General features: G+C 37.6%; 14 protein-coding genes, 1 long non-coding RNA gene and 3 other non-coding genes across 26 annotated transcripts; 12 read left to right on the plus strand and 6 right to left on the minus strand.

Moving 5' to 3' along the window:
- Nucleotides 1-5,350: 5,350 nt before the first annotated feature.
- Nucleotides 5,351-129,565, plus strand: LOC118279723 (uro-adherence factor A). The gene is given in 56 exon segments (XM_050702429.1): nt 5,351-5,597; nt 40,321-40,462; nt 59,717-59,802; nt 67,043-67,207; nt 68,017-68,197; nt 73,583-73,674; nt 74,348-74,497; nt 76,065-76,201; nt 77,071-77,171; nt 77,850-77,867; nt 78,740-78,824; nt 79,421-79,537; nt 80,085-80,202; nt 81,575-81,661; nt 82,311-82,427; nt 82,851-82,934; nt 83,525-83,626; nt 84,946-85,103; nt 85,717-85,855; nt 86,696-86,820; nt 87,740-87,879; nt 88,356-88,494; nt 89,203-89,277; nt 91,936-92,634; nt 93,691-93,756; nt 95,778-95,822; nt 96,442-96,459; nt 97,855-98,024; nt 98,732-98,880; nt 99,479-99,595; nt 100,195-100,341; nt 101,154-101,294; nt 102,234-102,411; nt 103,352-103,482; nt 104,090-104,400; nt 104,792-104,925; nt 105,932-106,086; nt 106,406-106,600; nt 107,249-107,988; nt 108,686-108,930; nt 110,071-110,200; nt 110,783-110,929; nt 111,982-112,166; nt 115,097-115,194; nt 116,644-116,780; nt 117,947-118,068; nt 118,714-118,858; nt 120,776-120,783; nt 120,943-120,984; nt 120,986-121,066; nt 121,705-121,838; nt 122,645-122,749; nt 123,501-123,597; nt 124,230-124,373; nt 125,270-125,598; nt 125,745-129,565. Coding segments are annotated over 53 exon segments (7,767 nt in total). The 5' UTR covers nt 5,351-5,597; nt 40,321-40,462; nt 59,717-59,723; the 3' UTR covers nt 125,412-125,598; nt 125,745-129,565.
- LOC126912071 (uncharacterized) lies at nt 68,721-70,536 on the minus strand. Its single transcript, XM_050702386.1, has one exon. The coding sequence runs from the start codon at nt 70,118-70,120 to the stop codon at nt 68,915-68,917; it is 1,206 nt and encodes a 401-aa protein (XP_050558343.1). The 5' UTR covers nt 70,121-70,536; the 3' UTR covers nt 68,721-68,914.
- A 5,320-nt stretch (nt 129,566-134,885) lies between the features above and the next one.
- Nucleotides 134,886-134,992, plus strand: LOC118280138 (U6 spliceosomal RNA). The gene has a single exon (XR_004784084.1). It is a non-coding gene; the product is annotated as a U6 spliceosomal RNA (small nuclear RNA).
- Nucleotides 134,993-138,868: 3,876 nt separating this feature from the next.
- LOC118280137 (U6 spliceosomal RNA) lies at nt 138,869-138,975 on the minus strand. Its single transcript, XR_004784083.1, has one exon. It is a non-coding gene; the product is annotated as a U6 spliceosomal RNA (small nuclear RNA).
- Nucleotides 138,976-140,233: 1,258 nt separating this feature from the next.
- On the minus strand, nt 140,234-200,224 carry LOC118279751 (serine proteinase stubble). 2 transcript variants are annotated; one of them, XM_050702311.1, is made up of 10 exons: nt 199,898-200,224; nt 184,096-184,382; nt 169,791-171,143; nt 159,368-159,814; nt 158,663-158,734; nt 151,611-151,794; nt 147,698-147,850; nt 145,004-145,119; nt 143,589-143,744; nt 140,234-142,488 (listed from the first exon to the last, which is right to left on the minus strand). In XM_050702311.1, the coding sequence occupies exons 2-10, from the start codon at nt 184,313-184,315 to the stop codon at nt 142,325-142,327; spliced, it is 2,865 nt and encodes a 954-aa protein (XP_050558268.1). In that variant the 5' UTR covers nt 184,316-184,382; nt 199,898-200,224; the 3' UTR covers nt 140,234-142,324. The 2 variants fall into 2 exon arrangements, with proteins under 2 accessions (XP_050558268.1, XP_035455388.2); XM_035599495.2 differs by having other exon boundaries at nt 158,663-158,737.
- LOC118279753 (3-oxoacyl-[acyl-carrier-protein] reductase FabG-like) lies at nt 162,752-163,666 on the plus strand. Its single transcript, XM_035599498.2, has one exon. The coding sequence runs from the start codon at nt 162,816-162,818 to the stop codon at nt 163,596-163,598; it is 783 nt and encodes a 260-aa protein (XP_035455391.2). The 5' UTR covers nt 162,752-162,815; the 3' UTR covers nt 163,599-163,666.
- A 4,614-nt stretch (nt 200,225-204,838) lies between the features above and the next one.
- Nucleotides 204,839-209,513, plus strand: LOC118280020 (uncharacterized). Its single transcript, XM_035599892.2, has 6 exons — nt 204,839-205,004; nt 205,727-206,019; nt 206,337-206,719; nt 207,304-207,423; nt 208,000-208,098; nt 208,676-209,513. Exons 2-6 carry the CDS (start codon nt 205,728-205,730, stop codon nt 208,808-208,810), a joined length of 1,029 nt encoding a protein of 342 aa, XP_035455785.2. The 5' UTR covers nt 204,839-205,004; nt 205,727; the 3' UTR covers nt 208,811-209,513.
- Nucleotides 209,514-209,935: 422 nt separating this feature from the next.
- Nucleotides 209,936-210,042, plus strand: LOC118280136 (U6 spliceosomal RNA). The gene has a single exon (XR_004784082.1). It is a non-coding gene; the product is annotated as a U6 spliceosomal RNA (small nuclear RNA).
- A 2,640-nt stretch (nt 210,043-212,682) lies between these two features.
- Nucleotides 212,683-215,394, minus strand: LOC118279949 (60S ribosomal protein L23). The gene is made up of 4 exons (XM_035599813.2): nt 215,252-215,394; nt 214,978-215,061; nt 214,259-214,386; nt 212,683-212,903 (listed from the first exon to the last, which is right to left on the minus strand). The coding sequence occupies exons 1-4, from the start codon at nt 215,262-215,264 to the stop codon at nt 212,706-212,708; spliced, it is 423 nt and encodes a 140-aa protein (XP_035455706.1). The 5' UTR covers nt 215,265-215,394; the 3' UTR covers nt 212,683-212,705.
- A 710-nt stretch (nt 215,395-216,104) lies between these two features.
- On the plus strand, nt 216,105-219,594 carry LOC118279861 (proteasome subunit beta type-4). Its single transcript, XM_035599694.2, has 5 exons — nt 216,105-216,350; nt 216,983-217,195; nt 217,672-217,807; nt 218,731-218,876; nt 219,395-219,594. The coding sequence occupies exons 1-5, from the start codon at nt 216,214-216,216 to the stop codon at nt 219,552-219,554; spliced, it is 792 nt and encodes a 263-aa protein (XP_035455587.1). The 5' UTR covers nt 216,105-216,213; the 3' UTR covers nt 219,555-219,594.
- A 1,442-nt stretch (nt 219,595-221,036) lies between these two features.
- On the minus strand, nt 221,037-223,206 carry LOC118279860 (RNA-binding protein 8A). Its single transcript, XM_035599693.2, has 5 exons — nt 222,998-223,206; nt 222,608-222,710; nt 222,104-222,221; nt 221,656-221,769; nt 221,037-221,173 (listed from the first exon to the last, which is right to left on the minus strand). The coding sequence occupies exons 1-5, from the start codon at nt 223,056-223,058 to the stop codon at nt 221,069-221,071; spliced, it is 501 nt and encodes a 166-aa protein (XP_035455586.1). The 5' UTR covers nt 223,059-223,206; the 3' UTR covers nt 221,037-221,068.
- Nucleotides 223,207-223,447: 241 nt separating this feature from the next.
- Nucleotides 223,448-239,597, plus strand: LOC118279859 (uncharacterized). Of its 2 annotated transcripts, XM_050702370.1 has the most exons (10): nt 223,448-223,852; nt 231,398-231,504; nt 232,177-232,407; nt 232,945-233,121; nt 233,783-233,847; nt 235,526-235,676; nt 236,587-236,755; nt 237,464-237,929; nt 238,356-238,465; nt 239,058-239,597. In XM_050702370.1, the coding sequence occupies exons 1-10, from the start codon at nt 223,555-223,557 to the stop codon at nt 239,174-239,176; spliced, it is 1,893 nt and encodes a 630-aa protein (XP_050558327.1). In that variant the 5' UTR covers nt 223,448-223,554; the 3' UTR covers nt 239,177-239,597. The 2 variants fall into 2 exon arrangements, with proteins under 2 accessions (XP_050558327.1, XP_050558326.1); XM_050702369.1 differs by lacking the exon at nt 238,356-238,465 and having other exon boundaries at nt 223,449-223,852; nt 239,058-239,474.
- Nucleotides 239,598-296,397: 56,800 nt separating this feature from the next.
- Nucleotides 296,398-320,733, plus strand: LOC118279928 (uncharacterized). 2 transcript variants are annotated; one of them, XM_050702383.1, is made up of 9 exons: nt 296,398-296,598; nt 313,578-313,707; nt 314,517-314,627; nt 315,389-315,524; nt 316,167-316,252; nt 316,831-317,049; nt 317,757-317,961; nt 319,188-319,279; nt 319,686-320,733. In XM_050702383.1, the coding sequence occupies exons 2-9, from the start codon at nt 313,695-313,697 to the stop codon at nt 319,883-319,885; spliced, it is 1,062 nt and encodes a 353-aa protein (XP_050558340.1). In that variant the 5' UTR covers nt 296,398-296,598; nt 313,578-313,694; the 3' UTR covers nt 319,886-320,733. The 2 variants fall into 2 exon arrangements, with proteins under 2 accessions (XP_050558340.1, XP_035455677.2); XM_035599784.2 differs by lacking the exon at nt 296,398-296,598 and adding an exon at nt 312,173-312,340.
- LOC126912096 (uncharacterized) lies at nt 309,139-309,690 on the plus strand. Its single transcript, XM_050702464.1, has one exon. It carries the CDS (start codon nt 309,139-309,141, stop codon nt 309,688-309,690), a length of 552 nt encoding a protein of 183 aa, XP_050558421.1.
- Nucleotides 320,734-321,504: 771 nt separating the features above from the next.
- Nucleotides 321,505-352,939, plus strand: LOC118279929 (endoplasmic reticulum junction formation protein lunapark-B). 4 transcript variants are annotated; one of them, XM_050702395.1, is made up of 9 exons: nt 321,505-321,891; nt 337,264-337,499; nt 338,014-338,146; nt 338,674-338,788; nt 340,006-340,130; nt 341,166-341,295; nt 342,219-342,362; nt 342,971-343,051; nt 344,762-352,939. In XM_050702395.1, exons 1-9 carry the CDS (start codon nt 321,865-321,867, stop codon nt 344,836-344,838), a joined length of 1,068 nt encoding a protein of 355 aa, XP_050558352.1. In that variant the 5' UTR covers nt 321,505-321,864; the 3' UTR covers nt 344,839-352,939. The 4 variants fall into 4 exon arrangements, with proteins under 4 accessions (XP_050558352.1, XP_050558354.1, XP_035455678.1 ...); XM_050702397.1 differs by lacking the exon at nt 341,166-341,295 and adding an exon at nt 341,428-341,557; XM_035599785.2 differs by lacking the exon at nt 341,166-341,295 and adding an exon at nt 340,819-340,948 and having other exon boundaries at nt 321,507-321,891.
- A 538-nt stretch (nt 352,940-353,477) lies between these two features.
- Nucleotides 353,478-384,566, plus strand: LOC118280033 (NAD kinase 2, mitochondrial). Of its 2 annotated transcripts, none has more exons than XM_050702378.1 (11): nt 353,478-353,906; nt 367,326-367,467; nt 372,852-373,016; nt 373,794-373,895; nt 374,760-374,868; nt 376,038-376,147; nt 378,230-378,482; nt 379,378-379,511; nt 381,642-381,781; nt 383,358-383,483; nt 384,103-384,566. In XM_050702378.1, exons 1-11 carry the CDS (start codon nt 353,858-353,860, stop codon nt 384,216-384,218), a joined length of 1,446 nt encoding a protein of 481 aa, XP_050558335.1. In that variant the 5' UTR covers nt 353,478-353,857; the 3' UTR covers nt 384,219-384,566. The 2 variants fall into 2 exon arrangements, with proteins under 2 accessions (XP_050558335.1, XP_035455796.2); XM_035599903.2 differs by having other exon boundaries at nt 353,480-353,906; nt 378,230-378,368; nt 384,103-384,564.
- Nucleotides 384,567-387,417: 2,851 nt separating this feature from the next.
- LOC126912086 (uncharacterized) lies at nt 387,418-452,390 on the plus strand. The gene is made up of 2 exons (XR_007706725.1): nt 387,418-387,486; nt 452,167-452,390. It is a non-coding gene; the product is annotated as an uncharacterized LOC126912086 (long non-coding RNA).
- Nucleotides 452,391-459,883: 7,493 nt separating this feature from the next.
- LOC118279893 (uncharacterized) lies at nt 459,884-535,339 on the minus strand. 2 transcript variants are annotated; one of them, XR_007706707.1, is made up of 11 exons: nt 534,988-535,339; nt 498,220-498,297; nt 492,638-492,785; nt 491,918-492,059; nt 469,180-469,370; nt 468,608-468,686; nt 468,069-468,211; nt 467,174-467,330; nt 465,696-465,824; nt 463,619-465,279; nt 459,884-460,640 (listed from the first exon to the last, which is right to left on the minus strand). XR_007706707.1 is itself a non-coding variant. In XM_035599732.2 (10 exons), the coding sequence occupies exons 2-10, from the start codon at nt 498,287-498,289 to the stop codon at nt 465,082-465,084; spliced, it is 1,257 nt and encodes a 418-aa protein (XP_035455625.2). In that variant the 5' UTR covers nt 498,290-498,297; nt 534,988-535,339; the 3' UTR covers nt 462,861-465,081. The 2 variants fall into 2 exon arrangements, 1 of the variants encoding a protein (XP_035455625.2); XM_035599732.2 differs by lacking the exon at nt 459,884-460,640 and having other exon boundaries at nt 462,861-465,279.
- Between the last annotated feature and the right edge of the window lie 12,139 nt (nt 535,340-547,478).

Raw genomic sequence — 547,478 nt, forward strand, 5'->3', positions numbered from 1 at the left:
GTAGGCTGGCCGTTTTCTTTTGTAATAAATGTATGGAGTTTGTTAGCCGGGATGTTATAATGCAAGTGTGATGAGCAAAAGGACTCAGGTTTGATGTTGGGGTTGGGCAAAGTATTATTGAGGTTTTTTTATGAGATAAGTCATGGCAAAAAGTCATAGTGGCCCTGAGGTTTAAGGCGCTGCTCATACATGACTACCTATATTCCAGACTATAATCTACCCCTGTTCCAAATTTCATCTCGATCTCTTCAGCTATTTTGACGTGAAGGAGTAACATACAATAAACATAATTATAAACTTTCGTATTTATGATATTAGCGGGATATTCTCTCCTTACCAAGCTAAAAAATCACAGCTTAGGTACTCACATACATTAATGAGAGTCCCTCTGTGACTCGAAACTAGTAGAGCTTTTCTCCATAAATGTACGTGAGTAAACCGTGATTTTTAGTTAGTTTAGTATGTCTCACGATAGTTATTACAAAAATATCATTAAGCATCTAATAGTTCTCACGACAGGTTTGAATAAATAGGATCGGCTCAAATAAGTCGAAGGATGAGTCAACGCCCAACGGCTGTTTCCATTAACATTCATTCATGTTACTCACCAGCGCTATTAAGCACTAGGTCACGTTTTTAAAACCTAAGTCTAGTACTTTCAAGTGTGGGAGAGCCATGCTTCAGCACGAATGGGTCGGCTCGACCGGAGTGATACCACGGCCTCACAGAAAACCGACGTGAAACAACGCTTACATTGTGAGTGAGGCCCAATTACCCCCTTCCCATTCTTCCCAATCCCCGATTCCCCAATCAATCCTTAAATTCATATCACCCAAAAAGCCGGCATCACACTTGTATTGTAACGCCTCTGGTGTTTCGGGTGTCCATGGGCGGCGGCGATTGCTTACCATGAGGTGATCCGTCAGCTTGTTTACCGGCTTATAGCATTAAAAAGGATGAGGCGAGAGGGGATGTTAGACTCTTACTGACTAAATACCTGCTCTACCTCGCCTGCCTCGGCAACCCGCTAGATAGTCCACAGCTCCAAGTAGGACTAACGCCCGAATACTCAAACGCTACTCAATCGTGCTATCTCTGTTATTTTATAAAGAATTGATAGTGACAGAACTACATTTGAGAGCGTCTTAAAATTGTATAAGTATACTTCAAAATTTACTTACCGAACATAGACCTGCCCCATTGACTTCCACAGCGGCCGTTTGGATTTGGAAGCGACCTGACCAAAACCCTCATCCAATAATAAGTATAGCAACATAGACTGACTCCCCTTCATAAATAAAGTTAACTAAGACAAACATCAAGCCAGCTCCCTAGCAGGGTAAACAGACAAGCCCGTATGTCAATAGAGGCTCTTAGTTTGTATCGTTTTGTCTATGGATTGTGCTATTCTATTTTTTATGGAATGTACCCTTAGTATGAGTTGGCTTTACGTTTAAGGCAATCAAAACGAGAGCGCGATCGGTGCTCTGATTGGTCGGCTCAAATAAACTAACCAATCAGTACCTTAGTAGTATGAGTTTGCTTTACGTCAAACGATAATTAATTTCCAACCCGCCTGCGAAGCGTGATCGCAAACCATGTAAAGGGCTGTTTTGAGGTGCAGTACTAGTTTTAGAGGGTTGTTTTGAAATGCTATTACCTACTTGGTCTAGATACGAAATTTGAGTAAAATTTGGATCGAAAAAGTTCGTAAATAATAGAATACAGTAGAACTGCCAATTATCCGAATTAATGGGGACCGGGACCCATTCGGATAATCAAATATTCGGATAATCGGATTTTTATAAAAATTTTGCCATTGAAGAGAATAAAAGCTACGTTTAGATAATGCAATATTTTTTTATTGAATTAAATTGCGGGGGAAGTCAGTGTAGGCACAGCGGCAAGTTAAGACAAGTCAAGTCAAGACTTGACGCGCAAACACTGGCTTCGCGGGGGGAGAATAATAGCGCACTTAGACTTATTGACAATTTTTGTGATTCGGATAATCGGCGATTCGGATAGTCGGAGTTCGGATAATTGGAGTTCTACTGTAGTATATTATATGCAATGTTAAAGTGTAGTCTCTATACATAAAAACCGGCCAAGTGCGAGTCGGACTCGCTCATGAAGGGTTCCGTAACAGCATAAGTAGATGACATAATATAAAAATTGTAAAATAACTTGGTTTTGCATAGTGTTTGTATGAACGACAAAGTTATATTTGCGGTTTTTGAAAATGTTTTATTTCTTAAAAACTAATAATGATATCTCGTTCAAACCAATTTTCGTTGTTAGTTTCCATTGAAATCTACAGCATATATTTTTTTCAGTTTTCTCACTCTCTTACTTTAAAAGTTAGAGGGGGGGGGACACACATTTTTCCACTTTGGAAGCGTCTAACTTTCAAACGATTGATTTTGACGAAAAGTGGTTTTAGGAACCTTAATGTCTTTTTTAAAGACCTATATAGACACCCATCACGGATATGTAAGCTGAAAATTTTTTTTTGAATCAGATTATGGTATGGAGTGCCTGAACGCGCTCCTTTAATTTTTAAATTTATGAATTTTTATTCAAAATTCTAATAGCGGTTACCGAAATACACCATCTTACAAAGTTTCAACTATGTAGGCCCAACAGTTTCGGAAATAAATGGCTGTGACATACGGACGGACGGACGGACGGACGGACGGACGGACAGACAGACAGACAGACATGACGAATCTATAAGGGTTCCGTTTTTTGCCATTTGGCTACGGAACCCTAAAAATGAATTGCTGTTTGTTGATCTCGCTAAAACTCGAGAACGGCTGGCAGGTTTTTGCAAATTTTGGCCTTTAATTATTTGTGGAAATCCAGGGTTGGTTTAAAATGAAGGAGGTTTAATCAATATCATGATTAGGTATGTATTTATAGTATTTTATGTTACAGTAAGTATAGTATTATTGTATTAATATGGGCCTTCGTTGCCCAAGATGTAAATGAATAAATAAAATAAAAATCTGTTTGAAGCGGTACAAAGTTTGTTGGGTTAGTACATCAATATTTTTCAGTCAAAATTGTTATCAATCATGAATTCGTGTATTACATAGCACATGTATGTTTTTGACTGTAGTTCATACTATTTGATTTGGTAGATAAGCGGTGTCTTATTATTTATCAGTTTAGTGTTACTTAGATATGTTTTGTAACTTAAAAGTCAGGTGGAGTTATTTTTTTTTTCTTCGTTCCTAATTCTGCTCTTCGAGTCGGAGCATCGGTAACACGATAGAGTCCACAGCTTTTATTTGTGGATGGAATATCATCCAATGACTTCTCTCGCTTTGAGCGAGGCGAGAGGGAGTGTCAGACTCTTACTGACTAATAACCACCCCGTTCCTACTCCTGCTTTTCGAGCCGGAACCCCGGTAACCCGCTAGGCAGTCCGCAGCTCCGGGTCGGCATCAGCCCTACTGGGCTCCATCTGTGGTGGTCTGAAGACATAAGCTAGACTGAAGACAAAGTATACTTAAAGTTATCTTGCTGATAATGTCCGCAGCTCCGGGTCCGCATCAGCCCTTCTGGGCTCTATCTGTGGAATTATTGTACTTACAATTACGATTAACAAAACGCCAAAAATGGTGATCGATAGTACAGTTTAAGTTTGATATTTAATAAATAATAATCAGTGGGTAATTACGTGTGTTACCTACTAAAATTATGTAGAGTACACAAAATTAATTAAAAATAAACCTTATTACAACATGGTAAGACAGAAAATCGATAGAAAACCGCAACCGATCCCAACATACCACGAACAATAGTTTAGCAAACATGCTTTCATTAAAGTGCCTATACCGGGAATTGAACCCAGAACTTCCGTGTTACTATCAAGTGTAATAATGGCCAATATCTTCAACTTGTATTAAACTTATTAACTAAGGCCCAAATGGTACATATCCTGATTAAGTTAACTTTAAGTAACTTAAGCACAGAATAAAAAGATAACTTAAGTGACACATAATTTACTTAAAATACAATAAATCATCCATCAGTTAAGTTAAAATAAACTTAATCTAACAGTGAAACATTCCTTTAATCTTTTTAAACCACGATATTAAAGTTAAACCCCACGATTATAAGGAGTTTTCAATAAAGAGTCCACATTACGTATAGGCTGTATGCATTGTGTATCATCGCTTCGGCAGAACGCGAAAGGACTGGCCCATACGCCATTCTGTACTAACAGCGATAGATTGTACCGTGTACCGGTGAAAAGAGACAAAACCATACCTAGTGCCCACCGCTACATTTTAACGCAAACGTTTAGATAGACACCAGACGGACTTTCTTTCACAACGCCCAATCAATACATAAACAATCAAACAACTACAAGCTAATATACATACAAACGACTCTATACGACATCACCGTCGCATTAGACGCGAAAAAATAGCCTAAAAACATGTGCGATAAGTGTATAAAGCGTAGTTTAAGTACAGGACGCTACAGCGGTTAGGCTTTGAGTGCACGGGGACGCGACGCGTTGTAATCTGCGATCAAAATGGAAGCCGTGTCGGCCATCTTAGGTCTGCCGCGAGCGAGAGAGCGGTCCGCTTCGGGAATTTGGGAAATTGGTGTTTTTTTCTGTTGTAAAGAGAGCAGTATATAAGAGGTCGGTAGGCAGAGGACAGGGCGGGCGAGCGGGGGGAGTCTCGGCACGGGCAAAGCGGTGTGAAGGGAAAGAACTGCGGTCGGCCCGCGCGATGCTAAACGTCCTGCGATAAGTCGCGAGATATTTCGCTCGTAAATCAATGTCGTTGTTGTTCTGCTGGGAATTGAGAGGTCTGGCTAGGTTATTATGTAAAATAGTATCTTTTGAGGTCATTTTTGTATTGTTTAATGCGTACGTTATAATATTTTCTATTATTCAATGATTATTGTATCTATCAGTAACAGCTGTTTTATATCATGGGTAGTTTTTTAAATTACAAACATTTTTGGCTGTATAATTTCTTTGTACTTAATCTTATTACAACAATGGTTTAAAATGGAATTTTGATTACTTCAGTTAATTAATAGTTATAAAATATCAAAATGGATACATTTTCAAATCCCAATTAATTCTTACTTAATTATTGATTATTCATGTCAGCAATTGATATTAAAAATCACAGTGTAAGTCCCAGTAAATAAAATGATCGCGAGATAGAAATATGTTCGGATAGAGCGTGCGAAACGGTGCGTGTTGTTATCGCAATACCGTTGTGCAGGTAGACAGAGGCTTAGCTCGCGACATATCTCGGGACGGGCGTCCGTTCTGGTCGCGCCTCGTGTACCGGCCACCTATCTTTCATTGCACGTACGCGCGACGCGCGGGGGGTGGGCGCCGCGCGGCATACGCGGGGCCATCTTGCTAGCGATCGTCGAATTGCTCGCGTCTCCGACACACAAATCGGTTTTAATTCGCACTAATTAACAGTTAAACATAATAAAAACAATATAAATAAGTGTCGTAACACGTCTAATTAGTGTATTGAACGTTGTGATCCGAAACATTGTTGACATAAATTGTGTGTTGTTGTTTTATGTGTGTGTGCATTCCAACTGTCTAGGTGAGTAGTCAGTAGTCTTTGTGCGCGACAATTATCATTCTGATCGATTCGGCCAGCGCGGGGGTGTGCACTCGGCCCGTTTTATATCTTTTGTTGTTTTGTAAATCAATAATTTTAGTGGCGGCTAGCTGTGTCCCTTGCGTTCTTAACACAGTATTCGTGTGCCGACGAGGTGTTGCCGCGAGTTTTGCAACAGTTATTTATTAATACGTGATTATTTATCGTGCATCGATTGGACTGGCCGTGCGAAAGTTTGTTCAATATTTCTGCTAATTTAACCGTAGTCGAGTGTTGTGATCGCCGCACCAGGTATACTATGCTTTCGATAACGCTTACATTATTTTTTATTTATGTTTTTGTTCGTTGTTTCCTTGTTCCCGTGTTTTATGTTGGTGTTGTTGCCAGGTGTGCAAGTTATAGTAATGTAATCGTTTCTAAATTACCAGTAACGGTTGCAACATCTAATATTAGACTAGTTTTTGTTTGAGTTTGTGTATAACTAGGTCCATAAGCACTTAATCGTTTAATAAAAACGGTTCGACTTGACAACGCTTCGATACTAACAAGTAGGTACACTTTAGATTAGATTCAGCTCGTGTTAGGTCATCATACAGCACTTATTGCTTGTTATTTCATGTTTCGATACACCACTAAGTCATGCAAAAGTGAAATTGTTGAATAAAATCAAAGAATTTTATGAATTCTTCGAACATTGTCTTGCTTTGTGCTAAACAAATGATTTGCGGTAAAAACAACGCAAGTTAAATGTTGCTTAACATATCTGAATGTCTTGTATTATTTATCAACGTGAATAGGTTGGTACGTAAACGTAACCACGACTTATGTATTACTCTTGTTTTTATAAATTGTTGCTTCATTCTTTATCCTTGCCTTTATTCTTTTACTTGCACTTAATTGTTTTAAAACACAATGAAAAATTATTGATACATACTATTTTTTACGTCAAAATAATAACACCACAAACATATTTAACGTATAAACGATTTCATCAATCAACATTTCTACTCTATGGTATCAACCCGCCTACCTTGGGTGACACGAAAAAGTATTTTTAATGACTGATAATAACGAAACAAGGTCAATAACATCATTCATTCATTCATAATAGCGTAGTTTTACGAAAGATTAAATTTATAAATAAATATTCCTATCTCTACAATAACGTAATAATATAACATAGATAAACGGGTTGAATCACTCAGATAACAAAGTAAATGTAAATTAAAACAAAAACAAGCCGGCTTGGATGAGCGCAATGCACGGCTGAATAGGATAAAAAAAGTTAGAGCATATTCAAAATTCGAACGCGTCCACCGTAATGGCGGATACAAGCACATCGAGCATGAAATAATTGCATTCGTTCACGACCGCGCCTTGTGAACGGCCTCTCCGGCATATTAGCTAGACATACCCATGTACTTTAGAGTTACTGCCTATCGTTATTACCCGAATACGTGAAATTGTGTGAACGCGATCTCCGAGTGAGCGGTGTGCTGCGCTCATCTCGACTTTGTCGCGTTGCATTCCTCAGTCAGACAAGACGGGTCATCGTTGTGTTTTTTTTTTCGAACATTGGCTCGAGGTGCTCTCAGCCGCTTATTATACGGCCAACGGAAAACGTCAGTTTCCAAGTTGAGTAAATGTAATTACTAATGGCGTCCATAAATTGTGAGGGTTACACTTTAAATGCTGATTCATCAGTCGTTATGGTTCGCGAGATTTTTATCGTTTCGTGCCTGCTAACGTTTTTCGACAATGGATCGTAGTTTGTTTATTGTACGCGTTGGAATACTGGTCTAGTGCATTTTAAATGAAATTGGCGATACGACAGGTGTTTTCAATTATAATTATTCATTGCCGATCCTATTAATGGGGATACCTGTCTATAAATATGTTTAAACATGGCTCAGAAAGAAAATAATGGCATTAATGACAGGTATTAATAGCATTGCTTCACCAAATTATCTACATTTCACTTTTAGAAGTGAAAATTAAGTAAGCCGATTAACCAACGTGATTTTATACCCAAAAATGGCCATTGTAAAGATCACTAAGTCTCGAAAAGCCTTATGGAGGAGCTAAACTTAAATAAGGCGATGAAATCTAACACGAAAATCATCATCATCATCATATCGGCCACAAGTCATCCACTGCTGACCATAGGCCTCCCCAAATAACTTCCAGATCTAGTTGAGAGCGCCCTGCGTACAGCAGGTCCCTACGACCTTTACTAGGTCATCTGTTCACCTTGAGGGTGATAGAAATATAAATTAATAGCAGTGGTGTATTATTAATGCCAAGATATTAATCGAATTCAATTCTTTAATCTGTCAATAGACAGAAAAAATATGTTTATTTTACGGCAAACGAGTAGAGGAATCACTTGATAGACACCCGAAAGACCAGAGGCGTTACAAGTGCGTTGCCGGCCTTTAGGGGTTAGAAATTAAAGGGTTGTTGGGGAATCGAGGATTGGGAAGGGGGTAATTGGGCCGCAGGTATCCTCACTTACACAACGCAAGCGTGGTTTCACGTCGGTTTTCTGCTCGGCCGTGGTATCACTCTAGTCAAGCCGGCCCATTCGTGCCGAAGCATGGCTCTCCCACACTTTAAACGTATAGAATTTCGAGCTGAAACACAATAAATATAAACGCAAAACCTAGCTGGAAAACGTTAAGGCCTTGTCCCAGATAACTAAACTCTCAGTACTATAAAAGACATGTAAAGATCAATGCAATATATGATTAACTCTCATAGGCAAGCGTTTATTATTGTGCTATTGAACACAGTAATCCGTGGATCGTAAAATCTATGCTTAGATTGCCTATGTGGCAATCTTTCTACCATCATCTTTAACAGCTTGACACAGTCATCTGCTAGATTATATGCATACAGCGTGTAACAAAATACCCATATACATCAAGAAGCACTGAAGAATACAAGTTGAATAGAATCTCTACATAAAGTATAGCTTAAAAAAAATGGTACCAAATACTTGGTGTCGCATGGTTCTTGATTTAAATCATACAAACGTGTCACAACACTACAGGGTCACTCGCTAATTACGAAACATTTCTTCTGTAAATCTGATCGCCTAGTACCTAGCTATCTGTTTAATAAAGGGTTTTGGTACACTCCTTTTCTACACTCCTGCAAAGCGTTTAAACAAACACTTCTGTGTTTACTGATGGGTATAACCTTAGTGTCTTCAAGACCCGAGTGAATAGGTTGCTCATGGCAGACGTGCTACATCGTAGGCCGCATCATCACTTACCATCAGGTGAGATAGCGGCCAAACGTCGGCCCATAAAATATAAAAAAAGCGTAGAAATTATGGCGAACTTTCTGATCTATTGGAGGCTCAAAATCTAGGAGTAGACTGTCAGATGATGAGCCTTGTTCCCTGACTTACAAGACTATACATCTGCTTGATACCTCAAGACAAATATAAGCGTGAAGCTATTAACTAAGTAACATACAACTTAAATCAACATAAAAGCTAAGACTATAAACTTTGAGAATATACATTAACCTTGTTTTAATATAACGTTGAAGCAATAAGTGTTTGTGAAGAAATACTGGTTAAATTACCTGTATTTAGATGAGATGCTGTTTCCGTTATTTTGAAATCATATGGGAAACCCTCTTATGACTTAATTTAAACCACATATTTGTTATCATCTTGGCTGACAATATACGAATGACAATAGGCCCAGTAGTTAAGCCAAAAAGTGCATTCTCTTTGAGCTAATTTGAACACTCTTTACAAATACGGCATTATAACAGCAGTTTTATATACTAATTATAAAATAATGACTTGATTCATCTGTCCTACGCCAGCCTTCTAAAGTGGTTGTTTATCGTATTAACAAAAGTAGAACTAATGTTAAAAATCGAAATCAATCCGGAGACTTTAAATTCAAATCAGTGATTGATTCCTTCCCAGATCACAGCAAAAATAATGACTCCTAAACAGCTTAACTCCACTGTAATAATTTATTTTATGTTTTACTCATACACATGAACAGTCAGACAAAACGTTTACCCAACAATATTTGTTCAGATGAATACTGTTTACACAAAAACTTCAAAGAGATTTTAATTCTTGAGTCATTTTGATAAAATGATATGTAATAGGTTAAGGGCTCACGATACTGATCCGCTTGTCTGTACTCTGACAATCAGCTTTAAAATAACGTCAATACTATCAGTATGATTAGTATCCTACATAGTTCGCAATAAGAGTGGTTTTCGCATATCACACACAATACGTGATTGACATTATAAATTGTTTATTGTCTTAGCTACACACTTGTGCCAATACCAGTTGAGTTACTGTTGAATTTTATGTGTTGTGATCTATATTGGTAGAATTTATTGATCCTATTTGAAAGAAATATAAGTTTGAGAATGGTTTTCTTTATACAAAAGCTGAAGATGAGACTGAACGAGCTCTTAAGGACATCTCCGAGCGGGGTCTCTAAAATCAATAATGAATTATTTCCGACCAATTTGGGAACCTAGAAGACCTAATGCCCTGCAACTGCGGACTGCCTAGCGGGTTACTGGGGCTCCGGCTAGAAAAGTTTGAGTAGGAACGGGGTGGTTTTTAGTCAGTAAGAGTCTGATACTCCCTCTCGCCTCGTTCAAGGCGAGAAAAGTAATTGGATGATTTCCCCTCCTCAAAAAAGGAAAACTAATGCTTCATCAATACTAAGCCCTATTTTTAACCGACTTCAAAAAAAGGAGGAGGTTCTCAATTCGACCGTATTTTTTTTTTTTTTTTATGTATGTTAATCGATAACTCCGTCAGTTATAGACCGATTTGAGAAATTCTTTTTGTGTCTAATAGAGTAAAGTCTCGTTGGTCCAATTCATAGAAAAGTCAAATTTCAAGGAATTGACCATAAATTGGAAGATATCCAGGGAACTCCTCAAAAATGAACAGAATAAGCTCTGCGTTTGAGTTTAATGTGATGTATATTAGCTTATCTAATCCTTAATTTCTAAACAACAGATAGTCTATATCTGGTTCAAAACGTGGGAAAATGAGTACTTGAAGTGCTGGCTGAGAAGCCATCAAAGAGATGCCTCTGTTTGTGTTTGAAAAATATTTCTCAGTTTTAACCATTTCACGAAATTCTTTATTATTTGAAAAGTCATCCATTGCTTCAGTAGTATGAAAGAGGTCATTCATAGAACTTCTCAAATCATCAATGAACGTAAAAGCGTGTCTAAACGAACTACAGTGCAGCCGTTAAAAGGTAATTTGAATCATTCTATTCATAAAATACAAGGTTCATTGTACCTATGGTGTTGCTTTTTTATTAATTCTTTCTTATCAATGGTGTTACAAATTGGTACTGCTTTTTTTGGTCATTTCTTTACTTAAGCTTGCTAACTACGTGTTATTGGGTTTTTTAATTCAAAACTGTCTCAGTATCAGCGCGTTTAATTGAGTTCTTTATTTTCGTAACATTATTGCAAAAAGTATCTCTTAATTAAGTGGACATGGCAAAACAAATTGGTTGCAGTAAAAGTAACAGAATTATTCGTATTTTTCAAATCTAATTCAATTATTTTGGTAACTCATCAACAATTATAATGTAAGTAGGTACAATTATTGTTATTTTTGGAGAAGTTTCTCTATATCTGCATAGCACGGCACTATTTGAATAAAACAACTGGTGTAAAACATTGTTTTGTTGGGATAACAGGTAAATAACAAACCTTTTAGTTGGCTGACACCGACTCCAGCATAATCTTGTACCCTTCATTATAATGTGTGTGCGATTATTCTCACAACCAATGAAAAATACGCAGATTGCTTTTTAGTGCATACCTCTTATTTATTCATTGAAGTCGGTTTTTTTGTTAAAATTGAAGTCTTATTTAAAGCCTCGTGGTCCAATTCATAGAACACAGAGAATTTCAAGGAATCCTTAGTACAAAAATATAACTGCTTTTTAATGGTAAAAAGTAGGTCTAAATCAAAGAACATTTAAAATGTTATAATTATTACAATCTAATCCTTAATTTCTAAACAACAAAGTCTATATCGTGTTCAAAACGTGGGAAAATGAGACTGAAGAAAAGGCTAGAAACCATCAAGAGAAGCCTCATTGATGAAGAATTTTCTCACTAACCATTTCACGCACGTATTATTTAATCATCCATTGCTTCAGTAGTATGAAAGAGGTCATTCATAGTCGCCAATGAATTTCACTGGCAGCCGTTAAAAGGAATTGAATCATTCTTCATAAATACCAGGTTCATTGTACCTATGGTGTTGCTTTTTTATTAATTCTTTCTTATCAATGGTGTTACAAATTGGTACTACTTTTTTGGTCATTTCTTTACCTAAGCTTGCTAACTACGTGTTATTGGGTTTTTTGAAATGAAATCCTCAGTATCAGCGTTGAGTTCTTTATTTTGCGTAACAATATCAGCAAAAAGTATCTCTTAATTAAGTGGACATGGCTAGTGGTGGAGTAAAAAACAGAATTATCGGTCAATCGTTCAATTATTTTGGTGAGTTAACAACTCATTTTAAAGGAGAAATTTCTCTATATCTAATAGAACTATTTCAAAGAATAACTACAGTGACATAAACTTTTTATTCCTTTTTAAAAGGCCGGAAAATGCACCTATGACTCCTCTAGTATTGCGGTTGTCCATGGGAGGCGCTGATCAGGTGACTTGTCTGCTCGTTTGCCACCTACTAAAAAAGTGTCATTTTTCTACAGAAACCTGTTAGGCTATTCTGTAATTGTCAATTCAAAACATGTTGAAGTCAGTTCGATCGCATTCTCGAGCTCTGGTAAACCCGCTAGGTAGTCCGTATTTTATACATGACATAGATTTAGCTTTTATTTGTCACGTATATCTTTATCTATACTCTGAACTATACCTATGCAAAATTTCAGGAAGATTATTTAAATAGAGTAAGGAATGTCGCCATTTCACTGGACGAAGAATGTTCTGCAAAAACCCATCAGCCTGTTAGCCGATGACCATTTGTGGCTGTATCTGCTTTGTTGAGAGTTTTATTGTTACTATTGTAAGTTTTTAGTGGTTTGGGGTTTCCAAAAAATGTTGTATCTTGTAGACAATAGTCGTGGTTGCCCGGAGATTTAAGACGCCCGCTTCCTAAACGTGGTGGCAAGCCAAGACTCGAGTGGCGGAAGAAAAATGCAAGTCGACAGTTTAATCGGTAGAATATAGGACAATGTAAAGCCGCTTCTATTATGTTTTTGTCTTGCAATTACCTATTTATTAAGTGACATCATTTGAACAGGAATAATAACTGACTCGTCGATCTGCGACTCCTCTGGTGTTGCGGGTGTCCATGGGCGGCGCTGATCGCTTACCATCAGATGACAAGTCTGTGCATTCGCCCCGTATTTCATAAAAAAAATCTTGTAGCTACAAGCACGACATTTTTGATCTCGCTCCCACAAGTCCAGTAAAGTATTATTAGGTTTTTAAATCGACCTGTCTTTTAGATAGATACTTTTACTCAATGTACATAACAACGGTACTTAGGCTTATCTTTTACAGATCAAACAAAAGTGATTAATACCACACATAATGGCGTGTACGCATGATTTATGCCTCCATTTGTAAAATTGGCTGAAAAACAGCTGTAACTAGAACAACTAAATCGAAATGCGACATTAAGCCTAGTCGCTATAAATTATAAATTAAATTGAAACCAAAAGAAACTTCTTTCACACGCGAAAAGTACATTTAAATACGTGCGATTTCCTTCTAATAAGCACACGATATTGCAACTGAACAAAAACGTAGTACAGCCAAAGGAGAAAACTGCAAATATAACCCCTATCCCTGACACAAAAAGGTTGCATCTACAATGTGCTAACAAAGGGACTTAATGCCTTTTTCTACAATAAAACTGATTCTGGGAAGTTGGTCTGACTTGATTTGCTCACTCAAGTTAGGTATGAGGTAGATGACTCATTTATCGTGTCTGCAGAACAGGTACCATTGGACCCGAAGATGGTTTTATAGGAACACATTCTTTATAGATCTTGTTACTCGCTAGTCGCTAGCCTTCGCTTGGTACCTGGATGTGAGGGCTCTTGAAATGTTCTTGATTTGTTTGCGGTTAAACGCTGATGAGTTGTGTTAAGATTTTTTTAAGGGTGTATAAAATATACTGGTCAAAAGTATCTGTCAAAGTATTTTATTCTTTTAGGTAACTATAAAGAGTAAAGGGAATGATGGTATGATGTTATTGGATACCAATAATACTGAGTTCTTTTTCGAAATTCTGTGTAATGTGCAGTTATTTTAATTATGTTAGTTTCATAGAAGTCCGTGACTAGGAGTCAGATGTTTTCATGGTTGTAACTTCTGTAGATGCTGGCTTACAAGAGTTGCAGCGGTATGGAAGGATGTGGCGGGCTAGTCCCAATAAAAAAAGTTTCATAGAGGTAGTAGAGCAACTTAACTAGTTTCTGCTTAATTTTGATACTACGTTAAAAAAAATAAAGACATTCTTAACCTCTAATTGTTCGAAAAATCTATCAATTTTATCTTAGTTGTTTATAAAAAAAGGGCCATACAGTTAGTAGTCACTGCAGTATTAAACGAAACAGCAGTTAGCATGGTTAATATAGTGCAACACAATGCAACAAGACGCAATGCTAACCAAGCCTCACTGCGACCTAGATTTGCATGTCCGTACATTACGTTTCACTTTTTAGAAATCCCATTTTAATATCAAAGATATAGTGCTTTGTTCGACTTCTTTTTGTTGTACAAAGTTCTGGACAAATGGGATTGGTAAAGTGAATTTTTCGGTCTTCTGGAATATGGAAGTTATTGTTGGGGGATTTCTTCCTTTCTGCCTTTATCTGTGGTTTATTCTACCTTTCTCGGTATGGAAGACAGCCTATGTCCTTTTCGACCGACTATAAGTAAGATTTGAAGACGATCGGTTGAGTAAATATAGCGTAATAATTTAATAAACCAAAAAATATTACTTATGAATTTCACCATTATTTGTTGTGATTTCGTAGCCATTTTATCAATTACTAGCTAATACCGCGCGGTTTCACACACTCTGTTCTGTCTCCTATTGGTCATAGCGTGATGTTTTATACTCTTTAATCTTCTTCAATAAATGCACTATTCAACGCAAAAAGTATTATTCAAATCGGACCAGTAGTTCCTGAGATTAGCGCGTTCAAACAAACAAACTCTTCAGCTTTATACAATGTGATAGGCGTGGGACTTCTAACCCGTTAAGGCTGAGTACTACATCTAATTTTATCGACAAAAAAGTAATATGGGGGTTGAACCCCTAATTGAAAATATTGCAAAATAGTGATTTTTTCGGTAAAAATAATTCACAAATGTTTTTTTCTCACTAAAACATTATCAAACATATGAAAAAAGTAATGAATTAGTTAGCCAAGGTTATTAGCTACCGTTTGTCGTTTTTTTTTTGTATCTACCACGCATACCTACACCTTTAATATCTTAAAAAAGTAAAAAAAATATTAAAATAGCCATAACTTTTAGGGGAGGGGATTCGACCACTTCGACCCCCGACTTTTGTCGATAAAATTAGGTGTAGAACTCAGCCTTAACGGGTTAGAAGTCTCGCCCCTATCACATTGTATATTAGTACATAGAAGTATACCTAGATGTTAGTCAAAACCTATTATGCTCTATTTTGGACACTAACCAAGAATACTAAATCGAAAATCAAAGGCCTTTCTAAAAGTGGTCAGAGGTCGCTGCTTGCGACCTTTAGATCTAACGAATGATCTCTACATTCAAATCTTGTATCTGTGTTGAATTATAAAGCATTAGAGCACATTAATGGGTTAATTGCAAGCTAAGATGAATTAGCGATGATGCAGTCTTGCTAAAAATAAATAAGATTGAAAGAATGTGTGTTACAAATGGTGAAAAGTGGGTGTTACAGTGTATTTGTGAAGTGCACCTCTGCAAACACCTTCGGAGATTAAAAGCTGTGAATCAATTACTACATTTCACAACAACTGAGTGGAAAAATTACCAGAATTAACCGAAATCAACACCAGAATTTTATGCGTAGAAATGACGTATTTGCTTCCACTCCTAAACTTTGATTCGTTTTATCTAAGTATTGTTATCTTACATGACAAAATGAATTACGTGTCTAATATTTTTTCATTACCTAACTGACGGACAAAATAGATTTTTAATTTTCATACCCTGTCATCATCCCTATTATACAAAAAATGCTTTGAAAATAATCAAACTACAAAAATATGTAGCACACTTCTGATAGAACAAAGAACAACGTTCAATTGAGACTTAGAGGGACCACCTGAACGAATTGACGGCTCGCTAGTCTTAAAATAAAACAACCATTTGGTTGTAATAAAGTCAAAGATGACACATTAATTCATCACATGTATTTTTGGAGGCAAAGGAAACAGATGGAATCGTGTGATCAACTACTTATAAGATGAAGGAAATTGCTTCAAAGCTCAACACATCCCGGATCTCGTGTTAATATTGCAAATAAAAAATCTTTCTTGATGTATGTTTGCAATTTGGGTTCTCTTGATTTGATTTTGGTAAGCAAAATATGGTGTGGTTAAAATTAAATGAAGGATATTCGAAGAGAAAGATTAAATTTTTTGCTTATTCCTCGCCCATTGTTTGATAGCTGCCTTTGTAGTACGATGAGCGAACGAATTGACTGCCTCGTTGGTCGAGTGGTCGCAAGCACGACTGCCTGACATAAGGTCTCGGGTTCTGTTCCCGGGTCGGGCGAAGTATTACTGGCTCTTTTTCGGTTTTTCGAAAATTTCGCAGAGGTAGCACGAAGTATGAAATTGTGTCCAGTATATGGCAATAGGCTCACCCTCTAGGGACACATTACGTAGGACTTATGACACAAATGTTGAAAAGTGGGTGTACATTGTATAGCGGCCGTGCCGTAATGTGCACCTCTGCCTACCTCTTCGGGGATAAAAGGTGTAACGTTGAGCGAACGAATTCCCATACACATACTAACACTTATTGTAGCAAATAACGAATTAGAATTAAGTTCCCTATTGTCTATTAATGACATTTCCTTAAACTAAGTAAATAAAAACGTTCTACAGAAGCCATAGGAACCACAGCTGCGGCAGTGAGCTCAATGGAGCGACGCCAGAACAGATTACTCACTTATTGCACTGCGGGTATAAACTTAACAGTACTGTCATGGCGTGTTTGGATAATGTAGGACTAATTTATGTGTAAAATTGCACTAACTAAAATTGTTAAATAATATTTGTGACCTGAGAAGACAAAGGATTTTTATCTAGTTACCATCAATTCCAGATAAAGGGTTAAAAGAGAATTAGTTTTATTTTCTGCCTTAAATGATGAATACGATAGAGAAGACACATAGTAGTGCCTTAGGGTTCCTGCCTAACCATTTCCTAACTTTTTTTTCATCCAAATCATCCAACTTCTCTCACAAGGCATGGCGAGAGACAGTGTCAAACTCCTACTGACTAACTTGTTAAGAATGGATCACCATTCTTAGCTTTGTAGTAAATTCAAGATTATATCGATCATACATACAACAACAGCCTATAAGTGGCCACTACTGACCAAATGCCTCTTCTCACATGGAGAAGGTTTGAGCATAAATCACCACGCTTTCTCAATGCGGGTTGGCGATTTGAAACTTATAATCAGAAATTATAAGCCCCACGAACTTTTCCTTCACCGTTTGTAAGTGGTGTCTAAATAATATTAGAAAGTATCTACACATTACAGGAAAAATGTGACAATGACACTAGCCCTTAAGGTTTTGAACCGGCACCCTCATTCATAAGAAACGGGAGTTTTAAACCACCACACCATTAAATCGATCAACAATATATAAACCACGTAATTCTCATAAGACCTACATAATTAGCATACCTATTGCAATTTAAACTGCATACCTCAATATGAACGCGGAAACATAACAATAATTTGCTTATTTGAGTTTAAAGCGGCCATGACACTAAGATACGCGGGTGAACGAATGACTCATCCGTTTCAAAAGACCTTTTTGTTTGTATGCAAAAATTCGTATACTCGTATATGCCCGATTAAACAGAAAGGGCAATTGTGTGTATTATCTATAGAATTTGTGAAAGAAAATAACATCATCATTGAAGTTTTTTTAATTAGGTCATTGTATATGCTACTAGCTTTATTGAATCACCAGTCGTTTACTCAAGTAACTATATAACCTCACGCCTGTCTCCAGTGAGGGTCGGTAGAGACAATGGAATCCCAATTGCTACGAATCTTATATACCTCCTTGGCTTCATCAACAGTCATCACTGTTTTTGGATTTTTCAAAGCAATATTCTCAAAAGAGTGAGCAAAATTGCAGATGGTAGACTTTACATAGAATAGGAACATTTGTTACCGCTTCTCTTCCCGCGGGTTTTTAACCGATGAAACTAGCTTGCCCGCCCGCGTTCTAGTGGGATAAAATGTAGCCTATTCCTACGAGTATTCCTACACACATCACACATCAACAGCCTATAAATGGCCACTGCTGACCGAAGGCCTCTTCTCGCACTATAATCTACACCAGTACCAAATTTCATCCCGATCCTTTCAGCCGTTTTGAAGAGATTGAGTAACAAACATACACGACTTAATTATAACCATAAGCTTCACGCTAAAATAACTTTATTAATCATATCAATATAGACCGCTCGGTATATTTTTATCGAAGCAGGTAGAATAACCTTGAAACCTCCTTGCTCTAACTTTGTGTCCTAACAAAGTATTATATTACTGCCAGTACATATTTGACGTGGTTTATTATAAACCCGTCTTAATTGATATACCTATTTAACCTGTCAGTATTCTTTAAAAAAAAACAGAAATGAGTCACGATATAGTTTGTCAGCGCGTAACTACTAAACGACTGCACCGAATTAGATATTTTGTATCGTGTTCATTGATGTGAGTACAAGGCATCCTAAGTATATCTAAAAGAAGATAATTATGGCATACATATGAAGTTGTTTAAAATATTTCAATAGGGTCTTTTTAGTATTAATAGTTTGTGGTGACAGATGACAAAAGTCACACAGAGGATAGACAATCAAATCAACAGAAGACGTCATAAATCCTACATCACACACGTATGAAGTTTACATGCGAATAAACATGGATAGAAAATCCCAAAGAACAACAGTTGGGCAGAAAGCCCGCCAGGCACGATCACCTCGCCTGGTCGGAGGATCCTCCTTTTCTTAGAGAACTTTACTCTCTGTTCCCTAAAAGTTAACATATGAAAAAGCCCACTAAAAGCCAGACTTAAGAATCAAACACCAAAAAATTACTAGTCAGTAGACATAGTGACTCAATCAATGAATATTCAGCTCATATTTTGTATACAAAACGAAATAATAATATACCAAATTCAATTGTTTAAATTTTAATATCAATATCCTGTTTTTTTAAACTTAACTCTGATGGATAAACCTAGCGAATAAGTTGGTCATGAGCAATATTTCCTTGTATGTCTCGATATGACAAAAGGTCACTATACGAGTAATAAATAGCACCATAAATATAGCATAGCATTCACTATGATATGTTTAACTAAGTATAGGTATAATATTATATCCATTTGTTTGGATTGACAGAAAAATTGCAGAAGTATCATTACGAAATTGGCACAAAATAGCATTATCATTATCACTACATAGTATAAAACAAAGTCGCTTTCTCTGTCCCTATGTCCCTTTGTATGCTTAAATCTATAAAACTACGCAACGGATTTTGATACGGTTTTTTAATAGATAAACTAATGGAGATTGTCTCAATATATTTACGTGAGTTAAACCGTTATTTTTAGTTAATAAAAGATGTTAAGTGATGTCATGTTTTCAATCAATATTGAGCTTAATTCAAAGGCTTTTCATAAACCAAAATGAGTAAACCTTCGTTGAATTTTTATTTCATGTGGTGACCGCAGACAAATAAATTAAGTTGGACATTTTAATTGTTTTTGCAGGTAACTATTACAGGTGATTCTTGCTTTCACCTATTTGTCCTTACATCCCCTTGGGGGTAAGCAGAGTTCCACTTTAATTGTTTTTTTTTTAACTTTTATGGACACGATATAAATTCTACTTATTTTTAAAGTGTCCATTCTTCATAGGTATCTACATTTTGAAATGATAGTAGCTTCACTAAAGGACCGACAGACGTTTATTTTTATGGTATGACTTTATAGACTCGTTTGTCAAATGGTCGTAACTGCAACTGTTGAGCTAGAAGTCTTCGTACCGATTTTTTTTTTTTATTGGGCAAAACATGACTTTCTCTTGACTCCCTCTTGCCCCACTCAAAGCGAGAGGGAGTAGTGTGACTCTTATTGACTAAAAACCACTTCGTTCCTAATCCTGTTTTTCGAGTCGGGACCCCGGTAATAGCGATACTTGCGACCACTCGACCAACGAGGTAGTTATACATAGTATTAAACCCAAAGCGACTCTATATTTTCTCATAATAACTATCGTGAGACATACTAACTAGTCGCTTTCCTCCATTAATAAAACGTGAGTAAACCGTGATTTTTAATAACCAAAGGGTTTCAATACCAGCCTATACATAGTTCAATAAATAAATCAACCGGGTTCGTATTTGAACCTACGACCTTTCGCAGAAGTCTGGGGTCCGATCTAAATATATACAACTTATGATCGCCCACGTTCGATGCTTGTGCAAGGTATTTCAGTGTTTTGTTGTAGAAAATGAAATGAGATAAAAAAGGTACTTTAAGTAATTACTTAAAGTACCTTTTTTCGAGGAAAATCATCTAATGGTGACTCCAATACTCCCGCTTTGGGCGAGGCGAGAGGGAGTGTTAGACTCTTACCGACTAAAAACCACCCCGTTCCTACTCCTGCTTTTCGAGCCGGAGCCCCGGTAATCCACTAAGAACTTAAAGTTAACAAAGCAATGGTATTACAACTTTCGTGAGACATACATACTAAATTAATTATGACGTTTCTCAGCTCACGAATATGAGCCCGTATAATGGCTTGAAACTAGTCGAGTTTCTTCAAATAGTTACGTGAGTAAGCCCAAAAAACACAATAAATAATAATTTATAAAAATAATACTTTTTAAGATACACATCGGTTTTTGAATTTTTTTCTTAAAACACAACATCACGACTATAATACTATCATCTAAAGGAGTAAGCAGATACACGACTAATTTAAATAACTATCTCACTTCCCTTAGCAAATGAAAAAAATACAATGTAGTGACGTGTAATAGTGTGTCTCACATTTCAGGAATGAATATTGCAGTGACCTGAATCTAGCTTCTGCAGTAGTGTCGCATCGAGACATTGAAACACTATGTACGTACAATTTACCTACGTGTGTACGCTGGCTTAGGTATATTGAAGTTGTAATCAATAGGGGTTAACTATTTTACGTCTATGAAGGTGATTGAGTACTAGTCTAGGGAGTGCGTGAAGAATTTATCTGTTTAAGACCTTTTATGTTCTTATGTCTAGTATTAAATTTTTCGTAAGTTTTATGAACTCTATATGCCCGATGTAGGTATGATAACATGATAACTTTAATTTAAAAAATTCTTAAATTCTGCTATGTAGTCATCATCAGTCAAAACTCAAAATAGTAGTGTACGTTCATCAGTCATTTAATACTCGTTACAGCTTTTTATTTGAGGGGTGAAATCATCCAATGTCTTCTCCCGCCTTGGGCGAGACTAGAGGGAGTGTCAGACTCTTACTGACTAAAAACCACCCCGTTCCTACTCCTGCTTTTCAAGCCGGAGCCCTGGTAACCTGCCAGGCAGTCCACAGCTCCAACTCGTTACAGCTTAACCTACAGCCCCCATAACTATAACCTATAGCTCTACAGCTCAAGCTACAGTTACCTATAGCTCGTGCCGTAGCTCAAGCTACAGCTTTAATATGTAAAATGTATGTGTCTGCCCCCATTGTATGTCTGTGTGCATGTCATAAAGGATTTACATACATACATCGAGCAGCAATGGTTCCGGTGATATATATCGAAACTGTATCGACAAGCTGTCAATGCACGAATGCGTTATTCCGATGCAGTAGTGTTCCGATTACATGTATTTTTTTTTCTTCTACCATTTGCATAATGATTACTGTTGTATTGAGGTATTATGCCTTTGTTGTGTTGACTTGGTTATGAAGATGTTTTATGGGTGGTTTTCCACCAGAGGTGTGCTATGTAGATGTGCTACGAAGATGTGAAACTATGTGACCGTTTCCACTAGTAGGTACTAAGCTATGTAGTAGCGAGTAAGATGTGCTATAAAGATGCGTTGCCGCAAAGTAGCCGTGGAAGGAAGTTGCGCAGCTCGAGTATGCGATGTATAAGTAGGGAGGTCATTCATAGCACGCATCTTTCCATATAAAAAATATAGCTGAGTCCGTTTTCACCAGTGCTAAGCTATGTTTACCAATGAATATGATTGATGAAAGCCAAACGCATCCACAGCAACGTAGCATAGCACATCTCTGGTGAACCTGAACCTATAACATGGTGAATCTTTAGGTTTATCAGAAAACGCTCCTGCTCGATCTCTCACAAGTGGAGTCTCCCAAAACCAACAAGTCTTACCAAAACCCACAGGAAGAGGAGTGGTGACAAAAGCACACTACTTAGCCAAAAGTATATATACACAGTTTGCATAAAATTGCATAGATTAACGTTTTAAGATATCCTCAATAAATCCAACCTGAATAGGCTTATAAAACAAAATGCGTCTTTGTTCCTTTCTTTCATTCCGAGAACACGTTGACGTGTGAATGATTCAAATTCGTCATAATCTATTCTCGTATCAAACGTATTTGTGAACGATTGAAGAATTCGTATGCGTTTTTGTTTAGATTACCTACCATACTACATATGTACATGTGTGCAATGTAAATTATCTTACGCATACTCGATTTAATATCGGAATTGGCTTTTGAAGTTTAATAGTTCTATAGTGTTTAAGTGTGCGGTAATCCCTACAATTCACAAGAGCCGTAGTAAGGTAAAGTTAAAGTCAAAATTATTTATTTCAAATAGACCGGTAAGGCACTTTTGAGCGTCTGAGCAAATATTACAATATAGCGAAAACAAAATGTCTGTCTGTCGGTCAGTCCTCTAGTGAAGCTAGTTGCTTGTTCCAAAGTGTAGATTACTATGGAGAAGAATGAGCAAGAAATTCCATAGGTAAGATCCAACTATCTACTACGGACGGACTACACATTGACAGAGACCAGGCAGCAGCGCTCTCTGATAAATCAGTACCTTTTTAAACTACGATTTCCAACATGCTTGTCAAGTATGGAAATTCTGACTAACCTCTCCTCTCCCATTGCCATCTATAGGAGGCTGTCAATGGACTGTTGGATCACGAGCTGTTGATAACGATGATTTAACGTTAGTACTCGAAAGACGCTGCGGACTGCTTACCTCGTTGCGGACAGCCTAGCGGATTACCAGGGCTTCGGCTCGAAAAACAGATGTAGGAACGGGATGTTTTTTAGTCAGTAAGAGTCTGACACTCGCCTAGCCCAAGGCGAGAGACGTCATTTAGATGATAACCCCTCAAAAAAAAAGACCTCGAAATACATAATTAAACTTTCAAAAATGATCCCATTTTCAACCCACAAAACAAAAAGACAAGTAACAAACAGTGTAAACAGGAATTGTCGCAGTGAAATGAAATATTATTGAATCAATTCCGTTGGGGGATTGGCAGGGATCCAGCTCTGTCGACGTAAACCTTGCCAGAACTGAAGTGTTACTGTATTGTCGCATATGATGACTATGTCATAACTGGGCTCTTGTCTGCTACGATTGAAGTATGTTTTTGAATTTATTACGTAATCAGACGATAGCATAGAGCGTATAGACAGGCTAGACGGTAGACATGTTGAGAATTAAATAAACGGTGTTTTCAATTCCCGATTTGCTTAAAAGTAAGCATGCTGTATCGTTGGCTGTAACATCGCTTATCCTTAAAGAGATAGTTGCCAAATAATGGTTTATGAACAATAAAAAAATGTCATAACTAGTATGGTTGGATACTTCAAATCTGCCATTGAGTCTAACTAAGAATTTGGTCAAAGTCAAAGTTAAATCATTTATTCCAATTAAACCATAAATAGGTACTTTTGTAATGTCAACAAATAAAGAAATAAGTCTGTCAGTCTAACCGTCAGTAAAGCTAGGTGCTCGTTCCAAAGTGTAGCTTCGAATGAAGGAGAAAGAACGATAAACTCCATTCGCATCACCTTTATTAATAACAGAGGGCAGAAACATGTTCCATGTTTAATAATAATACTGACATTTATTCAGTCAAATCCATCACAATCAAATCATAATGTTAATCATTTTAATTCCACGATAGACAATCCTCATGAACTCACTTTGCCTGACGAATAACCTGACTTGGAAGAAAAAGACAAAGAGAAATAAAGCCTACAATCGAAACACTTATTAAAGTATATTTCTACACTTATACTAGCAAATACAGTTACAAAAACAAAACAACTAGCCAAGCAGATAGTATCAGTCTTATTAGCTCTTAAATTAACCCATTACTACGATAAAAATACACAAAGGGCAGACGACCTGCAGTTTTTAACACTTGAAGGCCTAAAATGACCTATAAAAGGTGAAGAAAAAATTGTTGAAAGGTCAAATGCGTGGGCTATTCGACCGGTTGTTTTAATGGCTTGAAAGCAGAGCATAGGGTGTGAACGTTATATGAATGATATTTATGTAGGGTACTATCTACTTTCTATAATTGTCATGCTGGTAAAATGGACAGGGGTAGGAATATCATATCTAGATAGTGGTTCCGACCAACGGCTTTGTTTAACTATGTTGTACTCGTTTATGTTCAATTTTTTTAACTGTTATATTTAGGTTCACCTGTTTGTTTGTTTGAATCAAATTTAACAATTTTTAAACTATTTTGTTTAGCTTGTCGACAAGCCAAACTTAGTTAGACTGTACGGTTGGTGCGGTGGCTGGGCAACTGGCTGCCGCGCAACGTGTAGCGGGCTCGATTCCCGCACGAAGCAACTCTTTGTGTGATCCACAAATTGTTGTTTCGGGTCTGGGTGTCATGTGTATGTGAACTTGTATGTTTGTAAACGCACCCACGACACAGGAGAAAATCCTAGTGTGGGGCAACGTTTAATAAAAAAAAGTTAACTTAACTAGTTATTACGTCGCGCAGCTTACTGTACGCAGGCCGCGCGACGTCGCCGCATCTACGTACACTGCTCATGATTAAGAGTCCCTCTGTGACTCGAAACTAGTAGAGCTTTTCTCCATTAATGTACGTAAGGGGGACTTTTATTTAATGTAGTATCTCACGATAGTTATAAAAACTTAGTTATAATTTGGAGAATTGGGAAGCCTTAACCTGACACAAAGTTTGTAGGTATTTTATCACTTAAATAAGATATTTAGTGTCTTATTAAATGACACACAACATACAGTGGATACTGATTTCTCATCATCGGTCAGTTTCTGAGTAAGCATGTCATCGGAAATACCAAACAATACTTGTTTGAGAAGATTGCGTGGAATATCTCCATTATAACCTGTTGTCGCATCTTCAGACAATGTGTATATTGTATTATTACGATCTTCACCGACATCATTATTTAGATTTGGATTAGAAGTGCTGAGATTTATCACATAAAATCTAATTAGTTCTGGTTGTCACCCTGGTCGTGCCTTCAAAGCGTATGTCAAATCTATCGCCAGTGGCGTCTGTCGATCATGAGAGTAAAGGAACAAAGGTACTTTAATGCAAGTAGCATAGTAGTAGGGCAGATGCCTGATCGGCATAAGATCGGCTAAGTAGGAACGGGTTGGTTTTTAGTCAGTAAGAGTCTGACACTCCCTCTCGCCTCGCGCACTCCCTCTCGCCTCGGGAGAAATCATTGGATGAAGTGCACTGTAAAATCTTATGTATTTAGCTATTATGGTTGAATTGATCAGTAAACACATTTTTACATCTTTGACATGATCTTAGGCTAGTTTCCGTCCTCTGGAATTTTGTAACTTATGGAGTTTCTTACTAATTTTTCTCCATAGGAATCTACACTTTGGAACGAGCAAATAGCTGCACTAGAGGACTGTCTGTAGACATTTATTTTATGTTATAATATTTGCTTTAACGTTCAAAAGTGCCTTCCCGCTCTACTTAAAGTAAATCAGTTTGATTTTGACTTTGACTTCTGTCGGACATAAAATGTCTTCAATTCTCGGAACTCAATCTTTAGCTGATTAATTCTTACTTAACCTGTCATCATCACAACTTTCCCTAAAAAAGCGAAATTCTAAATAGCTAATGAACTAGGTACTTCATCTATCAAAAACTTTTTCGGTTCCTTTGTTGCCTATTAATTTTGATTATGACTGACATCTTGAGGTCCTAGTCTTGAATATGCACGGAATTTGCTCAGATTAAGACTGGCAAATTGCTTGTAGACTTGTTGTAACTGTCATTTTTCAATTTATGGTTGTTCTCGTTGTTCATCGGTGTCCTAGTAACTGATCTTTGAATGATAGATGGTACTGGTGTTTTTTAAAACAGGTACTTGATGAGTAATAAAGGTTTAAACAATCTTAGTCATGATAGTGTCACCTATATATAATTTATTATAACTACGATAAATATTTCCTACCCATAATTTATTTAATGATATACCGAGGAAGATCTGAGGCTTAGTATGAGTTTGTTTGACGTTTAACAAGATCGAATCGAAACCGCGTTCGGCTCTGCTGATTGGTTAGTTCATTCGTGCCGACCAATCAGAGCTGCTAACGCGCTCTCATTTCATTTTTGTTCAACGTAAAGCAAACTCGTACTAAGTAAGATTACTGTAAGCCCGGTACATAGCAATTTGTTACAATTATCTTCTATTGAAGTTACAATAATAAAATAATTATCTATGTGAATCGTTTTGTTCATTGTCATTTTATATTATAAGAATTACATGTTTACTTAGTGCATCTAGTAGTTGCAAACGTGAATGCCAACTTATAGGTATTTCTCTGAATTATGGTATTTAAAAAATCCTAGGATTCATACTAGGGTTGCCCACGACTTCGTACGCGAATTCCTGTTCTTTATCGTTCCCGTCAGATTTTCAGGCAATCCTTGGATAAAAAGTATCCTATGTCCGTCTCCTGGTACTATAGCTTATAGCATACATACATCAATCACTTCACGCCTATCTCCCATTTGGGTAGGCAGAGACAATGGTCCGAAAATTTCTATAAATCTTACATACCTCTTTCACTTCATCAACAGTCATCAGTATTTTGTTTCATGCTCGTCGGTTAAGGGCACTTTTAATTTGGCCCTTCTTTAGTATATCGCCAATTTGTTCTCCATAAATTTGTTCCTATCCAAAAATTAACTGGAAAGTGCTAACTTACCTTCAAATACGTTTTCTTTAGTTTTTCTTACAGAAACGTGTGTGATATAAAACAAGTTATACAATATACAGCCTAGCTCAGTTATAAGTGTTATTGTTCGTGATTTTATACAAATTATGCATAAAGAGCGGGTAGGAAACAGTAATTATGTAGGTACGTTCTTACGAGGCAAGGTCGGATCAATCTTTGTAAAGAATAATGTAATGTATGATCTATCTACTTGTAATAATAAAGCGAAAGATGTTTTGCTTATTTAAAAATGGTTATTTTTAAGGGTAGTTGGGGAAATCGGGGATCGGATATATACGGAAGGGCGTAAATGGGCCTTCGATAACCTCACTCACACAACGCAAAAGCTATTTCAATAATAATAATAAGTCCTTTATCTGACTAACTACATATTTCTAATGCTTACAACAATCACACTAATAAATGTGAAAGTTTGTTTGTTTGGATGTTTGGTTGTTTTTCCGTGAATCACGCTGAAACTACTGAACGGATTTTGATGAAATTTGGCATACAGACAGGGTATGAGTTGACTTGGGTGATAGGATACTCTTTATCCCACGGCAACGTTGTCAGAAACTAGTAATTCGATAAAATATATCCAAGTTGTATGTTATGTATGCTTCACTATAATCTATTTTTAACCTTAATGGTTTTAATTCTTCATACATTGTCTTGTTTTCAATAAATGCTAAGTCATTGTGGTAATAAGATCGCTCATCGCAGACAGGCGATGCTATGTCTAACTGAGGTAAAAAATGCCTTTGTTGGATCTAATTGTGGAGTTATTTATGAAGCAGTAACAATAATTTGATAGTCAGGGTCTAATGAACTGTTCATACTGATGCTTTCGGTTTGATTTACAGTCTGGTAAACTTTTTATGAGATTTCGTTTAAGTAAGTCTAACTGCCACACTCAGAGTCATTTAATAGTTACTTAAACCATTCCTTAGAAACGATTTTGTATCGAAAACAATTGCTAAGGACTGGGTTAAGTAACCATTAAATGACTCTGAGTGTGGCAGTAAGAGATTAGAGATCTTTTTGGCGCTATACCCAATATCAGTAATGTCATATTCAAGTTTCAAAGTCAAAGTTAAAGCATTTATTTCAATTGATCCTTAATTAGGCACTATTGAAACGTAAAATTTAATTGTCCGTCAGTCTGTCAGTCAGTAAAGCTAGGTGCTTTACAAGATATTTTTTTCAAAAATCGAAATCAAGATCAATATGGCAGTTGAAACGAATATTTAGCAGATGATCGTCACCAAACAAGCTGAAGTTCACGTCAACCATCAAAAAAATGCAAATACTATACCGTCTCCCTATAATGCGCAAGCGATCATTTTTTGTCACAAATCCCTGTTGCCATCCCTCTCTAACTTCATATACAAGAAAGAGATAGCGCACGAATGCAACTAAGGACATTGACTGGGTGCGGTTTTTTTTGGAGACTGTTTGAAAGTGATTTGGACTTTATTACGGTGGTGTAAGGTTGGTAATGGGTAGTGGGGGAGTCGGATATGCAGATGAGGTTTTTTTCTTCGAAGGGTCTGTTCTTTCGTTACACCTGGGCAATGCGTGCCATTGTTATTTTAAGCGACTGTCGCTGGGACCACAGTAAACAGATTGATTGTGCCCGTATGGGATTTTAGTTGCGAATTGCCGGGTTTTGTATTTTTGGAGAAATTTCTGGAATGTTTCTCTGTGCATGGAACAGGAACTTTTGTCTCTCTCATTGTAGTTGAGCTGTATCTAACCACAAGCATAGTAAGGACTATGCTTGTTCCAAGGTCAAATAAGAGCTTTATTGAGTTTTTTTTTTAATATTATTTATTGTTGTCCAGAAAAAAACTCGTAAAAGCGGTGTCCAAAGACGCGAGTAAGACACACTATGTACAATCGACTAAGTTAGCGGTCAACCATCAGAAGGCGATATTAGGATCCGATCGGCGCAAGCGACCACAGGGCAAACGCTCGGATGGCTGCTATTTTATTTAAAAAGTGTACTAACCTTCGCCGATAGTAAGGTGTATAGGCAATATAACCCATAGCATAGCGTTGAGTTAAAAAAATATCTGTTAAATAACATAGAAAACTTGTGTAAACACGCACACTAACAACACAGACATGCGCAGGAACACGTGCTTTAATATAAAAAAAGATCAATATGATCAGGCGCACGAAAGTCATCCAATGACAAAACACATTATGTTTCCACTGACACTGAGCAATGACATAATGATTCCGTTATTGGTCATTATTGGAGGACATTACTCGTATAGCAAACATAAACCCACGATTTTGTATTAGAAGTATAGTTTGAAATACACAGAAGGAGACAAGACTGAAATTCTTAGTAATAACAGAGTCTAGAAATGTATGACAATTAGCTTGTCCATTCCCTAAAACATGCTTATTTTGGTGCTTTTAGTCGGTGCTTTTACAGTTTTTTAAGGGGGAAAGAATCATCCAATGACTTCGTCCACCTTGGGCGAGGTGAGAGGAATCTCGGACTCTTACTGACTAAAAACCACGGGCCGTGAGTTGCCGAACCGAGGGTGGACCGTGTGTTGTAAGAATTCCATGGAATTAGGGATCCTATTGCCAGCGACCACTAAAAAGCCACAAAACAAGATAATGTAACAATAATGGAGATAAAACACAGTTTGAACATGTTAACCAACCGAACTTTCGGTGCTAAGAAGTGTTAAGAAATAGGGTGGAAGTTTGTGAGCAAACTACGCTTTTTATACAGCTCTGAATACTTTGAAATAGTTAATTCTCCAAGTATTTTTATCAACATGAAATCATTAATTTTGTACCACATAACTTATAATATTTTTTGCGTGAAATTCATGAAATGTCTTCTCCTTCTTTGGGTGAGGCGAAAGGTAGTGTCAGTCAGTGTCTCTTACTGACTAAAAACCACCCCGTTCCTACTCCTGCTTTTCGAGCTGGAGCTCCGGTAACCCGCTAGGTAGTCCGCAGCTCCGGACTTTGAGACCTTAGGCGACTTTCTATTAGTTACATCACCCATGGCACTTTTCTTATATGGTAAAGTGGCCAAAGTTGACGCTGACCTATTGTGTAAGAACTTATGTATTGTTGTTGGTGCAGTGGCTGGTAATTAGACTATAATAGTTTAACACATTAACCGCCACATCGGTCACTGGTGACCGACGCTTAGCGGAGGATTTGCCTTCAACAGTTTTCTTTCGGCAGTTAATGCTTTAAGTAACATTCAATGTTTCTGACTGTGATTGTTAGGACATTATTGCTTTATGTTTTAATTAATTTATGTATGTAAAGCTAGTTTTGATCTTCCAGAGCTGTTTGCAACAAAAATATTGCTAGAGTACATGTTTGTGCGTAGCATGCTTTATGCTTCATTACTGCTTCCGGCTTAGTTCATCGGATAGGTCGATCAATTCAGACCAGCTAGGCTGTTCAGTAACTGTCTATTGGAACTTTCGAAGTGAGGAGGATCGCATTCTCGCCCATCTTTGGTTGAGATTATTCTTACAACCAATGACATGGCGGACCGTGATAAAGTTTCGGTCTTTCAAATTTAAAGTTACCGAATAGCCGTTTTTTTTTTACTTCTACCGCCTTGGGTGAGGCGGAAGGGAGTGTCAGACTCTTACTGACTAAAAACCACCCCGTTCCTTGGGTAGGTGAGGATGCCGTGACACCTTTCTAGCCACTCTTCAAAGAGGGGACTTACCGCTGCCATACAGCGAGCCCAGCGAGCAGAGAATGCTCTCCAAAAAATAAAATTTTTTTCTCATTTTATTTTATAACATTTATGAAGCGAGATGTCATTGTCAAACAGAATTGACCACCATAAGATTATGTCAACTTTGGCACCGTCCCACTTAACCATATTAGTCAGTAAGGCACCATGGCCCATGGCTTGGGTGTGGCAACCAATAGAAAGTGACCTACACGGCTACACACAGTTCACTGATTCGATACTGTTTCCCATACTTGTAGGTCTAACCGTTTTGACGCGCTTGCGCATAGGGCTGACTCTATGTAAGCTAGATGTTAAATTGATGACTATATTGTCACTTCTAATTTTGGTGTGGTCGTGTGAGAATATTGACGGTTTTTTTTTCAGCCCTGAGTAACATATTTGGAGATTTTCTGAATTTTTTAATCATCATCATACATCATAAGCCTATAAGAGACCAATGCTGCTCAAAGGCCTCTTCTCACGTGAAGAAGGATTGAGCATTATTCGCCACACTTGCTCAATGCAGGTTGGCAATTTCAAACTTATAATTAGAAATTATAAGCTCAGGTTTCGTCACAATGTTTTCCTTCACCATTTATCAGTAGTGTTAGACACTATAATCTTAGGAAGTACAAAAAAGTGACGTTAGCTTATTTTCAACCCACAAATTCTCATACATGAGAAGCAGGCGTCTTAAACCTCCGGGCCACTACCAAGATTACTCGTACAACAAAAATCCCAATAACAAACCTTTATCAGAGAATCAAACAGTGATAGAGTTTAGAAGAGCATTTACAAATGTGGATCTAAAAGCAAAGCTCTAGTGCCAAGTACTGCAAACCCTAGCATGGTCGTTGAACTATTATTTGCTGTGGGAACATGCAGATACGGTGTGAATTGATGGGCAATATCATTCAACGCTGCTTTCTGCAATATCACTACTTTTGCACATGATTTTATGGCAAAAGAAGACTTGGCATATAAATTCAAAGATTGTTGTAGGAAAACTTGGAGAGTTAAAGAGATGTAGGAATTTGTGTGAGCCATTAATTAACTGGTGAAAAATATATGTATTACAGAGACATTTAATGATTACTTAAACTATTCCTCAGTAACGATTTTGTTCCGAAAACAATTGCTAAGGACTGGGTTAAGTAACTGTTAAATTACTCTTAAGTCTCCTACATCTTTGAGGATTACTACTAATATTTGGCTGAACTTGATTTAGATCCCAAGCCTATTTGGAAGAAACAACATACAGAGAAATAATAATTGCAATTTTTGCAAATTTTTACTTATTGTTGTCTGTAAAAGTAGAGCTACGAAAAACAAACAGACAGTCCCCTCCTATACTACGCAATTGTTTTGTCTAAAAAAATGTTTAAATTATTATGACCTATACATAAGTAACCTATTTCAATCAAAATCCGACATCACTTTCAATGAATTTTACCAAAAACCAAATCAATTCAGACATTTTGGTTCAAGATCTGCTATTCATTTTCGGCCATACATTGTTCACACAGGGAATCAAACTACCAACAGCAACTGTGGAATAAAACAGCAGAATATCATTAAAAACAATGGAACCGCCCAAAACCAGTTTCCCAAGCCACCCTTATATTAGGGGGTCTACAACAATAATGACATAATGCAACGTCAATCAATCTGCGCGCACGCCTAAAGTGACGTAAGACACAAATGTGTTGATTGCATATTCAACTCAATTATAGAACGGTTACGGATTATTTTTGATTGATTGGTTATTGTATTTAAGGTTTAGATTGCTTTTTGTGTTTCTGTTACTTTAAGTGATAAAATATACAGATGTCGGTGAGCTTAGAATATTGTGTTTCGAATTTTGGTGGTTACGGCTCGAATCGTTTGGCAGCTGTTTTATTTTTTTACTAGCTACTTCCGCGCGGTTTCACCCGCTATGCTTGGCTCCTATTGGTCATAGTTTTATTAGCCTTCCTCGATAAATGCACTACCCAACACAAAAAGAATTATTCAAATCGGACCAGTAGTTCCGGAGATTAGCGCGTTCAAACAAACTCTTCAGCTTTATAATATTAGTATAGATTTCTTTGGTCAAGAATTCCGAAAATAAATATCTATATTCTCACATTTGTGTAACATAGTTTAGCGATACTGCTAAGTGACTCCATCGAGCCCACTATGACTGTCATTGGTTGTGAGAATAATCTCGACCAATGACGGACGAGAATGCGATCGAGCTCTCTTCAAATGTTTCCAATTGACAATTACGGAATAGCCTAACAGATATTTTCAACCAATACCTCTAGTGCCAATTCCTCGCCAAACAGTTACGTGAGTAAGCCGATAACATAATAGTTAATACCTCCAATGCCTTGTCACCGCACAGTTTAGCCACCCAAATCCATTTTCCATGGTCAGAGTAAAACAAAGTATACTCTATATCACTCTCCAGCTCCCTAACTATCCCGAGACACAAAACTAAACCATAAAGACGCTCCATAAAGATACACTTTGCATTACCAACTTTCGGATAACTTTAATTCAATTAACCAAAAACACTACAATCCCATATATAAACGCTTCAAAAAATCAGAGGCCTTTTGGTGGTTAGGAATTTAAGGGTTATCGGGGAATCGGGGATTGGGAAGATTAGGAAGAAGGGTAATTGGGCCTCCGGTAACCTCACTCACACAACGCAAGCGTTATTTCACGTCGGTTTTCTGTGAGACCGTGGTATCACTCCGTCGAGCCGGCCCATTCGTGCCGAAGCATGGCTCTCCCACACTTAAATTTTGCATGTCCAATAGGTATACAATTTCTACATCTGTCATCCGCGCCCTAAAACAACCGGGGATTAATTCTACCCTTTATTGCACCCCAAAACACCCTCTATACTTAAATTAGGGGCGAAGTTGTCACCCCTGGTATAACAGTCTATCCATCAAAATAATGTATCATATCATCAAGTTATACTGGTCATTTAAACAATACTGTGGTTGAACCAGCGTAGTTAGACCCTTCGGTCTTCGATCGCGAATGTTCAAATGCTGGAGAGCTATAAATACAATTGTGTGTACTTAGCTATAGATAGATACATAGAAGGTGATCTCGTCCATACCTATTGTTAGGTGCCATTCGCGGAAAATGCAATCCTATCCCTGTTTATAGAGAGTTCAAATTTCGTTGTTGCGTGATCGGCTGTGTTCGGACTTGTCGATACAATTAACAATCGATTGGAGATTGTTTTAATTGCAATTGTGAGTATATTTATAGGTCTTGTAAATTGATGGGTTATTAATTCATCTTTATCATTTATTTGCTTAGGATAAGAAAGACTTGCAAAAAACTGTATGACACCCAATCCATTATAATTGGGTAGTATTCTCGGTCAAAAATAAATTATTACAACTTTTCAATACAATAAATTAATAATATTCAAAAATAATCGCACTCTCATTCATAAATATGATGAACTACTTAAGTTTTCTAGTTTTAAAGCTACATTTCTATAAATAAGTGTGCTATTTGACGTAAAAATCTGATGACGTCATAATAGAGTATTTCATACAAAGTTGATAGAAAATATCATGTTTGACGTTTCGGAAAAAAGTATTGAATTTGATTAGTAGGAAACTGGCCTATTCTAATCATACTCAATATCGCTTTACTTGATCAAATAATTGATCTGAAAATCTCCAAAAACATTAAACCAAAGAATATCAACTAAATAAATATCAAGCCTCCTTTGTCCAATATCGTAAAGCCGTAACTCGTAGACAAAGCAATTCCTTTTTACACAGATGCAAATAAGAGTATAGACCACTTAAGTCATACTAAAGGATAATGGCGTCCTTTTTACAATGGCTAGTCTCAATAACCTATAGATTTGGATACTAGAGATAGAATTTTGATTGGCTATTGGCCGTAATTAAAATAATATACATACATAACTACACGCCTGTCTCCCATGGGGTTAGGTAAAGACAAAATAAAAACATGACAAATTAGACGTTGTCTAATTTTTTTGGATCGATGTCTATTTTTAACCGAATTTCCTTACACAGAATGGTCAAACATTGATTTTAATCCATAGATTTTGGATTGAGATCGGTTATCAAGACAAAATCGGTCGTTATGCTCCATACAAATTTTGTCATATTCAACATTATTTTAAGATACGCTCTAAAGATTTGCTACAATTTTTAAATAGAAACTGACCGTATGCGAAAGACAGTCCATTAAAGCTATTTGCAATAGAAACTGGTCCTAAGTCCTACCGTCCATAAAACTAATGTAAAATAAGTGCCATCATAAAGGAGTATTTAAACAAAACACCGCTTTACTTGAAACCGATCAAAACGCAGACTGAAGCTAGCTATACAATCACCCACAGGGCGTTACCCGGGAATTAATCTGCACACAAGTAAACATTACATCTCGAGTCACCAAGAAGAAAGTATCTACACCTGTCCTCTTCCCACTTTCGTTACTGACCGGTGTGCGAAAGGGACGGCAATCGAAGGGTCGGAATCAATACTATATGACAGGGCCGATGTTTTATTTTGTTGGAGACATCTTTGCGTGTGTGTTGTTAGTTTTTGTGTATGTGTGCGTGGCTGGACCGCTGTAGCTAAGTCCTTTCCTTTTACATGTTAATTCTTAGTTTTTTGGCTATTTTCGAGGCTGGATAACGATTTTAATGGTATACTATTGAGTTAGGTAGAAGAAAGAGTTGCTTTGAGAAACATCTTGTGGTAATGGTCAGGTTTTATACTTTTTTGGGTGTGTTTTAAGTACATTTGTGCTTTTATTAAGTCGTTTTGTTGGTTGGTCTTTATTGTGGTTATTCAGATGAGGTTAATAGCTTTTGTTGTTTAAAACAATCCATATTTAGGGAGTTTTTGTGGACATGATTTGAAATTGCATGTCAGTTATTAAATTGATTAGATAAAATGAGTTTTCAATGATTTAATCATCACTTGACAACAATACAACATACATTAGACTTGAAACAATGTAAAGAATACAAGTAACGCCTCAAACTACCCAAAAGTCTTAATCTACAAAAAAAAAAATCAAAGTCCCCACTCAAAACACAAATAAAATACTAGAAAAAATCCGTCGAAACACGCAAATTATAAAACTGAGTTCCCTAATAAAACGTTGTATTATTAGGAATCAGAACATTTGGTATAATTTGGCACCACTGGCCACGGTGATGGGGGAGACTCCCCTTCGCTGCCGACTCATTTTATGGTTACATTTATGTACACAATATCATTGTCCGGTAACCATCTGAATGGCGTTAAGAAAATTATTGTGAAATATTGTTTTTATTTCTATATAATTTATGAATTATGATTGAAAATGTTAAATGACAAAGATTTTGTTTAGCTGATAGGGTCTGACTAATTTTCAATTGTAATGTCCGTCTTGTAGATTCATTTTAAAATAATATATTAGATACGTTTTTTTTATTTTCTTACGTAAACTAATACTTTCGAAGATGATTATATTAATTTGAAACATCGCGTAACGAAGTACGTTTTATACGTAGAATTAACGTATTTGCTCCCAATCCTAAACTTTGATTTGTTTTTATCTAAGTATTGTCATCTTATATGACAAAATAAAAAAATCGTGTCTTCATTATCTAACTGACGGACTTCAGCAATTTTAGAATAAAACATTTAATAAGGCCATTCATTGGTCCATTAATAAACCAAATTCAATTAAACAATCATACTAATATAGACCTTATAACAATGATAGCTCTTGTTAAAACAGTTTGTTCTACAGCATCAAATAGTTACTGAGAGAATAGGGATGACAATAATAAATCAATACTTCGGCTAGAACTGTCGAAATATTTTAGTGATGTAAACAACTTACATAATGCAGACAACATAAACTATTGACTGGTTCTACAGATATTTATTGCTATTGTAAATCTCGTCAATGAAGCGGTACATACATACAAACATGACTGTTGTGTAAGATATTGGAAAATAACCCATAGCATTATTTTAGACATTGGAGAATTTTGGGGATTACAAAATATTTTCCATAACAGCACAAAGTTTCGAATTGTGTCTGGTATATATGGCAACATTATATGTACAATTATTGATTGAAACGTATCAGAGAAATTGTAAACATGTATTTTTTAAAAGAGTAATGAATGGACTTTTCTCTCGTTCTTCTCAGTTGAAGCTACACTTTGGAACGAGCACCTAACTCCACTGATGGACGAAGTGACAGACTATTATTTCTTTATTTATTGACATATCAAAAGTAACCTATTTATGGTTTATTTGGAATAAATTACCTGACTTTCAAAATGTACATTCCCTATTACACGAAACTTGTAAGTACCATGATTGTTCAAAATTAATTTTACCTTATGTGCATCTTTCCTTACTCCTTTGCGGCCTAAAAGGCGTGATAGCCATTATGCAATGTAACAACACAATGTAACTCTGAACCATCTAAGATTGTATGTGACATCTCAAGTCATCATCACTTAATCAACCAATCAAATTAACCAACCTTACTCAAATATTAATTGATCTATTACCAAATGCCTATCTACCTAGGCCAGACAATCTGCTACAGTAATTATAGTAGACATACCTACTTAGTACCTACACAGTTGTTTGTAGGTGTCTTCTGTCACCCGGATATTTCCCTAAGGGGGAAATATTCTCGGAAGCGAGTGCATGTAAATACAATGTTTGTAGAAATAAGATAGCATATCTCGGGGCTGTATAGTTTTTGTGTAACAAATTGTAGTGTTGAACATGTATTTTGGAGTTGTATTTTCACTTGTTTTGAGTAAAAGATTGAATACTTTTAGGAAATACCCACGAAAAATAGATATAAGACTTAACGAAAGCCTTTAAATTACAAAATGTTATAAATCCATAAGAAAAACACCTCAAAAACAAATTAACTACAAACAAACTAATCTAAAGAAATCATTTTTAATGTTCTCAAACAAACCTTAACCCTAAGTTAAAGTAAAAAGCACAACACTAAGTAGAAAACACGAGTGTGCCACAGGGACCTATCCTGGGTCCAATATTTCTATTAGAAAATATTTACGAAAGCTCTTAAAGGAAACGTTTTACCTTGATCGCTAAGGAGATAACTATAAACCTGAACAGCCATACGGGTAATAAAACTCAGGTAAACGAAGGCTTACTTTGTACTGAAGCCACTAGACGTAAACTGACAGTGCACAGTAAGGTTTAACGACGTTGCAATACTAAAGACAAAGATTTCACGACACACTTTTTATTTGCGTTCGAGTTTGATCTGTGAACTTTTGTGCTGTTACCTGGGATTTGTGCGCGGTATTTTGAGACTATTCGCATTGAGTATGGGTTTTTTTTATTGTTAGTATAATTTGTTATATTTGTCATATTCAGTACCCTCAGTACAGTTACTTTAGTAGGTTACTTCAGTATTGGTCGACACGAATAAACCATCCAGTCAAAGCGCTGAATGCGCTATCGTTTCGATTATTTTAAGCGTATAGTAAACTCATACTAAGGGTAGAGGAGAAGTTTTGAAAATTCGTCGGAAAATAACGCCCAATCCTTGTACGGCTGAGCAGCTAGTATACATTACAAGAAATAAAAACAAATAAATCGTTAAGGATGTAAGTCAAATATTATTGGTTATGTACGAAATTAACCGACGTAAAACAACGCTTGCGTTCTATGTCGTTGTGTGAGTGAGACCCAATTACCCACCTTCCCAATCCCCGTTTCCCCAACAACCCTTAAATTCATAACCACCAAAAGGCATCGCATTTGTAACGCCTCTGGTGATTCGGGTGTCCATGGGCGGCGGAGATTGCGTACCATCCGTCTGCTCAGTTACCAGCTTAAAAAAACACCCGCGTGAAGCAAGGGCAGGGCACCAGTACTTTATAATAAACAAATTACGTAATTTATACTTTTTGACATTATCAGTGGGGTACTTATTATACCGAAATTTGTTGAAACTTCATAAGATTGCTCAGATTTCAGCTTTCTTACGTAAACTTCTGACCGTGGACCCCTAATTACTCTCAGTTGATGGGAGTTTTAGGATCGATACGTAAACCTCGGATACAGTCGGTACTGGTTGGGTATTCAAAAATAGGTCTGGATTTCATTTAATTCAGTCTTTTTGTATTTGAAAGGATAATAAGGACTTTGGTTGCGTGACTGCTAAACTTAACGTTTCGGGAGATAAAACTGTATCTCCTAAACTGGGATCTTCAGCTTGCCTGCTAATAGCGGAAATCGAGACTTCTACCATGAGTTTGAAGCAATAGTATTTGTCGATAGTCGCTACCGACGACGTAATTTTTATATATGGCAAATTTTACTTCCACAGGTAGAGGCTCTACCTCTTATTCTATGGCGTTATAAAATTTGACATACAAAAAATGTATGTACTATTGCTTCAAATTCATTGACATGGCACAGTCTACGAAAGCTAAAGTTTATTTTTAATTTCGATAAAACTAGAAATATTGTGTTTCGGTTTTTTTCTCTATCAACTCACGATCGACTGTTGTCGGTGACATAACCTAAGTACAAGTACAACACCAACGGCATTAATAATTAAGACATAGTTGTATAACTAGTAGTTGTATAATTTTCATTCCCTATCATTATACATACTTACCAATTCCTCTAAAAGTTCTACGTTCATATCGTCACACCGCCAAAGGAAACGATTCTGACACGTTTTTTGTTACAAAAGCTCTATTGCATATAGTAAAAGATTTAAAACAAATCTGCTTCAGTAAAGTAAAATGTACTAACTCCTAAAAGCTAAGGCAACAGTTTTAAAACCTTCGCAGTACCCACTCATCCCAACATTTAAACATAAAATTGACGTGTTATACTTCCAACGAAATCCTAGAGTCAGCTGGAAAGAGATAGATGTAGTATTTAGTAAAGGAGTGAGCGAGACGGTGAATAAAGGGGAGGAAAGCCCCAATAGGGTGGTTGGCATTGTGAACAATAATTTCGCTGAATAGTAGCGAAGGTAATTTTATTAGGGTGATTCTGTGTGCGTTTAATTTTTGTATTATGTCCACTGGACCCGTGTTTTAGGCCGTGAGTTATTGTGCCCGGTTGTTGTATTCATTTTAATACTTTTTTTTAAAATGGAATATTTAAATTTTTGGCGTCCATATTTTTTTTGTTAGTATTTATTATCTGTGCGATTGATTTTGCGCAACTGTCATTAATGTCATCTGTCAAATAATGTAATGTGAAATGGCGGGTATTTTAATTTCCATTTGTTTGAAATTCGAACATTTATTATACATGGTGTTAATCAATATGTTTTTAAAAAATTAGAACCTGCTTTATTGCTTTTTTTATTTAGTAATGGTTTTCTCTTTTCACCAATACTAATTTATGTTTTTCTATTGTTTCAGAATCAAAAATTGGATGAGCATTATGTGCTAGTGTGTGAGTGAGTGTAGTGTAGTGTAGTGCTATGTGTTAGTGTACAAAACATGAGTTGTGGAGTGCGAACACAGGCGGGGCCCTGGATCTGAATGATAACTGCCGCTAAAGGTGAGAACCACAATTATTTAATACCTTTTTTTTACGACAAAACAGTCATTTTAATAGGTATTTATTTATTGGTTACCGGCTGAAGAGTAGCTCTTCATTTCCTGAAGAAGTGAAGTGAATCATGATGTTTTTTTTTTTTGAGCTAATTTGAACACTTTTTACAAATATTCTTAGATAACCTACAACATTATACCTCTTCTGTGGTCATGGAATACGGAGCTGATCACACAGAATTTAATAATTGATTAATTTCATTATTTATTTTGTTTGAAATTATTATTTTTTAGTTTTCGGTTTTCATTCTTAGATTTAGTTGTATTATGCTTCTATGGACGAGTACTACTCGTAGTTTCATTTAAATCATATGAGTGATCTCCATACTGTATGTGTTATTTTTTGATCCCGTCTATTTTCAATTTGTTACCTTTTTTAACTTATTTGGCTATGAGCCCCATATTAACGAGGGTGATCCTTTAGCTAAACAATTTCAGTCTCCACGGTGGCGTGGACACGGCGCGTATTGTCCGGTAATTCCACTCTCTTGAGCCCTGACCGGTAGCTTGGATTTCTCTTGATACTGGTTACTACTTTTTAATGGTGAGGAGTATCTCTTCATTTCCTGAAGAAGTAAAGTCAAGCATGATGGTACTAACTACCGTTTTTGTATGTTATTTTTTGATCCCGTCTATTTACAATTCCTTACCTTTTTTAACCTATTTGGCTATGAGCCCCATATTAACTAGGATGATCCTTTAGCTAAACAATTTCAGTCTCCACGGCGGCGTGGAGACGGCGCGTATTGTCCGGAAATTCCTTTCTCTTGAGCCCTGACCGGTAGCTTGGATTTCTCTTGATACTGGTTACTACTTTTTAATGGTGAGGAGGTCTCTCCTTCTCAGGTTTGACCTGGTGAAAATGAGCATCGTGTCCCGCGACCCGCAGGAAAAATGGTGCTCATTGCCCCCTACTAATTATTAATTTATAGCTCTCCTCCGTCCTCTTCTACTGACTTCTTGAGTATTGATACTGTTTGTGTGTTGTTCTGATTTTTGTGTGGATGTCTATTTTTATACTCTTAATTGTTTTATTTTTATAATTAAATATTTAAACATTTGTGGTAAATAAATAAATAGAAATATGTAATGATAATATCTACCTAATAAGTAGCTCACAAAAAGTTACTTGTAATCTATTTTGGGTACTAAAAATGACTCATATCCTCCATTTTGAGTTCCACTTCAAGTGTGGACGTGGTTTATAGGTTTTTTTTTAATTCCTAGTATGAAGAGGATATGACTTCATAATTTAAATGCCTAAGGCTTTTTGTTTTACGAGTATGACGTTAAAAGGTTAGAATAATAAATCAAAGAATGTCTATATTAAAACTATAGAAGATGTTGTTTGTTATGTCATAACTGCTAAATTGATGGACTGATAGTGATGAAATTTCATTTAATTATATCATTAGTCGCCTTTTTCTTCTCAAGTTTGACGTAGAGCAAGGAATTACTGTTATTATAAATCTAAAGCTTTTTTAACTGCGACTTTCAACCCACTGACCAAGGAAGAAGAGGGAAGATTATGACAAACCTTTTGTATTGTGAACCTGTTGGAATAAGAGTAACCTATGAAGTTTCTTGCTCATTCTTCTCCATGAGAATCTACACTTTGGAACGAGCAAATAGAGCAACTAGAGAACTGATCGATTTTTTTTTTAAATATTATAATATTTGCTTTGATGTTCGCCTTCCCGGTCTATTTGAAATAAATAACGATGACTTTGACTTTGACCTCTTAAATAGAGGAGGCTCATAGTCCAGCAGTGGACTATCACAAATTGACGTTAAAGCTGATCTATCCAAACATTAGAAACAAGACGTTGAACATTAATGTCTCATGTCGCCAAATTATAGTTTACCGCAAATATAGCTGTAGTTACTATGTATTTACCTAATTAGACGGATGTGACAGTTCCTTGCCCATTCTGCGTATAAATTGAACGTGATAAATTGCGTTAAGTTGAGAAGGAAACCGCCATAATTAATACTGGTTTTGATCTTTGAATAGTCTAGAAGTAACCAGTTGATTGTTGTTGAACGGCCTCACAGACAACCGACGTGAAAAAATGCTTACGTTGTGTTTCATTATCTGAGTGAGCGCCAATTACCCCCCTTCCCAATCCCCGATTTTCCAACAACCCTTAAATTCCTAACCACCAAAAGGCCGGCAACGCACAAGTACCTAACGCCCCTGGTGTTTCGGGTGTCCTTGGGCGGTGCAATTGCTTACCTGCAGGTGATCTGTCTCGAGCTAGTTGGCTCATTTGTGCCGAAGCATGGCTCTCCCACACTTAATTATTATAAGTATATCAACTGTCAATAGTTAGTTGACACAGTCATTTGTCCTAACCCGGCCTGTATTCCATACATAACATATTCATGTGTGACAGTTCAACACAGGTCATCCAAATATAACATTTTAGAATAAATCAAACATCCTTGATGTTTTTAGGGTTCCGTACATAAAGATTGCTATACTGAGACTACGAAGTTCCAAATCGTGATAAACAGTTGACAAATACAGACAATCATATCAGTAGTTAATATAATCATAAAATACATTTGCCTCGTTTTAAGGGGGAAATCATCCAATGCCTACTCCTTGGGTGAGACAAGAGGGGGTGTCAGATTCTTACTGATTAAATACCACCACGTTCCTACTCCTGCTTTTTGAGCGGGATAAAATACATCAATGGACTTTTTTTCTAGATTTTTTTACGAAAATGGTACAGAACTCTTATTATGCTACTCAGACTCGTACTTAACCGACTTTTTTACACGTAGGTATATTTAAGAGGCCATCTAAGGTTCTATATAGATATACATACCTATTTATTTTATAGTTATGTTTATTAGTAAGTATATAATAGTAACGCCCACGATCTCCAGTTTTGGTCAAAAGCGAATGACATCTATGGGCTTATAATTGGAATTAACTACGCTGTTGAATGTGGGTAGGTAGATCGTGTTTTGTTTTTGGGAGTCTGTCTGATTTTGTTTTACGTTTTATTATTTCAAGTGTGGGAGAGCCATGCTTCGGCACGTATGGGCCGGCTCGACCGGAGTGATACCACGGCCTCACAGAAAACCGACGTGAAACAACGCTCGCGTTGTGTTTTGTTGTGTGAGTGAGGTTACCGGAAGCCCAATTTCCCCTTCCCAATCCCCGATTCCCTAATAAAACCTTAAATTCCTAACCCTCTTGTAACGCCTCTGCTGTTTCGGGGGTCCATGGGCTGCGGCGATTGCTTACCATCATCCATCCAGTGATCCATCTGCACGTTCACCAGCTTATACCACAAAAAAAAACATTTCGTTTTAGTTACAATTGTCTATTAATATGGGTCATTTACCGCCGTCTTCAGAGTCATTTAATGGTTACTTAACCCAATCCTTAGCAATTGTTTTGGATACAAAATCGTTACTAACTAAGGATCTGTTTAAATAATCATGTAATGTCTCTAACGCCCGAATACTGAAATGCTACTCAATTTTAAGTTGTACTTAAATATCGTGCTATCTCTGTCTTTTTATAAAGAATTGATAGGGACAGAACTAGTTTTGAGAGCGTCTTAAAATTGAGTAGCGTTTGAGTATTCGGACATAAGTACGGTAGCTAGAGACAGATCTGTCTACATCAAAATCACAAAAACGTTTTCACTGTCTCACTGTCTAAACCAACATGCATGACTACTACGTACATACATACAAACATACAGACAGACATAACGGCATAAAATCAATAGTCTGCATTGAATATTACATGGGTAATAACGTGGCAACAACCTAGCGTTTACCTAGAAATAGAAGGAAATCATTCTTTCACATGAAATCCGACTTTAATTCTCGTTTTGTAGGGTTTAAAATAGGTTGTTGGATAGCTTATTTGCTGGCAATTACTTTGGTATTATGAAATCGTATGTCTTTTTATAGATTGTCTGTGTTTTATTATACTTAGAAAAGAAATTGTGTTGCTCTTAATTATTTATAAATAGGTTTGTTACGTAATTGTCTCTTTAACAGCCAAAATTTGGGTCCTTTTCCACTAGAGATGTGCTTTATAGCTATGCTACGAAGATGTATTAGCTAAGCTGTGAAACTATGTGAACGTTTCCACTGATAATGTAGCTGTGCGAGAAAGATGCGCAGCTCGAGTATGCGATATATCGATAGTAGGGAAGCCATCCATAGCACACATCTTTCAATATAAAAAAAAACATAGCTTAGTTGAGTCCGTTTCCACCAGGCATAAGCTATGTGTACCAATGAATATGATTGGCGGAAGCCAAACGCATCCGCAGAAATGTAGCATAGCACATCTCTGGTGGAGAAGCACCAGAGATCGTAATACCTATGGTGTTGCAGTTATACATATTAATCAGGTAGGTTAACTACAAAATTTGTTGCTACCAATATCCATAGTAAATTTTTCTTCTCCTCTAATAACATCTTCTGATTTGTTTCGTTGCGGGATCCAAGACAGTCATTCATTTCCCTGGGACGCGCCGGACTTCAGTGTTCCGGTGTTTTCATGTTTGTATCTACTGTAGATCCTGGCTTACAGGAGTTGCAGCGGTATGGGAGGTTGTGGCGGGCTTGTCCCATTAAAAAAAATCCATAGTACATACTTAGGTAGTTAGTATAGCGAGGAAGCAAATCCGCGGTCCAAAAGCTTGTGCTACAATCAGAACAATACAGAGCACTAAGTGGAAACGATTGTGTAATTTAAGTTAATGCAAGTTGACCGCAAGTTATAACTGCTTACTAAGTTACTACTTAAAGCACTTAAGTTAAAGTTACCGTACTTACCGTTGTTTCAACAAATTCTATGATTACGGTGACTCATTTGGATGTAATAAGTTTTGTTTCAAAACTGCGCCTCTAGAGTCCATATTAGGAGATCCGGAGCTGCGGACTAGCTAGTGGGTTTACCGGGGCTCCGGCTCGAAGAGCAGAAGTAGGAACGGGGTGGTGTTTAGTCAGTAAGAGTCTGGCACTCCCTCTCGCCTCGCCCAAGGCGGGAGAAGTCAATGGATGATTTTCCCACCATAAAAAAAGGTTTATATTAGGAACTTTATTTGCCATGGGCATTCCCTCCAAGGACAGTCAAGTTAACTGCAGGGTTGAAGCAGTGGTCGGGAGACCGGCTGCTGTGCAACTTGTCGCGGATTTCGATATCCGCGTCGGCCAAAAACTGATAATGGCATTTTCTGAGTAAGGATTTAGAGAGTGATGGAACAAAGAGTGCACCTGTGTTTGTGCACACACTTGTGCACTATGTCACCAAAAACTTCGCAGATTGCATACTAAAATTCTATTAATTGCGAACTTTCGTGAACAAAAATAAAGGAATGTAATGAAGATACATAAATAGTTTTTGATATGAAATTAAAAATAAAACGTTATTTCAAGTAATTCTATTAGTAGTAAATCAATAAAACCTACGGCCGAAGATTAAACGAAACTTCGCATTCGAGAACCGGACTACGCACTACTCTGTAGTGGGCTAGTCTAGTTATACACACTGGCAGCGATTGCTTACCATCAGCCTTAGTCTGCTATTACAATTGTGTCAGAATGGTCGATCATTGGACAGTGCAATCTATAGCTCCTTCCCCAATGTATAGCTCTTGCACTGCTCAATGATGACCATTCTGACACAATTGTAATAGCAGACTAAGGCCCCAGCTGATCCGTCTGCTCGTTTACCGACCTGTAAAAAATTAAAGTAGGTAATTCAGTATATTTTACTATGAAACACATTAACCTGGAAATTTTAGATCGTTTGTCGTCGACTGACGCTGGCCGCCATATCTAATCGGTTTCTTATACTTGTTACACTTGTAAGTGTATCCATTACACACGATAAACATTAATATCACATTACAATACGGTTCTCATTCCTCGATGGGGTAGACAGAGACCCTAGCTAGATAGGTATGACACCCAAAGTCAACAAAAATATTTCGAACCAACTAGCTTTTTTTTGAGGAGGGAAAATCATCAAATGACTTCTCCCGCCTTGGGCGAGGCGAGAGGGAATGTCAGACTCTTACTGACTAAAATCCACCCCGTTCCTACTCCTGCTTTTCTAGCCGGAGCCTTGGTAAACCCACTAGGTAGTCTGCAGCTCCGTAAACATTCATATAACAATACAATACGGTTCTTATTCCTCGATGTGGCAGGCAGAAATCCTAGCTAGATAATTATGACACCCATACTTTTAGTTGTTTTTGTTATAAGCCGGTAAACGCTTATTCGGAAGACCATAAAACAAGTAGGTAATTAAGAACCTAACTATTTAAAAAGTCAATAAAAATATTTCAAATTAAATCTCAAACACGAAGATTTGGTTCACGTGTTAAACTATGCATAACTTTAAATGCTACAACAGTTGCCTGGAAATCACCAAGACTAGTAACAAGACAACCATTTTGTCCTTTCCGCATTTCTTTCTCGCTCCCACGGCGCGACGTATTAAATCGTTTTCTAATTCTTGCCAGTTGTTTAACACGAGTGATCCAAGCCGGGTAAAAGTTGAGACAATGAGAGGTCAACGAACCGCCGACCGGCGTGACCAGCGGTAACCATGATGTAAGGACAGATGGGCATGTAGGCAGATTAGTGGTTGCCTCTGTGAGGACGGATTTTTGAGTTTTACTTAATACTGGATTTTTTTGTCGTATGGTTGCTAATGTTGACTGCACGGCTGTAAGACTATGTCGAGTATTCAATTCTTGGACGAAACAACTGTGTGGTCTACAAATTGTTGATCAGGGTCTTTTTTTGTTTTTGAGGGGGAAAATCATCCAATGATTTCTCCCGCCTTGGGCGAGGTGAGAGGGAGTGTCAGACTCTTACTGACTAAAAAACACCTCGTTCCTTCTCCTACTTTTCGAGCCGGAGGTCTGGTAAACCCGCTATGTATTCCGCAGCTCCGGGTCTGAGCGTGTAAAACTGTATGTAATAAACACACTCGTAAAATCTTAATTTTAAATCAGACACATAAGTAGGAGGTGTCTTGTTTCAAAGTCAGGTCAAAGAAAGTATTAAGGAGTTTAGTAGATTCTAAATTGTAAGTAGACACTCTGGAAGTATGGAGTTTAGAATCATGTCCATGTGACTAATCATGGGACACGACTTCAGTGTTCTGGTGTTTTCATGGTTGTATCTACTGTAGATCCTGGCTTACAGCGGCAAGGGAGGATGTGGCGGGCTTGTCCCAAAAAAATCATGTCATGACATAATTGCGATGGTGACTATTCTTTTACGGATTTACTAGTTAGTTTATTCGTGACAAAACTAAAAATTATATGGCTTTATGATTTGTTTGCATTGATTAGACGCGTTTAAAGATAACGTAACACCGTCGGTAAATATGTTATTAATGGTCAAATACTCAAACGTCACTCAAGTTTAAGACGCTCTCAAGAATAGTTCTGTCACCATATATTCTATGTAAATGACAGAGATAGCATGATAATTAAGGACAACTTTTCTGGAGCAGCATTTCAGTATACCCGCGTAAGTGTTCCTAAGATCAATCTAATCTGTGTTTTTAGACTTGTCCCACGTGTATTCAATTCCTAGACATCATCCTACTTCACTTGCACGCCACATGTGTAACGTATTTCCCAAATACATCATTGTCAGCTGGAAGATGTAGTACTGTAAGCTTATATTAAACAAATACTTTAAGATGGGGTTTTCCATAATCGTCACGCAATCTATAAGAAGTTTGGTCATAATTATAGGATAACTATTGCTGTCTATTGGGGCCAGTAAAATACCAGCGTAAGGCCCTGTCTTGCACATGCTGAACTGGTCCCATTTCACTGCAGACTTGGACATACGTATAAAATCCATACAAAACATAATTATTATTATCAAATCTTTGCATAAATTGTACCTACTTGTCACTTGTTTTTTCTTACTTTCTTTCTCAATCTTTCTCAGCTTTGCTATTCATAGTTTTAACTAATTTTAAGGTGTACCTTGATACCCAAAATGGCAGGAATTTGCACAACTTTTTTTTTCTCTTCCTGCTTTGTGGCAATCTGCTGTGAACAACAATAAGCCACTACTTTGTCTGATATAGTCAATATCTGCTTATGGTTTATATCTAGAAGGGACACTTCTCAGTTCCATGTCTCATTTCATCCTGGTGAATCTATTTACACAACTGCCCAAAACTTGCACACAATATATTTAGACTCCATTGTTAAAAATATTGCTTCGAGTAGGTAGTTATAAAGATCGTTCTATCAATGTATCGACGAGGCGTAACATGATTTTTTCATTTCATATTTATTTTTTTATTTCACACGAACGTGTGTAAGTGTTAAATGGTTGTCAAGTAATCATGATTTAGCGAATATATTCATGGTAGTTATACGGATGTAACTAGTTATATGTAAGTAAACGGATCTTTCACCCATTATAATTATTGTGAAATGTCATAGTGGCTCGGAGGTTTAAGACGTCTGTGGCTGTGTTGTTGGCCGAGTGGTCGTAAGTGTGACTACCGGGCAAGAGGTCTCGGGTTCGATTCCCGGATCGGGTAAAGTATTGCTACGTTTTTTTCGAAGATTTCTCGGTAGTAGCACGTAGTCTAGAAATAGTTGTGCCCGGTATTTGTAAATAGGTTTATTCTTATTACACGGGGCTTATATCATTAATTATGAAAAGTGGGTGTACAATTGTACATTGTACAGTGGCATTTAGTACCATAATGTGGACCTCTGCCTACTCCTTCAGGGATAAAAGCCGTGACGATAATATTATTATTAATCAAAATGCACGTATGACACCAAAATTGAAAAATAACAGAAAATATCCTCATATTACAACCGTGTAGGCACAATAAGAAACCAAGTCTTGCAAGTCCTATCTGCAATATAGGGTAAACTACCCAATTATCAGCACTTTAAGAGTTAGTCCTAATTTAAGTCAATTTATTATTGTGAAAAAAAGGCTTTCACCCGTTAAGGTAAATTTTATGGTTATAATATTTAATAAGGAAGACAATAATAAAAGAAAAACACGATTGACCTCTATCCAAGATTATTTAGACAAGTAAGAATAAAAAATGGGTCTGTCACCATTTACTGGCACCATCTCCACCAATTACTAGCATAGAGCAACCCAATTATCAGCACCTCACTATCACTGTTAGGAATTGCATTAAAAAAATTAGTTACATTATTAAAACCTGTTTTAATTTATTTTTTACATAGTTAGTAGTAGGTAACAAAATAATTACTTATAATCTAATAATACTTTTATCTGTATAAGTCAAGCAAAAAAAAGCGTCTCGGCCGTACCATCCTTTTCTCGAAGCCATTCAGGCCAATTTCGACCGCCTATAACTTCATTGTGGATTAAACAAGAAGCCTGAATTTTCAAATACTAAGCAGGCATTATACAAACATGGTTTTTTTTAAATTTTAACCATTACTTTAAGAATTATAACATGTTAAAGTTTCGAAATTTTGTCACTGACTGACAGATCATCAAAAGTATAAAGCACTTTTAACAGACATAGAAGCTTAAAATTTTTGAATAAAATTAGTATTTAGTACCTATATCAGGGGAAAAATCAAATATTTTGTAAATTCAGTCCAGTTTTTTAGATACATCAACTGCATCAATAACTTTGTAATCCTATAAAAATGTATGGGGTTACAAAGTTATTGATACAGTTACAATTTCATCACACCAATAACTTTGTAAACCCATATAAATGTATGAGATAAAGTTATTGATGCAGTTACATTTTATTGTTTAATGAAATAATTGAATCTACAAAAAGAAGTGAGATACCATCAAAAACATTCTGTAAAAAAATCCAAGTCGCGCACCTCATCAGTTTATTATGTACCTACCGTAAAAAAATGTGAGATCCATGTAAGTAATACCAAGTCGGTTATTTTATTTAGTTCCTACTTAAGAGACCTTCTGTCTTAAGTTATAATGTAAATTGTTATCATATCAATATTACATTAATTTTACGTTTTAAATAAAATAGATTGACTTGGCCATCGCATGAAAACATAAGTATACCTACTTTTGCTGACATTTCTCGTATTAAATTGTTTAGTCTATTTCATGGCAACGAATTACGATGGTCTATTGCACGATGGCCAAGTAAATCTCTTTTTTTAACACCTTTCCGTTCAGATGGTTTATCAGTAATCAAAATGTCCTGTAATCTGACTGGTGTTAGTAAATATTGTTGATTATCAAGACATAGTAATTACGCACTACTAAAATAATCTCTAAAGTTGTCGCAGCTTGCATACCATCTACAAAATCTCTGCTAATAATACTGGTAATAAAACAAAAAATAAGAAGAGAAAAAATAAATAGAAAGAAATAAGAAGAGATGATGATATTCTAGGGAAACCAATTTATCAGCATGCTTCTGATCCAATTATCAGCACCATGCTAACATTTGGATTTTGATGGTATAAACTAGTTTTACAAAGCAAAATCAATTCTTTGCATAAAATAAACATAATTTACATTAAAAAATATGAAATTAGTATTTATGTACTTTTTTCCATTTATCATCACCAGTGCTGATAATTTAGAATTTACAAAATATTCGATCCATTTATCAGCACTACCTATTTTACAAATTAATCACCAAAACCTCAAATTCTACTCTTCAGATTATCATCAAAAATTATCTCAAATATCAGAGAAATCAGTAGTTTCAATATTAAATTTGTAAAAGATACGATATATCATAAAATGTAAACACGTGACCTTAACGGCGATCACAAGAAATAGGCAAAAACAGAAGAAACTGCAAGACACAAATGTTTGTTTACATAATTTCCATCAATTTGAGGTCTCAAAGTATGATTTTCCCAATAGCAGGATTCCAAAAACATACATTTATTTATTTATAAGTGTGGAAACCCAAATTAGTAAGTGAAAACCTTAGAATTGGTCGATTTATTCAGAGTGCTGATAATTTGGTGCAGTGCTAGCAATTGGGTAGTTGCCCCTACATAATCTTTGCCGTGACAAGACTGACGATTCCTATACAGTACTAATGGTAACCAAATTCGGTTAGCTAAAGGTACACAGAGAAATTGAAACGTGTGGGCGACATTAACTTGAATGGCTTTTAAAAACAGTTTTACGAGTAGTTTGATGAACAACGGTGTTTTTTTTAAATGACCGACTTAAAACTTATTGTAGTTCCTCGTTTAGATAACATAACTGCTAATGCTGATACATTGCTGTGCTGATAAAAGAGAACAAAACAGTTTTTCACCCCATTTAGGGGGGGGATTATCAAATGATTTCTCCCGCCTTGGGTGAGGTGAGAGGGAGTGTCAGACTCTTACTGAATAAATCTACCCCGTTCCTACTTCTCGTTTTGGAGCCGGAGCCCCGGTAACCCGCAGTTGGACAACAGCTCTAGATTCCAAAAAATTTATTTCCCTTTAAAAAGTAAAAAAAACAATTTTAACAAAAAAAAAACCGACTTCAAAAAATAAATATTCCAAAACAAATTAATATGCACTAAAAAGTAAAAGAAATAATTGCGTATTTTTCAACAACTTAATAGATCAACTAACTTTACTAACTCATCACACACATTATAATGTAAGTAGGTACAATTATTGTTATTTCTGGAGTCGGTGTCAGCCAACTAAGATAGGTTTGTTATTTACCTATTACAAAACTAATTGTTATTTACAAAACATTACAGTTTTACACCAGTTTTAAGTAGGTACATAACCGCCACTCCGCCCGTGCCGTGCTAGTTGTTGGCATTTCCTAGGCTGACACCGACTCCAAAAATAACAATAATTGTACCTACTTACATTATAATGTGTGTGATGAGTTAGTAAAGTTAGTTGATCTATTAAGTTGTTGAAAAATACGCAATTATTTCTTTTACTTTTTAGTGCATATTAATTTGTTTTGGAATATTTATTTTTTGAAGTCGGTTTTTTTTTTGTTAAAATTGTTTTTTATTTCTTGATTTTTAGTGAATAACTTATTTGAGTATGGGTCGACCTATTAAACGCGCTGCTCATATGAGACAGCGCCGTTTAAATGAATAATATTAATATCTATCCATATTGACGCATAAAATACATTATTTTCAAATGTAGGTATATTAACCTGATACCCTTACTTATAATCTGCTGAGCCGACAGCTGACAGTAACCTGTTCATATACTACATACATAGTCAGTTGTCAAACACACAAACAGATTAGATACCCACATAGGTATACAGTCATGTAACTCAGACAGCACATCAAGCTACCTATCATTCTATACCAAATATGCTACTATCTGTCCTGAATTTTGTGGCTACTGAGAAAGATAAGCTAGTATGCATCACTTCAACGTAAACGCAGTGCTCATTCTGCTCATTTTTAAGGAGTTCCCTGGATTACCTTCTACATTTATGGTCAGACTTTAAAAACAATTATATGGAACCACACTACCATCGTACTCTTTCAAACACAAAAAGAATTTCTCTAATCGGACTATAACTGCCAGAGATATGCATTTGTCAAACACAAACAGATTAGGTACCTACATACACATGTAAATCAGACAGCACATCAAGCTACCCATCATTCTATACCAGATATGCTACTATCTGTCCTGAATTTTATGGTTACTCAGAAAGATAAGCTAATATACATCACTTAAACTCAAACGCAGAGCACATTCTGTTAATTTTTGAGGAGTTCCCTGGATTATCTTCCACATTTATGGTCAGACTTTAAAAAAAATTACATGGGACCACACTGACATCGTACTCTTTCAAACACAAAAAGAATTTCTCAAATCGGTCTATAACTGCCGGAGATATCGATTAACATACATAAAAAAAAAAAAATACGGTCGAATTGAGAACCTCCTCCTTTTTTTGAAGTCGGTTAAAAATAATAAAAGAAACTTAATCTTAAAGTACCTAACAATGTACTAATAATTCTAAAAAAAAATACGTCTCGTTGGGGGACCGCTCCTAATTATTTCTTACTTATCTACGATTTGTTCATAAGTATCACATGCTTGGTGTTAACATTAAAGTAAATTGATGTTTAAGTACTTAACTATAACGCAGAAAATAGAAATATAGCGGCGCGGGCCGCGGTGTTCAGTCCGTATGAATGCGGTCCCCCAACGCAACGTATTTTTTTTTTAGAATTATTAGTACATTCTTAGGTACTTTAAGATTAAGTTTCTTTTATTCTTTTTACTTTTTAAAGGGAAATAAATTTTTATGTCGGGGGTTTTTTAAATTTTTAATTTAATTTTTTAATTTATACTTTTTATAGGTAGCTTAGGTTAATTTAGGCTTAGTACGAGTATATTACATATACTTATGTACTATAATTTCGATTCTTGTTAAGGTAAAGATTACATCTAAGCAGGTCAAGCTCGTTCGCTTTTATTTTTTTTTGACTTATTAATTTTATTACTAGTCATTGTTTCTATAAGTAGGCTAAAGATTACATTGGTGCAAGATTTTTTGTTTATAATAAAACGTTAAATTAAAAATTTTATATTTTTTTATTAAATTTTTAATTTATTTAATTTTTATTTTATTTTTTATTTTTGTTAATACGAAAAAATAATATCTTTCAATATCTTCTTTCAGTGCGGTTTAATTTGAGACCCTATCCCAGTATATTTGCAGACCTTCGGCTAATCTCCCCACTTTCAGAGGCCATAACTTTAAAACGGCTCAACCGATTTTCATCAAACATGTTTAAAAACACTCGCACATAAGTCCCCTTTTATACGAAAAAAACTAAATTGAAATCACTGCATCCGTTCGGGAGTTATGATGCCACAGACAGACAGACAGACAGACAGACAGACAGACAGACAGACAGACAGACAGACAGACAGACAGACAGACAGACAGACAGACAGACAGACAGACAGACCGACAGACAGACAGACAGACACGTCAAACTTATAACACCCCTCTTTTTGCGTCGGGGGTTAAAAAAAATGGAGTAGGATGTATGTTTGTGCGCGAATATCTCGCATTTAGCTGTACGGATTTTGGTGCGGTTTTCAGCATAGTATTTTTCTGATTAAGAAGAAAGTTTTAGGTATTGGAGATTGGCACTTTAAACACATGTTTTAATTTATGGTTTTTTAAGTCTTTTACACAGTTTTATATTGACATGTTAGTTAATATTTTTTCTAAGTCTCTTCTGCAAACATATTTATTCTTTGTCCCTATAAGACGGGCTACTGGCAACCAAATTCGGTTAGCTTAAGGTACACAGAGAAATTCGAGTGTGTGGGCGTTTTACTGTGTGAAGTCAAGGCACATGTATTATATTGTGTCGCTAGAAAACAGATGTGTTGTAGTAACTATTGGTTGACTTTGTAAGGTATCGAATTGAACTAGATGTACCATATAAGGTGTTAGCTATTTGTGTGTTGGTTAAATTGGTTAAAGTCGTTGTTGGAAATTAGACTAGTTATTAGAAGACTTTTGGACTTCGTAACGACAAAATATATCCAAGATTGACTAACTGTGTTACGAAATATGTCATCACTTAAACACATACATCTCGTTTCACATACATCGATATATTTCACATATATCATAATACATCGAGATGTATGTATTTAAGTGTGGGAGAGCCATGTTTCGGCAAGAATGGGCCAGCTCGATTGGAGTGATACCACGGCCTCACAGAAAACAGACGTGAAACAACACCCAGGTTAGCCCCAGGTTTCGGGTGTCCATGGGCGACGGCGATTGCTTACCATCAGCATAATTATAACATACAAAAATGTGGAAAATGAATATCAGAATTACTATCAAAATACGACTACAACAATAGGAACACTACGAACGAACTAGATTCGAAACCTGACACAATAAATGTTCATATAATAAAAATCTAAGTAATCTCTAAACAATACAAAAGTGTAACGTTTATAAACACAGCAAGAATGCGCTATCTCTTTCCATCACTATGACGAAAGATGCGAGCGAGATGTTACGTCAGTCACTGACTAACCACTCAGCTGCTGTCACAGTCATAATTATTTATGTCAATGAGGTAGTTTGTCGAGAGACGCGACTATGAATAGGACACTTAAGATAGTTTTTTTTCATCAATCATCCATTATTTTTTTTATGACTGGGAATACCTTCTAAATTCGTCTAGGATTTTGGGAAGGAAGACTAGAGAGTGTGGGATTTTTACTACTACAACGCATACGCCTTTAATCTCCGAAGAGGTAGGCAGAGGTGCATCTGCACATTACGGCACGATTTGCCACATCTAGTTATGTCTCTGTACAATTTACACCCACTTTTCACCATTTGTGTTATAATATACCGGGAACATTTCCAGACTTCGTGCTACTGCTGAGAAATATTAAAAAATCCGAAAAGCCCAGTAATACTTTTGCACGACCCGGGAATCGAAACCGAGACCCATTGCCCTCTGACGTTATTCTGACATGTAACTATAGCTGTTAGTTTTCCATTAACACTTTAAACGCCACGGGGGTCACCGGTGACCGACGTTAGCGGAGGATTTGCCTTCAACAGTCTTCTATTGGCAGTCAAAGACTTAAACAAATAAATAAATAATAAAGACCACACAAGTAAAACAAACTCATCCTCATTCCCATTCAATACAAATATGTATTAAATTCCTCGCAAAAATCTCTGAACGAAACCGAAAATAATTAATAAACGAATAAATTTTCTTATTTACCTTGAATGGTGACGTCAGATTCGTGACCTAGGTCAACCGACATACATAGCTACTTATATATTAATGCTATACTGAGCTACCCCCCACGTGGGGTGCCCCCCTATCAGCTGAGCATGGGGGTGGCGGGGGTGGGGTGGGCTGTTTCCTTATTGCATTATCCTTGTATGTAACCTTGGGGGTGCAGTGAATGAACATTTTTCGGTTACGAAAAAAAAACTTGACAATTTTTTTTTTATTTCGTAGTTGTTCTATGAAACTTTTTTTAGAGGTTAAGGTTATATTTTTTTTAAGTTTTGTGACAATATTAGTGAATTTACTGGTGTGTGTGTAAGGTCGGGTGTATGAATGTGATGGAAGCTAAAGAAGTTTACTTACGTCTAGTCCTAAGCCTACCAAATCAGGAGGAGCGAGACAACCCCAACACAAGTGTTATTAACCACTTACTGGGGCTGTTTTGATCACTGGTATTATGGAAATGTAATGTTTTTTTTTATAAAAACCTGGTTACTTTTTCTTTTTTTTTTTTGATGGTGGAAATTCATCCAATGACTTCTCCCGCCTTGGACGAGGCGAGAGGGAGTGTCATACTCTTACTGACTAAAACCACCCCGTTCCTACTCCTGCTTTTCGAGCTGGAGCCCCGGTAACTCGATAGGTAGTCCGCCGCTCCGGATAAACCTGGTTACTTAAGGTGGGTAGTAGGAGATGCTTTGTAGCTAATTGTCTAGAGATCTATAGATATATATTATGTATATTATAATGTCAAACATGAGTTGATTATATCAACAATATGTACATAATTATATATTCTGTTTACTGACCTTTCTCAACAAGGTTGTTATTAGCACAGATATTTGAATAGATTTGATTGTTAACGCGATTTATTTTTAAATGAATCTCAAATTTCGTAAAGAAATTTGTTATGCATTTGGAAACATTAATATCTACATTTTTTATGTTATAAAGCCGGTAACCGTGTAGGTGGATCACCTGATGGTACCTAAGTAATCGCCGCCGCATATGGACACCCGAAACACCAGAGGCGTTACAAGTGCGTTGCCGGCCTTTTGGGTATTAGGAATTTATAGTTTTCGAGATCGGTCGGTTGGAAGCAACCTACTAGAAGGAGTACTTACTAAATGTAAACTTCTATTTAACTGTTTAACCCGTTGTATGTAGATCTACGTGAGACACAATGTGTTTTCTATTGTTGTCTTATATAGGGCATACGAGGGGTTAAACCATACAAGTCTGCCTAGCGGGTTACCGGGGCTCCGGCTCGAAAAGCAGCAGTAGGAACGGGGTGGTTTTTAGTCAGTAAGAGTCTGACACTCCCTCTCGCCTCGCCCAATGTGGGAGAAGTCATTGGATGATTTTCTCCCCTAAAAAAAACATCATAGAAGTGCATAATGTTATACAAGGTGTAAAAACAAATCATAATATTCAACCATATTCTGCAACTAGCCATCAAATGTAAATTCATACAAATAGAAATGAGAACTTCCTATGCTATTGTTGTATGATATTTCACGCTCGATAAATTGTGTGATAACATCTTCATACATACATACATACACGCATATACGCTCACTTGTATATGGACATAAATAAACTTAAATTAAATGTTGAGTGTGATATGGAGTTTGGGAATAATACCTGTTCTACCCTGGATTTCTTCTGGGTTCTGTACCCTTATTACGAGTTACGAGCTAATTAATTCACGTGTGAACAGCAGCTCATCATGTAGTGTAGAGATTGTCCAGTCAACTGATGGTAGCGAGGATACTCATCCTCGCTACCATCACCCGGACACTCGCCCAGGTACAGTTCAATGACCCGGAGCTGCGAACTACCTTGCGGTTTACAGAGGCTCCTTTTCGAAGCAGAAGTAAGAACGGGGTGGTTTTTAGTGAGGAAGACTCCGACACTCTCTCACGTCTCAAGACGGGAGTAATTTGATGATTTTCCTCCCTAAAAAGAATAGTAAAATATATTTATAAATAACTGTCAGATCCCCAACACCAAGTATAAATAGCAATTTATATTAAAATAAAGTTAATTAGACAAACAAGGTAAATAAAAACACTAAAATATGCCAAAAATATTTGACCAGACAGCCATACTACGGGTTTTCATTAAAAAATAAACTCCATTCACTGTTTAGGGGGTGGTTCTACCACCCATTGTACCCCCATTGATGGTTCACCCCCCTCTTCGTGAGGAGGGAGGTACCGTGTTATCTATGAATGTACTCCTCATTATTAGCTGAGTATGATAATTTTAGTTTAACATAATATTATTATTATTTAAGAATTTATAGTACCTAGTTGATTTTATATGAAATTGTAGTGTGAGATGAAAGATTTAGGCTTCAGGGTTATCGAGGCTCCGGCTTGAAAAGTAGGAGTAAGAACGGGGTGGTTTTTAGTCAGTAAGAGTCTGACAATCACTCTTGCCTCGCCCAAGACGGGAGAAGTCATTGGATGATTTTTTCCCCCCTTAAAAAGGCTTCATTTAACCAGTTATTAGGATTAATTATTAGGAGGCCTTTGCCATGCAGTGAGACGGTCATGGCTAAAATCTAAATCTAATCTAATCTGGGATTAATTAGAATACTAGATAATAGTAATGTCTACTAAGACATGCCTCGCTGTCGAAAAGGGTAAATGAATAATTTCTATTTTAAGGTCCGTCTGGTAGGATCATTATTGTAAAATGTTAGACACGTACTTTTTATTTTGTCACGGAAACAAATACTTTCGACGATAGTGTCAAAGTGTTATTTTATTTTCTTGGGTTTTTATAAATATTCTCAGTTATAATAGCACGCGGAGTCTGGAATAATCTCCGATTTCCGAAAAAAATTGTGAAATAGAAAGTGTGAAGTTACATAATAAAATATACAACTAAATATAAACAAAATAACCTTGACCCACTTTTTATATATCCAAATAAAACCATTTAAAAACGAATCTATATCTATTTGTCAAAATAACTGGTTTCTGTTTGAGTGTGTCATAGAAAAAACATATTTTTGTTTATTTTGAAATATTATTAGTAAAGTTACGTTGAAGTTGAGATTTATTATGTTTTGATCGAAATATATTTATCTTATACTCTTATTTAAGTGCGGAATAGCCATGCTTCGGCACGAATGATACCACGGCCTCACAGAAAACCGATGTGAAACAATGCTTGCGTTGTGTTAGTGAGGTTACCGGAAGCCCTGTTACCCTCCCCAGTCTTCCCATTCTTTGATTCCCCAACAACCCTTAAATTCTTATCCCCCAAAAAACCGGCAACGCACTTGTAACGCATCTGTTGTTTCGGGGTCTATTATGGCCGACGGTTGCCTACGATTAGGTGATACGTCTGCTCATTTACTGGCTTATACCATAAAAAATACTTACTATGTATTGATTATTTATTAAATATAGTTTTTATTGTTTCCAGGCGTGTTATGGATAAGGAAGGGCCGGAGGGCGAGGCGGGGAAGGCACCCTCCGATGGACTGCTCGACGCCGCTAATTTGTTCGGTGGTAAGTTATTCACATATCTTGATTATCAGACTAGAATATAAAAAGTATACATATATGTCGCAGAAGGATTGTAAATCTTCCGTTTTACATAACGGCTAGCCGTTTAGAAAACCAAAGGCGTTCTTAACACATTGAACGCTGTAGTAGTCACCGGTGACCGACGTCAGCGGAGGTTTTGCCTTCAACAGTTTTCTATTGGCAGCCAAAGTACGAGTACACTACCGACAAAAAGTTTGGAAGCACTTCTTTAATGTTAATTATTTTAGAAATAACATGAGTTACAGTATTATTTCATTAAAATGTGTTAGGTATTTAATTCAGACAACAAATAAACTATAAAATAGAAACATTTTTTTATGTATTAGGAACAAAATTAATTTATAATTGATTTTCATCTATATGCCTTTATAACAGCTTGGCAGATTCTAGGCATTCTCTCCAGTCATTTATTCTAGTAATCAGCGCTAATTTCTTTCCAAGCTTGCTGTAGATATTGTCAGAGTTCCCTAGTGCTCTATGGTAAACGTTCTTTGGCTTTTCGATCTAATTCATCCCATAATTTTTCAATAGGCGATAAGTCTAGTGATTGTGGGGGCCATACCATCAATTCAAGGACACAGCTCGATTCCTGTTCTTCTAAAAAGGTTTTGCATATTCTTGCTGAGTGTTTAGGATCATTATTTTGTTGAAACACAAATGATTCACCAACAATACGTAATCATGAAGGCAAAGCATGATTCTTTAATATTTACAAATATTACTCCATCCTCATGATTCCATCTATTTTAACAAGATCTCCGAAAGCAGTTCCAGCAAAACAACCCCAGACTAAAACATTACTACCGCCGTGATTTACCGATGATACTAAACAGTCTTCAGATACTCTTTCATGGGATCTGCGGCGGACAAAGACTCTTCTATTAGACCCAAAAATTGATATTTGGATTCATCTGTCCATAGTACAGTTTTCCATTGTTCCATTGTCCAATTTTCGTGTTATTTTGGCCATTGCAGACGTTCCTTATTATGTATTGGTGTTTTCACTGGCACACAACCATGCAGACCAGCAGATGCAAGGTGATTCTTCACTGTAGAAATTGACACTTTTTTGTTTCGCGTTTTATTCAACTCCCGAGTAATATCCGGGGCTGTAGGTCGACGATTACGGTTTGAAGTTGTTACTATAAACCTGTCTTCGGCTGCAGAAGTAACTTTTGGTCTTCCACTCCGTTTTCTATCCAACAAACTGCCGGTTTCCCGAAGTCAGACAAGTGTATAATGAACACCCTTAGGCGATATATCGAGGTTTTTCGCAATATCTCTTTCAGAATACCCTTTATTATTTAGAACAATAATAGCCGATCGTGTTTCAACTGTTAACTGATTTCCTTTTCCCATCTTAGACTCAAAATATTAAAATTATTAGTATTTTTTAAAATACGAAGTCAAAGAAGCAAAACTCTTATTTAATTGCACAAAATTTAATTAATCTGTATTCTTAACACAGTTCTCAATACATACTGTCGAACATTATAAACTGTAACATTAAAAAGTTGGTTTGAGGGTACTCTGCAAATTGAACAAAGTAACAGTAAAAATTGCGTTTTTGTGATTTTTACGTAAATGTTTCAGGTTTGGACACCATGATTATTTATATTACAGTAAAATGATTTAAAATTATATTTTATTGTATTACGACATCAATAAATATAGATTTTATCAATTTGCAATACTTTAGATCGAAAATTACTGCTGCTTCCAAACTTTTTGCCGGTAGTGTATGTCATGTCCCTAAGTCTTGGCTTGCAATTTGATAGTTTCTCGTGCAACTAACTCCAAACTCTCAAATTCGTCTCCACCACATTTTTCCACCAGTGCTTTAGTCGACGACACCTGGTAGGAAACACACAGACATTATTTTATGGTGTAGGCCGGTAAACGATCAGGCGGATAATCTGATGAAGCAGCGGACTACCTGGCGGGTTTACCGGGGCTCCGGCTCGAAAAGCAGGAGTAGGAACGGGGTGGTTTTTAGTCAGTAAGAATCTGACACTCCCTCTCGTTTCGCCCAAGGCGGAAAAAGTCATTGGATGATTTTCACCACTTAAAAAAAAAGCTTCGTAGCCGCCCATGGACACCCGAAACTTCAGAGGTAATACAAGTGCGTTGCCGGCCATTTTGGGGTTAGGAATATAAGAATTGTTGGGGAATCAGGGATTGGGAAGGGGTAATATGTCTCCGGTAACCTCAATCTCACAACGCAAGCGTGGTTTCACGTCAGTTTTCTACTCGGCCGTGGTATCACTCCGGTCGAGCCGGCCCATTCATGCCTCGCTAGCTCTCCCACATTCACTACAAACTGTTGAATTTATTATCACTCTGGGTTTTACCAGGTTATTAACATATCGACCTGGGAAACCAAGGAAAGGTATTGATCCGTCTCCAATACAGTTGCGGGAACACTTTAGTTATTTATGCTAACTGCTATTTCTACGGGTAACTGGAAGTAAATGTCTGTAGTTATCATACAAGGGGTGGGAAAGTGGACTGTGTAATTATGGTAATTGGGTGTGTTTTTGTGTGTTGTAGTTGTTGGGTTATGGTTATGTTAGAAAAGCGAGTGTGTGATACGTTTGATAGGGGATATTGGGAAAGGACGTATTGTGCTGACTATAATTTATCTAATTTGGATAAAATCAAGAAGTATGGTTGGGTGTAATGGTCCATACCAATACCTTTTATTTTTGGAAGGCAATTGATCGAATGTCTCCTCTCCCCGTCGCAGTCGAAGTAACATGAGTGTACTCTTAACTGACTAAAAACCACCTCGACCTTTTCTTTTTCTGATTCTAAGCTATGTAGCTGTGCGAGTAAGATGTGCTATGTGCTATGTAGATGCTCCGCCGCAGTGTAGCTGTGCGACGAAGATACGCAGCTCGAGTATGCGATGTATCGATAGTAGGGAAGCCACACATCCAGCCACCTATAGCACGTATTCGAACCCGTTTCCACTAGTGCTAAGCTATGTGTACCAATGAATATCATTGGTGGAAACATCTATGGTGGAAAAGCACCATGAAGCTCTTAATCAAACACCCATTACTAGTACACCTATAATTATATTTCCTTTACCGTTGATGACAGATGGCACGTAACAATGATATTTAGTCCATTGCTACATAAAATAATCACCTAAATAACTGTGTTCTATACTAATTAACTGTCTATCAAAAGGTTATCTGATATGTAGTTCTGTTGGTAATTGGACCACCTTTACCCTTCTATAGGCTCTGGCCACATTATTATATCTATGGCTGCTGGTAGATTTAATGTACCCAGAGTCACCAATCACTTTGGTGACAGGACACTAAACAAGAGAATACCTGCCCTATTGAACAATCTGCCGGCAAACATAAGGAGTGAAACAAAAACAAATAGAGTTAAACGCAAATTAAAATTATATTACTAACATAGAGATTCAGCGACCCCACAGTCAAACCATTACAACGCTTTTGTGGGGCTCAGTATATAAAAATGTAACCTGTGTGGAAATGGAATAAATAAATAATAAATAACACCTACAATTTTTAGTAGGTAATTATTAAGATGTCCACATCAAATCAACAGACTATTTGTAGCCACTGCTAACCAAAGCCTCTTCTCGCATTGAGAAGGTTTTGAGCATTCATCATCAATTCCTAATAAGTGCCATGTGTTACAATTGCATCTTTAGTAAGCAAATCTACAGATAGATAGGTTAGAAGTTTGGCCGTTGGTAAATAATTAACATGAATGTAATGAGTAGTACATAATGTTTCTCTATGTACAAAATGCATGGTCGCAGGTACAGACAAAGTTACTACGACTATTAGCACGGGAAGCGGCCGGCAATCATCGGATGCCGCTCATTGACAACTCTACCAATAAAAGTTTAACTAGTGTTGTTTCTACGCTTTGTTTAATAGGGGCTGCTGTATTTTTCTCAAAAGATGGCGTTATTGTAAACCTGTTATATTTCGTCCAATAGGAAATTAGCTAGTGTCACACCTTTGAATGTTCAATATTTGCACGGCAAACATAAAAAAGGGGATTCAATCTTATTAAACATTTTGTAGTAGTAGTTGTAGTATCTGTTCTATGGATCTCTTACTTGCCTGTCCAAATTAGATAAAATTGCAAATAATCTTACGTAGAGGAGAGTCACAGTCTATCAGTTAAGTGAAAAAACTTAGAGGCGCCTGTGATTTGCTTGCTTAGTGTACTCTCTTAGTTCAATCCATCCACACACATCAACAGCCTATAAGTGGCCACTGCTGACCAAAGCCTCTTCTCGCACGGAGAAGGTTTGAGCATTAATCACCACGCTGTCACGGGCTGCATCCTCGTCGGTTCGATACTATAAATTCTGTACCATTCTTAATGTCACTAGACAAAGTGCACAAAGCTACTAGGAACTTTATATTCATTTGTTTTTATTTAGCTGTAGGTAGAGTTGTCAATGAGCGGCATCCGATGATTGCTCGCCGCTTCCCGTGCTAATGGTAACTTTGTCTGTACCTTCGACCATGCATTGTCGGTACTCGGTACAAAGTGAAACAATTTGTAGGGCTGTGCCGTACTCATTTTATTACTCGCAAGCAAAGTTTGGTTCACGATTTTATAGCTAATTTTCTCTCTACAGTTTCCGATCACCTTGTCGAGTAGGGAATATATAGGTTCGATTCCCGTGGCAAGCAAAGTCTATATTTGAACAGTTTCGATTGTTAGAACGTCTTTTAAAAGTTGGAAATAGTCACATAAGCAATAAATAGTCTTGAAAGCAGATTTACGCAAGTAATATATGTATAGGGCGGATATGAATGAGGCTGTCGGTAGAGGGCGCCCTAGACGGACATATAGCGACCAGATTAGCGATATATTAAAGAAGGGCCAAATTAAAAGTACCCTTAACCGACGAGCATGCATTTTTCATGATTGACTGATGACTGTTGATGAAGCGAAAGAGGTGTGTAGGAATCGTAGTAGTTGGCGTCTTTGCCTACCCCCATAGGAGACAGGCGTGAGGTTATGTATATAATGTAGTGATATAGGTACTTGCTATTGGTAGGTTTCGAATTCGCACTCTCATGTAGGTACTTTTTTTTTTTTTTTTAATATGTTTATTTACTTTTGTTCTCCACGGACTCTTGGTCCGTGCCCTTGTCATACAATTTGTTTTTCTTTTTACAATAAATCTTATCAATATGGTATCTACCTTACACACTACAATTAACCACAACTATTAAATTTTAACTACATGTAGGTACTTACATACGTAAATAAAGTCTTTGACTGCCAATAGAAAACTGTTCAAGACTAATCCTCCGCTAACGTCGGTCACCGGTGACCACCACGGCGTTCAATGTGTGAATTAAGAATATTTCTATTTTCGTACAACTGCCAACCCTAGCTGTCTTCTAGATATTACACCTTTAAGGTAACTCGTCGAGTTCATTGACCCTGTACTCAGCGCGTCTAAACGGCAAACATAACAATTACAAATTGCGTAATTGTTATTGTATGTCAAGGGACATAAAGTCGAAAATCGCGTGTGTTGATTGATTTTGGTATGTATGTGTGAGTGTCAGGTTTTCGCAAGGAATATTGGTAATTGTATCGTTATGTTAAAGGACGTAAAGTCGAAAATCGCGTGTGTTGATTGATTTTGTATGTGTGTGAGGTTTTCGCAAGGAATATTGGTAATTGTATCGTTATGTTAAAGGACGTAAAGTCGAAAATCGCGTGTGTTGATTGATTTTGTATGTGTGTGAGGTTTTCGCAAGGAATATTGGAGATTTGCCGTCTTCATAATTAATTTGTTTCAATGGTCTTACAATGCTTTTCCACCAGAGATGTGCTATGCTACGTTGCTGTGGATGCGTTTGGCTTCCACCAATCATATTTATTGGTATACATAGCTTAGTACTGGTAGAAACGGACTCAGCTATGTTTTTTTTTATATGGAGAGATGCGTGCTATGAATACGTGCTATGGATGTGTGCTATGGATGGCTTCCCTACTATCGATATATCGCATACTCGAGCTGCGCATCTTCCTCGCACAGCTACATAGCTTAGTATCAGTGGAAACGGTCACATAGTTTCACAGCTTAGCTGTCACATCTTCGTAGCATAGCTACATAGCACTTCTCTGGTGGAAAGCAGCCTTACGTAAGATTGAAAATCCTATGTGTTGATTGGTTTACAAAGGTTTCTTGGCAAGCCGTTAATTTTTTAATATATGTTATTATAACTCATAAAAACTTAAATTAAAACTAAAACGTAACATCTTGGCAATAAAGCTCATACTTAATCGAAAATGTCATGGACTTGAGATTCTGAACTTTGTGTTAAAGGAAATAAGGTCTATAGATAAAAGAAATAGAGTCTATTTTCCTTTATCACGGTTAATATGTTTAAACCGTTAACATATGCCTTGTTAACTGTCACATTGCATGCACTATTGCGATCTAAAACACTATAAGAAAACTACAACCTGTATTTACAGTTCACGCAAACGAATTTCAACCTTATTTCTATAAGGATAAGATTGATTAAAACTGCTTTAAGAAATTGGTAATGCAAATATTTATTTTGATTTTGTAAATAAAGCTTTATGCTAATGAGATAGGGTTTAAAGTTGAATGAATGGGTTTATTGTGATTTGTATTTGTTTTTTATTGTCAAATGTTTTTTCACGCTTGTCTGTTATTGAGGGGATAGGCAGAGGTGTAAGTAGGTTCTTACATCAACATTTTAGTTTCGTTTCGTTTATTATTTCAGACTTAATGCTAGTACTGAATATATAAAATATGTATATTCGATGACCAACCCCAGAATCGAACCGAGAACCTCATAGATACTCAACACTACACACAAGAGACATTCTTCTCTCTGACTGACTGCCTCTTGGTCAAGTGACCACAATTACGACTACCGAACAAGTTGTTGTGGGTTGAATTCCATTTCATAACATACTAGCTACTTCCGCGCGGTTTCACCCGCTCTGCTCGACTCCTATTGATCATAGCGTGATGTTTTATAGCCTATAGCCTTCCTCGATAAATACACTATTCAACACAAAAATAATTATTCAAATCGGACCAGTAGTTCCGGAGATTAGCGCGTTCAAACAAACAAACAAACTCTTCAGCTTTATAATATTAAGTATAGATTATACTAATTGTGCAATCTCCTTCCAGCATACTGGGGTCGCGATGGCGCTAGCGGCGGTGGCGCGGCGGCTGCGCAGGCGCAGGCACAAGCCCAGGCGGCTCTCTTCGGGTTCGGTTCCAGATACCCGCCCCCCACCACGCTGGGGGTCGCGGCCAACCAAGCTGCCTCCCTCGGCCTCCACCCTGCTGCCAGTAAGTACAATGGTATGATGTTTTTCTGGTTTTCTATTTTAGTATTTAGTGGTTTATTTATTAAGGTTGAATTTTGCTTGTTGGATTCTGGTGATTGGTCTGAAAAATTCGTTTGGTTTTGGAGCATGTATCTGCTATCATTAAATTCAAAATGTCTAAGTAAAATCATTTAAGCCAATTAAACCAATATAAAGCAGTTTTGATATGTCGATCAGTCCTCTAGTGAAGCTATTTGCTCGTTCCAATCCCAAAGTGTAGATTCTTATGGAGAAGAACGAACAAGAAACTCCATAGGTTACTCTTTTTCAATCAATTCCATGATCCAATTCTTGTATATTTTATTATGTAAACAAAAAAGACTGTAGTTTTTTTATGGTTTAAGTCAGTAAACGATCAGACGGATAACCTGAAGGTATAGCTGTATAGCTTATTAGCTTGTATCACACCATTGGACGTTAAATATTTACAAGCTGCAGTGATTACATTAACGCCATTTGATGACCAATTGCATGCATGTATGCATGACTAACCGCCCCCATTGCATGGCATGTCATCATTACATTAATATTAAAATGATTATAATAAGCATTATAAAAATACGTCGGGTTTTCCATCCTGACGCTATAACTCCAGAACACACGAACCGATTTCCACGGTTTTGCATTCGGCTCCGTGAGGTTTATAGCAAAAAAAATCAGGAAAAATTCAAGAGAAAAGCTGGAAAACAGCGAAAATCATTCGTGGCGAAACGGACGGTTTGATAGTAAGCAATAAAAAACAAATTTCCTAATAAAACTTTCCACTTCTAGGTGCAGCATGGTGGTCGATGGCGTCCCACCTGGCTGCGCAGGACTACCTGGCGAGGTTACAGGCCTCAGGCCTGAACTTCCCTCCTCTCGCAGACCCGTACGCTGCCCTCTCAGCCCTCTCAGGCAGTGGAGGGTTGAAACAGCCGCAAAAACCTGGGAAATTGTCTAGTCGGAATGAGAGGTGAGATTTTTATTTTATTTTAAATCGCCGCCGCCCATGGATATTTAATACACCAGAGGCGTTGCAAGTGCGTTGCCTTTAGGGTGATTCAAAATTTCAAAGACGAAGATTTTATTAAATATTACTTTAGTAAGTTATAAATAACTTTCGTGAGACATACTAAATTAATTATTATGTTATCGGCTTACTCACGTAAATGTTTGACGAGGAACTCGACTAGTTTCGAGCCATGCTAGAGGCTCATATTCATAAGCATTACGCGATACAATGCAATTTTAAGTTGCACTTAAATATCGTGCTAACTCGGTCTTTTTACAAAGAATTGATAGCGACAGAACTAGTCTTGAGATCGACTTAAAATTGATTAGCGTTTGAGTATTTGAACATAAGCTGATAACATAATAATTAATTTCTTATAAAATGTCACTACCAAAAATGTCTAACTACCAACTATTTTACATCAAAATCGTCTACGAGTATTGTAGAGGAATATGAGGTCTTGCAGGAATAAAAGAACTGTACAAATACTCAAACAACGGAGAGATATAATTTTGGTGTTAACAGAGCAAATGATGATAGGCAAGTGACGACATAACGTGCATTAATATGCTTCCTTAAAATTACGAGCCTAAATAGGCCGTTGGAAAGGTTGCTATGAAGCAACGGCTAGGCGCTTCAACATGCCCCCGGGCGTTGAAAGCAACGGTTTCAACCAAATTAATCCGAAGACACCGGCAGCGGGCAGATCCTGTTAAATGCGCGTCGAACAACTCCGGTGGAGGTCTTTATGTCAGCTACTCGAGCGATGCCATCCTTCCCTGGGTAGACAGCCACAATCCGTCCCAAGCTCCACTTCAAAGGAGGAAGGTTATCTTCCTTTATCACGACCAATGTGTTCACCCGTAATGCATCCTTCGAGGAACGCCACTTGGCCCGCAGCTGTAATTCTGCAATGTACTCTTTGCTCCATCTATGCCAGAAATGCTGACGCAGCTGCTCAATGCGTTGAAAGCGAGATAGGCGGTTGGCAGAGTAATCGCTGAAGTCAGGTTGCTTTAAGGAAGTGAGAGGTCGCCCAACAAGAAAATGTCCTGGCGTGAGCGGACTGTAATCGGCAGGATCGGAAGATAGCGGCGTCAGTGGACGAGAATTCAGGACGGCTTCAATTTTAGTTAATGCGGTGTAAAGCTCTTCAAATGTCAAATTACAATTTCCCAACACTCGATTAAGGTGGTACTTTGTTGACTTTACACCTGCCTCCCAGAGTCCTCCGAAATGTGGGGTATACGCGGGTATAAAATGGAATCTGATTCCATCTTTCGCTGCATCCTCACTCAATGACGAACTATTCGATTTTAAAAACTTAGATAGTTCGTTGTATGCACCGACAAATGAGGTACCGTTGTCGGAAAAGATATCAACGGGTTTTCCTCTACGAGCAATAAATCGATGCAAAGCCAGTAAGTAACTTTTACTAGTTAAGTCGCCAACAAGTTCCAAATGAATGGCTTTAGTAGTGAAACATATAAAAATGGCAATGTACACCTTTACCAGCCTGCATCCACGGCCTTGACGACTGGCACACAAGATAGGGCCGGCATAATCAACGCCCGTACTCTCGAAGGGATAACCTGGACGAAGCCGTTCTTGCGGTAAGTTACCCATAATAGGTGCGACCACCTTACCCTTCATGCGCCGACACAGAACGCACTTATGATAACAAGCCTTCGCCAAGTTGCGGCCCCCTATCGGCCAATAAGATTCCCTAATCGATGCTAATAATAATTGTGGGCCAGCGTGCATAAGCCTTTTATGCTCAAAATAAAATAATAATTTAGTAAATTGATGAGTGGACTGTAATAAACAAGGATGTTTTTTATTATATAAAAAATCTGAATTATCGAGACGTCCTCCTACTCGCATTATATTTTTGTCATCTAAATAAACATTAAATTTTAAAAGGACGCTCTTCTGAGGTAAGCTCTTTTTATTTAAAAGTAGTTCATACTCGGGAAATGATTCGTACTGACACCTACGAATGACAACAGTGAGTGCATCTTCCAACTCATCCTGTGTCAAATAATTAGTTTTAGGATACTGCTTCTGACATGACTTAATAAATCTCAACACATAAGCTACAGAGCGTATAAGCCGTGAATAATTGGAAAACCGGTTAAATTCAATTAATGCCTCACCTTTAGATTCTAATATTACAGCATTTAACGATAGATTAGGTCGAGTCTCCGGTAACGTCTCTGAACATTTGATTTGAGTTGGCCACTCAAACCGATCCAGTCGTAAAATCTGGTCTAATGTTTTCCAAGTCAGTATTATTGTCAGAAACAGTTTTAGAAAAAATGCATTTTAAATCACTACATAACAATGAAATAGAATTCTGACTAATTGGACCGGAAACTATCCACCCTAAACTAGTTTCATACAAAACTGGTTTTCCGTTACCTAACTTTATTCTGTGTGATCCTAACAAATCCCAAAAGAGATCAGCACCGATGAGAATATCTACCTCAGCAGGCTTGCAAAATGTAGGATCTGCTAAAGTTATATTTAGCGGAATATTTAATGTCGAGTAATTAACTTCGCGGCACGGAACATTACTTGTAATGTATGGCAAAACAAAACAATTAAGGTCGAAAGTAATACTATCGTCCATCGGTGTTATCCTTACACGACACAATTTACCTGCGTGCGACGTAACATTATTTATACCAAGTATACGTTTGTTTACTTGCGTTGTTACTAACTTCAATTGTCTGCATAACCGGTCTGTGATGAATGACGATGTGCTGCCGCTATCGAGAACCGCGCGAGCGACGTGCACTACGCCATTGTTGTCCCGCAGTTTGACCTGTGCGGTGGACAACAACACATCACGCTGCTTATGATCACGGGATGATGCAATGTTTGCTGACAATGCTACGTTACTCGTGTCCGTGGAAGCAGACGGTACAGACGAAGATGGTGACGAGTTATTTGAATTACCGTTAATTGTATTCACCTCAGTGCATTTACTATCGGTGTGAACTAGTGTATTATGCCTGCGCTTGCATAGTTTACAACCTGGTTTTTTACATTTATTGGCATAATGACCGGACCGAAAGCAGTTAAAACAAATCTTAAAGGTGGGCAGTAGTTTGAATCGAGCGTCATTGCTGAGTGCGAGAAACTGTGGACAATTATTTAGCGAATGATCTCTGTTACAATTAGGACACACTTTGCGAGACATTTCGTTGTTATTTATACTGTGATTAAGAGAATGTGTAGCTACCATAGATTTTATCTTAGGACATGATTTATTAGATGTTTGGGAACAATTATTGCGTGATAATTCTAAGGTCTCAATAAGGTCAGCTCGACTACGCAGGAATTTTATGAAATCTTCAAACGTTATAGGGCTGTCCTTATCTATCCTACCTTTGCACTCTTCCCACTCGCGATAGGTCTTTTGATCAAGCTTGCGAGTCATAATATAAATCAACAACGTGTCCCACTGCTTAACAGGCTCACCTAACGACTCTAATGCTCGTAAGTCTTTATTTATTAAATCAATTAGAGATTTTAATGCAACAGAAGACTCCTTTATGATGCTTTCGATATTAAATAACGCAGACACATGATTTTGTATGAGTAATCTTTTGTTATCAAACCGATCACATAACAACTGCCATGCCACAGAATAATTACTCGAAGAAAACTCAATAGAATTGATAACTACCGCAGCTGACCCTTCAAGAGATGCTCTCAAGTAGTGAAATTTATTAATTTCGTCAATGCTATCATTGCAATGAACGAGACTACTAAAGGTGTCACGGAATTCTAGCCAATTCGTATATAAACCGCTGAACTTAGGTAACTGGATTGTTGGCAACTTAACTGGCTTATGCACATTAGTGTGACTACCCTTACAACTTTCCATCGACTCATTATCTTTATTATAGTCACTGATAATATTCTGTGCCCTGGACAAGGATTTATAATAAAGAGACTCAAAATCAGAACGTTCGGAAAATTGTAATTTAATGTCCTCGACAAGGCACTCCAGACGTAACTGTACCTCATCATACTGCTCATACAACGACTCCATCTTGCCTATGCGCAACTGCAGCTCAGCCATGTCACAATTGGTTAGGGTTCTGTCCTTGAGTGAATCCAGAAAGGCAACGAAAGCAGTCAATCGACCTTTAAAGCTTCCTCGCTTCTTAACTAATTCCCTTTCCTCGGACATACTGGGAGACAGGTGTATTCAACCTGGAATTGATACAGGAATACTATTTAAATATGAACAATATGTACCTAACACGCGTCTAAAGGCTTTATAATTTGTACAGTTAACAATACTAAGCCAACAACAAACACAATGTAACATCAATTTAACTAACTATGATTTAACGTTCGATAACTTTAAGTTATAGTTAATGATGCAATATGTTCAGTTACCTACAATGTTATGTTATAAACCTTTTCTACAAAACAATTAACGAAGCAAACAAATTATATTATTGAAAGTACTATTGAAAGTAACTCGATATAACATTAAGTTAATTGAACAAAATAATGACTTGCATTAATATTTAACACTCAAAAACAATGCGAACAATTATGTCTAGGTACCTGCTAACATTAAAAATAACTATGTGAATTAGTTACAGTTTGTATAAATAAAGTTTAAATGATGTAGCAAATAAGCTAACTATACTATAATAAATATAAATTTAAACTTTTACTGTTACATAAATACTAATCACAATATAACAAAGTACCAAATGATTTTCAATCTAACACAATGCACTAATGTAATATAATACTAATAAATACACTAACCTGTGATATTTCTTAACGATTTAGTTTTATTTATATTACCTGAGTGTTGGGTGATGATATTAATAGAATAAATGCAATACACCGCAATTAAATTGCTTGAGTTCAGTCCAACTGATTGTCCTGCCAAAACCTGCAAGTCACGCCGGCTAATTGACGATCCTTAATTATTCCTTTCTTCAATTTTAACCGCTGATCTTCATATATCCGGCTCGAAGGACCATGTAGAGGAATATGAGGTCTTGCAGGAATAAAAGAACTGTACAAATACTCAAACAACGGAGAGATATAATTTTGGTGTTAACAGAGCAAATGATGATAGGCAAGTGACGACATAACGTGCATTAATATGCTTCCTTAAAATTACGAGCCTAAATAGGCCGTTGGAAAGGTTGCTATGAAGCAACGGCTAGGCGCTTCAACAAGTATACATTAAAATATTATTCCTCCTTCATTATCAACCACCCTAAATTACAACCACATGCTAAAACCAACCTTATCACCAACACAATACAGTACCAAATCCCCTAACCACCCTTCTGATTTCAGGTCAGGCAGAAGCAGTACATCATCAGGCGCGTCCACGAAGGACAAGAGTCCATCGACGGGCAGCGCCAACTCACAGAGCATGAGTGAGTGGGGCACGTATCTATGTCCAATACAGGAGTACAGGGCATTTTACTGATTTAGACCTTATGACTGTAGTTTTAGAGTCTGTATCCCTTTAGCAGGGCATAAATTTGGTTTTTTGCAAGGGAATTTAGACTTTATAGCTATGGATGTAGAGTCTGTATCCCTTCTACGAAGGACAAGAGTCCATCGACGGGCAGCGCCAACTCACAGAGCATGAGTGAGTGGGGCACGTATCTATGTCCAATACAGGAATACAGGGCATTTTACTGATTTAGACCTTATGACTGTAGTTGTAGAGTCTGTATCCCTTTAGCAGAGTATGATTGTACATTTGAGGGTATTGTCGACATGTGTGCAAGGGAATTTAGACTTTATGGCTATAGTTGTAGAGTCTGTATCCCTTCAGCAGAGCATGATTGTACATTTGAGGGTATTTTCGATATGTGTGTAAGGGAATTTAGACTTTATAGCTATAGTTGTAGAGTCTGTATCCCTTCTATGGGCAACGCAGAGTATGACTGATACTGGTTGAAAGTGACACGTAAATCCGTGTGCAAGGGGAACTAGATCTTAAACCTGTTACAATAAGGTATACTCTTGCTAAATAAGTGTAAAATACTATACTAATACCAACCTGAAACTAGTGAATTATTATTTATAATAACCACTTCGTCATTCCAGGATCATCATACGGTCTTCCGAAAACATCATCACCATCAGCGATGCACCATTCCCAGTCACTGTCCAGCCTGGCCTCGCTGAACAGCCTCGTGGCTGCTCCTCATCAGAGCAAGCCCAGCAACAAGCCAGCCTCTACTCCCCAACCTTCCAGTAAGTATATACTATATAATGTAGCGATCACATCATCAGCCAATTAGTGGATACTGCTGACCAAAGCCTCTTCTCAAACGGAGAAGGTATAATAAAGCTATCACATCAACAGCCTATTAGTGGCCACTGCTGATCAAAGCCTCTTCTCGCACGGAGAAGATTTTGAGCATTAATCACCACGCTTGTTCAATGCGGGTTGGCGATGTCGATTTCCGGACGATGTTTTCCTTCACTGTTTGTCGGTGTTGTCTTAATAATCGTAGATAATTGTATTTAATGTTAGAAGTGTGACTTGTACAATACTTTGCTCGATCTGAAAATCGAACCCGAGATTTTATTTGACAGTTGTACTTGCTATTACTAGACGTACAAGACAATCTGATCATCACATCACACTATATCACAATATTATAAAATAGCTTCCGCCCGCGACTCTGTCCGCGCGGATGTCGGTCTTCGCGTGGAAGTATTGTTTTTCCATTTTGAATAACTCTGATAATAAATATCTATTGGACCCAAATACGGCGAGGCCCATAATAATTAAGGAGATCCCTCTTTTGAGCTACTGCTGTTGAGCTCGCGTTCTGTAGAATAAAACTGAAAAATAAATGCGTGATGCCTGAACATATAGACAGACAGACAAAAAAAAAATCACAAATTTGGGTTTGGTATCGATCCAGTAACACCCCCTACTATTTATTTTTTCTATATTTTCAATGTACAGAATTGACCCTTCTACAGATTTATTATAATATGAATGAATGAATTAATGAATGAATGAATGAGAGTGTTATAAACGTAAGAGTAGACAAATATAATCAGAAAGCTCCGAACTGCTAAGCTATCGGGAGTTATACGTGTTATTGTGAGTCAACCATAAGAGATAGACATTTGCTGTCGTGGAATATTTTTTAAACAATTTTAAGGAGAACATTTCCGTCATACATGATTTTTGTGTAGCTTTAACCATTAAGGCTGCACACGCGACGGAAGCTTAAAAAATGGAGAAAGTTCTCCTGTTTTCCCAACATTTCCCTTCACTGCTCTGCTCCTATTGATCGTAGCGTGATGAAAAGTATACTATAACCTGCCCAGGAGTATGAAGAACAATTGTACCAAGTTTCGTTGAAATCTGTCGAGTGGTTTTTGTTTCTATAAAGAACATACAGACAGACAGACAGACAGACAGACAGACAGACAGACAGACAAAAATTTTTCTGATTGCATTTTTGGCGTCAGTATCGATCACTAATCACCCGCTGATAGTTATTTTGGAAATACATATATTTCATGTACAGAATTGACCTCTCTACAGATTTATTATAAGTATAGATAGATGTGACAGTATGTTTGTTTAGAAGTTTGTCCATCACTCACGCTGGAACTACCGAACGGACTTTGATGAAATTTCATATACAAACAGGGTATGAACTGACTTAGATGATAGGATACTTCTTATCCCACGGGGACGCGGGCAAAGCCTCTAGTAGAACCTAGTATAGATCATTCACAAAAAAATACTATGATAACACTCTAGAAATCACTCCAAAACCTCTTCTCCTTCCAGAAAAGCCATCCTCCTCGTCGTCATCGTCGAAGGGCAAGGAGCGCGAGCTGGCCCTGCTGCGCGGCGACCTCATGCTGGCGCAGGCCGCGGCGCACGGAGCCTACCACGCCGCCGTCGCTGCCGCCGCCAAGGGGAAGGTAAATAGATACACTTATGTGGCGACACTCTGACAAGTGACAAGTGACAGATGACAGAAGTCACACATAGACTATCGACAAGCAAATCAACGGATGACGTCACAAATATCCTGCATCGCACATATGAAGTTTGCATGCGAATTAACACGGATAGAAAATCCCAACGAACAACAGTTGGGCAGAAAGCCCGCCAGGCATGATCACCTCGCCTGGTCGGAGGATCCTCCTTTTCTTAGGGAACTTTACTCGCTGTTCCCTAAACTTATTTATTTATCTACACTCTATTGCTTACACCTTACAAAAAATACAGGACAACGCTTGCGTTGTGTGAGTGAGGTTACCGGAGACCCAAACATATCTATAGCGGTTCTCCGACATCTTTAATAACAGGATAACACTTGCTTTGCGTTACGTTGTGTAAGCGAGATACATACTTACATACATAACCTCACGCCTGTCTCCCATGGGGGTAGGTAGACACAATGGAATGCACATTGCTACGATTCTTACACTCCTCCCGGCCTAATTATCCCCCCTCTTCCCAAACCCCGATTACTCAACAACCCTTAAATTCCTAACCCCCAAAAAGCCGGTTACGCACTTGTAACACCTCTGGTATTGCGGGTGTCTATGTCGCCGATTGCTTAACATCAGGTGATGCGTCTGCTCGTTTACGTGTTTAGCAATCGACGTGTTTCATGAAAAAAGTGACTTCAATAGAAATTTGATTATTGGGAAGACGAAGGAGTGTGGGATTTCCATCTCACTTACTTAAAACATCATTACGATCATCTGTTTAGCCTTCATTGTGATACTTCCTAAATGTTCCATACTTCCTAAATAGCTAAATAATATGATTTTACTTGCAGAACATGTCTCCCCTGTACCCGTTCGGCATGCCGGGCGCGGACAAAGATGGCCGCCACGCCGGCATCGACTCCCTCACCGGCCTACCACACACTATACTCAGGTGAGAACAATGCTTTACATATATATACTACGGGTACAGCAAGTATAACAGCTCACGCATAGGACCCATTTAGTATTTTAGTTTTAAGTAAAATTTCCGTGGTGCCTGGCGACTGAGCTTCTCCCAGTTGTGCAGTCTTTGTGCCTTATGGCACAGTCATTCTGTCTCCTGCATTAAATTCACTGAGGGAAGTGGAAACTATCGTTTTCTTTTACTTCTCCTCTAATAACATCTTCTGATTTGTTTCGTTGCGGGATCCAAGACAGTCATTCATGTCCCTGGGACGCGCCGGTCTTCAGTGTTCCGATGTTTTCATGGTTGTATCTACTGTAGATCCTGGCTTACAGGAGTTGCAGCGGTATGGGAGGCTGTGGCGGGCTTGTTAAATTAAAAACTCCGTAAACTATTCGAGAAAAGCTCGACTAGTTTCAAATAACAACGGGGACTTTGTTCATGAATAGGGCCGACAAGACAAGGTGACGTCTACACTAAAAAACATACATATATATGTGTGGTAGTGTAATAAACAAATCTATCTAGCAAACCCTGCAAAAATATATTTGTAAATTGTGATTTTCCTCCGAAAGCCTTGTTTTTTTTAAGCCCATTTAATAATGTCCTAATACAAATTATTCCTTTCTCAATAAAACTAATGTATATTTGTGTTTGTTCTCCCAGTGCTGCTTTAGAAGGAGGGTAAGATATCTCATTGCACTCTAAACTACAGTTCCTAAAACGTTAAAAAAATCTACAAATAGTTTTGTGACACAAATTAATTTAACTATGTTTTACGAGGTAACTCGATTAGTTTCAAGCCGCGACAGGGGCTCATTTTTACCCGACTGCGCCAGAAGGAGGGTTATGTTTTTTAATCATAAAGTCATGAGTAGCATTGCAAAGTAGTCAAGTACAGACATACTTAAATGATTTGTTGTCTTAGTACGAGGTAAAAACGAGACTGCGTTCGGCGCTCCTATTGGTTGGTTCATTAGAGCCGGCCAATCATAGCGTTAAACTTAAAACAAACACGTAAAGCCCTCTGATGGCAGTTGGTATAACTATTTTCTTTGACTTTCAACACTGCCATTTTGGTTTCAAATAAAATAAATAACAGTGCCTCATTAGTTTAAAAGTAATAAACTATTTTAGAACAAGACACTCCTAATTTTACGTCTTTTAGAGTGGTCTAATAGGGTAGATGACTAATTTTTAATTTAATGTCCGTCTTGTAGATTATTTTAAAATATTAGACACGTATTTTTTATTTTCTTACAGAAACAAATACTTTCAAAGATATATCAATTTGAAATATCGCGTGACGTCACTTTAGAGTACGTTTTATACTAAAAAGTGACGTAGTTAGCTCCCACTCCTAAACTTTGATTCGTTTTATCTAAGTATTGTAATGTTATATGACAAAATAAAAAAATACGTATCTAATATTTTTTCATTACCTAACTGACGGACTAATTAGATTTTTAATTTTCACACCCCGTCATCATCCCTATTACTTACTTAGTTAGTCGTTTTTGTACATTAATTAATTGATTGATGTTTCTCATTCGCAGTGATCCGTCTTCAGTGCTGGGTGGAGTCCGCCTGCCTCCCGACACGGAGATTATAAAGTACACCTCCTCCTTGGCTGGGCCTAAGGTTTGTTTACAATATTTTTTATATAAAATGAATGTATATTGACTAGCTAATCACACGCAGATCCATCTACTGTTCAGCTCATCGTAGTGTAATGTTGGATGACATAGAGCACCCAACACAAAAAATAAAATAAAACCAGGCCTGCGCAGTATTAGCAGACCAACGTCTCGCGGGTTCGATTCCTGCACGGAACAATAGCGATTATGACGGGGTATGAAAAATAAAAATCTAAGTCCGTCCGTAATAAAAAAAATATTAGACACGTATTTTTATTAAACGTATCAAAGTTTAGGAGTGGTATTGGTAGTGGTATTTAAAATTAATATATCTTCGAAAGTATTTGTTTCCGTAAGAAAATACACGTGTCTCGTGTTTTAAAATAGTCTACAAGAACGGATATAACAATTAGAATTAGTCATCTACTCTATTCTGTATAATCCACAAATTATTGTTCCAAGTCTGGGTGTAATGTGCACGTAAAATTATGTATTTATAAATGCACCCAAGACACTCCTTATGTCTAAAATACTACTATTATTTAATAGCTTTATCACTCATGTACCAATAACCAATGAACTTGTACCGTTACTCCTCAGGCGGGTGCCGGCACGACGACCCGAGGCCGCAAGAAGACGATCTCCCTGGACCCGCCGCACGTCAGTGTACACCCCGCCGATAGAAACGCACCGCTACCCAGCAAACGGCCTAAACTTGTAAGTTTATACATATATTAATGTAATTTTAATTGTTATTATTTCTTTAAACAAGAATGGTTGAATTTTGGTATGCAATAGAAGTTTTGCGGCATAAATGATAAATTATATTTATTTTTGCAAATAGGTTACAATGTAACTCTTTTACACGTCTCTTAAATAACTAGATGAGGCCGACATCTCCAATCGGACTACTCTGAGAAGAAATGCCGAAACAAACTCAACTCAATCAAATAAAGATGTGAGAAAACCGTGCATGATGACATATATCTTATAGGCCTCTTTTTAAGTAAATAAGTCATTATTTATTATTTAAAAGTATAACCCCAATTAGTGTCGTGGTGATCCGGTAGTTTAAGACGTTCGTTTCTCACAGGCTATAAGTGGCCACTGCTGAATAAAGGTCTCTTCTTGCACAGAGAAGGTTATAGCATTAATCAAACGTTTGGCGATTTCAAAATTATAATTAGAAATTATAAGTAATCCCAGGTTTCAATCTCATACTATTTTTAGCGCGCGGTAACTAACGTCTGTTATTTTTTCCTAGGATGAGTACGGTAACTCCCGCTCGTCAGTGGAAGTGATCCGGCTTCCGACCAAACCGGACCGAGCCGGACACAACTCGCTGTCCGGCACGCCACCGCCTAACCTATCCGATTATGCAGGTATGTATGTTATTTACTCATAATATTTTACTATAACATAAAGGACAGCAATAGGTATAATGACTGGGTCAAAAAAATAATGATTACAACTTTTCAATACAATAAAATATTAAAAAATAATCACACTCTCATTTATAAATTTGACTTAATTTTCGATTTTTTCTAGCAAAATTTCTAGAAATAAGTATGCTATTTGACGTAAAACTTATGACATCATAATAGAGTATATCATACAAAGTTCTAAGAAAATATCGAAAAAAGTATTGAATTTGACTAGTAGGAAACTAGCCTATTAATTTAAAGAAGCTGTTCTTTAGGTTAATTGATTTTTATTTGAACCATGGGCGGCAACGATTGCTTACCATTAATTGATCTATCTCTCCATTTGCCGTTATATCTCAAAACGTTTAGTACTCTGCTCAATGATGACTATCGGGAATAAAATATTCCCAGAGCTGCGGACTACCTAGCGGGTTTACCGGGGCTCCAGCTCGAATAGCTGGAGAAGGAACGGGATGGTTTTTAGTCAATAAGAGTCTGTCTCGCCTCACTCAAGCCTGGAGGGAAGAGATTTGCCCCCCTACCCAAGGATAAGATATATTAATATATCGACACCAGCAATTTATACTACGCTAACTCGAAATTTGGAAAAAACTTTTTTTATGCCAAGTTGCTTAAAATGTGTGTTTACACACGTCATAAAAAAATTGAGAAGAAATATGCAAAAATAAGAAAGTTACAAATCTTATAAAACGCTAAGTAAAGGTACTTTTTGAAATCACTCGATTTATATTACGCCAACTATTATTAGCGGAGTGTGCGCGGGGATCACTTTGGTCAAAATCCGTGCAACACTGCACTAACTCATAGTTAGCGTATTTTAGTGCGTTCGTGTGTATACTTGTTCGTTTGTAAAATGAACGACTTAGCGACTTTTACATAGTAAATACTTATGTGTTAACGTATTAATTAGTTTATTAATGGTACGTTGACTATTATTTTTGTGAATAAGTACATGTTCTTTATAAAATATTGAAATATGCATCAGATGATTGATCATGCGCTACGACGTCCCGTACTACACTACGCTAACATAAGTTAGACTTGTATAAGATGTAATTTTTTTTGATGAATTACGTTTATATACGGCTAACTTGCGCTAAATCAAAAAATAGAAATAATTAAGAAAATATAAATATGAGATATTACAAAGAATAAATTAAATATTAAGCATACCAAATTTCATAAAAGTATCTTAATTAATGTAAAAGTTATCACGTTTTTCCCTTTAAACGCCGCTACTGTAAAGTACGCTTTTTGAGTTAGCGCAGTATAAATTGCTGGTGTCGATATGTTTTTATTGTACTTGCAGGTATATCTCGTGAGCTCCTGCAAACCATAGCTAGTCAGAGTGGAGTGAGTCTGGCTGCGCTGGAGAGACAGCTGGCGGGCTCTGCAGGTAATTATCTATCCGTTCACTAGTATAGTGTTATATTCATCATCGTCATCTTCTTATCTGTATGTATCCTTAGTATGAGTAGATAGGCCCAGGTGGAAGAAAAGAGTGGACTGTATTTTCGACGGTTTAATAAGGTTTTAACAAAGGTAATGCGGTTTGCGATGCATGTGTGCATTGTAGGAAGGTGTTAACGTGTGCGTTAACATAGAGTTTGTTTTACGTTAAACGAGATCGAAACAAGAATGCGTTGGGCAGTCTGATTAGTTTGTTCATTAGCGCTAGCCAATTAGAGCGCTGGATTTCGTATAACGTATAGCAAACTCGTACTAACGGTATAGTTTAAGTTTACGCTCAGTGTAATACTATATTCTAATCATATATATGTACATAGCTTAGTATCAGTGGAAACGGTCACATAGTTTCACAGCTTAGCTATTACATCTTTGTAGAATAGTTACATAGCACATCTCTGGTGGAAAATCACCTAAAAGCTTCCCTTATATCAATCCATCTTTTAAAAAGAAATCTGCTTCCATATCCGTTACGTAGTATTAAAGATCTAAACATACAAGGGACAGATAGCGGTAAGCAAATTTGTTTCATACTACATATGTAGTGATTAACATCTATTCTTATTTTTTTCTTACAGAGGCTGGACTGAACTTAAGCACAAAGATGGGAGATGACTCTCCCCTGGACCTGGGCGTCAAGTCCTCTGTCGTGGATGAGGACGCTCCACTCAACCTCTCATTGAAACCTACTCCTGGTGAGTCATAATATAAACCGGTCAACAATCCAGACACAATGCTATAAAGAACTGGGATTTAACAATAGTTTTATACATTTTCCTTTTTATGGTATAAGCCGGTAAACGATCAGACGGATCACCTGATAGAAAGCAATCTCCGCTGCCCAATGAACTCCCGAAACCCCAGAGGCGTTGTAAATGTGTTCGGCCGGGGAAATGCCTAATACCAGGCATTTAAGAGTTGTTAAGGAATCAGGAATTAGGAAGATTGGAAAGGCGGATAATTGAGTCTCCGGTAACCTCCTCGCACAACGCCATCGTTGTTTCACGTCGGTTTTCTGTGAGGTCGAGCCGGCCCATTGGTGCCGAAGCATGGCTCTCCCAAACTTAATTTCACGTTTAATTATTTTTATTAATTACTCCTTAATTTTGTCTTTCCAGCGAGTTCCCAAGCATCGGACGCTCTCTCGCGACTGACGTCACTGAGCAGCTCTCTCAACGCGTCCTCCAGTCACGATAGGATATGTAAGTATCATAAATACAAAAAATATTATATAAATTACTAAATGACATATAATAGTCATCAACTCTTAGTACAATCGGGCAATATTCTCATGACTATCAGCCGTTTTCACCAATTAGAGTCTAATTGGTGAAAGGTCTAATTAGACCATCACTTAACTAAAAGTTACATAGCATGACGTAACACCTAAACTATCCCCTTGCTTTTAACGCTAAATATTACTTATAGGTGAAAATCTAAATGCTATTAAGTATCACCTGTCTTTTACCGGGGCTCGGACTCGGAAGCAGGAGTAGGAACGGGGTGGTGTTTAGTCAGTAAGAGTCTGACACTCCCTCTCGCCTCGCCCAAGGCGGGAGAAATAACTGGATGATTTTCTCCCCTTAAAAAAATTGTCTAGGAGGTCACAGGCACAGGATGTGGTTAATTCTCAAACCGTGCGAAAACGGGCTTTTGGTCAGCAGTAGTATGCGTGTCAAAGCTTGTAATAATATTAGCTGGCATTACCTATCTACGTTACTTAATATTTACTCATATAATATGTGTGTAAGCTTTCTATAAAACTAAATAAATTAACCCTGTATCAAAACAGCCCGACGCAAGCCGGGCGCTAAGCCTCGTCGCGTCGCCCCGGAATTGAACCCTGTACCCGACGCACCGCGGCCTAAATCCAGTGGAAGCGAGGACAGTGAATGTACGTTGTCATTTCAAAAGGATATTTATTTTTGGATTGGATTTTTGGAAATCTTTATCAACTTAATTGCCATTTGCCATTGGTTTATTCAAAAAATAATTAAAAATATTTTAAGAAAATAGTTAAGGCCAGGCGTAGTGTCTTGTACCTGTTTTACGAGGTAACTCGACTAGTTTCGACTTGCACCTGGGGCCCATTGCTATTCCGAAGAAGACGTTATTATTTTTTTCATAATAAAAACCTTATAAAAGATATGTGTATTATATAAGATCATTCATATGTTTGATATTCCATAAAATATATGTACCTTAAAACGATTTATTGCTAACGGCCAACAATTATTCGCCCTCGTTACGTTATAAAAAGTATCCTATCACCCAATTCAGCTCATACCCTATCTGTATACCAAACATCAAAATCCGTTCAGTAGTTTCACCGTGATTGACGGACAAACAAACTTTCACATTTACAATATTAAATGTGATTACGTAAAGATTTCCAAAATGAAAGTGTGATTTTTCTTTGAATTTGTGTTATTTTTAAGTTGCTTGCTACAGTTTTGTATCGATACAATGTCTTGCCAACGGTTCACTGTCCTCCCATCCAGGGCTTTTAACACTTTGAACGCCGTGGTGGTCACCGGTGACCGACGTTAGCGGAGGATTTGCCTTCAACAATTTTTTATTGGCAGTCAAAGACTTAAATAATTGTTTATTACATAATTAATAATACTAATTATTACTAAATTGTAACTAACATGTCCTTGTATCGATGCATAACGTTTTAATATCATGCCTTGTTCCCCAATGGTGTAAGCAGAGGTCTGTAGATTTATAGGGTGACTGGTAATTAGTGAACGATATTTAAACACGTGATTGTACTCATGATTACAAACGACTTTCTTAAAGAAACTTTTTTTGTATAATCATTAGTTTTATTTTTATCACAATAACAAAGTAAAGCAAGTAAAGTTCCAAGATACCTACCTACTTACTAGTCTTTCTATAACGCGGGCGATATTTTGTCGTTTTGTTATTGTGATAATAAAAAATCATGGGTATACAAAAAAAGTGTCCTTTGGAAAAGTTGTTTATAATCATAAGTACAATCACGTGTTTAAATATCGTTCACTAATTACCAGTCACCCTATATATTTACAATTCTGTTATGAAACTCACATAACGTCACATATGTGGATGCCTCGTTTGTCCAGTGGTTGTAAGTGGGACTGCTGGGCAAGAGGTCTCGCATTTGATTCCCCGGTCGGGCAACATATAAACTAAAATTAAACTTGCAAACTAAATACCATCATCCCACAGCAGTAGCGGGCTGGGCAGGGCGGGAGGGTCGGCCTCGGAACCTGGGCCGCGGCGTCAGCAAGCCCAAGAAGAACACGGTCGCCTCGCTATTGGCGCAGAGCAGGGCGCTCGGGCTGCGGCCTGCGCTCGCGCACCAGTTGCTGGCTGAGACTGATTTGGTAAGTTGTTTTGTACTATAGAATCGTAAACTATAAATGTACTGTAAACCAGCTAGTTGGACTTGACTTGGCTAGAAAAAATCAATGCCTCAGTCTTCTACAATCCCCAATCTCCAATCGCAAAAATGAAGCTACTTGTACCTCCTGCCATGTTAACGGTATCCATGTGTAGAAAGCTGATTGCTTACTATGTAAGCTACCAAAAAAAAACATAGACTTATTTGTGTATAACACTGAGCATAATACAGTGTGTAATCTTTTTTTTTTTTTTTTTTCGACTTAAAGAAAAGGAGTTCTGGTTTTCAATTTAACCTTTATATCAGTAAGTTTATGTGCGCAATTAACTCGCACTTGACCGAACCTATTTTATAACACTTTAAGCTTAAGAGAACGATTTAGATATGTTGGCTCAATCGAAAAATGGAAGCGGTTAAGTAGATTGAAGGCACTTCACAGTTTTATATTAAACAAACTCAGAAGAAGATTATCTTAACATTATTTCCATTTAGAAATAATATATTACACTTTTGTAGATGATTTTAACTTCATTTCCATTTACCAAATATATAAGACTTTTGTAGTTAAATAAAACTTAATATAATATGTTTTCCAGGAGAAACTAAAAGCCCTGCTGGGCGAGACGGCGAGCACGGACTCGGAGTGTCCGTCCGACAGTTGTCCGTCCGACTCGGACGCGTCCGACACCAGTCGGAGGCCCAACGACGCACAACTACGGCTGCCGCTGGCTTTGGGTGAGATTCTAGCTCATTCTCTTTAGCTTTCTGAAAAGAAAGCAAGAAAAACAGTTAATTTGCACCGATTACAAAAGTAATAAACATACATCTATACTATACTAATATTATAAACCTGAAGAGATTGTTTGTTTGAACGCGCTAATTTCCGGAGCTACTGGTTCGATTTGAATAGTTATTTTTGTGTTGGATAGTGCATTTATCGAGGAAGGCTATAGGGTATAAAACATTACGCTATGGTCAATAGGAGCCGAGCAGAGCGGGTGAAACCGCGCGGAAGTAGCTAGTAATTGATAAAATAAAAATAAATGTATTCACGGCGCAAAACTGACTATTTTGACAAACTATTTTCTGCCTCGTCGAGTGGTTGCAATTACGACTGCCGAGCAAGGGGTCTCAGCAAAGTACAGGGGGCAAAGTATTACTGAACTTTTTTCGGTTTATCGAAAATTTATTTAACAACGTTTGATATCCATAAATAGTCCTACACTTCTTTATTTCCTAACTTTCATTCCACCGACTAACTTATTAAAATCTGCACGGTTGGCGCAGTGGCTGGACAACCGGCTGCCACGTAACGTGTAGCGGACTCGATTCCCGCACGAAGCCATTCTTTGTGTGATCCACATATTGTTGTTACGGGTTTGGGTGTCATGTGTATGTGAACTTGTATTTTTGTAAACGCACACACGACCCAGGAGCATATATCCTAGTGTGATGCAATGTATATATTTAAAAAAAATAATACATAGAAGTAAATACCTTGATTTCCCAACGATATTTAATACAAAATCAACTCTATTACTACACAGTTAAGCTACAATATCCCTTCAATTCCAGGTTGGAAGCGTGTGACAGTGATAAAGGGTCTGTCGCGGAACTGCAGCATCAAGGGTGACGTCACGTACTCCCCGCCCGACCCCCACGCGGGGATCACCATGCGCTCGCTACATGATATACAGAATGTAAGTCTATTTTCTTACCACAGATGAGGCCCAGTAGGGCTAATGCCTGATCCGGAGCTGCGGACTACCTAGCGGGTTTACCGGGGCTCCGGCTCGAAAAGCAGGAGAAGGAACGGGGTGGTTTTTATTCAGTAAGAGTCTGACACTCCCTCTCGCCTCGCCCAAGGCGGGAGAAGTCATTGGATGATTTTCCCCCTCAAAAAAAAGTCTATTTTGTTATTATTCCAATCAATCTAGTATTTTATTGGATTTTCGTCTCTTAGTTTGATGATAATAAAGTTCAAAGTATGATAAAGAAAGGAGGATGTTGATCTGTACCCCTTAGTACGAGTTTTTTTACGTTGAACGAAAACGAAACGAGAGCGTGATCTGATTGGCCGGTGCAAATGAACCAACCAATCAGAGCGCCGAACGCGCTCTCGTTTCATTTTCTTTCAACCTACGCCGAACTTGTACTAAGGGTACTGCAGGGTACTATACAGTGTTTATATGTGTATTTTTTTTTAATGTGTAGGTGGAATTTATTCCAAGTATTACTGGGCTCGGGCTCGGGTATTACTGGCTCGCCCCAGCTTTTCACGTCTGCTATTTCGTCATATTAATTTTGTTCTACATGTTGAAGTTTTTTGCTCGTTCTTCTCCATTCTAAGCTACACTTTGGAACGAGCACCTATCTTCACTGACAGACAGACTGACAGACAATTCAATTTGACGTTTCAAAAGTGCCTAATTTAGGATTTGTTATAACTCGAAAGTTATTTATTTTCGAGACGTATACGTATCGTAAGCGTATTTTTAATCATTTCATTGAAAGCCTTTTGTGAACAAACATACAAAAATAATTTTATTACAATTCAAGTACACAAAAATGGACTTAAAAGTACTTATGACATATTTACTCAACAACCCATTATTACAGTTCCTGGAATCGAACCCGTGCCCGCCGCTGTCGACGGACAACTTCAGTTTCTCAGCGCGCACCGTACTGGGAGAGTATATCCAGCCCGCCAGCGAGGTCGGCGAGCCTCTCATATACAACGAGAATGAAATTAATAAGAGGTAAGCATTTTTTGGCGTATATTTTTCCTGAGAAATACAACCCGGGTCTTTTCAAGGTCAGAGTAAACAGGTACCCATGGACACTTGAGACACCAGAGGCTTGGCAAGTGCATTGCCTGCCTTTTGGGGTTAGGAATTTAAGGGTTGTTAGGGAACAATCCCCGATGATTGGGAAGATTGAGAAGAGGGGAATTGGGTCTTTGGTAAACTTACTAACACAACGAAACACAACGCAAACATTGTTTCACGTTAGTTTTCTGCAAGGCCGTAGTATCACTCCAGTCGAGCCGGCCCATTCGTGTTGAAGCATGGCTCTCCCAAACTATACTTTGGGGGATAGATCGGTAACTTTGTGTCTTCGCCAGATCGTGTCGGAGTCGATCCTTCAAAGAGATTCCCAGTATAGCCCTTTTAATGAGCGATCTTACATTAGTTCTGTGAGATGCACTATCTGATTGTACTACTATAATCCCCAGACTGGAAGAAGCCCGCCTGCTATCGGGCGCGGGCGGGCGGCCGACCCCGCCGCCTTTAGACCGACGCATGGAGCTCGCGCGTCTACAGCAGGCCGCCAGGGATGCGAGGAGGGATGCCTCCAACCGGTCGAGGGATCAGGTAACGTTATAACATGATTCATCTTCATCATATTAGCCCCAAAATGCTAATTGCTGAACTTAGACCTCCTCCCAATAAGAAGATTATAATAATAACTTTAGGGAACAGAGAGTAAAGTTCCCTAAGAAAAGCAGGATCTTCCGACCAGGCGAGGTGATCATGCCTGGCGGGCTTTCTGCCTAACTGTTGTTCGTTGGGATTTTCTATCCATGTTTATTCGCATGTAAACTTCATATGTGCGATGTAGGATTTATATGACATCATCCGTTGATTTGCTCGTCGATAGTCTATGTGCGACTTCTGTCATCTGTCACTTATCGCCACACTAGCTTCTCCCAGGGGCTGCACCCGCGTTCCCGTGAGATAAAGTATCCTATCACCCAAGTGCATTTAAATTAATTATTATGTAAGTGTTTAGATATAAGTCCTAATGTAATAACTACTGGTTGTCCTAATAAATAATAAATAAATAAATAAAGTCAGCCCGTCAGCTCATACCCTGTCTGTATCCCAAATTTCAATAAAATCCGTTCAGTAGTTTCAGCGTGATTAACGGACAAACATCCAAACAAACAAACTTTCACATTTATAATATGTAATCCAAAATTTAATTTTATAACAGCCCTTTCAAGTCACTCCTCTAAATCACCACATACATACCAAAATCACCCTTAAAAACACATTATTAATCACCATTATCCCCCACAGGCTCGCCTAGAGAGATCAGAGAAGGCAGAACTAGCGAAACGTGAGAAAGAAGCGAGGAGTCAACAGTTGCTCGAGGTAATATTCTCACAGTGACGTTACAATGGTGTCAAGGTAAGCGTCCACAGGCCCGCATCGTACGCATCGCACGCATCGGACGGATCGCATCAAACGGATAAATGTTTCATACTGCGTCCACTGTATCGGTGGCGTTCGGATCCGGAGCTGCGGACTACCTAACCGGTTTACCGGAGCTCCGGCTCAAAAAGAAGGAGCAGGAACGGGGTGATTTTTAGTCCGTAAGAGTCTAAGACTCCCTCTCGCCTCGCCTAAGGCGGGAGAAGTAATTGGATGATTATCCCCCTCAAAAAAAAAAAGCGTTCGGATCGCCGACGCGACTATCAGGAATCGGATTGCTGATACCACTTTCACTCGGACTTTTGACATCGTTATTCCGTATGACGTCATCGGTACGTATCGCATGTAGGCATTGCTGATGATGCGGTCCGTACGATGCGGATCAGTGGACGCTGTTGTATGAGTTTCTATACAAGACAAACTAAAATCCGTTGCGTGCGATGCGTACGATGCGGGCCTATGGACGCTTACTCTAAAGAGTTGAAAGTGACTGCTGATGACTTTCATGGCTCTTAGATTGACCATTGGAAGGTGGGACGGATGTGTGTCGAGATTGGTTAGATTTTGACGCTTTTTTACAACCTAATGTAGAAGAAAATATTTTGAAAATAAACTGCAATAACATAGGTATTATTGACAAACATTAATTATTTTATTATTTACTTTCACCTTAATTTTTTTTGTTGAAATAAGAACTACAGTAAGTAAAATTTAATAATATAATAGGATTTTTTAATCATTGATTTCATTTCAAAGCTTTGTTTCAATATTTTTGAGAGAAATGTACGATATTTCATGTAAGAAAAAAAATGATGTCATAATTTGCAATTTTAAACAAAATTCATTAAGCTATGGTTTTAGTTATAAACAATAATCATTACGAAATTATTTATATTCACAATAATTGTTTATTAGCGTTTGTTGGTTTGTTGACACACATCCGTCGCTAGGCAACGTGATAAACAAGGAATGTTGGGGTATACAGTAGTGTGTTTATTTATTTGTGTTTTTAGACCTAATTATATGTCTAGATGTACTAGAATATTTGTTAAAGTCTAGATGAATTAGTAATTGGATTTGTGCACTATAAAGTTTGGTATCGACTCAACTCAAGTTATGATGTTTTTGTTATGAGTTAAATCTCTTGGCCTTTTTTTTATTCAGATTGCATGATTTAGTGCAGTTACTGGGTATTGTGTTGCGGGTGCGATTTTCGTTAATTACAGTTGCTTTTGTGGTTTATACAAGGGTTTTTTATTATTTTATGTGCCTTACCCACCATGCGGTGGGAGTCTACAATTGTTTTTGATAAAATATATTTAAAAGAATGCGCGGTTGACTGCACGGTTGGTGCGTTGGCCGTGTAACATGTAGCGGGTTCGATTCCTGCACGGAGCAACTCTTTGTGTGATCTGCAAATTGTAGTTTCGGGTCTGGGTGTCATGCTCATGTAGAATTCTATGGTTGTACCCTCGACACGGGAGAAAATCCAAGAGCGCGGCAACGTTTTGTTTTTATTTTTAATAAGAAAGCAAACTTACTTATATTGAAAAATAAATAATAGTGATCAAGTTGAGTTGTTTCTGTTACCTATACATGTATATTCCAGTATATTTCATCTAGACATATAATTATTCTATGTTCTGTGGGTTGTTATTATTTTGTGTTCCTCTCTGTGTTCTAATAGTTCTCATATTATTATTTAATGTACTATTTTAATAATAAAAATTGACTAAACATTGAGATAAATTCATCATCTCTGTTTATCTCTTGGGGTGAAAGATCATGGTACTATGTCTTTTTAGATACAACTATGCTTGCTATTCACCCCCAAAGGAGTTTGGCTGTTTTTTTTTTATAGACACTATTATACAGGGTGATTCTAGATGTATTTTTGGATATATGGTAACTTACTCGTAAAATTGGATTATGCATATTATAATAATTTATATGTTTTTAGTAATGTATTGTATGTATATAATTATTATGTAGAAATGACTAATTAACAATATAAGTATTTGAAATAAAAATCTTTTCTTTTAATAATTTTCTGTCTTTCAAATTAAACCTTATGTTAACATGTAAATAAGAACCATTTTCTAATAATATGAGAACTATTCCTGTCTTTAGTTCGTTTTATATGTTTTAAAACCATGTGCTTGTGTTTGTTTTTATTTTTTTTTATTATCAATTTGATGCTTGGCAACATTGTGCTCACCAATCGTATCTGTAGATTTTGTTCTATATTCAAAAGCAAAAAGGGCCTTGTTGGGGTTGCCAGAGTAAAAAAATCGGTCACTTTTTGCTTTTCAAAGTAGAAAGCGTTGGAAATTCTTAGCTTTTAGTTGGTAGTTGAGCTGTGTGCCTAGATAATATGGTATATACATACTTATATACTTCTATCATATAATATTTATGTAAAATACTGTCTATATGGGTTATAGTAGCAAAAAGAATAACACAAAACCGTACTGCCAAAAAAAGGGGGAACTTGACAATGTTGTCATAATCCAAATTGATAATAAACATGAAAGAATTCGATAAAAAAAAAAATGCAAAAAAAATCTGAATCTAACGAAGCAAAATACTCTGAAACAGCATATCAACAAGAATCGAACGCAGTTGACGATCGAGCCCCTCCCTACGGTCACAAAAACCATGGACGAATGGAAAACCCCCGAAATAGTGATGGGACCAGCCACAAAGACCAGTAAAGAGCGAGTCATACCCCCAATAAGCCTTTCCCTAATCCCCGTCACAGGGCCAAAAGACCAAAACTCCCCAATAAAAACCTTAAAATTCGACCAATCTGGGTGGAAAGAGGAATATAACGCACTAGACAAAATGAAAGACTTCGCTGAAAAAGCGGCTTTTGATCTACCAAAGCGAAAAGACAAAAATTATGATTTCACCCTTGTAAAATCAGCTGAAAAGCGCTTGAAAGCGCCCGAGAAAACGAATAACCTAGAGAAACTAATTGAATCTTATTCTAGAATAACGGAATTCATAAACGGCTGTGATTGGTCACAAATACAAGGGGATAAAAAGACTGAAGACCCTAAGGCTATAGAACAGAAATATTTGAACGCGAAAAACGAATTTATGTCCCAAAATCTAATGTTGATGCCTAAAGAGAGTCCTAAATCAGTGCTGAAAGAGGTCATCGACCTGAGCGAGGACGATGATATACTAACAGATATAATGGCAAAAAAAATAAACAAAGGCACGTTTAGTGTGGGGAAAGACGGGGCTTTATCGATATCGGTACATCCCTTGAGCAAGGAAACGATGACATCGGTACGTGTATAAAAACTAAATGTACTAATCTTTCGATAATGACTAACACTGCACGATTAATCAAAGGGGGTCGGATGGCACTTGTACTTAAAGTACCGTCTAGTAAATGGTGAAGGAATTATGAAATTCTTTTTATTATAATCCTTCTTCTTTCATCGATATTTTTTGGGCAGATAGCTTCCCTACTCTATTTCAATTATTGCTATCACATTCTAATATTCGTGAGGAAAAGAGATGGCAATATTTCCAAGTGCTGTCGAAGATATTAAGAGCTTTTTTAGGCAGATAGCTTCCCTACTCTATAATCAAATTATCGCTGTCACATTCTAATATTCGTGAGGAAAAGAGATGGCAATATTTTCAAGTGCTGTCGACGTTATAAATGAGTTTTACATTATTTATTTTCACATTTATTGGCCGGCTTTATAACAATATAAAATTTATAGCGCAGTTGCGCTATTCCTTTTTTGTTCTTTTTTTAGCAAAAAGGAACATTAGTTTAGTTTAGGTTACCCCTTTAACCGCCCAGTTAAATATCAATTACCGTGCCCCTATAGCGCAGCTACAAAACAAAAATACTAAATAAGGAGGAGGACTTTACTAGTAAAATGATATCTACGGAAAAACTGTCAATAACTTTACATATTACTTTTCTGTTAACCCTATTATTAGTAATTGCACGCTATTCACTATCTCATAGTTTTATGCTTTAATAGGCTTTCTTTATTATTATTTTTGTTTATCTTTTTTTTAATTAGATTATTATTATTATGAAAGATTCAAACTCAAAGATGTGTTTTGATTTCACATTACAAAAAGTAAAAAAGAACTATTTATTTTTACAACGCAACCAATTTTTAACACAAAAAAAATTAAAAATGTCACCTTGACACATTCTAAATTTAAATCAACAAAAAAGTAAAAAAAAAGAAATCAAACACATCATCCAGCCAGCATCTTTCTTAAATTAGAACTTTTTTTATGTTTTGTTCCATGTAACGCTGTTATAATTATAATTTGCTGTACCGCTTTCGATGTTGTTCGCACTTATTGAAGGCTAAGAGAAGGAAACACGAGGAGATTGAGAAGCAGAAGATAGAAGAACAGGCTAAACGACAACAGGTTTGTTATACAGTATGGAGATCACTCATATGACTTAAATGAAACTACAAGTAGGGCTCGTCCACAGAAACATAATGCTACAAAATATTTCAGAGAAAGAAAACAGAATTTTCAATCAAAATAAATAATCAAATTAATCAAGTATCAAGTTACCATCAAGTATCAAGTTATTATCAAGTAACCAGCTCCATGTACCTTGACCACAGAAGAGCTGTAATGTTGTAGGTTGTCTAGAAATGTTACGGACATGTAGCGCGGCAGTTGCAATGCCGTATTTGTAAAGTGTTCAAATTAGCTCAAAGAGAAAAATTCACTATTTGACTTAACTACTGGGCCTATTTCGCTCATTTTTCGTATATTGTCAGCCAAGATGATAACAAATATGTGGTTTCAATTAAGTCATATAAGTTTTCACCATACGGTATTTATCTTTGCACATGTAAACAGCAGCTTATGTATTATGTACGGTACGATTTTAATATTCGATCTTAATTTAAAATTTGATTTTTTTTTAATACAGGGCTTACAACGATTTTGTTCTACGTTTAACGAGAGCGCGTTCAGCACTCTGATTAGTTGGTTCATTGAAGTCGGCCAATCAGAGCGCCGAACGCACTCTTGTTTCGATTTCATTCAACGTAAAGCAAAATCGTAATAAGGGTACTGATCTGAAGCTCAATACATTTAATGTTAAAGTTCAATTTTCGAATTAAGATCGGATATTGGAATCGGTATTTGGAATACACAGTTTTACCGGACGGTGAGACGGACAATTGCCATGCATCTTGCATAATAATATACCTGCAATGCTACTTTGAAACTAGTCAAGCTACAAGGAAAGTTTAATGACTACCTAATTAAAACTAAAGCTGTCTATGCTTGTATATGGAACTTATGTTAAAATTGTATTAGATATACAATTTTAGTATATATATTTTAGTATTTAGTAAGCAAATCTACAGATCTTTGAAATTGGCCGTAAGCTGTGTATTCTAATTAATTTAGTTTGTGCACAATTATACAAAAATAACAGCTCATGTAGTGCAGATATGAGACGCATGGGTTATGCGCAAATTATATTTTTTGCTAAATTACATTCAGACAAAATTCAACCTTGTTACTACAACATAAGGTTGTGTTTCGTTTGTTACCAAACGTGTACGTCTTATATTATTGTTGATATTTTATGTTCATTTTTTAGCACACCCTTTAGTGCAATTTTGTTCATAGTAAAAGCCTGCGTAGATTTCTATATAGTGATAAGCTTGGTATTACAGATTATTCTGTACCTGTCAAATCGGTTCGATTCCCGCTCGGAACAATTCTTCGTGTGATCCATAAATTGTTGTTCCGGGTCTGGTGGTCTTGTATGTTTGTAAACGCACACACGACACAGGAGAAAACAAAAGCGTGGGTCAACGTTTAAAAAAGTCACATACGAATATGTCAGTATCTAACAAGAGGCAGGGTGGATTAAAAAACTCTAGCTTAATAAATAAAATAATCAATTTTATACTAATAAAACTATGAAAGAAAAGGTATTACTAAGTCCTAAAATCGCATATTGATATGTCATTATCTAACAACAGGCAGAGTGGATTAAAAAACATTAGTAATTTACATAAACTGCCTCGTTGTCCAAATGGTCGCAAGTGCGACTGCCGGACAAGGGGTCTTGATTCCCGGGTCGGGCGAAGTATTACTGGGTTATTATTCGGTTTTTCTAAAATTTCTCAGTGGTAGTACGGAGTCTGGAATTGTGTCCAGTATATGGCAATAGGCTCACCCCCTATTACATGGGACTTATAACACAAATTGTGAAAAGTGGTTGTACATTCTATAGCGGCATTACGTGTCGTAATGAGCACCTCTGCCTACCCCTTCGGGGCTAAAAGACGTAACGTTGTTTTTAATTACATAAAATATCAATTTTATACTAAGTAAAAATTATGAAGCAAAAAGCAATATTCCCAAGAATACAGTCTTCGCAGGCTTTTACAAACTGGAATGAATTGTTTCAGGAGAGAGAAATAAAGCGGCAACAGGCCATACTGCTTAAAGAACAGGTTATTATTATTATTTTCTTATTTTTATTAATAATTCATTATTGTGTGTGATTAACATTATTATTTTTTCATTATGTTTGTGTGGATTTAAGAAAGATGGGTTTTTGTCTAAGTATGTATAACATTTTATTGTCAGTAAATTAAATAGTGAAAATATAGAAAGAGTAGTAAAAATATATAATTCAAAACTTAATTGAAATGTGTTCTTAAGGCTCCTCTATTTCCATTTTGGAAAAAGGAAAACAATCATTTGTTTCATTTCCAAAAGAGTTTTTTTTCTGAGCTGCGGACTACCTAGCGGGTTACCAGGGCTCCGGCTGAAAAAGCATTAGTGGGAACAATTTTTTAGTTAGTAAGAGTCTGATATTCCCTCTCACCCAAGGCGGGATGCCTTTGGATGATTATTCCCCTTCAAAAAAGGGTCCATTTCTCAACCTCACTTCATTAAAAAAGTCACATTTTTAACTTCTTTCCAACTATTTGTTAAATTAAAGTCTACCTCACCTCCATCTTACTTAAATCCAAACATACATACATAAAGTGTTTGTTCGCGTGTGTGTTTGTGTGTAACCTCGTTTTCTCTTTTATTACAACCCTCGCTGACTCGCCGGGTGCACAGCAAAAGTATATAACTGAGGTAATAATAAAAGTAGAATTTGTTACGCTTGACTAACTATCACATTTATAATCTGTAGTTCTAGTACGTTTTATTGGGAGTATTGACAGTTTTACACACTATTTTCTTTAGATACTTCTTAGAAGCAACATTTTATATCGTTCTATTATCATTTTAAACCCTTTCAGTTCAAAATAGGTTTGATTTTTGTTTAGTATCGGTTGATAGGAAATTCTATTAACTCGATTACCTATCTCATGCAAATGTACTGAGAAAAGCTAGCAAGTGTAGCAGCGTCTGCGCACGCTGGTCAAGATCAAGAGCTTTCCTCTGTATGTGTATTTATTTGAGTAAAGCGTTATTTTTAGTTAATTTAATGTAAAATAGGGATACAAGTCGAGTTCCTCGTCAAAACATTACGTGAGTAAGCCGATTACATAATAATTAAAAAGGGACTCCTTTACTAATTACTTGTGTGATGTTAGTTGTTAGCATAGAAAACAGTAGTATTAAAAGAAAAATTAAATATCTATGTAGAAACTTATATCGAGATGACTTTAAGATTAACGCAATTTAAAATTTCCAAAACATTGCTTCAATGTTGCAATTTCTAATATCATAATATGTAAAACTGTTAATATTCTTTTCTTAATTTCTTGCAATTTCTTTCTACATTATTACTAATGATTTGCTGTAGCTCGCTTACCTTTATAATGTATGTACTTATGCTGCTTATACCCCAACTTTAAGAAGCTCAATACATCTTTAAATTTATCTAAAAATCAAGGTTTTATTCACGTACATTAATGGAGAAAAGCTCTACTAGTTTCGAGTCACAGAGGGAATCTTCATTGAATAAAAATCTTTCTTCTTTCTTCAAACTAGTAGAGCTTTTCTCCATTAATGTACGTGAGTAAACCGTGATTTTTAGTTATAGTCTTACGATAGTTATTATAAAAATATTACTTAAATTGATCTAAAATGACCTCTAATATAATGCTGGCACAAAAATCTTAAGATGGAAAACAATAGTACTTATTTTTTTATTAAAATATTATATTAAATTTTGATTTACTATCTCGTTAATTGAGTGGTTATTATTTTGACTGGCAAATTTAGTCTCGGGTTCGACTTACAGATCGCACATTATGGTGCAACATTTTTCTTTAGTAGAGGCAATAATGTATTTGTGTCAGTATCGCACCTTATTACAATATGGGCAATGAAACATTTTAGGTATAATAGGAATAAGTTTATAAGCGTATACAAATCGAGAAACATAATTTGAAGTACTTCAACAATCTCTGAAACTAACTATAACAAACTTGAGAATAAAAAATAAATAAAAAAAACAACTAACACAACACAATCACTCAAACTCTCAATCTCTTACCGAAAATCTCTTTCTCCTCCTAGGAAAGAGAACGCAGACGTCAGCATACTTCCTTCATCCGTCAACTGGACTCCCGTAGGAGATGGGAGGAGAGGGAGAGGAGAAAGCACCAGAACCTGCTGGACAGGCTCCTGGTCAAGGAGAGGAAGCTGCAACAGAGGAGGAGGGAGATGGAACTGCTGTCTGAGTTGAGGTTGGTGATTTTATGTATTGTATACTTATTTCCTTGATGAAACCAGTGTTTTCTGACAAGATAATAGGTAAGCTGTGAAACTATGTGACCGTTTCCACTGATACTAAGCTATGTAGCTGTGCAAGTAAGATGTGCTATGAAGATACGCCGCCGCAAAGTAGCTGTGCGAGGAAGATGCGCAGCTTGAGTATGCGATGTATCGATAATAGGGAAGCCATCCATAGCACACATCTATTCATATAAAAAACATAGCTTAGCTGAGTCCGTTTCCACCAGTGCTCAGCTATGTGTACCAATTGGAGTCAAACGCATCGACGGCAAAAGAAGAAGTGAAAAAGCACCATTAGTCAAGACGGGTTACATTCAATGCCTATCCCTGCCTTTTATAGCTTAAACAAATATTTATAAAAGACTGCCTCGTTGGTCGAATGGTCGCAAGTGCGACTGCCGAACAAGGGGTCTTGGGTTCGATTCCCGGGTCGGGCAAAGTATTACTGGGTTTTTTTCGGTTTTTCGACAATTTCTCAGTAGTCTGGAATTGTGCCCGGTATATGGCAATAGGCTCACCCCCTATCACATGGGACTTATAACACAAATTGTGAAAAGTGGGCGTACATTGTATAGTGTGCGCCTCTGCCTACCCCTTTGGGGATAAAAGGCGTGACGTTGTATGTGTGTGTGTGTAAAAAATACTTTTCACCCCCCAGACGGCCACAAGAAGACTCCTCACTATCGGACCAGAAGCCGCTGCCGGCGCTACAACGCATCCCCGGCCTGAAGCTGCCCGCCCAGGCCATGGCGGACCTACTGCAGGCCTACGAGTTCCTCTACAACTTCGGAGAGGCACTTGGATTTGGTAAGTTTTTTTATGGAATAAGCTGGCTAATGAGCAAACGAATCACCTGATGGTAAGCAATCCCCGCCGTCCTTGGACACTTGAAACACCAGACTTTTGGGGGTTAGGAATTTAAGGGTTGTTGGGGAATCGATTGACAATGCAAGCGTTGTTTTACGTCTCTACTCGGCCGTGGTATCACTCCAGTCGAGCCGGCCCATTCGTGCCGAAGCATGACTTTCTCACACTTGGAAGTCTTAATATTTCGGTAATTAACTATGTATATTTTTTGTGTCACATACACACATGCCGACAATCAGAAAGCATATATTTTTAGGTAAAACTATAAAAAAACAAAACTACTTGAACCACTTATGTTCTGGTATAAAAGACACAATAGAAAATACATTACGTCTCGCGTAGATCAGCGTTCCGGTACACGATAGGTTCGAACAAATAGAGTTTAAAACATTGAACGCCGTAGTGGTCACCGGTGACCGACGTTAGTGGAGGATTTGCCTTCAACAGTTTTCTATTGGCAGTCAACGACTTAAGAAACCAGAATGATCAAATACTATTGGTATTTAAGAAAGAGATAACTATACCGTTTTTGTTGCAGACATGGACACCATGCCGACCCTGAACACCCTGCAGATGGGCATCCTGGGCGACTGCACCGAGGAGTGCGAGGAGGAGTTCATCCAAGTTGTGTCGCAACTACTCATCGTTGCCGTGGGTATGTAACACCATTGAATAAGGTGTAATAAGAAACATTCGAATTTAAACCTAATATCAACAGCGTGCGATGCGACCGATGCGGGCCTGTGGACGCTTACCAAGTAGAACAATTAAGAATAAAAAAATTATTGATTTTCCACCATATTAATACAGACATTGGTATTAAAACTAAGCTTATATAATAGTTATTAATATAATAAATTCTGTAGTACGTTACATGAACAGGTTTAAAACGATTGAAATGACAAGTGGTGGGATTCAGGAACCCAAACTAGGAAAACCGTGTACAGTTTCGCATTTTCAACCCTGAGGGTTGGGCTTTAGAGACTAAATTTAATTGCATTCATTACAAAAACCGTACTTAACAAACATGTGAATGTAAACCTACAAAAAACAGCGGTAACGTTCAAAATATTTGGCACGCCTCGGTCCCTAGACTGGTCGGTTAAACATATTCACAGCGTTCGTAACAAATCAAAATACACCTTAAGTCCACGCTATAAGACACGAATTTACATCAAAACAAAAAAGTTTAAATATAAAACGTTATCTATCTTCGTCTCCTACAAAACTTTAACCATTATATCCGTTCCACAGAGGACCCGGGTGTGCCACACCCAGGCAGACACACGACGCTACTGGGCCACGCCATCCGTATGAGCGAGGTCACCCATCAGAACTTCAGCGAGATCCTCAGGATATACCTGTATGCTAACGCTACCGGAGAAGTCAAGGCACTGACAGGTAAACTATTAAAAAAATCTCTTTCTGCCACACTCAGAGACATTGAATGATGACTTAAACTATTCCTTATATAGTAACGATTTTGTATCGATAAACAATTGCTAAGAACTGGGTTAAGTAACCATTAAATGACTCTGAGTGCGGCGGTTAGTCATAATTCTTCGTCTAAAATATTCGAAGATGCTCGATTAGTTTCGGGCCACACTGGAGCTCTTAAACTACGTATGCTTTTTTTATAGATTATCTGTTCAAATTGTTAACTTTATTGTGAAATCTAAAAGGAATACATTTGGGGATTGTTAAAAAACTCATTTAAATCAGAATGTTTAGTATAGAGATATAGTCTAAAATAACATATAAGCCACATTTTTATGCTGAATATATGAGTAAAACCACTGACAAAAGCTAGTTTTTTGTGAAATAATGGGGTAACCGAGCACATGATATATCTGATGGTAAGCGACACTGGACGATGTTCAACAGTGGCCGTCTCTCGACTGATGATGATTATAAAGCGACATTCACTAAGTCAGAAGAATAACAAGTGCGTTGCCGACTTATTCAGAACGAAGATGGTATTTTCTTAAAACATTTCTCTCACATTATCCTCTATTTCATTGTCTGGACTTTAAAAGAGACTATGACCTCTGAGTTTGTTTCGGCATTTCTTCTCAGAGTAGTCGGATAGGAAATGCCGGCCTCATCTAGCTATTTGAAATATTGACGCGAAAAAGTGTTATTTTATAACCTATTTACAGAAATAGATATCATTTATCATTTATTGAAGATACTTATATCTATCTATTCTATAGGTTTGACGGCAGAAAGAGAGAGAGAGCGTCGCGTAGCCGACCACCACCAGACTGAAGCTGAGATGCTGCATACTTGCGCCAACTCTAAGAACTCCGCCTATTATGAGCATCTACACAACAATCCTACTTATAAATTGTCCGGTAAGTTATATTTTACTATTATTTTATTTATGTCAAATAAATTCATTTTTTCAACCCTTTCCTAATAATGTTGAAGGAAAATCTTCCGGTCAATTTTTGCACCGATGGCGTTTAACGTGTTAAACGCACACTTAAATTGCTTTTCGATCAAGTGGTTACAAATGCGACTGTCGAACGTAGAGTTCAGTTTCCAGATCGAACAAAAACTATTTGGTATTTTTTCGATGACTTTCTCGTTCGTCGAAGTGGTGCGACTGCCGGACAAAAAGTTCCCTTATTTTTTTTTTTTTTTATTAATTATTGGTTCACGCTTGGCCACTATCTCACCTGATGGGAAGCGATTACCGAGGTTTTTGGGATTTTCGAAAATTTCTAAGTGCCCAGCATATGGCAAAAGGCTCACCCTCTACGTGGGACTAACACAAATAACAAATAGTGAAAAGTGGGTGTACATTGTATAGCGGCATTGCGTGCAGTAACGGGCATCACTGCTTAACCCTTAGGTTTCAAAAAGTGGTTATTTATATATTAATACGTGATGCAAAAACTTTATATCTATTAGTTTTTACGAAAATTGCGCGGACGTAGGAGCATAAAATTTGGTACACTTATAGTTTATGTGTAGGAGAAGTACGGAACGCTAATATTTTTCAATAATAATGCTTATAAAGTACATTAAATCAATAAATAAAACATTACACATACATGCATAGTATCTGATCGTATTTGACAAAACGTCAAAATTGACAGACATTGCGATGATATTCTCACGTCTTATATGAATAGAGTTTTATAAAAGAGTTTGTTTGAGTTTGAGTTCAATAAAAATTATCCTTGAACGTATGTTAAGTGGTATTGTAAATTAAATCGTATATGGTTGAATTTCGACCACTAGGCGACCACTAGTTTAAATAATTACTCAACTTTGTTTCCCAACAGAGGAACTACGCGACAAATCGTACGCGGCGCTGAGCGCGAGCACGAAGGCGCGCATATTCGCGTACATCTGCGACGAGCTGCTGCAGAACAAGAAGGTGCTGAGCAGGATCGACTCCTCGCTGGAGCACCTCACGCAGCTGCGCAAGGAACGGTACCTCATGGATATGAAGATACGGAAGTAAGTCGCGTGTTTTTGTATTAATCTCAGCAGGATCGACTCCTCGCTGGAGCACCTCACGCAGCTGCGCAAGGAACGGTACCTCATGGATATGAAGATACGGAAGTAAGTCGCGTGATTTTATGGTAGGCCGTAAGCAAGCAGTATGGCTGGTAAAGATGATACCCATTGGTGTCAACTCGACCCCCTTTTATTGATGACGGGGGAAACCTTCGAAAAGGCCTCAAGCTTATTGGAGATAGAAGACTAGGGGGTTTGGGATTTTTACCTCTCTAAAACCACCCCGGTGACCACCCTCAGCACCTGTAAGTCAACTCGACCCCTAAACACAGATTAAACTGGGCCCCCAGGGGATGATAGGGGATTTTCATACAACAGACAATCAAACCTCGTCCACTTTCGGCTTCTAGCTTGGGCTGAGAGAAAACGTAAAATTTCGCTGGTAATAAAAGTCCATTACTGTGAGGCCGTTGCATCACTCCGGTCAAGGCGGCACATTCATGCCGAAGCGTGACTCTTTAATCTATATTTTGATTACTTCTAAAAAAAATCTTAAGAAACTAGACTTTATTTCCGATGATTAGAGACTACTTTAGGGATAAAAACTTCCTATTGGATATTCCAGACCATAATCTAGCCCTGGTCTAAATTTCATTGCGATCCCTTCAGCTGTTTTGACGTGATTGAGTAACAAACATACACATAAACACACAAACTTTCGCATTTATAATATTAACTAGCAAACCCGGTTCCCTGTTTTCCTACTTTTTTCTTGAAATCTTCCTGAATTTTTTATTCTATAAACCTCACGGAGCCCAAGACCTTTACAACGAATCCAAAACCGTGGAATTCAATTCGTGCGTTCTGGAGTTATAGCGTGAGGAAGGAAAATCCGACTTATTTTTACATTATAGATAGTAAATTAACCTAATTCCCCCAGGGTCCGAGTCCTCCAAGCCCGCAAGGCGCGCGCGGAGCAGGCAGAGAGGTCGCAGGCACTCGCCCTGGAGCGCATGCAGAGGCTGGTCGATGACTCCACCAGGACCAACACTCCGCCGCTACATGATGACGGTAAGAGGACAATTATAAGTTTATTAACTAGTAAGGTACTGAAATAAAAAAAGAATAAGAATTTTATTCAACACACTGCACAAAGGTATAGGACATGTATTCTTTTATAAAAACTAACTTTATTGACAATCAACAACCTACAAATGGCCACTGCTGACCAATGAATTTAGAGATTGTTAAAAATTAGAAATTATAATCAAAACCTAGACGACTAGGTTCGAAACCTACCAACGATAAGTACCAATATAATTTTTTCCGAGTTACGTGTACTTACTAAAATTATTTAGACACCACTGACAAACGGTGAAGGAAAACACCTTGAGGAAACCTGGGCTTATAATTTCTAATTATAAGTTTAAAATCGTCAACCAGCATCGAGCAAGCGTGGTGATTAATGCTCAAACCTTCTTCATGCGAGAAGAGGCTTTTGGTTAGCAGTGGCCACTTATAGGCTGTTGATGATGATGATGAGGAATAGAAAACCTTCAACACTTAACCATACTCCAGAATGTCATAAATTATAAAATTACAGACAATAATTATATCAACGAATTCCACTTTTTTACCATATTAACCCAATTTTCTAACCTCCTCCCCCCTTTTCCAGAAAACCAACAAACTTCAGAAAAGGAAGAAACACCGAAAAAGGACAAGGAATCCTCTCCGCACCCCGAGAGCGAGACAGACAAACAATCTGAACCATCCCCTTACAAAGATCCACCCCCCACTGAGGAGAGCGACAAGGAATTATCGCCCTTAAAGGATCTCTCCAACAGTATGAAGAACAAAGAGATTATGAATAACAATAAGGACGAATGTTCCCCGGCAGATAACTCGAAGATGGACAAGGATAGCATGATTGGTGACTGTGATGCCAATTTGAGTGATTTGGAGAGTGAAGGGACGCAGCCTGAAGAGGTAAGTTGTACCTTATGTAAAAGTATTAAGGTTGAAAATTAATTAATTGGGAGAGCTTCATGTATTTTGTGTCTGAATTCTATTAGACTAAATTTTTGTTCGTTATGTTGTTTGTTCAATCTGCTCATATAACAGCACATACACATAACAGCATAGTTGGCACGATGGCTGAGTAAGCGGCTGCCTTCCAACGTGTCGCGGGTTCGATTCCCGCACGGAACAACTCTGTGTGACCTACAAATTGTCGTTTCGGGTTTGAATGTCATGTGTATGTGAACTTGTATGTTTGTAAACACACCCACGACACAGGAGAAAATCTTAAGCTGGGGCAATTGTTTTTCAATAAAACAAATCCTCATTAATGAAATATGTAACCTCTTCCCTCCTCTAGGACGAAGACAAGAACCTGTCCTCTGAGGAACTGGCTCGCAAGCTGGACAAGCTGCTGAAGCAGTCCGAGCAACAACAGCTGCAGCTCGCCGCCGCTTCACATGCACTGCGGGCTACTTGCTATGGACAGGACAGGTGAGGGAAAACTAGTCACTAGGAATATACTTTTAAAATAGAATCTTCATAGTCAAAACATAGTAAACTTGAAATATTTTTGCAATAACTATCATGAGACATACTAAAGTGACTAAAAATCTGTTTACTCACATACATTACTCTGTACATTATTCAAATCTGTACATTACTAGAGAAAAGTCATTAATGTTCGTGAGTAAACCGTGATTTTTAATTAATTTAAAGTATGTTAACACGTTGGTGGACAGTAACGGCCACAGGCGTCTAGATAGCCTAAAGCAGGGATGCACAGACTTATTAAGACTAGGGGCCACTCGGACAAATTATGAACGGATTGCGGGCCGCCAGAAGTATAGGTAATTAAAGACAATAAAGAATTGATAATAATGTATTAAAATTGAAAAAGAATTTATTAATTTGAAGCGTGGGTGGACAGTAACGAACACAGGCGTCTAGATAGCCTAAAGTGATACAACAGTTCGCCTGTCGACGTATCAGTTTTTAGTTCCATTAAATCAGTACGCCTCGCGACGACTGATTTTTCATACTTTTGTAAAGAACGGCATGTTGTACTGTCACCACAGGTGTAATTACGACTTTTGTACTGTCACTATATTTTTTTCATTATGTGACACTACGACTGTGGCAATGTACGAAAAAAAGTAGTGTCTCAGTAACTGCAACTTGTGAGATAGTACTAGGCTAGTTAGTTTCCTACTAGTCAAATTCAATACTTTTTTCGAAACGTCAAAAACGATATTTTCTATGAATTTTGTATGAAATAGTGCGTTATGACGTCATAAGTTTTTGACGTCAAATAGCAGACTTATTTCTAGAAATTTAGCTAGAAAAAATCGAAAATTAAGTAGTTCATCCAATTTATGAATGAGAGTGTGATTATTTTTCAGTATTTTATTGTATTGGAAAGTTGTAATAATTTATTTTTGACCTAGGATACTACCCAATTGTCCACGATTGTGTTAATTACCAATTTTTTCTCCTCTAGATACTGGCGCCGCTACTGGTCTCTGGGCCAGTGCGGCGGTATCTTCGTGGAGGGCATGGAGTCTGCGCAGCCGGAGATCATGGCCTACCACCAGCAGCTGGAGACCAACGCGCTCAGCGGGAACCCCACTGACGGGAACAAGAAGAAGAAGAAAGGTGAGTTAGGTGGAGATTGAGAGAGGAGTTGATAAGAGTTATTTTTGTATGGATTTTTTTTATGTAAGTTTTGGTCAAAGAACGTTATAGTAAAGTTTGAATATGTATTCTCTCTCACTCACCACCAGGCGGGATAGCGGCCCAACGTAGACCCATCGAATGTAACGAAAAACCCATTTAGAAAATAACTTAATTACTTTCCAACCATTTGGCTCTAAGATAGTCTGAAAATAGACTCAAAAAGCAATAGTTATGATATCACATTTTATGTATAACAAGCCATCCATTATAAAAACAAAAACTACATTTTTCTACACAGGTGCTCGAGAAAAGAAAGAATCACCATCTTCTGATTCAGAGAAGCGAGACCCAGAGACAGAAGCGCAGAAGAAAGAAGAAGCTCTCAAGAGTGAGATGGAGCTGAAGAGCATCAAATCGGAATTGAACCTGAGCGACCACACTCAGATTATTAAATACGAGCCCAATGTCAAACATGGCGCTTGTAAAGTTGAAGGTTGGTAGTCAATATTATTATTATTTTTTTTTTTTAAAGTTTGGGGGTGTTAAAATGCGGCTTTTTGGTGTAATAGTGTTGTGGCATTTTATGGCTCATTTTTAAAAGGAAATGATTGGGACATAGGGCTAAGTTATTTATTTTTATTTATCGAAATAGTCTTGTATTTTTAATGGAATAACTTAATAACTACAAGCGTTCATAGGCCACGGTAACTACTTACCATCAGGTGGCAGTGTGCCTTCTTGCCAACGTCGTGGTATAAAAAAACCTATTATGCTTATAACTTCTAAAAGAGTTATAAGTTAGTCAAAAGACAATGTTACCTCTATAAATCAATCTATGTATTAAATTCCTGCTTCTTTCCCTTTTTGCCTTAAGCCTTGGGAAATTGAGCCAAAAAAATAACACTTCTAAACAATTATATCATTTCTAAAACAGTACCCTTAGTATGAGTTTACTTTAGTTTGCGTTCGGTGCTCTAATTGGCCAGCTCGAATAAACCAACTAATCAGAGCGTCAAACGCGCTTTCGTTTCAATTACTTTCAACGTAAAGCAAACCCATACTAAGAATACAGGTACAGGTCATTAAAACCAAAAAAATCCACAATTCTTCTGGCCTAACCTTTTTTATCTTCTCCTACCAGGCTCATCAATAAAAATGGAAGAAAAATACATTCAACAAAAGAACAACGACGAACAAGACATGTTAGACATAGAGGACTCAATCCCAACCGCCTTCTTAGTACAGAAACCAACACACAAGCCCATGTTCGCAGCCCAAGCAGAACAGATGGACAAACCGCAGGAAATCGTCAAAGTAGAGAACGTAGTCAAAAATGAGAATGAGAGTGAGATCGCAGAAGAATCTAAAGACTCTCTAGTCAACAATCTAGAAGAATTGAGAAAAATGGCCGAAGCCGTATCCATACAATTAGACGCAGCCAAAAAAGAACAAGAAATAAAAGAAGAAAAGGAAAAAGTTAAGAAAGAGACACATGATCCTTCTACAGCTCATATACAGTTATACTCTAAAATGCTAGACGGAAAATGGTTCTCAATTCTGAGACATGAGAGTTCATTTTTGAACAACATCAATGATGAGAAGCAAGATTTGCCAGAATTCTGTGATAATGAGCATACATGTTCTGAGATTATTCTATGTCAGGGCCATAAATGGGATGTATCTAATAACTTGCATTTGTTGAACGATCCGAGTCTATTTACCTTAAACAGTATGGTGACTAGCGTCCAAGTTCCTTCGAATAATATTTATGCTGACTCCAGCCTGACAATGTCTGGGTTAGATCAGGATGTGATCGACAATAGTTTCAACAAGGATGGAAGCGTTCAAGAGGCGGAAACTGAAGAGGATAGTAAGGAACAGGTGAGTTTTTTATCGTATAAGCAGATGGATCACCTGATGGTAAGCAATCGCCGCTAATGGACACCCGAAACATTGGAGGCGTTACAAGTGCGTTGCCTGCCTTTTGGGGGTTAGGAATTTAAGGGTTGTTGGGGAATTGGGGATTTGGAAGATTGGAACACAACGCAAGCCTTGTTTCACGTCGGTTTTCTGTGAGGCCGTGAGACCATCATTCCATATAAAAAACATAGCTTAGCTAAGTCCGTTTCCGCCAACGCTAAGCTATGCGTACCAATGAATATGTCACATCTCTGGTGAAAAAGCACATATAATACTGATATCTAATGGCTTTTAAAATTAACTATTCTCTTTTTTGTAAACTGGCATAGTCACTAACACTATCATTAGAATCATAAGTTCATCCGTGATCATGGCGAAATATTAACTGCACATTTGGTGCGGTAGCTGGGCGACCGGCTGCCGCACAAAGTGTAGCGGGTTCGATTCCCGCACGGAGCAACTCTTTGTGTGATCCACAAATTGTTGTTTCTGGTCTAGGTGTCATGTGTATGTGAAATTGTATGTTTGAGAGATACAAGTTTGGGGCAACGCTTTTAAAAAAATATATATATATATCAGAAACTCATAGACTTAAGGGAACAAATATGGGTAAATATCCCGTGTCAAGTTCTAATGACAAACTTTTCTCCATTCCTAGGACAACGACTTAGAAAAAGAGCTACAGGCAGATGCTTTGAAGCAGGACTTGCTAACTCAGAAAGCTAAAGCCAACAGCCTGAACAGCCTCGGGCTGCTTAACTTCAACGCTCTATCCACGTACGTGACCTGTGACAGTCCACCGCCCATACAGATGTCTGCTGAAGAACTGGATCAGCTGGAATACTGCAAGGTCCACGGACTGCCCAAGAAGATCGAGGGGAATTATGTACCCAGGGATATGAGGTAAGTTGGTTACTTTAATCTATACAGCGTGTAACAAAATACCCATATACATCAAGAAGCACTGAAGAATACTGGTTGAATATAATCTATACACAAAGTTTTAGCTCAAAATACCTTTAAAAAAATTTACAAAAACACTACAGGGATCACTCGCTAATATTACGAAACTATTCTTCTGTCAATCTGATCGCCTAGTACTTATCTACCTAATTTTAATTCGCATGAAAAATAAAAAATAAAATATTGGAAAAATTCACAACTTCATTCAGATAGATATAATATAGCTGCTGGTAGATTCAATGTACCCAGAGTCACCAATTACTATGGTGACAGGACACTAAACAAGAGAATACCTTACCTATTAAACAATCTGCCAGCAGACATAAGGAGTGAAGCAAAATTAATTAGATTTAAACGTAAATTAAAATTATATTACTTAGACACTTTTAATTTTGTAAAAACATATATTATTAACATAGAGACTCAGCGACCCCACAGTCAAACTATTAAAACAGTTTTGTGGGGCTTAGTATATTGTAATGTAATTTATATGTAAATTGAATAAATAAATAAATAAATAAATAAATTCCATGAAAACATGAGTTCAAAAAAACCATTCCCGTATCGTTTGTTATGTTATCCATAAACTGTGCAATTGATATGTAATTATTTATATCCCTTTTGTTACACCGTGTATATACTATACTAATATAAAAGGTGTTCGAAAATGATCCGTCACGGCTTCAATGGGAGGTAGTGTTGTGTTTGAAGATTGTAATAGTGAAGAAATTTTGTACCTCGTACCAGTTATTCAATTAGAGAACATAAAGAAGTTAAATAAACATTGACTTTATTCTGTATAAAGTGGTTCAAAAATACGTACTATGAGAGAGAACTGAACACATACAGAGAAAGAGATAACAAACTCATGCGTAGATTATTTGTATGAAAAAAAAACTCATAATTAAATATTTAATTACTATTGTAATCTTCCTACCTCCCATTAAAGCCTTGGCAGATACTTTTGAAGCTCCTTATATAAAGCTGAAGAGTTTTTCGTTTGTTTGTTTGTATGAACGCGCTAATCTCCGGAACTACTGATCCGATTGGTCAACAATTCTAAACTACTCTACCTTCCAGACACGGCTGGTGGCGCATCACGGAGCCGGACCAGTTACGAGAGCTGATGGACGCTCTGCATCCTCGAGGAGTCAGGGAGCGCGAGCTACATGCGGCACTCTCGTCGCATCTACCCGTCGTTAATAATACGGTAATTATTGTAACTTGTAACACTATTTATTAAAATCCTAGTTTCTGCCCGCGGCTTTGTTCGCGCGCTAAAAAGTAGCCTATATGCTATTCCAGACCACACTCTATCCCTGTTCCGAATTTCATCCCGATCCTTTCAGTCGTTTTGACGTGATTGAGAATGGCAAACCCCTCTTTTGTAGAGGAGGTCTGTAGTCTCGTAGTGGCCAAAAAATATTTTGAATGCATGCTATTCACGTAGTTCCCTTACGGCAATACTCGACTAGTTTCGGTCTCAATCAGAGCTGGAGATTAAGAATAAAGAGCTTGGATGATAAAACATTGCAACTAGATGAATTATGCGCAAAGAAGTTACAAAGTAACACATTTACATGTTTTTTTTGACGGGGGATATCCAATGACTTATCCTGCCTTGGATGAGGCGAGAGGGAGTGTCAGACTGTTACCGACTAAAAACCACCCCGTTCCTACTCCTGCTTTGAGCCGGAGCCCCGGTAACCCGTTACGTTGTCCGCAGCTTCGAATAAGTGTACATTGAAATTACTAGATGAATTACTAAATATATTTATACTTTTGTCCACAGCCATACATAGACAAGGGAGACCTCACAGCTACAGAACTGACCCTGTCGCACCTAGACCGGGTGATTGCCCTCAACGGGGGCATCGCGACCGACACGGACTTCTCGCCCATTATACAAAGGAGGATAGACACGCAACTACTTAATATGGTGAGAGATCTTTTGAGTACCTATAGTACCGTAAAACGGGGTGAATAGAAACAAATCAAGGGTGAATAGGAACAACATTTTGTTGTGTTTTCACGTAATTTAGAACTGTTTACACCATTTATATATTTTTTTTTATTAATTCATTATTAAAACCAAAAATGCTCTATTAAAACCAAAAATATGAAAACAAACTAATAATCCTAATAAAAAATGTTTTTCTATTCACCCCCTGAGTTTCTATTCACCCCATTTTACTGTTACTAGCTGTTGCCCGCGACTTTGTTCGCGTAGAATAATGACTTCGATCAGAATTTGAGTGCTTGATTTTATTCTAATATGATGATATTTTTCTATAATAAAAGTAGCTTAAGTTACTCCTTAGTACAACAACTACATTTTTATAAAAGTGCCGTCATAATTTGTCCAGCCATTTCAGAGATTAGCTAGTACAAACAGACAAGAGAATAAAGAAGAAGAATTGTAGTTTCGTATGGATTTGATAACTTTTCCCAATAATAATAATCACAATATTATATTTTAACACATGTCATGCAAACTAGTGCTGAAAATCTGCGTCGTGGTATCAAACTTTTATTACAGGCTACAGCATTAAGCTAACCGCTTACCACTTAGTGCTGTGATGACAATTTTTCTTTTATTTTGTATTTTGCTGGTAACACAACGTAATAACAATGTAACCAAGAATTGTATTGTAAATCTGATTGAAAAAGAGTAACCTATGGAGTTTCTTGCTCGTTCTTCTCCATAGGAATCTACACTTTGGAACGAGCAAATAGACCAACTAGAGGACTGATCGACAGACAGAAATTTGCCTTCCCGGGCTATTTGAAATAAACCTTATTTTGACTTTGACTGTGACCTTATTTTGACTTTGACTGTGACCTTATTTTGACTTTGACTGTGACCTTATTTTGACTTTGACTGTGACCTTATTTTGACTTTTACTGTGACCTTATTTGATTTTAACTGCGACCTTAGAAAATAAGGTCTTCTTCTTAATAAATCTTTCTACAACCAACAAACTATTCTAGGTGGAAGAATTAGAGGAGCGAGTAGCAGCGGCATCAATGCAGGTAAAGGGTTGGAGACCAGGTCGCGCTGGGTCTGATGGGGCCCCGACAGAACCTGTTCCCCGTGCCAAGCACAAGTTGCAGGCGTTAGAAGCTCACATAGAGCGGAGGTACCTGAAGCCTCCGTTCGTCCAAAGGTACGCTAGGTAAAGTATACTCCTCACATACTCGTGTCTTAGATCGCTTTTTTGGTCTTACGGTGAGTTGTGGCGGTTTCTCGTGAGTGTAGGGGGCGCTTGTGGCGATAATGGTCTTGTTAGTGTAGTCGTATAGTTGTTTGTACTCTTTTTGTTAAAACTACTGAAGCAATTCATTAGAGTAGTTATCTACCATGAATAAAAAAAGAGTACTGTTGCTTTTATTCTTTTTTATTATATAAGCCGGTAAACGAGCTGATTGATCACTTGATGATAAGCAATCGCCGCCGCCCATGGACACTTGAAATACCAGAGGCGTTACAAGTGCGTTGCCAGTCTTTTGGGGGTTAGGAATATAAGGGTTGTTGGAGAAATAGGGGAATGGGAAAGCAATTTAGGCTTTATTAACGAACTTACTGACTATAAAACTAAATATTTTGACATTTTAAAATGCTTCGGTAAAAGGTTTATATGGCCTAACTATAACCAATAGCTTGACTAATAGTTACTCTGACCTAGTAGACCTAACGCGACACTAGCGCCCCCAACGCCACGAGAAAACCCTCACCGCTTTGTTTGTTTGCACGGGACGGTGACGGGTTTATAACAATAAACTGATAACTATCATAATTTAACTGTCTTATTATGACACACGCGGCTCCAGTGAATTTTCAACCTTAAGATAAAGAACACAGAAGATATATTCGTCTGTTCGTTATTTCCGATTAATCGATTGATTGTAACTATTAATCGATATGGGATGTAAAGTGGAAATCATACATTTGTCCCGTATCTACTCTTTACACGCGTGTCAGGCGTTTTACCCACCTACCAGGCTTGGAGACTATGGCAAACTCCTCTTACGTAGAGGGGGTTATAGTCCAGCGGTGGACTGTCAAATTTTACTTGTAAAAGTGGTTTAAAACATATTGATTATAATAGGGATGATGACGGGGTATGAAAATTAAAAATCTATTTGGTCCGTCAGTTAGGTAATGAAAAAATATTAGACACGTATTTTTTTACGTATAAGAAAACAATTCTTAGATAAAACGACTCAAAGTTTAGGTTTTAAAGGCTAATGCGTCATTTCTACGTATAAAAATTTACCTAGAAATCCTTCAAATCGATATATCTTCGAAAGTATTTGTTGCCGTAAGAAAATAAAAAATACGTGTCTAATGTTTTAAAATACTCTACAAGACGGACATTGCAATAAAAAATAGTCATCTACCCTATTTATAATCAATGATAATACAATTTCTTCGGTGGTGGACATTTGGTTTATAAATAAAATGCACGCATGAATTGGATGTTTTGGCTTTCAAAATTCTTTTTTTTTTTTATTTTTCTTTTTTTATATAATTGGCTGATTACTGTTCTATATGTTTTTCAAAATTGAATCCAAATTATTACGTGTCTCATATCGGAAAGTATCGTCTCATGAAATTGCAAAATTTACTCAAAATTTTCTCGTTTAAAGAGATTAAAATTGAAAAAGACACGAGATGTGTTGGAATTTCTATTAAAATGCCATCAACTTACCTATACAAGTATACATTACAATTGAAATAATTGTAATTTGAACCGTAAAGTATCACGCCGTTTAATTCCCAAGGAGGTGGATAGAGGTGCTTGTACTTAACATATAGGGTGACTGATAATTAGTGAACGATATTTAAACACGTGATTATACTCATGATTACAAACAACTTTCCTAAAGAAACTTTTTTTGTACACTCATTTGTTTTATTTTCATCTCAATTACAAAACAACTAAATTTCGCGCGTGCTTGCTTTCGCATCAGCTGTTAGCAGCGAGGCGTCTGCGTCCGCGTTATTGTAAGACTAGTAGGTATTTTGGAACGCGCGCATGGTAATTAAATTTTCATTAAACTCATAGTACTTTGCTCGAGTCGGGAATTGAACTTGAGAAGCATAGAATTAGTGCACAGTGCACTTCTATCTACTCCTTCAGCGATTAAAGAAAGTGAAGTCATTTACGTTTATAAAAAAACATAGATAAGTTGATGGCAACTTAATGAAATGTAATCGACAATGTCAAAAATCGACTTACCTCCGAAATTAATAGCCGATTATAATCCGAAATCTCTGGATCGATATTAAACTTAGGTTTTATCGACAGAAACTGCATACAAGTAATGTCAAAAATTTCAATAAAATACCTTAAAAAACCGACCTTCAGAGATGTGCTACAAAAAAGCTATGCTACGAAGATGTAATAGCTAAGTTGTGAAACTATGTGACCGTTTCCACCAGTGCGAAGCTATGTGTACCAATGAATATGATTGGTGGAAGCCAAACGCATCCACAGTAACGCACCCTAATTATTTTTGTTGTCTTTGAAGTCGATTAATATACAAAAACCTGAACGAAAGTGTAGCAAATACTTTTCTGAAGACCTTAACAAAATCGATTCAGCCAATCGCGAGATAGTCGCCGACATACATACCAATCAAACTAATGCCCGAATACTCAAACGCTACTCAATTTTAAGACGCTCTCAAATGTAGTTCTGTCACTATCAATTCTTTATAAAATGACAGAGATAGCACGATATTTAAGTGCAACTTAAAAATGAGTAGCATTTCAGTATTCGGGCGTTAGTTGTATATAGAACACTTAAGTCTTTGACTGCCAATAGAAAACTGTTGAAGGCAAATCCTCCGCTAACGGCGGTCACCGGTGACCACCACGGCGTTCAATGTGTTAATTGAAGTTATTCATAAGAAACAGACGTGTCCTCATTTAATTCCGAGGTGTAAGGCACACTACACGTCAAACTATCTTTTTTTTTAAGTCGGTTAAAAATCGATCTTAATTATTTCATAGTAATGAGATTTCGGATTGTCATTGGCTCTTAATTTCGGTCGTAAGGTTGTTTAGTAAATCTAAGGGAGGATTCTCTTCTTGCCTTAGCACAACGGAGGCGACAATAGGCGCAGTGTTGCAAGCGGAACATGGCAACACGTCGGCGCCGTCGCCGCAGAATACTGATGGAGCTAGCGAGGGGAAAGGTAAGCAGAATAATAAAATTTAAAAAACTAAAAAACCCGACTGCGTTTCTTTACAACATGAAAATGAAAAAACCCTAAAACAAGAATACAAGAAAAAATTAAGCAGTCGGGACCCATTCCAAATATTATGAAGACTTAGGACACATACGGCTGGCTTTCTAGAATGGGTCCCGACTGCTTAAATTTTTCTTGTATTCTTGTTTTAGGGCTTTTTTCATTTTCATGTTGTAAAGAAACGCAGTCGGGTTTTTTAGTTTTTTAAATTACCTTTTTTATTTTATTTTCTTTTAGTTTTATTATTTATTATATTTTGATATAACTCTCACAGTAAATACGAATCAAACGACCCCTATCAAGCTGAAATCCATCGAGTCGTTCAGGCTAGAGAGTGAGCAATATTCGAATTTGGCGCCAAAAATACGCCATTTTGTTTTTTTATTATTTTGATATATCTAGTGTCACTCTCACAGTAAATACGAATCAAACGACACCTCTCAAGCCAAAATCCATCGAGTCGTTCAGGCTAGAGAGTGAGCAATATTCAAATTTGGCGCCAAAAATCCGCCATTTTGTTTTATAAACGTTTTGATATGTCCAGTGTCACTCTCACAGTAAATACGAATCTAACGACACCTCTCAAGTCAAAATCCATCAAGCCGTTTAGGCTGCAGGGCGTGCCAAACAATTATACATACATACATACATACATACATACATACATACATACATACATACTCTCGAAAAACATAACCCTCCTTCTGGCGCAGTCGGGTAAATAGTGCTCAATTTGTTAATATTATTTGTAAAAGATTGCACTCGGTTTCAACTCCATACTACCACTGAAAATAAAATTAATACAAAAAGAAACTACCATGTAGCTCGATAGATGGTGTTCGGATCGAGTAATATCGCGATAGAGTTTATTTTCGTCAATTTTTTGTGTAATTTTCACAAGTATCTTCCCAACATTGATTAAAGGTTTTTAGTGGTTTTGCTAATACATATTTAATTTATTGATAATATTTTATGCATTATCGTTGTTGTTAAAATCGACGAGAGTCAGTCGAAAATGAATACCGGATAAAAGATCTTATGATTATTGTCCATAAAACTGTATAAACTGGTGAAAACTGAATAGCATATTGAAGAATAAAAAACATTAGGACAGTAGTGTATTTCTTTATTGTATGAATCCACAATATCTAATACACAAAAACCGAAATTTTATATCGGATAAAAGATCTTGGGATTATTTGTCCGTGAAACTGTATAACTGGTGAAAACTGAATAGCATATTGAAGAATAAAAAACATTAGGACTTTAGGACAGTAGTGTATTTTTTAATGTATGAATTCACAATATTTAATTCACAAAACACCTCTACATTTCAAATCCACAATATCTAACTTACAAAATACCTACATTTCATTGTAACAATTGAAATTTCAGTGGACAACAAAGGCATAGCCCGTGGCCTAGCGAACTGGCGCGAGGCTCTAAGCAGATGCACTACATCATCACAACTGGCCATGATGCTGCAGGCCCTGGAGGCAGCCATAGCCTGGGACAAGAGCATCATGAAGGCGGTACGTACCAGACATGTACGTTATTTAATGTTCCTATGTTTGTTTGTGTGTTTGTGTCGAGTAAAGTGTTATTGAGTGTTTTGGAAACAGAAGAAAATTGATTACAATCTATACTAATATTATAAAGCTGAAGAGTTTGTTTGTTTGTTTGTCTGTACGCGCTAATCTCCGGAACTACTGGTCCGATTTGAATAATTCTTTTTGTGTTGGATAGTACATTTATCGAGGAAGGCTATAGGCTATAAAACATTACGCTATGACTAATAGAAGCCGAGCAGAGCGGGTGAAACCGCGCGGAAGTAGCTAGTTTTATTATAACTTTCGTGAAACATACTAAATTAATTATATTATCATGCTCATGAATATGAGCCTCTAGCCTGGCTTGAAACTAGTCGAGTTCCTCGTCAAACAGTTACGTGAGTAAGCCCGATAACATGAAAATAGTTAAATTAAAAATACTAGGTTTCTCTCATAAAAATTACTATTGAGAAAAGCTCTACTAGTTTCAAGCCACAGAGGGACTCTTGATTAGCGCGACGTCGCCTCGTCCGCGCACGCTGCTCATGAGAAACAAAACATCGTGAGGAAACCTGGGCTTATTATTTCTATTTTTTTTTTAATTTATGGTAATAAGTCAGTAAACGAGCAGACGGATCACCTGATGGTAAGCAATCGTCGCCGCCCATGGACACCCAAAACCGGAGAGCGTTAGCACGTTGCCGGCCTTTTGTGGGTTAGGACTTTAAGAGTTGTTGGAGAATCGGGCATTGGGAAGAATGGGAAAGGGGGTAATTGGGTAATTATAAGTTTGATATCGCCAACCTGTATTGAGCAAGCATGGTGATTAATACACAAACCTTTTTCGTGCGACAAGAGGCATTTGCGCTTTGTTTTATATAACTGTAATGTCGTACTATTTTGATAATAATAATAAATAAATGTTCAAGACATTTATTTATTATACCATATTTTATTAGACATATATTTTTATATAAACCCCTAATTTTATTGTAAAACGTCCATTATAGAACCTGGCTTCACTGACAGACAGACTGACGGACAAAATTGACAAATTTGACGTTTCAAAAGTGCTTAGATTAGAATTAATTGAAATAAATGCCTTAACTTTGATTTTATAATAATACAATATTAAATTTCTCCTGTAGAACTGTCAGTTCTGCCAATCCGGTGACAATGAGGACCAACTACTGCTGTGCGATGGCTGCGACAAGGGATACCACACGTACTGCTTCAAACCAAGCATGGATGAAATACCTGATGGAGACTGGTAGGTTATATTCTTTTAGGGCGGCAAAAAGTAGACGGGTCACCTGATGGTAAGCAATCGGCATCTCCCATGGACACCTGTAGTAACTAAGGAGTTACAATAAGAGTGTTTTTGTGCCTTTTGGGGGTTAAGGATAGGACTGAAGTCATAGGAGATTAAGGGGGAAGGAATTAGGCCTTCAGTAACTTCATTCACACGGTTTTTATTGATTAACAATTGGAAGGTAGTTGATGGACTGCCTCGTCGGTCGAGTGGTCGCAAATGCGACTGCCAAACAAGGGGATTCGATTCCCAGGTTGGGCAAAGTATTACTGGGCTTTTTTTTAGATTTTCAAAAATTTCTCAGTAGTAGCACGGACGGAGTCTGGAAATGTGCTCGGTACATGGTTTCTATATTTTGTGTGTGTTAATGTATGTAATTGGTTTGGTAAACTGTGTTAACATAATAAATAAATAGATAAATGGCAATAGGCTCACCACACATGGAACTTATAAATAGTGAAAAGTGGGCGTATATTGTACAATGGCATTACGTGCCATAATGAGCACCTCTGCCTATCCCTTCGGGGATAAAAGGCGTGACGATAATAATAATATAATATAATATACAAAAGCATGCTTTATTTATTTAAACGTGCGGTGCAGGTACTGCTGGGAGTGCATCAACAAGGCGCGGGGGCAGCGCGTGTGCATCGTGTGCGGCGGGGCCATGTCCGCCGCGCGCACCATCCCGTGCGCGCTCTGTGCACGCGCCTACCACCAGGACTGCCACTACCCACCACTGCTCAAGGTAATATCCCCTCCGCCTTATGTTACCTCCATGTATCATAATTACTGGAGAGCTAAGGGACGAGTAATACCAACGCCAAGCCATGTTGTAACGTTTATATAAACCGTACATGTCACTTGATTTTTGCGTGTAAAATAAATGTTATTTCTTTCTTACGTTTCTCTCTCTGGGTCATCTCTACCTCTCTCTCCTCTCTCCGACCTCTCTCTCTCTCTAATTTGTCTCTTTCTCGAAAGTCTTGAAATACGCCTTATTCAATACATTAATTCATCATTCACCTTCAGTCAAAACTTGGGTTTGTGGGGTTAACGCACATTCCGACTGTCCTGCGAAATTTCTAAAAAGGTGCAGTTTGCGTAAAAAAAAAACATAAATCAGTGAAATAAAAGATCTCTGTATTTTGACGATGATTACTCTTGTAAACTACAGAATGTATTTACTTCTATGTGATTTATTAGTCATTAGTCCTTATAATTTCAATATGCATACCAGAAATTCCATTGTTTTTATAGATTTATCGATAAATTAATGTTGGACGGAATAAGGAGCCCTACAAAATGACGACGTACCTGAATACCGACCAAATTGGTCGGTAAACGGAATTTTAAGGTTTATGAATGACACTAATTTTCTGTAACGTGGGTTGTTTTAGGAGTGTTTTGTGATTAGTTTCTTATTCTTAAAGCTATCCTTAGATATTAGAGGTATCCGACCTATGCTAACTATAATGGATTCTTTGTAATTTACGTTTCAAATTGACATATTTCCGATATATTTACGATTCCTTCACAAAGACTTGCTAGAGTTAAACCTTTATATTTTATGTTTATTTCGAAGAATTTTAAAATACGATATTGTTACAACTTAATAAGTAATATAGAGTAGAAAGTAACTAAAAAAATGGTATAAATTTCAGTTAAGACGTTTTATCTACCAAATACAGGTTTGGTCGTAGTCTGAAAATAATTTGTTTCCCTGTCCCTTGTTAGCTAACTAAGGTTAATATAGGTTTTGGTGTTTTTGTTTTACATATAAGCACATCATCGGTTGTCATCAGAATGAACGACAAAAACGTTAGTAATAGCCATAACTTGTACGTAATACCTACGACCCATAATGTGTCCGAAAATAACTACGGAGGTTTAGTACCTACAACCTACACGTAGTAAAGAAGTACCTACCATATGTACGATACATAATGTAATGATAGGTACCGAAAAGTTTAGTCACGAATTATCGGAATTACGTATCTTAACAATAGGTATTACCTATAGAATTAAAGACCATTCGCGTTAATATGGATACGCCAATTTCTTTATTAGGGTTAATATTAAGATCGAACATGATTTATAAATCTTATGTGAAATTAGGAAGTTTGACTTAATTAAAAAATGGCGGTATTGAAAAGTAGACGTAATTGTATGTTCTCTGCTTGCATCTCCGAGTGTTAAAAAACGTAATGTTATGTGTAAATGCTAATCGGATCATCGTAATTTCAGTGTCGAATCCAAAAAGTCAATGCGTATATTTTAGAAAGATTGTTGTTTTCGAATTTCTACTCTATTGCTAAGATATAGAGTTATTTTACAATGTGCGTTTGGGTCGGACGGAATCAGGTGACTTCTAAGTCGACGTATCACGGAAATCTGTCGGCAGTCGGTCGGTTACGGGGACTTATAGTATTTTTCCAAGCGTAAGAGTTTAAATCGAAATATAGGTACAAAATAGTTAAAAGGGCAAAATAATGAACATATTTCTAATTCATAGTTGAAAACTTTTGAAAAAGCATTTTTTATTATACGATGTGAATTTTTTGTTTATGGAATTTTGTTAAATGCCGATCACCGGTCTTTTTCGGTACACCGGAATGTACATATTGACTTTGATTCTTATCAAAAAATTAATTCAATCAGTTAGTATCCAAGGTTGACTTTGCTCCCGCCCGTTGTAAAATACATGTCTTATGTTTTAAAATAATCTACAAGGCCTTTTAAAATAAAAATTAGTCATCTGATTAGCCAAATAACTTCTCGAAAGGTTTTATAAAAGTTTTAAAATCTTATACATGTGTGGTGTTTTTTCAGACCGCCGGCGTACTGTTCCCAGTGTATAAAAGCGCCGCCGAAGACCTGCCGCGCAACTCAAGAAACCTGCCAAGCATCGGGACCTGAACACTAGTCTAGACATAGACCAGAATATGGTGCCTAGGTATGTCAGATTATATATAAAGAACTTTATTTTGTAGCGTTTAGAGTTGAGTTTTGTTTGACGGGAATGTTCATGGTGATACTTAAATACAAAACAGTTTTTTTTCCATGGTTTGTAGTAATAACACGAAGTTTAGAATGGTATTAGGTATACGGCAATAGACTACATGGGCTACACAAATTTTTAACCATCATATCAGCCATAAGACGTTCACTGCTGAATATAGGCCTCTCCAATCCCCCAGATAGGCCGTTTGGAAGCGACCTACAACCTTAAGCAGGTGGTTGTTAACGTTGCCGGCTTTTTGGGAGTTATAATTTAAGGGTTGTTGTTTGGGAACTGGATTGGGAAGATTGGGAAGGGGGGAATTGGGCCTCCGGTCACTCACACAACGAAACACAACGCAAGAACTGTTTACGTCGGTTTTCTGTAAGGCCGTGGTATCACTCCGGCGAGCCAGCCCTCGTACCGGAGCATGGCTCTCCCACACTTGAAACCTTCTGGTTGGACGCGTACTTGCGTTGTGTAGTGTAGGACATCCTACGCTGTACCAGTACGCGGTCTCCACTCTGAGACTCTCTCTGGCTTTTGTATTTATATAACATTTTAAAAAAGAAATACTTTATTCTTCTCCCCAGTCCGGCCGCCTCCCATGCCTCAACATCTACGACAGCGGAGGAGTGCTCCGGCAGCGCTCTACACACGCCGGAGAAACATGACGACAAGCTGGACGATACCTTGCAGGACAACGAGAATGGAATCAACCACACCGGTCAGTTACCTTATATTACGTTACCTATTTTTTTACCTTTACCTTCAGCTTGCTTATGGGCAGACGTGCTCCACCGTAGGCCGCATCATCACTTACCATCAGGCGAGATAGCGGCCAAACGTCGAAACATTTAACATAAAAAAAAATTCACCAGCTAAAGCTTTAAGTTTTCAAGCCTTCAACAAAAGAGCATACTACTTTTTAAAAGACCGGCAACGCACCCGTGACTCCTTTGGTGTTGCGGGTGTCCATACGCGGCGTAAATCGCTTACCATCCGGTGATTCGTCTGCTCATTTGCCACCTATTCCATAAAAAAGTCAAATTTCTGTGGTGGTTGGCGACTTGGCTTCTCCCAGTTGTTAGTCATTCTGTTAACCTGCATTAAATTCGCCGAGGGAAGTGGAAACTTTTTTTTTTTTTTTTCGACTAAATAACATCTTCTGATTTATTTCGTTGCGCGGATCCAGTTGACAGTCATTCATGTTCCTGGGACGCGCCGGACTTCAGTGTTCCGGTGTTTTCATGGTTGTATCTACTGTAGATTCTGGCTTACAGGAGTTGCAGCGATTTGGGAGGTTGTGACGGGCTTGTCCCAAAAGCTTTAGACAGAAGTTTCGCCCGCGTTTCGGGATAAATAAATTCTTAGGTATACCTAAATGGTCGGACTGCATCGTTGGTCAAGATGTCGCAAGTGCGATTGCCAGCCAAGGGGTCTCGAGCTTATATTGGCTTTTCGAAAAGTTTTATTTAAAAATCAGAATAGTGCTACGTACATTTAGCAATATAAATTGTTTTGTTTGTCCAGGCGAGCTGAGCTCCGAGGAGGGTCCCCCAGAGAAGCGCCGCGCGGTGCACTATGTCGGCGGGAACGGGGCGCTGCAACACGATGACACTGACGGACATATTGACGGTATGTTGTCATTAATATCTCTATTTTATTTATTTATTTAATTCAAAAGTTACAACGGTAGACAACCAATTAAAGCAACTTACATACATAACTAAAACATAATGAAACAGGAATTAACAGCATTCATAAGTTCACCTCGCAGTACTTCAGGCATTCCGACAAAATCTCCTTCCATCCACCACCATACAGTATGGAGATCACTCATATGACTTAAAATACTTAAATGAAACCACAAGTATTACTAGTCCACAGAAGCTTAATACAAGTGAATATTTCAAAGAAAACAGAATTTTCAATCAAAATAAATAATTAAGTTAAATCAAGTATTAAATTCTGTGTGAACAGCTCCATGTTCCTTGACCACAGAAGAGCTGTAATGTTGTAGGTTGTCTAGGAATGTTACGGACATACAGCGCGGCTGTTATAATGCCGTGTTTTGTAAAGAGTGTTCAAATGCATTTACTAATTAATGATGTAACAAATAATATGAAGAAAGACCACCACAGAATCAACTTGCACGGTTCTCCGACATCTTTAATTGATTTTTTTGGACTTTAAAAGAGACAATGACCTCTGAGTTTGTTTCGGCATTTCTTCTCAGAGTAGTTCGATAGGAAATGCCGGCCTCATCTAGTTATTTAAGAGATTGACGTGTAAAAGAGTTACATTGTAACCTACTTGCAAAATAAATGTCATTTATAATTTACTCAAAATAGCACAATTATTACTTATACTGTATATTTGTTGCCAGGCGAAGACCGAGATACGGAGAATGTGCCATTAATGTCTCGCGCCAAGAAAGAGAAGAATTCTGCCAAAAAGCTGCTGAAAGATCTACAGTTCTGCAAGTAAGTCGAAACTCCATTTATTTCTTCTTTATTATGAATCCAAGATTTTATTTAGTTTACGATACTAATGGGCGAAGTGAGGTTTTGATTTAATTCATAATTTTGTTAACGTCGTTGATCAAATAGTAGCAAGTGCGATTACTAAGCAAGAGGTCTCGGATTCGGTTAGTGAGTGGGGCAAAGGATTATTGATTTTGTTTTCAGTTTAAATAAAATCTCAGTGATGTTACAGAATCTGTATTGTTGCTAAGTTTATGACAATCAAGTGGAACTCCTTGCCGGAGTCTGTGTTTCCTGATGGGTATAACCTGGGTGTCTTCACCCCGTCTTGGCCCGAGTGAATAGGTTGCTTACTGGGCAGACGTGCTCCACCGTAGGCCGCATCATCATTTACCATCAGGCGGGATAGCGGCCAAACGTCGTTCCATTCAATAGTAAAAATTAACAATCTCACCTCTTAATTGAAATTTGATGCCTTACATTGTAACGTTTTGCAATGTAAGGCGGGTTATATTTTATAATATAATAATTTCCCCCTTTACGACACTTAGGAGAAAATCAACAAAATGTGGGGCAATCCTTCTTTTTATAAACATCAACATACCAGTAACCTCCCCCTCTGCCTACCCCAGGAACCTCCTGTGCGAGATGGAGTGCCACGAGCACGCCTGGCCGTTCCTGCTGCCGGTGAACACGAAGCAGTTCCCGCAGTACAAGAAGGTCATCAAGTGCCCCATGGACCTCTCCACCATCAAGAAGAAACTGCAGGATAACACGTAAGTATTATTACTGTAACATACAGTACTCTCAACGGATCTTGGCAGGTCTGAACTACGTGCGGCTGAGCAATAAGTGTAAAGGGTCAATTGTATTTAGAAATGGTCAATCTCTAGCCTAGATCGCCGCCCCCCGCACCTCGCCTCATGCCACCATTTGGTTCTAAAAAAAGACTTATTGCGCAGCTTTCTGCACGTAGTTCAGACCTGCCAAGATCCGTTGAGAGTACTGTACTTTTATTTCATAAAATTCTTTTAAATTACAATAAAATCACTACTTAGTATAAAACAAAGTCACTATTTTTGTCTGTTTGTCTGTATGCTTAAATCTTTAAAATTACGCAACGGATTTTGATGCGGTTTTTTTTTAAATAGGTAGAGTGATTCAAGAGGAAGTTTTATATGTAAAATACAGACATAATATATCACCATTGCACCCATGCGAAACTGGAGCTGGTCGCTAGTTACTACTATAACATACTTTTATTTAATAAAACTTAAAATTACATTTTCAATACTACTTATATTTAAAGATATAAAAATAGGAGTTGGCCTGCGGGAATATCGTCCTAGCCGTGGTCCTAGCTACCGAAAACACCAGAAGCGTTACAAGTGCATTGCCGGCCTTTTGGGGGTTAGGAATTTAAGGGTTGTTGGGGAATCGGGGATTGGGAAGATTATACATATAGGCCTCCGGTAACTTTCACTCACACAACGAAACAACACAAGCGTCGGTTTTCTGTGAGGCCTTGGTATCACCCCGGTCGAGCCAATCCCATTCGGAATATTCGAAGCATGGCTCTCTCACACATGACTATAAATAGTTGAAAAATATCCTTTTAATCATAAAACTATAATAATATAATTATTAATTCCACCACTTTTCTCCCCAACAGCTACAAATGCAAAGAAGAGTTTGCTTCGGACGTGCGTCTCATGTTCAGCAATTGTGAGGTGTTTAACGAGGACGATAGCCCAGTGGGCAGGGCTGGCCACAACATGAGGCAGTTCTTCGACGACCGCTGGGCACAGATCTGATCCCAAACCCCCCAGTGGGAGGAAGACCCTACGTATCCCACCCACTAGGTAAACATACAAAGACTATTGAGAAATTGACAATTTGTCAACTCATTTGATTATGGTATTTTCTCTAATAACTGTATAGGGAAAATTGTGTATTATAAAGTCGGTAAATGACTACAAAACTACGTATTCAATCCACTAGGTAAACATACAAAGACTATTGAGTAATTGACAAAAATTGTTTTGTCAACTCATTTGATTATGGTATTTTCTCTAATAACTGTATAGGGAAAATTGTGTATTATAATGTCGGTATATCACTACAAAACGACGTATTCAACCCACTAGGTAAACATACAAAGACTATTGAGATATTGACGAAATAAATTGTTTTGTCAACTCATTTGATTATGGTATTTTCCCTAATATGTATGCAGGGAAAATTGTGTATTAAAATGTCGGTAAATTACTACAATACGATACGATTACTATATAGTATCAAATAAAGACAGGAGATGTGTTTTTTTGTCATCAATGTTGACTATTAAATCATTGTATGGTATTTTCTCTAAATATCTTATGGGAAAATTATTGGTAATGAATATAAATCGATATGATGACTATATTGTATCAAATGCCAAATGTTTTGTATTTATTTCTATGCGCAAAGTTAGCGCAAGTTTGCGCATTTCAATACTGAAACATGTTTTAGCGCAAAATAAACGAAACACTTTACTATATATACCCTTTTTGAATTACAATTCCTAATATAAAAGAGAACAAATGGATTTCTATTGAATTTGGACGTTATACCCATCAGAATAAAGTCCAATTTTGTAATAGCATAATATGAAAGTGATAATGATCAAAGGTTGTAATTAATGTTGATAAGGACATGAGGAAGCGAGATAGGAATACATTTGTCTCTTTCTTTTGTACTCATACCCCTGTTTGTGCTAAACCATGCGTGATTTTATGTTATATTGTAAAAGGCAGTCAGTGAGTGAAAGAGAAAGCATTATAATTGACTTAGTAAAGACAGAGATAGAAATATATGGCCTGTGTTAAATAGGTAATACTTTAGAATGAAAAATCGATTAATTTAACCCAGTGACGCTTAAACTCTTTGCTTTTAAAGTAAAATTGGATAACAATAGTTAAATTTTAACTATTTATTTTTTATTGTATTTGAACATCTAAACAAACTACTTAAATGAGAACAAAAATAAAAATATCGATAGTAATAAATAAATCTATCGATAAGTCGATAAAACTGAATACGACTCTACGTAACTTCCATTCCAGATAACGAAAGAATTCCAAAAAAAAAAAAATATTTGAAATTTAAATAAAGAACCGGATACGAATAAACATTCCAACATTATGACGACGACCGGACATGACGACAATCGCGAATCTCATATTTTGACGTATGAATAAAAAAAAAACAATGTGATTAAAAAAAAGAAATTTCTTTTTCGAATATTATAAAGAAAAAAAAATACTAGCAACTTGATGATGTTGTTCGATTGTACCTAGTAGCGTGTAAATAGTAGTCGGTAAACAATAATTTAATATTATTATATAATTAATTAAATAATTAATTAATTAAAAAAAGTATTAGAATGAGATATAGACGTAAGATTTAGTTTAGAAATTTTTCAAATATTATTTTTGTAATTTGAGCTTGCAACGAAGCAGTATTTGAAATATAAAAATCAGCATTTCTTTCTTAATAGGACAGCTGTGTAATTTACTTTTGATTTAATACATAATATAAAAATTACATCACATTTTTTTCCGATGGCAACCGAGTCTCCAATATTGTCGACTATACTGCCAAAAACATCACATTGACATATAATTAGACTTTGACATTGACAGTTAAAACTATTTGACACATGACAGTTGCTGTCAATGTCAAATGAAATTGTAAACATCTCACATATAATTTGTATATAATATTTTAATTTTAATAAGATATTTTACATTCTGTAAACACAATTTGAAAATTACTATACTATACAAAACAAAATACGTGTATAATTTTCACATAAGCGCGGCAAACGAAAACCAACTTTGTCTTATTTAATATATAGTTCAAATTAAATCAAAAGTAAATTACATGTAGCTCAAAAAATACTCTTTATTTACCCAATTCGTCGGCCAGTTTGTAGTCAAAATAAAATAAATTGTACAATTTTATCGGTTTTGTGTACATTACTGTGGACATTATCTGTCGAACTTTTTGCATTAGGCTGATGTAGGAATAACTAGCTTAGGAGCTATTTTAGTGGACATTTGTATGTATTTTCAACAAAAGTTCGCTAAATAACAGTGTTGTGTAATGAGGGGATCACACTTGACCACGTTTTTTTGGAAATATTTTCGAAAAATAGCCTGTTTTTCGAGTCACAGTCGCCGCGTCGTGTGTTAATTTAGTATGTCTCACGAAAGTTATAAGTATAATTTTGTTCGTTATTTTACCAAACACTTGATTACAAAAAGTGATTTCAGTTAAATATGACAATACTAACTGCCGTACTCAGAATTTTAATGATTGCTTAAACCATTCCTTAGTAACGATATTGTATTGAAAACTATTGCTAAGGACTGGGTTGAGTAACCATTAAATGACTCTGAGTACGGGTGTTATAGCTTTTTTTAAATTATATTGTACATTTAAATAATATAAATGTGTTTGGACAAGCCTAAACAATTTTGATATGTTTTTATAATTATATTTTTTGTCCAGTGTCATTTCAAAGGCTATATTTTATTGTTTTATTTTTCTAATTTATCTTCAAGTGTGATCCTCCCAAATTTTAATAGTAACGAAGTAACGATTGTAGAGATTTTGAAGCAGGGAGATTCTCTATGTGATTTATGATTTACTATGTATCTATGGGACATTTAAAAATACGTATTTTCAATCAGAAACTTTTTAAACCTGAATGACAATGATGTTTTTTTATATTAAATTAATGTTTTCAAGATATTTTGCAATTATTTTTTATAGTAAATTATGGTTAGACCATTTTATTTGTGTCTTAAGTTAAGTTATGGTCATAATGTATTCATTTCTTCTACAATATAACTATGTATTGCAAAATAATATTGTATTATTCCTTTAGGAAACATGGCAATTTTGTTTACAATTCTGGTTTAAAATACGTATTTTTAAATCCAATTTTTATCTCGAATCCAATGTCCAAAGCTTGATCACTGAAATGTTTCGCTCTAAACGAAATTAAACTATAATAAGTGTCAAATAAATTTCAAATTCTTGTAGTCAAAAATATATATTAATTAAGTATTAATTAATTAAAAAGCGATCCATTTCAGTGATACAAGTCTTACTTATTTTATTTTTTATCTGTGTATAATAATAAAAAAATCAATATGTCAGTCATTTGTAGTCTATTAGTCTCTTTTTTTTCTTTTATTTTTTTTTATTTATTGTCGCGTTATTTATTCCCAATTTGTGTTGAAATGACATTTTTAATGATGGTTTCAGACTAGTACTTACGTGATACGCATGCCTAGACCGATTTTATAATAATTTCGACATACTGTTGTCTTGCAGACTTAATTAATAACAATAGCAATAAAAAAAGACGTAATAATTAATAGAAATTCTGAGGGAAATAGAATAGAACATATTTTTATACACATGGACAATTCTCACAAGTTTTTTTTTTATAATAATAGTGCAGGTTTATTGATGATAATTTTATCGATATTTTTTCCCCTGAACACTACAACACTATGTCGAAAACGAATCTTTATTTTAAATAACTGAAGAGTATTTAGTGAAAGTATTAATTTTAGTATAATACTTAATTCAGCTTTTTATAATTAAATAATTTTTACTCGTGAACCATGCAAGCGTCACACTGGACTTTTTAAAACTAAATTATTGAGTATTTAGCGTATGAAACTATGTATACTGTACCTTTAGAGTAACACGTATTGTAATACCGACCTACTGCCATCGAGATAAAGTCGCTTTTGTCACAAAACGTGTTCCCCTAAAGATGATCTTTCGTCCGCGAGGCGTGAGTGAGAGGTTCGATATTCAGACGTTTATGTTGTGTGCATCGGTTGATTTTAATTATAAAATGGATATATAAATTATATATACGAATAAATAAATAATTTTTGAAGCACTCCCTTTATGTTTTATTTGTTAACACTCATTATAAGTATGATAACTTTCGAACTTCAAAAACCAAAACTAGAAAGTAGAAATAATGCAAGCTGCCATTCTTTTGGATTCTCTGATTGGCCAAAATGTTACTACTACTACACATAACATCAACAGCCTATAAGTGGCCACTGCTGACCAAAGGCTTCTTCTCACACGGAGAAGGTTTGAGCATTAATCACCACGCTTGCTCAATGCAGGTTGGCTATTTCAAACTTATAATTAGAAATTATAAGCCCAGGTTTCTTCACGATGTTTACCTTCACCGTTTGTCAGTGGTGTCTAAATAATTTTAGAAAGTACATATAACTTGGAAAAAGTCACATTCGTACTTGCCGTTGGTAGGTTTCGAACCCGCACTCTCATGCATGAGAAGCGGGCGTCTTAAAGCTCCGTGCCACCACGATATACTACCTACTATTACTACCACAGAATTCTACTGCTACTACCATACTGGAACGAATTAAAATACGAGACGTTATGCTATGTTACGTCTACTAGAATCTTAAAGAAAATAAACTAAAGGTTTGTTGCTACTAAGGAAAAATAATGTTCCGAATTTCCAACGCACATGTGAGTCGGAGGCACACAGTTAATATGAAACGCAAATACGCATAAGGGTCCGTTCACACAGACCGGCTCGGAGAGGAGAGCAAATTTTTATGACGTTGAAAACACAGTTTTAAGGTTTATTTTTTAATGTCCACTGTTTTTGTTATTAAAAATGCTTGACGGCGCTTGGTGTGAAATAATAAAAGGAGCTGATCGGCTCCGATCGCGTGCTCTTTCTCGCTCGTGCAGCCGATCGGCTCCGAGCGCATCCGCTTCCAGCCGGTGTATGTGAAATAGTTGGCGACTCCGCTGCGACCGACTCCAAGCGTATACGATCCGATTTGTGCGTTCGAGCAGCCGATCGGCTCCGATTGTGTGCTCTTTGTTGCTCGCGCATCCGATCGGCTCCGAGCGCATCCGCTTCCAGTCGGTTTATGTGACATAGTTGGCGACTCCAAGCGACCGACTGCAAGCATTTACAGCCAAAAAGTAACCTTTGAAGAGGTGGAACTGATGAAGAAGACCAGAAATGGCCAAAGCGTATACCATCCGGTCTGTGTGAAAAGAAAAATGCGGGCCGATGCTCTCCGAGCCGGTCTGTGTGAACGGACCCTTAAGAGAAGAATGTGAACAACACTGTGAGTTAGACTCTAGACAGACGGGCTGCATTTCAATTGCAATGCAACTGCAAATTGCAGTTCAAGGGTATTTTGAATACAGTTGACACGACTGCAATAGGACTGTAAGCCAACCGTGCAGTCCAATTGCAGTTGAATTGCAGTCGGTGTGCAGGGGCTTTAGTCTGCTATTACAATTGTGTCAGAATGGTCGATCACTGAGCAGTGCAAGAGGGACGGAGCTATGTAGGTTGTATAGCTCCATCCCTCTTGCACTGCTCAGTGATCGACCATTGTGACACAATTGTAATTAGCAGAATAAGGCCCCAGTTCACATAATGCTGGACTGTTGAATTGCAGTTGAAATGCAGTCCGTCTGTCTAGAGCCTTAAAGGCACACGGCGCGGAGTTTATTGCGCGTCCACGTCAAGCACGTTTGACAAAAAGTACTTTTTTTTGTTTTTTTTTTTTTTGATGAAAGTATTGAATTTGACTAGTAGGAGACATGCCTATTGCGCGAATATCGTGTCAAATTAGAATGAGGAATAGGAAGGCAGTTTGGATCGGAATAGGAATCGGGTATTGTACAGTATGGATGAATTGATGTCGCTAGTACATATCACATAAACAACTTGCGTTCCTTTATATTAAATGATTAATTAATTAAGCTAAAAAGTTTACTGAAATCTGTGAAAATTTTAATGAAATCTGTGTCAAACGCCTAAGTATAACTACCAGTGGCGTAGCGTAGTGGGGGCGGCAGGGGCGGCAAATTTTAAACAATAAATAATAAAAATATTTTGTAAATATTTCAACCATTTTATATTTTTTCGCAACTAGAGATCGGAGAAAGTAGTGATAGTGGGGATGGAACCTTTAACGAGTGGTCCTGCCCCGAGAGGGGCACCTGAGGCAAGAATCCGACGATTCGTCGGAACCAGTAATTGGTAGGGTAAAAAAGGTGAAGGCGAAATCAAGTTCTTGAGTCAAGACTTGATGAAGCTCAACGCCAACTGAGGGCGTCTCTGGCGCAAGCCAAGCGGGTGGAGGCGCAAAAGGACCTGGAGGAGAAGGTCGCCGCCAAGGAGCGCGCAACCGGTGCAGCAAGGTCCAGGGCCAGCTACAGGGCTTCCAACGTCCTCTACGCAGACCACTCAGTGACTGAGCTAGCGCAAATGGCGCTGGAGGACAAGGAGGAAATTTAGGAGCAGGAGAAGGAACGAGGTGCATTTTTAGTCAGTAAGAGTCTGACACTCCTTTGACTGCACGGTTAGTGCAGTGGCTGGGCAACAAGCTGCCACGCAACGTGTAGCGGGTTCGATTCCCACACGGAGCAACTCTTTGTGTGATCCACAAATTGTTGTTTCGGGTCTGGGTGTCATGTGCATGTGAACTTGTATGTTTGTAAACGCACCCACGACACAGGAGAAAATCCTAGTGTGGGGCAACGCAAAAAAAAAAAGAACTCCTCTCGCCTCGCCCAAGGCGAGAAAAGTCATTTGATGATTTTCCCCCATCAAAAAAAAAAATTGCTTTTTGTCAAACGTGCTTGACGTGGACGCGCAATAAACTCCGCGCCGTGTGCCTTTAAGGCTCTAGACAGACGGACTGCATTTCAACTGCAATTCAACAGTCCAGCATTATGTGAACTGGGGCCTTATTCTGCTATTACAATTGTGTCACAATGGTCGATCACTGAGCAGTGCAAGAGGGACGGAGCTATGTAGGTTGTATTACGCGTCCACGTCAAGCACGTTTGACAAAAAGTACTAGTTTTTTTTTTTTTTTGATGGGGGAAAATCATCAAATGACTTTTCTCGCCTTGGGCGAGGCGAGAGGGAGTTCTTTTTTTTTTTTTACGCGTTGCCCCACACTAGGATTTTCTCCTGTGTCGTGGGTGCGTTTACAAACATACAAGTTCACATGCACATGACACCCAGACCCGAAACAACAATTTGTGGATCACACAAAGAGTTGCTCCGTGTGGGAATCGAACCCGCTACACGTTGCGTGGCAGCTTGTTGCCCAGCCACTGCACTAACCTTGCAGTCAAAGGAGTGTCAGACTCTTACTGACTAAAAACCACCTCGTTCCTTCTCCTGCTCCTAAATTTCCTCCTTGTCCTCCAGCGCCATTTGCGCTAGCTCAGTCACTGAGTGGTCTGCGTAGAGGACGTTGGAAGCCCTGTAGCTTGGCCCTGGACCTTGCGGCACCGGTTGCGCGCTTTGGCGGCGACCTTCTCCTCCAGGTTCTTTGTGCCTCCACCCGCTTGGCTTGCGCCAGAGACGCCCTCAGTTGGCGTTGAGCTTCATCAAGTCTCACATCGTGGGAACTTGATTTCGCCTTCAGTTTTTTTTACCCTACCAATTACTGGTTCCGACGAATCGTCGGATTCTTGCCTCAGGTGCCCTCTCGGGGCAGGACCACTCGTTAAAGGTTCCATCCCCACTATCACTACTTTCTCCGATCTCTAGTTGCGAAAAAAATATAAAATGGTTGAAATATTTACAAAATATTTTTATTATTTATTGTTTTAAATTTGCCGCCCCTGCCGCCCCCACTACGCTACGCCACTGGTAGTTATACTTAGGCGTTTGACACAGATTTCATTAAAATTTTCACAGATTTCAGTAAACTTTTTTAGCTTAATTAATTAATCATTTAATATAAAGGAACGCAAGTTGTTTATGTGATATGTACTAGCGACATCAATTCATCCATACTGTACAATACCCGATTCCTATTCCGATCCAAACTGCCTTCCTATTCCTCATTCTAATTTGACACGATATTCGCGCAATAGGCATGTCTCCTACTAGTCAAATTCAATATTTTTTTCGAAACATCGAAAAATATTTTTTTTATGAACTTTGTATGAAATACTCTATTATGACGTCATCAGATTTTTACGTCAAATAGCAGACTTATTTCTAGAAATTTAGCTAGAAAAACTCGAAAATTACTTAAGTAGTTCATCAGATTTATGGATGAGAGTGTAATTATTTTTGAATATTCTAATTCTAATGTCTATTATTTATATTTAAAAGTTGTAATAATTTATTTTTGACCGAGGATACTACCCAATTCTCCGAGCGCGACCAATCGTCGACCAATCGTGCGAACGCGGCGCCAATATTCTGTGGCGCCAGTGTGAAAAAACGAACGTAGAATGGCCGCTTGAATTTCGGCGCGTGTGCGTAAAAAATAATGTTTCCATGAAATAAAACCTCGCTAGTTGCTCACTGACTGTTCTAGTCTTCGATCCATACCCTAGGGCAAACAATAGAAAGTGCAAATTGAGTGTTAGTCTCTAAAGACTAAGCCGAACGTACGAAGTTTCGCGGCGGATTTTACGTTTCAACGTACTCGGCTGATAAAACACACCATAAGCACAGAATAATAGCCGAACTTACGCGGCAGAAATTCAATTGCGCAATACAATTCTACAGAATACGTTGCCGCCGAATTGCCGCTGAACTTACGCCCGACTGAAGTTCGGCTGTACGCTAACGCAACGTAATTTCGGCATAATGTGTCGCCAGTAATTCAAATAGCATTGCAGGCGTAATCATGCCGAACTTCGGTCGCGTATCCTCGGCATAGTGTGTTTAGACACTTAGTTCGTGAAGACTGACCGGCAGACGTCCTCTCTGGAAGCGCGCGCCGTCGGTGGTGATTCCCATTACCTTTCCTACACATTTTCCAGGTTAGTTTGTGCATTTCTACCACCGATTGTCACGAGATTTCGTCAAGACTGATATAGGACAAATGCAGTAGCATCTCCGGTGATAGTGAGGATCACACACATAAGTACTATTTTAATTTATAACTACTGCCTTTTTTTGTACAACTATAGACCTAAAATAAATAAAAATAAAAAGCCTTTTATTTCTCGCACATTGAAAGTAAAATTACAAAAATACTTTCTATTAACTATATATTTGTATAACTATAATTATATTTAACTATATATTGTTTATTCTGTTGCAAACCGATAGATGGCGCTGTTCACCACCCCTCATACAAATCATGCAAAATGTATGGGATTCTACATCGCGCTATCGAAGTTTTCATTGTGTTTGTGAGGGGTACAATAATTTTGCCGTAGCAAGTGTACTTGCTTCGGCAGTACATATACTAAAATTGGAACGATACAGAGAAGATTAGCATGGCCCCTGCGCAAGGATGACACGCAAAATCGTGAAGCGTTCCACATTTTTTGAAGAAATTTGAAATAAATAAAATTGTTTTTATTACGTTTGATATTATTTTTTTTTTAAATGCGTATGTATATGTGTCTATAAAAGATAATGAGTAAAAATCTTTGCCTAGTATCTTTTGTGTTCATTCTTAATTACCTCTTTCCTCTTTCTGTAGGGTAGATGACAAATTTTTATTTAAAGGTCCATATTGTAGATTATTTTAAAACAATATACACGTATTTTTTATTGTCTTGCGGAAACAAATACGTAGAAATGACGAAATTGCCACTCCTAAACTTTGATTTGTTTTATCTAAGTATTTATCATATATGAAAAAAAAATACGTGTTAGACACATATATATTTTTTTAGTTATGTAAACTCAAAGTAGAGTAGTAAACTACTTAAAATATAAAATAAGTATTAAATAACTAACTTCACTATTTTGTGATCAAGACTAAATAAATAACTAACTTCTGCCTTGAACTTTAGATAGAATTCTCTTGTACCAATATCCAAGAAAAAATTGTAACAGTAAATCGTTTATCTTTTAAGAGGAAAAATTTATCCAAATATTATGTAATATGTTTAAAGCAAAAAAGAAACTTAACCCGCAAGATTGTATTTTATAGTATTCAAGTATTTATTGCATCCATAATGTACACAGGTGTTAAAAAATACAATATTAAGTCACAGTTATTATAATCTCGCGAGATCTCACTTGAGCCCCAATCTCATGAGATTTACATTCCCTTATTGTTATTCTTGTCACTACATCTGCTCTGTTTAATAGAAAGGGTCTCCATACACACTACTGAGCGCTACCCACACCTCTCCCTACATTATGCGACCCTGGTATTTTTGTCTAACATGTAAGGCCTTTTGTAATGTCGTGTGCCTCGGATTCAAATACGGTTCTACCTTCTAATATATTTTGCAGTTCTTCTGTTTTGTGTGACTCTGGTACTTTTTACATGTATTAATTTCTAAATATTCTTTCAATTTCTTTCTTTTCCGTTGAATGGATGTAAAGACTACGAAGTCCAACGTTAACCCTTTACCAAAAAGTACCAGGACTGCATGATATATGTAGTAAGAGGTGTAGCCGGTAATAGGCTAGTTTTTCACTAGTCAAATTCAATATTTTTTCCAAACGTCAAAAACGATATTTTCTATGAACTTTGTATGAAATACTCTATTATGACGTCATAAGTTTTTGACGTCAAATAGCAGACTTATTTCTAGAAATTTAGCTAGAAAATATCGAAAATTAAGTAGTTCATCAAATTTATGAATGAGAGTGTGATTTTTTTTTTTTGAATATTGTATTGTATTGAAAAGTTGTAATAATTTATTTTTGACCCAGTTATCATCCCTATTATCCAATAAATTGTCTTTCCTTGCCATTCTTTCTTATCTTGGCATTACAAAGTGCAGTACAGTGTACACCACTTTTGTCTGTCTATTGTTAACGTTAGTCACTACCTGTGCCAAAAGCAAAGGTTTGTGTACACCCTAATCGGCTAACAACACCTCTCCCTACATTATGCGACCCTGTTATTTTTGCCATATTCATGTGCCCTCAACGCGTTTTTGCGTTTTGTAAATATTGCATGGCTCTGACTCGTATGCGCCCCACATATTAAATTGTAGTCCCATTTTAAAATACACCTCTTACTGTGTTATGTGAGCCCTGGAACGTTTTGTTATTTCGAACATGAAGTTTCGATAGAACGTAACGTTTGCTTTTAAAACTCGTACTAAGAGAATACGAAAGTTTGACGAAAAATACCAGGGTTACATAAAACAAGAAGAATAATGTAAATCTTTATAAAACACTAGCGACCAGCCCCAGTTTCGCATGGGTGCAATAGTGATATAAATGTGTTACGCATGTATTATACATATAAACCTTCCTCTTGAATCACTCTACCTATTACAAAAAACCGCATCAAAATCCGTTGCGTAATTTTAAAGATTTAAGCATACAGACAAACAAACAAACAGACAAAAATAGTGACTTTGTTTTATACTATGTAGTGATAGTAACATTAACACGTCGTAGGTAACACGTCGAAGCCACATAACATTTGGCTAATACAACAGGGTCGTTGTTTGCACAGGTAGTGACTAACGTTAACAATTAATAGACTGACAGAGCGTCAATTGCCCTTTGTAATGGCAAGATAAGAAAGTATGGCAAGACTGGAATGTATATTGGGTTATGTCTTTTTTTTTTAGTGGAGAAAATCATCCAATGACTTCTCCCTTCATTCAGCGAGGCGAAAGGGAGTGTCAGACTCTTACTGACTAAAAACCACCCTACTCCTGCTTTTCGAGCCGGAGCCCCGGTGAACCAGCCCTACTGGGCCCCATCTGTGTGGGTTATGTCCTTACACCTCTTATTATGTCATGTGATCCTAGTAATTTTTAGGGGTTAATTACCGAGGCGATGACATAACATGCCACAATATTGCACTGAGTACTTGACAAAATTGTTGTGAATTGTGATACATTTGTATGAAAAAATTAAGAATCATGCGACACCAAGTATTTGGTACCAACGTATTTTTATAACGTATTTTGAGCTGAAACTTTGTGTAGAGATTCTATTCAACCCTTTAGTGCTTCTTGATGTATATGGGTATTTTGTTACACGCATTAAGCACCACAGTACAAACGCATTAACGCGTCGAAGGCACAACAAGTTTAGCAAAAATAACAGGGTCGCATAATGTAGGGAGAGGTGTGGGTAGCGCCCAGTAGTGTGTAAAAAAATATCTTTCTGTTTACACAGGTAGTGACTAACGTTAACAATAGACTGACAAAAGTGATAACTGCACTTTGTAATCTATACTAATATTATAAAGCTGAAGAGTTTGTTTGTTTGTTTGTTTGAACGCGCTAATCTCCGGAACTAGTGGTCCGAATTGAATAATTATTTTTGTGTTGGATAGTGCATTTATCGCTGTTACCAATAGGAGCCGAGCAGAGTGAGTGAAACCGCGCAGAAGTAGCTAGTGCCAAGATAAAAAAGAATGGGAAGAAAAGACAAGTATGTATTGGGTAAATGATCGGCGACACCTCTTACTATAGCATGCTCTCCTAGTACTTTTTCGTAGGGTTTGCTGTGGAGTTTTACGTCTATTCATCAAATGACAAGTGAATCATCGTTTATTTAGCGCAAAGTGAAAACGCACATACGCGTCGTTAGCACTGGCATTTACATAATGTAAGACACATAATGTAAGAAGAGGTTGTCAAGTAGTGTGAACAAAAATCTATAGCTATCATTGAACAAAACTCATTATTAATAAGATGATCGTCAATAGACTGACAGACACGTCTACTGTATTTTATAATATTAAAATTAAATAAAGATACATGTTTTACAATTAAAATAATTTAATAGGCACGCACAACCTACTATTGTTATTCACAAACGGTAAAGGAATAAACATTAGCTTATCATTGCCAAGTGTAAAGAAATTAACACAGAATAAAATGGTAAGTTGAATACTCACTGAGGTGTAAAGGTGCTCCCACAGCAGTTATATAACGTTATACAACATTGTGTAACATTTAGAAAAGCATGTAACATACTCTACAACCACTGTTATAATTTGTTTAAACACAAATGTTATTGTTACACATTGTTGTATAACGTTATATAACCGCTGTGTGGGAGCACCTTAACATGTGCGATACCAGCATAAAAATGTTCGTTTATTACGGCCTTTTAAACAGGTTAAATAATCGAATATATATAGAAACACGAAATACGGAATACTACAAAAAATTAATACCTACTAAAAGTACTAAACACAAACAAGATTAACAGAAATAAAGTGTGTTATAACATGTCGTTAAAATTCCTTTGTATTAAATTTCTTCAAAAAATGTGGAACGCTTCACGATTTTGCGTGTCATCCTTGCGCAGGGGCCATGCTAATCTTCTCTGTATCGTTCCAATTTTAGTATATGTACTGCCGAAGCAAGTACACTTGCTACGGCAAAATTATTGTACCGCTCACAAACACAATGAAAACTTTGATAGCGCGATGTAGAATCCCATACATTTGACGCTATTTGTATGTGGGTTGAGTACAACGCCATCTGTTGGTAAACTTTAAGAAATAAATTAATTTAATGGTTGTCAAACTGTATGGGAACTTTAAAACCATGATGGAAATTGGAAATTAATATAAATAATTTCTTTTTGTACATTTTTATGTTGAAATTATTTATTAAAAGCTACTAAATACCGAAAATAATGAATCACACATTTTTTGTTTTGAACGTAGAAATTTAACCTGACGAAAAAAAATCAGCTCGATGTACATAATTTTTTCTTGCAATATTTGTACTGTGTTCATATCACCTTGTATTGTGTTCTTTACTAGTAAATAATGACATTATATAATGAAATAACCACACGACCTCCAACTTTAATGATTGATGCGTTCATCAGTTAAATGCGTATCTAAGTATAGTTTGTAACTACACTTCCATGGTGTTCAAGGCTTTGTGCTTTTGTAGACTATATTATATTAAGTATACACATTACACACACACACAAACAACTTCACGCCTTTTATCCCCGAAGGGGTAGGCAGAAGTGCACATTACGGCACGTAATGCCGCTATACAATGTACACCATTTGTGTTAAAGTTCCATGTAATAGGGGGTGAGCCTATATTAAGTATTTTTATACATAAAAACGAATAATTTGTTTGTTTGTTTGTTATTCCTTCATGAAGGGATCATGTTGCAGGTTGGAAAAGGGGTAGATTACGGTCTGGAATTATACATAGAATACACTACTTTTTATCACATGGGAACGCAGGCGAAGCTGCTAGCAGAAACTAGTACTTATTAAGTATATTATACATATCGTCGGGGATAGTGCAAATCCGCGTAACTAGCATTGGATAATTCCGCGTATCTGACAAATGTAGCCAATTTTTAATTTCGCGTTCATTTCACGTAAGATCCCTATTGGCACCCTTCTCGTTGACGTGACTCTATGGTAAAAATACAAAGAAAACATATTTTTTTACTATCTATGTAAAAATGAGGCTATTTGCCCTTAAAATAACGATATTAAAGAGTTTTAACCTGCCCCTGTAAAATTAGATCAAATGCAGATACGCGGCCTTTACCTATGGTAGATTCGCGGTTTTGCACTATCCCCGACGATATTTCTGTTGCCTTAGGGTTATATATACGTATAAAAATGGTAAATAAAATACAAATAAAACGTTTTTAAAAATTATTTAATAAATTCATAAAATCAGCACTCGATATTAATTATTAATTTATGGCTAATTAAATAAAATTAATAAATGCATTTCATAATATAAAAATAATAATAATAATAGGTAAGTTATCGAAAAATATTTACAAATAATTCGCTAAAGAAAATAAATTAAATACTAAAACTAACAAAAAAAAAAATACAATTTACTTATTTTTTTTTCTAAAATACTTTATTTTTTTTCTAAAATTTTAGTTGAAAACAGGAATTGGAACTCAGTGTTTTTTTTTCTAAATATCTACTATACGAAATGCCGTTGGCAGTTACTTTTTTTAAACTTAAATAATTAAAAAGAAATTTTTACAAAATACTATTTTAACTAGATTTTAAATATAAATTCGTATATTTCCTTTTATCTAAGTTATACTGACATTAATATATATCAATATGGATGGTCCATTCACTGCCTATAATGCCCCATTAAGAAAAAAGAAAAATCTTAAAAAAATATGAAAAAAAGTTAAATATTGTGTAGAACTCTACGGTTTTACTGAATTTCTTAAGAACCAAATACTATTTATTTTTAATAAATACTATATTATTTCATATGCGGATCATATCAATCGGAACAATATTTTTTGGATTATACATAAAAAATTGTTCCGTGCGGGAATCGAACCCATTGACATTTTTCCCACTACGTCACGCCTTTTATCCCAGAAGGGGTAGGCTGAGGTGCACATTACGGCACGTAATGCCACTGTACAATGTACACTCACTTTTCACCATTTGTGTTATAAGCCCCATGTAATAGGGGTGAGCCTATTGCCATATACCGGGCACAATTCCAGACTTCGTGCTACTACTGAGATATTTTCAAAAAACCGAAAAAAGCCCAGTAATATTGTGCCCGACTCGGGAATCGAACCCGCAAACCCGAGACCCCACTTGCGACCACTCGACCAACGTGGCAGTCTCTTGTGGTCTCTTGATATGTCTCAATAAATCCGATTTCTCTTACGGGGTAGACAAACAGCCATCCTTATTAATATATCAATAGAATTATAATTACGTATGGACATAATTACTACGCAAAGTAATTATAATTAATTTGACAAACAATTATTGTCATTAATCGTTCCCGAAACGATGTTTTAACTCACAATAAATAAATTATTAACATTTAGGTAAATTTTTAGTTTTAATTTAACATTATTTCTGACTTTTTTATATAGGTTTCATCAAGAATTGTTTATCCAAAAATATGACAAGGACATTTTTCGAAAAAAATCCCAAAAAACAGTATTTTTTACTGTTTTATGAACCATGGATTCAATATTGTGTTTTTGCTCAACAGATGGCGTTAGTGTGAGCCTTTTATATTTCGTCCAATAGGGAATTAGTTAATGTCACACCATTGGACATTGAATATATGACAGCTGCAGTGATTGGACAAAAAACTTACGACATTTGTGCCATCTGGTGAACAAAAATACGGTTAGCTCCCATTATTTTCAAATCAATGTTACACAACTTTCTTAATCAACCATTATTTTTCAAAAAGGCCAATGTGTTAATACCAAATATGTAAATATATTGTGTAAGTTAGTAAGTGCCATAATAATAGGGTAAATAGAATTCGAGGGGTAAATAAATGTTGGGAAAATTGTCTTACACTTATTCCTCCCCCCATTTCCATATCTATTCACCCCTTTTTAATACCGTTACAATTTCATTCCCCCCATTATTTTTCATGGAATATGGGACAATTCGTCGCCCTCTCCGCTAACTGTCGTATCTCACTGACATTAAATAGATACCTTAGGGCTTTAGGGCGACTAAAAACTTAAAGACTAAGCCAAGACCTATATAAAAACTTTTTAATTCATTGATAAAGCCACAAATAATGCATCTACAGTAATTTAACTGTAACGCCCGACCGAAAAACGATTGCCCTGGAAAAACATCAATTGGTAGTTAGGACAGTTAGCCGGGAGGGTGACGAAATGACTATTCGCATTTCATCCTTCAATAGAGAAAAAGATTCAAAATCCTTGATTAAAACTTTCTACAGTTACCATGATCTAGAATGTCTAGAAGAGTAATATCTGGTTGATCCAATCTCTGAACTCTGAGATTCTGGTGTAGACTCCAGGCTGGTTGGGTTCCGCACACCCGATGCCCCAGGATATGATGCCGCCCAGGACGAAACGGTCGTCTCTCTCCCTTCGGACCACCATTGGACCTCCACTGTCACCTGGAAGGGATTAAATAAGATTTTTGTTAGTATTTCTGTTAAAGTAAATCTTTTCAAACACGACTCTTTAAATTGTTATCTGAACCTAAGGGCCTTTACACACCACGTTTTTTTAACGCGCGTTTGTTGCGATACAGACGCGACACGCACGCAAGTTAGTCGCAGCCTGTAGACCTTTGCACACCTGACGCGCGTGTGTAGCGAAACAGACACGATGAAAACGCGCGTGTTTATCGACACAAACGACAACAAAGTGCTCTGTAGGAGAAAAACGCGCCGGCGACGCGCGTTTCCAAAACATGGTGTGCATAGGCCCTAAACCTTTTTTTTGATGATGGAGGAAAACCTTCAAATATCGCCTAGCTTTTTGGGGAGAAAGCCTAGGGAGTGTGGGATTTTTACCTCTCTAAACCCACCCATTAGACTGCTTTGGAGCCTCTATCTACTAACCTAAACCTACTTGAGGAATTACACTGTCAATTATTAAAAATCGTACAAGAATCTGTCCAGTAGTTTTTGAGTTTATCACGTTCATGCAAAGAGACATACAGATGCGACAGCGGCTGTTTTAGCAATATTATTATTTAAGGACTTGCTCTATTAGTCAAAGAAGTAATCAGAAGTTTTGGCTTGACTACAATTTAGTTAAAACTAACTTTTAGCCTTTATTGAGGAGAGAAATTTATCAAATGACTTCTCCCAGCTCGAGTAAGACAGACAGTGTCAAATTCAAATGACTCCTCCCGCCTTGTGTGAAGCGTGAGGGAGTATTACTCTTACTTTTTTTTACATTTAATGGGTCGACGTTTGGCCGCTATCTCGCCTGATGGTAAGTGATGATGCGGCCTACGGTGGAGCACGTCTGTCCATAAGCAACCTATTCACTCGGGCTTTGAAGACACCCAGGTTATACTCATCAGGAAACACAGACTCCGGCAAGGAGTTCCACTCCCTAGCAGTTCGCACAAGGAAGCTTGAAGCTTACTGACTAAACACCACCCCGAACCTACTCCTGCTTCAAACTGGTACCCTGGTAACTTCTCAGCTTCACCTACAACCTAAACTACACCTTAATCCCCTAAAAATAGATCCCAACTTACCTTCACAAGAGTCAGCCCCGCCTTTGCTTCGACCAGCACATATGAATATGTTGGGTATATGTTCGTTGTACCCAGCCGCCTGATACATGGCCTCACAGGCTGTGTTGTTGATCACTGGCACTTGTACCTCTTGGAGTACACTGGGTAGGGGACCCTCTGTAACGAAAAAAATACATACATACATATCGTCACGCCTTTAATCCCCGAAGGGGTAGGCAGAGGTGCCCATTATGGCACGTAATGCCACTGTGTACACCCACTTTTCACAATTTATGTTGTAAGTCCCATGTAATAGGTGGTGAGCCTATTGCCATATACTGGGCACATTTCCAGACTCCGTGCTACCACTGAGAAATTTTCGAAAAACCGAAAAAAGCCCAGTAATACTTCGCCCGACCCGGGAATCGAACCCTTGCCCGACAGTCGCACTTGCAACCACTCGGCCAACGAGGCAGTCGGAAAAAATATTATTTATTATATTATCGGCTTACTCACGTAACTGTTTGACGAGGAACTCGACTAGTTTCAAGCCAGGATTTGAGCTTCTCCCGCCTTGGGAAAATCTCCAATGACTTCTCTCGCCGAGGCGGGAGGAAGTGTCAGACTCTTAGTGACTAAAAACCACCCCGTTCCTACTCCTGCTTTTCGAGCCGGAGCCCTAGTAAACCCGCTAGGTAGTCCGCAGCTTTCAAGCCATGCTAGAGGGTCATATTCAAGTGCAGCATTTCGCATTTACAGTACTACTATGGATTTTTATTGTCACATTCTCAAAACTGCTTTACCGATTTCAATGAAAGTGCTACTTAATAGTTAATGTAAGCTTTTTTTTGAGGAGGGGAAATCATCCAATGACTTCTCCCGTCCTGGGCGAGGAGCCGGAGCCCCGGTAACCTGCTAGGTAGTCCACAGCTTTCAAGCCATGCTAGAGGCCCATATTAATGGGCAGCATTCCGCGATAAACGACGCGGCGATTGTCGAGCTGCTACTCTCAGTATTATAATATAAGTCTCTGTTATAATAATGTTTACAAAAAAATTTTCCCATTTATAATATTAGTATGGATTTTTACTGTCACATTCTCAAAAACTGCTTTAACGATTTCAATGAAAGTAACGTTCTTACATACATACATATACATAACCTCACGCCTGTCTCCCACGGAGGTAGGCAGAGACAATGGAACGCCAATTGCCAACGTAATTAGTAACGTTCTTCTTAATAGTTAATGTAAGCTTTTTTTGTGGGGGGAAAATCATCCAATGACTTCTCCCACCTTGGGCGAGGCGAGAGGTAGTGTCAGACTCTTACTGACTAAAAACCACCCTGTTCCTTCTCCTGCTTTTCGAGCCGGAGCCCCGGTAAACCCGCTAGGTAGTCCGCAGCTCCGGAGTTAATGTAAGCTAGGACACACGTACCGTCAAACAGGCGTCCCCACCCTGTGACGTAGGCAGTCTTCCCAACGAAGTCCTCGTCATTGTCCGGCACGCACACCGGCAGGATATTCGGCTGGAAGGTCACTGGCTCGTAGAACCTGGAAGGTGAGGAGTTGGAGTCAGTCAGGGACATCAATATTATGATTTTAATTTACTTTTGCAAAAAAACATTAAACACTTTCGAAGATTCATGCTGCTGCAACGTCACGCCTTTTATCCTCGAAGGGGTAGGCAGAGTTGTGCTCATTACGACACGTAATGCCGCTATAAAATGTACACCTACTTTTCACCATTTGTGTTATAATTCCTATGCAATAGGAGGTGAGCCTATTGCCATATACTGGACCCAATTAGAAATTTTCGAAACTCCGAAAAAAGCCCAGCAGTACTTTGCCCGACCCGGGAATCGATCCCGTGACCCCTTGTTCGACAGTCGCACTTGCGACCACTCGACCAACGAGGCAGTCAAGTATGTTTGTAAACGCACCCACGATACAAAAGAAAATCCTATTGTGGGGGCAACGATTAAAAAACTACCTCGGTAAAAGTAATACGGATTATATTTATCTGCTACTGAATAAACCAGTTTCCTAACTAAACATATATAAGCTCCAATAAAGATTTGAACAGATTTGGTGTTAAAACACAATGGTAGTGAACCCTGTAAGGTCAAATGCATTGGTGAGTAACCAGCTATCGCACCACCAAGCAGTAATACTAAGTAGATTAGAATAACGCGGGTTCCGCATGATTTATCTGTTTTATTAACACATTCAGTGCCACCGAGAGTCCATGTAAATTTTATTCTAGTGCCGTAGACTCGCCCAGCGAGTTCAATGTTTTTGCTCTTTCTTTCCAAAATGCATGGTGTATTTTCTGCTTAAAATAATACAGAAAACTAAAGATACCCTAATCTAAAGAATTGCAAAAAGGGTGCGACTCTACGGTTCTGGAATTAAATTTACGTGGACTCTCTGTTGGTGGCACTGAATGTGTTAAGAGTATCAGTAAATAATACTAGGATTAAGGGCTTTGTAACTTTATTTTCTAAAATAAAAGTAGACTAAGTTACATACATAAACTCACGCCTGTCTCCCATGGGGGTAGGCAGAGATAATGGAACGCTAATTGCTACAATTCTTACACACTTCTTTCGCTTCATCAACAGTCATTAGTCTTTTCATACATGCTTTTCATGCAGCGTAAGTTACTCCTTAGTGCATCAGCTACCTGCCAATAAAAGACCCGTCAAAATCGGTCCATTCATTTCAGAGATTAGCCGAAACAAAACGGACAGACAGACAAAAAAAATAATTTTGGTATATGTATCGTACGTATATTCATATGCATTGGTGAATGGACCAACCAATCAGAGCGACAAAAACGCTCTCGTTTCGTTTTCTTTTAACGTAAAGCAAACTCGTACTAAGGGTACTGATTGGCCGCACTCCCTGACATACTTAATTTTTTTTTTATATAATCTCGAAGGAAACCGGTCTACATATTTTCAAAATTAGACAGCGACACTGTTCTTAACATCTATAATTTGAATGCTAATTATATTTAAAAATATTTCCAAATAACGCTTAATATGTTACTCAAGGATTAGACAAAATACCGAGAGGAACTCTAAAAATTCAACGCTCCATGCCTCCGTGCTAACTGTTTTTATAACGACGCCAATCTGTTGTGAGATCAGCAGACTAATATACATTAATAATTTTATATCCAATGCTAATTATGTCATTAGTATGTTATTTTATTAGCAAACTACGTTTGGAATGCGGGCGTTGATACGTCGCGAATAGAGAATGCATTTTTATTTTATGTTTTTGGTCGCTTGTTACTTCTTTTTTTCTCGTCATGGTAATTAATTATGTTGGAATCTATAGGCGTTTTTGTTTTTGATTAATACGCTAGTTTCCTACTAGTCAAATTCAATACTTCGAAACGGTAAAAAACTATATTTTCTATGAACTTTGTATGAAATACTCTATTATGACGTCATCAGATTTTTACGTCAAATTGCAGACTTGTTTCTAGAAATTATTAAAACGAAAATTAAGCAGTTCATCAAATTAATGAATGAGAGTGTGATTATTTTTGAATATTTTATTGTATTGAAAAGTTGAAATAATTAATTTTTGACCGAGGATACTACCCAATTCTGTTACTTTGTCCTTTTATTGTTTTCTGTTATTTTGATTAATATAAACTTGTGTTTTGTACTGTTTATTTGGAATGGATTAATAAAGAAACTATATTGTCGATTTCGAAAATATTTTCACGTAGCTGTTTCTATACTATTCTACTATTACTGTTTCTATTCAATTTCTTATTTATTCTTCTAGGTTTTCCTCATTTGTTTTGGTAATGGTGGCATTGAATTTTAATTAGATTCGGTTCAAAATTTGTGGTTTTTATGGAACTACTGTTCCATACATATTTAGTTAGTTGTTATCTGTAAATTTTGTCGTCTCCCAAAATAAAACACTTTTAATAAACTCATTAAAATTACGACTTACTAACGAAAACTTTTCGCGAAAATCTCTACTGGTTTCAAGTCACATCGGAACTCTTATTCATGACCAACTTACGTGACATCACCGCGTAAAGATTTTCTAGAATAGTTCCATAATTTTGCATGTTATTTACACAAAAACATTTTGAACTTACCGTAGCAAAGCCAGGTCGTACTCGAAGGTAGCTGGGTCGAAGTGTGGGTGGCTGGCCACGATCTGCACTCGTCTCTCCACGAAGCCGTAGGGCTCGTCGCTCTGGGCCAGGTCATGCTCTCCCAGCCTCACCAGGAGCTCTGATGGTGGAACACTGGAGACAGAAATTGGTAATGTTAGATTATGAGCAGAAAAAGGTAGAGTGGAGACCACTTTTATGTCGTTGACTAGCTACTTCCGCGCGGTTTCACCCGCTCTGCTTGGCTCCTATTGGTCATAGCGTGATCTTTTATAGCCTATAGCCTTCCTCGATAAATGCACTATTCAACACAAAAATAATTATTCAAATCGGACCAGTAGTTCTGGAGATTAGCGCGTTTAAACAAACAAACAAACTCTTCAGCTTTATAATATTAGTATAGTATAGAGTATAGATAAGAGCCGACTAAGGGAATACATATTTTCTGGAGCTGCAGACTACCTAGCGGGTTTATTGAGGATCCGGCTCGAACAGCAGGAGTAGGAATGGGGTGGTTTTTAGTCACTAAGAGTCTGATACTCCCTTTCGCCTCGCCCTCATTAGATGGATTTCCCCCCTAAAAACAAGGGACTACATATTTGACAGAGACCGGGCAGCAGTGCTCTGTGATAAAACTGAACCTTTTAAAATGCGATATGGAGACTCGGATGCGAAGCGTGAAGATTATGGTTGATAGTTTATGGTATTGAATATGATCATGCATTTCGGTTTTTATACCACTACGTTGGCAAGAAAGCACTGGTGGTGCTTGCAACACGTGGGGCATTTACTACCCCTTGCCGACCCTTAAGAGACCTATTTACTGCCTTCTTGAAGTACCCCATATTGTAGCCTACTGGGAAAACCCCAGCAGGGAGTTCATTCCACAATCGGAGGGTCCATGGGAGGAAATTCCTCTGAAACCGAATTGTATATGAACTGTAACCGAAATGGTATTTTTTTTTAAAGAGGGGAAAATCACCCAATGACTTCTCCCGCCTTGGGCGAGGCGGGAGGGAGTGTCAGACTCTTAGTGACTAAAAACCACCCCGTTCCTACTTCTGCTTTCGAACCGGAGCCCCGGTAAACCCGCTAGGTAGTCCGCAGCTCCGAATGGTCCTGCCATTTCGGTTACTTGGTTGATGAGTAATTATTCCCCGAATTTTCAAGGTGAATTTGTCTACATTTTTTGCCAAGATACTATTCTTATATTGACTATAAAGGATGGGATAAAAAAGGTTATCAGTTCGGTGCAATCGTTTTGAAGTTATGCTCATGAAAATATTTTAGATCCAATAGTTTTTGTTAATAGTTAGTTGATTGATATTATAAAACAATAATGCAATATTAAGTACTCTAGTTAAGGCTGCATTTACACCAGAGATGTGCTATGTAGCTATGCTGTAATAAAGCTAGCTCTATTATTAGAACTTAAAACGGGATGTTTACCATTTTTATTTATTTCTATGAATTTCTGAGATAAATATCCCGTCTTAAGTAACTAACTTAAGACGGGATATTTACCATGTAGTGACCATGTCAGTTTAAAAACTTATAAAGCTAGCTGCTAAGCTGTGAAACTATGTGACCATTTCCACTGATACTAAGTTATGTAGCTGTCCAGCTCGTTTACAAACATACAAGTTCACATACACATGACACCCAGACCCGAAACAACAATTTGCGGATCACACAAAGATTTGCACCGTGTGGGAATCGGACTCGCTACACCTTATGCAGCAGCCGTTTGTCCAGCTACAGCGCCAACCGTACAGTAATTTAAAAACGTATCTACACTACGTAAACCTCCCACAGATGGGGCCCAGTAGTGCTGATGCCTCATCCGGAGCGGCGGACTACCTAGCGGGTTTACCGGGGCTCCGGCTCGAAGAGCAAGAGTAGGAACGGGGTGGTTTTTAGTCAATACATAAGAGTGACACTCTCTCTAGTCTCACCCAAGGCGGGAGAATCGATTTTTATTTTCCACCCTCAAAAAAAAACCCTTAAGAGTATTTTAAATTTTAAACAGGAGAAAGAACGGGTTGGTTTTTAGTCAGTAAGAGTCTGGCACTTCCTCTCGCCTCGCTCAATGCGGGACAAGTAACTTGATGATTATACCACCTTAAAAAAAGACTACGTGAACCTTAAACTCATGTGATTATATCTCCTTACAGTATTCAGCCGTCAAGGAAACATAGCTTTGGATGTTTGCTTGTTCTAATCCAGGTAGGTCATCTTAAGGAAAACGTTAATATATCTATATACAACTTAAACATGTGTAGGTTGCTGTAAGCACTAAGTGGATACTTAATTTTATTTACTTTTAATGTGATCATGGATGTGAATGACAAGCTCTTAATTATGTTTAGGTACTTACTTAAGAGCTTAAGACCTAAATGTGACATTACATGATGTATTTACATGAAGCTAATACAAAGAGATTTCATAACTGGATTTCCCTTTAACATAATCCGTGATACTTTATGGGAAGTCCGAGATGTTAAATACCACGCCCCTCTCTATTTCCCATCAAGCGGTCCCTTCGCCCCTCTATTTCACCTACATCATGCGGTCCATACTACAAAAACGATTACAATTGTCCATACTTTAAAGTGCCAGTCACATTATGGCATCTCCTCTTTATATTTTCTTCATAAGTTAAGTTTAACTGCTAAGGAAAGGGTCGGGTCCGATGTACGGGCCGAGAAAAGAGTCATTGGAATAAGGGATTTATTTTTGCGAAACATAAATTACACAACGTCAAAGCTTTTAATCACGGAATAGGATTTTTCCAAAAAGTCAAAAGATCGAAAATGGCTAAGATTTATTTGAAATTATTGTTACACAAAAATGTGCACGTAATTGGCTATTATATTTAGAACATACAAGACATAAAAGAAATGTCGAGATGTTATGTCAAAATCACAAACAACATAAGAAAATATCCCAACAAATCTAAACCGATGGTTACCATACGATAACAAATAAGATTGACTAGGAATCAAGGAAAACTGATGTTCCATCATTACTATGTTGCATAATCGTAATAATGCAAGAATGTAAAATTACTGACTAGTAATTAATGATTTTGACGTCATTGCAATTAATACTAAATCGGGCAAACTCGAGCAGATAAAAGTTTTTAAACTTTTATCACTAAAAATATCATTAGAACTTGCAACGGGTTATTTACCATGTTTATTCATGTCTATCTGCCACACTCAGAGTAATTTAATGGTTACTTAACCCAGTCCTTAGCAATTGTTTTCGATACAAATAACAATTACTAAGGAATTTAAGTAATAAAGTTTAAGTAATCATTAAATGTCTCTGAGTGCAGCAGTATGAGTTTCCGATATTTCGGCACTGTTGTAAGCGCCATGATCACGGATGAACTGGAGTATATGCAAGTAGTTGTTTAAAAGGGGACAAACAATGTGGAAAGTGCATAAACATAGTAAATTTCACGTTGCAAGTTCTAATGATCTAGCAGATAAAGCTTTAGACATGTTTTTAGCATATTTTGTCAACGTGGAAAAACTTAACAATGTCACACTTTTTTTACTGAAAATTAACCCTATTTTCGGTGTCCCATGGTCCCTTCTCACACGTGGGTACGAATTAACTAATGGATAATACGTCAAAAATCCTAACTTAGCCTTTTTTGAAAGGTGTAAATCGGTAAACGAGCAGACGGTTCACCTGATAGTAAGCGATCGCCGTTACCCATGGACACTTGAAACACCAGAAGCGTTAAGAGTGCGTTGCCTTTTGGGGGTTATGAATTTAAGGGTTGTTGAGGAATCGGGGTTTAGGATCAGATTTGGAAAGGGGGTAATTGAGCTTCAGGCCAAAGTTATTAAAATATAAGTAGAATATATACAAAAATACTCACTGTTCAACACAATGCGCGGCGGTGATGGCCCAGTTTTCATTCAGTAGCGCAGCTCCACATTTGTGAAGGTACGTGGAAGTCCTGTACTGCCTCAGGGAGATCTGCCACGGCCACTGCCCGAAGCCAGATTTTGTTCCACCGACGATTCGTCCTTGAGGAGCCTGCCAAAGTCTTCGCCCGCAAACTGCCAGCACCAATAATGTTGAATTTAGAATCATTTTTGTAATATTCGGTTGAATGTGAATGACAGTGAAATATTACGGCTTTTTTGCACTTTTGGGGTCCGGGTTTTTTATTTTTTTTAGAGGGTTTTTTTTAATTATTTGATTTTTGGGTTTCAATTACAGGGTTTTTAGGTATTTTTAAAGGATTATTTTATTGTAATTTTTCAGTGTCGTGTATTTTTTTATTATAATGTTAAAATATTTGTTTAATTTTTGTGTGTATTTATTTTAAAGCGATTAGCTGTTTAATTTTAATATTTGCTCGAGGTTTTTTTAAATAATTCTTATTACGAATAAGTGAAAGGTCAACGTTCTTTTCCCACAGATTATAATCTATTCAAACAAACACTAAACTGTTCACACATTTGTACATTTAATTTCGTCGAATAAAACCTTTTTTGACTTTGAAATTTGAATTTCAAATTCTATTCTAGAATACATTTAAACTTATATTTTTCTTTGCGCAATCTTTGGTTTGTAACAAAAAGATGTTCGATAAACAAAAACTCGATCTCGATTGGTTTTGTTCTATTTTTTGTCTAATGTCCTATGTACGTCCTAATTATAGGTTTTTGCTCAACAATTGTTATTTAAAACCACCTTTAACCTACGGCTATTTATTACTGAGAATCATAAATGCAGACACGATGATAATGGCTAGGATTTACACTATACTTCGTCTATTTTAAGACAGGAATGTAGAATTTTTATTTCTCTTATAATCTAACTTAGTTATTTTGCTCAGTCTGCTTGTAGGAACTTCAAAAAAATCACTTTTTCTTCACTATTTTTAAAAATTCATTCACGAATGTTCTTAACCACGTTTGAAAGTTAAATATTAATTCGTATCACGTTTGTTTATTCCAGTTCACGGTTGCACGGTCCATCGTGGACTTCCCATGACATTTTTGTGTTACATTATCCACCTTTTTAGAACACAACCTCTTTGGCGAACTGCCAAACACACTTTTTTTAAAATTCACAAACAATATCGTTTCTTTTTTCTCTATAGAACGAAATTTGAATTCAAATTCGAATTCGAGTCACTTTTGTTTTTTTTTTAATTCACTTTTTATTTAATCGCACTGGTACATGTGTTTATGCCAATAATGTCACTTTTTCAAAAGTTGTGAGTTGAAATTGTCGACATTTTTAAATAAAAATGTCGATGCAAAAGTTATTACGAATTAAGTACGTTTGTCCTTGCGAGCGCCTTGGCCGTGGCGTGCGGTCGCGTCGCGATCTCACTCCTCTTTGTTTGAACACCGAACAGTTTTTTTTTATTATTTTTTTATTGTTGTTTATACATGGGCTGTAGAACATTTCGTTGAGACTCCAGAGGTCTTTAACCTGACTGCAGCTATTTTTACATTGGATTCGTGAAATAAAAATAAAAGTAGGTTGGTTAATTAAACATTTTTACCTTTTTTTCCGTATTGTCACAAGTAAGTCGTGTTTTAAGTAGTTTAAATGATATTTAACAATATGATTGCCTGTAGTATTCGATTTGAGGTAAAAAAATAATGAAGTGAGAGATTCGGTCATAAGTTTGTACCTTTTTGTTTCACCATAATTATGTGGTTTTGCAGGTAAAATTTATATATTTTATTTGTTATGAAGTGTTAAGTTTTTGATTTTTACAGCATTATATTAGCTATTAAATTGCAAAATATTTTATTGGTATTGACAAAATTTTAAGATTAGTCTAAATATAATATTGTGTATGTGTTTATTTGCCTGTGTGTATAATATTTACTTAGTAAACGTCAATTATATGTAACTACGTAGCCAAACCTATTTAAATCCATCATTATTCCGTTTATTTTATTTTACTTTTAAATTATAGTAAGTTGTACATATTTATTTATTACTTATTTAAGTTTTTTATTACTTATTCATTTTTTATTTCATGTAGATTTATATAGTAATAATTCCATTAAAATTTACGCACTTATTTAACATAATATGCATCAAATAGCAGTCAGCAATACAAAGTTTCAACGAGATAAAACTAAGAGTTGTTTGTCCTCATACCTAATCTCTTAAACAAATATCTTGAAGAGAGGAATGTCCCCTATTTGCTTAATGCAAGGGTTATCGTTATATCGTTTGTCTAAAGCTACCATCAGATGCAGTGCATCGCAGCAAACGAGCATGTGATGTAGGTTTTATTTTTATTTAGTTTTTTCAAAAAACGTTGCCCCACATTAGGATTTTCTCCTGTGTCGTGGGTGCGTTTACAAACATACAAGTTCACATACACATGACACCCAGACCCGAAACAACATTTTGTGGATCACACAAAGAGTTGCTCCGTGCGGGAATCGAACCCGTTACCCGTTGCGCGGCAGCCAGTTGCCCATCCACCGCGCCAACCGTGCAGTCAATGTACAGAGGTAACTACATATTTGCCATGACAAGCGTTCCATCACGTGGGCTCCAGGGTTGGTCTACTAAGAGGACTCAGTGCCTCCTTTAGGTGAATATTTAGTGAGGTAAAAATCCCACACTCCCTAGTTTTTCCCCCAAAAAGCTAACCCCGTTTTGAAGTATTTCCCCGGTCAAAAGTGGCAAGTACCAATGTGACATTTTCCGAGTTATATGTACTTTCTAAGATTATTTAAACACCACTTACAAACGGTGAAGGAAAACCTCGTGAGGAAACCTGGGCTTATAATTTCTAATTATAAGTTTGAAATCGCCAACCCGCATTGAGCAAGCGTGAAGATTAATGCTCAAACCTTCTCCATGGGACAAGAGGGCTTTGGTCAGCAGTGGGTACTTATAGGCTGATGATGTGATGATGACGATGGCATTTTTGTATTATATTTTTAGCCTGATCGTCCCACTGCAGGACAAAGGTAAAAGCCACATACTAATTAGAAGAAAGAGAAGTATTGACAATATCCTTTTGGAAAAGCCTTACAAGAAGGCACAACTTTTACAAAGTTAGCATTTAAGTATTCTAATCTTCTAGCAACGAGTCTCAGTCAATCAACTGACTAGTTGACTGCAAACCAGTGACTGATCACTGATCAGTATGGACATGTATTAGAATTAATCTGTAATTAAGACTCCCATCCATTCGTCCGTGACTACACCGTGGGGACATATTAATTAATTAGGTACTACGCGTGTTAGGGCCGGTGTACACTCACGGGCTTGATTTTAAACGAGAAGATTTTTTCTTACTGATGGTAGGTAAATTATGTCTTTGAAATGATTAGTCGACTGCCTAGTTGGTCGAGTGGTCGCAAATACGACTAGGGGTCTCGGGTTCGATTCCCGCGTCGGATAAAGTATTACTGGACTGAAATTTTTCGGTATATGGCAATAGGCTTACCCCCTATTACATGGGACTTACAACACAAATGGTGAAAAGTGGGTGTACATTGTATAGCGTCATTACGTGTCGTAACGTGCACCTCTGCCTACCCCTTTGGGGATAAAATGGTGACATTGTGTTGAAATGATTAGTCAGATTTGATACTTAACCTTTTGAGTGAAGTTGTAGTCTACCTAATACCTAATCATAAGAATAAAACTTGTTGTTGGGTTTTTCCAATTTTTTATATGTTTTATGATTTCTCAGTAATGAGAACAGATTGTGTATTTTATTTGTGAACGAGCAGACGGGTGACCTGATGGTAAGCAATCGGCGCCGCCCATGGACACCCAAAAAACCAGACAAGTTACCCGCCTTTTGGGGGTCAGGGACTTGAGTGGTGGGAGGATTAGTAACACTTCGTCTGTCCCTTTGAATTTGACCCTCCTTTCCGGGCAGTCATTTTAAACCTACTTAACCTAAAAAACAGTAAAACTACCCATTAATTCATTAACAACAATCTATAAAAAATCCCAAACACACACCAGTAATAGGGATGATGACTGGGTCAAAAATAAATTATTACATCTTTACAATACAATAAAAATAAAATATTCGACGAAAATAATATAATTTTAGACGTTTTCTAGCTAAATTTCTACAAATAAGTCTGCTATTTGACGTAAAAATCTGATAACGTCATAATAGAGTATTTCATACAAAGTTCATAGAAAATATAGTTTTTGACGTTTCAAAAAAAGTATTGAATTTGACTAGTAGGAAACATGCCTATTGTAGACTACGCCTTACCACAAAACAATCAGTTGACCCAACAATAGCGGGGTATAATTAAGCCGTAGTTAATAATCTAACAATTAGCTAGCGTCATGCCATGTTATAATCTAACTATACTTCCTTATATTATGATTTTATTGTATATTATGTACATACATATGTATGTAATGTACATTGTTTGAAAATACACATACATAGTACATACAGTTTTGAATTAAAATTAAAATATTTCTGATCATCTTGTCAAATTCAAGTTCAAATTCAATTCAAGTGTGGGAGAGCCATGCTTCGGCACGAATGGGCCGGCTCGACCGGAGTGATACCACGGCCTCACAGAAAACCGACGTGAAACAACGCTTGCGTTGTGTTTCGTTGTGCGAGTGAGGTTACCGGAGGCCCAATTCCCCCTTCCCAATCTTCCCAATCCCCGATTCCCAAACAACAACCCTTAAATTCCTAACTCCCAAAAAGCCGGCAACGCACTGTAACGCCTCTGGTGTTTCAAGTGTCCATGGGCGGCGGCGATTGCTTACCATCAGGTAATACGTCTGCTCGATTACCGGTGTATTTCATAAAAAAAATAGTTCTCACATTATTTAACTCGACATTATTGTTATCATGTTACCTATATTTTGTCAGTCATTGTGTGTTTGTAGATTATTGAGATTTTATTGGATTGACATTGAGATTGGTTTCAAGAGTAAGCGCCCTTAACCTTTGAAACTTCCAACCTGCCAAGCGTGATGGAGGCAAAGTGGCCTCTCTTAGGGAGGCGTATAGGGAGGCGCAAAAGATAGCACAATTCCATCCTATCCAGGCAGAAACTCTTTCACATCACATATCACATCAACAACCTATAAGTGGCCACTGCTGATCAAAAGCACGCACGGAGAAGGTTTGAGCATTAATCACCACACTTGCAAACATATAAAAAACCCCAGGGGCCTACTCTAATTCAACGAAAAACGAAATTTCGTCCGAAACTTCGCAGATTGCATACTACAATTCTATTTATTGCGCACTTTCGTGAACAAAAATTAAGGAACAAAATGAAGATAAATAAATAGTTTTTGATATGAAATAAAAAATAAAAAGTTATTTCAAGTAATTCTATTAGTAAATCAATAAAACCTACGGCCGAAACTTCGCATTCGAGAACCGGAGTAGACCCCCAGGTTTCCTCACGATGTTTTCCTTCACCGTTTATCAGTGGTGTCTAAATAATCTTAGAAAGTACATATAACTCGGAAATGTCACATTGATACTTGCCGTTGGTAAGTTTTAAACACTTATGCATGAGAAGTGGGCGTCTTAAACCTCCGGGCCACCTCACATTAGACACTTACACTTTACCCGACGGGAATCAAACCCAGAAGTCGTGGTTTTCGCGGTGGCGCTCTGAGGTTTCTACCTACTTCCATACCTACATTCGTAGACAGAGAATCCTTGTCAGTCTACGCCTATCACTAACCTTTGTATGCTTAAATCTTTAAAACTTCCCAACGGATTTTGATGCTTTTTTTTTAATAGATAGAGTGATTAAAGAGGAAGATTTATATGTATAATACATGCATAATATATATCACCATTGCACCCATGCGAAACTGGGGCGGTTTCGCTAGTTGGTATAGGTATATATGTCATTTCCCCATGACAGGCAGCTATTTTGAAATAGTAGAAACTGTCATTCGTGTCATAATATTGTCAGTGGTACCTGTTTCCTATCATTGTTGGCCCCAATAAATCATGTTGAAGCAACGCTTAGTAATTAAACAATTAATCGAAATCATTATTAAATTAAATTGTCCTCGATATCTGATAATAATTGAGATTAGTGATTTCCGTATCGTTTCTGAGTAAAGGGTGTGTATCTTTGGTTCAGTGTTGTAGGTTTGATTATCCGAAGGCTTTTTTTATCGAGGATGAAAACCTTGATGGTAAGCGGTTAGTAAGTACCGACCAAACACACCCAAAACACCAGAGGAGCCACAAGTATATATGCCATTTCCCCATGACAGGCAGTTATTTTGAAATAGTAGAAACTGTCATTCGTGTCATAATATTGTCAGTGGTACCTGTTTCCTATCATTGTTGGCCCCAATAAATCATGTTGAAGCAACGCTTAGTAATTAAACAATTAATCGAAATCATTATTAAATTAAATTGTCCTCGATATCTATTAATAATTGATAATTGAGATTAGTGATTTCCGTATCGGTTCAGAGTAAAGGGTGTGTATCTTTGATTCAGTACTTTATAGTAATGTGTTGTGGGTTTAATTATCCGAAGATTTTTTTATGGAATATGATAACGAGCAGACGAATCACCTAATGGTAAGCGATCAGCGCCGCCCATGGACACCCACAACACCAGAGGAGTCACAGATTCGTTGCTGACCTTTTAAAAAGGAATAACTACGCTCTTGGCAAGATGGTTGAAGATGCCTTTTGGTATTTTTTTTATCTTATTTGACTTGAGTATATTATATCTTTGGTTGTTCATAGCTTTATATTTGCAGTTTGATTCTCCGGATCAGAAATTATTGATTGGTTTGATGTACATAATTGTGTAGAGTTATCTTTTAGTAAATATACTTTTTTTTATAGAATAGTGATGGATTTAAACGATCTTCATAAAATGGATCTATCAAAGATCTTAAAAGTTATTAAAAAAATATAATAATATGTTATATTATGCCAGTTACTCACCATTTTTGTAATCAGACATGTTGACACCTTCAGTTGTGGTTTCAGGAAGTAACGTAGTCGCTATGGTGGTTTCTTCTGAAAAAAAATTACAATAATATATTTCTGTTCAATGAAACATACAACATAACGCATTTCCATAACTGTAAAAAAATAATTCTAAAACTACGTTTAAAAAATACTGACTTCAAACGCGAATTTATCGCGGACAGTACGTAAAACACGTGTTAAAGTGTGAACCTCATTTTTTTTAAATCAGGTAATATACCTAAACACTCTTCTAAGTCTTAAAAATACTATGCTGAAAACCGTATCAAAATCGGTACAGCCAAACGCGAGATAATCGCGCACAAATATACATACATACAGATCAAACTGGGAACCTTTTTTAAGGCGGTTAATTAATATAACGGACTATTTTATTTCTTTACTTTTTTATTAAAAAAGTTGCCACACATGAGGATTTTCTCCTGTGTCGTGGGTGCATTTACAAACATACAAAATCACATGTACATGGGACCCGGACCCGAAACAACAATTTGTGGATCACACAAAAAGTTGCTCCAAGCGGGAATCGAATCCGCTACACGTTGCACGGCAGCCAGTTGCCCAGCCACCGCGCCAACTGTGCAGTCTGTATTCAGTATTTTATTGAATACTAATTCAAAAATTCTAGCATGGAAAAACGCTTTAAAAAATAAATCTCACCTGAAGGTTTCACAGCTTCAGTAGTACTGGAAGTGGTCTCATTCTTGCTTACACTTTCAGTTACATTATCAGACGAAACTGAAGTGAACGTGGTCAAACCAATGCTTGGAGTTGTTGTCGGTATGGTAGGAGATAGAGTGACGTTGACAGTGAACTCTAAAATGGGTTGTTGTGTTGTTACAGTTGATGAAGGCGCCTCAGTTGTAGTTGTAGTTGAAGGCGGTTGCACTGTTTGTTGCTCTGTTGACGGTGCAACTGTTGTTGTTGTTGTAGTGGTAGTTGTTGTTGTTGTAGGGGCAGCTGTTGTTGTAGTGGTTGTTGTTGTTGTTGGGACAGCTGTTGTTGTAGTGGTTGTTGTAGGAGCTGGTGTTGTAGTTGTTGTTGTTGATGTGGTGTCTTGTGGTGGGATTGACGATATTAGCACCCAACCTTCTGTTGGCCATTTTTCTGTAAAATTAAATAATAATTATTTATCTTGAAGATATGTAAGTAAAAAAAAGCATCTTGTTCTGATCAGTATCCTTAGTATGAGTTTGCTTTAAAATAATCGAAACGAGAACGAATAATCTAATTGGTTAGTTTATTCGAAACGACCAATCAGAGCGCCCAAGTTTAGAACTGTACCTAAACTTCTAAAATAGTATTATAAAACTCTAGTCAAAAACCAACATTGATCTAAATTTTAACGCTAAAAAACATCAATTTGTTTACCATATAAATAGATAAATATTTCGTTTGAAACTAAGAAATGAAATAATTATATAACACAGGAACGTTATGTAACTCGATGACGTCACAACGTTTAGAAATAATAAAATAAAAGATGTTCAGAACACAATTTGCGTTAAATCGAGTCATTATTTTTAATAAAGTTATCTGTAACAACTTGACTGACAGCGTTTCTCAAATATTCTTAAAGTCCGGATCGAATTGAGCTCATGGTTTATAACTGAAATAAATAACCTATCTGACCTGATCGATTTTTGACTATCTATCTATTTTTTGGTAAACCCTGAGGCTGTAGCCAAATGCCATTTAGCGCTTGTGTACAAATAGAATAGAAAAGTAAATTGATGTAAATTTTTGACAGTTGTCATTTGTCATCCCCAAACATTGGTTCCAATTGCTATGTGAACATGTATGACAGTCGTTACGAGTTAAAAACCAAGAATCATAAGAAGATAAAAGAGCCGTATTGGGTATTAAAGGTAGATGACAGTCGCTTCTAGCAGAGACTGATATACAGCCAAATCTACAGTCCTAATTTAGACCCAACCCTAATCTAATTTAATTAATACTAGGGGAAAGAAAAAAGTATCGTTTAACTATGGTCTGTGATTTTTATGGGACAAACCCACAACCCCTCAAAACAGGATCTATAGTAGATCCATGAAAACACCGGAACGTTAAAGTTCGACGCGTTCCAGTGACATGAAAGTCTTGGATCCTTGGAGGAGAAGATAATTGTTAGTCACAGAAAGTTTGAGAAACGCCGAACTAAAGTGAAGCAGACGTAATTGTTTAGACGCTTTTGACAAGACCATGCAGATAAAACAAAGTAAACTTCTACGCTTGATCGCTGTGTTGTGTTGACAAAAGAATAACATTATGAAGTTTTACGTTTTTAAAAGCAATTTTGTATATTGCACTGTAGGTACATATGTATAAGACCTGACTTCCTACATACTTATTTTTAGATGGAAAAATCACCCAATGACTTCTCCCGCCTTGGCTAAAGAGAGCGAGTGTCAGACTCTTACTGACTAAAAACCACCCCGTTCCTACTCCTGCTCTTCGAGCCAGAGCCTCGGTAATTCGTTAGGTAGTCCGCAATTTCATACTGAAGGCGGTTTTTCTTAATTAAAATGAAATTATCCGTCAATTTGGTAAAGCAAGTTAGAATCTCGGTTGCTATTCAACCAAGAAACAAAAATAAAGAATAACTAGAAGAAGTGAAACAGCGACAACATTATTAAGGTTGTTTTGTTACGATTCCTACTATAAACAATTTTATTACTGTCAGGAGCCTTTTCTTGTTTTCCTTCTTTTTTTAACGTTGCACCACACTAGGATTTTCTCCTGTGTCGTGAGTGCGTTTACAAACATACAAGTTCACATACACATGACATCTAGACCCGAAACAACAATTTGTGGATCACATAAAGAGTTGCTTCGTGCGGGAATCATACCCTACACGCCACAGCAGCCAGTTGCCCAGCCACCGCACCAACCAGCAACCGTGCAGCAGACTATTTTTGTTTCAATGAAACAATACCGAACATACATACATACATCGTCACGCCTTTAATCCCCGAAGGGGTAGGCAGAGGCGCACATTAAGGCATGTAATGCCACTGTACAATGTACACCCACTTTTCACAATTTATGTTGTAAGTCCTATGTAATAGGTGGTGAGCCTATTGCCATATACCGGGCACATTTCCAGACTCCGTGCTACTACTGAGGAATTTTTCGAAAATCCGAAAAAAGCCCAGCAATACTTTGCCCGACCCGGGAATCGAACCCGAGACCCCTTGTTCGGCAATCGCACTTGCGACCACTCGACCAACGAGGCAGTCGACACAATACCGAACTTGTCCTAAAATCGTTTGACTTTGACAGTTCTCATGAGAATGGTGTCGTTACATGGGTAAGTAGAACGCCGCGGTCACGGCGCCGAGTTCGTGATCAATCGTTATTCCAGTATCGTTCGTGATCACTGGAGTAATGCCATGAAACGATGGAAAACTAGTGATCTGTGGATCACTATCACTAACATAACTATCAGTAGGTTTGGGTTGTATGAAAGATACATTATATGGGGTAATTCCCTTGTTCGAAAAATCTGTTTTTTATATACTAAAGTGGTGAATTTTTTTTAAAAAGAATGCTGCCCCAGACTAGGATTTTCTCCTGTGTCGTGCGTGCGTTTACAAGCATACAAGTTCACATACACATGACACAAAACCCGAAATAACAATTCTTGGATCACACAAAGAGTTGCTCCATGCGGTATCAAAAGCTTTCTGTGAATTTTGAACAAGATCTAAACAACTAAATGTAGGGTGCGATGTATGTTACTGAGTTATTTCAGACCCTTAATTTGGATCGAAAACTACGCATTAATATTACAGAATGCAAGTCATTACGATATTTAACTACGTAGATACAAAATGTAGGAACTAACCACTTCACTTATTTCAGTACCTAGGCACATCTAGGCGCAGTAATAGATGAAGTGACTGTAATGACTGGCGACAAATTGCATAGAAACAATAAATAGCACTTGAGTTGAAGTACAAGGAATTGTTTGTCATACAATTAACTCGAAGAAGATAGACAAATAATAACTCAAGCAAACGATATATAAAGTCTTACAAATGAATTGCAATGTCATTTGCACACATCTAGAGGGCTTGTTTCATTCAATAAAGTAAAAAAATCCACAATGAGTTTCGCCGATAAAGTGGTGATCGTTACGGGAGCGAGTTCCGGCATCGGCGCTGCAGTTGCCATCAAATTCGCCGAAGAAGCTGCTAACGTTGTACTGGTAGCACGAAACCAGGCGAAACTAAAAGAAGTCCTCAAGAAATGTGAGGGACACCGTGGTAAAGCCATTACGGTGATCGCTGACGTCACCAAAAACGAAGACATTAAGAAAATCATCGCACAAACCATTAATCAATTTGGGAAAATTGATATTTTGGTCAATAATGCTGGAGTAGGTGGTCTAGCTGCGGTCTGGGATACAAAAGCAATGGAAGTGTTCGACAAAGTCATAGCTACAAATCTCCGTTCAGTAGTCTACCTGACGAACCTCGCTGCTCCATACCTGATCAAAACAAAAGGCAATGTGGTCAACATTTCTAGCATCGCAGCAGTAGATGTGATAACAACTGAACATTTTGCTTATTGCACTTCCAAAGCTGGTTTGGACCATTTCATGAGATCAGCAGCTCTTGACTTTGCTCCGAAAGGTGTAAGAATTAACTCTGTGAACCCAGGGCCTGTGAGGACAGACTTTGCTGAGAATCTTGGTGTGGGTAAGAGTGAGGCTGATAAATTTTGGGAGATGACGAGGGAGGCTACTGCTCTTGATAGAATATCGGAACCTGATGAGATTGCTGATTTGGTGTTGTTCTTAGCTAGTGACAAAGCGAGAGCTATCACTGGTTCATCCTACATTACTGACAATGGATGTTTGTTGAGGAGACCGTTTAAGGCTCTGTAAAATGTCGTTGATAAGTGCATTTCCACCAGCGATATGCTATGCTACGTTGCTGTGGATGCGTTTGGCTTCCACCAATCATATTCATTCATACCCATACATAACTAAGCACTGGTGGAAACGGTCTCAACTAAGCTATGTTTTTTATGTGAAAAAATGCGTGCTATGGATGACTTTCCTACTATCGATACATCGGACACTCGAGCTGCTGCATCTTCCTAGCATAGCTACATAGCTTAGTATCAATCGAAACGGTCACATAGTTTCTCAACTTAGCTATTACATCTTCGTGGCATAGCTACGTAGCACGTCTCTAATGGAAAATCACCCTTAGAACTTATATGCGTTGTTGCTTTCATCATTTAACTTCTCAGTGTGTAATATAATAATTATGTTTTCTATGTATTTATGTAAACGCATAAAGTTAATAAATTGTTGATTATATTTTTGTTTCAAAATACTTTGTTTTATTTCATTTTCGTAATACGTTTTTTTATGAGACAACCCCTCTACAACCTCCCACACAGCTGCAACTCCTGTAAGCCCGGATCTACAGTAGATTAACCATTAAAATACCAGTACACTGAACGAAAAAAATATTATTAGGGGAGAAGAAAAAGAAAACAATAGTTTCCATTTCCCTCAGTAAATTTAATACAGGAGACAGATTTGAGGGGGGAAAATCATCCAATGACTTCTTCCGCCTTGGGCGAGGCGGGAGGGAGTGTCAGACTCTTACTGACTAAAAAGCACCCCGTTCCTACTCCTGCTTTCGAACCGGAGCCCCGGTAAACCCGCTAGGTAGTCCGCAGCTCCGGATCAGGCATCAGTCCTACTGGGCTCCATCTGTGGATGACTTAAGCCTAAAGGCACAAAAGAGACTGCACATTTGGGAGAAGCCCAGTCACAAAGCACTACGGAAATTTGTCTTAAAACTAAGTGGGCCCTATGTGTACCCTATTTGGTCCATTCGCAATACGTATATTTATTTATTTAATTCAAAAGTTACACCGGTAGACAACCAACTAAAGCAACTTACATACATAACTAAAACATAATTAAACAGGAATTAACAGCATTCATAAGTTCGCCTCGCAGTACTTCAGGCATTTCGACAAAATCTCCTTCCATCCATCCACGAACAGATCATTTGTTGGATTTGCATCCAAGAGACCATTGAGCGCGGCCAGAGTGCGAGGAATCAGTGAGTTAGCTCGTGCGACGGTACGACATGAAGGCACGGCAAATAGTCGGTGTTTTTTCCTATTATCCGGGACGTATAAGCGTGATAATGCCTCTATAAGTAAGGTAAGGTATAAGTACCTTGATCTCTTAAAAGGTGCACCACATGTTTTGATGTTAATTACCAAGTACTATCGAACATCGAAATAAAACCTGGGGCTTTAGTCTGCTATTATAATTGTGTCAGAATGGTCGATCATTGAGCAGTGCAAGAGGGACGGAGCTACGTAGGTTGTATAGCTACATCCCTCTTGCACTGATCAATGATCGACCATTGAGAGACAATTGTAATTGCAGACTAAGGCCTCTGACCGAGAAATTGAAAACCCTTCTACTGACCACATCAAAGCTATAGGCCCAATAAAAATGTTCCCACAAAATCCACAAAACAATATGAATAAAAGAAAGTGACCTCTGTCGGTGACAGCACAATGATAGGACTGAAGTTCGCGCGTGTTCGACCTCGATACGTGCTTGCAATGAAAACTGGGTAGGCAGACGTCGTAGGTGAGGGGGCGGTGGTCTAGTGGGGGGGAAGTAAAGTGTAATTGATAGGCTTGTGATTCTATGGTAGAAGGTAATATGGTTTATAGTTTATATAGCCCTTTCACCTTTTTGGAAAAATTAAGCCGAAGATATACAATGTAACAAGTTTTCACTTTTTTTTAACATTAGGATTTTCTCCTGTGTCGTGAGTGCGTTTACAAACATATAAGTTCACATACACATGACATCCAGACCCGAAACAACAATTTGTGGATCACACAAAGAGTTGTTCCGTGCGGGAATCGAACCCGTGACACGTTGCCCAGCCACCGCATCAACCGTGCAGTCGACTATTTATACTATGAATCCCAACTTCCCAAGTAATTGGGGTCACATCAACAGCCTATAAGTGGCTACTGTCGAGCAAAAGCCTCTTCTCGCACGGCGAAGGCTTAAGCATTAATCACCACGCTTGCCCAATGTGGGTTCGCGGTTTCTGACTTTTTTAATTAGAATTATAAGCACAGGTTTCCTCAAGATGTTTTCCTTCACCGTTTGTCAGTGGTGTCAAAATAATCTTAGAAAGCACATATAATTCGGTAAAAGTCACATTGCGGGCGATCACCACGACCATATTATACCAGCCACAATTTTTCGCGAAAAAATTATAAACGAGCGTTCGGCGCTCTGTTTCGCCGGCTCGAATGAACTAACCAATCAGCACCGAACGCGTTCTTGTTTCTATTCTAATAAACATAAAACAAACTCGTACTAAAGCCTCAGAACATCTCAAGATGCTAAAGTGCGCTGAAGAGTACTTGTAACTGTTTGTACTCGTATATAAGTTGATATAACATAGTGTATGTACTATGTATTATAAAGTGCAAACATCATTGGCATACTTTACAAGTAGCTAGACATATTATCATGAACCGGTGATAATAACAAACTACTTGACAATGTAATGTTTGATAGAAGGCGTAAGGCAGAGGTGTACTATGGTGGTCACATGCGCTTGACCACCACTAAGTTAGTACTTGCTTGCCAGGTGCAAGTGCAAGAAATCCTCTTTCAAGCTTCTCGGGGCTAAACAACATCAGACGGACTATTTTATTTTTAATTTTTATTTTTTACTTTGCCCCACATTAGGATTTTCTCCTGTGTCGTGGGTGCGTTCACATACACATCACGCCCAGACCCGGAACAACAATCTGTGGATCACACAAAGAGTTGTGCCGTGCGGGAATCGAACCCGCGACACGTTGCACGGCAGCCAGTTGCCCAGCCACCGCGCCAACCGTGCAGTCAAAATTGACTAAGGAAATACATGTGTCACGTCACTAAGCTGCGCCGTTATCACTTTTTTATTTGATGAGACATTTATGGGGCGTGGCTTAATAATTTTGCTGGGTTCAAGCAATAACATTTCAATATAATCAGGCGGATCTGTCCTCCACTGTACATATTAGTTTGCACTGCATTACATTCACATTTGTACTGCGATTCCTATACAATAGGGGCGAGTCTATTGCCATACACTTTTTTGTTGTAATTTGTTTAGATACGTTGTCCAACACTAGAATTTTCTCCCGCATCGTGGGTGCGTATACAGACATACAAGTTCACATACACATGACACCCAGACCCAAAACAACAATTTGTAGATCACACAGAGTTGCTCCGTGCGGGAATCGAACCCGCTACACGTTGCGAGTCAGCTAGTGGCCCTGCCACCGTGCCAACAGTGCAGACAGACATACACTGGACATAACTCTAGACTTAGTAGTACTATTGAGAAATTTCCCACCCGCGAATGGAATTCGAGACCATTCTATGTATCTAGGTAGACTGGTTTCAAGTTATTTGTTATTAGGTATATAAAATAATAGACGATGACGCCACTGTTAAATTAATATTGCTCATATACCATTATTTTATTAGTCTTTGACCACCTAGTGGAACCAGTAATTATAGTGACAAAATACTAATAGATTTACTAAAAACTAAAAAATAAAAAGCTAAATTATGCAAATTAAATTATTATGCAAAGCAACGGTATTTAGTTTGCTTAGTACGGTATAAAGCGCATACATATGTGGTTACTGGCAGATTTATGGTTTTTGTGTCTGGGTATCTTTTAGTAGCCTATTTTTTTTGAGGAGGGGGGAATCATCGAATGACTCATCCCGCCCTGAATGGGACAAGACAAGAGTAAGTGTCAGACTCTTACTGACTAAAAACCACCCTGTTCCATCTGCTTCGAGCTGGAGCCCCGGTAACCCGTTAAGTCGTTAAGTCTTCCGCGGTTCCAGGAAGTAAAGAGAATTTTTTAAGGGCGGAAAATCATCCGATCACTTTTCCCGCTTTGGATGAGGCGAGAGTGAGTGTCAGACTCTTACTGACTAAAACCACCCCGTTCCTACTCCTGCTTCGAGCTGGAGCCCCGGTAACCCGTTAAGTCTTCCGCGGCTCCAGGAAGTTAAGAGAATTTTTTTAACGGCAGATGATCATCCAATGCCTTCTCCCGCCTTGGGTGAGGCGAGAGTGAGTGTCAGACTCTTACTGACTAAAAACCACCCCGTTCCTACTCCTGCTACTGCTTCAAGCTCGAGCCTCGGTAACCCGTAAAGTCTTTCAGCTTTCGGCTCCAAGAGCAGGAGTAGGAACGGGGTGGTTTTTAGTCAGTAAGAGTCTGACACTCCCTCCTACCTCCCCCAAAGCGAGAGAAGTAGAAGTCATTGGACGATTTTACTCCCTCAAAAAAATAAAACAAAATTTTTCAATTTGCCGTTCACAGTTTCAAACTCGACAGTAGTAGAAGTACTCTATTAAAATACCGTACGAAGATTGATTTGAAACGAATAAAAAATCCATCATATCATACATCAAATCGATCTCACTATCGAGAATGTCAACAAACATACCTACGTACATACACTAGCCATTAGTAAGTGTAGTGTCCTATGTCATTGAACTTCAACTTAACCTGCGTAGGTGACAAACGGACGAAAACAATATGGCGGACTATTTACGTGACGTCACTAATCATGGTCTTATGACCAATGAGTAATTGTGACTTTGAAATGTTTAGTAGCTGTAGTTGATCAAGTGGTTGCAAGAACGATTGTTGGACAAGCGGTTTCAGTTTCAATTCATAAGACAACTGAACTTCTTAATAATATCAAATCCGAAGTTTGCAACTGTATCCAATGTATATTTAGAAATATACATTGTGTGATCAATAAATTATTATTTCGGGTCTGGGTGATATGTGTATGTGAAATTGTATATTTGTAGATGCACCCACGACATAGGAAATAAAAGTATAGCTATTAGTATCGTATCGACACGCCTTTTTATCCCCGAAGGGGTAGGCAGAGCTATACATTACGGCACGTAATGCCACTATACAATGTACAACCACTTTTCATCATTTCAGAGTCCGTGCTACTACTGAGAAATTTACGAAAATCAAAAAAAGTACGTCGATTATACTTTTCTCGACCCGGGAATCGAACCCCACTCGATGAACGAGGCAATCATGGTAATTAGCTCACCACTTATTATTATATAGAACTCAAAAAGTTTACTAAGAGCAAATATATCAATTCATGGTAGCAAAAACGTGCACAAAAAGTAGACTTGCAAAGAAACGCTTGTCAAGAAACATGTTTATGATATTTAATTCAATGATTGGCTCTGGCACTATCTTTTTATCAATTGATTGGATATTTAGATTGTAACATACCATCAAGCCAGATAAGTAGAAAATACCTTTTTTACCGCCTTCTATTTTCTTTACCGCCTCTATTTTTTTTTTAAGTTAGGTCAATATACCTAAAACCTTCTTCAAAGTCTGAAAAATACTATAGTGAAAACCGCATCAAAATCGGTTAAACTAAACGCAAGATAATCGTGCACATACATACGTATAAGGGACTGAGAATCTCCTTTATGGAAGTATAGGCAATAGGCAGAGGCACATGTACTATAATATGTAGTTATAATGTTGGAGTAAGAGTGTCTACATGTATCACTTTTCCTCTTTGAACTACTGATAACGACAGTCATAGATCTTCCAATGCAAAATAATTCATTGTACAAGAAATAAACAATACGAAAATCAATTATTATGTTATTACTCACGTATTTGTTTGACGAGGAACTCGACTAGTTTCATGCTAGAGGCTCATATTCATGATTCCAGTAGCAGCGCGACAATCGCCGCGCCGTGTGTCGCGAAATGCTGCTCATGAATATGAGCCTCTAGCATGGCTTGAAACTAGTCGAGTTCCTCGTCAAACAGTTACGTGAGTAAGCCGATAACATAATAATTAATTTAGTATGTCTCACCAAAGTTACAATAAAATTATAGTTAACAGATACCAAATCTCGTACTCTCGTACAGCTTCTAAAAATCATCCCTATAAATCTTTTGATTAAAAAAAGTAATAAAAGGACACTTACCATCAGACTCAGTGACTTTCTCAGCCGCTTTAGTAGTCACTTCCAAAGTGGTCAAGGTTTCAACCTTAGCTGGTTCAGTCGAAGCAGGAGAAGCAGGTGGCGACGTGGTTAATACTTCAGTAACCACCCCTGCTTCTGTAACCTGCACCGCTTCGGTAGACGAAACCACCTCAGTTGCTTCGGAAGCTTGTACTGTCGTCTCCTTAACCGCTTCGGTAAGAGTAGTTTCAATGGTTGCTTCTGAAATGGTTGTTTTATCAACTGGTTTCTCTGTCTCAGTTGGAGCTGAAAGAGTTGTTTTCTCAACTTCAGCTGTTGGTTGAGTCGATTCTACCACTTTCTCTGTCACTAGAGTTGTTAGAACAGTTGTTGGTGGTGGTGCTGTGGTTGTTGTTGTTGTAGTGGTAGTTGTTGGTTCAGAAGTTGTTGATGATGAAACTGTGGTGTTGATGTAGGTGATTGATACTGATGATGGTCGAGTGAATATTGGTTTTGAGCTAGTTGACTGAGGTAGTATTGTTATGTTCAATCTCGGAGGGATTGGTAAAGGTTTCTTCGTAGATGGTCTCTTGCTTGGAGGCCTGTAAGGAGGTTTTCTAGTAGTATTGTATACTGGCTTCACAGGCCTTGGTTTGTACGTGGACAAGGTGTATTGAGGTCGTGTGTGGTTGTATGGCTTTTGCGATGAAGGCCTGAAAGTCGGCCTTGAAGGCTTCCGAGTAGGTTTCGGCTTTGCTGTTGTAACTTTAGTAACTTCTTCTTCATGTGGCTTCTCAGTTACAACGTTATTTTCGCTAGAAACCGTTTGGAACGTTGATAGCTTCATTGGTAGTTCAGTAACCGGTGCGTCTGTGATTTTATTCTCAGTTCTCACAGTAGTTTCTACAACAGCCGATGTAGTGAACTTGACATCGTCATTCGATATTTTGTTATCGATAGTCGATTGTTCATCCGATTTCGTTTCTAAATCAATCGCTTCTGTCCTATCGAGTACTTCAGATTTCTCAGTTACTGTATTATCGATTTTCTCTGTTGTAGTCGTTGTAGTTTTTTTAGAACCGAATATATCTGGGATCTTGCTGCTCGCTGTGTGGAGTTTGTCTTCTATTTGAGGGTGGACGAAGTTTGCACTGTCTATTGAATTGTCTTCAATGTTATTGCCTATGATCTGTGGTAGAATGGTTTTGTCAGGGATTTGGCAGCAGGATCCAAAGTAGAACCTGTCTATGCAGGTCCCTAGGTGAGACCCGTTGGCTTTGAGGCAATCTATGGCGAACATACAAAGACCCTCCTGCCCTGTTCTTCTTGATATACAGGGTAGATGTCTTATATTTCTAGCTAGTGGCACTGGACCTGGAAAGAGAGAAAGAAATATATTAATATTTTGACACAAATAATAATGTATGTCGGGATAGCATAAACCTTAGTGCTTTTTGGTTGCTATTAAATATGCTTAACCCTGTGTTTATTGAAAAAAAAAATGTATTGTAACTTTCGTGAGACATACTAAATTAATTATTATATGTGATTCCAGGCAGAGGGCGCGATGGACGCGAAACTCGAGTCGCCAGTAGCAGCGCGACAATCGCAGCGTCGTGTGTCGCGGAATGCTGCTCATGAATATGAGCCTCTAGCATGGCTTGAAACTAGTCGAGTTCCTCGAAAAAATTATAAATAAAAAATTGTGTTTGTGGCGACACATGACTAGTGACAGACGGCAGAAAACGCATATAGACGAGCGACGAACAAATCAACAGATGACGTCATAAATCCTACATCGCACATGCGAATAAACATGGATAGAAAATCCCAACGAACAATTATTGTTGGGCAGAAAGCCCGCCAGACACAATCACCTCGCCTGGTCGGAGGATCCTCCTTTTCTTAGAGAACTTTACTCCCTGTTCCCTAATTTTTTACAGTATAAATCGTCTTATTAAAATAGTAGGTAAGCCTGTATACAAATGTGCAAAGGAAACGGGTAAGCGGGTTCGAACCTGCACGGAGCAAATCTTTGTGTGATCCACAAATTGTTGTTTTGGGTCTGAGTGTATGTTTGTAAACGCACCCAGGACACAGGAAAAAATCTTAATGTGGGGCAACGTTTTAAAAAAAATCCATTAATGTGGAGCGTTAGAAAAACAAATGATTCATTGCTTGTTCGATTGTTTGTTTGAATGTCATATTATATGTATAGTGAGTATTATAGGTATTAGACCAAACATATAATTATGGCTTTAGTTAATATCCAAAATGTTTATGTTTTATGTTTGTAATGGTGTAGAAATCATCATCATCATCATCATCATCAGCCGAGAGACGTCCAATGGTGTAGAAATGGATGAATGAAAATACGTTTTAATATTAAACCCTACTTTTTTGTCAAGTGTCGTAAGAATCTCTTCTCCAACATCTCTAATTGATATTGTCTGGACTTTAAAAGAGACTATGACCTCTGAGTTTGTTTCGGCATTTCTTCTCAGAGTAGTCGGATAGGAAATGCCGGCCTCATCTAGCTATTTGAAATATTGACGTATAAAAGTGTTATTTTATAACCTATTTACAGAAATAAATATCATTTATCATTTAATCGAATAAAAAAAATCTTGTAAAGTCCAAAAGAAATAACTAATAGAATCATCGCAGTAGGTTCGAGAATCCTAAAAACTCAGGCCATCTAGCTTTAAACCAAATCGAGTTTAGTAGCGACATCTTTGTTCATACTACTGAAACATTAGTTCAACGTAGTACTGAAGATCATACAAACAATTACACGAGCGTCCGATAGATGGCATTGTAATCAAATTGATCCTGTGATTATGTGACAGTCCACCTCTGTCCGAATTGTCCTATGGTGCTATATAAGAGGTTTGGCATTATATCCATGCTTTTTTCCATGCATGTGGGGAAAATCATCCAATGACTTCTCCCGCTTTGGGCGAGGCGAGAAAAAGTATCAGACTCTTTCTGACTAAAAACCACCCCGTTCCTACTTCTGCTTATCGAGCTGGAGTCCACGGAACCCGCTAGTCAGTCAGGCAGTCCGTAGTTTCGGATCGGCATTAGCCCTATTGCGTCCCATATTAGATAAGAGATAGTTTAAAAAGTTTATCAAAAGGCTACTGCCCGGCCTCTGTCAAATGTGTAGTCCCTCAGACGTTATGAAACCCTCAGAAAAATTAATGATGCTCAATAAAAAAGTATTCAACTCAGCATGGCTAGACAAACACAGTCTACTTAAACAATTACAGTTAAAACTTCAAATACCTACACTTCCTAAAATCCAGTTTTCCTATTTAACTAACTAGTTAGAGCGTGGTTTACAAGTGTCGGCCAATTACCGGCAGCTGTCAGCACTGACCACTGAGCTTTATAACGGGCAACGGGTTAACCACCGACTTTGAGCCGCGGACGGGTTAATTCCAAAAACAAGTTTATTGATATTGTTACAATGCATGCTATGGACAGAAGTTCAAGTTTGTTTTGTCATTGAAATATGCTATATTTCATTTCGTTAAAATTTTATACTACTTAGCTACTGGCCACACGGGTTTATTCGCATGTTCAAAATAATAAAAAAATAAAGGCGAAATTTTGTTACCAATCTTAATCCAAAATCTTTTGATTGATTTACGTTTTTGACAGAAACTCCATACAACTAATGTCAAAAATCAATCTTAATTCACAGATTTTGGATTGAAGTCGTTTATATTATTAACTAGCTTCTGCCAGCGACTTCGCTTGAGTTCCCGTGGGATAAAAAGTATCCTATCACCGAAGTCAGGTCATACTCTGTCTGTATAGCAAATTTAATCAAAATCCGTTCAGTAGTTTCAGCGTGATTAACGTACAAACAACCATAAAAAAAAATCTACATTCCCCACAATTCTCAATCCTACATTACAAACTCTTTACTGTTACTAAAAATACACACAAACACAAGTATAAAGCCTCTCTGAGGTCCATTTACAACAAATACCTATTACCCTATAAAATGTGACTTGGTAATCTACGACAGAGCCCTCTATCTACAATTCTACAGAACAATTTAACACTGTAAACAAGTACGTGAGCGTTTTCTGTAATGGATATTTTAATTCGATTGAATTAAGTAGGTGGTACACAGGGTTACACATCAGGCTATGCATAACCATTATAATTTGACCGTCGAATGTGTGTGAAAGATTATATAAAAGGAGACCTTGATAAATTGGTTTTATATGTGTAACTTGATCTGCAACCGTGTACTAAGTATCTATCTAGCAGTTTGTTTGCAATGGTACCGAAGGAAAAGGCTTAAATAATTGAGTTTAGTGATAGATATTGTAGCTTTAAAAACTCCAAGTAGCCCAAAGGGCGGTAGAGAGGAATTCGTAGGTGTTACACTAAAGGTAAGCGTCCACAGGCCCGCATCTTACGCATCGCACGCAACGGATTTTAGTTTGTCTTGTATAGAAACTCAAACAACTGCGTCCACTGATCCGCATCGTATGGACGCAGTCAATCAGTTTGATGCAATCCGTCCGATGTGTGCGATGCGTACGATGCGGACCTGTGAACGCTTACCACAAGAAACCGTAAAAGCAACCAATGGCTAAGACAGCAGAGCAAAGTCAAAGCTCTCACACAGCATATTGTGAAATTTAACTGGGCGTGGGCTTGTCACGTTGCATGCAAACAGGGCTCGTGATGCAAAGCCGTGATAGAGTGGAGACCGTGGGGCGAAAGGCAAGGAAGACCCCAGATGCATCGGTATGATGATATCAAACGAACAGCTGGCACGAAATGGATAGCGATTGCTCAAGACTAAAAGAGATAGAAACTGAAGGAGGACCCCTTCTTTTTGTTTTTTGAGGGGGGAAATCATCCAATCGCTTCTCTGGCCTTGGGTCAAGCGAGAGGAAGTGTCAGACTCTTACTGACTAAAAACTATGCCGTTTCTTCTCCTTCCTGCTCTTCGAGCCGAAGCCCCGGTATCCGCTAGGCGGTCTGCAGCTCCGGGAGGCTTACACCCTAGCGGTGGAAGAAGACTAAAGCAGATTGTAGCTTTGTCATCATTATTATTAAACAGACCCAAACCATAATTATTCATTACTAGCGTCTATCCGCGGCTTTGCCCACGTGGGATAAAAAGTATGCTATCACCCAAGTTAGCTTATGCCTTGTCTGTATACCAAATTTCATTAATATCCATTTAGTAGTTTCAGCGTGATTAACGGACAAACATCCAAATAATACTTTCACATTTATGATATTAATGTAATTTTTATTATAACTCTCGTGAAACATAATAAATATCTTGAGAGATAGTGACACAACAGTCAAGCAATGCTGTTCATGAGCAGTAATATGAGCCCCCAGAATTGATTGAAACTAGTCGAGTTACCTCGCCATTTTTAATAAGACGTATAACATAATTAGTCGGTAACATTTTTTTAAAGATTCTTTTTTCATTTTTTCTATGGTACTTTTGTAATACACATCATTTTTAATGGGTTATTTTTTATTTTTTAAAAACGTTGCCCCACATTAGTTTTTTCTCCTCTGTCGTGGGTGCGTTTACAAACATACAATTTCACATACACATGACACCCAGACCCGAAACAACAATTTGTGGATCACACAAAGAGTTGCTCCGTGCGGGAATCGAACCCGCTACACGTTGCACGGCAGCCAGTTGCCCAGCCACCGCGCCAACCGTGCAGGCATAATTTTTCTGTGGTACTTTTGCAAATCACTTGTATTGTGGCAGTCATCTATATGAAATCACGTCACAAAAGTCCCGTTCCGAAACCAGTTGAGTTCGCACTGCTGACACAGTAATTATTGATAGGTTAATTATATTACAAGTTAATGTAGACGAAATACGACCTTAATCCTTTCATTTTAAAGTTTATTTAAGTTTAAAAACAGGCGTACTGTTTTGGTTTATGAAAGGTCAGAGATACATATACTTTTTTAGCTGCAATACCTACTATGTTATTAATAATATGTATATTATAAAGACCTATAGTTAGAAAGAACAATATGCAACGTGCAACGTCACGCCTTTTATCCCCGAAGGGGTACGCAGAGGTGCAAATTACGACACATACTAGCACTATACAGTGTACACCCACATTTCACCATTTGTGTTATAAGTCCCATGTAATAGGGGGTGACCCTATTGCCATATACTGGGCACAATTCCACCGTGCTACTACTGAGAAATTTTCGAAAAACTGAAAAAAAAACAGTATATAATACTTTGCTTGGCCCGAAAATCGAACCCGAGACCTCTTGTTGAGATAAGGCAGTCATAAAACAATATTAAAGCTTTTCTTTCCATTTTCCCTTATCAGAAAATATTGCATGGTCGTCCGCAGCTCCAAGTCCGTTGATATTAAAATAGGTAACTCAAGATACCAACACTAAACTTTTTTGTGGAAAATCATCCAATGCCTTTTCTCGCCAGGGCAAGGCGAGACCACCACAGATGGGGCCCAGTAGGGCTGATGCTTGATCCGGAGCTGCAGACTACCTAGCGGGTTTACCGGGGCTCCGGCTCGACAAGCAGGAGTAGGAACGGGGTGGTTTTTAGTCAGTAACTGACACTCCCTCTCGTCTCGCCCAAGGCGGGAGAAGTCATTGGATGACTTTATATGACAAAAAAAGGGCAAGGCGAGAGGGAGTGTCAGACTCTTACTGACTAAAAACCACCCCGTTCCTACTCCTGCTTGTCGAGCCGGAGCCCCGGTAAACCCGCTAGACCAACACTAAACTAACAGGGCAATCGATGCTTGCCTTGCCAACTTCAAGTTACATAGGAAGCCATTAATTCCACCAGGATGTTGTTACCGGTTATAAAACTAAATTATATTACCGCATTATAACTGATAATGCAGTAATTAATTATTTAAACACAATATTCAGGGGCAAATGCCTAAACAATAATGTTTGCGAAACGGATTCATTCGAACATTCTGCTATCTTTTTATTAATCTAGCATTCAGTGATATTATTGTAAAAAAAATACAGCCTGATTTTTTTATTACCAGCAATTTTTTTCTGCGAATTAGGTATCATTCAAACATTCCATTTTTAAATAAAAAAAAAAAAACTAAAAAATATAACCGACTTCACTGAAGAAAATCTGTTAAAAAGAACACTAAAATGGTTAAAATAACTTTGATTTCGGAGGTCGGTGTTAAATAAGAACCAAACAATGAGAAACACCGACTTGCGAAATCAAAGTTATTTTTGAATGATACCTAAATACCTAACTCTCAGAAAATATATGGCTGATGAAAAAAGAAATCATACTGTATATTATTGTTGTTTTTTAATGTTTCTTCCTGAATTCCTGATTACAGACAGTAGTTCTTCATTTCATGGTTTCATATGGCGCGGTGACTGGGCAACCGACTGCCATGCAACGTGTAGCGAGTTCGATTGCAGCACGGAACAACTCTTTGTATGATCCATAAATTGTTGTTTCGAGTCTGGGTGTCATGTGTTTGTGAACTTTTATGTTTGTAAACGCCTCCACGACACAGAAAGAAATCTTAAAGCGGGGCAAAGTTTTTTTTTTATATACATATATGAGTTCACTTAAGCTCCCTTAAAGTATATGGAGCTGGAAAAATACGGTACGTGTATCACCACTATTTGTACTCTTCACGCAGGTGTCATTTGACAGCGGCAGCAACAGCTAGGAGTGAGGCATATTTATCGTAACCGATAAAAGTAACAGATATCTACAAATAACTAACAACAACTGTTACTGCCAACATATTTTATCTGTTAATTTAATAACAGACCCTCAAATCCTGTTACCACGGCTATTACTATTATTCATTGTAACAGTCCTTACACAAACCGACTGTTAGTTGTTACCAATACCATAGGTTACTACGTACGGCTGTTACTTTGTTGTACATGCGTATTCAATCTCTCTCTTTTCCTCATTAATGAATGACCTTTGCGAAAAGAGACACACCTATTATTTATTTCGGAACATGTTTACTTCTCACTCTTACTAAAGCGATTAAACGACGCTAAAAAGAGAAGCACCTAGTATTTATTAGTCCTAAAATATAGTCGGTGGTCTTGCAAGAACAAATAGTAAGGAAAAGGTGACTTCTATATTCAGTTGCATTACCTGTCAAGTGTTATAAGGCCTGACCAGTGACCATTTTAAAAAATACGTATAATTTATTTTATTTTCTCTGCAATTTCAGTTAAAACTGAAATTGCCATAGAGAAAATTTTGTTGTTTCAAAATAATTACAATTTATATATTTTTTTTTTATTTGAAAATTTTGTTTTTTCAAAATAATTGCAATTTAATATAGAATTGATAACTTAAAAAAAGTTAAGTGCTTGATATTTGTAGTAGTAACTGGACGACATAAATAAAAATGCTCTTTTATATCTATTTTCTATACGATTTTCGGTTTTAAAGAGTACTAGATAAAGAAGACGTTTTATCGTCCGTACAATAATAACAGGCTGTTATTTAGTAACAGATATTTGGTTCTGTTATTTTTATGTAACAGTAACAGTTATAACAGATATAGTGTTTAACCTGTTACAACCCATCTCTAGCAACAGCATTCTCTAGACAGCCTGAACCTTATTTACATCGATCTCCAACCCGTCTGACAAACGTGGAGATTCTGGCAAACCCATTTATGTAAAAGAGATTCATCTAGTAATGGACTGACCAAGCAAACACCTGGGTTTTTCCTTACAGCATCAGTTCTGATAAAAAGAAAGTGGTGCCTGCATGAGTCATCTGTGACGACTGACGAGACATGTCCTTATTAGTGCTACACTTGAGCACATATATGTAAAGGTGCGTTTATATACAACGCATTATTTTTGCGCCCTTTTTTATGGAATAGGGGGCAAGCGAGCACTCGCGACACGCAACACCAGAGGAATCACAGGATTTTTTAACGGTAGTGCGACAATCACAAGACGTTGTATGATTGTTTAAACTCAGTAACAAGTATCATATCCAAATCTATTGAAATCATTAAAAACGTGAACTCTAGAACCTTGTAGTATCTGGCAATAATTTTTAACGTAAATGGTCAAAAGTGGATGTTATTGTAATTTTCATTGAACGTATGCACCTCTGCCTACCCATTTGAATGGAGTTAAAAGCTCTGACGACGATATAACATAATTTAAGTAGATACTATTTTGGGGAAGATATTTTAAACGCCAGGTATATACATGCATATCTTTCGTGGATTATAAATGTAAACAAACCCATAGCAAAAAGTAGTCTTAAAATAAAAATCCATCAATATGAACCGATCTTAACGCCCGAAAACGATGCCAACTGGAGAAATATAATAAATAAATATCTGAGTCACAAACGCACAGGTCGTCGACCTACTTTCAATATATAATTATATTGTCAACAAGCAAATACCTATAGCTAAACGTTTACTTTCATAAATTAATATTTTGTTATGAAATTTTAGACTATTTTTTGACAAAACCAGTTTAAGTTTGTTTGTATGTAACTGGATATTATAATACTAACAAAAGTCTTAGGGAGCCGCTAGATATAGCTCGCTGCCCGATCAGAACCGGACACGTTAAAGAGCTATCAGACCACCACAGGTTGGGCCTAGCAGGGCTGATGATCCGGAGCTATGGACTACCTAGCGGGTTATAGCTCCGGCTCGAAAAGCAGGAGTAGGAACGGGGTGGTTTTTAGTCAGTGAGAGTCTGACACTCCCTCTCGCATCGCCCAAGGTGGGAGAAGACATTGGATGATTTTCGGCCTCAAAAAGAAAAGGGAGCCGCTAGATGCTAGTCGCCTATCAGTCAATAGGGCAGAGTTCTGCAGTCGAAATCTTGGAGGCTCATACTTGAGGAAATAAATACTTCTTTTCTTTCTTAGTCCTTTTGGGGTAAGTAGAAACTATGGAATGCCACCTAGTACTGCAATTCTCAGATCAGTACATAAGTCTTGTACATGCAATAAGCAAACTGGCCACGAGTTAATATGATACATATGTACGTGTATTTATGGGTTATGTATGTACCTATAAACTCACTTAACGACAAAACTTAAATCAAACTTAATTACTCAAGCACCAAGTTTTAATCGATTCACGAATCGAGTCGGCATTCCTAATCGATTCGAATTCCGATTATTCGGAAAGCGAGGCTCGTGAGCGGTACTGCGACCTAGTTGGTCCTTGGCGATGGCCAGGAAGTGAAAGTGTGGCCGCGACCTAATGGAGATAGCCATCATTGTGACTAAGCCTTTAAAACGTAAACACATCAACGCATCATACTTAGTTCCTCGAAGATAGAAGTCATTATCAACGACTAATGGATTGGCAGTCCATTTTTATACCCCGACAGTGTTAAGAAAGCACACGGCCTACCTGATGATAAGTCGGAGCTGCGGACTACCTAGCGGGTTTACCGGGGCTCCGGCTCGAAAAGCAGGAGTAGGAACGGGGTGGTTTTTAGTCAGTAAGAGTTTGACACTTCCTCTCGCCTCGCCCAAGGCGGGAGAAGTCATGGGATGATTTTCCCCCTCAAAAAAAAACCTGATGATAAATGTTTACCGTGACCTATGAAAGCTTGCAACACTTGGGGCATGCGCTTTGCCGATCCTTAAGAAAACCTATTTACTGCCTTCTCTACCACATATTGTAGTGTACTGTGAAAACCTCGGCAGATTGGAAGTAGAAATCATTAAAAGACGTTACAGGTCCTCGCTGGAGTATGGACCTACCATTCATAAGATTCGAGATCACAGCTTAAAAGATTAATCAAAGACTCTTCACGCTTTTCCACTAGAGATGTGCTATGGTACGTTGCTGTGAATACGTTAGGCTTCCACCAATCTTAGCTTAACACTGGTGAAAACGGACTCTATAAACCATAGCTTATATGAGTTAAATAAAAAAATGCGTGCTATGGATGCGTCGTGCTATCGATACATCGCATACTTGAGCTGCGCATTTTCCTCGCACATCTTACTCGCACAACTTTGTATCAGTGGAAACAGTCACATATGTAGTTTCACAGCTTAGCTATTACTTAGTAGTATCTTATGATATTACACTTTAGGGAACAGAGAGTAAAGTCCCCTAAGAACGGATCCCCAGTCCTTAGCAATTGTTTTCGATACAAAATCGTTACTAAGGAATAGTTTAAGTAATCATTAAATGTCTCTGAATGCGGCAGTTGTAGAAAGAGTGGAAGTAGTCATAAATACATACAACTCCACCGCCATTCCGCGCCTTAGAATTAGTTCAGTAAAAGTTACAACTTTGAACCTTATTTGGTGTACACTTAATGACCAGATTGTCCTGGTTACAAATGATTTAATTAATATTCTGAAAGGCCAAGGACGAATTAATGAGGGTACCTGCCTTTTACACTCACGCTATGCATTGGGTATGAGCAGAATCGTTCGCAGTAACTATATTTTACTAGGCGCTTCACTACTCATGCCCTGTTGGCAGGGACTGCATATCGGTATAAAATATTTAAATAGTACTAGTAAAATTTCACTACTCTTATTTGTATACCGGCTTTTGAAGCATAATTTTGGTATCAGATATTTTTGATTAGAAATATATGAGTAACTACTCAAATGTAAATACTGAACTAATTTCTGTTAAGATGTTTTCAGTACAACAATTATTTTAACCGATATTTATTTCTGTACCGAAATACGAGGCGGCGCGCGACAGATGGACTGTAGTGCACGAAGGAATAAGGGCGGGGACGGGAGGACAGATGAGCTAAAGATTTGAGAATAACCGATAATTCATAAGAATATAATATAGATAAATAACCGCTACCCTAATCATCTGTTATATATGTACCAATATTATACGATACAAGAATAATTAAGATACACGAATCATTTCTGTTTGAATATCTGTACTGTTATTTTTGAATAACAGATTTTTTAAGGTATGACGTCATACAAAATTGTACAGAAATTTATACCGTTATGCAGTCCCTGCCTGTTGGTCGTAGCGTGATGTTAGATACCTTATAACCTTCTCTGATAAAGGCATACGGCCGTACTCAGCGTCATGTAATGGTTACTTATCCCAGTCCTTAGCAATGGTCATCGGAACAAAATCGTTACTAAGGAATAGTTTAAGTAATCATTACATGTCTCTGAGTGCAACAGTAAGACAAAAATAATGTTTTTTCATATGAACTAGTAGTTCTGAAGATAAGCGCGTCCAACCAAACAAACTGTACAAATGTATAGATTAAAGGAAACTTAAGATGTAAAATAATAATAAATTAAAACATCACGATTTTGACACAATTCCAAACAACGGAACCTCACTATCGGAATTTAAATATAAAATTTTATCCGAATCGCTACAGCCGTTTCCGAGATGCGTAAAAATAAATTGTTTAAAATATGTAAATTATGTAAAGATTTTGAATACGTATTAGTTTTATTTTTTCTTTTAAGTTATCAAAACAATACAATGCCGTATTATAATTTCACATCACATGCCATCATCAACCTATTAGCTCACTGCCGGGCAATGGCCTCTTCTCACACGGAGAAGGAATAAGCATTAATCGGGTATTAGTATTATTATTTATTTTAGACTGTGAGTTGCTCTTACGACGCCCGTAAGAAGAACAGGATTAATAACAATAATATCCATGCTTTGGTACGAATGGGCCGGCTTGACCGGAGTGATATCACGGCCTCACAGAAAACCGACGTGAAACAACGCTTGCGTTTGCGTTGTGTGAGTGAGGTTACCGGAGGCCCAATTCCCCCCTTCCCAATCTTCCCAATCGCCGATTCCCGAACAACAACCTTTAAATTCCTAACCCCCTAAAAAGCCGGCAACGCACTTGAGCTCTGGTGTTTCAAGTGTCCATGAACGGCGGCGATTGCTTACCATCAGGTGATACTCGATGACCAACGGGTTTCATAAAAAAAAAACATAGTTTTCACTTAGCACAACGAATGGTCGGTGCCACAACAAAAGCTAGGAAAGTAGATAAAAGTGTGAGTGTATATAATTGTATGCTGTATGTTCTTTAATGAGGTTCTCTGTTCGATTCGTTTTGGTAAAAGTGAAATATATATTTTTGTGTGAGGCGAGACGTGATCGCTTCAGGCTATAGTACTTGTTGAGAGGAACTTTTTGGAAAATAAATGTCTGTGCTAAGTTTCGTGATAAATTCGATGTTTCAACTAATTAACAAACGGTCTAGACAGATGACATGAACGAGATAGAAAAGTATGAGATTTTTTTAAATAAAAGAACACATTGCCCCACACTACGATTTCCTCCGGTGTCATGGGTGCGTTTATAAACACCCAGACCGAAAACAACAATTATATGGATCAAAAGACAAAAATAAATAGCTATTCCATGCGGGAATCGAACCCGCTACGCGTCAGCCACCGCATCAACCATGCAGTCAACTTAATAATGACATTCGATAATAAGTTATATTAAGTGCCATCAATCCCATCATATTTCCCTATAAGGAACATTGAGTTTGACTTTTCTTTACACTAGTTCATTCAATTAGCGTTTTAGTACCATTAGCCAAGGGGTACTAGATCAAATACTTTGACTGCACGGTTGGCGCGGTGGCTGGGCAACTGGCTGCCGTGCACCGGGTAACGGGTGCGATTCCCGCACGGAGCAACTCTTTGTGTGATCCACAAATTGTTGTTTCGGGTCTGGGTGTCATGTGCATGTGAACTTGTATATTTGTAAACGCACCCACGACACAGGAGAAAATCTTAATGCGGGGCAACGTTTTTTTAAAAAGAAAAGAAAAAAAACTGCACTAACGCCATCTAGCCAACGCAAAAACAGCGACCATCATTGAAAACACTCTACATATGAATAAAAACTATATCAATTAACTAAAAATCACGGTTTATTCACGTAAATTAATGGAGAAAAGCTCTACTATGTAGTTTTGAGTTTAGAGGGACTCTTTATCACGAGGCGACGTCGCGCAGCCTACTGTAGATTGTGTAATCCTTGATTTTTAATTAATTTATTGTCTCACTATAGTTATTATAATAAAAACTATGATTTTATTATAGCTTTCGTGAGATATACTAATTAATTATTACGTTATCGGCTTATTCACGTAACTGTTTGACGAGAAACCCGACTAGTTTTAAGCCATGCTAGAGGTTCATATTCATGAGCAGCATTCCGCGATACACGACGCCGCGCTGTTAGCTGCTGGCAGTAGCAGTTACAACAACGTGAGTAAGCCGATAACAGAATAATTAATAAAATCTATATGAAAAGTATCTCACCTTGTGAATAATCCATGTTGAGTATCACTGGGCCGGCCCTTACGGGGTTAAAACCGAAAAACACTTGAAATAATAACAATGCAAATGTGAAATTTATACATAACACTCGGAAAACGTTTAGGTATCGTAACAAACACTTTTGCGTTAACTCGTCACTCTCATTCGGTATATTTTGCACTCTCATGTCCCTCGACGGCCAAGCACTTATTGGAGGACCCATTTTGACTGTCTTTGTGTCTGTCGCTATGACTGTTGCATGTTTTGTGTCAAAAACGCGGGTGTGGGGCCTGGAACAAAGAGAAAATGTGGTTAATTTTTAATATCCGGAGCTGCGGACTACCTAGCGGGTTTACCGGGGCTCCGGCTCGAAAAGCAGGAGTAGGAACGGGGTGGCTTTTAGTAAGTAAGAGTCTGACACTCCCTCTCGCCTCGCACAAGGCGGGAGAAGTCATTGGATGATTTTCCCCCTAAAAAAAAAAAAAGGTAAAGTGACTCCATGGTTGGCGTGCTAGCGGGCTCGATTCCTGCAAGGGCCAACTCTTTGTGTGATCCACAAATTGTTGTTTCGGGTCTGGGTGTCATGTGCATGTGAACTTGTATGTTTGTAAACACACTCACGATACAGGAGAAAATACTAGTGTGGGGCAATATAAAATTGCTGACATTTTCCTCTTTACTTTTCAATAGTTATTTTATAACCATGAGGCTATTTTTGAGCTAGTTATTTAAAAGATTGAAGTGTAAGAATATTATCTTGTAAGCAATTTGCAAAAATACTTAAATATCATTTAAAATGCTACTTAAACTATCTACTAACTAACTTTCCCAATTCAAAATATGAAAACTATTATATTAAAACAATTTTACTACCGTATATAGAATAGAATCAGGTGTTACTTTGCGGAAATCCATGCTACACTAACAATACAATAGATTTTTAGTTTTCATTCCGCTTATACATGTATTTCTAGCACGCAGTGTCCTTGAAAATTGATATACAACCTTCAACAAACATCTAATAGAACCTTAATAACAGTTTATTCTAAACTAGCAACTTCCGCGCGGTATCACCCGCTCTGCTTGGCTCCTATCGGCCATAGCGTGATGTTTTATAGCCTATAGCCTTCCTCGATAAATGTACTACCCAACACAAAAAATATTATTCAAAATGGAACATTAGTTCCGGAGATTAGCGCGTTCAAACAAACAAACTCTTCAGCTTTATAATATTAGTATTAGTATAGTATAGTATTAGTATAGATACAAATCCTATTAGTGATGATAAAACCTGCCAACTAGTGGCTACCTTCACAAACACCCATATCACAAACCCGTAGGCCAGGAAACGGCTCGAGTACAGTTATCGACAAGACATCAACTCCTGCGCACCGAGCTGCGCTGGCGCCGGACGCGGCCAGTCGCGACTGGAAGCAAGTTCGATGCGCTAACGCATTTTGTTATACATGCAATGTTACTAGGAAGAGATAGGTCGTTTATTATAATCGAAGAGTTTTGAGAATGTTGTTTCTTAAAGAACCTGATGTTTTTAATGTTGCGGGTGTCCATTGATGGCGTCGATCGCTTACTATCAGGTGACAAGTCTTCTCGTTTGCCGCCTATTCCATAAAAAGGGCCTCCGGTAACCTCACTCACAGAACGCAAGCGTTGTTTCACGTCGGTTTTCTGTGAGGCCGTGGTATCACTCCGGTCGAGCCGGCCCATTCGGGGCGAAACACTATCATCAATATATGTACATATAATCTTCAATAAACAATAATCCCTGACATCTAGCCTCTTGACTTAAATTATATACCTTCTTCTGTAGAGCTTATACAACAAATCTATCCCTACTCTACTACCTATCCCATAGTAGGGGAGGATCAGGCATGAGTTTATATATGTTGTATTTGTATGTATTTTGTTGTATGCTGAGAATGAGAATTATTCACATATGGTGAAATAGAAACGAAACAAACTACCGCACTCAGAGACATTTATACTTAAACTATTCCTTAGTAACGATTTTGTATCGAAAACAATATTGCTAAGGAGTGGGTTAAGTAACCATTAAATGACTCTGAGTACGGCGATTAGTGCCAATAAATATTCCACCCAATTAACTTCTAATAACAACAAATATCAATAAACATAAACACGTATTCAATCTAAACACTGAACCTACGACCTCTCATCTAATATTCCTACTGACTACTAAACCCAACCCGCTTTATAAGACCTTAATAAAACCAGTTACGATTAACCCTAGATAAATTGCAGTATATCTAGGAAATAATCTAGTACTTAGACTAGACCTGGGCTAGGCTAGACCGCTAGGAAAATAGCCTACCGTTATAGCCACATTGCCATACCGCCGGTGTCAATTAGCCACATATTGTCGGCTACAGTCATAAAATTACTACATTTTTTGTTTGTGATAGTAATAGGGTAGGTGACTTTTATTTTAATGGCCGTCTTGTAGATTATTTTAGAATATTAGACACGTATTTTTTGAAATACATACTTTCGGCGATATATCGATTTGTAATATCACGCGACGTCACTTCTAGGTACGTTTTATACGTAGAAATAACGTATGTGCTCCCATTCCTAAACTTACCTGACGCGTTTTATCAAAGTATCTAAGTGACAAAATAAAAAAATACGTGTCTAATATGTTTTTATTACCTAACTGATGGACTAAATAGATTTTATTTTTTATACCTCACCATCCCTATTATTATAGTATGTAGAGTAGTTATTTAGCGTGAGGTCACGAGATATGATTTTTGTTGTTAAATGACATAGTTTTAGCATTTTAGGGTGCTTTTCAAGTACAGATGTGCTATGCTACGTTGCTGTGCATGCGTTTGGCTTCCACTAATCATATTCATTGGTACACATAGCTTGGCACTTGCAAAGCTATGTTGTAATATGGAAAGATGTGTGTTATAGATGGCTTCCCTACTATCGATACATCGCATACTCGAGCTAAGCAAAAGAGCAGATCAGTCAATACATGGTAAGCAGTCGAAATCACGCACCACTCATGGATACCCGCATCACCAGAGGAGTTACAAGTGGCGTGGGCGGCTTTTTGAAGAAGTACGCTAATACGAGTATCCCTCTATTTTGGAACTGTTGATCAGATAAACAGAGCTGCGGACTACCGTGAGTTTATCTGGGCTCCGGTTCAAAGAGCAAGAGTAGGAACGGAGTGGTTTTTAGTCAGTAAGAGTCTGACACTCCCTCTCACCTTGCCCAAATGCGGGAGAAATCAATGGATGTTTTCCCCCCTTGAAAAAAAATATATCCCACTATTTCACTGTAAAATTACATTATATTTTTACGAACCACTTCATACACTATTTTTCTAAAACACATATATATCTTTATCATATACATAGTAAATGAAAGAGACAGCGATACTAAACAGTAACTTGGAATAACTTAGAAGTATCCGTTTAATGTAAGTTAGGATTAATGGTGTATCGTTAAGCATTACATAAGCAAGGTCCAAGTTATTAAGTGATCTAAGCAATGTGATGGACTTTGATGTATTGTTGTTATTTAGTAATGGTTATGTCATTTTGTGAGTGACTCGTTGGTCGATTGATAGCTGGTGTAACACTAATTAAAGTCTTAGGTTCGATTATTTATAATTCAAAATATTTACACCAATGTCTGTAAAGGTTATTTCGATTTCATTGAAGTCTTGGGTTCGATTTATGAGTCAGGCAAAGTGTGGCGTTTCGATTTTGAAGTTACGTCGGTGTTTTGATTTAATGCGTGTTTGATGTTTCTGGAAAATATACATGACTGGTACAAAGTTCGCCCGATAATTGTCTACTACTTCTTATCCTTCTAAAAACATAAAAACATATTTTCGATAAGTTACGATATCGCCTCAAGACAAACTCATATTTCGTAGTCGGACTTGCCTCCTAGACCACCAACACAGTCAACAGTAAACATATTTATATAATTATAAAGCAATTTGTATATAATTGTAGCAATTACATTAGTTTCTTTGACTTGTAATAACGGTCGATTTGTTCGACAATTTGTTACGTACAAAAGACATCAACGCGCTGTCATTTTATTTAACTGGGATAAATCTATTAATTTTGTTGTTTCATTCTTATACATATACAGTTTTAATGAAATGTATTGCTGGATACATAGCTGATTAAATTGCACCCTGCACCCACAATTGATAGTAGGAAGCCATCCATAGCACACATCTACAGCACGCTTAATAACATATCTACACCTCTTTACTAATAATATCATTGGGCAGGGTAGATTTATTTTGCCACTGCATAATAAATTTCTCGGTAGTAGCACGGAGTCTGGAATTATGTCCAGGATATGGCAGTAGGTTCACCCCCTATTACATGGGACTTATAATAAAAATGATGAAAAGTGAGTGTACATTGTGTAGCGGTATTACGTGACGTAATGTGCACCTCTGCCTACCCCTTCGGGGATAAAAGGCGTGAAGTTGGGTGTTCTTTTCCAACCTAACATTGTGCGATGTAGCCTCTAAACATAGTGTAAATTAATTTACAGCCTCTAGAGAGTATCAATATAGAGTGGTTTTCAATGTCAAACTGTATTTTTATTTCTTCTTTATGGCAACCGAGTCTCCAATACAAAGTTGTCGACTATACTGCCAGTGTATGTAACTGTCAGACAATGGTGAAAGTAGTTCCGAGACGGCTCCATGTTCTGACATGTCTAACTGTCACTGTTATGTACTTTAATTACCTTTTAAAGTTAACATAACCTGACCTGTCTTTGAATGGATATTGGTGTTACATTGCTCTCACATAGTTGAACCAACGACACAATGTAACCTATGGAGTTTCTTGTTCGTTCTTCTTCATAGGAGTCTACACTTTGGAACGAGCAAATAGCTTCACTAGAGGACTGACCGATAGACAGATATTTTATTTTAATATTGTAATATTTGCTTTGACATTCAAAAGTGACTTTGTCATTTTTAACAGCCAGTCTCAAGTCAGTCCTTAGTATAAATTTGCTTTACGTTGAACGAAAACGAAATGAGTGAACGTTCGGCGCTCTGATTGGTTGGTTCATAAGCGCCGGCCAATCAGAGCGCCGAACGCGCTCTTCTACTCAAAGTAAAGCAAACTTGTACTAACGGTACTGCACATTTGCTTACTAGAAACTTTATTATAAGACTTCAAATTAGCTCCATATAACATGAGAATCAAATACTATACGAAACAATGTAATCAAAAATTGTATTGTGAACCAAAATTCTTGGAGATTCTTACTTGTTCTTCTCCATAGGAATCTAAACTTTGGAACGAGCAAATAGCTTCACTAGAGGACTGACCGACAGACAGACGTTATTAATATTATTATATATGCTTTGACGTTCAAAATAGAGAATGCAAATCCGCCGTGTTTTGAAAATCCGAATTGTATTAAGAACCTAATTGAAAAAGAGTAACCTATGGAGTTTCTTGCTAGTTCTTCTCCATAGGAATCTACACTTTGGAACGAGCAATTAGCTTCACTAGAGGACTGACCGACAGACAGACATTTTTTTTTAATATTGTAATATTTGCTTTGACGTTCAAAAGTACCTTCCTGGTCTATTTGAAATAAATAATTTTGACTTTGACTTTGTAATTTTTAACAGCCAATCTCAAGTCTATCAGTACCCTTAGTACAAGCTTGCTCACGTTGAAAGAAACCGAAACGACGGTTGGTTCATTCGCCGGCCAATCAGAGCGCCGGACGCGCATTTGTCAAGGAAGGCTATAAGCTATGTAACATCACGCTATGATCAATAGGAGCCGAGCAGAGCTGGTGATACCGCGCGGAAGTAGCTAGTGTTCGTATAAATTGTAGTGAAGGTTTAACCTTTCGTTTGCCGGTGTATAAGACAACAACACGCCTCACCTAAGGCGAGATTGACGCCATTGCGATAGATTTTCCCCCATCGAAGGGTTAAGGCACCAGATTCGATTCAAGTGTCAGTAGTTAAGCATAAAGTTCGCCTGATACAATCAATAGAACAACTAACATAATACATAAACCTTATTAGGTCTAGGTTCTACTACCAAATAACATTTGTCCACACTTTCAGGAAATAAATTGATGATTGTTATTAGCGCGGTGGTAGGGCAACCAACTGCTACGCAACGTGTAGCGGGTTCGATTCCCGCACGGAGCAACTGTTTGTGTGATCCACAAATTGTTGTTTCGGATCTGAGTGGCATGTGTATATAAACTTGCATGTTTGAAATCCTAGTGTGGGGATCGATTAAAAAAAAATCAACAAAAATTCCATAGCAAAATATTCGCACATAAAAGACCAGAGAGACATACCTACCAATGCTCTATAGTAGTCTATAGTCTATGGCAAACCAAAGACTAAAGACGTAAAGTCTCGACTCGGTAACTTTCACACGCATACTAAACCAACCAACGAACTAACGGTGCATTATACCACTGACATACATACCACACACACGCTAATATCACCCTTATGTCTTTACTAACAAGAGCTATAAAAACCGCATAATTAAATTTGTTAGGCAAACTTACTTTTGACGGTCGAACGTTGGCATTATCACCTTTATTGCTAAGTAAATAAGGGTGTTTAGGACTGTTTAGTTAAGTTGGTGGTGCACATGGCATAGTTTTAAGTTACGTTTTGGGTGATTAGGTTATATTAGACATTTATAGGATAAATTATGATTTATCTGGTTGTGTGTCTAATAAAATTAAAGTGACATACATATAGACACGTCTTTTTAAATTAAATAGTATTTATTATAACTGCATTGCACGGTTGACGCGGTGGCTGGGCAAACGGCTGCCATATAACGTGTAGCTGGTTCGATTCCCGCGGATGTAATCCACATAGGCGTAGCCAGGTTTTAGTATCGGGAGGGGTTCAAGAAAGTAAAACGAACAAAACTTCCTTCATGAGTTTCCTTCATTCATGAGAATATATGTTAATATAACCAGTTACTAGCTACTTAAATTTTATCTTAACTTTTCGGGGTGGGTTTAAAACCTCCAAACCCCCCCCCCCTGGCTACGCCTATTGTGATCCACAAATTGTTGTTTCGGGTCTGGGTGTTATATGTATGTGAATTTGTATGTTCAAAAACGTGGTGCAGCCTGGTGCTTATCAGACGTACTTATGATATAAAGAAACATCGCTTGCGTTGTGTGAGTGAGGTTACCGGAGGCCCAATTACACCTCTTCCAAATCCCCGATTCCCCAACAACCCTTAAAATCCTAACCCCCAAAAGGCCAGCAACGCTTGTAAGTTGTAACGCCTCTGGTGTTTCGGATGTCCATGGGCGACGACGATTGCTTATCATCAGGTGATCCGTCTCGTTTACCAGCTTATACCATAACATGACTCCTATAACTAAAGAACTTGAAAACTTTGATACCATTTTTTAATCTGAACTGAGAATCGAACTTTTATACTCGACAGATGTAGAAAGTGGTTACAATAGTAACATCATATTTGGTAACGCATAGCCTTTTGCAGTACCATGTCCCATCAGATCAAGTGCTCAAAAAGAGAAAGTTTGCAATAGCCTTTCACTCTTGGCTTTTCAAAAAAGGACATTTATTTGAAAACGACATTCCGATGCTTAACATGCCTTCACTCTCAGTGTCGACAACATCATCATGCAACGTCACGCCTTTTTATCCCCGAAGGGGTAGGCAGAGGTGCACATTACGGCACGTAATGCCGCTATACAATGTACACACACTTTTCACCATATGTGTTATAAGTCCCATGTAATAGGGGGTGAGCCTATTGACATAATACATTTAGCATAGTTCCATACTCCGTGCTACTACAGAAAAAATACGAAATCCGGAAAATGCCGAGTAATACTTTGCCCGACACGGGAATCGAACCCGAGACCCCTTGTCCGGCAGTCGCACTTGCGACCACTCGACCAACGAGGCAGTCGACAACATCGTTTGAATTATATTTACAGTATGGACCGCCTTTATGTAAGATTTCATCATCATCATCAACAGCCTATAAGTGGCCACTGCTGACTAAAGCCTCTTCTCACACGGAGAAGGTTTGAGCATTAATCACTACGGTTGCCCAATGCGGGTTCGCAATACGGACATTAAAATAATAATTAGATTTGTTTTTTAAGGGGAGAATATCATCCTATCACTTCTCCCGCCTTGGGCGAGGCGAGTGGGAGTATCAGACTCTTACTGACTAAAAACCACCCTGTTCCTACTCCTGCTTTTCGAGCCGGAGCCCCAGTAAACCCGTTAGGTAGTCCGCAGCTCCGGAAGTCATCTACCTTATTGTACTGCAAATCATTAATCACTTTGCAACAAATTATTTATTTACACACACACAACGTCACGCCTTTTATCCTCGAAGGTGTAGGCAGAGGTGCAAATCACGGCACCTTATGCCGCTATACACACACTTTTCACCATTTGTGGCATAAGTCCCATGTAATAGAGGTTGAGTCTATTGCCATATACGGGGACATTTCCAGGCTTCGTGCTACTACCAAGAATATTTTCGATAATCCGAAAAAAGCCCAGTAATACTTTGCCCGACCCGGGAATCGAACCCGAGACCCCTTGTTCGGCAGCACTTGCGACCACTTGACCAACGAGGCAGTCAAATTATTTATTTATCAAAATAATAAAACAAGTCCTAGTCTCATCTGAGTCCTAGATAGTTTCTGTCTGCTGTCTGTAACCGGTATTTAGTATTTATCTAGTACTAGTCTAACGAACTAGTCTAGACTAACAACGTCCGTTAGTACAATCATATTTATTAGGTAGCTCTATCGGGAAGTACGATGAGTGCAGGAGTTTTATAATATGTTATGGAGATAACTAATTTATATCTTACTAGTAATATAACCGAATTCTCTAGTTTTGCCCATTTTTTAATGGTAACAAGCAGACGAATCTCCTGATGGTGAGCAATCGCCGCCGCCCATGAACACCCGAAAAGCCAGAGGCGTTACAAGTGTGTTGCTGGCTTTTTTGGTTATAAATTTAAAGATTGTTGGGGAATCGGGGATTGGGAAAATTGGGAAGGGGGGTGATTGGGCCTCCGGTAAACGCATTCACACAACGCAACGAGGTGTCACAGGTGCGTTACCGGCCTTTTGAAAAGGAATACGCTCTCTTCTTAATGTTTGACGGTCGTATCAGTTCGGTAATACCGCGGATGAAAGCTTACTATATGTACAGTACTACCAACTCTATTAAACGAATTAATAGCGTGATTTTGCGGTACTTAAAACAATTTAACAACGATAATATTTACATATTAAATTCTTAATTCACATACATAAATAATCTTCCATTCAAGATTGAATCTTAAAACTAAAAACTCCGTAACGAGATGTTTAACTTAGGTCATTGACCGACTTATTGACATAGGATTAATGATCAAGATTTGGTTTCCCATTATAATGTAATGTCAATGTTTTCATTCATTATTTTGTACAAGTTCAGCACTTGACATCATTGTTGAGAGCTTGTGCAAATCCACTTCTGGGTTTTGGTCCGTCTCGACATAAAAAAGGTATGCTAAGGTTTCCATGCATGGTAATTTTGTTGTAAGTGTGAGAGAGCCATGCTTCGGCACGAATGGGCCGGCTCGACCGGAGTGATACCACGGCCACATAGAAAACCGACGTGAAACAACGCTTTCGTTGTGTTTGGTTGTGTAAGTGAGGTTACAAGAGGCCCAGTTACCCCCAATCTTCCCAATCTCCGATTCCCCAACAACCCTTAAATTCCTAACCAGATCTATAAGGCCGGCAACGCACTTGTAACATCTCTAGTGCTTTCGGGAGTCCATAGACGGTGGCAATTGCTTACAATCAGGTGATGCGTCACATGTATGCTCGTTTACCGGTTATCATAGTAAAAAGTCAGGTGGGAGATCAGTTTTAAGGGTTTGAGTTTGTCAGAGAGCGCCTGGTCTCTGTCAATTATTGTGTAGTCATTTACGATTGCAATTAAAAACTAATTCATCCAAAGTCTCTGGATCTACTACTCTATTTTTGACAACGTAGCAGCACATCTCTGGTGGAAAAGCACCCTTATTCGGATATTGGCCGTAAGTTGTCTTTGTGGCCCACAATATAATCACGAGACCACGTGTTCAACACTCGCTCTGAATTCCACTTAACCAACAACGTTCATTAAAAACTATGAGTAAGATGACTAACCGCGAAAAACTGTTACAAAACATTTTGAAAGCACAAAAAATACACCCACACATGTAATCTTAACTGTACCATGTCGATAACCGCAAATATAACAAAGTATACATTCACACGTTGGAGACTTAAATCATTACTGTTATGTTATTTAAAGCTTAGCGTCGCATCTTTAAATAAAGATGTCTTTTAAGACAATTGTTTAGAGGTAAGCTGATTAAACGCGTAGTGATGTAAGAGAAGAACATATTTGTCACTCTACTCTTCCTGCGGGAGTCTTATTAAAAACTACCGACCAAAATTAATAACCTACCTCCATCGAAATTCTGTGGATTTTTTTGAGGGGGAAAGTAACCCAACATCCAATGACTTCTCCAACTGAATGTGTAGGCAGGTGCACATTACGGCACGTAATGCCGCTATACAATGTACACCCACTTTTAACCGTTTGTATTATAAATCCCGTGTAATAATGGATGAGCCTATTGCCATATACTGGGCACAATTCCAGACTCCGTGCTACTACTGAGAAATTTTCGAAAAATCGAAAATTAACCCAGTAATACTTTACCCGACCCGGGAATCGAACCCAAGACCAGTCTCACTTACGACCACTCGACCAACGAGGCAGTCAGGCAGATTATTTTCTAACCCAAAAATCGAAACCAAGACCTCACCCAACCATTTCACTACGAAACAACTGTTACTTTAAACTGAAGATATCTACCTATCTACATATATAACTGCTAATATCACTATTGTATTCTAATGAATATGTTTATACTTTATATGCAAGAGATACACGGCAGTGTCCGGTTGTCCGTCCGTCCGAATATACGATCATATCTTTTTGATTGTAGTATAATTGTTTTATAATTCACACGTTAATTTTGTTAGGAGCTTAGCAGTAGCGAACTTTTGGCAATTATTTAAAAAAATATAAGTTAAATTATCTGCCTTTTTGGTCCAGTGGTTAGAGGCTGCTGGATAGAATTAATTAACGGCGTTCTTTCGGTTTGTAAAAAAATTGGGAGGGTAAGCAATCGCCGCTGCCCATGGACACTCGAAACATCAATGACGTTAAGATGAGACACAATGACGTTACAAGTGCGTTGCCTAATATTTGAGGTTAGGAATTTAAGGGTTGTTGGGGAAGATTCGGAATCTAGGGTAATAGAGCCTCCGGTAACCTCAACGCAAGCGTAGTTTCACGTCGGTTTTCTGTGAGGCCGTGGTATCACTCCGGTTGAGCCGGCCCATTCGTGCCGAAGCATAACTCTCCCACACTTAAACATTGTGTCTCATATACCGACAGACAAGAGATTAAAAGGCGATTAACGAAACAAATGTCCGAATACTCAAACGCTACTCAATTTTAAGACGCTCTCAAAACTAGTTCTGTCCCTATCAATAATCTTTATAAAATGACAGAGATAGCACGATATTTAAGTACAACTTAAAATTAAGTAGCATTTCAGTATTCGGGCAAAAGTCTTATAATTACTAATTAATGATGGTGTTCTAAAAACCTCTTAAAGTTCTCCATGGTTGGGGCTTCGATAGCGATCGGATACGGTACTGACACGGTCTGTATATTTTGTGGAAATAATTACAGGCGGAGAGAACCTAGCCGACTTGACACCGAAATACTGTTAGATTGGCTTAAAAGTAACTGATTCAGGATACCTAAGTAAGAGATTTGATGTATTCTAGACTACATTCATTTTTGCCAGATATTCTATTGCTTGATACCACACAGAAAACGACGTGAAACAACGCTTGCGTTGTGTGAGTAAGATTACCGGAGGCCCAATTACCCCTCTTCCCAATCTTTCCAATCCCCGATTCCCCAACAACCCTTAAATTCCTAACCCCCAAAAGGCAACGCACTTGTAACGCCTCTGGCGTTTCAAGTATCCATAGGTGGCGGCAATTGCTTACCAACAGGTGATCCGTCTGCTCGTTTACCGGCTTATAGCATACAAAAAATCAGTGCATTGTAATGTAAATAATTATTGTGAAAGAGAAAGGAGTCTGTGATAAGATAATGGCTGATAAGACAGAATGAAACAAATAGATCTTGAATAACTTGAGATAGAAAAGATTTCTTATTCAATTTTAACCACAATAGATATTGTTTATATGGCTAGGTTGAAAATCATCATAAAGTTCTAGGGAGAAGCTACAGAAACATTCTTTTTTTTTCAAGTTAGCAATAATTGGCAGTTCAGCTGTTCAAACAGTTCAGTGAACTGCGGATTGTCTAGCGGGTTTACCGGGGCTCCGGCTCGAAAAGCAGGAGTAGGAACGGGGTGGTTTTTAGTAAGAGTCTGACACTCCCTCTCACCTCGCACAAGACGGGAAAAGACAAAGGATGATTATAACCCCTCAAAAAAAAAATGATTCCAATTTCGGACGTCTATATACAGTATGTAATATGTATTGTATAAAGCTTAACTCTACAAGTAATAGGAACGCATTTTGGTATCTATCTATTACTCTAACCTAACATAAAACAAGCCAAGCAATTTCAGTTACAGTTATTACATAAAAACGGTTCGATTTCACTTGTAAAGTGCAAAATGTGCAATATGCGGGCGAATGCATAATACGAGTAACTGTGAAATCGATATAAAAAAAGGAAAAAGTTATGTTATTTTTAGTTGTTAGTGAGTACCACTTCCATTCGACCGATCTGGGGGCTTATTCTTGAATCCAATCGACATTGATATTGTGAGATTTCGTACTCTTGAGTTGCAACACTAGCGCCTATTGCATAGCCCCGGTAATCCGCTAGGCAGTCCGTAGCTCCGGCTCGAAAAGCAAGAGAAGGAACGGGGTGGTTTTTAGTCAGTAAGAGTCTGATACTCCCTCTCGCCTCACCCAACCTGGAGAAGGCATTGGATGAATTTCCCTCCTCAAAAAAGCGCCCATTTCATCCGTATTGTGTGGATATTGAATGAACTAAACGGTATTGAGTTTGGCTTTATGTTCTGTCTCTAAATGCTATTCTAACAGCTACGATTGATTGTTAGCAAAACTATAATATTGAATATGTAATTATTGGAATGAAATTGCATTAACACTGAGATTGGTTTCAAGAGTAAGTGCCCTGGAGTCATCGCGTAAGGCCGTATTCTGCAGTTTCTGTGTGATAGTATCTGTTTTGAGGTTCATAATATTATGATTATATAACTACTTTTCCTTAAAAAAAAATTAAACAATTCCCACGCTAGGATTTTCTCCTGAGTCATGGGTTGCGTTAACAAACATACATTTTTCACATACAACAATATGTAGATCACTCAAAGTGTTGCTCCGTGCAAACCGAACCCTCTACACATTGCACATCAGCCAGTTGCCCAGCCAAAATATTAATTTCCATAAATAAATAAATCACGTTGAAGATTCTCAACATAAAAATTCAATCATTCACTATCATATATATACTATATAAACTACTAGCTACTTCCGCGCGGTTTCACATGCTCTGCTAGTGATATATTATGTCTAGCGTGATGTTTTATAACCTTCCTCGATAAATCACTATCCTAACACAAAAACCGCATTTTTCAAAATCCGTTGCGTAGTTCTGGAGATTTAAGCATTCAAATAAACAAACAAAAACTAGCGACTTTGTAATATTATAGTATATGTATAGTATAGATAAAGAAATCCACAATATTCACAATAATTCCGTAAGTTATGTAGAAAATAAACCTTATATAGTTAATTTTAAAATCCTACATCCACCCAAGAGTTGCAGAGACCCCGACGTGGTGCTAACGACCTCAAAACCAGCCCATCTTCGCTTATCTCAAGAAAGTCACTTGACTTTCTTGCAAACGGAATAAAACCTTCATCGTTGTAATATTATAGCAGGCTGTATAATTAAACATCGTGTGCTCGATCTTTTTTTTTACACGAATTTAAGTTCGGAACGATTTGAATTTGAATTTTAAATAGTTATGTCGGTTTGGCGCGAATTTTGCGGAAGTTGTTCGGTGTATTTTTTTTCTTTGTTGTTTTTAAAGTGTTGCTTCTCGGTCTTTGCGTTTATGTTTTTATGTATTGTCTACTCATTATAATCATCATCTACATCTACAATGGTGTTAAAAAAATAAGGACATTGTAATGAACAAAAATTGAGTTTTAATTTTTTGCAGCAAACAACACGTCTCTTCTGTTTTATTAAATGTTCTATAAAAGTGACAAGTTATAAATACATACATCTATCACATATACACAGTATTTATTAATTTAGTGTAGTATTAATTTATTTATTCATAGTATTTACTAAAAAATTTTCTATACTTAATAAATTACATAAAATAAACCTATAACTCAAAAAAATCAAACAAACAAACCTAAACGCTTAGCCAACCAAAAAGAAAGTATCAAATATAATAAAGTTAGTAGCGACCAAGTAATAATACTAATAACAAAAAAAAAGAATGTCATAGTTTCTCGACGTGGACGAAATCGGTCAGCGCCGACGCGGGTCGGATTCCGTACGGGACCGAGTTTCGTTCATTCCACTGACCCACATAAACGACAACGGAACGCAAAGACGTCACCTCACCAAGATAACACATTTCAAATTCTTTGTCCTTGAAAACTTAGCCACGGAACGCAAAAAGTTCATTTACAAAAATGTTTGACAGATCAGGCTGAATGATGATGTGCTTTGTGTTTAAAAAATTAAAAAAAAAAGTTATTGTTAATAACAGATAAAAAATGTACCTAAGCTGAATGAAACATTGTCTTGTTATTGTTATCTAAAGGTTTTATCTACGGAAATGATTAATTTAAGTATTATGCAGCTTTGTGAATGCCATGTTGCCTTAAAAAAATACTATAAACATATTTTTATAACGAAAAACAGTCAAATAAAAGTAAAAAAAAATTCAAGTACTAAAAGCTCAGCTCGTTAAAATATTGAAGAGAATTTATGTCACCAAACAAGCAGCTATAAAATGAAGTATCCACTTAAACCGTTAACTTATTATACACGAAATAATATGCAATGTTTAAATTAAATATTCAAATTGAAAATTCCACAACAACTTAATTCTCATTCTCAAAGTAGGTGGAGTCAAAATATTCAATCAGGCTGCATGTAACCTCCTTCGCTATACAAGTGTTGAGATAAAAAGTGATTTATAGTTTTAAAACGCGTTTCCTAGCACAAGTAGTAGTTAGCTACGGTCAAGAAGCTTTCCTTCGATAAACGAGTTGATTTTATTTCTCAAGTACGGGCCGCAGTAATAGGAAGAGCAACAACCTATGATTGCAGGGCCGTTATGCCCGATCGTCTCGACTGAGCACTGATAAATATAAAAAACAGCAACTCCTCCAACCATAGAACCTCCTTAATGAGTTCATTCTTAAAAAGTAAAAACGTCATGCGCATTTCCAATTAACATTCAGCCTACGTATAAAAAAATCTAATTAATATTTATGTCGATCGTAGTCGGTGTAAAAGCGCCAAAATTATGGCCAATAACTACAAATTAGAGGGGTCATGAGACGCAACGGTGCATTGATATCATTTTTTTTTTATATTCACCTGTTTAACGGCCACCAAGACGAACTCTCACAATCACAGCGAACTCATTATCCACCGGCACTGAGGATTTAACAGTTATTCGTACTAAAACCGATGATTAACAACTCAAGACAAACGAATCAAGCTCAGTTTTAGTCTTTTAATATTATGTTTTACTCAAAAAATAAATAATAGAAATAACTTTAATTAAAAAAAATAACTTTGACAGTTTCGCGAGCGCGCGCTTTTTATTGTAACTTTTTTTTTTCGTTGAGTCGATGTAAGGCGCAGGCGTTCGCCGCGTCAGCCTTGACCGCTACGCGACTGCGGTCTCACTGAACGAACTGTCTTGGTGCACAGCGCTTGTCCTCTCGCCGGGCCATGTAAACAGCGTTGCCATAGAGACACTTACCCACTTACATTGGAGATTTCTAGTTCATACCAATTTACGAGAAAAAATGGCCTAAAACAAGTTCAGTATGCTTACACCTACCTATACATCGAGATTATCCACTTAGAACTATTTCATAAATAAAAAGAACCAACATTTCTTATTTATATTACGACTTCCTTAACAATAACCTTTGAAAAAAATAAAAATATAATCTTATACTTTTTGCAACTTTCGTGGTAGTTTTAGACGTTGCATCTGGCAACACAGAACGCACTTCCAACAGTTAGTTTTCGCTCGGTTGCACCGATTCCGGTCAGCTTTTGTATTTTTTCCGTGTTCAACTTATCGAACGACAAGAATGAAAGCTTATCGATGTTGAACATTTCACCAAATCGGTCAATCGTTTAGGGATCCTCTTTGACTCTTCCTTAAGAATGGACCATGAAGCTCAAGTCTGAAATAGAACCTACACATCTCATTGTTCGTTATTTATCAATCCTAGCTAATGTATTCCGGAGCTTCGGACTATCTAGACGGTTTACCAAGGCTCCGGATCCATAAGGAGTAGGAACGAGTAGAAACCTCTAACCTCGCTCAAGGCGGGAGTAGTCATTGCATGATTTTCCCCCTCAAAAAAGAAATGTACTGCTTGCTTCTATGGTGCACTCACGACTTCACGAGAGAGGCAGAAACTAAAGTTTGATTCCTAAATACTTATTTTTACATTACGGCACTCTGTCTTTTTCCAATTTTTGGTATCCAATGAGGTCAGCTATGATCTAGACCTAGCTTTTTTTAATAAGGGATAATCTTCCAATGACTTCTCCCGCCTTGGGCAAACAGAGGTAGATTATTATTTTTGTCTCACCGGAGCATGTGGATGCATTTAATGATGTTCCTCCTAAAAAACAAAAATAGTTGCAGTCAGCAGAAAATTTGCATATCCGTTTTCTAGTCAATAAGGTAATATGATGTCTTGGTGGAACGGAGGTTTAAGACGCCCGCTTCTCATGCATGAGGCTGTACTACTGATACAAAACCTGCTAGCAGCAAGTACCAATGTAACGTTTTTCGTAAAGTATTAAGATTATTTAGACACAACTGATAAACGGTGAAGGAAATATCGTGAGGAAACCTGTGCATACATTTTTAAATTGAAAGGGAAAACATCGTGACGAAACCTCAACTTCTAATTTTAAATCTGAAATTGGCAACCCGCATTGAGCAAGCGTGGTGATTAATGCTCAAACCTTCTCTGTGTGAGAAAAGGCCTTTGGTCAGCAGTGGCCACTTAAAGAATGTTGATGATGATCTAAGTTAATATACATATGTACATACATACATAACCTACCTCCGATAGGGGTAGGCATATACAATGCAACGCCAATTACTACGAATCTTACATATCTCTTTCTCTTCATCAACAGTCATCAGTCTTTTCATGCATGCTCGTCGGTTAAGGGTAATTTTAATTTGGCCGTAAGTAACTAAGTTAATATGTACACTTCAAACCATATTTATTTATGTTTGGGAGAGCGATGCTTCGGCACGAATCAGGGGTAGAATATAAAGCCATTTCTCTTGAACTTTTTCCGTCAGATGACGCAGCCGAGCGCTGGTACCGGCCATCAAGATAACGCCGCACGAGTCCTCTTTTTGTTACACTTACCTCATTAAAACATGTTGTAAGAACATTATTATTTACTTTACTAGCTTGCATGCCTGGCTCTCACTACTAGAAGACTACGGTGAAATAACCTGTGCCCAATTATTGTAATTCCCGAACAACTAACTCTAAAATATGCTAACCCTGAAAAAGCCGGCAACGCTTGTAATGCTAGTCTGGTGTTTCATGTGTCCATGGGCGATAATAATTAATTGCTTATCATCATAATCTATATCTTTGCCAAGTTTCATAGAGTAATTCAGTAATTTTGTTGGAATAGTTGCAAAATAAATAGTAATCAAGAAAGAAGCGTATTACTTTTTCCGTCAATGACTGCGTCGAGGCGATGGTACCGGCCATCGATAATCGCCGTTCGAGTCCTCCTTTGCCACCTACTCCATAAGAAAACACATACATTTTATGAATTTATAATATTAGTAGGACTTAGGTTTACATAAATGATCAAGCAATAGGTCTCAGGTTGCTGCCTGGGCTCTCAAACTATTAGGAAGACTACGGTGCAAGTAACTTGCTAGTTGATCCGGAGCTGCTAAACCTAGCGGGTAACCGGGGCTAGGGCTCGAAAAGCAGGAGTAGGAACGGAGTGGTTTTAGTCAGTAAGAGTCTTAAACCCCTCTCGCCTCGCCCAAGGCGGGAGAAGTCATTGGATAAGTTTCCTCCTTAAAAAAAGGTGGTTAAGTTAAAACTATGTATTAATCTCCAACTGCATCCATTATTCCTGTTTGGAGCACCTGAGTCACAAGCCATAAGGATATTACCTAACTAATTACCACAGAAACGAAACATAATCAATAGTTCTCGTTACAACGCTCAGTCATGAGTCATAGACTACTTTCATAGCATTTTGTCATCAGCCAACGACATAACATTCACTTTATCTCAAAAATTCGAAGCTGAATGACTCACGTGAATATTATTAATATTAATATATTCTTGGACATAAAACATAACAGTTTTTATTGGAAATATTATTAGAAATGTGTGTTAAGTAACTGGTTGAGACATAGTTTAATTTCTAGGTAGAGAATACAATCCCGGGATCCCGAATCTCGGTGATCCCGGGATCCCGGCCGTTTTCTTGTCCCGAAAATCCGGACTGCGTACTGCCTAGAGGGTAACCGGGATTTTTAGGATCGAAAAGCAGGAGTAGGAACAGCTGGTTTTTAGAGTAAGAGTATGAACTTCCTCTCCTAAAGTACAAATACAAAATGAAAGGCGGCAAGAAGTCATTGGATGAATTGAGCCTGTTCGAAAAAAACTCGTGGATATACTTAGAAATAGCAAATAAATATCTAATGTCTATTTCCAACCAGCGTAGAACCTGCGATCCGTTTTCAGCCTGCTTATATTGGCAATAAACTACGAAGCAGGCTTGGAAGTGAAACGTTGGATGCTTTGATATTACCTGCGATTGTATTTTCGAAATTCTAATTAGTTTTGTTGTGTTGTCTTTTAAATTTCTTGCAAAAGTATTTTGATTGTTTTGTCAATTTTCGTTTCGTACTGTATTGTGTTGTGATGTGATTTATATTGTGCAACGATATTAAAATCATTTTTTTTAAATAACTCAAGTTCTGTTTTCATTTGAGCCCAATTAGAAACCACAAAGTCTAATCCCGGGATAGCCCCGGGATCCCGGGATTACACATTTAAAATCCCGTAATCCCGGGATTGAAAAACATGCTCGGGATTGTATTCTCTATTTCTAGGTGATAACCATTCGGCATCCGGAGTTGCGGACTACCTAGTGGGTTACCGGGGCTCTGCCTCGAAAAGCAAGAGTAGGAATGGGGCGGTTTTTAGTCAGTAAGAGCCCTCCTCTCGCATCACCCAAGGCGGGAGAAGACATTGGATGATTTTCCTCCCTCAAAAAAATCCATACGGCATGAATAGAGTGGCTTGGCCAAAGTGATACCACGACTACACAGAAAACCGGCGCGCGGCGTGAAGCATTGCTTGCGCCGGATTGATATTACGACCTCACAGAAAACCATCGTGACAAGGTGAGTGATCCGCCTGCTCGTTAACACAATTCAAATCACTTTTAAGGTGCTTTTTACCAGACATGTGCTATGTAATTATGCTATGAAGATGTAATAGCTAAGCTGTGAAACTATGTGACCGTTTCCACTAATTCCACTTACTAGTGGTCGCCTAGTGGTTGAAATTCAACCATATACGAATTAATTTACAATAACACTTAACATACGTTCAAGGATAATTTTTATTTAATCAAACTCAAACAAACTCTTTTATAAAACTTATTCATATGAGACGTCAATATCATCGCAATGTCTATCGATTTTGACGTTTTGTCAAATACGATCAGATACTATGCATGTGTGTGTAATGTTTTATTTATTAATTTAATGTACTTTATAAGCATTATTTTTGAAAAATATTAGCGTCCTGCACTTCTCCTACACATAAACTATAAGTGTACCAAATTTTATGCTCCTACGTCCGCGCAATTATCGTAAAAAGCGGTCCAAAGTTTTTGCATCACGTATTAATATATAGATACTATAAAGATGCGCCGCCGCAAAGTAGTTGTGCGAGGAAGATACGCAGCTCGCTGCTTCAACTAGTTATTGACAGGTGGTCCACGGGTGGACGGCGTGTGGTCACATAATCAACGAGTCCACATAGCTTGATCTCTTTGCGAGTATAGTAATTTGTTTTTGGTTGTAACTTATTAGTTTAAGTAGTAGCACCAGGTTTGGAATTGTACAAGATAAATATCAATTACAATAATTTCATTCTCTACTTATCCCCTCAAAGTAAAAAAAGCGTGATATTACTGTAGAACTTCTGCACACAGTTTTAAAACGTTTCGAAACGAAAAAAAACTAGACAGATGACAGTGACTGACTGACATTCTGAAATTCTCAAACTGTCAAAAAACCATCCGGCAGAATTTGAACTGTCAAAACAAAACAAATTATTGTCAGTGTAAAATTCACAAGTTTTGCTCATAAACTACAATGGAATAATTGAAAAAATATTTACATTTAATCAGTAATAAAGTGTATCTAATAAATTACAAGGTCAGTGCGCTATTTTATTTTGAATTAATATCTTTTTCTCTAAAAGAAATAACGCACGTGTCGTTCAGACAGAAAAGCACGCTACATTTAAACTTTTTGCATCAAATATATTGTTTTGTCGTGTAGAAAGGGTGTCTATTATAATTTCCATGAATTTAGTTCTGATTTTAATTCAAAATCATGGTTAACGATATAAATATAACCTTAAATATATGTAAACAATAACATGTGAACTTGAGGAGGTTATAAAATTTCTAATTATTACACTAAGAACTAGAATTACAGTCTATTATTCTTGTTCTATATAACAATTATTATAGAAATCTAATTTTATCACTAGTATGATCTAAAAGGACATAAAATCATCCTAATATATCAACAGCCTATAAATAAGTGGCCACTGTTGTTCAAAGACCTCTTCTCACACGTAGAAGGTTTGAGCATTAATCACGCTTGCTCAATGCGAGTTCACGATTTTAAACTTATAATCAGAAATTAAAAGCCCAGGTTTCCTCACGATGTTTTCCTTCACCGGTTGTCTAAATAATCTTAGAAAGTACATATAACTTGGAAAAAGTCACATTAGTACTTGCCGTTGGTAGGTTTCGATCTTACATGACTGCATCCTCATGCTTGGGAAGCAGGCGTCTTAAAACTCCAGACCACTACAACTTTTAAAAGGACAAGCTAGCATTGAAATAAATTAAAATTTGAAATTACAGAATGGACGAAACAACGAAAACTTCGCCATCAATCACCCGGCAGAAACGTAAAAGGAAGTCTAAAACAAAATTCACAGCTTCGCAACAAAAGAATCCAAAACTAGACAATTCTACTGAATCACCCGTTAAGCCAGCAAAGATAGTTAAAATACAAACTGAAGCCGTTGTTATGAAGGCCAAGAAAGATGAGGAATTGCCAGAAATACTAGAAGCCAGTGAGAGATTCCCAATATTGAAGAATCAAGAGTTGATCAACAAGTTCCTCAAAGTACCAATGACTAATAATCAAAAAGGTATGCTATTATTTTACATCTTATCTATACTAATACTAGCTGATCCAGAAAACTTTGTACTGCCTCAATTTTTTCGCCTTTTAAACCGTGCACATCCACAAATATTTCAAGGCTAAAATTAGCAAAATTAGTCCAGCCATTCTCGAGTTTTAACAAGACCAACAAATAGCAATTGATTTTTATATAAAACTGAAGAGTTTGTTTCTTTGTTTGAACATGTTAATCTCCAGAACTACTAGTCTGAATTAAATAATTCTTTTTGTGTTCCGTAGTCCATTTATCTAAGAACTTATAAAGCTATTTCTCTCTATTTCCAGGCCGCATCCGCCAAGCAATCAGAGACTCGTTACAAGGCACATCAAACATCCTAGTACCCGAGATTATTCACAACAAAATACAATCAATAGTCAAAGGCAACTCCAATCTTACCGACTCAGAACTCCGCAGAGTCCGTATACTCTACAACCTCCTTAAGACATCTCTCAAAGAAAAAGAGAAAAACGTTGATGTTAAACAGAAATTAAAAAAAGAAAAAGTAGAGAAGGTTAAGAAAGAGACGGAGGATAGCCCTAAGGTGAAGGAGAAAGAGGGAAAGAAAGATAAGGAGGAGAAAAAAGAACAGCTTGAGAAAAAAGTTAAGGGTCCGAAGCGGTATGTCGTGTTCTTGGGGAACTTGCCACTGGACGTTGATAAGGACAAGGTGAGGGAAGGCTAAAAATATTTCTTTTGTTATTGACATAAAAATAAACGCATTGCTGTTGCGGGGTGGACTAATGGTAGAGGGCGTGTAGTAAGGTAGCTACTCGAAATCGCAACCTAATTCGATAAACAGTTTAAAAAATATTCTTAGTTTTTAATGAGTTACCCGATATCATAGTTACATATAGGTCGCCAATGATCACGTATAAACTGATTAATATCGGAAACTCAATAAAATTGAAAGACATGGCGAAATACTCGACTAAATTTAAGTTCCAATTCTAGTAGGCTAATTATTCATGTTAGGTGGCGGCTTACTCGGCGTAATGTCACGTTGCGACTAGCTTTAGTATATTTCACGAAAGTTGTAAATTTGAGAGCCCTTACTCATCAGTACCCTTTGCGTTCGGCGCTCTGATTGGCTGTCTTGATTCTCAAATAAACTAACCAATCAGAGCGCCACACGCTCCCGTTTCAAAAACTTTAAACGTAAAGCAAACTTATACTAAAGTTACGGTAGTGCTTGTGACCACTAACAACGAATTTAATTTTTTCGCTCTGAACAATTTGTTTCTTTTGTCACAGATTATAAACCACTTCTCGGAGATGAACGAGCATATAATAGACATCCGTATTCCTAAACCATTGCCGGGGAAGAAAAACGCTATCGCGTATTTGGAGCTCAGTAACGAACCGAGCTATGAGGTATGTATCAAAACTACATCACACCATCAGCCAATCTTCACCCTTCGTGTGTCGGAACGCGAGACACAATGTGTTTTCTATTAAAGGATAAATTATATTTATTTTTGGATTTACAATGTAACTCTTTTACACGTCAATATTTCAAATAGCTAGATGAAACCGGCATTTCCTATCGAACTACTCTGAGAAGAAATGCGGAAACAAACTCAGAGGTAGGAGAAGGGACTATCCTCCTCCTACCTCTCAGTCTTTTAAACTCCAGATAAAATCAATTAAAGATGTCAGAGAATTATTGTATATTATGTATAGGAGAGGATAAGCTAAGGCATAGTGCTGCGGACTACCTAGCGGCCTGTTCACCGCTAAAAACAGGAGTAGGAACCGGGTAGTTTTTAGTCAGTAGGAGGCTGACACTCCATCTCGCCTCGCCCAAGGTGGGAGAAGTCATTGGAGGATTTTCCTCTTCCAAAAAAAAACTAAGTCATAGTACGTAATTCGAAATGTTCTAGGAGTTCCACGAATTTAGAATTAAGGAGAGTCACACTGTAATGTTCATAAAATATTGTATTTTTTCAGTTTGCGCTGTCCAAGCACCACTCCATGCTGGGAAAGAAGAGAATCAACGTGCTATACACGGCGCCTAAAAACGCCAAGCAAACTAAATCTAGCTCTAAGGTAATTTATTACACACACACACGTCACGCGTTTTATCCCCGATAGGGTAGGCAGAGGTGCACATTACGGAGCGTAATGCCGCTATACAATGTACACTCACTATTCACCATTTGTGTTATAAGTCCCATATAATAGGGGGTGAGCCTATTGCCAATTGCCATATACTGGGCACAATTCCAAACTCCGTGCTACTACTGAGAAATTTTCGAAAATCCAAAAAATCCTAGCGCGACCCTGTGAATCGAACCCGACACCCTTTGTCCGGCAATCGCACTTGGGACTACTCGACTAACGATGCAGTGCTTTATTACTTTTTTTAAACATTGCCCCACACTAGGATTTTATCCTGTGTCCTGGGTGCGTTTACAAACATACAAGTTCACAAAGTTGCTCCATGCGGGAATCGAACCCGCAACACGTTGCGTGGCAGTCGGTCCCAGCCACGGCGCCAACCGTGCAGTCTAATTTAATAATACATTTACCTATTAAAATATGTAAATACTTTTCCACGTGATCAGGAGGCTTACTCTTGCAACGCAATAGCCATAAACTATTGTTTTTTTTTTCATGTTTTCAGGGTAAAACAGCGAAATTAATAGCACTACAGAAATCGGGGAAATTAGTAGGCAGTATCCCATTAGCAAAGAAAAGAAGTCAACGCCGACTGAAGCAGAAACAAGCGCAAGCTAAATTAGCCGCTGAATCCGCCTGAAATTTTATAATAAAATCACTCCATGGCATACAAAAATTATTTAAAACATATCACCATTAATATGGATTTAAAAACAGTTTTCGTTACTTGCCTTAGCACATCTGTGTTACAAAAAACGCGTTGTTTGTACATAATAGAAGATAAAAAAAAGAAATTACATAATTTGCTTTTGAAAAAGAATAAAGTTAAATGATTTTGAAATTCGCTAGAAAAGCTTCGCCATTTTCTAAGATTCCCGCCAATATTGAGTCTGTGACGAACCACAGACTCAATATTGGCGCTTTCATATGATTTTTTAATGAAAAAAATAATGCTTTTTGGTCGTTGGATCAAAATTATGCGAAATAAATATGTTGTTTAAAATAATGGGTATTTTTTCTAAATAAAAAAGTAGATAATTTTATTTAAAACGTTTTTGAATATGCTACAAGGTGACTCTTTGAAGATAAACTTTGTTTTTAAATCCATACGAATACTAAATTTTTTATTACGTATATGTACGTAAACTTTATTTACTTCTTTTATATTATGATATCAGAGAGAGATGGCAATATGATATTGGTACCTTTTTAAAGAGAAAAACTAATTAGATTTGGTTTTAAAATAGTTTCAGGGGAAAATATTTAGTTGATACAGTATTGGAACGCATACTAATTGTACTATAGTAAACACTTTAAATATACATACACAGTTTTATTGAAAATCACTTTGTTTTATTTGAATACTACTTAACTACTCAAAAAGTGAGGGCCAGCTCGACCGATGTAAAACAACCCTTGCGAGGTGCGAGGTTACCGGAGACCCAATCAAAGAGTATAAATAAGTATATGGAAAGGCCCAATCCCAATCCCCCCCCCCCCACTGTATGTAAAAATATAAGACCTTTTTCTCAACCTATAAACTTATGCAATAAAACGTCCTAAAGACTAATCTAGTGACTAGACTAGACCATTGTTAGTTAACAGTAGTTTGGCTAGATGGCGCTAAATTAGTTCTTTTAGTAAACGGTAGATGGCACTGTACTCAATCTCCATACAAATCATGCAAAATGTATGGGATTCTACATCGCGCTATCGAAGTTATCATTGTGTTTGTGAGGGGTACAATAATTTTGCCGTAGTAAGTGTACTTGCTTCGGCAGTACATATACTAAAATTGGAACGATACAGAGAAGATTAGCATGGCCCCTGCGCAAGGATGACACGCAAAATCGTGAAGCGTTCCACATTTTTTGAAGAGTTTCAGTTTGGTATGGTTTTTCTATTTTCAAATTGGTATTGTTAAACTTTAGCTTGAAGAAGTTAGTGAGTGAGATTTACCTTTTTTCGTCGCGTATTTGTCGGTCACGAAACGCCAGAACAGTTAAATGTACAGAAAGACAGTTGAGTGACTTGAGTGTGAACGGTCAACGTTAGTGCGACCGATACGCTCGACGTATTTTACGTCAGATATGAACCGACTCTTAGGGCCGCCATACACTTCTTAAAGCAGTCAGGAACGATTACTTCAAACTGCGACTGCACAGTGAACTATACCGAGTTAGCGAGACTTGTGAGCGAGTGCATAGTTCCGATATTTGTGTAGCTCAGCTATAAGCGAGTGTGCGAGTGAGGCGGGCGATTACTCGCACTAAGATACGCACTGTAGAGAAATGACCACTGGTTGCTCGCTCGGCGTGAGTTTTAATCGCTTGGCGAGTGTCGCCGAGCGAGTGTTATCTTTCATAGCTCTTGTCGATCAGCGACAAACTAGTGAAGCGAGCACTCGCCGGCAGTGTGAACAGTCAGCGATCAACTATTTGTATATGCATCTCTTTTGTTTACACGGAAAGTATATCTATTTTACGTTTCTTGAGCGAGAAAATTGGCCCTTGTTACCCTAGCGAGACCGATAGTTAGTCGTTCACTCGCCGTTGGTGGGACAACTGCCTTAGGGCCGCCATACACTTCTTAAAGCAGTCAGGAACGATTGCTTCAAGCTGCAACTGCACAGTGAACTATACCTATGTACTCACGAACCACCCAGGGCATTCTGGTTTTATGGTTACTTTGTTACCCTACCTAATATAATTTTGTAATATAATACCGGTTGTAAAAAAGATCTCGTGCAATTGCAAAAGGTACCTATGTAGCTCAGTAACTCCCCTGGATTCTGGTGGTCAGTGGCAGTGCCGGCGTAAGGGCCACTGACACCCCGGGCGAAAATATTGTGGCGCCCACTTGAGGGAAGCAATATCAAGTGTTAGTAGTAGTTTTTCATTTTATTGGCGCCCCCTAGACTTTGTCGCCCTGGGCCATCGGCCCATGTCGACCTTTTCCCCTAACGCCGGCAGTGGTCAGTGGTGATCAGTCTGCTCATTTGCCGACGAATTACATAACAAAGGGGCAAGAATAAGATTGCTAGGTACCTACTAGTTATGTTTAGGTACACGTGGTAGTGTTACTCTATAAATCAAGACATACCGCGCGGAACTAGTTGGCCGCGCGGGAAACTTCTAAGGGTCCTTTGTCTTTTGTTTCAATATTTGAACAATAATTATTATTCCCGATATCCCGAGATTGGTCATTCATCGTCATCTAATATGCGTATCATCATCAATACATGCGTTGCAACTTGCAAGCAGTAGGCAAATCTTCTCACCCCTGTTCGCCACTTAAGGAGCGGCCCTTTATACCTGTAATTCCGTGTTGAAATTAGTCACTGGGACACACTTCCATAAAAATACGAATATTTATCTATTTTAATGGACCATACTATCGAAGTATCGAGCTTTCATAAAACAAAGTGCTATTACATGACACTAGCTCTAAGAGGCTGATAAGGCACTATTATTTAGATGAATTATTAGTGCCTGAAGTGTAATTTCATGTAAATAAAGATAACTGGCAGTGACTGGTCGAATATCTATACGACGGATTCATATGGACACGTCACAACATAGAAACATATCGTCACGCCTTTTAATCCATTGGGATAGGTAGGGGTGCCGGGGTGCGCCTAACATAAATATTGTGATATTCTCATCTCTCATTATTCAATTCTCTAGATAAATAAATCTGATATAACAAGAGGTGCACTTATCTCAACAGGTGTAATTTATTATAGGGATCTCGTGGAATCAAGAACAAATTTCCTTACGTTTAGACGTTTTTGCCATACCTATTACTTGAAGCAAATATAACAATAACAAAATATATAGGACCCACTTAGTTATGAGTCTAAATTACTTTTAATTCAAATGTTTGTCGTGCTTGACGACTGGGCTTCTCCCAGTTTAGTGCCTGATGTGATGAATTATTTTGTTGCTGAATCCAAGACAGTCATTCACGATCCTTCCACGACTTCAGTGTTCCGATGTTTTCATGGTTGTATCTACTGTAGATCCTGGCTTACAGGAGTTGCATCGGTTCGAGAGATGGGAATCAGACAATGACTTCTCCCGCCTTAGGTCTGAGGAGGAGTCTGACACTCCGTCTCTCCTCGAGAGGGAGTGTCAGACTCTTACTGACTAAAAACCACCCCGTTTACTGTGGTGGGCTTGTCCCAATTAAAAAGGATAGTACACTTGTTGTCGTAGTGTGAGAACTTCCCCTATACTTATTTATACTCTTTGGGCAAGTTTAGGATTGCTCAGTTATGGTAACTGATAATGTTATACGGTAAAATGGGGTGAATATGGATAGAGAGGTGAATAGGTACAGGGAAATTCTTCATAGTATCTATTCATCCTTCTGTCCCTATTCACACTGTTTTACCATACTATACATTTTGGCGCTACGCAATACATCTTACATCAAACGAGAATCAACTGACTCCTATACTACCAGGTTGAAATTAAGGGGGAATATTGAGTACAAAATAAAACAGCAATAGATTATCTTAACCGTATATTAACTCAAGCTATAGAGCTGGCGTTGGAAGCGATACGGGGCCACAGATCCGCGCACTCTTTGGCCACAGGTCCTGTGATGGCGGACCCTTTCATCTCGCCTTTGTTGTTCACTATCACGCCCGCATTATCCTCGAAGTATATAAACACCCCGTCCCGCCTCCTGAACGGTTTCCGTTGTCTGATCACCACTGCCGGCATTACCTGGGAGAGAATTTAGAAATTAGTAAATGTATCTGAGACATTTATATCATAAAAACTATGAATAAGGAAGGGTAAAGTTGGTGTTTATTTCCAGATCTCTTTTCTAGGTCTATTATTAACATATGAACTAGGTCATTGATAACAGTAATTAAGATAAAGAGTTCTCTAGTATAATTCATAACCGACTTCATTTAACAATAATAAATTATAATTAGGATCAATACCACTGATTTCACACTCTGTTAGTCTGTTTAGCTTTAGTAGGCATGCTTTTAAATGGAATATAATACAGAATAGTATTGATTATTAACATATTAGTAAATAATTGCATTTTAAAATAACATCAAATCACAAACATAAGTACCTAATATAAGTCAGGAAACATATCACAGACAGTCATATTTTTTTATTAATTATTATGGACAATGGAGTCACTCAGTCAGCCAAGGTATATCCACAGACTGCATGCACAGTTCAGGCAATATTATTTAGCGAAACCCTATGGCGTCTCATCATGGTAGCTCCATTGCCACATAGTTACAAGGTTAATTTATTAAATTAAAATGGGATGCAAGAGGCCATGTAGTACAACAAGAGATGGGTTCTATCTTTCTTGGATCTATCTTTTAATCTTTTCCAGAATACTATTATGTCAATGTTTATTTAATGTGTAGTCAAACATGTCATTTGATGATATGCAAGTAAGAAAATAGATTTTTGGGCATAGTGCACATTGTTCAGATAGCCGATATGTACCAGATACATTTGAATATCAAACGTAAATTGAATGAACTATCTGTCATAGAAGTTTATCAAGTACTTTTATGTATATGGTTATTGAATTCAATCCAAAACCTGCAGATTAAGATTGATTTTTCACATTAAATATTTGTATAGTATCCGTCATAAGCCGATAGCAAACCAGACATTATGGATTAGGAAGAATAAAGGGTCAAAGTCAAAATGATTTACTTCAAATAGACCAAAGGCACTTTTGAATGTAACATATACAGTAAATAGCTAACATTATATTAAAAAATGTCTGTCTGTCTGTCCGTCAGTCAGTCAGTCCTTTAGTGAAGCTATTGGCTCATTCCACAGTTCCTACCATTGGGTCTATTTCCACCAGCACTAAGTATACTAATGAATAAGCTCGGTGGAAGCCAAACATATCCACAGCAATATAACATAGCCCCTCTCTGGTGGAAAACTACTCTTACAGAACTAGCCTATCTAATATTTTAATCAAGGAAAACTAAATAATATCTCATCTCTTGTAGTAACCCATTGCAAAATCAAACACACACACACACAAACTCAATCCTCAATTCTCAACAATAATAAATGAAACGCACCTTTTTCCTGAGTTCTGGTTTACCCTTCTTGACAGTGGCGACGATCATGTCTCCGGATCCGGCAGCAGGGAGCCTGTTCAGGCGACCCTTGATACCTTGCACGGCGATCACATAAAGGTTTTTGGCTCCTGTAAGTTCAAAAACCAATACATTAGTAAAACCTTCTATCAAAATTGTGGTAAATACTCTTTTGTGAGTTTACCATGTAAATTAACCTCATTTTAACATTGTTTTGTTTTTAATTTCTTGAAGTTTTTAGTATTCAAGTCTTGCTAATATTTGAATACAAGGCCATAGATAACTTAAGCAACATCTTAGTAGATGAGGAAGTAAGTTTATATGAATGAAATCAACTTGGTACTTCAATGTTTTTAACCGACTTTCCAAAAAGGGAGGTTATGTTTTGAATGTGTTTCTCATGTTTTAGAGAAGCACGTGAACTGTTGAGGTAGTTGTTAGAATGATAATCATATGTATCAAAGTTAGGTTTGAATTGGAGGCAAAATATTCTAGTCACAAGGTGATTGTTTGGCCAAGAGTGGACAAGTTAGGTTATTTACAAGGTTATGCTAATAGAATTGAACAACTTCAGACACAGCCAAGGAAGAAATCATCATGATTCAACACACATAGTGTGTCCATAGAACATCATCACTAGTTGTTCAGTCAAACGTGCCCATTTAGGTTATGTTAAGAATATAAAACAAACTCGTGTCTACCTGTGTTGTCTGCGCAGTTGATCACAGCTCCCACAGGGAGACCCAACGAGATGCGGAACTTCGCTCCCGCGGAACCACCACGTCCTTAAAACAGAAAAACCACACTTCATACATTTTTCATCACAACACTTCTACTCACGAAATACAAAGTGAACAACAAAAATATACGTGGCTCCCAAATGAATATAATACTAGTTTTGCTTTACACATTGTTTCTAAATGATTTTAACACAAAATAACATGATTATTATGGATATTTTATAATTTCACGAACCTCTTTTAGACATTTTGTTGTGTCAATTTTTGAGAGGAAATCGAAAGAACGCGAATTTAGCAACACATCCGAGGTAAAGATTCGTTTAGAAATCAAATACCGGTAAAGACGATTTTAAACCACATGAAGTTAGCTACAAGTCACGACAATATTTTTTTAATACAAAAGGATGTTTTATAAGATATGTAAAAACTATAAAATAACCAAACTAAAGAAAATAAATAACAAAATTCAGTCAAAATTCGTTAATTTTCCCTTTTTTTTATTATATGACAATGATCTTGGCTTAAAAATAACAATATTTCTAAACGAAAATTCACGTTTCGTTTGACGCTAAATATTGACTGGTGTAGCGCAGTGTACTTTGTGTAAATTTCTGTAAAAATAAAAAGTTAATTATATAAAGATAGAAATACATAATTGATAAAAATAAAAGACTAATCACGAGGTTGTCGGCATTTGAAATGTGGATTCGGCTATCATTTTGCCGATAGTCGCGTCGGCTAATGGGTTAATACCCAACAGCTTCGACAACTACCGTGGGAGACCGGCGTTGGGCGGATGGATCAAGGGCCTGATGCAGAAGGCAGTACTCTTCGAAACGGCACGTATTGTGAGGAGGTTTCTGTCTCTGAAGCCCTAACCACCGGTGCCTTGGACCATGCTCCCACTACTAGTGGGCTCATATTTTTATATTTTTAAATATTATTTTATTTATTTTGTATGGATAGTATTTAAAAATGTAAATGTAGAGAATTTGAAATAAATATAAAGAAAAAGACTAAAATAAAATATGTCTGTCATGATACAACCAGCAATTCATTTAAAGCATGTAACGGACTGTAATCAAAAACTGTTTGTCATTATCTGTCAAATTCGTTGCGGCTTGTCATTGTGTGAGTTTCACAAAATCTTTACAAAAAGTATTTTAACGTGTAAAATTTAGTTATTTTATAGTAAATATGGCATTTATGGGCGATATGATGAATCCTGCGCCCTTATGGCAGAACGGGCCAGCCCCAGGCGCCTTCTACAACTTCCCAGCAAATTCATCAGGTTTTGGACCAAGCACCCGTCCAGTCCAGGAATTTAAAGCCCAGTAAGTATAAATTATCGTTATTATTGACATTTCTCAATCCTAAAAATGTTATTTGTTCATATAAAACCAGCTTGTCAAATAAAAAAAAGTAAATTTATTGAAATGTACAAGTCATCTTTTGTATCCATGTAAACTTTGCCTTAATAAAGATATTGCAACATTGAAACGTTCTTATAAGACAATAAAAATGATATGTGAGCTTAAATAAGCCTTACTATAGAATAATATACAAACTAAAACAGACTTTAACTTTCAAAATCAATACCTTGATACTATTATACAAATTTCCATCTTCCTTTCCTAATTTTCTCCTTACTTGGTGTCGGTCCAATATGTCAGCTTCCGTTCTCCCCAAACACAATTCAAAATAGCACTCCACTAAGATTTGACTACAATTTATTTCTAATATATTTTAATAGCTACTCCTGTTCAGTTTCTCCCACTTTGCTCAACTCCTATTGATTGTAGTGCAATGGTTTATAGCCTTAACCATTCTCAATAAATGGACTATCCACCACAAAAATAATAAACCAGTAGTTTCTGAGATTAACACAATCAAATAAACAAACTCATCAGCTTCATAATAATAAGTATAAGGTGTGTTGTCTCTAAACTTATATTCTCTATTTCAGTTCTGCAACCCCGATCACAACCACCACAACAGTTATTGGAGTCAAGTTCGACAAGGGTTGTGTGATTGCCGCAGACACCCTCGGATCATACGGCACTCTCGCCAGGTTCCGTGACTGCCCCCGTATCATGAAAGTCAACGATCTGATCCTGCTGGGTAACGGTGGAGATTACGCCGACTACCAATACTTGAAGGATATTATTGAACAGAAAATGTAAGTGGTTTTTGTTTGTCCGTAAGAGTTTAGTGTATAAGTTTTAATCTAATTATTATTTGAATTATTGGGCACACACTACCCATTTCCAGATCATTAAAAAAATTCCATCCAAAGGTTGTCTGAAAGAAGTCGCTGTTTTTTTTTTTTGTTATGAACCACCGGTTATCGAGCGGACCTGATGGTAAGCAATCGCCGTCGCCCATGGACACTTGAAACACCAGAGGCGTTACAAGTGCGTTGCCGGCTTTTTGGGAGTTAGGAATTTAAGGGTTGTTGGGGAATCGGGGATGGAGAAGATTGGGAAGGGAGGAATTGGGCCTCCGGTAAGCTCACTCACACAACGCAAGCGTTGTTTCACGTCGGTTTTCTGTGAGGCCGTGGTATCACTCCGGTCGAGCTCGGCCCATAGTGATTGCTGAAGCATGGCTATCCCACACTTGAAGAAATTACCAAACCCTTTCCACCCTCCTCAGTATCGATGAGCAGTGCATCGGAGATGGTCTGCTGTTGAAGCCTCGCTCCCTGCACTGCTGGCTCACCAGGGTGCTGTACAACAAGCGCAGCAAGATGGACCCCTTGTGGAGCAACTACGTAGTTGCTGGTATCCAGGTACAAATTATGTTTTATTAAAAAACTTTGACCTACAGTCGGACTTTATCCTGTGACATAGATGTGTTTACTACTACAAAGATATTGTTTCACATTACACATTACACTCTGACATAAAACTAATTTATGGATTACACATAGAAATAGAACTATTAAAAGTACCCGGCGTGAGGTTATGTATGCATATACAAAGAATTATGCTGAACAATAATAGAACCAGCACCATATTGCACAGCAGCTCGTCGCACAGCCACTGCTCCTACTGTGCATTTTATTTCTCTCTACAACTCTTCATTAGGCTTTTAATAAGAGTAAGATAACAGTATGGCCCCAAAATAGAGATAACTAGCGGACCCGACAGACGTTGTCCTGTCTACACGTCTTTAATTTGAAATTTTAAACCTTTTTTTAATAAGCTAAAATATTCTGGACCTTTTTGATGAAAATTGTTATTCAAATGTTATGACAATATCTAACGTCATTCATATTTGACACTGCGATGGTAGCGCCGTCTGTCGGATTCAATGTAAAACATTCCAAAATCAACAACTACTGATAAATTAAAAAATAATCAAAAAATCATTGTCCAGCGGACAAAATTGTGAATCTAAACCATTCTCAGATCCTCTTGAACACACACAAAAAGTTTCATCAAAATCCGTCTAGTCGTTTAAGAGGAGTTCAGTGACATACACACGTACAGAAGAATTATATATATAAAGATAGACCAAAAATTACAATAACGTTTTATACATATTTTTCCATTCTATTTTTCTGGGTCTTTTCAAGGTCTCAGTGAATAGGTACTTTCTAAATCTGTTGTCCATCTTCGGCCACATTTTCGCTTCGCCGTCCTGGCAGTAAGCGGGTTGGTGGCCAAACGCAGACTTATCAACGTTAAAAAAATATTTATATTTCTCTAGGATGGTGAACCATTCCTGGGCGCAGTAGACAAGCTCGGCACAGCATACGAAGATGCAGCCATCGCCACCGGCCTCGGAGCGTACATGGCGACTCCACTCGTGCGCGAGGCAGTCGACAAGGGCAACCTCGATGAGGAGGGTGCTAAGTAAGTAACTTATTTGAATAAGAGAGTATAGGGGGCAAACGATCAGACCGGTCACCTGATGGTAAGCAATCAGCGCATAAACACCAGCAACGCCTGAAGAGTTACAGGTGCGTTGCTGGCGTTTTTAAAAAGGCTCTTTTCTTGAATTTTGTTCTTTAAGTGGTGCTGACTTGATTTTTGTTTGTTTCCTTTTAAATTTTTGTTAACCGTTAAATGTCGCTTGTATGTGGGTACATAGACAGAAGCAGTTAATTAATGTACAAAAAGAAATGACTTCAACGTCACGCTTTTTATTCCCAAAGAGGTAGGCAGAGCTCCATATTACGGCATGTAATGCCACTGTACAATGTACACCAACTTTTCATCAATTGTTTTATAAGTCCCATGTAATAGGGGGTGAGCTTATTACCATATATTGGGTACAATTTCAGACTTCGTGCTACTATTGAGAAATTTTCGTAAATCCGAAAATAATATACACGTAATATCAATATTAACATATTTGTTTTATCCCACAGAGCATTAGTCCGCAAATGTATGGAAGTTCTCTTCTACCGCGACGCGCGCGCATTCCAACGCTACCAGCTGGGCGTGGTCACCAGCGCAGGAGTGCGCATCGAGGATCTAGCGGAACTGAAACATGATTGGTCGCTCGCCCACATGATTCATATGAAGTAAATTACTCTCGGTTAATGTAATAAATGTCTTTTTATAATTATTTGGTGTTGTTATTTGAAATCAAAGTTATAATCCCGGTACTGCGGACTACCTAGCGGGTTTACCGGGGCTCCGGCTCAAAGCGCAGGAGTAAGAAGGGGGTGGCTTTTAGGCAGTAAAAAGTCAAGACACTTTCTCGCCTCGCCTTAGGCGAGAGAAAAATCAGTAGTGGAGCCGCCGAAACCCAAAATACGAGCTCTTCTGGTTGCGAATCAGTGTGCTATTGTAATTGCCCCACTGGACTATCATTTACTGTTGTACTCATTCTCATTTATGTGTTGTACTTAATTTGCTTATTGTACATTATTTTTTAATAAATCATTATTATTATAAAAAAATAAGTGGGAAATAAAAACGCCATTTAGAAAAGGAAACTTACATTATATTACTGACAAATATATCTAGAATCTAGAAATATTCTAGATCTAAGTATTTACAGTGTTGCGAAAAGCACGTTAGTACATTCAATATGATCCCATTTCAATGTAATAGTATCGCAAAAATGCTGATTTCTTACAATTTATTATCGTACATTTATAATACCACCACCAAATACAATACGATAATAAACAAAAATAATGAAATGAGAGAAAGTGCGATCCGTAACACCGTCAAAATCCTACTATAACACGACCAACTTAAATGTTCAGCTACAAGTGGCGCTAGTGTCGAAAATAGGAGTGTCATAGAACATTAGTTCAAACTGATTAGTTCGGCGTCTACAGGCCCGCATCGTACGCATCGCACGCAACAGATTTTAGTTTGTCTTGTATTAGAAACTCATACAACTGCATCCACTGATTCGCATCGTACGGACGCAGTCAATCCGTTTGATGCGATCCGTCCGATGCGTGCGGACCTGAACAAAAAAGTATTTTAGTTGCTTATAAACATTGTTTTCGTTTTAAAAATCGCTACACACCATGCAACACACGCTAATAACTCACACAAACAAACAGCCAAGTCGCATTTATTTTGAAGGGTAGTAGAAAATTGATCCTTACGCGACTGACTATAAGTTTCAGATTTATCAAATGCTATCGTTGAATTAAAATAACTGTAATTATAATTAAATTGATAGATCGTTCGTTATAACTTTTAATCGTCAATTTCTCATAATAAGTCGGAGACTAGAGGGCCTACTCCGGTTCTCGAATCCGAAGTTTCGTTTAATCTTCGGCCGTAGGTTTTATTGATTTACTTGAAATAACGTTTTATTTTTAATTTCATATCAAAACCTATTTATTTATCTTCATTTAATTCGTTCATTTTTGTTAACGAAAGTTCGCAATAAATAGAATTGTAGTATGCAATCTGCGAAGTTTTTCGTTCGTTCGTTGAATTAGAGTAGGCCCCGGTTTATTTTAGAACTTAACAAAGTTTTATGTACTTTTTCGTCACATTCCTAGAAATTCTTTCATTCGAATAAAATAAAAAACAATGTAGATAATTAGAGCTTATATTAATGTTTATATCTATCGCCTCTTCTTGTGTCCTTTAGTCGGTCCCTTGACGAAGCACCAGTCGACTGATATCGGCTGGCCCAGGATGTCTGCACCGTCCAGAGCTTCGCGTGCACTCTGTTACAAAAAATATTGTATTAGTAATCTTATTTTAAGTCGGGGGTCAAAAGTGTTGATTGATGGACTACACTATTTATAAGAGACTGGTCAACTGGGAAATTCGACACCTACTAATGGGATTGGGTTGAAATTTGGAACAGAGGTAAATTAAAGTCTGGAATAACACATAGACTACTTTTAATCTCACGGGAACGCGAGCGAAGCTAGTTAACCAGTTGTTAAGTTATACATATTTTTTTAGTTTTTTTATTCGGAAAAGACAAAAATCTTAAGCTATCAGTGCATTCTTTCTCCACTTTTGAGTGTCTGTTTGCCAGGTGGTTAAGGTCTCGTCCAATCGTCTCCATTCAGGTCTTTCTTGGTCACCCTACCCCAAGTTATTCCCGCAACTTGCCTGATATAATCGCAAAGATGTGCTGTCAATCGCTCCTAAGTTAAGTTGTACTACAATGGTGAAAAGAACATTTTGATCTACTCACCGCAGCCTGTTTGTAGGTCTCGTACTCCACAAGAGCGTAACCTTTGAGGAAACCAGTGCGTCTGTCCAGATTCAAGTGGATGTTCTTGATCTCTCCAAACTCTGAGAATTGATTCTGTAATGGGATGGAAACATGTTAAATTTAAATCAAAGTAATCACACTTTAGGTAACAGTGCGTACAGTTTCCAAGGAAAGGGAGAATCCGCAGACGCCGCCCGCGCAACACACGACCAAACTAGTAGTTAACTTACTTAGCCCATGTTTTATGCTGAGGTTTAGCATGAGTTTGTTTTTTAACGAGATTGAAATGTTTAGTAGCCCTCTGTCTTCTTGACATTCTTAAAGAGGCCTATCCAATAAATAAAATGAACAAGAAAAGTGAATTAGAGGTAGTGAAATAGGACCTAATGGCCTCAATATGCTCGAAAAGTGAATAAAACCTGTATACCTGTATATCCTCTTCCTGTGCTTCTTCATGGACATTGCTGACAAACAATATCCAGCCCTCCACTGACCGCTGCGGGCCCGGAGTGTTGCCGTCACCTTCAGGAGCCAAGCTGTCATATCTACAATAATAATTTGATACCATTAAATACGCATGTTTGTTATTATATAGGAGAAAGAAGTACAGACAGAGAGATAATACTACTGATTGGTTAATCAAGGATGGCAGGTAAGTGAGTATCAGATCTGATTCCCAGATCAGGAAAAATAATTCTTATAGGTAACAGTCTTACCTAGATGGAATTTTATACACAATTACAGGAACAACCATAGTTAAAAGCTTTTACATTAAAATAAATTAAAATAGGCATTTTTATTTGACTTATTTGATCTTCTAGCTTGGTGAAAATTCTGATTAATGGATTCATAACCAGAGAACAGTGGTTGTTGCATATATTTCTGCTTACTCCTTCGAAAATTAAACGGAGTATTCTTATGTTTTTATTACCTCCCCCTATTCCCTCTCTCTGAGGCGCCTCCGCTACCGGCTTCGCTACCAAAACCTCTTCCTTTGCGTTTTCGCGCCTTCTCCTTCAAACGAGCGATTCCCTCTGAAAAACACGATAATAGCAACTGAAATAAATCATAAACGTAACTGAAATATTTAGAGAGTAGATATATGTTACGTATAACGGAATTTCGTGCCTAAATGCGGTTCATTCAACTGTTTGTAGTAGAAAGTTAACCTAAAAATAATTGTATTTATTACTTAGTTTAGTCAGTAAATACAACATGCAAGCCAATAATTACGTCTAATATGGCCAAGAGAAAGTTACTAGATTGCTGGAAAGTCTAAATTACTCAAAATATTGACCAAAATAAACATGACATGACTTACGTTCACCATCCTCGTCAACTTCGAATTCTTCCGAATTTTCAATATCTAAAACATCTGCCATTGTTATTAGATTGTTTTGTTTCTATGTTACGGTTTAATACATGTATTTTTGTTCGATTTACACGTAAATAAACGCGAAACTTCAACAAATTCAACAAACAAAATGACTAGTTCAGTGTTGCTAGTAATAGGAGGACCTAGACATGTAAATAATGCGTCAATGATTTTTAAAACGTAATAGCTATTCTAATTTCTATTGATAACAAAAACAATGAAAGCGAATAATCTTCAAGGTCTCGTTTGAATACGAACGCAAAATGGAAAATATTATACGAAACGAAATTCACATATTTTATTTTTTTAATTCTAGCAGCATTTCTTACCAAGCGACAAGCAACCCGGGATTTTTAAAAATATAGGCAATGAATCCTCTTTTAGAACTCAACTTTTTTCGCAGACACAATAATGTCAAAAGTCGAGTGACAAACATAATTTCTCTCATCTTTTATTAATTTGGATAATTTTTTTAGACTAACTGAACGTTAATAAATTTCAAAATGAGTACTTGTAACGTAAGAGAACCACAACACACAGTTTCAGGAGACTGGACATCAAGATCAACAAAATCTTTAGCAACAACCCGGTCTTCATCACCCAGCAGAGGAGAAGCAATATTTCACAAGTATATGGAGCTTATACACTCCAAGTCTAATCTTTCTGTGGAAGCTAATAAAGCAGAGCCTAACGATCGTCCATTTGATTTTTTCGACGATGAGGAATTTGCTTTTGGAATCAATTTACTTAACAATAATGTTGCTTGTGTCGGTGACAACATTACTAAACTCATCCAAATGGGTAGGTAAACTTTATTTTTTATGTAGGTATAAATATTTAAAACTCTTTTTCATTGAATGAAGAATGCAAACAATCATAATCAGATCTGTGAGGCCAGACGGTAGCTCAGAATTCTTCCGTTGCTGGTTCGTTCTAAATGTTTTTATTTTGAGTACAACACAAGTATAAGGGTGAATCTAAAGTTACTGAATAGGTGACGTGTAGTGTGTAGATGTACTATATTTAGACCATAACAGTTATCATAACAGTTTTTAGTATTTGATGAATGCACTGAAATTCAAGACTCGTCGTCTTTTTTCTGCGTTATACGTAGCGTCACATAAAAAATCCTGTATTCTAATTTATTTAGTTTCTGGTGTTCTTACTTTTCTTTTATTCGCTTGAAAGGAAAAGCAATATTAAAATGAAAAAGCACTTTGACAACCATTGATTTTTAAGGTTGATAACACTGCATGCGAGTGTCACTACTGTCATTTAAATGTGATTCTGATTATCGATTTTGCGGATTTTGTGAGCATTTATTTTTATTTTCGGTACCATTGAGTTTGTTCTTCCTCTTGTTATTTTGTGTATTAGCTAAAATATAATGCCGGAATTCCATATAACGGACTCCATCATCACACAGCTCAACGGTGAGTTATTTGACGAAATATTTATCAATTTTTATTGTGAACAAGTTATATAATTTTGTTTGCAAAATGGTTATTGTTTTGTTTGACAGAAATATTTAATTTTAGCTTCGGGACGTTCTAAATAGTGTTATATTACTGGTGTTACATCATTTGGGACTTGGATACGGTTTAAAACTACATTTAACAATGAAATTCAAAATAGACGAACCTTTTGAATTTGGTAAAATATTCAGTGATTTGTGTGTGGTTTTACGATTTCCTTTCTGTTTATGTGTTTTGCGGTTTACAGTCCAGTGTTAACTTACTACAGGTTTTACTGTTTTTGTTTACAAATAACCTTTTCCTGTGTTTTAAGTCCGCTACCACTGTTATTTCAAACATGGTTTTAAAAAATTAACTATTACTAGTAACTAAATACTTAAAATGTTTGGTTTTACTACCCCTTACCCCTCCATTGTAATAGAAAATTTGATTAAATCCTGTGTCCTCATGTTTTTGGTTTATACTTTCATTAAAAAGAAGTAGACATTTAATTTGATTAGTTTGTTTCAAACTTAACATTAATTGGTATATGTACTTATATGACAAGAATTCAAGCCATAAATATAGAAATATATTATTAAAAAACAAATAATTTAAAGACTTTCCACAGGTCACATTTCTATGAGAAAAAAATCATACAAGAATATGTTATATCTCGACTTTGTTACATTGTTGTTGTCTACAATTAAATAAATCTATTTGGGTAGTTAATATTAGGTATATCTAATATTAATTCCGTAGTAGTTCCATATAGTGTTTACTATATGGAAATTTATACCTCTCTTGTTCACATAAAAAAAAATACCAGCTGGATTGAGAGCCTTCAAATCTGCCTTCAATAGAATTGAGAAAATTCTATTTTGGGAAGTGGGGTAATAACAATAAACAATCAGTAGCAGCGTGACAATCGCTGTCGAGTTCCTCGTCAAAACATTATGTGAGTAAGCCGATAACATAATAATTAATAAACAAACAGTCATATTATGTACACTATGCAATTTATTCTAGATTGTGTCCTAAGTGGCTGGTGTTGTAGTGTTGGGATCATTCTATATTTAGCAAACCCCTGATTGGTTCAGTGGTTACGAGCAATCACAGTTTCCGGTGTTTGAGAGTCAGGCAATAATGATTTGAGACTTCCAATCCGTTTCTAAATGGGTTTAGTAAGGCTAGAATGACTTTGGAATAGTATAGAATGAATGTCCTGCTGCCCTGTGTACACTACTGATGAATATAGGTCCTCTTGTGACTTGAAACTAGTAGAGCATTTCTCAAATACACTTGGGACCAAAGAGACAGAGCCTAGGAACCAGGGTATTTTTCATTTTGAAGAACCCTCTTTAACTTTAAGAAAAATATATACTTTTGCAACAAAATACTCTCATTTTAAAGGTAATTAAATTGCCTCTCATTCAACATTATGTTACCGATTAATAAAGTAATTGGAGCAGAAATTATTTATCAAGATATGAAAAAGAAAAAAATGCGAATGCCTCTGTTTCTTTGCTACCAAGTGTAGTTCATGCAATGCCACAAGTCTTGTGAGTCCACAAACTTGCCCTTGATTATACATCTACCTATCCCTACAGGTGTAAAGGTATGATGTCATCACACTGAGATGGCGTAATGATATCATTTCTATTTAGAATGTATTGTACAAGACTTCAAAGTAATTAATTTGGCAACAGTCTCTTGAAATGAGTAAGAGATAAAATTAAAACAATATCATGTTAACTAGTTGTCGTGGTGGCTCAGAGGTTTAAAACGCCCGCTTCTTATGCATGAGGGTGCAGGTTCGGAACCTACCAACGTCAAGTACCAATGTGACATTTTCCGAGTTATATACTTTCTATTATTATTTGGACACTGAAAATCAAACGATGAAGGGAAACATCGTGAGGAAACCTGGACTTATAATTTCTAATTATAAGTTTGAAATCGCCAATCCACATTAAGGAAGCGATCACGCTTGCTTTTTTTTTTATTGCCGGGGGAAAATCGTCCTATGACTTCTCCCGCCTTGGGCGAGGCGAGAGGGAGTGTCAGACTCTTACTGACTAAAAACCACCCCGTTCCTTCTCCTGCTTTTCGAGCCGGAGCCCCGGTAAACCCGCTAGGTAGTCCGCAGCTCCGGATCAGGCATCAGCCCTACTGGACCCCATCTGTGGTGGTCTGATGGCTCTTTGAGGCGCGCGCGGGACGCGACGCGCTGTACGCACGGGTCTGTTTCTGGTCGGGCGGTGAGTTACCCTTGCTCGCCGTCCGCAGGCCCGCACTTACGGTGGCCGGAGATCGTCTCGGGATCCCCGACGCCCGGAGTGTCTTTCGCGATGGCTGGGGCATAAGGAGGTTCGTTCTCTCACGCAACCCCGCCTCCTCCTTAGCTAGCATGACTGCTTCGCAGAAGGAGGAGACGGCATCCCAGTCCCTCTCGCTCCGCACCATGGCCTGAACCAGTGCCGGGCGCGAGAGGTCGCCGTCGCCGACCACATCCCTGAGGACTTGGCGGTGCTCAGCCCACGCAGGGCACACCGCCACCGTATGTTCTACCGTGTCCTCCGGGCGGTCCTCACAGTGATGACACCCGGGCGTTTCCTCCCGCCCAATAAGGAACAGGAACCTACCGAAACTGAAAACGCTTGCTTGGTTTACATTAATCTGATCGTTTGAGCATTAATCATCAGATTATTGCTCTGATCTGATGATGAATGCTCAAACCTTCTCCATGTGAGAAGAGGCCTTTGGTCAGCAGTGGTCACTGATAGGCTGTTGATGTGTGTGTTAGATGGCTCTAAAGAACAAAAACAATATTGCTGTACCCCTAGTACGAGTTGGCTTTACGTTTAACAAGTTTGAAACGAGACCAAGTTCGCGTTCGTTCGGCGCTCTTGATTTGCCGGCTCGAATAAACTAACCAATCGGCGCCGAACGCGCTCTCGTTTCAATCTCGTTAAACGTAATAGAGTTCTTTGGCGAGAGTCTCAGGTTCGATCCTTGAGTCAGGCAAAGAATTTTTGGGCTTTTGATTGTTTTTATTGCCAGTATTAGAGATTTTTAGAATCATCATAATTAACAGGTATGAATATCATTCCCCATTGCCCCCATCCGCAATCCCCAAAATAAATAGCAACACTGCGTGTGTCTGGACTTGCTGACCATCAGGTGAATCGCCATTTGCCGCCCAATTCAATTCTTTTTTGATTTGGTGCAAGTCAGCAAAGGAACTGATCGCCTGATGGTAAGCAATCGACATCGCCCCTAGACACCCGCAACCGCAACACCGGAGGAGTTACAAGTGCGTTGACGGCCTTCTAGGGATTGGGGATTAAGGTGATTTTCCACCAAAGATGTGCTATGCTACGGTGGTATGGCTGCGTTTGACGTCCACCACACACATATAGCTTAACACTGCTAGAAACGGTGTCAGCTAAGCTATGTTATTTATATAAGAAGATGCGTGCTACCAATGCGTGCTATAGATGCGTGCTATGAATGTGTGCAGTGGAAGTCTTCCCTACTACATCGCATATTCGAGCTGCGCAAATTCCTCGCACAGCTACATAACTTAGGTGAGCTGTATAGGACCCTGAAGGTTGGCGCATAGGGGGGGGATCGGGCTTCCCGTAGCCTCACTCACACGACTAAAACAACGCAAGCGTTGTTTCACGCCGTTTCTCTGTGTGGCTCCGGTCAATTCATGGTGTAGCATGATTTTTTTAATCAGATTTTCTTTTATTTAGGCTTTTTTTATCTTAGTTATGACCTCTCTTACATGTAAAATCATTAAAAGTCTCTGTATTATTTTCTGTATTGTAAACTGACACATGCGTGCTGCCATTTGAACAGGTCCGCTCAAACTGCTGTGGTTCTTTCCTCAAAAGACCACTACAGAATCAACTTGCACGGTTCTCCGACATCTTTAATTGATTTTGTCTGGACTTTAAAAGAGACTATGACCTCTGAGTTTGTTTCGGCATTACTTCTCAGAGTAGTCCGATAGGAAATGCCAGCCTCATCTAGTTATTTAAAAGATTGACGTGTAAAAGTGTTATTTTATAACCTACTAGCAAACCCGGCGAACTCCGTTTCGCCACCAATGTTAAAAATTTCCTGAATTTTGTTTGCTATAAACCTCACGGAGCCCGAGGCCTTTCCAACGAATGCAAAACGATGGAAATCGGTTCGTGCGTTCTGGAGTTATAGCGTCAGGAAGGAAAACCCGACTTATTTTTATATAATAGATTTGCTAAATAAATATCATTTATTGTATTATAGGCTACTCTGTACTGACGAGTACGTCAAGGACCCGCCGCGTGGGAGTGTTGGTAGCGCTAGCAACCCGCGTAGGTATACGCCCGCCGCGGCTCATGCGCAGTGCGACCCCACCTTTAATAATTGTACCTACTTAGGGTTGGCAACTTGTTTGTTAATTTATTTATAAGTTTATTTTTAAACCTATAAAAGGATGATGTAGGTATTTATATTGGAATAATGTTTTATGAGTCGTTAGGAAGCATGTCTTCTGTGGTCATATACCTATCTCTTACTCTTACATTCATCCGCCACATTACTGTCTTGACCCATATTCACAACAATTTATGGATCACAAGATTAGAACTGCGTGACACGTTGCGCAGAAGCATGCCGGCGGCCGTCCAACCCTTGCTGACTTTTACATCTAATATTATTCAAATTACAGAGAAAAAAAGTTGTAAAGGAGCCATAAGGTACTTTGGTGTTATTATATTTTCTTCAAAGTAATTTACTTGAAGTTTTACGCAGAACTTATCAACTTGTGTAGTAGATTAATTTTCAAAATTAACAACATTTTGTTCAAGACTAAAAATTGTATTACAACTTCTAACAGTGTTGGGCTCTTGCGAACCCTAGCCGTAGCCTAGCAACCCTACCAAGGCTCTTTAGACTAAAAAAAACTGCAACAGTAGGTGTACGATCAATAACGACTCGCGACGGCCAGTTTCCGCGCGCTGATTGGTCAGGAAACACGAACGTTGACGGAAATGCCCGAAGACAGCCGAACGCTCGTTGCATTTCGTTCTTTTAGGTCTCAGTATGCGCTATAGGTGTACTAGATGGGATCGATAAATGGGTGGGGCTTGCTTACCCCGCGGAAGGGTCCAGTGCTTTCGCGTCTGTCTAGCATTCACCTCGCCTGCCATTAAAATGATTTATGTGCTTTTAATATCTCCATTTGCATTTAAATTTAAAAATGGCAGTTAAATAGTGATTTTGAATTTTTATTTTTAGTTTTTTCTTTTTCATTTGTGTTTGGAGTGTTACCAAAATGATTGTGAAAGTAAAATGCATCATTTTCGAGGATTCGGAGTTGGCTGCTATTGCAAGATATCGCAGTATGTACTTTTAAGACTTTAGTCAATTAACTTATTGTTTTAAAATCATTGTGATAATAAAAAAAAATTGAACAAATGAAATTAAATTGGAGAGTAAAACCAATTAATTATTATTTAAAAAAAATAATTATTATTTTTTATATTATACTTTGTTAAAATAATTTGAAGAATTAGTTGCATTTATACTAAAAAAAATTAAAATCTTTAGGATTTGCTTACAGTACCGAGATACTTACTATTGAGATCTGAATAGTTTGGAAGCTAAAAATATATTATTATTATAATAAACATGCATTAATTTATTAAAAAAAAAGAGTGTACTACTTTTTAAAACGATCAACGCTCAACGCGCAGCGCTCTTGTGCTTCCCCTGGGGCCTTAGTCTGCTATTACAATTGTGTCAGAATGGTCAATCAGTGAGCAGTGCGAGAGGGACGGAGCTATACAACCTACATAGCTCCGTCCCTCTTGCACTAGTCAATGATCGACCATTCTGACATAATTGTAATAGCAGACTAAGGCCCCTGGTTTAGCTGGTGTCCATTGCCGGCGCTGGTCGTTTACCATGAGGCGACCCGTTTGGTGATCCAGTAACGCTTTGTCTGTACCCTATATTCTATACAGCAGAACTTTACTTTTTATGGTATAAGTTGGTAAACGAGCAGATGGTGGTGGTTACCTGGTGGTTAGCAATCGCTGCCGCCTATGGACACCCAAAACGCTAAAGGCGTTACAAGTGCGTTGCCTGTCTTTTGGGGGTTAGGTATATAAGGCTCGGGATCGGGAAGACGGTGATAGGGGTATTTGGGCCTCCGGTAAGCTCACTCACACAACGAAACACAACGCAAGCGTTATTTCACGTCGGTTTTTTTGTGAGGCCGTGGTATCACTTCGGTCGAGCCGGCCTATTCGTACCGAGGCACGGCTCTCCCACACTTACTGTGGTCGGTGTGACAATAAAATGACTTACTATATTATTTTTCTTTCACTGTAAAATAAACCATAACAAATTTAGTTTAGAATCTAAAATAAAATCCATATGAGAATGGATAAGTTTTGATTGTTGATTTAATTACTTTTAACGGGAGTCTTACTTACGCGACGTCCTGCGCGGGCGATTTCGTAGCGAACGCGAAGCGGTGCGGTTACACGCGAATTCATGTGCATCTGACTCATTTCTATTTTATTGATGGGAGTGTCATACTCTTATTGACTAAAAATAATCCCGTTCCTTCTCCTGCTTTTCGAACCGGAGCCCCGGTAAACCATAGGTAGTCCGCAGCTCCGGATCAGGCATCAGCCCTTAGTCATGTAGGCTACGTCAATAGATTTTGAAAGTTTGTTGTTTTCGCGCCGCGCCGCACCGCATCGACTTCGCGTCTAGATCGCTCACGCAAGACGTCGCGTCAGAGTCGTCGTGTTAATACACAGTGTTCCCAAATACCTAACTTCAGAACTGTGTATAATATTCTATCTAAAACGGCGATTAATTCTTCCAGCTCAAGAACCATGGCCGGACAACGTGAAACTGTTTCAGCCTTACGAAGTGGAGCAGATACTGCTGCCAGACAACGCCAGCTGTCTCGCTGTACAGGCCTTCTTAAAGGTAATGTGGATTTTTGACAACAGAGATGTGCTATGCTACGTTGCTGTGGATGCGTTTGGCTTCCACCAATCCACTGTGGTGGTACGGAATCGGTTTGGATATGGAGCTATCTCCACCAATATCTTCCACCAAATACAAACCACCATCTTTCATCAACCCAAGTCAGCAGAGGACATGCTAGCTAAGGAGGAGGCGCAGCGCGTGAGGGAGCGATACTCCTCACGCCCCAGCCCCGGCAGTAAACACTCCGGGCGCCGGATATCGCGTGACGATCTCCGGTCACCGTAAGTGCGGGTCTACGGACGGCGAGCAAGGGAAGCTCGCTGCCCAACCAGAACTACACCCAAAGAGCCTGACCACCACAGATGGGGCCCAGTAGGGCTAATGCCTGATCCGGAGCTGCGAGCTGCTGACAACGTAACAAGTTACCGGGATCTGGCTCAATGCAAGAGTAAGGACGGGATGGTTTTTAGTCAGTAAGAGTCTGACACTCCCTCCCGCCTCACCCAAGGCGGGAGAAGCCATCGAATGATTTTCCCCTCTCAAAATAAAAGTCAGCAGAGGACTGACTTGGGCTGTTAATGTGGCTATGTGATTTTGGCAAACTCTCTTTAAGATCCCTTTGTTTAGCAGTGGCGGTTCTCCAGCTGTTGAATGTGCTTTCCTCCCCAGATGTGCAACCTACCGTTTGAAGTGGAGATGAGATGGAATGCAGAGTTCATGTCACCTTCGGGGCGGGTCCCCTTCATCAAATGTGGTGCGTTCGTGGTGTCGGAGTTGGAGCCCATCGTCCAGTTTGCTGCGAACAAGGGAGTGTCACTGTGTGGGAAACTAAGCACCGAAGAGAAGGCGGAAATGAGAGCCTACATGAGTTTAATCACCAATGTACTTGTTAATGCTGAGGTAAGTAATCTATAATAATAAATTAAGTCGGGGTTTCCTTCCTGACGCTATAACTCCAGAACGCACGAACCGATTTCTACGGTTCTGCATTCGTTGGGATGGCCCCATGAGGTTTATAGCAAAAAAATCCAGAGAAAAGTCCATCTAGTGGCAAAACGAGAAACACTGCTTCCTAAAATTCTTGCTGATATATCGTTTCAAAGATGACATCAGAAGTAATATTTTTGACACTCTTAACAGAAAACAGTAACCCATATCTCTTATACCCCTTAAAGTGGTGTAAGTAAACAGAAAAAAACAATTGTCTCATAATTTTATTACAATAAACTAGCTTCTGCCCGCGACTTCGTTCGCGGAAAATTAATAAATTTGGGTTGTACTACCCCTAACATTTAGGGGGATGAAAAATAGATGTTGGCTTATTCTCATAGATACCGGATAAGCACAAAAAAAAACATCAAAATCGGTCAAACAGTTTCGGAGGAGTATGGCAACGAAAACTGTGACACGAGAATTTTATATATTGATAATCCCCAGCTCTACATATCGTGGGTGGACAACGAGACCTTCAACGCAGTGACCAAGGTGAGGAACTCCTCAGTGTACCCCTGGCCGCTGGGGTGGTTGCAGACCCGGGCCAAGAGGAACGCCGTCATCAAGCGGCTGAAGGCACTGCACTGGTATGACAAGACCATCGACCAGGTTCTCGCCGATGTGAGTATTCTTTAGACATGTGTTCTTTTTTACTTTGTCTATACTAATATTATAAAGCTGAAGAGTTTGTTTGTTTGAACGCGCTAATCTCAGGAACTACTGGTCCGATTTGAATAATTCTTTATGTGTTGGATAGCGCATTTATCGAGGAAGGTTATAGGCTATAAATCATTACGCTACGATCAATAGGAACCGAGCAGAGCGGGTGAAACCGCACGGAAGTAGCTAGTTTTTAAATAAAATGTGGATTTTTTATATGTATAAGCCGGTAAAAGAGCAGACGGTAAGCAACCTGATGGTAAGCAATCGCCGCCGCGAATCGAAACACCAGAGGCGTTACAAGTGCGTTGCCAGCCTTTTGGAGTTAGGAATTTAAGGACTGGGAGAATCGGGGATTGGGAAGCTTGGGAAGGGTGGAAGGTTAATTGGGCCTCCGGTAACCTCACTCACACAACGCAAGCGTTGTTTCACGTCGGTTTTCTGTGGTAGCACTCCGGTCGAGCTGGTCCATTCGTGCCGAAGCATGACTTTCCCACGCTTCGTGGATAAATATGATATCTACTTTTTTCTATGCTCTTCTTCGAGACATTTCCTCCCATGGCTCTTTATTGTAAATGAAGGTTGTAAAATAGTACTTAATATTATTAATTAATTCCTACAGGTAGAACAATGCTGCAACTCTTTGAGTCAGCGGCTGGGTGACAAGGATTACTTCTTCGGGAGTTCGTGAGTATTTTGTTTATTTTCTTTTATTGTTTTAGCACTACTGTAATATTAAGTTAAATTGCCATTCTGTATAAATCGTCTAGTGTAGGTAACTTTTTTTTTTTTTTTTTTGAGTGGGGAAAATCATCCAATGACTTTTCTCGCCTTGGGCGAGGCGAGAGGGAGTGTCAGACTCTTACTGACTAAAAACCACCCCGTTCCTTCTCCTGCCTTTCGAGCCGGAGCCCCGGTAAACCCGCTAGGTAGTCCGCAGCTCCGGATTAGGCATCAGCCCTACTGGGCCCCATCTGTGGTGGTCTGATGGCTCTTTGAGGCGCGAGCGGAACGCGACGCGCCGCACGCACGGGTCTGGTTCTGGTCGGGCGGCGAACTACCCTTGCTCGCCGTCCGCAGGCCCGCACTTACGGTGGCCGGAGATCGTCACGCGATCCCCGACGCCCGGAGTGTCTCTCGCGACGGCTGGGGTCTGAGGAGGTCCGTTCTCTCACGCGCTCCGCCTCCTTAGCTAGCGTGACTGCTTCGCAGAAGGAGGAGACGGCATCCCAGTCCCCCTCACTCCGCACCATGGCTTGTACCAATACCGGACGCGAGAGGTCGCCGTCGCCGACTACATCCCTGAGGACACGGCGGTGCTCAGCCCATGCAGGGCACAGCGCCACCGTATGTTCCACTGTGTCCTCCGGACGGTCCTCGCAGTGATGACACCCGGGCGTTTCCTCCCGCCCAATCAGAAACAGGAACCTACCGAAACTTCCATGTCCGGTAAGCACCTGTGTCAGGCGGTAGGTGAGGACGCCGTGGCGTCTCTCAAGCCACTCCTCAAAGAGGGGACTTATCGCTGCAATGACAGCGAGCCCAGCCCTCGGTTGCGACAGTCGTTGCTGCCATTCCGCCATGAGATCGCGCCGGAGCTCGTCCCGCCACGCACTGATCTGGCGCGGCAGTGGAGTTTCGCCCCGGCGACGCGCGTCGGCGCGCAAACAGAAGACGCGCGCAAGCACCTTCGCCTCCAAATCCCACGGCGGTAATCCGGCATAGTGTAGGTTACTTAGGAACCAAATATGTATAAAAAAACAGAATATAATATCTTAAGTTCTACCTTAGTATCAAGGCTCCGGTTCGAAGCAGAAGTAGCACCGATCGTCGTAACGTATCGATGCACGAATTCGTTAGTTTCCTAGGTCAAAAATAAATTATTTTGACATTTCAATACAATAAAATATCCCAAAATAATCGTACTTTCATTCATTATTTTGACGATATACTTATTTATTTAATTTTTCTAGCTAATTTTAGAGAAGTAAGTACTTATGCTATTTGACGCAAAACAATTATGACGTCATAAGTTGCGATCTCCTAAAAAAATCATAGAAAAGTAACGTTTTTGACATTTCAATAAAATTATTGAATTTGACTAGTAGGAAACTACCGTATTACACGATGTTTTCATCGTGTTTATGTGTGGGAGCACTAACTGCCATAAGACCTGGGGCCTTAGTCTGCTATTACAATTGTGTCAGAATGGTCGATCACTGAGCAGTGCGAGAGGGACGGAGCTATACAACCTACATAGCTCCGTCCCTCTCGCACTGCTCAGTGATCGACCATTCTGACACAATTGTAATAGCAGATAAGGCCCCCTGAATTCCTATCTCCTAATCCCTAATCCCCTTCCCAGCCCAACCCCCCTAGACGCCTTAATATTCGGACATATGAGGGCGATCCTAATGTCGTCCGGAGCTAGGGCAGGCGCCCTAATCAAGCGTATCACCAGCCCCTTACTAAGGCACTTGTTGAGGTGTATCAATGTGACCCATATGTCGCTGACGGTAAGGTTCAAATTGTGTTGCTTTTGTAGGAGGTAGTTAGGATGTTTTTCTTTGGAGATGATGGCACGTGGAGATTTTGACTCTTATGTAGAGGAGACTCTGTACAGTACTCTTAACGGATCTTGGCAGGTCTGAACTACGTGCAGAAGGCTGCGCAATAAGTATTTTTTAGAACCAAATGGTGGCATGAGGCGAGGTGCGGGGGGCGGCGATCTAGGCTAGAGATTGACCATTTCTAAATACAATTGACCCTTTACACTTATTGCGCAGCCTTCTGCACGTAGTCCAGACCTGCCAAGATCCGTTGAGAGTACTGTAGTTCAGCAGTGGACTGTGCTTTCCCACTGTAAATGTAGATGTAGTATTTTATTAAGTCCAACACATTAAATATTACTATGTTCCATTTCATTTGGGAAGGTTAGGTACTGTGTATTTGGATATATTTGATATTATTTGTACTGATAAATACGTGTTTTAATTAAAAAAAATACCGTCACGCCTTTTACCTCCGAAGAGGGGCACATTACGGCACGTAATGTCACTAGACAATGTACACCCACTTGTCACCATTTGTGTTATAAGTCCCATGTAATAGGTTAGAGCATATTGCCATATACTGAGCACTATGACAGATTCCGTGCTACTACCAAGAAATATTCAAAAAGCCCAGCAGTTCAGTGCTCAGCCCAGGAATCGAACCGAGACCTCTTGCTTGGCAGATTCGTAATCGTACTTGCGACCAATCGACCAACGAGGCAGTCGAACAACGTGTTTTGATAAATCATTGTGGAATTTTCGGCATATTTTATCGTTAAAATATAACTTCAAATACCAAAAGACACAGTTCAAACAATACCCTTCCTAAATGAAATGAAGCACACTTACTCCCTTCCTTATCCCTTTTTACCAGACCCAAGAAGAGTACCTAATAACCCAAGCCTTCCAAATAATTCCTCGCCGGCGACTCTCCCCCGAACGCACCGCGTCTGAACGAAGCACGAGAATCAAACGCTCCCGTATGAGCATCAGGAATACAAGCAAAGATACCATTAATTCCAATAGCAATAAGGACGTTTTTGGTGAGGCATTGTTGTTTGTTTAAGGTTTATTTTTGGTTGGTAAGGACCATTGTGTCCAGGGGCCTTAGTCTGCTATTACAATTGTGTCAGAATGGTCGATCACTGAGCAGTGCGAGAGGGATGGAGCTATACAACCTACATAGCTGCGTCCCTCTTGCACTGCTCAGTGATCGACCATTCTGACACAATTGTAATAGCAGACTAAGGCCCCAGGAGTGATGTTATCAGGTTGAACAATGTGTTATTTGATTTTTTATTGGCAAAATTGTTCCTGAACTAAAACTGGTGAAAGGTAGTATTATAGGAGGCCTCAGTCCATTCTTCTTGGGATAGGTAGCAGTGCAACCTCTCGATCAATGAGGTTTTTAGGGTTCCGTAGCCAAATGGCAAAAAACGGAACCCTTATAGATTCCTCATGTCTGTCTGTTTGTCTGTCCGTATGTCAAAGCCATTTATTTCCGAAACTGTTGGGCCTACATAGTTGAAACTGTGTAGGTTGATGTATTCCGGTATTAAATAAGTCTTAAATAAATAGGAATGATGTCATAAAAGCCTCTAAAGTTCAGTGACTAGGTCATCTTACTCCAATCTGTCTTTTTCATTGGATTTTCGACTTTGTATTGAAATAGATAAAGTTGAAAATCCAATAAAGAAACGAAGGAGTATCTTGACTTGCTGGCCCCTGTACAAGAAAATCTTTTAATACAGGCTTCAAACCATTTGCGTCTAAACAAATAATAATAATGACATCAAAAGAAAACGAGTCCTCAACGAAAATCGATACCGCCGCCGTCGTCGATCCCGAAGTAACCAAATCGATTAACGAAATAATCGACGACGTACTCGATAAAGTTGACAAGGTTGTAATCGATGATATTCCAGAGAAAATCGATTTGGATAACGAGAAAAATGACGCTTTCGAAATCATCGCTTATCCGAAAACGATGACTGAATCGAAAATCGATTCTGTCGATGCGAAAGTGAACGATTATTTGGATACGATTGAAGAAAACGATTTGACTGATACGACTAACTCGTTAGAAATGACTTTGGACGAAGGAATGCACATCGTCAATGACGATGACTATGCTCACATTGATGATCCAGTGGATGTGAAGTCTTTAACTGATGATTCCGTTTCGCGGAAGATTGCAGTCGGTGATGGCATTAACAGGTATTAATATATTTTTAACCGACTTTAAAAAAAGTAGGTTCTCAGTTTGACCTGTATGTATGTATGTTTGTGAGCGATTATCTCGCGTTTGGCTGAACCGGTTTTGATGCCATTTTCAGCATAGCATAGGTTTTGGGTATAATACCCGACTAAAAAAATGGAGGCTCGCAGTTTTTGAAAGCGGTTCCCGTTTTTTTTAAAGTTTATTGTTGTTTCTGTACTTAGTACGTTCTATGGCAGTAGTGCTCTCTGGTGGTAGTCAAACATTTTTAAACTGCGATCTCCAACCCGCTTCCTATTCGTAGAGATTATAGCAAACCCTCTTATGTAGAGGAGGCTCATAGTCCAGCCGTGAATCAGTTCCCTAAGCAAATAACTTCAATTAATTATTCATCTTACTTTTTCTTTTTTATTTTGTTTTCCTAGTGGCAGTTATGTGATTCCCACTGAAATTGGTGATTTTAACTGTAGCGACAAAGAGTCTACCGGGGATTCCTCGGATAAATCCCCATTCGCGCGTACCCCTTCTTCTACAGGCTAGTTTTTTTTTTATTATTTTGTCATGGACAGGACTAAAATCATGTTAGCCTATCACTACATAGTATAAAACAAAGTTGCTTTCTATGTCCCTATGTCCCTTTACAAGAACCAAGAAGAGTACCCTTTTTAATAGATAAAGTGATGCAAGAAGTTTTATTTGTATGATACATGCATATTATATCACCATTGCATCCATGCGAAGCTGGGGCTTTCGCTAGTAGGAAATAAAAGACGTATTTAGTTCGATCTTAATATCCATACTAAGTAAATTTTGTGAATAATAGCGTCATGCTAAGTATTGTTTTCGTTTATTTCGTTAAAATGAATCCGTTGAATTCCGTTCAGTAGTTTGTCACCAGAGCTGAGTAGCATATACACATCAATAGGAAGAGTATTAGTAGGTACAAATAAATTGTAATAAGTAACCGCACACCGATTCAGCATATCAATCCTACATTTGCCGAATTTTCGTATCACTACGCCATAAAAAATTACTACGCCGTAAAAAACACTACGCCGTAAAAAATCACTACGCCGTAAAAAATCACTACGCCGTTTCGGACTAACATCAACTTACGAATATTACAGATTCTAAAATGACGCTTAAACTGCCAAGCAACGAGGAAATAAGTGTTGAGAGTCTACTGAATTATCTGCGCCAGAGAAACGCGGTTTACAAGTATAATACAGTGGCCGATATCGATTAGACACTACGACAACACACTACGCCGATTCGGGTTGAACGAAACGACTTACCCGAAATTGCGTATTACTATTTTGTGATGAAGAATAATTTCTGCTTTAGTATTTATAATATTTTAAAGGATAAATTATTATATGTTTTTATAGTAATATTTCACAGTAATTTTAAACATGTAAAAATATTTATATTTTTTATTGGGGCGATTCAGAGTATTTTCAATTGAAACCAATGGCCTCGGTAAAACGGTCGATTTTCCTATTGAATCACACCTGTTATAGTGATATAGTTATATATAAATGACAATTTAGTGGTAATTTTCAATAAATGAATACGAGGCCCTAGTTTCGATTTTTGATAGGGAAATTTTCGAAATTTTGAGTAAAATTTGCAATTGTACGTTAGAAATACAAGTTTGTAATACAAAATGCGTTTCAGTTAGCTAAGCCTTTTGTGTTTTATTAAATTATTTGTGTATTTATGTTTTTGAAGAAGCAGTTTTATTACATATATTTCTGGGGTGGGACAATATACTTAAGTATAAACACATGAAGCTCTTATAGTTTTATTTATGCAGAATGGCAAAATCAAAATGTGAGTTTAATATATTTTTCTGTTATTGTATGTTTTTAGTTTCAGTAAAGTATTTTGTTGAGTCTCATGGTCTCATGAGACCAGTAGACACCTTATTAGAAGGTAAGAAAGTCCAGATTTATTCCGTAGATGTCCATTAAGTAACTTCATCAAATGTGTTGAGTGTTGGTAACTACATAGAATTAGATTTCAGTATTTTAGTTAGGTAGGATTATTGATTTATAAGTAGGATCTGGACGATACCGAATTAAGTAAGTTTAACGAGATCGAAATGAGAGCACGTTAGACGCTCTGATCGGTTGGTTCATTCGTGCCGGCTAATCAGAGGGCTTAGTACGAGTTTATTTTACGTTTACGTCCCTCTGATTGGTTGGTTCATTCGCGCCGGCCAATCAGGAACGCGCTCTCGTTTCCATTACTTTAAACGTAAAACAAACTCGTAGACGTACTGAGGGTATAGGACGATACCAAGGTGATAATGCCCGTTAGCACCAACCTCTCTCAAAATTCTAAGGAATCTTCTAGCTAAGATAGGTGACATTTAACATCATTTTGGTTTTAACCAACCTATAAGTGACACCTAACTGTAGTACGAGTAAGGGGTTAGTTTAGGTGCTACGACACGCTAAGTAACTTTTAGTTAAGAAATGGTTGGTGGAAACGGCCATAAACATCGTCATTTAACACCATGTCTAAAGTATACCAGTAATATTTGTAAACAAACCACCTTTTCCATCCGCAGACCAACAGAACTGGATGCCCTGGTCTTCGGGCACGTCTTCACAATCATCACCACGAGGCTGCCATGCCGTAAGTTGGCAGAGACCGTCCGAAGACACGAGACCCTGGTAGCTCTCGCCAAACGAGTAGACGAGCACTACTTCAAAAGACCATAGCGTCAAATTTTCAAGGACATCTCGACTTCGTTCACGAGTCCTTGAAATTCCAACCCCCCTTTTATAGTTGTCTTAAGGTAGGTGCTTCTTTTTAGTTTAGTTTTTTCGTCGGTTCTTAAGTCCATTTGCGTTAAGGTCATTTTTGTTTGGCACCGATATTTACCGCGTATAGGTACCGATCTGCCTGACTTGGCGCAATGCTAAAAATGGAAGAGTTAATGAAATTTTACTGGTAAGATCTTACGCCTCACTGGCGCCATCTTGCAGAATAGAAGGAAATTCAAACATCAATGGTAATAGGTAATGAAATCGTGGAGGCGTTTTGCAGCTGTCTAAGTGGCACTTACTAGATATTAGTATCTGAATCAAAATCTGTTTAGCAGTTTTTGAGTACTATTTACTATGTCACTGATTTCCTTAACGCAAATGGACTATTTTTTAAAAATCGCCAAATTAAGCTTTTAGTGAATTTCTTTTTGATTTTTATTAGTCATTTTATATAAGCTTTAGTGGATAAGTCTTCGTAAATACTTATTAGGTTTGGGTTGAAATAAAAAGAAGTAGCTTAAAGGCGTTATCAGAATAGAGTAAGAGCGAGATGCAAAGATCTTAGGCGTTGTTTCACTTATCATTAGAACTTGCAATGGATGGTAAATAACCATGTTTATGCATTATTTGTCTCCTTATAAACATCCATCCGCATATACTCCAGTTCATCAAAGTCAAAGTCAAAATCATTTATTTCAAATAGACCAGGAAGGCACTTTTGAACGTCAAAGAAGGAACTTCATCCGTGATCATGGCGCTTGCAACAGTGCCGAAATATCGGAAACTCATAGACATAAATAAACATGGTAAATATCCCGTTGCAAGTTCTAATGGTATTGTAAGTGACCATGTCAGTTTAAAAATCTTATATTTTCTCACTTATAATAGTCCGTATTCTAAAGGTAAGTGTCTATAGACCGGCATCGTACGCATCGCACGCATTCCGTATGACGTCATCAGTACGCATCGCATGTAGGCATTGCCGATGATGCGGTCCGTACGATGCGGATCAGTGGACGCAGTTGTATGAGTTTCTATACAAGGCAAACTAAAATCCGTTGCGTACGATGCGTGCGATGCGTACGATGAACGCTTACCATGAATAAACATAGTTTTATTTTATCAACCCAAATCTAATAGGTTATGTATGTCTTCGATAATTTGTATGAAGTTTTTGATAGACAAAAATAAATTTTAAAATAATAGGTTTTGGTACTAACAAGTTTGGATGGTGTTAAATATGTCACAAATATTATTTTCTCTGTGCTTTTTTTGCTATATGTACCTTTTATATCTCCATTTTAGAAAATTACGTCAATGAAACTAGTTTTGACCAGATTAATCGTGTTTCTTAGTTTAAGTACTGTAAGGAATGGATTGAGGAATGAATTTGCTTTACGTTTAATGAGATTGAAATTACCGCGTTTAGCTTATTGATTGGTTGGTTCTTTGGAGCTAGCCAATCAGAGCGCCGAATGCGGTAACGTTTATTGAAACGAAGGCGAGTTCGGCATTCTGATTGGTTGGTTCATTCGAGCTGGCCAATCAGAGCGATGAACGCGTTTCTATTTTGTTAAACGTAAAACGAACTCGTACTAACCTCTCTGAAAAACTAGCCTGAGGGAAACGTTTTCACTAGTGAGTAATTGTACATAATAGCCCCTCCCTTCCCATAGGAAAAAGGAGGGGTAATTGGAATAATTCCAAAACCGTGGTGGATGAGCACTAAAAAATAGTAGATTTTAGTTATAAGTCCTAGCATAAGTAGTTTAGTTTAGGTTAAATAGGTTTAGGTTAGGCATAGGGTATTAGTTGGTCGTTGTTATGCAAAAATGTTGCATTTCATACTTATTAAAGTTAGCATTTCTTTTTTATTTTATACAACTGAAGTGTCAGACAATCTTACAGTTGAAATGGAAAGTAGATACTGTTGCCTATCATATTATGAATGTTTACAACATCTAGAATGGTAATAGCGCGTTTCAGACCCTTTAATAACTTTAGGGTTTAAAAGAACATGAATTCAATTCAAGTCAATTCGCAGAGCGTCTACACGCTCTGCGAACTGACTACCTTTTTTTCGAGAGGGGATAATTATTCAATGTCTTCTTTCGCTTTGAATGAGGCGAGAGGGAGCGTCAGACTCTTACTGACTAAAAATCACCCCGTTCCTACTCCTACATCGAACTGGAGTTTTGTTTTTTTAGTACCCAAACAACAAAAAAATTTTTTTTTTATAAGTTTGTTCATACCAATTTAATCTCAAGATAACACAGAATAAAATATATTTTGACTAATAGACATTGATTGTATTTTATGGTCAAACTAACTTTTTGCTCTATTTGAATCAAATGATTTTGACTTTTAAAATTTAATAATCATTTTGATTTTTGAGTTAAAATATTTTTGCATAATAACGGCCAATGTTATAGTTAATAAGATAGAAGTAAAAAACGTAAAAGTTTAATACAGTGTGCTATAGTTCGGATTTCTGATACTTTATATAAGTTCAGAAAGGTTTAAGTTAAAATGTTATCTTCTTTTTTATTGCTGAAAGGCTCGTATTTGACCACTATCTCATCTGATGGTAAGCGATGATGTGGATGAAGCACGCTTACCTAAAAGTAACCTATTCACTCTAGCCTTAAAGATAAATAACAATGAATGGCGGACTTAATGCCTTAAGGCATTCTCTGATAATCAACCATAGGGTAGTGCAGAGAAATGTAGCGGTTGATGCGAAGCCAGAACATAATTTACTCGACAATAATCACTACAAAGCGAGGTTGCACTTCACACTGAGATTAAGTTGATAAATTAATTTCTCATAAACTTACAACTTCATATAAGCAAACTTATTTTATAGTCATCACATTGTCATTTGAACTGTAATAAAATGTTCTGGGTTAAATAAAGAAACGATTCTCAATTTAGACATTATAAAAGTATTATCAAAAACCGGAATACCTTAAAAATGTTGTCACTATCGTAAATAATACTACAATACAGTATAAACTCTTAATTTAACTATGCTGAAATACGCATCAAAATCGATTCAGCCAAACGCGAGATAATCGTGCACAAACATACAGGTGAAACTGAGAACCTCCTTATTATGAAATCGGTCAAAAATACAGTAATACAAAAAAATAAAATAAAATACAGTATCGGAAATCCGAAACGTAACCCACTGTACAGTAAAAAATACCAGGCGTATATGGCTTGATGATAATTTAGTATTAATAATAATAAAAATGACAGTCGATTTGTACATTTAAAAAGCGCTGATGACTGTAAAACTATGTAGTGTGTAAATAAATAATTTTAAATTAGTAATAAAAAAAACATATAGATATAATATTCAGCAACATAAACATTGCATTAGGTTTAAAGAAATATTAGAATTTTAGTAAAAAAATGTACGGCTTATTCACGTGAATTATCGAGAATAGCTCGACTGGTTTCAATTCATACCGGGACTCTTATTCATGAGCAACGTGCGCGGTCAACGTTGAGCGTTTCGAGAATGATTCACGTGAATAAACCGTATATTTTTAATTAAGTATAATAATTAGTTAGTAAGTTAGAATAAATATTGTACACACATACATTAACTAACACCTTGGTTCTATCGGTTTGATAGAAACAAAAGGACGTAATCAACTTTAGTCCGTAATGTATTACAAATAAGAATTGGAATGGCTGCGACTATAAATTGATGTCATACACATGCGTTTAATCAGTTAGGCCGAAAGCTCGCCAGGCACGATCACCTCGCCTGGTCGGAGAATCCTCCTTTTCTTAGGGAACTTTACTCTCTGTTCCCTAAACTCCTAACCATACATATACAAAATAAAATAAAATAAACTTACTGTCGCATTTATATTGAAACTTATAAGACATACCAAATTAATTACTATGTTTTCAAGCAACTGTTTGTGTTTTCGCGTCATGTGTCGCAGAATGCTGCTCATGAATATGAGCCTCTGGAATACCTTGAGACTACTCGAGTGTCTCGTCAAACACTAAAACCGAAAAACATAATATTTTCCCATTTGTAATTTTGTATTGTAAACTCTGCAAGGGATAAATAAGTCATTGTCACTCCTATTTCTTATATTGTATTGTATTTTTTAAAATATGTGTGTACAATACGTATTCTATTTAGTTTTTAAACAAAATGGGGTTCTAATGGCCGAAATCCGCGTGTATATATAATAAAAAAAAAGATAGACAAAGCGATCGAAATAATTTAGTATATAATATAGTTGAAAACTTGGTACCGCAAGTTTCGTTTAAAGTTGTATAAATAAAGGCGAGTCCTAATTAATGATCAAGGGGTAGATTTGTACTATTGAATAGTAGTAGTAGAGCGTCTACATTGATGCTTAGTTTTAAGTAGTTTATAATTAGTTTTAGTATTAGTTGGCGCAATCTTATAGGCCTGTTTTAACAGCTACTCTTTAAGAGGTAAATGATAATAAATGATATTTATTTCTGCAAGTTGGTTACAAAATTACACTTTTACATGTCAATATTTGAAATAACTAAATGAGGCCGGCAGGCCGCTAACTTGTAACTCCTCTAGTTTATGAGTCGCTGATTGCTTACCATCAGATAATCAGCTCGTTTGCCCACAAATTCTTATAAAAATACTCAAAATTAAGGATGTGAACATACAAATAGTTGAATCGGTTCCAGTTATGAAATATTTGGACACTCATTTAAGATTTTTTTTTATACATAAACCGTTGTTTGCCGGTACGTAGATCTAATCAAGACACAATGCATTTTCTATTGTCTTATAATAATATAGCGGCAATCAAGAGGTTAGTTTTTGATGTATTCAATCATTTAATTAAAATATTCTTACTGAAAATTTAATATCTCTAAAAAAATGCAAGTGCGACCTTCAAGAAAAAAGCGTACTCCTTTTTAAAAGCCATCAATGCACCTGTGACTCCTCTGATGTTGCAAGTGTCTATGGGCGGCGCTAATAGCTTACCATCAGGTGATCCGTCTGCTTGTTTGCCCCCTATTCCATAAAAAAAACAAGTTGAACATCATAAATAGATATCGCACTATTACAGTTTACATAAGAATTAGTGCGAATAGAAACCAACGTATATCTGTTGGACAGTAGACTGCCAGGCATAATTACCTAGCCTGGGGCTGCAAGAGGGACGGAGCTATACATGTATAGCTCCGTCTCTCTTGCACTGCTCAGTGATCGACCATTCTGACACAATTGTAATAGCAGACTAAGGCCCCTGGTCGGAAGAGCCTCTGTTTTCTAAATTTAGGAACAATTTGAATTGTTTTCCAAATGATTGATGTTTTATGGAAATTATATTTTCTTAATATTCAAAACGCACCTATAAGATTGCGATTGACTTGATAGACCTATAAAAAAAAGGTTACATTGACCTATAAAAAAGTAGTTTACCACGGACATATAAAAAAATACGTTAGTCAAGACAAGCCAATGGTTTTGTGAAATATATTTAGCGTGTAAATATTTGAAAAGAAAAACATACTTTGAATATATAAAAATTAGATTAATATAATTATATACAGAGTGCAATTGAAATTACGCAAGGTTTTTTTCTGTAATAAGGTTCTACTATAAGCAACTAAAAAAAATATAACGCCTGTCGCAACGCACATTGAAGTTTCAACGACACATGACAATTGACAGAAGTCAGATGACGTGCATAAATGATCGATAAATTCTACATCGCACATATGAAGTTTACATGCGAATAAACATGGATAGAAAATCCCAACGAACAACAGTTGGGTAGAAAGCCCGCCAGGCACGATCACCTCGCCTGGTCAGAGGCTCACCGGATGACCCAAATGTAGCAAGAAGTTTTTTGTCCAATCACTGCAGCTGTCAAAATATTAAACATCCAATGGTGTGACACTAGCTAATTCCCTATTGGACGACGAACGAGAGGTTCACACTAGCCCCATCTGGTGTGCAAAGCTACAATATACCTTTAGTTGTGCCTAATTACAAAAAATTGACCCGCAATTTCAAATGCATCCTGTATAATGAACTAGTAAATAAGTTAGCTATTAATTGTACATTGAGAAAATAATTTGACATGGGACTTAAAAAAAATACTAAATACTGTAAATATATAAGGGATAATTTTAATATCTTAAACGACACGGGCCATAGAAGGTGTCAAAAACGTAGAATGTAAATATTTAAGACATAGGTAGAGTTATAATAAAAGTCTAGGATAATTAGATTTACGCACAGTTTATAGTGTAAAAATACAATACAATTCAAATAAGGATAGGAATGATTCCGCCATTTTGTTACGTCAGAACTGTCAAATGTCATAACTGTTCATAGATGTCAAAAAGAAAATATGTTTATAACTAAATAAATTTAAGAAAATAGAGGATTCCAACTTACAATAGTAACTGTTACTGATTACCAGGCATACCCAGCCTGGTTGATGAATTCTATCCGAAGTCTCTCTGAAGGATCAAATCGGTAACGAGGTGATCCGACAGAGAACTAAAGTTACCGACATAACTCAAGGATTAGTAAGCTGAAATGGCAGTGGACCGGTCACATTTGTCGAAGAACCGATGACTGTTGGGGTAAACGTGTTCTAGAATGGAGACTGCGTAGTGTAGGGCGCTTTCCAACTAGGTGGAGTGACAATATCCACAAGGTGACTGGTAGTGGTTGGATGCGTAGAGCTGAAGATCGAGCTCAGTGGCGTGCCATTGGAGAGGCCTATGTCCAGCAGTGGACGAGAACAGGCTAATGATGATGAAATTGAGTAGCAAGCATACACACAAACTTTCGCTTTTATAATATTATTAGTAAGATGACAGTATAAAATAAAAATACCAAATGACAGTTGACATATCAAGATGGTTGACATTACTATTTTTCATTTGTGTTGTGTTGTTCAACAGAAATGTTTGTATAATATATTTATGTATAGATATACAGAAATGTATTATACATCAATTTCTGTTCTATTTCTATTGATAAGTATTGTAAATATAAGAAAAAGCTCCTGGTTCCGCCATAGATAAAGTAAAATTAGTCTTAACCTAATTATAAGTAATCTTAAAGCATTTTAAAATTGTTTCTTTGCGTTCAAAATTATTTTTTTCTTGCGTGCCTTATTCTCATTTTAAAGGTATTATCGTTTATTCATGAGTTTAGTCATTTTATTGCTTTGTACGGGTTTATGTCTAACACATACAAATATGACTACAAAAAATATTCAGTAATGATTACTTTTGGTCGGCCAATACACCCTATACATATTCAAATTTAAACACCATTTATAGAGTTTTTACATAAATCTTACCGAATTCAACAAATACATTTTGGTCATCTAAAATATTAATACAGACAGTTTTAATTACAATTTTGTGGGCGATTATTTTCATATTTATTTCTTCTAGTATTAAGTAATAATAAGTAGTAAATAAGATAAAGAGAAAAAAAATCAGGCAAGCCAATCTTTGTGAAATTAATCTAGTTTGTAAATATTAAAAATTCAAAAGAATATATAACTAGATAATAAATAGGTTCTCAGTCTAAGACCTAGGATATCTAGAATAATTAGATTCGTGCAAAAATCAATAGTTAGTATAAGTTTATATATAAGTTTAAAGTATGTCTAGTAGTTCGGACTACTCACAAAGACGAGCATCGTTGTGAAATAATCCCGCTTGTATAATATAAATTATAAGTCAGGGAACTTAGTATTGTAGATAATAATAATTATTATAATATAATAAATCGGAAGTTTGGACATGTAACACAACAATACCATGTAGTATGTATATAATAGTTTAATTAATTTATAATTCTTAGTATAATTATAATGCTGAGGGGCTTTCTCCTTCTCGGGTTTGACCCGTGAAGGAGAAACCTCTTAATTATATGGGTCTGTCGATTCTTCTCAGTAACATTATAATTAGGTATAATGAATATAAATATAGAAATGAAAATTTATAAGGCAAATGGTGTTAGTCTCGAGTGTATAAAGTAGATTGTAAGTAAAATGGATATATTTTTCTAAAAATACTATAAAATATTTAGGATTACGCACAATATTGATAGTATTAGTTGTAGGTTTTAGTTTATTAATTTTGACATAAAATAACATAATAATTTTACAAAACATACATCCCTGGATGACTCTAAAATCTTAATCTTTTTTATCCAATATTTACAAAATCATAAAACAGAATATTTACTTTAAAACAATGAGGTATTACTTTTTCAATAAACTCTACACAAAAACTTAGTAAAGAATTCTTAAAAATAAGATTTTCAACAAACTAAAGAGATAAAGAGAAAATTTTCACTAAAATATCACCCGCGCTTTTCAAACTGACAGTTGACACTGACAGATAATATACATAATGACATTGACATTTCTACTTTGATTTGTATGTTTTTTTAGATATAACGACAAAGGCAAACCTGACGATCTTGGCCCTGATAACATAGTTTGTAAATATTATTTAATAAAATAAAAATAGTATATTTTAAAGTATTTATACTTATAAGTAAAATCACGGTATGAATATCGTTGTGAAATTGCCCGCATGTATAAATAGTTGATAAGAAAAGGGATTTAGCGTTGTAAGAGTACTATAGGATATCTAGGTTAAGTCTAGTTTTACTATTAGTCCTAAATACTATTAGTCTCTGTAAATATGTAGTGAAAAAAATACAAAAAAATCCAAAAAAATTAATTATAAGTTTGTTTTAAGAGGTCCTGTTTGTAAATATCGTAGCGTGTCGTTGAACTGATAAAAATACATCAAAATTCTTGGTATTTAATATCAATTAAAGTATTCAACACAAGATAAAGATTTCTGAAAACAGCCAAACAGAACCCTCAACTCGATCACAGCGCTACCTGTCATGAATCTTTTACTGGACTTTAAATCATGCAGAAATATTACAGATAAAAAAGAATTATAGCTGAATTGTTCTTTGATCGAACTAGTTGACTATGCAGCAATAGATGAATAATTTTGAAGATATCTGTTGTCTTTTTTTGAGAGGCAATCCATCCAATGACATCTCCCGCCTTGGGCGAAGCGAAAGGGAGGGGCTAGGGAGTGTCAGACTCTTACTGACTAAAAACCACTCAGTTCCTACTTCTGATTTTCGAGCCTGAGCCCCGGTAACCCACTAAGTAGTCCAGAGATATCTGTAGTCTAACTATCTTGTCTATATCCCCAGATGGGGCAAAGAGTTTTCACATAAGACCTCCATTGTCTACCATACGAAATTAAAACATAACATCACGCTACTATATTTATCAACAGCGCCAGTAGCTAGTAAGTTCTGTACATTACAAGTTGCAATTTGCAACCTTATTGATTGGATAAATTTATAATTACCGATACCACTCTTATGAGGAATAGTGTAATAATTTAATTATTATACGCTAGTGTTAAATTAGAATAATATAGAATTAATGAAATTTCTTTATTATACTTTTTTTTTTTTTATAAAATAGCCAGAGCTAATACTGAGGACATGTTAGGCTATTCTGTAATTGTCAATTCGGAACATATGAAGTCACATCAATCGCATTCTCGCCTACCATTAGTCGAGATAATTCTCACAACCAATGATATGTCGGACTACCAGCAGAATAGCATTTTATGTGGGGGGAGAATCATCCAATGACTTCTCCCGCCTTGGGCGAGGCGAGAGGGAGTGTCAGACTGTTATCTATTGACTAAAAACCACCCCGTTCCTACTCCTGCTTTTCGAGCCGGAGCCCCGGTAACCCGCTAGGTAGTCCGCAGCTCCGAATGAAGAATACAGAATAGCCTAACTGTTGATAATTTCTTTTGATATTCCAGCTTGATTTCATTACCATATTCTTGATCTGAATGTTGGATTTATTTTTTCACAAATTATTCTGTGTACAAGCCAATTTATTTGGTATGCAGGTAAGATAAAGCTCGGTCCAATCAAATGTTACTATCTCTGTACTAGAGCCTTACTGCCGTAGTCACAGTCATTTAATGATTACTTGACCCAGTCCTTAGCAGTTTTCGATACGAATTTGTAACTAAGGAATAGTTTAAATAATCATTAAATGTCTCTGAATGCGGCTGTTAGTCTGCTATTACAATAGTTGCAAAATTGATTCCATAACTGAGTACTTTCCTCAGTCAAAACTAAATTATTTCGACTTTTCAATACAATACAATATTAAAAAATTATCACACTTTCACATCTACTTAATTTCAGATTTTCTAGAAATAAATCTGTCAAAATATGATAACGTCTACCGCAGTATTTCATACAAAATTCATAGAAAATATCGTTTTTCACGATTCGAAAAAAGTATTGAATTTGACAAATCCACAATAAAGAAATCAATGCTATACAATTTTGCAACTACAAATATTGTAATTGCAGACTAAGGCCCTTAAACCAATCTTTACTTTCTTACCTGCATGCCAAATAACTTGTCTGACTGTACAATATAGGTACCAATATTTAGGATAAAATAATTATAGTTTAGAATAGTTACTCGTATGTTGAACATACTTTAAAATTGAAAGAGCGAAACGTGGGTAAATAACAGTTTAGAATGTAATATAGTAAATTAGCTGAAAAAAAAAACATACTTGAACATCTCAAATGCGCAAAAAGTAATTTTGAAACCTAAACCTCAGATATAAGTATTATATTTAATTGTATTATAAGTATACACACGATTTATCTGGTTAAAACTAGTTTCTATGACGTAAATTTCTGTGTTTTTTAATTATTTCACTTCAGTTCTTAAGGTATTAGGATCTTCGGTTGAGAAGATGTCTGTTTTGTTTATTTAAACACCATTTTTTTTGTAAAACGCACAAACAAATGTCTTGTCAAATATGTTTAATTTGCAAAGCTGTTCAAAGTACGTATAAAATTACTTGTATAAGTGTTTTTTTTAACTATATTGTCATATAAATGATGTTTTATTTTGTTTATCATCAACCTGGTCGTCAGGGCTGGAATTTTATGCAATTTAAACCGTATCCTCATGTTATAAAAGTTGAAAATTGAAGTATCTGGACTTTGAAACTGATTTGTATCATTACCTAAATGTCCAGCCCTGATCTTTATATTAAAAAAGATATTTGGATTAATTGGTGCTAGTGTGTATTTTCTAATATTAAACCAACGCATTTGACAATAGTAATGGAGCTAACAGGATTTTAAACATCGCTACCGCCATCTATTGAACGCAAATATCATAATAACAACTTTTGGCATTTATGTAACGACTGTATAGGTTGATGGTAAACTTCAAAAGCGATGTGTAATGATTATGGACATTTTAAGTGTCAATGTGTAAAGGAAAATGATTCGTATATTAATGCTATTTAGAGCTGATTTTTGAACCATCTGAATTATAGCTTGAAATTCGTTGTTTTTGAAGAAAAACTAAATGAGGTAAATTGCATCTCTTCATTAAAAAGTCTATATTTTTGCTCATGATACATTTTCAACGTTAAATATAAGAAAATATTACTACTGAAGATTATTTTTTATTGCTTATTAAATGTACATACTTGCGGTAATATCGTCTTGCATTCGATTCGGTCGGAAAAACTATTATTCAAATCATCAATTTTTGAAAAATCTCAGTAGTAGCAATGTTGAAAATAAAATTACGGATATTTAAAATAATTAACTTACTCTTGAATCAAAACTATTTCTTGATTGTAATAATAACATATCGAAAAATCATTAAACCCGATTCGGCGTATTACGAAATCCGATTCGGCGTACTACAAAAACCGATTTGGCGTATTATGAAATCCGTATTCGTACTTTTTAGTACTGTCAAAATTACCGAAAATATAATAAAAGTACCTAAAGAAATATAGTTTTATAATAACATATATTTTATAATCCTTCATATGTATAACTTAAGAATTGTGGTATAATAGTATAAAACAAAAATGAACATTGGGAAAATTCAACTATGGGGCATTAACAAAAATGTAATTAAGCATACTCAAAATAACATAATATCACTTTTATATAATTCAAAAGAAAAGTTGATCACGCTCTACAGTGAAAAAAAAGTAGTTTGGCAATGGAAACTAAATTAAAAAAAAACTTTGACAGTTACACGCTGACATTTTAATTGTTATTTTCCCGCGAAAACACTTAATTACTAGGCTTGTATTGTTCATGGGGCAGGAATGCAGAATACACACGTGATTAGCTACAAAACTGAAATGAGCTGTCGTCGGCGCTATTTCCGAACCGATACGATCTTCAAACCTCCAAGAAAAGATCGTATTCCTTTTCAAAAGGCCGGCAACGCACCTGTGCCTCCACCGGTGTCCTGTCTGTGTGTGTAATCGCTTACTATCAGCTGACCTGTCTGCTCTTTTGCCCCCTATTCCATAAAAAAATAAATAAAAATGTTGGACTTCTAATCTACCCGTCTGCCGTCACTATTCAACTCTTGCAGAAAAATAAAGAAATACTTGAAAATCGAACGGACAATTAAAATGACAGCGTGTAAAAAATACTATTAAAAATTATGTAGAATCAACATCCTACGATTATCGTAGGTATTACTTAAGTTAGACAATAAAACGAGCTAAAATAATGCTGAAGAATGCCTAGATAGACCATGGATTCTAGCTTTCTAATATCTGTGTTTAAGTTCTTTCTTCTGCCTTCTGTATAAAAAGTAGCCTATGTACATAGGAATAACTTCCAGACCACAATCCATCCCTGTACCAAATTTCATTTCGATCTTTTCAACTGTTTTGACGTGATTGAGTAATAAACATACAAACAAACAAACTCACAAACTTTCGCATTTATAATACTAGTAAGATCAACACAGGTACAACTAATTACACACATTAAAAAATATGTGGTGTATTATCTGATGGTTAAAATTATCAGGGTTATAGTAACTATAAAACTAAGCCATAAATTACCTCGTTTTATTGTCTAAATTAAATTAATTGTTTCACAATATCTGATTAAGTTTTTGTTAGTCTTAACTGACGGATAAATTAAAGTATTTTCCATACGAAATGTGTCAGTAAAGTTATTAGAAACTTAATCAGATAATTGTCAAACATGCTCTTTAGTCGATAAGTTAATTAATTATTTAATTATGTTTATTTTCACAAATAAGATATTAACTATTATTATTATTTAATGTTTATGTTCAACGATTTCACGAAATATTAAGTTATTTTGTCATTTTTGTGTAATAACTATTGTGAAACATACTAAATTAATTGGAAATAACGGTTTACTCACGTGAACTATAATTGAGAAAAGGTCAACTCATTTCAAGTTACTACGGGACTCATATTTATGAGCGGCTCAGTATCCTTAGTAAGTAATCGAAATGAAACGCGTTCGTCGCTCTGATTGGTTGGTTTATTCGAGCCGGCCAATTAGAAAGCCGAACGCGTAAACTCGTGCTAAGGATACAGTCAAGTCAAAGTCAAAGTCAAAATTATTTATTTCAAATAGACTACGAAGACACTTTGGAAAGTCAAAGCAAATATAATAATATTAATAACGTCTGTCTGTCGGTCAGTCCTCTAGTGAAGCTATTTGCTCGTTCCAAAGTGTAGATTCCTCAGTTCATGTGAATAAGCAATTATTTTTAATTAATTTATTCTGTCATTACTTTTTAATAATAACGGTACCTTGTATTTCAGAGCATTTAAAGTACACTGTTTGTATTAAATTAAGCATTTTTTGTTGATTTTATTCTTACTCTTACTTTTATTGGTTTTATGAACTTAATGCATAATTTTTGTTTTTAAGTTTGATTAAAATTATGTTGGTAATATTATATTGTGGTTTTATTTAGTCTCCCTAAATTAATAGGTAGGATTGTGATTTGTTCATATGTTGCAAATGTGACTGTGGACAATATCCCTGTCAGTCAAAATATTTTTGGGTGTTTAATTTTTGAAATTCTCATTAGTACATTTTTATGGTATAAGCCGGTAAGTAAGTAACCATTAAATGGCTCTGAGTAAGACAGTAAATAGCCGAAATTAATAGAAGATTCTTAATTAGTTAATACGAAATGTTTTTTATAGCATAAGCCGGTAAACGAGTAGATGGAAACGACCTGATGGTAAGCAATTGCCGCCGCCCATGGACACCCGAAACACCAGAAGCGTTACAAGTGCGTTGCCGGCCTTTTGGGGGTTAGGATTTTAAGGGTTGTTGGGGAATCGGGGATTGGGAAGGGGATAATTGGGCGCCTGGTCTGTCCTACTCGTGCCGAAGCACGGCTCCCTCACACTTAAAACAAATTACCACAGGGTCTGGTTTTCAGATAACTGACAATATTTGACAATATCAATAATTAATTTTATTGGTATGCTGCTTATTGGTCGAATGGCTGCCAGTGCGACAGGTAAGCTGAAGGCTCTGCGTTCAACTCCCAGATTGGATATTGCAATTAGAGTGCTTTTCCTGCACAGAGCTATGCTACGTTGCTGTGGATGCGTTTAGCGTCCACCTATCATATTCATTTGTATACATGGCTTGGTGCTGGTAGAAACTGGATTAACTAAGCTATGCTTTTTATATTTTTTATAATACTTTCTGCCTCGCACAGCAAAACTGTGGAATGAGCTGTCGTCGGCGGTATTTCCGAACCGATACGACCTTCAAGAAAAGAGCATACTCCTTTTCAAAAGGCCGGCAACGCACCTGTGACTCCTCTGGTGTTGCGGGTGTCCATGGGCGGCGCTGATCGCTTACCATCAGGTGACTCGTTTGTTCGTTTGCTTACTATTCCATAAAAAAAAACAAAATATATGGAAAGTTGTGTGCTATGGATGGTCGCGAGTGGTGTAGCTATGTGCAGAGCAGAGTAGGTACCTACAGCAGATATTTTGCGGCGATGCATCTTCATAGCACATTTTATTCGCACAGCTACATAACTTAGTGTAAGTGGAAACGGTCACATAATTTCACAGCTTAGTTATTACATCTTCGTAGCATAACTACATAGCATATCTCTGGTGGAAAAGCACCCTTAATGTCATGTCTAATTCTATGTGACATATGTAGGTTGTTTATTTTTGACACACTTGTTTTTTTTTACAACATTACGCCTTTCATCCCCGAATCACCTGAATAGGTAGGCAGAGGTGCACATTAAGACATGTAGGTAATACCATTGTACAATGTACACCCACTTTCCACCATTTGTGTTATAAGTCCCATGTAATAGGGGGTGAGCCTATTGCCATAATATACTGGGCATAATTCCAGACTCTATGCTACTACTGAGAAATTTTCGAAAATCCGAAAAACGCCTAGTAATACTTTGCCCGACTCGAGACCCCTTGTCCGGCAGCCGCACTTGCGACCACTCGACCAACGAGGCAGCTCTGACGCTTGTTGTATGCCGATGAAAGGGCATGTCATAATACAACGTGTAACAAAATACCCATATACATCAAGAAGCCCTGATGAATACAGGTTGAATAGAATCTCTACACAAAGTTTCAGCTTAAAATACGTTTAAAAAAAAATTGTACCAAATACTTGGTATCGCATAGTTCTTGATTTCAAATCATACAAACGTGTCACAACACTACAGGGATCACTCGCTAATATTACGAAACATTTCTTCTGTCAATCGCCTAATACCTGTCTACCTAATTTTGAATCGCACGCCGGCGCGATTTATAAAATTCATAACTTGGTACCATGAAAACATGAGTTTAAAAAACCCTTCCCATATCGTTTGTTATGTTATCTAGAAACCGTGCAATTGATATGTATACCCCCTTTTTGTTACACGTTGTATATCTTAGTTCATCACATAGCTACGTGATTCTTGACCTACGCAGCGTGTGACACCTGTATCTAAGTAGGTACCTACTGCATGTGATGTGCACATCTCATGCCAAGTTACGTAATGTTATCTGCCTTGCGTGGTTTATACGCGTCATAGTCGTATTTTTAATCTGTTTCTTATTTATTATGATAGGTACTGAGTTGGTAAGTTTGTGTTTTTTAATTATGGAATAATCCAGTAAACTAGCGTACGGATTACCTGTAAGTAATCGCCGCCGCTTAGGGACAGTTGAAACACACACACCTGAGACGTTACATGTGCGTTGCTGGCCTTTTGGGGCTTAGGAATTTATGGGAATATTTTGGGTAATCGGGGATTATGAAGGTTGAGGTCCCCCTTCGGGAGTAATTGGGCCTCCGGTTACCTCACTCACACCATGAAACACAACGGGAGCGTTGTCGGACTTCGGTTTTCTGGTTTCACTCCGGTTAAGCAGACATGGGTCTGCTTGACCGGCACGAATGGTCGTGCCGAAGCATGGCTCTTGTATGTTTGTAAACTCATCCACGTTAAAAAAGGGAAATTCTTCATACTTAGTATATATTACTTCAAAATACAAGTTATAACCTAGGTGCCATACTTTTGTAATGTAAAATTTTATATTGTAATCGACCTAGGAGTCGAACCCCTCGTTTGGCACCTGTATCATGACATATTATTGCCAGGTTTAAAAAGGAAACTACCTACCTAATTATAAGTACCTACTTATGATTTTGTCACGTTTTGGAACTCAGTATTTTTTCAGACAAGCAAATATGCATAGTTTTTTGTTGGATCTTCAAAATACCTACCTATTATAGAAAGATCAATTATTTCCTGTATAAGTATTGTATGTCAGACTTAAGTATAAAATAAAATATTACTTTATTCAATTCAGTGACTTCTGCTAAAAATGAAAATACTTTGTTTTATTTTCGTTTAGGTAAAATACAGATTTTCCTCATAAATCTTAGATTTTATGATAGATCTAAGTTAGCACTTTTCCTAGCTTTGTGAAATTATTTTTTATGGAATGGGGGCAAACGACCAGACGGGTCACCTGATGGTAAGCGATCAGCGCCGTCCATGGACACTCGCATCACCAGAGGAGTCACAGGTGCGTTGCTGGCCTTTTAAAAAGGAATACACTTTTTTCTTGAAAGTTTGAAGGTCGTATCGGTTCGGAAATATCGCCGACGACAGCACATTCCACAGTTTTGCCTATTTTTTCCGACGTGAAACAACGCTTGCGTTGTGTTTCGTTGTGTGAGTGAGGTTACCGGAGGCCCAATTCCCCCTTCCCAATCTTCCCTATCCCCGATTCCCGAACATAAATTCCTAACTCCCAAAAAGCCGGCAACGCACTTGTAACGCCTTTGGTGTTTCAAGTGTCCATGGGCGGCGGCGATTGCTTACCATCAGGTAATACGTCTGCTCGATTGCCGGCTTGTTACATAAAAAAAAAAAAAAAAAAAAAAAGTTTTGCTGTGCGAGGCAGAAAGTTTCGTGAGAAATACACAGTTATCCTTACTGTAAATACCTATATTGTCGCTTTGTAAATGGTTGGGTAAAGTATTGGAATAAAACAAATAATTTTGAATTTACTAAGTACTGATTTTATTTCATGCATCAAAAGAAACGCAGTTATATGAACGAACATGTACATGTATATACAGAAACATTCAGATATGTTTGTCACGATCTACACACACATCAAACTATATTTGTAAGCAGCAGTGTTACAATAGAAACAGATGTTTTATAAAAAAAAAATAGGGACAAAATTAATCCAAGTTAAATTGTCACTATGTTCACAATTCAAGCCTAAGAAACATTATAATAAAAAAATAATAGTCTATATTAGACTTGTAAATGAAAACATAATAAGTTTTCAATTTTAGCCCCCATTCTGTCAAATTGACGTTTACAACAGGGTGGCAAGACGCAAAAATCACCTAGGCCCCCAACCTAAGGCAATAGAGAGAAGATTAAGACAAAATATATAAAAATCTATCTTCCTCTGAGGTCTACTGCCTAATTTATCACAAACCTTAATGGTTATATCTTTGCCACTAACAAGCATTCTTAATTACTTAGCTATTGGCTGATTTGGCGGTTAGAAATAGATTTTTGACACTTTCGGTATGGGGCATTGTGTCAAATAGCTATTCTCTATTAGCCAAGTCAACCGATAGATAGATAATTCAGAACAGTCATTGCCCTACTCATCAAAAACCCCGGTTTACTTCCATCATCAACACCACCGCTTACAAATAATCCAGAGTCAAAACTAGAAATAAAAATGCCAAAAAATAAAGTTAGCGTCTATTTTTATTTGGTTTCCATCACATAGACAATCGCGAAAAACATTCGACACATCCATACTAAATCACGACTGAACCGTCCGAATAAACTTACTCCCTAGTCTAAAAATGTACTAACAATCTTTCGCAGAAAAAAAAAATCAGAAAAAAATATTAATAAATTACAATTTTTTTCTCCCATACGTCAAGTCAATATTTATACCATTTTTTTATGCCAGAACTCAATATTGGAATCTCCGCACGCATTTTCATAACTATAAATGTATAGTTTTCTATCTAGGTGAGAAAATGCGTATGGTTTGTGTTGACACGGTGGAGGATTGGTCCACAGTGTCTTGAGGTCTGGCTGTTGGGGTAAATAGTTGTTCTGGGTGTGGGCGTGGTGTTCTAAAATCTTCTGGTTTGGTGGAGGATCATTTGGCGGACGCTGAATGTGGACAAGCCAAGGCCGACGGCAGCGAGCAGTAACGCGGACCTCGACATCATCTTCTCACGGTTCGCGGGCTGGAAGCAAAGAGAAACATATCGTTAATTACATATTTTGGAACACCATCAATATTTCTATTATAACTTTCGTGAGACATACTAAATTAATTATTATGTTATCAGCTTATTGACGTAACTATTTGACGAGGAACTCGACTAGTTGCAAGCCATGCTAGAGGCTCATATTCATGAGCAGCATTCCGCGAAATACGACGCGGCGATTGTCGCGCTGTGCTACAGGATAGCAGAGTAGCATCGCCGGGTCGTGTGAGCCTCTAGCATGGCTTGAAACTAGTAGTTAGTTGAGTTCCTCGCCCAATAGTTACGTACGTAAGCCTAATAACCTAATAACATAATAATAAAAAGCCTAATAACATAATAATTAACGATCAATATTTTTAAGCCTTTAACTGCCATCAGAAGGGAAATCCTCCACTAACGTAGGTCACTGATGACCTACGTGGCAGTTAACGTGTTAAGAAGAGTGAGATTACTGAATAACTGTGTTTATGAGTGATCTCACAGAGCATTAAAATATTGCCCTTGTTCCATTTGTAAAGACCGCGATACATGATTATAAATGATTTACTACTACAATCTTTTGTCCGACTTTAAAAGTGCCTTTTAAGATGAAAAAAGAAAAAGATTTCGTTTTAAAATGGAAAATGAATTATTAACCTTCAAAAAAATATAGTCATCTTTTTACATTATTTTATCATTACAAAAGAAGTAAATACGAATGTCATTGAAAATCTTGCGAAAACATCGCATTTCTCAACACGTGTCCTTGGCAAACGACCTTCTGAACGCGTCCTTCACAAAGGTCAGCCGGGCGCAACGTCTGTAGGCATGCGCGAACCATCCCTAGACGGTGACGTACCGTCGTATCATATAAATAATAAATAGAGTAGACAATGAACTATTATTAATTAGAATTTCTAAGAAAATATGTAGCTATTCGAAAATCTAGAATAAGTCAGCTAGAGTGAATAGGTTGCTTATGGGCAGACGTGCTCCATCGTAGGCCGCATCATCACTTACCATCAGGCGAGATAACGGCCAAACGTGGACCCATTAAGTGTAAAAAAAGTCCTTGCAAAAGTTCGAGACTCTGTGGTTCCAAAATTCGGATTACCATCTAGATTTTTATGATACAAAGGTATAAAATAATACCTGAATTTACCTTAGTAACGTTATCATTTGCAACCTATTTTGTTATCCATAGATAGAGAGATAAAACGATAGTTTTATTAGAAATTATCTTTGAAGAACTGTTACGATATCTAATAACCGACATTAGGTATTGTCTAGCTTACGGTGTTGATAATATAAAGGCCATTTATGATTTCAAAGATCGAAGAAAATTTGATTTAATGATATCTGATAAGGGAAAATAGAAAAAGAAGATGTATTGTGCCGATCTTAACAACTTAGAATATAAAGGGTGGAAAGATGTAAGATTGAATTATGTCGGTTAAAAGGGACGGACATATAGAGACCAGTTTGGCGAAAAGTACCCTTAACCGACGAGCATGCATGAAAAGACTGATGACTGTTGATGAAGCGAAAGAGGTATATAAGATTCATAGCAATTGGCGTTCCATTGTCTCTGCCTACCCCCATGGGAGACAGGCGTGACATTATGTATATATGTATATAAAAAGAGACGTTGATAGTTATATTTTTAGAAGGGGTTTTGATCATCAAACATTACGACACGACACACAGAATTATTATACGAGTAGATCAAGGTACAGAGATGAAACATTTGACAAGTATATTATACAACTGATGGTACAGAAGCCACATACCATGAATTGTTGGACGCTCAGTAAGCCTGGGTCATATGATGGCAACTATTAATACTCCAAGACTTGTGGATGTGCCAAATGGCGCTTGTAAGTGTTAGGTGTTGTAAACATTATGATCGGTTTAAGAAGATTACCAATTTTGGGAAGTTTTGTTAAGGCAAAAGGGGATTGTTAAAGATATTCCTTGTACGATTTTAACCTTTACAGTTATTTTTGTTTTAAGTTGTTTGAGTTTTAACTAAATGATTACAAGGATTGGACGCAAGTGGTGGGTTGTCGTTCGACGTTTAGGACTTAAGGGTCTTTGTTCAGAATAACACGTGTTCTGCTTGATGATCAGGAACTACAAGGAGTGAGAAGACTTCTTTATTTTCCTTTATTCTCTAAATAAGTACCTAATAACGTCTTTTTTCTGTCAACAAGTTTCATTATAACCAGTTATAGTAACTCATTATAGTTACTTTAAATGAGAAGACGTAAGAAAGCATAATACGAGACGTTGTTTGTTAAAAATCTTAGCAAAACAAAGACGTTTCAGACGTCATAAATGTGTGAAACGACCGTGAATTAGTCTCTGTCCACCGCTCATCCTGTAGCACGCTTAAATTAAACCACTTTTAACTGGATTCAGTTTCAAAGATGGCTACTGTCATCTTGATTGAAATACGTAGTTCAGTTGAGATGTATATGCAGAAGAAATTATCACTTGATTGACTTATATTTGCAGTTCAATTCACACAGTGGGGTTTAAATTGAAAAATCGTGACAAAGTTTTGAATTTTTACAGATTTTTAATATCAGCACTAATTTTAACAGGTTGTTATAATGTCAACGCTTCGTAGGCGGATATCGCTATTTAAGTCTTTGACTGCCAATAGAAAACTGTTGAAGGCAAATCGTCCGCTAACGTCGGTCACCGGTGACCACCACGGCGTTCAATGTGTTAAAAACTTCTGGATTTTCAGGGAGCGCTGCTGCCCGGTAGCCTACCGTCACTTATATTGGAGTCCATCCTTTTTAAATGTATTTGACTGCACGTTTGGTGCGATGCCTGAGCAACTGGCTGCCATGCAACGTGTAGCGCACGGAGCAATGCTTTGTGTGATCCACAAATTGTTGTTTCGGGTCTGAGTGTCATGTGCATGTGAACTTGTGTGTTTGTAAACGCACCCCAACGCACGCATGTGTTAACACAGGTAGTAGTAGTATATAAAAAAAATCCTGTTAAGTCTTTGACTGCCAACAGAAAACTGTTGAAGGCAAATCCTCCGCTAACGTTGGTCACCGGTGACCCCCGTGGCGTTCAAAGTGTTAAGTGATATGACCGAAAAATATTCTACCGAAGCAATCGTTCATTCATAATTTCAATAGCAAAAAACTTCAGTCGTGTAAACCAATGAATCATGTAACTACAGTTGACCTATATCTGCAAAGGTGGGGATTATACAAATATACATAGATCCACTAATTACCGAGGAAGACCTTGCCAAGTCCGTTATGTAATGACGTCGGCGTTATGTGGTTACCTACTACATAACACACAGAATGTTGTAGAACATTGTGTTGGCATATTATTACATGACAATCTCTTTAGAATTAATGAACAAGACTATTTTTGGGATCATCTTTGTCAGTATCATTATAAGACTGTTAGTGATATAAGAGACTCTGGTGGTGGTTGTTTTGATTTTAGAGTCAGATATTGGAAATTGTACTCAACTGTTAAATATTCTTAGATTTTTCAACAATTTACACAATATAGTCTAAAATTGTGGTTGGCATGACAATTGATCGAATACCTAACAGAATAAGACGATTATTTTTGGTATTAGTACCTTTTTAGGTAGAAAATTACCCTAAGATTCAAGCTAGAGCTTTCGCAAGCATTTCACGGGAAATAAAGAGATAGAGAGATTTGAGATATTATAAGACGTCAATACAAAACATGTTTTTCTGCAAGATGCACAGATTCGACATTGACACATTTATTTGTTTATAAAAATGCGAATAATCGGAAGTTATGTTATTATTACGAATAATATGAAAACAGTACAATAACAGTAACGTAATTACAAGTAACAATATTAAATGTTTGATAACATTGCACCGACCTTAGACTTCACTTTGGACTTTTTTTATAAACATACAAAATATTACTTTGTATTTAATGAATATAAGAATATCATTATTATTTTATCTCTTTGAGGATTAGGCAAGTAAAAGTGTTTTAATTATAAACAAGTATCAGGGATTACGAATATACCCATGGATAAAAGAAAGAGACTGGATTGGCCTTGTGGGCGGGCCACGCGTGCCGAGGGTGCGAACGAACGTGCATACCGCTGTCGTAACGCTCAAATGTTCATACTTACCGGCTAGCAATCGCTGTCATGTTTTGACAGCGTACGTATCTCCACAAAAATATTATATTATGCCGTCTTGCGCTATTATAACGTGTCGGAAAAGAAACCAGGTGTGTAGCATAGCACGAGAAGGAATTTCTTTTCACCGGTAAGTCCAAAAACATAAAAATACGTGTGATATTTGTAATTATAACATTAGTATTATGAAATTTATAGACAAAAACGATATAATCGCAAGCAGACTAATAGTAATACATTGCTTGCGATAGATGAGTACAATCTTGCACTACGTGAGCAATCGCGCAATGTATGACGTCCATTGCGAGAGTCCCGAGTACCGAAACAAAAGCTCATTTCCACAAAATCTATGACATCTATAGTGTTGGGCAAATTTGTAATCAATGTCGATTGTTACTATGATACAGTCTATTATAATCAATAGCACACTTTATAATTTAAATAATAAGTATTATTTATTACGACTAATTAGTAATATAGATTTTGAGTGAGTTTTATGTTTTTATTTTTTTATAGAATGTGACATATGATTTATTTTAATATTATGTTTTAGGTTTCCAACAGATCCAGGTGTAACAAAATTGTGGATTGACACAACTGGTAGAATTAATTTTTTTTTCAAGTTCCACCACACAGATTAGAAACTGCGTATATTTTTATCTCCACCATATTTATACGTCTTAAAAACTAAGCTTATATAATAATTAATAGATAATAAATTATGTAGCAAGTTACACGACCAGGTTTAAGACAATTGAAATGACAAGTGGTGGGATTCAGGAACCCAAACTAGGAAAACCTGTACTATGGGCTCCTGGATTCCTACTAAATGTAGCATATTTCGTTCGCAACATTTCGATGTTGATAATTACATAATAACAAAGTCAGGGAAAAGAAACTTAAAATTAGGCGTTTATCCGCACAATATCGCAATGTGTAATTCAGTAAGTAAACTGATTTTATTTTAGAAAATTTTAAATTAGTCTCATTAAATCAGTTTTTTTGTCTAAAAATGGCGATATTTAAAATATCATCTTTCGTAAATTTAAAAAATGAAATAATATAACCATGTTATTTCAATGTGTTCTGTACTTTATACAGATTTTTGTAAATGTGAGAGCCCTGTAATTAGCTAAATTAGACTAGTAGAATGCATTTGTGTCAGCTTAGAGTTGTCATGCTCACTCAAAGGTCTCACTGGCGGTGGCACGGGCATTGGATCGTTCGATTCCCTGCAACATGGTTGAGTTGGACGGTGCTGGTGTACGTGTCATGTTGGTGAACGAGCGCTGTCAACTGGGACTGGTCAGCTCCAGACTGTATTAATTTTGTTGTTCTTAAGGTTTTTTTTCTATCGCTTTGACTGAATATTAGTTTTACATTGTTCTCACATAGTTCAAGCAATCGATGCAAAGAAAAGCAATGTTATCAAGAATTGTATTGTGAATCTAATTGAAAAAGATCGAACGAACAGATCTTCGATCTTCTCCATAGGAATCTACACTTTGGAACGAGCAAATAGCTTCACTAGAGGGCTGACCGACAGACAGACGTTATTAATATTATTATATTTGCTTTGACGTTCAAAAGTGCCTATGATTTATTTATTTTTTACTGATTTTTAACTTATTGAGTAATAAAATTGGTTTTAAAATTCAGTTATGTATTTTTTATTTATTTTACTTTTATTACTTGGTTTCTATTTCGCATGAATACAATTTCACAATATTCAACAAACTTGTAAAACAAAAACAAGATTACTTAAATTTTATCGATATCAACAATCGACCTTTGTCTCGCCCTAGCATACATGAGTTTTTATGCGTGTTAGAGTGTACGTCAAATGCAGTCATTGCGTTTGTGTGACAACCAATAGCAAATTCGAGATTTAAATGTGTGTTATTTATTTGTGGGGGTAATCCGCTCAGACATTGGTCTCTTGCTTGTAGTGAAATTAAAGGGTGGGAGAAACGGCGACACGCGTTCTGATACAAATCAGGAACTATTTCATTTCTACTCTCTTTATATGTTCTGTGAATATACCTACATAATGTAAAGAGTTGCCAGTAGAGTAGGATGCTCACCCAAGATTTTTTTAATTAATTGATAAATTGAGTTCTTTTTGCTTATGTTTTTTATTGTATATTTTAATCTAAAAGGTGCTTTTGTTTGGATCTGAGCTGAAAGATGCGAAAAAGTATTTAGATTTTTTTGACATAGTTTTAGAGATATTTATCATTTGACAAGTTTACTTACAAATATTTAGAAACTATCGTTGCTTACTACCACTAATTTAATGTTATTAACTTTCGAAGTAACCATTTAATTATAACTTTATAATGAAATATCATTAGTCAGACATAAGTTACTACCGAAAACTCTCAACGCGTACGATTACAAATTATCTTTAATGCTAAATTTAGCAAAATTACTGTAAAGACCAGACATAGTCGTAATTCTTTTATCAATTCTTATCAGACCGACACGGCGACACCAAATTATGAGAACAGGCAAATTGTTGTAATAACAGACATAGTTTTATTATTTGATTACTATTTATTTACGCAGTGCAGTAAGTACTATTAAATGTATGTATATTTTGTACTTGCGTGTGGCACTGATCTAGTAAACGGCTGGACTGATTGTGATGTATTCTTTTGTGACGTTTGATTAAGTTATTTATTGAAATTAAGTAGTTAAATGATGTGATCATAATTATGTTATACAAGAATAGAAGAAAAAGACTAGGAAAGGAAAAGTTAGGTCATCTAAAAGGCGACAATGTCTTGTCTAGATTATTTCACATGGACATATGAGAACCTACTTAAATAGTAATACTTTGTTTTACCTACGTATACTAAAATAGCACCCCACCTTTATCCGTCTACACATTAATCACCTAGGTTACCTAGGCCCAGGTCACGTAGGTTATCTCCTATCTAAGCTCCTTATCTCTTTCTAATCTCATTCAATATATCAGGTCTTAAGGTTATGTCCTAAGTTTGACCCTAGACGTTGGTTATTTCTAGATTATATTTGTTGCTACGTGTAGACTAAAGAATGAGAAAGAATGAGATGTAAAAATATGACGATTTTTTTCCATAAAAGGGCAGAAAAAATGCAGGTTATGTTGTTTGTTTAACCTATTTTGAAGTAATCTATTACAATTAGGCATAATTTAATTCATTCACGATCTGGAAAAGTAAAGGAATACTATGTTGAGGTAGTAGCGAGCTAATAATGGCGAAAAAATGCCAAAAAACTGCGAGAAATGGTATAATATCTTCTCAAATTGGAGGCCAGTATCCATTTTACACAACACGAATGTTTCACGTCGGTTTTCTGTGAGGCCGTGGTATCACTCTGGTCGAGACGGCCCATTCGTGCCGATGGCTCTCCCACACTTAATGTATCGCAGAGCCAAACAGAGCACGCATGGAGTAAAGTTCCTGACCCAAGGCTTGACTTCAGAACCTTGAATTAAGCAGTGACCTTTCCAACGCGAAAATTTTCATTGATAATACTATAAACAATGATATAAGACATCCAAACATGGCGCCCGGTGATCTGAAATAGCGCCAAATTCTTTGGATTTCGTCCAATTTACGCGGGCTTCCGAATTCAACCATTTGGTTTTGACACCGTTTTTTTGCATGTCTAGCTCTTAAATATAGTGTTTTTTTTCTAGAAACGACATTTATTCATAGAAAATGTGTTTTCTCGGAGCTAGCAACAGAGGTTTAGAAAGAATTCGTTCAAAACAATACTGTATTGTAGTGTTTAAAATTACTAATAGGAAAGCAATCTGTCTTTTTATTGAAGAATGATACTTATTGTTTTAATTTTAAGTAATACCTTAGAAACCGGTATAAATCCATTATATAAAAATAAGTCGGATTTTCCTTCCTAACGCTATAACTCCAGAACGCACGAATCGATTTCCACGGTTTTGCATTCGTTGGAAACGCCTCGTGAGATAAATTGAAATTAAAACAAAAACCCATTTGGTGGCGAAACAGAGTTTATGCAACACAGAGTTCGCCGATGTTTGCTAGTAGCATGATAAAAATTCAAACTTCCATCGGATATTGGCACAGCAAGAACCACCAAAGGAAATACCATCACGAATATCCGATTCAAAACAAACAAAGTATCATATGGACAATGCGTGTTTAAGAAATACGAGCAAACTGTTTATTCAGCTTCAAATTGAGACTCATCATTAATTGATATTGAGTCAGTATCCATTTTTTTGGTCGGGTGGATTTTAAACGAAGTGAGCGCCATCTGTGCTTCGGAAACTATAAAGAACGAACTTTCTTTTTTTATTCTAAAAACTAAATTCTATGTTTTCAGTATATTAGGTCTTATAAGGGTATTCTTGTGAAAATGTCGTGTTGTACAGTTTGAAATCGCTAACCCGCATTGAGTAAGCGTGGTGATTAATACTCTAACCTTCTCCGTGCGATAAGAGTATGAAGAGTGTGAAGGTATTCTCAAGAAATGCCCTGTCTGTCCGGATGTGCTTTTATAACCAAAAGCATGGAAGTAAAACTATACAAAAATCGTATTAGGTGCTTTGTAGTTTCTGTCTTCCATAGGGCATACGTCTGAGTGTATGTATGTTTATAAAGATATTGTCAATAATATTTATCATTGATAAAATATACGCTATAACCGGTCTCGTTGATGAGAGTGAGACACTTTAATCATTGTTTATACGTGCGAAAATTTGTGGTTATAAATCAAAACGATTGAGTTCGTTGAACTGTTATCCTATGTAATCTAACTAACTTCTTCAAAGTTGGTGTCGGTACGTTACTGTACATTTGCAAACGTAAACGTGCCCAATTAGTAACTTAACCTATTCGGGAAGTCTTGATCACGACTCTCGGTACTGTTCAGTCCAAGGCCACTGTATTATCACCTAAGTACGTTGATCTCTCTTACGTACTTGTACGAGGAAATGAAATGTTAATTGTATTGGAATTTGAAACTGGTTTTACAAGGAAATTGTATTACTTGAAATGATAGGCATCAGATATTCAGATGACTGAATCAAAGTCTTTTTTTTTGAGGGGGAAAATCATCCAATGATTTCTCTCGCCTTAGGTGAGGTGAGAGGGAGTGTCAGACTCTTACTGACTAAAAACCAACCCGTTCCTACTCCTGCTTGTCGAGCCGGAGCCCCGGTAACCCGCTAAGCAGTCTGCAGCTCCGGATTCTCTAGTCTATCTTTTATAACGATTATATGTCAAAGTATGTTGACTTTCTTCAACGTCATTATGTTCTTATCCATACTTAAATATGTAAAACAAAGATAAAACAGTACATTATATCAGAATAATGCTACCATTCAAATTCACCACCCACATTCTTGTAATGTGAGGATGGCGTTGTAAATGATAACGACACGTCTGTTGAGTAAATACTGATTTATTATAATTAGAGTACACATTTATATATGGTTGTACAGTCATACCTAGGTGTACAATATATCCACCACACCTCCCCCGTGGAAAAGAAAAAGAAAATAAAAAGTACAATATGTGTTTTTTTTTTTTTTTACATTAAAAAGATTAATAACAATAATATAGGTAATGAATAGTAAATGATTAATGATTTTAAACACTTTTACATTGTGTTGAATTAATATAAAAAACTTAAAATAGAAGGTTAAAATATGATGATTATAATATTGTTTACACATTAAAATAATATATTACTAATTCGTGTATGTTCTTTGAATAATACAGTTACACATACAATATAAATTGAAGTACCTACCGTAAAATTTATGTCATATAACTTTCGACAGAGAATAAAGTATCAGTTATCTGATTAATACGTGCCTAAGTATTACAATTGACAAAGTTGTGTAAGTATCCTTACTATCATTATACATAATAAGGTTTTGTTCTGTTTTTATGTACTGTATCAGATTTTCCATTGATTTCGATTTCAACATTTGGCGATATGTCTCTTATTACCCTATAGGGTCCTGAGTACAAACTTGTTAGTTTATTGCCTGTTTCGTTCTTTAGTAACAATTGGTCATTAGGCTTATAAGTTGTTGAATTAACATAAGTATCGTAATAACATTTTCGAAGTAATTTGCTATTAATTAAATTGTTACGGGCTTCACTTTGTGATGCTTGTAACCTGTATTTCAATTCAAGAGGGTAACTATCATGATTGTATAACGGCTCTACGGTACTAGACAGGTTACTAGGCAAATGGCATTTCTTGCCATATACCAATTCAAAGGGGGTAAATTTTGTTGATGAATTTACTGAGGTGTTGTAAGCAAAACACCAAAAGGGAAGCCACGTACTCCATGTTTCAGGTCTTTGTTCACACTGAATTCGCAAAAACGCCGATAGGCTTTTGTGTGAATTTTCCAGTGCTCCTATGCTTTGGTGATGGTAAGCTGTAGAGTTTATCTTTTTAATTTTAAGCAAGGTACATACCTCTTTCATGGTGTCAGCCATGAACTCTGTTCCTCTATCTGTGGCTATTTCTCTCGGGACACCGTGTTGGAGTATAAAGTTGTTGACCAATGCACGTGCTACTTCTGCTGATGATTTTGAAACTAGTGGATATGCACATACATACTTTGACAATTCGCACTGTAATGTTAGAACGTATGAATAATTGTTATCATCTTTATCTAGTGGCCCTACCAAATCTAAAAATATTTTCTCTAATGCTGTATGCGCGGTAGAGGTGATAACCATGGGTTCTTTTATTTGTACTGTAAATTTTTGTTTCTGGCAATCGGGACATTTCTTTACATACGTTTTTACATCTAGTTCAAGACCAGGCCAGAAATAGTATTGACGAATATTATTTATCATTCTTCTAATTCCTGCATGCCCACTACTGGGCAAAAGATGGAAATCATTGAGTATCACTTTTATATCATCTTTATTAGTAATGCGTTTAACATCTTTTATTATTATTAATCTAGGACCCGTCCAATCCTCGTGGCTTTTTATTTCTGTTACTAGTTTTTCAATGAAAACATAATTTGATTTATTTTTTAAAAAGTATACTTCATCTATATGTATTTCGTTACAAAAATAGCTTAGTTCTCCAGCAAATTCTGCTCGAGTAATTTGCGAATGAGAAGACGGCTTTATGTATATAGTTTTTTTACTTTCTACGTAAATGAAAATATTGGTTTCTTTACATATTTGATTTTCTTTTATTAACTTTTGCATATCCCTTCGGTTAATAAATCTTAATTCGACTACTCCTTTAGGTTTGTTATCCGCTTCGATGAGTTTTGGTTGGTTGACAAATTGATCCTCAGGTAATGCGGTAATGTCAGTGGAAGGCATGGTGTTCAATTTTAGTTTCTGTGCCCTTGTCATTACGCATATGTTTTCATTTATTTCTTGTAACTCTTTTGATGTTAAAGTAAGTCGAGAAAGAGCATCAGCGGCTACATTGTCTCTACCTTTTACATATTCTAACACGTAGTCGTACTCTTCAATTATAAGCTTGAATTTAAGAAGCCTACTTGAGGGATCTTTGTGACTAAACAAATAAATTAGTGGTTTATGGTCTGTGATTATTTTAAAAGTACGCCCATATAAATATGGCCTAAAGTGCTTCACGGCCCAAACTATGGCAAGGAGCTCTTTCTCAATGGTTGGGTAGTTCTTTTCACTTTTATTAAGGCTTCTACTTGCGTATGCAACCGGACGTCCGTCGGAGTTTGATAAAACAGCACCTATTGCAAACCCGGATGCATCTGTTTGTAGAATAAACTGGTTTTCCTGAGAAAAATCGGGGTATTGAAGAAGTGGCGGCGATGTCATACTATCTCTTAAAATTTCAAATGATTTTTGACAGTAAGGGTGCCAGGTGAATTTTGCGTTTTTCTTACACAATTGATTCAAATGATAAGTTTTTTCGGCAAAATTTGGTATAAACTTACGGTAATAATTTGCGAAAGCAACGAAACGCCTTACTTCATCTACATTTTTCGGTACTGGATAGTTTTTTATGATATCAATTTTTGCGGGGTCTGGCAAAACACCGTCACTAGATACGATATGCCCTAAATAAAGTAATTCTTTTCTTAAAAAGTTGCATTTCGATGGATTTAACTTTAAATTTATTCGCCTTAGTCGTTCGAATACGTCTACAAGATTTTTATTATGGTTTGATATAGATTTTCCTAGAATTATGAGATCGTCGAGATACAGTAGGCATTTATCATAAGTTAGACCGGACATAGCTAAGGTCATCATGCGTGAAAACGCGCTAGGGCTGGTTTTGAGGCCCATAGGCATACGGGTCATCTGGAATTGCCCTGAACAAAAAGCTGTCAATTTCCGACTATCCTTATGCAGCTCTACGTTGTAAAATCCTTGGTTTAAGTCTAAATGACTGAAGTAAACACATCCTGATAACGAATCTAAAATGTCTGATATGTTGGGCAAAGGAAACTTATCATCTTGAATACAATTGTTTAGTTTACGATAGTCTATAACGAGCCGCCATTTCTTCTCTCCAGTCGAATCTAACTTTTTAGGAACAAGAAGTACGGGACTTGACCATTCACTGTTGCATGGTTCTATTATACCCTGCTCTAGTAGTTTATTTATTTGCTTATTTACTTCTTCCCTTTGCGAGTACGGGAGTCGATAAGGTTTTGTATATACCGGTGTAACGTTTGGCTTCAAATTAATCTTATGACTATATAATTCCGTTGAGGTTAGTTTATCACCTTCAAGATAAAAAATATCTGCATATTTCGCACAAATTTTCTCTATGGGTAATCTCTCATCTTTAGTAAGATGGTTTAACTGAAGCACGGAGAATAACTTTTTCACGCGCTCCGCATTGTTATGAGATTTGTGAAATGAACACACATCATAATCTGTAGCTTTATGTATAATCGGGTTAATGTTGTCTAATGTTAAATCATTTTCAGTTGTATTAATGATACGAATTGGGAACATCCCATTTATTGGTTTAACTAATGCGCTAGCTATAAAGACGCCTTCGCTCAATCGGGATGTACAAATAACACTTTCTTCGGTTTCATAAGTATGCAACATATGAACAGATTCACATCTCGCAGGTATATTTATACTTGTATTTGGAAAATATAACGGTAAAGAGATTTCCATATTATTATTCCATAACAATAACGTGTTGTTACCAAAGTTTAATATCGATTTATATTTGTTTAGAAAATCATTGCCAATTATGCCACTTGTCTTACAAGGTAATGATTGGAAAACATAGAACTTATGTTTCAACATTTGATTCTTGGAATATAAATGTAAATAAACGTATCCAATTGATTGGACTTTGCCTCCTAGGCCAATGACATACATATTATGTTTATGGATTGGAATTTTCTGACACAACACATGTTTATAATTGATTGCCGAAATAGATGCACCGGTGTCAATTAACCAACTATATTTGTAGTGGTTTCTGCCATGTAAAATTATGCTACATGAGTTAGCAGTACTGAAAATTACTTCTTTAGTCTCGAAAAAACTGGTTATCAGTTTCTAAATCTGCTATGTTATCTGATTCCGTAGTTGTTAAAGTATGTATGTGCGAGTCATTAGAATTACCTCTACCTCGAGTTCTGAAGTAAGTTTTGGTCGCAGCGCGACTGGCCGCACCACTGCCTCGTTGTCCTCTCCAGCCACGCCCTGTGCTCCACCGCTGACCGGAATCGGTGTTGCTCTGCTCTGGAGGGCCGCGGCCCGCAGCTGTGGATGGCATACCTCTGCGAGGAGCTCTGCCATGACGATAGCCGTAGCTCCTGAAATTATTGTTGTAGGCGTTATAGCGGTTTATATACATAACATCGCCTGAAGTAGATGGGGAACTGGTCTCTTCGTCTACAGCTGCTTGTACAGCATCCTTTAGTGACGTATAATTTCGTGCGGATATTAAAGTACTCAATCTTCGGTTTCTTAGTCCTTCTGCAAAGCTTTTGATAGCTTGTTTTTCGTTAATTGGTTTCAAAATTTTAAATACGTCTTCTTTGCCCTCCGACTGTGTGATTGTTAAATCTACAAACAATTCGGTAACCTGCTTACCAAACTCATCGATGGATAAGTCATTTTGCCTGAAATTATATAGCTTACGTTGAATAGAAGTTGTAGACTTTTTTGGTAATAATTGGTTTTTCATGTCACAGAGAAGAGCGCTAACGCTGCCATAAGTAGAGCATAATTTTAACTTAGCGGCTTGTGATAACCTATTTTTTAAAACAAAATTCACTAACCTTCTTTGAGACTCGTCGTCCAACTCCGAGCTGTAGTAGTCGATCCCATCTATAAGCCGTTTAATGCTATCTTCATCATCAGATGAAACAGGCAATAAGTTAATTGCTACCTTTAAATCAAATTTCGCCATATTTGAAAGTTGTTTAGTCTGCACAGAACATAAATTCAGAATTTCTTTGTGTAAGGAATCAAATTGCTCACACGTTTTCTTTATAAACAAATATTCATCTTCCTTAATACTACCTTTAATATCCTCTATTTTCTCTAAGATTTTGCTGTATTGAGTACATAAACTATCAACCTCTTGTAATTTGATTTGAATTATATTACCCGTACGTCTACTGGGTCCTATCTTTATTAGATATTTTCTTACATCCTTTAAGCTTACAATTAACTCTGATAACTCGTGAGCCATGGAATAACCAGTGTAGGTATTACATTATTTGGACCTATTATTACATATAGGCTCACTTAATTATCTAAATACTTGTGGTTTCATAATGTGTCAATAACAACATTTATGTTAGAAGTAGTTTACAATTTTTTTTTTTTTATACATACATATCACTAAAATGTCTTAAGTTCAAAGTTGTTGCACTTGACACGATATACTCGGTACGAAGCTCATGAATTTAACACAACTTGAAATTAATAAGACACTGCAGTTTATTATTACACTATCAATTTACTCACATTCACCACAACACTGATGATATTTTAAGGACGGGCCGCACTCGATATCCGTATTTTATTCTTTGTCGAAAAGTCTATGAAATTATATATTCTTCGTAATCATTGCTTCATCACAGTATTATTACCTCCATTCATATCCACTAATTTGTTACACCTCCTCTGTTTTTGGAAATGGGCCTCGCCTTAGGTATGTTATAGATCTCCTTAAAGCATGCCGATTTATTTCATTCGCCATCCACTTCGTATGACATTTTTTATATATTCTATATATCATGTATAAGAAGCCCAGAGACATCAGGCAAAGAATTATAGTCAAAATTATATTTGTTGTATTTGCGTGGATATTCATCTGCTGGATTCCTGCATTGTTGTTGCCTCCAGAAGCGGTTTCTGCGACTATGATTTCCTCTTTGCTTTCCTCTTTGCTTTGGTTATATCCCATCTTGTAGAGTTAATGGAAAATTATAACACAAAACCACGGCCAAAGTTAGATTCGCTAAGTACGAGACGAAACTGATGTACTTTAGATGCATTGTGACTCGTACGGTTTACATATATGGTAATGGAATTTTAAACAAAACTCGCTGTCACGGTCGCCATGTGAGGATGGCGTTGTAAATGATAACGACACGTCTGTTGAGTAAATACTGATTTATTATAATTAGAGTACACATTTATATATGGTTGTACAGTCATACCTAGGTGTACAATATATCCACCACAGTAATATCGGACATAATTTATCTATAAGTAATGATAAAACTAATACCGGTTTGATTAAGTAGGTACAAGTCTAGTATTTGGGTTTTTTGAAGCTGAAAAAGATAAAAGTACTATGGATTTGAATATAATAGAAAGAGGTAATAGAAGCAATGTTTCAGTAGAAACCACTGATAATGAAATCATAGTATAGGAAGCTAATTCAAACGATGAAGAAGTTTGGACTTCAATGCAACATTTCCAGACCAAAGAAGGAAATATGCAATAGCATTTGTCATCACACCACATTGAGCAAGTGTGGTGATTAATGCTCAAACTTTCTCCGTGTGAAGAAGAGGCTTCTAGCACTGGCCACTTATAGGCTGTTGTTGGTGATGATTACTCATCAAATACTTCCTTATTATACAACGAGGAACTCAATAATAACAGTAGAAACAATAAAAACGTTACAGATATTGAAACACAAAGAAATAATAAAACTGAAAGACATAAAATTAAAACTGTAGCAACAGGTAATAAAAATACTAAAGAAGACAGAACTGAACAAAACAAGGAATTTTGCAGTGTCTTTATCTACAAATATCTTCGTTGACTACAGGGCGCCCGCCGTTATCGTTCGCACACTTCACAATTTGATTGAAGACAATGATAACAATTTGTGTAATCACGGATTCTTTGTAACATTTCTTCTTTATCTATAGATAATAGGCTCAGGTATTTCGCTAGTCGCCGCCGACCAAGAGGTTCAAGGTGGCAATATTCTGGAAATAGCATTTTGCGCAGTTCGCTATTTTTTGACGGTTGACGTTTTTGTGGTGGGTATACAAATATGAAATATGTGACGGACTGCTATGCTAGTGCACTGATTTAAAAAAGAAATTGCTTTACTGGTTAATGTTTAATTCTGATACCGAGTACATTTTTTTTTGGTTGGGGAAAACCTTCCTAAGATGCTTAGCTTTTTGGGGAAACTAAACGGAAAAACTACCGAGTTTCACTGACAGACAGCATGTCAGACAATTCAATATGACCGTTTCAAAGGTGACTAATTAAGGATTAATTGAAATAAAAGCTTTGACTTTAACAACTGATATTTTTAAAGACAATGGTAATTCCGATGAACAGCTATTTCAATTAACTAATGACAAGCATGACTTCGTCAGAGTGGCGGGGAGCCAGTGGATGCAGGTGGCGGCTTGTCGTTCTACGTGGAGGACTAAGGGGGCGGCCTTCATTCAGCAGTGGACGTCTCTCGGCTGATAATGATACAAAAGCCGATGAACAAGCTGATTAAAGACTAAAAACTTTGCCCCTTGTAAAGCAAATGACGGTATAGATCTACGTCATAATCTGGCAAATTTCTTTATGATTAAATACTGAATTGCTATCGTATATCTTCATTGGAAACAAGCATGTATTTTCACGTGACATCTACATCGTTTTGTCTTGAAATAATTTCACTGACATCGTCCAAAACAATTCGGTTTATTTATTCGAATTTATGTGCGAACAGCGTCGTTATTTTTACATATTTGCGTATTTAGATTGGACGTAGGTAGTTTGGCGTCTATCCATTGTGTGGCGACCTTCAGCGAGGAAAACAAACCAAAATATCCCAGTTTTCATGCAAATTATTTTAATTATTATGCTAGTTTTAAAAACTGTGACTAATATCAGTTAACGTCCGTTTTATCCGTAATCATGGCGCTTGCAACAGTGCCGAAATATCGGAAACTCATAATAATTGAAAAACATGGTAAATATCCTGTTTTAAGTCAAAATACTATCTCTAGTAGGCAAATCTACAAATAGGTTATTAAAATTGGCCGTTAGAAGAAAGAAAAGAAACTGAAGGAAGGTAATTGAATATCAGACAAAAAGATTAGAGAAAATAAAAAATATTGATGATGCACTGACGGTCACATGACTCACACAAATCTTATCGACGGCGCCGAAGAAAATTTATTGTAGCTGAGATTTGCTATCACCAACCAAGTCTATCTATATTAGGGTAAAGACCTCCAGGTTAGACACGATTACCATTTACATTATACAAACTCCGTTTCGCTACCAATGGTTTCCCTGTTTTCCTGCTTTTCTCTAGGCTTTTTCCTGAATTTCCTTTGCTATAAAATTCTGTTTCCTGAATTACCTCACTGAGCCCGAGACCTTTCTACTGAATGCAAAACGGTGGCAATCGGTTCGTGCGTACTGAAGTTATAGCGTCAGGAAGGAAAACCGAATTTATTTTTATCATATGTACATTATAGATTATAGATAATATGCATTATGAGAAATTGATATAATAAACTGCGAATTCAGTCTCTACTTGATATCAATTTCTCATTCTACGTCAATGACCAAGAACTTGAGAAATTACATTAATCATGTGACGTGTACATGTTACATAATGATTAACATGTTTTATGACTTATTAGTCATCATTAATTAATCAATCTTTCTCCCCTTCTCAAGTTGCAATTCATCTACATTGATTAATGTCATCATCATCATCAAAGTCAAAGTCAAAATTATTTATTTCAAATAGACCAGGAAGGCACTTTTGAACGTCAAAGCAAATATAATAATATTAAAAACGTCTGTCTGTCGGTCAGTCCTCTAGTGAAGCTATTTGCTCGTTCCAAAGTGTAGATTCCTATAAAGAAGAACGAGCAAGAAACTCCATAGCTTACTCATTTGTCATCATAAACAAATCCAAGTCACTTGTATTGTCTACATCAGATAGTTTATTCGATCAATCTGCGTTATCAACTCATGCGCAGATCGTAGTACCGTTTCATTGACTCCTGCTATCTTTAGCTATTGGTGCAATAAACATCGTCTCCGTTCCTAGTTTAACGTTGCGCGTGAGTGTGAACTACGCACTATTTGAATGTTCATTGTATGTTATTAGACCAGTTTGATTGTATGTGTCATTGGTAAACAATGTACATACGTAATTAATTGACATTTGATGGATTAGAATGGGAGAGAAACAAATGTCAATATTTGGATGAGTCAGTGGGGTCATATCACTGTCAATAAATAATTAATTTTAGTAGTGTTAGTTGAGAGAGCACAAGATAGTTTTATATTTTAGTTTATAGATGCAGTTGCTTTTTTTTAAGGGGGGGAATATTATCAATGACTTCTCTCGCCTTGGGCGAGGCGAGAGGGAGTGTCAGACTCATACTGACTAAAAACCACCCTGATCCTACTCCTGCTTTTTGAACTGGAGCCCCGGAAACCCGCTAGGTAGTGCGCAGCTCCGGATAGACGCCGCGTACTAAGTCTAAGATCTTGAACTGATCTTTAGAAGACTAGAGGGACCTTAAAAGGTGATTAGTGTTCTTTGTTTTTTGTGAAGTGAAAAACTAAACTTTAGGACACTTTCCTAAAGACATTGAATTTTGGAAGGTTTTCTGCGACAGAAAGAAATGTCTATCAAGTCTGTGAATGGATTTCTTTTATAGAAGGTGGCAAGTGAGCAGACGGGTCACCTGATGGTAAGTGATGTTAATTAAGTGGTATTTTAGATAAAGAAGTAATGAATGACGATAATGATGACGAAGATTTACTTATAGTGTATCAGTTAACACTTTGAACGCCACGGGGGTCACCGGTAACCGATGTTTGCGGAGGATTTGCCTTCAACAGTTTTCAATTGGTAGTCAAAGACTTAAGTATACAAATTAGGTTATTTGCGGACCTTGATATTGAATCTAATGGGACGCTAATATATAATTGTGTCGCCATTTATGGGTCAATACGTCACTCACGTTGAGGAACACGCTACTGTTTAATTGATACGGGAGTATTTTAGTCGCACGCGCTCTGAGGTAGAGTAAACAGATTTTATTGTTTGTTGGTACTTGTATTGCAATGGGCATTTTAATATTAGTAATGTGTCATGCATTGGCACTAAAGATATTCATGCCTCTCGTTGTTTGAGGATTTAGACAACTTCCAAGATCAGAGGTCTTAGTACGAGTTTGTTTTACGTTTAACAAAATCAAAACAAGAGTGCGTTCGGCGCTGATTGGTTGATTCATTCGCATCGGCTAATAAGAGCGCCGAACGCGCTCTCGTTTCGTTCAACGTAAAACAAACTCGTACTAAGGGTACTGCAGACATATCTGTCAGAACAGGAATTTTGTCAAGCGTTTGACAGGTTCCTAAAAGCCAGCAGAAATAAGTTTTACTATACCGTCATACTCAGAGTCATTTAATAGTTACTTAACCCAGTCCTTAGCAATAGTTTTTGGAACTATATTGTTACTAAGGAATAGTTTAAGTAAACATTAAATGTCTCTGAGTACCGCAGTTCGACAAAAGAGAACAATATATTGGTTATTTTGCGATAAGCAGTCACCAGGTGTTTTCACAAGGAAAATAGTATAATACAATTTGATAAGGCACATTCTCTGGCCGATAATAAGACTATAAATAAATACGATATCCAAAGGTCAAGACGGCCATTAGGATAAAATAAATAGAGTAGTATTATGTACATTTAAAGAAGAGACTTAGAAGACACATCACAACGTACAACAATATATACTAATCTGTATATTTAACTATATTTTATACGCTAGTGACCTCCGAAACGATTGCACGTATTTTGATGCACATCTTTATATTTTTAGGAACGAGTTTCCTAGACAGATTCGTGTTATTGCAATTCTTTGATTTATACGAAGAAGGTAATCTAAATGTATCCTGTACAGTGTACACGTTTCCATAGTGATCCATACAACACTGACGACCGTGCCTCCTCACGGCGAATTAAGCGTAGCTTTTTACGTCAAAAAATCGTGTGTGTACAAGAGGCCTTATTGTGTATAGAATATCTAGACGTAAGTTGAATCAAGTCTATAGAAAAATCAATGTATGAGATTTGACTAGACTGATAGACATTTAACCAATTGTTTCAATGCATTATTTTCTATTCACTCGATAGACTGACGTTCAGGCCATATCATCAGTTATTAGGGGGCAAAGTACTATTTGATTAATCAAGGGATCGAAGTCTAAAGTTAAAACGAAGATATTTTTGTTAAATTACAGCCAAAAATACACATTCCACCATTGAGAAATATCGTAACAACAATAAAGTGTGCTGTTTATATAGGTACAATGTACCGGTCACTGATAAAACATGGAGATGTGCCAGAATTATTTTAGTTAATGTCACTGCCAACTTGTGCGTTAAATTACGTTTAAAGTGTGCAAGCATCTATTGGTACGAGAGCTAGCAACGTCGAAAAAACAAGCATTTCAAGAAGGCCAGTTTTTAGATATAGTATGTCTCTCAGTCTCCCAGACATCATACGGGCTATCTGGCACCTGGTAGTGGTTGCGTTCATCAGTGCGCATCGCATTTGTACAGGTAAAATTTCAATTTTTCAAACCATTTTAAGAAGTTATTTTTTATTATTATTATTTTTATTGGACTTATAGTAACATGAATCTCTTATTGCCAGGCATTTTTCATGTTGTTTAAGGTCTGCCAGGCGCCAATTTTGAATTAAAAAAAATAAATTTTTCAAATCATTTTAGTATGGCTGAAATTTTAGTATGATGTTATTTAAGTAAGAAAAGACCCAAAATTAATTTGCCAAGTAGTTATTCGGTTGTTAACCTTCAGCCAGACCGATCTAAAACTGAAAAATGATGTAGTAGCATTTCGCTTGGTCTAGAAATATTTGTCGAACGAATTACAGAGAAAGGGATTAAACAACCGGCCAAGTGCGAGTCGGACTCGCCCATGAAGGGTTCCGTAGCAGCAAGTAGACGACTAAATAAAAAAGTTATAAAATAACTTGGTTTTACATAGTGTTTTTATGAACGACAAAGTTATATTTGTGGTTTTGGAAAATGTTTTATTTCTTAAAAACTAATAATGGTATCTCGTTCAAACCAATTTTAGTTGAAACATTTTATTGAAATGTATAGCATAATTTTTTTTAATTTCCTCACTCTCTTATTTTAAAAGTTAGAGGGGGGGTACACTCATTTTTCCACTTTGGAAGCGTCTAACTTTCAAACGATTGATTTTGACGAAAAGTGGCTTTAGAAACCTTAATGTCTTTTTTAAAGACCTATCCATAGACACCCATCACGGGTATGTTAGCTGAAAAAATTTTTTTTTTAAATCAGTTCCATGTATGGAGTGGCCCCCTTAAATTTTTTAATTTATTAATTTTTATTCAAAATTCGAATAGCGGTTACCGAAACACATCAACCTACAAAGTTTCAACTTTGTAGGCCCAACAGTTTGGGAAATAAATGGCTGTGACATACGGACGGACGGACGGACAGATGGACAGACAGACAGACATGACGAATCTATAAGGGTTCCGTTTTTTGCCATTTGGCTACGGAACCCATTATATTTTTTGGCAAAGAAAGAAAAATTGATTAATACTTTCTACTCGACTAGTTTCTAGCCATGCTAGAAGCTCATCTTCAACTTTAGTCGAGTTCCTCGTCAAACAGTTACGTGAGTAAGCCGATAACATAATAATTAACCTTAATTTTCATGTAACCATTCAATTTTATGTTTATTTTTATACTTGAGATATCTTAATTTTGTACAAAAATAAATCAGTATTTTGATACCGTATTAATTTACGAATTAATTTGATAGTTTTTAGGGTTCCGTAGCCAAATGGCAAAAAACGGAACCCTTATAGATTCGTCATGTCTGTCTGTCTGTCTGTCCGTCCGTCCGTCCGTCCGTCCGTATGTCACATTCATTTATTTCCTAAACTGTATTTCGGTAACCGCTATTCGAATTTTGAATAAAAATTAATAAAATTAAAAATTAAAGGGGGACACTCCATACATGGAACTGATTCAAAAAATATTTTTTTTCAGCTAACATATCCGTGATGGGTGTCTATGGAGAGGTCTTTAAAAAAGACATTAAGCTTCCTAAAGCCATTTTTCGTCAAAATCAATCGTTTGAAAGTTAGACGCTTCCAAAGTGGAAAAGGAGTGTACTCCCCTCTAACTTTTAAAATAAGAGAGTGAGGAAATTAAAAAAAATATGCTATACATTTCAATAAAATGTTTCAACTAAAATTGGTTTGAACGAGATACCATTATTAGTTTTTAAGAAATAAAACATTTTCCAAAACCACAAATATAACTTTGTCGTTCATAAAAACACTATGTAAAACCAAGTTATTTTATAACTTTTTTATTTAGTCGTCTACTTGCTGCTACGGAACCCTTCATGGGCGAGTCCGACTCGCACTTGGCCGGTTGTTTAATCCCTTTCTCTGTAATTCGTTCGACAAATATTTCTAGACCAAGCGAAATGATACTACATCATTTTTCAGTTTTAGATCGGTCTGGCTAAAGGTTAACAACCGAATAACTGCTTGGCAAATTAATTTTGGGTCTTTTCTTACTTAAATAACATCATACTAAAATTTCAGCCATACTAAAATGATTTGAAAAATTTATTTTTTTTAATTCAAAATTGGCGCCTGGCAGACCTTAAACAACATGAAAAATGCCTGGCAATAAGAGATTCATGTTACTATAAGTCCAATAAAAATAATAATAATAAAAAATAACTTCTTAAAATGGTTTGAAAAATTGAAATTTTACCTGTACAAATGCGATGCGCACTAATGAACGCAACGACTACCAGGTGCCAGATAGCCCGTACGATGTCTGGGAGACTGAGAGACATACTATATCTAAAAACTGGCCTTCTTGAAATGCTCTCTCAAAAACGTTGCCAGCGCTTATACTATATAGCTATCTGTGCTGTAAGAGATGTTGCATAGAGGGGCTTTTGAAGCTTCTCCCATCTTAGGCGAGGCGAGAAGAAGTGTCAGACTATTACTGACTAAAAACCACCCCGTTCCTACTCCTGCTTTTTAGCCGGGGCCCCGGTATACCCGCTAGGTAGTCCGCAGCTCTGGATAGAGGGGCTTTTGATGCTGGTCTATGCAGGGGACCTGATGCCTCTTATAGGGTTTTACTGCCATACTTAAGAGTCATTTAATGGTTCCTTAACCCAGTCCTAATTGTTTTAGGAACAAAATCGTTACTAAGAAATAATTAAAGTAATCATTAAATGTCTCTTAGTGCAGCAGTTAGAGAGGTAAGAATCCCATTAGTCTTTCTGCCCAAAATCTAGACTATTGAACGATAGGTAGCAGTTACGTATGAATTGATACTGAATTGTAGTAAGGAGGATTTCTGAATGAACCGCACGTTCAGTTGAAAGGGGAGACAGATGATTTTGTATTTTTTTTTTTAGTGATTTCAATGATAAAAACCAAATTAACACCCAACCTGAACATTTGCATAGGGTGATCATTTCAGACCCAGGAATCAAAACTAAAGTCTGAACTAAACTGATACTCCTGAAGCAAGTACATGTGACATAGGTATTGGCAGGTCATTGTAGCATATTACGTGCAATTCTCTCTCTCTCTTTCTACAAACAAAAGCAAAGAACATAAATAAATGCCAGTTGTGTGATGACGTCTAACAGTTTTAAATTAGCACCGTTTGAACAACAGAAAACGATGCGCACACGCAAGGCGCAACCGATCGACTTATAAAACATAAATGGTGCGTCAATCTTTAAATTGCACTTCATTCTTCATTTAAAGTCAAAATTCATTGTTTTTCAAAACAAATGTTTTGAAAAACAATGAATTTTGACTTTCATATTTTTTAAATGACAATGACAATGTCCTTGAACTTTGATCAGTAAAATTGACCTGTTTTGCAAATTGAACATTTTGAGTTTTTAAATTCAATTGTGTGAGTATACATAGCTGGAAAATGATGAAGAAGAGGTATAATATTTATTCACGAAAGTAGATTCCAAAATAGATTTTAAAACAACACATTTGCCAAATCATGCCAATTTCACTAGAATAAAACAAAAACATTTGCTCAATTAAATTAAAACAAAAATGTCATTGAATTAGAATCTAGTGCCAAGAGTAATACGATTATATTTGCAAATTCTTTTACATCGAAATTAAAACCATATAATTTAGGAGATAAAGTCGATAACTAGTAACAATGTCAATTTATGCTACTGGTGGGGTATAAATGTTCTTATTCACAAAGAAATTAAAACTCTGTTACTTAAGATATAAAGTCTATAGTAAGAATGACAACTCTTTCTACTGGAGGGGTATAAGTCTTTGTATTTACAAAGGAATTAAAACCATGTTACTTAGGAGATAAAGACTAAAGTAACAATGACTACTCTTTTAAATATAAATAGAGGAACACCTACTGGTGTTGATGTCGGAAGAAGGAAGCTTTGCGCATTAAATTCTAGTCAAGAGTAAGGAAATGACCTTGGTATGGTCTATGTAGATAATAGCAATAAGCTACGGGCTACATTCTACAATTTAACCGGTTTAATATTAATTGTAAGTAAGCATCATGCCTGATCATCTTAGAGAGAGGTAAACAAAAGAATGCTTTAAGTCCAAATAGCCATTGAAATAAGGGAACGAAGAAATGGGCAACGAGAAGACTAAGAATATTTTTTTCGATCTACAGGTATGTTTTTTTAAGGGGGAAAATCATCCAATGACTTCTCCCTTCTTAAGTGAGGCGAGAGGGAGTGTCAGACTCTTACTGACTAAAAACCACCCCGTTCCTACTCCTGCTTTTCGAGCCGGAGTCCCGGTAAACTCGCTAAGTAGTCCGCGGCTCCGGATCAGGCATCAGCCCTACTGGGCCCCATCTGTGGTAGTTTGATGGCTACCTAAAGGTACGTTAGGAATACAATTTCCTCCTCAAAAACGCAAATCCTCTAATTTACATATTTACCAAGAACAAGCATAAGTTTAAAATGCATTCAGTAATATCCTTTCAAAGGGGAAGACCACAGACACTACAAGAAATTAATATTCGTAAGTTGGCACAACCTGTTTCGAATTCCACAATCAAATCGATGCGTCACGTAAAACGCGGGAAAACGCCGCGAGTGACGTCGCGAAACGTCACTTTGACGTTTGGTAACGGTTTTGTATGCATAGTTATGTACGGTGTTACTTTTTAATAGTTTTTTAATATGCTTACATAATGATTTATTACAGAAATTCGTTATCGCTATGTGTTTATGGATTATGCTAATGTTATGTGATTATGAAGGCCAAATGTAATAGGTACTTATTGTTCTTTTCCTATGGTGTATAAAAATGCGTGCAGATTTTAATTCAAATTTTTGGCGTCAGATGTAATTTTTGTAATATTTTAATCATTCCACTACGACATAATATGACATTTTTATTAACTGCACTGAATTGAAATTGTGTTTTATTATTTGTATTTTTTTAATCACGGATTTTTTTAATTTTTGACTATTAATGACTGCTGATATTATCTTTGTATTTATTCATTCAACTACGACATATTATTGTAAGTAAGATCTTTAATTTTATTTTTTTATTAATTCTCTTAGATTGACATTGTATTTAATTATTTGTACGCCGGAAACAGTAGAATCCTTTAATAACTCTTTAACAATATTTTTACAACTAAATTGATTATATTATTATTATTTGAAATATGTCAGACGTCATTTGTAATAAAAAAGGATCTATGGATTGTGACGTTAACGACGTGACGTTTACCGTCAAAGAATTGACAAAAACCTAAACAAAAACGATCCGAGCTGGTGACGTAAAAATATCAATGAATGAATGATCTTTATATTAGCATGAAATATCCTTAGGTACTATCGGCATTATCTACAGTCTGGAGGATCGATGACCTGATAACATCAATTTATTTGATAACAAAGAAATATTTTAAGCAGTACGTACGTACGTATAAGATATTGAATTCACAAAACACAGCCTAAAGTACAAATTCTGAACGAACGAGAAATCGTCCAAAGAGACCAGTTAATTTAGATCAACAACATGGGAGAAATCATCCAAAGAGTGTAATTAATACAAAACACACTACCAAAAGAAAAAAAAACCCGAAAAAGGGCTCATCACAACATTATCTTCCTTATTCAATGAACATAAGACTTAAAGAGGATAAAAGATCTTCCCAAACCACTTCATACAACATACAAGGCAAAACGCACCACGTTAGATCACCTCTCACTCGCAGCGTGGTTAGCAACAACTTTTGGAACGGCAAAAACCAACATACGACCTTGTGAATGAACTTTAATGCAAAAAAGCGAACGTGCCAAGTTGCTTTGTAAGTGGGGATTATTATATTTTGCAATATTAGAGGTAAGTAAACTGCAGAGGCGTTGAAGAGAATACAATTGTTACTAGTCACCACTCCTCTTTCTGTGGGTGGTGGTCATAAGACTCGACTAAGGGATATTAGAGGGAGACCAGGCGAGATGCAGCGGTTTATGATAAACCTGAACCTTTTAATCGCCTTATTTAATCCGCCTGCCAAGCGTAAAAATGACTAGCGAGTTACCGGGGCTCTGGCTCGAAAAGCAGGAGTGGGAACGGGTGGTTTTTAGACAGTAAAAGACACTCTCTCTCGCCTCGCCCAAGGCGGGAGACGACATTGGATGATTTTCCCCTCTTAAAAAAAACGTGAAAATGATGCTAACTACTCTAAAATTTAGAGAACTTATTTGACAGAAACCGGTCAGCGTTGTCAGCTGTTATTATCTGGCGCCATTTAATCATTCAAAATACGACTGAATGGTATTTCCTGGTGAATCAGGCAAACGGATCTTAAGATGCCCAAATATTATTGGCATTGATCCAAATGCTATCACAACACAGGTTGTTGATGCTGTTGATATAGAGAGAGAAAGATATGTTTATGTTATTGAGTATTGTGGTATTGTAGCCTCTGTACACATAGCCTTTATTACGACGATAAACTTAAATAATGACAAGGGACTATTGAGTTTTATCGCCCGAATACTCAAACGCTACTCAATTTTAAAACGCTCTCAAGTGTAATTCTGTCACTATCCGTTCTTTATAAAATGACAGAGATAGCACGATATTTAACTACAACTTAAAGTTGAGTAGCATTTGAGTATTCGGGCGTATATATCGTAACTAGAAAACGGATTAAAATACTAGACCCTTATTGACATGCGATGTCTAAAATAGGTGACTAGAAACACAAAATACCGTTATATACTAATGCATGTAGAATTTACGGAAACCGATACGGCTGTTGCCAAGCTAAACTGGCTGGCAAATTTGAAATTTATGGGCGTCGGAATTTTCCATGCTCTCTGACTAGTTTCTGCGATAGAGTTAGAGGTGAGAATTGCATAATTTTAGCATATGTTTTGGCTCTTTTGTTTTAGAAACGTGGGATCAAAGTGGACTTCGTGACAAAATTGATGATTAATCCAATGGATATTGAATTAAGTAACCTACTCTTCAAAATCAAAGTCAAAGCATTAATTTCAATTAATCCTTAATTAGGAAATTTTGAAACGTCATATTGTCAGTCTGGCTGTCTGTCAGTGAAACTGGGTATTCGTTGCAGAGTGTAGCGTCAAATAGAGAAGAACGAGCAAGAAACTCCATGACTCCATGATCTTGATTCCTAACAGAGAAGAGAGAGAAGAGACCTATAGAACTTATGGGTCAACTCGGAGAAGAGAAGATAGACAAAAATACAGAAGTGTAGACCACTAAAAAGACTAAAATAGAAATGGATGGATCAAAAAGACAAAGTAAAAAGAAGAATCTATTTTTAGCTCCATCAAGCCACGATAATTGATGACCTACTCTTTTTAGGTCAATTCTTACATAAATAAATAAAGAACTCCTAAAGGGCAGCGCCCATTCATCATTATACTGATTGAACGATGACACTGTGAGAATACTATGTAGTCTCCTTATCAAGGGTTAAAGGTGGAACTAATCTGTCATTCGATCTCTTATAATGACGATGACTTATTGATTTGTAGATTACGTGGAATGAGACTGGACTTTTGCATGAAAAGAGTGAAAAGAAAATAAGCCTATTTTCTTTATAGTATTGAGAAGAGTTTAGCTTTATAGAGCGTAAGTAATTGCTTTCTATTCAATGCTGAGAATTTTGTCTGTCTGGCTGGTTCTTTATCATTCAATCTAGATCTAGAAGAACGATTGGCGTAAAAGGGTAATCAGTATCAGGATATTGATTCAAACATACAAAGGACGATACAAAGCATTGGGTATTTAAGATTATAACCACTGAAAATATTCGAAATCTTAAATCGCTGATACTCGACCTGCTTACGACCATTTGATCTACCTATGAGGCAGTCATATTAAGCAAAATTATTTTAGTACATTTATTGCCAAATAGAGAAAAATTATCTTAAAGATAAAGAAAAACTCCATTTGGGAGATAATCACGGAAGTATAAACGTTAAAAAGTTGAGCACCTGATCCATAATTATCTTAACTGAGTCCACGCGACAGCACCACACGCCATAGATCGGATTGCACTAATGCAATTGCGCTGAACGTGACAAATCACGTTTGGACACGTGCTAAGCGCAGGTGTGAATGCAGCCTTATGATGGAGCTATTTTAAGACTTGTGAATTAAGATTGACTTATGAACTTTGTATTGACTTAGAAAGGGGCGTGGTTTGAAATGTCTAGGTAGCGTAGGAGATCGACATTATTAGTTGTACCTATTGAGTTTCTCTCTGAAACGTAGATCAGTTAAATGGCAAGTTTAGTAGTTAACTGCCACTGCGAAACACAAGCGTGTTATTTATAAACTACATTCCCAAAACGCATGAGCAGATAGGTAAAATTATGGGTTGGTCCCAAAATACATCCCTTGGGAATCCCTAACATAAAATACTAAATACACACACTGATTTATGAATTATTAACCAACATTAGATTAAAAAATAGAACACAATGAATCACAAATAGATTCATTGACCATCTAGTATGTTTTAGTTTACATAAATAGCATAAATTAATGCAACAATTTACATGATACACAATGAAAATAGAATTGACCTTATGACCTATCAGTGAAGTGAGTTTAAATTATCATAACATCACATTTATCATTACCTAAAAGGAGTAGACAGGAGTGTATTTATAGTAGAGTATACTTTTCATATGTTTTTCAGTCCTATCGTAAATAGTCCTGATTTTGCTATAGGTCTATGTATGTATATTATTGAGAGTCTCCTTCTAAAAGTAAGGGTCCTTACTTTCCACAATAGACAGATAATAGGCGAAGTTTTAAGAAAAAAGTTTTATATGCCTATCGTTGAGAAGTTCTGTAGTAAAAGTTGGGGCTTTTACACCCCACAATAGAATGAATAATAGACCAAGTCCTGGGTAAGGCTTTTACTATAGGACTTTATGAATATTCTCGAAAAACTCGAAAAAACAAAGTGTAAACATTACTTTCCTTCCGATTCTAAGATTACCATTTGAAATAGACTATTTAACACATTAAAAACCCATTGTCTGCATGCTAATTAAAAAATAGGTGATTAATTTCAGGAAATGAGCATTTTAGTACTCAATTACTGATTATATGTGTACCTACTCATACAAAACTAATTACTAATGATTGTATTTCCATTTAATACTTTAAACAAAGTAGTTTTAAGTAAATACTATTTTAGATTCTTTGGTTCAATTGTGTAGGAGAAAGAGATGTTTGCGATGACACTTTTCAGCCCCGATTTTAAGAATTTGTGCAATGTAAAGCTATTACTCTTGCTATATACTATTATTAAACAACTAAAATATGCACAAAACCGACTTATTATTAGTGATCTACACTCATATATAAAAAGCTGAAGAGTTTCTTTGTTTGATTGCTCTAATCTCCCAAAATACTGGTCTGAATTGAATAATTATTTTTGTGTTGCATAGTCCACTTATTGCGGAAAACTATAAGCTACAAAACATTAGGCTATGATTAGTAGGAGCCGAGTAGAGCGGGTGAAACCGCACTTGAGTAGCTCATAGGTAATACAACTAATTTAAAGTTGCTGTGTACAATTAGACTACAACACTTCTTCTAACTTTTTGAGGTATAGAAAACATTATATTGATTAGGTAAATACTTTTTTCTTGGCACAACAAACCTCTTTCGTTAATTCTTTATATCCATTGAAGCTCGACTGATAGTAGTTTTTATCAACAAATGATTGATTGGATATGCACCACAGTTCCATTATCAACAACAACCTTTTTTATAATGTACAAACAAATTGTTAGATAATTACGATAGGTAGGTGAAAAAGGTAGTTTGATTGTAGCAAATAAATACTTAATTTATCTATAAAGAAGTAAAACTGCCATTGTATCTGCAATTTTTTTATACTTAAAGGGATGGCGTCTTGCCACTATCTCGCCTGGTGGTACACTTACTGACACAAGAGTTACTTTGGCATTATCAACATGTTATACTGCATTTTTAGATGACTATATTTTTGCAAAGGATAGTAGGATGACATAAAACATAAACATTTTAAGTATTATATGAAAATACCTATTACAATATAACTAAAATATACTAGAGAGGATGTGCAGCAATAGGAGAGCAGTAGGAGATCTAATGAGGTTGGTATCAACCTTTTTCTGTATTTTGATTGCACTTTCTCAAAATCTAGATAGCATTATAACAGTAGGATCTCATGTATAACACAATGGATCAATTTGGTGGCGAAGAAATGCTACACAGAGGGTAAGAATGTTTTAAGAAAATAAAATAGACATACCTGCGAATATGTGAGTCTTAAAGCGTACTGGGCAATTTGTGTCGTTCTCATTGTGTCCAAACCAGTGTGTGCTGTAAAACAAATAACTAATTCAGAAACACAAACAAAAAAAATGCACTTTTACGTAAACTAACAACCCTTTACATAACCTAAAATTAATTTGAATTTTAAAGAACACCCGCGCGATTTTTCATCACAAATTTCAGTGTAAAATTGTTGTATCACAAAATAATAAAAGTTTCGATTGTTATTACGCGATATTCATAAAGAAAATAATTTATTTTATTTACGTACATGCACCCGCTGACTACTGCGAATGAAAGAAGAATCTAGATGTCATTCGATTGGGCTAGATTGTAGAAAATTTGACAGTTTATATGTAGAGTTGCCAACGTTGAATTTCAATTCCTACCAAAATATTATTGATCTGATGGCATTATCTTCTAGAACGGAAAATTAAAATTTATTTCAGCAAGGAAATAAAGGAAATGGGAAAGCGTAACACAACGTCAGCTGTTCATTACAGGACAGTTTGCTTGCGTAATATTTATTTATTTATTTATTTATTCAATTTCCATATAAATTACATTACAATATACTAAGCCCCACAAAACCGTTTTAATAGTTTGACTGTGGGGTCGCTTATACTTTATCTTCGTTCTCTTCTTCAGCATTACCAAGTGTTCAGTCAGAGTTTAAACTTATTTTACTTATTTAACTTAAAGCAAGGTAATATGAACGTTTAATTTCGTGCTACTTAAATATTTTTTCGAAAAACTGAAAAGTCCTCAGTACTTTGCCCAACCTAAAAATCTAACCTCTGACACATTACTCGACAGTCACATTGACTACCATATGGCAGTTATACATCTTATTAAAATTATATCACAAAGGTAACTTAGTATTTTATATAATTTTAGCATAATGAAATAGCAAATTAATACAAGAGGATATAAAATTTACCAAAACTACTAAAATAATAAAAAATGGTAACATTGAAACATTATTGCCAACATTAAAAAAAGGTTAATAAAATTGTATTTTCTATTTTTTATCGGGAACTAAAATATTTGATTTGATGAATATTATTATGCAGTTTTCGAAAGCTAATATTACAACAAAAGATGATTATAGTTGTATTCATTGTTTTTGTTGTAAATAATGACAGATGCGAAATGTTGGTTCGTTTTTTCGTCAATAGATGGCAATTGACAGAGCCATTCAAGTTTCTGTCGAAAATGGTGAGAGCCTGAGAGCGTGCACCCATCAGTAAATTAAACCTGGGAATTGAATGAAAAATAGTTCACGACATACCATTTTAGGCGTATTATACTTAAGTGACAAGTTTTCAGCCTTTGTAATTATCTCATAAATTCAATTAGGTATTCATTCGGAAATGGTCCAACAGGTGTCACTAGCAGTACAAAAAAAATTACGTACGTATGGGGAAAAATAGAATACGAGTAAATGAGGCTTTTAAACATGCTATGCTACATTGGCTACAAGCGAGGGGCAAACTAGGTACACTAATAGGGCAAACAGGTCATACACCACTCACCAGCTCGTTGGCGCCCTATTCCATTGACATAATATGTACTTATTTCGGAATGGAATAAGCACACTGCAGCAGCAGTATCTAGATATCCATCCATTGGTCTATTTAAATGCTTGCAATTTGCATCAAGAGTTGTATCTAAGCGTTAGGTATTTTTTTAATCAAAGTTTTTGTTTTCTCTTACCCCTAACCAATAGGAAAACATCTGTAAAGGTGAAATTAAATAGGTCATTGAAAGTAGAGGATTTTTAAAAGAATCCTCTACTTTCAGTGACTTAAATATGTAGGTACTTATTAAACAAAAAAAAAATAGTTTCACAGTTTGTTTGACTTTTATGTTATGTATTTAGGTAATTAGGTATGTCTGTCGACTATCTCGCGATTGACTGACTCAATTTGGATGCAGTTTTCAGGAAAGTGCTTTTTACACTATGGATTTTTTAACGGGGTAAAATCATCCCATTACTCGAAGGGAGGGAGAGCGAGTGTCAGACTCTTACTAACTAAAAACCACCCCGTTCCTTCTCCTGCTTTTCGAGCGGGATCCCAGGTTAATCCGCTAGGTAGTCCGTAGCTCCGGATCAGGCATCAGCCCTGCTGGGCCCCATTTATGGCGGTCTGATGGCTCTTAGAGTCTTTAACCGTACGCACGGCTCTTGGGAGCAGTTTTTAGTACCTATATTAACCAAATGCAGAATAGAAGGAGGTTTAATGGGCATTTCTTCAACGTCAGTTATATTGAAGATTATTTAGGTGCTTAGGTACTACCTTATTTACCTACATACTTCTAGAGATACTGCCACTGACGTAAAGTACCTAAAGTATTACAGTATATAGCCCTCATTTATCAAATTATTTCACAGTAACACTCATATTTTAACTATCTACACTGATTTTAATTCATTATCTCAACACCACAACACATCTTACGCATCTATTTTACAAAACCACTGCATTATCAACCTTCCTATCTAGCGAATAGAACTCAAAACCCCATTGCCGTATTTCTAGGTAAGAAGATTTGGGAATTTACACCCTTTATGGAAGAAGTAGGGTTCAAAATTGATTGTAGTGAAAAAGATGAGAGGCTGGACAAACATTGCTAGTTTACTTTAGGCAATATCTTAAAAGATAGGAGATATAACGCGATAAGGCAAATGGGGTCGGCACAGAAACTGTTAAAATGTACCAAGGGAATTAGTACAATGGTTGGATGGAGTTTTTGGGAAGGCTAGGTGGCGCCACTAGCGAGTTGAGTCCTTTTTAACGTAGGTACAAAGACGTAAAGCAAAGTATCTAGTCGTTACTTTGGAAGTATGTGTTACCTAATAATTGCTTAGGTATTATCCACATATCCTGATCAGCTGTTCTCTGCGGCATTGCTGTGGATGCGTTTGGCGTCCACCAATCATACTAATTCATTAGTACACATAGCTTAGCACGGGTAGGAACGGACTCAGCTAAGCTATGTTTTTATATGGAAAGATGCGTGCTATGGATAGTTTCCCTACTATTGATACATCGCGTACTCGAGCTGCACATCTTCCTCGCACAGCTACTTTGCGGCAGCACATCTTACTCGCACAGCTACATAGCTTAGTATCAGTGGCAACAGTCACATAGTTTAACACTTTACCTATTACATCGTCGCAGCATAGCTACATAGCACAATCTCTGATGGAAAAGCTACCTAGATCGTCTATTCTTAAATCGCCGTCGGTTTTCCAAGCTATGTGCCCTACCCACTGCCACTTTAGCTTGCTAATCACTGAACTCTTTCATCGTAAAAGCATACCATAACGACAAACATGTTAGCCCTAAATACCTATCCAAAAGACCCTAGATTATCCATATCCATATAATCAGCTGTGAAAGCCGCTATCACTGAATTCCCTAACTTACAAGCTGATAACGTGTGATAACGTAAAAGCTTCAATTTTTAAGTTGAACGAACTTTATACATCACCTGTTATTTGGTGATAGCGTATCCTGTTTTTAACTTCCGGAGCTGCGGACTACCTAGCGGGTTTACCGGGGCTCCGGCTCGAAAAGCAGGAGAAGGAGCGGGGTGGTCTCGCCTTGCCCAAGGCGGGAGAAGTCATTGGATGATTTTTCCACCTCAAAAAAAAAAAACTGTTTTTAACTGTACAGGTGTCGTAGGTTCTAGATCTAGGTTCCACGCTAGGATTTTCTCCTGTGTCGCGGGTGTTCTTACAAACATACAAATTAATATACACACGACACCCAGACCCGAAACAACAATTTGTGGATCACACAAAGTGTTGCTCCGTGCAGGAATCGAACCTGCTACACGTTGCGCAACAGCCGGTTGCCAGCCACCGCACTAACCGTGCAGTCTTCGATTCTGTTTGGCAACTGAATCTGAGTTGTCCAATCCAATTCTTTTCTCCAATCCAATAGTTTCCTATGGCTGCCTCACCCAAAGCGGGAGAAGTCATTCGATGATTTTCCTTACGCAAAAAAAACATAATCTACCTCTGTTCGAAATTTCAGCCGTTTTGACGTGAAGAAATAACAAACACACAAATATACAAGCATTCGCATTAATAATATGTATACATCCTGCTACATTATATGTATAGCTAGGCAAAGCTTTACATTTAAAACAATGGCAAGAAAATTGAAAGTCACTAACTTAAGTTTCCTACGACCTGTGCTGTACCCATTTTCCTGATAAGCGTAATATGGTATGTGTTGGGTAAAGCCGTGTACATACTGAGTAAGTGGTTTTACTCGACTTCCTAACTTTACTGGATAAAGTGAATATACATACCTACCTAACTATAAATTTCTTTTCTTCTGCTCTAATAATATCTTCTGATTTATTTTTATTTCGTTGTCAGATCCAAGACAATGATTCATGTCCCCGGGATGCGCCAGACTTCAGTGTTCCTGTGTTTTCATGGTTGTATCTACTGTAGGTCCTGGCTTACAGGAGTTGCAGCGACAGACCGTGTATTTTGTCTTCTTTATTTTGTAATTAAATTTACCACGATAGATGTGAATATTTATAACATATTTCGACAAGATAGTTCGATATGGATGATATCGAAATTGTAGGTACGCAGAAATATTTCGGCAATCCCACAAAAACAAGAAAAAAGATAGACAAGATTTGTATAAAATACTTACCTATTTTTTTCTTATTTCCAAACCTATTTACTTAATTAATAGTTTTTCAGGTATCAAAGTCCAAGGTATTGCATTGAACACTTACATAATATCTTGGTATCACTAAACCCTAACTTTTCTGATTCAGCTAATTAGAAAATGAGAAAAATCAATTAATCGAATGTCCTAAGAAACGTTGATACTTATTTATGTTTGTGTTATCGTAAGTAACACAGTATACAAAACTCTTCTTTTTTATGTAATTAGGGAAACGTAGTGAATTGTACTCTAGCTCAGTTTGTAAAATGTATTTATATGTAAGAAACATTGCACAATTGTTACTTTTTCCCAAATAAAATAAAAAATAAAAATATTCATAAAAACATTACAAAAAAAATGTAAAATGAAATTGTTCCATGTGAACGCGCCTTATCACCGCGTCCTAGCCACAGGTGTGACGTAACAGGTACACTTGTATAAAACACTCGACATGTAAGAACAGACGCCATTTTATTCTTGCCGCCAACAGTGTTACTCTCCGAAATCAGTTCACGTTACTTTTAACAATAATCGTCACTAAAATTACACCGTTTTAAAAGTTAAACGCTCCATAATTAACAATTAGAATAATCACGTCGTTTTCCTTTTAAATTACACAATTATTTTAACGTGTTAACTAATTTGAACGTTCAAGAGTGTTCTATTTTTTTTTTTGAGCGGGAGAATTGTTTTTTTTTTATTGTTACAAAATATTATTGATAGAGCGATACGATTGGATTGTTTTACGAGGTATAGATAACAATTAAAGTTTTCCTGGCCTGTGATTGGTCACATGACGGTCGGCAGGGCGTCGTTACGATGGACCACTAATGAGATAAACATGTGATCTAAGATGGCGGACCTAGTGGGAATCTTCAAGTAGTGGAAGTTTTTCAGACGGGGTAAGGATATTTTTTTTAATTTTATTTTTACTTGTTTAAATTATTGTTTTAATTATTCGATTTTGTTGTGAGATTGGAAGTTGGAATATTTCTGAAAACTAGGTATTAAAATAAGGACTAAAGTCTAGAAAAACCTAGTTCTTCTGACCTATATTTCTCTAAGACGTAAGAAGACTTCTGGTTTTTAAATTGTATAATTTTAGATGTAAAAAATAATCTACCTATTGTTTTTTCCTAACTAACCACATAGCACAGCTTACACCTAGATTCCTAATTACTTAGCAATAAAATTGCGTAATATTTACTTAGTAATTTAAGTAGTAATAACCATATGTTTTTAATGACGTACTTACTTATAAAGAAACTGAAACTCATCTTTACTTTTTAAAAAGTTAAACAGCTGTACCTATTTTCTTTCAAGAATTAAATAAAAAAAAAACAACTAAATACCAAAAATCGGCACTACCAACCAAACAGGCAAACGAAATTCTAATTTCAAAAAACCCCGCTATCATTTCAATTAAGTAAGACCAAATATTTGTTTTAAAAACGAATGCGTTTGGGTCACATTCACGTTGTAGTACAAATACGTTGATATCTAAGATAAAGTAGTAAACTCCGTAAGATAAGGGTATCAGGTAGAAAACACAACTGTTTGGTTAGTTTTAAGTGGTTAAATTTATAGCAGCATGCTTATTTCCTTTGCTAGATTGTGTTTATTACGTAATTAAGTCTTTGACTGCCAATAGAAAACTGTTGAAGGCAAATCCTCCGCTAACGTCGGTCACCGGTGACCACCGCGGCGTTCAATGTGTTAAGATCGGTTTTGATTAGTGGTAAAAAGTGGAAGAAATCACCATTGTGTGATAAGACCGCCCATTGTACGCATATTACTTAAAATGTATGTAACCTAGGCTACTTAAATGTGTACAATAAAGCATATATAAATAAATAAATAAATAAAAAGGAAAAGAATGAGAATCATGTGACAATTTCAAAGTTACTGGGTGTGCCACCAGAGATGTGCTATGTTACGTTGCTGTGGATGTGTTTGACTTCCACCAATCATATTCTTTGGTACACAAAGCTTAGCACTGGTGGAAACGGACTCAACTAAGCTATGTTTTTTATATGGAAAGATGCGTGCTATGGATGCGTGCTATGAATGTGTGCTATGGATGCGTGCTATGGATGTGCGCTATGAATGTGTGCTATGGATATATGCTATGGATGGCTTCCCTATAGTCGATGATACATCTTATACTCGAGCTGCTCATAACACCCTCGCGACTACATAGCATATGTCTTGTGGAAAAGCACTTTTCATTTTACCAATAAAGATCAGTGAAAAGCCTGATATATAAGTCTCCTCTAGATTCTCTGGTTTAATGTCACAGATGCTACCAAATCAAAATAATTGTTCCAATACGCAGTCTATATTTTTTTTTTGAGCGGGAGAAATATCCAATCCGTGGCGAGGCGAGAGGGAGAGTCAGCCTCTTACTCTGACTAAAAACCACCCCGTTCCTACTCCTGCTTTTCGAGCCGGAGTCCCGGTAACCTGCTAGACAGTTCGCAGTCCACAGTTAGCCTAAGGATCTCTTTTAAAAAGAGGTTTAATCATAATCTTCAGTCTTCACTATAGGCAAACGAGCCGGAGATTTTAAAAGCTTAAAAGGGTTCAGAGCGCTGCTACACGCTGTGAAAAATCATCTAATTCCTATGTCGGTTCTGAAGACCCCTATTTTGCTTCGACACTTATGGGCAGAGAGTCAGAGGAGAAAATCCTGAAAGTGAATGGAACTTTTTTAAAGAATAGAGGTGATGGGTTTGTTACATTCTTTCGTCACCACACGGCAAGTTCATCAAAATCAGTTCAGTAGTTCACACACAGAATAAACAGACAGATGGACAGAACAACTTAATAGTACCTAAATATAGATTTGCTGGTATAAAACAAATAACAAACGTAAGTAAGTCAAAATAGCCGTTCTGCCGTCAATTTCGATCATAGTGTGTTATCGATAACGCAAGTAATCAAGATGCTTATCAATCGATAACGCCAACGTGATGATAAATCCGACTCGATAAACACTAGTAATAGTAATCGAGTACTCGATGTGGAATCGAGACACTTTTTTTAAACGGATTAGGTTTAAGATCGGTAAAACGATGGAAAGATCGCCTAAATTGGCTGAGTGTCTTAGAACTACATTAGTCTTGTTTCCCGCAGCGAAAAAATCTTTGTGTGATCCACAAATTCTTGTTCCAAGTTTGGGTGTGATTTGCATTTGAAATTATGTATTTGTAAATGCATTTTAAGTGTGGGAGAGCCAAGCTTCGGCAGGAATGGGCCGGCTCGACCGGAGTGATACCACGACCTCACAGAAAACCGACGTGAAACAACGCTTACGTTGTATTTCGTTGTGTGAGTGAGGTTACCGGAGGCCCAATTACACCCCCTCCTAATCTTGCCAAACCCTGATTACACAACAACCCTTAAATTCCTAACCCCTAAAAGGCCGGCAACGCACCTGTAACGCTTCTGGTGTTTCAAGTGTCCATGGGCGGCGGCATTTGCTTACCATCAGGTGATACGTATGCTCGTTTCCATAAACACAGGAGCAAACCACAGTGTGGGGCCACATTTAAAAGATCTTTAATTACCTGATCAAAACTGTGATCTTAGTTTTGATTCAGTCACATTTGCAACTGACAAGCATAGGTACTTAAGCATAGGTATACCGTCAAGTAATAAATTTAAAGCAATTCATCTGCTATAAGTACTGAGTATAAAATGTAAAATTAATTGTTTCTAATCAATTATAATGTTTATGATCCTCAAAGCAACGTTCAGTTGCATAGTTTATTGTGCAACGTCACGCCTTTTATCCCCGGAGGGGTAAGCAGAAGTGCATATTACGGCACGTAATGCCACTATACTTTACTTTTCACCATTTGTGTTATAAGTCCCATGTAATAGGGGGTGAGCCTATTGCCATATACCGGAGACATTTTCAAACTTTACTACTGAGAAATTTTCGAAAATCCGAAAACAGCCCAGCAATACTTTGCCCCACCAGGGTTGAACCCGAGATTATTTTTGAGGGGAGGAAATCATCCAATGACTTCTCCCGCTTTGGGCGAGGCGAGAGAGAGTATCAGACTCTTACTGACTAAAAACCATCCCGTTCCTACTCCTGCTTTGTGGAACCTCGGTAACCCTTTAGGTCGTCCAATTACCTATTATGGGATAATACTGGCATTCTAACACTAATTAGCTCCAAATAATATTCTAACATATGGTTTCGTTGATCGAGTGTGAAATCTGATTGTAGTGGTACCTTTACAAAACAATCACTTCACAAGTATAGAGCGGTCATAGCTTATGACATAAGAACATAGCAGTTTATGTAATACATAATAAATTATTGACAAAGGAATCTTGAAATTGTAGGAACATTTGATGTTTTGTAACTTGTGGCGTCTTGTGGTTAGGTTCTTTAGTGATTGTGTTAAAACTAAGTTCGGTCTGGCCAGTCACTTTAGGGCCCATGACAGTATATAGCTTATGTAAGGTCGGGCTTACCGAAAGCCGGTAAAATAGTTAACGGATCATCTGATGGTAAGCAATCGCTGCCGCCCATGGACACCAGAAACACTAAAAGCGTTACAAGTGCGTTGCCGGCCTTTTGGGGGTTAGGAATTTAAGGGTTGTTGAGGAATCAGGAATTGGGAAAATTGGGAAGGAGGGTAATTGGGCCTCCGGTAACCTCACTCACACAATGCAAGCGTTGTTTCACGTCGGTTTTCTATGAGGCCGTGGTATCACTCCGGTCGAGTCGGCCCATTCGTGCCGAAGCATGGCTCTCCTACACTTGCTTAGTATAGAAACACTTGCTTTATATTAAAAAGAATCGAAATAATTCATTTTTGACTGAGAAAACTACCCATTTCTACCTAATTAAAAGCAAGTTAAGAGTTCAATTTACCAGAATCTGTCTACAACGCATTCCATAATGAAACATCGAAGTATTTAAACAGTTGTCTGTCTTACTGAATCATGTCTATGGTCGTTCAAACAACACATTGTAATATTTACCCTAAACTCTGACACATAGGGTTCAAATTCGTTATTAAATGATGCATCAGCTGTTTAAATATGTAACCGACATTTTCAACGGTCGGTGCAGACAAAATTCGGTGTTCCTTTTTTGAAAATTTGTTTTGTGGAACGTGACCTCTATTCACGTTCTACAAAACAAATGAAGTAGATTTTTTTTTTTTTTTATTGTATAAGCTGGTAAACGAGCCGACGTATCATCACCTGATGGTAAGCAATCGTCGCCGCTCATGAACAATTGAAACACCAGAAGCGTTACAAGTGCGTTACCGGTCTTTTGGGGATTAGGAATTTAAGGGTTATTGGGGAATCGGGAATCGGGTCATTAGGGATAAGAGGTGTAGAATCGGATAAGATTTAGAATTCTTAATTATTATTAAACGCAATAAAAATATTTCCATTTGGTCTTGGTCATAGCGTCACTGAGGACGATCTTATATGTGTGATACGATGGCCGAATACCCGGCTACCATGCCACGTATGTCGGGTGCGATTCCCGCACGGAGCAATTATTTTTGTGAAAATATAACAATACGATTCAAGCGGGTTAATCAATTCGATGCCCAGGTCGGGCGGTGTTATTTAGGATTGTGCGTATTACCTACTGACATATAAAAACGGTTTCTGTCAGACAGAAACCCAGTTTTTGCTTCAAAAGACCTTAAAAACTAGACCAAACACTAGGTTATCTACACAGCCTTGTACAACACTCTAACAAAGTATCTCTCGTAAAATATTAGCTAATATCATTGCAAGTAAGTCACGCATGCGCATGACAGATAACGTATAGAAACTAATTCCTTAGGCGCCATTTTGTTTGGTACTTATAAGTAATTTAATTTCAAAAAGGTTATATAGGTTTTCTTTCTAAGATTATTTAGACACCACTGACAAAGCCGCACTCAGAGACAATTATATCTATATCTTCACGCCTTTTTATCCCTGAAGGGGTAGGCAGAGGTGCACATTACGGTACGTAATACCACTGCACAATGTACACCCACTTTTCACAATATATGTTGTATGTCCCACGAAACAGGTGATGAGCCTATTGCCATATACCAGGCACATTTCCAGACTCCGTGCTACTACTGAGAAATTTTCCAAAAACCGAATCGTATCGAGACCCCCGTAGTCGCTCTTGCGACTACTCGACCAACGAGGCAGGCAGAGACATTTAATGATTACTTAAACTAATCCTTAGTAACGATTTTGTATCGAAAACAATTGCTAAGGACTGGTTTAACTACCTAATCATTAAATGACTCAGAGTGCGGCAGAAAGACAACAAAAACCTTTAAAATAACTGTCCATCTAATTAAATTAGTAACGCTCAACGAAGATACATTTGTAACTAAAATATCCTTTAAAATAGGTCACATAGAGTTGCATAAGGCATTATATATTCCTTGTCTTTGCCTCACAAACTGACAAAACGCTAGCCGTCATATCGGACAATGAATCGGAACAAAACAAATGCAAATGGCGGACCAAGATGGCGGCAATTTGTAAGCACACGAATTTGCGTTACAAAAGAAGAAATATGCTTTTTAGTTTGAAGACTACCGTTTAAATGTGTTGGTATGGTCTAGTTTGGTTTAAAATGGTTTGGAAGTGGTTTTGGTGTACGGAGTTGTCGTTAAGTTTTGAGAGATTTTACAAGATAGGTCGGTTGTAATTTTTTGATGTTTTTTCGCGGTTATAGTGATTGTTTAATCAGATTAAATTAACCGATTTTAGTAAATTACGCAGGTATTATATGGTATGGAATGAATGAATAAAAAAGACCGGGAACCAATTTTGAAAAAATACAAATATTTCTAACCTTTTTTTTTCGTTTCCTACTGCTTTTCCTCTCTTAAGTCGAAGTATTGAAAAAGACTTCTGAAATTTGGTTTAATAACAAACTGTAGGCCAAAATTGGGTGCTGTAAACAGCTCTATCTAGATACATGGCTATAAACTACCGCATAAGTATAAATAAAATTCAATCACATAGGCACTAAGCCTATGTACTCATGGCAAAAGCAACGCAAAATAGTAATTTCAGAAAATCGCTTTGAGGTACCTTAAAATCATATACCTAATAATGTTCACCCCTCTGTTTATTCCTAGAACAATACATTCTTACTATGGGGCCACATTAACGTTTAACGTCAATGCTCATTATCGCGATAATTAACGGCATTTCCCGTTAATGTGGTCCGAACAGCATGCATTTTTTTCTTATTGTGACATAATTTTGACATCTGTCATATTAATTTTGAAACCACCGAAAAACACGGCCTATTCTACCTAAATACCTAACTACGTAACCAGGCTAGCCTCGAACTAACGGTCCATTGAGCAACTGCCAAACAAATTAGCTAGGCGTGAGGCTTCACTTGGCACATCAGATCGTGGGGAGTCAATTCACGCCTAACTCCGGCCACCAGCATATCAAGATACCCTATATCCTCAACCATATTTCAACTCTATAACTAAAGTTCTAAGGTTGAATGTCTAATGAGGAAGTTTGGTTGAATTGTGTAGTTTGATTTGCGGTTCAACAAATTGGTATCGATGTCTTTTATGAGCTGCGTTTTCGATATTTGCTTTAGTTAGTAGTTGTTATGAAATTGTCATGTCGATTTTTTATGTATTTGATAATTGGGAGGACATTTTACATATATTACGTAATATTAAATACATAAGAACGTATTTATGTCATGGTAGGCCTAAATAACAGCGCCATCTACTATGATCTTTACAAACTTCTTTAAATGTCATCGCGTGCAAATAAAACTGCAACTGTAAATGCATTCAGATCTTATTTTAAGTTCAACATAATAGATTTCGTCTTATCCAGTTGGAATACTTACCTTTTTTATGGTATAAGCTGGTGAACGAGCAGACGGATCACTCAATGGTGAGCAATTGCCGCCGCCTATGGTCCGTGGTTCCAAGTGACTTGCAGACCTATTAAGGGTTAGGAATTTAAGGGCTGTTAGGGAATTGGGGATTGGGAAGTTTGGAAAGGGAGGTAACCTCACTCACACAACGAAACAGACCGTAAGTATTGTTTCACGTCAGTCTTCTGTGACGCCGTGGTATTACTCCGGTCGAGCTGGCCCATTCGTGCTGAAGCATTGCTTTCGTTGTGTGACTGAGGTGACCGGAGGCCCAATTACCCCCCCCCCCACCCAATCTTCCCAATCCCTGATTCTCCAACAAATCCTAAATTCCTAACCCTCAAAAGGCATGGCATCGCACTTGTAACGCCTATTTCGGGTGCCCATGGACGGCGGCGATTGCTTACCATCAGGTGATCCGTCTGCTCGTTTACCGGCTTATATCATAAATATATTATTTGTATTTAATTTAAACTGTGAGTTAGACATAATTTATTATGCAACGGTGTAATACTTGTTACTAGGTTCTCGTGTAGGTTAAAGTAATATACGATTGTTTAACGATCTTTTGTTTCTGATGCCTGTTGTAATGTAGAGTGTAGCTTTATGCATGCTGTATTGCATGAGGCGCTACGTTATATAATATTTGTAAATTCTTGAGAGTTTGGTGCGGTATAATTTTAGTTTTGGTAGTGAATTTTATTGTAGTTTTGACTGACTGACAAGAAGCAGGTAATTCTTAGAATATAGGACAGAAAATCTTAGCATTGTAAATACCCTTTTTTTTTGAGGGGGGATCATCCAATCACTTCTTCCGCCTTGGTAGTGGCAAGAGGGAGTGTCAGACTCTTACTGACTAAAAACCACCTCGCTCCTACTCCTGCTTTTCGAGCCGGAGCCCCGGTTATTCCGTTAGGTAGTCCGCAGTTCTGGATCAGGAACCAATCCCACTGGGCCCAGCATTTTAAAAAACCTAGGTATCATATTTGCAATGCCAAAGTTCCACTAATCTTGATCACGTGGCCACAGGTGCAATAGCAAAGCGAAGTTTGATTCCCGGGTAGGAAAAAAAGTATAAAATTACATACGATACAAAAAGATTACAGATGTATAGAAATGTAATTCTACTAAAATGTTGGAATATGTAACGGTATCAATTTACAAATAAGTCCAAATTCGTCGGCATCGCTCTCATCTTGTGAGAAAACGAAATGTTTTGACAAATCATCAAGTGGACAGAGAAGGGCGGCTTCTAATAGACGCAAGGGCAGGGCTGCCAACATGCAAAAACTAAATTGAAAGAATTTTTAATTTTTTTTTTTTAAATATTAATTTCTACTCTGCTGCAAGTCAGTATTGTATATGATGATGATGCAGGTCACTTCCAACCGGCTTATCTGGTAGTTATGGGGGAGTCCTATATTCAACAGTGGAGGTCTTGTGGCTGATACAACAGCGAATAGCTGTTTTTGTGCAAAAAAATCTTAGTTATGTCATTATCCATTATAATTTGGCATTATTTTATGGTTTCTGAGCTTACATAATAAGAATATCGGAATTGAAAAGCCCATACGACAAAAAACAATGAGCATATAGCTTTGTAAATAAAACTTAAAAATATTAGAAAAGGCCTCTGCTTCCGTTCTCTAAGACAGCAGTTGCAAAATATCCCACTATCCGTAAAGGGACTGTTTTTACCAGCATGGCTCTCCCCCATTTACCATGGAAAGTTGTCTTTCTCCATACACCGCCATCCAAGAAAATTACGTAACGTAACGTCACGCCTTTTATCCCCGAAGGCGTAGGCAGAGGTGTACATTACGGCATGTAATGCTACTGTACAATGTACACCCACTTTTCACCATTTGTTTTACAAGTCTCATGTAATAGGGGGTGAACCTATTGCCATATATTGGACACAATTCCATACTCCGTGCTACTACTGAAACTGTCGAAAAACCGAACAAAGCCCAATAATACTTTGCCCATCCATTGCCAGGCAGTCGCTCTTGCGACCACTCGACCAACGAGTAAAACCAAAAAAAATAGATGGTTAGATATAGCGTAAAGACAAAGAAACAAATAAGAAAAAATCTTTCACATTTTCTTATAACATTACTTAACATTAAGATTTTATTTACAACTAAAACTGCTCTGCCAACCCTGTAATACCGTTAGGCAAGTAACAATGAAACCAAACAGTAGCCTGCTGGAGGCGTGGCGGGCTACTTAGCACCTCCGTGTCAAGCCCCATATGTCATCGGTAATGTGGACGCGAAATGTCTATACTGGAGGTTACCTTTTAAAAGATAGGTACTGTGTTTAAGTGTTTCAAAGTGTTTGCTTGCTTTATTTTGTGGTGAAAATTTAGTTTTATCTAGATTTGTCTGGGCTTATTTGATCCTTGAAATCAAACTGCATGTAAGTAGTATGATTGTAGAAAAAGATAACGATCAGTTAATAGGATTTGTAATTTTGATGTGTCTTCGACATTTTTTATGGTATAAGCCGGTAAATGAGCAGACGGATCACCTGATGGTAAGCAATCGCCGCCGCCCATGGACACTTGAAACAACAGAAGCGTTACAAGTGCGCTGCTGGCCTTATCCATTGAGTAAACAGTGATTTTTAGTTAAATGAAGGCACAGGTTCTTTCTCCAGTCCGGCAACCTCATTTGAAGTTAATATTTGGTGGTTATTTTAGTAGTACCTAGTGGTTTTGTAATACTTTTGTTTTGTGTACTTATAATATTTTATTGTATGGATATACCCTATAGAACTTGTAGGTACATGATATTGTATAAATATTCTATAGCTTCTTCAAGTCATACCAAGAAGAGAAGAGAAGAGAACAGAACAGAAGAAGCCTATAATCTGTTAATGAAGAGAGCTATCCGTCGACAGTATTGCCAGTAAACACTGTCATGGAGTTGCTCTCTTTATGAACGGTCGCTGGCTCATCGATGGACAGAAGATAGAAGAAGACTGCAGAAAAGAATAGAAGAATTGAGAAGAATGTGAAGATTTGCTGCTTTTGTCATGTTTTTGGGTTTTGTAAATGAAAAATAGGTATATTTAATTGTGTTATGATAAGAAGAATTTTGTAATAAACTGATGTAAATAATATGTGTAAATGTCAGATGATGATATGAGATGAGATGAACTCTGACTAAAAAAACCCTTATTATGTAAATGTTTGGTTATTTTTTGAGTAATGATAAGATAAATGTATGTAGGTACACCATGTAATTACGCTTTTAACTAAACAAATGTCACAATCTCCATAAACCTAATTTACTTAAAAACCACCTACTTTAGAAAATGCTTATCAAAAAACTAAACGTTACATTTGACAGATGTCATGTCAACGAAAAGCAAAGGTAACCACACATTCAGCCTGTCAAGATAATTTAAAAACTTTACTCATTTTATACACGGTGTAACAAAAAGGGGGTATACTATGCAGTGCACGGTTTCTAGATAACATAACAAACGATACGGGAAGGGTTTTTTAAACTCATGTTTTCATGGTACCAAGTTATGAATTTTTCCAATACATAAAAATCCAGAAATCCAACATCAAAATTAGGTAGTAGTGTTTCGTAATATTAGCGAGTGACCCCTGTAGTGTTGTAATACGTTTGTATGATGATTTAAAATCAAGAACCATGCGACACCAAGTATTTGGTACCAATTTTTTTAAACGTATTTTAAGCTGAAACTTTGTGTAGAGATTCTATTCAACCTGTATTCTTCAGTGCTTCTCGATGTATATGGGTATTTTGTTACACGCTGTATATATATAATCTGTGGGTATTTCACAAAAGCGGGCAGACACATGACGCAATACATAGTTTTATGTGTAAATAATTATAATTAACTAAGTACCTGGTTATTTGTTTTGAGATAATGTCAGTCTGACGGTTTCCTATCTTTATGAGACGCTTAGTTGAAATTCTTAAAGCCCTGTAGACAATCTTGTTTGAAATGTAAACAGGTATTTAGATTGGTGAGAAATAAACATCTTTGTTACTGCGCAATTTTAATTGTAAACTGGTATTACGTGGCCGTGTTTCATATTGTTTAATTTGAAGAAGGAAGAATGATATGTCAGATATTACATCTCTTGACACAATATGTAATATTTGTTTTAAGCCTTTTCTGATCTTGATACGAATAATTGTACTTTATTTTATTGCTCATATACTGTGTTCCCCAACTACCCTTAAATTCCTAACCCCCAAAAGGCCAGCAGCACATTGGAACGTCTCTGGTATTTCGGCTGTCCATGGGCAGCGGTGATTGCTTACCAACAGGTGAAATTGGAGGACTTTAAGCTATAGGCATTCTCTGGCAGTCAACCACTGGGTGGTGCAGAACAGGTGGTGGTAGGTGCAAAGTTACAGAAGGAAAGCATAATGTAAAGAACAGAAGTTAAGGTAATAGATAATAATAGGAGTAGACATAATTATTATTGTAGAAATGGAAACTTACGATATATTATAATATTCATTATTTTATATTTATAAACTTATACATTACTTCCTATATGACGCTTCGAATTAAATATAAACCCAGATTTTTGCTTTTTAAAGAAACATACAAAAATTGTCAAGTAATCTTAACCAAGAATGACTAAGTCTGAATTTACTGTTAATATAATACCTATGTAGTGCACAGTTATCTTTATGTAATTACACTGCTATCTATTACTACTTAGATAATAAACCTATATTTGTTTTATTGTTTTACGACTACACTGTCATGGCGCCACTCTTCTAGAAAGCTGAAATATTGCACATAAGCGCCATCTACAGATAAGGTAAGGATCTTTGTTTATTTTGACGTTGTCATTGTTGCGTGCTTGTCATTTTGTGAGTAGAGGTCGTGACAGTGCAAAAAGGTAATTTGATGATTATCTTTAAAATTTTTTACTAGTTATGTTATTATAATTCCTTTTTAAAAGAGAGTCTATATATCAAATCTGGTCCTTCCTTTTACAGATTCAGTACAATGTACGATGATGAGAATTTCGAAATTCTAAAGCTAATATCAATGTAGCGTGAGCTTGTAGCTAAATTTATAAAATCGAATAATACAATATTGCTTTATCACCAACAGCACGTAACAAAGTAGGCTATCGCCATATTCCTATGGGAACTGAAAATAATGTCTACTCTATTATAACACGTTAATATGAAGTTGCGAAAGAGAAATACATAAATTAATACATTTGTTTGTCACCCCTACACTTCTTACGGGTGTCCTAATTGACTAAGGGACTACTTTTTTGTCAGAGACCAGTGCAAGAGAGACGCAGCTATGTAGGTTGTATGGCTCCGTCCCTCTTGAACTGCTCAATGATCGACCATTCTGACACAATTGTAATAGTAGACTAAGGCCCCAGGTAGTGGTGCCGTGCAGATCCTAATACGCATTAATAGCTATTTTGCCATTTTACTACACTACGCTTTACTACAGTTTCTTTACTCACGGGCTGAGGTACAATGCCACCAAAAGCGAGGTGATGGTATTTAAAGCGGGCAACAAAACACCCAAGAACATTCCACCAATTATGTTAGGAGGTACACCACTCCAAGTCGTCACTCGTTTTAAGTACCTCGGCCACGTGATCACGGATTGTCTCGCAGATGACCAGGACATTGACAGGGAGCGCAGAGCGTTGGCAGCCCGAGGTAACATGCTTGCTCGCAGGTTTGCGCGATGTACTACAGAAGTAAAGATGACTCTGTTTAGGGCATATTGCCAGTCATTTTACTCGTGCAGCCTGTGGGTCAGGTATACCCAGAAGGCTTACAACGCTCTGCGCGTACAGTACAATAACGTGTTGAGGATGTTGTTGGGGCTGCCCCGGTTTTGCAGCGCGTCAGGCATGTTTGCTGATGCGCGGCTGGATGACTTTTACGCCATCATGCGCAAGCGATGTGCCTCGATGCTGCGAAGATTTAGGGTCAGCACTAACAGTATTCTCGCCACCCTGGCGGACAAAATTGATGGTCCATTTATTAGGCACTGGGTGGGTGTACATGTTCGAGAAGGAGTTCATGTACCAAATTAATGTGTTTTTTATTTTATTATTCTGTGTGCTGCGTATGTCTACTAACATTAGTTTAAGCTTTTACTAACATTTTATATGGATCTGTGATCTGCAATAAAGAATATTCATTCATTCATTTACTCTAGTTACTACACTACGCTTTTTTCCTCATACTACACTTTAGGGCCGAGTGGCCCTCTCTGATAAATTAGAACCTTTCCTGACTGTGACTTCTAACCATCCTTCCAAACGTGAAGAATATGGCAAACCCCGATACCCCAACAACCCTTAAATTCCTAACCCCCAAAAGGCCAGCAATGCACTTGTAGCGCTTCTGATATTTCAGGTGTTCATGGGCGGCGGTGATTGCTTACCAACAGGTGATCCGTCAGCACGTTTACCGGCTTATACCATAAAAATTAAATGAGGCTATTATATATAGTTCAGGAGTGGAATTTCACAGGCTTTTGATAGTGAAAAACCCATTACAAAACCACAAAATCATCGTCATTGTCTTGAAAAATTATCTAACCTAAATACTTAATCTTGGCTGCCTCTATAAAAATGATCCTACACCAAACAGTTTCATCTCAAGTGTGTGCTTAGAACATTCTTGTTCTTATCAAAGATAAGTGTGTATGATAACTGATAATGTTAAAGCATACAAGTCACCTGTTGGAAGGAATGAGGTCGGCGAGTGGAGTTGAAATTTTAAACGCAATATTATATAGGTTCTAAATTAATTATTATGTTGACTATAAGTCACGGTTTCGTCTGCCTTCACACGCTGCTCATGATGAAGAGTCCCTCTGAGACTCGACTTTAGGGTATATCACGTTTTTTTTTTATTTGACGAGGAACTCTGCTAGTTTCAAGCCATGTTTAGAGGCTCATGTTTATGAGCATCATTCCGCGACACACGACGCGGCGATTGTCGCGCTACTACAGCTGCTACAGTAAGCTAAATTCTTTGAATGACTTCCCCCGCCTTGGGCGAGGCGAGAGGGACTGTCAGACTCTTATTGACTAAAAACCACCCCGTTCCTACTTCTGCTTTGAGCTGGAACCTCGGTAACATTTGACGATGTCCGTAGCTATGAAAAAGTGACACTTAGATAACGACATTTTGGATTTGAGCAACTTATATGTGACACCCAAAGTAAATCTTAGTTAAGAGACGATTTAGGGTAAAAACGACCTAATACTCGTATTTAATTATTTCTTAAGGTGTTGGCATATTATACAATTTGACACCCATTATTCACCAGTTTTGTTATGAGTCCCACGTGGGATTAGTCTTTATTGAATGAGATGAGTAATTTTAGACTCCGTGCTACTAAGGCGATATTATCGAGAAATCCTTTGCTTAAATGGCTTTTACTTTAATTACAATTACAGTTTACAGACAAATGCTCCATCCTCGGCCACATCTTCGTTTCGCCGTCCAGGCAGTAAACTAGTTGGTGGCCAAACGCAGACTTATAAACGTTAAAAAATAAATAAAAAAAATCCTTCTTCTGTGTCCGTCTATTCATTCGCGATTAACTCAAAATCTACTGCAGTTTTCACTAACAGATAGACAAATTGATTATTGAAGACGTATAAGTATAATAGCAGTATTCGTAAAAATTTGATTAGCGCTGGCGTCTCATGATTTTCTTCTCCCTTAGCTGTTGGTACAGGGATCAGCTGGATGCAGGTAGCTGCCAACCGACCGATCTGGAAGTCATTGGGGGAGGCCTATGTTCAGCAGTGGACGTCTTGTAGCTGCCATTAACATGATGATGATAAACTGGTGATTAAATGGGTTGTAAAGCGCCATGTCTTAACACGTTCCCTGTGACAGTTTTTTGTCGCCGCACTACAAGCGCGACATAGACGAGGTGTTATAGGCGCTGTTCCGCACTTAACGTGTTAAAGAGGTAAGCAGAGGTGCACGTCTACAATGTTAAAACCCACTTTCTACCAATTATGTTATGAGTCTCATGTAATAGGGGGTAAGTCTATTACCATACACTGGATACAAATCCAGATTGCGTATCTAACCCTACTGAGATAATTTCGAAAAACCGAAACACTTTTTTCCCAAGTTGGGGAACATTAACCAATGACTTCTCCTGCCTGGGGCGAGGTTAGAGAAGAGTGTCACACTCTTACTGACTAAAAGTCATCCCGTTCCGTTCCTACTCCTGCTTTTCGTGCCGGAGCCCTGATAACCCGCAAGGCAGTCCGCAGCTAAGGACGACTGGTTAGGAACTACTGATCTAGAAGTTAATGCAATGAAATGATTCAGTTTCTCCAAAAAGGGGTAATAAATATTCCTTATTAGTTATGTTATTTGTCCCATGAAAATAGCCTATGTACTCGTATAGCCACATTTTCTTTTAATCAGGATCCTACATATGCGTTCTAATCGCAAAAATATAACATTCCACAAATAAAATAATCAATTCCGTCATTATTTCCTATGACTCCTTGATTATTATCAATATGATTATATTAATAAATATCGATACAGATAACATAAGTTGACGTTCACGAAATCAGTGCGCGCTCACCAATTTTCAAGATGGCTACCTTTAATTTCAAATTGTGCATTTGTTTTCTGTTTCCCCTATTCTGTTTAGTTTATAATGACTCTTCTATATTATGTGAAGTTGGATTTTGTAGGGTAAGTTTGTATTAATTTATTTTTTTGAAACAGTTCTTATCAAATTAGGTGTGATTGTTTAGCCATTGCGATAGGTGACGAAATTCTGTTTTGTTGTTTCTTGATTGTAATTTACTTGTATGTAATGATGTTTGAAGAGGGTTTTATTTTAACATCTACCTACGTATGTCTGTTGTAGGAAAGAAACTAGTAAATTGATGAACTGTTTTTTGTATTTAGGTCTATAATAAGTATTTGTTTTCGTGGCGATAGTGTACCAGGAACCGCGAAAAACAAAAAAGTGATAAAGGCTGATTTACCTATTATAGGTACATATACGTAAGACATATGTCTTATGTCTTCATTTTTACATAAGTACTTGCATATCATAAAATATAATATGTAAATAAATATATTATTTCCTAATTCTATTGCATGCTTTTTTTATTTATTTCTATTAACTGTTCATTAAATTCTAATTCAAATTCGAACGTCAATTACAATAATAATATGATCCGAATCAAATAAACGTAATTATGGAAAAAATCTTAGGCAGACATTTTTGAAATTAATCAAAATATTTTTGTACTAAGAAGGGCCTCATCCAATTATGCCGCTCTGGGCTGACTAGGTTAATCCGCCACTGCACGGTGGCCCATCTGTCGATTAGACTAGCCCACTACGCAGGAGATATTATAGTGCACAAGAGTGTGCGCAAACACAGGTGCAATCCCTGTTCCCTCACTCTCTATTAAACCTTTTGCGACAGCAGACTGACACGATCGGAAAGAGCTTAGGCGCAGGACCAACGGCTTTACGTTCTTTTCCAAAGCACGGAGGTGAAACACCACCGAACTTCCTGACTCCGGGCTTAATAACTGCGCCAACTGTGCAGTCGTGCCGCTTTTTTTAATCAGACAAAGAGAGTGAATAAGGCTAAGTTCATATGACCGCGCGGAGTCGCGCGGTAAGAGCATTCACATGACGGCAAATGTAGGCCCGCCGCGGTGATGTAGACAGTACTAGCTGGGGCCTTAGTCTGTTATTACAATTGTGTCAGAATGGTCGATCACTGAGCAGTGCGAGAGGGACAGAGCTATACAACCTACATAGCTCCGTCCCTCTTGCACTGATCAATGATCAACCATTCTGACACAATTGTAATAGCAGACTAAGGCCCCTGTTTACTTCGATCTTGTACCGTGCGGTCGAAAGTTCCGCGATCATATGAACTTAGCCTTAACCCTTCTTCCCTCAGACGCACCTCCACGACACTGGCTGCACCACCCCTCCGATACACTGCTCAGTCAACAATGAGACGCACAGGGGAATCAACCTCCTCTCACCCACTGTTTGCAACTGTTGCGAATATTGCATGCCGCTTTACGGTAACGTATGACCCTGATATATTTTTTATAGTATAAGACGGTAAACGAGCAGACGGATCACCTGATGGTAAGCAATCGCCGCCACCCATGAACACTTGAAATACCAGAGGCGTTACAAGTGCGTCGCGTTCTGAGAGTTAGGATTTTAAGAGTTGTTGGGGAATCGATAATTGAGAAGATTTCAAATATTTTAGTTAATTAAATATTTAATCGGTATGGTATAATTTAGGGATCCTATAGTTCCTATAGTGATGAGAGAATGACTTTTAAACAAAGTTTTTGTCCAAGGTGTTCCATTTTTTGTCGACAAAAATAAAATAATAATCGATTTCAATCCAATCGCTGAATCGATCTCCGGTTTTGACAGAACATACAAGTAATCTCAAATACTGGTCTTAATCCACAGATTTTAAATGGAACAGAATACAAGCGCCAAGTAGAAACGTTATACAACGTTATTCTGTGTTTCATCTAGTCAATGAGAGTTCGGAATGCAATAAATCCATTTACTTGCACCAATATTTTTGAGGACGAAGGTTCCGCAATAAGTTTTCTTTCATTGTACAGAAAGGAGTGGACGGAGGGTAGAGAGGTCTCATTCTGCAGTGAGACGACCACGGCTAAAATTAAAATAAATAAATAATAAAAGGCTCCACAATGTAATGGATGGCGCAATCTTACCTAAAAATTTAATGACAGACTCAGAAAACGAAATAAAGAACCAAAATTCTATTTAAAGTTTAAGTGAGAGAGAATAAGTGAGTAAATATGGATAACAGTCTACATTGTGTATTCCATGTCAATTCCAGGGGAAGGAGAGCACTGCTCCAGAGGAGGACCAGGTACTGGCTCCACGGTCGGCAGGTGTGGCGACGGACTTTACTGTTGGCCGGGGGAAGAAGATAACTACTGCGGGAGAAGTAAGTTCCTCGTCTTTATCAAGAGTATTTTATACTTATTCTGGCTAATATTAGAACTTGACACGGGATATTTACTGTTAAATTCTAATATTAGTGTTAGTGACCATGTCAGTTTAAAAACGTATATTATTCTAAGTTTCTTTTTTATTACGGGGGGAAACCTTCAAAAGATGACTAGCTTTTTGGGGAGAAAGGATAGGGAAGTATGAGATTTTTACCCCACTAAAACCACGCCAGAGGCTATCCGTAGCACCTATAAAGGGGCACTGAGTCCTCTAAATAGACCTGCTCCGGAGCCCCCATGGTGCAACGTCTATTATGGCACATCCCTCGGGAGACGTGTCTCCGATCAATTTCGCTGTGCAAGTTGCACGAGAGCCGACTTCCGTGAGGCCGCTGGATGGGTATCTAGAGTCTCCATTCTATGCACCCGCGGCCCCAATACTCATTATGACCTAGGGTCTTTTATTCAACCTAGTTTGAACGCGTAGGCTTGGTCGTATTTGTCGAAGAACCGATGACTGTTGGCGTAGACGTGTTCTGAATCTGTGTCATAAGACCCAACCAAACAGGGGGACTGCACGTTTACCAAAGACTGAAACAAACTGTGATTTCCAATTCACCAAGCCTGGAAATTGTGGCGAAGCCTCTTACCTATGCAGAGCTGGTGCATAGTTCAGCAATGCCATTGACTGTTCTACTGGTCATTGATGTATCAACCAGATATCAAATTAAAGAAATTTCTTTGCTAAACTTTCCAGTGAAGTCGGATTGCCATTCTGCACAAGATAGGTACGACGAGCGGGAGCGCAATGGGGAGCTAGGGGCCCTGGAAGAGAGGCCGCGCTGTGACGGCAAGGGCAAGTATTACAAGTTCGAGTGTGTCCCCGCACAAACGTGAGTACCTAAGTTACTAAGTATCAACAATAACAATAACAATCAAATAATATATGTATTAAGATTTACTAGTGGTCGCCTAGTGGCCGAAATTCGACCATATACGATTTAATTTACAATACAACTTGACATACGTTCAAGGATAATTTTTATTTAACTCAAACTCAAACAAACTCTTTTATAAAACTCTATTCATATGAGACGTGAGAATATCATCGCAATATCTGTCGATTTTGACGTTTTGGCAAATACGATCAGATACTATGCATGTGTGTGTAATGTTTTATTTATTGATTTAATGTACTTTATAAGCATTATTACTGATAAATATTAGCGTTCTGCACTTCTCCTACACATAAACTATAAGTGTACCAAATTTTATGCTCCTACATCTGCGCAATTTTCGTAAAAAGTGGTATAAAGTTTTTGCATCACGTATTAATATAGAGATTATGATTTAAAAAAGGGTTTGGGGAATGGAATTGGGATTGGGGAATGGGGATTGGAGATTAGAATTTGGACATTGGAGATTGGGAATTGGGGATTGGGGATTGAGGGATTAAGTCACTAATTATTTTAATCAATTAATTGTCGCCGACGCGTTGGAGAAAAATTAATTCTATTTATTTATTTATATTACAGATGCTTCTGTCAGGCAGACGATGGTAGAAGACTCTTTGGTGAAGTTCTGAATCTTGGAGTAGTTACTGAGAACACTATGCACTGTGGTCAGTAGATACTATTACTTAATGATTATTTTAGGAAATAACATAGCAAGCCTCACGGTTTCTTGATAACGAGAGTCTAATACGAAGGTAATGGTTGGTTCTTCACGGCGGTACGGTAACGGTAATCTGGTTCTGACGTAGGTGAAGTGGTAATGTATCATGTCGCTATAATGTAAAACTGTTTAGTTTTTAACTGTCTGTGGATAGAAAACTATTGAAGCCAAGTACTTCACTTACTGCTGCTGATTATTGATGACTGACACGACGCTTAACGGCTGATGAATAAGGAAAATATGGGATGGATCATTTCAATTTGCCAGATACACAGATTGATGTTTCGGGTCTGGGTGTTATGTGTATGTGAACTTGAATGTTTATAATAAACGCACCCACAACATAGAATAAAATTCTAGAGTGGAACAATGTTTTATCAAAAAAAGAATCATCACTTACCTACTACCAGACGTCGATCCTTAAAAAAACCAACAAAACACCCCAATTCGGAAAAATCACAGTGGCATTTCAAAATAACCCAATTCTTAGTATCCAAGCCAACCACATAATGTTCTTCATTCCAGGATGTTCCCGATTCCACGATCTTATGAATTCAGTAATCGGCAGCGGCGTGCCAGCCCCAGTAGTGGGTCCACGGTGCACTGCAGACGGCAACTACTTCCCGATCCGCTGCATCAATAATATTTGCTACTGCGTTGACAAAATCACAGGAATCATCAGCAAAGATTACCCTACAGTACATATTGACTTGGAGAGACAATCCATTGCTCAACTGCCTTGCTGTAAGTATTTAACACCAGCTGAGATACCTCCACTGCTGAACAAAGGCCTCCAAGTAATACATCGTTAGGGTGATCCCCAATCGCCAAACCCGCTAACTACCAATCTCTGTCAAAGTCAAAGCATTTTTTTCAATTAATCCTAAATTAGGCACTTTTGAAACGTCAAATTGAATTGTCCGTCAGTCTGTCTGTCAGTGAAGCTAGGCGCTCTCTGAAAAGCCGCGAACGAACTTGTAACTCTTCTATTGTTGCAAGTATTCATGATCGAACTTTCTGGGTAGATACTTTCCAACACCGACATAAATGCGGATGAATTTTTCAATGCAATATAAAGTTACTACTTATTTTTAGTTTTCGTTGTAGGTAGGTACACTACTTACCTAAATAGTTTATTATATTGAGACGCTAACCTAGTAGCGTCTCCCTTGCGTAATGCGAGATACATCCGACCACCACAGATGAGACCCAGTAGGGCTGATGCTTGATCCGGAGCTGCGGGCTACCTAGCGGGCTTACCGGGGCTCCAGCTCGAAAAGCAGGAGTAGGAACGAGGTGGTTTTTAGTCAGTAAGAGTTTGACACTCCTTGCCCTGGCGAGAGAAGTCATTGGATGCTTTTACCCCCTTAACAAAAAACCCATGCGAAGCTGGGGCGGTTCGCTAGTCAGTAGTCTGCTATATGTTTTAAAATGTATCGTTTCTTTTTCAGATGAGAAGGACTTAGATTTGTTTGAGGAGTTCGACAAGGAACACCCGGCCACCTTCTCATCGCCATGTCTGATGAAGCAGGCAGAGATGGTGGCAGAGGTCCTGGATTCTGAAGAGGATGAGTTTAACCTTGACTTCTTCGGCGGCTTCCCTGAATGTCTTCCGGATTGGACTTTTGGAAGAATCGCTGTGAACAGTGCTGGACAGTGAGTTTATGATGTTTTATTTATTTTTCAAATCAAATCATTTATTTTTTTACTGTATGGGTACCATAGTAGTTGTTATTACATAATACTAGCAAACCTACCGAACTCCGTTTCGCCTGTGTTTCCTGTTTTTCTGCTTTTCTCTTGCTATAAACCTCACGGAGCCCGAGACCATTCCAACGAATGCAAAACCATGTAAATCGGTTCGTGCGTTCTCGAGTTATAGCGTCAGGAAGGAAAACCCGACTTATTTTTATATAATAGATAATAAGCTCTCCATGTTTCAACGTCACATGGGTATGCAAATACATTTTTAATGGCATAATTGTAATTCACAAAAAAGAAAATATCTACAAATTAAAACAATACAATGTTAATAATTTTAAATGAGAATTAAAAATGGAAAACATAAAGTGATAAATTCAATTCAGACTGCATCGAATAGAATATTCCTTCAAACATGGTCATAATTACCACCAGCCTATATTTTATGAGTCAATGGGGTTCTAAGGTGTGCTTACGATTGCCGAGGCAGCTGTAAAACTCCCGTAGTCACGGCAAGACCGGTAGAAGTAAAGTAAAGGCCATAGTAGTAGCATAAGAATTATTTGATATTGCAACGTCACGCCTTTTATCATGAAGGGGCATGTCTCTATACAATGTACACCCACTCTGGGCACAATTCCAGACTCCTTGGTACTACTGAGATTTTTTTCGAAAATCCAAAAAAAGCACAGCAATATCTTGCCCGACCTGGGAATCGAACCCGAGTTCCCTTGTCCGACAATCGCGCTTGCGACCACTCGACCAATGAGGCATTGCAGTTATTTAATATTCTGCAATGGAAAGAAACAAGCTGTACTAATCCGCATCAATTCTCACCGATAGTGAATCATTCGGTTTTTTTTTATGAAACACGTAAACGAGCAGACGTATCACCTGATGGTAAGCAATCGCCGCCGCCCATGGACACATGAAACACCAGCGGCGTTACAAATGCGTTACTGGCCTTTTGGGGGTTAGGAATTTAAGGGTTACTGAAGAATTGGGGATTGGGAAGGGGGGAATTGGGCCTCCGGTAACCTCACTCACACAACGCAAGCGTTGTTTCACGTCGGTTTTCTGTGAGGCCGTGGTATCACTCCGGTCGAGCCGAAGCATGGCTCTCCCCACACTTAAAAGGTTGATATAAGGCGTGATGTTATGATGTTATTTGTGATTTACAGCAAAGTCTGCGTGGACGAACGAGGAAGACAAATCGAGAATTACCATGCTGATAGGAAAACAGATCCTGCTGCCTATAACAATATGGACTGCAGTAAGTTTCATTATATTTTCATATTAATTTGATACATGCAGCTGTAGCGGCAGAGTAGAATTCATTTGTCAGCACCCTTATTCTCCCCAGGGTGTCGTATTGTCAGAATCATCTAAGGGACTACATATTATTTAACAGAGACCGAGCAGCGGTATTTTCTGTTAAACCTAATGCTTTTATACCTACCACTTACGATCTACAATTCGCCTGCAAAGCGTGAAGATTGTCGAAAATACACCTCCCTTTTGTAGAAGAGGCCATTAGTCCTGTAGAATCCAATAATCTAGCTGTTTATGATGATGATGAAGATGGATTGTAATCAGTTTCGGCTAAAAAGTCAATATTTTACATGAAACATTTGACAAACAAGCTTACGAATTGGCTAACAATACCTTTTTTGTTACAGAATGTGCGCTAACTAGAAAACTCATGGGAGATTTGCCTGAGAAGCCGGTCTGTTGTAGAAACGGCAATTTCAGGAGGATCCAGTGTCGCCGAGGCATGTGCCGATGTGTGGACAGCGATGGAAGGCAGACTGAGAAGGAAACTAGTGACGTCACGGAGCTAAGCTGCTACGACAACGATACCGATTGGAGGACTTGTTAAGATGTATTAACTCTTTGCAACCAAACTCTTCTTGACAACCCTAACCTTTACCAATCAATTTTCAAACGTATAAACTATCAAACAAGGCTTAAAATCACTTAACCCTTTAACCGCCGCAGTTGTATATAAGCAACTATAAAATATTAAGTTACTTATATACACTCGCCGCAGTTGTACCTATATAAGCAGCTTTATGCAATAAGCAACTTTATGCTAATACTGCGTTGTGTATTTTTAAACGTGTCAAACGGTAATCGAGTTTGATCTTTATTAATCAAGAAATAGATGTGATAACGGTAATGTATCTATAATTTTATTATAACTTTCGTGAGACATACTAAATTAATTATTATGTTATCGGCTTACTCACATAACTGTTTGCTACTGACAATCGCCTCGTCGTGTGTCGCGGAATGCTGCTCATGAATATGAGCCTCTAGCATGGCTTGAAACTAGTCGAGTTCCTCGTCAAACAGTTACGCGAGTAAACCGATAACATAGTAATCTAACTAAGTTAGTGATTTTATAAAATCAAGGACTTGTTTCATAATTCCTGACTAACTTGGTGTTAATTTAATTATCATTATAAAAAACATAGGTATTAAGTACTTAACTAAATAAAAATAATAACTATGATTAAAATATTTACAGTTTATAAATACCGAAAAAGAGATTATCATTATTGAAGGTAGATAATATTTCATACGGTTAAAGTTAGTATAAAAATTTAAAGTTAATCAGGTATTGTGAGTTAGGTTCTTATAATATTTTTATAATATGTAAAGTTTTGTATACCTATTTAAATAGCTACGTGTGTGTAAAAAAAGTTAATAAATATTGTGACTAAATACTCATTTATTATTTTTAAATATTTTTGTGGATCTTCCAATAATCATTTTTACCGTTCCAGTGGTTGTAAGTCAGTTTAATGGTAGTTTATGAAATTGTGATAAATATAATTCAAACCAATGAAAAACCAAATCCGATACGATGAAATACTTAGATAATTTTGTTTTGAGGGGGGAACGTCATCCAGTTCAATCACTTCTCCCGCTTTGAGTGAGGCACCCTAAATTTAAGTTTGGGGTAAGATATAGCTGAAATATTAGCTAATTAATAAGTTAAAACTAGTTAAAGCCCTTAAAATAATAATAAAAAAACATATTGTAATTTTTATTATGGCCACTCTATAGTCGAGCTGGTATCACTAATCTCGCTCTGTTACACGAAATAAAAGCAATCCAATGCTACCAACTACAGACAAAAACGTTTCTGAACGAAAAATAACTATTCAAAGAGGATACTTTATATAGGATTTATGTAATAAACCAGTGATTATTCTTCAAAATATTTTGCATATTTTCAAGTTTCAGCTATCATTTATGATACTGATGGGTAATCTACTCATTACAATAAGTAACATATTGTTACGTTCTGCCTGTCTGATAAGATTTTATCTTTCACTTCACCAATTCCCATAAGACTCACTCAATTACTATGATTAAAGTGCAACAAAGCTCACAAATAAGCAATTTCAAATCAAATAATATTTAATTTAGATAGAAGAGTTTTTCTTACAAAGCAGAATAACCTGCTAGATGTCAGTAAAATAAAAAAAAACATCAAACGTCATAATGCGACTTATTGTATCTGTGGATGATTGTTGAAAGTAAATGTTTTTTTCTTGAATTTTATTTGTTCAGTAGTTCTTGCGGTGGATTTTGCAAATAATATTGAATCGAAAATAGCCAGTGGATATGTGATTTGACATTTAAACCAACTGCCGGTCAATTAGCTTTTATATTTTTGTAATGTTCACGAATCGGCGTTATAGGTTATAAAACATTCGTCATCAACCTATCACCTGGTTATGCCAAACTTATTTTTAGCTTCTAAAAAGGCTAAAACGAGGCTGTGTTAATAGTTAAAAGTGTTATTTAATAAACTGACTTTACATTTGAAGTGATAAAGTCAAGAAAATGGGTCTGATTATATCAAGATTTCGCGTAAGTATATTTCAAGATTGATTTTCACATATGTTTTGTAATAGAGCCAAAAATATTTCGAAACGTTTAGAATATTCTTTTGGCGGCAACTCAAATGTTTGCCCGTGACCTGAGGGTATTATAAATGGGTTTAATCAGGCATCTGATCGTACCTAGGCATGATTCTTCTTCATTATTTTGTAGGTGACTTTCACTTAGTACTCTAATGTTCTTTTGTGAACTTTCGTTAAGTTTGACATTCACTACTTTATAATTCCACTGCTGGACATGGAAAACGGCACTGCTAACTGCAATGGACATCTGAATATGGTAAATGAATAACAAAAATTGAGATAATTTGATGTTATCACCATGAATGTATAGTTTTACCAAAATATTTCTTGAATGCCACTCTATATTAGGCTACTTTACTGAAAATTATGCAGTAAATAAGTCATTAGTATATAGCTAATTAATTAATCTAATTAAAATTCTTATAAACTTATTAGAATTTCATATTAAACTTGCAAGAAAGTTATACATATAGTTAGTTACAATTTGGAATAAATTGCAAAATAACTGTCACATACTGCCTAATTATATTGTCAATGGCTAAACAAAATACCTAATTATCAAATACCTAACTTAAAAATACCTTGTTCATTCAATTAAAATTCTAACATTCATTTTAAAAGTACCTATTCATATCATAATATAAAGATTTACCTGCACTTTAAACACTTTCTTATTTTATAGTTATATTTTTATTTGAATTTGAATTTGTTTATAATTATGTTATGAAATATAATGCTTGCTAGTCAAAGAATACATTAATTTCATTTCTCTTGTTAGAAAAATTCTAAACTTACATAGTGTAACTTACCAATTAAATCAGTTATTTAAAAAGTTAATATTATTATTATCATCAAATGGTTTAATAAGATTTTAAATGCAAAACAATATGTTATTTATTGAAGAAACCTCTTTGCTTCTGTGTACCTACCTCTTTAGTATTTTGGCCTGAAATAAATAACTAATCTCAATCTAATACCTTTGGATTAAGATTACTTTTGATAATAGTTAAAATGAAAATATTGTGATAGACTTTCTTTCTATTAGTCTTATGTAGACTAATAATTCATTTAACATTTTTATTTACAAATGAATATAATATGATTTTTCTGTTTATATACTTCTAACTAGCTGTGCCCGCGACTTCGTCCGCGTGGAGTAGTTGTTTTGGGCATAATATTTATTTTTGGAAACAACCTCCTCAGCTTTTTAAATTATAGTCATTTTATGTTATTATTTCAGACATTTAGTTTTTAGAGAATCAGGATATGACATTAGCATATAATGATGATATATACAATGATGGACTAATCTTAATTGAAGATAAAATTTATGAGATTTGCGATAAATCACTAACCGATTTTGGGCTTCCTGTATCGAAAAGGATTAATTCACTTAATCATCTGGATCCGTTAGAAATAGCGAACGTTCTATGATCGATTCATTAGCACGGTTTTGTTCACTGATTGCCCGTTGAGTAGCCAACCTAAGCATATTTTCGTCCTCTGTTTCATTGCTGCGCGAAACTCGCAGCCGCTTTGCATTAGCAGTCTGCCGAGAAAGCTGAGATCTTTTTCTAGGCATTATAGTGAAAAAAGAACGTAGGAATGAAAACTTAACCAAACCGTAACTCGTAATCAAGAAAAAAAAAACAAAAGTAAAGTAAATAATTACCCTAATTATTTTTACCTGTATTTTGTACTTATGAAAATCTAATAAAATATAATATGTCAAAAGAATAACCGTATAACTATAACTGTATGCTTAAACTAAAACCTATGTCAAAAGAATAACCGTACTTATAACTATAACTGTATGCTTAAACTAAAACCTTACCTAATAAGAATATTTATGTAGATAACACCAATTTACGGGTATTATATACAACAAAAAAAAATGTTAATTATTGCTAAATTATTAGAAACAAAATTCTATCATTAAAACAATCAATACTATAAAGAAAGCTATGACACCTACTTATAATTAATTATTATCTACATCAAAACTAAAAAAAGTGTTAATAATTGTGAAATTATTAGAACCAATTGCAAAATTATTAGAAACAAAATACTATCCTTAAAACAAACAATACTATAAAGAAAGCTATGACACCTACTTATAATTAATTATTATCTACATTAAAACTAAAAAAGTGTTAATAATTGTGAAATTATTAGAACCAAAATATTATCTTTAAAACAAAATGAAATAGTATTTAAAAAGTATCAATACACGACGATATTATATCGCAGAAACAAATAACGCTGCATACAACTGTTCAGAAGGGAGCCGACCGCGCGTATGAGCCGCGCGGCATGGTACCTCGCTGAGCTACACCCCCCTCTCCGCGTCGCTCGCACGCCACGCCTCTGCTCCTTGCAGCGACATGTTTTGAACATCGTGCGGCGCGGGTGATTTTATGTCGGTGTTATTTTAAAATTGTAATATCTTTTAAGGTGTTCATTGAAATTAAATGACGTCAAAGACAATATTGTTCACAATTAAATACTCTTAATCAATAACATATTTATTTGGATAAAGATTAATATTATTACGTTGTTACAACTCTTACAAATAATGCATTAAATTCGACCATATTTGATTACCCTAAAAACGGTTCTAATAAGGTAACCTTAAAAGATAGACATATACTGTCGCGGACTTTTTTTTAGATCATTTTAAGAGGAATAATTCTTTCATACATATATTTTTCGTATCTTGAACCGTTTTCGCAGCGCACGCAATAGAAGCCCTGAAGAATGAATAATTTTCCCCGTTTTGTCCACATTTTTCGTTATTAATTCGCCCCTTATAGTTGCAGCGTGATGTTATATAGCCTATAGCCTTCCTCGATAAACGCACTATTCAACACAAAAAGAATTATTCAAATCGGACCAGTAGTTCCGGAGATTAGCGCGTTCAAACAAACAAACAAACAATCAAACAATCAAACAAACTCTTCAGCTTTATAATATTAGTATAGATTTAAGTGTAAGTATGTTTTCCAATGGTGTAATAAATTTTCAATTCATTTCAGTAGTTTCGGTGCCTATTAGATGCATACAATCACTTAAACAAGTCTTCTTAATCAATATCTTTTAATTTTTAACTCTCCGAGTTCAGGAAAAATATAAGTACAAAGATTATAATCTTTGTGAAAAATACATTTATTTATAAAAATAAACTAAATGATGATTAAGAAGGAAAGAGGAAATAAATCCTCTTTTAATTTTTTAACACAATGAGTGTGAATTTGAATTTGTGACGTCCGAAATATTAATTGTTTCAAATGTGGGACCTGTAATAACTTTGTACAATCTTTGAACCTTAATAAAGTAAATTAAAATTATTTTCCTTAAACCGTAAATGGATATTTTTGTTAAATTAAAATGGAATTGTCCATTAGCATATAGTGTATTGACTGTTTTTGGAGTAAGTATTTCAAGTTTAATTATTTTAATAATGACTCCATTCTAATATAACACTGAATACCTACTATATCAATTTTGTTATGGGTTCTGGCATACTGTCAAAGAGTTTGCAAAACATTATTTTGTCACTAGACCTTAGGGCTCCCACTCATAAACACGATACGACGTCGCGACGTCCAGCGATGCGACGTCGTTTCACCTCAAATTTAAGATATTGAATCAACTTAAACGTAATGTTTATTTATTTATTGGAAACTTTATGTTAAATTAACATTACACCTTTGGTTCCTTTTTGTTAAGAAAAGTCGTAATGCAAATGATGGTGCCTATTGATTCATGTGCATGTGAAATATTCAAATACTCATTTAGAATCGCACTCGATGCAGTTTAGGTATGTGTGGGAGCCCTTAAGCTTGTTCTGGCAATTTGGACAGACCGGGCAGTATGAACACAGCTTAACAAAAAACCGTAATTTCCATTTTTTGTATTTCGACAGACAAACATACAGAAAGCCTTTGTTTTATTGTGTTACAGAGATCATATTACTTTCCATTCACTAATTTTAAAGTGTTAAATAAAATAATCTGATAGCATAGTTGACCTTGTGGCTAAGGAAAAATAACTTAAGTTTCATGGTAATATGAGTAGGTGACTAACATTATTTTGACTAGTTTTTATTTTTATTTAAAATTGCCTCTAAATAATTAGGTAGCCTATATAGGGCGACTGGTAATTAGTGACCGATACTTAAACAAGTGATTGTACTCATGATTACAAACAACTTTCTCAAAGAAACTTTTTTTGTATACTCATTAGTTTTATTTTTATCACAATAAAGAAACAACAAATTGTCATTAACACGCGCGCGTTAAGTTTCAAAATACCTACTAGTCTTTCGATAACGTGGCGCTTCGCTGTTTGTTTATTTTGTTCTAGTCTAGGTAACCTCTTGTTTGTCGGTATATGACAATAGAAAACACATTATGTGTCGCGTGGATCTAGTGGACTGTCATGGTGTCCCGATAAAATAATAGCCCTTCCTTTCGGCTGCGGCTATATGAGACAACAATAGAATAGACATTGTGTCTCGCACTAATCAGTATTTCAGCATACGACGGGATAAGTCGACTAAGAGACATCGGGCGATGATGACTGTGCGACAAGGCATATTTTGACAATGTCGTGGCGATGTTGTCCGACATCGCCCGACATCGTTTGTTGTTTCTGGGGACACATGTCGCTCGACAAATGTTCCTGGTGGGGCCGAGGCTTTACAGTGCCACATGGCATCAATATCATTATAAACTTTGAAGAAAACACAGTATTATAATTATTATTCAAGAATAAATAATGTGGAGTGCAAAACAATGTCCGCCGTTGGCCTCAACTGTATTATGCATTGTTTTCATTAACACTTTGTATCCTTGACGGTTGTTGATTACAACGGTTTGAACTCGAAGAATGTTAATTTAATTTTACTTTAGTTTAGTTTGGTATGCATTTAACTATAAGTGACGGATTTCTTATGGTCTTTCTTCATCATCAAGTGTGGGAGTGCCATGATCGGAATGATACCACGGCCTCACAGAAAACCGATGTGAAACAACGCTTGCGTTTGTGTGAATGAGATTACCGGAGGCCCAATTACACCCCATTCCCAATCTTCCCAATCCCCGAGTCCCCAACAACCCTTAAATTCCTAAACCCCCAAAAGACCGGCAACGCACTTGTAACGCCTCTGGTGTTTCGAGTGTCCATATCTGACGGCGATTACTTACCAGCAGGTGATCCGTCTGGTCGTTTACCGGCTTATACCATACAAAAATCATCAACCTCCTTTATAAGAGGATTTGCCATATTATTAGATAATCCGGCAACGCACTTATGACTCCTCTGCACCAGTGTTGCGGATGTCCATGAGTGGCACTGATCAGATGACCCGTCTGTGCATTTGCCCCCTATTTCATAAAAAATAGAGATAGCAATACTAGATTTCAAAATAAATGTTGCTCCATAATAGGACGTATCACACATAGAATTGTATTGTTCTGTACATGAAACCGAACCCGCGATAGATAACATCAGTAGCCGGTAATTTGATATGAAAATGAATAACTATTATGAATATATCATACTAAGAATCAATCTGAACATTGAAATAAAAAATGTTTATGTGTGTTAAATAATAAATCAATGTCGATGTTCTGACCTGATTAAAGAGTCTATTTTTTGACATGTCAGTAGTCACTTCAGACATTAATCTAATTAATATGTTAAAATAAATTCGTATTTACAAAATGATAGGTTAATTTTTTTGTAGTATAAGCCGGTAAACGGGCAGACGGATCACCTAATGGTAAGCAATCCGTCGCTCATGGACACCCGAAACATTAGAGGCGTTACAAGTGTTTTGCCGGCCTTTTTGGGGGTTTGGAATTTAAGAGTTGTTGGAGAATCGGGGATTGGGAAGGGTCTCCAGTAATCTCACTCACACAACGAAACACTACGCAAGCGTTGTTTCACGTCGGCTTTCTGTGGGGCCGTGGTATCACCCCGGTCGAGCCGGCCCATACGTGCCGAAGCATGGCTCTCCCACACTTAAAGCAATATTGATTGATGTGATGTATTCTTCCTGTCCTTAATATCCAAATCTGGTTGGAGGACACAAAATGACCGTTTTTTCCATTTTCTACTACATATTATAAACTCCTTTCCCTTTCATTACATTCTTCACACGATCTATCCGTCTTTTCTTTGGTCGTCCTCTGCCTTCAGCACTCATGGGTGTGATGTAGGTATAGGTACTTCATCGTGACTACTGAAGTTAGAGCCTTCAGTACTCATCAGTTTGATGTGGGTACCTACAATAAAATAAAATTCATTCAGCCATTCCGCAAGCTACATGAGATACTGCAAACCGCATTCTGAGAACTTATCTCATACGCAGTTTTGCATTTGTGGTGTCACTAACTAGCGGATGGTAATAAAATGCTTAACCGACATATGCTCGCTACTCGTGCGTCATCTAGCAGAGATGATGCGCTTCTCAAGGTCAAATTCAATGTTGAATTTGTTTGTTTACAAAGTTTTTCATATTAGGAGGTCTGACTTGTTTAGGTTGTGCCTACTATTTGGTCATTCTGTGATGAATCATGCTCTGGGATCTGGTGAAGTTTCTATTTATGTATTACCTAATTCGTGTACTTAACCCTTTGAGTGTCTAAAGGTAAGCGTCTACAGGCATCGTCCACTGATCCGCATCGTACGCATCGCACGCATCTTACGGATTCTGTATGGCATCAGTATGCATCGAATGTAGGCATTGCTGATGATGCGTTTCGTACGATGCGGATCAGTGGACACAGTTGTATGAGTTTCTATACAAGACAAACTAAAATCCGTTGCGTGCGATGCGTACGATGCGGGCCTGTGGACGCGTACCTTACCACAGTACATTTGTTAAGGTCAAATATGCGACGGGCTTTAAACAAGGTACAAAACACAGGGAAAATCAAGGAGCGCGCCAAATTCGCTCCTTTTCCGCCATCTTTAATAATTCGCGCCAATTTTTGACAATGACGTTTTGAACGATGTTTTTGACTTTTTAATTAAGGCTTGCATATCGGTCTTTGTAATCCTCTTTGGTAATTGCCTTTTGAATCGATTACGTAATGTCCGGGCGTGATTAGTGTGGGCGGAAAATCTAACGACATTGTCGCTTCAGCTAATTGCGAATATCAGTAATCGGATTGGGTGTGATTTGCATAATTGGACTTAAATGGCTTGGCATTGTTCTTTCTTGTAGTTTTAGAAAAGAAAGTGCAATACCTTTCAAGGTAGGAAATTAAGATGGAATGATTTTACCGGGCACAATACTGAGAGACTGCACGGTTGGGCAACCGGCTGCCGCGTAACGTGCAGCGGGTTCGATTCCCGCACGGAGCAACTCTTTGTGTGATCCACAAATTGTTGTTTCGGGTCTGGGTGTCATGTGCATGTGAAATCGTATGTTTGTAAACGCACCCACGATACAGGAGAAAAACAAAAAAACTATTAGACTCTCCAAAATTTAAATATGTTTATTTAGTTATGCTCATTTATTGCTGTTTTGTTTACAAAAACACGACTAGACTGTGAACAATCAGATCTTTGGGTAAACAATTTCTTTCTCATTGTTAACTTAGAATTTCATTAATTACCATCATTAATATATTAGTTCACAGATGTTCCTAATCATTTCGTTAGTTCGTCGTCCGTCATTTCACTCAGAATTCGAATATCAATATAATCAGTATTTATATTGCCTACGTATATAATGTATTTCGCAAATCATTTATCTAATCTGTGGGGCAAAGTGTTTAGTGGTTTTTTTGTTTTTAGTATTATCGTGTAATCTCATCTGTTTCCGTCTTATACAAGTAGTGATCCATTAATACGTGTCGGAAACTACCGAATTAAAAATGGTGATACTTGTAACAGTTAAGGTCTTTTTTTATGAAACACGCCGCTGCCCATGGACAGTTGAAACACCAGAGGCGTTACAAGTGCGTTGCTGGCTTTTTGGGTGTTAGGAATTTTAGGGTTGGGTTGTTGTATTTAATGGTAGGGTTCGGGAATTGGGGATTGGGAAGATTGGGAAGGGGGATAATTGGGCCTCCAGTAACCTTACTCATACAACGAAACACCACGGGCGTGATACCATGGCCTCACAGAAAACCGACGTGAAACAACGTTTGTGTTGTATTTCGCGCTAACGCTTCTGGTGTTTCGGGAGTCCATGAGCAGCACTGATCCCTTACCATCAGATGATCCAAGTGTTCTTCTACTTTATATCCCATAAAAACGTTTCAGAACAATAATTGACATAACATATTATAATAGTGGACATAATATGTAATACTGATTACAATAATTAAAATAACATATACATAATAGTGGTGATAACATATTGTTGATAAATAAAATAATGCCATGTTAGTTTTTTCATAATATGTACAATTATGTTAGCTCGCAATGCCAACTGACTAGATGAATTGGTTTTCATGTTGAAATTAATCTGCTAATGTAAAATCTATGTACCTACATATGAATGCAATAAATGATTTGTGTTCGAGTTTGAGTCTATAGGGTACATGACTAATGTTTATTTTAATGTTCATCTAGTAAATTCTCTTAAAATATCAGACACGTATTTTTATTTTCTTACGAAAACTTTCCATGATATTATTGATTTTAAATATCGCTTGACGTCACTTCTGGTTACATTTTACACGTAGAAATGACGTATTTGCTCCCACTCCTAAACTTTCATACGTTTTATCTAAGTAATGTTATCTTAGATGACAAAATAAAAAAACCGGCCAAGTGCGAGTCGGACTCGCTCATGAAGGGTTCCGTAACAGCAAGTAGATGACATAATATAAAAGTTGTAAAATAACTTGGTTTTACATAGTGTTTGTATGAACGACAAAGTTATATTTGCGGTTTTTGAAAATGTTTTATTTCTTAAAAACTAATAATGATATCTCGTTCAAACCAATTTTCGTTGTTAGTTTCCATTGAAATCTACAGCATATATTTTTTTCAGTTTTCTCACTCTCTTATTTTAAAAGTTAGAGGGGGGAGGGGACACATTTTTCCACTTTGGAAGCGTCTTACTTTCAAACGATTGATTTTGACGAAGAGTGGTTTTAGGAACCTTAATGTATTTTTTAAAGACCTATCCATAGACACCCATCACGGATATGTAAGCGGAAAAAAAAATTTTTTTAATCAGTTCCATGTATGGAGATTTAAAAATTAAAGGGGGGCACCCTTTAATTTTTAAATTTATTAATTTTTATTCAAAATTCTAATAGCGGTTACCGAAATACACCATCTTACAAAGTTTCAACTATGTAGGCCCAACAGTTTCGGAAATAAATGGCTGTGACATACGGACGGACGGACAGACGGACAGACAGACAGACATGACGAATCTATAAGGGTTCCGTTTTTTGCCATTTGGCTACGGAACCCTAAAAAGTACGTGTCTAATATTTTTTCATTACCTAACTGACGGACTAAATAGATTTTTAATTTTCATACCCCGTCATCATCCCTATTCAAAGATTAAAATAAATAAACGTATTGACTGAACGGTTTACCTCTATGATTCACCACCTAGTAGTAGTAAGTAGGTACATGTTTAGTAATCTCATAATACGATACGAAGATGGTACACACGTGCCTTGTTATCGCGTTACGCAGATCTCTTCAATGTCAGATAAATGTAACATCTTGAATGTTTTTGTAAAGATTTTTATGGAAGTGCATCCGATTTAAAAAAAAAATTGAGTCTACTTACATTTTCAATGGTGTGGTTTTTTTTAAGGGGTAAAGTCATCCAATGTCTTCTCCCGCCTTGGGCGAGACGTAAGGGAGTGTCAGATACTTACTGACTAAAAACTACCCCGTTCCTACTCCTGCTTTCCGGAGCCCCGGTAAACTCGCTAGGTAGTCCAAAGCTCCGGATCGTGTGGTCTTATGACTCTTATATACCAATTTTATGGTATATTAGCTGATGCCCGCAGCTTCCGTCGCTGGATAACAAAAATAAAAATAGCCTAATTTAGTACATCAGATACCTGGCAATAAAAGTCCCGTCAAAATCAGTCCAACAATTTCAGAGATAAGCCGTAACAAACAGACAGACGGACAAAAATTGTAAAAAAAATATTTAGTTACAACAATGCAAGCGTTGTTTCATTCCATTGTAGAACGTAGTATCACTCCGGTCATAAATATCTTTTAGTTGGGACTTAATCATTGAGAAGAGGAGGGTGATGAGGTGACAAGTGAAGTCTACTCTACCGTGTTATGTCACGGCAAATGCTTTAAATACATACCAAAATTACTTTCTCCTCTATTGTCTGAAGTTATGAAATATAACTAAGATCGGAATCTTTTAATTTTCAGTCTTATTTTTATGTGCTGTAGAGTGCTTTATTGTGAAAAATCATTGGAGCTTAAACGCGACTTAGACATTCGATTTTAAGTTTTATTCAAATGTGTTTAAAGTTTTTATCTGCTTGGCTTCAATGTGTTGGACATGCTCTAATTACGCTCAGTTCAAACTTTCAAGGAAAGTGAATGTTTTTTTGAAACGATGATGAGATGTCTCGATGGCGTTGTAGTTGTAAGAAAGTCTGAATGAAGTTACAGGTTCAATGGTCATGTTTGGTAAAGACTAGGGCTTAATATAATAGGGATGATGATGGGGTATGAAAATTAAAAATCTATTTAGTCCGTAAGTTAGGTAATGAAAAAATATTAGACACACACTGAAAAAGTATTTTTTTATTTTGAATCTGAGGCGAGTACTTAGTACGAGTTTGCTTTACGTTTAAAGGTCTCAGCACACATATGGGATCGGAAAGGGATCGTAACCGTAACGCCTTTTGCCTCGCTGTCAACCAGGCGTCAACCTACCGTATGCACGTAACGAAAGCGTATCAGCAGCGCCTGTACGTCAACTCGGCTACGGCTAGGCGACACCGCGCTTACGCCTCGCCGTCCCGTCGCGGGAGGGGAAAGGGGAAAGGGTGGACGAAGAGATGTGAGCTCGGGTACGGAGAGACGTAAGCGCGGGTACGGAGAGACGTAACGCGGGGACGGAGAAACGTAAGTGCGGGGACGATGAGCCGTAAGCGCGGGAATTCAAGTTCGGAGCCTGTTCCGAGGCGAGGCGATTACGTTACTATTCCGATTAGTGTGCGTTGCAGTAGGGAGTTTAATACAAACCATTCTGAACGGCTCGAGGCAATACGGTGACGATCCCTTTCCGATCCCATATGTGTGCTGAGACCTTAAACGAGATCGAAACGAAACCGCGTTCGGCGTTGTGATTGGCCGGCGCGAATGATCAACCAATCAGAGCGCTAAACGCGGTCTCTTTTTGATCTTGTTAAACGTAAAATAAAATCGTACTAAGACCTCGGAAGGTTTATTGGTATGAAAGAATAAATAAATCCTTAGAAAAGTTAGCTATGATCAGATGATCACTCATGCGATGAAAACCAAGGCGCCACTCGTTTATAGTGTGTAATTTCGCGCCCCAATTGTCTCTTGAAACTAATTATAATTTTTTCATGCTTTTTCTACTTTCAAGTGTCTTGCAACAAAAAGCGATCTATGTAGATTTATCTGAGAATCTCAATTGACGATATTAAAAGTAAGCGTCCACGGGCTCGCATCGTAGTCATCGTACGCATCGCACGCAACGGATTTTAGTTTGTCTTGTATAGAAACTCATACAACTGCGTCCACTGATCCGCATCATCAGCAATGTCTATATGCGATGCGTACTGATGACGTCATACGGAATGCGTGCGATGCGTACGATGCGGGTCTATGGGCTTCATCTAGTTATTTAAGAGATTGACGTGTAAAAGAGTTACATTGTAACCTATTTGCAAAAATAAATATCATTTAATCGTCTATGGACGTTTACCTTAAGAGCTCTTTGAGGCACGGAAGTATTTTAAGCATTGGTCATCCAAGACAGAGACTCTTAACTCAGGTATCTAGGTAAATACAGAAAACAAAAAATTGTTTGCACATTCAGATTTCTCACGTTATAAGTAGGTAAATTGGTGCCAATGTTCGACAGCGGAGTTGCAACATGAGCAATCCGCCCATCCCATACTCTGGAAGTGTGGTCTCTGGCAATCTGAGCGTAACACTATGTTGGATAATTTAATTGCTTCATCAGGTACAGTTTATTACACGGACCTTGTGGAGTCTCGAGCAAATTTCCGTGCGTTTAGGCGTTTTTGCCATACCTATTATTGGAAGCAAGTATAACAGCTCACGCATAGGACCCATTTAGTATTAGCATTTAATATTTTAGTTTTAAGTAAAATTTCCGTGGTGCTTGGCGACTGGGCTTCTCCCAGTTGTGCAGTCTCTTTTGTGCCTTAAGGCTTAAGTCATCCTGTCTCCTGCATTAAATTCACCGAGGGAAGTGGAAACTATCGTTTTCTTTTTCTTCTCCTCTAATAACATCTTCTGATTTGTTTCGTTGCGGGATCCAAGACAGTCTGTGTCAAGTCAGTCACTCCCTGGGACGCGCCGGACTTCAGTGTTCCGGTGTTTTCATGTTTGTATCTACTGTAGATCCTGGCTTACAGGAGTTGCAGCGGTATGGGAGGTTGTGGCGGGCTTGTCCCACAAAAAAAAAAAAAAAAAAGTAGGTGAATTGCTCACGCGAATAGTCGCAAACTTTCTTTCTAATTATTATTAACTAAATGTAATAAAATATGGAGTTTTGTGGTGCTTTTCCACCAGAAATGTGCTATGCTACGTTGCTGTGGATGCGTTTGGCTTCCACCAATCATATTCATTGGTACACATAGCTTAGCACTGGTGGGAACGGACTCAGCTAGCTATGCTTTTTATATGGAAAGATGCGTGCTATGGATGCTATGGACGGATCGCCTTTATTTTGTCTCATTCATTAATTTATTCGCCTTTAGTAAACATCATCAATTTATTAGAAAAAAATAATTAAAAAAGTAATTAGTTCTTTCATTAAAATAATCGACATGTTGGCTATTAATTTACTTTCTCAAAGACTAACCCTCTAACCGCCGCTTCCTACGTTACCATTTTTTTTGAGAGAGTGAAATCATATGTTGTCCGCCCAAGCTGGGAAACTTGGGCGAGGCAAGAGGGATATCAGACTCTCATTAAATAAAAACCACCCGGTCCTAATCTAGCTTTGAGACGGAACCCCGGTACCCATACGATACATAAACCAAAATAACATAAGTATGGTAAGGTGTCTCACATTGAACCAGGTAAATTTCAAAGTCTCATAGTGGGCTGGATTTTCAATCAATGTCTTTAATTTTTTGTGTATACTTAGCAAATTTATCTAGCTTTAATTTTGTAAAACATTAATTTCTCATATTCCTTTTAGTTTCAGTGTAAACAAGGTTTTCATGAAAAATGATTTTTGGTTCAATGAGTACTTCAGGTGGTACACATTTAACCAGGGTATGGTCCACATTTAGCCACCTTATTTCTATGTATTCTAGTTCCATTTATAAGCGAAATCAAAGCGAAAAACTTTGTGAGAATAATAAAAACAGGAATAGTGAATTATACAATTTTTATTTATTATAAAACAAACTATTCAAGAGTCTAATAATCAGCCTTATATTTAATTTTATTAAAATCACTTTAAATCTTATACGAATACTTTCACCTGTGCAGTTTAAGGGCTTTAAGCATGTTGCCAGCCAAATGCCCACCACTTTTCTTGTTAACACTTCGTTTCGCACCATTTTATAACAAATTAAAAACATTTCTTTAAATAAACTCATTTAGTGACTGGGATGTACGTAATGTTCCAGGGCTCAATGTGTACCACCCTCAGGTGGCTCACTGTGAGACACACCACGCTTTGATAACTAACTTCAATATTTTACCGGCAAATCAATCTCGTAAAAACACGAATTATAGCGCTTTTAATTGCTAACTAACCATAGAAAACAATGTATATATAATTAAATTGATATTATTTAATCGAAAAAAGCTAAAAAAGAATTGAATTTGCAAAAAAGACTTACTTTTTGAGTCAGTTTGCTTTCGAATGCTCCTCATAAAAACACTTTGCTCGCGATCGCCACGTAAACTAGTGGGCAGGAATGGAACGTAAATACCTCTCTTTTACTCATATTAGCGCACTTTAGCAATGTCACATTTTCGAGATTCGGAGGTGGTTAAATGTAGCTGCCTGGTTCAATGTGAGACACCCGACCCTATTTTACAATTTTGTCTCTCTGTCTGTTTGTTCTGTCTAATATCTGAAATAGCTGGACTGATTTTGACGGAAAATTCATTGGCGGGTAACTGATGTACTAAGGGTTAACTTTGGCTACATTTATTTTGTAAAAGAAGTCACAAATCTACGCGAACGAAGCTGCGGGCATCAACTAGTTACATATAATTTTACACATACACTCTTTGATCAATATTCATTTGACGGTTATGTATGAGTAGCTATAAAAAATATAAATTACTTCAGAGTCATGTAAAATAGTATAAATTCAATTTATTTCAAGACTCTCGCTCTGGTTGTCGTCATTGCATATTTCATTTATTTTTAATTTCGTCCTTGAGTTGTGAAGCAAATATGCTTACAAATAGAGTGAGGAATATCTTCCCGTTTCAATTTAAGGCAGGTATACATATTATGTAAGTCTCCTAGAGCCACTCGAAACGAATGGGTCGGCTCGAAAGTGATGGCCAATACGGCCTCACAGAAAATCGACGTGAGACAAGCGTCATTGTTTCGTTGTGTGAGTAGGTTATGGCAGTGGCCCAATTACTTTACTTCCCTGTCTTCCCAATTCCGGATTTCCCAACAACCCTTAAATTCCTAACCCCAAAAGGCATGGCAACGAAACTTGTAACGTCTCTGGTATTTCGTATGTCCATGGGCTGACGGCGATTACTTACATCAGGTGATCCGTTGCTCGTTCTGCCTCGTTTACCGGTTTATACCATAAAACAATTTATATTTGGTTCATTTTTCTAGCATTTATACTTTAATGAAAAGGTGAAATTCATTAAACAATTAAGACACAAAAGAAGAATCATAAAACTGGGTTTATAATGATTAGATGCTTGAGAAAGACCACATTTTTGGATGGGGCCCAGTACGATCATTTTTGCTCAATGTAATTGCCTCAGCTAGCGGGTTTGATCACAATGGATTTAAGGCCCCTAGTGGGCGGTGGAGACTAGATACCAATTTCTCAATGCTAAAAATGCAAGTGGACCAAACTTCTTTAAAGACTATCAGTTTACAAGTTTTATAATTTTCTTCTTTCCCCATCCACAGCGCAAGAAAACAACGATAGACATCCTAGAACGACTCGAAACCGATATAAAGAGGATCGAAAGAGATGGCCAATACAAGGAACAGACCCACAAGAGGGTCATTGGATACATTATGGCGTACTCGGTCGGTTTATACGTCCTGTTTGCCATTTTATACTATTACATGTACGTTGGAAAGAGTCAGCATTGGATGTATTCTCTTCTGTACGCGTCGCCGCTTCTCGTTCTGCCTGTGTTGTGAGTATTTTTTGGTTTTATTGTTTACCCTCTTGTCTGCTGGTATATGAGACACAATAGACACGATTGAGTCTCGCGTAGATCTTCATTTAAGGGTTAAACAGAATATGGACCACGGTTTGGTGAGATTTTAGCATTAAACTAGCTTTCGCTCGCTTAGAAGTATCATTTGAATGGAATTTGTCAAAATCAATTCGTAGGGGATGCCTAAAGACATAATATTTGACTCTGCATGCGAAATTTACTCAAAGTCCAGTGGTTTGAGCTTTGCGTTGATACATCACTATATCAGTCAGTCACCTTTGAGTTATATGTATTTAGGTTTTTAGGACAATTTTGATGCGATTAGAGTTCACGTAAGATTTTGGAGAGATGTGTTGCTATGTCTTTAACGAGCAAAAATCCACCTAAACATTGCTCATTTAGAATTGGTACGCAAAATATCTATTAAAGAAGAATTAATGTCTCCCAATCACCAAAACAGAGGAATACAAAAATGCCATCTTCTTTCCAGAGTAATATTCCTTAGATCAGCAATATCTTGGTACTACAATTGGTCGCTAAACAAGAACAGGATCAAACTATCGAAGATGAGAGAAGAGAAAAAGAAGATATTGGAAGAAGTTATGAATACTGAGACGTACAAAGTGAGTTTTAGAGAAGATTAAATTCTGAACTTAAAATTGAGATATTTACTTGTGGTATTAGTTGCTGAACTTAGATTTAGTAGTTTTGTTGTTATATTTAATGTTTTTTGACTACTTTAATGTACATAAAGATGCTGTTATCAGCGCAGTTGATTGAATACTAAACGTGAGATGCAGGGTTTGTTATAAGTTGAAAACAAGTATTTATTTCTATATTTCAATTATTCAATTTATTTTACTATAAATAAAACTGTTATTTTAACACTTTCTAATATTTTTTGAGAGTTAAGAATCTATCACATTTACAATTTTTGAAAAACAATTACAATTAACCGACTTTTTGAAGAAAGACGGTTAGAAACACCATTAGAAGGACCAAAATGACTTAGATATAAATTTTTTGACCATTTTAGTGTTCAGTCTGTAATCTGGTAAAAATAAATCGGGCAAACGCTCTGAGCGTGCTTACAAAGCTTGTAGAAGGGTAAGTTTTGCGACCAAATTAAACATTTTAACTTCCATTGCAGGTTGCAAAAGAGATCTTAGACAAATACGGTAGTCCTGAGGAGCAATCGAAAGCGCTGAAGCCTTTCGTACCATCGACGAATGTGCCCGGTAATACCCCTAGCACGCCGGTCCCAGGTAGTTAGAACTCCTTTTGTATATAATCCTCTCTCTCTTTTCCATAATATACGGCTTACTCACTTCTTTCACTTTTTGAGCATGCTCGACTAATTTCGAGTTACACCGGGTCTCATAATAATGTACTAGTTAATATTTTTGAGCACTTTTAGTACAGTTTGCGTGAGTAAGTCGTAAAGTGTTTCACGATAGTGATTATATTGAAATAATAATTGCTACCAGATTATTATTTGATGTAGATTAGTTTCCAAGCATTTGTTACTAAGAAATTGTTTAAAAGTGAATGAAATTCCCTTTTAAAACTCTCCTTTCTCTTTTTCTCATCACAAACTCATTTTTTAAAGACAATAGAAAACTGTTTATTATGTAACTAATAGTTAATTGTCTGGGAATCATTAAGTTTATATTTATATTGTTTATTTTTGCCCCTTGCATATTATGTAACTATTATAAGTGTTTTTTCTACTACTTTCGTCATAATTAAATACACTTCACACAATAATTGTTGACGTAAAACGGTTATGACGTTTCTTGCATACGAATTTTATACAAGATTAATTATATTCACATATGAAAACACGTTTTGGCAAGCTTGTTAAATTGCACCTGTATAAATCTTACTGATATTATAAATGCGAAAGTATGTGTGTATTTTTGTTACTCAATCAGTCGTCAAAGCTGCTGAAGGGATCGGGATGAAATTTGGAACAGGGGTAGATTATAATCTGTATTAACACATGGGACAATTTTTATCCTACGGGAACGCGGGCAAAGCTGCTGGCACTTATAATGAGTTAAATCAAAAGTCAGCCCGTCAACCAACCTTCTTCTTCAAAAAGCAGTAGTCTTAAATACTTGCCGTCTAACCCGAAAATTCCTTAATACATAGAAAAACATATCGACGGTTAAAAGGCAATAGGGTATAAGCGACATTTTGGTCAAAAATGATTACTCTCATTGCTCTACGATGACATTTTTGGGGTAAACACCTACCAAAAAATAAAAAAAAAATCCTAGTATTCTTTCGACGTCCGACGAGATTAAACGGCTCTCCTGAACATTTCATTTTTTGTCGCTTATACCATATTTCCTTTTAACCGTCAATATTTCATTTACAGCACTTGGCATTGGCCCGTGCTTTTTAGAACCCCACAAGATGGGAGAACACATAAAAGTTTCAAGAAATAATAAATGATCAATGACCCTCCTTTGAGCAGCGACTCCCGGCCAACTGCGCCAACGTCAGCTGGCGATGCAGACGTCGACTCCGATCAACAACAACAGGATGCTGGTGCCCGTCGTCAACTCGCCCAACTCTGTCTACAAGGGGCCCAGGCTTAGGGTAAGTTGATTAAATAAAAATGGCTGCTCTTAAAAGGGTGTTACATTTAGTATGCTACATATTCAATGCGAGTGAAGATAAAGATAATTTACTTGCATAAACATGCGTTATACGTACAGAAAGCAAGCAAGATATTAATGTTTAAATCAGTGTCCTTTACATATTTTGCCCTTAGGGAGGTACAAATTTAAAATTTAACAATTTGTTTAGTAACATAATTAAAACATTAAAAATTAATAATTAAAGTCGTGATATAACTAGAAAAAAAGTAGTTAGTGAAAAAAAAATCATATTAAAATGTCTAAATTAATTAATATGGTCTACTTACATATTATAATGTCAGTAAATTGTACTTAGGGGTCCATTAACCTTCACTCAAGGAAACTGGACTGGGGTCTGTAGATATTGCTATTGTTGCTACGTTGCTAAACCCGAATCTGGGACTGCTTGTAGCTTAAAATTGATGTCATAATTTGGACCTGTCTGTCCGTAGCACCGTAGCTCCCGAAGTCACACCAAATTGACTGTAGATTTTTGAATCGATAGTCATATTCATCATGCTTGACAAATAGCTACGAGTACCATTTATTATAAGTATAACTATTAACAAGTAAAAAAAAGTTTAAGTTAAAGTTGAAAAACACCCTATTCTTGTAACTTTTAAGATAGCATTTCGTTTGTATTCCAGTCGGATCAGCTGCCTCGTCCGCTGCCGGAGAGGAACCGCTCTGCTCTAGACAAAGTGGTGGACTTCCTGCTCAAGGACGGGCCCAACCATCGCATGGCTCTCATCTGTTCCGAGTGCTCGTCGCATAATGGTGATATATTTTTTATTAACTTGCGAGTGAGTTAGCAAGCTGGGTAGTTAGTTAGTGACTGAGTTAGTGAGTAAGTAAGTGAGTGAGTGAGTGTGTGAGTTAGTGAGTGTGTCAGTGAGTGAGTGTGTGTGTGAGTTAGTGTAAGTGAATGAGTAAGTTAGTGAGTGAGTGAGTGAGTGAGTGAGTGAGTGAGTGAGTGAGTGAGTGAGTGTTCCAGTCGGATCAGCTGCCTCGTCCGCTGCCGGAGAGGAACCGCTCTGCTCTAGACAAAGTGGTGGACTTCCTGCTCAAGGACGGGCCAAACCATCGCATGGCTCTCATCTGTTCCGAGTGCTCGTCGCATAATGGTGACATATTTTTATATATTAGTTGGGTAGTTAGTGTTAGTGAGTGTGTCAGTGAGTGAGTAAGTGAGTGAGTGAGTGAGTGAGTGAGTGAGTGAGTGAGTGAGTGAGTGAGTGAGTGAGTGAGTGTTCCAGTCGGATCAGCTGCCGCGTCCGCTGCCTGAAAGGAACCGCTCTGCTCTAGACAAAGTGGTGGACTTCCTGCTCAAGGACGGGCCAAACCATCGCATGGCTCTCATCTGTTCCGAGTGCTCGTCGCATAATGGTGACATATTTTTATATTATTTATATTACCAAGCGACTGAGTTAGCAAGCTGGGTAGTTAGTTAGTGACTGAGTTAGTGAGTAAGTAAGTGAGTGAGTGAGTGAGTGAGTGAGTGAGTGAGTGTTCCAGTCGGATCAGTTGCCGCGTCCTCTGCCGGAGAGGAACCGCTCTGCTCTAGACAAAGTGGTGGACTTCCTGCTGAAGGACGGGCCCAACCATCGCATGGCTCTCATCTGTTCCGAGTGCTCGTCGCATAATGGTGACATATTTTATAGTAACTAGCGAGTGAGTGAGTGAGTGAATGAATGAGTGAGTGAATGAGTGAATGAATGAGTGAGTGAGTGAGTGAGTGTGTGTGTGAGTGAGTTGTTAGTTAAGGAGTGAGTGAGTCAGTGAGTGTGTGAGTGAGTGAGTAAGTGAGTGAGTGAGTAAGCGAGATAGGTAGTTAGCTAAAGAGTTGGCGAGTGAGTTAGTTAGGTAGCTACTGAGTTGGGTAGTTAGTTAGTGAGTTGTTAATTAGTAGATAAAACGCTTCGATTGGTATGCCGGTTTTCTTTTTTCAGTCTCAGTCTCAGTCTCTCTCTACTCATTCATGACACCTATATGTGAGATTTTAACAAACCATTTCCTCAATCACTAAATACCTACACCATCCCTTTAGGCATGGCGATGGCTGAAGAGTTCGAGTACGTGTCGTACGTGTGCGCGTACTGCGGCCGCCTGAACCCGGCGCGCAAGCAGCGCCCCGCCGCGCCGCTACTGGCCGCCCGACCGCTGCCCGCGCTGCCCAATACTTCTGTACAGGGTGAGTGTAAGGATGATTAATCTGTTTAGTTAATAGGGGTTTTTGTTTGTTATCATAGTAATATATCATCATCAATATCGTAAGAGTTCACTGCTGGACTATGTTATGGGTCTTCTTTACATAAGAGGGTTTGCCATAATTTCCACTCTATAATGTAGTATTTAAAAGTTTCTGCCTGTATATAGTTTTTTCTAGAATGGCAGGCATGAATTGTATTTTTTTTTGCCGTATCTCCAATTCATATGTCCAATGTCATTTACACCTACATGTGTGTAAAAGCATTCGTTATAATACTTTGTGCATGTAATTTTAAAGAGATTATTTGTTATGCTTCATTTTGTTAAATCCTTTTATTTTTGAGGGGGAATATCATCCAATAACTTCTTCCGACTTGGGTGAGGCGAGAGGGAGTGTCAGACTCTTACTGACTAAAAACCACTCCGTTCCTTCTCCTGTTTTTCGAGCCGGAGCCCCGGTAACCCGCTAGGCAGTCCGCAGTTGTGATCAATAATTGAGTTTAGAGTTAAACCCCCCATTCATTATTATAAATATATATCGAAATCATTCACGATATCCCTTTGTGTGACATGTGATGTATGATCGCACAGGAAGCGGCGATGACTCGTCTCTCGCGAGCTCGGCAAGCGACAGTGATGACGACAAACACGCCGATACTGTCAGGCAACATGGTATGTATTATCACAATATATATTGACAATATTACATGGGACTTACATAGTCCGGTCAATTTAGACCTGAAAACAGTAATGAAAGAACTAAAATTCCGACAGAGCTGAATTTTGGTACAGACCTTTATTTTACTATAAAGATTAAAAATTTAAAAGTCCCCATCGATCCCATATGTGCTTCAAAAGTTATTCGGGGTCAAAGGTCAACATTTTAGGTTTTTTTGAGTTTTTCTCAAAAACCGTAAGTTTTTCAAAAAAATACCTCAGACCAAATTTGTAGATCTCAAAATTCTCTACAAAATGGTCATTATAAGTTTTTCTATAAGTATTACCGTTTCTAAGATAGATTCGTGTGTCCCCACACACATTTTTCCACTTTGGAAGCGTCTAACTTTCAAACGATTGATTTTGACGAAAAGTGGTTTTAGAAACCTTAATGTCTTTTTTAAAGACCTATCCATAGACACCCATCACGGATATGTAAGCTGAAAAAAAAATTTTTTTTAATCAGTTCCATATATGGAGTGCCCCCCTTTACTTTTTAAATTTATAAATTTTTATTCAAAATTCGAATAGCGGTTACCGAAATACACCATCTTACAAAGTTTCAACTATGTAGGCCCAACAGTTTCGTGGCCCAACAGGCTGTGACATACAGACGGACGGACGGACGGACGGACGGACAGACATTTATTTCCGAAACTGTTGGGCCTACATAGTTGAAACTTTGTAAGATGGTGTAAAAACCACTTTTCATCAAAATCAATCGTTTGAAAGTTAGACGCTTCCAAAGTGGAAAAATGTGTGTGGGGACACACGAATGTATCTTAGAAACGGTAAAACTTATAGAAAAACTTATAAGGACCATTTTGTAGAGAATTTTGAGATCTACAAATTTGGTCTGAGGTATTTTTTCAAAAAAACTTACGGTTTTTGAGAAAAACTCAAAAAACCTAAAATCTTGACCTTTGACCCCGAATAACTTTTGAAGCACATATGGGATAGATGGGGACTTTTAATATTTTAATCTTTATAGTAAAATAAAGGTCTGTACCAAAATTCAGCTCTGTCGGAATTTTTGATATTTCAATATCGTATATTGACCGGACTATACAATATACATTGTGAAATGTGGGTGTACACAGTGGCATTACGTGGCATAATGTGCACCTCTTCCTCCTACCCCTTCGGGGATTTAAGGCGTGGCTTTATGAAACATTTTTTTTGAGGGGTAAGGGTATGGTTCAATGATTTCTTCCGTCTTGGTCGAGGCGTGATATTGCGATTAAAATAGATGAAATTAAGTTGCAACCTAGACATAATTCGTATAGAGCTTAAACTTGGCATAAATGTTAACTACATTTTTATAAACAATGTCAAAAATCCCCATCGATCCCACTTTTACTAAAAAAATATACAAGGTTAAAAGTCAAGTTTATTCCATTTTTTTCGAAGACATCGTGTTTTTTCTTACAAATATGTTGGACAGAATTGTAGATCATTATTCTAAAATAGCCCGAGGGGACAAGAATTTTCCTATCACCAGCTATATACTCTCAGTATACCAAATTTCATCAAAATCCGTTCAGTAGCTTCAGCGCGATTGACGGACATTTATAATATTAGTGTGATTTAATTTCGAAATTATCAGCAAACAGCGTTATAAATAGTTGTACCATCAGTATTATAAATACCATTCCATATTCCCAGGTTCAGAAGGCGATTCGGATCGGCCCCCTTCGACAGAAGGGTCCCCGAAACCGGAACAAGACAAGAAAGAAGACTGAGCAACGTCAATTTGCAACAATTATTATACAAACATTGCAGTGCATGCGAGGTAACATTAGTGCGGTGTGATTGACAGGGGAATCTATACGTTGTGTCTTAGAGAGTAGAGTTCAATTTTGATTGGGATTGTTAAGGTTTTGTGTATTGGAATATGTGACTTATGTCTTATATTTGTAGGTTGATTTTCGTTGGGATTACTTGGGGTCTGGTTAGTTCGATCGTGGTATAGAAAAATACGCCTTATGTGGTATAGTTAAAAGTTTAATTTCGATTGTGTTTGCAAGGGTTCTTGTTACTTTGTTTGTGGGTTCGGAAAAGTGTGAAACAGCTTGAAGAAATAAGGCAATTTAAAAATTAGTTTTGGGGGTCAGTCGTACAGAAATGTTTGGACAATTGGGTAAAAGTGATGTTTTAACATGGAATTAGTTTAATATTTTGATGTTTTTAATTCTAAATTTCGGTAGTTTGATTGGTTTTCGAAGTAAAATACTGTGTGTGAACTAAATGGGAAAATGAATGAAAAACCTTAACATAATGTTACTCAATTTTAAACTTTACACCATCAACTTAAAACACATAATAACCCTGTCAAACACACCGTAAACCGTATCATCTACACGGCGGGATAGACATACAGAATTATCTACAATATTTAATTATTATTATTAATTTATTTCTCCTATTTATTATTTAACAATTAACAATGTAGTCTCGAAAGAAAGTCTTTATTGTCTCGAGTTTTAAATATATAAGATGAGATCAGAAACGTCAAAATGTCAGACTGTAGTCTAACAGCCGAAATTAATAACTGATTTCTGGATTAAAGGGCCCCCAAGCCTTATAAGTCGGCAACGCAAGTATAACTTCTTCGGTATTTCATGTGTCCATGAGCCCTTAAAAGTCAATATAAATGTAATTGCTCTGGTATTGCGGGTGTTCATAGGCCCCCAATTGTTAAAGGTCGGCAACGAAAGTGTAACTCTTTTGGAATTGTCTGTGTCCATGGACCCCCAAGCCTTAAATGTCGGCAACGTAAGTGTAACTCTGGTATTGCGTATGTCCATGGACCCTCAATCCTTAAAGGTCGGAAACACACTTGTAATTCCTCTAGTTGTGTGTGAACATGTATCCCTAATCCTTAAAAATCCGCAACGCACTTGTAACTCTGGTGTCGCATGTGTTAATGGGCTCCCAATCCCTAAAAATCGGCTAAGCACGTGTAACGCCTCCGGTGTTGCTGGTACGTATCCTTGGGCGGCGCCGATTGCCTACCATAAGCTCGTTAGTGTAACTATTCTGGTATTGCGTTTGTCTATGGACCCCTAAGAACTCTAACTTCCTTAAAGATTAGCAAAGCACTTGTAACTCTGGTGCTTACCATCAGGTAATTCGTCAGCTCGTTTACCCCTATAAAACAATCCCAGTTAAGATTTTGAATTGAATTGAAATCGGTTATTAATTTCAGGCTATAAAAGTGAGACGTAATCGTCTGATATTATAGCGGTTAGCACAAAAAGATGAGAGAGGAGAGAATTACAGAATTCTGATTTGTGAAGTCTCAAGCGGTCTCGAATTCGATTCCTGGGTTGATAGCATGGAGTCTGAAACTGCGTCCCAGTATCTAGCAATAGGCTTTTAAATGGAACTTGATAAAGTAACTGGTGTTTGCTTTACGTTGAACGAAAACGAGACGAGAGCGCGTTCGGCGCTCTGATTGGTTGGTTCATTCACGTCGACCAATCAGAGCTCAATCTCAAGCCAATCAAACTCATATTAAAGGTTCATACGTGAGTAAGAAAGACATACAAATCAGATTTCTGTCTTTATTAAGATTGAAAAGCGTTGCAAAAGGTACTACTAGCGTTAGCATTCGAAACGCAGCGTAGACGTTGCGTAATCGCAGCGTTTACGCAGCTACAGATTTTGTTTTCTCACACGTAGACTTTGGTATTCTAGTATGAATGTTGAAAAATGATATTTATTTGTCAAGAATTTGAGATGAAACTTGTATAGCATGATATAAAATGGTGTCCAAATGCATGTAACATAAATGACACCTTATGTTAATGTCAATAAGGTACAAAATAACATTTATCAACATTTATCTTGAATGTAATGTCTATTTAGAATTTGTTTAAACCCTTGATTTGACGTCGGACAATAAATTTGTTGAGATATTGTCATTTTTTGGTGTTGTGCATAAACCTCTTAGAATAAAATGTTATGGATGGATTGAATTTATAATTCGATGCTGGTGTCAGGTTCGATGCTCAATGTAATACCAAGTAAAGTAATATTTGTTTTAATTTTCAAACCTTTCATCATCATCATCATCATATCAGTCACAAGACGTCCACTGCTGAACATAGGCCTCTCCCAATGACTTCCAGATAGGCCGGTTGGAAGCGACCTGCATCCAGCGACTCCCTGCGACCTTAATCAGGGGCCTTAGTCTGCTATTACAATTGTGTCAGAATGGTCGATCACTGAGCAGTGCGAGAGGGACGGAGCTATACAACCTTCATAGCTCCGTCCCTCTCACAAGGCCCCAGGTCTTGTGTCAGATGCTTGGCATGAAACTCGCTTTCTATTACATTTCGCCTGAAAGTGGGAATACGTCTTGAGTTTTAATAAAGTAAGTTACCTTCCTTCGTATACTTCCAATTTTTATCAATATATTGTCTTTACATTATACCTTTTTACGTAGATATATTTTCTTTGTCTCGTACCTACTAAAATGGGTCCCAAAAAGTAGACATAATAATAAATGCACATGTGACGCCTTTGGTGTTGCGGGTGTCCATGGGCGGTGCTGATCGCTTACCATCAATAAAAAAACATACAAACAGCCGAACATAGTACCTCCTCCTTTTTGTGAAGTCGGTAAAAATTTACTAGTTTGCTCGTTTGCCACTTATTCCATAAAAAAACTTCTCAGACTTCTGTATAAAAATGTCATGGTATTTTATAAATTCAATCCATCCATTTTAACTTCCAACGAATAAAAAAGGGAATAAGCTTTTTACAAACAAACAAACAAATAAACAAACATACAATAATATAATAATTTTAATAAATAATACAATTTACGTGCCTTGTAAACGATAAATTAATTATTATTATCTATTCATTTGAGTTTCATCCGTAGTTAATATGGATAGTTTTAAATTTAAATACACAGATAATATTGTACTAGATACGACATTGTTTTTGAGACTGGTAATGCCATCAGATGTCATTATATCTGTCGTAGTGGCCCGGAGGTTTAAGACGCCCGCTTCTCATACATGAGGGTTCGAAACCTACCAACGGCAAGTACCAATGTAACTTTTTCCGAGTTATATGTACTTTCTAAGATTATTTAGACACCATTGATTAACGGTGAAGGAAAACGTCGTGAGGAAACCTGGGCTTATAATTTCTAATTATAAGTTTGAAATCGTCAACTTGTATTGATCAAGCGTAGTGATTAATGCTCAAACCTTCTCCGTGTGAGACGAGGCTTTGGTCAGCAGTGGCCACTTATAGGCTGTTGATAAGATTCGGCTATTTATATCATTCGTATCTAGTACAATATGTTTCTGTGTAAAGTACAACAAAACAAACAAACTGCCCCATTGATAGATTCGCTGTAGTACGTTTAGATACCATCTGTAGTTGTCATCGTGTCGCATCATTATTCGTTTAGCCGTTTCGTAGCTTAGCGGGCGTAGTTGTGATGGTAATGTAATACTTTAATAATTCTATTAGAAACAATCAATTTTTTACATGATAGGTAAAGTTTATTGAATTATAAAATTGATGAAATTATTTATTTCATATCGGATTAATTATTATGTTATCGGCTTTCTCACGTAACTGTTTAACGAGGAACTCGACTAGTTTTAAGCCATACTAGAGGCTCATATTCAAACAGTTACGTGAGTAAGCCGATAGCATAATCTATGAAAAAATTAACCCAATAATAATTAATAATGAAATAATAATTCAACTATTGAAGTTTTGACATTAATAACCTTATTATGACATTGAATAATGAACACATAAGTGTAAAAAATTGATTGTTTCTTTTCATAAAATAAAATATTTAGGGCGGCTTGCGCAACATTTGGTCTAAACAGAATTTAGTTAAATGTGTTTATCTTGCTAAATATGTTTAACCTAAATACAATTAAAAATCTCTTGCTCATGTCCGTATGGATGGTAATTTAACTAATCATAGTTAGAGAGTCGGTAATGCAGTTTCTTGCGTTCCTTTTTACACTTTCGTGCGTTGTAGATTTGACTTAGAGCAAAATTGTTGCATTTCTTAAAACAAAAATGCGTAATATGGACCGACGAACTTTCAACTGACACATCAAGTCAACCGAGCTGTCACACATTGTGCTGTTGTGATTTGTGAATTGTTCTCGTGGTATTTTTTATTGATTAATAATTATTTTAGTTGAGTCATAGTTACCATAAAAAAGTGTTTATTCTAGGGCCCGGGGCCTAATATTACAAAAGAATAACTGATAATACTGCTTGCAGCGATGGAACCATATACCCATATTATTGAGTGCAAAAAGACTGACCAAATAAAACAGAGTGAAAAGCAAAATGACTAGGTCAAAATAGCTATTATTTATTGAATATCCATTAATAAAAGTACTTTTCCTTACTTGTTGCTAGTTTTTATTTATTAATATTTATTGAATATCCATTAATACATACATATCGTCACGCCTTTAAGCCACACATTATGTTTACACCCAATTTTCACAATTTATGTTGTAAGTCCCATATAATGTGTGGTGAGCCTATTGCCTTATACCGGGCACATGTCCAGACTCCGTGCTACTACTGAGAAATTTTCGAAAAACCGAAAAAAGCCCAGTAATACTTAGTCCGACCCGGGAGTCGCACTTGCAACCACTCGACCAACGAGGCAGTACATATCCATTAATAAAAGTACATTTCCTTACTTGTTGCTGGTTTTTAAATGTGGGGCTATTTGTTGTAACAAAAATATAGTGGTTTCTTTCGTTAGACGAAACCTTCTGAAGAATTTGTGGTCTGAATACATTCCAAATAAGTCTGCTCTCTCAAACAATTCCCTCGGTCTGTTAATATATTCTATAATCTCCTCATCGTCGTCAGAATACAATTCCCACAAATCCATCTTACAAACTTCCTACCGACCTCTTTACAATGTTTTATAAAATAATAGTAAAATGTCTATAACCTGAAAACTATGACGCGTGATTAGTACTAAACGTATTTAGCGAAGCTAAATAGCCATCTTTGGGTATTTAACTTTGACAGTTCGATAAATATGATTAGTGCCTAAATTTTTGTTGTGCAAGACGCTAAATGTAATTAGCAGACTAAATGCGTTTACGTCACTCTTAAACTGTATTTAGCGACGATGCGCAAGCCGCCCTTATTGTGCTATTTAATAGTAAAAGGAGTTTGGAAATTAATTTATACATAATTTCATAGTAAGCACTCGAATCGAATCTTCATAGATTTAGGCTCGAATACTCAAACGCTACTTAATTTATAGACACGTTTAGAAAACTTGTATGTGTGGGAGAGCCATGCTTCAGCACGAATGAGCCGGCTCGACCGGAGTGATACCACGGCCTCACAGAAAACCGACGTGGAACAATGTTTGCTTTCTGTTTCGTTGTGTGAGTGAGGTTATCGGAGGCCCGGAAAACGTACAGCCGGTTGTACTGAATCTAGGAAGCTGAAACATAGCAAGTATTGTCCTTAGGAAGTGTGAAGAAGCACTTAGAAGGGATTATTAACCTTTTTAATGAGGGGGAAAATTATCTAATGACTTCTGACGCAAATATCAGAGGTATCCCAATATTTAAGCACATACAACTTAAAATTAAGTAGCATTTCAGTATTTGGGCGTTAACTAGACATTATTTATTCAGTTCTTGGCTGGTACTTAATGTAAGTAGGTGTAGCTATTTATTTACCGATCAACCAGGGACGTACTAAGGTCGGTGTGGGGCCCCCATAATGAGAAGCGTATAACGAACGGGCCCCTGCTAGATAATGCTTATGTTGCTTCTAAAATGGTTAATAGCTAATAAATATGCATTTTGTCTATTAAATAAATGCAATAATGTGCCAAACTAACACTTCTTTTTCACACAACTAAAATCATGACAAATATACTGTATTGTGATGAAATATATTAATTATTAGCTACGTTATTACGTCCCTGGATCCAATGCCTTCCATCTTCCACGTGATTTAAGAGCAACAAAAATAATGTGTGAATTTAGTAAAAAATATATCCAAATGCCTCATTACAATTTTTTCCAAACAGAAAATTGCTTATGTAGGCCCCAAAAACAAGGATTTTTTTTACTTAAAATAACTATGTAGGAGTTTTTATTGTAATTCAATTGGAAAAGTAACTGATAAGTTGGTTTTTACAATTTTTATTTTCTTTTTAAAAACATTGATGATTTGTACAGGTTTTTCTTTTTTATTTAAGAGATGTAGTTATTTTTTTCTTTCTTTTCGTAATTTGGTAAGGGATTTCGTTTGATTAATATTATTGTAGTAATTATTAAAATTTCTCTTTGTTTAGGCATTAAATACATTTGATGTGTTCTTTGTACGAAAAATTCCATTTTATTTATTAACAGAACTAACAAAAATATGTTTCAGACATTTTGAAAATAGCGGTGGATTTGTAGACAAGTGTCATCGTCACACAAATTAAAAAACTAACGAGTCAGTGCTACCAACTTAACGGTAACACCGCTAAATTCAAAATGGCTGCCTTTCGCAGAAGCGTATACTCAAAATGCTTTTTTTTCTAGTCAAAATACTAATTTGCGTTTCGAAATCAAAGATGATCGCTGCATTTATCTTTAAAGTTGTCAAATGTCATAGTTATGTCATAATATTATATGACATCAGATGGAAAGTTGTAATTAAAATCTATAAAAGTGATTTTCGTGTTCAAAACTGTTTTGCAATTTAAAATATTTGACCATTGTTATGTTTGGAGTCATTTACAGAAATATTTAATTAATTATATTGGCATAAACACCAAGTTTTGTAAACAAATGTGGTATACAGACAACATATTATGGTAATAATTTAAGATTTTATTAACAAAACTAAGGTCGAGATAAAACTGTTATTTAAGTGTGATTTCGCTAAGAATTTTACTTTTTGTGGTTAAAATGGAAGATACAAAATGCTAGAGAAAGTCAAATGTCATTAAAAAAAGATTATCAGCCTTATTATTTTATAATAACGTTGAAAATCTATTAGAAAAATCTCTGCGTTAATATCTTATTCAAATGTCACATATACTTTCATTAATTTGTTTTATCTCGACTTTTATTTTCATAAACCTTACACTACAAACCCTAAATGGTTTCTCGATAACGTGTTCCTCTGTTATTTAGATATGAAATATTTCATTAGTTTTAAATAAACTTTGTTTTGTAACCCTAGACATTCCCAAATTAACATTTTTGGCATTCATAGAATAATTTGTATCGTAAAATAGGTTTTATCCATGGAGTTTTTTTTTATATTTTATTAATAAATTAGTCATTTATGTTATGTTATGTGTAATGGAAATAACATTTATTGTAACATGAACGATTCTTATAATTGATAATACAAATTTTTGCACGCAATTAGGAATAGGTGATTATTTTTTATTTGTAAAATGGCTGTTTGTAAAAGACATTTTATATTTTCGTAATTCAAAGATGGCGTTCCTATGGTATTGTATCGATACCGGCCATTTATTAATTAATTTCTTTATAAAGATGAATAATAAGCAATAATAAAATTAATCGAAGCCATTTTACAAACAAAAATGTTGTTATTACGAATAAATTCCTATTCCAATCACAAGTTTGACAATATAATGAGTATCAAAACCTCCTTGGTTACCGGTTATGGCGGAAAATGAAAATTAAAAAGTAAAGAGCGTTGTGGTATGTGAAGAATTCTCATGATATTGTAAATAATGTGAGTCAAGCGAATAGTGTTGTTGAATTTGTTATTTATTGCTTGTATCGTTGATTAGCTATTTTATAATGGAACTAATATACAAGTACCCAGTTATCAGTTGTTTTATTTTTCATTCCCTTTACATGATAATTTCAGAGATTTTTTATGAAATTCAACAAAAAGGATCTCGCTATTTATTAAGACATACTTTTTTAAAATCATTGAAGATGCAATGGAGCTAAAGAACAACAATGTTACGCCTTTTATACCCGAAGGGGTGGGCAGAGGTGCACATTACGGCACGTAATGCCACTATACAATGTACACCCACATTTCACCATTTGTGTTATAAGTCCCATATAATAGGGGTGAGCCTATTGAAGTAATTGATGAAATGGGGGGAGCTCAAGAATATTATAAGTATTATCCATTATAAATAGTGGTTAAAAGATTATTAATAATACTAGAAGAAAATTAGATATCGAGTTTGCATTTAACTAGAATGCAATGATCATGAAAAAAATATCCACAGTATTTTTTATAATATTTTGTCCAATTGTTTCGTGGAACGAAGCAATATGCGGTTTCTGAACGAAATATAACTGACGTTTTATTGACATTGACATGGCAACCTAATCATGTAAACGTCAGTTTGACATTAACGTGTTGCTCTTTGAAAGGGGATTGTCTGTTTTTGCGAAGAATCGCCGCAGTGCAAAGTAACGAGATATCTATAAATAACACGATACGTTATCAACGTTCGTTTACACCAGAGCGAGTCTTGGCTATTTAATCTAATCGCCACGCCTCTACATTTAATTAATAACAGAAATTAATGAATACGTCACTCAGTTCCTCTTTGAATGCGGTAGCGGAAGATCGTTTATGAAATTTTGTGAATTCTGTGTGTGTTTAAAGTTAATTTTGCATTAAGATTCGCACCTTGGCCCCGAAGTTATACCGGTTGATTGGAAAGGCCATAGATTATAAGTGTAACCTAACTTTTTAAGAGAAATCAGTGAACTTTTTGCGATGTCCGTCTTAAACAACTTTACGGTGTCCGTTGCGAAGGGATTACGACGTAAGTACTATGTTTTTGTTTATTTATTTACCTATTTTAATAACCTAACTATAATCGGCAATAAACTACTTACTTGAAAAGTATTTTAAAAGTTTTTTCTACTCAAATTCTTGAGTGAATTTATTATCTTTAATTCATATGACTAAAAAAGTTAAGTCTTCTTTTTTTAAATGAGTAGTTGTTTTTTTTTTTGTAATCTATCCAGCCAGTGCAATGTCCATCAATATTAAATAATGAATGATGTAAACTGAATAAATATGTGTAATCTGTTGATTATTGTTTACCTACAAAGCAAACATTTCGTTTATTTTTATCAGTAAATAGCTGTGTGGAAAGGTCTAGAACTTTCAAGAGTTTGAATTACTTTTTTTATTTATTTGGATAGTTTCAGTGTATTTTAATGTATAACTATAGATTTTTTTATACTGAGGTGAAATATTAGTATCTCTGTTCTGTTGAAAAACCTTACTAATAAAAAATACAACAGCTCTAAATGAATAAAAAATACTGGATTTTAAACTATTCTGTATCTGTTAATCTTAAAAGTGTTTTTGTTGCATTAGTTTTAGTTTTGTGCAAATTTAATTTGTTATGATTAAAAAAATACTTTTAATAATAATTTGCTAAAATTCTTTTAATCTACAAGGCCACTGTTATCTCAATTTTAATTTAATGTTCTTTTGTTAATATTTTACAGAACAATTTATATTCTGTTCTCAAATTGAAATATTCTTTACTCTTAGAAAGCCTCAAGAAGGCATATTGACCTCTTTAACTACAAACAAAATAACTAATTATTATTAAAAAGTTTCTAAAAAGTTAAACAATTTGATGGTCATAAAACATATTGTTTGCTATTGCCTACTTGTATATCTTCAACTTAAAGTTATAATAATAGAAGTTAGTTAGTTTTAACTGTGAATTTTAAGTGAAGCTGTTAAATGGAAATTCACCTCAACAACTCCAATCCAAAAACGACAGGCGCTGTGTGTGGTGGAATACTGCTCATGAATATATGAGCCTCTAGCATAGCTTTGAAACTAGTTGAGTTCCTCACCAAATAATTACATAAGTAAGCCAGAATATGAGCCTCTAGCATGGCTTGAAACTAGTTCTTCCTCATCAAATTCAGTAGAAGCTCCTTATTCGCGCTTCCTTCATTCGCGGTTTCACTATTCGCGGATTGAAAAATTGCGACCCAATTCCCATATTCGCGGTCTAAAATTTCTTTATTCGCGGATCGAATCGAAATATCGGTGCGTAACCTAAAAAAATACATTCGCTATCCTTTGTCAACGCGTCAGTAGAAGGATAAAAAAATAAAATAGACCTTATTACAGCTACGTCTAGATTGTGACTTCTGCCTAAACCTAGTGTGACCTAAACCTGATGATAATAAAATTATCATCAGGCAATCTGTATGATCAGAAAGTTCAATTTTTTTTTATCTAGTTACTATTTGCTTCTTAATTTCGTCATCTAGGAACGTATCCCCTAACTATAACCCCATACAAATTACCATTCCATATTCACGGTTTCTGTATTCGCGGCATATTTACGGAACGCATACCCCGCGAATAAGGAGCTTCTACTGTAATAAATTATATGAGTAAGACGAAAAACTTAATGATTAATTTAATATGTCTTACAAAAGTTATAATAAAAATTTTACGCTTCAAAAAGTATTGCAATATTTAATTTAACATTAATTACTAAGGCCACACCACCAGCAAACTGATATCTTATCCTTATCTATAAGTAAACACGGGATTTTGAACCACTTTGATATGCTTTGCTTTTTATTTTCATTCAGTGATAATATTTTATAAGCGGTTTTCTCTGGAAAATACTTTATACATGGATAGATTTATATTTTTTTATTATATCTTATGTAGCGTGATGTAGTTGGGCGATATTTGTTGAAGGATGCAAATAACATCTCATTCAACTTTTGAAAATCTCTGTTTACAATCTTACTAATATTAGTTATAACCAAAAGCGAAAGTTTGTATGTATGTTTGTAACTCAAACATACACACAAATTTTCGCTATCACTCAGTCTCTCTAGTTATTACACACTGAATTAAGTCAAAGGTTTAAGAAGAAATTTGGAATAGAGGTAATATTTAAATTTCGCCTTTATCATTCATAAACTTTAAAAAATGTTGAGATAGATCATAGTTCCACTGTATCCTATTTGGCATTGTGCCAAGTTCTATCTCTGACCTAGTTTTCATATTAACAAGTTCTGATGATAAAACATTATTGTTATGAATTGACTCAAATGATGATTGACTGATGTAATACCTAGGTAGCTTCTGAATTGACCACTATTTCAATAACCTATGATTCCTAATTATTAAAAAAAATAAGCGCATATCAAATCCTAATTTAGTGTTTGTATTTCTATCAGAGAACCAACAGCGATACAATAAAATAACAGAAATAAAAATTAGAATATATAGCAGAGATTATAATTTACGGAATTTACGATTACAGACTAATTACACGATAAAATTGCATACGTATATTTAATTAGTAATTTGTTATTGTTATTGCAAAATTTGATTCATTGTGGGCTTATCATCTACATATTTTTGTATTATAACTCTTAAAACACATAGCTGCACGAAAGTCGCCGCGTCGTGTGTCGCGGAATGCTGCTCATGAATATGAGCCCCTAACATGGATTGAAACTAGTCGAGTTCCTCGTCAAACAGTTACATGAGTAAGCCGAAAACCATAATACCTTATTTTTTTTTTACATTTTTTTTTACATTTAATGGGTTAAGTAATTAATCTACATAACTAGTTAGTTATTTATCGAAATCTTGGATATAGGTACCAGCGTACCAGCCAACGACACGTGCAATGCGATGACTCGATAGCGATTTCCAAAACCTATTACATATTAATAAATAAAAATAATAACATCACGTGTCTTATCACACGATTGCTAATTAGCAACTCGTTTCTGCCTGTAATCTATAGGTTACTAGAAATTCTTCTATTTTTACGGTGAACTCATCACTATTACCTAACAATAATATTTTTATCGTGAGCCATAAAAAATCACGGCTTACTCAAGTAAATTAATGGAGAAAAGCTCTACTGGTTTCGAGTCACAGAGGGACTCTTCATGATCAGCGTGTGTTTGTGTTTTTAGTCAGTAAGATTCTGACACTCCCTCTCGCCTCACCCAAGGCATTGTATCATTTTCCCCACTCAAAAACCCGTCAGTCTCAGTTGCCTTAATCCTATAAAAAATAATCTTTAGTCATCGTTAAAAAATACTCTCTTTTCAACCGTATAAGAGTGTTCACTGTTTATTATGATCATGTTATTAATATTCAACACACAGACAGACTGAACAAACGGTAAGGTCGTCGGCTCAGGTCATTGCTCTCGCTGACAAACTGCCAATTATCGAAACCGGGTTTTCAACTTTTCACCTACATTTTCGATGTGGTACTAAATGCCCTAATTGGTTACTTGGTTCTATCTACATAACAGTGTTCTGGTGATTTCTTTTACTACTTTTCAAGGCATCTTTATAGTTACCAGAATACATCAAAATTGATTCAGCAGTGGAAGCTTGCAAACAATCCCACCTTTCTGTGCTACGAAGATATAATAAAATAAAAGCTAAGCTTTCACAGCTTACTATGTGACCGTTTCCACTGATACTAAGCTATGCGCTCGAGTATGCGATGTATCGATAGGAGAGAAGCCATCCATAGCACGCATCTTTCCACATAAAAAAACATAGCTTAGCTGAGTCCGTTTCCACCAATGCTTAGCTATAGGTATGTGCCGATGAATATGATTGGTGGAAGCCAAACTCATCCACAGCAGCGTAGCATTGGAGCTGCGGACTACCTAGCGGGTTTACTGGGGCTCCGGCTCGAAAAGCAGGAGTAGGAACGGGGTGGTTTTTAGTCAGTAAGAGTCTGACACTCTCTCTCGCATCGCCCAAGGTGGGAGAAGTCATTGGATGATTTTCTCCCCTTAAAAAAAGGCATAGCACATCTCTGGTGGAAAGGCACTCTTACCCTACTATTACCCCCAGTGTATCTATCGACCTCCAAACAGACCTTGTTGCTACAACCTTGGAATCAGCAATTTCTTTATCATTGTTATCAGAAAATTTGTTAAAAACAATTAAAAAATGTCGCCAGATATCTGTACGTAGGTATTTGTGCTGTAGGTGTGTTGTTTAATATTTGTTTATCGTCACTTCACGTGATAGGTATCCGCTACTGTAATTAGCTTGGAAGTTTTCATTTTCATGAGCAATAATTTTGTATGTTTTTCAATTGATTTAAACGCCTTTGGTGTTTCGACTGTTCATGGGCGGCGACGATTGCTTACCATCACGTGATCCGTATTTTCGTTTACCAGATTAACTATATCATAAAACAAAATTAACAATGGAAAATTCCTTTTACCATTTTCTACAGCTTTTAAACCGTTGTCCATTTTCCATACATCAATCTTATAATCATGCTCTATCATTTACGATATTTAACCAAAATCTGTTCAGCAGTTTTTGCGATAGAATGACAAATATTCACTAACTTTCGCCTTTATTATCCGTAACGTTTAAAATACTGTTATGATTCATTAAGGAAGTTATTTACACACAATACATAATAGTAGTAATAGTACTTGTAATGGCTTGTATTCCGTAATACCTACTTCTTTACAAGTACTAGGCATCAAAACACTTAGTGCCTAACGAGACTCAATTATTTTGTTATTGTGCGGACGATGTTTTGATATTTATAGACGAGATATTACGTGTTTGATGCTTTGGTTAGCAATTTATTCAGCCTAATCGGCGGAACGCCACCACTTCATGGTAGTTGTCCCATTTGCACGAAGCGCTTCGCTTCAAGCTTCCTTGTTCAAACTGCTAGGGAGTGGAATTCTTTACCGGAGTCTGTGTTTCCTGATGGGTATAACCTGGGTGTCTTCTAAGCCCGAGTGAATAGGTTGCTTATGGGCAGACATGCTCCATCGTAGACCGCATCATCACTTACCATCAGGCGAGATAGCGGCGCCAGATCTCTGGAGCTCTGTGAATTGTAACGATATGTAGCTCTTTGGTTCCTTCGATCCGCACGATGATTCCGGATGTTATATAAGGAATACATGTATGTATACTTGTCTCTTTGTACGCTTAAATCTTTAAAACTACGCAACGGATTTTGACGCGGTTTTTTTTAAATAGGTAGAGTGATTCAAGAGGAAGGTTTACATGTATAATACATCACTATTGCATCCATGCGAAGCTGAGGCGGGTCGCTAGTTTCTAATAAATAAATATTGATATTATTAAAACATAAGTTATTTATATCTGCCATATAGTGTCTTATCGTGATCATAATATTATATTTAACTGGAATAAACATGTTTATGAATTTATCTCGCGGTTACATTATATTGACATGTGTTATGCAATAGGAGACGCTAAATGTAATTAGGGTGGGTCCATTTTTCATGTGTTATGTGAATTACATGTTGGACAGGTATTGTTTTCTATATTTAGAGATTTAGTCAAAATCTTCTCTAGTTAATACATTTTAAACAGTCAGTGGCGAATGCTACATACACGTAAATTCCGTTGAAGAGGCTACAAAATGCCATTTAAAATTATATCTTTAGAATTGATATATCTTTAGAAATGCTTAGTTTACGGCGACGAGCCATCACACCACCACAGATGGGGCCCAATAGCGCAGATGCATGATCCGGAGCTGCGGACTACCTTGCGGATTTACCGGGGCTCCTAATTTTCGAAAAGTAGGAGTAGGAACTGGTTGGTTTTTAGTCAGTAAGAGTCTGACACTCCCTCTCACCTCACGCAAGGTGGGAGAAGTCATTGGATGATTGTCTCCCCTCACAAAAAAAGAAAGAAATCATGCTTTTTTCTTTTCTATGACTAAAAGTACCTTAGTTGATTGGTGGTGGACTAAAATCGACACTAGCGCCACGGACAAAAAGGGACTGTTTCAACATATTTTATCTGCTTACGTAGAAATGGGTTTTCCTTTATTAAATAAACTGTTTACTTCCTAATGATAAAATTAAGTCTATTTGTTGAATCAACACTAGTAATAACACTCGTATCACACTCGTTTTAAACGATTTTGAGTTCTATCACCTAAGAAATAAGAGTGAAGACAACTGCGTAAACAACTTAGCATTAGACAATTTTATTTGCATTCATGATCATCTCTATGTCGTTGCAATAGAGGTCAATATTGATTGTGTTAACTGTAAATGGGGTTTGCAAAGTTATTTATAGATAGAAAGTACATAATACTGGTAATTACGAGTGTTATTGTGAAAACTTCAGCTAATTAGAGTCACCCATAACCTTTTAGCTATCGTTCGATTCAGTTAGTCATTCAAGGAAATTATTGACAAAAACAATTAACTACTTTGGAGAGATAAGATTTCTATTGCCGATTCAATTATTTACAATTTTTATAAGAAAAAACAACTTTTTTTCGACAGTAAGGGTGCTCTTCCAAAGAAATCTGCCGATACTAGGATATGTAGCTATGTGAATAAGAAGTGCTATGAAAGTGCGCCGCCGAAAAGTAGCTGTGCGAGGAAGATGCGCAGCTCCAGTAGGTATGCGATGTATCGATAGTAGGAGAGCCATCCATAGCTCGCATCTTTCCATATAAAAACATAGCTTAGCTGAGTCTCTACCATTGGTAAGCTGTATGTACCGATGAATATTATCGATGGAAGCCAAACGCAAAGCCAGATCATGCAATGACTTCTCCCGCCTTGGGCGAGGCGAGTGTGTCAGACTCTTACTGACTAAAAACTGCCCCGTTCCTACTCCTGCTTAACCTGCTTTTCGAGCCGGAGCCCCGGTAACCCGCTAGGTAGTCCGCAGCTCCTACTATCAAATAATTTAAAATTAAAATTGATACCAAAATCCGTCCACTATGTACTGAGATAAAATAATTCGTTTGTTTGTTTATGACACGCATGCGTGTTACACGTCGTACGCAGAGTGCGTGCGCATGAGTCGTGATAGAACCATGATCAATTAAGTGTTTTATTTAATAATTAATTAATTAGTTCGATAATTGGACGGTGAATGATTGGTATATTGGTTCAGTATGTTTAGTAACTAATGATTGTAGTAAATGCGAGTGTTTGTGTGTACTAGATGTGGAGGTTTATTACGCATTTTCACAAAAAACTGCTGAATGGATTTTAATGAGATTTCGCACATTGATAAACTTTTATTGGAATGTGTTTTCTGGTGGAAAATTATTTTTCGAGATGCTTTTTTTGGTGAAATGCGATAGTCGGTCAGCCAGTCTTGATTTTGATCATTGTATCAGGATAAATATTACAATCTTTGTGTTTGGCAGTTTTATCTCTAATTGCAAAGGAAATAAGACCGAAAAATAAAGAAATAATTGTAGTCAATGTGTTAAAAAATCTATTATTTCATAATATTATATTCATTTCATAATATTATATAAATAAGTTATTGTTAACTGTTACTATTTTGCATGCTGTGTTAGCCTTTAAGTGATTATTATACTCGCACATGTTTTTATCTTTTTAGTTATAGTTATGAATTAGTGTAATAATTGTTGGCTAACCTATTTAAATAAATAAATAAATAAAATATACAATCGTTTTCTTAATCTTACGCCATAAAACGATGTTTTCAAACAACTGTGGGAGAGCCATGCTTCGGCACGAATGAGTGATACCATGGCCTCACAGAAAACCGACGTGAAACAACGCTTGTGTTGTGTTTCGTTGTGTAAGTGAGGTTACCGGAGGCCCAATTACCCCCATTCCCAAACCCCGATTCTTCAACAACCCTTAAATTCTTACCCCCAAAAGGCCGACAACGCATTTGTAACGCCTCTGGTGTTTCAAGTGTCCATGGGCGGCGGCGATTGCTTCCATAAAAACAAACTTGAGAAAAAATAATCGTATGTTCCAGATTATTCACGAACTAACTATAAAAAATTATCATGTTTGTGATTATAATTAGGCATAGTTTTGACAAATACGAGTCCCTACGTCACGCGTTTATCTCAGTGCGATAATAGTTTACAGAGTTTATTGAATCGTTGATTATACAATAGGCATGACATTGTGATTTGAACTAGATTCGTATATTTTTACGCTTTATAATCTCAAATAACTAGTAAAACAATTACTGTTGGCAGTCACTTCGCAGACATATTACGAGTAAATTCGTACGTTTGTAAATTCGTTCGCGAATTTGGCCATATATTGCTTCGCATTCTCTTAGAACATCGAGACTACTTTTTGATTGGCATATTTGTTTAGGGAGAAAATGAGTAAGCGATCAGCGCTCATGGACACCCGTAACAACAGAGGAGTTACAGGTGCATTACCGTTGTTTTAGGGATTGGAGACCCATTGCGATGGGTTACCTACTATAAGTAGATACGTGTTTATTTATTTGTTTCTTTTTATGAGCTACTTTGGGTCTTTTTTTAAGGGGGGAAATCATCCAATGAAATCTCCCGCCTTGGGCGAGGCGAGTGGTAGTGTCAGACTACTAAAAATCACCCTATTCCTACTCCTGCTTTTTGAACTGGAGCCCCAGTAGCCCGCTAGGTAGTCCGCAGTGGCTACGTAGTCTAACTTATTCAGTCATTCTTTCTCTAGAGATTTATGTCTGTAGATATGTTACACTGACTTGCTTTGAATGAGTTCAGACCAAAGAATTTTATCTTAATTAGTAGGCAGTTTTAAAATTTACCTTTTAATTGTTTAAGATAACATAATCATCTTGCGTGTACGCATGATTTAATTTTTCACGATAATGGTACAGAATTTCTCATGACTTGTGGGCTCGTGTATTTTTATTTAACTATATTTTTTCGCAATTACCTAGTCTGAAACAAGTCTTTTTATTGGTAATGAGCACATCAACAACAGCCTATTAGTGGCCACTGCTGACCAAAACCCCTTCTCACACAGATAAAGTTTTGAGCATTAATCACCACGCTTGCTCAATGCGGGTTGGCAATTTCAAACTTATAATCAGAAATTATAAGCCCAGGTCTCCTCACGATGTTTTCCTTCACCGTTTGTCAGTGGTGTCTAAATAATATTAGAAAGTACATATAACTCGGAAAAAGTCACATTGGTACTTGCCGTTGGTTGCCGCCGCATCTTCATGTATGAGGAGCGGTCTTAAACCTCCGGGCCATCACGACACTTTTTTATGAGCATGCTCCCCGTTTAATTTCGAAATTCCCGTCAGAAATAACGAATTATAAAAATTATTAAACACACCAAACAAATGGCGTCTTCAACGTTTATCAGAAGGAAATAAAAGATCTTTATATCATCTATAAATAGCGAACAGGCTTCAGTTATCGAGTTATAGAATTACGGAAGTATTCTTATCGCCAGATGGAGTATCAGCTATATCTTGGCGATGTCAGGGGTCAGAGATATATTGAACTAGCTTTAGAACTGGGAAGACCTTGCTAAATGGCCCGAAAATTGGCCTTTGGACACGCCATGGTATGAGATCTCTACTATTGATAAATTTGTAGGTTATCAAAGACCAAGAAAATCTGTTAAAAACTAAGAATATGACCTTGATTTGAATGAATATGACGTTGTGTTGAAATATTCTGCCAAAAAGGACTCTTAGTCAGAAAAAATAGGACAAAGAAGACTTTTTATATGGCATAGAGCCTCAAATAACCAGACAGATGACCTAATGGTAAACAAAATCAGCACTGTTCATGGACTCCTGCAAAACTAGAAGAGTTACAAGTGTGTAAAGGGGATGGACGCTTCTCCACCATGGATGTGCTATGTCGCTATGTTACGAAGATGTAATAGTGAAGCTGTGAAACTATGTGACCGTTTTCTCTGATACTAAGCTATGTAGCTGTGCGAGGAAGATGCGCAGCTCGGGTATACGATGTATCGATAGGGAAGCCATCCATAGCACGCATAAGCATCCTTAAGTCTTTGACTGCCAATAGAAAACTGTTGAAGGCAAATCCTCCGCTAACGTCGGTCACCGGTGACTACCACGGCGTTCAATGTGTTAAGCTTTCGGTAACCTTATACACTAAACACAACACAAGCATTGTTTTACTTTTAAAACAAAAGCAGAACGCAATACACAACGGCCTCAAATTCTTTATTTACACACACCAATGACGTTGCACCACTGTTATGACAGTTTCATCGAGGAAATACGCATCGCACAGATAAAATATATTACGCAGGCGTTTCTAAAATAAGACGAAAATTGCGCAGCGAATTTGCAATGATAAGGCTTTTATCCAAATATGGGTCATAAGGCTTATCAATATAAAGAATGTTATTGTTTAAAGTTGTATTATTTTTAGTCAACGTTTATTGTATTGGATTGTTATGTGTTTAATATATGTGTGTAAAAATAGCGAATGATAAACTATTCGTTGCAAAGTTATTAGTTTATAGACTTGTTTCTTCGTCAGTTTTTGCGTCAAAATATTTATTTGATGCTTTATGCAAGGAAGGTTTAAAGTCGTTGACGTTTCTTTTAGTCAACCTTTGGGTGATATAATCTATCTTTATAAGAAATCTTTGTCTAAAATTGTAACCGAAATAGCTGGTGTTTTATTACCTTAGGGAACAATAAGTAAAGCCAATTATCCCGATTCCTCAACAACCCTTAAATTCCTAACCCCCAAAAGTCTGCTCGTTAATCGGCTTATACCATAAAAAATACCAAATAACTTGACTGACTACATGAAATTGAAAGAACAGAGACTGCACCTATATTAGAAAATACCTACTTGTGCACTATCATATTATCTCCTGCTTTCGTTGGTCCAATTGAGACCGACAACTATTGTGATAGATATTGCTAGAAAAACTACGATAAAACAAATAGTGCCCTTGTCACAATTATTCTATTTATTTGTTTGTTTGTTGTTTTTACGTTGCAGTGGAAAATTATCATTATTAATGAGTAACGAGTAATATTTTTGTGACAAACAAACTTTCCGTGATCGCATTAGCGGTTATAGACAAATAGACAAATATTTTGTTAGTGATTGTGAAATATTTGTTCTATTGCTCTCGTCCACCGCCTCCGCGAATAAATATAATATTGTACTTAGGACATGGTCCCAATAAGACTTAGCAAGATTGTGGTTGATTGTAGTCAACTTTTGGGTGATAGATTTCTCTTAGTAAATCTAAAATTGTATCCGATTATTTCATTAATTCAAGTAAAGAATGTCTCAACAACCCTTAAATTCCTAACTCCTAAAGTCTGCTCGTTAATCGGCTTACACCTAAAAAAATACCCTTGACTGACTGACATGAAATTGGAGAGACTACTCTAATTAGAAAATACCTACAGTACACTATCATATTACCTCCTGCTTTCGTTGGTCCAATTGAGACCCGACCACTATTATGTAGATATTACTAGAAAAACTACGATAAAACAAATAGTGCCCTTGTCACAATAATTATTTTGTTTATTTGTTTGTTTGTTGTTTTTACGTTGCAGTGGAAAATTATCATTATTAATGAGTAACGAGTAATATTTTTGTGACAAACAAACTTTCCATCGCATTAGTGGTTATAGACAAATACACAAATATTTAGTGATTGTGAAATATTTGTTCTATTGCCTTGTCCACCGCCTCCGCCGAATAAATATAATATTGTACTTAGGACATGGTTAGTTAGCAAAATTGTGGTTGAAGTATTATCCACTGCTAATTTCTCTTAGTATCCGACCGTTTATCTCATTAATTCATTAGAAGTCCCTGTCTATTCACTTCTGGAATATGGTCTTTCTCTACATCGGAGGCTACTCCACGATCAGCAGGCAACAAGCCCGCCACAACCTCCCAAAATTGCTGCAAGTTCTCTAAGCCAGGATCTACAGTAGATACAATCATGGAAACGTCGGAACACTGAAGTCCGGGACGGGAATCTCAGGGAATGAAATACTGTCTTGAATCCCGCATCGAAATAAATCAGACGATATAATTAGAGGAGAAGAAAAAGAAAAGATTAGCAGACAAGTTGGATATCGTATTTTTAATAGCTCAGGAGTGGCACAAGTTTATGAGAGAACACTACTGTTTGGTCGATGTTTTTGCAGTCCCCTAAAAAAAAAAAAATATCTCGATAAGAAAATTGACAAACACACGAATGGCATTTAAAATCCAGCAGTCAGCATTTTGAACTAAACTGGATCATTAGTGTAATAACCTTTCCATATCGCAACGAAATACTTTCATCTACTCCAAACCGGTTGGCACTGATCAATAATGAGAGTTGTAGTAGGAAAATGCCCTTAATGATAAAAAGCTAATAATAAATCGTTCTTATCGTTAGGGTTGACTGACAGACATGCTTAAAATAAAGCAGTTGATATTTTGTAAATGTGCATTGTCAAGAGTGGAGATTATGGCTTACATAGATACAGTGGACTGTCATGGGATGTTTATGATCATGTTCAAGGCACAGTATTCCATGTGTGCCCACGCATGGAATAATTATCTCATCTTTGGGCCGAGGTGAACGAACCAATCAGAGAGCTTAGTACGAGTTTATTTTACGTTAAACGCGAGCGCGTTTGACGCTCTGATTGGTTGGTTCATTCGCGCCGTACAACCAGTTTCGATTTCGTTAAATGTAAAACAAACTCGTACCAAGTCTTCTGATCCAAGTCAGAAAAGTCCTGCTAATAATTATATGCCTACTGCGTTTGCCAGCCCTACGTCTGCAGTTATCGGTCAAAATATTCCATTCACACCCTTTCTATATTATTGTTTGTTTACTGGCACTGATATCTCTGGGAATAGGGCTTATCTTTTGCTGGTAACCTGCTAATTGTTATTGGTTATATCTGGGGCCTTAGTATGAGTTGGCTTTACGTTTAATGAGAACGAAACGAGACCGCGTTCGGCGCTGTGATTGGCCGACTCCAATAAACCAACCTATTACAGGTCCAATTGCGGTCTCGTTTCGAACTCAAAGTCGTACTAAGGCCCCTGTTAATAAACATAGTCCATATTGAAATATAGCATTACCTATTATGATATTGTGAAAGTTTTGCAAATGATCTAAAGAAAATTTGTAGTCGTGGTTTAGGTAATGACCAAAGTACTATTGTATTTATTTCGAACCATACTTCACGACAACCTAAGTGTCCTGTGGAAAACGCATTAAGAATGAACTGTTTCTTAATTGAGTTCTCATTCTCGACTTCAACTATCTTCGCTCTGCATTTTATTCAAATCTGTCTATTTAGGTGTAAAAACGTAACATACTCGTATAAATACATATTCAATTTCAGAAAAGCGACTGTCTACAACAATTTCAGTGGTTAACATGCTCTTTCCTTGGTTCCAGGTCTAAGACAGAAGCAGGAGCTTCGCGAGGTGGTCCCCAATGCTTCCAGGAGGAAAGGGAACACAGCTGTGCCGGAGGAGACCAAGCTGAACATGGAGAAATGCCTCATCGTGTCCAAAGTTACCAGATACGAATACGAAAGGTGAGTTTCTTTATTAAATGTCGTCTTTTAATTTTTGCATCCTTCTATGTTTTCTCCTGCCTTGGGTGAGGCCAGAGGAGTGTTAGACTCTTACTGATTGATAACCACATTGTTCCTACTCCTGATTTTCGACCCAGAGCCTCGGTAAACCTGCTAAGTAGTCCGTCCGCAGCTCCGGATCAGGCATCAACCCTACGGGGCTATCTGTGGTGGTCTGTGGTGAATGTGCTATTGGCTACTGCCCAATATATTGTGGGTTGTCGCGTGGGTCAATTTCTTGTGTGATCCATATATTGATGTTCTAAGCTGTGTGGTGTCAGCAGAGAAGAAATAGAAGAAGAATATATTAAACACAAGAAAAGAGGAGAAGAAATAAGAAAACGATAGTTTCCACTTCACTGGTGATTAACAGACTCACAGAAGTCAGGAACTCATAGAGAATGCTAAGGCATCATGATGTGGACTACCTCCGGAGCTGTGGACTACCTAGCGGTCTTACCGGGGCTCCGGTTCGAAAAGCAGGAGTAGGAACCGGGTGGTTTTTAGTCAGTAAGAGTCTGACATTCCCTCTCGCTTCGTCCAAGGCGAGAGAAGTCATTGGATGATTTCCCCCCTAATAGAAAAAAGGCATCATGATCCCTAGCCGTGGTAATTAAATAACCCAGTGAACTACCAACCAATTAGGAATTAGTGAGAACCAGTAATTGTAAGTAAATACAAGTACCGCAACAATAACTGGTATGTTATCTCAGCCGGTTTATCGGGCAGCCGGCGGGTCAAACAGTCTAACTGGTAATATTTAGCCATTAGAATGGAACTGATTGCTAAATGTGATGTAATATTACTGATATTTTTCTATGTCATGTGTGTTATATAGAATTGAGGTGTTTTTCGTTGCGTTTGGCTTCCACTAATTATATTCATTGGTACACATAGCTTAGCACTGGTGGAAACGGACACAGCTAAGCTATGTTTTTATACGGAAAGATGAGTGCTATGGATGCGTGCTATGGATGACTTACCTACGGTCACATAGTTCCACAGCTTAGCTATTACATCTTTCGGAGCTGTGGACTACCTAACGGTTTTACGGGCCAAGTTACTGGATGATTTTCCCCCAAAAAAACATACATCTTCGTAGCATAGCTACATAGCATATCTCTGGTGGAAAAGCACCTTCATTCTGTTATTCATACTGTCTGCTTTTATGACAATTGCAACTGGTTTTGCAATGTCGATAAAGCGATCGTAAATGTCAGTTACATTACCAGTTTTACTTGAATTTTTTGTACGATTAAATTACATTTTTGTACTCTGTGGGATTAAGTAAAGCATATATTGAATGCCTTCATTCCTTAAGTTTTTAAAGTTATGTTGTGTCTGTGCTTTCATCTTCTGTATATACCTTTTCTTATGTGCGCGTTCGGCGCTCTGATTGACCGCTCTCTGGTTTTGGTTACTTTAAACGTAAAGCAAACTCATACTAAGGGTACTGTTAATCCTTTACCTATTGGTTGTAGCGTGATATTTTATACCACGTAGCCTTTCTAGATAAATAGACTATCCAGCGAATAATTTTTAAATTCCAACCAGTTGTTTGGAGATAAAGGCGTTCAAAGTTATAAAAATACAAACTTCTTAATATTATGTCCGGATATTATGTTTAAATTTAAATTCATACCTTCAAAAAAGAGCGTAAACAACGCACTTGTAACTCCTCTGGTGTTGCGGGTGTCCATGGGCGTCGCTGATCGCTTACCATCAGGTGATCCGTCTGCTCATTTGTCCCGTACTCCTTAAAAAATGGCAATCGGATTAAAAAAATATGCGAGTGTTTAAAGCTAAGTTGACACAAAGTAATAATCTCTACAAGTAAGTATCTTAATTTATTACTCATATTCATAATGGAAAAACAGTTTTTTTTTTTTATAAACAAACGATGTATATTGTTATTTATAGTTGTAATCAGTTTTATTTTTAACGCGCTATCTAATAATAGCTAATTCTTAGGACATTGCACGATAGTTTTTATAACATAACAAGCCTTTAAGCCTTTAACTGCCATCAGAAAACTGTTGAAGGCAAATCCTCCACTAACGGAGGTCACCGGTAACCTACGTGGCAGTTAACGTGTTTTTTTTTTTGAGGGGGGAAAATCATCCAATGTCTTCTCCCGCTTGGGCGAGGCGGGAGGGAGTGTCAGACTGTTACTGACTAAAAACCACCCCGTTCCTTCTCCTAGTTTTCGAGCCGGAGCCCCGGTAAACCCGCTAGGTAGTCCGCAGCTCCGGATCAGTTGGCGTGTTAAGATCAGTTTCATGAAATGTGCGTCTAATGCCATACACCAAAATAGGTTTGAACACTATGCTATTTATAGAAACTGAATATCTGCTCAATGACAATTGAGTAATCCGAGTATCACGGTGTTTTTCCACCAGAGATGTGCTATATAGCTATGCTGCGAAGATGTAATAGCTTAGTTGTGAAACCATTTCCACTGATACTAAGGTATGTGTGAGGATGATGCGTAGCTCGAGTATGCGATGTATCGATAGTAGGGAAGCCATCCATAGCACGAATCTTTCCATATAAAAAACATAGATTCGCTGAATCGATTTCCAAGAGTGTTAAGCTATGTGTACCAATTAATAAGATTAGTGGAAGCCAAACGCATCCACAACAACGTAGCATAGCACATCTCTGGTGGAAAAGCGTTCTTAATCTGATTCGGCTTTTTAGCTCTGAGGATCCAATAGTGAAAAGGGGACTTTTTATATCTTAGTTAGAATTTTCTACAAAAAATCAGTCATAGGTATCAGATTTTTTCGACTTCTGGCTATCGATAACGTTTGTCAAAAACATACAATATAATATATGTCAGTATGTCAACCACAAACTTAATATGAATGGAAAATTACGAAGTTTATCGAAGAAATAAAAATAATAATTATCGTTACGAATGCAAAAACTACAGATATTGGGCTTGTTTTACTTGGAGTCGGTGATAAGCGAAAGATAACTGTATTACGTGATAATAAGAGCTTGTTTTCAAACATCACGCGGTGGGTGGTGCTTAGTGCTTGTACAGGGTGTGTTTGGAAGTATAGAGCAAACTGAACAGGGGTAAACGAGAGGGATTTCAATTATTTTAGCTTGGAGAATGGTGGTCTAATTCATAACAGTTCAAAAGTTGATTCAATGATTTGCTATAACTGAGTCCTGTGGTGACTTTTTTAGGGGGAAAGTCATCCAATAACTTCTCCCGCTTTGGGCGAGGCGAGAGGAAGTGTCAGACTCTTACTGACTAAAAACCACCCCGTTCTTACTCCTGCTTTTCGAGCCGGAGTTCGGTAAACCCGCTAGGTAGTCTGTAGCTCCGGGTGTCCTATGGTGGCTGTGAGCAGAATACATATACCACCACACCGGCTCTTCCCACGGTTATCGTAAGTGCCAACTAAGGACCACATTAAACAGAGACCGGGTGGAGCTCTCTGACAAACCTGAACCTTTTCAACTGTGATGAATCGGTTAGCGTTCAGTACCCTTATTAAGAGTTTACGTTGAACGGAAACAAAACGAGAGCGCATTCGGCGTTCTGAATAGCCGGCACCAAAGAATAAACCAGTCACTACCCCAAGTAAAAGTTTATTTTACGTTAAACGAAAACGAAACGACAGCGCGATCGGCGCTCTGATTGGCTGGCACGAATTAAACAACCAATTAGAGCGCCGAACGCGCTCTCGTTGCGTTTTCGAGATTTGGAGATTTGACTGTTGAATGGAATAAGCGTCTCATTTATTACTACAGTATTATTTTAACAATAGTCAATTAATAAAGCGATACGAGATAATGACGTGTGTACCTAATCACTGTTATCAGTACTATTATTACAAGTAAATCTCAATGAATATAACAAACACAGATTGTGTACTAGAATCGACTTTAGTAGTCGATTCTAACGTTTAGTACAGGAAAAACAAACTTCGGTTATACGCATTTGTATTGTCACATGTTTCTTTATTAATATGCCTTTTGCTTCTTCAAGCGATATGCAGAAGTGGTATTTATACAGTTGTAGTTTCCTAGAGATTTTTGGGAGGGGTGCAGGTCAGAAGTTATTGGGGGATGCCTGTGTTCAGCAGTTGTAATTGTTTTGGAGGGGAGAAAATCATCCAATGACTTCTCCCGCCTTTGGTGAAGCTAGAGGGAGTGCCAAACTCTTACTGACTAAAAACCACCCCGTTCCAACTCCTGCTTTTCGAGCCGAAGCCCCGGTAACCTGCTAGGTAGTCCGCAGCTCCGTGTCGGCATCAGCCCTACTGGGCCCCATCTGTGGTATCTATATAGAGATGCGTTTTTCATGATGACGTTAAAATATACGCAAGCAAAATATATAAAGTTATCATTTAAAATAACACGTGTAGTGAAAGTTAATACCTAAGTACATATTAAACATATCCTCTACACCGTCAGAGTAAAATTAAACCTTAATTACTTTGTGATAAGACTGAAAATCCTATGTTTTTGTATACGTGACATACGTCATTACAATTGTTTGTGTAGATGATGTTTTCTTCAGTACAAATAGTTTGTTTTTCTCTTAAATGAAACGTGGTGATGATTTATGTTCATTTTGCGTTATGGTTAATATTGCATTATGATTTTTATTCCTTAATGCGGTTCCTTAATGATGCGGAATACTCCCACTAAATCATCGTCATATTATCAACCGGAGCTGCGGACTACCTAGCAAAAGGAATAGGGTGGTTTTAGTTAGTAAGAGTGTGACACTGCCTCTCACCTCATCTAAGTTGGGAGAACCTATATGTGGTTCCGCTGACAAAAAAAAAAATCAGCTGTTGAACATAAGTATCTCCCAATATCTTCCAGAACTGAATAGAGATTGGTCGGTTGAAAGCTTCCTGCGTGCCATTTTTATTTTTTGAGGAAAAAATTAAAATCATCCAATAACTTCATCCGCATTGGTTGAGGCGATAGGGAGTGTCAGACTCTTACTGACTAATAACTATCCCGTTCCTACTCCTGCTTCGAGCAGGAGCCTTCTTTACTTAGCAAGGTTGTATGTACGTAGTCCCGGTTGGGATCCAGCGGCTCCTTACGTCCTTAATTAGACCGACCTAGGAACTATAGGTATACAAAATACCTACATCATACTAGCAAATCCCGGCGAAATACGTTTCGCCACCAGATGGGCTTATCTCTTGATTTTTTTCTGTAAAGAATCTATTGCTATAAACCTCAATGAGCCTGAGACCTTTCCAACGAACGCAAAACCGTGGAAATCGGTTCTGCGTGCGTTCTGGAGTTAGGAAGGAAAACCCGACTTATTTTTATATAATAACATTTTTTTCTGCCCTTTCCAGACACAGCCACGAGCACCTATCAGAATGTGAGTTAGAGAGGGTGCTCAGGAAACGAGGGTCTGACTACGACTCCATGCTGAAGATACATAAGCAACAGAAGGCGTTTGAGGAGAACGTGGCCAAGAGTCTCAGAGACATGGGACTTAAAGTGGAGATGGCTAGCAGGTAAGGGCTTGAATTGTTTTTTAGTTGATTTCTTTTTATGGAACACGCCGGCAAACAAGCAGACGTATCACCTGATGGTAAGCAATCGCCGCCACCCATGGACACTTGAAACACCAGAGGCGTTACAAGTGCGTTGCCGGCCTTTTGGGGGTTAGGAATTTTAGGGTTGTTGGGGAATCGGGGATTGGGAAAATTGAGAAGGGGGGAATTGGGCCTCCGGTAACCTTCGGTTTCTGTGAGGTATCACTCCGGTCGAGCCGGCCCATTCGTGCCGAAGCATGGATCTCCAATACTTTGAATTAAGGTGTTTTGCTACTATCTTGTTCTATGGTAAGCGTTGATGCGACCTACCATGGAGCTCGCGTGTCTATAAGCAACCTTTTCACTCGAGGCTTGAAGGCACTCTTTAGGAATCACATCATTTAGTTCGTCAGTTAGGCAATGAAAAAATATTTGACACGTATTTTTTATTGACAAAATAAAAAATACGTGTCTTTTTATAAGATCAAAGTATAGGAGTGGGAACAAATACTTCATTTGTACGTATAAAATGTACCTAGCGATATTTCAAATAAATCGACATATCTTCGAAAATATTTGTTTCTGTAAAAAAAATACGTGTCTAATATTTTAAAATATTCTACAAGACGGACATCAAAATCTAAATTAATCATATACCCTATTCGGTTTCTAAATGCACCTTCTTTTATTTGATGATGTAACCAATTCTTCTTAATACATGATGTTTATAATCTTCTATCTTCTCTGTCTTTCTAGATTAACATACAACGATGATATAATAAACTGGTGCGACGTGGTGGTGCCGTGTGGTGGGGATGGCACCTTCCTTCTAGCTGCTTCTAGAGTCAGAGACGCTAAGTAAGTTGAAGATCTTCACTACTGACTACATAGTATAAAACAAAGTCGCTTTCTCTGCCCCTATGTCCCTTTGTAAGCTTAAATCTTTAAAACTACGCAACGGATTTTGTTGCGGTTTTTTTAATAGATAGTGATTCAAGAGGAAGGTTTATATGTATAATAAATGCATAATATATCACCATTGCACCCATGCGAAGCTGGGGCGGGTCGCTAGTCTTATATTAAATGAACTATTTATCCTACCCATGCTCCTATTTTAATACTTCTAAGAATACTCTGTATAGAATGTTTTCTTACTTTATCAAACTATATGTTATTATATGCAACGTCACACCTTTTAACCCCGAATGGGTAAGCAGAGGTGCATATTACGGCACGTAATGCCGCTATACAATGTACACCCACTTTTCACCATTTGTGTTATAAGTCCCATGTAATAGGGTGAGCTTATTGCCATATACTGGACACAATTCCAGACTCCGTGTCACTACTACTTTCGAAAAACTGATAACCCAGTAATAGTTTGCCCGACCTCTGGGAATTATTTATTTATTATTTATTTGGACAACCAGTAGCTGTTACATTACAACTTACATCTAAACACTTATGTTATAATTAATTTAAATGCACAACATTTTAAGGTATCACAACATGCACTGTAACATAACATAACAATGAATCGAAACAGAGACCCCTTAACCGACAGTCGCACTTGCGACCATTTGACTCACAAGGCAGGCTATTGTTATTAATGGATTATTAGTGCGTAAATTATAAAAATCAAACTGCAGCAACTAACTACATACGGTACTCCAATGTTCGCCATAATAGAATAATAATAATAATTTTGTGTGGTGTTCACAGTAAACCAGTGATAGGCTTCAACAGTTCGCCGCAGAAGTCGGTGGGACGGCTCTGCTTACCCACCTGGTGCTCCAACGACGTGAAGGGTGCGTTCCAGGCGATCAAAGAGGTTGGTTCTTGGTTTTACTGTCCTACTAAGGGATATTTAATGATTATTTAAACTATTTCTAAGTAACGATTTTGTTTAGAAAACAATTGCTAAGGACTGGGTTATATAATCTTGAAATGACTCGGAGTACGGCGGTTACTATCCTATTTGTTAAATAGCATTATTATAAGAATAAATAACTTTGACCTACTGCCACTATTGGTATGTAGATTTCAGATTTTAATTTCTCTCTATTCAAACAATTGTATTTTTGAAGCCGATGATTTTTTTTATGGTATAAACCGATAAACGAGAATACCTGATGGTAAGCAATCGCCGCCCATGGGCACCCGAAACACCAGAGGCGTTACAAATGCGTTGCCGGCCATTCGAAGTCTGGAATTCAATCGTTGTTGGGGAATCGGGGATTGGGAAGATTGAAAAGTTGATTGGGACTCTGGTATCCTCAACCACCCAATAAAACACAACGCTAGCGTTGTTTCACGTCGGTTTTCTGCTCGGCCGTGGTATCACTCCGGTCGAGCCGGCCCATTCGTGCCGAAGCATGGCTCTCCCACACTTATAAAAATACTTAACCATGTACATTTATAAGTTTTTAAACCGTTTTAAGTTCTTAATGATATTACTAGTGATCTGACATGGTCACTGCCTCGTTGGTCAAGTGGTCGCAAGTGCGACTGCCGAACAAGGGGTCTCGGGTTCGATTCCCGGGTCGGGCAAAGTATTACTGGGCGTTTTTCGGATTTTCGAAAAAATCTCTCAGTAGTAGCACGGAGTCTGGAATTGTGCTCGGTATATGGCAATAGGCTCACCCCCTATTACATGGGACTTACAACATAAATTGTGAAAAGTGGGTGTACATGGCACAGTGGCATTACGTGCCATAATGTGCACCTCTGCCTACCCCTTCGGGGATAAAAAGGCGTGAAGTTGTGTGTGTGTGTGTGTGTGTATTGCAAGCGCCATGATCATGGATGAACAGGGGCCTTAGTCTGCTATTACAATTGTGTCAGAATGGTCGATGGGACGGAGCTATACAACCTACATAGCTCCGTCCCTCTTGCACTGATCAGTGATCGACCATTCTGACGCAATTGTAAACTAAGACTAAGGCCCCAGTTTACTCTACAACAGTTTAAGTTCTAATGATACGTACATGTACGTTGCAGGGCAGGTTCAGATGGATGCGCCGCTCCAGGATACGCACGACGGTCACCTCGGAGCCGCAGCTGCTGGAGACCATCACTCCGGTAGACCTGCACACGCTGCATTACTGCAGGTTTGTAGTAGTCAGTAAAAGTTTGTAGATACTAGTCTGTAACTCAGTAGAATTCGGTGGTAGTCAGTAAAAGTTGGTAGATACCATAAAACGTGGTGAATAGGGATCGAGAGGTGAATAGGGACAGAAGAGAGGTGAATAGGTACAGGGAAATTCTTCATAGTATCTATTCACCCCTCTTCTGTCCCTATTCACCTCTCGATCCCTATTCACCCCATTTTACCGTACTAGTTTGTAACTCAGTAGAAGTCGGTGGTAGTCAGTAGGAGTTTGGTAAAAGAGTAATTAGTCTGGTAGTCAGTATTAGTTAGCATTTGTATCACGTTGCTCACGTGCAAAAAATACTGTTTTTTTTATACTATCAATAAGGCCATTAATTTATAAGGTCTCCTCATATACATCTCTAGTTTGATTCTTGCAAAAATCAATCAATTATTTCTGTATTATTTTACACTACATGAATTCTTTAAGTGTAATTTTATTGTAACTTTCGTGAGACATACTAAATTAATCTATATATATAAAACTCTTCCGTTACTGAGTGACTGACTGACTGACAGACAACGCACAGTCGAAACTACTGGTCGTAGACAGCTGAAATTTGGAATGTACGTTCCTTGGGATATGTAGGGGAGCACTAAGAAAGGATTTTTGGAAATTCAACCCCCAAGGGGGGAAAAGGGGTAAAAACGTTTCTATGAAAAATCTTATTCCTTGGGTTTATAAACTTGAAACTTGGCATGAACACGTACATAGGCAAGTAAATATGTTTGACATTATAAGTTTTTTCAAACTACCCTCCAATCGTGATTTAGGGGTGCGATTGGGTGACTGATTTATTAACGCACAGCCGAAACCGCTCGGTATAGGAGTCTGAGATTTTGAACAGAGGTTCCTTTAGTAACATAAGTGAGCACTAAGAAGGGATTTTTGAAATGTCAACCCCCAAGGGGGGAAACGGGATAAACTGAGCCGGGGCTGCGGGAAAGTTCTAACGAGATACCGTGGCCCCGGAACGCAAAGGGCAACTGAAGGAACGAGGTGGGTTTTAGTCAGTAAAAGTCTGACACTCCCTTCCGTTCCACCCAGAGCGGGAGAGGTCATTTGATGATTTCCCATCCTTAAAAAAAAAGACTTTGTATGACAACTTTCAGTCGTCTCTTTAACATACATAATAACATACATAATTATGTACATACATGCATAACATTAATAACATCACGCCTTTAAATCCCTATTTTGTGTTAACACTACCCATACAAACAGCTAAAAGGAAACAAGTGAAGAGACGAAATTTGTCCGCATCCATTTTCACCTAAATTCTTAACGTTAATGAGATTTACTTTTTATTATCAGGTCAACCTAATAGCCTCACATGTACGTATAACTTCGTAAGAATTTTCTTTCAACTCTTAACCGTTGAGGAGTTGTACCTTCCATCATCAGCTCATTCACATGGGATGATGACTATCAGACGCAAATACTTAAACAGATCTATGAAATTGTCAAAAACGTAATTGCCTGTAAATTTGAGGTTTGCCCTTGATTTCCGAATTACACGTGGGCGAAGCCGCGGGCGGAAAGCTAGTTATTATAATAATTATGTTATCGGCTTACTCACGTAAATGTTTGACGAGGAACTCGACTAGTTTCAAGCCATGCTAGAGGCTCATATTCATGAGCAGCATTCCGCAACAATTGCCGCGTCGTGTGTCGCGGCGATTGCCTGCCTCTAGCATGGCTTGAAACTAGTCGAGATCCTCTTTAAGTTTATTTGTGAATTTTATCTCTATTTTATATTTTATATCTGTATAAAAATCAATTGCTGTTCGTTAGTCTTACTAAAATTCAAGAAAGGCTCGACGGATTTTTTAAATTTTGGCCTTGAATTATTTGTGGAAGTCTAGGTTTTAAAGGTGGGAAAATATGTTTGAGGCGTTACGAAGTTTGCCAGGCCAGCTAGTTAATGATACAAAACTGTTTAACGTTTAACAGTTACTGAAAACAAATAATCAACACAATTATGCCATCAGTATCTTTATTTATTATTCCGACCTGAACATGGAACCCTGTCTTCACCAGATACCCCCCAGTGCAGAACACGCACGAGATGGTGGACGCGTACAACATGAACTCGCGCCAGGTGGCCACCACCGCCAGGGACGCGCCCGTCAGCCCCACGCTCGCCACTAAAGTGTTACCATTCTTGGCGCTGAATGAGGTAAGGATATTGTATTACAACATGAACTCGCGCCAGGTGGCCACCACCGCCAGGGACGCGCCCGTCAGCCCCACGCTCGCCACTAAAGTGTTACCATTCTTGGCGCTGAATGAGGTAAGGATATTGTATTACAACATGAACTCGCGCCAGGTGGCCACCACCGCCAGGGACGCGCCCGTCAGCCCCACGCTCGCCACTAAAGTGTTACCATTCTTGGCGCTGAATGAGGTAAGGATATTGTATTACAACATGAACTCGCGCCAGGTGGCCACCCCCGCCAGGGACGCGCCCGTCAGCCCCACGCTCGCCACTAAAGTGTTACCATTCTTGGCGCTGAATGAGGTAAGGATATTGTATTACAACATGAACTCGCGCCAGGTGGCCACCACCGCCAGGGACGCGCCCGTCAGCCCCACGCTCGCCACTAAAGTGTTACCATTCTTGGCGCTGAATGAGGTAAGGATATTGTATTATTGTTGCTTATTTATTCGTATTTTTTATGGTATAAGCCGGTAAATGAGCTGACGAATCACCTGATGGTAAGCAATCGCCGCCGCCCATGGACACTTGAAACACCAGAGGTGTTACAAGTGCGTTGCCGGCTTTTTGGGGGGTTAGGAATTTAACCACTTGTCTGTCGGTATATAAGACACAATAGAAAACACATTGTGTCTCGCGTAGATCTGCGTTCCGACAGACACCGGGTTAAGGGAATTGGGGATTGGGAAGATTGTGAAATGATCATTTTGAAATGTTAATAAATAAAGAAATAAATAATAGTTTGTCAGTCTGTCCGTCAGTTGGACCTAGGCGCTCGTAAACCGCATGTTTCAATATTGATTAAACTGTTCAAGGAAGATCGACTACTTTCGAACTATATCAGAGCTCATAATTGTTATGAGCATCTTCGGCCAATATATAAGCCGTATTTATTTATTTTAGACACCTCACTAAAGTCAGAATATACAAAAAATACTTATTAATAATACCTATGTATGTATATTCGCAGGTATTCATAGGCGAGAGCGTGACATCCCGCGTGTCTCTACTCCGGCTGCAGATCGACAACGGCGCCTGGTCCCACACCAAGTCCTCGGGGCTCTGCGTCACCACCGGCACTGGCAGCACCTCCTGGCACTTCAGGTATGTTACACAACATCATGGGTTAGTTTCCTGAGGGGGGAATACTTAATTACTCGGGGCTCTGTGTCCTGAGGGGGAATACTTAATTACTCGGGGCTCTGTGTCCTGAGGGGGAATACTTAATTACTCGGGGCTCTGTGTCCTGAGGGGGAATACTTAATTACTCGGGGCTCTGTGTCCTGAGGGGGAATACTTAATTACTCGGGGCTCTGTGTCACCACCGGCACTGGGAGCACCTCCTGGCACTTCAGGTATGTTACACAACGTCATGGGTTAGTTTCCTGAAGGGGAATACTTAATTACTCGGGGCTCTGTGTCCTGAGGGGGAATACTTAATTACTCGGGGCTCTGTGTCCTGAGGGGGAATACTTAATTATTCGGGGCTCTGTGTCCTGAGGGGGAATACTTAATTACTCGGGGCTCTGTGTCCTGAGGGGGAATACTTAATTACTCGGGGCTCTGTGTCCTGAGGGGGAATACTTAATTACTCGGGGCTCTGTGTCCTGAGGGGGAATACTTAATTATTCGGGGCTCTGTGTCCTGAGGGGGAATACTTAATTACTCGGGGCTCTGTGTCCTGAGGAGGGAATACTTAATTACTCGGGGCTCTGTGTCCTGAGGGGGAATACTTAATTACTCGGGGCTCTGTGTCCTGAGGGGGAATACTTAATTACTCGGGGCTCTGTGTCCTGAGGGGGAATACTTAATTACTCGGGGCTCTGCGTCACCACCGGCACGGGGAGCACCTCCTGGCACTTCAGGTATGTTACACAACGTCATGGGTTAGTTTCCTGAGGGGGAATACTTAATTACTCGGGGCTCTGTGTCCTGAGGGGGAATACTTAATTACTCGGGGCTCTGTGTCACCACCGGCACGGGGAGCACCTCGTGGCACTTCAGGTATGTTGTATAACATCATCGGTTAGTTTCCTGAGGGGGAATACTTAATTACTCGGCGCTCTGCGTCACCACCGGCACGGGGAGCACCTCGTGGCACTTCAGGTATGTTACGTAACGTCATGGGTTAGTTTCCTGAGGGGGAATACTTAATTACTCGGGGCTCTGTGTCCTGAGGGGGAATACTTAATTACTCGGGGCTCTGTGTCCTGAGGGGGAATACTTAATTACTCGGGGCTCTGTGTCCTGAGGGGGAATACTTAATTACTCGGGGCTCAGTGTCCTGAGGGGGAATACTTAATTACTCGGGGCTCTGTGTCCTGAGGGGGAATACTTAATTACTCGGGGCTCAGTGTCCTGAGGGGGAATACTTAATTACTCGGGACTCTGTGTCACCACCGGCACTGGGAGCACCTCCTGGCACTTCAGGTATGTTACACAACGTCATGGGTTAGTTTCCTGAAGGGGAAAATACTTTATTATTTTTATAACTGTCGTGAGATATAATAAACTAGCTACTTCCGCGTGGTTTCACCCGCTCTGCTTGGATCCTATAATTGGCCATAGCCTGATGTTTTATAGCCTACAGCCTTCCTCGATAAATGCACTACCCAACACAAAAATAATTATTCAAATCGGACCAGTAGTTCTGGAGATTAGCGCGTTCAAACAAACATACAAACTCTTCAGCTTTTTATAAAGCTGAAGAGTTTGTTACATTACTAGTATAGATTAACTAAAAAAATACGGTTAATGGAGAAAAGCAGCGTACGCAGATGCGGCGACGTTGCGCAGCCTACTGATCGCCGCGTCTGCGCCTAAACCGTGTTTTTTTTTTTAGTTAATACTTAGTTAGTGTTGATGATATTTTGTGAACTTATCCCATTGCTCGTTGCAAGTTGTGTGATAACTGATAATATAAACTTCTTAATAAATAATCTATCTGGGTAGACGGGTGGCTGGAGTCTTATGGAAGAGAGTGGCACATATTTTTTTTGAGGGGTGAACATCATCCAATTCCTTCCCCCTTGAGTGATATGAGAGAGAGTGTCATAATCTTACTGATTGAAAACCTGTTACTTAGTTACTTCTACTTCGAGCCAGTGCCCATCTTTATTAATGTATCTACTAGAAGGTCTAATCGTTTGCTCGTATCCCCATATCTTTGTCCTTGTATGACCATCTACCTTGCACCCAGAAAGTAGTTATTTAACGTAATGTTTTCTATTCCAGTATAAACTGTCTCCGCACGCAATCGGTGCAGGAGCTGATGAAGATTCTCCACGAGGAGTACAAGGTTCCCTTGGACACGGCGATGGAGAAGGCGCGCGAGGTCACTGAGAAATATAACCAGAAACTCATGTTCGCTGCAGGTATGTACACAATATAATTACATACTTTTTTTATGTAATCGAGCAGACGTATTACCTGATGGTAAGCAATCGCCGCCGCCCATGGACACTTGAAACACCAGAGGCTTTACAAGTGCGCTACCGGCTTTTTGGGAGTTAGGAATTTAAGGGTTGTTGTTCGGGAATGGGGATAGGGAAGATTGGGAAATGGGGCTAATTGGGCCTCCGGTAACCTCATTCACACAACGAAACACAACGCAAGCGTAGTTTCACGTCGGTTTTCTGTGAGGCCGTGGTATCACTCCGGTCGAGCCGGCCCATTCGTGCCGAAGCATGGCTCTCCCACACTTAAATACTTAAATACTTACTTTACTCAATTTTAAGACGCTCTCAATCTAGTTCTGTCACTATCAATCTATAATATAAAAATAAGAAGGGTTTTCTTTCCTGACGCTATAACTCCAGAACGCACGAACCGATTTCCACGGTTTTACATTCGTTGGAAAGGTCTCGGGTTCCGTGAGGTTTATAGCAAAGACAATTCAGGAAAATTACTAATCAAGAGAAAAGCAAGAAAACAGGGAAAATCATTGGTGGCGAAACGGAGTTCGCCGGGTTTGCTAGTTCTTTATAAAATGACAGAGATGGCACGATATTTAAGTACAACTTAAAATTGAGTAGCGTTTGAGTATTCGGGCGTTAGTTGCGCTTATTTTGATGGTATGAAAGTCTACTACATAATTACTGATCTGGAGCTGCAGTTTACCTAGAGAGTAGAAACGGGGTGATTTTTAAGGTAGGCGTCCACAGGCCCGCGTCGTACGCATCGCACGCAACGGATTTTAGTTTGTCTTGTATAGAAACTCATACAACTGCGTCCACTGATCCGCATCGTACGGACCGCATCATCGGCAATGCCTACATGCGATGCGTACTGATGACGTCATACGGAATGCGTACGATGCGGGCATGTGGACGCTTACCTTTAGTCAGTAAAAGTCTGCCATTCCCTCTCGCCTCGACCAAGGCGGGAGAAGACATTGGATGATTTTTAGTATAAAATACCACAATTGTAATTTTATTGTAACTTTCGTGAGACATACTAAGAGCCATGCTAGAGGCTCATATTCATGAGCATGAATATGAGCCTCTAGCATGGCTTGAAACTAGTCGAGTTCCTCGTCAAAACGTTACGTGTGTAAGCCGATAACGTAATAATTAATAGAATATAATTTTATATGTAATAATAGGGTTATTTAAGTTCTTTAAGTTTTCGCATGCCTACTGAAGGCGAAATGTGTTTAGCTACATAATTACTGTTACCACCTTTTTTGTAGGTACCATATTTCGGCGAATAAAGATTTATTATCTTACTAGCTACTTCCGCGCGGTTTCACCCGCTCTGCTTGGCTCCTATTGGTCATAGCGTGATGTTTTATAGCCTATAGCCTTCCTCGATAAATGCACTATTCAACACAAAAAGAATTATTCAAATCGGACCAGTAGCTCCTGAGATTAGCGCGTTCAAACAAACAAACAAACAAACTCTTCAGCTTTATAATGTTAGTATAGATTATCTTATCACAATTGGTTTCAGATTCCGACCAGCTAGCGTATTCGGTGCGCGAGTACATTACGTTCGAGGAGTGGCCGACTCCGCGCGGACTCAAAGTGCGCGACAAGGCAAGCTCTGTCAAAGTCAAGTCGCATTGCACTGATGCTGGTAAGTTACACGCTAATATTCACGTCATTTTGATGCCCGTTTTTTCTTTGTACGCGGTTAATCGCCCTAACTGTAAAACCGCTCAGTCTTACAATCATGAAACCGCCCGTAATATTTTCAATCTTAATAATTTTGTTCGACTAATTTTTATTTTTATGTTCGCCTTGGAGATTATTTTGAGTCGAACAACTAGTAATCATGAAACCGTTCGTAATATTGACAGTCTTAATTTCGTTCGACTAATTTTTATTTTAATACATATTTGTCTTGTTGATTATTTTAAAATATTAGACACGTATTTTTTATTTTCTTATGGAAACAAATACTTTCGAAGATATATCGATTTAAAATATCGCGTGACGTCACATTTAGGTACATTTTAAACGTAAAAATTACGTGTGTGCTCCCACTTCTAAACTTTGATTCGTTTTACCTATGTATTGTTATCTTATACGACAAAATAAAGAATACGTGTTCAATATAGTTTTCATTACCTAACTGACGGACTAATTAGATTTATAATTTTCATACCCCATCATCATTCCTATTCTAGTATTTTGTTTGACCCAATATAATCTTGTGACTGGTGTTTTAATAATACTTATTTCTTATTTCCCAGGTCTAGTAATCGACGGCAGTGTCTCGTTCCCCTTCAACGATGGAACAGAAGCCATATTAGAAATTCACCCCGAAGACTCACTAATGACGGTACAGATGGACGAAAAACGACCATAACAACGACAACTTAAAGTCTAGTTTAGAATGAATTTGTCAATGGCTTAGTGACTTAGCCGATAAAGTCTAGTAGAATGACAGAATTCGATTAGAATTGTGCCCTTGTACTACAAACTAGCTGCTTTAGCGCGGTTTCGCCCGCTGCTCGGCTCCTATTGATCGTAGCGTGATGTTTTATAGCCTATAGCCTTCCTCGATAAATGGACTATCCAACACAAAAATAATTATACAATTCCGACCAGTAGTTCCGGAGATTGGCGCGTTCAAAGAAACAGACTCTTCTCTTTTATTTCTTGGTATATAGATTGATTTTGTCTGTCTGTCTGTCTGGTAGATTTAAATTGTAATAAGGCCAATGTCAAAACAGCATATGCTGATACGATGATGAATAAGAAAGAAATTGCGCCTCGATATTTGGTGATAGGCTCGTTCCCTTTTATAAAAGAACTAATAATATAACAATCACGGATTTGCAAACAGTAATATGTTTTCCTCTTGATTACAATGTGATTAGTAGCCTAAGTAAGCCCCTAAGGGGACGTCCATTAATCACGTGAGAGTCAATTAGGGGAGGGGGGTACGACAAAAAGTCACGAAGGGGGACGGGGGACTTTATAAAATATCACGTGTATTTATTTTTTCGCCAAAGACGGGATTTTTAAACCCAAAAAACGGGGTGTAGTGTGGGTTTTTAAACTTTCTCATAAAAGAGTATAGCTATAATAATGCATTTCTGAACTTAAACCAATTTAGATGATATCTTTAGGTACTTGTATTACCTACAAAAATGTTAATCCACTTATATTTTGTGTACATAAAATACACGTGATGTTGGGTGGGGATAGGGGGTTAATCTAATATCACCAAGGAGGATTCCCCTCCTCCGGGAGAGAGGGGGGAGAGTCAAAAAACCTCACGTAATTAATGGATGGTCCCTTAATCGTGAACGGTGTTTGGTAATAGGCGTGCTCCTTATTCCGTAGTGCCTATTAATATTTCTAGTGAAAACTGAGGTATCATTAAGTGCTCTATCTACCATTTCAACGGTTTTAAGAAGTAGCATACAAAAGAATCACAATTTTAATATAAGTTAGTACTCCCCTTTTAGCTTTGAAAAGTAATTCCATTTAATGTTTAATTCCTGCCTACCCCTAAAGGGAATAAGGCGTGATGTTATGTGTGTAGAGAAAAAAACATATCAAATACCTTTTAAGAAAATTGTATAACATAATTTGTGAAAAGTGGGCGTTATATTGCACTAGTTATTCACCCGCTGCTCGGCTCCTATTGATTATAGCGTGATGTTTTATAGCCTATAGCCTTCCTCGATAAATGGGCTATCCAATACAAAAAGAATTATCCAATTCCGACCAGTAGTTTCGGAGATTAGTGCGTCCAAACATTTTGTGTACTTCTTCGAGAATTGAAAAGGGCGTGATGTTATAAGGTATAAATTATAATTATTAAATGTTATATAAAAAGTATTGAGAATTTAACCGTAGATGCCTGACGTTTCTGTGATTATTCTATAAGTATGGCAGTTAGATTTTTTTATAATGTTATATACAGGGTGTTTTGTTAAACGAGTGACGTGATTCAAACTGTTTCTGACACTCCCTCTCGCCTCGCCCAAGGCGGGAGTCATAGGACAACCCCTTAAGTCTTTGACTGCCAATAGAAAACTGTTGAAGGCAAATCCTCCGCTAACGTCGGTCAACTGGTGTCCCCCATGGCGTTTAACGTGTTAATAATAAAAATAAAATGTTCTTGATATTCCATATCCAAATTCCCAATCTCTAAAAGATCAGCAACGGAATTGTCACTCTAGCTTTTCAGATGTCCATTGGCGGCGCCGATTGCTTACCATCAGGTGATCCGTCTGCTCGTTTGCCGCCCTATAAAAATTACCCTTGACTCGTTTAACAGAACATTCTGTATAGTTCGTTACTTATAATATAATATCTTTTATATAAACTTGTATATAATAAGTATAGATTATCGTTAAGACTGAACGATTTAGTAATAGTTAAGTTTCAATTTTAGTGTAGATTTTGCTTTAATGCACCAGGTCTCAGGTTCGTAAAATATTAGGTATGTATTTCGATATTTCTATATAATTGCACAAAAAGTATGAAATTGTGAACGGTATATGGTGAACTTATCTATACAGCCTATAAGTGGCTACTGCTGACCAACGACCTCTTCTCACACGGAGAAAGTTTGACCATTAATCGCCACATTTCCTCAATGCGGGTTGGCGATTATACACAATAAAATAAATAGTAAAAGTAATATACCCTTTTTTGTCTGCAACCCCTATGATGAAGATTTCTATTTTTCATTTTAGTATCTAATAGGAATTTCGGAAATAAAATATAGAAAGAAAATAACATTGATTGATTCCATGTTTTTGAGATATAAGACCTTTAAAAAAAACAATGTAATTAATTCAATACTATGTCTATCTTGCGTAACTGTCGAATGTGCTCGACTACTTTCGACGTCGATCGTCGTGTATGATTATGAGCCCCGATCGTGGTTCGAAACTAGTCGAGCGTTCTCGAAAATTTACGTAAGTCATATTATTTAATTAATTTTGTATGTCTCACGATAGTTGTATATTATGTAATTGTAAAGTATAATTATGTGCTTGTAACGGAGATATATTGAAATTAATTTATTTAATGTTGGTACGACGTTTACGCGTAGTTTTTTATTATATTGTATACACTGAGTATTTGTTTGAGGGCGAATATAATATACATGCAGAAATTATTTGGTATTTTTATTGCTATTACCCAATTTTTGACAAAAAATCCCGAGGTTTGGATTCAGTTCTTGCTTTTGATCAAAACATTAATATAAGTTTTTAACTGACATGGTCACTAATACTAACCGGTAACTGATGAATCAGTTCATCCGTGATCATGGAAAGGTAAATATCCCGTCTTAAGTTCTAATGTTAAAACATTATTGATTTAACTTCACGAACTGCCCGTTTGACGCGGTGGCAACTGCACCGCACTTAATGTTTTTTTTTTTATTGAGCGGACGTATTACCTGATGGTAAGTAATCGCCGCTGCCCATGCCCATCCGAATTGAAACACCAGAGGCTTTACAAGTGCGTTACCGGCTTATTGGGAGTCAGGAATTTAAGGGTTGTTGTTCGGGAATGGGGATGGGGAAGATTGGGAATAATGGGCCTCCGGTAACCTCACTCACACAACGAAACACAACGCAAGCGTTGTTTCACGTCGGTTTTCTGTCGTGGTAACTCCGGTCGGGCCGGCCCATTCTGCCGAAGCATGGCTCTCCCACACTTGACTTAATTGACGATAACGACTGGTAACTAGTGAACGATATTTAAATATCGATAAAAATCATGAGTTTAAAAAAAAAGTTTCTTCGGGAAAGTTTTTTGTAATCATGAGTATACACGAACAAGAAATGCGTATTTAGTTTCCTAAGTGATCACAAGTTAGATATCAACATTGAAGTTGTCGGGTTTATCCGAACAATGCTAACAAAATTACAATGAGTTTTTCTTTTTTTAAGAAAACTTTGACCCACTGGTTTGACGCAACCATTTTGCAGGACTGTGCGGGAATCAAACATTACACTGCGGTAGCTGGCGGCCCATCGCGCCAACAGTGCAGTGACATTATGTGCGATATGTTCAAAAGTGAAAATAAAATAATAAAAGGAGATACAGTAAAGTCATGGCCTTATTTTTTTCCACGAAAATTAATACACGAACAAGAAAAGCAAAATATTTTTGTACGTAAGTGGCGGTGCAGTTTTTACGTTACTTCAATTGTCGGTTGTTCATTTGTTCAAATTTAATAAGATATATTTGTCATTACAAGCCACGGGATGGTATCGTAATATATTATTTTCGAATAAAAATTATATTTGAATGCTGTATTTGAGCCACGTTATCGTATGTCGCCTACGTGACCTGTCACACGAACGCGCGACCACGGCTCGGAAACGTTATTCAAAATAACGGCTTAAAACGTTCTCAAACGTTATTGTATGTACGATCATATTCATCATACATTTATTCAGAACGAAAACGAAATAAGAACATTTTCAAATAACGACGCCGCGCTCGGCGAGCGTCGGCAAGTTCATGGACTCATTTCCCTTGATCGGAAGCCGCCGCATGTAATGTTGTGCCAAGTTTGCGGTCAGAGGATTGTTGTGTATGAGAATCGATGGCCGTATGATCACATCACATCAATCAGAGCAGACAACTCAAATTACTTAACACAAACATAACAATGATACTAGTAATGTACATTATGAATTGTACGAAACTCGTGATTTTTGTAATCTCCTATGGAACCCGATAATGAAAAGGAAAGGAAGTTTATTTGTAATATGTATTTTATTACAAATTGAATATTATAGTGTATCATTGTTAACTGAGTGAACAAGAATAAATAAACAAAAATAATTATCGGCGTTACCTATTATAGGCTATCGAAGTGTGTCTCACCGCCGCGATCGCATCAATTGGAGCGTTCGCACTTATGTCAGGCGACGCGTGCATCGAGTGCACGCGGCGAGTGACCGCGTACCGCGCGCTCGCACAGCACGAGTATTACGAATGCTGACTGATATAATAATTATTATGTCTGCGGCGAGCGCGTGTTACGTGTCTGTTTTGGATTCTCAAAACATTACATGAAACTTTTAAATATTCTGGCATTGTCCAGTTTAAAAAAGTTCAAAGCGAGAGAAACACGGAGTCAAGTAAGGTGGTGTGTAGCAGTCGCGTATCTACATGTTCCCGATGCTGATGTGCCGATGATGCTGTCGCTGTGGCGCATTGGGTGATACAGACGTGCGTGCACACATACACTTATTGTTACAAGTGTCAAAGTGAAGTGTGTTTTAGTGACACGTGAAAAAGGTCAAAGTGGTTAAACACCGAGTAAAGTTATAGATAGCAGTTTTTTTTAAGTAGCAGTCTCACGAACGAGTAGCAGTCGACGCGAGAGACACCATGCCATCGATATGTTGCTGTATCTCGGTGCGCTGATGATGCTGTCGCTGTCACTGCTGCTGCTCAAACTGAAACGCGGAGTCTTGGGTAGCAGTCACGGATCTACATATTGTGGCGACACTCTGACACATTGACAAGTGACAGATGACAGAAGTCGCACATAGACTATCGACGAGCAAATCAACGGATGACGTCATAAATATCCTGCATCGCGCATACGAAGTTTACATGCGAATTAAGACGGATAGAAAATCCCAACGAACAACAGTGAGGCAGAAAGCCCGCCAGGTTATTTAATTTATGAACACCTCGCCTGGTCGGAGGATCCTCCTTTTCTTAGGGAACTTTACTCTCTGTTAAAAAGTGGTGACCCCCGACGTGATTGAAAGCAACCTTCACGGAGCAGATCAGCACCGTCATCCTCATCGCCATCTCCCTCACCCATCACTTCTCCGCTGAGCGGTAATCAAGTCGCAGCCAACCAGCATCCTCGGCCTCATCAGGGACCACCACACGCTACATCGAAGATATGCAGCCTGGTTCTTCCCTACGGCCTCATCAGCGTCTAGGCACAGCACTTTCTGCACACGGTCTGAGGACGTCTTCCTCCCGTCAACGCAGACGCCAGCCACTACGCACCTACCCTCGCAGCATCTATTCCCCGACTCACCGTTCTGTGCAGCGTCGCCAGACGCTGCACAGAACGGGCGTACTGTAGCGATACACGCGTACAGTGATACGTTTTACGCGTGAGCGCATACAAAACAAAACAGTTGGGTTTATCCAAAGATAAAAAATAGTTTCTAAAATACAAATTGTTGGGTTTATCCAATTTAAAAAGTTAAAATCGATACGAAAATTAGTATTTAAGTTATTTAACTTAGGTTAAGATATTGGCTTTGCGAAATATTGCATGTCCCTGTTCTTTTGTATACGTGACATTAAGTGTTAAACTGAAGGGTATTTTAGTGACACGTTCAAAGTGGTGAAACACCGGCTAAAGTCATAGGTTAGCAGATTTTTTAAAGTAGCAGTCTCGCGAACCTACATGTCGACGCGGGAGACACCGGAGTGCCGCCGCACCCTCGCTTCACCTCGCGTACGGATGCCATCGATATGTTGCTGTATCCTGGTGCGCTGATGATGCTGTTGCTGTCGCTGCTGCTGCTGCTGCGGACAGGCGATCCGCGGTTAAAACACGGTGATGTTAAGTGAAGTGCGTTTAGTGACGTGGTGCCGTATAATTGTGGTACTGGGTTGGGTACAAATACAAATTTGTGACGCGTAAAAAACAAAATAGTTGGGTTTATCCAAAGATAAAAAATAAGTTTGAAGTTAAACCAAAATCAGTTTCTCAAAATTCAAATTGTTGGGTTTATCCAATTTAAAAAGTTAAAACCGTAACAAAAATTAGTATTTAAGTTTAAGTTACGTTAAGATATTTCGTTTATATCGGTGCTATTGCGGCTTTACGAAATATTGCGAAATTTTGCTTTTGCTTGGCGTTAATAAACTACCGTTGTATTGTAGTGTCGTGTCTTACAGGTTGTCTTGTTTTAATATTCGACAATAGATCTGCGGTATCTTAATTTGTGCTTTTAAAGCTTGTCCAGCTCTTTTCTCTGTGATTATTTACAGGTATTATTTTAACGCTCGCGATGTTGTTTTGCTTACTTTTTATCGTATTTCGTTGGTTTCAACGCTTTCTTGTACTTCTGGATTTGTTTAGCCTGTCTGTTTATAATAATTGTCACGTGTTCGTTTGTTTTGATCGGTTTCGAGTGTTTCTTTGGTCGCTTGGTTCTTCATGTTCCTTTTTTTGCGTTATTTCGTTCTGCTTATTCATTAGTGCTTTTGTGTCTTTGTGAAGTTTAACGTTTTCTTAATATGTATTTTGGTTGGTTGTTTGCTGGTGATGACGACTTTTTCCAGTCCTTTTTATAGTTAGATTGTACGGTACTACGGGATCTTTAACGTTTGAGAGTTTCTTTTAAAATATCTAATGATGTTTCATATTTTATAAGCGCGAGTATTTCGAAAATTAATTATTTTTTAAAATAAATGAAATTAATACACGAACAAGAAATGCGTATTTAGTTTCCTAAGTGATCACAAGTTAGATATCAACATTGAAGTTGTCTTCGGGTTTATCCGAACAATGCTAACAAAATTACAATGAGTTTTTCTTTTTTTAAGAAAACGTTGACCCACTGGTTTGACGCAACAATTTGCAGGACTGTGCGGGAATCAAACATTACACTGCGGTAGCTGGCGGCCCATCGCGCCAACAGTGCAGTGAGATTATGTGCGATATGTTCAAAAGTGAAAATAAAATAATAAAAGGAGATACAGTAAAGTCATGGCCTTATTTTTTTCCACGAAAATTAATACACGAACAAGAAAAGCAAAATATGTTTGTACGTAAGTGGCGGTGCAGTTTTTAGGTTACTTCAATTGTCGGGGTCACCCAAATTTAATAAGATATATTTGTCATTACAAGCCACGGGATGGTATCGTAATATATTATTTTACCACGGCTCGGAAACGTTATTCAAAATAACGGCTTAAAAATAATAAAGCGAATTAATTTTAAGAATTGACTTCAAAAAACAATTGTAAACTGATAAAAGACATTTTATAAGACAAGGGCGGGTGCTGGTGTAGGCCCTGTCGCTACGCACCGATCACATCAATTTGCGCGGTCGCTATGTTGTCACACGGCGCTCGGAGTGTGGCGACGAAGCGGCGCGGCGGCGAGCGTGCACGTCAAGCGTTCGCAAATTACTCGCAGCATTGATGTTCGGGAAGATGAGGAAAAATAAGAGTGACACGAATGCACTATTGCATAATGGAGAATAAAGATACAAAATAATAAAAAAATATAAAACCAAAAAAAAATATTTACCTCCGGTATCAGCTCAGCGATCACATCAATTCTTGCGGTCACTGTCTTGTCACACGACGCACAGAGAGTGGTGACGCGGTGCGCGGTGTGTGCACATCAAGTTGTAAGGACACCCGCGGCCACGATGGTTGCAATAAGAAACATAAGAACGCAGTCTAACTATAATTAACATATCAAAGAGAAAATACTTTGAAAGGGATTGAAAAGAAAAAAATAATTTTGAGACAAACGAAATTGCGTCTTTGGTGTAAACTCACCGTTCAACGTCTTAAAATTGCGTCACTGTGTTTTCATACGACTTGTGGAGTGTGGTGACGAGCGTAACGTAAAGTGCATACAGCTCAGACATAAGAATTACCAAAAAAAAGTGAGAGAAAGAAGAGCACGACAACATCAAGTTAAGCAGTGATGTCGTCTGGTACAGTGTTGCCTGGTGGTGCAATGAGTCGTCCAATGCGGGATCTCGTTCTGGTGGTTCGATGGATGCTTGTTGTCGTTCTAGTGGTCGCTTGATGTCGTTTGGTGTTTGATGTCGTTCTGTTGGTCGCATGTTGTCGTTTGGTGTTTGATGTCGTTATGTTGGTCGCATGTTGTCGTTTGGTGTTTGATGTCGTTCTGTTGGTCGCATGTTGTCGTTTGGTGTTTGAAGTCGTTCTGTTGGTCGCATGTTGTCGTTTGGTGTTTGATGTCGTTCTGTTGGTCGCATGTTGTCGTTTGGTGTTTGATGTCGTTTTGTTGGTCGCATGTTGTCGTTTGGTGTTTGATGTCGTTCTGTTGGTCGCATGTTGTCGTTTGGTGTTTGATGTCGTTCTGTTGGTCGCATGTTGTCGTTTGGTGTTTGAAGTCGTTCTGTTGGTCGCATGTTGTCGTTTGGTGTTTGATGTCGTTCTGTTGGTCGCATGTTGTCGTTTGGTGTTTGAAGTCGTTCTGTTGGTCGCATGTTGTCGTTTGGTGTTTGATGTCGTTCTGTTGGTCGCATGTTGTCGTTTGGTGTTTGATGTCGTTCTGTTGGTCGCACGTTGTCGTTCTGTTGGTCGCATGTGGTCTGTTGGTGTTTGATGTCGTTCTGTTGGTCGCATGTTGTCGTTTGATGTGGTTCTGTTGGTCGCATGTGTCTGTTGGTGTTTGATGTCGTTCTGTTGGTCGCATGTTGTCGTTTGGTGTTTGATGTCGTTCGTTGGTCGCATGTGGTCGTTTGGTGTCGTTCGTTGGTCGCATGTGGTCTGTTGGTGTTTGATGTCGTTCTGTTGGTCGCATGTTGTCGTTTGATGTGGTTCTGATGTCGTTTGTTGGTTCTGTTGGTCGCATGTTGTCGTTTGATGTGGTTCTGTTGGTCGCATGTTGTCGTTTGATGTGGTTCTGTTGGTTGCATGTTGTCGTTTGATGTGGTTCTGTTGGTCGCATGTTGTCGTTTGGTGTTTGATGTCGTTCTGTTGGTCGCATGTTGTCGTTTGGTGTTTGATGTCGTTCTGTTGGTCGCATGTTGTCGTTTGGTGTTTGGTGTCGTTCTGTTGGTCGCATGTTGTCGTTTGGTGTTTGATGTCGTTCTGTTGGTCGCACGTTGTCGTTCTGTTGGTCGCATGTGGTCTGTTGGTGTTTGATGTCGTTCTGTTGGTCGCATGTTGTCGTTTGATGTGGTTCTGTTGGTCGCATGTTGTCGTTTGGTGTTTGATGTCGTTCTGTTGGTCGCATGTTGTCGTTTGATGTGGTTCTGTTGGTCGCATGTGGTCTGTTGGTGTTTGATGTCGTTCTGTTGGTCGCATGTTGTCGTTTGGTGTTTGATGTCGTTCTGTTGGTCGCATGTTGTCGTTTGGTGTTTGATGTCGTTCTGTTGGTCGCATGTTGTCGTTTGGTGTTTGATGTCGTTCTGTTGGTCGCATGTTGTCGTTTGGTGTTTGAAGTCGTTCTGTTGGTCGCATGTTGTCGTTTGGTGTTTGATGTCGTTCTGTTGGTCGCATGTTTTCGTTTGGTGTTTGATGTCGTTCTGTTGGTCGCACGTTGTCGTTCTGTTGGTCGCATGTGGTCTGTTGGTGTTTGATGTCGTTCTGTTGGTCGCATGTTGTCGTTTGATGTGGTTCTGTTGGTCGCATGTTGTCGTTTGGTGTTTGATGTCGTTCTGTTGGTCGCATGTTGTCGTTTGATGTGGTTCTGTTGGTCGCATGTTGTCTGTTGGTGTTTGATGTCGTTCTGTTGGTCGCATGTTGTCGTTTGGTGTTTGATATCGTTCTGTTGGTCGCATGTTGTCGTTTGGTGTTTGATGTCGTTCTGTTGGTCGCATGTTGTCGTTTGGTGTTTGATGTCGTTCTGTTGGTCGCATGTTGTCGTTTGGTGTTTGATGTCGTTCTGTTGGTCGCATGTTGTCGTTTGGTGTTTGATGTCGTTCTGTTGGTCGCATGTTGTCGTTTGGTGTTTGATGTCGTTCTGTTGGTCGCACGTTGTTGTTCTGTTTGCATGTTGTCGTTTGGTGTTTGATGTCGTTCGTTGGTCGCATGTTGTCGTTTGATGTCGTTCTGTTGGTCGCATGTTGTCGTTTGGTGTTTGATGTCGTTCTGTTGGTCGCATGTTGTCGTTTGATGTCGTTTGATGTCGTTTGATGTGGTTCTGTTGGTCGCATGTTGTCGTTTGATGTGGTTCTGTTGGTCGCATGTTGTCGTTTGATGTGGTTCTGTTGGTCGCATGTTGTCGTTTGATGTCGTTCTGTTGGTTGCATGTTGTCGTTTGATGTGGTTCTGTTGGTCGCATGTTGTCGTTTGGTGTTTGATGTCGTTCTGTTGGTCGCATGTTGTCGTTTGGTGTTTGATGTCGTTCTGTTGGTCGCATGTTGTCGTTTGGTGTTTGATGTCGTTCTGTTGGTCGCATGTTGTCGTTTGGTGTTTGATGTCGTTCTGTTGGTCGCACGTTGTCGTTCTGTTGGTCGCATGTTGTCGTTTGGTGTTTGATGTCGTTCGTTGGTCGCATGTTGTCGTTTGATGTCGTTCTGTTGGTCGCATGTTGTCGTTTGGTGTTTGATGTCGTTCTGTTGGTCGCATGTTGTCGTTTGATGTGGTTATGTTGTCGTTTGTTGGTCGCTGTTGGTCGCATTTGTCGTTTGATGTCGTTCTGTTGGTCGCATGTTGTCGTTTGATGTGGTTCTGTTGGTCGCATGTTGTCGTTTGGTGTTTGATGTCGTTCTGTTGGTCGCATGTTGTCGTTTGGTGTTTGATGTCGTTCTGTTGGTCGCATGTTGTCGTTTGGTGTTTGATGTCGTTCTGTTGGTCGCATGTTGTCGTTTGGTGTTTGATGTCGTTCTGTTGGTCGCACGTTGTCGTTCTGTTGGTCGCATGTTGTCGTTTGGTGTTTGATGTCGTTCGTTGGTCGCATGTTGTCGTTTGGTGTTGTTCTGTTGGTCGCATGTTGTCGTTTGGTGTTTGATGTCGTTCTGTTGGTCGCATGTTGTCGTTTGATGTCGTTCTGTTGGTCGTTTGATGTCGTTCTGTTGGTCGCATGTTGTCGTTTGATGTCGTTCTGTTGGTCGCATGTTGTCGTTTGATGTCGTTCTGTTGGTCGCATGTTGTCGTTTGATGTCGTTCTGTTGGTCGCATGTTGTCGTTTGATGTCGTTCTGTTGGTCGCATGTTGTCGTTTGGTGTTTGATGTCGTTCTGTTGGTCGCATGTTGTCGTTTGGTGTTTGATGTCGTTCTGTTGGTCGCATGTTGTCGTTTGGTGTTTGATGTCGTTCTGTTGGTCGCATGTTGTCGTTTGGTGTTTGATGTCGTTCTGTTGGTCGCACGTTGTCGTTCTGTTGGTCGCATGTTGTCGTTTGGTGTTTGATGTCGTTCTGTTGGTCGCATGTTGTCGTTTGATGTCGTTCTGTTGGTCGCATGTGGTCGTTTTGTGTTTGATGTCGTTCTGTTGGTCGCATGTTGTCGTTTGGGGTTTGATGTCGTTCTGTTGGTCGCATGTTGTCGTTTGGTGTTTGATGTCGTTCTGTTGGTCGCATGTTGTCGTTTGGTGTTTTGTGGTCGATTCTTGTTTGATGTCGTTCTGGTCGTTCAGTGGTTTCTTGATGTCGTGTCATTCAGGTCCTTCTGGTGGTCGTTTATGTCAATTGATGTTTGGTATCGTTCTGGTCGTCCAGTTGATATTTTTTTAATATTATTGCTTTTGCATATTGATCAAGTTCATGGACTCATTTCATAATAATTGTCACGTGTTCGTTTGTTTTGATCGGTTTCGAGTGTTTCTTTGGTCGCTTGGTTCTTCATGTTCCTTTTTTTGCGTTATTTCGTTCTGCTTATTCATTAGTGTTTTTGTGTCTTTGTGAAGTTTAACGTTTTCTTAATATGTATTTTGGTTGGTTGTTTGCTGGTGATGACGACTTTTTCCAGTCCTTTTTATAGTTAGATTGTACGGTGATTGTGTTTATTGTACTGAGGGTACTACGGGATCTTTAACGTTTGAGAGTTTCTTTTAAAATATCTAATGATGTTTCATATTTTATAAGCGAGCATTTCGAAAATTAATTATTTTTTAAAATAAATGAAATTAATACACGAACAAGAAATGCGTATTTAGTTTCCTAAGTGATCACAAGTTAGATATCAACATTGAAGTTGTCGGGTTTATCCGAACAATGCTAACAAAATTACAACGAGTTTTTCTTTTTTTAAGAAAACGTTGACCCACTGGTTTCTCGCAACATTTTGTAGGACTGTGCGGGAATCAAACATTACACTGCGGTAGCTGGCGGCCCATCGCGCCAACAGTGCAGTGAGATTATGTGCGATATGTACAAAAGTGAAAATAAAATAATAAAAGGAGATACAGTAAAGTCATGGCCTTATTTTATTTCCACGAAAATTAATACACGAACAAGAAAAGCCAAATATTTTTGTACGTAAGTGGCGGTGCAGTTTGTACGTTACTTCAATTGTCGGGGTCACCCAAATTTAATAAGATATATTTGTCATTACAAGCCACGGGATGGTGTCGTAATATATTATTTTCGAATAAAAATTATATTTGAATGCCGTATTTGAGCCACGTTATCGTATGTCGCCTACGTGACCTGTCACACGAACGCGCGACCACGGCTCGGAAACGTTATTCAAAATAACGGCTTAAAACGTTCTCAAACGTTATTGTATGTACGATCATATTCATCATACATTTATTCAGAACGAAAACGAAATAAGAACATTTTCAAATAACGACGCCGCGCTCGGCGAGCGTCGGCAAGTTCATGGACTCATTTCCCTTGATCGGAAGCCGGCGCATGTAATGTTGTGCCAAGTTTGCGGTCAGAGGATTGTTGTGTATGAGAATCGATGGCCGTATGATCACATCACATCAATCAGAGCAGACAACTCAAATTACTTAACAAACATAACAATGATACTAGTAATGTACATTATGAATTGTACGAAACTCGTGATTTTTGTAATCTCCTATGGAACCCGATAATGAAAAGGAAAGGAAGTTTATTTGTATTATGTATTTTATTACAAATTGAATATTATAGTGTATCATTGTTAACTGAGTGAACAAGAATAAATAAACAAAAATAATTATCGGCGTTACCTATTATAGGCTATCGAAGTGTGTCTCACCGCCGCGATCGCATCAATTGGAGCGTTCGCACTTATGTCAGGCGACGCGTGCATCGAGTGCACGCGGCGAGTGACCGCGTACCGCGCGCTCGCACAGCACGAGTATTACGAATGCTGACTGATATAATAATTATTATGTCTGCGGCGAGCGCGTGTTACGTGTCTGTTTTGGATTCTCAAAACATTACATGAAACTTTTAAATAATCTGGCATTGTCCAGTTTATTAAAAAAGTTCAAAGCGAGAGAAACACGGAGTAAAGTAAGGTGGTGTGTAGCAGTCGCGTATCTACATGTTCCCGATGCTGATGTGCCGATGATGCTGTCGCTGCGGCGGAATGGGTGATACAGACGTGCGTGCACACATACACTTATTGTTACAAGTGTCAAAGTGAAGTGTGTTTTAGTGACACGTGAAAAAGCTCAAAGTGGTTAAACACCGAGTAAAGTTATAGGTAGCAGTTTTTTTAGTAGCAGTCTCACGAACGAGTAGCAGTCGACGCGAGAGACACCATGCCATCGATATGTTGCTGTATCTCGGTGCGCTGATGATGCTGTCGCTGTCACTGCTGCTGCTCAAACTGAAACGCGGAGTCTTAGGTAGCAGTCACGGATCTACATATCAACGCCAAAAACGGAAGCGCTGGTTGCAGCGTCGCCAGACGCTGCACAGAACGGGCGGACTGTAGCGATACACGCGTACAGTGATACGTTTTACGCGTGAGCGTATACAAAACAAAACAGTTGGGTTTATCCAAAGACAAAAAAAAAATAGTTTCTAAAATACAAATTGTTGGGTTTATCCAATTTAAAAAGTTAAAATCGATACAAAAATTAGTATTTAAGTTATTTAATTTAGGTTAAGATATTGGCTTTGCGAAATATTGCATGTCTCTATTCTTTTGTCTACGTAACATTAAGTGTTTTAGTGACACGTGAAAACGTTCAAAGTGGTGAAACACCGGCTAAAGTCATAGGTAGCAGATTTTTAAAGTAGCAGTCTCGCGAACCTACATGTCGACGCGGGAGACACCGGAGTGCCGCCGCGCCCTCGCTTCACCTCGCGTACGGATGCCATCGATATGTTGCTGTATCCTGGTGCGCTGATGATGCTGTTGCTGTCGCTGCTGCTGCTGCTGCGGACAGGCGATCCGCGGTTACACGGTGATGTTAAGTGAAGTGCGTTTAGTGACGTGGTGCCGTATAATTGTGTGTTGGGTTTATCCTGTTTGAAAATTTCAAACTGAAACGCGGAGTGAAGTATGGTATACGTAGTCTTAGGTAGCAGTCACGAATCTACATATCAACGCCCAAAAACGGAAGTGCTGGTTGCACAGGACGGACGGGCGGACTGTAGCGATACACGCGTACAGTGATTTACGCGTGAGCGGGTATTGGGTTGGGTACAAATACACTTTTGTGACGCGTAAAAAACAAAATAGTTGGGTTTATCCAAAGATAAAAAATAAGTTTAAAGTTAAACCAAAATCAGTTTCTCAAACTTTGATGTCGTTCTGTTGGTCGCATGTGGTCGTTTGTTGGTCGCATGTTGTCGTTTGGTGTTTGATATTGTTCTGTTGGTCGCATGTTGTCGTTTGATGTCGTTCTGTTGGTCGCATGTTGTCGTTTGTTGTTTGATGTCGTTCTGTTGGTCGCATGTTGTCGTTGGGTGTTTGATGTCGTTCTGTTGGTCGCATGTTGTCGTTGGGTGTTTGATGTCGTTCTGTTGGTCGCATGTTGTCGTTTGATGTCGTTCTGTTGGTCGCATGTTGTCGTTTGGTGTTTGATGTCGTTCTGTTGGTCGCATGTTGTCGTTTGATGTCGTTCTGTTGGTCGCATGTTGTCTTTTGGTGTTTGATGTCGTTCTGTTGGTCGCATGTTGTCGTTTGGTGTTTGATGTCGTTCTGTTGGTCGCATGTTGTCGTTTGGTGTTTGATGTCGTTCTGTTGGTCGCATGTTGTCGTTGGGTGTTTGATGTCGTTCTGTTGGTCGCATGTTGTCGTTGGGTGTTTGATGTCGTTCTGTTGGTCGCATGTTGTCGTTTGGTGTTTGATGTCGTTCTGTTGGTCGCATGTTGTCGTTTGGTGTTTGATGTCGTTCTGTTGGTCGCATGTGGTCGTTTGGTGTTTGATGTCGTTCTGTTGGTCGCATGTTGTCGTTTGGTGTTTTGTGGTCGTTTCTTGTTTGATGTCGTTCTGGTCGCCCAGTTGATATTTTTTTATATTATTGCTTTTGCAAATTATTGCTTTACCAGCAAGTTCATGGACTCATTTCATAATAATTGTCACGTGTTCGTTTGTTTTGATCGGTTTCGAGTGTTTCTTTGGTCGCTTGGTTCTTCATGTTCCTTTTTTTTGCGTTATTTCGTTCTGCTTATTCATTAGTGCTTTTGTGTCTTTGTGAAGTTTAACGTTTTCTTAATGTGTATTTTGATTGGTTGTTTGCTGGTGATGACGACTTTTTCCCGTCCTTTTTATAGTTAGATTGTACGGTGATTGTGTTTATTGTACTGAGGGTACTACGGGATCTTTAACGTTTGAGAGTTTCTTTTAAAATATCTAATGATGTTTCATATTTTATAAGCGCGAGTATTTCGAAAATTAATTATTTTTTAAAATAAATGAAATTAATACACGAACAAGAAATGCGTATTTAGTTTCCTAAGTGATCACAAGTTAGATATCAACATTGAAGTTGTCGGGTTTATCCGAACAATGCTAACAAAATTACAATGAGTTTTTCTTTTTTTAAGAAAACTTTGACCCACTGGTTTGACGCAACAATTTGCAGGACTGTGCGGGAATCAAACATTACACTGCGGTAGCTGGCGGCCCATCGCGCCAACAGTGCAGTGAGATTATGTGCGATATGTTCAAAAGTGAAAATAAAATAATAAAAGGAGATACAGTAAAGTCATGGCCTTATTTTTTTTCCACGAAAATTAATACGCGAACAAGAAAAGCAAAATATTTTTGCACGTAAGTGGCGGTGCAGTTTTTTTGCGACAAATAAATTTAATAAGATATATTTGTCATTACACGCCACGGGATGGTATCGTAATATATTTTTTTTTAACGACGTTCATGGACTCATTTCCCTTGATCGGAAGCCGCCGCATGTAATGTTGTGCCAAGTTTGCGGTCAGAGGATTGTTGTGTATGAGAATCGATGGCCGTATGATCACATCACATCAATCAGAGCAGACAACTCAAATTACTTAACAAACATAACAATGATACTAGTAATGTACATAATGAATGTACATAATGAAAGTACGAAACTCGTGATTTTTGTAATCTCCTATGGAACCCGATAATGAATAGGAAAGGAAGTTTATTTGTAATATGTATTTTATTACAAATTGAATATTATAGTGTATCATTGTTAACTGGGCGAACAAGAATAAATAAACAAAAATAATTATCGCCGTTACCTATTATAGGCTATCGAAGTGTGTCTCACCGCCGCGATCGCATCAATTCGAGCGTTCGCACTTATGTCAGGCGACGCGTGCATCGAGTGCACGCGGCGAGTGACCGCGTACCGCGCGCTCGCACAGCACGAGTATTACGAATGCTGACTGATATAATAATTATTATGTCTGCGGCGAGCGCGTGTTACGTGTCTGTTTTGGATTCTCAAAACATTACATGAAACTTTTAAATAATCTGGCATTGTCCAGTTTAAAAAAGTTCAAAGCGAGAGAAACACGGAGTAAAGTAAGGTGGTGTGTAGCAGTCGCGTATCTACATGTTCCCGATGCTGATGTGCCGATGATGCTGTCGCTGCGGCGCTACACTTATTGTTACAAGTGTCAAAGTGAAGTTTGTTTTTTAGTGACACGTGAAAAAGCTCAAAGTGGTTAAACACCGAGTAAAGATATAGGTAGCAGTTTTTTTTAGTAGCAGTCTCACGAACGAGTAGCAGTCAACGCGAGAGACACCATGCCATCGATATGTTGCTGTATCTCGGTGCGCTGATGATGCTGTCGCTGTCACTGCTGCTGCTCAAACTGAAACGCGGAGTCTTAGGAAGCAGTCACGAATCTACATATCAACGCCAAAAACGGAAGCGCTGGTTGCAGCGTCGCCAGACGCTGCACAGAACGGGCGGACTGTAGCGATACACGCGTACAGTGATACGTTTTACGCGTGAGCGTATACAAAACAAAACAGTTGGGTTTATCCAAAGAAAAAAAAAAATAGTTTCTAAAATACAAATTGTTGGGTTTATCCAATTTAAAAAGTTAAAATCGATACAAAAATAGTATTTCGACCCCAAACGGCTCAAAACAATAATTGCCAACTAAGTTAGAATATTTGCGCCGCTTGAGGTCCTCTGCCGCGGAAGCAGCCGCACCAGCGCATGCAGCAGTACTTAGAAGGTGAGATGGCGCAAGGGTGTCTACACACGTAGCGTCCCACACCAAAGGCCTACCCATCTTCCAAGGCAGCAACGACATACCATCTGGTCTCTTGCCATCATCACGTACCAAACCATTAGGTTCTAATACGGCTGGTACGCCGGCTGAGGCGACAGCACGACGAATAATGTCGTTGATGCTGGCGTGACGACTTATGCGGCCTGCACTTCTACGACATGAAAGACCATGGTGTCCCGAGCCATCGACTCTTTCTCCACAGTGGCAACAATGCGGAGAGACACAGGGAGCACCCAACCGTAAGCACACAGCTAGCCGGAACGTAATGTCATCCAACATAGTTCCTATGTAGGGTGACAGGAGCGCCTGAAGCCACAAACCTGATTCCCACTCTCCCACAGCCAATAAGCGAGCTCGCTCTGCAGCATTAGAAGAAGAGTTGATTAATGACTCACGAATAATACTGCACAGCGGCACGTCCCATTGTCTCTGAGAAGAAGGGTGAACAGGTAAATCAGTAAGTGGACAGGCCATTTTCCAAGCTTCCACTGCATCAGTCAAACACGGCACCTCAAAACTAGCCAGTGATGGAGAAAGAATTTTCCTGACTAATTCAGAGGTACTGTGGACCGATGAGAGAAATGCTGGTAAGCTAATACTTGAAATTTTGCGGACGCCGAGCCCACCCATGCGAATGGGAAGGGTAGCTTGTTGCCAAGCACGGTCATCCAAAGCCACATTAAGTATGGATGATAATGTGTGTCTGATAATTTTGTCTACATTTTCCAAAATATGTGAATTTTTCCATATATGAGATGCGCGGAGAATATAAGTAAATTTTGGTCCAAAACAACAATACCGAATCAGAGTGAAAGCCGAATGTGAGTTGATTTTGTGTAGTCTATCCGAAATATTATTGAAATTTTCTATTTTGTCTTCGATGAATGAAGGAAAACATTCATCGAATATTGGGGAACCTAGGAGGTGAAGTGAATTTTTATCCTTAATTTTGATATTGGGAGCTATTTCCTGAAATTTTGATAAAATCGTTTGTCGGTCAGTAGAGTTAGGTATGTAAATTTCACATTTAGATAAATTTAGGTCAAGGCCAATGGAATTTAGTCTTTCTTTTAATATGGTAAAATCTTTTAAAACAGTGTTGACGTCACCTCCTAGAGTTCCGTCATCTAAATACCATACGTTAAATTTGGAATTTAGTTCCCGAATAATAATAGGATTTATGGCTAAAATAAAAATGGCAGGTCCAAGAGGCTCCTTGTTGACAACCGACGGCCGATTCTATTAAATTGTCCTTATATAGTAATTTCGAAGGGTTTCGGTAACATTGCCAAAGAAAACTGTAAATTTTAGGGGTCATGGGGTCCTGGTGCACATTCTCTATATAAAGAAATTGCACATAAGCTATTCGACTCTACGCGTGACCAGAAGGCTGGCTATTTCTTCGGTCAAAAGATAAGCATTGCCATACAACGTGGCAATGCGGCCAGTCTTCTGGGAACGTTCCCCAATGACAGCGATGCGGACGAGTACTTCGACGCCTAACCACACCTAACCACGCCTATTGCCTTTATTTTAGTTTTAAGTTAGTTTTTATTCCTTATTTTTTTGGTATTTTTAAGTTGTTAATAATGTGTTAGTTTAGATTAATATTTATTATTATTTTAATTCTAATTTCATGTATTAAATCTTAATTCACGTTAATTAAACATACAAACTTTCTTCTTTAAAATTAGTATTTAAGTTATTTAATTTAGCTTAAGATATTGGCTTTGCGAAATATTGCATGTTTCTGTTTTTTTGTATACGTTACATTAAGTGTCGAACTGAAGGGTATTTTAGTGGCACGTTCAAAGTGGTGAAACACCGGCTAAAGTCATAGGTAGCAGATTTTTTAAAGTAGCAGTCTCGCGAACCTACATGTCGACGCGGGAGACACCGGAGTGCCGCCGCGCCCTCGCTTCACCTCGCGTACGGATGCCATCGATATGTTGCTGTATCCTGGTGCGCTGATGATGCTGTTGCTGTCGCTGCTGCTGCTGCGGACAGGCGATCCGCGGTTACACGGTGTGTTAGTGTTAAGTGAAGTGCGTTTAGTGACGTGGTGCCGTATAATTGTGTGTTGGGTTTTATCCTGTTTGAAAATTTCAAACTGAAACGCGGAGTGAAGTACGGTATACGTAGTCTTAGGTAGCAGTCACGAATCTACATATCAACGCCCAAAAACGGAAGCGCTGGTTGCATAGGACTGACGGGCGGACTGTAGCGATACACGCGTACAGTGATTTACGCGTGAGCGGGTATTGGGTTGGGTACAAATACAAATTTGTGACGCGTAAAAAACAAAATAGTTGGGTTTGAAGTTAAACCAAAATCAGTTTCTCACAATTCAAATTGTTGGGTTTATCCAATTTAAAAAGTTAAAACCGTGACAGAAATTAGTATTTAAGTTTAAGTTGACGTCTCCCTTCTTACTTCCTGCCGTAACGAAACAGAAATAAATACACAACTACAAACTATACTCAATAAAACTACAGAATGGATGAATCAACATAACTTACAAATAAACTACAAAAAAACAAAAATTATGACCTTTTATCCCTACCAAAAATCCCCAATAACAATTAACTTCTCTACTAATAATATAAAAATAGACGTTGTCGACGACTTCACGCTTCTCGGACTTACAATAGACACTCATATCAACTGGAAGACACACATCCAAAACATTAAATCCAAGATTTCCCAATTCACTTACGCTTTTAGAGAATTAAAAATAACCACAAACCTACCAACTGCATTGAGTGCTTATTATGCTTACGCCCACTCCCGACTTAGCTACGGCATCATCATGTGGGGTAACAGCACTGACGCACCATCACTCTTCATACAACAAAAAAAACTAATCCGAATACTTACAAACATTGAACAAACAGACAGTTGTAAACCCTATTTCCAAAATCATAAAATACTTACGTTACCATGCATTTATATTCTATAAATATGTAAATTCGTTAGGAGATACTCTACCTTCTTTACAAAGCTCGGAGACAGACACACAAATAGATCACTGAGACACAAAAACATGCTTATGCTACCTACATCCAACGTGACACTACACTCAAATAGCCCATATGTAATGTGCATCAAAATATATATAAAACTAGCTTTTGCCCGCGACTTCGTTCGCGTGGAATAGTGACTTCCGGCAAATTTTTGGTTTTAACCAAATAGTTCCCAATCTCGCGGAATCTCTTCAAAAATGAGATGTAGAAGATATTCCAGGGAACTCTTCAAAAATCAACATAATGAGCTCTGTGTTTGAATTTAATAGATGTATACTCACTTAAGGCATTGAAAAAATAGTTTAAAAACGGACTTAAACTAAAGAAATATTATAATCTTTCCGAACTTAAGATGAAAACTAACTTAAAACTAAAGAAAGTTACGAATTACGAATTTATAACATTTAAAAAAGAAATTATATTACAAGCTATCCTCTATGCTGTAATTACCAAGCTTAAACTAAATAATTTAAAAGAAACGACTTAAATCTAATCTATCTAATTAATTAATAAATTAGACTTACAATTTTATTAAAAAACTAACTACAGTAACTACTAATAATCGATATCAAACTAAACCTACGTTAAATAATTTAACCAGAAAACCAGAAAAACCCAACAAATAAACTTATTAATTGACAAATACAACGAAACCAATTTATTTAGAATATACGAAACAGCAGGTCCACTACAGACAAATAATCATACGACTGATAATACACTTTTTCTACGATAGTACCGAAGCGCTCGGCCGATACCCAACCAAATGAATGTAACGAAACCATAGCGCGATCTATTTCTATTTTTATTTTTTGATTTTTGAAATAAAACTATCCTATGTCCTTTCTAAGGTTCTAAACTATATCTGTACCAAATTTCAACCAAATCCGTCAAATAGTGGCGGAGATTAATGGTATAAGCATAGAATAGTGTTCGACGTGATTCTTTAATTTGACATAACTTTTTTATTTATGAACCGATTGACATGAAACAAACACTAAATGTAAATTGAAGCATACCACAATATATTCGTGAAAACCGCATCCAACTCGGATCAGCCGTTTCTGAGATTAGCGCGCATAGACACACAGACAAACAGATAAACAGACAAACAGACAAAAAAAAAGTTAATTACATTTTTGGGTTCGACATCGACATAACAATAACCCCTGCTATTTTTTTTATTTTTATTTTCAATGTACAGACAGCACTTTTCTACGATTTTATTATATGTATAGATAACCCAACAAAATGAAAGATGAGCCTAGCTACACGAAGTTCTTAAACACCCTAAAGCAAATATTAATTAATAAAGCCTACTACACGATCAGTGAATATCTTACGGATAAACAAATAACATGAAAATATTGATTATAAAGAAATATCAGGTGTTTGTTAATAATCATATTAACAAACACCTTTTCCTGCTAAAGCCCATACATATAATACATATAACATATAATACAAATATAATGAATAATATATATAAATATGTAATACATATAAAAGTCAGCTTAAATATATAAAAAAAAATTAACAACAAAACATTCAGTTGTAACAACAAATTATAAAATATTCAATACAATCATAAATATAAATAATACAATAAAATAAATATAATAAATTTAGAACGGATAAACTAATAAAATAATGTACAAAAATATACTTATATGTAAACACCTACTAAAAATACAAACATAATAACAATAGTACCTATACATACATTGAAAAGGAATATGAATACTTGAGCATAAACAAATAATTCTATACTTATATACAACGCCTTCCTCTCTTCTAATTTTCTAATTTACTATTTGCTGTGCCCATCAGGGTCCACGATTGCTACCATGTTATTTATATTACCATCTTATCTTTACATTGTGGATTTGCAATAAAGAATTATGAATTATGAATTAAGATATTTCGTTTATATCGGTGCTATTGCGGCTTTGCGAAATATTGCGTTTTATTGCTTTTGCTTGGCGTTAATAAACTACCGTTGTATTGTAGTGTCGTGTCTTACAGGTTGTCTTGTTTTAATATTCGACAATAGATCTGCGGTATCTTAATTTGTGCTTTTAAAGCTTGTCCAGCTCTTTTCTCTGTGATTATTTACAGGTATTATTTTAACGGTCGCGATGTTGTTTTGCTTACTTTTTATCGTTTTTCGTTGGTTTCAACGCTTTCTTGTACTTCTGGATTTGTTTAGCCTGTCTGTTTATAATAATTGTCACGTGTTCGTTTGTTTTGATCGGTTTCGAGTGTTTCTTTGGTCGCTTGGTTCTTCATGTTCCTTTTTTTTGCGTTATTTCGTTCTGCTTATTCATTCAAATTATTGCTTTACCAATTTTAATCACTGTTTGTATAGAAACGTAATCTATAAAAATATTGTACTATGTTTAACAAAACATAAAAAAAAATCCTTTTGTGCCACGAGTTTAAATCCCACACTAGGGTTTTTAAGATATTGTCCCACACTAGGATTTTCTCCTGTGTTGTAGGTACGTTTACAAAGTAAAATAATGTTTGATGTCGTTCTGTTGGTCGCATGTTGTCGTTTGATGTCGTTCTGTTGGTCGCATGTTGTCGTTGGGTGTTTGATGTCGTTCTGTTGGTCGCATGTTGTCGTTTGGTGTTTGATGTCGTTCTGTTGGTCGCATGTTGTCGTTTGGTGTTTGATGTCGTTCTGTTGGTCGCATGTTGTCGTTTGATGTCGTTCTGTTGGTCGCATGTTGTCGTTTGGTGTTTGATATTGTTCTGTTGGTCGCATGTTGTCGTTTGGTGTTTGATGTCGTTCTGTTGGTCGCATGTTGTCGTTTGGTGTTTGATGTCATTATGTTGGTCGCATGTTGTCGTTTGATGTCGTTCTGTTGGTCGCATGTTGTCGTTTGGTGTTTGATGTCGTTCTGTTGGTCGCATGTTGTCGTTTGATGTCGTTCTGTTGGTCGCATGTTGTCGTTTGGTGTTTGATGTCGTTCTGTTGGTCGCATGTTGTCGTTTGATGTCGTTCTGTTGGTCGCATGTTGTCGTTTGGGGTTTGATGTTGTTCTGTTGGTCGCATGTTGTCGTTTGATGTCGTTCTGTTGGTCGCATGTTGTCGTTTGATGTCGTTCTGTTGGTCGCATGTTGTCGTTTGATGTGGTTCTGTTGGTTGCATGCGGTCGTTGGGTGTTTGATGTCGTTCTGTTGGTCGCATGTTGTCGTTTGGTGTTTGATGTCGTTCTGTTGGTCGCATGTTGTCGTTTGGTGTTTGATGTCGTTCTGTTGGTCGCATGTGGTCGTTTGGTGTTTGATGTCGTTCTGTTGGTCGCATGTTGTCGTTTGATGTCGTTCTGTTGGTCGCATGTTGTCGTTTGATGTCGTTCTGTTGGTCGCATGTTGTCGTTTGATGTCGTTCTGTTGGTCGCATGTTGTCGTTTGGTGTTTGATGTCGTTCTGTTGGTCGCATGTTGTCGTTTGGTGTTTGATGTCGTTCTGTTGGTAGCATGTTGTCGTTTGATGTCGTTCTGTTGGTCGCATGTTGTCGTTTGGTGTTTGATGTCGTTCTGTTGGTCGCATGTTGTCGTTTGATGTCGTTCTGTTGGTCGCTTGTTGTCGTTTGGTGTTTGATATTGTTCTGTTGGTCGCATGTTGTCGTTTGATGTCGTTCTGTTGGTCGCATGTTGTCGTTTGATGTCGTTCTGTTGGTCGCATGTTGTCGTTTGATGTCGTTCTGTTGGTCGTTTGATTTCGTTCTGTTGGTCGCATGTTGTCGTTTGATGTCGTTCTGTTGGTCACATGTTGTCGTTTGGTGTTTGATGTCGTTCTGTTGGTCGCATGTTGTCGTTTGAAGCCGTTCTGTTGGTCGCATGTTGTCGTTTGGGGTTTGATATTGTTCTGTTGGTCGCATGTTGTCGTTTGATGTCGTTCTGTTGGTCGCATGTTGTCGTTTGATGTGGTTCTGTTGGTTTCATGTGGTCGTTGGGTGTTTGATGTCGTTCTGTTGGTCGTTTGGTGTTTGATGTCGTTCTGTTGGTCGCATGTTGTCGTTTGGTGTTAGATGTCGTTCTGTTGGTCGCATGTTGTCGTTTCTTGTCGTTCTGGTCGTTCAGTGGTTTCTTGATGTCGTGTCGTTCAGGTCATTCTGGTGGTGGTCGTTTGATGTCAATTGGTTTTTGGTATCGTTCTGGTCGTCCAGTTGATATTTTTTATATTATTGCTTTTGCAAATTATTGCTTTACCAGCAAGTTCATGGACTCATTTCATAATAATTGTCACGTGTTCGTTTGTTTTGATCGGTTTCGAGTGTTTCTTTGGTCGCTTGGTTCTTCATTAGTGCTTTTGTGTCTTTGTGAAGTTTAACGTTTTCTTAATATGTATTTTGGTTGGTTGTTTGCTGGTGATGACGACTTTTTCCAGTCCTTTTTATAGTTAGATTGTACGGTGATTGTGTTTATTGTACTGAGGGTACTACGGAATCATTAACGTTTGAGAGTTTCTTTTAAAATATCTAATGATGTTTCATATTTTATAAGCGCGAGCATTTCGAAAATTAATATTTTTAAAAAATAAATGAAATTAATTCACGAACAAGAAATGCGTATTTAGTTTCCTAAGTGATCACAAGTTAGATATCAACATTGAAGTTGTCGGGTTTATCCGAACAATGCTAACCCGCCATTGGTGACGTGCATTTGTCTGAGATAAAATGGCATAGAAAGGACATAAAAATAAAACGCTCGCATTGCTGTTGAGGGGTGGACTAATGGTAGAGGGCGTGTAGTAAGGCAGCTACTCGAAATCGCAACCTAATTCGATAACCAGTTTAAAAAATATTCTTAGTTTTTAAATTACCCGGTCTCATAGACATATAGGTCACCAATGGCGGGCTAACAAAATTACAATTAGTTTTTCTTTTTTAAGAAAACGTTGACCCACTGGTTTGACGCAACAATTTGCAGGACTGTGCGGGAATCAAACATTACACTGCGGTAGCTGGCGGCCCATCGCGCCAACAGTGCAGTGAGATTATGTGCGATATGTTCAAAAGTGAAAATAAAATAATAAAAGGAGATACAGTAAAGTCATGGCCTTATTTTTTTTTCCACGAAAATTAATACACGAACAAGAAAAGCAAAATATTTTTGTACGTAAGTGGCGGTGCAGTTTTTACGTTACTTCAATTGTCGGGGTCACCCAAATTTAATAAGATATATTTGTCATTACAAGCCACGGGATGGTATCGTAATATATTATTTTCGAATAAAAATTATATTTGAATACTGTATTTGAGCCACGTTATCGTATGTCGCCTACGTGACCTGTCACACGAACGCGCGACCACGGCTCGGAAACGTTATTCAAAATAACGGCTTAAAACGTTCTCAAACGTTATTGTATGTACGATCATATTCATCATACATTTATTCAGAACGAAAACGAAATAAGAACATTTTCAAATAACGACGCCGCGCTCGGCGAGCGTCGGCAAGTTCATGGACTCATTTCCCTTGATCGGAAGCCGGCGCATGTAATGTTGTGCCAAGTTTGCGGTCAGAGGATTGTTGTGTATGAGAATCGATGGCCGTATGATCACATCACATCAATCAGAGCAGACAACTCAAATTACTTAACAAACATAACAATGATACTAGTAATGTACATTATGAATTGTACGAAACTCGTGATTTTTGTAATCTCCTATGGAACCCGATAATGAATAGGAAAGGAAGTTTATTTGTAATATGTATTTTATTACAAATTGAATATTATAGTGTATCATTGTTAACTGAGTGAACAAGAATAAATAAACAAAAATAATTATCGGCGTTACCTATTATAGGCTATCGAAGTGTGTCTCACCGCCGCGATCGCATCAATTGGAGCGTTCGCACTTATGTCAGGCGACGCGTGCATCGAGTGCACGCGGCGAGTGACCGCGTACCGCGCGCTCGCACAGCACGAGTATTACGAATGCTGACTGATATAATAATTATTATGTCTGCGGCGAGCGCGTGTTACGTGTCTGTTTTGGATTTTCAAGACATTACATGAAACTTTGAAACGCGGAGTCTTAGGTAGCAGTCACGGATCTACATATCAACGCCAAAAACGGAAGCGCTGGTTGCAGCGTCGCCAGACGCTGCACAGAACGGGCGGACTGTAGCGATACACGCGTACAGTGATACGTTTTACGCGTGAGCGTATACAAAACAAAACAGTTGGGTTTATCCAAAGATAAAAAAAATAGTTTCTAAAATACAAATTGTTGGGTTTATCCAATTTAAAAAGTTAAAATCGATACAAAAATTAGTATTTAAGTTATTTAATTTAGGTTAAGATATTGGCTTTGCGAAATATTGCATGTCTCTGTTCTTTTGTATACGTGACATTAAGTGTTTTAGTAAAACGTTAAAAGTGGTGAAACACCGGCTAAAGTCATAGGTAGCAGATTTTTTAAAGTAGCAGTCTCGCGAACCTACATGTCGACGCGGGAGACACCGGAGTGCCGCCGCGCCCTCGCTTCACCTCGCGTACGGATGCCATCGATATGTTGCTGTATCCTGGTGCGCTGATGATGCTGTTGCTGTCGCTGCTGCTGCTGCTGCGGACAGGCGATCCGCGGTTACACGGTGATGTTAAGTGAAGTGCGTTTAGTGACGTGGTGCCGTATAATTGTGTGTTGGGTTTATCCTGTTTGAAAATTTCAAACTGAAACGCGGAGTGAAGTACGGTATACGTAGTCTTAGGTAGCAGTCACGAATCTACATATCAACGCCCAAAAACGGGCGGACTGTAGCGATACACGCGTACAGTGATTTACGCGTGAGCGGGTATTGGGTTGGGTACAAATACAAATTTGTGACGCGTAAAAAACAAAATAGTTGGGTTTATCCAAAGATAAAAAATAAGTTTGAAGTTAAACCAAAATCAGTTTCTCAAAATTCAAATTGTTGGGTTTATCCAATTTAAAAAGTTAAAACCGTAACAAAAATTAGTATTTAAGTTTAAGTTACGTTAAGATATTTTGTTTATATCGGTGCTATTGCGGCTTTGCGAAATTATTGCTTTTGCTTGGCGTTAATAAACTACCGTTGTAGCGTAGTGTCTTACAGGTTGTCTTGTTTTAATATTCGACAATAGATCTGCGGTATCTTAATTTGTGCTTTTAAAGCTTGTCCAGCTCTTTTCTCTGTGATTATTTACAGGTATTATTTTAACGCTCGCGATGTTGTTTTGCTTACTTTTTATCGTTTTTCGTTGGTTTCAACGCTTTCTTGTACTTCTGGATTTGTTTAGCCTGTCTGTTTATAATAATTGTCACGTGTTCGTTTGTTTTGATCGGTTTCGAGTGTTTCTTTGGTCGCTTGGTTCTTCATGTTCCTTTTTTTTGCGTTATTTCGTTCTGCTTATTCATTAGTGCTTTTGTGTCTTTGTGAAGTTTAACGTTTTCTTAATATGTATTTTGGTTGGTTGTTTGCTGGTGATGACGACTTTTTCCAGTCCTTTTTATAGTTAGATTGTACGGTGATTGTGTTTATTGTACTGAGGGTACTACGGGATCTTTAACGTTTGAGAGTTTCTTTTAAAATATCTAATGATGTTTCATATTTTATAAGCGCGAGTATTTCGAAAATTAATATTTTTTTAAAATAAATGAAATTAATACACGAACAAGAAATGCGTATTTAGTTTCCTAGGTGATCACAAATTAGATATCAACATTGAAGTTGTCGGGTTTATCCGAACAATACTAACAAAATTACAATGAGTATTTATTTTTTTTAAGAAAACGTTGACCCACTGGTTTGACGACCGGTGCGGGAATCAAACATTACACTGCGGTAGCTGGCGGCCCATCGCGCCAACAGTGCAGTGAGATTATGTGCGATATGTTCAAAAGTGAAAATAAAATAATAAAAGGAGATACAGTAAAGTCAAGGCTTTATTTTTTTCCACGAAAATTAATACACGAACAAGAAAAGCAAAATATTTTTGTACGTAAGTGGCGGTGCAGTTTTTACGTTACTTCAATTGTCGGGGTCACCCAAATTTAATAAGATATATTTGTCATTACAAGCCACGGGATGGTATCGTAATATATTATTTTCGAATAAAAATTATATTTGAATGCTGTATTTGAGCCACGTTATCGTATGTCGCCTACGTGACCTGTCATTCGACAACGTTATTCAAAATAACGGCTTAAAACGTTCTCAAACGTTATTGTATGTACGATCATATTCATCATACATTTATTCAGAACGAAAACGAAATAAGAACATTTTCAAATAACGACGCCGCGCTCGGCGAGCGTCGGCAAGTTCATGGACTCATTTCCCTTGATCGGAAGCCGCCGCATGTAAAGTTGTGCCAAGTTTGCGGTCACAGGATTGTTGTGTATGAGAATCGATCACATCACATCAATCAGAGCAGACAACTCAAATTACTTAACAAACACAACAATGATAGTAGTAATGTACATTATGAATTGTACGAAACTCGTGATTTTTGTAATCTCCTATGGAACCCGATAATGAATAGGAAAGGAAGTTTATTTGTAATATGTATTTTATTACAAATTGAATATTATAGTGTATAATTGTTAACTGAGTGAACAAGAATAAATAAACAAAAATAATTATCGGCGTTACCTATTATAGGCTATCGAAGTGTGTCTCACCGCCGCGATCGCATCAATTGGAGCGTTCGCACTTATGTCAGGCGACGCGTGCATCGAGTGCACGCGGCGAGTGACCGCGTACCGCGCGCTCGCACAGCACGAGTATTACGAATGCTGACTGATATTAATTATCATGTCTGCGGCGAACGCGTGTTACGTGTCTGTTTTGGATTCTCAAAACATTACATGAAACTTTTAAATAATCTGGCATTGTCCAGTTTAAAAAAGTTCAAAGCGAGAGAAACACGGAGTAAAGTAAGGTGGTGTGTAGCAGTCGCGTATCTACATGTTCCCGATGCTGATGTGCCGATGATGCTGTCGCTGCGGCGGAATGGGTGATACAGACGTGCGTGCATCACATACACTTATGTTACAAGTGTCAAAGTGAAGTGTGTTTTAGTGACATGAAAAAGCTCAAAGTGGTTAAACATCGAGTAAAGTTATAGGTAGCAGTTATTTTTAGTAGCAGTCTCACGAACGAGTAGCAGTCGACGCGAGAGACACCATGCCATCGATATGTTGCTGTATCTCGGTGCGCTGATGATGCTGTTCTACACTAGGGTTTTCTCTTGTAGATGTTGTCCCACACTAGGGTTTACTCCTGTGTTGTAGGTACGTTTACAAAGTAATACAATTTGACAGGCACATGACAATGATGAAGACCATAGAGCACTTCTTTTTCTTTTTTCCGTGTAAGGTAATAGGCTCAATCCTCATTAATATAATATTCATAAAAAAATACTGAATATAAAAAGCGAATTAATTTTAAGAATTGACTTCAAAAAACAATTGTAAACTGATAAAAGACATTTTATAAGACAAGGGCGGGTGCTGGTGTAGGCCCTGTCGCTACGCACCGATCACATCAATTTGCGCGGTCGCTATGTTGTCACACGGCGCTCGGAGTGTGGCGACGAAGCGGCGCGGCGGCGAGCGTGCACGTCAAGCGTACGCAAATTACTCGCAGCATTGATGTTCGGGACGATGAGGTAAAAAGTATACTAGTGCGCTATTGTCTTAAGAATAAAGATACAAAATAATTAAAAATATAAAACAAAAACAAAAAATATTTACCTCCGGTATCAGCTCAGCGATCACATCAATTCTTGCGGTCACTGTCTTGTCACACGACGCACAGAGAGTGGTGACGCGGTGCGCGGTGATGCGGCGATGAGCGCGCACGTCAAGTGTGTATTTGTAAGAACACCCGCGGCCACGAGGGTGGTTGCAATAAGAAACATAAGAACGCAGTCTAACATTAACTAACATATCAAAATGTGAATACTTTAAAAGAAATTGAAAAGAAAAAAAAATATTTTGAGACAAACGAAATTGCGTCTTTGGTGTAAACTCACCGTTCACCGTCTTAATATAGCGTCACTGTGTTTTCATACGACTTGTGGAGTGTGGTGACGAGCGTAACGTAAAGTGCATACAGCTCAGACATAAGAATTACCAAAAAAAAAGTGAGAGAAAGAAGAGCACGACAAGATCAAGTTAAGCAGTGATGTCGTCTGGTAGTGTTGCCTGGTGGTGCAATGAGTCGTCCAATGCGGGATCTCGTTCTGGTGGTTCGATGGATGCTTGTTGTCGTTTGGTGTTTGATGTCGTTCTGTTGGTCGCATGTTGTCGTTTGATGTCGTTCTGTTGGTCGCATGTTGTCGTTTGGTGTTTGATGTCGTTCTGTTGGTCGCATGTTGTCGTTTGGTGTTTGATGTCGTTCTGTTGGTCGCATGTTGTCGTTTGGTGTTTGATGTCGTTCTGTTGGTCGCATGTTGTCGTTTGGTGTTTGAAGTCGTTCTGTTGGTCGCATGTTGTCGTTTGGTGTTTGATGTCGTTCTGTTGATCGCATGTTGTCGTTTGGTGTTTGATATTGTTCTGTTGGTCGCATGTTGTCGTTTGATATTGTTCTGTTGGTCGCATGTTGTCGTTTGATGTCGTTCTGTTGGTCGCATGTTGTCGTTTGGTGTTTGATGTCGTTATGTTGGTCGCATGTTGTCGTTTGGTGTCGTTCTGTTGGTCGCATGTTGTCGTTTGGAGTTTGATGTCGTTCTGTTGGTCGCATGTTGTCGTTTGATGTTTTATGTAGTTCTGTTGGTCGCATGTGGTCGTTTAATGTCGTTCTGTTGGTCGCATGTGGTCGTTTGATGTCGTTCTGTTGGTCGCATGTTGTCGTTTGAAGTTTGATGTCGTTCTGTTGGTCGCATGTCGTCGTTTGATGTCGTTCTGTTGGTCGCATGTTGTCGTTTGGTGTCGTTTTGTTGGTCGCATGTTGTCGTTTGATGTTTGATGTCGTTCTGTTGGTCGCATGTTGTCGTTTGGTGTCGTTCTATTGGTCGCATGTTGTCGTTTGAAGTTTGATGTGGTTCTGTTGGTCGCATGTTGTCGTTTGATGTTTGATGTCGTTCTGTTGGTCGCATGTTGTCGTTTGATGTTTGAGGTCATTCTGTTGGTCGCATGTTGTCGTTTGGTGTCGTTCTGTTGGTCGCATGTTGTCGTTTGAAGTTTGATGTGGTTCTGTTGGTCGCATGTTGTCGTTTGATGTTTGATGTCGTTCTGTTGGTCGCATGTTGTCGTTTGATGTTTGAGGTCGTTCTGTTGGTCGCATGTGGTCGTTTGGTGTCGTTCTATTGGTCGCATGTTGTCGTTTGATGTTTGAGGTCATTATGTTGGTCACATGTTGTCGTTTGGTGTCGTTCTGTTGGTCGCATGTTGTCGTTTGAAGTTTGATGTGGTTCTGTTGGTCGCATGTTGTCGTTTGGTGTTTGATGTCGTTCTGTTGGTCGCATGTTGTCGTTTGATGTTTGATGTCGTTCTGTTGGTCGCATGTTGTCGTTTGGTGTTTGATGTCGTTCTGTTGGTCGCATGTTGTCGTTTGGTGTTTGATGTCGTTCTGTTGGTCGCATGTTGTCGTTTGGTGTTTGATGTCGTTCTGTTGATAGCATGTTGTCGTTTGTTTGATGTCGTTCTGTTGGTCGCATGTCGTCGTTTGATGTCGTTCTGTTGGTCGCATGTCGTCGTTTGATGTCGTTCTGTTGGTCGCATGTCGTCGTTTGATGTCGTTTTGTTGGTCGCATGTTGTCGTTTGATGTTTGATGTCGTTCTGTTGGTCACATGTGGTCGTTTGGTGTCGTTCTGTTGGTCGCATGTTGTCGTTTGGTGTTTGATATTGTTCTGTTGGTCGCATGTTGTCGTTTGATGTCGTTCTGTTGGTCGCATGTTGTCGTTTGATGTCGTTCTGTTGGTCGCATGTGGTCGTTTGGTGTTTGATGTCGTTCTGTTGGTCGTTTGGTGTTTGATGTCGTTCGTTGGTCGCATGTTGTCGTTTGGTGTTTGATGTCGTTCTGTTGGTCGCATGTTGTCGTTTCTGATGTCGATCTGGTCGTTCAGTGGTTTCTTGGTGTCCTTGGTGTCGTGTCGTTCAGGTCATTCTGGTGGTGGTCGTTTGATGTCAATTGGTTTTTGGTATCGTTCTGGTCGTCCAGTTGATATTTTTTATATTATTGCTTTTGCAAATTATTGCTTTACCAGCAAGTTCATGGACTCATTTCATAATAATTGTCACGTGTTCGTTTGTTTTGATCGGTTTCGAGTGTTTCTTTGGTCGCTTGGTTCTTCATTAGTGCTTTTGTGTCTTTGTGAAGTTTAACGTTTTCTTAATATGTATTTTGGTTGGTTGTTTGCTGGTGATGACGACTTTTTCCAGTCCTTTTATAGTTAGATTGTACGGTGATTGTGTTTATTGTACTGAGGGTACTACGGGATCTTTAACGTTTGAGAGTTTCTTTTAAAATATCTAATGTTGTTTCATATTTTATAAGCGCGAGCATTTCGAAAATTATTTTTTTTTTAAATGAATGAAATTAATACACGAACAAGAAATGCGTATTTAGTTTCCTAAGTGATCACAAGTTAGATATCAACATTGAAGTTGTCGGGTTTAGCCGAACAATGCTAACCCGCCATTGGTGACGTGCATTTGTCTGAGATAAAATGGCATAGAAAGGACATAAAAATAAAACGCTCGCATTGCTGTTGAGGGGTGGACTAATGGTAGAGGGCGTGTAGTAAGGCAGCTACTCGAAATCGCAACCTAATTCGATAACCAGTTTAAAAAATATTCTTAGTTTTTAAATTACCCGGTCTCATAGACATATAGGTCACCAATGGCGGGCTAACAAAATTACAATGAGTCTTTCTTTTTTTAAGAAAACGTTGACCCACTGGTTTGACGCAACAATTTGCAGGACTGTGCGGGAATCAAACATTACACTGCGGTAGCTGGCGGCCCATCGCGCCAACAGTGCAGTGAGATTATGTGCGATATGTTCAAAAGTGAAAATAAAATAATAAAAGGAGATACAGTAAAGTCATGGCCTTATTTTTTTTTCCACGAAAATTAATACACGAACAAGAAAAGCAAAATATTTTTGTACGTAAGTGGCGGTGCAGTTTTTACGTTACTTCAATTGTCGGGGTCACCCAAATTTAATAAGATATATTTGTCATTACAAGCCACGGGATGGTATCGTAATATATTATTTTCGAATAAAAATTATATTTGAATACTGTATTTGAGCCACGTTATCGTATGTCGCCTACGTGACCTGTCACACGAACGCGCGACCACGGCTCGGAAACGTTATTCAAAATAACGGCTTAAAACGTTCTCAAACGTTATTGTATGTACGATCATATTCATCATACATTTATTCAGAACGAAAACGAAATAAGAACATTTTCAAATAACGACGCCGCGCTCGGCGAGCGTCGGCAAGTTCATGGACTCATTTCCCTTGATCGGAAGCCGCCGCATGTAATGTTGTGCCAAGTTTGCGGTCAGAGGATTGTTGTGTATGAGAATCGATGGCCGTATGATCACATCACATCAATCAGAGCAGACAACTCAAATTACTTAACAAACATAACAATGATACTAGTAATGTACATTATGAATTGTACGAAACTCGTGATTTTTGTAATCTCCTATGGAACCCGATAATGAATAGGAAAGGAAGTTTATTTGTAATATGTATTTTATTACAAATTGAATATTATAGTGTATCATTGTTAACTGAGTGAACAAGAATAAATAAACAAAAATAATTATCGGCGTTACCTATTATAGGCTATCGAAGTGTGTCTCACCGCCGCGATCGCATCAATTGGAGCGTTCGCACTTATGTCAGGCGACGCGTGCATCGAGTGCACGCGGCGAGTGACCGCGTACCGCGCGCTCGCACAGCACGAGTATTACGAATGCTGACTGATATAATAATTATTATGTCTGCGGCGAGCGCGTGTTACGTGTCTGTTTTGGATTTTCAAGACATTACATGAAACTTTTAAACGCGGAGTCTTAGGTGGCAGTCACGGATCTACATATCAACGCCAAAAACGGAAGCGCTGGTTGCAGCGTCGCCAGACGCTGCACAGAACGGGCGGACTGTAGCGATACACGCGTACAGTGATACGTTTTACAAAACAAAACAGTTGGGTTTATCCAAAGAAAAAAAATGTTTCTAAAATACAAATTGTTGGGTTTATCCAATTTAAAAAGTTAAAATCTATACAAAAATTTGTATTTAAGTTATTTAATTTAGGTTAAGATATTGGCTTTGCGATATATTGCATGTCTCTATTCTTTTGTTTAGGTAACATTAAGTGTTTTAGTAAAACATTAAAAGTGGTGAAACACCGGCTAAAGTCATAGGTAGCAGATTTTTTAAAGTAGCAGTCTCGCGAACCTACATGTCGACGCGGGAGACACCGGAGTGCCGCCGCGCCCTCGCTTCACCTCGCGTACGGATGCCATCGATATGTTGCTGTATCCTGGTGCGCTGATGATGCTGTTGCTGTCGCTGCTGCTGCTGCTGCGGACAGGCGATCCGCGGTTACACGGTGATGTTAAGTGAAGTGCGTTTAGTGACGTGGTGCCGTATAATTGTGTGTTGGGTTTATCCTGTTTGAAAATTTCAAACTGAAACGCGGAGTGAAGTACGGTATACGTAGTCTTAGGTAGCAGTCACGGATCTACATATCAACGCCAAAAACGGAAGTGCTGGTTGCACAGGACGGACGGGCGGACTGTAGCGATACACGCGTACAGTGATTTACGCGTGAGCGGGTATTGGGTTGGGTACAAATACAAATTTGTGACGCGTAAAAAACAAAATAGTTGGGTTTATCCAAAGATAAAAAATAAGTTTGAAGTTAAACCAAAATCAGTTTCTCAAAATTCAAATTGTTGGGTTTATCCAATTTAAAAAGTTAAAACCGTAACAAAAAAATTGTATTTAAGTTTAAGTTACGTTAAGATATGTCGTTTATATCGGTGCTATTGCGGCTTTGCGAAATATTGCTTTTGCTTGGCGTTAATAAACTACCGTTGTATTGTAGTGTCGTGTCTTACAGGTTGTCTTGTTTTAATATTCAACAATAGATCTGCGGTATCTTAATTTGTGCTTTTAAAGCTTGTCCAGCTCTTTTCTCTGTGATTATTTACAGGTATTATTTTAACGCTCGCGATGTTGTTTTGCTTACTTTTTATCGTTTTTCGTTGGTTTCAACGCTTTCTTGTACTTCTGGATTTGTTTAGCCTGTCTGTTTATAATAATTGTCACGTGTTCGTTTGTTTTGATCGGTTTCGAGTGTTTCTTTGGTCGCTTGGTTCTTCATGTTCCTTTTTTTGCGTTATTTCGTTCTGCTTATTCATTAGTGCTTTTGTGTCTTTGTGAAGTTTAACGTTTTCTTAATATGTATTTTGGTTGGTTGTTTGCTGGTGATGACGACTTTTTCCAGTCCTTTTTATAGTTAGATTGTACGGTGATTGTGTTTATTGTACTGAGGGTACTACGGGATCTTTAACGTTTGAGAGTTGCTTTTAAAATATCTAATGATGTTTCATATTTTATAAGCGCGAGTATTTCGAAAATTAATTATTTTTTAAAATAAATGAAATTAATACACGAACAAGAAATGCGTATTTAGTTTTCTAAGTGATCACAAGTTAGATATCAACATTGAAGTTGTCGGGTTTATCCGAACAATACTAACAAAATTACAATGAGTATTTATTTTTTTTAAGAAAACGTTGACCCACTGGTTTGACCGGGACCGGTGCGGGAATCAAACATTACACTGCGGTAGCTGGCGGCCCATCGCGCCAACAGTGCAGTGAGATTATGTGCGATATGTTCAAAAGTGAAAATAAAATAATAAAAGGAGATACAGTAAAGTCATGGCCTTATTTTTTTTCCACGAAAATTAATACACGAACAAGAAAAGCAAAATATTTTTGTACGTAAGTGGCGGTGCAGTTTTTACGTTACTTCAATTGTCGGGGTCACCCAAATTTAATAAGATATATTTGTCATTACAAGCCACGGGATGGTATCGTAATATATTATTTTCGAATAAAAATTATATTTGAATGCTGTATTTGAGCCACGTTATCGTATGTCGCCTACGTGACCTGTCATTCGACAACGTTATTCAAAATAACGGCTTAAAACGTTCTCAAACGTTATTGTATGTTCGATCTTATATATACGTTTATTCAGAACGAAAACGAAATAAGAACATTTTCAAATAACGACGCCGCGCTCGGCGAGCGTCGGCAAGTTCATGGACTCATTTCCCTTGATCGGAAGCCGCCGCATGTAAAGTTGTGCCAAGTTTGCGGTCACAGGATTGTTGTGTATGAGAATCGATCACATCACATCAATCAGAGCAGACAACTCAAATTACTTAACAAACACAACAATGATAGTAGTAATGTACATTATGAATTGTACGAAACTCGTGATTTTTGTAATCTCCTATGGAATCCGATAATGAATAGGAAAGGAAGTTTATTTGTAAAATGTATTTTATTACAAATTGAATATTATAGTGTATCATTGTTAACTGAGTGAACAAGAATAAATAAACAAAAATAATTATCGGCGTTACCTATTATAGGCTATCGAAGTGTGTCTCACCGCCGCGATCGCATCAATTGGAGCGTTCGCACTTATGTCAGGCGACGCGTGCATCGAGTGCACGCGGCGAGTGACCGCGTACCGCGCGCTCGCACAGCACGAGTATTACGAATGCTGACTGATATAATAATTATTATGTCTGCGGCGAGCGCGTGTTACGTGTCTGTTTTGGATTCTCAAAACATAACATGAAACTTTTAAATAATCTGGCATTGTCCAGTTTAAAAAAGTTCAAAGCGAGAGAAACACGGAGTAAAGTAAGGTGGTGTGTAGCAGTCGCGTATCTACATGTTCCCGATGCTGATGTGCCGATGATGCTGTCGCTGCGGCGGAATGGGTGATACAGACGTGCGTGCAACACATACACTTATTGTTACAAGTGTCAAAGTGAAGTGTGTTTTAGTGACACGTGAAAAAGCTCAAAGTGGTTAAACACCGAGTAAAGTTATAGGTAGCAGTTATTTTTAGTAGCAGTCTCACGAACGAGTAGCAGTCTACGCGAGAGACACCATGCCATCGATATGTTGCTGTATCTCGGTGCGCTGATGATGCTGTTCTACACTAGGGTTTTCTCTTGTAGATGTTGTCCTACACTAGGGTTTTCTCCTGTGTTGTAGGTACGTTTACAAAGTAATACAATTTGACAGGCACATGACAATGATTATGACCATAGAGCACTTCTCTGTGTAAATTAATAAGCTCAATCCTCATTAATATAATATTTATAAAAAAATACTGACGTTTAAAAAGCTAATTAATTTTAAGAATTGAATTCAAAAAACAATCATAGACTGATAAAAGACATTTTATAAGACAAAGGCGGGTGCTGGTGTAGGTCCTGTCGCTACGCACCGATCACATCAATTTGCGCGGTCGCTATGTTGTCACACGGCGCTCGGAGTGTGGCGACGAAGCGGCGCGGCGGCGAGCGTGCACGTCAAGCGTACGCAAATTACTCGCAGCATTGATGTTCGGGACGATGAGGTAAAAAGTATACTAGTGCGCTATTGTCTTAAGAATAAAGATACAAAATAATTAAAAATATAAAACAAAAACAAAAAATATTTACCTCCGGTATCAGCTCAGCGATCACATCAATTCTTGCGGTCACTGTCTTGTCACACGACGCACAGAGAGTGGTGACGCGGTGCGCGGTGTGCACATCAAGTTGTAAGGACACCCGCGGCCACGAGGGTGGTTGCAGTAAGAAAAATAAGAACGCAGTCTAACATTAACTAACATATCAAAATGTGAATACTTTAAAAGAAATTGAAAAGAAAAAAAAATATTTTGAGACAAACGAAATTGCGTCTTTGGTGTAAACTCACTGTTTAACGTCTTAAAATTGCGTCACTGTGTTTTCATACGACTTGTGGAGTGTGGTGACGAGCGTAACGTAAAGTGCATACAGCTCAGACATAAGAATTACCAAAAAAAGTGAGAGAAAGAAGAGCACGACAACATCAAGTTAAGCAGTGATGTCGTCTGGTAGTGTTGCCTGGTGGTGCAATGAGTCGTCCAATGCGGGATCTCGTTCTGGTGGTTCGATGGATGCTTGTTGTCGTTCTAGTGGTCGCTTGATGTCGTTTGGTGTTTGATGTCGTTCTGTTGGTCGCATGTTGTCGTTTGATGTCGTTCTGTTGGTCGCATGTTGTCGTTTGGTGTTTGATGTCGTTCTGTTGGTCGCATGTTGTCGTTTGGTGTTTGATGTCGTTCTGTTGGTCGCATGTTGTCGTTTGGTGTTTGATGTCGTTCTGTTGGTCGCATGTTGTCGTTTGGTGTTTGAAGTCGTTCGTTGGTCGCATGTTGTCGTTTGGTGTTTGATGTCGTTCTGTTGATCGCTTGTTGTCGTTTGATAGTTGATGTCGTTCTGTTGGTCGCATGTCGTCGTTTGATGTCGTTCTGTTGGTCGCATGTCGTCGTTTGATGTCGTTTTGTTGGTCGCATGTTGTCGTTTGATGTTTGATGTCATTATGTTGGTCACATGTGGTCGTTTGGTGTCGTTCTATTGGTCGCATGTTGTCGTTTGAAGTTTGATGTGGTTCTGTTGGTCGCATGTTGTCGTTTGATGTTTGATGTCGTTCTGTTGGTCGCATGTTGTCGTTTGATGTTTGAGGTCATTATATTGGTCACATGTGGTCGTTTGGTGTCGTTCTATTGGTCGCATGTTGTCGTTTGAAGTTTGATGTGGTTCTGTTGGTCGCATGTCGTCGTTTGATGTCGTTCTGTTGGTCGCATGTCGTCGTTTGATGTCGTTTTGTTGGTCGCATGTTGTCGTTTGATGTTTGATGTCATTATGTTGGTCACATGTGGTCGTTTGGTGTCGTTCTATTGGTCGCATGTTGTCGTTTGAAGTTTGATGTGGTTCTGTTGGTCGCATGTTGTCGTTTGATGTTTGATGTCGTTCTGTTGGTCGCATGTTGTCGTTTGATGTTTGAGGTCATTATGTTGGTCACATGTGGTCGTTTGGTGTCGTTCTATTGGTCGCATGTTGTCGTTTGAAGTTTGATGTGGTTCTGTTGGTCGCATGTTGTCGTTTGATGTTTGATGTCGTTCTGTTGGTCGCATGTTGTCGTTTGATGTTTGAGGTCATTATGTTGGTCACATGTGGTCGTTTGGTGTCGTTCTATTGGTCGCATGTTGTCGTTTGATGTTTGAGGTCATTATGTTGGTCACATGTGGTCGTTTGGTGTCGTTCTATTGGTCGCATGTTGTCGTTTGAAGTTTGATGTGGTTCTGTTGGTCGCATGTTGTCGTTTGGTGTTTGATGTCGTTCTGTTGGTCGCATGTTGTCGTTTGATGTTTGATGTCGTTCTGTTGGTCGCATGTTGTCGTTTGGTGTTTGATGTCGTTCGTTGGTCGCATGTTGTCGTTGGGTGTTTGATGTCGTTCTGTTGGTCGCATGTTGTTGTTTGGTGTTTGATGTCGTTCTGTTGATCGCTTGTTGTCGTTTGATAGTTGATGTCGTTCTGTTGGTCGCATGTCGTCGTTTGATGTCGTTCTGTTGGTCGCATGTCGTCGTTTGATGTCGTTCTGTTGGTCGCATGTCGTCGTTTGATGTCGTTTTGTTGGTCGCATGTTGTCGTTTGATGTTTGATGTCATTATGTTGGTCACATGTGGTCGTTTGGTGTCGTTCTATTGGTCGCATGTTGTCGTTTGATGTTTAATGTGGTTCTGTTGGTCGCTTGTTGTCGTTTGGTGTTTGATGTCGTTCTGTTGGTCGCATGTTGTCGTTTGGGGTTTGATGTCGTTCTGTTGGTCGCATGTTGTCGTTTGATGTCGTTCTGTTGGTCGCATGTTGTCGTTTGATGTTTGATGTCGTTCGTTGGTCGCTTGTTGTCGTTTGATGTCGTTCTATTGGTCGCATGTTGTCGTTGGGTGTTTGATGTCGTTCTGTTGGTCGCATGTTGTCGTTTGGTGTTTGATGTCGTTCTGTTGGTCGCATGTTGTCGTTTGATGTTTGATGTCGTTCTGTTGGTCGCTTGTTGTCGTTTGGTGTTTGATGTCGTTCTGTTGGTCGCATGTTGTCGTTTGATGTCGTTCTGTTGGTCGCATGTTGTCGTTTGGTGTTTGATGTCGTTCTGTTGGTCGCATGTTGTCGTTTGATGTCGTTCTGTTGGTCGCATGTTGTCGTTTGGTGTTTGATGTCGTTCTGTTGGTCGCATGTTGTCGTTTGGTGTTTGATGTCGTTCTGTTGGTCGCATGTTGTCGTTTGGTGTTTGATGTCGTTCTGTTGGTCGCATGTTGTCGTTTGGTTTTTGATGTCGTTCTGTTGGTCGCATGTTGTCGTTTGGTGTTTGATGTCGTTCTGTTGGTCGCATGTTGTCGTTGGGTGTTTGATGTCGTTGTGTTGGTCGCATGTTGTCGTTTGGTGTTTGATGTCGTTCTGTTGGTCGCATGTTGTCGTTTGGTGTTTGATGTCGTTGTGTTGGTCGCATGTTGTCGTTTGGTGTTTGATGTCGTTCTGTTGGTCGCATGTTGTCGTTTGGTGTTTGATGTCGTTCGTTGGTCGCATGTTGTCGTTTCTTGTTTGATGTCGTTCTGGTCGTTCAGTGGTTTCTTGATGTCGTGTCGTTCAGGTCCTTCTGGTGGTCGTTTATGTCAATTGATGTTTGGTATCGTTCTGGTCGTCCAGTTGATATTTTTTTATATTATTGCTTTTGCAAATTATTGCTTTACCAGCAAGTTCATGGACTCATTTCATAATAATTGTCACGTGTTCGTTTGTTTTGATCGGTTTCGAGTGTTTCTTTGGTCGCTTGGTTCTTCATGTTCGCATGTTGTCGTTTGATGTCGTTCTGTTGGTCGCATGTTGTCGTTTGTTGTTTGATGTCGTTCGTTGGTCGCATGTTGTCGTTTGATGTCGTTCTGTTGGTCGCACGTTGTCGTTTGATGTCGTTCTGTTGGTCGCACGTTGTCGTTTGATGTCGTTCTGTTGGTCGCATGTTGTCGTTTGGTGTTTGATGTCGTTCTGTTGGTCGCATGTGGTCGTTTGGTGTTTGATGGATGGATTTGGACTGTAGCGATACACGCGTACAGTGATTTACGCGTGAGCGGGTATTGGGTTGGGTACAAATACAAATTTGTGACGCGTAAAAACGTCGTCGTTTGGTGTTTGATGTCGTTCTTGTTGGTCGCATGTTGTCGTTTGGTGTCGTTCTGTTGGTCGCATGTTGTCGTTTGGTGTTTGATGTCGTTCGTTGGTCGCATGTTGTCGTTTGGTGTTTGATGTCGTTCTGTTGGTCGCATGTTGTCGTTTGGTGTTTGATGTCGTTCTGTTGGTCGCATGTTGTCGTTTGGTGTTTGATGTCGTTCTGTTGGTCGCATGTGGTCGTTTGGTGTTTGATGTCGTTCTGTTGGTCGCATGTTGTCGTTTGGTGTTTGATGTCGTTCTGTTGGTCGCATGTTGTCGTTTGGTGTTTGATGTCGTTCTGTTGGTCGCATGTTGTCGTTTGGTGTTTGATGTCGTTCTGTTGGTCGCACGTTGTCGTTTGATGTCGTTCTGTTGGTCGCATGTCGTCTTTTGGTGTTTGATGTCGTTCTGTTCCTCGCATGTTGTCGTTTGATGTCCTTCTGTTGGTCGCATGTTGTCGTTTGGTGTTTGATGTCGTTCTGTTGGTCGCACGTTGTCGTTTGATGTCGTTCTGTTGGTTGCATGTTGTCCTTTGATGTCGTTCTGTTGGTCGCATGTGGTCTGTTGGTGTTTGATGTCGTTCTGTTGGTCGCATGTTGTCGTTTGGTGTTTGATGTCGTTCTGTTGGTCGCATGTTGTCGTTTGGTGTCGTTCTGTTGGTCGCATGTTGTCGTTTGATGTCGTTCTGTTGGTCGCATGTTGTCGTTTGGTGTTTGATGTCGTTCTGTTGGTCGCATGTTGTCGTTTGGTGTTTCATGTGTGTCAGTCGCGTATCTACATGTTCCCGATGATGCTGTCGCTGCGGCGGAATGGGTGATATAGACGTGAAAAAGCTCAAAGTGGTTAAACACCGAGTAAAGTTATAGGTAGCAGTTTTTTTAGTAGCAGTCTCACGAACGAGTAGCAGTCGACGCGAGAGACACCATGCCATCGATATGTTGCTGTATCTCGGTGCGCTGATGATGCTGTCGCTGTCACTGCTGCTGCTCAAACTGAAACGCGGAGTCTTAGGTAGCAGTCACGGATCTACATATCAACGCCAAAAACGGAAGCGCTGGTTGCACAGAACGGGCGGACTGTAGCGATACACGCGTACAGTGATACGTTTTACGCGTGAGCGGGTATTGGGTTGGGTACAAATACAAATTTGTGACGCGTAAAAACGTTGTCGTTTGGTGTTTGATGTCGTTCTGTTGGTCGCATGTTGTCGTTTGGTGTCGTTCTGTTGGTCGCATGTTGTCGTTTGGTGTTTGATGTCGTTCTGTTGGTCGCATGTTGTCGTTTGGTGTTTGATGTCGTTCTGTTGGTCGCATGTTGTCGTTTGATGTCGTTCTGTTGGTCGCATGTTGTCGTTTGGTGTTTGATGTCGTTCTGTTGGTCGCATGTTGTCGTTTCTTGTTTGATGTCGTTCTGGTGGTCGCATGTTGTCGTTTGGTGTTTGATGTCGTTCTGTTGGTCGCATGTTGTCGTTTGGTTTTTGATGTCGTTCTGTTGGTAGCATGTTGTCGTTTGGTATTTGATGTCGTTCTGTTGGTCGCATGTTGTCGTTTCTTGTTTGATGTCGTTCTGGTCGTCCAGTTGATATTTTTTTATATTATTCATCATCATCATCATCAGCCTATAGCAGTCCACTGCTGGACATAGGCCTCCCCAATTGTTCGCCACTTTGCTCTATCACTAGCGACTCGCATCCAGCTCCTGCCAGCCATCCCGCGCAGATCGTCACTCCACCTCGCCTGGGGGCGTCCTACACTACGTTTACCGAGACGCGGTCTCCACTCCAGGACTCGCTTACCCCAACGGTTGTCGGTCCTGCGGCTAATATGGCCGGCCCACTGCCACTTCAGCTTGCTGATCCGGTGGGCTATGTCGATCACCTTGGTTCTCTGCCGAATCACTTCGTTTCGAATGCGATTCCGGAGAGAGATACCGAGCATAGCCCTTTCCATAGCCCGCTGAGCGACTTTGAGTTTGTGGACCAGTCTAGCCGTAAGTGTCCACGTTTCGGCACCGTATGTCATTACGAGTAGGACGCACTGGTTAAAGACTTTCGTCTTTAGGCACTGTGGGATTGACGATGAGAAGACTCGACGGAGTTTTCCGAAAGCTGCCCAACCCAACTGAATCCTCCTATTCACCTCATCCTCAAAGTTGTTTGTACCTAACTGCAACGTTTGCCCGAGGTAGACATATTTCTGAACAACTTCGAGGACGGCTCCGTGAATCTCAATCGGTTCCGGTAGAACATGTTCATTGAACATGACCTTGGTTTTGTCCAAGTTCATCCGTAGGCCGATGCGTGCAGAGGAGTCAGCCAGGTCGTTCAGCATCCCTTGTAGGTCCTGCAGCGTTTCTGCCATTATGACGATGTCATCTGCGAATCGCAAGTGAGAGATGTGTTCGCCATTGATATTGATGCCACGTCCTTTCCAGTGCAGCGTCTTGAACATATCCTCCATTGCATTAGTGAACAGTTTCGGGGATATGACGTCCCCTTGTCTCACTCCTCGATGCAATGGTATGAGACGTGTTTGCTGATTCTGTACTTGGACGGACATAGTGGCGGCTTCGTAAAGACATCTCATCACTTGGATGTATCGCCAATCAACCTGGCATCGCTGCAAGGACTCCAGGACAGACCAGATCTCTATCGAGTCAAAGGCCTTCTCATAGTCCACAAATGCTAGGCACAGGGGCTGATTATACTCTTCGGTTTTCTGTATAATCTGCCGCACTGTGTGGATGTGGTCTATGGTGCCGTATCCGCTCCGAAATCCAGCCTGCTCCGGTGGTTGGAATTCGTCGAGTCTTCGCGCAAGACGGTTCGTGATCACTCTTGAGAACAGCTTATAGACGTGGCTTAGAAGCGAAATGAGTCGATAGTTCTTCAGAAGGCTTTTGTCCCCTTTCTTGAAGAACAAGACGATCACACTTCTGCTCCACGCCTCTGGAGTTCTCCCTTCAAATAGGACAGCGTTAAAAAGCTTTTGGAGCTCCCTCAGTACGGGTTTGCCTCCAGCTTTTAACAGCTCTGTGGTAACGCCGTCCTCTCCCAGGGGCTTTTCCATTTTTAAGCTGCCCAAGAGCAATCTCGACTTCGCCAATGCTGACTTCTGGCAGGTCTTCGGTGAAATGGCGCGTTAATGTAGCTCTAGAGTCCTCATTTTCGGGATCAGGACGAGATGCATGCGAAGCGTATAACCGGCTATAGAAGTCCTCTATTTCCGAAAGAACCGCCGGCTTAGAGGCAACAACTTCTCCAGTTGCTGTGGTCAGTTTCGTCAGGTGGCTTCTGCCGAGAGATTGTACGAACACCTTAGACCCCCGATTCTGCTCGATGGCTTTTTCAATAGAAGCGGTATTAAAGCACCGGAGGTCGTGCCGCACGCGTTTGTTGATCTCCCGGTTCAGTGCTCGTTTTCCTGACGAAGTGACGGGTGGGTTTTCACGTCGTTGCCTCATCAACCCCAGGGTCTCCTCGGAAAGTTTAGACTTCCTGCCCTTACGTCGCATGTTACAGAATCTCGTACCTTCGTCCCTGAGGACTCGAACTACATTTTCTAGGTTCTGGTTAACGTCCGTTGTGGTTTCCAAGGCAGCAAATCGGTTTTCCAGATTAAGCTGGAACGTTTCAGATCCAGTGATGGTTTGGAGCATAGTAGGTCGGAGCCTGGACTTCATCAAACGGACACGTTCGGCTTTAAAGTCGATATTCAGAGTGCCTCGGACAAGTCTGTGATCACTGCCGGTGTTAAACCTGTTGATCACGGAGACATCTCTGAATATGTATCGCCTGTCCGCTATGATGAAGTCGATCTCATTTTTTGTCATAGTGTCGGGGCTCCGCCAGGTCCACTTCCTTTGAGGCTGCTTTTTGAAAAACGAGTTCATCAAGAACAGCCCCTCCCTTTCGAGGAAGTTGACCAGCATCCGCCCCCTATGGTTTCTGGCTCCAAAACCATGGGATCCTACTACCGATTCACTGCAATTCTGTACTCCCACTTTAGCGTTAAAGTCTCCCATGACAACATTGTAGTGGGTCTTAGTAGTGAAGTGGAGGGCCCTCGATATGTCATCGAACATTTCCTCCACCTCATCATCTGAATGTGCCGAGGTCGGTGCGTACACTTGCACCACCTTAAGGCTGTACCTCTCGGTGAGCTTGATAATGAGGTACGCTACCCTGCTCGACACACTAGATATTTCCACAACGTTATCAGAGAGAGACTTATTGACCAGAAACCCGACGCCACCTTGGGATTGTTGGTCTCCCTCTCGGAAGTACATTAGGTGGCCGGACTCTAGGGTTACGGTGTCCTCCCCTCTCTTCGGACTTCGCTTAACCCCAGAACGTGCCACCTAATCTTCCCAAGCTCCACCTCCAGTTGCGCCAGATGCGAGTCAAGCCTTAGTGTGCGTCCGTTGTACGTCGCCAGGGTCAATTTGTTTTGGTGGCCTCCCATAACCCGGGGATTCTTCGCACCCCTGCCCCGCCGCTACCATGACCGCCACCGTGGCCAGGCCTAGCGGGGCCGCCGGGAACTAGGGGCCGCGGCCTTGTTCTTTTTAACATTGGGGGGAGTTGCCCGTAATCGCCACGCTGGGCAGGCGGGTTGGCGATCGCAGGGTGTAAACTTCTCGCACCAGTGATGCTGCTGCCCATCACTGGCCTGTAATTTAGTTTACGCCTTAGTAGTGATGGTTATCCCGCCATCAGTCGGTCGCCAGAGCCTCGTTTGCTAATCGGCAGGATGCACCACGGGCAGGTGAGGTTGGCATTTGGGCAAAATGGTGGTAGTTCACCCCTTACACCCCAAGTAGCAAGTTTATATTATTGCTTTTGCAAATTATTGCTTTACCAGCAAGTTCATGGATTCATTTCATAGTAATGTTCATGTTCCTTTTTTTGCGTTATTTCGCTTTCTTGTACTACTGGATTAGTTTAGCCTGTCTGTTTACTATAATTGTCACGTGTTCGTTTGTTTTGATCGGTTTCGAGTGTTTCTTTGGTCGCTTGGTTCTTCATGTTCCTTTTTTTTGCGTTATTTCGTTCTGCTTATTCATTAGTGCTTTTTTGTCTTTGTGAAGTTTAACGTTTTCTTAATATGTATTTTGGTTGGTTGTTTGCTGGTGATGACGACTTTTTCCAGTCCTTTTTATAGTTAGATTGTACGGTGATTGTGTTTATTGTACTGAGGGTACTACGGGATCTGTAACGTTTGTCTTTTAAAATATCTAATGACGTTTCATATTTTTTAAGCGAGTATTTCGAAAATTAATTATTTTTTTAAATAAATGAAATTAATACACGAACAAGAAATGCGTATTTATTTTCTTAAGTTAGATATCAACATTGAAGTTGTCGGGTTTATCCGAACAATGCTAACAAAATTACAATGAGTTTTTCTTTTTTAAGAAAACTTTGACCCACTGGTTTGACGCAACAATTTGCAGGACTGTGCGGGAATCAAACATTACACTGCGGTAGCTGGCGGCCCATCGCGCCAACAGTGCAGTGAGATTATGTGCGATATGTTCAAAAGTGAAAATAAAATAATAAAAGGAGATACAGTAAAGTCATGGCCTTATTTTTTTCCACGAAAATTAATACACGAACAAGAAAAGCAAAATATTTTTGTACGTGCAGTTTTTACGTTACTTCAATTGTCGGGGTCACCCAAATTTAATAAGATATATTTGTCATTACAAGCCACGGGATGGTATCGTAATATATTATTTTCGAATAAAAATTATATTTGAATGCTGTATTTGAGCCACGTTATCGTATGTCGCCTACGTGACCTGTCACACGAACGCGCGACCACGGCTCGGAAACGTTATTCAAAATAACGGCTTAATAAAACGTTCTCAAACGTTATTGTATGTGGGTAGTTCTTCAGAGACAAAATTTTCGATGTCTATGGGAATATTTTTGAAACCAACTAACAAAACGGCATGTAATATTTTTTTAGTATAGTTTAGCCATATCAGTTACTAGGACAAATAATATTTTTTAAATAATTGCAGTCTAGTTACAAAATATATTTTTTTAAAGCTTGTTCTTCTGATTCATATGGTGTCCGTTTGCCATTTTCCGGAACAAAGTAGTCGATTTCGCATTTTTTTCCCTTTGATACTTCAATATAAATTATAATTACATAGAAAGGAGATGAGTTGTCCTCTTCAAAAAAAAATATGCATTCGTTATAACTATGTTAGTATGATTATAAATAAATAAATAAGAAGTGTCCGGCGTATAATACTGATTAATATGGCGTAAGCTGCGAATGACCATACTTGGTCGGGTATGAATAATTCCTGTGCGGAGGGAAACCAGGCGTGCAACGGACAAGCTAGGAGGCGGACGTGCGGCTGGTTGGCTTAGATCCAGGTGTTACTAAGGTAAATATCTGATTCATCTGTGTTTGGTTTACATGGCATCCTGATTACAATGCCTATTTTATAAAAATTACTTTACAGTTTTAAAACTTCAATCTATGTTTCGTGTGAAGCTTTTTGGTTATACATTCGTGTAGAAAAATGACAAGAATGAAGTCTGTATATACGATGAGTTATGCATGATTGTAAGCAAAATCCTGATTCATCTGTGCCTGATTCGTATGGTCAAAACCGCATATGAATCATAAAATAAATTATTGATTCTTCTGTACATTTTTTTACTAGTCTTATTTTTAAATTAACTTAGCTATAAAGGTTATAGCTATAATTTAAAAAATTTTTTTTTGAGGAATGTAATTAATATGAGTCTGAAATTGCTAATCCGCCCTGAGCAAGCGTGATGATGAATGCTCGTGACTTCTCTGTGCGAAAGTACTCGAAAAAGGTAAGCTAAAAAGAAATTAAAAGAACGTGAAATTAAAATAAATACAGAGCTCATTTACATACAATTTTCGATTGTTCAACAGATTCATCTGTAACAATTTCTGATTCATCTGGGCAGAAAATATTCGAACGTCGATATCTCGAAAACTATTTTTTAAAAACGAGTCCCTCATTCGAATATACGTTATTTGGTATACCTATTTTCATATGAACACGTGTTACAGATCTTAAAGTGGAATTAAATTTTGGCCATATGAATCAGTCGAAGAATCGAATTTCGAAGAACTACCCATGTACGATCATATTCATCATACATTTATTCAGAACGAAAACGAAATAAGAACATTTTCAAATAACGACGCCGCGCTCGGCGAGCGTCGCCAAGTTCATGGACTCATTTCCCTTGATCGGAAGCCGCCGCATGTAATGTTGTGCCAAGTTTGCGGTCAGAGGATTGTTGTGTATGAGAATCGATGGCCGTATGATCACATCACATTAATCCGAGCAGACAACTCAAATTACTTAACAAACATAACAATGATACTAGTAATGTACTACACTAGCCTGCGCGAGTGTAGGTACATTATGAATTGTACGAAACTCGTGATTTTTGTAATCTCCTATGGAACCCGATAATGAAAAGGAAAGGAAGTTTATTTGTAATATGTATTTTATTACAAATTGAATATTATAGTGTATCATTGTTAACTGAGTGAACAAGAATAAATAAACAAAAATAATTATCGATGTTACCTATTATAGGCTATCGAAGTGTGTCTCACCGCCGCGATCGCATCAATTGGAGCGTTCGCACTTATGTCAGGCGACGCGTGCATCGAGTGCACGCGGCGAGTGACCGCGTACCGCGCGCTCGCACAGCACGAGTATTACGAATGCTGACTGATATAATAATTATTATGTCTGCGGCGAGCGCGTGTTACGTGTCTGTTTTGGATTCTCAAAACATTACATGAAACTTTTGAATAATCTGGCACTGTCCAGTTTAAAAAAGTTCAAAGCGAGAGAAACACGGAGTAAAGTAAGGTGGTGTGTAGCAGTCGCGTATCTACATGTTCCCGATGCTGATGTGCCGATGATGCTGTCGCTGCGGCGGAATGGGTGATACAGACGTGCGTGCACACATACACTTATTGTTACAAGTGTCAAAGTGAAGTGTGTTTTAGTGACACGTGAAAAAGCTCAAAGTGGTTAAACACCGAGTAAAGTTATAGGTAGCAGTTTTTTTTAGTAGCAGTCTCACGAACGAGTAGCAGTCGACGCGAGAGACACCATGCCATCGATATGTTGCTGTATCTCGGTGCGCTGATGATGCTGTCGCTGTCACTGCTGCTGCTCAAACTGAAACGCGGAGTCTTAGGTAGTAGCAGTCAAAAATAGAAAATAAGTTTGAAGTTAAACCAAAATCAGTTTCTCAAAATTCAGATTGTTGGGTTTATCCAATTTAAAAAGTTAAAACCGTAACAAAAATTAGTACCTATTTAAGTTTAAGTTACATTAAGATATTGCGTTTTATTGCTTTTGCTTGGCGTTAATAAACTACCGTTGTATTGTAGTGTCGTGTGTTACAGGTTGTCTTGTTTTAATATTGGACAATAGATCTGCGGTATCTTAATTTGTGCTTTTAAAGCTTGTCCAGCTCTTTTCTCTGTGATTATTTACAGGTATTATTTTAACGCTCGCGATGTTGTTTTGCTTACTTTTTATCGTATTTCGTTGGTTTCAACGCTTTCTTGTACTTCTGGATTTGTTTAGCCTGTCTGTTTATAATAATTGTCACGTGTTCGTTTGTTTTGATCGGTTTCGAGTGTTTCTTTGGTCGCTTGGTTCTTCATGTTCCTTTTTTTGCGTTATTTCGTTCTATCTCCAATGGAACCCTATAATGAATAGGAAAGGAAGTTTATTTGTAATATGTATTTTATTACAAATTGAATATGATAGTGTATCATTGTTAACTGAGTGAACAAGAATAAATAAACGAAAAAAAATTATCGGCGTTACCTATTATAGGCTATCGAAGTGTGTCTCACCGCCGCGATCGCATCAATTGGAGCGTTCGCACTTATGTCAGGCGACGCGTGCATCGAGTGCACGCGGCGAGTGACCGCGTACCGCGCGCTCGCACAGCACGAGTATTACGAATGCTGACTGATATAATAATTATTATGTCTGCGGCGAGCGCGTGTTACGTGTCTGTTTTGGATTCTCAAAACATTACATGAAACTTTTAAATAATCTGGCATTGTCCAGTTTAAAAAAGTTCAAAGCGAGAGATACAGACGTGCGTGCACACATACACTTATTGTTACAAGTGTCAAAGTGAAGTGTGTTTTAGTGACACGTGAAAAATCTCAAAGTGGTTAAACACCGAGTAAAGTTATAGGTAGCAGTTTTTTTAGTAGCAGTCTCACGAACGAGTAGCAGTCGACGCGAGAGACACCATGCCATCGATATGTTGCTGTATCTCGGTGCGCTGATGATGCTGTCGCTGTCACTGCTGCTGCTCAAACTGAAACGCGGAGTCTTAGGTAGCAGTCACGAATCTACATATCAGCGCCAAAAACGGAAGCGCTGGTTGCAGCGTCACCAGACGCTGCACAGAACGGGCGGACTGTAGCGATACACGCGTACAGTGATACGTTTTACGCGTGAGCGTATACAAAACAAAACAGTTGGGTTTATCCAAAGATAAAATTCTAAAATACAAATTGTTGGGTTTATCCAATTTAAAGAGTTAAAATCGATACAAAAATTTGTATTTAAGATATTTAATTTAGGTTTAGCGTAATTGGCTTTGCGAAATATTGCATGTCTCTGTTCTTTTGTATACGTGTCATTAAGTGTTAAACTGAAGGGTATTTTAGTGACACGTTCAAAGCGGTGAAACACCGGCTAAAGTCATAGGTAGCAGATTTTTTAAAGTAGCAGTCTCGCGAACCTACATGTCGACGCGGGAGACACCGGAGTGCCGCCGCGCCCTCGCTTCACCTCGCGTACGGATGCCATCGATATGTTGCTGTATCCTGGTGCGCTGATGTTGCTGTTGCTGTTGCTGTCGCTGCTGCTGCTGCGGACAGGCGATCCGCGGTTACACGGTGATGTTAAGTGAAGTGCGTTTAGTGACGTGGTGCCGTATAATTGTGTGTTGGGTTTATCCTGTTTGAAAATTTCAAACTGAAACGCGGAGTGAAGTACGGTATACGTAGTCTTAGGTAGCAGTCACGAATCTACATATCAACGCCCAAAAACGGAAGCGCTGGTTGCACAGGACGGACGGGCGGACTGTAGCGATACACGCGTACAGTGATTTACGCGTGAGCGGGTATTGGGTTGGGTACAAATACAAATTTGTGACGCGTAAAAAACAAAATAGTTGGGTTTATCCAAAGATAAAAAATAAGTTTGAACGCGTCAAAATTCAAATTATTGGGTTAATCCAATTTAAAAAGTTAAAATCGTAACAAAAATTAGTATTTAAGTTACGTTAAGATATTTCGTTTATATCGGTGCTATTGCGGCTTTGTAAAATATTGCGTTTTATTGCTTTTGCTTGGCGTTAATAAACTACCGTTGTTTTGTAGTGTCGTGTCTTACAGGTTGTCTTGTTTTAATATTCGACAATAGATCTGCGGTATCTTAATTTGTGCTTTTAAAGCTTGTCCAGCTCTTTTCTCTGTAATTATTTACAGGTATTATTTTAACGCTCGCGATGTTGTTTTGCTTACTTTTTATCGTATTTCGTTGGTTTCAACGCTTTCTTGTACTTCTGGATTTGTTTAGCCTGTCTGTTTATAATAATTGTCACGTGTTCGTTTGTTTTGATCGGTTTCGAGTGTTTCTTTGGTCGCTTGGTTCTTCATGTTCCTTTTTTTGCGTTATTTCGTTCTGCTTATTCATTAGTGCTTTTGTGTCTTTGTGAAGTTTAACGTTTTCTTAATATGTATTTTGGTTGGTTGTTTGCTGGTGATGACGACTTTTTCCGGTCCTTTTTATAGTTAGATTGTACGGTGATTGTGTTTATTGTATTGAGGGTACTACGGGATCTTTAACGTTTGAGAGTTTCTTTTAAAATATCTAAAGATATTTCATATTTTATAAGCGCGAGTATTCCGAAAATTTATTATATCTATACATATAATAAAATCGTAGAAAAGTGCTGTCTGTACATTGAAAATAAAAATAAAAAAAATAGCAGGGGTTATTGTTATGTCGATGTCGAACCCAAAAATGTAATTAACTTTTTTTTTGTCTGTTTGTCTGTTTGTCTGTTTGTCTGTTTGTCTGTTTGTCTGTTTGTCTGTTTGTCTGTTCGTCTGTGCGCGCTAATCTCAGAAACGGCTGATCCGAGTTGGATGCGGTTTTCACGAATATATTGTGGGATGCTTAAATTTACATTTAGTGTTTGTTTCATGTCAATCGGTTCATAAATAAAAAAGTTATGTCAAATTAAAGAATCACGTCGAACATTCTATGCTTATACCATTAATCTCCGCAACTATTTGACGGATTTGGTTGAAATTTGGTACAGATATAGTTTAGAACCTTAGAAAGGACATAGATATATTTTCATTTCAAAAATCAAAAAATAAAATAAAATAAAATAAAAATAAATAAAATAAAAATAAAATAAAAATAAAATAAAAATAAAAATAAAAATAAAAATAAAATAAAAATAAAAATAAAAATAAAATAAAATAAAAATAAAATAAAAATAAAATAAAAATAAAATAAAAATAAAATAAAAATAAAATAAAATAAAATAAAAATAAAAATAAAAATAAAAATAAAAATAAAAATAAAAATAAAAATAAAAATAAAAATAAAAATAAAAATAAAAATAAAAATAAAAATAAAAATAAAAATAAAAATAAAAATAAAAATAAAAATAAAAATAAAAATAAAAATAAAAATAAAATAAAAATAAAATAAAAATAAAAATAAAATAAAAATAAAATAAAAATAAAAATAAAATAAAAATAAAAAAAATTTAAAAAAAATAAAATAAAAAATAGATTTATTCCGGACATACAGCGCCATCTATTGTTCAATTTCGTACTTATAGTACGGAATTGAACAATGTCGGGCTGTTCCTATACTCCGTAGATAGATGGCGTTGATCGCGCAATGGTGTAATTACAATTGTTCAGTTCATGTTATTGTTTTAATTCATTGGAAATTTGTTTTTACAAAATAGTAAAAAGCAATGAAAAATATAACATAATACAACTTTTAGTACAAAGAAAACGCTCTAACGGAGTATAGACAATTCTATGTCGATCGTTACACGACTTCGGTTCATGTTATTGTTTTAATTCATCAAAAAAAGTTAACAAATAGTAAAAAGTTATGAAAAAAATTATATCAATATAATTAAACTTTTAGTACAAAGAAAATGCCCGAACGGAGTATAAATAAATAATCCAAGTTGTCTTTATCCTCGATAGATGGCGTTGGGATCGAAATAGATTGCGCTATGGTTTTGTTACAATTATTTGGTTGGGTATCGGCCGAGCGCTTCGGTACTATTGTAGAAAATGTGTATTATCAGTCGTATGATTATTTGTCTGTAGTGGTCCTGCTGTTTCGTATATTCTAAATTGGTTTCGTTGTATTTGTCAATTAATAAGTTTATTTGTTGGGTTTTCCTGGTTTTCTGGTTAAACTTTTTAACGTAGGTTTAGTTTGATATCGATTATTAGTAATTACTGTAGTTAGTTTTTTTAATAAAATTGTAAGTCTAATTTATAAATTAATTAGATTAGATTTAAGTCGTTTCTTTTAAATTATTTAGTTTAAGCTTGGTTATTATAGCATAAAGGATAGGTTCTAATATAATTTCTTTTTTAATTGTTATAAATTCGTAATTCGTAGCTTTCTTTAGTTTTAAGTTAGTTTTCATCTTAAGTTCGGAAAGATTATAATATTTCTTTAGTTAAAGTCCGTTTTTAAACTATTTTTTCAATGCCCTAAGTGAGTATACATCTATTAAATTCAAACGCAGAGCTCATTATGTTGATTTTTGAAGAGTTCCCTGGAATATCTTCCACATCTCATTTTTGAAAAGATCCCGCGAGATCGGGAACTCATCATCATCATCATCATCATCAGCCTATAGCTATGGGAACTATGTGGTTAAAACCAAAAATTTGCCGGAAGTCACTATTCCACGCGAACGAAGTCGCGGGCAAAAGCTAGTTTTAAAATAAATGAAATTAATACACGAACGAGAAATGCGTATTTAGTTTCCTAAGTGATCACAAGTTAGATATCAACATTGAAGTTGTCGGGTTTATCCGAACAATGCTAACAAAATTACAATGAGTTTTTCTTTTTTAAGAAAACTTTGACCCACTGGTTTGACGCAACAATTTGCAGGACTGTGCGGGAATCAAACATTACACTGCGGTAGCTGGCGGCCCATCGCGCCAACAGTGCAGTGACATTATGTGCGATATGTTCAAAAGTGAAAATAAAATAATAAAAGGAGATACAGTAAAGTCATGGCCTTATTTTTTTCCACGAAAATTAATACACGAACAAGAAAAGCAAAATATTTTTGTACGGATGTACGGGCAGTCGGATGTGAGGGAGGGTTGGGCATGTCCAATGCTTTCTTCTTTATATTGCATACAGGAGGTCTTTTGAAAATTATAATTACCTGCTTTAATTACACTATTTGAACTATTTTTAATTACAGTAAATGCCGTTTAAATTCAAAAAGAAAGGTTTGCGACCAGAAATTCCCAAAGATTTGATATTACGAGCCATAGAAGAGCTATCAAAAGGATCAAAAATAATAACGACGGCTGATAAACATAAATATAAGCCTTTATGGGTTATAACTAATTTAAGATAAGTGTGTGATATATTTTTTGTTGTTATTACGTTTATTTTTGGAGTCTATTATAAACGTTAAGTGTTTTACAGGCCATGCCCAAGCCTCCCACAGGGTGTGCCCATATCTCCCTACCATAGGAAGCCTTGGGCACTTTTGACTAAATTTTTTAATTACCTCCTAATTAGGAGACTGATTATTATTATAAGAAAGTTCTTTATAAGATATCTAGCCAAAAGTATGGAACAATAGGAAGTGGCAATAAACGTTGATTATCTACAAAATCTGACTTTTTATGCATTAAATTGTGAAAAAGTGCCCATCACTCCACTACCTCCCTTACTATGTTTAACAAAAAACATAAAAAAAACATCCTTTTGTGCCACGAGTTTAAATTATTTTATTGTTTTTATTTTTTAAGATGTTGTCCCACACTAGGGTTTTCTCCTGTGTTGTAGGTACGTTTACAAAGTAATACAATTTGACAGGCACATGACAATGATGATGACCATAGAGCACTTCTCTGTGTAAATTAATAGGCTCAATCCTCATTAATATAATATTTATAAAAAAAATACTGAATTTAAAAAGCGAATTAATTTTAAGAATTGACTTCAAAAAACAATTGTAAACTGATAAAAGACATTTTATAAGACAAGGGCGGGTGCTGGTGTAGGCCCTGTCGCTACGCACCGATCACATCAATTTGCGCGGTCGCTATGTTGTCACACGGCGCTCGGAGTGTGGCGACGAAGCGGCGCGGCGGCGAGCGTGCACGTCAAGCGTACGCAAATTACTCGCAGCATTGATGTTTGGGAAGATGAGGTAAAAAGTATACTAGTGCGCTATTGTCTTAAGAATAAAGATAAAATAATTAAAAACAAAAAAAATATTTACCACCGGTATCAGCTCAGCGATCACATCAATTCTTGCGGTCACTGTCTTGTCACACGACGCACAGAGAGTGGTGACGCGGTGCGCGGTGTGTGCACATCAAGTTGTAAGGACACCCGCGGCCACGATGGTTGCAATAAGAAACATAAGAACGCAGTCTAACTATAATTAACATATCAAAGAGAAAATACTTTGAAAGGGATTGAAAAGAAAAAAATAATTTTGAGACAAACGAAATTGCGTCTTTGGTGTAGACTCACCGTTCAACGTCATCAAATCGCGTCACTGTGTTTTCATACGACTTGTGGAGTGTAACGTAAAGTGCATACATCTCAGACATAAGAATTAACAAACAAAAAGCTAGAGAAAGAAGAGCACGGCAACATCTAGTTAAGCAACGATGTCGTCTGGTACAGTGTTGCCTGGTGGTGCAATGAGGTTTCCAATGTGGGATGTCGTTCTGGGGGTTCGATGGATGCTTGATGTCGTTCTGTTGGTCGCATGTTGTCGTTTGGTGTTTGATGTCGTTCTGTTGGTCGCATGTTGTAGTTTGGGGTTTGATGTCGTTCTGTTGGTCGCATGTTGTCGTTTGATGTCGTTCTGTTGGTCGCATGTTGTCGTTTGGTGTTTGATGTCGTTGTGTTGGTCGCATGTTGTCGTTTGATGTCGTTCTGTTGGTCGCATGTTGTCGTTTTGTGTTTGATGTCGTTCTTTTGGTCGCATGTTGTCGTTTGGTGTTTGATGTCGTTGTGTTGGTCGCATGTTGTCGTTTGGTGTTTGATGTCGTTGTGTTGGTCGCATGTTGTCGTTTGATGTCGTTCTGTTGGTCACATGTGGTCGTTTGGTGTTTGATGTCGTTCGTTGGTCGCATGTTGTCGTTTGATGTCGTTCTGTTGGTCGCATGTTGTCGTTTGGTGTTTGATATCGTTCTGTTGGTCGCATGTGGTCTGTTGGTGTTTGATGTCGTTCTGTTGGTCGTTTGGTGTTTAATATTGTTCTGTTGGTCGCATGTTGTCGTTTGGTGTTTGATATTGTTCAGTTGGTCGCATGTGGTCGTTTGGTGTTTGATGTCGTTCTGTTGGTCGTTTGATGTCGTTTGTTGGTCGCTTGTGGTCGTTTGGTGTTTGTTGGTCGCATGTTGTCGTTTGGTGTTTGATGTCGTTCTGTTGGTCGCATGTTGTATTTTGGTGTTTGATGTCGTTCTGTTGGTCGCATGTTGTATTTTGGTGTTTGATGTCGTTCTGTTGGTCGCATGTTGTCGTTTGATGTTTGATGCGTTCTGTTGGTCGCATGTGGTCGTTTGATGTCGTTCTGTTGGTCGCATGTTGTCGTTTGATGTTTAATGTCGTTCTGTTGGTCGCATGTTGTCGTTTGATGTCGTTCTGTTGGTCGCATGTTGTATTTTGGGGTTTGATGTCGTTCTGTTGGTCGCATGTTGTCGTTTGATGTCGTTCTGTTGGTCGCATGTGGTCGTTTGGTGTTTGATGTCGTTCTGTTGGTCGCATGTTGTCGTTTGGTGTTTGATGTCGTTCTGTTGGTCGCATGTTGTCGTTTGGTGTTTGATGTCGTTCTGTTGGTCGCATGTTGTCGTTTGATGTCGTTCTGTTGGTCGCATGTGGTCGTTTGGTGTTTGATGTCGTTCTGTTGGTCGCATGTTGTCGTTTGGTGTTTGATGTCGTTCTGTTGGTCGCATGTTGTCGTTTGGTGTTTTGTGGTCGTTTCTTGTTTGATGTCGTTCTGGTCGTTCAGTGGTTTCTTGATGTCGTGTCGTTCAGGTCCTTCTGGTGGTCGTTTATGTCAATTGATGTTTGGTATCGTTCTGGTCGTCCAGTTGATATTTTTTTATATTATTGCTTTTGGAGGTTATTGCTTTACCAGCAAGTTCATGGACTCATTTCATAATAATTGTCACGTGTTCGTTTGTTTTGATCGGTTTCGAGTGTTTCTTTGGTCGCTTGGTTCTTCATGTTCCTTTTTTTTGCGTTATTTCGTTCTGCTTATTCATTAGTGCTTTTGTGTCTTTGTGAAGTTTAACGTTTTCTTAATATGTATTGCGGTTGGTTGTTTGCTGGTGATGACGACTTTTTCCAGTCCTTTTTATAGTTAGATTGTACGGTGATTGTGTTTATTGTACTGAGGGTACTACGGGATCTTTAACGTTTGAGAGTTTCTTTTAAAATATCTAATGATGTTTCATATTTTATAAGCGAGCATTTCGAAAATGAATTATTTTTCATTGGGGAACGTTCCCAGAAGACTGGCCGCATTGCCACGTTGTATGGCAATGCTTATCTTTTGACCGAAGAAATAGCCAGCCTTCTGGTCACGCGTAGAGTCGAATAGCTTATGTGCAATTTCTTTATATAGAGAATGTGCACCAGGACCATTGCGAGCATTTCGAAAATTAATTATTTTTTAAAATAAATGAAATTAATACACGAACAAGAAATGCGTATTTAGTTTCCTAAGTGATCACAAGTTAGATAGATATCAACATAAAAGTTGTCGGGTTTATCCGAACAATGCTAACAAAATTACAATGAGTTTTTCTTTTTTAAGAAATCTTTGACCCACTGGTTTGATGCAACAATTTGCAGGACTGTGCGGGAATCAAACATTACACTGCGGTAGCTGGCGGCCCATCGCGCCAACAGTGCAGTGAGATTATGTGCGATATGTTCAAAAGTGAAAATAAAATAATAATAAAAGGAGATTTTTTTTTTTATTTATTTAAGGAACTTTTAACAAAATGTTACACCAGTTCCATCGTAAACTTATCTTAAGAAAACACAATTACAAGGTAACTAATGAATAAACTAATATAGCTTCAGGTGACATTGGTTGGCCCAAGATGACATTAAATATACCTAAATCTAACTTATTTATGTTAAGTTCACAAATTAACTAACTAAAGGGATAATAACTAAAGGGATATGGTATAATACAATCCAAAAGGAGCCTCCTCGAATCCCATGGTTTAGTAATTTTGAAACTAGCCGTAAAATTTTAATAACATCTTTTAGGATTCGTTCCGGACATATGCCACTTAGAGCCTTTGCTTTCCTTATGAGAATTGTGGACTCTCCAAATTGCTTAGCCTGTGGTAATAAAGTAGAAGATGTATATCATCTTCTGGTGGAGTGTGTCAGAAATGAATCTGAAAGGAACAAGTTAATTTGTGAACTTAACATAAATAAGAGGAGATACAGTAAAGTCATGACCTTATTTTTTTTCCACGAAAATTAATACACGAACAAGAAAAGCAAAATATGTGTGTACGTAAGTGGCGGTGCAGTTTTTACGTTACTTCAATTTTCGGGATCACCCAAATTTAATAAGATATATTTGTCATTACCATCCACAGGATGGTATCGTAATATAATATTATTTTCGAATAAAAATTATATTTGAATACTGTATTTGAGCCACGTTATCGTATGTCGCCTACGTGACCTGTCACACGAACGCGCGACCACGGCTCGGAAACGTTATTCAAAATAACGGCTTAAAACGTTCTCAAACGTTATTGTATGTACGATCATATTCATCATACATTTATTCAGAACGAAAACGAAATAAGAACATTTTCAAATAACGACGCCGCGCTCGGCGAGCGTCGGCAAGTTCATGGACTCATTTCAAATTATTGCTTTACCAATTTTAATCACTGTTTGTATCGAAACGTAATCTATAAAAATATTGTACTATGTATAATAACATATAATAAAATCGTAGAAAAGTGCTGTCTGTACATTGGAAATAAAAATAAAAAAAATAGCAGGGGTTATTGTTATGTCGATGTCGAACCCAAAAATGTAATTAACTTTTTTTTTGTCTGTTCGTCTGTGCGCGCTAATCTCAGAAACGGCTGATCCGAGTTGGATGTGGTTTTCACGAATATATTGTGGGATGCTTAAATTTACATTTAGTGTTTGTTTCATGTCAATCGGTTCATAAATAAAAAAGTTATGTCAAATTAAAGAATCACGTCGAACATTCTATGCTTATACCATTAATCTCCGCAACTATTTGACGGATTTGGTTGAAATTTGGTACAGATATAGTTTAGAACCTTAGAAAGGACATAGATATATTTTTATTTCAAAAATCAAAAAATAAAAATAAGAAATAAATTATTTATAAATAATTCTATGTCGATCGTTACACGACTTCGGTTCATGTTATTGTTTTAATTCATCGAAAAAAAGTAAATAAATAGTAAAAAGGTATGAAAAAAATAATATCAATATAATTAAACTTTTAGTACAAAGAAAATGCCCGAACGCAGTATAAATAAATAATCCAAGTTGTCTTTATCCTCGATAGATGGCGTTGGGATCGAAATAGATCGCGCTATGGTTTCGTTACATTCATTTGGTTGGGTATCGGCCGAGCGCTTCGGTACTATCGTAGAAAAAGTGTATTATCAGTCGTATGATTATTTGTCTGTAGTGGTCCTGCTGTTTCGTATATTCTAAATTGGTTTCGTTGTATTTGTCAATTAATAAGTTTATTTGTTGGGTTTTCCTGGTTTTTTGGTTAAACTATTTAACGTAGGTTTAGTTTGATATCGATTATTAGTAGTTACTGTAGTTAGTTTTTTTAATAAAATTGTAAGTCTAATTTTTTTTTAATTAGATTAGATTTAAGTCGTTTCTTTTAAATTATTTAGTTTAAGCTTGGTTATTATAGCATAGAGGATAGGTTGTAATATAGTTTCTTTTTTAATTGTTATAAATTCGTAATTCGTAGCTTTCTTTAGTTTTAAGTTAGTTTAAGTCCGTTTTTAAACTATTTTTTCAATGCCCTAAGTGAGTATACATCTATTAAATTCAAACGCAGAGCTCATTATGTTGATTTTTGAAGAGTTCCCTGGAATATCTTCCACATCTCATTTTTGAAGAGATCCCGCGAGATCGGGAACTATGTGGTTAAAACCAAAAATTTGCCGGAAGTCACTATTCCACGCGAACGAAGTCGCGGGCAAAAGCTATGTTTAATAAAACATAAAAAAAAACATCCTTTTGTGCCACGAGTTTAAATTATTTTATTGTTTTTATTTTTTAAGATGTTGTCCCACACTAGGGTTTTCTCCTGTGTTGTAGGTACGTTTACAAAGTAATACAATTTGACAGGCACATGACAATGATGATGACCATAGAGCACTTCTCAGTGTAAGGTAATAGGCTCAATCCTCATTAATATAATATTTATAAAAAAATACTGAATTTAAAAAGCGAATTAATTGAATATAATGAATTGAATAAAATAAAATGTCTTTTATCAGTTTATGATTGTTTTTTGAAGTCAATTCTTCAATTAATTAAGACATGGTCAATTATAAGACATGGGCGGGTGCTGGTGTAGGCCCTGTCGCTACGCACCGATCACATCAATTTGCGCGGTCGCTATGTTGTCACACGGCGCTCGGAGTGTGGCGACGAAGCGGCGCGGCGGCGAGCGTGCACGTCAAGCGTACGCAAATTACTCGCAGCATTGATGTTCGGGACGATGAGGAAAAAGAGTGATACTAGTGCGCTATTGTCTTAAGAATAAAGATACAAAATAATTAAAAATATAAAACAAAAAAAAAAAAATTACCTCCGGTATCAGCTCAGCGATCACATCAATTCTTGCGGTCACTGTCTTGTCACACGACGCACAGAGAGTGGTGACGCGGTGCGCGGTGTGTGCACATCAATTGTGTATTGTAAGAACATCTGCGAACACGATGGTTGCAATAAGAAAAATAAGAACACAGTCTAACATTAATTAACATATCAAAAAAGTGAATACTTTGAAAGAGATTGAAAAGAAAAAATAATTTTGAGACAAACGAAATTGCCTTTGGTGTAGACTCACCGTTCAACGTCATCAAATCGCATCACTGGGTTTTCACACGACTTATGGAGTGTGGTGACGAGCGTAACGTAAAGTGCATACAGCTCAGACATAAGAATTACCAAAAAAAGTGAGAGAAAGAAGAGCACGACAACATCAAGTTAAGCAGTGATGTCGTCTGGTACAGTGTTGCCTGGTGGTGCAATGAGTCGTCCAATGCGGGATCTCGTTCTGGTGGTTCGATGGATGCTTGTTGTCGTTGGGTGTTTGATGTCGTTCTGTTGGTCGCATGTTGTCGTTTGATGTCGTTCTGTTGGTCGCATGTTGTCGTTTGATGTCATTCTGTTGGTCGCATGTGGTCGTTTGGTGTTTGATGTCGTTCTGTTGGTCGCATGTTGTCGTTTGGTGTTTGATGTCGTTCTGTTGGTCGCATGTTGTCGTTTGATGTCGTTCTGTTGGTCGCATGTTGTCGTTTGGTGTTTGATGTCGTTCTGTTGGTCGCATGTTGTCGTTTGATGTCGTTCTGTTGGTCGCATGTTGTCGTTTGATGTCGTTCTGTTGGTCGCATGTTGTCGTTTGGTGTTTGATGTCGTTCTGTTGGTCGCATGTTGTCGTTTGGTGTTTGATGTCGTTCTGTTGGTCGCATGTTGTCGTTTGGTGTTTGATGTCGTTCTGTTGGTCGCATGTGGTCGTTTGGTGTTTGATGTCGTTCTGTTGGTCGCATATTTCGGGTTTTGTGGTCGTTTGGTGTCGTTCTGTTGGTGTTTGATGTCGTTTGGTGTTTGATATTGTTCTGTTGGTCGCATGTTGTCGTTTGGTATTGTTCTGTTGGTCGCATGTTATCGTTTGGTGTTTGATGTCGTTCTGTTGGTCGCATGTCGTCGTTTGGTGTTTTGTGGTCGTTTCTTGTTTGATGTCGTTCTGGTCGTTCAGTGGTTTCTTGATGTCGTGTCGTTCAGGTTCTTCTGGTTTGGTATCGTTCTGGTCGTCCAGTTGATATTTTTTTATATTATTGCTTTTGCAAATTATTGCTTTACCAGCAAGTTCATGGATTCATTTCATAATAACACAGCACGAGTATTACGAATGCTGACTGATATAATAATTATTATGTCTGCGGCGAGCGCGTGTTACGTGTCTGTTTTGGATTCTCAAAACATTACATGAAACTTTTAAATAATCTGGCATTGTCCAGTTTAAAAAAGTTCAAAGCGAGAGAAACACGGAGTAAAGTAAGGTGGTGTGTAGCAGTCGCGTATCTACATGTTCCCGATGCTGATGTGCCGATGATGCTGTCGCTGCGGCGGAATGGGTGATACAGACGTGCGTGCACACATACACTTATTGTTACAAGTGTCAAAGTGAAGTGTGTTTTAGTGACACGTGAAAAAGCTCAAAGTGGTTAAACACCGAGTAAAGTTATAGTCACGAACGAGTAGCAGTCGACGCGAGAGACACCATGCCATCGATATGTTGCTGTATCTCGGTGCGCTGATGATGCTGTCGCTGTCACTGCTGCTGCTCAAACTGAAACGCGGAGTCTTAGGTAGCAGTCACGGATCTACATATCAACGCCAAAAACGGAAGCGCTGGTTGCAGCGTCGCCAGACGCTGCACAGAACGGGCGGACTGTAGCGATACACGCGTACAGTGATACGTTTTACGCGTGAGCGTATACAAAACAAAACAGTTGGGTTTATCCAAAGATAAAAAAAAATAGTTTCTAAAATACAAATTGTTGGGTTTATCCAATTTAAAAAGTTAAAATCGATACAAAAATTAGTATTTAAGTTATTTAATTTAGGTTAAGATATTGGCTTTGCGAAATATTGCATGTCTCTGTTCTTTTGTATACGTGACATTAAGTGTTAAACTGAAGGGTATTTTAGTGACACGTTCAAAGCGGTGAAACACTGGCTAAAGTCATAGGTAGCAGATTTTTAAAGTAGCAGTCTCGCGAACCTACATGTCGACGCGGAGACACCGGAGTGCCGCCGCGCCCTCGCTTCACCTCACGTACGGATGCCATCGATATGTTGCTGTATCCTGGTGCGCTGATGATGCTGTTGCTGTCGCTGCTGCTGCTGCTGCGGACAGGCGATCCGCGGTTACACGGTGATGTTAAGTGAAGTGCGTTTAGTGACGTGGTGCCGTATAATTGTGTGTTGGGTTTATCCTGTTTGAAAATGTCAAACTGAAACGCGGAGTGTAGTACGGTATACGTAGTCTTAGGTAGCAGTCACGAATCTACATATCAACGCCCAAAAACGGAAGCGCTGGTTGCACAGGACGGACGGGCGGACTGTAGCGATACACGCGTACAGTGATTTACGCGTGAGCGGGTATTGGGTTGGGTACAAATACAAATTTGTGACGCGTAAAAAACTAAATAGTTGGGTTTATCCAAAGATAAAAAATAAGTTTGAAGTTAAACCAAAATCAGTTTCTCGAAATTTAAATTGTTGGGTTTATCCAATTTAAAAAGTTAAAACCGTAACAAAAATTAGTATTTAAGTTTAACTGCCACACTCAGAGTCAGTTAATGGCTACTTAAGTCGTTCCTTAGTAAAACTTTAAAAAATTCACTCTCAGAGACAGTTAATGGTCCTTTATCTTGCTTAAATGACATTTAAAGTTAAGTATGGCAAAACCTTTACTTAAGGTAGTTAATGGTCGATTATGACGTCCGCCATCTTTGTCGAACATATGTTTACACAAAATTGGTCATATTTTAATTTCTAGTTTCATTGTTTTAAGCGAAGATGTTTGATTTGGTAGACTTTATTGATTTTGTAGAATTTGCCAGAAGGAATAGAGAAGTCGGATCGTGGCGGTTTTCGAGAATTCCATGAGCGTTATAGATTCACCCCAGTATCCGTATAGTGTTATAAAATTGCCTTTACCGGCTCCTAATCTAAAGAAACCAACGAAATCAGTGTTATGGTGTTAATATAACACCAATTTTAAACAGAAGCCAAATGAAAACCAGATATACTGTGGATAAATGTTTTTGTATTTGGAAAAGAAGATTTCCTTGTCTTTAAGACGGACTGGGAATGGGTATGAAGGTGGAAACAATTGTGGCTATCGTATTTGCATGTGCAACATTGCATAATATAGCATTATTGGTAGACAGGGTGTCCACATTCTGGAAAGTCAGGGAAAGTCAGGGAAAAGTCAGGGAAGCTTAAGGTGGTCAGGGAAAGTCAGTGAAATTGAGGGGAAAGGAGAGAAAGTCAGGGATAGTCAGGGAAAATTGAGATTTTTTCCCAGTGATTGTGAAATGAGGGATTTGATTGTTGATTTTGGTTTAAGTCTTATAATTTTACTACTGAAACTGTTGATTTTGGTTTAAGTCTTATAATTTTACTACTGAAACTGTTGATTTTGGTTTAAGTCTTATAATTTTACTACTGAAACTGTTGATTTTGTTTTAAGTCTTGTGCAGTTTATGCAATGTCTTATGTTATAAAATAAAATTGTTAATAAGAAAGAGTTCCTAAGTGATAAATACCGATCTCAATATATTTGCTATAGGGTCAGGTGGGGTAAGTGAAACATACTTTACTTGTATTTTAACGAAACGGCATCTGACGCAGTAATGCGACAATCAATTTCAGTTGCATTTCTTGCACAGTACTCTCCTTTAGCCAATGATTCATGGAGTTATGACAAACAGCTCTTTAGTCTTACCATAAGCGAGAAAACAATCAATATTTTCAGACTATGGTTTTGTTTCACTTGCCCCTGGAAAGGGGTAAGTGAAACAAACGTCAGAAATATAGTTAAATGTTGTATTTATGCAACGGTTACTTGACTAAGGCAACAATTCAGAATTTCTTTCTCTAATGTCTATATTCTACAATCAATATAAGGCTTAGTTTTAGAAAAGAAAAGAAAAAACGTATTTTGGCGTAACTGAAACATAGTTACCATGGTCAGATGTCTCAAACATTTGTATAAAAATTAAAACAGAGATTATAGGTAGTGAAATCAAAAACAAAATAAAAATAAATTTCTTTACTGACTTAACAGTTTGCTTACAATTACGGAAACAAGCATCAGACACTGCACAGTGTGTAATTTCCATAATCTAAAGGGACAAACGTCTTGAACCCAAACTGTACAAATTTACTACGAGATAAAATGTATTGAATGAAAAGACATTGTCAAGGTTTCAGACATATGTTGTAACCATATTATTAACATATAACACAGCATATATTTCAATATATGTATAAAAAAAAACTAAAAAAATATCAAAACTTCAAATCAGAAGTACCATGAAGACCTTAAACAGGAAGAAATTCAGTCAAAATACTGAAATTCTTCAAAGTCGCTATTAGTATCAGAATCTTAATTTTCTGACTGAATTTCTTCGTGTTCAATGTCAATAGTACTCGTTTGTAAAAGTTCACAGACTTCGGGAGTCATTTGGCTACATCTAGTTTTGGAAGCAGTACGTAAGCTTGCAATGTAGGGGTCTGATGTAATTAGTAACCGATTTATTAAGTCTGTGTCTTGTCCACTCTTTCGACGAGATATTTGTGAAGGCAATCTGAAAATAAAAAAGTTATAAGAATTTCGCAAATATAATTTAGACACAAATAGTAAATTTATGATTACCAACATTTTTAATCACGTAAAAATGTTTGTGATTTCTGATATGGAGGAAGTGAAACATATGTTTCTCTTTCCCCGTGTATTAAGTTTCACTTACCCCACTTAACACTTTTTTAGGTTTAGTTTTTAACAAAGCCAAAACTCAATTATCCGTAGGAATTATCGAAATATAATCATTGGACTAGAAAGTACATACTTTTTACTCAGTACTTACCAATAGGTACATTTAAAACACTTATTTTAAAACTTTCACGAAAGCCGAAAACTTCACACCTCCAACTCGTGTTTTGACAACTGACAGTTGAAAAAAATATTTTTTGTTTATTGGTGTAGAAAATGATAATAGCGACTTCTATGTCTTATCAATAAAACCACATCGCCATTCTGTTTTTTTTTTTTTTTTTTATGGGACTTGCCGGTAATCGAGCAGACGTATTACCTGATGGTAAGCAATCGCCGCCGCCCATGGACACTTGAAACACCAGAGGCTTTACAAGTGCGTTACCGGCTTTTTGGGAGTTAGGAATTTAAGGGTTGTTGTTCGGGAATGGGGATGGGGAAGATTGGGAAGGGGGAATTGGGCCTCCGGTAACCTCACTCACACAACGAAACACAACGCAAGCGTTGTTTCACGTCGGTTTTCTGTGAGGCCGTGGTATTACTCCGGTCGAGCCGGCCCATTCGTGCCGAAGCATGGCTCTCCCACACTTGTTTTACCGACTAAGCGCGAAGTATAGATACACTTGTTAGTTATATAGTTATGAATGAGTGTTTCAGTTCCCCCTGAGTTTCACTTACCCCACCTGACTCTATAATATAAAAGAAATTAAAATATTACCTGTATGCAGTTTTACTCAACTTATAAACTACTTTTTTACAAATAAAACATACCTACTTGAATGATTAGGCCGTGTTCAAACCAAACTAACTGTAAGCCGCCGAATGTGAGCAGGCTTACTATGAGTCCCAGTGTACTAAAGAACATGTAATAACGTATTGTCGGTTATATGTAAACGAAAAACTGAATATGTATGGAAATAAAAGGAGTTACAGTCAGTTTGGTTAGAACACGGCCTAAATTTGGTCAGGGAAATTTAAAAAAATGGTCAGGGAAAGTCAGGGAAAAGTCAGGGAAATATTTTGAACATTAGCTGTGGACACCCTGGTAGACGGTTTGGTACCAATGAACTGTGTTGGTATTCAGATCCAAAATGATGTTACCGTTGTACATTAGTACATGTTGTTGGTGTTTTCTTTAATTATAAAGAAAACACCAACAACAATGTGTTTTATGGTACAACATTCTTTGGTTGATAGGTTTCTATGTTAATATCAATTATTGAATAAATAAAAATCCATAAAATAATCAATTGTAAACATTTATTTCAATCCTTTTTAGATTTTTTCATTTCTTCTAATTCTAATTTAGCTTTATAAATAATATAATATATAATAAATAAATATGTTTATTGAATCACAAAGCACTCAAATTAATACATGGAGATCTACAAAAATATAATGTAAAGTCACAAATACAAACATTTGTATGAACTCTGGTACCCAAGCGAAAGATTACATTATACACTATAGTAAATTTTATTCATAAAGTACATAGTCAAATTCAATATCATCTACAAAATTGAGCAATTAATGTAACAATTTTATATAAGAAGACCGAGCTTGCCTATTTTGTGTGTGTTGAAATTAGTCAAGTCATTAATAGCACTTCAGTGTCCTCGTAACTCTGAGTTTTTATTCAGCTGACAACCCTTTCCTTACACTCACGGATGATAGTAGAATGTATGAAACAGATTTTGTTGATCTTATTATAAATTTGGCTACCAATCCCATAGAAGTGTTGTTTAGCCAGTGCCGTTTTACAGCGCTGCACTGGGCACACCCTATGAAGCTGTCTCTTTCCCTGGGAGCAAGTGATGTATGATAGGGTCCTGTGCATATGCAACACTGTGTGAACCTTTTTGTAGATAAAATTTGTTTTCCTCTTTCTGTAGCCCGAGCTATAAGTGTGACTGCTTTCTTATCATCAAGCTGAAAAAACAGAAAGTTTATAGATACTTAGGTATGACAATAAATACCGTGATCACTATCGGATGTTTTATTTTCCTCGACACCTTTCTGATATTACGTAGTTGGATATAGCATGTGAAAGAATCTATTCATATTAGCTAAATGTACATTATGCGGTCACAGGATTGTTGTGTATGAGAATCGATGGCCGTATGATCACATCACATCAATCAGAGCAGACAACTCAAATTACTTAACAAACATAACAATGATACTAGTAATGTACATTATGAATTGTACGAAACTCGTGATTTTTGTAATCTCCTATGGAACCCGATAATGAAAAGGAAAGGAAGTTTATTTGTAATATGTATTTTATTACAAATTGAATATTATAGTGTATCATTGTTAACTGCACGAGTATTACGAATGCTGACTGATATAATAATTATTATGTCTGCGGCGAGCGCGTGTTACGTGTCTGTTTTGGATTCTCAAAACATTACATGAAACTTTTAAATAATCTGGCATTGTCCAGTTTAAAAAAGTTCAAAGCGAAAGAAACACGGAGTAAAGCAAGGTGGTGTGTAACAGTCGCGTATCTACATGTTCCCGATGCTGATGTGCCGATGATGCTGTCGCTGCGGCGGAATGGGTGATACAGACGTGCGTGCACACATACACTTATTGTTACAAGTGTCAAAGTGAAGTGTGTTTTAGTGACACGTGAAAAAGCTCAAAGTGGTTAAACACCGAGTAAAGTTATAGTCACGAACGAGTAGCAGTCGACGCGAGAGACACCATGCCATCGATATGTTGCTGTATCTCGGTGCGCTGATGATGCTGTCGCTGTCACTGCTGCTGCTCAAACTGAAACGCGGAGTCTTAGGTAGCAGTCACGGATCTACATATCAACGCCAAAAACACCAGCCAGACGCTGCACAGAACGGGGGACTGTAGCGATACACGCGTACAGTGATACGTTTTAAAACAAAACAGTTGGGTTTATCCAAAGATAAAAAAATAGTTTCTAAAAATACAAATTGTTGGGTTTATCCAATTTAAAAAGTTAAAATCGATACGAAAATTAGTATTTAAGTTATTTAATTTAGGTTAAGATATTGGCTTTGCGAAATATTGCATGTCTCTGTTCTTTTGTATACGTGACATTAAGTGTTAAACTGAAGGGTTCTTTAGTGACACGTTCAAAGCGGTGAAACACCGGCTAAAGTCATAGGTAGCAGATTTTTTAAAGTAGCAGTCTCGCGAACCTACATGTCGACGCGGGAGACACCGGAGTGCCGCCGCGCCCTCGCTTCACCTCGCGTACGGATGCCATCGATATGTTGCTGTATCCTGGTGCGCTGATGTTGCTGTTGCTGTCGCTGCTGCTGCTGCTGCGGACAGGCGATCCGCGGTTACACGGTGATGTTAAGTGAAGTGCGTTTAGTGACGTGGTGCCGTATAATTGTGTGTTGGGTTTATCCTGTTTGAAAATTTCAAACTGAAACGCGGAGTGAAGTACGGTATACGTAGTCTTAGGTAGCAGTCACGAATCTACATATCAACGCCCAAAAACGGAAGTGCTGGTTGCACAGGACGGACGGGCGGACTGTAGCGATACACGCGTACAGTGATTTACGCGTGAGCGGGTATTGGGTTGGGTACAAATACAAATTTGTGACGCGTAAAAAACAAAATAGTTGGGTTTATCCAAAGATAATAAAAAATAAATTTGAAGTTAAACCAAGATCACTTTCTCAAAATTCAAATTGTTGGGTTTATCCAATTTAAAAAGTTAAAACCGTAACAAAAATTAGTATTTAAGTTTAAGTTACGTTAAGATATTTCGTTTATATCGGTGCTATTGCGGCTTTGCGAAATATTGCGTTTTATTGCTTTTGCTTGGCGTTAATAAACTACCGTTGTATTGTAGTGTCGTGTCTTACAGGTTGTCTTGTTTTAATATTCGACAATAGATCTGCGGTATCTTAATTTGTGCTTTTAAAGCTTGTCCAGCTCTTTTCTCTGTGATTATTTACAGGTATTATTTTAACGGTCGCGATGTTGTTTTGCTTACTTTTTATCGTTTTTCGTTGGTTTCAACGCTTTCTTGTACTTCTGGATTTGTTTAGCCTGTCTGTTTATAATAATTGTCACGTGTTCGTTTGTTTTGATCGGTTTCGAGTGTTTCTTTGGTCGCTTGGTTCTTCATGTTCCTTTTTTTGCGTTATTTCGTTCTGCTTATTCATTAGTGCTTTTGTGTGTTTGTGAAGTTTAACGTTTTCTTAATATGTATTTTGGTTGGTTGTTTGCTGGTGATGACGACTTTTTCCAGTCCTTTTTATAGTTAGATTGTACGGTGATTGTGTTTATTGTACTGAGGGTACTACGGGATCTTTAACGTTTGAGAGTTTCTTTTAAAATATCTAATGTTGTTCCATATTTTATAAAAGCGGCGAGTATTTCGAAAATTAATTATTTTTTAAAATAAATGAAATTAATACACGAACAAGAAATGCGTATTTAGTTTCCTAAGTGATCACAAGTTAGATATCAACATTGAAGTTGTCGGGTTTATCCGAACAATGCTAACAAAATTACAATGAGTTTTTCTTTTTTTAAGAAAACGTTGACCCACTGGTTTGACGCAACAATTTGCAGGACTGTGCGGGAATCAAACATTACACTGCGGTAGCTGGCGGCCCATCGCGCCAACAGTGCAGTGAGATTATGTGCGATATGTTCAAAAGTGAAAATAAAATAATAAAAGGAGATACAGTAAAGTCATGGCCTTATTTTTTTTCCACGAAAATTAATACACGAACAAGAAAAGCAAAATATTTTTGTACGTAAGTGGCGGTGCAGTTTTTACGTTACTTCAATTGTCGGGGTCACCCAAATTTAATAAGATATATTTGTCATTACAAGCTCCAAGATGGTATCGTAATATGTTATTTTCGAATAAAAATTATATTTGAATGCTGTATTTGAGCCACGTTATCGTATGTCGCCTACGTGACCTGTCACACGAACGCGCGACCACGGCTCGGAAACGTTATTCAAAATAACGGCTTAAAACGTTCTCAAACGTTATTGTATGTACGATCATATTCATCATACATTTATTCAGAACGAAAACGAAATAAGAACATTTTCAAATAACGACGCCGCGCTCGGCGAGCGTCGGCAAGTTCATGGACTCATTTCCCTTGATCGGAAGCCGCCTCATGTAATGTTGTGCCAAGTTTGGTCAGAGGATTGTTGTGTATGAGAATCGATGGCCGTATGATCACATCACATCAATCAGAGCAGACAACGCAAATTACTTAACAAACATAACAATGATACTAGTAATGTACATTATGAATTGTACGAAACTCGTGATTTTTGTAATCTCCTATGGAACCCGATAATGAAAAGGAAAGGAAGTTTATTTGTAATATGTATTTTATTACAAATTGACTATTATAGTGTATCATTGTTAACTGAGTGAACAAGAATAAATAAACATAAATAATTATCGGCGTTACCTATTATAGGCTATCGAAGTGTGTCTCACCGCCGCGATCGCATCAATTGGAGCGTTCGCACTTATGTCAGGCGACGCGTGCATCGAGTGCACGCGGCGAGTGACCGCGTACCGCGCGCTCGCACAGCACGAGTATTACGAATGCTGACTGATATAATAATTATTATGTCTGCGGCGAGCGCGTGTTACGTGTCTGTTTTGGATTCTCAAAACATTACATGAAACTTTTAAATAATCTGGTATTGGCCAGTTTAAAAAAGTTCAAAGCGAGAGAAACACGGAGTAAAGTAAGGTGGTGTGTAGCAGTCGCGTATCTACATGTTCCCGATGCTGATGTGCCGATGATGCTGTCGCTGCGGCGGAATGGGTGATACAGACGTGCGTGCACACATACACTTATTGTTACAAGTGTCAAAGTGAAGTGTGTTTTAGTGACACGTGAAAAAGTTCAAAGTGGTTAAACACCGAGTAAAGTTAGTTATAGGTAGCAGTTTTTTTTAGTAGCAGTCTCAGTAACGAGTAGCAGTCGACGCGAGAGACACCATGCCATCGATATGTTGCTGTATCTCGGTGCGCTGATGATGCTGTCGCTGTCACTGCTGCTGCTCAAACTGAAACGCGGAGTCTTAGGTAGCAGTCACGGATCTACATATCAACGCCAAAAACGGAAGCGCTGGTTCACAGAAAGGGCGGACTTACAAAACAAAACTGTTGGGTTTATCCAAAGATAAAAAAAGTTTCTAAAATTCAAATTGTTGGGTTTATCCAATTTAAAAAGTTAAAATCGATACAAAAATTAGTATTTAAGTTATTTAATTTAGGTTAAGATATTGGCTTTGCGAAATATTGCATGTCTCTGTTCTTTTGTATACGTGACATTAAGTGTTAAACTGAAGGGTATTTTAGTGACACGTTCAAAGCGGTGAAACACCGGCTAAAGTCATAGGTAGCAGATTTTTTAAAGTAGCAGTCTCGCGAACCTACATGTCGACGCGGGAGACACCGGAGTGCCGCCGCGCCCTCGCTTCACCTCGCGTACGGATGCCATCGATATGTTGCTGTATCCTGGTGCGCTGATGTTGCTGTTGCTGTCGCTGCTGCTGCTGCTGCTGCCGACAGGCGATCCGCGGTTACACAGTTATGTTAAGTGGAGTGCGTTTAGTGACGTGTTGCCGTATAATTGTGTCTTGGGTTTATCCTGTTTGAAAATTTCAAACTGAAACGCGGAGTGAGGTACGGTATACGTAGTCTTAGGTAGCAGTCACGAATCTACATATCAACGCCCAAAAACGGAAGTGCTGGTTGCACAGGACGGACGGGCGGACTGTAGCGATACACGCGTACAGTGATTTACGCGTGAGCGGGTATTGGGTTGGGTACAAATACAAATTTGTGACGCGTAAAAAACAAAATAGTTGGGTTTATCAAAGGATAAAAAATAAGTTTGAAGTTAAACCAAGATCACTTTCTCAAAATTCAAATTGTTGGGTTTATCCAATTTAAAACGTTAAAACCGTAACAAAAATTTGTATTTAAGTTTAAGTTATGTACGTTAAGATATTTCGTTATTATGCAAAATAAAAAGAAATATTGCGGCTTTGCGAAATATTGCGTTTTATTGCTTTTGCTTGGCGTTAATAAACTACCGTTGTATTGTAGTGTCGTGTCTTACAGGTTGTCTTGTTTTAATATTCGACAATAGATCTGCGGTATCTTAATTTGTGCTTTTAAAGCTTGTCCAGCTCTTTTCTCTGTGATTATTTACAGGTATTATTTTAACGCTCGCGGTGTTGTTTTGCTTACTTTTTATCGTTTTTCGTTGGTTTCAACGCTTTCTTGTACTTCTGGATTTGTTTAGCCTGTCTGTTTATAATAATTGTCACGTGTTCGTTTGTTTTGATCGGTTTCGAGTGTTTCTTTGGTCGCTTGGTTCTTCATGTTCCTTTTTTTTTGCGTTATTTCGTTCTGCTTATTCATTAGTGCTTTTGTGTCTTTGTGAAGTTTAACGTTTTCTTAATATGTATTTTGGTTGGTTGTTTGCTGGTGATGACGACTTTTTCCAGTCCTTTTTATAGTTAGATTGTACGGTGATTGTGTTTATTGTACTGAGGGTACTACGGGATATTTAACGTTTGAGAGTTTCTTTTAAAATATCTAATGATGTCTCATATTTTATAAGCGCGCGTATTTCGAAAATTAATTATTTTTTAAAATAAATGAAATTAATACACGAACAAGAAATGCGTATTTAGGTTCCTAAGTGATCACAAGTTAGATATCAACATTGAAGTTGTCGGGTTTATCCGAACAATGCTAACAAAATTACAATGAGTTTTTCTTTTTTTAAGAAAACTTTGACCCACTGGTTTGACGCAACAATTTGCAGGACTGTGCGGGAATCAAACATTACACTGCGGTAGCTGGCGGCCCATTGCGCCAACAGTGCAGTGAGATTATGTGCGATATGTTCAAAAGTGAAAATAAAATAATAAAAGGAGATACAGTAAAGTCATGGCCTTATTTTTTTCCACGAAAATTAATACACGAACAAGAAAAGCAAAATATTTTTGTACGTAAGTGGCGGTGCAGTTTTTACGTTACTTCAATTGTCGGTGTCACCCAAATTTAATAAGATATATTTGATATTACAAGCCACGGGATGGTATCGGACGGACGGGACGGTTTCTAGTAGAAACCGTGCAATTGATTTGTATACCCCCTTTTTGTTACACGTTGTATGTGACAGGCGGTTTAAGTATTCAATATTTTGTTTAAGGTTTCAGAAACAAAAAATAAAACAATAAACTCATATCAAGTCAGTATATTTGTTAAAAAAAAAATTCGTACACTGTCTTACCACTCGGTATCGTTCCAGAACCCCATTGCATTAAACTAGTTACACATTATTATAATAATAATTGTTATTATTAATAAAAAAAATAAAATAAAAAATAATAAGAACAATGGGGTAGTATGAAACGTATATCGATATTCGTTGTATCTTTACATATACATAGAATAATAAAACTTATCAGTCATTGTCCATTGAAATTTGTACACAACCTTTTTATTTTTACAAAACAATGTGTTTCATACACTATTAAATGGGCCTGAGGGCTTAGTACGAGATTGTTTTATGTTAAAAGAAAAATAAATGGAGTTTCTTGCTCGTTCTTCTCCATAGGAATCTACATTTTGGAACGAGCAAATAGCTTCACTAGAGGACTGACCGACAGACAGACATTTTTAATATTATAATATTTGCTTTGACGTTCAAAAGTGCTTTCCTGGTCTATTTAAAAAATATAATTCGGATACTTTTTATTTTAGTTTCAGTGTAAAAATAAATTATTAATTTCAATAGACAATGATGCTAGAAAAAAGCAATAAGCAACTTAAAAAAAGCCCATTTTTTTAAACAATTAAAATAGCACCGTTTGGACGGAATTACTGGCAGAAAGGAAACTTAACGTAAAACTTAAAAAATATGGCATCCATTTTGTCCAATTATTTTATTTGTATGTAGTTTTTAATTTTTAGTTTACGACTTTTTAGTTAATTAACTAAAAAGTTGCAAGTTGATTAACTAAAAAGTCGCAAAACTAAAATTCTAATGAACTGCGTAGAAGAAAACAAGTTCCCACCACCTTAACAGAATAGAAAAGGCCTGTTTTAAACTAGAAATTAGTAAAAAAAAAACAGAATTTTCGAAAATATTTTTCTTAAGAGAAAAATTTCAAAATTACTAAAAATATAAATTGGATGTCAATGTTCATTCCAAACTTTAACCGCCGTACTCAGAGTCATTTAATGGTTACTTAACCCAGTCCTTAGCAATTGTTTTCAGAACAAAATCGTTACTAAGGAATAGTTTAAGAAACCATTAAATGACTTTAAATACGGCAGTAAGACAGGTAAAAATGACTTGCTACGTTCCAATAGAGAGAAAAAACTAAAATTCCTTAAACTAAAAAATTAAGGAACTTTTAAAATTATTTTAAAATCTAGTCGCACAGGCCTTTAAAATCACCCTAAGAAATGACAGCTGTCATTTATTACTAAATATTTACGTAATATGCAAGGCAACCGGTGTTCTGCTTAAAAATAAAAATGTTTTATTTAAAAAGAAATATCGAATCACGACGTAGGTATACGAATATATGAATTATCACAAAATTTTATTATTATTATTATAAATATTTGAGATAATGTGGTTTTAAAATAAGATTTTTTGCCTAATACGGATCGCTATGTATAGATTTTGTCATAATTTATTTATTTTAATTTTATAAAAGGATTCTTATTTTAAAACCACATTATCAAACGTATTTTTACATATTTCTACTTTTCTCGGAGTGTTTTAAATGTGATATTTGTTATTTTAATATAATATTTAATTCTGACACAGATGCACTCCTTTCTATTTTATTATAATGGTAAATTTAATACACGTGGTAGCAGTCACGGATCTACATATCAACGCCAAAAACGGAAGCGCTGGTTGCACAGGACGGACGGGCGGAATGTAGCGATACACGCGTACAGTGATTTACGCGTGAGTGTATATTGGGTTGGGTACAAATACAAATTTGTGACGCGTAAAAAAAAATAGTTGGGTTTATCCAAAGATAAAAAATAAGTTTGAAGTTAAACCAAAATCAGTTTCTCAAAATTCAAATTGTTGGGTTTATCCAATTTAAAAAGTTAAAACCGTAACAAAAATTAGTGTTTAAGTTACGTTAAGATATTTCGTTTATATCGTTTGTATTGCGTTTTATTGCTTTTGCTTGGCGTTAATAAACTACCGTTGTATTGTAGTGTCGTGTCTTACAGGTTGTCTTGTTTTAAATATTCGACAATAGATCTGCGGTATCTTAATTTGTGATTTTAAAGCTTGTCTTTTGCTTACTTTTTATAGTTTTTCGTTGGTTTCAACGCTTTCTTGTACTTCTGGATTTGTTTAGCCCGTCTGTTTATAATAATTGTCACGTGTTCGTTTGTTTTGTTCGGTTTCGAGTGTTTCTTTGGTCGCTTGGTTCTTCATGTTCCTTTTTTTTGCGTTATTTCGTTCTGCTTATTCATTAGTGCTTTTGTGTCTTTGTGAAGTTTAACGTTTTCTTAATATGTATTTTGGTTGGTTGTTTGCTGGTGATGACGACTTTTTCCAGTCCTTTTTATAGTTAGATTGTACGGTGATTGTCGAAAATTAATATTTTTTTAAAATAAATGAAATTAATTCACGAACAAGAAATGCGTATTTAGTTTCCTAAGTGATCACAAGTTAGATATCAACATTGAAGTTGTCGGTTTTATCCGAACAATGCTAGCAAAATTACAATGAGTTTTTCTTTTTTTAAGAAAACGTTGACCCACTGGTTTGACGCAACAATTTGCAGGACTGTGCGGGAATCAAACATTACACTGCGGTAGCTGGCGGCCCATCGCGCCAACAGTGCAGTGAGATTATGTGCGATATGTTCAAAAGTGAAAATAAAATAATAAAAGGAGATACAGTAAAGTCATGGCCTTATTTTTTTTCCACGAAAATTAATACACGAACAAGAAAAGCAAAATATTTTTGTACGTAAGTGGCGGTGCGGTTTTTACGTTACTTCAATTGTCGGGGTCTCGTTCTAGAGACGCTGCACAGGACGGGACGGTTTCTAGTAGAAACCGTGCAATTGATTTGTATACCCTCTTTTTGTTACACGTTGTATGTGACAGGCGGTTTAAGTATTCAATATTTTGTTTAAGGTTTCAGAAACAAATAATAAAACAATAAATTCATATCAAGTCAGTATATTTGTTAAAAAAAAAATTCGTACTCTGTCTTACCACTCGGTATCGTTCCAGAACCCCATTGCATTAAACTAGTTACACATTATTATAATAATAATTGTTATTATTAATAATAAAAAAATAAAATAAGAAATAATAAGAACAATGGGGTAGTATGAAACGTATATCGATATTCGTTGTATCTTTACATATACATAGAAAAATAAAACTTGTCAGTCATTGTCCATTGAAATTGTACACAACCTTTTTATTTTTACAAAATATGTCTAAATGACACATAATGAAATTGGCCTGGTACAGAAATTAACAGGAAAAACGAAAAGATTTATTTTATAAATTTGAATTTTAAGCTGACATTCCCCCTCGTTTCACCCAAGGTGAAAGACGTGATTGGATGATTTTTCTACCTCAAAAAAATTGTCTCTGCCTACCCCCATGGGAGACAGGCGTGAGTGAGAATTAAAATTGTAATTTTTATTTTATAACTTTGTTACTAAGTTTTTTTTAAACTTCAGTGTAAAAATAAATTAATAATTTCAATAGACAATGACGCTAGAAAAAAGCAAAAAGCAACTTAAAAAAAGCCCATTTTTTAAACAATTAAAATAGCACCGTTTGGACGGAATTACTGGCAGAAAGGAAACTTAACGTAAAACTTAAAAAATATGGCATCCATTTTGTCCAATTATTTTATTTGTATGTAGTTTTTAATTTTTAGTTTACGACTTTTTAGTTAATTAACTAACTAAAAAGTCGCAAAACTAAAATTCTAATGAACTGCGTAGAAGAAAACAAGTTCCCACCACCTTAACAGAATAGAAAAGGCCTGTTTTAAACTAGAAATTAGTAAAATAAAAAGAATTTTCGAAAATATTTTTCTTATAAATTTCAAAATTACTTAAAAAGTTAAATTGGATGTCAATGTTCATTCCAAACTTTAACCGCCGTACTCAGAGACATTTAATGATTACTTAACCCAGTCCTTAGCAATTGTTTTCAAAACAAAATCGTTACTAAGGATTATTTTAAGTAACCATTAAATGTCTTTAAATACGGCAGTAAGACAGGTAAAAATGACTTGCTACGTTCCAATAGAGAGAAAAAACTAAAATTCCTTAAACTAAAAAATTAAGGAACTTTTAAATTATTTTTAAAATCTAGTCGCACAGGCCTTTAAAATCACCCTAAGAAATGACAGCTGTCATTTATTACTAAACATTTACGTAATATGCAAGGCAACCGGTGTTCTGCTTAAAAATATAATGTTTTATTTTAAAAGAAATATCGAATCACGACGTAGGTATACGAATATATGAATTATCACAAAATTTTATTATTATTATTATAAATATTTGAGATAATGTGGTTTTAAAATAAGATTTTTAGTCTATATATTGTTTTTTTTTCAATTAAAATTTTAATACAGATCGCAATGTATAGATTTTGTCATAATATTGATATTGGTTTTCATTTTATAAAAAGGATTCTTATTTTAAAACCACATTATCAAACGTATTTTTACATATTTCTACTTTTCTCGGAGTGTGTAAATGTGATATTTGTTATTTTAATATAATATTTTAATTCTGACACAGATGCACTCCTTTCTATTTTATTATAATGGTAAATTTAATACACGTGGTAAAAAATTACATAAACTAAAATACTAAATACTAAAAATATGACTCAATCGTTGTGTATCAAACACAACTATTCAATATTTTTAATCAATTTATTTCACTCACATAAAAATGTCTTCGATTACTAATTTTTCGTATTGCAACACTGTTAAAAAAAATTAAAACGTCAATCCGTTAATCAAAATGGCGACCGAGATTGACATTTTACCGAAAACGTTTATTTTTTTATAATTTAAGATTTCTCTTACACATTTTAATCACGAAAATTCGTTGTTTTTGAAACCAATTCCTTTGTAAATTACAAAAAATATAATTACTATGTATTATGTCCAATATTTAGATGGCACTTTGCAAAACGACATACAACTATAGTTTAGGAGCTAGGGAAGAAATTGTCCCTACCATCTTTATAGTCTAGGAGACAACCCCCTGTTTTGAAATTTTCATCGTTTCCTATGAAAAATCAACCTTTTTATAGTCCAAGAGCTAGGGGGACATTTTTCCAATATCATCTAAATGTTGTAAGTATATCATTTGCGTTTGAAAATATGTACCAAAATCATGTTTAGCTGGTATGTGAGTATCCAGTGTTTGTGTATGGTCCGCTGTACAATGAGCTGCCTGTTCTAGAGTACGTCTTCGGGTTTCGCCTCCTTGCCAGAATAAAGGCAATGGCGGCAATGACGCAAATCATTAGAATTACTCCCGCTATACAGATTCCGATCGCGAAGTTACGCTGAGATATGCAGATTTCGTCTTCCTTCTGTGAAATAAAAAATATGTCGCTGTATATTTTTCAAACATATAAAAATATCGAAACAGGTGATTGTGTTTAACTAATATATTAGCCAAAGATAAAGAAACTTATTTTTTTTTTTAGCTGACAAGTGGCTGACGGGTTCTTGGGTTTGATTCCTAGCTTTGGCATGGACACACATAAACACCAAAGGCGTTACAAGTGCAGCCTTTTGGGCGTTAAGAATTTTAGGGTTGTTGGGGAATCGAGTATTAGGCATATTGTAAAGGGAGTAATTGGGTCTCCAGGGACCTCAATCACGCAACATAAGCGTTGTTTCACGTCGGTTTTCTGTGAGGCCGTAGTATCACTTCGGTCGAGCCGGTCCATTCGTGCCGAAGCATGGCTCTCCCACACTTGTATTCACATGAAATAAAACTAACCTTCTCACTAGTAACCTCATCATTGTCAGGGGAGTCGGCTTCGTTCACATACAGGCCCTTGAACAGTTCCACAGTGGCCGGGGACCCTTCATCATCACGTCGCACGCGGCGTTTGTGGGAGCACGGCTCCTGTAAAATAAAGGTACAATATTAGGACATGCTATGGTGAATGGCATGTGTATAGGACATGAAAGCATTCCTTTATACTTTTGTTTTTAAAACGTTGCCCCATCACACTAAGATTTTCTGCTGTGTCGTGAGTGCGTTTACAAACATACCAATATACGGGACGGTCAATTCAATTTGACGTTTCAAAAGTGCCTAATTAAGGATTAATTGAAATAAAATAAAAATGCTTTTCAAAAGAATCGCTCACAAAAGATGAGCTACGTAATTTTCCACAGGCCCACATCGTACGCATCGTACGCAACGTACGCAAAGGATTTTAGTTTGCCTTGTATATGTAGTATGGACCGCATCATCGGCAATGCGATGCGTACTGATGACGTCATACGGAACAGTGTTGCCAATTTAGCATATTTTATGCTATATTTAGCATAATTTTATATCGTTTAGCTTTTTCTTTTGTTATTTAGCATATAGCATATTTTTTAGCATGTCAATTAATTATTTAATAAAAGTTAAACCATGAAAAACACGTTCAATTTGAACGTGTTTTTAGTCAAATGAATATAGTCAAAACTAAGCTTCGCAACCGTTTGTCGGTAAAAACTTTAAATGCCATTTTATACATTAGATTCGGCCTAAAGAGGGCAGGGAAATGTTGCTATTCGTACACAGTTCCGGATGACGTATTACGCTCTATAGGCGCCAAAGAAATATGTAGTCTTGGCAATGAGGCTTCCACGTTTACATGCACAACGGCTGTGGATGAAGACCAGGATATAAATATTTTTTTTGATAATTTACACGATTAAAACCTAACTTATATTTGATAACAATGTTGATTAAATAATATTTGAAGTTAAATGACGTTTTACTTGACATCGAAAATTATTAGCATAATTTTTAGCTTAAATTATAAAGCATTGGCATAATTTTGGCAAGTTTTCAACAGCCTATTAGCAAATTTCATGTTAGTCTTGTTGGCAACACTGATACGGAATGCGTGCGATCGTACGATGCGAGTCTGTGGACACTTACCTTTATAACTCGAAAAGCTAAGTAAAGCCTTGTATTCATGGTAAACATTTTGTTTAGCAACATGGTTGCATAAACATGTTGCGGGCAACACTTGTGTTGCGGAGTTGATCGCGCTATGCTGCAGAGCTGACGCCCGGCGAGCCAAAACATCAGTTTATATAACAGTTTAACATCAGTTTTATAGTTTAGTTTAATAAAGTTTCCGTTTATATAGTTTAGTTTAATAAATTTTGTTGCTAAGCAAAATGTTTACCATGAATACGGGTACGGGGCTTAAGTCACGAGCTTTAAAAGGTTTTACAAAACAAACTTACACAATCCGTAGGATGCTTAAGGTCACACAGTTTGACCTCACAGGTGTAGTACACACTGGCGGTGTAGGGAAACTTGTGTGCCGGGAACGAGACCCTGGCCGTCTGCCGGTCCGCGGAGTACTGGAACTGGCCCATTATCTCACCGTCTAGGGGACACCTGGAATGGTTAAGGAGTTTTGTAAGTGTTGGTACTCTGGGGCAATTTCGAAACGGATTCGTACACGATCAGGAAATGGTCATGGTTCTGCCCGCGACTTCATCCGCAGAAATTTAAAAAACTTATGCTTGTACTACCCCTAACATCTAGGGGAATAAAAAATAGATGTTGGCCGATTCTCATAGATACCGGATAAGCACAAAAAAATTCATCAAAATCGGTCAAGCTGTTTCGGAGGAGTATGGCAACGTTACAAAACTTTTAAAAAAGATGAACAATTTACACGACGCCACCTATCCAAGCTAACGTCCGAACTAGAAAGTGTGACGTCAATACAAGATTCGCCCATTTGGCTGCAAAAAGTAGGTGTTGCATCATCAGTGTTATGTATGGAGACATTTTGGCAATGAATTCTTCAACGGCACACGCACAAGGCTACTCCGGTTCTCGAATCCGAAGTTTCGTTTAATCTTCGGCCGTAGGTTTTATTGATTTACTAATAGAATTACTTGAAATAACGTTTTATTTTTAATTTCATATCAAAACCTATTTATTTATCTTCATTTCATTCGTTAATTTTTGTTCATGAAAGTTCGCAATAAATAGAATTGTAGTATGCAATCTGCGAAGTTTTTTCGTTCGTTCGTTGAGGCTAAGTTCTGCATTTGAAGATAAATAGGCCTGTCTGATGATGTAAGGCGTGATTGATAATATACGGAGATGGAAGCTCTCTCTCACCCATCATCAGCAATGAGACTCTGCTCTGCCCAGCCGAGGCCATCTCTCACGGAGCACTCGGAGACCAGCAGACCGAACTGGCGCTGCTTCTCCAGCGACACCACCAGGCTCAGGATATCTCCAATACGAACGTTTGACGCCACCTGGAATGAGAGGAAATAAAAGCGACGTAAAGCTATGAAAAGGTGACATGAGTAGAATCATTCTCCGCCTATTTTTTTTAAAGGGAATTAAAAAGTATCTTAAATAATAGCAACGTCACGCCTTTTATCCCCGAAGGGGTATGCAGAGGTGCATATCACTCACTTTTTACCATTTGTGTTAAAAGTCCCGTGTAATAGGGGTGAGCCTATTGCCATATACTGGATACAATTCCAGACTCCGTGCCACTACTGAGAAATTTTCGAAAATCCGAAAAAAGCCCAGTAATACTTTGCCCGACCCGGGAATCGAACCCGAGACCCCTTGTTCGGCAGTCGCACTTGCGACCACTCGATCAACGAGGCATCTTAAATAATAATCTCTGTTAAATATCTTACTTGTTCATCTTCGGGGTCTCCTTTGTAGATCTTCATGGATACTGAGGGCAGCAGGCCGGAGTCCTCGTCGAATTCGTCGCTGGAAACATTAAATCGACAAGTTGTAGATCTATTGCTTCAATTTTTTTTACAATAGGTACAGAATGAGTACCTGTACCTATAGGCAGTATTTACAATAGGTACTTGGAAAATGGGCAACTCGCAAATTGTGAAAATATTCTTGACCTTTTAATTATATCCTGTGTAATAAGGAACAAGGTACCTCATCAACAGCCTATAAGTGGCCACTGCTGACCAAAGGCCTCTTCTCACACGGAGAAGGTTTGAGCATTAATCACCACGCTTGTTCAATGCGGGTTGGCGATTTCAAACTTATAATTAGAAATTATAAGCCCAGGTTTCCTCCCAATGTTTTTCCTTCACCATTTGTCAGTGGTGTCTAAATAATCTTAGAGAGTACATATAATTAGGAAAAAGTCACATTGGTACTTGCCGTTGGTAGGTTTTGGACCCACACACTTATGCATGAGAAGTTTCATAACAAGAAAAAATAATTAAAGAAAACTACAAACCTATGATCGCTACTAAAATCATCAGCCAAAGAATTGGTGAGGCGATCAGCTCGTGGCCTGTAGAGATGGAAGTGCGTGAGGTCTCGGCGCCTGTAGCGGCAGGCGACGTGGTACCCTCGACCCTGGCCCGTCACCAGGCGCAGGTGGGGCTGGACTATGATGTTGTTGAAGTATTCCACTGTACCATCCTCCTGGAAAGATGGAAAAAAAATGTTTAGGAATAAAGGAAATAGTCTGGTCCTGGTACTGTAATTTATTATGTACGGTAACAATAAGTATAGGTGACAGTAAATAATTTAGAAATAACTAGCTCCGTTTCGCCACCAATGATTATCCCTGCTTTTCTGCTTTTCTCTTGATTTTTTCTGAATTCTATTTGCTAAAAAAACTCAGGGACCTTTCCAACAAATGCAAAACTGTGGAAATCGGTTCGTGCTTTCTAGAGTTATAGCGTCAGGAAGGAAAACCCGACTTATTATTATATTATAGATACTCATAGGGATGATGACGGGGTATGAAAATTAAAAATCTATTTAGTCCGTCAGTTAGGTAATAAAAAAATATTATTTTTATTATTTATTTATTTATTTCTTTTCCATATAAATTACATTATAATATACTAAGCCCCACAAAACCGTTGTAATGGTTTGACTGTGGGGTCGCTGAGTCTCTATTTTATTTTATTTTATTTATTTTAATGTTAATATATTAAACATTTCTACAAATTAAAAGTGTCTAAGTAATATAATTTTAATTTACGTTTAAATCTATTTAATTTTGCTTCACTCCTTATGTCTCCTTCACTCTATTAGACACGTATTTTTTTGTTTTGTCATGTCACATCAAAATACTTAGATAAAACGAATCAAAGTTTAGGAGTGGGAGCAAAACGCCATTTCTACGTATAAGATGTACCTGGAAGTGACGTCACGTCACATTTCAAATCAATATATCTTCAAAAGTATTTGTTTCGTGTCAAATATTTTAAAATACTCTACAAATATATAAGGATATTCAAATAAAAATTAGTCATCTATCCTATTGAAAAATCTTATCAACTCGATACCAAGCCGTCACGCTTGCAAGTCGCCCTACTCCTTTTTTAAAACAAAGCCAAACTAATCCAATACATACAAAATAATTAAACAATAGCCAAAGTATATAACCGCAACAAATACATAATTATGGTGGCCCATGGAGCCGCTGTATTGGCGCAGTGTCGCAACATACTTAGTTACGTAGTTAGTTAAATATTACGAGTACTAATACCTGTGTCGACCCTGAATACGTTTGGTTATGTGAGAAAAAATTGTACATAAGTACATACACACATAAATAACATTACATACATAAGTACATCTGTCTATGCCTATATACATGTACACAATTTATAGCTAACTAACAAACCCAGCAAACTCCGTTTCACCACCTTTCTTTCACCTTTCTCTTGATTTTTTTCTGAATTTTTTGTGCTGGAAACCTTACGGAGCCCGAGACCTTTCCAACCAATGCAAAACCGTGGAATATAATATTATATGGAATATAATATATAATATAATAGAATAGGTTCGTGCGTTCTGGAGTTAAAGCGTCAGGAAGGAAAACCCGACTTATTTTTATTTATAAAAGTGTGGCACAGCCATGCTTTGGCACGAATGGGCCGGCACAACTGGAGTGATACCACGGCCTTATAGAAAACCTATCTTAGTGTCATATACACACAGGTCACTTAAAGAGATGTGTTGTGTAGCTATGTTATGAGGATGTAGTAGCTAAACTGCTGTGAAACTATGTGACCGTTTCCACTGATACTAAGTTATGTAGCTGCGTGAGGAAGATGAGGAGCTCGCGTTTGAGATGTATGAATAGTAGGGAAGCCATCCATAGCACGCATTTTTTCATATAAAAAACATAGCTTAGCGGAGTCCGTTTCCACCAGTGCATAAGCTATGTGTACCAATGAATATGATTGATGGAAGCCAAACACATCCACAGCATCATAGCATAGCACATCTCTGGTGGAAAAGCACATTAATTAATCAGGTTTATTCTGCTTAACAACAGCCAAATCATTAGTTCTTTGTATAGGACTTTACCCTAATCGATCTTTTCCAAAAACAGAAACTTCTTTATTCAAAAAGAAACCGTTACACACGCATTCCATTAACAAACAAACAAAAGCACAACGGCGATCTAAATTCGAACCTCACGTTTTGAAATTCGAACCCGAGTCAATTTCCTTACCGAAATCGTGCGCCGGCGCAGTCTGGTTGTGCAGGATGTGACGTCATATCCCCCTATTGTTTTACGCCGGTGGGCCCGCTTGTACACGGTGACCCCAGAGGTAGACAGTATTATATGGTCATTTTTTGAAAAATAAAATGGTTAAAGGGTTTTTTGATGCAGTTTTGTTGAATCTGATTTTGATTTATGATTCTAGTGGCACTCAGGCACAATTTCGGAATTCGTGCTATTACTTTTTTTTATAATAGACGCGGTGACATCTATGAGTAGGCTGCGCGATGTCGCCGCATCTGCGCACGCTGCTCATGATGAAGAGTCCCTCTGTGACACGAAACTAGTAGAGCTTTTCTCCATTAATGTAATGACTAAACCGCAATTTTATTAGTTAATCGTGCAATCACAAAAAAAATCGATATAATTTAATAATACCTCTGAGCAATTCTCGGAAATCGAACGCAAAAGACCACGGTAACCATATTTTCGATCGATTTAAAATGAAAATAATAATAACACTTCATATTCGACTCAAAATAGGTATAACCTGACATTTCAACCACTAGACTTATAATAATATAATATCCAATAAATCAATCAAATATTTTAAAAGATCATTTCATTAAGGACGCGTTCTCAAATCTGACGTAAATAAGCTATTTTTCAGTACATATTACGACCAAAAGAAACTTAACTGAACATAACTAACAATTACAATAGATAGATCACTTCTTTATCTCCAAAATATTGATTTGTAATGTGAAAAAAGTTATATTTTATTATTGCAAACACGATTTTTCTTTACCTCTTCACACAAAATTGACAAAAAAGGGTTGAGTTTAGGAACATTTTACTGCTACTACACGCATAATTCTGAATCTCAAAAAAATATCCCGGGAAGCAGACATAATCAAAAATTATACTATGGGAAAAAATTACGAAAATATTTCAAATTGTCTCGGAAATAAATAAAAGTTCCCGTTTAATTTTTTCTCCTATTTTGCTGTCAGACATCAACTTTAAAGCGTAGCAATAAGGGTTATTTTATTTGTTTACTATTTAGATTTATTGGATAGAAAATGTCAAATGAAATTTCAGTCTGCGCTCGAGCGCTGTCGTGGGTGGACGCTGCGTCGCCTGTTACAAAAAATGGCCTTGAAAAAGATCGCTGTACGAGTACAAAATATTTGATATTATACTTCACAAACCAATCTTGATATTTTTACCGACTTCACAAAAAGGAGGAGGTACTATGTTCGGCTGTTTGTATGTTTTTTTACACATTCTGTACGAGCAACACTTTACTGAATATAGAATGTTTCGTTATATTATTTTGAACATGAGGTTAAATCAAAATCCAAGATGGCGCCGACAAGATTTGCCAACTTTCCATCATGGGTGTCATTTTCATGGTTTTTGGGGTCGCTTATAGCGAATATGGAGTCAAAATCAAAATTCAAGATGGCGCCGACAAGATTTGCCAACTTTCCACCATGGGTGTCATTTTCATGGTTTTTGGGGTCGCTTATAGCGAATATGGAGTCAAAATCAAAATCCAAGATGGCGCCGACTAGATTTGCCAACTTTCCAACATGGGTGTCATTTTCATGGTTTTTGGGGTCGCTTATAGCGAATATGGAGTCAAAATCAAAATCCAAGATGGCGCCGACTAGATTTGCCAACTTTCCATCATGGGTGTCATTTTCGTGGCTTTTGGGGTCGCTTATAGCGAATATGGAGTCAAAATCAAAATCCAAGATGGCGCCGACTAGATTTGCCAACTTTCCATCATGGGTGTCATTTTCATGGTTTTTGGGGTCGCTTATAGCGAATATGGAGTCAAAATCAAAATCCAAGATGGCGCCGACTAGATTTGCCAACTTTCCATCATGGGTGTCATTTTCGTGGCTTTTGGGGTCGCTTATAGCGAATATGGAGTCAAAATCAAAATCCAAGATGGCGCCGACTAGATTTGCCAACTTTCCATCATGGGTGTCATTTTCATGGTTTTTGGGGTCGCTTATAGCGAATATGGAGTCAAAATCAAAATCCAAGATGGCGCCGACTAGATTTGCCAACTTTCCATCATGGGTGTCATTTTCATGGTTTTTGGGGTCGCTTATAACGAATATAAAGTGAAAATCTAAGTTCAAGATGGCGCCGACATAAATATATAAATGACCATGCCAGATCCTGCCCCACTTTTCATCAATGTACAAAAAATGTAAATTAATCAAAATTATGCAATGAAAATAAGACCCTTGGTTACTTAATTATTATTCTGATAAACTTGCGGATAAAAATTAGGAAATTTAAAAACCCAAGGCCTATTTCCTGTATTTATCGCGACCCTCTGCGTTTCTTAGTACGCTTGCACAAGGAACAAAACGAGTAATTCAATAAAAAAAAAGATTTATTAATGTAATGTGTACGAATTTTAATATGAATTTGGTTTTAATACATACTGCTAGTTATTTTTTTTTTTATAATATATATTATAATGAATGCATATTATAATTATGATTTCGTGTTTGAACGTTAGTGATTAGATGTAACGAAACCTCATTGGCGTGCGTGTGTCATTATGTCCAAAAAGTCATTATTTGACATTCGCTCTGTCTTTTCTGTTTACATTGTTGTTTCGTTATGATTATGAATTAAAGTAGGATTACTAAAGGTGATATTGGTGATGAGTGATGACATTCCTTCCTTTCATAGCTAAACACCCTATGATAGCATTGTAATTTAATTATTTCTACCATTATAACTGCAATTAACCTAACCTAAATGTAATATTTTGTACTTAGATTCATATAGAAACCGCAAGATCTAAAGGCTTTTAATCATGTTTTTAGTTATCACTAATAGAGCAGCAATAGAATGCTACATTTGGCATGTCTGTACACTATATTTTTTTGGTGGGACAAAGCTCTATAGAGATTCTGGCATTGTCATTTTTCGACATGAGTGTCATTGTTGTGGTTTTTGGGGTCGCTAATATCGAATACGGAGTGAATCATTCGATTTTATAAAAATTGTCTTCTTCGGGAATTAATTGACCCAAGACAGGCAAGAAATATGAATTTACGGGCTCATTCCTCGCATATTCAAACAAATATCGTGAAAATAAAGAATTGATGTTTAATTTATTTTATGTATTTTCTTTGTTTGTTCCACCCAGGTCTTGTCACGTTCGTTACCATAATTGTTTTTTTTTATCTTGGCGACCCCGAAAACCATTGATATAAAACCATAATAAAATATACAATGTGATAGGGGTGAGACTTCTAACCCGTTAAGGCTGAGTTCTACATCTAATTTTATCGACAAAAGTCGGGGGTCGAAGGGGTCGAATCCCCTCCCCCATAAAATTATGGCAATTTTAATATTTTTTTTACTTTTTTTGATATCAAAGGTTGTATGCGTCGTAGAAACAAAAAAAAAACGACAAACGGTAGCTAATAACCTTGGCTAACTAATTCATTACTTTTTTCAAATGTTTGATAATGTTTTGGTGAGAAAAAAATCATTTGTGAATTATTTTTACCGAAAAAATCACAATTTTTCAATATTTTCAATTAGGGGTTCAAATTATTTTTTTTGTCGATAAAATTAGATGTAGTACTCAGCCTTAACGGGTTAGAAGTCCCACCCCTATCACATTGTAGATTAAAAAAACTTAAAAACATGTTTTTGTGATGAACCGAACAAAATAATTTTAATATTAATACTAACAGTAGGCGGAAAATTTAGTATTGTTATGAGAATAATTAGTATTAAAGATATGGCGAAAAAGTGCTCATCACGCTAAATATCTTTTCTTGAAAGTATATTCAAATCTCTTCAGGTTCGGCTGGGCTGGAGTCCATGTCAGGGATTCTACATCCTCGATTTTCGTATGGCGCTAAAATGTGCTCATCACGCTGAACAACTTTTCTTAAGATAGTATATTCATATAAAATGCTCATCACGCTAAATATCTTTTGTTGAAAGTATATTCAAATCTCTTCAGGTTCGGCTGGGCTGGAGTCCATGTCAGGGATTCTACATCCTCGATTTTCGTATGGCGCTAAAATGTGCTCATCACGCTGAACAACTTTTCTTAAGATAGTATATTCATATCTCTTCAGGTTCATCTGGGCTGTTAAGTGTCCACGTCAGGGATTCCTGACCCTTGATTAATTTCTACGAGGTATTAATTTGCCACCGGTCCTTGATAAGTCTACAAAGTTTGAACGAAATCGGTCCGTTTAAAATGGGTAAAAATCGAGTTGGAAGAGGTCGGTTATATAGAAACATACAAACAAACACACATACATACATCCTTTACATATGAAACTAAATAAAAGCATGTAAAAAGTTAGTTTTGCGTTGGCACCATTTGATTTTTGATTTCGAACGCTTACTTTCCGAAAACTATGAAAATGACACCAATCGAATAATCCGAGCCCAAATTCGGCACTGAACGGAATTGAACAACAGATAACACAAAACATTTGAGTCTACGCACGCACTAAACAAAATAAAAATATTAAAAAAGAAAGTAAGAAAATATTCAAACTTTCAAAGTATCAAGTTCATTTTGTCATAATTTCCGCAGCTATCCGTGCGTATGTGTGTATTGTCGAGAGTCGTGTCAATGTAGTGATGCGATTCGATACCTGTCAATTATGAGAACGCGTCCTTAAACATGAATAAGCGAGACTCATCAATAAAAAGCTCAGTTCCAAAAATATTAAGATGGCGTCACTCCCAAATGTCAGACGAGTGATTTGCAGTAACAAATGTCTACTGACTGATATGCCAATTCGATGTATAATAATATCTGACAGTTAGCTACTTTCGCGTGGTTTCACCCGCTCTGGTCGGCTCCTATTGATTGTAGTGTACTGTTATATAGGTATTTATTTTTTTATATCTTTTCCACACAAATAACAGTCAATGGTGGACTTAATGCCTTAAGGCATTCTCTGAGAGTCAACCATAGGGTAGTGTAGAGAAATATAATATGTACTGGTTAGTGCGAAGTCAGAATACAGTCACAAAATAATATAATACACATATATATGTATATGAAGATACATACATATACAATGTGATAGGTGTGGGACTTCTAACCCGTTAAGGCTGAGTACTACATCTAATTTTATCGACAAAAAAAATAATATGGGGGTTGAACCCCTAATTGAAAATATTGAAAAATAGTGATTTTTTCGGTAAGAATAATTCACAAATGATTTTTTTTTCTCACCAAAACATTATCAAACATATGAAAAAAGTAATGAATTAGTTAGCCAAGGTTATTAGCTACCGTTTGTCGTTTTTTTTTGTTTCTACGACGCATACAACCTTTGATTTCAAAAAAAGTAAAAAAAATATTAAAATAGCCATAATTTTTAGGGGGAGGGGATTCGACCCCTTCGACCCAGGACTTTTGTCGATAAAATTAGATGTAGTATTCAGCCTTAACGGGTTAGAAGTCTCGCCCCTATCACATTGTATAGCATATAATCTTCCTTAATAAATGGACTATCCAACACAATAAGAATTATTCCAATCGGTACAGTACTTTAGGCGTAAAAAACAGACAGAGATGTAAGTTACTTTCGTATTTATATAATTTCTCACTTACAGCACAGCTCCTATTGGCCATAGCGTGATGTTATATAGCCTTCCTCAATAAATGTACTATATAAAATAAAAATAAATAATCAAATCGGTATAGTGGTCTATTCTTTACACCTGTAAAGAAGAGACAGAAACGTGAGTTACTTTTAGATGTTTTTTTGGATATTTTTTTTACCCACTGCTCGGCTCCTATTTGCCATAGCGGGATGTTTTATAGCCAATATATATAGCCTTCCTCCGTAAATGCACTATTCAACACAAAAATATATTATTCAAATCCGACCATTACTTCCGGAGATTATCGCGTTCAAACAAACAAACAAACAAACCTTCAACTTTATAATATTAATAGTACGTATAGATTGATTATGTTACGTAAGAGTGCAGACGAATTGCTATTCAGTTAGCCTTCTGTATATAGCGAAATGTTAACAGGTTGATGGTAATGTAACATGATATTATAATTCACCTTTTACAGTTTTGCATGCTGCATAATTTACTTTTTCGGTAATTAAGTATTCGTCCATATTATAAACTAGCGGATCCCGCGAAATTTGTTTCGCTTTGGTAATATTTTTAAGTTTTTCTTTCTAAAAATCTTCTCCTAACAGTAATGAAAAGAAGAATTAGCGAAATTGGTTCGACTATTCTCAAGATTTGCGCCTAGATTAATTTTTATATTATAGGTAGATCAAGCAAAATTGGCAAACGAAAAAACTGTAGTAATTGCTAACTTTAGGTCACTGAATCAACCAACAAGCTAAGAAATTCACAAAAGAGAATGCACCAAACGGTTACACAAGATGCAAGATATATTGCCATTGAAGCTAGCCATTTGCTTACACCAGAATGAACAGGTTGCTAAAAAAAAACAACGTCACGCCTTTTATCCCCGGAGGGGTAGGCAGAGGTGTACAGGTAATGCCGCTATACAATGTACACCCACTTTTTACCATTTGTGTTATAAGTCCCATGTAATAGGGGTGAGCCTATTGCCATATACTGGAAACAATTCCAGACTCCGTGCTACTAATTAAAATTTCTCTTTTTCGAAAAACCGAAAACACTCCAGTAATACTTTTTCCAACCCGGGCATAGGCGTAGCCAGGTTTTAGTTTCGGGAGGGGTTCAAGAAAATGTGTGACCAAAAAAAAACATTTTCAGAAAAACAGATTCACAGGTAGTCGTACAGACCTTTGCCAAACTGGGGATGTACTATGCTAATGCTGTTTGAATCCCCAAAACCCCTCCCCCTGTCTACGCCTATGCCCGGGAATCAAACCCGATACCCATTGTTCGGCAGTCGCACTTGCGACCACTCGACTAACGAGGCAGTCAGGTTGCTATTTATACATAATGACGAAGAAAGACCAGTGTCCTTTAGCTACTGACCTTGTGGGCACAGAAAGGCGTGCGTGTACTAAATAAGCGGCGATAGTTCATTAATTGGTGAACTAGATGGCGTTGCTATCGTTTTGTGGCCTTTTACCAACAGCCCGTGACAATCCATGGTTGGATTGTCGACCTTTTAATTGTAAATAGAAGTTAAATTAGCTTATAAAGAATAATGCACTTTTTGGCTTACCTACTGGACCTATTTTTTCATATATTGTCAGCTAAGATGATAATGAATATGTGGTTTAAATTAAGTCATAAGAGATTTCCCCATATGATTTTTTTGGGACTCCCGCAAGTCCTGTAAGTCAGGATCTACCAAAGATACAACCATGACGACATCGTCCCTGGGGACATGAATTTGAATTTTGGATCCCGCAACAAAATAAAACAGAATATTATATAGAATATTATTAGAGAAGATGAAAAAGAAACGATATTGTCCACGGCTGAACTGTGGACCTGATAATAATTATGATGATGATGTATACCCGGTGTAAAAAGACTGCTCCTGAAAACGAATACAGGTGATAATGCTCTTGATAATGAATTGAATACCACAAAAAACGAGTTTTATTATAATATTATCGGCGGGCGGCCCGAGCCGCTGTTAACTGTGCACGTTCGTACGTTCAACTCTAGCGACAGCTGATTTTTCTATTTATTACATTGCTTATTTAAAAAAGAAAGAATTACATGTTTTCTTCATGTAATATTAGATGTAATTAACTGCCCAAGGTTGAGATTACATGACAAAATCGAAAATTAAAATTGTATTGTAATAGTAAAATTGTAAAAGTCTCGGTTTTTTGTGGTATTCAATTTTGTTATCAACAGCATTATCACCATTGTTTGGGGGGAAAATAAAATTATACAATGACTTCTCCCGCTTTGGGCGAAGTGAGAGGGAGTGTCAGACTCTTACTGACTAAAAACCACCCCGTTCCTACTCCTGGTTTTCGAGCCGGAGCCCCGGTAACCGCTAGGCAGTCCGCAGCTCCGGTTCGACAACAGCCCTATTCGGCCCCATCTGTAGTGGCCTGATGGCTCGTTGATCCTCTCAGATAGCTTTTACCCACGATACCCACGGAAGGAGTAAAGATGGTGACAAAATATATTCTACTCTACCGTTACATCAAGGAAATTGTGACATTTAGTTATTTAAAAAAGTTGAAATGCAAATGTAGACCTTTTAAGATGTCCGCACAGACTTTAAGGTTAAGCTTAGCTTTCTGAGGTCAATTTATGGATGGGTATAACCGGTTCTATCACCTTCAAAAACAAGATTGTTTTGAAATAAAATGATCAAAACCAAACGATATCTTAACTAAGCTATTATTAAAAATATTGAATATCTAGTTAAAGGATTCTCCAATTATTTATTTATTTAAATAAACACCATTGCCCCACACTGAGTTTTTCTCCTGTGTTGTGGGTGTGTTTACAAACATACAAGTTTACATATACGTGGCATCAAGACCTGTTGCTCCGTGCGGGAATCGAACCCACGAAACGTTGGGCTGCGCTTTAGAGCAGCTGGCTGCCTAGTAAAGGCGCAAACCATGCAGTATACAAATTATGACACCCGGACCCGAAACAACAATTTGTGGAGTATTGCAAAGTTGTTCCGAGCGGAAATCGAACCAACGACATGTTAATACACATTGGTTCTTACCGTTGGTAGGTTTCGATCACACAACCAGTTGTTCCGAGCGGAAATCGAACCAACGACATGTTAATACACATTGGTTCTTACCGTTGGTAGGTTTTGAACCCGCACTCTCATGTATGAGAAGCAAGCAACTTAACCCACACCTAAATTAAAATGTTAAGCACATAATACCAGTTTTGGCTCAACCAAGATGCGTAATGATTGCAGAATCCTTCGACTCTACTGACCCCGTTTTTATAAACATGTCTCATGTTATGTAACAACGGTCGAGAGGTAGACTGTACTGCAATTAATTAAGTTTAAGATTTTTTGCTGGGATCAATTTAAAGTGCTTTTTAGGATTATTGGGGTCAAGTCAAGTGTGGGAGAGCCATGCTTCGGCACGAATGGGCCGGCTCGACCGGAGTGATACCACGGCCGAGCAGAAAACCGACGTAAAACAACGCTTGCGTTGAGTTTCGTTGTGTGAGTGAGGTTACTCCCCTTCCCAATTTGCTGATTCACCGATCCCCCAACTACCTTTAAATTTCTAACCCCAAAAAGGCCGGCAACGCACTTTTATAACGCCTCTGGTGATTCAATTGTCCATGGGCGGCAGCGGTTAAATATGTCGAAGGAATATGATAAAAACAGGGATTTGGCCAAATCTCTAAGGGACTTGATCAAATTACGGAGGATGTTAAAATAACAACAGGATTTTATCATTTCCCTATAGCAAATCTGGTGATCAAATGATTTTTTATTAAAATAAAGAATCATCTATTTTTTATTGCAGCTAAACTTCACTGTCTGATCAAAATCAGTTAAGTTTCAGACATAAAGAGACAGAGAAAACAAAACACTTTCGCATTTAGCTTTAGCAATACAGGATCAACAATAAAAGGAGTTGATATTATAAAGCAATCTATTCACAATGCTACACAGCCCACGCTACAAGCAAGCCGTTGGAGGTCGCTAAGATCACAATTTAATAAATAATTGCATAATTAAAAAAGATCGTTGTTAAATAAACGCTGATAATGTCGTACGGTGAATGCTAAGGCTTTATAACGTAGCTGCTATTATTGTAGCTATTGTATTTTTATGTTTCCTTGTGAATTTACAAACAGACATCTTTTAAACTTAGATCATTTGAATATAAAATTGTTTTTGATGTAAATATCTGTGTTATTATTACAATTTGGAAATTTAATATTTAGGGAATAGAGAGTAAAGTGCCCTAAGAAAAGGAGGATACTACGACCAGGCGAGGTGATCGTTTCTGGGGGGCTTTCTGCCCAACTGTTGTTCGTTGGGTTTTTCTATCCATGTTTATTCGCATGTAAACTTCGTATGTAGGCGAAAAAGATACCAAGCAGCCAAATGTCATCAACGCAACAAATGTAAAAAAAAACATTTGTTATGTAGGATTTATGACGTGATCCGTTGATTTATTCTTCGATCGTCTATGTGCGATTTTCTGTCATGTCATGAGTGAGCTTGAGCGAGCATGAGCTCAAATATGTTTCATTTCTAGTTGAAAACAGTCACTATGCATGAGAAGCGTCTTAAACCTCCGGGCCACCACGACAGTTCACATTTCACACACAATTAAACTATCTATATATTAAAATCCAGTAGGTGTAACTAGTAACTATATAAAAACAGTTTACATAATTATATACCTAAGCTGTACACTTTCAAAATCACATCACACGTCTCACCATAATCGAAATGTCAGCATTTTATTGCAATACCTAGTTATATCTCTATAAGGTTTTATGTATTTTATACTATTTGTGTCATAAAGTATAATAAGTAGACTTGTTGTGCAACTGCATAATATTTATACCATTTATTGGTAGAAAAGTTAAGCAATTTTGTAATTTTTTGGCAGCTATTTTTAGTTCGTTACCGTAAAATGGGGTGAATAGAATTCGAGGGGTGAATAGATACAGAAGAGGTTTTTTTGTCTATTCACCCTTTGAATTCTATTCACCCCGTCTTACTGTAAGCGTTAAGGGTGTTTCTTCAAAAACTTTAATTGTTATTTAACAATTCATTATTCTTGCGCGTTATTAAGCATCGTGGTAGCCTATTATCATCCTTATTTTTATAAGATTGGTTGAGAGCAGTGACACGACTCGATAATTTATTTAAACCAAATTTTGGGTTTCAATTAGCAAAATTGTTAACTTGATTATATAGGTAATGACTCGCCACACACACACACACACACATGAATCGCCCCTTAGCCTTCTAAGTAGCGTGATGTTATATAACGTAACCTTTCTCAATAATTGGATTTTCCAATACAAAAAGAATTAATCAAATCGGTTCAGTAGTTTAGGCGTAAAGAAAAGACGGAGAAGTGAGTTACTTTCATGCCTTTCATGCCTCGCCCAAGGCGGGAGAAGTATTTGGATGATTTTCCGCCCTCAAAAAAAGCTAACACCTTAAACTTAAAGGAAATATACAATGATGCCATAATATTATAACGTTAATTATCATTAGCAAACGTGTGTTTCCGTAATTATTTACCTACTGTTTAGAATCAATTATATTTAACGTATTTTGGTAAATACCATTTACGAATTCTCACGACTAGTGTCTTGACCTCGATTATGTTGTTTTTTTACCATATTATACCTAATAATGTTTGTGTTATATACAACATAACATTACGACTTTTATTCGTCGAAGGAGTAGACAGATATATTAGAAAGAACATCGGGCATTTTTGTATGGGACACTTACCTACGGCGAACAAAAATAAAATTAGGTACGGTGGATAGGCAATTAAATCTAGTTCACAATGGTATAGTTCCCATATCTGTGGGTCGTGGCAATAAGGAGAAATTGGACATTTAAAAAATATTTATAAATGTTTTTGGGCAATAATTGAAGAGGAAAAAGGGAATCAAAAATAATTAAAACAACATATTTTTCTCTTAACTTTTGGCGAAGGACTGCGATGATGATGACGAAGGACTGCGATGTAGTAAGATAAGCTAGCTACCTGCGCGAGCGCAACATAATACCAGTTTTAAGACTATGGGCGAGAGTGAGAACGAAATATGCACATCAACTTGACGGATTTAGTCTGATTGGGTTTATAAAAATACCACGACTGAGTGATATTTTAACTTACTGAGCGGTCGTTTAGTAATTAGGAAAAATAGTCAACTTAAAATATCATTTTCATTTTACTAATTATTTCCATTTTCCCATTATTGTGAATCAAAATAACTACACAATATTAAATATGATTGCAAACACTATCATTTAAAAATATATTGGTTTATGTTCGCGACTTTTAAAAAATCGGGTAAAAAACGCCCGATGTCCTTTCTTAAAAAAATTACATCATTATCAACAGCCTAGATAAGTAGCCACTGCTGTCCAAATGCCTCATTTCTATACTTCTCGCACGGATAAGGTTTATTTATTTTTTATTTATTTATTGAGGCCTACCAACTAAGATACATATAGACAATCTTAAAAATATGTAAAAGAACACTTAGTGTATGCTCTTAAATTAAAGGTAGGCTCAACCTTACGGTTTGAGCATTAATCACCACGCTTGCTCAAGATTTTCCCCTCTTGGCAAAACTGTTATAAAGGTTTTATAATACTCCGGTAAGGAATGACATCATTATTTACTGCATAGTATATAAGGTAGAGGTAAATAAACAAACTCATTATATAACTGTATGTACTGACGGAGGCCTCGAGGGCCGGCGGGTACTAATGAGTACAACCTTCTGATGTGTACCGGCGCTAATATTATGTATATTACATAACTAGTACATAGGACGGAATGGCTTTAGTCATTCTATAGGAAATCGGCAGAGATGTTTTTTTTATGGAATAAGCCGATAAGTATAGGGAATCTGCAGGTTTTTTATGGTATAAGCCTGTAAACGAGCTTACGGATCATCTGATAGTAAGCAATCGTCGTCGCCTATGGAAACACCAGTGACTTTATAAGTGTGTTGCCGGCCTTTAGGGGTTAGGAATTTAAGGGTTGTTGTTTCACGTCGGTTATTGGTGAGGCCGTGGTATCACTCCAGTCGAGCCGGCCAATTCGTGTCGAAGCATGGCTCTCCCACATACTACAATGACAACTGTATATGAACTAACAGACAGACAACAAACATTTATGTGTTTGTAATGTTTGTTTTTCTCACCTTCTTTTGTTTTTTTGTGATAAAAACTTTGAACGGAGATGTAATATTTGTTTAGGCACAACAACATTGTGTTTTGTAGATGTTTGACTCTTGACGAAACGACAAAGTTTGGAAATAAGTGTATATGAGTGTAACATTAGCTGTGTGTTATTTCGTGATAATGTGTTATGAAGGCAGAATAGAATATACTATCACTCTTCCCGCGGGTGTTGGGAGCTGCGAGCGTACAATGGAGGAGAGATGCCTATCTCGCCTGATGGTAAGCGATGATGCCTACGATGGAGCACGTCTGCCCATAAGCAACCTGTTCACTCGGGCTTTGAAGATACCCAGGCTAGGCAGACTCCGGCAAAGAATTCCACTCCCTAGCAGTTCGCACAAGGAAGCTTGAAGCGAAGCGCTTCGTGCGAGTGGGTGGGATATCTATCATGAAACGGTGACGCTTCGCCGATTGTCTTGTGATGGCCGTCTCAAAGGTGAGCACAGTACTCCATACATGACCGAACCTGCGATTTGTATAGGCTCAGCAGTTGTTTCGGTGTGAATAACCGTCTCACCCTCCATAGGATATCCAACTTCCTACTAGCCAGATGCGCCTTCTACTCTATTATAAGAGTCGAAGTCTAGTGTAGGTGATAAACTTACGCCCAGAAGCTCAAGATGATCCGATATTGGAACGGATATATTTCGGGTTACAGGGGCTCCGGCTTGACAAGCAGGATTAGGAACGGGGTGGTTTTTAGTCAGTAAGAGTCTGACACTCCCTCTCGACTCACCCAAGGCGAGAGAACTCATTAAATGATTTTCCCCACTTAAAAAAAGCATGGATATTATGTATCCGTGCCGTTTATATGTGCTATTATGACCGTAGCCAAACGTTTTTATAAAAATACAAAATACACAAGGAACAGTCTGGAATCGTACCCGTGTGAACTGCGGACGATCATTAGTATTGTATTAAAATGTTAAAATACATTATTTCTTTTAATTATTTCTTCGTTCGAATCTGAATTAATTATAAAGCTGACTTCATCATCTATAATTAGTTTTGCTACCTACCATAATAAGAATTAACTATATAGCTATAAAAATGGTGTGTTTTTAGGTATGTTTGTGTAGTCTTGTCTAGACGGGTTTGTTAGTCGAGCGGTCATAATTGTGATTGCTTAGCAAAGGGTCTCGAGTGAGATTCCCGGGTCGAGTGGATTAAAGAGTTATTGGATTTTATCGTTTCCAGTATATGGCAATAGACTCTCTTCTTTTTATTTATTTATGGCGTAGTGTCATAGGTTGGCAAATGAGTAGACGGATCACCTGATGGTAAGCATTCGACAACCAACCAACGGACATTCACAACACTAGGAGATTTTTTTTTGAGGGGTGAAAGTCATCCAATGGCTTCTTCGCCTTGGGCGAGGTGACAGGGAGTGTCAGACTCTTACTGACTAAAAGTCACCCCGTTTCTACTCCTGCTAGCCGGAGCCCCGGTACCCCTTTAGGTAGTCCGCAGCCTCCGGGTCGACACTAGAGGAATCACAAGCATAGATTAGGGATGAGGGATGAAAGGGAATTGAGCCTCCTTATTACATAGAAGTACCTACATACTAATAACATAACTGACGTAAAAAAGAAAAATGAGTATTGCATTAAACATGTGCCCTTTCGCATACTAAAAGACATGACGATACATTATGTATTAAATATAAAAAGCCTTACATAGTGACGGAATTACCTCATTGCATGTCTCAGTTGAGTATGATGTCATTGCAAGTACTATCGACAAATGTATTGATGCCCACCTCGTTATAATGTTGTATAATTTGTCCATCATTATATTTTATGAATAGATGATTATAATTATTTATGGGCATGTCTGTCAATTACTTGTCATAATAGTTATTACATTATAGAATATGTATAAAAGAAGTTTATTCGTAGTTACACTTTGGAATGAGCACCTAGTTTCACTGACGGACAGACTATTATTTATTTATTTGTTGACATTTCAAAAGTACCTATTTATGGTTTAATTGGAATAAATGATTTGACTTTGAATTTACTTTCAATCTTTCCAAACTTTCCGATCCCCGATTCCGAGGTTGAGGCAGAGGCGTTACAAGTGCGTTGCCGAAGTTTTTGCAGCGAGAAACAACAACAACAACACAAACGTTGTTTCAAGTCGGTTTACTGTGAGGCCGTGGTATCACTTCGGTCGAGCCGGCCCATTCGTGCCGAAGCATGATTCTCCCACACTTACACACACAAAATGTCATATAATAAAGTGGAATGAAAATAAAACGTGATTAAAATTCGCACGCAGTTCATTCTATATTCAATAGCTTTATTCTGGTCAAGAAACGATTCGTCGATTGTACAAAATTCGAGAGGCCTTGTATGAAATCGTGATGTGCTTATACAAGAAATCAATACATAGAGCCACACAGTAAATTATTGTCTACATATGAATACATTACGTTTCCTGCTTCTACGGTAATGGGCATTTAATGTCCGTAGAGTTAAATATTGTGAGTTTTAATGTATGTAATGAGTAGTCAGTTGAAGTTTGACTATTTTTAAGCCGGTAAACGAGCAGACGGATCGCTTGATGGTAAGTAATCACCGCCGCCGATAACACCTGATACACCAGAGACGTTACAAGTGCGTTGCCGGCCTTTCAGGGGTTAGGAATTTAAGGGTTGTTCGAGAATCGAGGTTTGGGAAGATTGGGAAGGGGGGTAATTGGGCCTCCGGTAACCTCACTTACACAACAAAACACAACACAAGCGTTGTTTCTCGTATGTTTTCTTTGAGGCCATGGCAATAGTTATAATTATTTTGAATAGTACTCAGTAACAGCACGGAGTCTGGAATTGCGGAACTGGATTGTCTGTTTATAATATTGAAATAACCGCTTTACTACATGCATATCTGTCTGTCTGTTTGTTCCGGCTAATCTCTGAAATGGCTGGACGGATTTTGACGGGACTTTTATTGGCAGGTAGCTTGCCAGTAATTATACTAAAGAGTAATTTAGGCTTACTTTTATTTTAGGAATAACATTTTATTTTACGAAAAATGTCACAAATCAAAGTTCAGTCAAAAGTCAATATTATTCGCAGACAAAGTCACGATCAACAGTTAGTAGTATATAATTATAACACTCTAAAGATCCCGTTACTAAAAACTTCTTATGTGTACAATGTACATGTTACAAAGCACAAGTAGATCCCTATCAAGCGTTCACGCATTGGTCGCGTTTCCTGATCGCGGCGCTTGCGCAACCCATGTGACTAAGCACAAACGTAAAGACAGACGGACATTGAGTAAAGAGTGATAATTGAGTGAGTTGAGTGAGTGAGTGAGTGAATTATGAAATGTATCTTTTTTTGAAGTGAAAGTAGGTTAGTATTTGGGGATTTTTTTTGGCATAATATTTAGTATAGGAGTATTATTTGGTATCCTGTAATTGAAAATACTTTCGGTTTAACAATTTTAGCGCGGGCTCGGACATCCATTTCCTTGATGGGGTCTTACAACACCCACTGGAATAGTGAGGGTGGTGACAAATGACTATAGTCAGTCCAATGTGGAACATAAACCAGCTCCAGTTCCATAGGCTCTTTAGAGAAGAGGGATTTTCGATAGTCAACATTCTTAGTAGGTGGGTTCATTGTTAATGTTTATCAGGGAGCGTTGCTGGCCAGTTTCCAACAATTGGGTAGTCTCTTAGCTAGCTCTTACGACACTTGTGTAAAAAGTAGAAATGTCAACGAATGTTTTATTACAACTTTTTTCCAAGGCAAAAAATCATCCATGACTTCTCTCCGGCGAGACGAGAGGGAGTCAGACACTTACTGACTAAAAACCACCCCGTTCCTACTACTGCTTTTCAAACCGGAGCCCCGGTAAACCCGCTAGGTAGTCCGCAGCTCCGTTATATTACAACTTACTTATAACCTTTTTTTATTTGATAACGGTGGGAAACCTTTAGAGCCTAGCTTTCTGGGGATAAAAGACTAGGGAGTGTGGGATTTTTACCTCACTAAAACCATCCCCGGGGGCCACCCTCAACACCTGTAAGGGGTACCGGGTCCTCTAATAGACTCCTCCGAGTGAATAGGTTGCTTATGGGCAGACGTGCTCCATCATAGGCCGCATCATCACTTACCATCAGGCGAGATAGCGGCCAAACGTCGGCCCATTAAACATAAAAAAAATAGACCTGCTCCGGAGAACTTACTTATAACCTAGTACAACATAGGCATCAAAGCTACAAAATAATAACATAATTACTCCTCACGAACACAATAAAACGGTAGTGGTATATAATTTTTTATTCACTCTGTGTCTCGTTAAGTATATTGTCAAGGCTTGTGTGTAGGACGCACTTTATACGCTGGGTAGGTGTGAGCCAGACAGAACAATAGTCTATCGTAGAATTACAGGCTTAATTTTAACAGGTACTATCGGCAAATTGTGTGTGTGACTAGGTTTGATGTCGTAGTGGCCTGGAGGTTTAAGATGTCAGGTTGTCTTGCACGAGAGTGCGTGTTCGACACCTACCAATGGCAAGTGACAAGGCTGAAATGTCGTATATAGATAGATGTAACGACGTAGGCATCCGCTAAGAACGGATATTGATCAATTGTACCCCCAAAGGGATAAAATAGGGGTAGACATTTTGTATGAAACTTTGTCAATTTTAAACCGATCGGACTGAGACTTTGCATACATAAAGCTACTATGACGTAGGCATCCCCTAAGAAAGGATTTTGATAAATTCCATTAATAATAATACTTCTTAACGCGAGCGAAACCGCGGGCAAAAGCTAGTCACTAATAAAACAGCTACAGAAAGTATCCACCCCTGTAATGCATTGGTAGGTAAATTTGAGTTGATTTGATTGGAGTTTCGTAGAGCATGATGGTAGTTGTGTGATTGTACTTTTTGCTATGATTGATTGGATAATTGTAAAGCAAGGTTGTCTAGATGTATTATTGATTTTTCTCTGTGTGTTTATCTCAAGTATGACTGCTAATTGATTTCTTTCGATATTAGTAAATAGTTCTAAGTTACCTGTTTTTTGTTTGTTTATAGTATGTCACCTATAGTATTCCCTACCAAATTTTTCGATTTCGGAATCTCGCAGTTAGTCAATAGAAATTCCAAACGGAGACAGGTGGGTACTATAGTATTATTTTCTTAATTTTTCAATTCCAAAATTTGCAGTAAGTCTATATAGCTTCAGAACATGTAACTGAGAATAGGTGGGTGCATTTTACTACATCTCCAGGGTGGGCCCACACCATTAAAATATAAAAAAAACCTTGTATTTGACGCCATGAAACCAAGAAAATCTCGTGACTCAGTCACAGTGGGTGTACTTAACACCATACTCGACAAAAAAGGTAAAAACGGCATACATTTTAATGCGATGTGTGATTCACCCTACATTATCAAGGCAAGAGCTAAAGGCATTTCTTTATGTCAAGGCTAGGGTTGCCAGATGTCCGGCGCTGGTACAAGCCATGGTGCGCAGCAAGGGGGACTGGGATGCCGTCTTTTCCTTCTGCGAAGCAGTCATGCTAGCTAAGGAGGAGGCGGGGCGCGTAAGGGAACGAACTTCACGCCTTAGCCGTCGCGAGAGACCCTCCGGGCGTCGTAACGTTTTATTTTTAATTTCATATCAAAACCTATTTATTTATCTTCATTTCATTCGTTAATTTTTGTTCACGAAAGTTTGCAATAAATAGAATTGTAGTATGCAATCTGTGAAGATTTTTCGTTCGTTCGTTCGTTGAATTAGAGTAGGCCCGGAGATCTGGCAACCTTAGTCATAGCTGATGCTCACAGTCAAGTCAATGACTGCTAACTCCATACTATAACACATGAGACACGGTCAGCAGACCGAAATAAATGACAAATAACAACTTCAAGGTAATTACTAAGTTATTTTCTCCTATATAAGGTTCTAAATCCCACGCGGGAACCAGTTTTAGCATTAGTGTGTCGTGATTTATATTGCTAAGCGCGTGATGAATTGCTTTTTTTTTGTAAAAGGAAGGATTTATGTGATTTTTTTTTGTATACGAATTTGGTGATAGCAAAATCTAACGGTGATAGAGGAAGTCTTTACGAAAAAAAAGATAATTTGCGTGAACCGCGTGTACAAATAGATAAGTTTCTTCAACAACAACATCAACAGCCTATAAAATGGCCACTGCTGACCAAAGGCCTCTTCTCACACGGTGAAGGTTTGAGCATTTATCACAGCGCTTGCTTAATGCAGGTTGGCGAGTTTAAACTTATAATCAGAAATTATAACCCCAGGTTTCCTCACGATGTTTTCCTTCACCGTTTGTCAGTGGTGTTACATCTGAAAAATAATTCTCAGCCTAGTCACAATAAGTTTTGCCGATAGTACTTAGTATTTCCATGCAAATTACATAGGCACTGTAATTGGCAATAGCTTGGGAAGTACTGTCTCACTGTCTGTCTGTCTGTTGTAGGCTTATTGTATAACTGTGTAATATATTCTTATAGTATGTATAAGGTATATAATTTCTTGTACTGGGTAAGCATAAGTGTACTTATTTTGCGGATATTTGTTAAATAATTATGATACGAAGTTTTTTACTGAAATTCAAACGCAATTTTATGCCTTATGTATTTATGATTTTCTTTCTGTGGCAACGAGTTCTTGAAATTATTTGACATATTATTTTATTGACTAGTTTGTACTAACATACCTGAAATTTAATATATAGGATGACTGGTAATTAGTGAACGATACCTAAACACGTGATTACAAACAACTTTCCCGAAGAAACTTTATTTGTATACTCATTAGTTTTATTTTTATCACAATAACAAAGTACTGTCATGATTCATTGATTTACCCAAAAATATTAAATTGTAATTTTATCAATGTATTAAAATAATGAGGTATATATAATTGTAATTTTACTTTTGGAATAGCGTATGTGACGTAAAGCCGACATTCCTGGGTGGAGTGGGTAAACGTCAGTTGATTGCAATCGTGTTTGTGTAAAGTCAGTCGATGTTGGAACGCTTAAGAGTGCAGTTGACTAGTAATTAAGTATACTGATATTAAATGTTGTAAAGTTGAATAAACCAAATTGTGAAGGAAATAAATCAGTGATTTGCAAAAAGAGGTTGTTTTATTACAATACTGCTCTCCGTTTCCTAGTAACTGTTCACAATTAAGGAACTATACAACGTGTAACAAAAAGGGGTATACATATCAATTGCATGGATTCTAGATAACATAACAAACGATACGGGAAGGGTTTTTTAAACTCTTGTTTTCATGCTACCAAGTTATGTATTTTGCAAACCGCGCTGGCGCGCGAGTCAAAATTAGGTAGACAGGTACTAGGCGATCAGATTTACAGAAGAATTGTTTCGTAAATAGCGAGTGACCCCTGTAGTGTTGTGACACGCTTTTATGGTTTGAAATCAAGAACTATGCGATAATTTTTTTTTAATTAAACGTAATTTAAGCTGAAACTTTGTGTAGAGATTCTATTCAACCTGTATTCATCAGGGCTTCTTGATGTATATGGGTTACACGTTGTATACATATTTACTCAGGTTTAATAAGTAAATACTCACATTATCATTAGACATAGTATTGCACCCTCTCAGCGGCAGGGTGTAATGCAGGTCCCCTCGTTCCGACACATACTCCCGCAGACATGAGGAGTTGCTGCCCAGGCCCGCTGGGTACACGATGCCGTTGAAGGTGTCGTATACACTGGAATGGAAGAGGGAGGTTACATATAACATTAGGGAGGGAGAGGTCTACTTAGAGGGTCATTTAATTTTAATTTATTCAAGACTGTTCAGACTGGATTGAAAAGGGAATATTACGATGTTTCTTCAACAACAACATCAACAGCCTATAAGTGGCCACTGTGGACCAGAGGCATCTTCTCACACGGAGAAGGTTTGAGCATTAATGCATGTAGAAAGGATGGATGAAAGCATATTTACGAAAGAAATATACAAGTCGGATATGAATGGGGCCGTCAGAATAGAACGCCCTAGATCGACATATGGCGACTAGATTGGCGATATTTTAAAGAAGCGCCAATTAAATGTACCCTTAACCGACGTGCATGCATGAAAGGACTGATGACTGTTGATGAAGCTAAAGAGGTGAGTAATTATCGTAGCAATTGCTGTGGCAATTGGCTTTCGATTTTCTCTGCCTACTACCATAAGAGACAGGCGTGAGGTTATGTACGTACTGTTAAGTCTGTGCGTACGTATCCCTGATAACTTCGGAAATAGTTTTTCTCCACAAAAATAAAGATCAAAACAAACCCTTACCTATTTTCCCCATGTGTGGCGAGTGAGACGGTGACATGCATGCTATCCTTCTCGCACGCCACGGTGAGGGTGTCGAGCGGAGCAACGGAACTGGGCCAGGCTGTGGTGTCAGCCTCCGTGGCTGTTCCCACCGTTGTCGTTGCTATTTCTGGGGGGGAACAAGAAAAGACATTAAAAAAGTTAATCACGATCCGTTGTTATCATTAGGTATATTATTATAGACGTGAAACAACACTTGCGTTGTGTAAGTGAGAAGTTACCGGAGGCCCAATTCCCCCTTTCCCAAACTTCCCCATCCCCGATGGGGAACCGAACAACAACCCTTAAATTCCTAACTCCCAAAAAGCCGGCAACGCACTTGTAACGCACTAGAGAGTGTTTCAAATGTCCATGGGCGGCGGCGATTGCATACCGTCTGCTCGATTACCGGCGTGTATCATAAAAAAAAATAGGTTATGTTTCTGGCCTCTGCTGGATATAAGCCTTTTTTTAATAGGACAAGTCCCCCATAACCTCCCATACCGTTGCAACTCCTGTAAGCCAGGATGGCCAGGATCTACAGTAGATACAACCATGAAAACACCGGAACATTGAAGTCCGGCGCGTCCCAGGGACATGAATGACTGTCTTGGATCCCGAAATGAAATAAATCAGAAGATATTATTAGAGGAGAAGAAAAAGATATGGATATAAGCCTCTCCAATAGCTACAGAGCTCGAGCTGATTACGCTACCAGCTACACAGCAAATATCGCCATTCCATCTAGCTAAAGGGGGCCCCACACTTAGTGTACCTAGACGTGGTCTGATCTACAGGAGATTTCAACCCCAACGGTCAACAATTCTTCGGCGGCCAGTCACTATGACTGGCCACTTCTGCAAATTGCAAATAGTTTAGGCAATGTCGATAACTTTTTGCGGAAGAATTTCGTTTCCCGTACCCTCATAACCAAGTGTGAGACGGGACACTGAGGTGGGTTTTAGTCAATAAAAGTCTGACAGTACCTTTCGACCTTCCTAGGCGAGACGAGCTAACAAATGTCGATAACTTTGAAATTTGTGTGTTCGGTTTTAAACTCAACACAAAAAAAAGCCCAAGGATATTTTATCGTAGGCTTTAAAATTTATCTGTGATAGCACAGAATATTCACTCATACCATAACTAGTGAAAAGTGCTTGATACCTTTAATAATATGCACTTTCTACCTATCAAAAAGCCACATATATACTTAACAGTCCCCAATTGCTACTTGACTAATAAGATAGTCAATAAAAAACAAAAAAATAGTTCCATAAACATAGGTTCACCAACTCACAACAACCACAAAAAAACAAAACACAACTTTAAACTCTAATTACTGAAAACGAGAACACAATTTCCTTTACCAATGATTGTTTATATCAATTATCGTGCTCGGTAATCAGAAAGCATTACAAATTATATGTAACAGATATAGTATATGTGTAGAAAGTTAAATAATAACGGAGTTATGTTCAGCAGCGGAACTCTGTGTTATGTGTTACGGATCTTAATTGTTGTAAGGTTAAACATAACCTTATTTTTATAGGTAATTAGGGCTTAAAATGATCTTGAGATACGTGTCTTACAATGTGCAACGTCAAGCCTTTTATTCCCGATGGGGTAGGCAGAGGTGCACATAACGGCATATAATGCCGCTAAACAATTTACACCCACTTTTCGCCATTTGAGTCCCATGTAATAGGGGGTGAGCCTATTGCCATATTCCGGGCACAATTCTAAAATCTGTGCTACTACTGAGAAATTTTGGAAAATCTGAAAAAACCCAGTAATATTGCACGCCCGTGGAATCGAACCCAAGACCCATAGTCCGACAGTCGCAACTGGCGACCACTCGATCAACGAGACAGTCCTAAAATGTAAATAAATAGCTAATATATATTAAACTGTGTGATGACAGCAGTATATTTGCCTATAAGGACCGACAAAGGGACTACACATTTGATAGAGGCCGAAAAGCAGCGCACCCTGATAAACCCATATCTTGTGAACTGTAATCTTAAAAGCAGGAGTCGGGACTTCCTGGTTTTTAGTCAGTAAGAGTCTGACACTCCTTCTCGCCTCACCCAAAGCGGGAGAAGTCATTGGATGACTGCCTCCCCTCAAATAGGCTTAGCAATTATAATTACTTCTGCTGAAGAAAGAGTTTATTAGGAATTCTTTGGAAAAGAACATAATACACAAAGCCTTACACTACTACCTACGCATTCCCAGAAGGTAGGGATTAAGGTTCCCATATAAGGACCTTATGTGTGCAGTTTCCTGAAGTTTCAACATCAGTTGACTGTTTCTAACAAAAACTGGTCCTTCGATCCGGGCAAAGGACTAATAAAACTAATGTATGGGCGGTGGGTGTCTTCCGCGTTTCCTTAGTCGTAAGAATATAGTATATATGTACATAATAATATATACATACATACATAGCTAATACTTTTAAATTAATACTTTTTTAATATTTGAAGATAGGGGTAATTATTAAATACTTTTATTTACCTTGTTTGTTTGGATTGACCTTGTAGTATAATAATTGGAATTCTATCCCCTTCCTGACGACAGATCGATCTGTTACTTGGTTCACACTCATAATCTTTATGACAACACAATATAATCTATGTTTACACCTCCATTGTGGATCTTAAACGAAAGGGCTTATTTGATAGAAATTTGAATATAACTAATTAAAAAAGTTTAACATAAAAAAAATAATGATCTACTTGTATTAAAACAAAATTGAATATTTGCATTCGTCAGTTATGTTTCGAGTCCCATGCAAAAGACAGGGAAATAGAGGGATAATTCTAAACTATTTGCCTATGCTGAGAATTTTTAGTTAGATCTAAAAAATTACAATAATGCTTCGTTTCGATTCGGGTATTGATTCGAACGCCTTTAAAATCAGTTACATTTACGAGGCGATAATGTCAAGCAGAGTAAAGTTTTTTAAATCTACCTAAGTTGTATCATTAGAACTTAAAACGGGATATTTACCATGTTTATTGGTTTTTGTGAGATATCTCGTTTTAAGTTTTAATGATATTACTAGTGACTATGTCAGTTTAAAAACTTCTACCTAAGTTGCATAATAATTTACTATAGGCAATTAAAAACTATTTATCAATTTAACACATAATGAGAAGTCAGTCAACTTAACAACTAGCCCATAAAATATCCATTTAAATGAAACAATGTCCAAACAAATTATCTTAAATAGCAAAACAAATACGTTGGAGTCAGTGTCTTCCATAAAAACGCCTTGGCAGCGTTGGATGCGCATGCGCCGGGTCAATGACCAGTCAACGCCGGACACCGCGACTTTATATCCAATATAGTGAGCACAGAGTAGAGGTGTTTGCAGATGTTTAACTGATAAAGAAGATTAGAAAATAATTTATTATTATTAGTTTTATATTGAAACACATACACATGACAAGTGACAGATGACAGAAGTCGCACATAGACGATCGACGGACTAATCAACGGATGACATCATTAATTCTACAATGCGCATGATAAGTTTACATGCGAATAAATATTAATAGAAAATTCCAACGCACGTGCTTGAAAAGAAATCAACATCAGTTGGGCAGAAAGCCCGCCAGGCATGATCACCTCGCCTGCTTGGTAGATCCTTCTTTTCTTATAGAATTTTGGTCATTGTTCCCTAAAAATAGAATGCTTGAATGTCCCCACATTCAAGCATTCTATTTATCTGTAATGTGATTGGTTGACCTTTTTTAGATACACCTTCAAATGAGGAGTATATAATTAATCTAAGGTTTAAATGAATTAAATAACTTAATATAGTAAAACCTCCAGAAAGTAAAGATAAAGATATCAACAAAAAGATATGCTGAAAATGATAAATTTGCTTCTCAACACCAAAGACCATAGCACATGATTAAAACAGCAGGACAGATCAGATTACGACACAAACACAGTCCATTCGTTAAACTCCAAAAATGAAAGGCGTTGACCTACTGCAGCTTATCTATACTGTGGCTTGAGCTACTTTTTATAACGAACAAAGGTAAACGTTCTAACTTTTTAAAGGATATACAACCTTCTTTGTGTAGAGAATCGTGATTGCAATTTTTTTACACATTCGTTGGTTTCAGATAAAATTTATGTGAAATGGATTTTGTTTTTAGGGTACTATGGTTTAGTTTTGATTGGGCTTTTTCGAGTTTCAGTTGTTTAAGTTCGATGGTCGATTCGCAGTGGATTGGTAAAATATTGCTGGGTAATAAGGCTTTTTGAATTTCTGATATTTGACAATAAGCTCTAGCAAGAATTAAAATTAAACTAATAACATAACAAGAAAAAATTACAACGTCACTTCTTTTATCCCCTAAGGCAGAGGTGCACATTGCGGCACGTAATGCCGCTGTACAATGTAGGTCTACTTTTCACTATTTGTTTTATAAGTGCCAAGTAATTGCCAAATACTGGGCACAATTCCAGACTCCGTGCTACTACTGAGAAATTTTCGGAAAACCGAAAAAAGCTCAGTAATACTTTGCCCGACCCGGAAATCGAACCCGAGACCCCTTGTCCGGCAACCGCACTTGCGACCACTCAACCAACGAGGTCGATTCAATAAGAGAAAAAACTAAAACTTAAATTAGGATGCACAAAAAAGTAATAATGTATTTTTGTCTCATTCCCCTCAGCGGTCAACTTCAAACGCTTGGTTTGCAAAGTCAATTTATTTTTTCATAGGAAGAGATTGCAATAGCGCTCCATTTGTGTTATAATAGGACCATTAAGACACCATTTAAATTCTCGTTAACGGACTATTGCAGAATTTAAGATTTTTAAAAACATTTCCCAATTTTAACGACGACTATGGAGCTGCGAATTACCTAGTCGGTTTACCAGGGCTACAGTTCGAAGAGCAGGAGTAGGAACGGGGTGGTTTTTAGTCAATAAGAGTCTGATACTCCCTCTCGCCACACCCAAAAGGCAGGAGTAGGAACGGGGATGGTTTTTACACAGTAAGGGGCTAACACTTCCTCTCTCCTCACACAAGGCGGGAGAAGTCATTGGATAATTATCCCCCTCAAAAAAGCTTTAGCAGCTTAAATTCCTAACCTCCAAAAGGCCAGCAACGCACTTGTAACGCCTCTGGTGTTTCAAGTGTCCATGGGCGGCGGCGATTGCTTACCATCAGGTGATCCATCTGCTCGTTTACCGGCTTATATCATAAAAAAATACGATAAGGTATTGTAAAGCAAGAGTGTGTGCTAATGGTGTCTTGCAACGCATAAAGAAGAAAAAGACATGTCGACGGTTAAAAGGAAATAGGGTATAAGCGACATTTTGGTCAAAAATGAGTTTATTATGCTATCCTACGTAAAATTTTCCGCTCTTTCGAATGCGCTTACTCTCATAGCAAAAAAATATCATTTTCCTAGTATTCTTTCGCCGACCGACGAGTTTAAACGGTTCTCCTGAACATTTCATTTTTTGTCGCTTATACCCTATTTCCTTTTAACCGTCGATGTAAAATGTTTAATACTCTATACATTTTGTTTAATGCTCACCAGTGGATGAAGGTAGCTGCTTCGACCGCGCGGTCGCTAGCAGAAATGTCGTCAGCAGTAATCGCCACATGATTCACTCTGAAACAATTAGAAATAAACCTTTAATACATATCTCTTATATACTGCCGGCCAAACGTTGAGATTATGGCAAACACTCTTATAGAGAGGAGCCAGCAGTAGGTGGACCTTCACGCTGTAGATGATGATGGCTTTTATAAAAGATTATAGAATGGTTTAGCTACTTCACTATAGTATAATATATCAATATGATTAGATTGTAAGTAAGAGGGAATTTCGAAAAAGGCCAAATAATCTTACTTGTATGACCAGTACTCTTGTTACGTATACGTAGTTTGCTTCACATTAAACGAAACTTGTACTAAGCCATCAGATATTTAAAATATAATGTAAGATAAAGAGTTTGTAAGGATTGTAATACATAGTAATCAGTAGTCTATCTGTTTCATGAGAAAAAAAACATGTATCTCAATAAATAGTATTCACAATGTGTACAATTAGTTTAATTTCAAATTAAATTAGGCAAACAATTCTTTGAATTCGCAACCACGGCTACTGAGCATACAATTTTTTTATTGCAAAATTCTTAGTAATAGCACGGAGTCTAGACTAGTATTCAGTGTTTGGTAACTAGTATTGGACTGGCCCCTTATTATAATACAATAAGAATGAAGGTGCAAGTAGCAAAAACATAAATTATGTATATGTAACGCCTACTTCGGAAGAGTTATGTCATTAGTCTTATTGTAATGTAATGTAATACCTTACTAAACAATTATTCTAGTTTTACTTTCAGTTGTAAATCGAAGAATCGAAAGACAATAATAAGATTTAAAAAAACCGTTGCTCCACTTTAGGATTGTCTCCTGTGTCGTGGGTGCGTTTACAAACATACAATTTCACATACGCATGACACCCAGACTCAGCACAAAGATCTATGGATCACACAACGAGTTATGGCGTGCGGGAATCGAACCCAAGACATGTTACACGGCTGTCAATTGTCCAGCCATCGTGCCAACAGTGCAGTCAAAAGTTTAAAGAGATTTAATAAGTAGACAGAACCAGATCACGAGGCAGATCACCTACGTATTGGACTGATCAAGCCGGCTACGGGAAACCCTGTATCAGACTGTGCCAGACAGTCCACAAACAGGGAGAGACGGCGGAAGATCGTGAGGAAAGCAGCATCCACCTCCAATACAAATACGGCCGCCTCAACGTGACCATAATCGCTCTGCCAAGAGTGAAACGACAGAGAAGAAGAGAGATTTAATAAAAGAGGAAGGTGTGGAGACTTGACTAAAGTCAAGTTTTGTGGAGGAGATGCATAGACTCTCACAGGCTCTTTATGATGAAGCTATAAATAATAAATCAATAAAATAAACTAAAATAGCCTTTAGTGTTGAACTTGTTTTTACAATTTCTTACAAATATATTTACTAACTTTGAATAGTTTCTTTGCATTTATATAAATTAGGGTCTTATCGGTAAACGGTCGTTTCTACTCTGCAGCTTGTCTTCCGACATAGGCCTCCCCTAAATCCACTCTATCCTATCTTTCGCTATACGAGTCCGAGAGAAAAATAGCACGTCTATTATGACCTAAGAAAAATAGCAGGTCTATTATGACCTGGGAAAAATAGCAGGTCTATTATGACCTGAGTAAAATAGCAGGTCTATTATGACCTAAGAAAAATAGCAGGTCTATTATGACCTGAGTAAAATAGCAGGTCTATTATGACCTGAGAAAAATAGCAGGTCTATTATGACCTGCAATTCTTTTTCTGATGTCGTCTTCTCATCTTCTAGTTTGTCTGCCTCTATAAATGAGGCTATATAATAAATAAAATGTCAGCTACTATATCTATATGGAAGTTCCAACTATAACATTTATAACAATGGTTATGTAACAACAAGGTCGTAAAGCTTTGAGAGTGGCGCAGTGGGTGAAAGGACCGAGCCTTGCGGTACGCGGTACGAATTGGTCAAGTGTTCTACGCCTTTAAATAAGTTGATATTTTTATAAGTAAATGTAATTATTCCTTTTGTTCTATGAAAGAGTAAAACGTAAGAGTCATTTAATAGTTACTTAACCCTGTCCTTAGTAATTGTTTTCGGAACAACTTAGTTTCTAAGGAATAGTTTAAGTAATCATTAAATGTCTCTGAGTACGGCAATAAGAACCTTATATAAAACGTTAGATTGGTTTTTGCAGATAGTTCTTACGTAGTGATATAATGCAATATTGATTGTTATTATTACTGCTAATGGTAAGTAAAGAACCGTCAAATATTAAACCTATTATAAACTGACTTTTTCATTAACTTAAGCTAAACATTTCATGTAATGAAGAGAAAGCCTATCGTACGTACGTACTTAAAATCAAAAACTCCTACAATAGGCACATTTCTCCAATCAGAAATCGAATTCGAGATCCCTTGCTCGCTCACCTGATACATGTTCCCGAAAATTTAACCCAACACATCATATTTGTTAACAACATTGAAGTCAAATAAAACTCTAATGTCCAAATACTCAAACGTTACTCAATTTTAAGACGCTCTCAAGACTAGTTCTGTCACTATCAATTCTTTATAAAATGACAGAGATAGTACGACATTTAAGTATAACTTAAAATTGAATAGCATTATAGTATTCGGGCGTAGGTCTTGCACAAATGTTCTAGAAATAAGACTTTACTAAAACCTAGCCGTTATCACGTCCAGTGCCGAATAAAGCCTACGATATCTGTGACATTGCGCTGAGCACGTTTTGTTGCAGTTTGTTGCTGTCCTTGGCAAAACAAACGTGATAGATTTGTGTATGTTTTAAGTTAAACTGCCTCGTTGGTCCAGTGGTTCGCAAGTGCGATTGTCGGACAAGGGGTCCCGGGTTGAATTCCCGGGTCGGGCAAAGCAATGCTGGGCTACTTTCGCTTTTTCGAAAATTTCTCTGTAGTGCCACATGCTTATATAGCTTATTACATGGGACTTATATAAATGGTGAAAAGTAGATGTACTGTACAATTACAGTATTACAGTAACAGAGCAGGTGATGAAGATTATTTTAAAATCAGCTCATTCTTTCTCATTACACCACCCAAAACTGAAAGAATATTTCTACAAAAATATCTCAAAAAAAAAAACAATAGTCATTGCAATAATTACTGTATCAATTATTAAAAGATTACAACACTACTTGATAAATAAAAGTTTAAACAAACCCGTTCTACTTTAATATTTGTACTAAATGTATATGTAAGAGTTTTATTTTGTCCCATTCACCGCGCCACTTGTTCAAATATTGTAATTGCGTAACGTTCGAGTAAGAGTGTTGTGGTAGCGTGGTGCATGGGGCTAATAAATGTACTGTTTGGCAATGAGCTACTTAGGTTTCGTAGTGGCGTGGCATGGACAGAGGCAGAGACGTAATATATGGAAAAGGATCGAAGGACCATTTTTAATTTACACTTATGTTTAAAGATGTGTATACATAGTCATTGCTATGTACATCCAGTGATAGACAGAGATTATCAATAGGCTAATCCCCTATTACATGGAACTTATAACACAAATTGTAATAAGTGGGTGTACATTGTATAGCTTCATTACATGCCGTAATGTGCACCTCTGCCTAACTCTTCGGGCATAAGAAGCGTGACTTTGTTTTGTTTTTTTTATTAATAGCAGTTTAATAGGTCCAAGTTTATCAGAGAGCGATCTTGGTCTCTGAAATAAAGCCCCTTAGTTGACTTTTTCTTAAGCCACAAAAAAACCATATACAGCAATAGACCGTAACGCCTCTGATGTTTTGGGCGTCTATGGGCCGGTGCGACTGCTTACCATCAGGTGATCCGTGTGCTCGTTTACCGCTTATATCATAAAAAAAACTTTAACTTTGTAGTACTTTCCTTGACCCTAAAACCACGATAATCCCTTAACCAACACGTCTAGTATAAAACAGTGACATAAATTGGTTTTTGACCATATCTATTTTCACTAATAAAATCGTGGTCCTTCTGTCCAAACTTATAGACTGTACATACACACATTAGTAGTCACCCAAAGTATAAAGTTACGATACATTTAAGCAGCTTATGGCCAGTAAAAAAAGGATGGATAGTAACTGTAAAAGTAAATCTCAGTTATCTCATCAGTGACGGGAGTTATGTCATAAGTAGTTGTCTATAATCGTTAGTTATGTTATGATTGGTAGTAAGAGGTCTAAATACTGGTATGTAATAAGTAGGTATGTAATATTATGAGACTCCAGGCATTTGAATGCGACTCCAAAGTCAGGCTTTATAGGGTTTTTTCGGATTTTAATATAATTTTTTAATCCTTTAAACCGATAAACGAGCAGACCTTTTACTTGATGATAAGCAATTGCCCTTTTTTTGGATATTAGAAACACTAGGGTCTTTATAAGTGCGTTGGCCGGCCTTTTAGGGGTGTTAGGAATTTGGCATCTCCTATGGTGGGATACCATGGGTGTTATCTACATAAGACACTGTCATAATCTCTACCATTGGCAGACGAATTGGAGATTGCAGTTTGAAAAGATAGGCAAAGGTTACCTCCGAAGTGGTAGGCAAAAAATGCACATTACAGCACGTAATGCCGCTATGCAACGTACACCCACTTTTCATAATTTGTATTATAAGTCCCATGTAATAGAAAGTAAGCCTATTGCCATATACTAGGCATAGTTCCAGACTCCGTGCTACTACTGAGAAATTTTCGAGAAACCGAGACCCCTTGCTCAGCAGTCGAACTTGCAACCACTCGACCAACGAAGCAGTAAATATAAAATAATTATTACCAGGACACATCCTATATAAAAACTTGTTAGAAGGAGTACCCTTATTGAAACGAGTCCTGCAGGTCGGTGTCACAACTTGTGGACTTCCTCTATCAGTTGATTGGAATCTAGATTATATAGCTACCTAGAAACATAAAAAATAATGAACTTAGGTACCGTTTTTCTCCTAAGGGAGTAAGTAGAGATGTGTAAACCTTTAACTTCGCATAGTTTTACTTGCAATATGATTGTTTACACCAACCACTCCTAAACCACCTCCCAACTATGTGTTACTTTAGCATGATTACTTAAATTAACCTAAGACTTTCACTGTCAGATGTCATTAAAGGTTGGTGTTAATAAATATAAATAGACATTTATTTACACCACCTCATTGTCACCTATCCTACTTTAAGGGTTTCCGGAGCTGCGGACTACCTAGCGGGTTTACCAGGGCTCCGGCTCGAAAAGCAGGAGTAGGAACGGGGTGGTTTTTAGTCAGAAAGAGTCTGACATTCCCTCTCGCTTCGTCCAAGGCGGGAGAAGTCATTGGATGATTTTCCCCCTCAAAAAAAAAAAAATAATAATTATAATCCTACTTTAAACTTAAAAATTAAGAGAGATTGGTGTATGGGCCTTAGACCAAGAAAGAAAACGTGTTTATACGTATTAAATCAATACTTATTTACTTACCATAAACGGAGTAAATTCTCCGGCTGCAACTAACTGGGTGGTTAAATTTAACTAGGCCACACTTGTGCGTATATGTGTATGTTACGACATGATATAACCTGGTCAGGTAAATGGAGAATGTTGATCCAAATGTAGGTATTTATTTTAATAGGACAACTTTTTAATAGGGCTTAACGACGATAATAGCATAAAGTTTGGCTTTTTTAAGAGGGAAAGTTATCCAATGACTTCTCCGCCTTGCATACTTACTTACTAAGACCGCCCCATTACTAATCATACTTTTTGAGCTGGAGCCTCGGTAAACCGCTAGGTAGTTTGGCAGCTCCGGTTATAGCCCCACTGGGCCCCATCTGTGGTGGTCTGATGTGTACATAATTACACACCTCTTTAATTAGACTAGTGGTCGCCTAGTGGTCGAAATTCGACTATATACGATTTAATTTACAATACCACTTAACATACGTTCAAGGATAATTTTAATTTTTTATTTATTTATTAGTTTTGTAAAATTCAATTAATATATTCCGGCGCATCATGAACAGGAAAACTCTATTCATATGAAACGTGAGAATATCATCGCAATGTCTGCCGAATTTGACGTTTTGTCAAATACGATCAGATATTAGGCATGGTAGCGTGTGTAATGTTTTATTTATTGATTTAATGTACTTTATAAGCATTATTTTTTGGCGTTCTGTATTTCTCCTACACATCTATACTAATATTATAAAGCTGAAGAGTTTATTTGTTTGAACGCGCTAATCTCCAGAACTACTGGTCCGATTTGAATAATTATTTTTGTGTTGAATAGTGCATTTATCGAGGAAGGCTATAGGCTATAAAACATTACGCTATGACCAATAGGAGCCAAGCAGAGCGGGTGAAACCGCGCGGAAGTAGCTAGTAAATTATAAGTGTACCAAATTTTATGCTCCTACGTCCGCGCAATTTTCGTAAAAAGAGGTCCAATGCTTTGCATCACGTATATATAGATAGTATATGTTAATATGCTACAGCAGACAGACAGACAAATAGACAAGACCGACATATAATAGTTTATATAGTCACATAGAGAAAATTGAAAGTATCCAGCTATTTGCGTCCACTGGGAGTCTTGGGTAACGGTACGGAAGTGACGTTAGTATTATATTTCTGAACACGTCTCGATCCATTTGATTGGCTGTTCCTATTTCCGGTCGAGAGGTACGGGATTAATTACTGATGTGTCATAGGTTCGATAGTAGAATATTATCGATATTATTGAAGTGTGGGAGAGCCATGCTTCGGCACGAATGGGCCGGCTCGACCGGAGTGATACTACGGAAAACCGACGTGAAACAACGCTTGCGTTGTGTTTCGTTGTGTGAGTGAGGTTATCGGAGTCAATCTTTCTACTCCCCGATTCCCTAACAACCTTTAAATTCCTAGCCCACGAAAGGCGTGCGCACGGGTCTGATTACTGAAGTGTGGGCGAGCCAAGCTTCGTCACGAATGGGCCGGCACTGATCGCTTACATACCAACAGGACTCACAGAAAACCGCCGTGAAACAACGCTTGCAATTGTAACGCTTGTGTAAGTGCGGTTTCGGAGGACGCACAATTATCCTCGTTCCCAATCTTAGTAAAGATTCCCCAATAGTCATCACATCACAAATTATAGATAAGTTTGGGTTCCAATTGCATTATCATTGACCGTTTCACAAACACACCAACAAGACTAACAAAAAACCAAAAACTTTTAACTAAGCCAGAAATCAAACCCCACTGCCTCTTCTTTGACCAGACACCACTAACTGTACCGACGTAACAATAACACAAAAGGTACTACAACCAGCTGAGCTTACAGGGAGAAAGTGCATCTTATGCAAGTATTGCATTCTAACATTCACTGCGAATAAGACTAGGTATAAACCTAGCCAAGTTTTACGTACTAGACTAGAGGCGTTGGCACTAGATTTTAATAGTTCTGGACATAAATAACATAAAATACAGTTTAAGTGTGGTAAAGCCATGCTTCAGCACGAATGGGCCGGCTCGACCGGAGTGATACCACGGCCTCACAGAACACTGACGTGAAACAATGCTTGCGTTGCGTTTCGTTGTGTGAGTGAGGTTACCGGAGGCCCGATATCCCCCTTCCCAATCCCCGATTCCCCAACAACCCTTAAATTCCTAACCCCCAAAATGCCGGCAACGCACTTGTAACGCTTCTGGTGTTTCAAGGGTCCATGGGCGGCGGCGATTGCTTACCATCAGGTGATACGTCAGCTAGTTTACTGGCGTGTCCCATAAAGAAAAAAATAAGATATGTAAAACTAATCCTTGGAATGTGTCCTGAGTGAAGTTTTAAAAGCATGACTATTTCAGAATTCTAAACTTATAATTAGATTCTGTGTCATCACTATACATGGATATTTCGCCTCAACAAAGGTAGTAAACCTACATAATATTGGCCGCAGTACATAATACATTATGTATAACCTTGCATTTATCAGTAGGTGTCACATAAAGAGCTAGTAAACCCAGTAAATACATAGTCATGTCGCTATTGTTACACAATTCTGTAATGGTTTTAACACATAAGTTTAATGTATTTAGAATTTTAGTAGATTTTTGAAGGACATTACATCAACAGCCTATAAGTGGCCACTGCTGACCAAAGGCCTTTTCTCAGACTAAGGTTTGAGCGTACATCACCATGCTTGCTCAATGCGGGTTGGCGATTTAAAACTTATAATTAGAAATTATAAGCCCAGGTTTCCTCACGATGTTTTCCTTCACCGTTAGTAAGTGGTGTCTAAATAATCTTAGAAAGTACATATAACGGGTCACCACGACACAGGAACATAAATGACCTATTCTAATTATCTTAATATAGTTATCTTATTGAAACTCGGGTATGTTATTCTTAAACTGCAGCTAACATATATACAGAAGTTTTAAATTTCCGATTACCTAACTGCAATCTTCAAGCTGTCTTCTAATCTGGAGCTGCGGACTACCAAGCGGGTTACCGGGGCTTCAGCTCAAAAAGCAGGAGTGCTTTTTAGTCTTGCCCAAGGCTGGAGAAGTCATTGGATGATTTTCCCCCCTTATTATAGCCAGTGGTAATATGACACAACATTACTTTTATTCAACCTGTAAATAGAATAAAAACCTCTATCAAGACTGTCACGCTAGCAACCACATGACCGTAGAAGCAGTCGGAAGAAACCAAAAAATACGTACAAAGCTATAATTTTAACTGTAAATAAATTATCAAGTCATCTGCCTACTGTAGGCTCTTATGTCACGCTCAACGAACCTTGAACGGTTCCGGATTCGATTCCAGCACGTGTAATTTATGTGGTTGGCAAAAAGCTGACATTGTGAGGTTAATGGGCATGAAGACGTTAATTTTAACTAAGAATTTTTAACCATTGTTTTGTAGTTAGACAATTGGTATTGGTAAAAAATTTGCTTCGAAATCGTGAGTGTTTATTTTTAAGATTTTTATCATCTGTTTGTTGAGATGATTTTGGCATTTTCTGTTGCTTAAAGATTAGCTAATAGGGATGATGACGGGGTATGAAAATTTAAAATCTATTTAATCCGTCAGTTAGGTAATGAAAAAATATTAGACACGTATTTTTTAATTTTGTCATATAACACAACAATACTTACTTAGATAAAACGAATTAAAGTTTAGGATTGAGAGCAAATACATTATTTCTACGTATGAATCGTAACTAGAAGTGACGTCACGCGATATTTCAAATCAATATACTTTTGAAAGTATAAAATTGTTTCCGTGGGAAAATATAAAATACGTTTTTTTACGTTGATATGTCTGCGTTTGCGCGTCTGCGCCGTAACTGCCAGGACGGCGAAGCGAAGATGTGGCCGAAGATGGAGCACACAGACTTAGAAAGTACCTATTTACTCTGAAATTCAAAGACCTGGGTTGTATTTTTCAGGAAAGATAGAAGCCGGCAGATTGTTCCATTCCCTTGCTGCCATGTGTATAGTTTTAAAATAATTTACAAGACTGACATTAAAATAAAAATTCGTCATCTACCCTATTAAAGGCTGATGATGCTGATGATGAAGATGTCTAGCAGTGGACATCAATAGTCTGATGATGATACATATATAGATGATACTCATGGGAACACATCTTGAATGAAGTCCACCAGTGTACCTACTATGTAACGTATGACATAGTAACGGGTAGACTTGCGCAAACGCATGTCGCAACGCTTTCGTTCATCAGTAAGTAAGTATGTATGTACGTTTTGTACTAGTTACTGAGATTAATGACCACTTAGTTAGGTGTGGTGGGTATAGATTGTGTTGCTTTAGTTTAGTTTAGTTTGAGCGTGGGGTCTGGGGTTCGATGGTGGTATTTGAATGATATTTTGAGTTGTGTCGGAAAGGGTTTTTAATGTTAATAAAGCTTGCTGTATAGAATTGAGGTATTCAGATAGTTATTTTTACTTAATTGTGGTAGATATTCTTAAACTGTAATCTCCAAAAAGGAAGACCTAGGGTCAGTAGTGGACATCATTAGCGAAACATGATGCAACTCCTGTAAGTAAACAAGTGTAGGAGAGCCATGCTTCGGCACGAATGGGCCGGCTCGACCGGAGTGATACCACGGCCTCATAGAAAACCGACGTGAAACAACGTTGGGTTATGTGGGTGAGGTTACCGGAGGCCCAATTCCTTAAATTCCTAACCCCCAAAAGGCCGGTAACGCAGTTGTAACGCCTCTGGTGTTTCGAATGTCCATGGGCGGCGGCGATTGCTTACCATCAGGTGATCCGTCTGCTCGTTTACCGGCTTATACCATAAAAAAGGTATAAGAACTATCTGCCACATAAGTTTATCAGGTACTTACACGAAGGTGATTCCATTCCACCCATTCTATCTACATTACCGTGTCTGTTAAGAATATAAGACCTATTACAGACTCATTTTAGACTGTCTAAAAACATACTTAAATACTTTATTTAAAAACGCATTACGTTATTATTTTCAAATTGTCTTAACCTTGATTTTAAATACACAAAATTACTGTCTAATGTGTCTATTATCTACATCTAAATATTGCAGGAATGTTAAATAAATGTTGTGGAATCTACACTACTGTAGACCCTGGCTTTTTTAGGAATTTAAGGGTTGTAATCGGGAATTGAGAAGATTTGAAAGGAGGTAATTGGGCCTCCGGTAACCTCACTCATACAAAAAAAACACAACGCAAGCGTTGTTTCACGTCGTTTTTCTGTAAGGGTATCACTCCGGTCGAGCCGATCCATTCGTGCCAAAGAATGGCTCTCCCACACTTAAAACCAAACTCCCACACCTAAATTACGTTAATTATTCTTTATCTAATACATAGTGGCTATCTAGACTTAATAGAAAAGGTCCTAAATCTAAAAATGAGATGGAATCTATCAAAAAAACAGGTTTTGACTGTCAGACGGCGGCCCTTCAGAAGACGTGCCTGCCATAAATTCTGAGAAAGACACTAAAATTATAGCGTGAAGGTATTTCTATAGCATTCCTGCATGCTTCGGAATTTTAACTTTTTTGTCGAAAGATTTTAGCTGCGACCGGCGAGCAAGGTTTGGGTTTCAATTATTTGGTCAGACAAAATATTATTCGGATTGTCTTTAATAGTGGCCAGTGACTGACATTTGAGAGTGACCTGACCTGACATTTTTAAAATATACAATTTCAAACCCGCTGATCAGTAGGTCTACTCCGGTTCTCGAATGCGAAGTTTCGTTTAATCTTTTTTATTGATTTCTAAGTTATTATAAGTTTAGTTTATAGTTTATTTTTATAAGTTATTGATTTACTAATAAAATAACGTGTTATTTTTAATTTCAAATCAAAACCTATTTATTTATTTATTTACTTCATTTCATTCGTTTATTTTTGTTCACGAAACGTACAATTCTATTTATTCGCAATAAATAGAATTGTAGTATGCAATCTGCGAAGTTTTTTTTGTTCGTTCGTTCATTCGTTCGTTGAATTAGAGCAGGCCCCCTGACCTGACCCTTTTAAAATATACAATCTTATACCAGCTGATCAGGTATGGAGAGTTCTTTTGTCAAGGAATTTCTTAATTTCCTTTTAGTAACATCAAAATTAAGTTGTCCGACAGTTTGTCCGACAATGAAGCTAGGTAGTCGTTGTTATTGTTTTTTTTTTATCTTTAGTATAATTTTTCCTTTATTATTTGTTTTTTTTTGGTATTGTGTGTGATGTGTACATGTGTGTGTATGTTCTTTCTTTCTCTCTTATCCACTAGTCATATATATACTGTCACAATCAGAAAGCTGAACTATTATATTTTCCCATTGGGACGAGTTGACGAGTTACCCACTTTCATGAACCATAGCTATACCCTGCATGTCCCCATTGAAGTTACAACATGATGTTTATAAGAACATCTTGAAGGTAATAATCATGTCCCTTTTAAAAACTAATTACTCTCGTCCCACTAACTTTATACTATATATGGTACTGTTATTTTTGTGACCACCTCCGCGTCTGACCTCCGTGTGCCTTTCAAAAACCTGTTATGATGGCTTCTCCCATATATGTGTGTAGCTAAGGGAGACATAAAATCAGCGAGTAAAGGGTGTCAAATGGGGGTATTGAAATTGCAGTCTTGTTTTTTATGGGTTAGGGTTTAGAGTTGTGTGAGCTGCGGACTACCTAGTGGGTTAACGGGGCTCTAGCTTGAAAAGCAGGAATAGGAACGGGTGGCTTTTTTGTCAATTGAGTCTGACTCTCCCTCTTGTATCGCCCAAGTCGGGAAAAGGAGCTGGATGATTTCTCACCCCTCAAAAAAAAAAGTTTGTTTAGGATTTAGGCGACGATAATGCGAAAATTACTGTGGAAAATTTTAGGCAGGTAAATTGAAATCTGGATTGAAGAACTCGTAAGTAAATACTTTTAATAAGATTTTATAGGCTATATATGTAGATTCTTTAAATTATTACCTAATATAAACAATTTCAGCCGACTCAAAATGTTTCTTTTTTTTACTTACAATATTTTTTATTACCTTTTTTTCGTCTTCACGCATAATTTTAAGACAAACAAGATAACTACCATTAAAATAAAATAATAGATGCAGCGCACGCAATGTTATTGCCACAAGATGAGTCATTGATGCAGAAGGTTAAATTTAAGTTTTTTTTTACCTAATATACCTAAAATTGTTTTTTCTATTTTCTTTCTTTAAAAAACAAACGTTGCTCCACACTAGGATTTCCTCCTGTGTCGTGGGTGCGTTTACAAACATGCAAGTTCATATACACATGACACCCAGACTCGAAAGAACAATTTGTGGATCACACAAAGAGATGACCCGTGCGGAAATGGAACCCGCTACACGTTGTGCGACAGTCAGTAACCCAGCTACCGCGCTAAACATATCATAATACATATAAAGAAGGTATATTAATCAAAAATATAAGTTTTGCAATGACACTTCTGTTTCTTTCTTTTTGGTGTAAGTAATGAAAAGTGAATCGAAAAGCTGCGCCTGCCCAGCGCCCATGTTGACTGCGGGTAATGTCACGCGCAAAAGTGTTAAGAAAAATTCAAGAACATTGAATCGATACTAGGACAAAAAATATGTTTTGTGTTTGGGAATAATGCAGTGTTCGGTATGTGCAGAATATATAATACTGCATTGTACCAAAAGGAGGATCACAATTGGAGACGTTGCAGCAAACTGTTAAAGCTTCACTTTTAACCCAATCGAGATTTAAATTGGTTCACCAAACATGCTAGGTTTTTAATACTGCTTCAATTTTTTTATGGAATAGGGGATAGTAAGCAGATGTATTACTTGATGGTAAGTACACAGTGCCACGTGCTAGCACAACAACATGCAGCACTAAAGTAGCCATCCAGAGCTGCGGACTGCCTAGCGGGTTTACCGCGGCTCCGGCTCGAAAAACAGAAGTACGAACGGGGTGGTTTGTAGTCAGTAAGAGTCTGACACTCACTCTTGTCTCGCCCGAGGCGGAAGGAGTGACTGAATGATTTTCCCTACTTATAAAAAAAACACTAAAGTGGCCAATACATTCAAACAAAACTAAATATTTTCATTAGTTGAAAGGTTAAGGGATCTAAGCGACATTTTTTTGCAATATTAATTTATATACATACATATTCAGAATCACCGATATTTTCTCCATCAAATGATCTAAATCACTTAATATCCCTAGAAATTAGTTCCTATATCAATTAGCCTCTCAACCGTCGTTTTTATCAACACCGTGTATTGGTTATCCCAACCACGTTTGCCCGCGACAGTACTGGCCGCCCGACTGGTTACACAAGGTTGGGTTACGGTGACGTAACCAAAATTGTTTTCGGCAACCGGTCCCTTGCAGTGCGCTGGTTATAAGCTCCTTAAATAGATCTGCTTGAGAATTCCGATACCGTTAGGAGTGTTGGAGATACGTGTCAGAGAGAGGTCGGGAGAGTTACTTTTGATGCAAAATGTTTGTATGTTTGTTTGTTACGATGTCACGTCAAAATGGTTGAAGGGATCGGGTTGGAGTTTGGAACAGGAGTAGATCTTATTATCGCTGGTAGAAACTAGTAAAGTAATATTGCGTAGTAAAGTAATATTACGTTAAAGTATATATTGCGAGTAAACACAAATCTAGATGTCTAAATTTTAATTACTGTAATAATTAGCATAGGTAAACCATTCGTCACGCCTTTTATCTCTGGAGAGGTAGGCAGAGGTGGAGTTTACGGCAATCTACACCCACTTCACAATTTATTCCTATTAACATATACTGAGCACATGTCCAGACTCCATGCTACTCCTGTGAAATTTTCGAAAAACCGAAAAATTATTCAGCAATCTTTAGTTTGCCCATGCCATGGTGCAGGAATCGACCCATGCTTAGCACTCGCACATGCATCCACTCAGCCAACGAACGAGGCAAATAATTAGCACAGCTAAACTAAATTATTTCCATTCACAAATATGCCATTATAACTGGTTCGAAATCTTCCCTGAAGGCATTTCATATACCAAGGCGATCGCACATAGAGTATGTCAATGTCATATACCTACATATAAACAAGTACATATAGAATAATGCGTACTAACATTAAACATTTTGATCTAATTACTTACATGACAGATATGTGTAAACCTAATTATAATTTTAATTAAAACTTCGTGATTGCTTCATTAGTTTTTTGTTATTACAAGGCATCTCATCCTCGATTTAGGGGCCATGTTGGTACAATAACGCCCTCTTTGCACTTAAAACTGATGGAAAGTGGGTTCTCTGACTTTTGATTAGTATGAAGAATAGCTTCTAATAATATCTTCTGATTTATTTCGTTGCGGCTTACAGGAGTTGCACCGGTTTGTGAGGTTGGGGCGGTCTTATCACAACAAAAAATATAAATATTAAGAAAAATTAATAGTAATGTCGCGGTGGCCCGAGGTTTTAGGCGTCCGCTTCTCATGCATTAGGGTGCGATTCGATATCTACTAATTGCTATTAGTAGCACTGATGAGTTTTACTTAGTAGTACTTTCTAAGATTATTTAGACACCGCTGATAATAGGTGAAGGAAAACATCGTGAAGAAACGAACGAAATCATATCAGCCTACCCCTTTAGGGATTGAAAGATATTATATCATGTATGTTATGTATTGTGACATTATATTATGTGTTACACATTTCTCCTGTCACCCAAACCTGTCGAACAAGCTGGTATTAACATCAACAATATCACGACATTCATCGGTTACAACAATATCAAACTATGAGTCCTGATTTACGTGTATATATTGTATATATTTAATGTGTTAACAAATATTATATTTATGTCACAACAAGTTCAACTGTGTCAATTGAACAGTGTTATACATATTTTCAGTTATAACATTTTTAGTTGCTTGTATCATAATTCTGCTCACTCTTGCTATTCCAATTATTTACTTTAGACATTGACAGAATAGTCGACATCGGCTCAAATTGCCATTAAGAAGAAAAAAAATATCACGACATGATTCTTTTAGAACATGTCCACGCGAGGCGCCTAACGGACGACTTAGAGGCATCCCGTTACATATTATAATACGTATCTATGACGGTCTATTGTGTAACCAGTTAGATGTTAGATGTTTGTTTGTGCTGGGATGTATTGATGATGTTGATTTTTTAAGTGCGATTATCTCGCTTTTGGTTGAACCGATTTTGATGAGGTTTTCAGCATAGTATTTTTCACCACCATAGATCTTCATCTATAGTATCCCCAGTAGGGCTGATGCTTTATCCGGATCTGCGGACTACCTAGCGGGTTCACCGGGGCTCTGACTCGAAAAGCAGGAGTAGGAACAGGGTGGTTTTTAGTCAGTAAGAGTCTGACACTATCGCCTCGCCCAAGGAAGAACTTCTCCCGCCTTTGTCAAAAAAAATGTCCACTCTTATGACGAACAAAGCAGCACTTGTGGCAAATGAATTAGATTCTTCTCTATTTTAATGGGACAAACCCGTCACAACCTCCCACACCGCTGCAACTCCTGTGCACCAGGATCTACAGTAGATACTCCATGAAAACACCGGAACACTGAAGTCCGGCGCGTCACAGAGACATAAATAACTGTCTTGGATCCTACAACGAAATAAATCAGAAGATGTTATTAGAGGAGAAGAAAAATAAAACGATAGTTTCTTGCATGTATTCGTTTCTGCTGACACCACATAGCTTAACTTAAAGTTAATCGAATAATATTTACGCTTCTCGATTATAGCCATCGATGCATATCGATAATGACACGATGACATTGTCCTGTCTAGTGCAGGCAGTCAGTCGTGTAGGCATAACTAGTCACACTCGTATTGTAAAGCAATACTAGAAGTATTTAAATGTCAGGGAAGTTACTTATAGTTATTTATGAAAGATTTATTAATGGTCAATTAATAATTGTTACTTTAGTAAAAAGTTTTATTCCAATCTGCGTTGGATCTAGTCGTATATGGTGGGTAGAGGTTTGACGTACTTGACTCGTACTGACGTACGATACTGATATCTCTTTTGTTATAAATGAGTACCATGTAATAAGTCTTTGAGTAGGAACTACCCCAAACTTCAAGTGTGGGAGAGTCATGCTTCGGCACGAATAGACCGGCTCGACCGGAGTGATACCACGGCTTTACAAAAAACCGACGTGAAACAACACTTGCGTTGTGTTTCGTTGTGTGGGTTACCGGAGGCCCAATTCCACCCTTCCCAATCTTCCTAATTCCCGATTCTCCAACAACCCTTAAATTCCTAACCCCCAAAAGGTCGGCAACGCACTTTTAACGCCTCTGGTGTTGCGAGTGTTCCATAAAAAAAAACCAACGTGAAACAACGCTGGCGTTGTATTTCGTTGTGTGAATGAGGTTACCGGAGGCCTCCCCTTAAATTCCTATGTTCAATTAATTTAGTTCTAAATTTCTTTATTAATTTTGTTTCCTGATTACCTGTGTTCAAGGATTAAGGCGTTATGATTAAACCACTACCATTGGCAATCACGACGCAACCTTTAAAGATGAGCGATACCGGAAAATCATCTACATATACAATATAATATGTTGTTCGCTCATAACACTGGTAAAACCAGTTTCTTAAAGTGACGCAATTAAACATACGATACGATACGATGAGCTATGTTCCGCGAATCTTTTTAAATGTTAGTCTAAATGAAACCGCAGATCGCATCATCAGCTAATAAGTGGCCACTGCTGATCAAAGGCCTCTTCTCACACGAAGAAGGTTTGAGCATTAATCACCACGCTTGCTCAATGCGGGTGTGCGATTTCAATTATAATCAGAAATTATAAGCCCAGGTTTCCTTACGATGTTTTTCCTTCACCATTTGTCAGTGGTGTCTATATAATCTTAGATAGTACATAATTTATTATAACTCGGAAAATGTCACATTGGTACTTGCCGTTGGTAGGTTTCAAAGCCAACTCTCATGCATAAAAAGCGGGGGTCTACGGGCCACCACAGATACTTAAATAATATTTCATTATCCTCAGCCTTTTCGATTTCCAAAACTCTGTTTTTCAAACTGTATTTACTAGACTTTTTTCGGATTTTCGAAATTTTCTCAGTAGTAGCACGGAGTCTGGAATTGTGCCCAGTATACGACAATCCATTTTGATATGCTTTTTTTTTAAATCAAGTAATATTCCTAAAACCTTTTTCTAAGTTTGAAAAATACTATGCTGGAAACTGAAAATCGGTTTAGCCAAACGCGAGATAATCGTGCACAAACATATATACAGGTCAAACTGAGAACCACCTATTTTTAGAAGTTGGTTAATAAAATTAAATTATCTCTATCTATACAATACATATAGTATGTTATTATCACCCCATTATTATATAATCTCTCATTATATATCTCCGCATCTAAGAACAACCTTAAAACGCCATTTTTGTTACAAAACGTCCATTTCATAATCTTCCCATAAAACAATGGCATAGGCCAGTGCTGAGAAATTCGTCCCAAATTTATATTTACACCTGATCCATTTAAAATTGGACCTTATTGTAAAAGTGTTAAGAGTTATTGATTAGTTTATGAACTGTTTAAATAAAGTTGTTTTCTATAGAATGCCAATATGGCCGCTTAACCGACCTTGCAAAAAAGGTGGTGTGCTGTTATTTGTATCAAGTGGGTGGGTAACGAGGCTGTTCCGCGAATATTTGAATTGTGAATCAGATCTGATATTTTTTTAATGATATTTCTTTAATAGTGTCGCTTTTGTTTTATAGTGGACTTTAAAACTGTTGTCGTAAGGTTGAATGTCGCTTGCTTTACGAAAAACAGCTGACGATTTGGTTTATCAATTCGTTGTCAATATAAATAATTCCCAAGGTAATGAGTTTAGCAAGTTCGATTCTTAAGTATGACTGCAGGGTTGGCGCGGTGGCAACGTGTAGCGGGTTCGATTCCCGCACGAAGCAACACTTTGTGTGATCCACAAATTGTTGTTTTGGGTCTGGGTGTCATGTGTATGTGAACTTGTATGTTTGTAAACGCACCCACGACACAGGAGAAAATCCTAGCGTGTTTTTTAAAAAAACCAAAAAAAAGTTGAACACTTTTATGTATCGCGGTTTTTAGTTTTTCAATGTTTTATAGTAAGTGTCTATGTTGTTCTAATAATCCCACTATTATTATTTTTTTATATTTAATGGCAGCAGATTATTCGCTCCAGATGCAACCCTGATGCTGAATACGATCCTCAGACATGAGGGAACGATTAGAGAGAGATAAAGACAGAGAGAGATAATTATTTGATGAGTCGACGTTTGGCCGCTATCTCGCCTGATGGTAAGTGATGATGCGGCCTACGGTGGAGCACGTCTGCCTATGAGCAACCTATTCACTCAGGCCTTGAAGACACCCAGGTTAAACCCATCAGGAAACACAGACTCCGGTAAGGAGTTCCACTCCCTTTTTTTTTGAGGGGGGAAAATCATTCAATTACTTTTCACGCCTTGGGCGAGGCGAGAGGGAGTGTCAGACTCTTACTGACTAAAAACCACCCCGTTCCTTCTCCTGCTTTTCGAGCCGGAGCCTCGGTAAACCCGCTAGGTAGTCCGCAGCTCCGGAGTTCCACTCCCTAGCAGTTCGCACAAGGAAGCTTGAAGCGAAGCGCTTCGTTGTAAAAAATTAGCTTACTGCTTACATCAACTTTCCACCAGTCTTTTTTAAAATCCCATACAATAAATATAAACAATTTTATTTACATACACAAACCACATACCACTTACCAAAATCAAAACTGAAAACCCCCGAAAATACTTTACCTAAACCGGGAATCGAACCCCAAACCTTGCCCACAATACATCGAGGTCAAAAAACATCGCATCTATTTAAAGTACCTAATCATACATGCAGAACACTTACGTTTTGTTACGTAAAGATCATTGTGGACTAGTCGGGGTTCGACCTCCGGGTGGTGACCTTAGTAGACGTGTCAATTGTTACCTTACACCTTATGTAATGTTTAACATGTCTTATTATCAAGCTGTCTTAAATTGGGAGGGTAAGTAGATTAAGGTGTTTGTGAAGTGTAAAATATGTTTGTTTTTGAATGAAGAGTTTGGTCTCAGTGGTGGTTAAGTTGACTGTTAATTGTGCGGTCTAAGATTCATTGTAGATATTTAATATAAAACGTTGTCCCACACTAGGATGACTGCCTCGTTGGTGTGGACGCAAGTGCGACTGCCGGACAAAGGATCTCGGGTTCGATTTCCAGGTCGGACAAAGTATAATTGGGCTTTTCGAAAAATTTCTTAGTAGAAGCACGGAGTCTGGACTTGTGCCCAGTATATGGCAATAGGATCTCCCCCTATTACATGGGACTTATAACACAAATAGTGGAAAGTGGGTGTATTCTATAGCGGCATTACGTGCCATAATGTGCACCTCTGCCTACCCCTTCGGGGATAAAAGCCGTGACGTGGCGTTGCTGTTAGTGTAATTGTAATGACATAATAAGTAGAAACTAGTGTTTCACTTAAAATACACATCTGCCTACCCCTCGATCAATCAAGGCGTGTTCTAACACATTGTCCTTTCACACAAATTCACAGTAATACAACAGACAGACGGACAAACAAACAATATGTTGTTTTATTTAGCGTTGTCATGTAAAATATTATGTATGACATAATTCAGTGACTTTGACACATTGCTGTATTCTTTGTGTGAGCGGTAATATCTTCCTGTTTTCTCAATGTCCAAATAATATACAAGTAATAATGTTTCTTGTTGTCATATATTGTTGTTTGAGATGATAGATTTGTTAAGATTTTGTTTTGAAAGGTTGTCAGATGAATAGAAATAGTTAAGTTATGGTTAAAAAATTAGTGCTTTTCTACAAGAGATGTGCTATTGTAGCAATGCTACTAAGATGTAATAGCTAAACTGTGGAACGATGTGACCGTTTCCACTGATACTAAGCTATGTAGCTGTGCGAGTAAGATGAGTAATGAAGATGCGCCGCCACAAAGTAGCTGTGCGAGAAAGATGCGCAGCTCGAGCTAAGCGATGTCAATCCATTAGGAAAGACATCCATAGCACGCACCTTTCCATTTGAAAAACTAAGCTTAACTAAGCCCGTTTTCACCAATGCTAAGGTATGTGTACCAATGAATATGATGGGTGAAAGCCAAGCGCATCAACAGCAACGTAGAATAGCACACCTCTGGTGGAAAAGCCCCCTTTTTTTTAAGGGAGGAAAATCATCCAATGACTTCTCCCGCTTTGGGTGAGGCGAGAGGGAGTGTCAGATTCTTACTGACTAAAAACCCTTGCTCTTATTTCTGCCCTTAAAGAGGCCTTTTAGAAAAAGCTAAAATTAAGTTGTCCGTCAGTTTATTATGACAAAATACATATAACTAAGTTCCTATTTGGCTTTAAATATTCAGATAAATAATTCTACCTTATTATTATGCCTCGATGGAGACGTAAGTCCCGTCTAAGCTAGCTCACGACTTAGTGTTTAGGTCTTATAAGGAGAACTCAATGTCAGACTAATAAATATATCTATTAGAATATGTGGAAGATCTTGAACAGTTGGCTGTTTAGTTAGTAAGGATTTCTCAGGTTGTTTGTATCATCACGCCTTTTATCCCTGAAGGGGTAAGCAGAGGTGCACATTACGGTACGTAATGCCACTGTACAATGTATACCCACTTTTCACCATTTGTGTTATTAGTCTCATGTAATAGGGAGTGAACTTATTGGTATATACTGGGCACGATTCCAGACTCCGTGCTACTAGTGAGAAATTTTCGAAAACAGCGCAATTATGATTTTCTTGACTCGGGAATCGAACCCGAGACCAAGCCTAGAATATATAAGCCACACTTGCAACCATTCGAATAACCAGGTTGTGTAAAGTAATATTGCGTATAATTGAGTTTGAGAGTCTCTTTAAGTAATACTAGGAATTCTGATGTTATAAGTGTTTCATAATCTATTTGAAGGATATTTTGATGTACCTATGTTCCATACATCATCAGCCCATAAGTGGCTACTGCTGACCAAAGGCCTCTTCTCACACGGAGAAGGTTTTAAGGATTAATCACCACGCAATCATTAATCACATCAGCTGCTCAATTCAAACACTGCAACGCTATAGGCCTAAAATACCCCACAAAAAGGCTATCAGGTTTAAACAAAAATTTGTCACAATCCACAATCTAATATACAATGTAACGCAGCCCACATAAATCGCACTCCCGCGCAGGTTTCGTAGCGCGATGACGTCATATTGGGTGACATCACGCGCGCTTGAGAACGACCTACACTGAGCTTAGAATAGCAATGTTGTATGAATTCAATGTTACAGTTTTATTGCCGTACTCAGAAACAGCAACGTCACGCCTTTTACCCCCGAAGGGGTAGGCAGAGGTGCTGTACGACATGTAATGCCGCTACACAATGTACACCCACTTTTTACCATTTGTGTTATAAGTCCCATGTAATAGGGCGTGAGCCTATTGCCATATACTTGACACAATTCCTGACTCCGTGCTACTACTGAGAAATTTCCGAAAAACCGAAAAAAGCCCAGGAATATTTTTGCCGACCCGAGAATTGAACCCGAGACCCCTTCTCTGGCAGTCGCGCTTGCGATCACTCGACCAACGAGGAAGTCAGAAACAACTAATGATTACTTAAACTACTCCTTAGTAACGATTTTGTTCTGAAATTGCTAAGGACTGGGTTAAGTAACCCTCAGCTGTTAACATCGAGAACTCTCAAGTTGAGAGTCTTTTTAATTGTATAAGCTAGTACGCAATGGTAAGCAATCGTCACCGCCCATGGACATTCAAAACACCAGTGGCGTGCGGTGCTGGGCTTTTTGGGGGTTAGGAATTTAAGGGTTGTTAGGCATTTGGGGATTGGGAAGATTGGGTAGGGGATTAATTGGGCATCCGGTAACCTCACTCACGCGCAAGCGTTGTTTTACGTCGGTTTTTTGTGAGGCCGTGGTATCACTCCGGTCGAGCCGGCACACTATTGTAATCTTCAAACACAACACTTAGATTTAGATTTAGATTTCAGCCATGATCGTCCCATTGCAGGGCAAAGGCCTCCCTACCCTCCTTCCACTCCTCTCTGTTTAAAGCTTTGTCGCAACACTACCTCTCATTAAAGCCGTGGCAGATACTTTTAGAACATTTTATATAATTATGTATACTAATATAGATGCATAATTCAGTCTTGGAATAATGAATCTATTGAAATAATTAATTTACTCTCAATATCCGCTGCTCTTTAAATTAATGTTGGAAGATGATGATTACAGACGGCCTCACATCGAGGCCGAGTCGACCACGACACCAATACATCACATTTAACTCTTATTTTTAATGTCATTAAGACCAATTTGCAATAACTTATTATCAGACTTAAGTTTGTTTTTTATTTAAACTGTGTTACAATGGACTTAAGGTAGGTTTTTGTTTGTAGTTTTTTTGTAATAGTAATTTGATTGTATATAGGTATTGGGTTATGTAATGGCTTTGTATATATTGATTAAGGGTTTATTATTGTACTAGCTTGTTCCAGTGACTTTGCCCGCGTTTCCGTGGGATATAAAGTATCCTATCACCCAAGTCAGCTCATACCATGTTTGTATACCAAATTTTATCAAAATCCGTTCAGTAGTTTCAGCGTTTTTGACGGACAAACATCCAAACAAACAAACTCACATTTATAATATTAAATGTCACCAAAGCTCTTTCTCACACGGAGAAGGTTTGAGCATTAATTGCCACGCTTGCTCAATGCGGGTTGGCGATTTCAGATTTATAATTTTTAGTAATTTTAAATCCAGGTTTCCTCACGATATTTTCCTTCTACGTTTGTTAGTGGTGTCTAAATAAATCTTAGAAAGTACATAATATAACTCGGAAAAAGTCACATTGGTACTTGTCGTTGGTAGGTATCGAACCCGCACCCTCATGCATGAGTAGCAAACTACAAACATATAAGTTTTTAAACTAACATAGTCACTAACACTTGAATTGAAACTTAAAACGGGATATTTACCATGTTTTTCATTATTTAAGAGTTTCCGATATTTCGGCACTGTTGCAAGCGCCATGATAAATATCATGGTAAATATACCGTTTTAAGTTTTAATTCTAGAACCACAAACATATTTTTTTTTAAACGTTGCCCCACATTAGGATTTTCTCCTGTGTCGTGGGTGCGTTTACAAACATACAAGTTCACATGCACATGACACCCAGACCCGAAACAACAATTGTGGATCACACAAAGAGTCGCTCCGTGCGGGAAACGAACCCGCTACCCGTTGCACGGCAGCCAATTGCCCAGCCACCGCGCCAACCGTGCAGTCAAAAAAGTCAAAATTTGTGACTAATCCAACAACACATGTCAATGTCATGAAGATTATTTGCAGAAGTGGGTTGTGTTGCGCAAACGCAGCGCCCTCGCTCGCCCTTGTCAAACCAAACCGAGTATATCAGGGGCAACCAATATGGTCGGGTTGAGTAATTATTTATTTAATCACATTTCGACAGTTCACGTGAAACGAGGTGGACATCTTTTTTTTTGAGAGAGAGAGAGTTAACATAGATACATAAGCTTATGCCAATTTAGCTTTATTGATGGGTATACTGACGAGTGACGATGGCGGTCAGTTTTATTTTGACTGTTATTAGTTCAGTTCATAAGTTTTATTAGAGTTTAAAATTATATGGATTCATTCACGATAAAGGTCGCTAGGAGCTACTGGATCTTCGGTTGGTCTACTAATAGGACCCGGTACCTCTTTTAGGTGCAGATGATGATTCGGTACGAATGGGCTGGCTCGACGTTAAACAACGCTTTCGTTGTGTGAATGAGGTTAACAGAGGCCCAATTACCCCCTACCCAATCTTCCCAATCCCCGATTCCCCAACAACCCTTACATTCCTAACTCTTAAAAGGCCAGCTACGCATTTGTAACGCCTCTACTGTTTCGGATGTCCACTGGCAGCGGTTGCTTACCATCAGGTGATCCGTCTGCTCGTTTACCGACTTATACAAAAAAGAGATTCTTTGAAGATTTGGAGACACCCAATACAACTTTGCACAACCGTCATCGAACACACACATCAAAGAAGCAGTCTTCAGGTTTTTTTATAACGTCACGCCTATAATTCCCGAAGGTGTAGGCAGAGGTGCACATTATGGCACATAATGAAAATGTGGTGGATGGTGGTGAACCATATACCGGGCACGTTTCCAGACTCCGTGCTACCCCACTGAAAATATTCGAAAAACCGAAAAAAGCTCAGCAATACTTTGCCCGACGCGGGAATCGACCAACGGGGCAGTCTTCAGTTTTATCTATCCATAAATAAAATGGTCACATCTATAAACGGCAGACTATATACCATTGAGTAACAAACATATTAATCGACAAGGTAACAGACCGGTTGCCATTTTCGGTGAAACATTACAAATTCGCACATTAGATTAATATGAACATAGATTTTCGCAATAATATGACATTTTGTTTGTTTGTTTAACTGTTCAGTTTAAGTATTGCATTATAGTCCTAATCCTAATATATATGTGTGGGAGGATCTCATCTCAGTAATGTCGTAATGTCTTGTCGTATCTGAATTTTGTTTTAGGTTAATATATTGAGTTTGAAAAGACTTGTGTAATACATAAGGTGTTCTAAAAGTATCTGCCACGGCTTTAATGGGAGGTAGTGTTGTGTTTGAAGATTACAATAGTAAATATAAATTATTGATTATGAGTTCTTTTTTCTTTTTACAAACGTATGGGGTTGTTATGAACGAGCTATCTCTTCCACTGTCTATGTCGCTTCTTCAATGAAAACATTGATTGCAATTGTTTGCATCGCATTGTGTGTATTTGTGAACCACTTTATTTATGCAGAGTAGAGTCAAAGTTTATTTAACTTCTTTATGTTGACACATTCAATTAACAGGTCCGGGGTACGAATTTCTTTATTCAACTTCTTCTTGTCAAATAATTTTCAAAGGTTTTAACGATCTCTATTTTACCAATAAAGCCATATCGTTTGACATCAAGCTCTATTTGAAAATCGACTTTATTTCAAAACTAAATATGTTAAAAGTTTTATTTAAAAATCTGTCATAGGTCCTATGACAGATTGGCCTGTTCTACCAATACCTACACAGTGACTACAACTGTAATATTCATGTACAAACAAAATAATATATCAGACAAACATTGCGTGTGCGCACATAACAGTTTCACACGGACGCGGACGCAGATCTAACACCTACATCGAATATGTAATACAATAACTCAATAACATAACATTACACTTGTTATGTTATATAGGGAACAGTAGAAATCTCTCCGCAGATCTTAATTTTTCGCTAGTTTCTTATTTGTATCGATTGGTACACTTTATCCTACGAAAAATACTGGTAATATACTTCCATCTAGTGGTCAGGGTTATCCATCATTGATAGCTTACCATTCAATTTTAGAACCAGACCAGACAGTGCGTTTCAAAGAGCGGAGCTGCGGACTACCTATCGGGTCACCGGGGTTCCGGCTCGAAAAGCAGGAGTAGTAACGCGGTGGTTTTTAGTCAGTAAGAGTCTGACACTCCCTCTCGTCTCGCCCAAGGCGGATGAATAGGGGACGGAACTATGTATTTTTAAAATACTAAAAAACATGAATAGGTACCTAAATGCATTGAAAAATACTAGACGATAAGGAAAATTCAAAGGTTAAGCAAAGTTTACCAAGGTCAGAATGTGGATAGGTCACTTTTCTGAGACTCGTACAGCATATTAAGTCGTAGGATTACATAAAAAGGTATATTATATTAATAAAGATATAATTATGTACACCTTCCGTATCAGGAATTTTCTTTTTTTTCTATGTTGATAAGTCTACATTTGGCCACAGACAAACAGACGTTATGTTATGTATAACATTTACAGTAACATTTTAACAGTGTTATATAAAACTTGTTAATCTACATCTACTTGTACATCTAAACTAATCAATAAAATTGGAGTGTCTGTTTGTAATATTGAAATAACTGGTTTTTACTACATGCATATAACATGAATATACACGATACATACACCTAAATCACAGTTTTCATCTGTCTGTCTGTTTATTCTGGCTAATCTCTGAAATAGCTGAATCGATTTTCATAAGACTTTTATTGACAGGTAGCTGATCATGTACTCAGAAGTAACTTTGGCTACTTTTATTACCAACAAAGTCCGTATAATAAATACGAGCAAAGCCGCGGACATCAGCTAGTTACACATAATACAGAAATAGTGTAAAATATGGCGCCAAGGTCCATCGTGTTTTTATGTAAAACTGTCCGTGGGTGTGAGCTACCCACGTTGTAATTAGAGGGGATATAACCACTTTATTGATTGGTATATTAAGTAAATTTATTATTGACGCTACAACAGCTGCTGTTGCGAAAATATGTTTGACGGTGTTTTCTATTCCTGTGTTTGTGTCAAAATTATTTTCAGTTTCTGCAAATGATTTATTATTCTCTTTTAACACGTTAACTGCCACGTAGGTCACCGGTGACCTACGTTAGTGGAGGATTTTCCTTCAACAGTTTGCTGATGGCAGTTAAAGGCTTAAGGGGGGAAAATCATCCAATAACTTCTCCCACCTTAGGCGAGGCGAGAGGGAGTATCAGAGTCTTACTGACTAAAAACCACCCCGTTCCTACTCCTGCCGTCGAGCCGGAGCCCCGGTAAACCCGCTAGGAAGTCCGCAGCTCCGGATAAGATATGGAACCCTTTTTTTTTTTTTTTTTTTTTGGGTGGAAAATCATCCAATGACTTCTCCCGCCTTGGGCGAGGCGAGAGGGAGTGTCAGACTCTTACTGACTAAAAACCACCCCGTTCCTACTCCTGCCCGTCGAGCCGGAGCCCCGGTAAACCCGCTAGGTAGTCCGCAGCTCCGGATTAGGCATCAGCCCTACTGGGCCCCATCTGTGGTGGTCTGATGGCTCTTTGAGGCGCGCGCAGAACGCGACGCGCCGCACGCACGGGTCTGGTTCTGGTCGGGCGGCGAGCTACCCTTGCTCGCCGTCCGCAGACCCGCACTTACGGTGGCCGGAGATCGTCGCGCGATCCCCGACGCCCGGAGTGTCTCTCGCGACGGCTGGGGCGTGAAGAGGTTCGTTCTCTCACGCGCCCCGCCTCCTCCTTAGCTAGCATGACTGCTTCGCAGAAGGAGGAGACGGCATCCCAGTCCCCCTCGCTCCGCACCATGGCTTGTATCAGTGCCGGACGCGAGAGGGCGCCGTCGCCGACCACATCCCTGAGGACACGGCGGTGCTCAGCCCACGCAGGGCAGACCGCAAGCGTATGTTCCACCGTGTCCTCCGGGCGGTCTTCGCAGTGATGACACCCGGGCGTTTCCTCCCGCCCAATCAGAAACAGGAACCTACCGAAGCTTCCATGTCCGGTAAGCACCTGCGTCAGGCGGTAGGTGAGGACGCCGTGGCGCCTCTCTAGCCACTCCTCAAAGAGGGGACTTACCGCTGCAATGACAGCGAGCCCAGCCCTCGGTTGCGACAGTCGCTGTTGCCATTCCGCCATGAGATCGCGCCGGAGCTCATCCCGCCACGCTCTAATCTGGCGCGGCAGTGGAGTTTCGCCCCGGCGACGCGCGTCGGCGCGCAAACTAAAGACGCGCGCGAGCACCTTCGCCTCCAAATCCCACGGCGGGAGTCCGGCAAGGAGGTTAGCCGCCTCTCCGGAGATCGTGCGATATCCGCGGATCACCCGGATGGCCATGACCCTCTGCGACGTGAGCAGCGCCCGAGCTGGTCGCCGCATCAGGGTCGGCGCCCACACAGGGGCTCCGTAGAGGGCCATGGACCGCACGATCCCCGCGTACAACCTCCGGCAGGAGGCATTTGGCCCCCGAGGTTGGGCAGGAGCCGCTTAAGTGCAGCCCCCGTCCGTTCCAACTTAGGAGCCAAACGTCGGAAATGCTCCACGAAGTTCCATCGACTGTCGAGGACGAGTCCTAGGTACTTCATCGTCGTCTCGACGCCGATGGTAACCCCTCCTGCCGTTATTTGGGACCCATCCGGAGGTGGCGCGTTCCCGCGGCCATGAAAACACATGGCCTCGGACTTGTGGAGCGCCACCTCGAGTCCCAATTGCCGGATCCTATCAACAACTGTCGCAACCGCTCTCGCCATTAAGTTGGCCGCCGCCTGGTGCGACCTCCCGTGCGCTAGCACCAGCGTGTCGTCGGCGTAACAGACTACGCTGACGCCGTTCGGGAGGTCGGTGCGCAGCACCCAGTCGTAACCAATGTTCCACAGGAGCGGCCCCAAAACCGAACCCTGTGGAACACCGCGCGACATCTCTCGCCGGTTCCACTCACCTTGGTGACCGGGGTAGGTGACAAACCTATCCATCAGGTAGGCCTCGATAACACGACGGAGATAGGTAGGCACCCGGTGGTACCGGAGTGCCTCCAGTATGCAGCTCCAGGGTAGTGAGTTGAAAGCGTTGGCGATGTCCAGAGACACCGCCACGACGACCTTACCCCTGGACACTGCATTCCCCGTCGTGAGGTCTCTTACGCGCATGATGGCGTCCACCGTGGAGCGCCCTCTACGGAAGCCGAACTGGCCATCCGCGAGGTCCGGCCCAAGTCCAGACAGGAAGATTTGGAACCCTGCAAAGGAATTTCGGTTCTGTTCGCCCGCGTTTCATTTACATAGCATACGTCATCATCAACAACACGCAAGACTGTTGGAATACGTGTCTTTTCTACAAAAGGTTTTAATTTTTTTGAGGGGGCAAAATCATCCAATCACTTCTTCCACCTTGGACGAGGCGAGAGGGAGTGTCAGACTCTTAGTGACTAAAAACCACCGCGTTCCTACTCCTGCCTTTTAAGCCGGAGCCCCGGTAACCCGCCAAGCAGTCTATAGCTCAGGATAGGTACATGACATGACGGAACAACAATCTATGGATAACACAAAGAGTTGTTCCGTGCGGGAATCGAACCCGCAACAAGCTGCACGGCAGCCAAACAAAGGTGCAATCATTTGTATTGTCAGTGCAGATTTTAGCATTTATAATATTACATTTAATGTAAGGATCTCTTCTTCTATTAGTCATTATCAAACTACAGTTCCAATGATGAATGACAAATCATTACTATTTACAGTCATCCCAATACTTTTATGGGTGTCCATTTAATCATCATTAATTTGAAAATATGGTATTTTTGAAAAAACTAATGTCATTGAACTGCAATTTATTAGAACACCTACTAAGGAATACTAAATTAAGCTATTTTAATTATGTTCTTGATTAGTTTTCTAAAATGTTTTGATGGGAAAAAGTATTTTTGTGTAGCAAAGGAGTAGAGAAATTAAAAAATAATTAATCATGGTCTGGGGTTGGTGAGAATAAGTGATTTTAGAGATTTGATATTTTTTTTAAATATTCTTTTTTATTTTGAATACTCTTTTGGTCAGTGTTAAGTTAACAGAGAGTAAAGTTCCCTAAAAAAGGAGTACCCTCTGACCAGGCGAGGTGATCATGCCTGGCGGGCTTTTGGATTTTCTATCCATGTTTATTCGCATGTAAACTTCATATGTGCTATTAGGATTTATGACCTCATCCGTTGATATATTCATCGATTGTCTATGTGCAACTTCTATAATCTATCACTTACCATGTCATGGTCTATGTGCGACTTCTGTCACCTGTCACTTGTCATATCATGAGCCATAAGTGCAACGGTGAAAAGACTTATTCGTCAACTCGGCCGCAATAAACTCGACCGCGAGGTCGAGTCGGGAAATTTAAAAATTAATTATTTTTGTATTGTGCAACTCGGTCGAATTACGTGGTCGAGTTGATAATGCTATTATTTCGTATCTAGTATTCGTCATCTCGACCGGCATTAAAAATATGAGGCATTTTTGTACAGTGATCTACAAAAGTGTTACGTGTTTAATTTAACTTTTGTTCTTTTATGGGTAAAATAAAAATCCGTTTCTATTAGAACATGTATATTTCTGAAAATCAACATAGGTATATAAAAATGCTTAGTCTAATAAGAATCAACAATCGGTAGATATCAAAAACATGTACAATTATTAAAGTATTTGACCTACAAGTTACTTAAACACTATTGTATATAACATCATACAATAAATAATTTTAGAAATCACAGAAAATTTTAAAAATCACAGATCAATTAAACATTATTTGTAACTATTTTACACGGGTGGTGCTAACCTTTTAAAAACTCTTAACTAAATAAATGACTATAAAGTTTTTTTTTTTTAATTTTGCATATTTCTAGGATTCGATTGTATTTTTTTATTAATAGTTGAATGCCAACTTTCTATCATATTGGTTGTACGATGTTGCACATTATAACAACTCCATTTGTCGAAAAAGAATGAATTTTCATTTAACCATGTCTCAACGAAATAATCGTTAAATGTCACTATATTTGGATTTTTTGGACATTGTGCGCTAAAACACTACACCGTTTTATGTGCTTTCTGGCTTAAACATTTTCTACTCGAATGTACATTTTGTACTCGGTCGAGATGACGAATAACAAAAAATCAAAAAAATTATCCGGGTCGACTCGGCCGCATAGTAAATGTTCCTACGGTCGAGATGCACAATGAAATAATAGGTAGATTTAAATTTTCCCAACTCGACCGCGCGGTCGAGTTTATTGTGGCCGAGTTGACGAATAAGTCGGTGAAAACCGCTGTTAAGTATGATACGGGTAGTTTGAAAAATGTTTTTTTAAGTGTGGATTATGACTTTCCCACAAGCCCGGATTGGAGTGATACCACGGCTTCACAGAAAATCTTAGACCCGGGAATCGGACCCGACACCCCTTGCCCGTCAATCGCACTTGCGACCACTCGGCCAACGAGGCAGTCCAACCTATTTGTAACTATTTACCTTCGACCTCAGATCCCACAAACGAAACCGCGAAATGTTACAAGCTAATTAATAAATAAACAACACTAACCTAACTAAATCAATAACCCAACTACTAGCACTAAAGTAGCACTGAAGTTACTATACATCATTGAGCAACACTAAACACTACCCACGTGGCTCATCTGCTTACGACATATTCAATATCGATGCTCATCTGTTTTTATTGATATTACAACATAGAATAGTAGGTCTGGTACTAAGTTCTCGAATGCGAAGTTTCGTTTAATCTTCGGCCGTAGGTTCTATTGATTTACTAATAGAATTACTTAAAATAAATTATTATCTTCATTTTATAAGTTCATTTTTGTTCACGAATGTTCGCAATAAATGGAATTGTTGTACGAAATCTGTGTTCGTTGAATTAGAGTAGACCTCTAGTAACTCTATTATGAGTTTAATCAGTCAGTCAGACCATAAGTGTCATGTAATAGGCGGTGAGCCTATTTTCATATACCGGACAAAATCCCAGACTCCGTGGATGAGAAATTTTCCAAAATCCGAAAAAAAACCCAGTAATACTGTGCCCGACACGGGAATCGAACCCGAGACTCTTTGCCCGGCAGTCGCAATTGCGACCATTCGACCAACGAGGCAGTCCACAGTTATAACACCAAAGTTATAGTCAACAAATTAAACTATATCACATCACCAGACTACTCCCTTGTCCTTCGCAGCGAGCATCAAGTGAAGTGGAATGAAACGACTCCACGCTCTGCGCGCGCGCAGTCAAGGCCACGCCCACTAACGACGCCGACGCATGCGCGTCACTGCCGGAACTTAACTAAGATACGATTGGTATTTAAGAATGACTAACTTGTCTTTTATTAAGCCTTTCTTGTAAGCATGTGTTTGTTGAATATATGTAGGTAGGTAGTCTATAATCTTGCTTGAGAATTGAAATACTAAAGTCGATATGATTTCTGTAATATATAGAAATAGTACCGGAGTAATACCACGGCTTCACAGAAAACTAACGTTAACAACGCTTGCGTTGTGTGAGTGAAGTTACCAGAGGCCCTTTCCCAATCCCCGATTCCCCAACAACCCTTAAAAACTGTAAAAGACCAGCAACGAACTTGTAGAGCCACTGGTATTTCGGGTGTCCATGAACGGTGGCGATTGCTTACCTAGGTGATCATCAGCTAAAAAATAACCTATAATAAATCGACAGTAGTTCGCATTGGTCAAGTAAAAAACTTGATCAATATTTGTACAATCGATGTTTGTTCATGATCATTAGTAATCATTAGCTCATAATAAGTACACACTACCATTTCTACAGTCGATCTTGGTATCATCAGTTGACTGGACAAACTAGAGTTACTACATGACCTGTTTACAATGCAACGCCACGCCTTTTATCCCCGAAGGGGTAGGCAGAATTGCACATTACGGCATGTAATGCCGCTATACAATGTACACCCACTATTTTTACCATTTGTGTTATAAGTCCCATGTAATAGGGGTGAACCTATTGTCATAATAAAATTAGTCTTCCACTTACGAGCATAATTCCAGAATCCGTGCTACTACCGAGAAATTTTCGAAAAACCGAAAAATGTCCAGTAATGCTTTGCTCGACCCGGGAATCGAACCCGAGACCCCTTGTCCAGCAGTCGCACTTGCGACCACTCAATCAGAATTAGAAAAGTATAGTTTTTGATATTTCGATAAAAGTATTGAATTTGTAGAAGAGTGGTCGAAAACTGGCGTATTAAAGATTTTTTTCACCTGTTACCGGTCAAGACTTACAAAAGCCTTTTACCAGATGAGTCAAGAGAGGTTATGTGTTGTCGCAACTGTGTTTAATTCGCGTCTCGGTTACTTAACTCTTGCGTTCTTACGACTCTTGCGCACATTGTTATTAAAGTCTGGGAATCTGATAAAATGTCGAATACAAAGTTACTCGTTGTTTTAGATGGTCATAGGTGTTAAATAATGGCGTATTTTTTGCCAAAAGGGTAGTTAACATTGCACTTTATTAACCGAAATTATGTAATGCATTGAGCAATCGTAGTGATTAATGCTCAAAGCTTCTGCGTGTGAGAAGAGGTCTTAGGTCAACAGTGGCCGCTTATCATCATCTAAAGGATACTGTGCCGTTCTACGTTGCTGTGGATGCGTTTGGTATCCATCAATCATATTTGTATAGACTGTGGATGTGTGTATGTGAAGCCAACTAATATTTTTATAATTTAACATCCAGGTTCTATAGTAGAGACTAACCAAATAGCAACGAAATAATGAAGCATAGCGTCCTTTTTTTGATTGGGGATTACATATTATAGTAATATTATTAGTGTTTCACCCACACTGCTCGGTTCCTATTGATCGTGGCGTAATGATTTATAGCCTATAACCTTCCTCGATAAATGCGCCATCCAACACAAAAATAATAATTCAAATCGGACCAGTAGTTTCTGACCCGTATTTCCTGAGATTAGCGCGTTCAAACAAACAAACTCTTCAGCTTTATAATATTAGTATACATAGATTTAGAAATTAATACAATGATATTAATCACTGTACAATATACACCTACTTTTCACCATTTGTGGCAACCGCGCCAACCGTGCAGTCAAACTCTGATGTGATGTTGCATTTAGACTTAAGACATTTCTTATCACGTCCAACAGATTATCTGGTGAAAATTGAGCTCTAAGTTTAAACCAAGTAAATAAGACGGGATTGATTAATCCACATTTCGTAAGACATAAATGCCTTCAACGAATATTGCATTAGTCTGGTTAGAAGTGGAGCAAGCCTGTACTTGATCGGCAAGATAACGGCTGCAATCTTTCGCTACTTGTAAAACTGTTTAATTTGTATTCAAGTACATTTGTAATGTATCAAAAAAAACATTGGTTGTTTATCCGTGTTCATGGTTTGCAAACAGTACTGAAATATTGGAAACTCATAGAAATTAATATGTATAATATCCCGTTTCAAGTTCTTATGACATTTGAATATTATTGTATCAAAAAGCATTATTTTAAGAAATTTTTGACTTGCACTGCGGTTTTTTTCATGAGTCACATGAATAAAATTGTACCTTGTTATACATAATTGGTCCCTCAATATATTTTGCTGCAGCTAGTCACCCCATTATCAACCGCGCAGTCATGTATGCATTCATGTATAACTTTAAATATCACAAATTACAAGTGTGTACAATATATTTTTTACAATAATAATATGATGTTATAGACAACCCAAATCTCTAAACTAATTTAACCCATTATACAAATTTTACCGTAAACATCTTACTTAGCAAATACTCGTACACTAGGACCTCTTAGCTAGTAAGGCATTATAACATACAAAAATATTCCATACAAAGTCAAGCAACACAGATATCCTCTAAGTACACTTTATAGTTAAGTAATCAAGCATTTTACCGGTCAGTTAGTTTTTAACTTAAAAACCGTCGAATGAACAGTTCACTCTATCAGCTATCCGGTGCTTACTCACGCGAGCACGTCAATGATCAAACGAAAACAAAGAAAATCAATTGTTGTAACCTTTACCAATAAATTGTTTACTTTTAACGTTCAAATACGAACAAAAATATCCGCTTTGGTGGAAACGTTTCTTTAGATAAATAGTAATAATGGATGTATAGCAAAATAAAATCATTTCGATTGGTTTTTCAAAAGGGATTATGCTAATGTGTGGTGCCATGGTTTAGGTATGTGCCGTAATAAGCATTGCATTGAGATTTCTCTATGTACTAGGTCCCCTAAACAGACTTAGACGGCCTAAGCGCTGGGACCCAGTGCATAGGCCGTCTAAGTTTGACCATCTGTTCTCTAATCTGATCAGACCATCTGTTCTCTGGTCTATGTACTGGATCCCCTAAATAGACCATCTGGTTTATACACTGGGTCCCCTTAATCGACCGTCTTGTGTATGCACTGGGTCCCCTAAATAGAGCATCTGGTCTATGCACTAGGTCTCCTAAATAGACCATCTGCCTATTGTTCCCTAATAATAGATCATCTGGTCAGTGTTCCCTAAGAAGGGATGATGGAGACCACCAGTATAGTTTAAGTGAGGTAGAAAACCACATTCTCTGGTATTTTTTCCTCAAAACCTAACTTTGAAGGTTTTCCCAAAAAACAAATGTGTAACCGTATGTAATATGTCCGTATAACCATATGTCGTATGACCAACGTCTATGTTCTTTTAATAGAATTAAAAATTTCATCATGTTATATATTGTCATAATAGAGATGATATGTCTTCTCATACAGAGAAGGACCATGACCCATGTTTATTAAAATATAATAGTGAATATAGATTTCAATAGTTAAATGATGATACATTTCGCTAAAGAAACTTTGAACTATAACAATGTACTGGGTTCGACAGCATTCATTTTATTCTTTCTTCATAAACTAGACATACTCTACATATACGTGATACAATATTTAATTTGATTTTAAATGTAGTTTGTGAGGAAACTGGAGCCTAAACTAAGCCGAATAACATAAGTCAATAAGTGGTTCTATATGGTTCTAAAACCTTTCAAATTATTGGTCCTAACCACAAATACTTTTTTATCCTATACCAAGCCCAAAAGGTGGTTAATAATAACCTTTGAATAATTATAGCTGATTTAAATTTAACCTATATTTATAACAAATACCTTTTTTATCCTAAACAAAGCTCAAAAGGCTCCAATAATTTTTGCAGGACCAACTTAGACCACTGTATCCTAACCTTAACTCCTATTTGTGTAAGAATGTAACCCCCATACTGGTTCTATAAACCGGTTGCTCGTCCACAACCTTCAACTAAATACAATGACCAGAACTATTACAAATATACGTATTATTAATAACTATTTCGCATTCAACGTTCGTAATAACTTAAAACGAATCCGACTCGAAGGACCAGAAAAGACCAAAATCAAAGTAACAGGTCATTTTTTGTCCTTAAAAATCTTCACTCGAACAAAAGTAGGTAATTAAGAATTTTTTGTTTCCATAATTATGTAAAACAATCAAAGATTTGTGTAAGAAATAAAGATAAAAAGACCAATCCGTCATGCCATATTCGGGTTGACCTTAGTAAGTTACTCGAAGGTTTAAGCACACAAATTATCAATGGCCAGATGTTACGCAAACTCCTTGTAAATAAGGTACGCATAATCCTTTTCCTTACCTTTTCCAAACGCTTGTATCCCACACAAATCCGAGGTTGACACCTCATTAAAAAAAAACAATAAAAAAAATAATCACACTACACTCGCTCTTTTGTACATGGACACTACCACATTCCACTTGACGAAAAACAAAAAAAACCAAAAAAAAGAACTAAATTCACATTACATTTCAAAATTTTGGAAACACGCACGTTCGTTTTTAACGGAAAACGTTAGAAGAATGGTTTTGAAAATGGAATTTAATTTGAAAATGGCGATTCGTGTTCGTTTTTTAAATTTAAATTGTTCGTTGGCTGTCGCATCGCGGCCGCGCGATCTGCGTCGGGTGTTGCACTGGCGAGGTGCGCGGGCGCAGACCGGACGGCCTTTACGAAAAAGGTCTTATGATACATGTAGGCGATTATGGACTTAATCGCGTGGATGTAAAAGGATTTTTATAATATTTCGTGCTAAACACAAATGGGAAATGAAAAAACGATAAGAAATAAATACTATTTAGTTTTGGATTTAATGATTTTTGAAAACATTTGCGTGTCTAAAAGTAATGGGAAGTACGCTTGAAGTTTTTGATTAATAAATATTGTTGTTTCTTTCATTGTAAATATATTATATTTAATTACGTAACTGTAAAAATATTTATTATCTGCTTGAGATTGGATAGACTTTTAGTTAGTCGGTATAAATATCTTTAGAACATATTTTAATTATTTTGTTTTTGATAGCAAACATATAAACTTGTTTAGCATTGATTTGGAGCTTTAAATAGATTCTTATTTAATTTATTTCGCGGAGAACGACTGACTTTTACCCTTTAAAATTTGCTATGTTATATAAATTCTTAGTAATTTTAATATCATCTTCTTTTTAATGTAATAAAAAGACATCAGATGATGCTTTTTTGTAGGAAATCGATCGGTCATGGATATTCCTAACACCATGGGAGTTATGATGGCGTTATTAGCATTTTAAAAAGTAGTGCGTCTTTTCCTCCTACATTTGAATATTGTAGTTTTAAAAATATTTTTTAGTATAGGCATATACGTCGCTTTAAAAATATCATAAACATATTTTAAGTTAAGTTTTAAGATAATGCATAGTTCTAAACTTATCTCACACCTGTCTCCCATGGGGGTAACAGATGTGATGTGCTGGGTAGAGACAATGGAACACCAATTGCAAGGACTCCTACATATCTCTTTCGCTTCATCAACAGTCATCAGCATATAAGTTTTTAAACTGACATGGTCACTAACAATATCATTAGAACTTGCAACGGGATATTTACCATGTTTATTAATTTAATGAGTTTCCGATATTTATTGGATTTAGAGTCAGCACAGATTTTTAGCTTAAAATATTAAACGGTCTCAAGTGCAACTCTAGCATAGGGTATTGGTGTCTTCATTTATCTAATATCTAGTCAGTAACCATACACATGAAAGTGCAATAAAAATACGCCTCTGCCTATTGCCTTCAGGGAATAAAATGCATTTTGTCCAACTCGTATTATTAAATGCGAAAGTTCATAAAGATGGAAGAAGTAATAAATATTTCATACATACTTACGCAATTTTGCGGACGGCGAGCAAGGGTAGCTCGCCACCTGACCAGAACCAGACCCTTACTTACGGCGCGTTGCGTATGCCTGATGTTTGATCCAGAGCTGCGAACAACGCAACAGTTTGCCGTAGGTCCTGCGCAAAGCAGGAGTAGGAACGGGGTGGTTTTTAGTCAGTATGAGTCTGACACTCTTTCACCTCACCCAAGGCGGGAGAAGTCATTGGATGATTTTCCCCCTGAAAAAAGCAACACTGATGCCCGAATACTCAAACGCTACTCAATTTTAAGACGCTCTCAAATGTAGTTCTGTCACTATCAATTCTTTATAAAATGACAGAAATAGCACGATATTTAAGTACCCTTAAAATTGAGTAGTGTTTGAGTATTTGGGCGTGAGTAACAAGCAAAGTCACAGCCAACAACTAGTTATAAATATTCACTCAAGTTTAAACGGTGGAGGTGTCGGTAAACCGCTCACTGCATTATGTGTACATATTTATGCAGATTATATTGTGGCTGCGTGCTATATTGAATAGTGTGACTGGGCGCTATTTGTAGAATAGTGACCGCTGGTCAATAGTCATATTATGGAGGTAAGTAAAGAGTCTTAATAGGCATAAGCTTGTAAATAAGTTGCATATACAGTGTAGTCCCTTTAGTACGACTTCGCATATAGCGACCAACCGTTTTTAGCGACGAAAGTTTAGGCATTTGTTTGGTTTTAGTATAAACTTGCATAAATAGACATTCGTTTATTACGACTCCGCTTACAACGACCTTCCGCTTTTAACGACCGAATTTCACACATAATTGTCCGGTTACAACGACACAACGACGACCGTGTTTACAAATTATTCATAGAAAATAATGAAATAAATGAATAGCTATCTCAACTATCGCCCCGCGCGACGCCTCTGATTGGAAATTGACTGTTTATTTTATGGCAGTACGAATTTGTAGGTAAATCCAAGTGACGCCATAAAACGCGAATAAAACCAGAAATAGACAAAAATTACAGACTTTTTACATTAAATGTAAAGTTGTTAGAATAGATTTACACTTCCATATAAGAAAGCGGTACATTATGTACATACAGTGCCGGTGTAAGGGCCACTGACACCCCGGGCGAAAATATTGTGGCGCCCACTTGAGGGAAGCAATATCAAGTATTAGTAGTAGTTTTTCATTTTATTGGCGCCCCCCAGACTTTGTCGCCCTGGGCCATCGGCCCATGTCGCCCCCCCCTAACGCCGGCACTGTGTACGTACATTACACATCCTTACATAATTTGAATAATTAATAAATAACTAAGTATTTTGATTAAAATGAGTTTTTTTTGTCTGCTCATCACCTAAACGGGCATTTAACTGTAATATCTCTTATATAAAAAACAAACTTTTTTCTGTTCGTTTAATACGACTTCCGGTTAGTACGACGTAATGTGACCGGTCCCTTGGAAGTCGTTATAACCGGATTCTACTGTATGTTTTTTTTTTTGGTATAAAGCCGGTAAATGAGCAGACGGATACTTTGATGGTAAGCAATCACCGACACCCATGGACATCCAAAACACCAGTGGCACCACAAGTGCATTGTCGGCCTTCTGAGGGTTAAGAATTTAAGGGTTTTTGGGGAATTGGAGGTTGAGAAGATTGGAAAGGAAGGTAATTAGGCCTCAGGTAACTTCACGCATACTACGCAGGCGTTGTTTCACGTCAGTTTTCTGTGAGGCCGTGGTATCACTCCGGTCTAGCCGGCTCATTCGTGCCTGACTTTCCCACACTTAAATATAAACTTAAATATATTATGTTGCTTCAAATGGGTGGGTTTGAGGAGTGAGACCCGGATCACTTTTAATGAGACTAGTCCTAGTCCGTCACGTATCAAGAAACAAATATTAAAGTAAAACATTAAACGTACTTACCAAGTAAGTACAGGCCTTTTCAATTTAAGATCCATTTTTCACAACCTATTAAGGGGTGAGCCTATTACCAAACAACGTCGGTACATACTTTCAAACTCCGATCCCACTGATCAACATTTTATAAACTCAAAAAAGTCATAACAATACCTGACCCGGAAATCGAACCCGAGACCTTTTACTCAGCTGTCTTCACAGTTCAGTTACCTCTTATAAAAAACATGATACCTTTTTCCCCTCACACAAAAAACACATGTCATTCCATCTAATCCCTTTTTTTACCTGCCCGGGCATCGAACAGGTGTTTATAAACACCTGTCACTTCATTCAAGCTATGATGTCATTCAAGTGTTAAGCATTCACTTGTTCTAACATTGTGTAAGTTACGATCACAACTTAGGTAAGTTAAGTAATTACTAATTGAAATTAAGTTGCGAAATTTACTAGGTAAAGTGTGTGTTGCGGTGGTTGCGGCGTTTGTATTGGAACTTAATGGAATTAAGTGTTTTATTTTAAGTCTATAGGTATACATATTTAATTTTATTCATTTAAATGCCGTGGTGGCCAATAGTGAGAAAACCTGGGTTTATAATCTCTAATTATAAGTTTGAAATCGCCAACCCGGATTGAGCAAGCGCGGTAATTAATGCTCAAACCTTCTTCGTGCGAGGAAAGGCCCTTGGTCAGCAGTGGCCACTTATGGACTGTTGATTTGATATAATTTTAAGTTTGTTATGGTAATTCCATAGAGTTACCGAGTTTCCGACTCAAAGCAAGAGTAGGAACGGGGTGTTTGTTTTGTCAGTAAGAGTTTGATACCTACTCCGTCTCGCCTCGCCCAAGACGGGAGAAGTAATTTGATCATTCTTCATTTTTACGTCATTCATCATCTTTACATAAGAGTTAGATTTTTGGTACCGTATGGAAAGAGATTATGAGCGATTTTCAAAAATTGTATTAGTAAGGAATTGTATTAGGAAGGTTGACTGCCTCGTTGGTCGAGTGGTCGCAAGTGCGACTGCCTGACAAGGGGTCTCGGGTTCGATTCCCGGGTCGGGCAAAGTATTACTGGGCTTTTTTCGGTTTTTCGAAAATTTCTCAGTGGTAGCACGGAGTCTGGAAATGTGCCCAGTATATGGCAATAGGCTCACCCCTATTACATGGGACTTATAACACAAATTGTGAAAAGTGGGTGTACATTGTACAGTGGCATTACGTGCCATAATGTGCACCTCTGCCTACCCCTTCGGGGATTAAAGGCGTGACGATATGTATGTATGTATGTATGTATTAGTAAGGGTAAGGTCCATACTCTAAGTATCCTTTTAAATGTTTTAGTTTTTGCCATTGTTTCATTGGGAGAAATAAGTTAGGAGAAAGGGGGATAATATAAGCTACGTTATCTTTCATTATCCACACGAAAGAAGCCGTGAGTAACCACATGTATGTATAAATAATATATAAACTCCTCGAATGTCATAAAATGAAACCGGTACATTCAGTTCAGGAGATTGCAACAAAAAGACGAACGAACGCCACATATAGAGATACGCCTTTACAGGCTGTGAGTCGCATTAATTTTATTATATATTGAAACTTTAACTCTATATACCAAAACGACTTAAATAACTAACCCTTGCTAAACAATTTTCAACCTAAAAGACATTGTATAAACTTAAATTGCGAGAAAAATTGTATGTATGGTCAATTACTCTTTTGTTTTTTTTTATCAGGTCCTATTATTATTTTTGACTTTAAGGTTGATTTTCGTTTGACAAAGTTTAAGGTACTTAAGATTATATGTAAGTGTGATTCGAAACTCGTTTGGTTAAAACAAAAAAAGGTGTTTTGCAAAAAGCTACTCTGAGATGCGCAGCGCTTCTTAAATTGTTATTTACTTTTATTGTGTTTATTGCTGAACGAATGTTAATTTTTTTCCCTTAAATGGGTAAGCAGAGGTTATTTTATACTCACCCAATTTTCACTACTTATGTTGAGTATCAAGTAATCAGCTAAGTTTGTTGTCAAAATTCCAGCCATAATTTTGGACTCTCTAGTAAAGACTTAGTATATAAGCATCGAAAAGCCTTTACATTAATTAACTCGAGCATTGAACCCGTGTATTCATGCTAGTTACCTCAATCCGAACACTTCAACCAAAAAAAGAGTTACTTTACGGAATAATCCGGTAAACAAGCATACGTATCTCCTGATGGTAAGCAATCTCCGCCGCCCATGGATACCCAAAATACCAGAGGCGTTAAGTGCGTTGTCGGCCTTTTGGGGGTTAGAAATTTAAGGGTTGTTGAATCAGGATTGGAAAGATTAGGGAGGGATGGATGGATGAGTTTAAAAAACCCCCATCGATACCACTTTTGCTAAAAATGTACAAATAAAATAAATGATTTATCATTCACATTACACGAGTGTATGGCGTATATAATATTGTACCTACAGTATGCATTCAGTGACTCATACGAGGTTTTCGAAGGGAACAAGTCATGCCTATATATCTTTAAACAGAAGCGGATAATTATATAGATATGACAATTTGACTGCAAGTTTGCCCCGCAACGTGTAGCGGGTTCGATTCCCGTAAGAAGCAACTCTTTGTGTGATCTACAAATTAATGATTCGGTTCTGGGAATTGTATGTTTGTAAACGCACCCACGACACAGGAGAAATCCTAGTGTGAGGCAACGTTTAAATTTAAAAAGATACACACAAACATAACCATACGCCTGTCTCCCATGGGGGTAGGCAGAGACAATGGAACGCCAATTGCTCCGAATCTTACATACCTCTTTCGCTTCATCAACAGTCATCAATCTTGCATGCATGCTCGTCGGATAAGGGTACTTTTAATAAAAATAATAATTTTAATAACTAGTCGAAGGATTATAAACGTGATTGTCGAGCTATTGGGTTCAATTATCAGTATATATTTGGATTGTGTTCCTCTGCCTACCCCTTTGAGGAAACATGAGGACTTGAAAATGTTAAATATACCAATAATCGAATACAGATACTTTGAACGCGTAAGTACTTTACATAAAGCTGTACCCAACAAAGAGAAGGTTGAATAATAAACATCGACAGTGGTTTAGTAATTTCTGAGATGGCGTCATCCACACATACATACACCTTGTTTTCCACTTGAAGGCTTTAATTTATGCAGGAGCTAAACATATTGATGTGCAAACTAGATTGTCAAGGTATACGACATTTTAAATAAGTAGATATTATTGTTATTATGTTTGTGACTGCCTCGTTGGTCGACGTGGTCGCAAGTGTGACTGCCGGGTAACGGGGTGTCTGGTTCAATTCCCGGGTCGGGCAAAGTATTACTGGGGTATTTTCGGTTTTTCGAAAAAATTCTCTGTAGTAGCACGAAGTCTGGAATTGTGGTCAGTGTGTTATGACGTTATGAAATATATCATACGTTTATCCTATTTTGGAGTAGTGATTGTGTGTTATGTCCTTTATTAGTTTTTTGTAAAACCTATTCACCGCTTTCTTTCTTTAATTTCTTTATATGAATATGACTTTTGATGATCGTTGATGTCTTTTGTTCTACATTTCTTTTATACTACGAATATAAAACTTATACAATAAACAAAGTTTTATTTAAGGGAATTAAAAATAATGTAAAGGTCTATATTAACCTTACATGTTTATTACTAAAACATGCCTTAAAACTTATTTCGGCACTGAGTTTATTAATGACAAATCATCGAAAAACCGGAAAAATTCCAATTGTTACCTTGACAAATTCGGAAACTCAACTCAACACAAGTGGTGTTTTTTTTTTTGAGGAGGGATAATTTTCCAATAACTTCTCCCGCCTTGGGTGAGGCGGGAGGGAGTGTCAGACTCTTACTGACTAAAAACCACCCCGGAATTTTCGGATGACAGTCATACATTGTAATCACTTGATCAACAAGCCACGCAAGTTTCAATTAAAACGTCTAGAAATTAAACTGAATCATTTAAAATAATCTGGGGGCACGGCAGTGCCCCCGCCAAGTCGAGCAAAAAAAAAGCGGCACGGCCGTACCATCCTTTTCTCGAAGCAATTCGGGCCTTTTTCGACCCCCTATAATTCGGTTGTGGATAAAGCAAGAAACCTGAATCTTCAGTAACTAATCCGGCATTGTATAAACACGGAATATTTAAAATTTCAGTCAATTTGAACCAGTAGTTTAAGAATGACAACTTGTTAAAGTTTCTAAATTTTGTCACTCACTGACTCACCGATCATCAAAAGTCCAAGGCACTTCTAGCAGACTTAGAAGCTTCATATTTGGAATACATATAGAGTTTAGTGTCTTAATCATGGGAAAACTTAAATATTTTGTAATTTCGGTCCAGTTTTCCAAATACACCAACTGCATCAATAACTTTGTAATCCCATATAAATATATGGGATTACAAAGTTATTTATGCAGTTGGTGGTTGGTGGTGGTTATAAATTTAATAGGTGTAGATAGGTACCTACCATATGAGGCAAGGGAGGGGGTATAGGGTGGGTAAGGGTGTGTTTAGCCCATGAAACTGAACAACATTATTACTTGTAAAATGGTCGACATAATGAAAAACACATGATTGGACATGTCTTGAAGTACGAAAATCTAATAAAACAATATATTATAATTTAAATTAACAAAATTCGTTAGAAGTAGATGGTATCAAAAAGAAAGGCTCTACAAAAAGAAGTGAGATCCCATCAAAAACATCCTGTAAAAAACCCAAGTCTCGCAGCTCAGTCTTTCTACCGTCAAAAGTTGTGAGATCCATGTAATACCAAGTCGGTTAATCTATTTAGTGTCTACTTGAAGGACCTTCTGTCTTAAGTTATTACATAAGTTATTATCATGCCAATATTAAAAATATTTAACGTTTTAAACAAATAGATCGACTTGGACATCGCATGAAAACAAAATTAATATTACAATATTATATTAGATTCTTTAGTCTCTCGCGCCTCACGCGATTGATTGAAACTCTCGTTCCTGTTGGTCGCTGGCCCGTCGTGCTGTGTAGTGTGATACATACTAATAATCAAATCAAGCGATGTCCAAGTCGATCTATTTGTTTAAAACGTTAAATATTTTTAATATTGGCATGATAATAACTTAATATGTAATAACTTAAGACAGAAGGTCCTTCAAGTAGACACTAAATAGATTAACCGACTTGGTATTACATGGATCTCACAACTTTTGACGGTAGAAAGACTGAGCTGCGAGACTTGGGTTTTTTACAGGATGTTTTTGATGGGATTAGTTTATTACCTAACTAACTACAATAATTACTATATACCAAAAAAGGCACAAATAAAAAAAGTCAATTAACAGTCTACAACTGAAGGCTATCCACCTGTCTCTGCTTACTCACCGCATCACATGGAGCTATACCTAACCAGTTTATCATGAACTCGCTATGTAAGACCCCTCCCTACATTTGGCGGTCATTTTATACTGGTTTATTCACATTCACTGGTACCACCAATATAACTTGGTCTAGCTTTGTATGAACTCTTCCCACATTCAGGGGTCAGTTTATACCAGTATAACGAGTGAATGTGAAAACAACCAGTTGTTTTCACATTCACTGGTACCACCAGTATATCTTGGTCCCGCCTTGTATGATGTCTCCGCACATTTGACGGTCAGTTTATACTGGTTATACTTACCAGTTTATCATGAACTCCCCTTGTTTGATCTCTCCCCACATCTGACGGTCAGTTTATACTGGTTGCTAATACCAGTATATCTTGGTCTAGCTTTATATGTATTCTACCCATGTTTAAGGTCAGTTTATACTGGTTATATTCACATTCACTGGTACTACCAGTATATCTTGGTCCCGCCTTGTATGATGTCGCCGCACTTTTAAAGGTCAGTTTATACTGGTTCACGATACCAGTATATCATGATCTCGCTTTGTTTGATCTCTCCGTACGTTTTAAGAGTTATTTTGTACTGGTTATACCTACGTACCAGTTTATCATAATCTCGCTATGTATGAACTCTTCACACATTTGACGGTCAGTTTATACTGGTAATATATTACCAGTTTATGATGGTCTAGCTTTGTATGGACTCTTCCCACATTCAGGGGTCAGTTTATATTGGTTGTATTCACATTCACTGGTACCACCACTATATCTTTGTCCCGCCTTGTATCATGTCTCTGCACTTTTAAAGGTCAGTTTAAACTGGTTTTTTAAACCAGTTTATCATGATCTCGCTTTGTATGATGTCTCCGCACATTTGAAGGTCAGTTTAGTTTATCTTGGTCTAGCTTTGTATGTATTCTACCCATGTTTAAAGGTCAGTTTCTACTGGTAATATATTACCAGTTTATCATGATCTCGCTTTGTTTAATCTCTCCGTATGTTTAAAGGTTATTTTATACTAGTTATATCTATCTACCAATTTATTATGATTTCGCTCCGTATCACCTTTCCTCACATCCGAACGTTAGTTTATACTGGTTGTCAAACCAGTTTATCATGGTCCCACGTCGTAGGATCTAACCCCACATTCGCGGGTCAGTTTATACTAGTGAGCTGGCTGACTGTAATAACCACTTTAAGATGGTCTCGCTTTGTATGAACTCTCCCCATGTTCAAATGTCAGTTTATACTGGTTAGTAAAACCACTTTAAGTTGGACTTGCTTTGTATGATCTCTCCCTACATTCGAAGGTCAGTTTACACTGGTTATACATACATGGAGTTAAGAATACCAGTTTATCATGACCTCGCCTTGTATGATAACTCCCAACATTCGAAGGTCATTTTATACTGGATGTTATAACCACTTTAAGATGGTCCCGCCTTGTAAGATCTCTCCTCATATTCAAAGGTCAGTTTACACTGGTTATGTATAGTTTGATATGTACCGTGTGTAGATATTTGTGCAATATTTAATGCATCACTTTTATCGCGAGATTAAAGGCTTGCGTCATAGTTTAATGATTTAGTTAAATATGTGTATAGTGCTTGTAAGGTCAGGGATTTTATTTGCAAGAGGTGTTGAGTTCAATTTGTCTTAGATAGATATATAATAATATACATATATTATACTAGCTTCTGCCCGCAACTTCGTCCGCGGAAAATTAAAAAAATTAGGGTTGTACTACCCCTAACATTTAAGGGGATAAAAAATAGATGTTGGCCGATTCTCATAGATTTTTTTTATGGAATAGAAGGCAAACGAGCAAACGAGTCACCTGATGGTAAGCGATCAGCGCCGCCCATGGACACTCGCAACACCAGAGGAGTCACCAGGTGCGTTGCCGGCCTTTTTTTAAAAAGGAGTATGCTCTTTTCTCGAAGGTTTGAAGGTCGTATCGGTTCGGAAATACCGCCGACGACAGCTCATTCCACAGTTTTGCTGTGCGAGGCAGAAAGTTGCGCGAGCGAGATACCGGATAAGCACAAAAAGTTTCATCAAAATCGGTCAAGTCGTTTCGGAGGAGTATGGCAACGAAAACTGTGACACGAGAATTTTATATATTAGATATTTTAGTTTTCCATATGTTCCATATTAATAAGCTTTACACAGGAAATAGTGGAAGGAGGCCTTGCCTTGCAGTGGGATGATCATGGCTGAAATCTAAAATGTAAATCTGATAAGTATTAATATGTAAGGTATCAGGTGTTTAACTTTAATCTTCTAGATGCTGAGGCTTTAATCTATTAACAATGGTTAGTTTCCTATCACATTTTTTTTTGTGGCAGAGCCATGCTTCGGCTCGAATGGGCCTGCTCGACCTAAGTGATAGCACGACCTTACCGTAAAACCGACGTGAAACAACGCTCGCGTTGTCTTAGTCGTGTGAGTGTGGTTAACGGAGACCTAATTATCCCCCACACAATCTCCCCAATCCTTGAATCACCGAATCTCCAACATTTTTTTATATTTCTAACCCCCAAAAAGCTGGCAACGCATTTATAACGCCTCTGGTGTTACGGGTCTCCATGAACAGCGGTGATCGCTTACCATCAGGTGATTCGCCTGCTCATTTACCCCCTATTCCATAAAAAAGCAACATAACTCTGTCTGTCCTCTTTAGAAGACTAAGTAAAACTGTAAATCCTGATTGTCATACATAGATCTAATCATTTTTGACAGTTGTTTCGAGTAGACAAGCCTTAAAAACTGACAATGGAGCCAGACAGGAATGTGCTATCACCATCTTATCGCGAAACACTAAAAAAAGTGTAAAAAGGTTCGTTGATTTGTTTGTTTGTTTGTATGTTTTACGTTAAGTTTCTCTTTAAGTTATAGAGTGAGCCTTAGCAAATATGTAAAATTGTATCAATGGGTCATAAGTAAATATTAAAATTATTGAATGAATAGTAGCTTCTACCAGCAGCTTCGCCCGCAGTCCTGTGGGTTAAAAAGTATCCTATGTGTTATTCCTTGTTCCATACCTTAATCTACTCATGTCCCAAATTTCATTCCGATCCCTTTAAATATTGAGAGATAAAAATACACACAAACTTACAAACATTCGCATTTATAATGTTATAGTAGTAGTGTAGGTTACTCAGAAAGTTACTAAATTGTAATTTGTATGTGTTAAAAAAGTAGTCTACTTACCTCGTATAAACACAAAAGCGTTAATATCAAGCTACACAGCGACACCTATTATAATATAATAAAATTGGCAGTAGAACTACGTAAACCTTTCACCATCGATGTAGGCTCGCTGAAGCGTGGTATGTACGCACGCAATGCAAGTGATACACAAAGAAATCGAGAGATGGCGTTGTTTTCAATATTTAACTCCTAATGGCAGGTTTGTATGAAAGTTATCTGGCTGGATACTTGATTTTTCCTTCAATTTATGTGTAGTGTATGCTGAACTTAGTTGTCTGAGTGATCGTAGTTAGGATTCTCTTATCCTATTATAGTTTCACTCGTGAGAGTGGATTGCAATTATTTAAGTTTTCGTTGAAGTCTTTTGTACTACTTAGACTTTACTGTTTTGTTAT

Source organism: Spodoptera frugiperda, chromosome 22 (genome assembly GCF_023101765.2).
Source record: "Spodoptera frugiperda isolate SF20-4 chromosome 22, AGI-APGP_CSIRO_Sfru_2.0, whole genome shotgun sequence".
In the NCBI taxonomy this organism is placed as follows: domain Eukaryota; kingdom Metazoa; phylum Arthropoda; class Insecta; order Lepidoptera; family Noctuidae; genus Spodoptera; species Spodoptera frugiperda.

Coding starts and splice junctions, on each gene's coding strand:
- LOC118279861 (XM_035599694.2), top strand. CDS start 216,214: ATGGCATTTATGGGCGATATGATGAATCCTGCGCCCTTATGGCAGAAC. Junction 217,196..217,671: donor GATATTATTGAACAGAAAAT/GTAAGTGGTTTT, acceptor CACCCTCCTCAG/TATCGATGAGCAGTGCATCG. Junction 218,877..219,394: donor CTCGATGAGGAGGGTGCTAA/GTAAGTAACTTA, acceptor TTTATCCCACAG/AGCATTAGTCCGCAAATGTA.
- LOC118279928 (XM_035599784.2), top strand. CDS start 312,239: ATGGCTACCTTTAATTTCAAATTGTGCATTTGTTTTCTGTTTCCCCTA. Junction 312,341..313,577: donor GTGAAGTTGGATTTTGTAGG/GTAAGTTTGTAT, acceptor TTCTTCCCTCAG/ACGCACCTCCACGACACTGG. Junction 313,708..314,516: donor ATATTGCATGCCGCTTTACG/GTAACGTATGAC, acceptor TGTCAATTCCAG/GGGAAGGAGAGCACTGCTCC.
- LOC126912096 (XM_050702464.1), top strand. CDS start 309,139: ATGGTATTTAAAGCGGGCAACAAAACACCCAAGAACATTCCACCAATT.
- LOC118280033 (XM_050702378.1), top strand. CDS start 353,858: ATGTCCGTCTTAAACAACTTTACGGTGTCCGTTGCGAAGGGATTACGA. Junction 373,017..373,793: donor AAAGTGGAGATGGCTAGCAG/GTAAGGGCTTGA, acceptor CTGTCTTTCTAG/ATTAACATACAACGATGATA. Junction 383,484..384,102: donor GTCGCATTGCACTGATGCTG/GTAAGTTACACG, acceptor CTTATTTCCCAG/GTCTAGTAATCGACGGCAGT.
- LOC118280020 (XM_035599892.2), top strand. CDS start 205,728: ATGGACGAAACAACGAAAACTTCGCCATCAATCACCCGGCAGAAACGT. Junction 206,720..207,303: donor TGGACGTTGATAAGGACAAG/GTGAGGGAAGGC, acceptor CTTTTGTCACAG/ATTATAAACCACTTCTCGGA. Junction 208,099..208,675: donor AAACTAAATCTAGCTCTAAG/GTAATTTATTAC, acceptor TCATGTTTTCAG/GGTAAAACAGCGAAATTAAT.
- LOC126912071 (XM_050702386.1), bottom strand. CDS start 70,120: ATGCGAGTAGGAGGACGTCTCGATAATTCAGATTTTTTATATAATAAA.
- LOC118279860 (XM_035599693.2), bottom strand. CDS start 223,058: ATGGCAGATGTTTTAGATATTGAAAATTCGGAAGAATTCGAAGTTGAC. Junction 222,711..222,997: donor AGTTGACGAGGATGGTGAAC/GTAAGTCATGTC, acceptor CGTGTTTTTCAG/AGGGAATCGCTCGTTTGAAG. Junction 221,174..221,655: donor AGACCTACAAACAGGCTGCG/GTGAGTAGATCA, acceptor TTTTTGTAACAG/AGTGCACGCGAAGCTCTGGA.
- LOC118279753 (XM_035599498.2), top strand. CDS start 162,816: ATGAGTTTCGCCGATAAAGTGGTGATCGTTACGGGAGCGAGTTCCGGC.
- LOC118279949 (XM_035599813.2), bottom strand. Junction 214,387..214,977: donor CAACTGCGCAGACAACACAG/GTAGACACGAGT, acceptor TTGAACTTACAG/GAGCCAAAAACCTTTATGTG. Junction 212,904..214,258: donor AACCAGAACTCAGGAAAAAG/GTGCGTTTCATT, acceptor ATTCTCTCCCAG/GTAATGCCGGCAGTGGTGAT.
- LOC118279929 (XM_050702395.1), top strand. CDS start 321,865: ATGGGTCTGATTATATCAAGATTTCGC. Junction 338,789..340,005: donor CCCTAGCACGCCGGTCCCAG/GTAGTTAGAACT, acceptor TCCTTTGAGCAG/CGACTCCCGGCCAACTGCGC. Junction 342,363..342,970: donor GCCCAATACTTCTGTACAGG/GTGAGTGTAAGG, acceptor ATGATCGCACAG/GAAGCGGCGATGACTCGTCT.
- LOC118279893 (XM_035599732.2), bottom strand. CDS start 498,289: ATGTGGCGATTACTGCTGACGACATTTCTGCTAGCGACCGCGCGGTCG. Junction 492,060..492,637: donor GCCACACATGGGGAAAATAG/GTAAGGGTTTGT, acceptor CTTCCATTCCAG/TGTATACGACACCTTCAACG. Junction 468,212..468,607: donor GAGACCCCGAAGATGAACAA/GTAAGATATTTA, acceptor CTCTCATTCCAG/GTGGCGTCAAACGTTCGTAT.
- LOC118279751 (XM_035599495.2), bottom strand. CDS start 184,315: ATGGGTCCTCCAATAAGTGCTTGGCCGTCGAGGGACATGAGAGTGCAA. Junction 159,815..169,790: donor GAAAGTCACTGAGTCTGATG/GTAAGTGTCCTT, acceptor TTAATTTTACAG/AAAAATGGCCAACAGAAGGT. Junction 147,851..151,610: donor GCCGCGCATTGTGTTGAACA/GTGAGTATTTTT, acceptor TTCTGTCTCCAG/TGTTCCACCATCAGAGCTCC.
- LOC118279859 (XM_050702370.1), top strand. CDS start 223,555: ATGAGTACTTGTAACGTAAGAGAACCACAACACACAGTTTCAGGAGAC. Junction 231,505..232,176: donor CTGTACAGGCCTTCTTAAAG/GTAATGTGGATT, acceptor TTTCCTCCCCAG/ATGTGCAACCTACCGTTTGA. Junction 236,756..237,463: donor TAGCAATAAGGACGTTTTTG/GTGAGGCATTGT, acceptor CTTTTAATACAG/GCTTCAAACCATTTGCGTCT.